The sequence below is a fragment of the Geotrypetes seraphini genome, chromosome 4, assembly GCF_902459505.1.
Source record: "Geotrypetes seraphini chromosome 4, aGeoSer1.1, whole genome shotgun sequence".
NCBI classification, from domain to species: Eukaryota; Metazoa; Chordata; class Amphibia; order Gymnophiona; family Dermophiidae; genus Geotrypetes; species Geotrypetes seraphini.
This window is the reverse complement of record NC_047087.1, coordinates 221,578,784-222,056,847: the sequence shown is the minus strand read 5'-3', so window position 1 is coordinate 222,056,847 and position 478,064 is coordinate 221,578,784. Positions and strand designations below refer to the sequence as shown.

The following is a 478,064-nucleotide window of genomic DNA, read 5'->3' as shown; positions in this document are numbered from 1 at the left end:
AGTGTTTGTTCTCACCCCTAACAGAAGAAAGGAGATGGCAAAGGCCCATGAGTAATGGTTGCATATTTTGGGAACAGGGCATCCATATCGGGTGTCAGGGAGCTATAATGCCTTGAGCCTGGCTCTTCAGTGCTGAGATAACACTGTACAATGGAGGAAGTGGATTACTTTTGCTTTTCTACATGCTTTCCTTGCACAGAGAAAGAGTATCCTTTTTTGCTGATATCATTTTTTAAGATCAATAGCTTTGACTTAGGGCTCCTTTTACGAAAGTGCACTAGAGTTTTTAGCGCGTGCTGAAGATTAGCACGCGCTAACCCCCGCACTACACGGAAAATACTAACGCAAGCTCTATGGAGGCGTTGGCGTGTAGCGTGCGCTAAAACCACTAGCGCACCTTCGTAAAAGGAGCCCTTAGTTTCTTGGGATTTAATGGAAGAACTGGAATCCTAACATAAAAACCACACTGAGTCAGACTGAGATCCACTAAGCCCACATCCTGTCTCCAACAAAGGTCGGTTTAGGTCACAAGTACCCAGCAGATCTCAAAATATATCTACCCATATGTACTGGAATATAAAAAGAGGTCACCTTTTTTCCCCTAAAAAAGGTTGACTTGAGGGTGGGGATTGCTTAATATTAAAGTGCCCTGCCCAGCTCTGCACCTGCCCCCCCCCTCCATCCCTTCCTTCCTCCCTGCCAGGCTTTTTACCCTGTTCACTCTCCTCTTTCCCGATGCCTTACAGGCTTCCACCAGACCTGCCGTTTGACCTAGTGGTCCAATAGTGGGCCGGAACAGGAGGGATCCCTCCCACTTCCTGTCCCAGCCAATTTTTAAAAACATTTACTTCCCTCCCGCTTCCCCGGCATACCTTTCAAATTTGTGGTGGCCAGCAGTGAACCGGGGCAAGAGTGATCTTCAGCAGAGCCACTAGCTGAATGGCGGCTGCGCATTCTCGTAGGAACTCGAACTTCAACAGCCATTCAGCTAGCGGCTCTGCATGGGGCAGGAGTGCAAGAAGATTGTTCCTGGCACTTGCGGGAACTTGAAAACTTGCGACGGCCATTCAGCTAGTAGTTCTGCACAAAGCAGGAGCAGAGGAAGATTGCTTCTGTCCCAGTTCACCGTTGGACCACCAGGGATTTGAAAGGTACACCAGGGAGGTGGGAGAGGGGCAAAGATTTTAGAGTTGGCCAGCACAAGAACCGAGAGGGATCTCTCCTGTCCCAGCCCACTGCTGGACCACCAGGTCTTAATGGCAGGCCTGGTAGAGGCCTGCAACAGGTCCAGGAGGGAAGGGGTGTGTGTGTGTGGGGGGGGGGTGCTGATCCTAATAATCTCAGTTTATATTTGAGTATATATGATATTTCCCAGTTGATTTTTTTTCAGGGATAGATAATGGCTCTCCCAATGCTGGTTAATCACTTTTTTATGGACTTTCCCTCCAAGAACTTGTTGGGGGTTTCTGCAGTGGATGACTTTCAGGTTTGAGAGCCCACAGCTCTTTTCTCATTTTGGATTTTAATTTTATTGCTGTCACTTAAATTAGTTTGCAATTCTGACAATTTGCTTTAATATTAAATTCGGATTGATTGGATTTATTTACCACCTTTTTGAAGGGCTTCACTCAAGGCGGTGTACAGCAAGAATAAGTGGCACATGAACAGCTCCTCAGTATCTCTCCTCTTATGTCTCCTTATAAACTCCATTCCTCAGATAAGCTTCTTTTTATCTGTACCCTTCTCCACTGCCAATTCTGGACTATGCCTGGAATAAACTACCTGAGTATGTGTCGCACCGTTCCCTTCTCTTGTTTAAAAGTAGACTATGTACTCTCTGTATCACTTTCAATAAAAATACATTTAAAAAAACCCCAAAGAAAGTAGACTGAAAACCCTCCTTTTTTGATATACTGCCCACTGCTTGCCAACCTAGCAAGCAGATTAACCATCTCCTCTAACTGTATCCCTCACCCTGGCATCCTATTTGTTTGTATTGTCTGTTTAGATTGTAAGCTCTTTTGAGCAGGGACTGTTGGTGATTCTACGGTGCTGCATACTTCTGGTAGTGCTCTAGAAATAATTAGTAGTAGTAATAGACAATCAATAAAAATATTCAATGTATGCTACATTACAACAGCAATAAAACATTTTAATAGCTTAGAGTGTAAGCAAAGAGGATGTATAGGTAAGAGTAAAATGACTAATTTGAAGACAGTAGCACATGAGGTCAGGCAGATGCTTCAATATTAGAATAGGAGTAGATAAACAACCTGTTTATAGTATGTGCAGCCAGTGTCATTCCATGTGCGTGTGTGATTAGCAAGTTAGTTCTTGCATTAAAGGTCTGGTTGAAGAACAAAGCTTTTGCATGCTTTCTGAAGTAGAGCGTCTTGCATTGAGTGAAGTCTTTCGGGGAGTGCATTCCAGAATGTGCCAGCTACTCCAGAGACGGATTACTGGTGGCTATCTCATCATGTGATGTCCTTTGAAGAGGGTGTGGTTACAGATACTCCTTGGGATAGGGTTACCAGACGTTCGAGAAAACTTGGACATATCCTTTTTAGAGGGCTCCCGGACAGACTTTCCAAAACCTGATGTTTGTCTGGGTTTTGGAAAGCCCCTTCAAGCTCCAGCTGCATCTGGAGAACCTCTGAGCATGCGCAGATGACATTGCACACATCTGTGTGTGCTTCAGGCCCTCCAGACACTGCCAGAGTTCTTGCAAAGAGAGGAAGCTTTCTAGGAGCAGGGCCGGAGGGCAGAAAGGGGCAGGATTATTGTCCATGATATTTGTTTTTTTAATAACGGTAACCCTACTTTGGGAGGATGTTGGTGACTGTGGAGGTGTGAAGAGGGAGATCCTGGGTCATTTCCTTGCTGTTGTTTACAATAGGTGGTAGATATATCTAATCCCATATCTAATAAACCATTAGGGTCTTGAAGATCACATATAGTTCTAAATTTAGCTCTATATTGTACTGGTAGCCAGTGAAAATTTTGCAAAAAATGGTGTGCCTTAATGTCGCTTACAATCTTCTAGTAGTCTTGCAGCAGCATTCTAAATCAATTGAAGCTGATGCAGACCCTTTGCAGTCAAACCAATGTAGAGTGCATTACATTAATCCAGTCCTGATGTCATGGCATGCGCAACCGAGACAACTTGCCTTCTCAATGTAAGGAGAAAGGCAGTGCAATTGTTGCAAACAGTAGAATAAGCTCATAAAGGTTGCTTGGATTTGGGGGATCAGAGTAAGTGTTTAATATAGCTGTACAGTCCATTCTTATTTACGCATTAATGATGAGTGATTTCACCTATGTTTACTCCAAGCAACTAAAAGACAGAGCTTAAAGTGTGTCTCAAATTAGGATAACAGTTAAGATTAGGTGTAGTGTTAGAGTTAGTTAGGTTTAGGGATATGTTAGGGTTAGAGTTAGGGCTACATTTTGGGTTTGAATTAGAGTTACAGTTAGGGCTATTGTTAGGTTTAGGGTTCCTTAGGGTTAGGCCTAAGGCTAAAGTTAGATTTAGGGTTAGGTTTAGGTTTAGGGTTAGTGTTAGTGTTAGTGTTAGGGTAATAGGGTTAGGGTAAGGCCTAGCATTGGGATTATGCTTAAAGTTAGGATTAGGCCTAAGGTTAGGATTAGGCATAGGATTTTTAGGGTGAGGCCTACTGTTAGGGCTAATAGGGATAGGTGATATATCATGTTTAATAAACCATAAACAATATCCAGTTAGGTGGTACATATGGAAGACTTTTAGGTGCCTAAATTGGTGCTTAAGTAGGTTCGGGTTAGATTTAGGGTTACAATTAGGGTTAGTTTTAGGCCTATGTTATGGTTAGGCCTAAATTTAGGTTTAGAGATAGCTTTTTATGTGCCTTTGGGCTTGGGTCAGAGCTAGGGTTATGGTTAGAGTTGGAGCAAGTGTTAGGGTTAGAATTTGAATTAGGGTTAGTGTTAAGATTTGTGTTAAGGTTAGGGTTAGAGCTATGGTTAGGTTTAGGATTTGAGCTAGGGTAAAGGTTAGGGTTAAAGGCAGAGGTAGGTTTACGGTTCGAATTAGGGTTGGAGTATTTGCTAGGGTTAGGGTTATTGCAGGGATCGGGGGAGAATTTAGGACAGGGCAAGGCATTGGTAACATTGTGAAGAAACTCTAGAAAAGGAACTCAATGCCCCAAACCAGCCGTAGGCTGTCGCTAGTGATTTCAACAATGCAGAAAAAGATTGTAAAATCTAATTAACTACTTATAAAGTAGACTTATATACTTATTCCTACTACTCAGCTATTAATTTGAGTTTAAAGCAAAACCATAACAATTTTCATTTCAATTCAATGTGACTTTTTATCCATGTTTTAACAACTCCCGGGAAGAGCCTCCTCCTCTTTTTAAGGGAACACACCCCAATATTTTGAGCCAAGCTATCCCTCTCTGTTTTTGCTTGTCAATATGAGCCTTCTCTATATTCTTTTCAATGGCTGGGGCAGATTGTGGCCTATTAGAGCGAATATATAGCCTTTGTTAAGGGAGCACAACCCAGGATTTTGAGCCCAAACCATGCACCTGTGTCTGTGCTTGTCAGCAAGTCTTCACTGTATTCCTTTCTGTGGCTGTGATGGCCTGTGGGAGCAAACAGCTTATTTTAAAGGAGCACTCTTCAGAATTCATATAGGGAATAGGTAGCAAGTCATTGGTTGCATGATGAAGAAACTCCACAAAAAGAAACTTTAGCCCCTATAACAAGTTTTGCTTGCATAAAGCTGAATGAAGGATCATGGGAACTCACCCTGAGCTAAAGACAACTAAAAGATAATTCATTTTAAACCTAGTATCCTTTCTCTACTCATTCTCAGTCCACCTGCATTTTCCAAAAGAAAGTACTGATTCCAAACAGCAGACGGACTCAGGCCTGAGATAGACTTGAGGACAAATCAACGCTTAGCTAAATTGAATCACTAACCCGTGAAGCTCTTTCATTACAAGATGATATTCCATCAAATTTCTCTGCACCTGAAATCAGACTGCTCGATTTGTCCTCAAGTCTGTCACCTGGATATTCAATGCCTATCACCAGAAACAGCCCGGCGTCAGCGCTGACTGTGGGCTTTAGATGGGCTGCCTTCTGTGCTCTGAATATCAGCCTCAAGTGTTCACCCCCAGCTTTTACACAGGCCTTCAGTTGCTTTGGGACGTTCTTAACAGCCTTGTTGATCGGTTCCTGTGGCAGGCTGTCCCAGATCGCTTGCTGAATCCTTTCCTACAATTGCCATTCCGCTCTAAAATGCTTTTAAAGAAACTGTGGGCTCCTTTTACGAAGGTGCGCTAGTGTTTTTAGCGCGCGCTAACACCATGCTACACAGAAAATACTAATGCCAGCTCTATGGAGGCATTAGCATCTAGCGCGCGGCATTGTAGCGTGTGCTAAAACCATTAGCACACTTTTGTAAAAGGAGCCCTACCTGTAAATTATATTATCAAATACAAATTATTGTTTACAAAACTCTGCATCATTCTGACATCATTAACAATAAGCTAGTACCCCCTTTTTTTTTTCTCAAATAATGGTAGTTTTACAGTGCAAAACACTAAAACCTACTGATGGACTACACCCTCATACAAATGCACATGGAAACCCACCAGACTACAATGAGGGAAATATGCACACTGAATACATACTCATCTGATTATAAAGAAGAAAAAAGACCTCAATAGTGGTTCATATTCCAATACATTTATTTAGATTTCTATCCTGTCTCCCCAACAGCTCAGAACGGGTTACAAAAGGCATTCACAGTGTAGGAAGAGGACACAAAGGCTATAGAGGACAAAAGAACTGAAAAAGGAAGAGAGAATACCCATAGAAGCATACAAGGGGACAGTTTCCTAATGATATTGGGACGAGAGGATACAGATAGTAGTTTTCAAAGGGGTCAGTTTACAAGAAGTCAGTATCTGTGGTAAAAAGGAAGGTTTTTGTTGCTCTCCAAAAGGCCATTAGCGAGTCCAGTGACCTGATCTGAGTAGGTAGTTGGTTCCACAGGCGAGGGATAAAGTGGCTGTATGAGCGTTTAATCATCGGTCAAAAAACTGAAAAAAATTCTTGATTATGGAGGGTTTTTGACTGATAATTAAACTGCTGTAAGGTGGGATCATTCTTCAACAGCAGTTGGACTGAGTAGGGGAGACAGCTTGCTGCATGGAGCAAATGCTGGATGGAGCAATTCTTTCAGGTGATATCTTAGGCAATTTAGCACTTTGTGATGAATAAGGCCATGGATGGATATGGATATGCAGAAGGAAATGTGTCAAAACTTCTCTTGTGGTAAAACACTGATTAGACACTAGGTGGCAGCAAATGAATGCCAGTGATTCCTGAGGCATCCTCATAATAAAATATTCATTGTTGTGCACTATGAATTCCCATTTCAGTATTCCTTTGGTCTTCTTTAGAAGACACTGTTGCTGTTTCCAGTAGATGCTAGGAAAGATAATAAATGAATATGTATTTATTTAAAATATATTCCACTACATCCACAGTTCTGAGTGGATTTCAATTTATACAAATTGACTAGATTTAAGGCACATTAAGAAAAAACTTCCCTTTATGTCCCAGATGGGCTCACATTCTAAACTAAAATGCCTATGGAAATAGAGAAAAATGAACAGGTATTATAAATACTGTATATACATATCTAGGGAAATAAGAATATAAAAGGAATATGAAAGATTAAATAAGTCTCAATAGAAATAAAACAAACTAAAGTAAAAACAAGTGAAATAATAGATAAAGTCTGGTCAGTCAATGTAGTGGAGCTAGCAGGATAAAACTCAAGTGCAGGCCATCAGGGCTTTCTGACCTTGATGCAGGAATAGCATGGCAGGCAGGCAGGATCTCAGACACTCAGACGGCCTACAGCTGTATGACAGATCAGGACCGCTCTCAAACAGTTTCCTCCAATCACAGAAGGGCCTTTCAGACAAGCTGGATGGAGGCAGAATAACTGAGCCTTTTTCTGCCGTGCATGTTGTATGCCTTCAAGGGTCATCCTCTCAGTCGATGCATAGCTTCTACGCCCTCCATGATGTGTCGCCTTTGCCCTGATAAGCCGCTCAAAGGGAATATCGATTTCCTTGTCATTACTCTTCATCGCACTGTGCCACAGCACATCAGCAGACACCAGCAGACAAAGGAGCACGATCCTCTGGTGACAACACAACAGCTGAAACAACTTTGTCCCGGCTGCAAAAGGCAGGTAGGATGCCCACTGAAGTTGTTACCATTAGGCCATAGAACTAACGGTCAGACACGGAGAAATAGAATCAAAATTAACATCTAGACCAATCAGTTCAGATCAGGTCAGAAACAAAAAGAAAAGTTAAAAGATTAAAAACTAACTAAAGATGTGGAAGAAAGCTAGAAATAAATTCAAAATAAGAGAAACAAGGGAGGGAGGCACCACCACCTTTGACCTATTCTGGCATCATCTTGAAAAATAGCAAATATGTACATAATGAGTGGCTATAAGAACATAAGAACTGCCGCTGCTGGGTCAGACCAGTGGTCCATCATGCCCAGCAGTTCGCTCACGCGGCGGCCCTCTGGTCAAAGAACAGCACCCTAACCGAGACTAGCCCTAACAGCGCACGTTCTTGTTCAGCAGGAACTTGTCTAACTTTGTCTTGAATCCCTGGAGGGTATATATATATAATGAGTGGATTTGATAATGAGGGTTGCAACTGAATGACTACTATATTTGGGGCAGTATTAATTGTGTTTTGAAGTGGGTTGTATGGATGTGAGGGTTCACTTATTGTAATTGTTATTGTTACTGTATGATGAGATATTTTTAGAACTGTAAACTGCTTTAACACTTTGGTTTTGAATGGTATATCGAATATCAAAATCAAATAACAAAAATATAGAATACTTCATGTTGCATACTGTACTTATTAGGCATGATTAATATGTTGACTATACCAATTTTTAGTCTAGTTTTTTGCAGGGAAATTGGTCTTTAAAAATTCTTGCGTCTCTCTATCCATCTCAGTGTACTCCTTTTCCTAATACAGAGATGCAAAGGATGAACCATTTGAAAGAGTGAGATTTAGACCAAGAAGTAAAATTAAAGGCCAAAGACTGAGATTTTTCAGAAGGTACATCCAGGGTATAAATCTAGAATGATTTAAGTGTTATATTGCTTTGCAAATCAATGCAATAATAATATTGGATTTTTTTTTCTTTCTTACAGACAAGGTAGTGAGCAATTTGGCTACATTTTTGAAACTAAAACTTGCCACTCAATAGTTAAAAATATGTTCATCAGTTTCAGAGACATTTACAATACATGCAGCAAAGGGACAAGGGACAGGGCAAGGGTAAGAAGGTGGCAGGAAGATGTGTTCAGACTTCTTCTTACTGGGTGTACCACTTGCTTATTTTATGCCTATGGGCTTTTAGGGCCAGATTCTCGAAAGGGAGCCTAACTTAGGGTCCCTTTTATCAAGCAGCACTAGAGGTTTTTAGCACAAACTGCTGTGGTAAATGATCCGATTCTCATAGAGTTCCTATGATCATTGGAGCACTTACCTTGCCAGCCTGCACTAAAAACCTCTAGTGCAGCTTGATAAAAATGTGGGGGATTAATTAGCAAAATCCCCTTAATAGCTTCAATAATTGAAAAATAATTAATTGGGTGATAGGCGCCTATCCAATTCTATAAAAGGTAGGTGCCTATCGAATGGCACTTAGCAGCACCTAACATCTAAGTGGGCATTTTTATGGTGACAGCCACCACTAAGCGCGATTCTCCAAAAAATCGCCAAAACCAGGGGATAGGTTTCAGTTGCAGTTTGGGTTTTGGCTGAAACGGAAAACCAGCAGTTTCAGTCAGCCTCTATTTTCATGTGTGCCACGGTGAGATTCCAGATATGCCACGAGATGACGGCAAGAAGGAGAGGCGCCAGCATCAGCCGACTGCTTACAGGATGTGCCTCTCATGGTGAGTGGCATGTCTTGTAGGCCATATGTTTCTCTGAGTCAGCCAGGGTGGCCCCACAGCCCGGGCAACACCAAGCTAACTCCAGCGATGAAGAGCCCTCCGTTTTCTGCCACCCTCCCGCTGCCTGTCAGGGAGTCTGGAGTCTATACAAGGTCCAGCACTGGCACTAGCTTAACTGATGCAGAGCCTTCGAGTCTGTCCGCTCATGAGACCTTGTTGGTACTGCTACTCTGATGCAAACGTCAAAGTGGTGGAGCCAACAGGGCCTTCTTGAGCGTGTAGACGTGAAGGCTCTTCATTGAAGTTTGCATCGGTGTTGGGCCCTGTGTGGAATCCAGATTCTGGGTCAGGCTGTGGTAGGGCGGCAGAAGGAGCAAGGTTAGAGGAGGAGAAATGCTTGACTTGCTGGGGGGGAATGGAGGCGAGAGGGAGCGATGTTGGATTGAGGGATGTGGGGAAATGGAGAAAGCTGGTATGGTTAGATGGCTGGCTGGATGGGTGTGGAGAAATGCTGGACATGGATGGAGGAGAAGGGGAGAAGGGATATGCTTCTTATGGGATGGAGAGAAAGAGGAAGAAATGCACATGGATAGAGGCGAGGGAAGAGGAACTGAAGAGAAAGGGAAGATATGCACATGGATGAAGAGGAAAAGAAGAGAGGAAGAAGGTGCACATGGATAAAGTGGAATGGAAGGAAATAGAGAAAGGTGACACACATGGCTGGAAGAGAAAAGGAAGAGGGGAAAAGATGCATGTGGATGGGGGAAGGGAGGGGCATGAACTTGGGATATGGGAGGGAGGGAATAGAAAGGGAGAATTGTTAGGCATGAGTGTGTGAGTGAGAGGGAAAGAGATGGTGCACATGGTAAAAGGAAGAAAGATGAAAATTGTTGGGCATAAAGAGGGAGAAGAGTGAGGTAGAGATGCATGGGAAGATAAGGATGAGAGGGAGAAATGTTGGATATGGTTGTGGAGAGAGAACAGTGGGACAGATTAAAAGGGATGCAAGAGGGAGGAATATTGGACATAGTGGTGGAGAGAATGGAGGGAGAGGGGTGATAGAAGGAGAAATGTTGGGAATGGGGCTGGTGGGCAGTGATGAAAAATGGTGCACATAATCTGGGGTTGAAATGGGGAGAAATGTTGTGTGTGGCAATAGAGGTGGGGAGAGAAGTACCATGGATCTCTCTCTCTCTCTCGTTCCCCACCCCCTTAGAAGTAAGGGAGGGAATGAGAGAAAGGCAGAAGATCAGTGAGAGAGAGAGGGAGACCAAATTTTTCTTTGCATCTCCGAATCTGAAGGAAGATGTTACATCCATCGTTTTAAATGCTAAAACTTATATTATCCAACCAACCATAAAGATATTTGGAGAAACCCTAGCTCGAAATCTTGCCACGAAAAATCAGGTTGACTCAATGGTCCGAAAGGGTTTCTAGAGCATATTTTGATATAAATTCCTTTCAATTGTTAGTACAATCACTGGTTCTTAGCCAGCTCGATTACTGCAACATTGCGCATCTTGCTGGAGCCCAAAAAAACCTTCACAGATTGCGCATAATACAGAACGCAGCAGTTCGATTGATAAGAACATAAGAATTGCTGCTGCTGGGTCAGACCAGTGGTCCATCATGCCCAGCAGTCTGCTCACCGGCAGCCAAAGACCAGTGCCCTAACTTAGACTAGTCCTACCTGCGTATGTTCCGGTTCAGCAGGAACTTGTCTAACTTTGTCTTGAATCCCTGGAGGGTGTTTTCTCCTATGACAGACTCCAGAAGAGTATTCCAGTTTTCCACCACTCTCTGGGTGAAGAAGAACTTCCTTACGTTCATACGGAATCTATCACCTTTCAACTTTAGAGAGTGCCCTCTCGTTCTCCCCACCTTGGATAGGGTGAACAACCTGTCCTTATCTACAAAGTCTATACCCTTCAGTACCTTGAATGTTTCGATAATGTCCCCTCTCAATCTCCTCTGCTTGAGGGAGAAGAGGCCCAGTTTCTCTAGTCTTTCGCTGTACGGCAACTCCTCCAGCCCCTTAACCATCTTAGTTGCTCTTCTCTGGACCCTTTTGAGTAGAACCGTGTCCTTCTTCATGTACGGTGACTAGTGCTGGACGCAGTACTCCAGGTGAGGATGCACCATGGCCCAGTACAGCGGCATGATAACATTCTCCAATCTGTTCGTGATCCCCTTCTTTATCATTCCTAGCATTCTGTTCACCCTTTTCACCGCCGCCGCACATTGCATGGACGGCTTCATCGACTTATCTATGGCTTTAAGAAGTATGATCATGTTACCTTTTTCTATCGTCAATTGCATTGGTTGCCAGTCGAGGCATGGATTAAGTTTAGGTTTGGATGTATTTGTTTCAAGGTACTGTCAGGCCTCATCCCAGAATATCTCATGGAATCTTTTATCATTGCCAGTTACAAACATTCTAGGAAATCTCATGTGTTATTCTCTTTTCCCTCTGCTAAGAATTGTAAATTTAAAAAATTTCAAGAGCGTCTTTTGTCTTTTCAAACGGTTTTATGAGCTAAGGATCTGAATAACTTATTTACATCCTCTAATTCATACCAATAGTTTTGACGTGCTTTAAAAACACATCTTTATATTGAATCTTTTCAAAATTAGATATCTTGTCATATTCATCTGTATTCTCTATCTTTTGTGAACCACATAGAATTTAGCGGTATTTGCGGTATGGAAGTGAGTTTTATGTTATGTTAAGTTGCCAATGAGGGTGGAGGAGAGAAGAAGAAAAGTAGGACTCATGGAGGGACTGAGAGATGTTGGTTGAGGAAGGGAATGAGGTCTGGAGGAGAGGAAGCATGCAGGAGGCAGAAAGAAAGAAATGTTGAATGCACAGTCAGAAGGAAGTGCAACCAGAAACTAATAAAATCACCAGACAACAAAGGTAGGGAAAATGATTTTATTATCAATTTAGTGATCAAAATGTGTCAGTTTTGAGAATTTATATCTGTTGTCTATATTTTGCACTCTTTTATCAGCAAGGTTGGATTATTGTAACTCAATGTGCTTTGTGTTTTTATAATTTTGTGGTTACCATTATGTATTGTTAATAAGATTATATTGGGTGTATATGAAAAATGGATGGAAGAAATTGCATTACAATTAGTACTATTATTATGGGGATGGGGTCAGGGGTGGAGCTCGGGCAGGTTTGTGATGGAGCTTGGGTGGGGGTACTCGGTTGATATTTGTTAGACTTAAGGGGTACTTGGCTTGAAGAAGTTGAGAAACACTGCTGTAGGCAGTCAGCCTGTGCCGGCACTTCTCCATTGTCCCAGTGCCTCGCTTTCTCTCTACACCTCTCCTCCTCCAGCCCCCCTCCCCTGCCATCATAGTGAAAGCAGGCTCAGGGCCCTGTCTGGAGGGCCTATGCATATGCATGGACATTGATATGATGACTTCACACATGTGCATGACATCATCGTGTTGACATCCATGCATTTCCAGATGCCCTCCAACTGCGGCCCTGAGTTTAATGTGCCATGGTGTCAAAAAGTTTGCAGGACACTGCCTTATTTACCTTGACTTCTCACCGCAAAGCCAAAATCCCAGGATATATTCTTTGAAGAAGTAGCATAGGACATACTGGGATTTTACCTCAGGAAAGAAAACCAGAGTTACAGTTAAAATTCCTTTACCCATATATTTTAATAACTAGGTAAAATTAAATGAAGAGATTTAGACTCTTGTTAAAAATAAATAGTTCAATAAACATTTAGATAAACATCTCTGAAATGAAGCATTCAAAAATATAATAGATTATGTGCCTCATAACTCGCTTTTTTCACAGTTTCAAAACACAGAGGAAGTTTCAAAACCCGGAGGAAGGAAAGGTGAGTAGTGGAGTCCTTCAAGGTTCAGTGCTCGGGCCGATCCTGTTCAATATGTTTGTGAGTGACATTGCTGAAGGGTTAGAAGGAAAAGTGTGCCTTTTTGCAGATAATACCAAGATTTGTAACAGAGTAGACACCAAAGAGGAGTGGAAAAAATGAAAAAGGATCTGCAAAATTTAGAGGAATGGTCTAATGCCTGGCAACTAAAATTCAATGCAAAGAAATGCAGAGTAATGCATTTGGGATTGATAATTGGAAGGAACTGTATATGCTGGGAGGAGAGAAGCTGATATGCACGGACGGGGAGAGGGACCTTGGGGTGATAGTGTCCAAAGATCTAAAGATGAAAAATCAGTGTGACAAGGCGGTGGCTGCTGCCAGAAGGATGCTGGGCTGTATAAAGAGAGGTGTAGCCAGAAGAAGGAAGAAGGTGTTGATGCCCCTGTACAGGTCATTGGTGAGGCCCCACTTGGAGTATTGTGTTCAGTTTTGGAGACCGTATCTGACGAAAGATGTAAGAAGATTTGAAGCGGTCCAGAGGAGGGCAAGGAAAATGATAGGAGGCTTGTGCCAGAAGACATATGAGGAGAGACTGGAAGCCCTAGAGGAAAGGAGGGACAGGGGAGATATGATTCAGACGTTCAAATACTTGAAGGGTATTAACGTAGAACAAAATCTTTTCCAGAGAAATGAAAATGGTAAAACCAGAGGACATAATTTGAGGTTGAGGGGTGGTAGATTCAAGAGCAATGTTAGGAAATTCTACTTTACAGAGAGGGTGGTGGATGCTTGGAATGCTCCCGAGAGAGGTGGTGGAGAGGAAAACGGTTACTGAGTTCAAAGAAGTGTGGGATAAACACAGAGGATCTAGAATCAGAAAATAATATTAAATATTGAACTAAGGCCAGTACTGGGCAGACTTGCACTGTCTGTGTCTGTATATGGCTGTTTGGGGGAGGATGGGCTGGGAGAGTTTAGATGGGCTGGAGTAGGTTTTAATGGAGATTTCGGCAGTTGGAACCCAAGCACAGTACCGGGTAGAGTTTTGGATTCTTGCCCAGAAATAGCTAAGAAGAAAAAATTTAAAAAATTTAAATTGAATCAGGTTGGGCAGACTGGATGGACAGACTGGATGGACCATTCAGGTCTTTATCTACCGTCATCTACAATGTTACATGTAAAGTGTACTTCTGTCTTTTGGATTGATTCGTCTCAAAACAACAGCTGATTTCTTCTACTTCTGAATAAATTCTGTTTCAACTAATGTCTCTAAGAATTGATTCTTTATGTATATTTTTTTTCTTATAGGTTCTGGATTTTCAAGATCTCCACATCACTCAGGTAAGTCTCTTCTTCTTTTTCTGTCTTTATGGTGAGTACCAGGTTGGTGCGCTGTTGATTGAAGATCTTCAATATATTGAAGATCTAATGAAAACCTACTACTCTGACTAAAACAACTCAAAAAGAAAATCCTACAGCCCTGTTATTACTGTTCAACTATTAACTATTAAACTTTTCTAGCTAAGATAAAACAAAGGATAATTGAAATAGCCTAAACTAAATCCCTCCCACAATTGAATAAGAACTTTTCACACTAGATAAATATTTTCACCAAACTTTGACAAGTGTTCTGCCTGAATAAAACAAGGCTCTTTCACAGCACAGTCAAAGTTCTGTACAACCAATAGCCACCTAAGGCATAAGTACAGAATTTCCTTTATTCCTTCAGACCTGTCGAATTCTTTATTTATACACACACCAGCACTCAAGGCAAATAATCCAAATTCACAAGCAGGCAATTCATCTGCCAGCTACAGCAGACAAAGCCACGGATTTTGTTTCCACCTTTCACCTCAGGTGTAAATCAAAAATGGGAATTTTCCCACAGCTGTCCTCGGCGCAGAAACACCGCAGTTACTCAAATATATTACAGTGCCACAACATTTCATTATACAACATCAAATTGCTGCTTAGAAAACCTAGACCCTCAGTCCCTCAATGTCCAACCTTTCCAAGTCCAGTCTTTAAAAGCATCGCTGTTAATCTCGTGCTACATGGACTTAACTCCTGTGGTGATCATAAAATCGTGTCACTTTGAATTCATCTTTGATGACAAAATAATATTCAGCCAACCCAACACAATCTTGCGTTTGCATTGTCTACAGATAACTTTGAAATATTGCTTCCGGAAGTAGCAATACCGAAATATGGCTCGTGTTGAAGCTGGGTTCTACTCACATTAAGATAAGTGATTTAAATTACAATAAACTTATACAATAAACCATTTAAACTTGATGCCCTTTGCATTGTGTATCAAGTTTAATATTGATACATTTGATTTAGCGATTTAGTGTGAAAAGCTTATGTGCTATGATTAGAATTACAATATTGCAAAAGTGGGGAAATATAAATAAAGTAGTGCAAAAAAACTCCACTTAAAGGTAGCTGAGAGTCTGCTCAAATGGAAGAAAAAGACTCAGGTTTTATTGGCAGAGCTCAAGCTCAAACCACCACCTCCACATCTTTGGCTAAATAACTTCCATAGACAGACAACTCACTGAAACCACTGTGAGTGTTTAACCCTTTCAGGACCAAGGGACATATTTGTCCCATAACTTTAAAATCCTATAAATTTTGATTGGGATAGTCTACAGTTCTAAATTTGATATGTACGGATTCCATAGGATACTGCCTTTATGTAAACAAACTGGTTCCGACATTCATTCATTAGCGTCGTTGCCAGATTGACGAGAAGATTCACTTGCCACACTGTCCATAAGCCAGAAGTGTGATTTTTTTTAAAAAAAAATAATGATATTTCACAAAAAAAATCAATTTTTTGGCATCTGCAAGCCCTTTTTACCATAAAAATGTCGTCAAAACCACAAAAATTGGCCTACGATCCTTATGGTCCTGAAAGGGTTAAAGCAGTCTGTTAAAATGCCAACGTTTCGCAGCACTAAGCCGTTTCTTCAGGGCTAATATGACCTGGCTTGAATTTTCAGAGTGACAGTGTTGTGCTCACGATCTCACCAGTCACTCTGTGAAAAGTACATCATGGCTAGTTGACTGGGAAAGGAAGAATTTTCGCAAAGGAAAATAAACAGAAACGTTTGAAAGTCTGTCAATATTTTTGTTACCAGTAAATCTTCTTTTGTATGCACAAATCAACAATATCTTTCGATGTTTAATCCATGGGACAACAATTTATAAAATATTTATTACTGCATCACTCACATAAATCATTTGTGTAAATGTATCTGTGCAAATTTCTTTTTTAAGTGTTTCAAACACTAGGGCATCATTGTATTATACTGAAATATAGTCGAGGCTGAATCAGTACGAAGATTTGGTGTTTAGCATTCTTTTGCTTGTAAAGGTCAGTTTTGCCTCCTGGCGTAGTGGATTCCTTAATGGTTCATTTTTTTACTTATTTGAAAGAGATTGCCTGCATTTCTGGTTTAGTGACTGCAGTGGCGTACCTAGGGGGGGGGGGGGGCGGGCCGCCCCGGGTACCAGCCCTGAGGGGGTGTTCCCGGCCTTGCCGCTCAGTCCCCCCCCACGCCCGAAGGACCGCTCGCCCCACTGACCTTCCAGCACACCTATGAAGCAGCCCGCAGCAGGATCGCGACGTCAGCAATCCCTCAGCTGCTTGGGCGCTGCTTCCTGCGCCGCGGTCCCGTCCCTCCTCTGACGTCAGAGGAGGGGGCGGGACCGCGGCGCAGGAAGCAGCGCCCAAGCAGCTGAGGGATTGCTGACGTCGCGATCCTGCTGCGGGCTGCTTCATAGGTGTGCTGGAAGGTCAGTGGTGCGAGCGGTCCTTCGGGCGTGGGGGGGGCAGTAGCTTAAGGTAGCCCGGCGCAGGAAGCAGCTCCTAAGCAGCGCAAAGATAGCTGACGTCGCGATCCTGCTGCGGCTGCTTCATAGGTAGTGCGGGGAGGCCAGGGGGGCGAATGGTCCTTCGGGGTGGGTCGGGGCATCAGGCCTTCAGGGTGGGGCGGGCGGGCGGGCAGGCAGACTTTCAAGGGGGAGGGGGGGTGACAGGCAGGCAGGCAGGCCTTCAAGGGGGGGTGCAGGTCTTCGGGGGGGGGGGGTGCAGACCTTCAAGGGGGTGCAGGCCTTCAAGGGGGGGACAGGCAGGCAGGCCTTCAAGGGGGGGACAGGCCTACACGGGGGGGGGACAGGCCTACAAGGGGGGGGGGGACAGGCCTACAAGGGGGTGCAGGCCTACAAGGGGGGGGGACAGGCCTTCAAGGGGGGACAGGCCTTCAGGGGGGGTGCATGCCTTCAGGGGGGGTGCCGACCTTCAAGGGGGTGCAGGCCTTCAAGGGGGGGACAGGCAGGCAGGCCTTCAAGTGGGGGGGACAGGCCTTCGGGGGGGTGCAGGCCTTCGGGGGGGGTGCAGACCTTCAAGGGGGTGCAGGCCTTCAAGGGGGGGACAGGCAGGCAGGCCTTCAAGTGGGGGGACAGGCCTTCGGGGGGGTGCAGGCCTTCGGGGGGGGGGGGTGCAGACCTTCAAGGGGGTGCAGGCCTTCAAGGGGGGGACAGGCAGGCAGGCCTTCAAGTGGGGGGACAGGCCTTCGGGGGGGTGCAGGCCTTCGGGGGGGGGGGTGCAGACCTTCAAGGGGGTGCAGGCCTTCAAGGGGGGGACAGGCAGGCAGGCCTTCAAGGGGGGGACAGGCCTACAAGGGGGTGGGACAGGCCTTCAAGGGGGTGCAGGCCTTTGGGGGGGTGCCAACCTTCAAGGGGGGGTGCAGGCCTTCAAGGGGGGGGACAGGCCTTCAAGGGGGGACAAGCAGGCAGGCCTTCAAGGGGGGGACAGGCCTACAAGGGGGTGGGACAGGCCTTCAAGGGGGTGCAGGCCTTTGGGGGGGTGCCAACCTTCAAGGGGGGGACAGGCCTTCAAGGGGGGACAAGCAGGCAGGCCTTCAAGGGGGGGTCAGGCCTTCAAGGGGGGGACAGGCCTACAAGGGGGTGGGACAGGCAGACCTTTAAGGGGGGACAGGCCTACAAGGGGGTGGGACAGGCAGACCTTTAAGGGGGGATAGGCCTTCAAGGGGGGACAAGCAGGCAGGCCTTCAAGGGGGGGTCAGGCCTTCAAGAGGGGGGGACAGGCCTTCGGGGGTGCAGGCCTTCGGGGTGGGTGCAGGCCTTCGGGGTGGGTGCAGGCATTCGGGGTGGGTGCAGGCCTTCGGGATGGGTGCAGGCCTTCAGGGGGGGACAGACCTTCGGGTGGGGGGTACAATCCTTCGGGGAGGGTGCAGGCCTTCAGGGGTGGGGTTTAGGCGTTCAGAGGGGGACAGACCTTCGGGTGGGAGGTAAAGTCCTTCGGGGGGTGCAGGTCTTCAGGGGTGGGGTGTAGCCCTTCTGAGGGGGGACAGACCTTCGGGGGGGGGGGGTCCTGGTGTAAAAGTACACAGAGGGAGAGAGGGAAGGGGGGGGTTCAAAGATACGTGCATATGCCAGACTTTGGGGGTTAGAAATAATGGGTCTAAAAACAGAGGAGTGGGAGAGAGATGGTGCATAATGGGATTTAGGGAGGGAAGGAACAGAAAGGGAGAGAACTTGGAAACAGGGGATGGTGTGGAGGGGGGATAGAGATACTGGATAGGAGGATAGTTGGGAACAGAAAGGGAGAGATGGTGGATCCTGGGGTGGTGGGGAGTTGAGAAAAGGTGAATCTGTGGATGGAGACAAAAAAAAGGAAAGATGCCAGATCTCCGGGAGAGGGAAGGGAAACGGAAGGGGAGAACAGAGATGGCAGACGGATGGTTAGCACGGAGAAAGGAGACCCTGGCAAGCAAGACAACAAGAGCCTGGGACCAACAAGATTTGAATATTGATCAGAGAACAAAAGGTAGAAAAAATAATTTTATTTTCTGTTTTGTGATTACAATATGTTAGATTTGAAAAGTGTACATGAGACAGCTTGAAATGGGAACTTTTCTATTTTTGTGAATGGCAAGGCTGAGTTCAGTTAAAATATATGCTTTATAAGAAAATATAATAATGTGTTTTATAAAGTTTATAAGCATTGCTGGCATACTCGGTGAGGTGTTCCTAGTGTTGGTGGTGGTGGTAGCATGTCAGTGTGTTGAGAGGAAGAGGTAGTCTGGGAAATTCTGCTGAGCAAACTCTGGGCCCATTTCCACCCCCAGTTAGTCCACTCCACTCAACTGGTTCACACACTGAGTGGGTCTTTGGGTGTTATTTCTGGGTAGTTGTTTTAGAATCTCTTCCAGTGGTTTGTCAGTATCTCCTTCTGGTCCAAGGAAGGAAACTTTGTCAACCTTAGCATTGACCTTCAGAATATGTTTGTAACAGCGCTGCTTGTGTGGCATTAGGCTATGTAGTGATCGAAAGAAAAAAACAGACCTTTGCACATTTTTGCACTATATGGTGGGTGTATGAGGAGATTCATTTCCTGCACAGTTAAGTCCATGTGAAGTTACCTTGTGCTGTATTTGACATCTAGCAAGGTCTCTGTTTGGAAGGAAAGATCTAAGCTTAAAAATGAAGTGGCCAGAAGTTATGTTAAAAGTAGATAGCGTAGCTGGTTTTAAGAAAGGTTTGGACAAATTCCTGGAGGAAAAGTCCATTGTCTGTTATTAAGACATGGGGGAAGCGTCTGCTTGCCCTGGATTGGTGCACTCAGCAGCAACAAATACTAGTTTTGGCTGGCTCTTTCCCCGCATTTCTCCTCTCTTCCCCACGATTTAATATCCAGTTCAGGCAGTAAGTAAATGCATCGGCAGGGGGGGGTCTGGTAAGTCTTGGGGGCTGGGGATGGAAGGTGAGAATCAGTTCTGTAGGCTATCAGAAATTTGCTTAATTATCTACTCACACAGAAAAGCAGTAAAGTCAATAGGTTCTCTGAGTGGGAACAACCTGTTTGATCTTGCACTCTTGTGATTGACCAATTGTTTATCACTGTTTAATTTATCACATTGATTAATTTGAGCACACCTGAGGTGTCCTATGATGGTGTGCACTGCAGGCAGAGGAGCCTTATTGTGTAAAGCACTGGAGAATTCTCTCCTCTCGCTTACCTCTCACGCTGAGGACACCCTGCTTCAGTATAATCATTTATATGATTTATCTTATAAACATTATTACGTGGTCTTTTCCTCAAGTGCTGAGACATCAGGTTGTTCCCACTTGGAGAACCTATTGACTTTTACTGCTTTTCTGTGTGGCTTTAACATTTTTGCTATTCAGTATACCTAAACTATTATTCAGTAGAAAAAATTTGGTTTGTTCAATCAAATCCTGTGTGGACATTGGACTTCTATGAGTGAATGTTCTGCTTGATTGAACAAACTAAATTTTTTCTACTGAATAATAGTCTAGGTACAATGAAAGTAAATAGCAAAAATGTTTGAGTAGATAATTAAGGAAATCTTTTTCATATTGCTTGCTTATGGACTGGGAAAAAAGACTGTTCAAGCAAATGTCTCCAGAACTGCTTTAATGGAAAAATGTGATTTTTTTTTTTTTTTAAGTACTTTGTGAAATTTATTGTTGTTGTGAAATTTATTGTTATACTTTGTTTAAACTTAAAAAGCGGTGTCATTAACAGTGAATCTAATCGAAAAATCGATTCAACAGGGTGAATCGAATCGAATGAAATATTTTTCTCTGAATCGGGCAGCACTATTGGCTACCATGAGAATGGGCTACTGGGCATGATGGACCATTGGTGTGACCCAGTTAGGCTATTCTTATGTTATGTTCTCATCTGTAGGGACCTTTGTTTTCACTTCTTATTTTAATGTATTTTTTTCCTGGGAACTTATCAGTGTTTTTTTATAATGGGAACAAAAATGGAAGAGAATTAATGTGTGTGGAATGGGGGGGTAACTAATTTCTTCAGCTAAATAATTCAATCCACTTCAAACAGACATAGGAGAACTCACGCACCATTCACACACCCTCCAACCAAAAACGTCAAAAGAAAAAAACTGTTCGACAACCTCCTAGCCATTCGAGCTGCAACACTTGACCCCCAACTCTACAACCTATTGACCTCGACCACAAACTACAAAACCTTAAAAAAAGAAATAAAAACCCTTCTATTCAAAAAACACATAAAACCAAACTAACATAATCAGAACTGTCCCAAGCATCACCTGCAACTACTCCATATGTACTTCTGATGTCATGACAATTCCGACATAATTTATGTTATGTTATGTTTGGAATAATGGTTACATAAATGAGGTTCAATAAAAGAAAATTTTCACTGCCTGTTTCTATTCTGACCATTTATTCCATTTCATGGTTATTGCAAAAAAAAAAAAAAAAATTTTTCCATGAGGGGGGGGGGGTGTCAAAAAATTATGGGCCCCGGGTGCCACATACCCTAGGTACGCCACTGAGTGACTGTAAATAATGTTAAGAAGTGGCAGTGATTCCCAACCCTGTCCTGGAGGAACACCAGGCCAATTGGGTTTTCAGGCTAGCCCTAATGAATATGCATGAAGCAAATTTGCATGCCTATCACTTCCATCATATGCAAATCTCTCTCATGCATATTCATTAGGGCTAGCCTGAAAACCCAATTGGCCTGGTGTTCCTCCAGGACAGGGTTGGGAATCACTGAACTAGAGTAGATGGATGGATGTCAAAAGGGGTCAATGACATTGTGTGTTTTGCAAAAGCCCCTAAACTATTTGTCAGTTCTATAGTGATGAGGACTCAACTCCAGTCTGGTTAAGATCCAAACTGGAACATGCCTGGAGAATTACCTTAGCTTGGCTAACAATTTTTTCTGCCTCCTGGCTTAGATATAAATAAAGTTATTTTCTTACACCAGTCACAGTAAGATGCCAACTAGGTTTCATCAGCCATAAGTGATATAGAGTGGTTCTTAAAAACATAAGAATTACCATACAGGGACAGACCGAAGGTCTATCAAGCCCAGTATCCTGTTTCCAAAGGTATATAGATGAAAGCGCGCGGGACAATCGTGTGCGGACAATGGAGCTCAGACAAATGCGCACAGAACGTCAGCACGCCGGATTAAAAGTTAAATTTAAAGCACTTTGAGGGGGTGGGGGGAACCACCCACTTTACTTAGAAGTGTTGGCGCTGCCATTAGGGGGTTGGGGGAACTGAGGAGACTGAGAGGGGACATGATCGAAACATTCAAGAAATCCCTTAATAAAGCTTAATACCATGATAAAGCTTAACCCCCCTCTTACCATCCCCTCCCTAACCCCAGATCCTACTTTTCCCTCTCTTGGAAACCTTCTCTGATCTAACGTTGTAACCCTTCTTCCATAACTCTTTTTGTAATCCGCTTTGAATCGAAAGGTAATGGCGGAATAGAAATCTGTAATGTAATGTAATGTAATAATGAAGTTCTTTTCCTGTCCGTGCCCTATTCCTGCAAGCTCTGTCCTCATCAGCACAAGCCTCAAACACTTTAAAATCACAAGTGTTTGAGGCTTGTGCAGTTAAGGTAGAGCTTACAGGAATGGAGCAGGGACAGGGACAGTGATAAAACTCACGGGGACGGGACGGGAAAATTGAGATCCTGCAGATATAGGTGAGCCGGTTGATGTAGTCTATCTAGATTTCCAGAAAACTTTTGACAAAGTTCCTCATGAAGGCTTCTGAGAAAATTAAAGTCATGGGATAGGAGGCAATGTTCAATTGTTGATCAAGAATTGGTATCGGACAGAAAACAAAGGGTAGGCTTAAATGACCATTTTTCTCAATGGAGGAGGGTAAATAGTGGGTTATGATATTATGGGGTAAAGATCTAGATCAATTGCTTACGCCTACTACGTATGGGGAATTTAGGAAACGCCTAAAAACATATCTGTTCCTGAAATATTTAGGCAGCCAACCTGTACAATTCTTAATCCAAAATAACTGTTAATCAGTGGCGTACCAAGGGGGGGGCAGTCCGCCCCGGGTGCCAGCCCTGAGGGGGTGTTCCCGGCCTTGTTGCTCAGTCCCCCCCCACGCCTGAAGGACCGCTCGCCCCACTGACCTTCCAGCACACCTATGAAGCAGCCCGCAGCAGGATCGCGACGTCAGCAATCCCTGAGCTGCTTGGGCGCTGCTTCCTGTGCCGTGGTCCCGCCCCTCCTCTGACGTCAGAGGAGGGGGCGGGACCGCGGCGCAGGAAGCAGCTCCTAAGCAGCGCAGGGATAGCTGACGTCGCGATCCTGCTGCGGCTGCTTCATAGGTAGTGCGGGGAGGCCAGGGGGGTGAACGGTCCTTCGGGGTGGGTCGGGGCATCAGGCCTTCAGGGTGGAACGGGCGGGCAGGCAGGCAGGCAGGCTTTCAAGGGGGAGGGGGGTGACAGGCAGGCAGGCCTTCAAGGGGGGGTGCAGGCCTTCGAGGGGGGTGCAGACCTTCAAGGGGGTGCAGGCCTTCAAGGGGGGGACAGGCCTACAAGGTGGGGGGAAAGGCCTACAAGGGGATGGGACAGGCCTTCAAGGGGGGGGGACAGGCCTTCAGGGGGGGGTGCAGGCCTTCGGGGGGGGTGCCGACCTTCAAGGGGGTGAAGGCCTTCAAGGGGTGACAGGCCTTCAAGGGAGGGACAGGCAGGCAGGCCTTCAAGTGGGGGTGCAGGCCTTTGGGGGGTGCAGGCCTTCGGGGGGTGCAGGCCTTCAAGGGAGGGGACAGGCCTTCAAGGGGGAGACAGGCAGGCAGGCCTTCAAAGGGGGGACAGGCCTACAAGGGGGTGGGACAGGCCTTCAAGGGGGGGACAGGCCTTCAGGGGGGTGCAGGCCTTTGGGGGGTGCCAACCTTCAAGGGGGTGCAGGCCTTCAAGGGGGGGGACAGGCCTTCAAGGGGGGACAGGCAGGCAGGCCTTCAAGGGGGGGATCAGGTCTTCAAGGGGGGGGACAGGCCTTCGGGGGGTGCAGGGGGGGTGCAGACCTTCAAGGGGGGGGGACAGGCCTACAAGGGGGTGGGACAGGCCTTCAAGGGGGGACAGGCAGACCTTTAAGGGGGGACAGACCTTTGGGGGGGACCCTGGTTTAGAAGTACACAGAGGGAAGGGGGTGTTCAAAGAGACGTGCATATGCCAAACTTTGGGGGGGGGAAAGAAATAATGGGTCTGAAAATAGAGGAGAGGGAGAGAGATGATGGACCATGGGATTTAGGGAGGGAAGGAACAGAAAGGGAGAGAAATTGGACACAAGGGATGGTGTGGAGGAGGGATAGAGATACTGGATAGAAGGGTAATTGGGAAAAGAAAGGGAGAGATGGTGGACTCTGGGGTGGTGGGGAAAGAGGGAGAGATGCCGGATGAAACGGTAGTTAAGAAAAGGTGGATCTGTGGAGGGAGATGAAAAAAAGGAAAGATACCAGACTTCCTGGGGAGGGAAGGGAAATGGAAAGGGAGGACAGAGTTGGCAGATGGATGGTTAGCATGCAGAATTAAGAAAGAAGGAGACCCTGGCAAGCAAGTTATCGGAAGAAAACCAGAGCCTTGGACCAACAAGATTTGAAATATAACCAGACAACAAAAGGTAGAAAAATTAATTTTATTTTCTGTTTTGTGATTATAATATGTCAGATTTGAAATGTGTATCCTGCCAGAGCTGGTGTTGGACTGCAAATGTGAGCTAGGATTTAACAGAGAGAGGAAAAGTCCTTTTTGTTTCTTTATCTTATTTACACCATAGCGCCAGTGTGGTTAGGAGAAGCCAAAGGGGGTGAAAAAGCTATAAAACCCACCAGGAGTTTTGAAAAAAATCACCCAACTGGGCAGGAAAATTGAATTGAAAAACCAATTCAGTAGGCTGAATCGAATCGAAATTTTTTTTCCTGAATCTGGCAGCATTAGTTTGCGCTACTGTCTTAGACTTTAGGACCTGGGATTGGGGAGAGATGGTATCCTCAGTACTTTATAATGCAAGTGAAACGAGGATTTGGTCAGACTTTTGAAGGGTCTGCAGAAAAAAAATATTGTATAGGCCGGGGACATGAGACAGCAGGAAATGGGAACTTTTCTTCCTTCTATTTTTGTGAATGGAAAGGCTGAGGATGTCAGAGAGTTCAGTTAAAATATATGCTTTATAAGAAAATATAATAATGTGTTTTATAAAGTTTATAGCATAGCTGGCCTACCCAGTGAGGTGTTCCTAGTGGTGGTGGTGGCAGCGTGTCAATGTGTTGAGAGGAAGAGGTGGTCTGGGAAATTCTGCTGAGCAAACTCCGGTCCCATTTCCATCCCCCAGTTAGTCCACTCCACTCAACTGGTTCACACACTGAGTGGGTCTTTGGGTGTTATTTTGGAATCTCTTCCAGTGGTTTATCAGTATCTCCTTCTGGTCCAAGGAAGGAAACTTTGTTATCCTTAGCATTGACCTACAGAATATGTTTGTACAGCACTGCTTGTGTGGCATTAGGCTATGTAGTGATCGAAAGAAATAAACAGACCTTTGCACATTTTTGCACTATATGGTGGGTGTATGAGGAGATTCACATTTCCTACACAGCTAAGTCCATGTGAAGTTACCTTGTGCTGTATTTGACATCTAGCAAGGTCTCTGTTTGAAAGGAAAGATCTAAACTTAAAATTGAAGTGGCCAGAAATTATGGTAAAAGCAGATAGTGTAGCTGGTTTTAAGAAAGATTTGGACAAATTCCTGGAGGAAAAGTCCATAATCTGTTATTAAGACATGGGGGAAGTGTCTGCTTGCCCTGGATCGGTAGCATGGAATATTGCTACTCTTTGGGTTTTGACCAGGTATTAGTGTCCTGGATTGGCTACCATGAGAATGGGCTACTGGGCATGATGGACCATTGGTCTGACCCAGTTAGGCTATTCTTATGTTATGTTCTCATCTGTAGGGGCCTTTGTTTTCACTTTTTATTTTAATGTATTTTTTTTCTGGGAACTTATCAATGTTTTTTTATAATGGAAGAGAATTAATGTGTGTGGGATGAGGGGGTAACTAATTTCTTCAGCTAAATAATTCAATCCACCTCAAACAGACATAGGAGAACTCACGCACCATTCACACACCCTCCAACCAAAAACGTCGAAAGAAAAAAACTGTTCGACAACCTCCTAGCCATTCGAGCTGCAACACTCGACCCCCAACTCTACAACCAATTGACATCGACCATAGACTGCAAAACCTTCAAAAAAAATAAAAACCTTTCTATTCAAAAAACACATAAAACCGAACTAACACAATCAGAACTGTCCCAAACATCACCTGCAACTACTCCATATGTACTTCTGATGTCATGACAATTCAGACATAATTTATGTTATGTTATGTTTGGAATATAAGAAAATTTTCACTGCCTGTTCTATTCTGACCATTTATTACGTTTCATGGTCATTACAACAAATATTTTTTTCCATTGGGGGGGGTGTCAAAAATGATGGGCCCCGGGTGCCACATACCCTAGGTACGCCACTGCTGTTAATCAATACCTGTTAATCACTAGCTCTTAACTCTGTTTATTCCACTCAAGTTCTACCATCTTTTAATCATTATAAACCGCATAGAACTTCACGGTCCTGCAGTATATAAACTGTTATTATTATTGTTATTATTGTGGTGCTGCAGGGATCTGTACTGGGACCGGTACTATTTAACTTATTTATAAATGATCTGGAAATTGGAACTACGAGTGAGGTGATTAAATTTGCAGATGAAACTAAACTGTTCAAAGTTGCCAAAAATGCATGCAGAATGTGAAATACTGCAGGAAGATCCTAGGAAACTGGAAGATTGGGTGTCCAAATGGCAGATGAAATTTAATGTGGACAAATGAAAAGTGATGCACATTAAGAAGAAGAATCCAAATCATAATTACCAGATACTAGGGTACACTTTGGGAGTCAGCACTCAAGAAAAAGATCTGGGTGTCATCATGGACAATACGCAAAATCTGTTCAATTTGTGGCGGCAGCCAAAAAGCAAACAAGATGCTAGGAATTATTAGAAAAGGGATGGTAAACATGACTAAGAATGTATCACTCAATGGTGCGACCTCACCTTGAGTATTGCGTTCAGTTCTGGTCTCCTTATCTCAAAAAAGATATTGTGGCACTAGAAAAGGTTTGAAAAAGGGCGACCAAGATGAAAAAGGGGAAAGACTAAAAAGGTTAGGGCTCTTCAGCTTGGAAAAGAGTCGGCTGAGGGGAGAGATGACTGAAGTCTACAAAATCCTGAGTGGGGTAGAACGGGTACAAGTGGATCGATTTTTTACTGCATCAGGATTTACAAAGACTAGGGGACACTCGATGAAGTTACAGAGTAATACTTTTAAAACCAATAGGAGGAAACATTTTTTTACTCAGAGAATAGTTAAGCTCTTGAACGCGTTGCCAGAGGATGTGGTAAGAGCGGTTAATGTAACTGTTTTTTTAAAAAAAGGTTTGGACACGTTCCTGGAGGAAAAGTCCATAGTCTGCCGTTGAGACAGACATAGGGGAAGCCATAGCTTGCCGTGGTTTGGTGGCATGGAATGTTGCTAATATTTGGGTTTTTGCCAGGTACTTGTGACTTGGATTGGCCTCCATGAAGACGGGATACCAGGCTAGATGGACCATTGGTCTGACCCAGTAAGGCTATTCTTATGTTCTTAAAACCAGTTTTCCTATTCCTGTTTGATGGCTATATTCATAAGTGTAACTGAGAAGCTGTGTTCAAAATATCATGGTTAGAATGGAATTAGAAAACAGCTGTGGTGGCAAATAAGTCACCCGATTTTCCACTTGCTGTGATGGACAAGCCTGCACAGATGCAGAAGGCAGCAAGGGCAGGGATGATTGCTATTATGTGTTCTGTGTAGCTGCTATTAATAACCAGGTGTCATCTCCCTTAGAATTGTCTTTTAATGTAATAAAAAAAAAAGAAAATTCACATTTTTAGCTATTTAATAATCTTTTTCAATTTCAAAGCAAAAATCTCACCAAGTACATAAACAGTAATGAAATCATCTACCCTACCTTATGTTTGAAATTTCAGGCATAAAACACCAAGGTGCTCATTTTCAAAAGAGAGCAGTACCCCCCAAAATGGCATAATGTGGCATTTGGATGCTTTGTCTGCTAAAACGTCCAAATTACCCATTCTGAAATACTTTGTTTAGATGGTTTTCTATGTTGTTTGTTTGAATTGTGTCTAAATCTCAAGGGAGTGTGTTTGGGACATTTTTTGGACAGGATTAGGGTGAATTTATAATTTGGACAGTTTTCTGCAATAGCGGAATGTTGCAGAAAATGCCCAGGGCAAAACTTGGGTGTTTGAGGCTAGACCTATTTCAGTAATGAATAAGTGCCTCACCAATTTGCTTGACTTCTTTGAAAGTGTGATAAACATGTGGATAAAGGTGAGCCGGTTGATATAGGGCTCCTTTTACGAAGCCGGGTTAGCGGTTTAATGCGTGTAATAGCGCGCGCTAAACTGCCGGCCGCGCTAGATGCTAACACAAGCATTGAGCTGGCGGTAGTTCTAGCCGTGTAGCACGGGTTTAGCACACGCTAAAAAGCTGCGTGCGCTAAAACCGCTAACGCAGTTTCGTAAAAGGAGCCCATAGTGTATCTAGATTTTCAGAAAGTTTATGATAAAGTTCCTCACGAGAGGCTCCTGAGAAAATTAAAGTGTCATGAGATAGGTGGCAAAGTTCAGTTGTGGATTAGGAATTGGTTATCGGATAGAAAAGAGGGTAGGGTTAAATGGTCATTTTTCTCAATGGAGGAGAGTAAACAGTGGAGTGCCACATGGGGTCTGTACTGGGACCGGTGCTATTTAACTTATTTATAAATGATCTGGAAATTGGAATGACAAGTGAGGTGATTAAATTTGCAGATGATACTAAAGTTTCAAGTTTATTAAAAGTTTCAAGTTTATTTAAAATTTAGATTAAACGTAAATCAAGATTTCTAAGCGTTTTACAAGTTATATTAAAAGGAGGGAGACATAATTTGACAGATTTCCATTGAACAAACATTTGACTAACAGAAACAGAGGACGTTATAGGGCAGAGTACAGTTTTGGGGTTTAAGAAAGGATTGGACAATTTCCTGCTGGAAAAGGGGATAGAAGGGTATAGATAGAGGTTTACTACACAGGTCCTGGACCTGTTGGGCCGCCGCGTGAGCGGACTGCTGGGAGCGATGGATCTCAGGTCTGACCCAGCAGAGGCATTGCTTATGTTCTTATGTTCTTAACAGGTAGGAAAGGTGGGAAAACTACAAATTTAAAGAAAAGAATACAAAAAAGGGAGACCAAATGAGAAAGGGAGGCAGTTAGAATTATCAAAGAAATATGAGTATATTTAAAGTTCAATAAGTTTTATTGAGTTTGTATATAACAGAAAACAGAACTAAAGAAAAAAGGTCATCAATCAAGCAATACAACAATCAAAACATTCTAAAACTGTTTCATAGAAGAGTGAAAGTGAAAAGACAGATCCAAAAATATAAGATTCGGTATATATATGTGCATCAATATACAAATAAACATATTATTTAAATATGGAGGTCAGGTATATTAGTGTATTCAGATGATAATTCCTGTCGGTCCTGGAAGAGGTAAGTCTTTAAATTTCCCTTAAATTTGGCTAAATATTTCTCCTCCCTGATATACAGAGGTAAGGAGTTCCACAACGTAGGGCAGTAACTGCAAAGGAAGTAGCCTGATGTGAGCCAATAATTTTCAATGATGGTATATGGAGGAGGTACTGTGAGGAGGATCTTAAGACTCATGTAGGTTCATGCGAGATAAGGAGTTTACGAATAACTGTTCAAAGTTGTTAAAATGCATGCGGATTGTGAAAAATTGCAGGCGGACCTTAAGAAATTGGAAGATTGGGCGTCCAAATGGCAGATGAAATTTAATGTGGACAAATGCAAAGTGATGCTCATTGGGAAGAATAACCTGAATCACAGTTACCAGATGCTAGGGTCCACCTTGGGGATTAGCACCCAAGAAAAGTATCTGGGTATCATCGTAGACAATACGATGAAACCTTCCGCCTAATGTGTGGCGGCAGCCAAAAAAGCAAATAGGATGCTAGGAATTATTAAAAAAAGGGATGGTTAACAAGACTAAGAATGTTATAATGCCCCCGTATCGCTCCATGGTGCAACCTCATTTGGAGTATTGCGTTCAATTCTGGTCTCCTTATCTCGAGAAAGATATAGTGGCGCTAGAAAAAGTTCATAGTGGCGCTAGAAAAAGTTCAAAGAAGAGCGACTAAGATGGTAAAGGGGATGGAACTCTTCTCGTATGAGGAAAGACTAAAACAGTTAGGGCTCTTCAGTTTGGAAAAGAGACGGCTGAGGAGAGATATGATTGAAGTCTACAAAATCCTGAGTCAAAAATTACAAAGACTAGGGGACACTCGATGAAGTTATAGGGAAATACTTTTAAAACCAATAGGAGGAATTTTTTTCACTCGGAGAATAGTTAAGCACAAAAGTGTTGGACTCATGGAGAGACTCATAGAGAGAAAGAGTCCAGAATAATGGAATGCTCTTCCTAGTAACCTTAGACTTCACATCTCTCTACAAGTTTTTAAGTAAGATCTCAATATATATACTTTAGAGCAGTGTCCCGCAAACTTTCTTGAGCCGTGGCACTCTAAATGTAGGGGCCGCAGCTCGAGGCATCTGGAAGTGCACGTGCGTGATGTCATCACATCAATGTCCGCACATGCTCAAAGGCCATCCAGATGGGCCTGGAGCAGCCAGTGTGGGGGTGCCAGCAGGAAAGAGGAGAGGAGAGGCACCGACCAATTACCTACAGGATGTGCCTCTCACCGTGAGAGGCACATCCTATAGGCAGTCATCCGGCGCCGCCGCCTCTCCTCCTCTCCAGCGTGTCACGGCACACCTGAAATCTCAGGTGGCACACATTTTGCGATACACTGCTTTAGAGGAAAGGTGGGAGAGGGGAGATATGATAGAGACGTATGCCAAGTTTCTTTCGGTTGAAAGGAAGCTCTGGAATGAGAGTAATCAGGAGTAATCTCAGGAAATACTTTTTCACTGAAGGAGTGGTAGATGCATGGAACAGTGTCCCGGAAGAGGTGGTGGAGACAGAGACTGTGTCTGAATCCAAGAAAGCCTGGGATAGGCATGTTGGATCTCTTAGAGAGAGGAACAGATAAAGGTTACTGCGGATGGGCAGAAGTAATGCTATACTTATATCTTTCTAGATTAATTAGATTTATATCTCCGATACACCATCTGAATTTTTCTTTCTCTCTCCTCCCCTGCTCCTGCAGCTTACCTGCTCTCCTTATGCTACAGTTCTTTGGTTCTCACACATACCTACTCCCTATATTAACTCCCACAGCATTTTAGCAGTGGCTTTTGCTGCTACATATCTGTCTCTTCCTGGCAGGGTGTGCATGCGTACTCCACTGGAAAACACCAGACAGATACCTCTTTGCAGCCCGCAACTAAATTTACATTACCACCCTAGATGGTTCTTTTATTTACTTGTACGGCTCTTATTGCTAAACAAAGTAGTGGATATGTGACGTTATATATTTGGCTTTCTTTTTCCTCATTCCATGGTCAACGGAATTTTAAGGTTGTTTGCTGGAACATCTAGGACTTTAACACCAATAGCACATCCTAAAATCCCCATATGGAAACAAAAACAAAAGGCATGAACAGCTGCTTAGATTTACTGTGAGGGAGAGTCAGTTTTTACACAGGCTAAGAAACATGAACCTGAGTATCCACTTATGTTTCATGTCCTGGGACATAATCACAGCTCATTCGGATAGGAGGTAAAAGAAAATATGATTTTCAGGGGTAGCTTGAAGGTCAATGTGTTTCAAACTCTGTTCTCTTTCTCTGTTACCTCTTATAGATTGTAGGACCCAAAGGGTGGGTTGATGTACGAAGCAGCTGCTAAACTGAAGTTGCATTCTCAGCAGTTTAACAATCTTCTAGAAATTTCTAACAGCATCCCACTTTATGTCACCTTCCAGATGCTGTCTTTCAGTAGTAAGATTAGACATGTCTTATAACAGTACTTACAAAAAAAAAAAAAAAAGCCAAAATAAATGTATATGAATGAGTGTTTTTACTGGAGTAAAGGCCTCCACTGGGACCTCCAGTAATAGGAGGAGCCCTGAGCATACCCCAAAATGGATTTTCAGAGGTTATTACAAGTGCACTGGGCCAAATAACCTAGGCTTGAAGGGGTGTAATATACAGCTGTAAGCATTTAGGACTTGCTTGCTCAATAACTGAAGATTTATGGCATAAAAGGCATGTAGTTCAAATTATGCAATCGCCTAAGTCTGCTATTTTATTTTCCTCTTAATAATAGCACTTTTTTTATTTGTTTGCGTTTCTAATTTTACAAGCATTAATCATGCACAAGGAACAGAGACAAATTTATATAGATCAAAACAGAGAGAAAAAATGAAAATGTGGCGGCCATTTTACAGCTGCCCACAAATCCAAGGGTAAAAACAATCTGGGTGGCTTACAATCTAAATCAAGTTTTCAAGTTTTAAGTGAGCAGTACAACATCAATACACCCATTATAAAACTAAACAAGCCAGACTAGTACAGATCAATCCTACACCGTCAATCCTAGCAGAAAACCATGTCTTTCGAACACACAGAACACAGAAAACACCTTCGCCTAGTATGGAATATGTCATCACAAACTAACCCCTCCCCCTTTTACAAAACTGTAGTGTACCGATCAGCTGAAGATAAGTTGAAACATTTTTCTTCTATCTTTTGTTTTTCATGAAGCAAAGGACAGCATAAGGCTATAATTACATTGAAGGTTTTTTGCCAATGAGGTTACTGCTCAACCATCTTTAACAAACCACTTCGGTGGATGTGGGAGGGCCCTTTTCTGAGGCTTTTTCCTTCATTTTGAGTTATTTAATAACCTATGCTGTCCTTATATCATACTATAGGACATTACAGCATCAACTATTACTGAAAGTGTTTACCATTTTACATATGCTAGGTACGCCACTGCACATAGGAAATATAAAATAATCAATACATAATAAGTTTATTAAATGAAATTAATATTTTAAATCAACCATGTGTAAAAAACAGACAGTCAGTCCACTGTAAATTAAGCCAGGAATAATAATAATAATAATTTATAGCGGTTTTCAGCATACAATATAATAAGGAATAATAATAATAATAATTTATAGCGGTTTTCAGCATACAATATAATAATAGATATTCAGCTTACAATATAATAATAACATCATACATAATAAAATTCTAAGTAACTAATACAAGTATAAACTAAAGTAAGTATAGATAAAAAGATTAAAAGTACATTATAACTACATGAAAAACAAACAGAGGTCCCTTCAGGTGTCTTCCTTGGAAGCGTCTGCCTCCTGGGTCCGCTGCTCCTTCCCCTGCTTCGCACCATATAGTCTTTGGCTCTGTGGCACCTCCTGCCAGTGGAATTTCTCTAACTTTGTCGCTGCAGCCGTTCTCTGCTCCTCAGCCTCAGGTGTTGCCAAGCCTTCTTTTCGCAGTAGTTTCCACGCCTCCGATACGGTGATGATCTTCTTATAAGTGCCATTGATCATAATCAAAATTTCAAAGGGAAACAGCACTGGGCGAAACTCCTGCCAGCATTGCCGGGTGATAGACCTTCACCTTACAGTTTTTCCACAGGATCGTACCCATAGCACGGATGCTTTCAGAAGCTGCTCCCGCTCCCGGAAGTTATGCATGCAAGCAATAGTGTCTGGGGAGAGTCTCCACACTGCGGGCCCAGTGCTCTATCAATCTTTGATGCCACCAGTTGATCGTATCCCTCTTCCTCTGTCCCACCTAGCACATGGGCATACAAACGTTTCCGCACCTGCTCCGTGTCCTGAAATTCTTTGGCATGTGGTATCCTCCCTCAGCCGGACATTATTTCGACATGAGCAGTTCTCCAGGTCCTCCACTCGGGTCACACACACTTATCAGCTCTCTCTCTCTGTGTCCATGGCCACGGCGTGCAGCACGTAGACATGCTCCTCTTGCTCACCAATCCTCTGTTCAGCCACTTCACCCTCTGTACCTTTCATGTTGTGCACTGGAGGATCTCTCCTATCGCTTCACACATTTAACTTAATTGATTGATTGATGGATAGCGGTGCTCAGGTGCTGCATCAGGCGGGCTGCTCTGCCTTTGGAACCTATTAGACTTGGGCTGCTGTTTGGAGCTTCATTATTGGAGACATATGTTCCTGGGAAATCCATTGCTTATTCTTAGAATAAGCAGCATAGAATCTGTTTTATTACTTGGAATCTAGCTAAGTGCTTGGGACCTGGGTTCGCCATTTTTGGAACCATGATACTGGGCTTGTTGGACCTTCGGTTTGTCCCAGTATGGCAATTCTTTTGTTCTTAAGTTACTAACAACTCACTTTTTCTCCAGGTATTTCACAGAGATGAAGACTTTCTGGGTCGGTATTCAATTTTCTGTATTGTTTAATATGAATCGTGTTTCGGCCCAAAAAGGGGCCTACCTTAGGAGTTTAAAACATAGACATATAAATTATTACGTAAACATGTTGATTATTAAAATACACATATATATCCACAAAACATTTTCATACACATCCATTACCATTTAATAAAATAATGAAATATTTGATAAACGATCAAAGGAAAATACATGATTAAGAATAAATAAAAAAAATATACATTTTTAAAAATCCACAAAGAAAATATAATAATGTAACCATGTTTTGAATATAGAATTTGAGAATGCATATGTAACAAAAAACTTCTGCAAGTGATATAAAAGCAAAATGTATATGTGAAACACAGTCATGCACCATTTTATATAAACCATCAAAGTTATGAGATAAACCATCAAAGATACATGATCCAAAAAAATAACAAAGAATAAATAATGTACATTTAAAAACATTTGTACGTAGTTTTTAAAAATCCAAAAGAACTAACAGCATCTACATGCGTACCATATTGTGAATGCAGACATTGAAAATGCATATGTGGGGCTTCCGGTGATGTCACCCGACTAAATGGCTAGTTAGAGCGAGAGCTCTGACCCAGTTGAGCTTTAAATCCCTCGAATTGGTGTTATGTCTACTTCCCCGGGCGAAGTATCAGAATTCTGATTGCAGAACAGCGGCTGAGTAGAAAACTTCAACATTTAAACAGCTGCCGGAAGGATCGGAAAGTGGCGCGCTGCACCGCACGGGAGCAGTTTCTAAGATGGCGCCCTAGGACTCGGGAGAGAACAATTTGGACCCGGATTCAGGGCAGGATTGTCCCTGACTAAATGTTCGGCAGCCATAACAAAAGCAGACTTACAACAGTGGGCTGCAGAAATCAAGCAGGAGGCGGCGGGGGTCAAAGGAAAGATAACGGATGCAGTTCGCGAGATTCGCCAAGACTTGGTGAAGATAGTGCAGAGGGTGGAAGTGGCTGACCAGAGGATTGGTGAACAAGAGGAGCATATCTAAGCGCTGCACGTCGTGGCCATGGACACAGAGAGAGAGAGCTGATAAGGTGGACCTGGAGAACCGCTCATGTCGAAATAATGTCCGGCTGAGGGGGGATATCGGATGCCAAAGAATTTCAGGACACGGAGCAGGTGCTGAAAAGTTTGTAAGCCCATGTGCTAGGTGGAGCAGAGGAAGAGGGACACGATCAACTGGTGGCATCCAAGATTGATAGGGCACACCGTGCACTGGGCCTGCAGTGTGGAGACTCTCCCTGAGACATTATTGCTTACATGCATAACTTCCAGAAGCGGGAGCAGCTTCTGAAAGCGTCCGTGCTATGGGTACGATCCTGTGGAAAAACTATAAGGTGGAGGTCTTTCAGGATCTTCCGTCTATCACCCGGCAATGCTGGCAGGAGTTTCGCCCAGTGCTGTTTCCCTTTGAAATTTTGATTATGATCCATGGCACTCATAAGATCATCACCGTATCGGAGGCATGGAAACTACTGCGAAAAGAAGGCTTGGCAACACCCGAGGCTGAGGAGCAGAGAAAGACTTCAGCTGGCAGGAGGTGCCACGGAGCCAGAGATCGCATGGTGCGAAGCAGGGGAAGGAGCAGCGGACCCAGGAGGCAGGTGCTTCCACGGAAGACACCTGAAGGGACCTCTGTTTGTTTTTCATGTAGTTATAATGTACTTTTAATCTTTTTATCTATACTTATTTTAGTTTATACTTGTATTAGTTACTTAGAATTTTATTATGTATGTTATTATTATATTGTAAGCTGAATATCTATTATTATATTGTATGCTGAAAACCGCTATAAATTATTATTATTATTATTATTCCTGGCTTAATTTACAGTGCACTGACTGTCTGTTTTTTACATATGGTTGATTTAAAATATTAATTTCATTTAATAAACTTATTATGTATTGATTATTTTATATTTCCTATATGGTTATTTTTATAACATTTTATTTGACTTGTTTCTCTTTTTTGGGTCTTTCTTTCTTAATCTTTTTGTCTTCCTCGTTCCTCTTTTTATCTCGTCCTTTTTCTTTTCTGTCCGTCTTCTCTCTTTCTTTTTGTTGTCTTAATGGTGCTTTCTAAGATATCTACAGATTTCACAGAGATTTTGAAACCTTATGGTTTAAGATTGGTCCTCATTACTCGGGTACTAACTCCCAGTATATATTCAATAGGTCTCATTATCCTTCGGCATAATGAAATATATATACAGATACGAAAGAAGATTTTTTTGTACATCACACCCTTGATGACTTTCATTCTCTTTGCATTTTAAAATTTTAGTTAACTCATTAGTTCCATTTTATTTTTCTACCCAAACATTAATACCAGAGACATCCTGTGATAATGGTAATCTTTAATTTTAGATTAAGATGCCGAATAGTATCAATAGATTTGTGTGATTTTTCTTTTACTTTCATCTCAAGTTTACTATTCTTATAAGAACATAAGAATTGCCGCTGCTGGGTCAGACCAGTGGTCCATCGTGTCCAGCAGTCCGTTCCTGTGGCGGCCCTTAGGTCAAAAACCAGTGCCCTAACTGAGACTAGCCCTACCTGTGTACGTTGTGGTTTAGCAGGAACTTGTCTAACTTTGTCTTGAATCCCTGGAGGGTGTTTTCCCCTATGACAGACTCTGGAAGAGCGTTCCAGTTTTCCACCACTCTGGGTGAAGAAGAGCTTCCTTATGTTCGTACGGAATCTATCCCCTTTCAATTTTAAAGAGTGCCCTCTCGTTCTCCCTTCAGTACCTTGAATGTTTCGATCATGTCCCTCTCAATCTCCTCTGTTCAAGGGAGAAAAGGCCCAGTTTCTCTAATCTTTCACTGTACGGCAACTCCTCCAGCCCCTTAACCATTTTAGTTGCTCTTCTCTGGACTCTTTCGAGTAGTACCGTGTCCTTCTTCATGTATGGCGACCAGTGCTGGATGCAGTACTCCAGGTGAGGGCACACCATGGCCAGGTACAGCGGCATGATAACCTTCTCCGATCTGTTTGTGATCCCCTTCTTTATCATTCCTAGCATTCTCTTCGCTTTCCTGGAAGGTCTTGATGTTATATTAAAGTTTTCTTTCTATACACCTCTTTCTTTTATCCATTTATACCACACGGTTGCACATAAAATGATCTATTATTATACATTTACATAAATACATTCAATTTTACATTATGATAATAAACCGTTTGTAGTAGTTTTACGTCACATATGCATATCAGAATTCTGCTACTGACGCCCGGGGAAGTAGACAGAACACCAATTTGAGGGGTTTAAAACTCAACTGAGTCAGAGCTCACGCTCTAACTCGCCATTCAGTCGGGTGACATCACCGGAAGTCCCACATATGTATTTTCAATGTCTGTATTCACAATATGGTACGCATGTACTGTAGATGTTAGTTCTTTTGGATTTTTCAAACTACCTACAAATGTTTTTAAATGTACATTATTTATTCTTTGTTGTATTTTTGGATCATGTATCTTTGATGGTTTATCTCATAACTTTGATGGTTTATATAAAGTGGTGCATGACAATGTGTTTCACATATACATTTTGCTTTTATATCATTTACAGAAGTTTTTTGTTAGATATGCATTCTCAAATTCTATATTCAAAACATATGTTTACAGTATTATATTTTCTTTGTGGATTTTTAAAAATGTATATTTTGTTCTTAATCATGTATTTTTGTTTGGTGGTTTATCAAATATTTTTCATTATTTTATTAAATGGTTGATGTGTATGAATGTTTTTTATGGATATATATTTGTATATTTTAATAATCCACATGTTTATGTAATCATTTATATGTCTATATTTTAGAGTCCTGAGGAAGGTCCTTTTTTGGACTGAAACATGATCATGTCGAGTCATATTAAACAATACTGAACACCGACCCATCTTCGGTGTTTGTTCTCTGCTTCCAACCCCACCAGTTTATGCTTAAGAACATAAGAATTGCCGTACTGGGGCAGACTGAAGGTTCATCAAGCCCAGTATCCTGTTTCCAACAATGGGCAAACTAGGTCCCAAATACTTATCTAGATCCCAAGAAATAAAACAGTGGATTTCCCTTTGCCATCTCAATAATGAACTCCCAATGTGTCACTGAAAACAGAAAAAGAGAAAACGTAAATAAGTCACTGTAAAGGCAGAAGACAGAGCAACTTATCTTATGCCTCTCATATGTCTCTTGGCACTGAACCTGTGCAATTTCCAACCTCTCTGCAACTTTAGTGAAATAGAGCCTCCAGGCGAGGCCACACCACAATCCTTCTCACCTTGGTCTTAATAACTTGATATCACCACCTGCCCTATCAATTTGCAGCAACATGCATAATCTCAAGGAAAGGGAATAATAAGATAAGACTAGACATAAAATAAGGGCTGTCTACCCTCCAGACCCCAGAATAATGTTGTACCGCATGGGCTCTACTCTTCAGACACTAGAACAATGTTCTATCCCCAACCCCCTATCATCTAGCCCTAGAACAATGTTGTACCCCCTGCCCTCCAGCCCCCAGAAAATTGCCATGTCCCCTAACCCTACCCCCACCCCGAGCAATACCCTTTCCCCCAACCACTACCACCCACCCCCAAGAACAATTCCTACCAGTTGTTACTAGATGGAACAGGAGCAGCAGCAGCCAAATCTTCTAAGGAACCTTCGGAACCTGTAAATAGTAAATAGAACAATCAATTTAATTGATCAGAAAGTGTTTTACCACAAAATGGCAGTCTGTCCGATCCATTGTCCTCGATTTGTATGTTACCTGCTGCCTTGGTGAATCCTTGGCTTTAAGATGTTCTCTGGAAAGACAAGATGAGAATTTATTGATTTAGGTTTACCAAGATAGTAGGTTCCTCCCCACCACTGTCTAAAATCTTACTTTCAGGTTCCTTAGGTTCCAAAGTGATTCCAGGTTCTTTCAGCATTTTAGGAACCTTTAAAACATAAGATAAGATATGGTATGTTATAAATATATTAATTTCAGGGCTGAACTGTCGGTAGGACAGGCAAACAACTGGCCTTGACCAGTCACATTTTTTGGTTCGCTAAAAGCAATCACTTTGTTTTGTGCATTGCGAAGCCATGTTAATTCATCAATCGCTCTTCTAGTTTACAAGCAGGTCTTTATCTGCCATCATCTACTGACCTCTATTAGCACCGCTGTACTCACCCGCTTCATTGGAAGAGCGATGGTGGGCTCTTCCTCCACTGGCGGTTCCTCTGCTGATGGCTCATTTATGATGGTAACAATCTTAAAATGTAAAAAGATAGGACAGATGAAGGGCACTGTGAATATTAAGTGGGATAGCCAACCTGGCTACAGCATGCAACTCTTTATCTGCCATTACCTACTCTATTATTAGGTTTCAGAGAAGCTTGATAGTGAGCAAGGCAGCTGTACTTACCGCCCAGACATGAGCAGGAATGTCCTCTGGATGCTATGGAAAAAAGAAAACAAAGTAACCTTGAGATACAGTTTTAAAGTTGCTGCATTAGAATCTTAATATCTGTTGTATAATCCCACATTTTCTAACTTTTCACTCAGAGGGTCACATACGGGAAGAGATCTATATGTAAAGAAGGGAAAAAAACCAAAGAGAGAAAGAAAACCTATTTAAATTTTCAAATACGTGGTTAAAAAAAAATAAAGGCAAGGAGTCAGCATTGAAGAAATACAGAAGAATGTAAGAAAAGGAACTCAGAGAAGATTACAGGGAAGAGTACTGGGAAATTCTTAAAGAAGCAAGGAGAGAAATACAGTGTAATAAAAGCAGAGGTGACGTTCAAATATCAAAATATTAGGAGAGCGGACAAATCTGTTTCAGGTATGTTTGAGAAAGGAGGAGTCGGATTGATTTCATTGACTATAAGGAAAGCTCAGAGGTGGGTCTCAAGCGCTGAAAGTACTATGAACAGTATTAATATAGAAAGAAATATTTTTTATTGAAAGTTTTTTGGGGAATGTGAGAGGGGAATAAATTAGCAGGAATGTTTGGCAATACATTTTCATGGAGAGGATTTTGGATCCCAGAATGCCCTTTGGTGCTGGAGACAAAACAGTAAAGGAATCCAAGAATGCTTGATATCAGCACATAGGATTCCAAAATGGAAAGAAAATAGAATTAAAATAACATAGAAATGTGTAAAAAAACCAAATCCATTATTAGGGGAGTAAGATTAGTGTCAGGTCAGATTGTGCATAATACAGCAGTAAAAATCATTTATAATGCAAAGAAATCTGACCTAGTTTCTCCTCTTCTGCATAAGGCCCATTGGCTACCTATCGAGCACCGAATTAGTTACAAACTTCTCCTTTTGACCTTCAAAACCCGATCCTATAATCAACCATAATTTATTGATAAACTAATTATTCCATGTGTCCCATCCAGATCTCTCCATTCTGCAGCTCACAATCTCCTTAATATTCCATCCTTAAAATATATTAACACTTTAAGATCCAATAATTTTGCCCTTTGTAATTCTATTCCAAATTATATAAGGGAAGAAACTTCTGTAGGACCTTTCAAGATTAAGTTGAAGACTTTCCTATTCATGATACATAACTGCCCTCGTTAGGGCAACAATCTCTTCGTTATTTTTCAAGTCTACCCTCTCCTTATTCTGCCCTTATTTGATCTTTCCTTTACTGATTGTACTTCTCCCTTTTTTCCTCTTGTTACTTTTGTATGTACATTTGTTTTTACGGACAAATCTCCTGTTCTGTTTTTAATCAATTTTTTTAATGTCATAGTACGCTGATAATGAATTTTATTGTACACCGCTTTGAATTTTGCATTAACGGTATAACAAATTTTTCATAAACCTTGTAAGTAGGGTCAGGTAGACTGTGACATGTGACACCCTCACAACTGTTGCTCCATTAAAGCATTGCAATGCTCAAGAAAGACTTGAGATGGAACCAGGAAAAGTGACCGTAACTAATGAAGAAAAGCGCTCCCAAACGAAAAATAAGAAAGCTCAACCCAGGGGATTCCATCATTAGAGGAATTTACCTAGGAATAGAAGTCAAAGAGCCTAAATTAATGAAGTGTCGTTCAGGATCCTTGACTACCAGGAGTACCAAACAAATACTGCCTAAAAATTCTAAAGCTGATGTTGTTATCCACTTAGGAGCAAATGACCCCACTTGCGGTGCAGAAAGCTTTTCGGGAGCTGGGGTAGGGAAGAAAACATTTTGTAAAGACTGTAGCTTTTCTGGAAGTACTGCCTACTTATGGGAAAGGAGCGGAAAGAATACTGAGCCTGGTGTCATCAAGAAGGCTTTAGTTACATAGGAGGATAGAGAAATACATGGGAAAACAAGACATTATATTAAAAGGATGGGCTGCATCTTACTATGGCAAGTAAAAGAAGCCTAGCTAAGAAAGTCAGGCAATATGTTTCTCGGGGTGGCCATCCCCAGCAAAAGACGAGAGGTGACGGTAGTAAAGAGAGCAATGCAAATAACAGTTTTATCAATACACTTCTTAGCGAGGCAACAGAAAGTGAGACTACATAAAAAAACTAGACAAAAACTAAAATTGTCACTGAAAAGTAGCTGGAAAGCAATGACCACAAACGCTTGCAGTCTAGGCAACCAAAATCATGATCTACAAGCCCTGAAGAAATTGCATATTTGGACGTGAAGGTGAGTACAGTTGTCTATTCAAAGCCCATCGATGGGAATACTCTTTTGAGTTAGTCCAGTATGCATCCTACAGGTCTGAAGGACAGCTTGCCTGTATCTCAGTTCTTTAGATACCGACAGATTTGTGAAACTAGAGATCTGTATATGGTTGCCTTAAGATCATCACATACAATCACACCCAAGTCCCGCTCTTCCGTTGTGCGCAAAAGTTCTTCACCCCCTAAACTTACCCTTCCTTCTGGTTTTTGCAGCCCAAATGCATGACCTTGCATTTCTTAGCATTAAATTTTAGCTGCCAAATTTCAGACCATTCATCAAGCTAAACTATTCTAAGAAGGGACCGCCTATTGAATGTGAAATATACAGTGCTGTGTATGCCTTTCAGGGCTATAGAAATGATAAATAGTAGTAGTAGTATAGGATGGGAGGATATAAGAGAAGTGTAAATACAGTGGTCCAGGCTGAAAGGAGCTTTTTCCCCTGAGCAAGAGAGTCCAGGACCTCACCCACCCACCAGGTACACAACTTGGCATGTTCTGCCGAAGTCAAATGCATCTCCTGTAAAAAGGCTACATCAGCTCGATTTCATCGGAGCTGTCGGAGTGCCTTATGTCTCTTAATAGGTGAATGAATACCCCCACATTCCAAGAAATCAACTAAGGGATATATAAGTGGAACAAAATGACAAGAGATGTTTCCAAGGTACAGAGAGAAGGCATCCCAGCTCGCTCCCTCCCTCTGAGGTCCAACCATGTGGAAGCCAGTACCAGTAACCCTATAATACCCAAACATCCACCCCCGAACCCCCACCCACCCCCAACTTCCCAAAGCACTACATCAGTGCAACTTTTATGGAAGCCTAGGGACACCACAGTGAAATAAAGAGAAAAAGAGATACCCCTGAAGGATACAGAAAACAAAATAGCCAAAACCCCAAATGGAACCAGTGGAGACTCGTCTAGGGTGCTAACTCAACTGCCCCTCCCCCAAGTATGTGCAAGATGCTTTTAATGCCTAACCATCCTGTTAAGGACATGATCTTTTCAAACTTTATTGATTTATCTGTTACCAGCTCCCTTTCCTAATTTTCTTTCCACTTGTGCTTTCTTTTTCAATAGTGTAGTTGTACCAATTTCCCTCTTGTTCCAGTTTGTCCGTCTGCTTTGTCAAGTCTTCGTATGTCAAATCTTCACTTGTAGTTTTACATATATGTACGATTTAATTTTTTGATGTACACCGCCTTGAAACCTGATTTGCCGGTATGACAAAATTTTAAGAAACTTGAAGGAAAAGTCCAGTCCAGTCAACAGCCTACCCGGGTAGTACAGGTAGAGTTTAGATAGAGTTTGTAAGAAAGAACTCACCGCTGCTACATTCTCAAAATAATTCCCAGCTCCACCGTGAAAGATTTTCAGTAGGGCAGGATCCATGAGGCTAAAAGCACACTTTATCACTTGATAAATAAGAAGCAAAACCCTGATACAAAATTGACAATTTAATCTCAACTGTGCTGATAAAGCTTGGAAAATGGCTGATGATGCAATACACCTACCGAGAACTGCATATTCCAGCTCCGACTCCTCGCCCATAATATTTTAATTATATAGCACATCATTACATCATTAAACTTAATACTTTAGCTTAAAAATCTAATGTGAGGCAAACTGTTTTAATATTTCAGAGATTGTTATAACATTTACTCCAAGCATTCGAAAATATAGTGAAAATGTTAATTTTTGCATTATAATGCTCTTTTGCCAAAAATCAGAGGGTTATACCAAAAAATTAAGGTCAGTTTTCAATTCAGTGACCCCCAAACCACAATAGAACACCCACTACAATTCATGCCCCAAAATCTCTGTTGCACAGTGTTAGTGGACCATATATGTTAATCTTCTTTTTTTTGTATTACGTTATCAATAAAGTATATGTACAATTTCCAATCATTTTGCAAATATGTTGACTTCTTATTTTGACATAAAAAAAAGCAAATTAAAAAAAACCCCAAATAGGAGGATAAAGTTTTTAACTCACTCGGTATGTGATGTTATATGTAACCGACACCACAGCAGTCGAGATATTCTGAAAGAAGCAAAGACAGAAATATATTGTAGAAAAAGCACAGTTGGAATACAAAATGTCTAAATATTAGGAGGGTTGACAAGAACTTTTTTTTAGAAATGTTTGCAAAAGCAAGAAGCTAGAAAATCCTACTAAAGCAGTGTAACGCAAACTGTACGCCGGGGCGGAGAGGAGCCAGTGCCAGCTGACTGCCTACAGCACGTGCCTCTCGCGGTGAGAAGCACATCCTGTAGAGTGACAGTCATCCGGTGCTGGCATCGCTCCTCCTCCCTGGCATCTTCCTTCCTCCCTGGCGTTTCTCCTCCTCTCTGTTCCTTTTTTTTTTTTTTCCCAATTACGGTGGCAGAAAACAACACTGTTATAAGAAGCCCAAAGTAATACCACTAGAGGAAAATTGTTTTTTAATTTATTATTATTTTTATATTATGAGGAAAAACCATTCTAGTGGAGACAGAACATAGCGTGGCAGCTTTTCATGTCTCTTGGTATCAGCTAGGGTGATACTAGCAATCAATAAAGCAGGGCAGACTTCAATGATCTGAGTCATATTTTTGACATCTGAGGAGATTTACCTGTGGCTCCAGTATCAAATAGAGCATCTTACTGTCCACCTAAATAACTATGCTATATTGATATTAGATCTCTAGTCTGTGTTAGGATAAATCTTGTATTGAAAAATTTTGCATGAAACTATGTTAACTGTATATTCTAGTAAGACAAAACAGACATCTAAATGCTTTAGTGCTTGTGGAAACTAACCTGGATGTCAAAGTTCAGGAGGCCAGGCCTCCTGCTCCTCACTCGAATCCGAGCACGATTCATCGCTTCCTTGCTGATAAAAATCTCCAAGGAAATGACACCTCTCCTGATATCCCCAAATACAGTATATGGCTTCCTTATGACATCACCTTATGACATCTTTCTGCCTCATTTGCAGAGGATTTTATTGGTTTAATTTCTTTAAATTACCCTAAGATAAATATTAAACTGCAACATTATTTAAAATGATTTGTTTACATTGGCTAAATGAAATATTTCAGAAAGGCTCCTTTCCCAAATATCTGAGACAAATTTTATTAACTCCATTATTAGAAGACACCAAGGTAAATATAGGTCAAACATCCAACTACTGACCAGTAGCATCAATTCCAATTTTTGTAAAAATTACGGAAGGACTAGTAAATTCTCAACTGAATTCTTGCATTGAAAAATTCAACATACTCCATCCTAATCAATCCAGGTTCTGCCAAGGATCATAGTATGGAAGCTATTTTGGGATCTCTAATGGACATTGTAAGAAGCAACATTTCAAAGGGTTATAAAGTATTAATACGGCAATTTGATCTTTCCAGCACCTTTGATCCAGTTGATCATGTCATATTATTAGGTTCATAGTCAGTCACGCGCGAGACACCAGCACAATGACAATGGAGGGCAGACAATTCAGCGCAAGACACCAGCGCGCCACGGGAAAACTTAGTTATAAAGAGCTCCAAAGCGGGGTGTGAGTGTGGAACTACCCCAACACACACTTTACTGCATAGTGTTAGGGCTGCTGTTGGGGAGAGGGTTTGGGGGGTTGGAACCTTCCATTATAGAGAAAACGGAACTTTTTCTGGAGCAGAGTCAGCAGCCGCGCTGAGGTGCTGGCATCGCTCCTCCTCCCTGGCGTCTTCCTTCCTCCTAGCGTTTCTCCTCCTCTCTGTTCCTTTTTGTTTTTTTCAACAACAGTGGCAGAAAACAACAATGTTATAAGAAGCCCAAAGTAATACCACTAGAGGAAGATTGGTTTCCAATTTATTATTATTTTTACATTATGGGGAAAAAAACATTCTAGTGGAGACAGAACATAGTGTGGCAGCTTTTCATGTCTCTTGGTATCAGCTAGGGTGATACTAGCAATCAATAAAGCAGGGCAGACTTCAATGACCTGAGTCATATTTGTGACATCTGAGGAGATTTACCTGTGGCTCCAGTATCAAATAGAGAATCTTACTGTCCACCTAAATAACTGTGATATATTGGTATTAGATCCCTAATATGTGTTAGGATAAAAACTTGTATTGAAAAATTTTGCACTGAAACTATGTTAACTGTATATTCTAGTAAGACAAAACAGACATCTAAATGCTTTAATGCTTGTGGAAACTAACCTGGATGTTAAAGTTCAGGAGGCCAGGCCTCTGGCTCCTCACTCGAATCCGAGCACGATTCATCGCTTCCTTGCTGATAAAAATCTCCAAGGAAATGACACCTCCCCTGATATCCCCAAATACAGTATATGGCTTCCTTATGACATCACCTTATGACATCTTTCTGCCTCATTTGCAGAGGATTTTATTGGTTTAATTTCTTTAAATTATCCTAAGAAAATAATAAACTGCAACCTTATTTAAAATGATTTGTTTATATTGGCTAAATGTAATGTTTCAGAAAGGCTCCTTTCCCAAATATCTGAGACAAATTTTATTAACTCCATTATTAATAGACACCAAGGTCAAACATCCAACTACTGACCAGGAGCATCAATTCCATTTTTTGTAAAAATTATGGAAGGACTAGTAAATTCTCAACTAAATCCTTGCATTGAAAAATTCAACATACTCCATCCTAATCAATCCAAGTTCTGCAATGGTCGTAGTATGGAAACTATTCTGGGATCTCTAATGGTAATTATAAGAAGCAACATTTCAAAGGGTTATAAAGTATTAATACGGCAATTTGATCTTTCCAGCACCTTTGATCTAGTTGATCATGTCATATTATTAGGTTCATAGTCAGTCGCGCGCGAGACACCAGCGCGCTGACAATGGAGGGCAGACAATTCAGTGCAAGATACCAGGGCGCCGCAGGAAAACTTAGTTATAAACAGCTCCAAAGCGGGGTGTGAGTGGGGTACCCCCTCCCCTCTTTACTTCATAGTGTTAGTGCTGCTGTTGGAGAGGGGGTTTGGGGGGTTGGAACCCTTCATTATAGAGAAAACGGAACTTTTTCTGATTTTGGGGGGGAAAAGTTCAGTTTTCTCTATAATGTGGGTGGTTGCACCCCTCACCCCCCCAACAACAGCGTGAACAGTATGCAGTAAAGCGGGGGGGGGGGGAAGGTTCCCACCACACCCCCATTGGAGCTCTTTAAAACTAAGTTTTCCCACGACGCACTTGTGTTTTGCGCCAAATTGTCAACACTTGATTGTCGGCACGCTGGTGTCTGGTGCATGATTGTCCCGTCACCTATTATTAAGTATATTAGATGATTTTGGCTTATCTGGAAATATTCTAAATTGGTTCAATATCTTTTTAAAATAAAAATGTCCAAAATGATATCCAACAGTGGCGTACCAAGAGGGGGACGGTCTGCCACGGGTACACGCCTTAAGAGGGGTGCACAGCCAGCCAGGTCCGTGTTGTCCTGCCCTACTGTGCAATAAGACCTGCACCTCAGCGTGTTTGCCGGTTGACCTCCTCTGACTTACTTGCTCTGGAGCAGAGTCAGCAGCCGCACTGAGGTGCAGGAAGGTCCCCCAATGACTCATCTGCTGGCTTTGCTCTGGAAAAAGTAAGTTATGTCAGAGGGGGAGGACCTGGCAGATGCAGTTATCGCGGGACCTTGCCGCAACTCCCAGCATCTGCCGGGTCCACCCCCTCCGATGTAACTTACTTCTTCCGGAGCAAAGCCGGCAGACGAGTCATTGCGGGATCTTCCAGCACGCGACTGCCGACTCTGCTCCATAGTAAGTACGTCAGAGTGGGGTGGACTGGCATCCAGCAGCTACACTGCTGGAATGGAAGAGTGGTGGAGCTGTGAGAGGGATTGGAGGGAAACAAAGGGGGCAGATGCTGATTTAAGAGGGATGGATGGAGAGAGAAAGGGCAGACATTGGATGGTAGTGGGGAGGGTAGAGGGGGAGCCTATGCTGGATGGAAGTGCGGATGGGCGAGATAAGGGAGCAAATGCAGGAAGGAAATGGGAGGAGAGAAAGAGGGGAGCAGACAATGGAAGTGGACAGAAAGAGGAGAAGGTACTAGATGGAAGGGGTAAAGAGGGCACATGATGGAAGGAGGGGATAAATAAAAGGAGGGCACATGATGGGGGGGGGGAAAGGATTGAGTTAGGGAAAAACTGGAGGGGTGAGGGAAAGAGGTGGTGAGCTGTAGGTAGACAGTAAAAAAAGACATTGATGAGAGGGTAATAAGAACGTAATCTAGACGGATGCAGAAAATAAATTGAAAAGGAAAATGAGGGAAAAAAGAGAAAGGGATTGCAGAGGAGAGGGGTGGGAGAGGGAAGAAGAGGAGAGAGATGCCAGACCAATGGGGTGAAAGGAGAGATGGAAGGGGGAGGCATACCGTTTCTGGAAGGGGCATAGAAGGAGAAAAGATGCCATATAGGGGCAGAGAGAGGGCAGACAGTGGATGGAAGGAAGAGAGTAACAAGAAGATGAGGTAAGCAGAAACCAGAGAAGACAAAGGTAGAACAAAAATTTTATATTTATTTATTGCTTTAGGAGACATGTGTCACTGTTTCTGTGGTGCTGCGTTGTATGAAAAGTCCAGCTTCTTGCTGGTTCAATTTAACCTTTGTCTATGTATTTCTATTTTATCCCCCCTTTTACAAAACCGTGGAGCGTTTTTTAGCGCCAGCCATGATGGTAGCAGCTCTGATGCTCAGAATTCTGTGAGCGTCAGAGCTGTTACCACCATGGCTAAAATCCACACTACAATTTTGTAAAAGAGGGAGGGGTTAGTTTGTGATTACATATTACATACTAGGCGAAGGTGTTTTCTGTGTTCTGTGTGTTCGAAAGACATGTTTTTTTTGTTAGGATTGACTGCAGGATTGATCTGTACTAGTCTGGCTTGTTTAGTTTTACAATGTTGTTGTAAAACTAATGTTGTACTGCTCACTGCAGTATGTAAGATGCTGCCTTTTCCTAGGTACTCATGTGTGATGTGTGGATTGTTACTAAAAATCATGTTTTTCGCACAGATGGGGGAGGGTGTCAAAAAATGATGGGCCCCGGGTGTCACATATGCTAGGTACGCCACTGATGTCAGAGAAATAGGTTGTTCGGCAATGAGTGCCATACACTGCCTGCCACATTGGAAACCCTGGCTTGGTTCCTCTCTTCAGCCTGGCTTCTGGGCTGGGCTAGGAGGGGCTTGGGATTAGAGAATGACATGGGGACAAATTTGTCCCCATCCCCGCAGGAACTCAATTTCCCCGTCCTGTCCCCGTTAGTTTTGACACTGTTGCTGTCCCTGTCCCATTCCTATAAGCTCTGCCTTAACCGCCCAAGCCTCAAACACTTATGATTTTAAAGTTTTTGAGGCTTCTGCAGATGAGGACAGAGCTTGAAGGAATGGGGTAGTGACAGGAAAAGAACTCGCCGGGATGGGAAAATGAATTCCTGCAGGGCAGGGATAATTTTGTCCCCATGTCATTCTCTACTTGGGATATTGCAGAATCATGAGTCACATTACCTCAGGGAGGGAGTCTCAACCATCACACAACAGTGACACCTACTGGCCAGTTTCAACTTGTGGTCTATAGGTCCCCAACTAAGTACTATTGCTGTGATGTCTGTCTTAAGTGACAGGAGAGGACTCTAAAATGGTTAATTGTGAATAAAAGCTTACTACTCAATAACCTGGCAGAACTGCAAGCTCAGCTGAGCTAAACTAAATTGAAGGCCAAAAAATAAGGTTAGAATATGCCTCTCACAAGCAAGATTTTCTTCAGAGTATGGGAAAGGAGCCAAGCATATGTAAACTAAGAACTCTTTCTTCTGCCAGCTCCCGAGGATCATCATTTCACATGCTTCAAGTCATTATGTTATGTTTCATTTCTAGTATGTACTTTAACCTTCTTCTGTTTTATATCCAGACAGTGGAATGGCGCATATCCAGCTTCCTGCATCCACCAAAATTTGTCTCAAGAAGCACACAGATCCGAATGTGCACTTTACTCTTTTTCAACAGTAAAAACTCACAGTGCACAATCAGGCACTTACTTTCTTTTATGGAGCACTAGAGTAACTGGATATATAGATACTTATTTAGTTTGGCGTGAAAATTTATCCCAGCTGGTGTATATGCTCGTGCCTACAAGTCAAAGATATACACGTGCTAACAGTATTCTAAAAGTTATATATGTAAGTGTGAGTACTGCCCATGCTCTGTGCAGACTCCGCCCATGTGTATACCCATCTATCAAATATGCATTATGTAAGATACGTATGTTTTTACAGAATAGCACTTAGCAGATTTTTTTATATTTTTGTGCATATGTTTACATATACATATGTACTGTATATCCCAGTAATCTTCAGCATGAAAATGTTAATGCCTATTTTATAGAATTGAGCCATAAATTATGCAATGGCATTGAGAGAGAACATGCTAGTGACCTGATTTTTGCTAAATTTGCTCATTTTTTAAAGGAAATACCTTTTACAAATTAAAGAATAGATCACAAGTCCTACAGACCTGACAAGTCTCCTGAATAGAGCAGGAGACTCCCAATCTGGAGGGCCAGTCCAAAATCAGAAATCTCCCACTGAACGTGAAGGGGTCGGGAATCACTGTTTAGCTTTTCCTCTGCCTGTGCTTCACAAAAAGCTTCAAATCCCACAGTCTACATGGCCCACTGCAAAAATAACAGGCAGGAAGTTTCAGCTGGAAGATTTGAAGCTGTTCAGGGTTGAAGGGCTGGCAGAGCTAGGTAAGCATGATAGGTGACCTGTCAAATGCGCGCAGGACAAACGCGTGCTGACAATTGTGCCCCGACATTCACGCGCCAACAGGATACTATTTTGTCTGCATTAAAAAAAAAAAAAAAAAACATGCATCCCGATTGGCTGTGAGACAGCGGTGGGACACCTACTACTTCCTATAATCGGGATGCCTGTTTGTAGAATCAGCCCCAGAGGGCCTGATTCTCTAAAGGATGCCAATCTCGGCGACCACCTAAGAAGCGGCCGCCAATCACATGTCAATCATGCATCAGCGTCTTGTAGAGAATTGTGTCTACTTTTACTAACAGACGCCTTAAATGTAGGCCTACATTTAAGGCATCTTTCTCACGCCTACTTAGTGATGCTTATGGATGCCAAAGACTACTTTCAGTGAAGATCAAGCCTATGCCACGCCTTGGGTACCCATAAGCATCTCTACATCTCTCTATAGGCACACATCTCTCTACATCTCTCTATAGGCACTCTATGGGCTATGTAGGTCTTCTTAACCCCCTGTGTTAAACATAGAATAAGCTTATCTTTACTGGCTGCTGTGACCAAAACACTTTCAATTGTAAAATTTTCTAAGTTCCAAGGCTAAATGAATTGCTTTTTGATTGAAAATCCCAGTTACTTCCCTATCATAAGAGGCAAATTTCTCTCTAAACTTTAATCAATTCTTAAGGTCTTCTGTCGTAAGAAAAAAATAGCAGAAAATAATCGGAGAAACATATTAGCTGGGCTCAAATTAATCCTATCTTAATGTAGTCTGGAAGGCTATTATTTTTCTTGATTTTCTCTATCCTATCTTTAAAACTGTGACCTAAAACTCATCCCTGAATTTGTAAATCCTTCAGCAGTAAAATACACAATGTCATAAAAATCAAATGTATTGCTCTAAATGGAAAGAACAAGATAAGGGGGGAGGGGGGGAATAAAAGAACTAGGAAACAGATCAGAAAAAATGAACATGGTAATAAAAAAAAAAAGCTATAAAGTTAAAAGGATTTTGCTTTAGTTGCATACACAATCCTATTATACTGCTCAAATGTAACTGCCCTTTCATCCTGGAAGAGCAACAGAGATGGTGATGAGGAGGCCCTGTCCTGTCATCTGAAGATTGAAAAAAGAGGATGGCCAGAGATAAAGGAGCAACCCAGTGTTTTGAGTTTATTTTAATTGGACATTGGATTGGGAATCTGCCCGAGTCCCTTGATTGATACCTTAATACAACTGGGTTTTATACAATTGGTTCACACACAAACACATGTGGCCAGGAAGCAGTTACATTTAATCTTTTGAAATGGTGCAGAGTCAAACTTCTTTAAGATAAGCAATTAAAAATACACAGCCAATTCCTTGATTGACCTTCTTTTTTATTTTGTTTCATTTCTCTTTAGATTCAGAACTCTAATCTTGGAGCAAAGTCTTTTGGTTGGATAATTCACTATTGGAAGGACTTAGTTCCAGAAAAAAATAGTGGAAGTGCTGTATGCTAGAATTAGTGATGTTGTGGCAAGTGATATGGTTGGTTTTTAGTGGACTTTCATGACTGTTGGCTTTATGCACCCTGTCGTCATCGGGTCGTTGATATGATATTGTGAAATCTTAAATAAGTTAGATAAAACCGTTAGCTTAATGAAGTAAGTAGTACTTAGCTTGGGTGGTAGGCCAGGAGGGATAAAGTCGCCAACATGTTTCACCCTCAGGGGGTTTCCTCAGGGCACAATCCCTCAGTTTAACTCGTTATCACGACATGGCCACCCGATATGTGATAAGATCACATATCGGGTGGCCATGTCGTGATAAATGAATCAGGACTGGTACTGGAGGACTACAGAGGGCAGATGTGGACCCTCTCCATAAAAGTGGAAGTAAGGAAGAAGTAGGTAACAGTAAGGCTAGTAAGTCTGACTTCTGTGCTAAGCAAATTAATGGAAACACTTTTAAAACAGAAAATAGTGACATTTCTGAAATCCAGTGGATTACAGGACCCAAGGCAATATGGATTCACTAGAGGCAGGTCTTGTCAGACAAATCTGATTAATTTCTTTGACTGGGTGACCAGAGAATTGGATAGAGGGAGTGCACTAGATGTGGTGTATTTAGATTTTAGCAAACCATATGACAGTATTCTACAAAGACATCTAATAAATTAGCTGAGTGTCCTCTATATGGGCCTAAAAGGGATGGACTGGATTGAGGGAAGGCAACAGAGGGTAGTGGTTAATAGAGATCTCTCTGAGGAAAGGGATGTTACTGATGGTGTGCCTCAAGGTTCGGTTCTTGGTCTGTTCTTTTTAACATTTTTGTAAGCAATATTGCTGAAGGGCAGTCAGATAAGACTTGCCCCTTCACGGATGATACCAAAATCTGCATTAGTGTAGACACTCCTGATGGTGTAAATAACATGAGGAAGGACCTAGTAAAAGCTTGGTCTGAAATTTGGCAGCTATGATTTAATGCTAAGAAATGCAAGGTCATACATTTGGGCTGCAAAAACTAAGGCGAACGATACCTTTTAAGGGGTGAAAAGCTTTTGTGTATGAAAGAGGAGCAGGACTTGGGTTTGATAGCATGCAACGATCTTTAGGTGACCAAGCAGGTTGAAAAGGCGATGGTGAAAGCTAGAAGAATGCTAGGATAAATAGGGAGAGAGGTATGGCCAGTAGAAAAGGAGGTATAGATACCTCTGTATAAGAATCTGGTGAGACCTCATTTAGAATATTGTGCACAATTCTGGAGACCACACCTTCAAAAAGATAAAAACAGGATGGATTTGTTTTAGAGGAAGGCTTCTAAAATGATCGGTGGTCCTCATCATAAGGCATTTGGGGACAGACTCAAAGATCTCAATCTGTATACTTAGGAGGAAATGCGGGAGAGGGGGGGGAGATATGATAGAGACATTTAAATTTAAAAAATAATTAATCATATGTTATCAGCCAGCGGTGGAAGCACACGTAAGCAACATACTTTTTAATAAAAATGGTGGAGAAAAAAGCCTCAAGATATATACAATTATAGCACGGCAATCCACCAAGGATTTTTAGCTGCAAATAATCTTATCACTGGCAAAAATAACCCTCCACCTTAGCAAAATGCAACTTTCTAAACAGGAACAAAGCCCACCACTGTGCACAAGGAAAATAAAAAAACAGTAGCAACGTAGCTCAATACGCTGGCCTTCTCCTTCTCAATTTGTTGAATAATGTCCTTGTTTTACCATTAAATGTCTGCGTCAGGGAGCTGTTCTCAAATCAGTACTTCATCCTCTTGCTTCAACTCCATGCACAGAGCATGAAGTACTGATTTGAGAATAGCTCCCTGACGCAGCCATTTCTCAGCGAAACAAGAACCTTGTTCAACGCATTGAGAAGGAGAAGGCCAGCGTATTGAGCTACGTTGCTACTGCTTTTTTCTTTTCCCTGTGCACAGTGGTGGACTTTGTTCCTGTTTAGAAAGTTAAATTTTGCTAAGGTGGAGGGTTATTTTTGCCAGTGATAAGATTGTTAGCGGCTAAAAATCCTTGATGGATTGCCATGTTATAATTATATATATTTTGAGGCTTTTTTCTCCACCATTTTGATTAACCCCCTCTTCTTCAAAGCTGCGCTAGCGGCTGCCATGCGGCAACAGCACCGAAGCCCTTTAAATTTCTATGAGCTTCGGGGCCATTACCACGCGGATTTGTAGAAGAGGGGGTAAATGTATGTTTCTTATGGGTGTTTCCACCGCTGGCTGATAACAATGTAACTTCAAAAATAATTAATCATATGTTATCATTCTTTTGTTACTTGAGAGATGTTTAAATACCTATGTAGAATAAATGCGCATGAGGCAAATTTCTTTAATTTGAAAAGAAGCTCCAGAATGAGAGGACATAGGATGAAGTTAAGAGGTGCTAGACTCAGGAGTAATCTAAAGAAATACTCTTTTACAGAAAGGGTGATAGATGTGTGGAATAGTCTCCCAGTAGGGGTGGTGGAGACAAAGACTGTCTGACTTCAAGAAAGCGTGGGATCTCTTAGGGAGAGGAGGAGATAATGGATGCTGTGGATGGGCAGACTGGAATGAGCCATCAAATTTCTATGAATAAGGCGGTCCAGTATCAGATCTGGGCAGATGGGATTTGGGCTTGAAACTCAACCTAATAACACTGTTCACATATGTAGAGGAATAGAAACATAGAAGATGACGGCAGATAAGGGCTATAGCCCGGGGGTCGGCAACCTGCGGCTCCAGAGCCGCATGCGGCTCTTTTCCACCTTTGCTGCGGCTCCGGTAGTGTGTCACGCAGGCATGCAGCTTAAGTCCGGCGTCGCGGCGGGAAATAGCCATGCTGAGCAGTGAGCTCAGCACATACACAGATGAAAGCCTTGCTTGCTGATTGGTCCGGCGGCCCCGCCCCGCCGGACCAATCAGCAAGCAAGGCTTTCATCTGTGTAGTGCTGAGCTCACTGCTCAGCATGGCTATTTCCCCCGCGACGCTGGACTTGTAAGGTGCCTGAAAAAGAAATCATCCTGGCCGGGGTCGGTGTCATGCTCCGGAGATCTACAGCCTTCCTATCTCCCTCTCCCTTCTACCTGCTTCCGGCCACATCCCCTGTTCCGCGGCTCTCTTCGGCAACTCAGCAGCAGCTTCTGACGTCGGGGCCTACCCTCTGCGAGTCCCGCTTGTTTCAACTTCCTTTTTCCACAAAGGCGGGACTCGTAGAGGGAAGGCCTCGATGTCGGCAGCTTGTCTTGATCACTGCTGCTGACGAGTTGCTGAAGAGAGCCGCGGAGCAGGGGGGTGTTGCCAGGTGCAGGTAGAAGGGAGAGGGCCAGATGCAGGACTCGTGGGTGAGGGAGCAGAAGAGAGAGAGAAAGAGAGAGGGGAGGGAAACAAAAGGAAATCTTTCATACTGGGCTGGGCCGGAGTGGAGGGAGGGTGGAAAGATTCTAGCTACAGGGTGCAGTAACAAAAGAAAAGGGGGGAAAGCTGAAAATGGAGATAATGACACAAAGAAAAGGGTAAGCAGGACCTACTGAATAAGGATAGAGATACAGAAGGGACATGAAGAGGAGGTGAAATAGAGACATGCTGAAAAAGTGTGTGTGGGGGGGGGGAGATAAAGACATTGAAAGGGCAAATGGTGAACATGGGGTAAAGACAAGGACAGAGACAAATGAAGATTCTGAAAAAGTGGTGAGATAGGGATATAGGTGAGATGGACACAAAGAAGGGTGATGCTGGAAAATAGGTGGAATGGTAATTCTGACAGACACAGAAGGGAAATGCTGGATCAAGGAGAGATGGGGCTCAGGCTGGATGGAATGAGGAGAAATGCCTTGTTGGCCCGGAACTTCCTCTCCTACGTCAGAATTGACGTCAGGGAGCGGAATGCTGGTCAGCGCAACACTTCTGCAGGGAAAGCTTGGGACGGCGGTGGCTTGGGGGCTGTTCCCCGATTGCGGTGGCAGCAAACCGAGTGGCTTGGGGGACGGCACGGAGACAGAAAGAAGGGGGAACAGGGAGACAGAAAGAAAAAGTTGGGGGAGAGAATGAGGTCTGGAGGAGAGGAAACATACAGGAGGCTGGAAGAAAGATTGGATGCACAGTCAGAAGAAGAAAGTGCAACCAGAGACTCATGAAATCACCAAATAGCAAAGGTAGGAAAAATGATTTTATTTTCAATTTAGTGATCCTGTATATAGCATTAAGATAAGAAACAATATATGCAGTGTTAGATTTGTTTTATAATGGTTTTGCGGCTCCAAGTTTTTTTTTCTTTTCGAAAACGGGTCCAAGTGGCTCTTTATGTCTTAAAGGTTGCAGACCCCTGCTATAGCCCATCAGGTCTGCCCACTCTACTGACCCACCCCCAAGTCTACTATCCTAGGGATCCCATTCCTGGTGAGAGGTTCCCTTGGCTTAACCCTCTAAGGCATCCCACATGGGCATTCCATTTGCTCTTAAATTCTTGCACGCTGTTTGCCTCGATCACCTGCACCGGGAGCTCATTCCAAGGATCAACCACTCTCTCGGTGAAGAAATATTTCCTGGTGTCGCCATGAAATTTCCCACCCCTGAGTTTGAGCGGATGCCCTCTTGTGGCTGAGGGTCCATTGAGAAAGAGAGTGATGAAGGTATGGTACACCCCTTTTGGTTTGTGGCCTGACTCTCAAATGGGACAGCTGGAGGAAAAACAATCCTGTCTTGAAATTTATAACCATGCTGTGTGTGCCATCCTTGGTTCTAACAGGAAAGAATAAGAAATGGCTGAGGTACCATTCTATAGAAATGCAATGTCTGGAAAAGATGGTAGGGGCACAGTGGAGCTATGTGATCCAAGCCAGTATTCTGCCATGAGGAACCAGGCAGATTTGCTGAATCAAGGGCTGCCCCAGGGACTTCTGTCATCTGTTGCTGGGTTGAATGAAATTGCAGGGTTGGGAACAGATGGTTTTGGGTTGCATGAGGTAAGGCGACTCTTCTCTGCTATAATTACTCAAAGGTAGGTAGGTGGTACTGTGCTAAGATATTATATGAGAGAGTTTTATTTGTGGTTCTTTGTGCACAGCCTTCAAATTTGGGGCTCATTCAAAGATGTCAAGGGCTACCAGCAAACACTAGGTTCATCAGAGTGTCTTTGGGAGAGGATTGGATAGCACAAGGCAATTTGTGGTTCTTGAGATAGGAAATCATTGTGATGGAGTGCCTCATCGTCGAAGTTGCAACAAAGGCTTTCTTCTCACACTCTACCCATGATTTTGTTCAGGCCAAGGAATACTAACCGGAGGCCCACATTGTCCAGGGCTGAAATGGTTTTAGCAACAGCCAAACAAAGGAAGAAGGGGAAGAAGTGATTACTGAACATCAATACAGTACCATATTACAATTAATTCTCTGCACCAGAGCCTGTCCTTCTGCATTTTGAAGATGCATATCTACCATGACCTAATGTTAACAATCCTTCTATTCCAATTTAGAGTGGTGGGTAACAAGATTGTATTGCCAAAAAGGGTCAAATCACCTCTATATCGTAACCTAAAATATTTAAATTTTTGATAGATATACCCTCAGTGCAAGAGTAAAAGCTATTGTGACTCAGGAAAACCAGAGTTCCAGGCTGTGGACGATCAGGTTTTTTTGAGCGTCCAAGTACCCATTTAGACCACTTTTCAGATTTTTTTTTCTTTGATTATGAGCCCCATACTGTATATAAAGGACCATATCTAAAGCCTCTTTAGCACCATCACAGGTGCACATCTTATGCTTTTAAATAATAATTGTGAACCCACTAATAGGTGTTTCTGTGGCAAATATTTATCAACACAATTCAATACAAAATTGAAATCCATCAAACTAAATAGGTGTTCAAACCAGTGATCTACCATGGCCTGACATGAGTGGCTGTTTCTGATTAGCAAGACTATAAAAGCGATGTTGAGTTCAGATGGCTGATTTAGTAGCCTTACCTTGAAAATGTGTTCCATGAGGGTCATTATAACAGAACTTGTAAAAGAGCAGCCTTCTTTACAGCTGCCTTGAATTCTTACTATCATAGATGTTTGTGTTCAGTGACAGCACAGTTCAGTTCTAATACACATCTGGAAACCCAATTAATATGTGGTCAAAAGCAGTAAGTCCTGGAAACAGTTTTTAAATGTATAGTATCACTTGATCAGTAGATGTCTAGGGCCCTGAATAACCAAGGATTTTCCCATAGACAAACCCCCTGTTTTATGAAGGTGAGCTAAGCGTTTTATAGACTAACATGAACGTGTTAGCATGTAGCGCGTGGTTAGCGCATGCTAAAACGCTTAGTAAAAGGAGCCCAAAGAGAGTGAAAAGTCATATTGAATCAGGCCTTCTGAAGTTAAAGGGCTCCTTTTTCTAAGGTGCACTACGCATTTTAGCATGCCTTAAATATAAGCGCACACTAACCACACGCTAAATGCTAACGCGTGCATGTTAGTCTATGGATGCATTAGCGCAGGGGTAGGGAACTCCGGTCCTCGAGAGCCGTATTCCAGTCGGGTTTTCAGGATTTCCCCAATGAATAAGCATTGAAAGCAGTGCATGCACATAGATCTCGTGCATATTCATTGGGGAAATCCTGAAAACCCGACTGGAATACGGCTCTCGAGGACCGGAGTTCCCTACCCCCTGCATTAGCGGTTAGCATGCGCTAAAATGCTTAGCTTACTTAGTAAAACAGGGGGGTAAGTTTTGGGGAAGAACTCATGTAAAATCCTATAACATATGGAACTGCATTTTGCTGATATGATCCAGTGAATGCTAGCTTGGCTGGACAAAACTTCTTGTGACTGAAGCATCCCTTGATCTTGTTAAATGCAAATTAAAAAGAGATGTCCTTTTTTTAAAAAAAATATTCTAGAAGGTGTTGGAATAAGTTTAGTAGCAATAAGTATGTATTCACTGAACATAGCCAGTTGGAAGCTCTGATTACACATCAAGAATCTGTTCATTAATTTTAGGGACCTTGACCTAGTATGTTCAGTATTAGAGAGTAATAAAAGATCTCTTTCTTCTCTATCATTTGATGATTGCAAATTTATTTTTCCTTTCTTTTATTATGTTTTGAACTTTATTTGAATTCATTTTATGTTAACTATCTAGATCAGAGGTAGGCAATTCCGGTTCTTGAAAGCCACAGGCAGGTCAGGTTTTCAGGATATCCACATTAAATATGCATGAGATCGATTTGCATCTCAAGGAGGCAGTGCATGCAAATCCATCTCATACATATTCATTGTGGATATCCTGAAAACCTGACCTGCCTGTGGCTTTCGAGGACCGGAATTGCCTACCCCTGATCTAGATGGTGTTCCAACAGGTGGTATATAGAATAAATATGAAAACTGAAACTTAAAATAGTTGTGTCTTCAGTGTAAAGCATTGATAGTTGATTTTCCTTTTCTTCTCCTTTGTCTCCTAAAAATACTTGTGTCCCCTTTTTTCATATACAGTAGTGGATTACAATAATGTTTTCTTTAATTATATTGAAGTGAATTTTATGGTATAATTTACTCTTTTCCTCTGTTGACATATTGTGATTCTAATATTTTTGTTGCTGTTCTAATTCTTAAAAAATTGAATACATATACATATTTAAGCCTACAGCCTGGCTGCCATGGGTAGGACTGCTCTTGCTATTAGAAGCTAAGTAGGGTCAGGTCTGGCTAGTAAGGGAAAGGGATTGGGACTTATATACTGCCTTTTTGTAGTTATACAACCACACTCAAAGTGGTTTTACTGTGTTTCCCCCAAAATAAGACAGTGTGCTATATTAATTTTGGGGCAAAAAAATGCACTAGGGCTCATTTTCGGGGGATGTCTTAGTTTTTTCATGTACAATTTATTTATTTATTTAAAAATTTATATACCGCATAAAAATTATGCGGTTTACAAAATTACATGTATACATATTACAAATGCTAAACATATTTAAACAAGACAAACACAATAAAACAGTAACTAACAATATTAAAAAGTGTGTTTTCAGCCTCTGTGCTCTGAGAAGAGTGAGAGCACTTTTTCACCAATAACACTTCTCTGTATTGGTTCAATCAATCATTTTGTCAAGGCTGGATTACTGCAATTCAGTGTATTTGGGTCTTTCAAAGGTCAGTCTGCAGAGACTTCAATTAATACAGAACACTGCAGCTAAACTAATTTGCTCATGTAACCCCTCTACTCAAGGAATTACATTGGCTTCCAGTGTATCTCAGAATTCATTATAAGTGCATTTGTATTGCATTTAAGGTCCTATTTGGCATTTTTGCCACTTTGATTCCTTTAGACTGTAATGTTCATAGATCTCATCTTGCCAGAAGTTCTCAAAAATTAAACTTACGTTTCCCTCTCTCAGTGGTAAAAACAGAACCTTTAAGGGATTTAGTTATTCTTTTGCTTTTAAATTAACTAAATTCTGGAATGCTTTACTGCTTACATTAAAAAATTTAGGTTCTTTTGCTTTATTCCAGAAAGTTCTGAAAACTTTTTTGCTTGCAAAACATTTTGGAAATTAACTTTCAGTCTACTTTTTCTTGTCAAATTTATGTATTATTACATGATTGTAAACCGAGTTGAGCTCCTCTTGGTTGATGACTCGGTCTACAAAACTAAGTTTTAGTTTAGTGTAGTTTTAAAACCTTTTAAATTCATCCTACAAGATGGAAAGACAAAATCCCATAAAAACATTTACAGGATAGGAAAGCATTAACAGAAAATAGCATTAGCACATGAAGGCATTGACAAATAATTGCGTTTTCAACATTTTCTTAAAGTTCAATCTCCCATCGCAGAATTGCAGAACACCAGGCAGCGCATTCCAGAGCTTGGCACCTGCTACAGACAGCATTGTTGCCCCAGTCTTTTTTTTTATTATTTATTTATAATTTTGAATACTTTACAATATCCAACAATTCCAAAGGAAAAAAGGAAAATCACATAAAACAGTACATAATCAAACCATACATGTTTTAAGCCCACATTAATGGGGAGCACATGTTACTATTTCTCATCAGATAAATTCAAGAAAATAAAGGACAATAATTCTCGGTTCTCACTAGAGAACCTTGAATCATTCCTTAAAATGGGATATTAATTTGAATTAATTCTCCTCATATTCTCAGCTAGATGAAACAAATCTCATTTCTGTTCTCTTGTAACTAAAAATTGTTGTAGTTGTATAGGATCCCAAAAAGCATACTCAATATTTTGTAACTTAACCAAACATTTACAGGGAAATTTCAGGTAAAAGGATGCCTCCAGGGCCAAAACTCTATCCTTCAATTTTAGAAATTCTTTCCTCCTCAATTGAGTAGTCCTAGATACATCCGGAAAAATCCTAACCAAATCCCCACAAAATTTCATTAACCTGTTCTTGAAGTAAAGTTGCCCCAGTCTTAACATGAGAGACTAACATCTTACCCTCTAAACTCAACTTCATTCTATTTTCAGATCTCAAACATTTTGGGGGTTGATAAATTTCCAAAAGACTCCTTTAGTGCCATTGGAGAAACGTGATATAAGATTTGTTGTATGATTAAAAGAATCTTAAACTATACTGTCTGCTGCATAGGTAACCAATGCAATTGTTTCAACACTGGGGTTATATACATAAGAATATAAGAACATAAGAAATGCTTGCACCGGATCAGACCTTGGATCCATCTAGTCCAGCGATCCGCACACGCGAAGGCCCAGCCAGGCCTACCCTGGCGAATACCTTAGTTACTCGTATCCCTCAATGTGTCTTTGAAGAAGATGTGCATCCAACTTGCCCTTAAATCCTTGAATGGTGGTTTCCTCCACAACCTCTTCTGGGAGAGCGTTCCAGGCATTCACTACTCGCTGTGTGAAGCAGAACTTTCTGACATTTGTCCTGGCCCTGTCCCCCCCCCCCAGCTTCAGTCCATGACCTCTTGTCCGAGTCACCTTTGACAATGTGAATAAAGTTGTTTCCTGCTCTATTTTGTCGAATGAGTTATTCTTGAAACCCCAGTAATCAATCTTGTGGCAGAGTTAATTAACATCTGCAGTGCCCTCATCTTCACTTTAGTAACTCCTAAATAAAGAGATTTGCAGTAGTCCACTCTACTTAGTATTACTGCTTGCACCACACTATGGAAATCATATGCTGGTAACATAGGTTTTAATCTATATAACAATTGCAATTGCATATAGCCTCTCTCTCCCTTCCTCTCCTCCACCCCAATCCTCTTTCCTTTCTCTCCCCCACATGTGCAGCATCTTTTCTCCCCTCTCAGCCATACCCTTGTGCCTTCCCTCTGCAGCATCTTTCTATCACCCCTGTGAAGCAGAACTCTTGCGCAGCATCTTTCTATCCCTCCCTCCCTCCCATCATGCTGCAGAACCCTTGCACAACATCTTTCTGTCCTTCCCTCCCATCCCCCCACGTAGTGGAACCCTGCCAACTCTCCCACTACGAAACCAACATGCCTCCCTCCAAACAGAAGCATCTGCAGCACTCTAAACAGGCTGCTTGGCAGCCTTCTCCTGCTGGGGCCTTCCCTGTGCCACGTCGCTGATTACTTCATCAGTAATGCAGCAGAGGTTAGGACCCGGCAGGAGAAGACCGCAAAACAATCTGTTTAAAATGCTGCTGACACTGCTGTTTGGAGGGAAGTATGTCGGTCTCGTGGCGATGCAACAGAGGGTAGGGCCCGGTGGGAGAAGACCATGAAGCAGTCTGTTTAACATGCTGCCGATGCTGCTGTTTGGCGGGAGGTATGTCGGTTTCACAGTGGGAGGGTCGGCGGGGTTCAGATGGGAAGGAGAGATGGAAAGATGCTGTGCAGGGGGAGGGGGAGGGGGAGCATGGGGACATTCGGGAGGGGCTTCAGGGGCAATCTAACTAGGGCTTATTTTAGGGGTAGGTCTTATTTTCGGGGAAATACGGTACATACAGGTACTTCAAGCATTTTCCCTATCTGTCCTGATGGGCTCACAATCTATCTAATGTACCTGGGTCAGTGGAGGGTTAAGCAATTTGCTCACGGTCACAGGGAGCAGTGCAGGGTTTGAATCCACAACCTCAGGGTGCTGAAGCTGTAGCTCTAACCACTGTATCACACCCTCTCTGGATGGGGGGACCACTGGGGAATGCCAGGTGCTATAGGCTGCAGAGCCCTTATGACATTCCAGCACTGCTGCTGGCTTGCCACAGGCTCTAGGCAGGAAAAGTATGAGCTCAATAGTTAAGAAAGTCGCACCAGGGCTTTGAATAAAACTAGTAGTGATTTACTGACTAGCCTGAAGGGGAGCCATTGAGAGCCTTGGCCCATTCCAGCAGTACCTAGGTGTGGGCGGGGTTTCTGTAGAGATAAAAAGGAGCTCCTTACCGAGCAGAGGAAGGAGACAGCGAGCAGACCAGTCTCTGGAAAGAAGCACACAAGAGCCTTTCAACTTGCCTGATAGTGGAGCCCAGCTGAACCCTAGTGAGGATTGGGGAATGCTTAAGCTGGAAGAGGATTTCCACAGGCCAGAACTGGAGCTGATTACTTCAGAAGGTATGGCAATAGAAGAGGAGTTCATTTCTGAGAATGAGATTCCAGGACAAATGGAGGTCTGCTAACAATGCTCAGTCTAGTCCAGCTGCTAAAATGTGCTATATCAAAAAGGACTTACCTGTTGTTTTTTATGTATGAAATTTAAACCAGGAAGTGAACTGTTCTGGAGCAACCACCTATAGGTGCTGGAGGTGAGAAGGTTCCTTTTTGAACTGTGTTTTTCCAGCAACCATAGGGCTGTGGTAATTAAGGGAATCAAGAACTGTTTGAACTGTGCAAGAAGCCTATTCTTTTTGCTGCAAAAGTTTCTTTTTGTTGTTTATTTTGTCTCTCCATTTTGAGAACTGGAAGAAACAATGAACTAAGCTTATGGGACATTACTGTGAACTAATTTTGGATTATTTGTTCTCTTTCCCCCATCAGAAGCAACTGCAAACCAGTTTTCTTTATCTACCTGAGAGTTTGGGAGGGGAAGCCTTGAAACAGCTGTGACTTTACTCCAGCCAAGGTGTGGCAACTCTCCTGCTGTGAAAAGCCTGTGGAACCCAGAGTACTACTGTGGTGTGCTTAAAGCATTTTGTTTTATTGAAAGTTTGTAGTTACCAGTTGCTCATGGTTTTGCTTTTATGTTGTTTTTTTGTGCTTTATTTTTCTGAAAAATATTTTTGCTGTTTCTTGAAATACCTGGACAATAAATCATTTATTTTTGCATTCAAGCCATTTTGACTCAAGTTGTATTCTGTCTTGTGTGCTGGATGTCATACCTGTCCGGTGCTGTGGGGTTTTTCTGAGCCAAGCACCCCCTGTAAGGCTATCCCATATTGGAAGCATGCCTCAGAAAGGTTTATGCCGCCTAGCCAAGTGGGCCCCAACTGTTCCGCGGACCCCGGCTAGCGACACCCTATGTTGGGCAGCAGTAACATAGTGGAGCAACACACTGCACAGGAGAATGCAATGACAAACCACTCCTGCACTCTGCCTTGAAACATCACAGGAAAGATTCCTCACTGTGCATGCAGCCATGGTTTGGTGGTCAACTCAAAGACATTTTCACATTAAAAAAAAAACACAACAAGAGATGCAACATGGCCTCTATATCACAGATTAATAAGTACTGATAATTTTCATGTGACTGCTGAAATTTAAGAATTATCTTGTTTTTGGGTGTTTTTATGGTACAAAAAAATTTGGCTGTTGAGACCAAGCTTTCTGAGGAAAATGTTATTTTTAATGGAAGAGGATGCTTTAAACCAGTGGTCTCAAACTCAAACCCTTTGCAGGGCCACATTTTGGATTTGTAGGTACTTGGAGGACCTCAGAAAAAAATAGTTGATGTCTTATTAAAGAAATGACAATTTTGCATGAGGTAAAACTCTTCGTAGTTTATAAATCTTTCCTTTTGGCCAAGTCTTAATAATAATATTGTCATTTATAGCTAAAGAGACATATGATCAAGAAACTGTTTTATTTTACTTTTGTGATTATGATAAACATACCGAGGGCCTCAAAATAGTACCTGGCAGGCCGCATGTGGCCCCCGGGCCGCGAGTTTGAAACCACTGCTTTAAACAGAAGATATTCAAAGTTATCTCCTAGTACTACTATAATGTCAAACATATAGCCCATCATATTTGTTTCCACTGATTCTGAAGATTTTTGTTATCTCAGTTGTCTGTAAGAACTACATTTTAATACTGATTTAGGGTTGCTAACCATGTAAATTTTATTTCGACAGGATAAAGTTTAAAAATAGTATCTGGAAGATGGAGGCATGGCTTTGTCGGTGCCATGAGTGCCTGGACATCTCCTGTATGCTATAGTGAACATAAGAATAGTCATACTGTTAGTTCCTTTTAAAATATATGTTGTGTTGAGCACCCACAATCATTTGAAAAGTTGGCTTCTGTGGATGGAAGGAAGGCAAAAGTGTCCGAACAGTGTTTGGATTTTATCCCTACAAATGGAAGTGTACACTTCCTCTCCCTGATGCACTTCTTCTTTTCTCTGACCATCTCCTCATCCATTTCTCATGTTCATTTCTCTTTGCCCTCCTCCCTTTCTGACTTACCCTATAATTAACTGTATGACCTGCATCATTGCACTTTTTTGTTCCTCTCCTTTCCTGGCTGGTAACAGGATTACAGTAATTTAAAGTTTGTAGATTCTGTTGACTACTCAGTAAGTCCCAAACTTCACAAGCTACAAGTTGCAAATTATTACAATCCTGCTGGCTTGGGATGCTGGGAGACCCAGATCGGACAGGAAGTATAAAAAAGGACAAGAGAGAGGAAGACCACAGGTGGAAGGTAGCGAAAGAAACAGGAGGTCTAGAGAGAGTCAGACAGAGAAGAGAACCACTATAGGGAGGAGGTGAAATAGAAAGGCGAAAGGAGCACACGGAATCGGTGAGAAGAACTCAGGCAGAGGGATGGGAAGTCCAAGAGGAAAGATGATCCAGAGTTGTGGGAATGGGGGAGAGAGGAGCAAGAAAAGCAAAGGTCCTTGATGTGGAGTGAGAAGAGAGAAGCAAGAAAGAAGGGGGGGGGGTGAGAAAAGGCATGAAGTAAGGAGGATCTAGAATGTATGATGCAAGAAGGGAGGGAAATATCAGCTTAATTGGGTAAAAAAAATACTAGATATTCTATGTTAGTTATCACAAATGGCCTGGCATTGAACATCTGGGCTTAACACTAGTGGTGGGCAGTCAAAGTGCTGCCTGCTGCTGGCTGAATATTGGGCCCCAGGTTTTTAAACGTATCTTAAATTTATGATAAGAAACTTTCTGTCGAAGTTCCAATGGAAGAGAATTCCATAATGAAGGAGCAATACATCCAAATGTTCTATGGAATGAAAAATCTAGCCATAACCTTGGGGAGAACTTTCAAATAATTGACTTGAGATGATTGTAGGTTCTGTGAATACAAAAATAGGTACCTGTATAACATGCCTGGGGAATCATAATAATTTTAAATTTCTAATCTAATCTAGTATTTTTGTGTTACACAAACCTATACAGGCTCTAGGGAACTTGCAAGAGTAGAAGGGAAGCTTGGGCAGGAGGGGGTGGGGGGGAATAAAAAACAAAACAAAAACACAACAACATTGGTTGCCAGTTTAAGAGTGGAATTACATGATCATTGTTCTTTGCCTCTCACAGTAATCTTACCTCATCTTCGTTGGGGTAAAATTGAAAACTTGACTGGCAAGGTGTGCCTCCAAGAGAGGGTTCAGAATAAATACATTGGTGTCGGTCACATGCTCTTCATCCCTTTCTCCTTCAATATTTTTATGTACAGTTTATTACAGAGATGCCAAGTTAGGTTGCAGATCTTTTGGCCAGTCCTGCTTTTGAACCTACATCCCAAAGCATAGGATTTATAGTGCCTGATCCTGCTCATTACAATCAGTGCTGTGAGTTCCAAAATGCAACAGGACTGTCCCAAAATCTCCAGCCTGAAACTGGGTAATTTGGCATCTCTGATACTACAATGTGGACTGATAATTTTAATAATAATGTTTCAAGCTTATTAAAATGTTGATTAATTGCCTATCATAGTTTCTAAGCAAGCATATGTTAATCTTTTAAGACTGACTTGGCTACGACTAACATAAGAACATAAGAATTGACGCTGCTGGGTCAGACCAGTGGTCCATCGTGCCCAGCAGTCTGCTCCTGTGGCAGCCCTTGGGTCAAAGACCAGTGCCCTAATTTAGACTAGCCTCACCTGCAAACTTGTCTAACTTTGTCTTGAATCCCTGAAGGGTGTTTTCCACTATAACAGCCTCCGGAAGAGCATTCTAGATTTCTACCACCCTCTGGGTGAAGAAGAACTTCCTTACATTTGTACGGAATCTATCCCCTTTTAACTTTAGAGAGTGCCCTCTCATTCTCTCTACCTTGGAGAGGGTGAACAATCTCTCTTTCTCTACTAAGTCTATTCCCTTCATTATCTTGAATGTTTCGATCATGTCCCCTCTCAGTCTCCTCTTTTCAAGGGAGAAGAGGCCCAGTTTCTCTAATCTCTCACTGTACGGCAACTCCTCCAGCCCCTTAACCATTTTAGTCGCTCTTCTCTGGACCCTTTTGAGTGCTGGATGTAGTATTCCAGGTGAGGGCATACCATGGCCTGGTATAGCGGCATGATAACCTTCTCCAATCTATTTGTGATCCCCTTCGTAATCATGCCTAGCATTCTGTTTACCCTTTTCGCCACCGCTGTGCTTCATTGACTTGTCGACCAGTACTCCCAAGTCTCTTTCCTGGGGGTCTCTCCGAGTACTGCACCGGACATCCATAAACACGTATGGGAGACAAGACGGGAAAAGGTTGAACTACAATAAATTTGGAAAAGTAAACATGAAAATGGTAAAAACAAGAGGAGGGGGTAAGAGTTAGGAATCCTGGTGTTCAAACGCGAACCGTGAGCAAAGAGAGAATGGCAAGAGTCTGAATTGGCTTATAAGTCAAAGGCATCTTTGAAAGAAATTATTAACGCCCCTTTGAACTTACCTAAGTTTTTCTCCTCTCTCAGATGGATTGGTAAAGAGTTCCAGATTAGAGGAGCTGTTACTGAAAATATGGATGCACAACGTGTATTGATAACTTTTAAAGAGGCTTGGAGAGGGAGATTTGGTACTTTCACTTCTCGTGTCTCTTACGCGGTGGTATCACTGATGAGGGGGCAACCACAATGAGGCAGCATTCCCAGGCATGGTCTTCTGGTTATGTTAACAGAAATACTGAGTGCTCAGGAACCAGCACTCTTCCCATTTTCTGATAGTAAACAAAATTTGTTTTTGACATGTTTGTTATTAATTGGGGTTGTAGTGTAACCCCAGAAAGCCAGCTAAATGAACTGAAGTTGCATTTCCTGTTGTTGCTGATGTACAAAGTACTGTTCACATTCATCTAGTGTTGACTCAAGGGGAGTCTCCTAGTTAAGCATCTCATTTGAGGTTTTAAATTGCAGCTTGTGGTTTTGGGGTTTTTTCAGAGTTTCACCAAACAACATCATCAGCATTTTTTAAAACAATTTTACAAAACATTGTAACTGATTTCTTTGTTGTTGATAATTTTTAGACTATACTTAACTATTTAATTCATTATTCCCACGTTTTAGCCACATTTTAGCCAGAATCTATATAAGGAAAGTCAAGAAACGTAGGATAAAGACCCCTTTTGTTTGACCCTAATGAAGGATGTGCAGCTTTAAAAGAGACAACTTTTTTTTTAGGTTGTGTACTATTAAGTACATTTCAGGGGAAGCTTGATTAGTTTTGCATTTGTTTATTGAATTTGATATACCAGCTCCAACCAAAGCATCAAGAACATTGTGTATAATTCTGGAGATCACACCTGCAAAAAGATATAAAAAGGATGGAGTTGGTCCAGAGCAAAGCTACTAAAATGGTGCATGGACTTCGTCATAAGGTGTATGGGGACAGACTTAAAGAAAGGAGGGAGATTGGAGATATGATAGAGACGTTTAAATACTTACGTGGCGTAAAAGTGCATGAGTCGAGTTTCTTTCAATTGAAATGAAGCTCTGAAATGAGGGCATAGGATGAAGTTAAGAGGTTCTGGAATAATCTAAGGAAATACATTTTTACAGAAAGGGTGGTAGATGTGTGGAACAGTCTCCCAGAAGTGGTGGAGACAGAGACTGTGTCTAAATTTAAGAAGGTGTGGGAAAGGCATATGGGATCTCTTAGAGAGAGGAAGAGATAATGGTTACTGTGGATGGGCAGACTGGATGGGCCATTTGGCCTTTATCTGACTTCATGTTTCTATGACTACATAGCCCACCAGCCGACTGCATTTCCTACAGTTTATAAACATATCTAGGAGCCCCCCCTATAGTGTAGGAGCCCAGAGCAATTGCTTTGTTTGCACTTCCATAATGCCAGTCTTGCCATTCCCAATACACTTTTTTGGCTACAATAATGGATACTGCAGAGGCCCAGGAAAAGGAGATCATCTACAACTTCTGCAAGTGTTAGAGAGAGTAAAAGAATTCAAAAAGTCCTTCTCCAAGACATGTATAAACTTATGAGATGCTTCCAGGCAGTGCTTCAATAACAGCCCTAGCTTTCTATAAGGTACAATAAAAGTTCAAAATTTGCTTATGGTAGCCTTAGATAGTTAGACATGTGGTTGGCTATAGGGTCAATTTTTAAACAGTTATAAATTTACTAGCAGCCAATGGATAGTGCTGGAGTGAGAATACACATCTAACTGTCCCATTACTATCTACATGGGCGTGTTGGGAGGTGTGTTATGGGCAGGGATCGGGCAGGCTCAACCTAGACGTACCCCAGCTTACATAAATGCTTACATGAATGCTTCACCCCTGATGACTTATTCCATAATTGTGCTGCAGCCACTGAGAATGCGGATCGTCCTGTCCAGACAAAACTAGGCACTATCTTTGCAAATACCCCCATTATGGCAATATTCAGTTGCTATGGACTTTATTCCATATATTGTGCATAAAAATTTGGTGTCAACCCCATCTCCCCACCTAAGTGCTATTCTATAAATAGTGCCTACACTTAGGCGCTATTTATAGAATGCAGTTTATACATGGAAACCGTGTGACCGTTTGCACCCCTGATCCACCCAGTACCCCCCCCCCATTTCCGTGCCTCCTTTTTGATACCACCCATAAATTTTAGGTGCAGATTGCGTGCCTAAATTTACACGCCTAAACTTAAAACCAATTAGTGCTAATAATTACTTGTTAAGATGCCAGTTATCAATGCTATTTGGCTCATTATTCGATTAAAAGTTGTGTATGCAAATTGAATGTGCACCCAAATTTACATGTACTACTCAAATCGTCGTTTATAAAATTCAGAGGTATATGGATACATTTAGGTTTGTTGAAGGGCACGTCTCAACTAATTGAATAACAGAAGCAGCGCTGACTGCATTGTGTATATGTTCTGTGCATATATTCTTGTGCATTTCTGTGAATACTTAACCCATATTTTAGAAGCATTCCCATGTGTAAATGGCAGAATTTAGATGTGTAGAGAGACCCACATGTGTAAATGGCATTTCACAAAAGGGCCTTATACAAGCAGAGAAGCTAACTATGACTAGATACCAAGAAGGCTTGGGTTGGTTGGGGAGAGGGAGCATAGAAATCTAATCTAATCCAGTATTTCTGAGTTATGCTATGCCTAAATAGGTTCAAGGCAATTTACAATATAAGGAACAACAGAATGTATACCTACATTATAGCAGTTTAAGGAGGACAGAATTAGGAATGAAGTAATGGGGAAGGGAAGATTAAGGTTCCGTGTCTGTACTGGTATAATACTTGAGCTGAGTAGTGGATTTAGTAACACTACATATATCTAGTTAACTAGTCTTTAAGCCCGTTACATTAACGGGCGCTAGAGCAGATGTCTGTCTGGGTTTTTTCTTTGTCTCTCTCTCCTTGGACGCTGTCTGGCTGTCTGTCATTCATTCTGTGTGTGTCTCTCCCTGGCCCCCCTGCCTACCTGTAGTTCTCTGTTGCATCATGCCTGCCTATCTCTCTGTGGCCCCCTTCTGTCTCCCCCCCCTTCCAGAGCAAAGCATGATTGTTTTCTGCCCCCCAGCACACCCCTTTCCCTCTCCCCCTGTTGTGTCATGCCTGCGTGCTCCGTGGCCCCCTTCTGTTCCCCCCTGATGATTGCTGTCTGCCCCCTCCCCCCAAAGCAGCTCCATTTCCCTCTCCCCCTGGTCCCCTGTTGTGCCATGCCTGCGTGCTCCGTGGCCCCCTTCTGTCCCCCCCTGATGATTGCTGTCTGCCACCCTCCCCCCAAAGCAGCCCCCTTTCCCTCTCCCCCTGGTCCCCTATTGTGCAATGCCTGCCTGCCTCTTTCCTGTTGTGCCATGCCTGCGTGCTCCGTGGCCCCCTTCTGTTCCCCCCTGATGATTGCTGTCTGCCCCACTCCCCCCAAAGCAGCCCCCTCTCCCTCTCCCCCTGGTCCCCTGTTGTGCAATGCCTGCCTGCCCCTTGCCTGTTGTGCCATGCCTGTGTGCTCCGTGGCCCTCTTCTGTTCCCCCTCTGATGATTGCGGTCTGCCCCCTCCCCTCAAAGCAGCCCTCTTTCCCTCTCCCCCTGGTCCGCTGTTGTGCAATGCCTGCCTGCCCCATGGCCCCCTTCCGTTTCCACCCCCCTCCCATTCTTACCCTCCCTCCATTCCTCAAACTGGAGCAGGGGCTGCATTGTTCACCTATCAGCCCAGATCTCCTCCTTCATGGCGATGGGCGGGGCTGCAAGAAGACCGAGTGTGGCGGCAGCGGCAACCCCGACTCCTTCAGCACCATGTCGGGAAGGTGGAGAGCGGCCTGTGAGGTTCGCTACAGCGGCTGGCGAACCTCAGCAGGCCGCTTTGAAGAGCAGTGGCAGCGGGAGGGAGGAGTCCCTGGAACATGTGCCTTCAGCTAGCGCAGGCGCCGTGAAGAGTTACACAGAAGCACACCTCATGCCACCAGGACTCACGATCGTTCAACAGCGCATGCACGTGCTAGGGTTTTATTATTATAGATTGTCTTTAGCATATATGCTTTCAAAGAAGAGAGTTTTAAATTTTTTGTTATAGAATGTTTTTTGGAATCTGTCATAGAATGTTTCCATTCTGATGTCAAGTTGGGAGATTGTTCTGGGTCTTGGTGCCAAGATAAGTGAAGAGTGAGTTGAAATCGTGTTTGTACTGTATTTAACCCCTTTAGGAGCTAGAAGGTGTAGTTGAAGCAATTCCAGTTTTCTGGTTGATGTTGACCAGGAATTGACAAATTCGTTTGAGTGGTTCAGCTGATTTTGCATATAGGAAGATTCCGGAAGACATTTCCACATGCGGCCCACCAGGTACTATTTTGAGGCCTTCGGTATGTTTATCATAATCGCAAAAGTAAAATAAAACAGTTTCTTGATCATATGTCTCTTTAGCTATAAATTACAATGTTATTATTAAGACTTAACCAAAAGGAAAGATTTATAAACTATAAAGAGTTTTACCACATGCTAAATTGTCATTTCTTTAATAAGACATTAACTATTTTTTTTCTGAGGCCCTCCAAGTACCTACAAATCCAAAATGTGGCCTTGCAAAGGGTTTGAGTTTGAGACCACTGAACCCGACCATCTGAATTCCCTTTTCCAAGTACTGCCTTCACTTGAATAGTATCACTGAATTTACGTAGTACTTTAAATACCACAGCCGACATTTAGATTACTATGGTGACTGCTGCTGCTGCTGCTGAAAATTACCCCCTATATCTTTATTTTGCTTTATCACCATAGGAGTTCTTTATGTTGAAAACATCAATATGTTAAGTTAGGAAACTGTCCTGTTTCTGATTTTTGGAATGCATGAAAGTGTCAGCTATTTCATGCTATGTCCCTGTGATGGAAAACTTTTGAACCTCGGTCCTTTTGTTTCTTGGCCAAAGAAACCAAATATATTTCAGTTCTTCAATGTCTAAATTAGTCTGAGGTTTCACATCCAAAATATACATACAAGGACACACACACATTTCAAAAGCTCCTCAGCATTTCAGTTTGTTTTCTTTCCCCCAAAAAACTGCTTTGTTAAAATTGCTAAGCAGAAGGCCATAATTTCAAGCAACTCATCTAATTGAAAAAAAAAAATAGCCTCATATTCAGACCAACCGCTATTTGAAGCTGAAATCCCCTTTGTGTTTTTGTAACATAGTAACATAGTAGATGACGGCAGATAAAGACCCGAATGGTCCATCCAGTCTGCCCAACCTGATTCAATTTAAATTTTTTCTTCTTAGCTATTTCTGGGCAAGAATCCAAAGCTTTACCCTGTACTGTGCTTGGGTTCCAACTGCCGAAATTTCTGTTAAGACTTACTCCAGCCCATCTACACCCTCCCAGCCATTGAAGCCCTCCCCAGCCCATCCTCCACCAAATGGCCATATACAAACACAGACCGTGCAAGTCTGCCCAGTACTGGCCTTAGTTCAATATTTAATATTATTTTCTGATTCTAAATCCTCTGTGTATTGTATACATTCCCAGATATTGCCTGGACATGAAGCTTAATTTGGAGTCCTGTGTTCAGTTTCGGAGGCTGTATCTCACTATGAAAAGGCTGAAGTCATTCCAGGGAAAAGTGACCAAAATAATAAGCACTCTCCATCAGAAGACACATGAAAAGAGACTAAATATGTATATCCTAGGGGAGAGGAGGAAGAAAGGTATAATACAGATATATTACAGACCTTTAAAGATATAATACCTTTAAAGATATAATACAGACCTTTAAATATTTGAAAGGTATTACTGAGCAAAATGAGCTTTAATTAAGGAGAAACTCTAGAATTAGAGTACATGAAAGCTGCAAGGAGGTAGAATCAAAAGCATAGGAATAGTAACATATTAATGGTATCTCTGCTATTTGAATTTCAGCGCTCTTAAAAGTGTATATTTTTGAAACTGTTTCATGGTAGTCCTATTATTAAGTTGCAATTTGCTGATTTTGAGTTTACTTTATTCATTATATTTATATTTGGTCATTTTACTATTTTTATTACGCTGTTAACAAAATTGCAGATTTTATGTTGAATTGTATTTGCTGTATATGGCCTTGAGTGAATCTCTTCATAAAGGTGGTTAATAAATCCCAAAACATAAATAAATAAACTGGTTTGTAGTTTACAATCTCCTCTTTGCTATTATGAAGAGAACCCACATGAAGGTTTTTTCAGACCGAATCCAATGATCTGTTGAACAAGCCCTTTGGTAGAATTGCCAAAAACTCCCACCTTCCCTTATGTTTCCAGTCACTGTGTTTTCTTGTTTATGTATTTTCAGTCTGATTCCCCCCCCCCCCCCCCCCCCCGATTTTGTTTTTAAATTTTGGTGTAAACTGCCTTGACGGTTTTGATAGGTAGTTTGTGAAATAATTAATAAACTTGAAACTCTATAATCGGTGCAGAAACTTAGGTGCTGCCCTACCAGTGCCTATGTTAACTGACAAATGCCATTAGAAATGGCATAACCCCTGATGTTCAAGCACCCACCAGTGCCTAAATAAAAGGTGCCAGAATCGTGGTGTTTTCAGGCACCTAACAACACTATGGGTGTGGTTAACACCGGAAGTGGTATTACATGCGGGAAAGTGCCTATGTAGGCGTTTTCTGGCACCTAACACCACTATGGGTGTGGGTAACACCGGAAGTGGTGTTAGATGCGGGAAAGTGCCTATGTAGGTGTTTTCTGGCACCTAACACCACTATGGGTGTGGATAACACCGGAAGTGGTGTTAGATGCGGGAAAGTGCCTATGTAGGCGTTTTCTGGCACCTAACACCACTATGGGTGTGGATAACACCGGAAGTGGTGTTAGATGCGGGAAAGTGCCTATGTAGGCGTTTTCTGGCACCTAACACCACTATGGGTGTGGGTAACACCGGAAGTGGTGTTAGATGCGGGAAAGTGCCTATGTAGGCGTTTTCTGGCACCTAACACCACTATGGGTGTGGTTAACACCGGAAGTGGTGTTAGATGCGGGAAAGTGCCTATGTAGGCGTTTTCTGGCACCTAACACCACTATGGGTGTGGTTAACACCGGAAGTGGTGTTAGATGCGGGAAAGTGCCTATGTAGGCGTTTTCTGGCACCTAACACCACTATGGGTGTGGGTAACACCGGAAGTGGTGTTAGATGCGGGAAAGTGCCTATGTAGGCGTTTTCTGGCACCTAACACCACTATGGGTGTGGTTAACACCGGAAGTGGTGTTAGATGCGGGAAAGTGCCTATGTAGGCGTTTTCTGGCACCTAACACCACTATGGGTGTGGTTAACACCGGAAGTGGTGTTAGATGCGGGAAAGTGCCTATGTAGGCGTTTTCTGGCACCTAACACCACTATGGGTGTGGTTAACACCGGAAGTGGTGTTAGATGCAGGAAAGTGCCTATGTAGGTGTTTTCTGGCACCTAACATCACTATGAGTGTGGCTAACATTGGAAGTGTGGGCATGATTCACAGCATAGATAAGCGCCAGAAATGTAGGCCTGGAAAACCCTAGTCTGCATTTCTGGCACCTATCTTGCCCAGAGGCGTGATTCTGTATACAGCGCCATCATGTGATTGACAGATGCTTTTTAGGCAACCGCCGATAATGGCACCATATACAGAATCTGTCCATTAGTATCCTAAGATGCATTCCAATCTTATTTCTGCAAGTTAGTTATAAAATCTTACAAAATCCACAAGTTAAAGTGAATGTATACTTTGCAACTAGATGATGGTAGTCTTTTCAGTTGGTAGGGCTTGGGCTTCGTGTTAGCGGAAATCCAGAGTAGGCTGTGATTTTTGTTTTCCTGACAGAGGACTTCTGTTGCAAAATGGCAGGTTTGAGATGGGGGAGTGGGTTTATAGAAAGAGGGCTACCCCAAGCTGCAAATGCAAGTTTATGGTACCATAGCAAAACAGGGCCAGTTCTTTCTGTTCCCTTATTTCTGAGCTGAGGTACAGGAAGAAACTGACAAGCAACAAAGAAATGAAATAACAAAATGGAAGCTTTATGGCAATATTTTAATTCAGCATCAAAATATCATAATACTATACAAGGACCGTGTACTATAAAAGCAAATAAGGCACATGTCGGAATGCCATTTTATGGACAATCCGCAACAGAGGTTTTACAGTCTTTAAACCATTTCTCAAGTAATCCTCATCTGTGACTATTACACCTCTGAGCATGTCCATGATTTTAGCTGTACAAAGTTTTTATTTTCATTTAGTTACAGAAATCAGAAGTAAAACTGATACACAAATGACAACTGTTACTGACCATATCAGTCATTACAGCTGGTTAAAAACATAATGGTTAATAAAATGGCTACTCATTAAAATGGCAGACAGCCTGTTAATTTAGCTCTAAAAGCCACTGTAGTGACAGTTGGTGAAGTACAATCCATTGAAGTAAACTCAGGTTCAGTACAGTAAGGACTGGGTTTACCACTTTAATATGGCTAGAGAAAAACAAAGAATTCCAAAGGAAAAAAAAATCAGACTACATGAACATTAAGCGTTAATGCTTCCAACAGAACTTCAAATGCATGCACATGCATAAAGTATTTTAATCATACTAACCATTCCATTTTTCATCTTAGATATTACTCCCTAAAGCTACTCGGATTGTTTAATTTTCCTAAAATCTGCTCTCCTGCGTCCTTTTATTGAGAACATTTCTCTTGCAATTATGACACAGGTGAAGCTGACAGTTTTTTTCCTTTCTCATAAACAGTCATGAGTGTCAGTTTTCCCAAAATGATAGCCTTAAAGTTACAATAAAACCCAATGTTAAGCCTCTTTCTAGAAGTCCTGAAAGCATAGCACTAAACCTGTTCTCAGGGTTATAATAGCATACCACAGCTCAGTGGCTAATACTGAAAATCTCTATAGTTGCTTTTCTTAAAATGTGAAACGTCCCAAAATACACATATAAATAAACTGCATAAGTATATTAATATAGCGTCAGTCTAAACACTCGAATAATGTTCTGATTACTTAATACTGAAAATATTTTCATCTGAGAGAAAAAAAAACCCCATATGGCTTAGAGAACTGCAAGAGTTCTTCTTAGAATTATGTACCAACTTACATATAATATTCTATGTAGACATCAATATTTCCTTCTTAAGGTACTTCCATTGCATACTTTATACAGATAAAAGCATTGTAAAAAAAAAATCCCCAAAATCACATTTCCTTCCATAAATATTTTCTTTAGGATATATCCTTAGTTTGTAAAACACTTAAGAAAAAGTTTTAGCTTTGTTAGCATTCCACATAGTGAATAAGGCCCCTTTGAAAGCTATATGTTGCAAGAAAACATTTTAAAACTTTGCTCTTTAGAAAACAATACTTTAAAAAGGCCCCCAAATATATATATATCTATATAAAAATGTTACCATAGAGTTTCTGGATAACAAATCTGTATTACAAGACATATCTGCAACCATTAAAAAAAAAAAAATCTCAAAACAACAAATTTTAACACCTAGCAAATGTTTCCAAAATACACACATATAAGTATTAAAAAAAAAAAACTGAAAGGAATTCTATGTCAAGTATAACTGAAGATAAATACACATTCGCAAGCAAAACTGTTGAATATTTCATATGCGAGTAAACATTAATATCAATACATCTAGTAACTGCACACGATTGTCCCTCTAAACATCATTCCAAAACCTCAAACATCTCTCCACATACCTATGATCCTAATCAGCTCTCCGAACACTAAGCGAAACATATTTACAGACCTGCTTTAGTATCTGATTTATTTGATCATTCTATATTATAGACTAATACACTCGGGCAAGTTCCAGGTTTGGGAAAACCAGGCCATCTGTTACTGCCCACTGTAGAGAATTCCCACCAGACAACCTGGCAGTCAAAATGCAACAGCTGAAGCACCTGTCAACGGAATTGAAAGATGGTTGTGGCAGGATTAGTCAACAACCATCGGTTCTTGAACAGGTTCTTTTCAATATTTTGCAAGCAATATTGCTGAAGGGCTGTCTGGTAAGGTTTGCCTCTTTGTGGATGATACCAAAATCTGTAATGGGGTAGACACCCTTGATGGTGTGGCTAACATGAGAAAGGACCTAGTGAAGTTTGAAGAATGGCCCAGAATTTGGCAGCTAAGATTTAATGCTAAAAAAAAAAAAAAAAAATGCAGGGCCATACAATTGGGCTGCAAAAACCTGATAGAACAGTAGAGTTTAGGGAGTGAAGAACATTTGTGTACAAAAGAGTGGGTCTTGGGTATGATCGCATGTAATGATCTTGGCTTCTGGATGTGGTGCACATTGCTACCACCTAGTATCATTTTTGAATTTGACACGAGTTCACATCAGATATGAAGGTATCCTCCTACCTGTGAAGTGAGCTGAGGGGGAAATGAAATCCACAGGGCATGCTGCTAGGCAGTGAGTAGTTAGGGCAACTGGGAAGAGGGGGGTTGGACTTTGAAGATGGAATTACAGAAGGAGTGAGTGGATCTTCACAGATCAGTGGGGGGGTGAAATGGGTGTTGGTATAGAAGAGAGGATCTTGAATGCATCTCTGGGGGGCCACTATTGGGGGTGGGAGGAATGATGGCAACAACTGGTTCCAGAGGTAACTATAGATTGAGTGGCCCAACTCATTTTAATTTGGGGCTTGGCACAGAAGGGCTGTTTAGGGACTTAAGGGGAGGGAGACTATGATAGTGCATCTTCCTTACTTTTAGGTTATTACCATGTTATTTAATAAGCCACTAACAGGATAAATATTTAAAGTGTGAAGGTTTATGCACTCTGTAAACATTTTTAGTGCACATGCTACATATATATCTCTAATTCCTAGGCCCCGTTATGAAGTCATGTTAATTCTGTGTACTCAAATCAGATGTGGTAGGAACTTTGCAAATGTTTTGAACAGCACTGTAACCAACCATGGTGCTATAAAAATAGATGATATATAATAATTCTGTAGGAATTGGTATATCTATGAAAATTGATCATTTGCAGGAATAGATCACTTTTAGTCCTGTCCAGAAATGTTATGAAACGGCCTTTTAGTCCTGTTCAGCTTATGTTATGAAACGGCCTGGACATGTGATTTGCTAGAATATTTAATATGATTTGCCTATATATTTTGCTAAGGTATGACCACATGAGGGCCAAGATAAAGTTTTTGAATTTCCTTAAGCAGAAAATAGTGTCGGTATCCCTTCACTTTCCTGCAAAACTTGGGATAAGACTTGCTTCCCCCTTCCAGTACTGAATGCCATCCTATAAGCACATTGATATGGGCAATGGGCACAGAAAGCCCATATAAACATATTAAGGCACTAGTATAAGAGCTCTGCCAATGATGTATTGATGCCATTTGTAAGCCATTTTGTTCTTAATTATGTTATCTGATGCTTGGATCCATTTTTTTTTATTGTGGATGTAAACTATAGTTTTCTTGTTTCATTTGTATTTATATATTAAGAGTATTGTATTTCTTTTGTATCTCTGGTGGATAAAATTTCTCAGCCATGATTGGATGGAAAGCAGTAGTCTGCCCAGTAAGGTGACTAAAATTGTATTTGCTGCTGCAGGTTATCCTATTGTTTGGGGTTGTACATGACGCCCAATGCAGATTACTCTGCCATGCTTTTTTTTTTTTTTTTTTTAGTGTGATAATCATTAACACTTTGCTTCAATTTCATCTTTTTGTTGTATAGGGATCCTGTATTTATCTCATACCTTTTTTTTAATTCACTACATAAGGACAGCATCTTTCATCCAAGTAGGATCTCAAACTGCTTTTAATCATGCAGTTGTACTAACAGCAGAATTCAGGACGGTCATGTTTACATTCCTATAATCATGCTTCAAAAGTACCGGGAAAGACAATGTATTCAGTTATTACATTACACAAGACATTTCTCTACTTATGATGTCTTGATAAAGACCATTTGGCTACTGTTTGCAATATATTGCACTAGGATATTTGCAGATTCCTAATTGATAATAATTAATGATAGAGCGATAAAAGGAGGACATCTTGTGACACCAGATGGGCAAGTTTTAAATTTATGTCCCTGCTAGCATGGTCTGGTTTTGTTTTGATTTTGCTGACAGATCTTTATGTATTTTATAAAGCAACAGAACTATTTTATGGTTTCTTTTTTCCCCCAACTCATGTCCATTAGAAACGGATGTTTCAATTTACATGTACAGTTTTAAAAAATATTGTTTTATTACTGTTTGTGATCTCTCGTATTCTTGTTAGGTCTGCCCTTTTGTTTTGTTTTTTTACCTAAATGGCTGGGAATGCATTTTATGGTTGGCGGCTGCTTGTTCTACAATAGAGAATGACACAGGGACAAATTTTTCACCGTCCCCAGCGAGTTCTTTTCCTGTCCCTGCCCCATTCCTGCACGCTCTGTCCTCATCTGCACAAGTCTCAGACACTTTAAAATCATAAGTGTTCAACATTTGTGTGGTTAAAGCTGAGCTTACAGGAATGGGCCAGGGATAGCGACAAAACTTGCGGGGATGGGATGGGGATATTGAGTTCCTGTGGGAAAGGAGAAAAATTGGTCCCCGTGTCATTCTCTTTTCTACAATGCAAGGTGGCTGCATCGGGCAGGAAGGAGTAAAGACCCATTGAAATCAATATTCAACAGTGCAGCCACCATATAATTTTACACATACGAGGGAATGCTGGAAAGTTGGGGCAGTTTCCTTCGAGGGCTATACATTTAGACCAGTGATTTTCCACTTTTTTCATTCCATCCTAAAAATATGGAACAAAAAAAGTGGAAAATCACTGGTCTAAATGTTTAGCCCTCGATGGTGACTGCCCTAACATTGTTGGTTGAGCTAAGAACTTTTCTGAGGCTCCTCAAATAACTTATATGCATTTTCAACAGTGCAAAATGTTGCTGAAAATTCACATACTGTATATTTTAAATGGACAATTATTTGCCTAAAGGTATACCTATTATTTTGGTGTTGCCACTTACATTTATAACTTCATACATTCCCAGTGGCTGGATTTTATTCTTTAACACATAAGATTGTTTTTCTTGCACTTACCCCACTTCAAAACTCACCCTTTTGTGGGGGGAGGGGGCATATAACGTTCTGATACATGGAGGACAAGTTGCTTTGGTATGATGCCCAAGTAAGCAACTCCTTTCGGCTATTTAATAAAGATAACATGGGCACCTACATGTCTACATAAAATAGCGGCGTAAACCTTGTGGTAATCATGATTAAATACCTTGTGCATGTAAATCTGCTCAGGAGTCTGTGCAAAGTTACACATGCATTTCAGTAGATAGATGTGCACTTCATGACTCCGCCCGTACTCTATCCAAACTCCTTCATCAAACACACCTAGAAACATAGAAACAGACAGCAGATAAGGGCCACGGCCCCTCTAGTCTGCCCGCCCCAATGACCCTCCCCTACCTTTCTCTGCGAATAGATCCCACGTGTCGATCCCATGTGGCCTTAAAATCAGGCACGCTGCTGGCCTCAATCACCTGAAGTGGAAGACTATTCCAGCCATCAACCACCCTTTCAGTGAAAAAGAATTTCCTGGCGTCCCCGTGCAGTTTCCCGCCTCTGATTTTCCACGGATGCCCCCTTGGTTTGCGTAAAAGAAGGCATGACCGTTCTCTGTTCCTACTTTACATGAGTGTAAATCCCTGGGGTCAGTTTATACAAACACTTTTCAGCTGGTAAAACAGGGTTTACCTGTGGTAGAGTTTTTAAAATGACCTCTTTAGCAACTTCTACTTCCAAAGATATACGTATAAGAGGAGCTATATAAAAAAAATAATACTGATGCCCTTGATGGCACTACTGACCACATAAATGCTTTTGAATATTGATCTGATGGTCTACAAATTTTAGAAACAGAACATTAATATTTCCTATCAGTTACCAATACGAAAAGCCTACAAGTAAAAATTAAGAGTTAAAGTAGTTGGGAACAAAAAAACAGAAAAAGGGATTAAAAAAAAAGAAAAGAACTGAATTGAAAATCAGGCAGGTGACAATATTGACTTTAATGGGCTCACTGTCTTAGTTATTTTGTTTATCATGTGTTCCCTTGTAATGTTTTATTCTATCCAAGTGTGATAACAGAGTACATAACATAAGAACATAAGCAATGCCTCTGCCGGGTCAGACCCGAGGTCCATCGCGCCCAGCAGTCCGCTCACGCGGCGGCCCAACAGGTCCAGGACCTGTGCAGTAATCCTCTATCTATACCCCTCTATCCCCTTTTCCAACAGGAAATTGTCCAATCCTTTCTTAAACCCCAGTACCGTACTCTGCCCTATTACGTCCTCTGGAAGCGCATTCCAGGTATCCACCACCCGCTGAGTAAAGAAAAACTTCCTAGCATTTGTTTTGAATCTATCCCCTTCCAATTTTTCTGAATGCCCTCTTGTTCTTTTATGTAGAAAGCATTGTTTCTTATTATGTAATTCACCTTCAGAATGAATCGATTAGTTTTATTTAGCCCTATAATTAGTAATACCAGTAGGTTCTAGGGTCCACTGAAATTCAGGCTTGCGGCCAAGAAGGTGCTACTTAGGGCTCCTTTTAAGAAGGTACGCTAGCGTTTTTAGCGCGCGCACAAGATTAGCGCGTGCTAGCTGAAAAACTACCGCCTGCTTAAAAGCAGGCGGTAGCGGCTAGTGCGCGGGGCATTTTAGCACATGCTAAAAATGATTGCGCACCTTTGTAAAAGGAGCCCTTAGGGCCTGGGGGACAGCTTCAACCACCACCTACTGTTAAAAGCTCCTCCAAAGAGGAGGTTTTTCCTTCTAGTTCTACTCACTGGCCAGCAACTTAGTAAAATACTCCATAGGTAATGAGGGGAAGGTACATACCACAGAGAAAAGCTGGCTTCGGCGTTCCAAACCAATCCTTGGTTTTATATACCGATTCATCTCTACAATAGGGCTCGACTCGGTTTACAGAAATAATTGTAGGACATGAAAAGAGTATTAAATGACAAGCTTCATCGTTTACAATCGCCAATTTAAAATAGAGGAATCAGTTAGGAATTTCTTAAACAGATAAGCTGTTGTGCTTTTATTTGATGGATCCCGCTAGCAGCTATGTTTTACCTATAAATTCACCAGGTATTTTTGATTTTATTAAATTAATAAAACTAATCAAAACCCAGCTCTAATATATTGCTTGTAAATATGCTGTAAATTGATAAATATACAGTGATACCTTGGAATCCAAACTTAATCCGTTCCAGAACCCCGTTCGAATTCCAAAGCGCTCGAGTTCCAAGACAATTTTTCCCATTGAAAATAATAGAAACTGGATTAATCCGTTCCTGGGTCCCACAAACTCAAATTTTAACAGGAAATACACCGGATTTTAAGGTAAAATATGAACAAATATTCCAAAGCAGAGTTCGGATTCCAAGACAAAATTTACTACAGAGTTCGGTTTCCAAGTCGTTCAAGTTCTAGGACATTCGGATTCCGAGGTACCACTGTAAAACTAAAATGTATTTATATATAAAACAGTGCTTGTCCTATTCATTCTTGAAGGCACTCAGAAATTCTCCCTCATATAAAGAAAATGCTATCAAATGGGCACTAATAAAGCCAGATTCAATACTGTCTCATTAATTGCAATGCCCTAAGCTCAGGTTCAATAATATTGCACGTCTATCGACTAAGTTCCTCTTTCACAAAGGCGCGCTAAGTGTTTTAGTGTGGATTTAGCACGTGCTGAATCAACGCGTGTGCTAACCGCGAATGCATCCATAGGATAACATGCACGCGTTAGCGTGTGTTTAGCACGCGCTAATATTTAGCACGCACTAAACAGCTTAGCGCATCTTTGTAAAAGAGGGGTAAGAGACTGATGAACTAGCAGACTCTCCTATTAGCACAGTTGCATCTGTTCTTTGAATTAAAGAAACAGAAAATTAGGTTGTTGTGTTCTTACACTCAAAAGGGTGTGTTGACTCATTTAACTAACAGTGTAAAAGAATGACAGATTGTTATTATTGCAAATGTACTAGTTAGATAACGCTTCCCTGCAAAAAATTCAAAAGAAAAAGACTGTACATAATACCTGACAGACAAATTGCTTTATGTCTGCAGGGGTTCATAGACAAAATCGCGCGAGACAACGGCACGCAGACAACTGAGCGCAAGGTTGACGGTGCGCCGAAGAAAAGCACTATTTTAAAGGGTTCCGACGGGGGGGTGTTGGTGGGGAACCCCCCTATTTTACTTAACAGACATCGCGCTGGCGTTGTGGGGGGTTTGGGGGGTTTTAACCCCCCTCATTATACTTGAAACCAAACTTTTTGCCTGTTTTTTAGGGAAAAAGTTCAGTTTTAAGTATAATGTGGGGGGTTCCACCCCCCCAAATCCCTCACAACGCCAGCGCAATGTCTGTTAAGTAAAGTAGAGGGGTTGCCCCCCACACCCCCTGTCGGAACCCTTTAAAATAGTGCTTTCTTCGGCACGCCGTCAACCTTGCGCTCAGTTGTCTGCCCGCCGTTGTCTCGTGCGATTTAGTCCCGTCACCGTCTGCAGGTGTCATGGGTGGATTTTGGAGGGTTCACCATACACTATAAGCATGTTATAGTGACATGTACCCGGGACTTTTTAAAGTCATGTTCACTGTAGTACCCCTTAGAATGCCCCTCTGATCTGCTGAGCTGTGTCTGTGTGGCCATCTGAAGCTGTAATTCAGGCCCGAATGTACTGCTTCTTTCACATCTTTGGGTGGTGAGAGTGGGTTGGTGACACCTGTGGGAGCAAGGGGGGATCATGCCTTAATCCCTCCAATGGTCATCTGATCGGTTTGGGCACTTTTTTCGACCCTGATTCATTTTTAACAGATCCCAGCCCCAAAGGTCTAAATGGTGTCATTTGGGTTTTGTTAAAAGTTTGATTATTCCTGCAGAACATCCAAGCCCTAGGCCCGCCTAAACATGTCTCTAACATGCCCCCTTAAGATTTAGACACACTGGAGAAAAAACGACTAGAAAAACATCTAGAAAAGCCAGTTTTGAAAATGGCCACTTGGATGTTTTGACTAGTAAGATGCCCAAGTGTCATATGCCATTTTTTGGAAGTCTACCTTTTTTGAAAATGAGCCCCATAGTTTACAGAAAACCATAAATTGTGTGCGTCACTTGGTGCACTTAGGAGAACCAACTTGGCTTGCCATTGACATGACATGAGAGGGCTGCCCACAATGAGTGCATGAATGACAACATACACAAGTATTTTATAACAGAATATTGGTACCAAGATACTGTTTTAGAATTGGCACTATGTGCAAGGCACTGGGGTTCCTAAGTTGAGGTGCCAGTTTATAGACTTGCCCTGTTTGTACTGAGTATAGGCATTCACTTTAGTGAAGATCATTTCTAAAGTAATGCCTGTCGTACATACAGAATCCCAATGCACATTATGACCTCCAGAACATACATACAGTCACCATCTGGAGAAACTGGCCTGCAAATAACTTTCGTTGCATTACAACCCCTGAAAAGAGGGTATCAAGAAGGATAGAGCAATATCACCCTTATGCAGCTGGACTTTGATATCTGGATGCACAAGGTGATGACCCAGAACAAAAGATTGGCAGTCCTTTGGTTTTAACATCATACCACTCATTCAGTCTCGTAATATTCCTCCGCACTCTTTTCAAAACTATGCACTTAACTATGCACACTCATATTTTGTAACTTAAGTTTTCATCACAAAATGTCTGTGAGGCATTAGGTCTCACAACTATCATCACTTACAGTTATCAGGTTTGTATAGAAAAATTCTACAAGGCACAGAGATTAAAAGATTAAAATATGTCTATGCATTTACTAAGCACCAAAGTATAATAGGGAGTTTCTGGCTTGTTAACTTTTTGAATGCATCATGATTCAATTATGCAGATTACCCTAAATTTACCTTGGCACCAGCCAAGTTTAATCCTGTTGAATTCACCCCAATTATATTAATTTTCCTATGTCAGAAAACTGTTGGTGTCCCAACCAATGGCTAAGACATCAAGATTAACATCATGATTAAAAAGAAAATGTTAACTGATGAGATTGGCATGACTTGGGACAATGAACAACCAATTACATTTCAACACAAATTAAAACGGTTCTTGTTTCAAAACCTGGCAATAAATACTTTTAGTAAGAATCTACTTTTCTACAGAAGTGGTCAATATGTGCAAAACCAATCTGTCAATTTATAATTTACATAAATAGAAATGGTCATAATGGGTTTTTTTCCCCCAACAAACGTTGCATGACAGTTTATATAAAATTATTTTGAAAGCAATTTTAAAACATAAAATTCCTCTTTTTTATTCTGTGTTCCATGAAGCTTCTGTTTTGTAATCTATGAGTCCTTTTGGGGCATGCCTGAGCAGGGAATTATCAGGAAGAGCTTACTGTTATATTGTCCGACCACTGAAATACAGAATACTTGACACCAAGTCCTAGAAAACACCTGAAGCATAAAAGGTGGGTGCCCACACCCTTCCTCGTTACTACAAAAAAATAAATTTTCTGTCATTGTTCTCTGGTTTGGTTGAAATGCTTTGCATTGGACCCTGGAGTATGGTTATTTGGCAAAAGAGTTGGCGGTTCGATGCTACATGGACATACATGGCTGGCCTCAGTAAAGTCATAAAAGGTTTTATATCATTATTTTCCTAACTGGGAATCCCAGCTCACCTTGTATAACTTTTAGTGAGAGGCAGAAAGAGAGAGAACAGAAGAAAAAAATCATCTACCTAGTGGTAGAAAGATGTAGATAACCAGAATGAATCAATGAAGCTCATAGCAACATTTGGTGAACTGAAAGATATTGGCGAGATAGAAGACACCATGTAAAGTAATGTAATCTGTGGTTCTCTTCGCTAGCTTCTCTTTAAAAACATAACACATTTCAAAGACTTATTTCAAAATCTCTCTCTTCACCATGATTATGATGCCTTTCTACAAAAAACTTCTGTTTGAAGGTTATTTACTTCTGGGATGGGACAACAAGGCACAACTGACCACGTTTTCCCTAAATCTAGACTTAAGAAACAGATTTTACGAAATAGGAAAAAATAACTTGTCCGCCTGGACTACCCTCCTTAGCTACAATTTGTACAGACATTATACATGAACAACTCAGCACAAGAGATAACAAAAATACAATAAAAAGTTCAGAAAGTGGCTTTCAAAGATTATAAATATTAAAACAAACTAGTCTTTATGTTGGGGATTGGGGAGAATTTCATCCTTCAACATCCCCATTATTCACAGTAAATTTTGTGTACTTTCAGTCTAGTGAATAATAATAAAAATATATACGTGGGTCTATTTCTGAATAAAAAGTAACACAAGAAGTAAAATAACGTCCCCCAGCACTTCATTTCATTTTTACCAGACCAAGACCTAGGAACCGTGTAAACAAATCATCAATTGAAACCACAGCAGTGATTTCATTGTTAACACTATTGGTAACCCTTTTCAAAGACTATAATACTATATTAGGTATTTCATATTTATGTGTACAAAGAAAGAGTGTTACATTCTAGTAATTGTAAGGGATATTATTAGTTTATAGACAGGTAACATTGGCAAGATTTTAGATTCTATTGGTGCTGTCACTGGCACACTGCCCAGTAATCTTACAAGGCTTGAGGGGACAGAGGCAGAGTGTTGATGGAAGAAGATCATTCCTGTATCAGTTTATTGCACACGGCGGCAGTAGTAACCCAAGACTTTGCACTTTTCACACAGGTGCTGAGGATGCTCTTTGCTCTGGTCAGAAACATCCAGGCCGTCAGGTTTTTCCAGGGGTCTCTGTGGGGAAAACAAGCAGAGGAAATCCTTGTTATTAACCATGGATTCTCAGCACATTTTAAATTTCACAATCACTTTGCTGGAAGTATGGAGATTTATGTTTTGTTTGGGTTTTTCTTTTTTGTTTTATTTTAATGGATGAACAATTTAGGAAAAATAAGGCAGATAAAGATCATATGGCCTATATAGTCTGTCTAGCCATGCCATCTACTATCTCTTTCTCTCCCTTAGAGATCCAACGTACTTGTTCCAAGCTTTCTTGAATTCAGACACATTTCTTGTCTCCACCACCTCCACTGGGAGGTCATTCTAAGGATTTACCATCTTTTCCATGAAAAGCATTTTCTGATGTTACTTCTAAATCTATCCCCTTTCACCTTGATTCTATGTCCCCTCATTCTAGAGTTTCCTTTTAATTGAAAGAGACTCACGCATTTATGCCACATACGTATTTAAATGTCTCTATCATAGCTCCCCTTCTTGCCTTTCCTCCAAAGTGTACATATTGAGTCTTTAATCTGTCCCTGTATGTGTTATGCATTCCTTTGGACCGACTCCATTCTTTTTTATAAAAAGACTCTTATAGTTTATTTATTTGTATCCCACCTTTCCCAAAGTGGGTCACAGCAAATACATAAAAAAGTATAAACAGGATAATGCACATACAACAAACAATTAGAAACAAATAAAAGAAAAATCCAGCATAAAATAGTAAGATGAATGAGCAGCCCCATAGTTAGCAGGGTTTGAACCTGCACAGGCAGACCCGAATAGAGTTTGAGAACATCGCCTTAACCACTCAGCCATGACTGGTATAATAACTTTGAATTGAATTAATTTTATTATAAAATGTATCTCCTACCTTGATAGTGTTCATATACACAAATTATGGAGCTTTAAACTAGAGCCACACTGCTTCCCCCTAATCGTCTCCTCAAGTACTTTTGCTTAGCTTAGAATAGAGTTGTTTGCTCTGAATACCTACATGAACAGGTGTTACACCCCTCAGCCCTTACTTCCATCTCTGGAGGAGTCCAAGGAAATAATTATCAGACACAAAATTTATAGTTTAAATATTCAAGGCCTTGGGAGTTCTTGGCATCCTACTAACTGGTAGGGTACCAACAAAGAATCTCCCCAAATTACAAGTGACTGGTTATTTTATTGGGTTTATGACATCACTTAATTCATTATTAAATATATGTAGTTGGTACATCTTCCAATTGAATTGCAATTGCTTTATTAAGGTCCAATGATAAATTGCATACTCCAGCAATGTTCTTTTGGTTAGTTATGATTACATGATTTCTTTCAATAATAATTTTCCCTAGTAACAATAATGACTTTAGTCATCACATGATACTTAATTTCACCCCTGTCAGTAATAGAGGGGGTGTTCTATTTCAGTGCATTGTACATCTTCTAACAACGTTCATTTAGGGCACACTGACCTGATCCCTTAGGCACTTCCTATTTTCTGTTAATGGAACAGGATGTAGCTGGATCAAACATCTAACCAAGCAATATTCTTTTTATTTTAACTCTGAAGCATTTCTAAATCCTTCAATTTCATCTTTTATTTATATATATACTGGTGTCTCATACATATTGGGTTATGCCCTCCCCCCCATTATCCTGCTTAATACTATTATTGCCCTCAGCCTCCCCCCTCTGATTCCATGAGGAATTACTGATTTACCTCCATGTGTGGCAATCCTATGCAAGTGGGTGCAGGATGTTATCACAGTTTGCTATAATATCATATTCAATTGTTGAGGGAAGCAACTCTACAATAACTGATTACATTAATATGTGTGAAATAATTCCTCATTCCAATATCTTATCCACATAAAATACTGTTCTTATACATTTTTACATTTAAATATACTTTTTGGTTTTGTCCTGTCATGAGCTTACTGCACCTATGGAAACAAGTTAACAAAACTTTTCACTTCAAGCAAGACTGTTTCCGTGCTCTCTTAAGAAAGCTGTGACCAGTGCAGACTAGGTCCAGATATTTCAGGTTGTGCTCACAGGTCGAGATGTTGAAGTCTGGGTGAATCTCTCATGTTCTCATGCTCAGCACTGCACTCTCCAATCCAGAAACCACCTCTGGATGGAATAAATGGTTGAGTTTCAGTCATGAGGCAGTATCTGTTGCAGCAGTCATGACCCCCATTTCTTATCAGTCGATGTTATCTTTATTCTTACTTCACTGCACTCCACTCCAGCTGAGCAGCAAGTAGGGCATGGGAAGTGTCTCTTGAAGTGGTCAAATATAAGGTACAGAAACAAGATTCAAAATGGGATGAAAATGCATACAGGCCTTTCTAAAAACTGCACCCAGTAAAACACAATTCTTTCAATAGGCATCTCATTGTCATCATTTTACAAACAGTAATATTCCCAGTAATACATATAAAACATTACTTCATAAGTTCTAAAGAAAAGATTAAAACTCTAAAGCAACAAGAAGTCCTTCGTTGCAGGAAAAACAAAACAAACTGTAAAGCTTTAAGCCTCCCCCCCATCCTGCTTAATACAGCACCTCTGGAAGCCTCTACACACTCAGGGCTTCTTCTTTTCTATACTACCTCAGGGTATTTAAGTCCAGCCTGGTCTGAGCCCCGCCCCTCCTTGACTCAGCCTGTACCATGGCAAGTTAGTACCACCTGCTGTATGGTGGCTTAACTGTAACACTGAAAGATGTAATGGGTCAATTTGATAAATTGAACCGTAGCAAATTGCCTGTACCGGATGGTATATATCCCAGAGTGCTGACTGAATTGAAAAATGAACTTGCAGAGCTATTGTTAGTAATTTGTCATTTTTCTTTAAAATCCAGCATAGTACTGGAAGACTGGAGGGTGGCCAATGTGACGTTGATTTTTTAAAAGAGTTCCAGAGGTAATCCAGGAAATTATAGACCGGCAAGTCTGACATCAGTGCTGGGCAAAATGGTAGAGACTATTATAAAGAACAAAATGATAGAACATATGCATAAGCATGGATTAATGAGAGAAAGCCAAAATAGATTTAGTCAGGGGAAATCTTGCCTCACCAATCTACTGCATTTCTTTGAAGGGGTGAATGAACTTATGGATAAAGGTGAGCCAGATGATATTGTGTATTTGGATTTTCAAAAGGTGTTTAACAAAGTACCTCATGAAAGACTTCTGAGGAAATTAGTCCTATTATGGACTAAGAACTGGTTGAAAGATATAAAACAGAGAGTAGTTTATTTTTAATTTATTTATTAATTTCTAAAATTTATCAACCGCCTAGCTCTAAGCGGTTCACAGTAAAACATTCACAATAGTTCCAGACAAAATACATAAAAAAACATCTTCAGTTGCAACACAATCACATACCAACAGTATCCTTTGAAAACTGGGGAGGCAATATATGGTCAATAAATGGTCAACAGTGGGATTCTCCAGGGCTCTGTACTGGGATGGCTTCATTTTAACATATTTATCAATAATCTAGAGATGGGAATAACTAGTGAGATAATTAACCCCCCTATTTTATGAAACTGCATTAGGCTTTTCTATCCCCAGCTGCGGCACTAAAAGTGCCTATGAGCATCAGAACTTTTACCACCATGGCTGCGATAAAAAAAACACGAACGTGGCTTCATATAAAGAGTTAAAATTGCTGATGTTCAAAGTTGTTAAATCACAAGAGGATCTTGTGCGGCTGGGAGACTGGACATTAAAATTGCAGATTACTTTTAATGTGAGCAAGTGCAAAGTGATGCATGTGGGAAAGAGGAACCCGATGCAGGGTTCCATATTAGGAGTCACTGCCCAGGAAAAGGATCTAGGTGTCATCGTTGAGGATATGTTGAAATCCTCATCTCAATGAGTGGCAGTGGCTATGAAAGCAAATAGAATGTTAGGAATTTATCAGGAAAGGAATAGAAAACAAAGCCAAATAATGCTGCATCTTGAATACTGTGTGCAATTCTGGTTGCAGTATCTCAAAAAAGATATAACGAAGTTAGAAAAAGGTACAAAGGGTGATGAAAATGGAATGACTTCTCTAGGAAAGGCTAAAGCGGCTAGGGCTTTTCAGCTTGGAGAGGAGATAGCTCAGGAGTGACATGATAGAGTTCTATAAAATAATGAGTCGAGTAGAAAGGGTAGATGTGAATCTCACTAGAGTGTATACAATGAAGCTACTAAGTATTAGATTTAAAACAAACTGAAGAAAATATTTCTTCACACAACATGTAATTAAACTCTGGAATTCGTTGCTGGAGAATGTGGTGAAATCAGTTAGCTTAGCAGGGTTTAAAAAAGGTTTTGCTAGGAAGATTCATGAGGCGGGGGGTGGGGGGGAATCCAAGATGGCCAGGGCTAAGATGTGCTGAGAAGTACCTGAACCGCTCTGCTCCTACTTTTTTTCTTCCCGGGGGCTTTTGTGGCCAGATTTCCATAGTGATGTCGAAGGGGAGAGGTAAGATTTAATGACTAATTTTGCTAAAACTATTAGCCCCAATTTCCAGTATATAGAGCCTAAGTTGATTCAACATACTAAGGAGCTTAAAGACTTAAAAGAAGATCTCACAGTTTCAAAATCCTCTGTTCAAAAGCTTGACCAAGACTTATTATTGTCTAAACAATTACAGGAGGCCCTAGTTAAAGATAATGTGAACCTTAGAAGGAAGTTGGAAATGCTTGAGAACAATTCACGCAATAACAATCTGAGACTTATTAATTTTCCCAGACTAATGGCGGTAACTCCTAAGGAGTTGCTTAGGAGATACTTGTTAGAAGTTCTACAGGTCCCAGAAGATACCTTACCCCCATTTTCTCAAGTGTATTACCTACCAAATAAAAATGGGCCTCAATCACAGGAAAAGAATCTGATCAAGCACCATTGAATGTATCTGAAATTTTGGAAACGTCTGATAAGGATATAGTAACATCTTCCACATTGATATTAACAGTAGCTCTTTCGATAAAGTATGGTTATTGAGGCTTTTCTTTAAAAACAGACAGAAAGAATTTCTTGGATGTAAAATTCAAATATATCCTGACCTTTCCAAAGAAACTCAAAACCGACACAGGGAATTTCTTCTTTTGAAACCAGGGGTCATCCTGATGGGGGCTACATTTTATCTTAGACATCCTTGAAAGTATATTATTTGTCACTGCTCAGTTAAATATGTTTTCTTTGAACCTCAACAGTTGACTGCTTTCCTGGCTTTATCCTGAATGGATGTAGTGCTCTATAAATTAATAAGTTACTCCTACTTCAGCACTATGTATAGCATATTCTAAGATAGATATATTTTCCTAATTTCTCGCTTGTTTGAAATCTTGGATCCAAAAATGCAGGACTTAAGTCTTGTTAGCTAAAAAATGTATTCTTCTGTTCTAAAATATCAAGGTGTAAAGTCATATACTTTGAAATATTAATGTTTTGCCTAACAACTTTCTGTACAAGTGTATACTTGATTTGTAATTGAAAATTTATTAATAATAATAAAGGTTTTGATAATTTTATAAAAGAGAAGTCCGAAGATCATTATTGAGATGTTTTGGGGAAATTCACTGTTTATTCCTAGGATAAGCAGCATAAAATCTCTTTTTCTACTTGGGATCTAGCTAAGTACTTGGGATCTGGGTTGGCCACTGTTGGAAACAGAATACTAAGGGATCCTTTTACAAAGCTGCGCTAGGGCCTTAACGTGTGAAATAGCGCACGCGCTAGCTGTTACCGCCTCCTTTTGAGCAGGCGATAGATTTTTGGCTACCGTGCCCTAATCCGGCGCATGCGTTAAAACCGCTAGCGCGGCTTTGTAAAAGGAGCCCTAAACTTTATGGACCTTCAGTCTGTCCCAGTATGGCAATTCTTATGTTCTTATGAGTGCTTTTAGAGATACCTGTCTCTATGCCATTCACTTCCCTAATGTTTTTTCCTTTTTTGCTTTCTTTATCTTCAAAAATTGTAGTTCTCCCTTGTCTCCTTCTGTTTACTATCCTACCCTATATGTTGTGTTTGCTTGGTCCGTGGTAGGTCTTGTCTGTTTTTCGATATTAATTCCCCTTTTCTTTTAATTTTCATGTATTATTTTAATGTACAATGCTTTGAATCTTATGATTAGCGTTTAATCAAAATTTTAATAAACTATGAAACATCCTCACACTCCCATACCGTGCCCCCAGCCCCGGGGCCAGCATCACTTCATCTCTCTTCCTTCCCTCCTGTTCACTCTCTATCCAAAGGGTCAGCCATCTTGCTTCCTTTATTCCTGCCCCCTTCCCTAAGTGCCAGCATCTTTCCGTCTCCCTTCTGTCACTTTCTTCCCTCCCCTCAATGGGATAAGCATGTGTCTGGCCATGGCACAAGAGGCAGTCAGACTGTATGGTTGGGGAGCAGCCAGGAGCCCAAGAAGGCATGTGAGCTGGAGAAGGAGTCCATATACATGTGCCACACAATATGTGTAACTTGGCATGTCTGGATGAGGTATCAGAGTTAATAAAAGGGGAAGAATTTGAAGGGAAGAAATAGTTTTCTTCCAGAGTAATCCAGAGGTCACTGCCAAGTCCTAACTGCTGGCAAAAGAAGCAAAGGGGCTCCTGAGCTTGAAGGGCATGGGACTGAGGCCAAGGATAAAGGCTTAGGAGGTTTTTAAGACTATACCTTCTTTCATCTGAATAACATTTGAGGAGATGACTGAACAGTCTATAACTAGTTAGAACAGTGTTCTTCAACCACCGGTCCATGGACCAGTGCCGGTCCACAGAAATTTCCTGCCGGTCCACAGGGCCGGCATGTACATCAGGCCCAAAACAGTGTTCTCCAACCGCCAGTTCGTGGTGCAATTGATGCAGCGTTATCTTCTGGCCAGCTCCCTCTTCCTCTTCCTCACTGACTCAGTGCACAAAGCCACAGGCAGTGGCTCCTACACACATCCTGCACCTGAACTGGAAGCCTTCTCTCTGATGTAGCAACACCAGAGGGAAGGCTTACAGATGGCCCACAACTGCAGACTGATGCCGGTCCACAAAATAATTATTTTATTTCTGCCGGTCCATAGGAATAAAAAGGTTGAAGAACACTGAGTTAGAAGATCTAGAGGAGAGGACTTGCAGTCAGAGGGAGAACAGCTGAATATTATACCTACCCAGCTCCATTCTGGTCAAGGACCTCATGTAAATGGGTGCATCTAAATTTTGGCATGTAAGTGTGGCTTTTTGCTAATTATCCATAATGATTTATATATTCCTAAGTGCTGTTACAGAACTGGTGCTAAATTGAGACACCTATATCTTGGTGTTAATTTATAGAATTATCCCATAAGGGGGGAATTCATCAAGCAGCATTAGGGTTGTAATTCACGGTAACATGGATACATGGAACGCGCTACCGGAGGATGTGATAAGCAGGAGCACGATACAGGGCTTCAAAGAAGGGTTGGATAGGTACCTGGAGGACAAAGGGATTGAGGGGTACAGATAAGAGTAGAGGTAGGTTATAGGGATAGGATTAGAGGATTAGAGGCAGTTACAAAATTAGTCAGGGACACTGTTCAGGCAATTAGGCCTGATGGGCCGCCGCGGGAGCGGACCGCTGGGCAGGATGGACCTCTGGTCTGACTCAGCGGAGGCAACTTCTTATGTTCTTATGTAACTGGACCTTACTGCAACTTAAAAAGCCCTAGTGCTGCTTTTCTATACATAGGGGGTCCCTTTTACTAAGGCGCTATAACCAATTTAGCATGCGCGCATTAGCCTTTAGCGCTAAATTGGTTAGTGCACCTCAATAAAAGGACCCCACAGAGCGGCAATAGTCGAGTCGCTGTGTGTTATTAAGTTATGAATGCAAAACTGCAAATGTGGGTTTTATATCTCATTACTATGCAAATGGCCTAATGCAACTTGCTGTGATACACTGCAAGTCATGGTAAAATAACCCCACACAAAGCTGCGGCTCAATGTGCCAGGCCTGTGGCACTGGTTCCTTCCCCCCAATTTACTGCCTCTTCAGGCACACCCCTCCTGTGGCTACCTAAATCTCATCATTGATGGGCTGCGTGGGTGGTCTGGGGAGCCTGGGAGGATCCTCTGGAGTCCAGTGGGGGTAGTCTGGGGTCTGGGGCTCTTCAGCCATGAGCAATACCCTTGCTCCTGGCCACTCTGGTGCCATCCTTAAAATGGCACCCCTAGGCTACATTCAGATTTAATTTAATATTAGATTTAGTTGTTTTTTTTTTATTTTAAGGACAGTGGTATCTTTTTTTAAGACAAATGTGATGTGTTTTTTTTTTGGTTTATTTGGTTTTGAGGTCTTTCCTATTATTATTGAAGTTCTATTATATTGAAATTTTTAAAATTGTAAAACACTTAGATCTGTCGTATGCTCAAGTGGTATAATAAGTTTTAATTAAACATAAACTACCTTAAACCATTATATGGAAATATGACCTTTAGTGGTAGTCACTAAAGACTGCTGCTAGGGGTGCCATTTTGAGGATGGCAGCAGAGTGGCCAGGAGTTATTGGGAATCATTTCTAGTTGAAGAGCCCCGGACCCCAGACTATCCCCACTGGACCCCCATGATGACACTAATGTAGCCACTAGGGAGGAAGGCCTGAGTGGGGCAGTATATTGGAGGGTGGAGTTTAAGTCCATGTGGAGGACCCAGCGATACAGGACAGGAGCATCGGGCAGTGGCTTTGCATAGCCCATTGCTCCTGGGCCACGGAATAACACTGCTTATGAGGTGGCTAGCAAGCAGTATTTTCCCCATAAGATGGGATTTAGGAACCTGTGGTACCAGGATACCAGAGGTTGCTGAATCTCACAGGGCATCAAGGCACAGTAAATGGCGAAACCTTTCCGCCTTTTGATGAATTCCCTCCTAGGTGTCTAAGGTACATTTACAATTAAACCTAGGCCTAAAGACAATTTTCTGAACACCTGAAAACCTGCACAGGTAACCTAGTTCTAGGAATCCCATTTCTGAAGTTTGTTGGGTAAGTCCCTCTTTATCTGTACATATCTGTGTATTCACTCTGTAGCCCCTCAATATCCCTCCTGCCTTATCTCCCCTATGCTCTCCCCCCTCCTCATTAACTCTGTTCATCGGTAAGTCCCTCTTATCTGTACCCTTCTCCTCCACTGCCAACTCTAGACTACGTCCCTTCTTTCTTGTCATGCCGTATGCCTGGAACAGGCTGCCTGAATCAATACGTCGTGCACCGTCTCTAGCAGTATTCAAATCCAAGCTAAAAGCCCACATTTTAAAAATTATTTTCAACTTTTAACTCCCACTCATTGTCAGATATCTATACCCATTGTATCATTCCTTCTACCAGAATCTCCCCAACCCTGAGATGTCCAGTCTGTCTGTCCAAATTAGATTGTAAGCTCTTCTGAGCAAGGACTGTTTATTGAATGTTAAATGTACAGCGCTGCATATGATTTCCAGCGCTGCGCTACAGAAATGATAAATAGTAGTTTGAAGTTATATCCCAAAGCAAGTATGATATTTGTAGCTCCTGAAATCAGTGTTGTAGGTTCCGTAATGCACCACGACTGTGTTATCAGCAGTCCAGAACTCTTCAACAATTTCACTCCTGGCTAATGTGGCAGATATGTATACTTGACATAGGTTTTTATATGGCTGCTGCATTCTGATTAAAAGAAAATGTAGAGTATATCAGCTGTGTTTATTGACATAAGACAGCTTTGTATACAGGGCCTTGGGAATCATTTTTCCTGGAAATGAAGCAAAGGACACTGGGAATGCCTGTGCAGGCCAACAGCTTCTTGGACTGTTGTCAGAAATAATACATCTTGATGATTCACTTTCACTGGGATTATGATCAGCTCTTAGCCTGTGAGCTTTTTGAATGTAAAAAAAAATGTTACTACTATAAGTTAAGATGTGCAAAAGCTCTTTTATGAATACAGGAAACCAGGTTAGCAAGAGCCAGCTGGAAGGTATGCAGTGCTATTTGACAGGCGTGTATTGTTTGAGAGCTAAGGGGGCCTAAACCTCCAGGGAACGCTATACAATATATTAAAAAAAAATTTGCAGTGGAGCAAGTCATATAATATAATCAAGGGTTTAGCCTCTGTTTGCTTTCTCTGACCATGAATACGATTCTATAAAACTGATTTGTGTCCAAAATTCTTTTTTTTTTTGAGGGAAGGGAGACAGAATTTAGAAAAATGAGAAGGCATGACTGTGGTTGTCTACAGGAAACAGAGTTAAAAACTTCTCATAGATATCAAGCTTTTCTTTAATAACAACATCATCACTTCTTACTTTAAAAAGATATAAAAAAGTGCTTAGTAGAGACATGGCACATTTTAGTGTTATAAAGGTATATGGAGTGGAAATAGGGGTAATGATAAACTATCTAACCCAGTGGTCTAAAACTCGCGGCCCGCCAGGTACTAATTTGAGGCCCTAGGTATGTTTATCATAATCAGAAAAGTAAAATAAAACAGTTTCTTTATCATATGTCTCTTTAGCTATAAATTACAATATTATTATTAAGACTTAGCCAAAAGGAAAGATTTATAAACTATAAAGAGTTTTACCTCATGCAAAATTGTCATTTCTTGACATTAACTATTTTTTCTGAGGCCCTCCAAGTACCTACAAATCCAAAATGTAGCCCTGCAAAGGGTTTGAGTGAGACCACTGATCTAACCTCTCTTAAGAGTTGAGAAAAGGACCCATGATCTATGGGATGAGATAGGGGCATGAAAGTGAAAGTAGTTCATAAGTGCTAAACATCTTTCCAGAGATGTTTACCATGTTAATTAATAATGTTAGTAATTGCATGCACTAAGGGAAAAGACAACATTAACATTGACAGGCCCCTGAGGGGAGGCAATTCCAGTTATCACACACAATTGGAATTAGGATCCACTAGTACTGTACATTAAAAATAAATCTCTGGTTCATTTTTGGATCATTTTTGGACTTTCATCCCAATTTTCAGACACTAACAGCTCATTTCTACATTAGAACTTTTTACTGCATATTAAAACATTACATTACATTAGGGATTTCTATTCCGCCATTACCTTGCAATTCAAGGCGGATTACAAATCATTATCAAGGAAGTATTACAACAAGAACTTAGAAGAAAAAAAAAAGAATTTTGGACAATTTTAAGAGAGAGTATGGTTATTTGTTTGAGGTAGTTGGCTTTAGTGAGAGGTGGTGTTTGAAACTTGTGGTGTTATTTCTTTTTTCAGGGCTTTCTTGAAGAGTATGGTCTTTATTAAAAGTCTTGTAGTTGAGGGATGCCATCAATAGATTGGCGATTTGGTAGTCTAGTTTGGCTGCTTGAGTGGCTAGTAGGCCATCATATAGTTTTTTTCCCGCACTTTTTACTGCACATTAAAACAAACAAACCAAAATACCCCTGAACTTTACATGCTGTAATAAGCCATGTTAAATCCATAGTTTGTAGGTTAAGATGCATTGCATTGATTTTACACTCTAACTAATAAAATACATGCTAAAGGATGCACATTTCCTGGGGTCACAATTGTAGGGTTCAAGAAAGATCCTTGGTATGTGGTCCCCTATAGAGGAGTGTTACTGCAAAGACTACTAGGCTACATGTAGGAGACAGATAAAACATAGGGAAAAATGCACAGTTAATTGTAAACCAAGATTCATAGATCAATGGAGGCTGGTTCCTTCCAACTGAGCTGCAAGCCTTTAGTATCAGGAAGAAAGTCTTCTACTCTTAATACTATTTATCACTTACATAGTGCTGAAAGGCGTACGCAACTCTATACATTTTGACATTTAATAGACAGTCCCTGCTCAGAAGAGCTTACAATCTAACCTGGACAGCAGATTTGATACAATTGATCACCTTTTGCTCATTCACAGGCTGGAAGAAATAGGATTTCTGGCCAAATCCTTAATTGGTTTATATCATATTTCAAGGATCGTACTTCAAAAATATCATTCAATGGTTCAAAATCTCACATATTCTCAAACAACTACGGTATACCACAAGGTTCCATACTCTCCCCACTTTTCTTTAATATTTTTCTGGCTCCTTTGATCAAATTAGGACAATCAGTTGGTTTTATCGTTTACGCTTATGCTGACGACATCCAACTAATGCATCCCATCAATTTGGATAACCTAACTGACATCCCTATCATCAATAAAAAGCTTGACAAAATCCAAGATTGGTTAAATTGAAACAAGGTAGAAGGGATGGAGTGTGGAGTTGGAAGAGAAGGACACAGATAGGAGGGACTTACCAGCTGAGCGGAGCTCATGGGTGGGGGGGGGAAGGGGGACAGGGGAAGATAAGTGAAGATAGTGAGGGGCACCTGAGTGAGTGCATTTGTAGGTCAGTAAGATGAGCTTGAATTGTATTCGGAAATGAATGGGAAGCCAATGAAATGACTTTAGGAGAGGGGTAACGTGAGTATAGCAGCTCTCCCGGAATATGAGTCATGCAGCCAAATTCAGGACAGATTGAAGGGGAGCGAGATGGCTAAGCAGAAGGCCAGAGAGTAGCAAGTTGCAGTAGTCTAAGTGCAAGGTGATGAGGGTATGGATAAGGGTTTTGGCAGTATGTTCAATGAAGAAGGGTCAGATTTTGGTAATACTATAGAGGAAGACGTGGCAGGTTTTAGCGATATATTGTATCTGAGTGGTGAAGAAGAGAGAGTAGTCAAAGATGACCTTGAAATTACGAGCAGACAAAATAGGAAGGATGAGAGTGTTGTCCACAGAGACAGAGAACAAGTGAAGTGGGGAAGTGGATTTAGATGGTAAGATGAGCAGCTTCATTTTAGCCATATTCAGTTTTAGATGGCGGCGAGACATCCAGGCGGCATTGTCATACATGCAGGCTGGGGTTTCAGTAGAGATATTTGGTGCAGAGAGGTAGATCTGGGAGTCATCAGCATAGAGGTGATACTAGAAGCTGTGGGAGGAGATCAGCGCTCCAAGTGAGCAAGTGTGGTGTTTTTATTTATATCTTGGTTTGACAGATAAATCAACTTTGTTATAACCATAAAAAATTTGCTTCCAAAACTGAAAAAGTACTCACCAGATATGAAAGTTAGCATAAACACTGGAAGTGATGCTACATCCAACCAACATGGATGTCTCTATCTTAAGTGCCAGCTCTGTGGGATTAGGTGGAAGTGTGATTGAACACCCCTAATATTGCGCTAACTCCTCAACTTTGTCCAGGGAAGGGTTGATTTTTATTGTGTTTACTGCCTCCAATTATTTTGAAAAGCTGGCTCCTATGATCTACAGTTTAAGTTAGTGCTTCTCAATCTAGTCCTCGGGGCACACCCAACTAGTCAGGTTTTAGGATATCCACGATGAATATCCCAAGAAGCAAGAAGGTAAGTGATCTGCAAGATCCAAGATGGCACAAATAGCATACCATCATCAAAATGTATTCATCACAAAAATAATTAACATACTAAAAGCCCTAGACGGCCATATTTCACCCTCATAAGAGATACATCAGGGGCATAAAAGGACTGTTAATAAATACACAGAAAGACAAATAGCTTAAAATCATAAGAACAAATTTGCTTTAAAACATAAATAAGGGCTTCTTTAACTAAGGTAGTTCTAATTGATTTAGCACAAGCAAAATGCTAAGAAGGCCATTTTATTCTTCTAAAAAAACCTTTGTGTCATCAACCCTGGCTGCCCGTAGCCAAATGTTGTGTCTTCAAGGGGCCTGATGCTGGCATTCAAATCCATTTACAATCAGTTTGCGAACTGAGCCGTAGCACTACAGGAGCTTCACGTCGCCTGTTCTTTTGATTTTATACCAATTGTTTTACATCATATGGTTCTTGATAAGTGAGACTTTGCACAGCGTGGACCCTGAGGAAGGAGAGCATTTTTCAAAACATGGACCGTGATGGGTCCTGCCTTTTCATTGATGAGAACCATCTTTTGGACAACAAAATTTATTGACTCCAATAAAGTTCCTGTGTTTTGTATATCATTTCTGTAGTCCTCTTTTTGTTTCTGGCATTCATATCCCTGCATGAGTTGGTGCCGGGCTACATGACGATCAAGCTTCCTCCTTACGTGCCAAACAGGTCCCTCCACTCCACTCATTCATACTTCCAATCCTTTCCCAACCTTATTTAAAATTCATACTGGTAAAACAAACATGAACTAAAGCAAGAACGCAGGGTTCATCACTAACCGATCCTTGGCTGGTGATGAACCCTGAGTTCTTGCTTTAGCTCATGTTTGTTTTACCAGTAAGTGTGAATTTCAAATAAGGATGGGAAAGGATTGGAAGTATGAATGATTGAGCAATGTGTAAGAACATCATGTTTATATATTGTACGGAGAAAGAATGAGATGGTGAACCTCTTCATGTACAGCTCCTGAAGACGCCATCGGCGAAACACAGTCCTGTGTTGGGCTGTATGTTGAAAGGACATAAGTAATTCCATGAAGAAGAGAGGAGTAAGAGGGGAACAGTGGATTGATTCAAGGAGAATTGAACAAAAAAGGCATTGTTACCTCTCTACTGTTCTGACATTGGACTAATAGCCCTCTTCAGCTTTGAAATCTAATGACATGAGCCGCACTTAGTATGACAATAGCGTCTATCATCTGTAATTATTGAACTGCAAGAGTGTTTCTTTCTGTCGGTTTTCGTTTGCAGCTCCACCGTTCTCACCCATGCTCCCTAAGATACAATCTACCAGTGGGCCAGTTTCTCCGGATACGTATGATCTGCACTAATATAAACTTATATCATGAAGAAGCAGAAAGATTGCAAGAAAGATTAAAAGAACGTCAATATCCAAAATCAGCAATCAGGAAGGCAAAATTGAGAGTGCAATTTGCTACTATAGAATTGTTATTGCAAGAGAAACAAGATATATCGCAAGAAGAAAAGTTAATCTGTGTCCTTACATATAATAAAATGGGACAACAAATAAAAAAAAGAGTATTCTGAAATACTGGCCTATTGCACAAACGTTAGTGGAAGAATTCATAGTTACGCCCACAATAGCTTATTAAAGATCCCAGAATATTGGTGAAATAGTAGCAAAGGAAAGATGTAACATCATAATTAGAGATGATAGATGCTATTGTTATACTGAGTGTGGCTCCTGTCCGTGGTGCTCTTTTACCATTGCAGGATCCGAGTGGTATGTATCAAAAATAGGGAGCAAATTGATTGCCAGAACTTCTACTACATGCAAAAGTAAATATGTAATCTATCTGATATTATGCCCATATGACCTTATATACATTAGGAAAAGTAGTAGATAGATAAACGTTTGTTTAAATGAACATAAATCAAGGTTTGTGACAAGGGCATTACAGGCACGCCTGGTCCAACACTGGAGGGAAAAACAACATACCTGGGATGAGATAAGGTGGAGAGTTATAAATCAGGTAGTGGAGGGATGGGAAGGTGAGAACTCTGACATATTTCTCAATTTTAAAGAACAGCGATGGATCTTCTCCTTAGATACCGTGACACCCAAGGGTTTAAACTTAGAGATCGAATGGCACGCTTTATTATAATTCTTAATTGTTGGTGGGTTTAATTAATTCCGTAAAAAGGATGTGATATATGTATTGGTAGAACGTAATGACGTCATAGATGACTCTGAAAACTAATTAAAAGTGCACCGCTGCCATCTTTAGCCCATTACGAGAATGGAGCTAGATGAGCTGGTGAAAGCAAAAATCGGTAAGGAATTCAAACTTAAAACTTTAGCTATATGAACACGAGGTAAAAAAGATGCAGTAATAATACATATACTATGTGAAGGTATTAGAGCATTATAACCACAATAGCATTATGTTTGTATTTTTTGTCTAGGGGACTGCCTTGAAAAAGCTGGTACGGCGAAACAAGTCCCCAACCGATGAAGTTGAAGCTGATGAAAAAAGTTTAAAAGATAAGTGATTCAGCTTTAAATATTTTTAAAAGAAAAATATATTTATATACACAAAAAAAATAAAAAAGTTGAAAATTAAGCTTAAAAATGTATAAGCAGAAGGATTGATGATGATCTAGCAGATCTTTAAAAACCTCTGTTGAAGAATACTGCATCTTTCCGGAGATCCTAAAAGCTGCTAAAACTGCATGCTAAAAGAATAACATTATTGAATATAAAGAAAAACTATCTTATAAAAACATAGTGAGGGGCATAATCAAAAGAAACGTCTAAGTCCCTAGGCGCAGAAAGTAGGCAGCAGGGAAATGTCCATTCTCAAAAAAAAACCCCGTCCAAAATTATTATTGTTTTTTAGAATGGCCTATCTCTGCGTTCAGCAGTTTAATTACCCAGACTGCCACTATGTGTATCCTTATAACACATTTCCAGTCAAAAAATCGCCCAAGTCCCAAATGCCAGTTCTTCGCCTAAAAGCAGGATTCTCTAACCAGCATCTGTCATAAACAATGGCAGTTACAGAATCCTGGAACCATCCCCCCCCCAATGATGGCTGCAGGAAAGATGCCCAATCTCTCCTGCCGTTATCCCCCGAGACCTCTTCGAATCTTCTCCAGCAGGAGAGATGCCCAATCTCTTCTGCTGGACAACCCTCCCCCCAACACCCCACATGATTACCAATTACTGGCAGGAGATATGCCCAATCCCTCCTGCCGGACAACCCCCCCAACACCCTGCACAATTACCAATTACAGGCAGGAGGGTGCCCAATTCCTCCTGCCGGACAACCCCCCTAACTCTCCTAAACCCCTTTCCCTCTATCGTGTATCCCCCGGACCCCCCTCAACACCCCCCTGGACCCCCTACCCCCCCCCCCCCCCTGGACCCACCCTCTATCCTTAATAGATGGCCAGCCAGAAAGGTCCTCCCTATGTCCATCTAGCAGGCCCGCCTTCTTCTGAAAGGCCTGCCCCTTCCCAGTGAATTGTGGGATGTACTGGGGATGGACCTAGGGTCCGATTTGTCTAGGTGCATAAGGCCCCGCCCATAGGAGGTGCCTTAAGCACCTGGGCCAACCAGAATTAACCCAGTTGACTAATGCCCCTCCTGTGGGCGGGGCCTTAGGCACATGGGCCAACCTAAGATTCAGTCTTTTAGATTGTCCAAGTACCGACTTAGGCTGTTTTTAAAAAAAAAAAATTATTATGAGCTCCATACTGTATATGTATATATATCTAAGAGGCTATTATACGAAACATATAAATAGTTCAAAAAGTCAAAAAATAGCATATCATAATAAATAATAAACATATAGAAATAAAATTTAAAATACAATACATACCAAATATAAAAGATTGTATTATTTAAAGGACCTTCTAACATAAGGACCGCATGTTGAAATAACAAAACAACAGAACTCCTCTCCCACCCCAATATGAGAAAAGGTCTAGTCTATAATAGTGGTACTGTTTTGCACAAATTCAAAACTAAATGTGATAAGTCTAGTAGATTAAGGGCAGCCTATATCTCATGACTTCCAATTTTAAATTACTGACTTAATAAAAATATTTAAACAACAAAAAAAAATATATTAAGTCTGAAATACACTTGTCTAACACATCCACTAATTACTTAAGTGACAAATAGAATATGTTTGAGGTGAATGAGAAATAGACTTAGGCATAACATTATTCACTTACCAGGAACTATAAATAATAATGGTGCTTATCACAGTAAAACACAATGTCAGCTAGGACAAGAAGGAGACATTAAGAACAATTATGGAGGAAACATAGAGACACCTCTCATCAAAAAAACATTGCACATAAATTTCAGTATGTGAAACTGGTTGACAGCATAAAATCTGTTTTAATCTTTTGGGATCTTGCCAGGTACTTGTGACTTGGACTGGGCACTGCTGGAAATAGTATACTGGGCTTGATGGAACTTTTGTCCCAGTATGGCAATTCTTATTTCTCACAAAAAGCTCCAGCCTCAAAATGGCCGCTGTGATCTGTAACAGCAGTATCACAGTAAGAGGCTCTTCTTGTCTTTAGCAGAAGGGAGGGAAGATCAGGATCATGGGGGAGGGGGAGGAAGAGGGGACATGGCCCGGCATTGAATACTGGGGCCTAATTCTGCCTTCAGCAGTTAAACAGCCTCAGGCCCACCATTCTGTAGCGGGTGGGGATGAACGCGCCGCAGCGCTGTTGTGAGTGGTGGCATTTTGAGCTAGTACTTTAGGTAATCAGGGTAGACTCCGGATTTCTTCAGTTTTGTTTTGGTTATGCCATCGGAATACAGAAATTTAAAGTCTCACTCATCAGGAATGTGTCACGCCAATTTAAAGACTATCTCAATCTCCCACTCAGATCAGGAGAGATAAGCCTAAGATAAGAACAACTATGTAGGAAGTAGCCAACCAACTTTGCCTCCCTTTGACATATTCCTTTCCCCTGTGCATGTGCTGTGAAACCTGTGTTCATACTTTTAGCCACTGAATGGAGGGTACTTTTCACTCTGGAAAATTTACACAGGTACTAACTGTTTAGTGGCTTGGACAAATTCCTTTAAAAATCGTCTCATTTCTTTCTGTCTATATCCTTTTAGAGGCACCAAGGAAAAGCACATACCATTTTTGCAACATAGCACTTAAATTTTTTTAGCTTTGTACCCAGTCACAAAATCTGAAAAAAAATCTTACTCTTTGAGGTGGTCCACCCTTGGCAACTCTGTGAATCAATTTCTTCCTGTGGTATAAACTTCATTCCATCCTGTAGGACTGTGAGGAATGTTTTGAAAATAGCAATATACATGGTGGAGAATAACATAACTTTTAAGGTGGTTTGTGAAAGCCATTTACCACAGATTTTTCCAAAGATAAATATTTTGTACATAGACTAATTTTAAGCACATCCGGTAAGGCTTAACACAATTTAGCATTATGGCTCCTAGAGGTTTCTTTTATTTTTGGGGGGTATACAGTCTTTTTTTTTTTGGTTCTTGTGACGGATTAGTTATACAATGCTCAGGTTTCATGGGCTGTTTATAAAACTTGGTATGGATTCTCTGATGGAGAGAGGAAGGGATTCTCTAAGTCATGGCTCAAGGTATACTATCACCAGTCCAAGGAGGCATCAGACAAAATAAGGATGTTCCAAAATAGAAGTCTTTTCCAAATAACAGTGCACATGATAACAAGCAAAGTTTCTTGGAAAACAGATATAACAACACAATAGAGGTTTTATTGTTGCAGTTGTCTGGGTCTTGCCACATCTGGGAAGGTAGAACCGATATTTCATTATCTCCTCAATATACTTCCCAGACACCCTCCTTTTCTTTCTTTGAACACTGGGCTCCCCTGGACTTCTACTGGGCTCCCTGACTTCCAAGGACCATTTTGATATATATGCAAGCCGCAAACATATGTAGAGACCTGTAAAGTTCTGCTCTAGGTAGATAGCAGAGACCTCTAGTGGCTCTACTAAAATAAGAACATAAGAATTGCCGCTGCTAGGTCAGACCAGTGGTCCATCATGCCCAGCAGTCTGCTCACACGGCGGCCCTTAGGTAAAAGACCAGCGCCCTAACTGAGACTAGCCCTATCAGCGTACGTCCTTGTTCAGCAGGAACTTGTCTAACTTTGTCTTGAATCCCTGGAGGGTGTTTTCCTCTATGACAGACTCCGGAAGAGCGTTCCAGTTTTCTACCACCCTTTTGGTGAAGAAAAACTTCCTTACATTTGTACGGAATCTATCCCCTTTCAACTTTAGAGAGTGCCCTCTCGTTCTCCCTACCTTGGAAAAGGTGAACAACCTGTCCTTATCTACTGAGTCTATCCCCTTCAGTACCTTGAATGTTTCGATTATGTCCCCTCTCAATCTCCTCTGTTCGAGGGAGAAGAGGTCCAGTTTCTCTAATCTTTCACTGTACGACAGCTCCTCCAACTTCTTAACCATTTTAGTCACTCTTCTCTGGACCCTTTCGAGTAGTACCTTGTCCTTCTTCATGTACGGCGACCAGTGCTGGACGCAGTACTCCAGGTGAGGGCGCACCATAGCCCGGTACAACAGCATAATAACCTTCTCCAATCTGTTTGTGATCTCCTTCTTTATCATTCCTAGCATTCTGTTTGCCCTTTTCGCCGCCACCGCACATTGCGTGGACGGCGTCATCGATTTTTCAATCAGACTTTCTAAGTCCCTTTCCTGGGAGGTCTCACCACGTAGCACCCGGACATCCTGTATTCGTGCATGAGATTTTTGTTACCGACATGCATCACTTTACACTTGTCCATGTTGAATCTCATCTGCCATGTCAATGCCCATTCCTCGAGCCTGATTATGTCACGTTGCAGATTTTCGCAATCCCCCTGCGTCTTCACTACTCTGAATAACTTTGTATCGTCCACAAATACAAAGTTATTCAGAGTAGTGAAGATGCTTAACTGTTAATACCCCACAGTCTCTAAATGAAAAGTACCGTATTTTCACGCAGATAACGCGCACCCGTGTAAAACACGCACACGGGTATAGCACGCAGAAACCACAATTTTATGTACAAAATCTTTTGTATACCGCGCTCACGGGTATACCGCGCATGCAGCCCGACTGTCCTTTCGCTCGCCCCGACTCTCCTCTGGCCACCCCGACTCTCCTTTCGCCCTCCCCGACTCTCCGTGCGCTGTCCCGACTATCCGTTCACCCTCCCTGACTTTCCGTGCACTGCCCCGACTCTCCGTGCGCCTTCCTTCCTTCCATGTGCCTCAGGCCGCGCCCCCAGGTGGGACCTAAGGCTCCAGGGCCTATTCTGATTGGCCCACGCGCCTTAGGCCCCACCAGTAGGCGGAGCTTTGGGACGGATGGGCCAATCCGGCCTCATTCCGTCATTGGCTGCCTGCCGGACAGGCGGGTTAGGCTCCCGTCTGTCCGGCCAACTACCAAAGGCACGGGGAAGGGGGGTGGGGATGTCGTGGGGGTCAGCCAGGGGGGTCGTGGGTCGGCTGGGGGGGCGGTCGGAGGTTCTTGGGGGGGGGCGGTCGTTGGAGGGAGGGGGGATTGCGTCGAGGGCAGGAGGGCCTGGGATCCCTCCTGCCCGTAATGTAGTGTGGGGTGGGGGTAGGGGGTCGCCGTGGCCAGGAGGGTTTGGGCTCCCTCCTGGCCCGATATTGTCGGGGAGTTGGGGAGTCGGCCGGGCAAGAGGGCTTGGGCTCCCTCTTGCTCCGATCGTGGATGCGGGTGCGGGTGGGAGCGCGTGCGAGCGGTCGTTCGGGGTGGGGGTGCGAGCAGTCCTGCTGGGGGGGGTGAATCGGGCGTCGGGTGGGGTGGGAACTATGTAAAAAAAATTTTGTATAACGCGCGAGGGGTATGCACGGTAGGTAAAAACGCGTATAACGCGCGCATTATATGCGTGAAAATACGGTAATGCTTTGTTGACCAGTGAAGTAATGGTAGGAGTATACCCCGGAGAGGAACTGTGATTAGTACAAACCCCCAGCTCTGTTTGAATTCTTAGTCTTTGACTCCTGCTTACTTGGCCATAGTACCACACAGAATCCCTAGCCACTGTTCTGTTTTTGCGAGGGGATCAAGGCCTTTTGCTATTATGCCATAAGGAGCAAATAAATGGTGAGGGGTTGCTTAGGCTTTTTCACTTGCTCTCAGGTATGATCTCAGATAGGGAACCAGTACACCACTGCTTCTAAGGAGAAGGAGAGAGGAGCTGAGCAGCAGCAGGGCAACATGACTTGGGACTAATTTTCCCCATCCCTGTGGGATCTCTCTATCTCTGTCCCATCCCTGCGAGCACTGTCCCTGTCCCTGTCCTGAAAGCTCTGCTCTCATCTGCACAAGCCTCAAACACTTTAAATTCATAAGTGGCAACATTCTAGAGCTCAGATTGTGATGTCATAATGCCTCATTCCACCAATGCCTAAGCTCCGTCCTCATCAGCACAAGCTTCAAACACTTTAAAATCATAAGTGGCAACATTCTAGAGCTCAGATTGTGTGATGTCATAATGCCTCATTCCACCAATGCCTAAGCTCTGTCCTCACTGCACAAGCCTCAAACACTTTAAATTCATAAGTGTTCGAGGCTTGTGCCATTAAGGCAGACCTTGCAGGAATGGGCAGGGATCAGGACTGAACTTATGCGGCAAGACAGGGATATTGAGATCCCATGGTATGGGGGACAAATTTGTCGCAGTGTCATTCTCTACAACAGGGGAATTGGTTCTGAAGAAAAAGCATAAGAGAATGACAATTTTATAGTGTGCAATTAAAAATGGGGTGTGGCAATGGGAGGGGCATGCTTTGGTCAGGAGCGTTCCCAGAAATTAGGCACAACTGCCATTAGATACACGTCAGCATTTAAACCGGATTTCAGCAGGGCTAAGTGCCATGCTAAGCTAGTGTTCTATAAAGCAGTGGCTCCCAACCCATAAGAACATAAGAATAGCCTTATTGGGTCAGATCAATGGTCCATCAAGCCCAGTAGCCCATTCTCATGGTGGTCAATCCAGGTCACTAGTACCTGGCCAAAACCCAAGGTGTAACAATATTCCATGTTGCCAATACAAGGCAAGCAGTGGCTTCCACCATGTCTTTCTCAATAACAGACTATGGACTAGGGGGGCGGAGCCTGACAAACGAGTCGAGAATACGCATGCAGTGATTGCTCCTCCGCATCGGCTCTAATTAAAGATTATTGCGGTGTATTTAAGCTGATTTCAACTGACTCTTCAGTTCCCCTTTCATCGAAGCTCTCCTATCTATGACTCCGCCGAAAATTGTAAAAGGGGAATCTTCTCCGACACCACATTCCAGTGGCAAAAGACTGAAAACTGATCCCAGCACACCGGAAAAAATGGCGCCTAAACAAGAGGAATCTCAGCTCGATACTCTTCTCAAGGAGATGTGCTCCTTTAAACAAATTATACGAGAACAAGTTGAAGAATCTAAACTGATACGAGTAGAGCTGGAAGCTATTAATGCTCAGTTTGTGGATGCCAGACATCGTATTGACAAGCTCGAGGAACAAACTGCCTCACTGTTGCCTAAGCTCCTGTTACTTGACAAACATGATAAACTTATCACAGCGCTGCAATGGGAGGTTGAAGATTTATAGAATCGCAGCAGAAGAAGCAATATCCGTATCATTGGGATTCCGGAAACCTCTGAAGGCTCGGATATGATCAAATTTCCCACTGATTTCCTTCCTAAAATTCTAGGCATATCTTTTTCAACACCTCTTGAATTTGAACGCGCTCACCACGTTCCTTCTCGGCCTTCTCCTCATTTGACCTCTCTGAGACCCATTGTAGCATAGCTATTACGCTTCCAGCATGCTTTTCAGCTCATTTCTGCCGCTAAATCTCTTCCACATCTTTTATATCAAGGCAAGAAATTTTTCATCGTCCCTGATTTAGCAAAGACCACCGCATTGAAGCACAAGGAATTCCTCTCCCATCGACAGGAGTTGAGAGACATTGGTGCGAAATATGGCCTCATGTATCCGGCCAGAATGAGGGTAACGTATAATAACAAAACCGCTTCCTATACTGATCCCAAAGATCTGAAAGATTTTCTGGACTCTTTGAAAATGCAGTGACTTTTCTTCTTGTACTGACTTGGTGATATTATGCTTTTTTTTTTTTACATGCCTGAATACACTTTAGATTCAGTATTACTGTTAATGTGGAGTTGTTGCTTGTGTTTCTCCCCTGTGTTCTACGGGAATACCCACAAATTGTGTGTTTCTATTCTGCTGCATGGCTTCTTCAATAGCTGTGCATCGGGTTCTTTTTTCTGATTCTCGGTCTCATCTTTCCCTTTTTGTTCTCCTCTTTTTTCTACTTAGAAGTGGTCTTCTCTCCTTATGGTATTGTATACTTACTTTCATTGCACATTGTCTTGATTCAGGTTTTATTACGCCTCATATTATAGATAATGGCTGATATGCATATCATATCTCATAATGTCAATGGGCTTAATCATCCCATCAAATGCCGGAAAATATCTCATTATATCTCTACAAAGCGTCCTAATGTCATCTTTTTACAGGAAACCCACCTTCCCTCTGCAGCTGCCTCTAAATTTCATATACAGGGATTCACTTCCCATTTCTTTTCGTCAGCTACACCTAGAAAAAAGAATGGAGTCTCCATTTTCTTCAACAACAAATTGCCAATTGTCATTAAAAATCACAAAACTGATGCAGAGGGTAGATGGTGCCTGGTACATGCTGTGTTGCACTCGGCTGAATATGTCTTCTTGAATATTTATGCTCCTGTCATGGATGACCCTGATTTTTTCGGAACTCTCCAGCACATTCTTTTGGATTTTGGCTCCTGTTCCTTTATTATAGGTGGAGACTTTAATCAAATTCAGGATTTGATATTGGATAGAATGTCTTCCTGTAAAATTGCCAAATCCAAATCGTATTTAGAACTTCATAATTTCATAGACAATTTTTCCTTAACTGACCCATGGAGACTTCTTAATCCTAAAGGCAAAGAATACTCTCACTATTCTCCCCCACATAACACATACACTAGAATTGACTATTTTCTTCTCTCTCCTCACCTCACCCATTCTGTGACCAATGTCATTATTCATCCGATTCCTCTCACTGATCATGCTTCCATTTCTCTCTTTCTCACACTTTCCTCACCCAGAACACAATCTTCTTCTTGGAGACTCAATAATCACCTTCTCCTGGATGAAGATATTGTTAATAAAGTTCGAGCTTTCACTGCTGAATTCTTTACTTTTAATACTGTCAGTACGGAAATCAGTCCCTCTACTGTTTGGGAGGCTTATAAAGTCACCCTTCGTGGGGAACTGATCAAGCTCTCTTCTTGGAAGAAAAAACAATTGCTGAATAGAGAAACCGAACTGGAAATGAATATCAAACAAATTGAATCTCAATATATTCTTGATCACAATTCCGATCCCCTTACCTATCAGCATCTCTTGAAACTAAAGTATGAGTACAACTCTCTTTTATCTTACAAAGCTAGACAAGATCTTTTTCTGCACTCCTCTGGTCACTATTTAGGAGATAATCTAATGGGGAAATTTTTAGCTAAATACCTTAACACTAGATCGAAAAAACAACATATTTCTTCCATACAAACCTCTTCTGGCCATACAGTATTCTCTACTACTGATATCGCTTCCCAATTTGAACTCTTTTATTCCAATCTTTATAAATCCGAATCTACATCTTCTGACTCTGATATTGATTCATTTCTAGCAAACATTGACCATCCCCTTTTAAATGATTCGACCAAATCGGATCTGGAATCTCCTATTTCTACTTTTGAAATTCACCTTGATATATCATCTCTAGTAAAAAATAAGGCACCTGGCCCTGACGGTTATACAAATGAGTTTTTCAAAAAATTTAGTGACTTATTGTCCCCTCATCTTCTTGATTATTATAACTTCATTCATAGTTCTCCCGACAAACAACTTCAATTCGCTGAAGCCACTGTAGTAGTTTTTCCAAAACCTAATAAAGATCCCACCCTTGTCAAAAACTTTAGGCCTATTTCCCTTCTTAATCTTGAGTACAAAATTTTGGCCAAAATCCTCTCGCTCCGTCTCAATAAAGTAATCTCCTCTCTCATTCATATAGATCAAACAGGTTTCATCAAATCTCGTTATATTGGAGATAATTTACTTCTCTTTCATCATATTAACGCTCATGTTAAACTCCTATCTGATCTGTTGTGGGCATTGCCATCGACGCGGAAAAAGCGTTTGATCGCGTAGGGTGGTCGTTCCTCCTACGGGTCTTACATAAATTTAACTTTGGTGATTACTTCATTAATTGGATTAAAACTCTCTATAAGCAACCTTCTTCCCGTATCCTTATTAATAATACCTTATCTAAAAGTTTCTCACTTCATAGGGGTACTAGACAAGGATACCCTCCTTTCACCGCTTTTATTTAACCTTGCGCTCGAGCCCCTTCTTGCATCCATTCGTGACTCTGATCTAATCTTAGGCATACCCTCTCATTCTAGACACATTAAACTTGCTGCATACGCTGATGATGTCCTTCTTTTCATCAAAAATCCACTCACCTCCCTTCCCGCTCTCATCCGTTTAGTTGATCAATACTCCCCTCTTTCGGGCTATCTTGTTAACTGGGAGAAATCGGAAATATTCCCACTCAATGATCTTGTCACACTCTCGGACTTGTCCTCCTTTCCATTTAAATGGTCTTCTCATGCTATTAAATATCTTGGTATCCTGATTCATAAAGATCCTTATTACACAATGGAACTCAATGTTAATAGAATCAAACAAATTGTCACTGATACTACTTCCAAATGGTCCCTCTTATTCTTATCTTGGTGGGGCAGAATAGCTTTTGTTAAAATGACTCTTGCTCCACAAATTTTATATATACTATCCTTGTTGCCTTTTCGTTGCAAGAAGTCCTTATTCCTATGGGTTAATAGGAAATTGTTTACTTTTATTTGGAACAACAAAAAGCCTCGTATAGCTCTATCCAAATTGATGGCCTCTAAATTGAACGGTGGTATGAATCTTCCTGACTTTTCTTTATATCAAACTGCCGCCCTCGCCAAATATGGCGCTTACTGGATTCATACCCCTCCTCCCCAACACCTACCTTCTTGGCTGGAGTTCGAATCCTCTATAAGTTCTCCATATCCTCTGTATATTTTATGTACCATGAATATTCCTAAAAGCCTGAGGATGTATTCGCTCCTGAGTGCAACACAGCAGGCCCTTCATACTCTTGATTCCTTTGCTGATGTTTCTGTATATAATAGCCCTCATATGTCACTTTGGGATAATCATAACCTCAAACATAATGGAAAATCAATATCTTGGAAGAAATGGCAAAAGGCAGGTCTTTGGTCTGTCTCTTAACTCCTTTGCGATGGCCAAGTGATTCCCTTTTCTCAACTATGCATCAAGTATTCTTTGTCTCCAGCTTTGTATCCACAATGGCTCATCCTCACTGAGGCTCTTGCTACCGTGACTCTTGTCCCAACTGATAAACTTTCGAAATCCTCTGTGGTTCATTAGACTTCCTCAGTTGCTCTTTCAGGAAAAGCGATTGCTACCTTTTATCACATTCTGAGAGATGGACGCTACGCCTTCTCACCTCATTCTATGCATCACTGGGATACCTTGTTGACCATCCCTACCTCAGGAGTTCGTTGGGATCTTTTCTGGTCCACGACTAATCGTCCTTTCATGTCCTCCAGAATATCTCAATCACTCTACTTCCTCATGTGGCATGCAATCTGGACTCCCCTACGCATGTGCAAAGCCAAGTTGAAATCTGATCCGAACTGTTGGCATTGCTCTGAAACTGAAGGATCCTTGGATCATATGTTGTTTTCTTGCAGGTATATTAGACCTTTTTGAACTCGTGTCTGGGCAACTATTCAAGAAATAATATCTTGCTCTGTGGACATTTCTTTTGACATTATCATTCTACGATCACAACATCCTTGCTGTCGTTATGCTCGACATGACTGACAGATGCAATGATCTCCATTGCCATTATGCATATACTCAAGAATTGGAAATCGGCCGACTTGCTAGACTATACCTTTTGGTGGAACTCTCTCTGCTTATATCAAAAATATGAACAATATGCTTTTGAAAAATGATGCATATCTAAAGTATCTTCAGGTTCCTCAAGTCCTACTTCTCCTTGGCGATTCCTAGATCACTTTATGCATTCTACTTAATAGACCGCTTATGTCTCTTTGACCCTCTGTCTCTGATCTACCTCTTCCCTCTTTCTCTCTTTTGGTTTTCCTTTTATCTTTCCCCTTCCCTGCCATTCCGTCTGACATATACATCTTATTTGTATTTGGTTTGAATTGTTGGTTCACTTATACTGTTATATTGTTATTTGTTCATGTATACCGGGTTGATGTATATGAATCACAGTCTTACTGTTCTATTTTATTTTTATTTATATTTATGTTTCGTTGTTTTATACGAAAATTCAATAAAAATCTTTTGAACTGAAAAAAAACAAAAACAGACTATGGACTTTTCCTACAGAACTTGTCCAAACCTTTCTTAAAACCAGCTATGCTATCCACTCTTACCACATCCTCCGGCAACATGTTCCAGAGCTTAACTATTCTCTGAGTGAAAAAAAATTTCCTCCTATTGGTTTTAAAAGTATTTCCCTGTAACTTCATCGAGTGTCCCCTAGTCTTTGTATTTTTGATGGAGTGAAAAATCGACCCACTTGTACCCGTTCTACACCATTCAGGATTTTGTAGACTTCAATCATATCTCTCCTCAGCCATCTCTTTTCCAAGCAGAAGAGCCCTAACCATTTTAGTCTTTCCTTACCATCTTGGTTGCTCTTCTTTGAACCTTTTCTAGCACCACTATAATAATAAATAATAATAATAATAATAATAATTTTATTTTTGTATGCCGCCATACCCAGCGAGTTCTAGGCGGTTCACATCAATTAAATTAGGATCCACGATGACATGCAGATTTACAACATTTTTTCAGAGATTGAGCGGCGAGGAAGGGAGAGGATAGAAGGTAGAGAAGAAATTATGAGGGAAGGAGAAGAATAGTGCGGGGGGTGAGGTGTTATTGCAGGAGAGGGGGAGAGTTAAGGGTCCTGTTCGCTGAATAGGTGAGTTTTGAGTAATTTTCTGAAGCCAAGGTATGAGGGAGCCTCGAGTATCATTTGGGCTAGCCATCTTTCTTGAGATAAGGAGACCAGAATTGAACGCAATACTCCAGGTGAGGTCGCACCATGGAGTGATACAGGGGCATTATAACATTCTTAGCCTTGTTAACCATCCTTTTTTAAAATAATTCCCAGTATCTTGTTTGCTTTTTTGGCCGCCGCCGCCACGCATTGGGTGGAAGGTTTCATCATTTGTCTACAATGATCCCCAGATCCTTTTCTTGGGTGCTAATCCCCAAGGTGGACCCTAGCATCCGGTAACTGTGATTCAGGTTATTCTTCCCAATGTGCATCACTTTGCATTTGTTCACATTAAATTTCATCTGCCATTTGGATGCCCAGTCTTCCAATTTCCTAAGGTTCGCCTGCAATTTTTTTACAATCCGCATGCGTTTCAACAACTTTGAACAGTTTAGTGTCATCTGCAAATTTAATCACCTCAGTCATCATTCTAATTTCTAGATCATTTATAAATAAGTTAAATATCACCGGTCCCAGTACAGACCCCTGCAGCACTCCACTGTTTACTCTCCTCCACTGAGAAAAATGATCATATAACCTACCCTCTGTTTTCTATCCGATAACCAATACCTAATCCACAACTGATCTTTGCCACCTATCCCATGGCACTTCAATTTTCTCAGGAGCCTCTCGTGAGGAACTTTATGAAAAGCTTTCTGAAAATCTAGATACACTGTATCAGGGGTGCCCAAAATATCAATTATTTTAATGTATCATAAAAGTAGATCTTGCAATGTTAGCGATTAGTAGATTCTGCAGGTAAACTATTTAGGTATTGTGAGAATAGCAGGGTTTTTCAAAACAATTGCACTTAGTCTATCGTTCTAATAAAGTCCATTCCAAATCTCTACCAACTTGAAAGCATAGGACTGACAACGTTTCCCAGCTGATTTAATTCCCTTGAAAGAGGGAAGCAATAATTTGTACTTCTGTGTGTTCCTCAAGTAGCAGGATCTGTGAGTATTCCAGTATAAAGGAACCAAAGGATCAAATATTCTGAAAACATGATTGGCTGGTAGTCCTCCAGGATAGGGTTGGGAACCACTGCTATAAAGGACACTCCTTTGCAGAATATTAGTTCATTGTGGATGTTCCTGGCACATAACTTTGATCCAACACACTGGGGATACTTAATAACCAGATGTGTCACCAAGGACAATGTAATATTAATGTAACAAACCAAAGAAAGTCCTCAGTATTTCTTAATTCAAATACAATGTAGCATATTTTTTGGGGGTTTTTTTTTTTGTTTTTTTTTTGAGTGCTCAGAAAAAAGTTTGTAAGAGACCAGACTTGGAGCAGAGCTACAGCAGCAGGAAAACTCTCCTTTTTCAATCACAGCACATAACATGGCTTTGCATTTGGGAAGTTTTCAACATCTTGCCAGTTAAATCTTGCATAAAACTTTTTTGTAAAAAAAAAAAAAAAAAAATTATCTGCGCTGGCGTGGAGGAAAGGCTTAGGCGGGTCTTGACACGTTTCACATCCAACTGCCTCAGAAAACCCGACACTGCCTTCATTCATGCTGGTCTCACGATCTGTTGCTTCTCTTCACTTTTCACACTTAGGCCTAGGCGTGTTAAAACCTGCGTAAATCTTTGCTCCGCTACAGCTGAACATAATTTAGAAATACAAATTCAGTGCCAGATTCTCAACACTTTAATGCCGTCGCTAAACTGGATTCCAACGGTTTTGTCTGCGTGCATTTTAGTGGCTGATTATCAAAATGGCTTATCTCAGTCTTTAGTGAGCTTTCTAGCAGAATCCGACACTGCCATGCAAATGGCCTTTACAACATTGAAAAGAGCACGTTGGTGGATTCTTAAAATTGCCGAGCCATGCCCCAAGAGCGGCATCTGCTTTTGGCGACAAAAATCAGCAACTGGTCCGAGGGTGCCAGTACAATGACATCACTGTTAAAAGTGCATCTTGTGGCGTACATTTTCACTGTGCATTATGGCCCCCTTTGGAGAAGGAGAGATGCTGGCTCCCCTGCTGCCAACCAACACTCCCCCCCCTCCCCAGCAGCAGGAGAGATGCCCAATGTCTCCTGCCGCCAACCAACACCCCCCCCCCCAACTCCTCTCAGCAGTGGGAGAGACCTTGGAAGCCACGGTTTTCTGGAAGACAACAGATTGTAACACAGTACACTTCCCCCTCTGTATTTGTGGGGGTTAGGGGCAGAGCCGGCCCGCCAATATGGAAAAACCACGAATAATATCCCCCGCTTCCCCCGGCTATTTTTAGCCCTGTAAGCCCCCCTTAAGCCTTACCTGGTGGTCTAGTGTGTTTTCAGGCAGGAGCAATCTTCCCATGCTTCTGCCCCGTGCAGATCGCTCACAGGAAATGGCTGTCTTGAGCTCCCGTAGTCTCTCGAGCCATTTCCTGTGAGCGGTCTGCATGGGGCAGGAGCATGGGAAGATCGTTCCTGCCTGAAAACCTGCTAGACTACCAGGTAAGGCTTAGGGGGGGGGGGGCATTACAGGGCTAAAAAAAATTTCTGGAGAAAATAGCGAATAACCGAATCTGTAGATACAGAATTCATGAATATGGAGCGGGAAGTGTACTGCATTTTGATAGTTTTCATCCTCCACAGTTGAAACAGAGTCTCCCTTTTCACAATTTCTGTGGGTGAAAAGAATCTGCTCCACTAAAGAAGAATTTATTTTTCAAGCCAAAATCCTCTCTGAGAGATCTGCTGATAGTGATTCGGAAAGCTTATAAGAGGGCATTGTTTCCTAACCGAGATTATCTGTTGTTGGATTCCACTCAAGCTGTGACATGTGTATGATTCCAAAGCCCAGCATCTCCGCAGGATTATATGTATGTACATAAGCATTGGAACATTTTGACCACCTCTCCTACATTTGCTGGTCATCAGCTTCGGTCTTAAAGGTGAATAAAATTATCCACAAATGCATGGACTTCCTGATTAAAGATACGGTGTTGTATCTTCAAAGGAAATTTATACAGGAAACTAAAACTATCCTCAGTTTGCACGCTGATGAATAAAAGGAGTTTTATGGAATAAATTGAGTCCACCAGTCTCTGTAGGACACTTCCACTCCTTGCCTTGTGACTTTGTGGATTTGGTTCTCCTGTTCTGAACCCCCTTTGCAAGGGCAGGACATCATGGTTCCTGTGGAAGGTGTTTGAATTGTGAGATTATTCTACAGCGTCCTGAATTTATTAATCCAGTGGATCAGAAATATCCTCTGAGGCATGTTACTACTTGTGATTCAGAGTATGTAGTGTACTGCCTAATTTGTCCAGGTTAAAAAGTTTATATGGGCCAGACTTCTAGATCCCTAAGGGTGTGCTTGAATGAACATAGAAGTGCATTAAAGAGAATTGTGGAGAATGCACCTTTAGTTCAACACTGTTCAGACAGATCCATAACTAAAGCGCGCAGGTCAATGGTGCGCTGACAATGGCATATCTACACCTGCGCACAGGACAATTGCATGCTGCCATTGCGTGCATGCTTTTCGGCTTACCGGTAGCGTTCTGAGGGGGGGTGGGAGGTGCAACCCCCAGTACACTTGTAAGGGTTGCGCTCCCGATTGGGGAGGTTTGGGAGGGGAAGCCCCCCATACACTGAAAACTTCTGTTCTCTTGCTTCCCGATTGGCCCCGCCCCAACACTGAAGAACACTGAGACGCCATGTTTAGAGAGTCGTCGTGGGACACAGGGGATTTGCACATTGAACTGTGAGTCTGTATTGCTGTTTTTGTGTGGCTTTTTGCAGTGTATAAACAATAGACCTGAATATAGTTTATTTTTTGTAGTTTATGACGCCATTTGCATGAGGATGGCCCTCAGGAAGTAGCTTCTAGGCTACGAAACGATCTTAGGCTGGCTTGTGACAGATAATTCATATGCTACTTTTTTGTGCATGGATTAGAAACGTGTTGTTCCTCTTGATTTGGAATTAAACATAAGTATATTTTGCAGAGGATGCATGCTTATAGCAATGAAAGTTTTTTTTCTGCCTGTGATGGATGGATGGTGGAGAGGGTTATCCCCACCTATATAACTGAGGCTTTTTCTTTCGTTTTGCTATGAAAGCAGCACTGCTTGTGGGGTTGGTAGTTCTAAATAATTCTGTTGAGAGTTTTTGTTCTGTTTGGATGCTCAGTGTGTAAAAACACATCTTAGACAATTGGCAATTGCATTCAATAATTAAAAATAAACTGCAGAAGCTGCTCTTAGGTTTAAATGAACTGCTGTTAAATGACATTTGTGTCTTTTCTGCCTTTAATGTGCTAATAGTCTTGTTTGCTGATCAGACTCCTACCAACTGTAACATCCTTCCATCATGGGCCCAGTTGCTCAAAAATCTGTTACTGCAACAGATTCATCCATCATTGCTGGCATCAAGGAACATTTTCAACATTTAATAGACACTTATTTTCCTATTCATCCATTACACCAGGGGTAGGGAACTCCGGTCCTCGTGAGCCGTATTCCAGTCGGGTTTTCAGGATTTCCCCATAGAATATGCATGAGATCTATTTGTATGCACTGCTTTCAATGCATATTGATTGCGGAAATCCTGAAAACCCGACTGGAATACGGCTCTCGAGGACCGGAGTTCCCTACCCCTGCACTACACAGTTTAGGTTCTCTTTTGCATCCATGTCTGAAAGACAATCCAATTACCTTCCCAGATGATGTAAAGACATAGGCAACTGAATCTTTGGGAAGGTTATATCAAAACCAGATTGAAATGGAAGGCTCTATTTATGATTTATAACCAGTTGTACAGAATATTGTCCTATTTTATACTTTAATAAAAAAGATTTAAATGTAAAATCATGAGTGTTTGAGGCTTGCGCAAATGCGGACATAATCCATAGGATCAGGGAAGGGATGAGGACAGAACTCATGGGGATCGGATGGGGACAGAGACGGAGCCTGTGAGGGCGGGGATGGGGAAAGAGTCCATGGGGATGGGGATAGAGCCTGCGGTGATGAGGAAAAACTTTGTCCCCATGTCATTCTCTAGGTGTCAAAGTCCCTCCTCGAGGGCCGTAATCCAGTCGGGTTTTCAGGATTTCCCCAATGAATATGCATTGAAAGCAGTGCATGCACCTAGATCTCATGCATATTCATTGGGGAAATCCAGAAAACCCGACTGGATTACGGCCCTCGAGGACCGACTTTGACACCTGTGCATGAGCAGCACAATCAGAGCAACATTTTGTAGCTTATATGTGACTAAAGCTAGTCTAGATAAAAATGTCCATTTTAGACATAGATTCTTCATCCCATTCAAAAATCCCTATTTAAGAGCCCTGGCAAAAAAGATTCTCTTCCCCTCAAATTCACACATTTTCTTATGTGGACGCTATCTTCCTACTTTGTTTAGCTAGAGCACAGGTGTCAAAGTCGGTCCTCAAGGGCCACAATCCAGTCGGGTTTTCAGGATTTCCCCAATGAATATGTATTGAAAGCAGTGCATGCAAATAGATCTCAGGCATATTCATTGGGGAAATCCTGAAAACCCGACTGGATTCCGGCCCTCGAGGAGGGACTTTGACACCCGTGAGCTAGAGACTCTTTTGAGGCCACCCTACAACATCTAGCAAGGACCACAGAAGACCTGAACAGTGGACACAAAAGAACTTCTTTAAACTTAAAAAAAAGAGAAGATCAAAGTGCTTTAGTTTGGGGATTATAACTTGCTACCACACACAGATCTGGTACTAGCTGCCGGTGAGATCCTCAAATTTGAAAAAATTTCAAAAATACCATATTTTTCGCTCAATAAAATGCACTTTTTCCCCAAAAAAATTGGTTGGAAATAAGGGTGCATCTTAAAGAGCAAATACCCCCCCCCCACCCGGACCTTAATTCCTTCGGCGGTCCAGCACTGTAGAGCAGGAGCTTTCAGCCTCCTGCCCTTTCCTCCGGCTGACTCCCTTTATGTAGACACTGCTATCTACAAGCTTACCCTCAGCGCCGTTCCACGCCGGCACGGAGGAAGAGTTGCTGAAGCCCATCTCTTCAGCTCTTTGATTTCAGCACCGGTGGGGGAAGGCAGCATAAAAACCGCCACAGCAGACAAAAAAAAATGTTTTCAGCTCAGGCTGCACTGTAGAAAAGGGAGAAGGACCTCTGAGAGTGCAGAGGTTAAATACTGCCATTGCCCTGCTTAAAACGCGAGGATTCCCATCGACATCGGAACTGGGAAAGAGCCAGCGAAGCAGCAACGTCTCTCGTCAGGGCCCTTCCTCCGGCTGACTCCCGTGGCACAGGGCAAGGCAGGAAGCAAAACGCTTGCACCTGCCTTCTGCACCGCTTTGACTCTGATGCAGCGTCAGAGTCAAAGTGGTGCAGAAGGCAGATGCGAACGTTTTGCTTCCTGCCTTGTCCTGCGCCGCGGGAGTCAGCTGGAGGAAAGGGCAGGAGACTGAAAGCTCCTGCCCTACAGCGCTGGACTGCGGAAGGAATTGAGGTAAAGGGGGGGGGGCCTGCCTGCTTGTCTCGGTGTGGGGGCCCTGCTAGCGGGGGGGCCTGCCGGGGGGGGTCCCTGCCTGCCTGCCACTAGGCCTGCCTACCACCAGGCTACTAGGTCTGCCTGCCCTGTCCCTGCCTGATCTGTGCCTTGTCCCTGCCCTATCTCGGCCAGCCCTGTGCCCTGTCCCAGCTTGCCCTGTCCCGGCCTACCACTAGACCACCAGAGGGGGGACAGGGTGCAGAGCCTGGTAAGGAGTGTAGGGTTGGGTGCAGAGCCTGGCAGGGAGAAATTGGTTCAGAATGTTTTTTTTTTCTTGCTTTCCTTCTCTAAATCTAGGGTGCATCTTATGGAGCGAAAAATATGGTACTAGGCATTACCCTTGACTCCCAACTAACCTTTGAAGATCAGATCAATTCCCTGGTCAAAACATTCTTCTTCAGGCAACTAAGGACAATAAGATCCTTTTTAAGCCAGGTTGTCTTACTCCCTTATCTAGACTATTGTAATTCCTTGTACTGCGGCATTACTGAGAAGTACCACAAGAGATTGCAACTACTCCAGAATACCATGGCTAGATTAATTTTTGGAGTAGGCAAATTTGAGAGGGCTAGCCCACTATTGGTAGAATTACACCGGCTATCAATGAAAAAAAAAGATTATTTTCAAGATTGCCTGCTTGGTCTATAAAGCAATTTATGGTGAAAACTCTTGCGGACTAGTATCAGGCATCAAGATTCCTTATTCCTTCTATAACGCAAGAAAGACACAATGTCTTAAGCTGACCTTCCCCTCCTCTCATCATGTTCAATGCAAAAAAACTCTTTGAGACTACTTTTGAATCCATGAGCTCCAAAGTCTGGAATAGCTTACCCCTAAACTTACGTCAAACAGATTCAGGAGAATGTTAAAAGACTTATCTTTTTTCCTTACAATTAACTGATCACTATCCAATATGCTCTCTAGAATCTGATTGTTTATGTAAGATCCCAAATCTTATTGTAAGCCGCATAGTTTCCTTGTTGAAAATTGCGGGATATATGAAACTACAGTGGAACCTTGACTTACGAGCATAATTCATTCCAGAAGCATGCTTGTAAACCAAATTACTCATATATCAAAGCGAGTTTCCCCATAGGAAGTAAGGGAAACTTGATTGGTTCCACCTGCCCTCCCCCCCAGCCACCGGCGCTGCTCCACCCCACATCCCCAAAAGACCCCCCACCCCCGAGGCCACTGGTGCACTTCCACATCCCCACGTGAACCGGCATTGCCCTCTGTCCGCAAACGCAGCCCCCCCACACACACAAACCGGCATCGCCCTCCCTCACACGAACCGGCATCACTTGCCCGCCCAAACTGAAGGCTTACCCCCAGTCTGGCACCGGCACGCAGCACCAACCCACAGGAGGTGTCGGTGCCAGTGTCCGAAGATCCTGTCTCTTCCCAGACTGGGCCTTGAGCATCTGCACATGCTCAAGGCCTTCTGGCTCCTGCCTCTCACCGAGATTCTCGGAGAGAACAAGAGCCAGAAGACCTTGAGCATGCGCAGATGTTTAAGGCCCAGTCTGGGAAGAGGCAGGATCTTTGGGCACCGGCACCTCCTGTGGGTTGGTGCTGCGTGCCAGTGCCACATTGGGGGTAAGCCTTCAGTTTGGGCAGGCAGGGGATGCTGGTTCACACGAGGGGGGGGGCAACGTTCGCGAGGGGGGGGCAATGCTGGTTCACGGGGGCGGCCTTTGCGGGCGGGAGTGATGCCGGTTTGAGGGCGGGGGGACTCGCAAATCGAGTCAGTGCTCGGTTTGTGAGTTACGATTTGCAAAAATGTTTTGCTCATCTTGCAAAACACTCGCAAAACGCGGTACTCGTAAACCAAGGTTTGACTGTATATGGTATGGTATTGGACATCCTACTTTTGGGGCCTCCCTAGTTTTGCCCAAAACATATTTTAAACACCCTCTCCCCTTGCTATCTGGATGAATTGCAGTGTGAAACATCCAAATTCTAACTTTCCAGAATCGGAACCTGGATATTTTTAGTAAATGGATTTTTTTTTTTTTAGGCATTTAAAGAAGTCTATCTTTGATAATAAGCACACGAAGGTGTTTTAAGAAATATTCTACCTTTAGTGGATTTTTGTTCAGTCTTGCAAGCAACAGATCTTATTATCACCATGACTATGGCAATGCTTGTATTTGGGTTTACCAGTTTAGTTACCTGTGTGCCTTCCAAACTGTTCAAATTTCAGTGGTTAGATTGCTTACCAGTTGTGGAATTAGAGATCATTTGCCTCCAATACTGAACCTCTATTAGTCATCTTTTATTCAAGCTGAAAAGCCCTAACCCATGTTATCTCAGCCCAGTCCTCGGGAAATCCCAAGCTGTCTGGTTTGCAAGACCCTGATCTAAACTGTTGATGTTCACTTGAACAGATGATATGGTCCACAGAAGAGTGGTGTACCACTTATTAAAATTTGATAAGCTGGCATCTACCCATTCAATGACTCTTTACCTAGTGGGTCCCTGACTATGAACTTCAATGTCAAGATTGCTTATGCTCAACATGTAATTTGTTGCATTTCAGAAAACAACTGAAAGTATTTTTATTCAATAACGTTTTAAATTAGAATTTTGCCTTGAAGTTTCATGTTGTTTTAGATAAAGTGTTAACGACTTGGAACTTGGAAAGTTCTGGTCGCTGGACCTGTGGAGGGGGAAGAGGTGGTCACCAGCTGATGGGCTTGGAGATCCCTACCAGCTACAGCATGGGAGATATTCCTTTTCTTCAAATTCACTGAGCTTTGGAATAACCTCCCTGCCCCGCTGCAGAACCTAGGCTCATTTCAATTATTCCGAAAGCATCTCCAAAACGTAAAGCTATCTATTTAAAATGTAAAGCTAACTATCCTCTTCATAACCTCTAATTTCTTATGTCCTTCCCTCATTTATTGAATTACCTGTAAATCGTGTCGAGCTCTATCTTTATGGAGATGATGCGGTATACAAACTTAAGATTTAGTTTAGTTCCTTTTGAAGGGGCTTAAGCTCAAAGTGGGAGGCTCAGCACCCTCTCACGATTATGTCACCGATTGTGTTTAGTACAAAATGAAGTACTTGCTGAGTTTAATGTTTGGGGGTTTCCAGTTCAGTTTTGGTATTCATATTTCTATTTCTAATTTGTGATCCAATGTTCTGTATTTGGTGAAGGTCTGTTTGTGTTTTGTGTGTGAAGTCATTTGAAGTTGTTTTATACATATGTGGTAGTAATGGTGAGTGAGGAAATTGGGAGAGGGGCAGGTAAATGAGGGGCCCTTGCCCTGGGCCTCAGCATGTCTAAAATCGGTCCTGCTCATGCATAATTGTAGAATAGAATAAGGTAAGCATGTATTTCTCAAATCTAGGTGCAACCATTTACACCAACTCTATGGGTGGCATAAATGCTTGCATTTCACTGCATACACACATATAAACCTGGTTACGCTAGTGATCTACAAGACACTCTTGTACTTTCCTTTACTGAATAGGCTCCAATCAGGTTCCTTTCTAGAATTATCCTCTAGCTGCATAAGCAGTTTTGTTTTAATTTAATGATTTTGATTTGATTTTATTTCTTATATACCGCTATACCGTGAGGTTCAAAGCAGTTTACAATGAAGATAGATTAAAGATACATTAAAATAAAATAAATAAAAATGGTACTTTGGATTTCCCTAGCTGTCCCGAAGGCTCACAATCTAGCTAAAGTACCTGAGAAAACAATAAATAAAAATAAAATAAATGAAATAAAGTAAATTCCAGTTAGACAATAGGATCTGATGTTAGAAGTTCCTAAAGACGATATGCCAAGGAGAGAAAGCTGGTATGCTCCTTGAGCCCTGACGTATGCAGCCAAGCCAACACACAATATTTCAGCCATGAGGTTTCCCAGGAAGTATTAATGAGTGCCAAAATGCAGGCTAGTCATTTGGATCAGATGACCTCTACAACAGCCAGCAACCGCCACTATCATCTCGGTGCTTCAGCTGCATTAAACGGTCAACTGCCACCATTCTCAGATCCGATATCAAGTATGGTATAGAACCCTGCTGGATCGGGGGAGGGGCGGAGCTGCGTTCCCAAGTCCCCGCCACCGCCTCCGCCACCGGCCCCAGCTGTGTAGGGATAAGCAGGGCTGGTGTTAGGGGTGGGCAAACAGGACAACTGCCCTAGCCCCCCCCCGTCACAGGGGGGCTCCTAACCTGCCTGAAGTTGAAAGTGGGGCAGCTTTTAAGCAAGTTTTGGAGCCCCTTCCCTAGTATTTGCCCTGGGCCTCATCATGTCTAGCACTGGCCCTGGGGATAAGCAATCACTAGGCTGCAGAATACAGGTTCAGAGTGAATTATATAATGAGAAAAAAACAATAAATGCAGCAAAAGGGAGAAAGAAAAGTGAGTGAATGAGCACTGCATATTTTAGATAAATTTTCTAATAATCAACAAGAACAGAAAATGGCCCAAAACATCAAATCCTCTACCTAAATGATCAGTTTCCTTTTCCCATTAATTGCAATTTGTCTCTAAGATATTCCCATTCCTCAGCTGGTGCCACATAACCACTATAAGAGTCCTTTGAAGTAATCTGTTTTAGTTACTGATAAGAATCGTAGGATATTTATAAATTGCCTCCTCACAATTCTTATGGATTAAGGTCTGGTTCAGAAAGCTGCATAAATTTCAATGAAAGGATAACAGGACATCTGCAAAATTATATTGTTCACCTGTGATGACAAGTTATAATAAGCGTGATTAGTAGAGAACAGATGTACTTACTTGTTTGTGAGGGTAAACATTGATATGGCACTTAATACATTCTTGGCCCATATTAGCCCAGGAATTGCCACTCATCCATTTTCTTTTGCACTTGGGGCATTTATATTCACCAAAGCAACGCTTCTTCCCCTGGTAAGGTGTAAGGCCTTCTCCTTTAGGACGAGCCTAGACACAGAAAAAAAAAAATGAAGTTATGTACTATCTTTCATAACAATACTGTAAATCTGTATCCATATAGTTCTTAGCATTTCCACATTTCTTTTCTCTCATTCTCCCCTCTCTGCGTCCTATACACATCTTAATTTTTAGCCCCATTAGGTTACAATTTATTTTTACAACAGTTTCCTGGACAAAAAGCAAGAATATTAAGTTTCACAGCACACAACACTTATCTGAAATATATTGCAAAGAACAGGAATAAATAAAACAAGCAGTTGTGAGTGGAGTGGGGAAATAACATGCAGAAATAAACATGGGAGGTGTACATGTTTCTTAAAACTGTATCTTAACAGGGATGAAGGGCAGTAAAGGAGGCAGAGTCAGTAGCTTAGCAATGGGGGAGAGGTGGCATCTCTTCTCTCCACCCTCCCACTGCTTCAAACCTTCACCAGCAGGTGGCAGTATTTCCTACCTGCTGCTCACGCTGGCCACAGCTCTCCTGACATCACATCCCCACTCACACTTACCAAATGCCAGGTTCTCACTATCTCATTAAAATTCTCATCTGTCTCTTCCATCCATAATTCCCTGCTCTTCCTTCAATATTCTCCCACTCATTCATCAAGTCCCAATCATCTTTTGCTCCATTCCCCTTCACTCCTCCTCCATCTCATCCATATTCTACTTTGTTCCCCTGCTCCCCTCCAGCCTCAAATCCCATCCAGTTTCTGTTTTACTCTCCTTTTCATCCCTATCCATACCTCCAAATCCCACCTTTGTTCTGCTCTATTACCTTTCTTCTCCTTTTCTATGACACTCAGTTTGCCTCTGCAATGCTTAGGTTTTATGCCTCTTCGGCGGTTTTCAGTCTGGTTAGTCAAGACATTTATGTTATCCCACTTTTGCAAAAGGTTGCATATTCATTTTCTCGGATTCCTGAGGAAGGCGTGTTTTGCTGAAACATGGCCCATGCCATGTTGAGTCCTCCATGATAAATGTGGTATTGTATTTTAAAAGATTAACTGAATAATAAAAGAAGCGTCAAGAACATTGGATTTCCACAGTTTCGTTTGCTTGGGTTATCCTTTTTCCTGTGGAAATTTATATCTTCTCTTCTTGTCATCCCTTTTTTCCCCATCCCCACCTTCAAGTCTCATCTATCTTCTATTATATTCATCTTCTTCCCCATCTCCTGTTCAGTTCATCTTCTTCTTCTTCACCCACCCAAGTCTCCCATCTATCCTCTGCTCTTTTTCCCTTCACTCTTCTTCCCTGGTCTCCAAATCTTCCTTGGCCCAGCACCTATTAGCTGCTCTGGATTGGCTTGGGCTGCAGTTCTGGTGGCTGCAATGGGTTTAATGGCAAGCAACTCCTTCCACCTTTACAGAGCAGCTAGGCTGTAAGATTCCAGACCACTCAGTTTGAAGTGCATGGTTCTGTCTACGGAGCCCTGTATGGTTCAAACATCATCTCTTTCAAAAACACACCTGTGCAGCTGAATAGGTTATTTTTGAACAGGGCTCCACAGACAGAGCCCCCATGCTTCAAACTGAGTAGTTTGGAGGAAGAAGCTGCTTGCATGAAACCCACAGGCACTGTTGCTACCAAAACCGCAGGTAGACTCCAAGCCAGACTAGCTTACGTGCACAGTCTGGTTCTGGCTGAAATGGAAAAGGGGTGGTAAGAACACTTGCCACCCCATAGGAATGCCTATGCTTCCAAATAACCTCTTCAAAGATTAAAAACACACTCAATAATGACTCAACATTCCATTTCATAATTATAGATATTTGAAAATCCCTCCACATATTTGGCTGCTATATACCTCTTGGAGGCCAAACTCATCATAGGCCAATCAATTTTATAATGTTAGTGACTGGTATTTTGACAGGAATAAACACATTTTTCATACTAACAATTAAAGATAGCTTAATCCTCCAGGAAGGAGGAATATCTTAATATCTGAGCAAAGATCTAACAGACATACCAGCAGTTATCCAATTAATGTATCTTGAAAAAGGTAAATGTGAACATAAATCCTAATTAAAAGAAAAGGTATAAATATATAACTTGATACACCAATTCACACATTTCTAATTGTGCTTGTATTTGCTTAAGTGGATTTCATTGTTGGAAGAATTTGGTTTTCACTTGAATACAAGGAAAATATATTTCATTAAATAGATTATTGGCTTATTGGAGGTTTAGACATGTATCTGCAATGCTTTTAGTGCAGTTTGGTTGTAAATCTTCATGTTTTCCTTTTGATGTGTGGAAAAAAAGTGCTTGACTAACAGTTTTCTGCTTTTGACAGATGCTTAAATGCACTCTGTAGTGTTGCTCGGAACATTCTGTCCCTGTACTATAGAGCTTACCACTTTGTGCAATGAGCAATATTTGAAACGGCCTTCATATCATGCAACAGATGTTTTTTATTTCATGTGTTTACATCATATCACACAATTATGGAAACAGTGAATCACAAATTTTTGAAGGTTTGCCCAGTCAATTCCACTGTTAACTGCTGCTGTAGTGTTTACTTTCAGGCCTACACATCTAGATTGCTTGAATTCTCTTGAGCAGGGATTCTCAACCAATTTCTCAGGACATACCCAGCCATTTAGATTTTAGGATACCCACAACGGATATACATGAGATAGATCTGCATACAGTAAAATTATTTCTTGTATATTTAGAAGCAAATTCTATAAATGACATCCCAATTTTAGGCAGCAACAGGCATACTACCACTGTCTAACCGGCCAATCGGGATGCATGTTTTTAGAAAAAAGCCTACCCGAGGCAGATGGCCTGCACTGTAGGCATTTTCATGGGTCTAGGGCAAGGGTAGGCAATTCTGGTCCTCAAGAACCACAGGCAGGTCAGGTTTTCAGGATATCCACAATAAATATGCATGAGATAGATTTGTATCTCATGGAGGCAGTGCATGCAAATCCATCTCATATATATTCATTGTGGATATCCTGAAAATCTGACCTGCCTGTGGCTCTCGAGGACCAGAATTGCCTACTCCTGGTCTAAGCTCGCCCAAGGCTGGGTGTGAGCGTGGTTTCACCTGGAAGTGACATTGGATGAGTTTAAGTGGCCCTAGGCATCTCCCTAGAGCAGGGTTAGGCGTATGTCCCTTAGGGCAGACACAATTCTATATAGATTCCGGTGTGCGATTCTCAGCCGCTTCTTAAGCAGCTACAGAAACCGGCGTCCTATACAGAATTTTCCCCTTATTGTAGATATCTTGAAAACCTGACTGGCTGGGTTTTTCCCAATGATTGGGTTGAGAACTCTAGCTCTTCAGGAATCTCCAAGTTAAATACACTGACAGGTATATGAATTTTTCTTGGCAATGTGCTTCTTGGCAAAGGAAATAAAAATCACATAAAATATAACTCAAGCAATAAAACATCTGTAAAATTCCTTGAGGCCTATGACACTACTAAATTACAACCAGTTTGATGAAAATTAAGCCTTTGTGTCTATTGCCCCATTTTGTTAAGAAGCGTTAGGGTTTTTTATCGCCAGCTACTGTGGTAAAGGCTCCGATGCTCATAGAATTCCTATGAGTGTTGGAGCTTTTACAAAAGTGGCTGGTAATAAAAAACCCTAATACAGCTTGATAAAAGAGGGGCCTATCTTTGTTAAAATACTACACAGAATGAGCTGGTTCTGCACATAACCCCTACCCCCCGGAAACATCCGATTCCCTACCCGCCTGAAAAATTGCATAGGTAGTCAATCAGAAACAAAAAATTCCACTAGAAATTAAGTAAGAAATTTAGAAATATTATACCAACATACAAAGAAAGCCCACATCATGGGAGAAATAGAGATACTTAAGGTATAAAACCAATTGAGAAAAGATAAAACAAATCTTAAACTAAAGACCAAATTCTTAATCTAACTCTAAAACACCACCTCCAAACTAGAGAATGACATGGGGACAAATTTTTACCCGTCCCCACGAGAACTCATTTTCCCGTTCCCTCCCTGCAAGTTCATTTCCTGTCCCTGCAAGCTCCATCCTCATCTGCACAAGCCTCAAACACTTTAAAATCATAAGTGGCTTGTGTCCGAGGCTTGTGCGGTTAAGGCAGAGCTTATAGGAATGGGACAGTGACAGGGACAGCAGCAAAACTTACAGGGATGGGGAAACTGAATTAATGCGGGAATGGGGACAAATTTGTCCTTGTGTTATTCTCTACTCCAAACAGCAAGTAATATAACACTTACAGGGGAATTGCAAGAAAAAGATGACTCCTAGGGTCTCAACTAGGCTATGAAGCGCTAAAAAAAAAAAATGCCTTCCTTAGCATTTGAGTATTCCTAGAGATATCAGGAAACATTTGTATAGGTTTTCCATAAAACAACTTAGTTTTCTTCTTAAAATATACTTTTAAGATGGCAGATTTATCTCCTTCATGCAAAAAAAGTGACTAGGATACGAATCCAACCTGTACTCTACCTGTCTCCGCCCATTCGGGTGGTTTGTTGTAGAGAATGACACAGTGACAAAATTCATCACCGTCCCCGTCCCCGCGGATAACCGCGGGAAATAATCCCATGTCACTTTCTAGTGTCTATTTCAACCTCAGTCCTTCTACACCAGCATTCTTCAAAGCAAAGCTTGAGGGTCAGTGGTTGTGGCCATTCATACTCTGATTCTTATGTGAGCCAAGGATAATGAAGCCATTGTGACATCACTGATGCGATTGGCTCTTAGGCACTGGTGGAATGAGGCATTATGACATCACAATATCTGCTCTGGATACCAGAGACTGTCATTCTGTAGTGTCTATCTCAGCTTCAATCCTTCTACACCAGCATTCTTCAGAGCAAAACTTGCGGGTCAGTGGTTGTGCCCAATTATACTCTGATTCTTCCCTCTCTCCTTAAAGAATGACATGAAGATGGTTTCCTGCGGTTATCCGCGGGGACGGGAACGGTGATGAATTTTGTCACCATGTCATTCTCTAGTTTGTTGTTCGGTTTCTTTCTGTATACTGAAAATGCTGTTTCATCTGCTCTGTTTATTTGGACTTTATCGTTTAATAAACTGTTTAAAAAAAAAAAAAGACTAAGAGAGTAGTTCTAGCGGATATGGTATCAGTAGAGTATTTCAGAAACACATGCTTATTCTATAGCACATAACTGCAAGGGAGTGTGAAGTAGATAGGACTTGAGTGGGTCAGGGACATGACTGAAACTTATGACAAAGGTTGCAGAATATTAATAGTTATGTACACAATTGTGACATTTAGGGCTCCTTTTACAAAGCCACGCTAGCTACAGCGCGCACTAGCCGGAAATCTACCGCCTGCTCAAAAGGAGGCGGTAGCGGCTAGCGCATGGAGCAATTTAGCACATGCTATTCTGCGCGTTAAGGCCCCAGCGTGGCTTTGTATAAAAAAGTCCTTAGTCGTGAACATTTATAACAGCTATTGACATGATATAAATCAGGGGCGTCCTACCTCAGCCCTCGCCAGGTCAAGTTTTCAGGATTTCCCCAATGAATATGCATGAGATCTACTGTAGGTGCATACGATAGAAGCAGTGCATGGAAGTAGATCTCATGCATATTCATTGGGGAAATCCTCAAAACCTGACAAATTTTTCCCCGTCCTGCGGGAACTCATTTTCCCGTCCCGTGCCCGTGAGTTCTTTTCCTGTCCCTGCCCCATTCCTGCAAACTCTGTCCTCATTTGCACAAGCCTCAAACACTTTAAAATCATAAGTGTTCGAGGCTTGTGCGGTTGAGGCAAAACTTATAGGAATGGGGCAGGGACAGGGACAGCGACAAACTTGTGGGGAGGGGACAGGGAAATTGAGTTCCTGCGGGGATGGGGACAAATTTGTCTCTATGGTGGCTCTCGAGGACCAACATTGGACAACCCTGGTGTAAATGGATGTGCCCAAACTTACGTAACATAACATAAAAATGTATTTCTATTTCGCAATACCATTAAATTCTATGCGGTTTACAAAATAGAATAAAAAACTGTACATATACAGTTGAATGTAATGCATTAATTTCGTAAAAATCTTGTAAACAAATATGTTTTCAGTTGTATCCTAAAATTCTGATTCGAGCAAGAGGTCACTATTAGAGAATTCAAATCTTTACCCCAAATTGCAGCTTGAAATGACAGAAGACACATATTTTTTATATTGACAACCTTTGACTGAAGGAAAGGTAAATACAGCATGCATGCATCGAGAGTGCTTTGAATTTATAAATGTGAATGAATCCACAAGATAATTAGGTGCAAGCCTGAACAATACCTTATAACAAATGCAACCAAATTTAAATTTCACACGAGCCTCGATTGGCAACCAATGCAATTCATGGAAAAAAGGGGTGACATGATCAAATTTTTTCAGATTAAAGATCAGTCGAACGGCAGCATTCTGAATAATGCGTAATCTACATAGAGTTTTTTTTTTTTGGTAACCAGCAAAGTAGACAATATTATAATAATCCAACTGGCTCAGAACCAATGACTGAATCAATAATCTAAAAGATGAGACATCAAAATATGCTTTAATGGTGCATAAGTTCCACAATGTGTGGAAACCCTTCCGTACCAAAGCATCTACCTTGTCTTTCATGGTTAAATTCTGATCCAGAATCACTCCTAATGGTAGAGTGAATAGGATAAGCTATTGCATTCAAAGTCAAAGAAGTCTCCGTGATATTCTGATGTGGAGTTGTAAAAAAGAATCTAGTTTTCTCTGAGTTAAGTTTTAATTTAAATTCAATCATCCATTGTTCACTTTGAAATACCTCAGCAATTATAAGCCTTGAATGGGACATTGAAACTGTAATAGGAATCAAGATAGTTATATCATCAGCATAGCTGAATATCTTAATTCTTAATCTAGATAATTTTAAACCTAATGAAGATAAATGAACATTAAAAAGTAGAGGAGAGAGATACATGAACATTAAAAAGTAGAGGAGAGAGCGGGAAGCCCTGAGGCACACCACACGATTACTCCAACTACCAGAGTAGTCATTATTGAAATTAACCTTATAATTATGAGATGAAATAAAGCCTTGGAACCAATCATAAACTTTATCTTGGAAACCTATGGCATGCAAACATTCCAGTAGCTTTTTATGATCTACTAAATCAAAAGAATAACTCATATCAAATTGCATTATCAAGGCACATGTAACCTTTACTGAAAAGATTATTCAGACAATCTTGAATAGAAACTAGAACTGTCTCTGTGCTATATTAAGGACGAAAGTCTGACTTTGATACGTGTAATGCTCCAGAAAGTCTAACAGCTGAAAGTACACCATGCCTTCCATAAGTTTTACAAAGAAAAGAATGGATGCTATTGGTTGGTAGTTTGTGACTAATGAAGCAGGATCTTTAGAATTTTTTGGTATAAGAGTAATTATAATATGTCCTCTGATTAATGGGAATTTACCCATCTCCAGCATATAAGACAGCCAATCAAATACAGTGGTACCTTGGTTTGCGAGCATAATTCGTTCCAGAAGCATTCTCGTAATCCAAAGTGCTCGTATATCAAAGCAAAGTTTCCCATAGGCCACTGACTTAATAGGTATATTTAGGTACATCTCTCCCCCCCCTTCCTCGACACCCAACCCATATCCCTTCTTCTGTCTTCTCCCACTGCTGTTCTCCACTTTGACACCCCACCCCGGGAACCGGCTTTGCTTCTCCCCCGAGGCCACTGGCACTGCTCCTTCCCTTCGGACCGAGATCGCCTCCCCCCACTGACTAGCCATGTGTTTACCTTACCATCCGTGCGCCGGTGCTGAAAGTGCCTGCCGCTGGTTCTATGCTGGGCTGCTGTGGGGCCTTGAGCATCTGCACATGCTCAAGGCCTTCTGGCTCTTACCCTCTCCAAATATAAGCCCTAGTCGTCGGGAGCCACGCTTCCCCCTGCTCCCAGCTGCTGCCCTTGCCACGCAGCCAAACCACTGAGCCCCCACTAACCCTCCATCCTTCCCTCGCATCTGAACCCTTCCGACCGCGATCCATAAATATCTTCCTGCAGAGCAGCATCACGCCAGTAGCACTCTAAACAGGCCTCACGGCCTTCTCGCTGGGGAATTCCCTCTGCTGCATCACTGATGATGTCATCAGTAACATGGCACACAGAAGCCCCGGTGAGAAGGCCAATAGAAGGAATTTTTTTTTCCACTCAGTGGATAGTTAAGCTCTGGAATGTGTTGCCAGAGGATGTGGTAAGAGCGGATAGCGTAGCTGGTTTTAAGAAAGGTTTGGACAAGTTCCTGGAGAAAAAGTCCATAGTCTGTTATTGAGAAAGACACGGGGAAAGCCACTGCTTGCCCTATATCAGTAGCATGAAATATTGCTACACCTTGGGTTTGGCCACCGTGAGAACGGGATACTGGGCTTGATGGACCATTGGTTTGACCCAGTAAGGCTATTCTTATGTTCTTAATTTATAACCCCCAATAACATAAATGTATGGGATTATGTAACACAAATTCATAAAAATCATCCCTGGCATTTATACAATTTACCAAAGAAAAATGGGGAGACCACTGATGAAAACAAAAACTGTGGATACAGATGTTCTGGAGATAATTTATTAAACACTGACATATAAAACCATGAAAATTCAATTAAAAAAGTACAATGCTAAAAAATATGGTGATAAAAATCCACCCGGACCTGCATATGTGTAGTAGTGCTATAGAAATGATTAACAGTAGTAGTAATATAGAATTTGTATTAAGGGTCTATAAATAGGCATCCAATTATAGAATTAGCCTGTATAATTTGCAGCTGAATTTGAAAAGGTACTAATAAGACAGTTGACAAAAATGATAAAGGGGATGGTGCGACTCTCCTATAAGGAAAGGCTACAAGAGGTCAATGCTCTTCAACTTGGAGATGGCTAAGGGAAAATATAATAGAAGTCTACAACATAATGAGTGGAGTGGAGTGGGTAGATGTGAATCCCTTGTTTACCTTTTGCATTCAATGAAGTTACTATGTAGAACACTCAGAACAAACTGGTGAAAATACTTCTTCACTCAGTATGTGATTAAGCGCTGGATTTCATTGCCAGAGAATGTGGTAAAGCTGGTTGGCATAGCGGGGTTTGAAAAAGGTTTAGAGAAATTCTTGGAGGAATTTATAGGGAACTTGTACTGCTTATTCCTGGGATACTCTCTTGGGATCTTGTCAAGGACTTGTGACTTGGAGTGGCCACAGACAATACTGGGCTTTATGGACCTTTCAGTCTATCCCAATACGGCAATGCTTCTGTATTTATGTGGTTGATGGAAAAATGTCACTTCCCTGAATATGTGCCAGCACTTGTACATGGAGGCTGCCATTTTTCTATATGTAGATTTTTGAAGCTACATCTCCCACTATAACTGTTGACAAGTACACATTGGTGGTGTTCTTATAGGTATTTTATATAAAGACTCTGTGGTTGGCATCGCTTGCAGTAGAATACTCAGGAAATGGAGCTCCTATGCAAAATGGTCCTTAGCAGGTTTCATTTGCACAAAACCTTTTCCAAAACTAAAATAATCGAAAACCTGAAATTTCCATGCCTATTTGAATAGGCCTAGCATTGGATAAAGAGGAATAATTTGTAAACCTTTTAGAGATCGACTGCACTTTTGTAGCCTATATTTTAATACTCAGTGATTCCTGCAACCCAGTTCCTTTCATGGGACAGTGTTTGAGAACTTGTTTAAAGTTTGAGGATTTGTTAAACCAGACAGACACTCTATTTTTACTAAATTCCCTACCACTATCATCCATTCTTGACCAAACCTCACAAGAGAAAGGTTACCAGATTTTATGTCTATAACATCCATGCGCATGACATCACCGCGTTGCATCCGTGCATGCGCAGATGCCCTCCTGATGATGGCCCGAGCTGGAAGCTTTTCAAAACCCAGACAAAGTGCTGGGTTTTGAAAAGCTGTCCAGATGCTCTAAAAAGAGAACTTGTCCAGGTAAATCTGAACATCTGGTAACCCTAAGAAATCTTCTCTTCAAATCTTCTACCGCCAGCTCAGAGATGGGATTATTTTTCCAGTGGTAAGAGCATGGTTTGTTTGTGTGCTATTCTCTGAGCACTGGGAAGGCATAACGAACAACATAATTAACATATATTTGATTATATTTAAATAAATTAGCGGCCATCTTTACCGTGCATGTTGTTTCCCACACTAAAATCCCCTGAGCATTCTGTACAGATTAAAATGTCTGCTATTCTTTCACTAACTGGCTTTACCGCTGGTGGTAGGTTTTAAGAATTGGCCTGCAGGTTAGCTGAATCTGGGAATACAGTGGAGGTAGCTTTTACAGCCTTAGGTGGAAGGGATCACAGTTATTGTGCAATGGTGGCACCTAGTGGCTGGATTTAGAACTCATGATTGTAGGATTCTGGTAGAAACCTTGTCATATGGCTCCTAGCTGAGACCTGTTGCTGTAACAATGGGCCAAGATAAGTTAGGAAGGCATATAATACGGGAGAAAAATTCCCCAAATTAGAGGATGGGTTGGTTTAGAGACAAAGCAGAGGATGGTAATACACTCACCCTGAATATTTTCATGGATCAGGCACTAAAGTTCATGTTTTTGCATGCATTGTGTATGAATTTTATACTTTACTTTTCACCTCTGCATCAAGGGCTCCTTTTACAAAGCCATGGTAGCGATGCTGCTGCTGTATGTGCATCAAAGTCCATAGGTTTTGAATGGACTTCAGTGCATTTAACATGGCAGCATCACTACCATGGCTTTGTGAAAAAGACACCAAATGAGTGGGGTAGGAAACCATGATATTTAGCTACTATACCTCATTAGTTAATTTTTTTGCGACATTCCATACATTATGCATATTTAATACATAGTTTATCTATAGAGTGAGCTGTGTTGCATAATTTTGTATCAATTAACATGCAGGGACATAATCAAAAACAACATCTAAGCCCCCTTTTGGCCTAAGGTCCTAGGCGCACAAAGTAGGCAGCAGAGAAATGACCATTCTAAAAAAAAAACCCGCCCAAAATGTGTTTTTTTTCGAGAATGGCCTACCTGTACGTTCAGCAGTTTAATCGCCCAGACTACTATGTGTATGTGTTTACAACACATTTCAAAAATAGCCCAAGTCCCAAACACCCAAAACAAGACCTTTTAGGCGAAGGAGAGGCCAGTCCTTCACCTAACAGCACAATTCTCTAACTGATGTTTGTCATAAACAATGTCAGTTAGAGAATCCTGGAACTATCCCCCCACCCCTACAATGACTGTGGCAGGAGGGATACCTAGTCCCTCCTGCCTGAAGCCACCATGACTTCCCCGAATGTTCCCCAGCAGGAAAGATGCCCAATCTCTCCTGCCAGCTCCCCCCCCTCCCTGAATACCCCGCGCGTAATGACATTCTTCACTAGTAGCATGAATGCCCAATCCCTCCAACCCCTGCTGGACTACCCAGCCCACCTCCCCGGACCCCCTCACCTCCACCAGGACCTCCCTAAACCCACCCAGACTCCCCTCTAACCTTTTGATGATGGCCAGATGGCCAGGTCCTCTGGCCAGCCAGCAGGCCCACCTTCCTCTGAATGGCGGGCCTGCCCCTTCCCAGTGCATTGTGTGATGCACCAAAGAGGGGCCTTGGGCCTGATTGGCCCAGGCATCTAAGGCCTTGCCCATAGGCGGGACCTTAGGCACCTGGGTCAACTGGAATCTTAGGTTGGCCCATGTGCCTAAGGACCCACCCATAAGAGGGGTCTTAGGCACATGGGCCAAGCTAAGATTCCAGTTGGCCGAGGTGCCTAAGGCTCCTCCAACCGGTGAAGAGTGTCATCGCACGTGGGGTGTTCGGGGGGGGGTGGGGATGGACGGCAGTTGTAATTGGGCATCCCTCTTGCCGGGAAACATTCGGGCAATCACGGCAGGGGAGATTGGGCATCTCTCCTACCACAATCATTATGGGTGCGGGGTGGACGGGTTGCCTGGGTCACTGAGCTGATTTCGGCAGCCGCAATCAGCTCAGCGGCTCGATTTGGAACTTATACCTGTTTTGGCTTGGTCTAAGTCAAAATGTATAAGTTCTCTATGGCAACCTGTCAAAGTTTTTGGGTTATGGCTGCCGGACAACTATGTCTAGGTTGTCCCACATCTCGCCCTATCCACTCCTCCAAAAACGCCCCTTTTTGTTCTAGGCGTACAAAGGCAGGGTAAAGGCCTAAGCTGGTTTTAGATATGTCTAAAACCAGTTTTGATTATCAGTACTTGGACGACCTGTCCTTTTGATCATCCAAGTACACACTTAGGCCAGTTTTTGGACCTCTTTTTAATATTATGAGCCCCTTAATTTGAATAAAATTTCACATGGAAACTTCTGTTCAAAGGCTTGGAGTTGGAGCTTAATATACTTGAGTTTTAATATGAAAACATAGAAACAATCACCAAACAGAAGAAACAAAACTTTACAAAGTCCGGTGACAACAAACCAAAAACAGTGATGACCTTAGGTGCTGGATATTTATTAAATTGCAGAATCAAGACTCAACACAACTGTGTTTCGATCCTATGGCCTTCATCAAGAGTCTACTGTTATTCTAGGAATAAAACACCTTGGCAACAGCATATTGAGAGAAATACAATAACTGTTGTCTTCCAGATAAAACTGCAACAAAAATCCACAAAGGATAAGCTTCTGTGGTCATATGCCTCAAGGGAAAAATGTTATCTCTGGTTTTTGTTCTTGCAGCAATAACGCCTAAGGTCATCGCCACTGATTTTGTTTCATTGTTTTCTGTTTAGCGCAATATTGGCCTTATTTTTACCTCTGGTGGTCCAGAGGTACAGCAGGCAGGGGCCTGCTGCTAACCCTGCCAGTTGTGGCTGGCTTCTTCTGCCGCTGAACGGCAATGAGCGGGAGCGCACTATGATGCTCTTGCTTGGCGCTCAGTAGCTTCAAATGGCTCCTGCAAATTCTCGCATGGGAGCCAGTCAAAGAAGCCGCTGAGCGCCGAGCAAGAGTGTCAAAGCGTGCACCCGCTCATTGCCGCTCAGTGGCAGAAGAAACTAGCCGTGTCTGGCCAGGTTAGCAGTAGGCTCCTGTCCATTGTACCTCTGGACCACCAGGTCAGAAGAAGTAGGATGCCAGAGCAGGGTGCAGAGCGAGTGTGCGAGGGAAGGGAGTTGGGAGCAGAGTCTGACAGAGAGAGGGGGGGTTGGCTGGGTGCAGAGTCTAACGGGAGGGGCTGGGTGCAGAGTCCGACAGGGGGTGGCTGGGTGCAGAGCCTGGCAGGGAGAGGCTGGGTGCAGGGGGTAGGGAGTAGTGAAGGCAGGGAGGACAGATGCTCAGGGGGGTGGGAAAGACAGATACTGCACATACTGGGAGAGGGTTGGGAAGGACAAATGCATGGGCTGGGGGGTTAGGAAAGGAGGAAAAGAGATACTGCACAGGTGGAGTAGTGGGAAGGAAGAGAAAGAAATGCTGCTGGTGGGGGAGGGAAAAGGAATGGAGAATTTTTGGACATAGGTGTGTGGAGTGAGAGGGAAAGAGAGATGATATATTTGGGGAAAGGAAGAAAGAGAGAGAATTGTTGGACATGATTGTGGTGGAAAAGAGGGAGGGAGAAATGGTACACTGGGAGGGAGGAGAGATGGCAGACCACTGGAATTGGAAGGAGAGAGAGAGTTGCCAAACCACAGAATGGAAGGGAAGGAGGGGGGTGAGAGATGTCAGATGCAGAAAGGAGAGGAGAGAGATGTTAGACTTCGGGAGGAGGGAGTGAGGGAAGGAGAGAGAGATGCCAGACCACAGGAGAAATTCCAGGCTATGGGAAGGAGAGGAGAAAGATGCCAGACCATATGAGGGGGGAAAAAGGAAGACAGAAATGTCTGACCATGGGAGAGGGATGAGATGGTGCATAGGGATGGAGGGGAAGGGGAGATAGAGGGAGGAGATGGTGCATAGTGATGAGTGTGACAGGGAAGAGATAAGAAAAAATATTTCTTATGGATAGATGGTAGTAGGGGAGAAGAAAGAGGGAGGAGATGGTACACATGGATAGATGGGAATGGAAGGCATGGAAAAGTAGATTTTGAGAAGAAAGCAGAAAAATAGAATAAAGTTGAATGTTAAAAGTTAATGCTAAAGACAGATGTATCCAAAAGCATATAACTGACCATATAAATATAGACAAACCTTTGAAGGGTGATCAAGAAATATTTTATAAAATTACTCAGAGATATGAAACTCTGAAAGGAAGGCTACAAGACCTCCCTTGGGTAAAGAGTTCACCTTCCATTGTTATTCTATGAAAATGTTTTTTGATCATAACCTGGAAAGGCTAAAAAGTTCAACTGTTTCAAAAATTCAAAATAACTGGTTTGTTCTTGTTGTTAATATCATGCAAACGTCACTGCATACTTGATGAAAAAGTCCACTTAGCTGTTAAACAGGAGTGAGGGGGTCCCAACATGGTCTGAATCATAAGAAGTTATCTTTTTGACTCCCAAGCTATGATGTGTTTGTTTGCAAGTCACGCAGTTATGCTATTCCAGCACTAGTATTAACTTGGATTCAATTTGAACCAGCTTACATCGGGTCCCCTGAAGTAGGGAACGAAACGGGGCCACGTTGGGACCCCCTCACTCCTGTTTAACAGCTAAGTGGACTTTTTCATCAAGTATGCAGTGACGTTTGCATGATATCAACAACAAGAACAAACCAGTTATTTTGAATTTTTGAAACAGTTGAACTTTTTAGCCTTTCCAGGTTGTGATCAAAAAACATTTTCATAGAATAACAATGACTGGAAGGTAAACTCTTTACCCAAGGGAGGTCTTGTAGCCTTCCTTTCAGAGTTTCATATCTCTGAATAATTTTATAAAATATTTCTTGATCGCCCTTCAAAGGCTTGTCTATATTTATATGGTTAGTTCTATGCTTTTGGATTTCAATTCTTTCTGACCTAGTGGTTGGCGAATAATATCCCTGAACGTAATTCAGTAATTGGATAAAGACAGATGTATGGCAGAAAGTGAAGGAGGGGAAAACAGCACATGGATAAGGTGGTCCTGGATACACAGTTAAGAGCACAGATAGAAGGATGTGCAGCCAGAGACTGGGAAAGATGGTTTGAAAACCAAAATCACCAGGCAACAAAGGTAGGGGGAATGATTTTATTTTCAATTTAGTGATTGAATTTTGTCAGTTTTGAGAAATTACATCTGCTGTCTATATTTTGCACTGTTCAGGATGAAATACATTTGTTTCTATTTCTCTGGGGATTGTACCGCATGCAGAGTCTTGCATCTTAAGGTTTTGTTTATATATATATATATATTAGTACTTTTAGTTCAGGGATCTCAAAGTCCCTCCTTGAGGGCCGCAATCCAGTCGGGTTTTCAGGATTTCCCCAATGAATATGCATTGAAAGCAATGTATGCACATAGATCATATTTATTGGGGAAATCCTGAAAACCCGACTGGATTAAGTACATCACGGGACGGGTAGAGGTGGAAGATGATATCTTTCTTCTCAGGGGACCCTCGACCACAAGAGGACATCCGCTCAAGCTCAGGGGAGGGAAGTTTCGTGGAGACACCAGGAAATACTTCTTCACGGAGAGAGTGTATGAGCATTGGAACGAGCTCCCAGTGCAGGTGGTCGAGGCACGCAGCATCTCAGACTTCAAGAACAAATGGGATACCTATGTGGGATCCCTACGAGGTCATGCCAAGGGATAGGGTCACTAGGACTGAATGAGCGGGTCAGTAGAGTGACAGTATAATTACAAGGGATAGGGTCACTAGGACTGAATGAGCGGGTCAGTAGAGTGACAGTATAATTACAATTATTCTTTAGGGGGTCAGTAGATTTAAGAGGGTGGGTAAATAGTGTGGGCAGACTTGATGGGCTATGGCCCTTATCTGCCGTCATCTTTCTATGTTTCTATGTTTCTATGATTACGGCCCTCAAGGAGGGACTTTGAGACCCCTGTTTTAGTTTGTGGTCCTGTATTTGCATAAGGGTTATCTGTGTTCTGCATGTGTGACCAAGGCCAGGTGTTCTGGTAGGAATGAATGTTGGGAAACATACAGTGTGCTTTGCATAGTTTAATTTTGTTGTTAACCATCATGTATTGTTAATAAGATTATATTGTGTGTATATATGAAAAATGAATGGAAAAAATGCTATTATAATTAGTACTGTTATGGGGTCTGGGACGGAGCTTGGGCAGGTTTGGGGTGGAGCATGCGGGCCCCCCAAACAAAAAAGCATTCCGCTGCCTATGACTGGCCTAATTTTAAGGCTATTTTTAATGTTGTTTTTTTTTTTGTCAATTCTGAATACCATATATAGCCGACTATATAAAGCTGAGAAATGTTTACTATAAAATGCCTTAAAAATCAGGGCAATCTTATCTATGAGGCTGAAAAAGATAAACACCCCCAACCCCATCAGCAGCACAATGATCCTCTCAGGCTACCTGTGCCCTACCCAGGAGCACTCTCTCTGATTCATCCCACCCCATCTGACTCAACATCCTGTTTTTACAGAGGCAGGACAATTCAGAGTGTGCTCTGGAGTAGGGCTACCTTACGTCCGGATTTTCTGATTGGAAAATCTGGCAACCCTACTCTGGAGCAGGTCATAGGCAGCCTAGGACAATCGCTAAACAGCAACAGCTGTATAGAAGACACTTTTGATGACCCCTCATAAAATTGCTGGCATTTTTTGAGCCGGTTTTACTTTCAGTTTGCTCAGCTCAGAGCACTACAGATTGTCTCTACTAAGTAAGAGCCACCATGGCTTTATTTCATTCTTCCTTTTTATTTTTAATGTGCCCATAGGTATTTTAAGTTATCTTAAGTTCCCATAAAATATTAGCTGATCGTTTTTATGATTTCTATAGTCTATTGCCATTCCGCGACGTTTGTTAGTGAAGGACAGCTACACTTTTTTCACGCTCTGCAGCAGAGACTTTATTTATACATTTTTAAACCTTTCCACGCGCAAGGTTTTGTTATTATTTATTTTTCATTATTTATATATCAAGTTTCAAGTTTCAAGTTTATTAATTGATTTGTTCAATCGCTTAATCTGATTTCTAAGCGATGTACAATAAAATATGCATACATAAAGAGACAAAAACATTACATACACTTAATTAATTAATTATAATATAAACAAAAGGAAAGAGGGGATGAAATCCATTTTTATAGTAAAGAAAGGACATACATGGTAAATACAAAAGGAAACTGGGAAGAGAAAAAAAGAAATAAAAAATAAAATAACACTTTATAATAAAATTTAATTAAGTAGCAAATGCATCTTTAAATAAAAAGGTTTTTAATTCGCTTTTAAATTTCCCAAATACCTTCTCCTCCCGTAAAAACATGGGAAGCGCATTCCAAATCTGGGGAGCTGTACATGAAAAGATAAATTGTCTTCTTGTACTAATAATTTTTAGTGAAGGAATTGATAAAAGGTTCCGTTCACTAGATCGTAAGGTTCTTTTAACTGAATATGGGATAAGCAAACTAAATAAAAATATTCAATCAAAAAAAAAATTTACAAATCACTTGACATTCTTACTTATAATCATTAAAGTATAAAAGAATCCCTCCCCGCCTACCCCATCCATTAATAATAAACCAATTAGCAAATATCATATATCCCAATCCCACCCTACCTATATCTTATATAATAACAAGGTGTTTATATATATATTCTGTTTGTTTGTTGGGTTTTAGTTTATTATGTGCTTGTGATGCTTCCTTGGCCACTTTTATGTTTACGCTCTTTTAGTTTCTTTTGCCGAACCTTATCCTTAAACATGGTTATGACCACGGCACTTGTTTTGGTTGGCCCGCAACTTTGTCCAAGCTTTTAATTTTGGCCCACTGTGTATTTGATTTTGACACCCCTGTCTTAGAAAACATAGATATAAGGTCAAATAAGACCACTCCCAAGATAACCAGCTTCTAAGTACAGCATAACAAAGGGAGCATTGCAGAACTGTGAGGCAAACCTTGAGGAGGACATATTTATGTCAACTAGGTTATTGTTAACACTTACAATTTTATGTCAGCTGCTTGAAAATGATGTAGCTCATATTACATTGGTGAAGTAACCAAAACACATTTGAAGTGTTTTAGCTGATACCCACCCTTTAAAAATCAACAAAGTCATCAGTCATAATACAGTCTGTCAATCATAAGTCATTATTCACATCTTCAGTTATGAGCCGTCATACTTAATGTGCTGGAAACGCCTTTCATGACTCTAATGGGATGGTGCTGAGCAGTGATTTAATGTCTACTTTATTAGTTTATAATCTCAAAATATTTTTAGTAAAGGAAATTTTATGGGTAATGTGACCAAGATAAAAACATTTTCCTTATATAAATCATATATAATATCTTAGACCAGTGGTTCCCACCCTGTCCTGGAGGACCAGCAGGCCAATCGGGTTTTCAGGCTAGCGATTTTTACTATTTGCAGAGACTCTCGGCGTGACACATCATCTGTTTGGTTTTATATTATCTTTTTCAATATTTGTTGTGACATATGTTTTTTCCTTTATCTACCATGGACCCCTGATGAAGGTTGTCCGAAACACGGACCGTGTTGGGTCCCCCGTTTGGTAAAAAAGTTTTAATATATAGTTTGCTTGTCACAATAAAATTTGCCTACATCGTTGTACATATCTGCAGTTTTGGTTTGTTTGTTCCTGGCTGGTTTTTTTACTGCAGACGAGGTTGGACCTCCCTTCTTTTGGTTCTGTTGCTTAGTCCTAATGAATATGCACGAGAGAGATTTGCATATAATGGAAGTGACAGGCAAGCAAATCTCCTCCATGCATATTCATTAGGGCTATCCTGAAAACCCGATTGGCCTGGTGGTCCGCCAGGACAGGGTTGGGAACCACTGTCTTAGACTACTTATTCACTTCTTAGTCATAAACAAAAACATAGTATTCCTTTATAAATATAAGAGATATAAACAAGATCTCAGGGCAAAAAAATAAATACTTTCAGAAAGGAAAAAAATGTCATATAATTGAAAACATAAGATATGAAAAAAATATAAAATTCTCAAATTAAACTCAGTCCCCCAGATATTCAGCGCTATCTGGCCAGCCAAAAACGGTTCCTGGCCGGTCAAACAGCACTTATTTGGCTATCTGCTGATATTCAGCCAGCGGACTGGACAGTGACCGGCCATATCTCACAACTTAGAAGGTCACTCCCAATATTCAGCAGCTCACCGGCTAAGTTCAGCGACCAGGTGGATCTGCCTAATAGGCAGCCGCCAAGACTTAGCTGGCCAGTCACTGAATATTGGCTTAGATTGCTGTCTTGGCTAGCTAAAAATAGAACGGAAATTCAATGCAAGTCAACAGATATGCTGCTGGCACTGAATTTCCAGGTTCACCACAGTCCACGTGAGATAGCCGTGGTGTGAATATTGGGCCCAGTGTCCCTAAGGGCGAAACGTAGCTACGTCGGATTTGGCATATCTAATAAATTGCAGTTTTCTTGATATCATTGGTTTGCTCTGTGTTTCAACTTATATATTTCAGGGGCACAAGGGTGGTATGTTGTGTGGGAGGGGTGCAGGTGAAGGGTGTAAATGTAGGATGGCTGGGACAGAGGAGGTAATGTGTATGTGTGTCAGTGGTGTGTGGTCAGGGGCTTCAGGGGATTCGCTCCACCCCCTATAGGCCCTATAGGTAGCTGCTGCTCATCCAATCAAATTCAGATCCTTACTGTCAGGGCCTTTGGGGGGTTCAGAGAATCCCCAGCCCAAGAGCCCTGCTTTTTTTCTTTCTGGCTTACTTTTTGTTTGATGCAGTTTGATTGGTTGAGGAAGCTGCCTACTCAACAAATCAAACTGCATTTTAAAAAAATCCCATAAAACAGCAGGGCTGTAGAGCTGGGGATTCATTGAATCTCCTGAAATCCCTCACCGCATGCCACTAATATGTGTATATTGTTTTTGAGGAAAGAAGAAGAGGAGTGTTGGGTGGCAGTAAGTGCATGGATTGGGTCTAGTTGATCCAGCAGCAGGTTGCCCTGGGCTTTTTGCAAGGCACACACAATAGTAGCCATACACTAGATCAGTGGTTCCCAACCCTGTCCTGGAGGACCACCAGGCCAATCGGGTTTTCAGGTTAGCCCTAATGAATATGCATGGAGCAGATTTGCATGCCTCTCACTTCCATTATATGCAAATCTTGCTCATGTATATTCTTTAGGGCTAGCCCGAAAACCCGATTGGCCTAATGGTCCTCCAGGACAGGGTTGGGAACTACTGCACTAGATCATTTTAGATGTTGCTACCCCTGACCCATGGCTGAGGCACAACATGGCTGCCATCTATGTGGTCAGGAAAAAACTTGGCTGAAGTTAGAATGGTGGGAACTCCAACTCTGGCTTGATGTGTTTCAGGGTAAGGTTAGACCACCAGGGTAATCCATGGTTGATCAGGGAGGTGTTGTTCAGGGCAGATACACTAGGACCTTAAAAGGGATAGGCAAAAAGGAGTTCAGCTTTTTTTTTTTTTTTTAAACTGCCTACTCATGAGTCCTTGTAGTAACGCTTAATCCTCTGTGCTTCAAGAGAACATGACACAAAACTCTATAATTTCAGTTATGGTTGGCGTGAAACTCTTAAACGAATAATCTGGATGGGGAGAGGACTCACCAGTCATAGGCTCACAGAATTAGATGTGGAGCCTCCTGACTTGCAAATGCCACTGCAGCCCATTTTTTTTTAGAAGTTAAAGGCAATTGGGCCTATTCCCAGAACTAGCCCAAGGGTATCTACAAAATTCCTAAATGAACCTTCTGTGGTGTACCCCTCCCGACCCCCTATTAGGAAAGAATAATACAGTAGTTCAATAAAAAACACAACAGAGAGGGCGATTTAAGATGGTGGACGTCTAGGTGTGGTAATCCGATTGCGTTCCTTTTCTTTTTTTCAACTTTATGCCTTTAGCTGCTTTGGGACGCTGCTACCTATTTTGCCTGACATGCCCCATACTAAGAGAAAAGGAGCCGTGAGAGCGTCGCAACCCGTGGCCCTTACCTCTTCTCCAATTCAGCAGATGCTGCAGTGTTTACTTGAACCGCTTATCACCAATGACCTACAGTAACCCTAGTGGTATCAGACCTCTACATTGGCTCTGAGTGAGGGAGCACTCGAGCCATTGGATCTTCAAACATCTTTGTCGCCGCCTACGATCTCTGCACCACTCTGTCCAGTGGGCGGGCAGAGTAGTTACTCGTTCTCCAGAGGGGAGGAGGGAGTGACTCCGGAGCTAGTAGCGGGTGGAGCTCACTCTTGGCTGGAGAGCAGGGGAGGAAGAACGCTGAGAGAGTTGGAACCTCAGCAAAAACCCCTGTGGGCACCTGGATACTCTCCTGAAGGCCATACAGAGAATAGAGGAGAAGGTGGAAAAAACTGCTTCAGATGTCCAGGTATTGGTAACGAAAGTTGACTCTTTTACCTCAAGTATTGAAAAGGTGAAACAAGAATGTTCCTTTGAAAAATTCCATTACTACTATAATCAGAGAACAGACATCAATTTTGCATAAGCTAGAAATGAGTGAGAATCATAATCGACGGCTGAATTTGCGAGTATTGAACTGTCCTAAAATTCCGACTTTGCCGCCAATAGAGGTCAAAGAAATTTTGGGTGGAAAATTTGTCTTTGCCACTAGAACAAATACCACCCATAAATAAGGCTTATTATCTACCAACTTCAAAAAGAAATAGAGGTCTCAGAAGATTTAGTAGTGTCTGAATATGTTCCAGTCTCTGAAAATGTACCATTTGATATAGGCTTATAGAATTTAACAGCAGTTATGGAAACTTCCTATACCGACATCAAAGAAAGAACTACACTAAGGGCTCCTTTTACAAAGCTGCGCTAGCGGTTTTAGCGCACGCTTAGCACGCGCTAAATTGCCGTGTGCGCTAGATGCTAGCGCCAGCATTGAGCTGGCGTTAGTTCTAGCCACATGGCGTGGGTTTAGCGCGCGCTACAATTCTGTGTGTGCTAAAAACGCTATCGCAGCTTTGTAAAAGGAGCCCTAATTGTAAATTTTATCTTTGAACAAGACCTCAACTCAGTCATGAGATTATTCTTTAAAAAAGTAAATTTGTTTTTCTCTGGTCAGCGTATATGGTTATACAATGATGTCACAAAATCTACACAAGAATGGCGTAAACTATTCTTAGCTATGCGAGAAGAGACAAAGAAGTTGGGGACTACTTTTACTTTAGCTTATCCCTGCAAGTGTATAGTCAAATATATATATGATTTTAATACACATCATCTAAGATCCTTTTTGGACCTTAAGGGATTAACCAGGGTTGTCGAGTCTAGCTCCAAAAGTTAAATTCCGGGGATTTTTAGACGCTTAAAGTCCTTCTTTATTCTTTTTTAGTTAATTAGATTATACCTCTCTGTAATTCTGATCGTCCTCCTTTCTAAAATTGAGGTCTAAGAAAGAGTTATCTCCACTATGATTTAATTTAATTAGTATTGTGACTATCTCATGTATGTTGGATTATGACTCTGTATTACTTTAACAGTAGAAGCTACTTGTGAATAATATGAAAATCAATAAAAATAAGAACATAAGAACATAAGAAGTTGCCTCTGCTGAGGCAGACCAGAGGTCCATCTCGCCCAGCGGTCCGCTCACGCGGCGGCCCATCAGGCCCACTGCCTAAGCAGTGGTCCCTGACTAGCTCTATAACCTATCTCTACTCCTATTCCTATACTGCAACATCATTTACCTAAACGCCACGAAGAAAACCACCAGGAGATTAAAATTAATCCAAAACACCGCCGTGCGTCTCATCTTCGGCCTAAAGAAATGGGAACATGTCACCCCCTTCTACCACCAACTACACTGGCTGCCATTCGATTCCAGAGTCCTTTTCAAGTTTGCATGCTTCTGCTACAAATCGGTTAATGGTGCTACTCCAAGCTACATCAACCCCCACTTTAACCTCTATCACATAAACAAGAAATCCCGTAGAACTCAACTTTTCGCCTTCCCCTCACTAAAACTCTGCCACTATAAAAGATTCATAGACAAAACCTTCGCCTACCAAGCAGCCAAGCTCAACACATGGCTGGCCCAAATGATCCTCGAAGCCCCCTCCTACTTCGACTTCAGAAAATCTCTCAAAACTTACCTTTTCAGCAAACAAGACCTCTAATGGCCCTACCCGCTCACTTTTTCCTCTCCCCCCCCAACATTCACCCCCCCTTTTTTTCTGCTCCTCTCTTCCAAGTCTTCAACAATCCTCCCCCATCCTCGGTCAATTTCAGTTTTTACTTGTTACCGAACTGTTTTATTTTATTTGTTTGTAAATCTGCTAGATAACGTAGATCCTTTTGAATTGATGTAAACCGCCTAGAACTCGCTGGGTATGGCGGTATATAAAAAAAATAAAATTATTATTATTATTATTATTATTATACTTACCTCTACTCCTATCCCTACAACCCATATCTACACCTATCAACACCCATACCTCTACTCCTATCCCTACAACCCATATCTACACCTATCTATACCCCTCAATCCCTTTGTCCTCTAGGAACCTATCCAAACCTTCTTTGAAGCCCTGTACAGTGCTCCTGTCTACCACGGCCTCTGGAAGCACATTCCATGTATCCACCACCCTCTGGGTGAAAAAGAACTTCCTAGCGTTTGTTCTAAACCAGTCCCCTTTCAATTTCTCCGAGTGCCCCCTTGTACTTGTGGTTCCCCTTAGTTTGAAAAATCTGTTCCTGTCTACTTTCTCTATGCCTTTCAGGATCTTGAAGGTTTCTATCATGTCTCCCCTAAGTCTCCGCTTTTCCAGGGAGAACAGTCCTAACTGTTTCAATCTGTCAGTATATGAGAGATTTTCCATACCCTTTATCAGCTTTGTTGCTCTTCTCTGGACTCTCTCAAGTACTGCCATGTCCTTCTTGAGGTAAGGCGACCAGTACTGGACACAGTATTCAAGATGCGGCCGCACCATTGCACGATACAGTGGCAGGATGACTTCCTTCGACCTAGTCGTGATACCCTTTTTAATGATACCCTACATTTTGTTTGCTTTCCTTGAGGCTGTGGCGCACTGCGCCGACGCCTTCAGTGTTGTGTCTACCATCACTCCCAGGTCTCTTTCCAGGTTGCTCACCCCTAGTAGTGCTCCCCCCATTTTGTAGCTGAACATCGGGTTCTTTTTCCCCACATGCATGACCTTGCATTTCCCTATGTTGATGCTCATTTGCCACTTTTTGGCCCACTCTTCCAGTGTCGTTAGATCCTTTTGGAGATCTTCGCAGTCTTCCATGGTTTTAACCCTGCTGTATAGTTTGGTGTCATCCGCAAATTTAATGACCTCACATTTTGTTCCCACCTCTAGGTCGTTTATGTAGATATTGAACAGGAGCGGTCCCAGCACTGACCCCTGTGGTACTCCGCTTGTGACCCATTTCCAGTCTGAGTAATGTCCCTTTATTCCAACCCTCTGCTTCCTGTCCGCCAGCCAATTTTTGATCCATCGGTGGACCTCCCCTTGCACCCCGTGGTTCCATATCTTCTTAAGCAGTCTTTTGTGTGGTACCTTGTCGAAGGCTTTCTGGAAGTCTAGGTAAATGATGTCTATAGATTCCCCTTTATCTACCTGGCTGTTTACCCCCTCAAAGAAGTACAATAAGTTTGTAAGGCATGACCTACCCTTACAGAAGCCATGCTGACTCGACTCTAGCTGCCCATTGTTTTCAATGTGTTCACAGATGCTGTCCTTAACCAGCATTTCCATTATCTTTCCCGGGACCGAGGTCAAGCTCACCGGCCTGTAGTTTCCTGGGTCACCCCTTGAACCCTTCTTGAAGATGGGTGTGACATTCGCTATTTTCCAGTCCTCCGGGATCTCTCCAGTTTTTAAGGATAGGTTGCATATTTGTCGAAGTGGCTCTGCTATTTCGTTCCGTAGTTCCTTGAGTACCCTTGGGTGAATGCCGTCTGGACCCGGCGATTTGTCACTCTTTAGCCTGTCTATCTGCCTGAGGACATCCTCTTGGCTTACCTCTAATTTGACCAGCTTAACGTCTCCATTTACGATCTCCTCAGGTTCCGGAATGTTGGTTGTGTCTTCTCTCGTGAAGACTGACATGAAGAACTCATTTAACTTGTCCGCTATCTCTTTTTCATCTTTTACCACTCCCTTTCTGTCTAGTTTGTGCTTTTTCTAGGTTTGGGCAGAGACCACATATCACAAAGTCTTCTTATGTGGCCATGTAAATATGGTGCACTTTTGTATACATTACTTCCTTCAAATTGTTACTTTCAATTAATATCTTAATATTTCTGCACCGACTCTTCATAGATTCCTTGCCCAAGCCATACTGTATATATTCAATCTGTATAGTACAGAGCTGGAAACAGGTGGGAGTAATTCTATAATGAGCCATCCATGAAACTCCATGAGCATACATGAAACTACTCTACTCATTTTCACAAGCATCGGCTGAGGAAGGAGTATAGAACCAAGTGGTGTGTTTGCAATAAAAACGCAAAATTATAACAGCTAAATTCATAAGTCAAGAAAGAAAGGGGACCTAGAAGTCATCTTAAAAAATGCAATTCAGTTTATAAATACAGTTCATTGCTGTCCTAATAGAAAGCTTATAATAAAGACTTTACTTAAGAGAGGTGTAAAATATTTAGACAGAAGAAGTGTGTTGATAAAGACCAATATCTAACAGATACCTACATGAAGATAGCTTGTCTAGACAGTTTATAAACACCACTGTATCATTCCTTATCCCGCACTAAGGAAGAAGAGCACTGTCTGCCAGATTCATAGCTGTCAACCTCTGGCCCTTGGAAAATCACATTCAGTAAGTAACAGCCGACGAGCAGAACAGTACAAATTTTGCGATGAGAGGCACAAAGGGGAGCCATTTGTTTTACTTTCAGACAGTTGCCAAAAGCTTGTCCTTGCACACTACCCAGTGCACAGCTATTCATGGCATAGTTCTGGCTTATCTCGACTCACAGATGAATATGTACATCCCTACATGGCCATGTTGACCACAGAGCAAACTTGGCCCATTATACTCAAGATGCTTCTCTCTATTAGGCCCTCTTTTACTAAATCATGATAGAGGTTTCTACCTCGGCCAGGGACACTCAATGAGCATTTAGTGCTGCAGGCCAAGGTAGAAATCTCTAGTAAAAGGGGGACTTAGCCTCTTATAAAACTTCTCTCTGATATTCAGGTGTTATTACTCTCAGCTCTTATCTCATGGAAGTCTTCAGCTAAATACTGCATCTTCTTCGTTCACCTCTATACGGTCCATCTTCAGAAACTATTCAGAGTCATCAGTTTGCATATCTTCCATTCATTTTCATTTTAAAACTTGTGTTTTTCCATTTTTCACTCCAATGGTTTCTGTATGCCTAAGTTGATCAAGAGACACTTGCCAGACTGAAGCGCTTCCTGTGAGCCTCGCTCTCAGCACTGCTCATTGGTTTGCAACCATCTTCCCTTCCATTCATGGGCCTCAGCAAATCATCATCAGTGCACAGTGAACACAAGTCTGATCAGCCTCAGTGCACTACAGTTCTCTGCATCACAGTGCTCATTTGCATTTCTTAAGCCATAAGTCTGGAACTTTTTGGGATTCTCTCATAATAATCTGTTTGATGCCCTACCCATGTGCTTATAAACATATTCAATGTAATCTTCTTCATATTACCTTGAAAATATCTGATAGTCACCATACTGTAGGAACTATGTAGTTAAAATCTTCTACATTTTCAGAGATAGACTAGTCTTTTGTGAAATGAGATGCAAAACAGGGCCAGCTTAACCCTATGGCAGACTAGGTGGTCACCTAGAGTTACAGCCTATGTGAGGGGTGAGGGCAACAATGAATAGTTGCAGTTAAAGCAAAACAAAAGGTACTAACAGACAAACTCACAGAACCTCATATGCTGACCCACAGAGAAGAGGTAACCCTTTTCATGGGAGGGGTCATTTACTACTGGTCAGCACACGTAGATGGGCATTTTTGATATGACGTCTAAGTCTGAGTTTGGACGTTTTGGGAAAAGCATCCAAAAATCCAGTAGAGAAAATGACCATTTTCAAATCAGAAAAACCACCTTTGTGTTTTGAATTCCAAGCTCCATACATTTGGAATAAAGTTCCAACATCTCTGCATCAGATTCCTTCTTACTTCTGCTTCCAGAAGCCACTAAAGCCATATCTCTTCTCCATATAAGATATGCTGACTCTGGCCAGTATATCTGTCTCTATAGCATCATTAACTGTTCCTACTGTTAAATGCTGTACAAACTCTTTTGTTAGCCGCATTGAATCTTTGATGAAAAATTGTGGGGTATAAGACCTATATAGTATAGTAAAATAACAATTTTCTAGATGTCTTTGAGCTTAATGTGTCTATTTTAGGAGGACCATTAAAAAAAAAAGTCCAAAAGAAAAACGCACACAAACAAGCCACTGGGATGTAGGAGCGGCCAGCATTGTTAACAGACTGGCCACACAGGCATTTCAGCATAGCAGAGAGACACCCTAGGGGGTACTGCAGTGAACTTCACATAAAAAGTTCCAGGTACACATCTCACCATAACCCACTTATATTGTATGGTGAGCCCTCCATAACTAGGGTTATCAGACGTCCAGGAAGACCTGGATATGTCTGGGTGCCCGGATGGACTTCTGGGTTTTGGAAAGCCCCGTCGCACCTGAAGGGCCTCTGAGCATGCACAGATAATGTCACTGCGTATGCTCAGAAGCCCTCCAGACCCGGTGTGAAAGAAGAGACAAGGCAGTGTGGGGGCAGGGTTGGGGGCAGAACAGGGTGGAGTTTGGGGCAGAATAGGGCAGGGCCATGTGTCTGGGAATTTTTAGCTTCAAATATGGTAACCCTATCCACCCAAAATGTATTGCACTCACCTGTACCCAATAGCCCTTATGCTTGGAGGTGTCATATTTATGTAGATATAGTAGGTTTGGGGTGGATTTGGACTTTTTAGCAAGAAAAACATCCACATGCCACTTTATGCCATTTGGGGACATTTTTCTCTTTTGAAAATGAGACCCATTATTTTCTGCAAAGCCAATTTTACTCTTATGAGGGCTACAGCAGATTACATGTACCAACTGTTAGTAAATGATTCTCAAAGACATCATTTTTTATTTTCTTTCTCTGAAGAGGAACTGTTGGAAAGTGCACATTTATAGTATGACACAGTAGCATGTTTCCCCTTCATCTATTGACAGTCTTAGGCTGTCTGTGTGAGGGGCTCATTGTGGAGACATGTGATGTCGTTATCTCCTCAGAGTGACATGAATCCAAATTTAAGACAGTAAAGTGTGATGTACAACTACATGTTTCTACAAGACAGTTATGGGAAGACTGGAGTTTGGGTGATCATGACGGCTGAAAAATGTATCATTCTTATTCTAAAATCTAGCTTATTCTCCATATTCTTTAAAATATTGTAATTCACGTAAGATGCCCTGAATAAGGCATCACATAAATATTAAAGTACAGTCACATGCACAGTGTTCTGCTAGTTACTCTTCAAAATTAATTAATTACAGTTCTCGGCTTAAATTGGGTACAGTGATTAAACTTCTCATTTCAGAAAGTAATTGATTACTGATTACAGTTATCTCCTTAGAGTGATTAATTGTCTTTTCTTTATCAATATCACATCCAAGAATACTTATGGTAAAAGCCTTATGGTATGTGAAGAGGTAAAATATCCATTTTATTCACAACCCCAATGTAAATATCGCATAACTTCATCTCTTGATGATTATTTCAAGGATGTTTGACCAACTCATGCCAACCACATCCTGGGGCTCATTTTTTAAAGATAAAGCCATCCATAAAGTGGTATTTGGACATTTTGTTTGCTAAAACATCTAAATTTCCATTTTTGAAACACATTTGTAGATGGTTTTCTATGCTGTCTGCAGTGCATCTAAATCTCAAGGGAGCATATTGGAGGTATGTTTTGGGTATGATTAGGGTGGACTTATGATCTGGACAGTTTTCTGAAATAATGGAACACTACAGAAAATGTCCTTGGCAAATCTTAGAAGTTTGAGGCTAGACCTGTTTCAGTAACGAATAAGTGCCAAAAAGGTGCCCAAACTGATCAGATGGCCACTGGTAGAGTAAGGGAGGCATGATCCTCCCTTACTCTCCCAGTGGTCACTGACCCCCTTCCCCCCACCTAAGATGTAAATGAAACAGTACATACCACTCTGTATGACAACTTCAGATGTTATAGCAATTCCTCTTAAAGCAGCAAGCAGGTCTCTGGAGTAACCTAGTAGTCGGTACAGTGGACAGCAAAGGAGACCTAGGTCCATATCCCACTCTAACTAGTACACACAGAACCTATTGTATCTACAAATAGGTGATACCTGCAGCATAAGGGCTATTGTTTTGGAATACAGCTGAGTACAATAGGTTTTTGAGGGCTTACCATACAACAGGGGTGCCCAAAAGGTTGATTGTGATCGACCAGTAGATCGGGAAGGCAATGCGAGTTGATCGCAGAGCCCATCCCGGGCTCCGTGATAGACTCAAGTTGCCTTCACGTTCTACCTGTATCCCAACGCCATAAACAGTATGAAGCAGCTCCAGCCCAACCAGCCTTCCTCCCCCCGACGTCAATTCTGACGTCTGAGAGGAAGTTCTGGGCCAGCCAATCATTGCCTGGCTAGCCCGGAACTTCCTCTCCGATGTCAGAATTGATGGGGGGAGGAAGGTTGATCGGTCCGGCGCTTCTGTGTCGGGAAGCAGGGAGAGCTTGGGGCGGCAGTGGCTTGGAGGCCTGTTACCCGATGGCGGTGGCAGTGGCTTGGGGGACAGCAGGGAGAAAGAAAGAAAGAGGGCAGGCAGGGAGACAGAAAGAAAGTAGGGAAACAGAAATAAAGAAAAAGGGGGACAGGGAGACAGAAAGAATGAAGGGAAACACAAAGAAAGAAAGGGGGATAGGGAGACAGAAGGAATTAAGGGATACAGAAAGGAAGAAAGGGGGGACAGGAAGACATAAAGAAGGGAAACAGAAATAAAGAAAGAAAGAGGGGCAATGAGACAGACAGAAAGAAAGAAGGGGCAGGGAGAAAGAAAGAAAGAAAGAGGCAGGGAGAGAGGAAGAAAAAGTTGGGGGAGGGAATGAGGTCTAGAGGAGAGGAAGCATTCAGTAGGCTGAAAGATAGGAAGAAATATTGGATGCACAGTTAGAAGAAGAAACTGCAACCAGAGACTCATGAAATCACCAGACAACAAAGGTAGGAAAAATGATTTTATTTTCATTTTAGTGATCAAAATGTGTCCGTTTTGAGAATTTATATCTGCTGTCTATATTTTGCACTATGGCCCCCTTTTACTAAATTGCAATAGCGGTTTTTATCGCAGGAAGCCTATGATCATCAAGAGCAGTGCAACTCCATGCGCTAAAAACCGCTATCTCAGTTTAGTAAAAATGGAGGGGGTATATTTGTCTATTTTTGTAGAGTTGTTACTGAGGTGACATTGCATAGAATCATCTGCCTTGACCTCTTTGAAAAAAAACCCCAGAATATAAATGATAATTAATATTTTCTCTACGTTTTTTGTTTTTAAAAAAAATTTATTATTGGTAGATCATTTTGACTTGGCCATTTTAAAAGTAGCTTGCAAGCCCAAAAAGTGTGGGCACCCCTGGTATACAATATAAAAGAGTTATGGTGAGATGTGTACTTGGGACCTTTTATGTGAAGTTCACTTTAGTGCCCCTTTGGCTGCCCCACTTCTCTGCTAGGATGCCATTCCACTATTTATTTATTTATTTTATTTAAAAAAACTTATAGCCCACCTTAAACCTAAGCACGTTACAAAATAAATACCTAAAATACAAAGCAAAATCAATAACATAAAATAACAAACAGTAATATCAAAACAATACTTCTGCTTCTACTGCTTACTAAGAATATTGGCCCTTCCTACGTCCCAATAGCAGGTTTTTTTGCGCATTTTTCATTTGGATTTTATTTTGGGTGGGGGCAAAAATGGTTAAAATGAAAGATGCATTGAGAACAAACACATCTAGGAAATGATTATTTTTGAAATGAAAAGGTAGACATTTTTCTGGTTTGAAAATGGCCTTTTTCTCTACTAGATTTTTGGACATTTTTTGCAAAACATCCAAAATTGGATTTACAGTAGATGTCCCATTGAAAATGTCCCTCCATATCATATTATACTAGGGGCTCCTTAACGCGCGGAATAGCGCGCGCGGCTAGACCTTAATGCCAGCATTGAGCTGGCGTTATTCTAGAAGCGTACCGCGCGGTTTAGCACACGGTAATTTTGTGCGTGCGCTAAAAATGCTAGCTCACCTTAGTAAAAGGAGCCCTAAGTATTTACTTACAGTTAATGGGATAGTGAATAAATAGTTAACTACTTTATTGGTTACTGCGAAGAAGTAATTATCTACAGTAACTAATTACTAGTAACTCAATATTGCACAACACTGCACATGCATATACAGGTCAAAAGCTGTGCAAGTGCATCATTTGCTCTCTCTTAGTGATGCATTTTTAAAAAGATTACTGTTACACTGATTCAATTAAAATGTTACGGCTAACCGCTGAATTCCCAGTTGGTTGCACAGATGAAGGTCAAATGAAATCAAGCACTGTTTTAACAAATCAAAATGAAATAGTCCCCTTTATCTACATTCTCCAAGGAACTAGAACAAAGTCCAAGTGCGTGTTAGGCTACCAGCAGGCTGTGGCCTATTTTGTTGGGATGAAATACCACAGCAGAACAGTCATCACTTCCAGCTGGAGTAGGCTTTCTCATTGAGGCTATTAAGAAACAGAGAAAGGAAATAAAAACCAGATGACACCATCTAGCCCCACCTCTTCTCTTCCCCTCCCCCAATCCTTTTCTATGGTGTTGATGATACCTGAAAACAACAGCTGAGTCAGTCAGTCTGCTTTAAGTTAAAGCATTCTTTGTAATCCTGAGAAAAAAATAATTCTGCATGTGACAGAAGTCTGAAACGTCTTTTAATGAGTGTCCTGCATTGTTTTGGGGGGGAGCGGGGGGGGGGGGGGTAAAAAATAGATTTTATTGCTTTTACAAAGTTAACATTCAAAGCACACAAACATATTTACAAGCAATGTATGAGAAATTACATACCTATAAAGACAAATACTTAAATATATAGTCAAGCTGTAAGCTATGCCAAAATGGTAAAATCTCAAAAGTGGTTACAATAGTTATCAAAAGGTGCTCAGGTTCTACAAAAGTGTGCTACTGCACAAGATTTTAGTGATAATACTTTCATATTTATGTTAAAGTGTCCTGAATTGTTGATAAAAGCTGATTCCAATAATAGCACTAGATAGGCACTTTCTTCCTTCTACGTTCTATCTATACTATGAATAATAATAATCATAATCATAGGAATAGCCTAATGGCTAGTGCAGTGGACTGAGAACCAGGGGACTAGGGTTTAATTCCCACTGTGAATCCTTGTGACTCTGGGCAAGTCACGTAGCCCTCCATTACCCCCAGCTATAAAAACACCTAGAATAGATTGGGAGCCCACTAGGGACAGAGTGCCTGTATATAACATGTGAACCAGCTTAGTTATAAGGCAGTACAGTACTCCCCGTGAATGTGGTTTAGGAGCGGATCAGAGGCAGGAGAGGGCAGCTGAGACTCCGGCGGGTGCTAAAAATCGGGTGCGGGTATTTTCCAACCGCCTCTTCCGGGAACTAAAGTCAGGCTACACCAATCAGGAGCTGCTTTGACATGCCATCTGGCATGGTCAAAGCAGCTCCTGATTGATGTAACCTGACTTTAGTACCAGGAAGAGGCGGTCAGAAAATACTGCGAAAGACTGCGTCCACAATTCGCGAACCACGAATTCGCGGGGGTATACTGTATATCAAATCCATGACTCATATAATAAAAGATTTAAGCCTATAAGTGGCGTAGCAAGGGAAGTGGCAACCAGGGAAGTGGCACCCCTCCCTTGCCTTCTCCTCCTCCCCCCAGTCCTTCCTAGCCCCCCCTGCTGCGCATGCCTCCCCTTCCCTTCCCATGTACCTTTTTTATTTTCCAGGCAAGAGCAACAGCACAAACTTACTGCCTGCATCGTATCGGCTATCCCTCTGATGTCACTTCCTAGATGCGGGGCCTGGAAGTGATGTCACAGAGAGGCGACACCGACGCGAGCAGCAAGTTCATAATGCTGCTCGCGGAGGAAATATTAAAGAGGTACGAAGGAAGGGGTGATCGCATGCTACATGGGTCAGAGAGGAAGACAGGTGCCTATGCCCTTTACAAAGACCATCTACCCACCTCTTACTATGCCAGTGAAGCCTATAGCATTAAACCCTTACGATAACAAGGCAATCACGTTAAAAAGGTACAGGGAAGAGAAGGAAAGGGGTGCAGGCATGGGCAGCAGGAGAGGGCAGAGAAGGAGCGGATGGGGGTTGGGGGTGGAGAAAAGGGAGGGGTAGGGATGCCATTGCCCTGAGTGCATCTCACCCTCACTACCGATTCTGTCACCACCAATTCTGTCAAAACAAAGAAGCCATTATCTGCTAGATTTTCTCAAGACGTTGAAAACAGATATTTGCTGCCCACAGAATCACGCCACTCCCTTCTTACAGTAGTAGATTCTACTCTAATTATGAAAACAGGAATCATAGAAGAGCACCAAATGAAAAGCAGTTACTCCTTGTCACTGTATCTGATAATAATGAGGTTGCTGCATGCAACGAAGTCCAGTGTTCATGATTAATGGATTGATATTTGCAAAGATGATTGCCAGAAAATTACCCCCCCCTCCTTTTATAAAACCGTGAAAGCATTTTTTTAGCGCAGGCCAACACGTTGAATGCTCTGCGCCGCTCCTGACACTCATAGAGTTCCCATGAGCGTCGGGAGCAGCGAAGAGCATTCAGCGTACCGACCTGCGCTAAAAAACGCTTTTGCGGTTTTGTCAAAGGAGGTGTAATTTTTTTAAGTAGGACTGTATATGACCCCTGTATCGCGTAAGATGCTTTCATAACATGTCTGGGGTGATACAAAAGTCACTCTTTGTCCATTGCATGTTTACTGTTAAGGAAATGTCAAGGCAGGAAAAATCTGAAATTTGATTTTTTTTTGTCCCCTGTTTTGACAATAGTGCACTCTATTGAGGCAAAAGGGTACACAGAGGACACATTATTAATAACGCACAATATTGATGACATTGCACCAGAAAAAAAACAGAAAGAAAAAGTAAAAAGCCCATTCCTGAATAAAAAGAAAATCTCTGTAAGCAATATGGGGAAACTATAAAAAAAAAAAAAATCAATGTTTGACCTGCAGACAGTGGCGTAGTGAGGGTGAGAGATGCCAAGGTACCTCCCCCACCCTTTTTTCCACCCCCCACCCCATTTGCTCCTTCCTCGCCCCCTCCTGCCACACTCGCACCCCTTCCCTTCTCCCGCACCTCTTTAACTTTCCTGGCATGAGTAGCAACCCCAACCTGCTACTCGCATCAGTGTCAGCTCTTCCTCTGATGTCACTTTCTAGGCGCGGGACCAGGAAGTGATGTCAGAAAAAGAGCCAATGCTGGTGTGAGCAGCAGTTTGGAATTGCTGTTTGCTCCGGGAAAGAGGTATGGGGAAGGGAAGGGGCATGCAAGGTAGTGGGGGGTGGAGAAGAGAACGGGTGGCAGTGCCCCCACCAAAACAGCGCCCGGGGCAGTCCTCCCCCCCTTACTAAGCCACTGCCTACAGACTCCATTTCTAGAACATTACTTTTTGAAATCCTTGACAATGATCCACTGTAGTTTCCTTGGAATTCCCAGGACAAGAAAACTTAAGAACAGTCTCCTAAATTCATTTGCATGTAATGGGCTATAAGTTTTTTGCTTGCAGTATAAGAGTGATGTCATCTGTTTCTTTGTGACCGGCCTGAGCATGATTCCCCTTAGCGCTGAAGGAAACTGTTATGTACGGTATGTTCTTCAGAAAACCAGGAAGTAATATTTTACATTGCTGTTTACATGTATTTGAGGAATAAGCAGTGGGGAAATCTTAAAATAAGCAGCATAAAATCTGATTTTCTCCTTGGGATCTTGCCAGGTACTTGGGTCCTGGATGGCCACTGTTGGAAACAGGATACTGGGTTTGATGGACCTTTGGTTTGTCCCAGTAAGGCAATTCTTCTGTTGTAATGCACAATCAAACAAGAGACTTGGAATGAAAGGTTGTATCCTATATAATAAAAGGCTAACTCGCGCATGCGCACTCCTATTTGTGTGCTTCCATGATCTGTAGTTCCGTGGCCGCATGAGTGCGCATGCGTGAGTCCCCAGCCTTCTTCCCAGCCTACCTTGGCCGTCAGCAGCCACCGCTGTGTCCTGTGTCCGTCCGTGGCCGCGGCTTGAGGCGTATGCGCCAGTTAGGTGCATCGGGCGACAGGAGCGGCGCTGGCGGCGGATGGCGGGAGGAGGGCTCATGGTCCTGCCGCCGCTGCCGCTCCTGTTCACAGCACGTCGCCGACTTCCCCCCTTCCCGCAACAACCGCTACCGCTCCTGTTCAAAGCGGCCTGCTGAGGTTCGCGGCCGGCTGTAACGAACCTCGCAGGCCGCTCTCCACATGGTAGCATGTTCCCTCTGACGCGATCACGTCAGAGGGAACATGCTACCGAGTTGGAGAGCGGCCTGCGAGGTTCGTTACAGCCGGCCGCGAACCTCAGTAGGCCGCTTTGAATAGGAGGATCAGCCACCACGGGGATCGTGAGAAGAGCCGCTGAAAAAAACCCTTCAGCCTGCAGCAGGCCAGCACGCGGGAAGGGAAGGGGGAGGGGCCGAACGGAGCAGGGCACCTCACGGTAAGAGAAGGGAATGGGGGTGGGGTGGGGGAAAATGCTGCTACTACTTCAGAGGGATCTGGAGGGGAAGGGAAATATCACTGCTGCTTCTGCAAAGGAAAGTGGTGGGGGGGGGAAGAGAAGGGAATGGGGGTGGGTGGGGGAAAATGCTGCTACTACTTCACAGGGATCTGGAGGGGAAGGAAAATATCACTGCTGCTTCTGCAAAGGAAAATGGGGGGGGGGGGAGAGACAGAAAGAAATACAGACAGACAAAGGAGGCTAGGGAGAGAGACAGAGAGAAATAAAGACAGACAGGGGACCAGAGAGAGACAGACAGACAAAGGGTGCCAGGGAGAGAGAGAGAAAAATTGCAGGAGGGAGAGAAGACAGGGGACCAGAGAGAGACAGAAAGAAAGAAAGACAGCCAGCCATATATTCTAGCACCCGTTAATGTAACGGGCTTAAACACTAGTTGTCTATAAATTAATAGTAACGTTGTTAAAATGGAAGACAGTGCAGTTTCTGGAATGTCTGGATTCCAGGATCCAAGGTAACATGGTTTTATTAGTCAATTTTTTTGACTGGGTGACCAGAGAGTTGGATTGGAGAAGAGCACTAGATATGGTTTGCTAAGATTTCAAAAAAGCTCTTGATGCGGTTCCACACAGGTGAGATAAATAAACTTAGCACCATTGGTGTAGGCAGGGTTACCAGATTTAACAAGAGTAAAATCTGGATAAGTGACCCTACCCCAGCCCTAGCCCCACTCCCAAACCTCTTCTCCTTGAGCTCAAAGCTACGTTTGGAGGGACTCCGAGCATGCATGGATGTGACTTGATGATGTCATATGCATATGTGCATGCGTGCAGTGTCACTGCATTGCATCCGCGCATGCACAGATGCCCTCCAGATGCGGCCCCCGAGCTCAAAGCTTTTCAAAACCTGGACAGAGTGCCATGTTTTGAAAAGAAGACATGTCTGGGTAAATCTGGACGTCTGGTAACCCTAGATCAGGGGTCTCAAAGTCCCTCCTTGAGGGCCGCAATCCAGTCGGGTTTTCAGGATTTCCCCAATGAATATGCATGAGATCAATGTGTAGGCACTGCTTTCAATGCATATTCATAGGGGAAATCCTGAAAACCCGACTGGATTGCGGCCCTCAAGGAGGGACTTTGAGATCCCTTCCCTAGATGTAGGTCCTAAATTGATCCACTGTTAGAAACTAGTTCAGTGGGAGGCAATAAAGGGTAGTGTTAAATGGAGTTCACTTTGGGGACGGAGGCCTTACCAGTGGTGTGCCATAGGAATCAGTCCTTGATTCAGTTTTTTTTCAACCTTTTTACATGCCTGGGATCTTCACCATTTAGTTGCTCCCACATAGTCTTCCTCATTCATCCTAGAAAAATTGATGTGTTCTGGCACAGCACAGCTACCAAATGTATTCAAATATAAACTTTCTATTTTGGAGGAGAAAGGAAGTAGGTACGCACAGTATTAGAGCAGTCATGTTCAATTTGCTTACAGGCTGCGGCAGCAACAGGAGAGAAGGCAATGAGGGAGTCAAAGGGAGGGATGCTTACATCACCTCACCACACAGTCAGGGGCCCCCTGCCCTGTTTGCTGCCCCCTAACGCCGGCCCTGGAAGGGGAAAGGGAAGAGATGCCCGGACATCCTGTTTGCCTTCCCCTAACACCGGTGGGCCCCCCCTGATGTTTTCGGGCTCGAGGCACGTGCCTACTGGGTCTACCCTTTAATCTGACCCTGCCTTCTACAAGTTATTGGTGAAGCCCCACTTGGAGTATTGTGTTCAGTTTTAGAGGCTGCATCTAATCAAAGATATAAGAGGACTTGAAGAGGTCCAAAGGAAAGCAACTAAAATGGTAGGGAGTTTGAGCCAAAAGACGTATGAGAAGAGACTAGAAGACCTCAACATGTATACTCTTGAGGAGAGAAGGGACAGGATGATATGATACAGGCATTTAAGTTTTTGAAAGGTATTAATATAGGACCAAATTTTTTCCAGAGAAGAGGAATTGGTAAAACTAGAGGACATAAATTAAGGTTGAGGGGTGGTAGACTTAAGAGTAATGTTAAGAAATTGTTGTTCACAGAGAGGGTGGTAGATGCCTGGAATGCCCTTCCGAGGGAGGTGATGGAGAGGAAAACGGTGACGGAATTCAAAAAAGTATGGGATGAACACAGAGGATCTCTACCTAGAATATGAATGCGCAAACTTTCATGGTCTGAATCCCGCAAAGGAAATGGTTTGGATAGGCTGGAGTGAGCTTCAATGGCAACACAGAAGAAACAAAGAAAAAAGACAATTTAGTCAAAAACTGTAATGCATATAATTATAGGACAGACTGAATGGATCATTCAGGTCTTTATCTGCTGTCATTTACTATGTTACTTACATGGTTAGGTTCTGAAATACTCTTTTTTTTTGCATAGGCAAGTGTCAGACTTACTAGTTCCCGAGTGGCCTCCATTGATGTTTTAGATCAGTGTCTCTCAAACTTTCTCGAGCCGGGGCACACTAAAGGTAGTGGCCACGGCTCGAGGCACCCAGAAGTGCACAGATGCATGCATGCATGACATCATCACGTCAACATCTGCGCATGCACAGAGGTCCTCCAGATGTGCCCTGACACATCTTTAGGGGGTGCCAGCAGGGAAAAGGGCCGGAGAGAAGGAGAGACGCTGGTGCCAGTTGATTGTCTACAGCAGTGTTTCTCAACTAAGTCAAGCTAAGTACCTCCAAAGTCTAACAAATATCAACTGAGTACCCCAACCATAGACCTCCCAAGCTCCACCCTAGGCCCACCCTAGCTCTGCCCCAAATCCCACCCCCTTTATTAATTGTAATGCAATTTTTCCATTCATTTTCATATACACACACAATATACCCAGCAGATATAAATTCTTTAAAAACTGACAAATTTCAATCACTATATTGAAAATAAAATCATTTTCCCTATCTTTGTTGTCTGGTGACTTTATTTTTCTGTGCTTTTAACTATGTTTCCAGTGCCTTCTTATCCATTGACTGGTTTTCTCTCCTTCTTTACTTTATGCCTTTGGAATTAACTTAACATTCTATTTTTCCATTTTTCTGCTTTCTTCTCAAAATCTACTTTTCCATGTCTTCCCTTCCTATCTCTCTCTCCTCCCCTCCCCATTTCTATGGTCTGACATCTATCTCCTTCCTTCCTCCTCCTCCCCTCCAGTAGTTCAACATCTCTCTCCTCCCAGTAGTCTGACATCTCTCTCTCATTCCCTCCCTCCTCCAAGTGGTCCAACATCTCTCTCCTTCCTTTCCCCCTTCCCAGTCTTGCATCTCTCTCCTCTCCTTCCCATAATCTAGCATCTCTACTACTACTACTACCACTACTATAGTGCTATCAGACTCCCCTCCTTCCCTTCCATTCCCTGGTCTGGTATCTCTCCCTTCCTTTAGTCAATTCTCTCTCTCCCCCCCCCCCCCCCCCGAGTAACATTTCTCTCTCCCTTCCTCCTTTCTGGACCCCCTCCCAGTCCAACATTTATTTCTCTCTTCCTCCTGCATGCTGTTTCTCCTCTGGTCCTCCTTCCCTCCCCAAACCAACTTCTCTCCATGAGTCCAACTTTTCACTCTCTGCCCTCTCCCCCTTCCCCCGAGTGTGACATTTCTTCTCACCCTCTCCATGAGTCCAACACTTTCTGCCTCCTGCATGCTTCCCCTCTCTCTCCTTACCTCTTCTCTCGAGTGACATCCCTCCTTCTCACCCCCAACCCAACATGCTCTCTCCCAATGTCTCACCCTCTCCTCCAGTGTGTAGCACCTTTTCTTTCCCTTCTGGCAGGTCCAGCAGCACCTCTTCTCCCTTCCCTTTCCCTCCCCCCTGTCCAACAGCACCTCTCCCTGTGACACTGGACAAGCCACTTACACTCCATTAGCTCAGACACTATAGTTAATTTGTGAGCCCACTGCGACAGATAGGGAAAATTACTTAGAATACCTGAATGTAAGTCATTTCAAATAGAAACAGTAAAAAAGAAATGTATGGTAAATAAATACATTTTTCTAGTAACAGATTTAATATGTACTCGGGTGATTTTATAAATGCATTTTGGTGGATATATGCCACGTAAAAGTACCCCACCTGGAAAATGGCAAACAACCCTAATCTCCTCTCTTTCATGACCTGAATCCCCAATGACAAAAATGTGCATACTTTTACAAGACTCGAGGGCGGGCATGTTAGGGGGCAGAGTGCAGTGCAGTGCAGTCACAATTTACTTTATCCACTTTAAACACAAACATTTACAAACATTCTCTCAAGTAGGTATAAATTTCTGTAGTTTCATTTTAGCCTTAATTTATGTGGCTCCTCTGGGCTACATAGGTGCCTAGGTGTCTTTACAAAATAGATGTCTACTAGGAGACCTGTTTTAAAATTATTATCTAGGTGTTGCCAGAGGATGTGGTAAAAGTAGTTAATGTAGCTGGTTTTAAAAAAGGTTTGGACAAATTCCTGGAGGAAAAGTCCATGGTTTGCTGTTGAGACAGACATGGGATAGTAGCATGGAATGCTGCTACTATTTGGGTTTTTGCCTGGTACTTGTGACTTGGATTGGCCTCCATGAAGATGGGATACTGGGCTAGATGGACCCAGTAAGGCTATTCTTATGTTCTTATGTATGTATTCACCTCACAAAGCAAACAAGCTTCAAAACAGTACACAGTAGGTGGGTTGCCTATTTGTAATTAATTAGGATTTCTTGAACGTGTAGGAATGGTTTCGCTGGCCTTTTGGCATGCCTCATTTAGAGCCAAAGCTATTAAACTAATAACACTTGTTAAAATGAGCCAGAAATTGCTCCACAGGTTGAGAAAATGTAATTACTGTGTAAGATTTTATGATGGATTCGTTCTTTTATTGAGCAGACGTTGCTTCCAGTTATAAACATCCCATCTTTGCTTCATTTTCATCCTCACAAGCACACCACACAGAATGGATTTTAAGCAGAGAAAGAGATGTTATCTTCAGGGAAAGCGTAGCCCTGGCGTAGCCCATTCAAGGGAAAATATACTTCCGGTGTCTGTATCTGAGCCAGTTTTTAGATCTAGCTGGGTCCTTTACTCAGGACTGCAGCTGTCTCTTTGTGCACTGACGGGCAATCAAGAGACCCAGAAGAAAGCTGTCAAAATGACAGGTGTGCTATGAAGTGAGAAGCGAAAAACTTGGCATCTGTGTTTCTGCACATGGTTTTTTTCCTCCCTGTTTGGCATTTGAGTTCCTTAAAAGCATTTCAAAGCTCCCTTGTCACTGAATGAGCAATCTCATGGTGCGGTCTCACAGCTGAGCCAGCCAGCCAGTGGTGGTCAGAAGAACCCTTTTTATTAAAGGCAGAAATGTCATCTTTATTTCAGGATACTGGCATTTGTTGAGTAGAAAGGAAACAATGCATGCATTCATTTTGTCAAGAAGCAGGAAAGAGGGTCTCAGGAAAAGCCTTCAACAACAATCATAAAGTCTATCAAGTCCAAAGGAGCTGCCATTTGTCTTTATGTTGATTACATCACAATCAACCCTTGTTTCACCCACATGAAGTCATTTCTTCAAGTCACATCTTAGCTACTGCACTGGCTTATTTGATGGTGTGACTTTCCAAATGTACACACTAGAGAATGACACGGTGACAAAATTCATCACCGTTCCCGTCCCTGTGGATAACCGCGGAAAACCATCTTCATGTCATTCTTTAAGGAGAGAGGGAAGAATCAGAGTATAATTGGGCACAACCACTGACCCGCAAGCTTTGCTCTGAAGAATGCTGGTGTAGAAGGATTGAAGTTGAGATAGACACTACAGAATGACAGTCTCTGGTATCCAGAGCAGATATTGTGATGTCATAATCCCTCATTCCACCAGTGCCTAAGAGCCAATCGCATCAGTAACATAGTAACATAGTAGATGACGGCAGATAAAGACCCGAATGGTCCATCCAGTCTGCCCAATCTGATTCAATTTAAATTATTATTTTTATTTTTATTTTTCTTCTTAGCTATTTCTGGGCGAGAATCCAAAGCTTTACCCGGTACTGTGCTTGGGTTCCAACTGCCAAAATCTCTGTTAAGACTTACTCCAGCCCATCTACACCCTCCCAGCCATTGAAGCCCTCCCCTGCCCATCCTCCTCCAAACGGCCATGTACAGACACAGACCGTACAAGTCTGCCCAGTAACTGGCCTAGTTCAATCTTTAATATTATTTTCTGATTCTAAATCTTCTGTGTTCATCCCACGCTTCTTTGAACTCATTCACAGTTTTACTCTCCACCACCTCTCTCGGGAGCGCATTCCAGGCATCCACCACCCTCTCTGTAAAGTAGAATTTCCTAACATTGCCCCTGAATCTACCACCCCTCAACCTCAAATTATGTCCTCTGGTTTTACCATTTTCCTTTCTCTGGAAAAGATTTTGTTCTACGTTAATACCCTTTAAGTATTTGAACGTCTGAATCATATCTCCCCTGTCTCTCCTTTCCTCTAGGGTATACATATTCAGGGCTTCCAGTCTCTCCTCATACGTCTTCTGGCGCAAGCCTCCTATCATTTTCGTCGCCCTCCTCTGGACCGCCTCAAGTCTTCTTACGTCTTTCGCCAGATACGGTCTCCAAAACTGAACACAATACTCCAAGTGGGGCCTCACCAATGACCTGTACAGGGGCATCAACACCTTCTTCCTTCTACTGACTACGCCTCTCTTTATACAGCCCAGAATCCTTCTGGCAGCAGCCACTGCCTTGTCACACTGTTTTTTCACCTTTAGATCTTCAGACACTATCACCCCAAGGTCCCTCTCCCCGTCCGTGCATATCAGCTTCTCTCCTCCCAGCATATACGGTTCCTTCCTATTATTAATCCCCAAATGCATTACTCTGCATTTCTTTGCATTGAATTTTAGTTGCCAGGCATTAGACCATTCCTCTAACTTTTGCAGATCCTTTTTCATATTTTCCACTCCCTCTTCGGTGTCTACTCTGTTACAAATCTTGGTATCATCTGCAAAAAGGCACACTTTTCCTTCTAACCCTTCAGCAATGTCACTTACATACATATTGAACAGGATTGGCCCCAGCACCGAACCCTGAGGGACTCCACTAGTCACCTTTCCTTCCTTCGAGCGACTTCCATTAACCACCACCCTCTGGCGTCTGTCCGACAGCCAGTTTCTGACCCAGTTCACCACTTTGGGTCCTAACTTCAGCCCTTCAAGTTTGTTCAACAGCCTCTTATGAGGAACTGTATCAAAGGCTTTGCTGAAATCCAAGTAAATTACATCTAGCATATGTCCTCGATCCAGCTCTCTGGTCACCCAATCAAAAAATTCAATCAGGTTCGTTTGGCACGATTTACCTTTTGTAAAGCCATGTTGCCTCGGATCCTGTAACCCATTAGATTCAAGGAAATACACTATCCTTTCTTTCAGCAACACTTCCATTATTTTTCCAACAACTGAAGTGAGGCTCACCGGCCTGTAGTTTCCTGCTTCATCCCTGTGACCACTTTTATGAATAGGGACCACATCCGCTCTCCTCCAATCCCCAGGAATCACTCCCGTCTCCAGAGATTTGTTGAACAAGTCTTTAATAGGACTCGCCAGAACCTCTCTGAGCTCCCTTAGTATCCTGGGATGGATCCCGTCTGGTCCCATCGCTTTGTCCACCTTCAGTTTTTCAAGTTGCTCATAAACACCCTCCTCCGTGAACGGCGCAGAATCTACTTCATTTTCTCGTGTAACTTTGCCAGACAATCTCGGTCCTTCTCCAGGATTTTCTTCTGTGAACACAGAACAGAAGTATTTGTTTAGCACATTTGCTTTCTCCTCATCACTCTCCACATATTTGTTCCCAGCATCTTTCAGCCTAGCAATTCCATTTTTTATCTTCCTCCTTTCACTAATATATCTGAAAAAATTTTTATCTCCCTTTTTTACATTTTTAGCCATTTGTTCTTCCGCCTGTGCCTTTGCCAAACGTATCTCTCTCTTGGCTTCTTTCAGTTTCACCCTGTAGTCCTTTCTGCTCTCCTCTTCTTGGGTTTTTTTATATTTCATGAACGCCAACTCTTTCGCCTTTATTTTCTCAGCCACTAGGCTTCATTAGCTTCATTATCCTTGGCTCACATAAGAATCAGAGTATGAATGGCCACAAACACTGATCCGCAAGCTTTGCTTTGAAGAATGCTGGTGTAGAAGGACCGAGGTTGAAATAGACACTAGAAAATGACATGGAATTATTTCCCGCGGTTATCCAAGGGGACGGGAACGGTGATGAATTTTGTCACCATGTCACTCTCTAGTACACACTTCATCCTCCCCTCCTCCCCATTGCACCTGCCCACTGAAAGGTCGTTTATACCAATCCTGACTGGGAAAATCTTTTCTTGACTTGGAAACATCATATACCAAGACGATCAGCGATTCTTGTAGCCATCACTTGTGGGAAAGTCTGTTCTTTATTGGCTTTCTCTGCCCCTGTCAGAGCACCGACCGGTTTGATTAGAACACATCTGAAGGAGGCATGAGTCCTCTGGGGGTGAGTTACAACCATCCCCAAATATCACAAGCACACTATAGGGTGAAGGGGAAGGGAAATTTAGTGGGAAAGATTATATAGGATTGGCTTCCGTTTGTCTTTAGTCTGGGGCAAGCATAGCCAGTGCAAGACTTCCGGTTGCGTAGACAGCATTAAAATTTGCTATCCCTCTATCAGACTATATCTGCCACCCCTCAATGTTACCTTCCCTGCTGTTGGTCTTCTCCCTAAACCAGTGTATCTCAAACTGTGTGCCGGGGCACACCAGTGTGCCTCCTGAGATTACAAGTGTGCCACGGCACACTGAGGAGGCAGAGAGGCGCCTACCAGCTGACTTCCCTACATGGTACAGCACCAGCGCTGCCTGATTCGCCGAAGACCTGCATGTTTCCCCCTTTTTTCTAGCATCCTCCGGCTTCCCCCATGGCCTCCCGGTCTCACCTTTAAAGCTAATTACAGCAGCCTGCAGAGGATCGCCAGTAGGTAAAATGATTTTATTTTCAATATAGTGATTGAAATGTGTCAGTTTTGAGAATTTATATCTGCTGTGTATATTGTATGTATATGAAAAATGAATGGAAGAAATTGCATTACAAGGGATCTGGGGCAGAGCTTGGGTGGGCCTAGGGAGGTCTGTGGTTGGGGTACTCAATATTTGTTTGACATAGGGGGTACTTAGTTTGTAGTTGAGAAACACTGCTGTAGGCAATCAGCTGGCGCCAGTGCCTCTCCTCTCCGGCCCTCTTCCCCTCTGGCACCCCCTACTGGCATCTGGAGGGCCTCTGCACATGCACGGATGTTGACGTGATGATGTCACTCATATGTGTGATGTCTGTGCTCTCAAGCTGTAGCCACTACCTTCAGTGGGCCCCGGCTCGAGAAAATTTGAGAGACTCTGCCCTAAACCCTTTGTCTTCACATAGGAGTGTGCACGGAGAAAGCATTTTCAGTTGATTTGGCATTTTCCACTGATTTTATGACCTTCTTTTTTTTTGTTTCACACATTTGTTTAATAAAGTTGTTTTGAAATTTGAATCAAAACAGTGCAATGCATGCTAATTGACTCAACACTTGATATGTAATAGGTTAATGTGCATTAAGGTGTTTATTTTAGAAATGCTATTTGGTTTTGGATGTGCATAAACAAACCAGGCAACCTTTACGCTGGAATGTCAATACTATCCCTAGTGAGCTACACACAGAAAATGATCCAGTGCATCATATAACTCATTGCCAACAAAAGTCAGCGTGATGACTGAATGAACAGAAATTATTACCAGAGCGGTCCGTTTCCATATACTTCTGCCTTTCTAAACAAATCTTGTTTGTTGTATCATTCCGCAGTTCTACTGGCAACAAAACTCTGGTTAATGACATTTGTGTAGGCCATTTTCTGTGTAAACTTCCCATGGACCGCATAAAATTCAGTGGTGGTCCACCGGTTTCCCACCCCTGATGTAGATTTTATATTGCATAGATAACAATCAGAAAAACAAGATATACACATATAAAACTGAAAAAAATGTTCATCTGGGAAGGAAGCATGGGCTGGATTGTTTTAGGCAGGACCACCTGTTCTAGGTCCTTAGTCAAAAATGGTAAATTCATCACCGGTCTATAATATTTGCACTCTGTTACATCTGGACCTGTCTTCTTTAGGAAAGGAGTAATAATGGCATGTTTTAACATTTATATACCCATTCTGATCCCTTGATATTGTAGATGTTTTATGTTTCTAAAATGGATGTTTTAGCAACATATAACTATGGCCGGTACTGGGCAATCCTGCACGGTCTGTGTCCCGTACATGGTGATTTGGTATAGGGTGAGTTGGCTTTGACGGAAGCTCCAGTGATAGGATGCTTAGGATAGGCTGGAGTGGGCTGGGCTTCAATGGCAACTCCAACGGGGAGAACCTAAAGATGGTACCAGGCGGACTTCTATGGTCTATTGCCCAGTAATATTAAAGACAAGACAATTTAACCATGAATATATAATGAGCGTGACTATTGGACAGACTGTCATTTATTATGTAACTATAACAGGCATAGAAAAGTCTATGTTGGCAGATCCTGTTCTAAAATAATAGTCTATTCATGCACGCTGCATGCATGCCTTTTTGCCACTGGGGTAAAATGGCAGAATTTCCTACTTTTGTATCAATGGCCATACACTAATTTTGCCTTTAGCGCATGACCACTAAAACAGATTAGCGCATGAGCCCTGACTAGCACCCATTCTGTAGGCGGTAAAGGCTCACATGCTAATCACACACTGATCAGCATGTGGGAATGTAGCTGCCCAATCTCTGCCCCAGCACAAAAAAAAAGTAATTTTATTTTTTAGTGCGTGAATAGCATGTGCACATCCTGAAACTATCGCGAGCTACCTCGGTAAAAAAATGGCCTTAACATGTAGGAAAGACGTGCATAAGGGTTGATAAAAGAGCCCCATAGAGGGGCTACTGAAAAATGGTGTGATCTGAAGTAATAATCACATACAGGTTTAGCCATCTGTTCTATTTGATACACAGAGGAAATCAAAGGGCAACCTTCAACAAATAAGAAATGCACAATGACTAGAGCAGTAAAATACATACAAAAATAAAATACATACAAAAATACAATACAAAAATGCTTACTCATTACAGTATGAAGGCTGAATTTCCATGCATAGAGGTGATACCAGACTGCTGAGGCTTGTATGAACTGATTGGTCTATGCCAGTGTCCCGCAAACTTTCTCAAGCCATGGCACACTAAAGGAAGTGCCCGTGGCTCGAGTCACCCAGAAGTGTCATCATGTCGACATCTGCGCATGCGCGAACGCCCTTCAGACGGGCCCTGAGATGCCAGTGGAGAGTGCAGGGAAGAAGGCTCTGACACTGGTACTGCTGCAGCTGGTGCTAAAAACCGCTAATGCCATACCTTAATTATCCCCGAGCCTGTTAATAGTACTTTATTCTGTAAAGCTCCTGACGATGTCTAGAATACCTCTTTTCTAATCCACCTTGAACTGCAAGGTTAAGGCGGAATAAAAGTCACTAATGTAATATAATGTAATGCAACTCAATTTTGTCCCCGCTGGACAAGAAAAGAACTTGCTGGCATGGGCCGGGAAAATCGAGTTCCCGTGGGGACGGTGAAAAATTTGTCTCTTTGTCATCCTCTTCTGCAAAGCTATAAGGGCTCATTTTCAAAAGAGAAAAATGTCCAAAAAGTAGCACAAAACATCAGATGGAGGAGGTTCCCCCCCCCCCAAACGTCCAAATTGCTATTTCTGAAACTCATTTTTAAGATAGTTTTCTATGGAGTTTGTCCACAGGCCATCTAAATCTGAAGATTGTGTGTTGGGGATGTGTTTTGGGAGGGACTTATGATTTGACATTTTTCTGTAATAATGAAACACTGTAGAAAACAAAAATTGATGTTTGAAGCTAGACCTATTTCAAGGGGCCCAAATTGAAGGGATTAATACATGACACCCTCTTTCTTCCCCAGTGGTTATCGGACCACTCCCACCCCAAAAATATGAAAGAAACACTACATACCAGCCTGTATGACAGCCTCATATGTTATGGCAAATCCAATTAGAGCAGCAAGCAGGTCCATGGAGCCTAGTGATTGGTGCAGTGAACTACAGAGAAGGGGAGCCAGGCCCATACTCCATTCTAATTAGTATATTTATGGTAGAGCATATAAGCCTTCCAAAATCTACCCAAAACCTACTGTAAATTAATTTTCTTACAGATTTTCTTAGCCTCCTATCTTGCAAGATGTGTATACAGGGTGTCAGGTCAAAAGCGTGCCGGGACAAAGGTGCGCGTGCCGCAGAAAATTACAGTTTTTAGGGCTCCGACGGGGTGTGTGGGGGGAGAACCTCCCCCCCCCCACTTTACTTAATAGAGATCGCGCCGCGTTGTGGGGGGTGTGGGGGGTTGTAACCCCCCACATTTTACTGAAAACTTCACTTTTTACCTGCTTTTAGGGAAAAAGTTAAGTTTACAGTAAAATGTGGAGGATTACAACCCCCAAACCCCCCACAACGCCGGCGCGATCTCTATTAAGTAAACTGGGGGGGCTCCCCAACAAAAACCCCCGTCAGAGCCCCTAAAAACTAATTTTCTTCGGCGTGCGCCTCCGTCTTGCGCTCAGTTGTCGGCGCGCGCCTTTGTCTTTCGAGGGGTTGTCTATGAACCGTATACAGAGTAGGGGTAGCAGTATAAGCAAACTTATATTGCTGTTATTGTCTATTGTTTATGTTTGACTTATCCTTGTACACTACCTTGAGTCAATTCCTTCAGAAAGGCAGTAAATCCTAATAAATAAAATACCCAGAATTAAAGGAGAACAGACAGTCTAAAAGCCCAGTGAAGGAATTCACCAGTCATGAAGAGGTTAACTAAATGAACTGCTGGCTTTCCAAACAGCTGGCTTCCATTGTGAAAGTGCAAAGTGGTGCCAAACAAAACAGAAAATAGGAAGGCATACAGATTTGTTAGTTTGAAGTAATTGACCACATGGTGTCCAATGGTTTGTGTTCTCATGTTCTCCAGAGCGAGGTCCCGGGGGAGGGGGGGTGCTGAGGTAGGGGTTCCAGTTCCTAGCACTCTTTTGTTTACACTGATGGTTTCCAGATGTTGGAGACACAGACAGCCAAACCCTTTGGGCTCAGCCAAAGAATGGAAAAGGCCAAGGAAAACACTGACTTTTTTGACTTAAAGGGATATTTTTTTTCATGAAACATCATCTCACCTTAACCGCTGTCTTTGTAAGTTGGAATGTTATTTAAAAGTGTTGCATTGTAGTGCATGAACTATCAAGCTCATAAAGATCCAGCTAAAAAGTAGGACCTGTATGACCTTAGAAGACCTTGCACTATAGTATCATTTTGTTGGTCCTTTAAATGGTATAAAACCTTTTTTTAAAAAAACAACAACCCAATTTTTACCGGGACCAACATGGTTATTGATAATCTGAAACTGGCTAGAAATTTCAACAGTACAGATGTAGGACAATTAGCTTAAAAAATAAGATGCCCTTTTCTTGGAAGGAGACTTTTTGGCCAGTCCTGGTTTTGATGTTATATATATCCCACAGCAGTATTTGGAAAACCCAATTCTACCCATCCAAATCAATGTGTTAGGTACCAAAATGTCAGAATCTATAACTGACCTAAAATGCTCTTTGTAGGACAGTGTGCTTTGGCAATTCTGACAAGTAGTCACACTAACTATTACATTGGAAAATGATCAGTGACAAAAAAAAAAAAGATTCAGGCTAATTTTCAAAAAAGATAGACATCACCAAAACGGCATAAACCAGCATTCTCAAAACAAACTTTCTAGATGTCTTTCTGGTTGTTTTGTCTCCGGTGTGTCCAAATCTTAAGAGGGCATGTTAGAGGTGTGGTTTTGGTGGGCTTAGGACTTGGACGCTCATCAGGCATAATCAAACCTTTAACAAGAGGTCCTGGACTGTTTTTTAGATGTTTGGAACTAGACCTGTTTTAAAAAGCTTCCAAATGCTAAAAAGGTGTCCAAACTAACCAGGTGACCACTGGAAGGATTAAGGCATGACCCCCCTTGCTCCCCCAGTGGTCATCAGCACCCTCCCACCTCCCAAAGATGTTAACCCCCCTCCCCCAAGTATATTCTAGCCTATATTACAAAAGGGTGCTAAAAAGTACCCAAGTAGCTTCAGATGTTAACACAGACATTTGAGGCCAGAAAGCAGAGAGGAACTTTTAAGAGTTACTACAGCGAATTTCACATTAAAAGTTCCAGGTACAGATGTCACTTTAACTTGCATCTATTGTATGGTGAGCCCTCCAAAACCTACTGTACCTACATTAAGATGACATCTGCAGGCATAAGGACTATTGTTGTGATGTACAGGTGGGTATAGTAAGTTTTCAGAGGGTTTTGGAGGGCTCACTACACATTAGAAGCAAGATATAGTGACATCTATACCTGGGACTTTTAATGTGAAATTCATTGCGGTACTTCTTAGAAGAGCTCCTCTGCTATGCTCAGCTTTCTGAACAGTTTGCTAAGAATGCAGGCTGCCCAGACAAAAACTTGCTTTTGAGCGTTTTTCACGTGGACGTATTTATATTCGAGAATGGCCCAAAAAACAGACATACTAAGGACCAAAATGTCTACATAGATCATTTAAAAAAAAAAAAAAGATAGATGTCTTGCTGTTTTGAGAATGAACATTTTCTCTGCTGGATTTCTGGACATCTTTCCCAAAATGTCCAAACTCAGACTTAGACGTCCTATTGAAAATGACATTTATTATGCCCTGCATTTGTTGTCATGGTTTGAAATGTTGTCTCACGTGCCAATTTTTCACTTATTTACTAAACCACGTTAGTTGTTTAATGTAGTTTTAGTGTCTGCTACCAATGCAAAGTTGAAGAAATCATTTAATTCATCACGTTCACATGTAAACCATTCTGAGCTCTCCTGGGAGAACGGTATAGAAAATGGAATCAATCAATAAAACTGCATGTGTTAAACTGCTGAACTAAACACCTAGGGTTTCGAGAATTTGAGAAATGGCGCTGAAATGTAGGCATGAGAGGATGTGTGCTGAGCATGAATTCTATGACAGTTCCGTGCAGAATGTTGTTATAGAATGCTATCAATAGCCCAAAAAGATTTAGGCAGTCAAGCACATATCTGATAGCATTCTATAGTCTGTGCGCCTAATTACCTGATGTGCCTTGATTCGTTCTTGCCACTCCCATGTCCACACCCCCGTTAAAGTTGCACACTCTGGAATTAGAGCTCACAACATATAGAATAGCAATTATGAGGAGTTCATTCCAGTTAACTGTCAATTATTGAACAAAGGACAAGCACCCAATCTTTCTATAAATTCCATATGCAACTTTGCGTGTTATGTGTAAAATTGGATGCCCAATTTTATAACATAGAAGGCTAATGCAGAATTTCATGTTGGGAATGGAGAAAGAACAGGGAGTATGCTTTGTAGTTTGTGTGACTGACTTTTGGGTTTAAAAAATATTTTTACAAGTTCCTGGAGGAAAAGTCCATAGTCTGCTATTGAGACAGACAGGGGGGGGAGGGGGAAGTCACTTCATGCCCTGGATTGATAGCATGGAATGTTGCGACTTTTAGGATTTCTGCCAAGTACTTGTGACCTGGATTGGCCACCGTTGGAAACAGGATACTGGGCTAGATGAACTGTTGGTCTGACCCAGGGGTAGGCAATTCTGGTCCTCGAGAGCCGGAGCCAGGTCAGGTTTTCAGGATATCCACAATGAATATGTATGAGATGGATTTGCATGCACTGCCTCCTTGAGATGCAAATCTATCTCATGCATATTTATTGTGGATATCCTGAAAACCTGACCTGTCTCCGGCTCTCGAGGACCGGAATTGCCTACCCCTGGTCTTACCCATTATGGCTACTCTTATGCTGTTGTGGACCCCTGTCCCGCATTAGTGGCTCAGTAAATGCCAGGAATGTGAATAACTTTCACACTTAATGTGCATAACACTAAGTACAAAACCTTAGCATGGTTTATTAAAGAGGGGCTAAGGGGGCAATCTATAACATAGGAGCTAACATTTATGTGTGCATTATGGGCCAGATTCAGTAAATAGCACTGAAAGTTAGGTGCAGTTAAGATCTGCGCTAAATCCCAATTCTATAAAGGTCCTTCAGTGCTAAGCAGCCTTTATAGACTAGCACTTAGCGTGGATTTCCACAGTCTACTTTGGGTGAGAGAACTTACATCCACCAAAAGTTGGTGGAAATCCTGGCACCCAACTGATGACGGTTAGTTGTGGAAATCCAAGTATTCCATAACATTGCATCTAATTTCTGGGAAAGCTCCTGACCCTCCTTTGCCCATGACCCCTTTTGAATCACATACTATGGAATTTAGGCGCCTAGTGCTGTAGAATAGTGCATACGCAAATCCAGGTATTAAATCCTACTTAGTGCCAATTAACTCCAATTATGGTTAGCACCTAATTGATTAGTTTCTGAACAGACCTGGAAACTGCACCCAAACTTGAGCACTCAAATTTTGATGGCATATAGTCCAGAGATATGGCATTTATGCACATATGTGTGAATAAGTTTACACACCTCTGGTAGAATTTATCTGTGTACCATTTGTGGAAAATATGAGTGATCGGACAAAACACATTTCTTTTATTTTTAATGTGTTTCAAATTAAACCACTATGCAACACTATGCACAATCATTATCAAACCATAGCAATAAAGGAAATAATAAAACGGACCTGTTCAAAAGTTTGCATACCCTTAGTTCTTAATATCGTGATTTGCCCCCTTTTGCATCAATGATTGCTTGCAGTCTTTTCTGATAGTTGTGAATGAGGGCCTTTATTTTCTCATGTGGTAAAGCTGCCCATTCCTAAAACACAGAAACTTGACTGAAGTTAAAGGCCAAATGGCCCATCCAGTCTGCCCATCCACAGCTTCCACTATCTCCCCCTCTTCCAAAGAGATTACACGTGCCTTTCTTTGTCTCCACCACCTCTTCTTGGCAAAAAACCTCCAGATCCTGTAAATTCTTTAGTTGTGTAGCATGAACTGCAATTTTGAGTTCTCCCCAAAGTGGCTCAATGGTGTTGAAGTTAGGAGACTGTGAGGGCCACTCCAAAACCTTTACTTTTTTTCTGCTGAAGCCACCGAAGAGTCGACTTGTTTCGGATCACTGTCATGTTGGAAAGTCCAAGTGTGCTCAATGTTCAAACCCATGCTGCTCCTTGTGACCCTGGGCAAGTCACTTAATCCCCCCATTGCCCCAGGTACGTATATTACAAAGACTGTGAGCCTGATGGGACAGGCAGGGAAAAATGCTTGAATACCTGAATAAATTCATGTAAACCGTTTTGAGCTTTCCTGGGAGAACGGTATAGAAAATTGAATAAATAAATAAATATGCAGCTTCTTGGCTGATGAATGCAAATTCTCTTCCAATATTTTCTGATAAGATTTATTTATTTGTTTGGATTTTTTTTTAATACCATCCTCCCAAGAAAGCCCAAAACAGGTTACAAATAAACAAACGCTGTATAATTAAGCAACTAGGTAGGACAGTGATACTCTTACACAGAATAGCGTTAATTTTTGGATACAGAGCTGTAGACAACTTTAGTTATCCATTTGACAGTCAAATAACCTTTGTGATCATATTCATGTCATATTCATGTAAAAAGGTAAGTTTTTACTGCTTTTCTGAATTTCAATAATAATCCTAAAGATCTAATGGATGATGGTATTTGATTCCAAAGTCTCGGTAGGAAATAGGAGTAGATTTGCCTTTGGGCACTCTTCAGATGGAGTCCGTCCTGGAGGTATGCACAGCCATCTCTCTTCCTGTGAATGCAGTGGCTGATTGGGAACATTAACTGATTTGTAGCCTGAAACCATGTTATGGAAGACTTTGAAGGCCAGCACCAGGCCCTTGAAAATACAGCATTTGACGATAGGTAACAAATGAATGGAAATTAGAGCTGGAGAGATAGGGTCATGGATGTGAAGATTCTTCAATAGACAAATTGCTGCATTTTTTATGCATTGTAGATATTGTAGGTTCGTAGTAGACAAACCAACAAATAATAATAATACATTTATTTTTATATACTGAAATACCACAATCAGTAGTCCATGTGAGATAAGTCAGACGTAGAGTGATTGAGTAAAGTCTGATTCTGAAAAGTACATCCACATTTTCCACAGTTGGCACATATAATAGAAGGAAGTTGAAACAATCTGTGAAACATGATTTGTTAGCAATAGATCAGAGTCTAATTTGATTCCCAAAGTGCACACCTGGTTTTTGGCTAGCAGGGTAGTGGATCCCCAAGAGAGGGGAAAGGGTAGGTGCAATTCTCCCTATATATCCAGAGGAGTTCAGTTTTGGAGGCATTTAATTGTTGTTTGTTTATGGCCATCCAGTTTTTGATTTCTGAAAGGCAATTTTGCAGTTCCATAATTTGAGTGTCATTGTTTGAACCTAGTGGAAGATATAATTCATTGTCGTCTGCAAAGGAGTAAATCCAAATTTGGAATTTTAGAGCAATGTCTATTACTGGTCTGATACACAGGTTGAAGAGTAAAGGTGACATAAGGAACCCTGAGGTACAATATATTTGATTGGTTTGGGCTTAGACATGACTATTCCTAGCAATACACTCTAGGATCTTTGGTCCAAGAAGGAAGAGAATCTGCACAGTTCTACACTACAGAGCCCAATGTCTGCAAGCCTAGATAGGAGAAGAGGAAAGTCTAGGGCAGGAGTGCCCACACTTTTTGGGTTTGCGAGCTACTTTTAAAATGACCAAGTCAAAATGATCTACCAACAATAAAATTAAAAAAAAAAAACCACAAAGCACACTGTACGCATAGAAAATGTTAATCATCATTCCTATTCCAGGGTTTTTCAAAGAGGTCAAAGCAGATGACTCTATGCACTGTCACCTCACTAACAACCATACAAAAACAGACAAATACCCCCTCCCTTTTTACTAAACCACGATAGCAGTTTTTAGCGCAGGGAGCTGCGCTGAATGCCCAGCGCTGCTCTCGACGCTCATAGGCTCCTTGCGCTAAAAACTTCTATTGCGGTTTAGTAAAAGGGGATCACATTGTAAAATATAGACAGCAGATATAAATTCAGATACATTTTGATCACTAAATTTAAAATAAAATCATTTTTCCTACCTTGTCTGGTGATTTCATGAGTCTCTGGTTGCACTTTCTTCTTCTGACTGTGCATCCAATCTTTCTTCCCTTCTTTTAGCCTGTATGCTTCCTCTCCTCCTGACCTCATTCCCCCCCCCCAACGTTTTCTTCCTCTCTCCCTGCCCTCTTTCTTTCTCTCTTCATGCCCCCTTTCTTTTTTTTCTGTTTCTCTTCTTTCCTTCTGTCTCCCTCCCTGCCCTCCCCCAAGCCACTACCACTGCCACTGCCATCGGATAACAGGCCCCCAAAGCCGCCGGCCAAGCTCTCCCTGCTTCGGGCCCACCAGCATTCCTCTGGCCAACGGAACTTCCTCTCCGAAGGCAGAATTGACGTCGGGGAGAGGAAGGCTGATCGGCCCAAGATCGACCTATTGGGAGAAATGCTGCCGGGTCCTGCCTTTGAGGAAACAGAAAATAGGCAGGATCTGGCAGCAAGAAGAGCAAATTGCAAGCTTCACTGACCTGTCTCCCGCTTTAGCCCGCGAATGGGGCTCTAACATGTGCCTGCCGGCTTCCCTTCTCTCCCCCCCCCCCCCCGACATAACTTCTGGTTTCAGAGGGAAGAGAAGGGAAGCCAGTACAAGCACACGTTAGCCCCCTGAGCATAAGTTCTCCAAGCCATTTTTTTTTAAAAAAATGTTGAGCAGCGGCGGCAGCAGCAGAATTCAGAAGCGGGCCAGTCAGGAGGGGAAAAAAGAGAAGGGAAGAAGGGAACCCGCTCTGCGATCGACTGGGGTCGCCTGAGCGAGCGACCTGTCGATCACGATCGATGTATTGGGCACCCCTGGTCTAGGGTATAAAAGGCAGCACATAAATCCAATAGGACCACTAGCACATAATTCCCTTTGTCTAGTAGATTCCAACAGTCATCAATGATGTCTACTAGCACAATTTCCATACTGTGGAATTTCCTGAATCCTGATTGGTAGTTGGAAAGAGCTTCTTGTCTGTCAATAAAGTCCTGTAGCCGTATTAGTACTACCTTTTCTAGGATTTTAGATATGAATGGAAGATTGGCAACTGGCCTAAAGTTTATAAACCTTTATTCATACTTTTAAAACTTACAATAAGTATAACACAAATACAATCATTTTATACTTTAACATTACTTACTATATCATAAAATTATAGCTATCATCAAATATCCCCCTCCCTTATATCCAACAATTAATCATAAACAAAGGAAATCATAAAATATTTCTACTCCCACACCCCACCCTGGATGTGTATGAACAAAAGGGAATTAATATTTATTCTATGCAATAATTTCAATCTTTACAGTATCTTGTTAATGGCTCCCAAATAACCTGAAATTTTTTAAAATTTCCCTGCTGTATAGCAATTATCCTTTCCATTTTGAATATGTGGCGTAAAGAGTTTCACCAAAAGCTGTAATTCAGCCACTTCCAATTTTTCCAGTTATTCATAATCTGTTGTATGGCAACCCCTGTCATAATAAGTAGAAGCCTGTTGTTCTTAGATGATATTTGGCTCTTAGCTCTCACTGACCTGCCAAACATTATCATAGGATAATGCCACTGGATTTTCTAACAAATTATTTATTTGACCCCATATTGATTTCCAAAAAGCAAGAATGAATGGACAATAGAATAACAAATGATCTAATGTCCCAGCTCCAAGATGGCAGTGCCAGCATCTATTAGATTTAGAGCTATCTAACTTCTGTAAACGAACCGGGGTCCAAAATGCTCTATGTAACAGAAAAAAAAAACAGATTTGTCTATTAGATGCAGACACTGTACATCTCATCCTCCAAGACCAAATTCGTGGCCATTGATACGCAATAATTTGATGCTTAGTCTCAATGCTCCAAATGTCCCTAAGACCAGTCCTTGGTCTAAAGTTGCTCGGTATGTTAGAATCCAAAGTAGGTTTGTTGTTTGTTTTTTTTAATAGGTCAAACCACAGCAGACTTCCAGCTCTTGGGTACTACACCTGATTGTAGGGAGACATTGATAAGGGATAGAACTAATTTAAAAAAAAAACATCTTTTACAGACATTAAGAGGCTGGATGAGCAAGAACAGAGCCAGAAAGAAGACTGTAATGTGTCTGCTCTCTTTCTAAGGTCGTCATGTGAAATGGTCTCAAAGTGACTTGATGGCAGGATGTTGCATTTAGCCTGCCATCAATTTTGACTAAATTCCCTGAGCTGCTCCACAATCCACTTTCATACTTCATAGCAGGGATGGTGTGCTTCTCTTCATAGGCCTTGTTGACTCTTCTCCAAACATAGTATTTATGGTTGTGACCATAAAGTTCAATTTTGGTCTCATCCCTCTGAATTATTTTTGTTCCAGAAGTTTTGAGGCTTCTCTGGGTGCTATTCTGTTTGGCTTATTGTAAGTGGGCTGTTTTGTTGCACTGGTGCAGCAATGGCTTTTTTTTTCTGTTCAAATATCTCCTTATTGTACATGCTGAAACATCCACACTACTTTGCTTCAAAGAAGCCTGCATTTCAGTAGAAGTTGATTCTGGGTTTATTTTCTTTGCATCCCCTACAAAGTTTTCTGGCAGTTGCTTCTGAAATCTTTCCAAACGAGGCTTGATATTAACAGAGCTCATAATGTTCCACTTGTTGATCAGTTTGAACAGTACCGATTGGCATTTTCAAATATTTGGATATCTGATTTATACAGTTGAATTACTTCTGCTTGCAGATCCTTTGACAGTTCTTTTGCTGTTCCCATGCTTCAGTAACCAGCAAAGTCAGTGGAGCCGTGGATGAAATGCACAAGGGTTTCTCAAGAACTAAGAAATTCACTGACTATTTATACACAGACACTAAGCAAACAAGGCATAGGTGTGGATACTTACCCTTCATTGCTATCTCAACCTCTGTGTGTCAACTTGAGTGTAAATCATCAGCCCAAACATTCAGGGATATGTAAACTTTTGATCAGGGCAATCTGTGTAAGTTCAGTTATCATTATGATTACTAAAGGACACACAATTCTGTGATAGATAACTTCACCCGATCAGTATTCTAAAATTAAAGAATGGCGTTTTGCAGGATCACTCATATTTTCCACAAATGGTACCCATCTTAAAAATTCTGCCAGGGGTATGTAAACTTATGAGCCCAACCGTGTTGCAAATAACTGCCAAAATCCCATCTTGGCAAAATTCTATATTTCAAAGGGTGTGCCATGAGTTTCTACATATTGCTGAAATCATCCATATTTTAAGAATGACATACAGTACTAAATAGTTCTTAGAGACCGTGTCTGCCACCATATTCCATATTTCTGTGGGAGGGGAGGAGGTCAGTGGGGAAGGGGGTGGTTCATGGCGGTAGGAGGGAGTGGGCATTCCTCCTGCCGGTTTTTGGGGAAGGGGAGGGGTCAGTTTGGGAGGGGGTTCTTGCAAGGGGGGGGTCAGTGCGGGGAAGGCTCACAGCAGCAGGATGGAGTCGGCATCCCTCTTGATGATTTTTGATATCAGGGTTAAAAACTACGGGCTCGCAGTGTGGGGAAGGGCAGGAGAGTCGGGGCAGCAGGAGAGATTTGGGGCGAGAGCTGGGCGGTGAGTCGGGGTGGCAGGCATGAGAGATTCGGGGCAAGAGCAGGAGATCGGGGCGGAGAGGAGCAAGAGATCGGAGCTGACAGGAGCAGGAGATTGGGGAAGAGAACAGGGTTTTTACAGACGCGACTGGTCCTGAGCAGTCGCTTGTTTTTGGATCGGCCAGCCCAGTCGGTGTGCCTGCTTTTTGTTAGTGAATGGCGACCCTTCCTACTTTGCATGCCGTTTCCCCTCATTTAAATGCGCGGATTGGAGGTGATCGGCCACGAGGTTAGTGAATCGGGTCACAGAGGGGTACACGATCGGTTTGCTTAGTGAATCTAGCCCTATATGATTTGCTTCTCTTCTGTTCCCAGACAGATTTCTTTCAGTCTTGCACAGAAAAGCTTTTTTTTTTTTTTTTTTCTTTTAAAAAGAGGAGCCTGACAGTGTTCAGGGTGAAGATTATTGATTACAAGCAGTGTCTGTCACTGACTGGGATTTCTTAGATGACTGATTTGTCTAAGCAGCTGTCTTCGTGTGCAGTACAACTGACCAAACAGATGTCTTCGTGTCAAGGATCAGTGGCCACTAGATCTGGCTCACCCTACAATCAACTCCCTTAGAGGCAGCTCTAACAGGAAAAGGAGGAACAAAAAGTGGTTTTATTTGCTCTGTCTGGTCCATCTGCTAGAAAACAAAAAGACACAAATACTACCTTTTTTTTTTTTTTTTATTCCAGCTGAGCTTTATTAGGCCTCACAACTCAGGCTGTCTTATTTACAAACAAAATACTGTTTTTCTTCCAGCCCTAAAGCCTGCATCTAGTGTGCATGCAATTTGGTCTGGATTAAACAGAACAGTATAGAGAAGGACAACTGGCAAAGGCAGCCTGAGGAAGATTTACAGCACAATGCAAGAGAAAGAAAGAACTGGAAGCTGACTTGCAGCATGCTGCTGCTTGGGGACAGCCTATGTCCGAGTGCACGAGATACCAGCACTTCCTGTTTCTGCCTCTGGATGACTCTTCAGCAAAGTAGTGTACTCAGCAACTTTAGTGAGTCTCAGGGGAAGGATAAAGTATCCTGTTACTAAAGATGCCAAGAGAATGATAGGGGTTTAACAGTCTTACATCCACCAACAGAATTCATTCTATCAACCTCATTTAGAAGTACAAAAATTATTAGTGACAGATAGTGGTGCTATGCATGAAGGCCAATTTTCAATAGGACGTGGAGAGCGGAATTAAGACATCTAGGTTGGGAAGTAGGAAATTCCCACTGTGATTTGCAAAGGCTCTGCCAAAAGCAGAGCCTCTCATAAAATCCTTGCAAGGACGTGTGGGTCTGCACATTGATATCTTGCAATGTTCAGCGGAAGGAGTGATGGTAAAAAGCTGCACATGGGGAAATAAAGCATGCCACTTTTCCGTAGGTGTGTATATGAGCAGCTTTCTTTTAAAAAAATAAAAATAAAATATATATATATATATATAAATGCGCCTGTTTAACTTTCAAAATCCTATATGGTATCCTCCATCCCTTTATCCCTCTTTCTTGGATTTCCTCAAACCCTAATACCACCAGATCCTCCCACAAATTAAAACTATCCTTCCCCTCGCTAAAAGGCATTTCCCACACAGGAAAGCTAGGGACCTCCCTCCACTTCAGAATCACTGAGCTCTGGAACAACCTTACCTCCCCTCTTCGGAACTTGAGCTCTCTCCAAATTTTCCGCAAACATCTGAAAACCTGGCTTTTCTCAAAAAATGTAAGTCTCCCTCCAACTTAGGAATCAAGGAAACTCTTATATCTTGGCATCCCAAGTCCTCTAAATTTTCTTCACATTTCTACCTCTAACCCTCTGTTGAAGTTCTTTCCTATTTCTCCTACTGTAAACCGCGTCGAGCTCTACGAATGTGGAGATGAACGGTATACAAACCTAAGGATTAGATTAGATATATATCTTTATTCATTTTAAATCACTGAGCTCTGGAACAACCTTACCTCCCCTCTTCGGAACTTGAGCTCTCTCCAAATTTTCCGCAAGTCTGAAAACCTGGCTTTTCTCAAAAAATGTAAGTCTCCCTCCAACTTAGGAATCAAGGAAACTCTTATATCTTGGCATCCCAAGTCCTCTAAATTTTCTTCACATTTCTACCTCTAACCCTCTGTTGAAGTTCTTTCCTATTTCTCCTACTGTAAACCGCGTCGAGCTCTACGAATGTGGAGATGAACGGTATACAAACCTAAGGATTAGATTAGATATATATCTTTATTCATTTTAAAGACAAAAATAAGTGCGACATATTATACAGACATTTTACACTTTAACAGCACTTAAATTCTATCAAATTATATTTCATGACAAATACATATATCATCCCCCCCTTTCTACATACCCAACAATTGCACTCAAATTAAAAGTATCTCCTCACCCACCCTGGACGTGTATGATCAAGACAAAAATCAACAATCACGCCTTACAGAATTTTATAATGTCCCTGTTTCTTTCTATAATCACTGATCCCAACCCCTCTCATCCCTCAACACCCCCGACATCATTCCCCCTCCCAGCATCAAGCCCTCCTCCTCATCCCTCTTACATCAAGGCACCCGTAGATCACCCCACTGGCATGAGTCCCCCTCCTCAAATCAACCTGATTGAGATCTTCTCCACAAATCACTCCCTGCGTCTGATCCTCCAGGATCAATCTCACTCACTGATCTCTCATGCCCCCGTACTATCCCTGGCTATCATTCAAGTCCCTAGTAGTCTAGTGGGAGCAGGAGCAAATCACCAGACTCTCCTACTCATGGTGGGTTCCAAAATGGCAGCCATGATCTCTAGAAGTGATCTCATGGTACTATTACTAGTGTTCAATGTTTGATCCCTAGTAGAAGTACAGGTCTTCCTTCATATTCATGGGGGTTAAGGGCAAAGCTCCCTTGTGATTATTTAAAAATTGTGATTAACTTTAGGGCACCCACCCTGACTCCCTCCTTCCTATCGGACCCTTCTACAGCTTAACTTTAAAGCCCTGGTGGTCTAGCAGTGAAGCAGAGCAGGAGCAATCTTCCTACACTCCTGCCCCTTACATATCACCTATCAAAAATTGCTGCCTCAAGTTTCCATGTTGGTCTCATGAGAACACGGAAACTCACGAGACTGATATTGGAACTTGAGGCAGCCATTTTGATAGCAGATCTGCACAGGGCAAGAGTGTAGGAAGATCATTTCTGTCCCACTAGACCACCAGGCTTTAAAAGTAAGGTATGAAGAGATCTGGGAGGTGGGAGGGAGGCGGGGTGGTAGGGACTTGCGAATAACCAAATTCACAAATTCCAAACCTGCAAATATGGAAGGGGGAGTGTATCACAAAATACCACTAGGGGTCAAGGCTGCCATTTTGAAACTGAAGTCTCCATGAAGAGAAGCAACTGGGGACTAAATCCTGCTTCTACTAGATTGTCGGGGATCGAAGTGAGAGCCAGTGATACAATTGGGCTAGGAGGTGCCAGGGAGGCAATTGGTCTTCATCCCAGAGGGCTGGATGGGAGATCTCATGATGGAGTGCTGATCAGAGTTGGCAGGGCCAGCCTTGGACTTTGCACCTGCCCCTTCAAACAGGCACTTCTGTAATGTCGTGGTTCCAGGAACAGGAAGTGATGTCAGAAGGGAGCTGAGTCTGGCATGAGCAGCAGGTGGAAGATGATGTTCGCGCCAGTGAATATTTCAAGTAGATTGGTCACTGTTGGAAACAGGAAACTGGACTAGATGGACCATTGGTCTGACCCTGTATGGCTATTCTTATGTCCTATTTGTCTAAGAGAAAGCAACACATTGTTATTGGTCCAAAAGCCTGAACTTGGTATATGCTATTCAGAGGTGTTCCTGCACAATAGTATGTATATTGCAGTTTCCATGCCCTTGAGACTTCTCATACTGAAAAACCTCTGAGAGACTATTTTAGTTAAAGATTCATGTATCACTGGAGTTTCCTTGCTAATCTGATTATTTATTTTATTAGGTTTGATATATTGCCATTCCTAAGTTGCATCGAAACAGTTTACAAACAACAGGCACGGAAAAATGCCAGTTAAACCAAAGAAGGAAGAGGAGATTCCCCCAACAACAACAAAAAGATAAAACAAACCCTAAACAAACAAATAAACATAAGCTACCAGGCATTGGAGGTTCATGTAAATAACCAAATTTATAGCATCTTTTTAAAATGTGGGTATGAAGACTCCATTTTTATTTCGCTAGGGAGTGTATTCCAAAGCTTTGGGGCAGCATAGGCAAAGACAGGACCCGCCCACCATTGAGGAAAACCCCACGGAGCGCCCCACGTACCCTGTAAACCAGGAGGACAGGGGCCCAGACCTCTGCCTAAAGGAGTCTGAGGCCGCGCCCCCTCCATTACAGCGCCAAACGCACCGCCCCGCTCCCCACTCCCACCAACCGGGAAGGTCACACCACCCCCTGCAGACCCACCAGCCAAAACTAACCCCCCAACGTCAGCCTGAGCAGCAGACACCCCTCCAGAGCCACCCTCCATAGTCAACCCAGTCTCCTCCAACAGTGCACTAGAAGTGCCTGAGCTGCAGCCAGCTGGCCCGGCAGAACTCCTCCCACCCAACTTCCCCTTCCTCTTCTTAGACTGCGACGCTGCACATGGCCCCGCAGCCCCAACAGAAGCCCTCCCACGCAAACCCAAACCGGAGTCGGCGATCGCGATGGCCGACAACGCCTCCGCTTTCGACCGCCGCTCCAGCCTACCTACCCCACTGCCACCCACCTGCTCGGACGGGTCTTCCACCAACGAGGAACCCGCCAACAGGGAGACCTCCACTTCCTCCTCAGACGCTGACTCCGACTCCCGACGAGCAGCCATAATGTTTGTGTGGTTTTTTTGGGGGGGTTTTTTTTTTTTTTGGAAACAGCACGAACCCGACCCTGCACAAACGCGCCGGATGAAAAAACCGCCCTGGAGGACCTGAGGAGGAGTCGAGTCCTCCAGGGTGCCGGCTATAAGCCCTCGCCCCCGCACCACTCCACCAATTAGTTCAAAACTATCTCCCCTGACAGGCTCTACAGCCAATCGCTGCCTGTCTATTTCTGCCCTTCCCCCTGACTACACTAACCCGCCTACTCCCCCAGCCGATGGGCAACGCGAGGGCTCTACCAGCCCCGCGTTACTTTACGCCCGTCGACACGAGGTCTTGGGCTCCTATTTATGTCTAAGTGGATCTGTGTGGCTGTGGGAAGCTGAAGAAATCAGCACTGAGAGGAACCAGACCAAAGCTATGGGATTTTTGGATGACAACTGAAAACGTGGCTTTTTTCTCCACATTAATGTAATGCCTCAAGGGTTGGATGCACTGTTTAAGAGTGTGCAGTAACTGGCTGGATTCATCCCACTTGATACTTAAATTGTGAGAATTTGCTCATGCCGTTTTATCTTGCATATTTTGATTTTGTTTCCTTTGTTTCATATTGCTTTGTGATCATTAATGGGTCTTTTTTATTTTCTGTAATGTAGTTGAATATTTACAACTGTAATTTTGTAATACTGTAACTGAAATTGATTGGCTGTTCAATTTATTTTTATTACTTGTGATCTGCCTTGAAGTCTTGGCTAGCTAAGCAGTATTTAAATTAAATTAAATTATTTGTGTTGGTATCTGATTTTGTTAAGGGTAATGTGATTCAATTATTGCCTTTATGCTGCTGATCTGATGTTGTTCCTAACAGGAGGCAGAAATGTCATGGATAATATCTCTAAGATGACGTGTATTTTTAAGGTGGCCAATTGGCTGTTGTTCAATGGTATGGCACCGATTTTTTTTTTTTTAAGACAGAATTCAGTTGATACAAGCTGGTCCACTCCCCGTTCCATCATCAGTTTTTGAGGAATATAATATTGAGAAGAAATCAATAATGTTTCAACATTTTGTACTTCCTAAAAAGAATCTTAGATGATATTAAATGCGTCTTTGGGAAATTAAGGGCTCCTTTTACTAAGCTGCGGTAGCATTTTTGGTGCAAGCTGCAGATTAGTGCGCACTAACCCCCGCGTTATGCGGCAAAACTAACGCCAGCTCAATGGAGGCGTTAGCATCTAGCGCATGCAACAATTTAGCGCGCAAAACCGCTAGCACAGCTTAGTAAAAGGAGCCCTAAGTAAACGCAGATTTCTAGACCTTGCAACATTTTCCATTGTTTCCAATCTCAAATCAATACTATGGGAATTTTAAGTGCAGATGTTGAAAATTGTTGCAAGTTAAAAATCCGCTTTTCTACTGAAATCAAACGATTGTCAAGATTTTGAATATTTGAATCTACATTCTCAAGTTTCTCAACCACTTCCTTAGAGAAAATCTGTGTCTGGTTAATAACTGTTTTCAGCATACTCTCCATCCTCAAATTAAGTTGCCATAAATCTTTTAGAGAAACTTCCTCTGGTGTTTCTTCTGTGACCTCATTACTGCTTATTACATTGGTAAATACTGAAGGCATTTTCAAATATGAAATAACCGAAGTAGCCTGAGGTTCAGGTGCTTCCAATGAAGCTACTTTAGGACCAACTTTGGGTCCTAATTTTTCAGGAAGTTCAGGAGGGAGAGGAGGAGTGTGATCATGAGAGCTCAGCAAAGCTCCCGATATTGACCCCGGTCTATTTATTTGTGGAACAAGTGATTCAAATGACGTTAGGTGATGATTCATTGGTCCTGAGGTTATTGGGGGTGGATATATGCACCTTACCCTTGTGTTTGCCCATTACCCAGACATAAAAAGAATATCAAATAGAGGAAAACTTATCTGTTATTTCTAAATCTTATTGTAACTGAACTTAACCTCACGGAATTTCTTGAAGATTCACAAGATATAATACCAACTAAGGCCACTCTCTTGATTACATGTATGAATGAATCTGATAGGGCCTTAATTATGAGGATGTATTTCAAAAATAAACAGGCACAATTTTAATATTTCCTGAAACCTAGCGCTGTGGAGATAGGAGCTACTTTTTTCCTGAAATTCCCATATCAGTGTTTGATAAATTTTCAGAGTAAAGAATACATCTTTTGGGATTCAATACAACTGGAACAGTTTCTCAAAGCTCATAAGAAATAGGGTCTGTAGTTTTTTTTTTCTGATTAGGTAAAAGGAGATAATAAAGATTTTTTTTAGTACCCATATAGTTAGGAATTTATCCTATAAACCAGTGTATCTCAAACTATGTGTCTCTTGAGATTTCAGGTGTGCCACGGTACACTGGGGAAGAGGACAGGTGCCAGCATCGGCTGTCTACAGGACGTGCCTCTTGCGAAGAGAGGCACGCCCTATAAGCAATCTCCCGACGCTGGCACCTCTTCTCTCTGCCGGCCCTTCTCTCGGCACCAGGCCAGCTTGAACGGCCTTTGCGCATGCACTGACGTCGGTGTGCTGGCATCACACATGTGCATGATGTCATCATGCCAACGCACTTCCGGGTGTCTCAAGCCGGGGACACTAGGTGTAGTGTGCCCTGGCTTGAAAAAGTTTGCAAGACACCGCTATAAACTTTCTTTTTTTATGGAGGACAAAAATAAGGCACTTTCCTTTCATTAATGTGGGCTTGACGGATTTTAATTTAGATACTGCCTGTAATGGTTTATCTTTTGTTATTTAATGCTGCTGAATTTCCATTTCTTTTTCTTGTGATAATACAATGTAAAAAAAAATCTTTCAATAAAAACAAAAAAGACAGAGCTATTGTTAAGTCAACTCAACATGATCTTAATATGGATATGCCAAAGGATGTAGTAAATGAAAGCCAAGTTTTGTAGCTGGGACTTGTTCTTGCTTCAGGTCTAACTTTTGCTGTCTGCTGTACAAACAAGCGAGTGAGCCCAAAGGCATTGTGGGTGTTACCATTTAATAGTTATACAAGTCATCTCACTTTGAGAAGTAAAACGTATCTGTACAAAACAGGCTGCCATTGTTAATACTGCCTGTGCTTTCGGTTTTCTGTGACATGAGTAGTAGAATTTTTAGTACAAGAGGGAAGACCTGTTTTTGATATTCAAGTCTACCAGACAGTTTGGCAGCATTAAATCTTTTATCAGCTTTCCATTCTTCACTTGGGAGCGTTGGCACTTTGGGAGGGCAGTGGCAGGAGGATTGGGTGTCCCTCCTGCCACTCTTCACTTGGGGGGGGGGCGCTTTGAGTAGGTCAGCAGCAGGAGGGAGTGGACATCCCTCCTTTTGATGCACTATGAGGGGGTGTCAGTGCTTCAGGGTGGCAGGAGGGAGTGGGCATACCTTCTGCTGATTTCGAGGGTGAGTGTCGCTGCTGCAGTCAGCTTAGCTGATTGCAGCATAGATATTTCCCCCCCCCCCAATCAGCTGCAGTTTCGGGAAGTCCTGCCAGCTCAGCTAATCGGGGATTCCCTTGCCTTGATCAACTGAGCCGACTGCGTCTACTTTTAACTTTTGAACTGTAGGCACTTATTGTAAGTGGTAAGTCTTGTTTAATCTCAAAGTCAGATTGGATACTTGCTCAGAAAGTGACATCTGTTTTAAAACAGAATTACTGGCCACACTGTCTGTTATTTGACTTTTTTGCTTCTTCTGGAGATCTTCTTCCCAGATGTTTTTTTTTTTTGGGGGGGGGTTTGACAGGGGGTGGGGGGAGGTGGTACAGTGGTACATTCAGACAAAAACCTCTGTCCCATTATGTTCCATTTTCTTCCTCCTGCCACTTCAGACAGGCATTCTCCCCACACAATAACTAACATAAGTACAGAAGACCACCTGTCCTTCCTTCCTTTTGCTTTTTTGATTCACTTCAGTGAGGCCCCCAAACTTTATTGGCTTCATCAGACAGGATCCTAGAGCCTGAGTGATACAGTCCACCTATCACATAGACTACAGAAACGACTGTGCCACACACCGTCCAAGAACCTACTCATTTGGCTGTTTAGCATTTTCTATTATAGGCATAAAAAGATTAAGAAACAAGTCTCAGTCTCAAAACTACAAATAAGGAATCAACACACCACTGACTCCTTTTGACTGGACAGGATTTCTTCAGAAGACGACTTGCAATCCATCACAAACATTTCAGCAATCTAAACAAGAAGAGAGTTGCCAAACTATCCATCCCTCCATTCACTAGGCCACATAACAAACACTGTGATCTCATCAACCAGCATATACTCAGTCAAGCAGTGGAATCTCTTCTTGCATGGTGATGCTCTGCAAACAGCACAGTCACACACATGATACAATTCTGTAGACGTCAACTTTTGCTGCTTACATTTCAAGGAATATTTCTCCCAACTCTCTAATTGCTGTGATATAAGGGTTGTGCTCTGTCATGGAGTGGAGGAGAGGCCTAGTGGTCTGCTGCTTCAGCATCCTAAGGTTGGAAGTTCAATTCCAGCCTGCTCTTTGTAACTCTTGGCAAGTCACTTAACCCTCCACAGTTCTACAAAATTTCCACTAGCTTCCAATACCACAATGAATATACTACAAGGCGTTTTCATACATGCCCTAGGTCAGGTTAAATATAAGCGCACACTAACCACACGCTAAATGCTAACGCGTGCATGTTAGTCTATGGATGCATTAGCGCAGGGGTAGGGAACTCCGGTCCTCGAGAGCCGTATTCCAGTCGGGTTTTCAGGATTTCCCCAATGAATATGCATTGAAGCAGTGCATGCACATAGATCTCGTGCATATTCATTGGGGAAATCCTGAAAACCCGACTGGAATACGGCTCTTGAGGACCGGAGTTCCCTATCCCTGCATTAGCAGATAGCATGCGCTAATATTTAACGCATGCTAAACACACGCTAAAATGCTTAGCTTACTTAGTAAAACAGGGGGTAAGTTTTGGGGAAGAACTCATGTAAAATCCTATAACATATGGAACTGCATTTTGCTGATATGATCCAGTGAATGCTAGCTTGGCTGGACAAAACTTCTTGTGAATGAAGCATCCCTTGATCTTGTTAAATGCAAATTAAAAAGAGATGTCCTTTTTTTAAAAAAAATATTCTAGAAGATGTTGGAATAAGTTTATTAGCAATAAGTATGTATTTACTGAACATAGCCAGTTGGAAGCTCTGATTACACATCAAGAATCTGTTCATTAATTTTAGGGACCTTGACCTAGTATGTTCAGTATTAGAGAGTAATAAAATATCTCTTTCTTCTCTATCATTTGATGATTGCAAATTTATTTTTCCTTTCTTTTATTATGTTATGAACTTTATTTGAATTCATTCTATGTTAACTATCTAGATCAGGGGTAGGCAATTCCGGTCCTCGAGAGCCGGAGCCAGGTCAGGTTTTCAGGATATCCACAAAAAATATGCATGAGATAGATTTGCATCTCAAGGAGGCAGTGCATGCAAATCCATCTCATACATATTCATTGTGGATATCCTGAAAACCTGACCTGGCTCCGGCTCTCGAGGATCGGAATTGCCTACCCCTACCCTAGGTGGTATATTCTTCTGCTCCAGCATGTTTTCAAAACCTCTGGGAAGTCTACCAACCTAATCGTAAGTTATGATCCGAGGGTGGTACGAAAAAGAAACTAGAATTCACTATAAGAAAATGAGGGATATCATGTTTTCAATAATGGGTATAAAACTTTTGAATTCTCTCCCTGGCATTATGAGATTATGTAAAGATCATATGAATTTTAGGAAACGACTGAAAACCCAATTGTTTGTTGATGCCTATATGTAGTACGTATATTGATATTTTCTAGCCATGCACTGCCCTTAAGGAATAACGTTGTAGAAGTAGTAGATGAAGTAAGAACTCAAGCCGGTAAATTATGAAATGTTAATGCAAATTTTTTGGTTTATGTTATGGATCTTGGTGTGTTTCAATAATGTATATGTGATTTTGTACATCACGTTAATTATAAGTGGTTTATAAATCTTTTAAATAACCAAATAAATAAAAATAATAAATTCCAATAAATAAATAAAGTTTGATTTCATTTGATCCCATGCTATTTTGTGCATGGGATCATTTTGTACTGAGGGGTCCTTTTACTAAGCTGCAGTAAGCACTAATGTGTCCTTGCCACAAGTTAAAAAGGGACTACCGTGGAACAAGTTTCCTACGGCAGTTTCAGGATTTTATTTTTAATGTGGAGGGCAGGTTTGGTGGCAGAGAAAAGGCATGCCCTGTATCTTATGGGGCTGATACTCAAAAAGCCAGCAAGTGTAGAAGTTAATTAGATAAAAGTACTGTATATACTCGAATATAAACCGTGATTTTGGCTCAAAAATGGAGGTCCCGGTTTATATTCGGGCCAACGCCCCCTCTCAGAATTTTTTTAGGCTGCCGCCAGGCTCTGGCCTCTTCCTCCTCCCTGCCCTTTCATACCTCTGCCGATCCCTGGTGGAGGTGCAGCGGGTCCTCTGCTGATCCCTGGTGGAGCAGCGGGCAGGAGCAAGCTTTCCGAACTCCTGACCCACTGCTAACCGGCTGCGCAGATCCAGTTTCTTTGTGAGAATTCGCGGGAGCCAGTAAGGAAGCTGCTCAGCGCTGAGAAGCAGCACCAAATCGCGCTGCTGCTCGTGCCGCTCAGATGAAGAAACTGGATCCGCACAGCCGGATAGCAGCAGGGCAGGAGTTCAGAAAGCTTGCTCCTGCCCACTGCACCTCCACCAGGGATTAGCAGAGGTATGAAGATAGGGCAAGGGGATGGGGGGGGGGGACAGAGAGCAGAGCCTGGGAGGGAGAGTGCAGAGTCTGGCAGGGGAAAGAAGGAAGGAAGAGTGCTGGGTGCAGAGCTGACAAGGGAGGGGAGGAAGGAAGGGTGCTAGGTGCAGTGCCTGACAGGGGAGGGATGGAGGGAAAGGGGCTGGGTGCAGAGCCTGACAGGGCAGGACACTTGAATATTAAGCCACCCAACATATTCGAGTCAACCATTTTTCCTCCTTTTTTTATGGAAAAAGAGGGTCTCGATTTATATTCGAGTATATACAGTATGTATTTTTCTTTCTACGATATTTAGGACTAATAAACATAAGCAAATTCATTCAGAAAATAAACATAAACATAAAGAATAAAAAAAAACATAAGGGATTCATTCAGAAAATTGTCAAAAACACAACTATTTGTGGATGCATTTCTCTGAACATTGATTTTACCATTGTAAGAACTGAATTTTTCTGTTTCTACTTGTTTTGGTTTGTTTTAAGATTTTCCCCCTCTTTTATGAAACTGCGATAGCAGTTTCTAGCACGGGGAGCCGCGCTGAATGGCCCGCGCTGCTCACAACGCTCATAGGAACTCAATGAACATCGGGAGAAGCATGGGCCATTCAGCAAAAGAAGGCCTTTATGTATGTAACCATTTTGTAAACCGTTTTGATATAAAACGGTATAGAAATTTTTTAAATAAAAATAAATAAGCCTGGCGCTGAATATCTCTGGATAAAGTTAGGTGCATTATCTCTGGTACGAAATTAGCAGTAACAGCAGAGTTGCATTGGTTACTGAGAAAATATCATATATAATTTCAGCTACTGATTACTTTAAGAAAAGTGGGCAGTCTTACTGTACATTCAAGCCACCAGTGCAAGTTGCTCATAGAACTACTACTTGTAGTTGAAACTTTTCAGTTATTGGTGCACAGAGGTAGAATGAATTGCTATTGGAACTAAGGCTAGTAAGGGATGTTTTGAGTTTCCAGAATAAATGAAGACACATGTGTTAAGACAGTCTATCCAGATGACTCGTGAAACTTCATAAGTTTGCTTTTAGAATTGTGGGTCATGTTGACCAATATTTAAGTATATATGATTTATTATATTATTGCATTTTATTACCAGCTTCGGAGCACAATGACAAGCAGGATATAAATGATGTAGCTTTATCCAATTAACTTGGGATCATTTTTCATCACAAACAAATTTATACACATAGCTTTAAGCACTCAACACTGAATACCAGTGCTAAATGCACAAAGTTATAGACATGCCAAGCAGAGAGAGAGTCAGTCATTATAGCACCTTTCTCATTCCATTACACTGTGGCCATGACCTTTCCTGCTGACTTTGGGTCTTGAATTTTCTTGGCCTTTGAGAACCTGAGTGCCACTATTGCATGGACTGTTGTTTTGTCTCAGGATCATAGTGGTGTAACCATGTTTCATCAACAGTAACTAGTCGTTCTCAAAAGTTGGCACCCGCTCATTGAAAATGCTGCAAAATCAACTTGAAAGTCCATTCGATGTAATTTCTCATCAGTATTCAAACATTTGGGCACACACTTGACTGACAGCTTTTGGATACCCAGCTCATGAATTATACACCCGACATGTTTCCTGGATATCTATAGTATATCTCAGCAATTGTTTTAGCCGATATTCTCTGATTGGCCAAAATCAGGACCTGGACATGGTCAACAATTTCAGGAGTTGACACTGCTTGAGCCTTCCAGACCTTGATGCATCTTTGGTCTTAAAATCTCCAAGCTGAAAGTTTGCACACCACTTCTTCACTGTGGAGTATGATGGGCATTTGTTACTCAATGTTTGCATCATACATTCATGGATTTCCTTTGGAGTTTTCTTCTGCAGGAATAGGAACTTCATGACAGCTTGGAGTTCCACACTTGAAAATTCCACACTTTTCATTGACATAGTTCAATCAATGATCTGAAACAATGTTAGAACATAGCATTATAATTCTGCAAATTGGCACTTTGCAAAATAAAATAACATGTTTTTTTTTCCAGCTACAGTGGCAAAATAATGCTCAGAATTGAAGAAGTTGGTTGGGCTGAGATCTTTACAGCACTCCCTCGTACTAATGACCTGGATTAGCCACCGGGAAGTTGGGCTACTGGGCTAGATGGACCATTGGTCTGACACAGTAAGGATGTTCTTATGAATGCCTCCAGCCCCATTTCTTCTTAAGCAGGTAGACTTTATGAAAAGAACAACATCATATTTTATAGGAAAGATAGATCAAAGTATAGCATATGGCAAAATCATTCACAGACCAGACTGCCCCCTACCCCATGTCCATCAATTATAAATAAATTGTATTACACCAGATGCATCAAGGAAAAATATTTTAAGATTCGTTTTAAACACTGAGAATGAGAATTCCATTCTAAGTATATTTGGGAGTTTCTTCCAGGTTGCTAGATCAGTGACACTAAAAAGTCTAGTCAATTTCTAATTTTACCTGGGTAAATTTGTCAGAAGGACGGGATCACTAAAAGATTTTGGTGGATTGAACGGAGAGACCTTGATGATGAGTAAGATACCAATAATCATATTAAGAAAAGGGATAAGCTTTATGCATGTATGATTTACTTACTATGAGGGGTAGGAAATTCAAATTTCAGGGTCTTTCTGGCTAACTTCTGATATTAACCAGGTATACCAGGTTTGATCATGAATATGAAATGTGTAGTCAAGACAGCTTGCTGTTCAGGCAAGAAGGCTTTTTTTTCGCTACTTTAATTTCTATTGACGTTTTTCAACAGATACACCAAGCTATGTAGGGCACATGCTACTGGTAAAGTCAAATAATAACCAAATTTATCTGCAATACACATTCATCAAAAGTAGGCAAGAACAAACAGCACAATCAAATAACAATCCTTAGAGAATACAACCTCCCAGTACCATATCATCCTAATGAGCAGTGCATGGACTACTCATCTAATGATAAACAGTCAGAAACTTTGTTTTTGACATTACAAAAAGAAAAAAAAACACTAAAAAATCTCAAACATCCCCTCTTTTTTCCCTCCCTGGTGACTGACGTATGCTCATAAAAGCTAAACCTAATGAATATCATCTACGGACTTCCAGAGAATTAGAGATCAAAGAATAGGTTCTAGATCAAGGATCTCAAAGTCCTTTCTTGAGGGCCACAATCGAGTCGGGTTTTCAGGATTTCCCCAATGAATATGCATTGAAAGCAGTGCATGCACATAGATCTCATGCATATTCATTGGGGAAATCCTGAAAACCGGACTGGTTTGCGGCCCTCAAGGAGGGACTTTGAGACCCCTGTTCTAGATAATAGGAAATAGTTAAAAGATAATCACTGATAATAAATAATTTTCCTAACATTTTGAAGTTGGTTTTTCATACACTTGAGGTTCTTCAATAGCCTCCCACTAGTGAGATGTAGAAGAGCCTGCCTCATGCTTCTAACTCCTGGCAGCCAGCACCAGCGAGTGAGTAATTGTTTGACCCTTCTCCTGAGATAAGTCCCAGAAAAGAGCTGCCTGGGTCATCAGCCCAATTCTCTCCTGTCCACTGTTGAATCCTTCCACACTGCCCCCTAAAAGTTTGGATAAGAAGGCACTTCCCCTACATACCATATATACTCGAATATAAACCAAGATTTTTGGGTCAAAAAAGTTCTATTAACAACATCTTCGTGCCAAGATTCCATTATAGAATATTAGCTTAATATCACCATTGACGTACCCATATTTACAGGGCTGCCCAAGTCCGGTCCTCGAGAGCTACTGGCAGGTCAGGTTTTCAGGATATCCACAATAAACTTGCATGAGAGAGATTTGCATACCAAGAAGGCAGTGCAGGCAAATCTCTCTCATGCATATTCATTATGGATATCCTGAAAACCTGGTCTGCCAGTAGATCTTGAGGACCGGACTTGGGCAGCCCTGAACCACACCTTCTTACATCATGTCAATGGTAGAGGTAAGTTGGCAAGCCTAAATATATCAAGTGAGGCATGTAATTTATAGTATTCTAACACTATGGGCCATATTCTATATATGATGCTTAAAAATTGGCACTGAAAAGGATGGCATTTAGCGTGATTCTATAACACACCTTCAAAGTTAGATGCAATTTATAGAATCACACTTAGTAGCTGAGACCGTTTTTGCCATGCCAATGAAACCAGGCCTATGTATCTATGTCTACATTATGTGCAAATTGGGCATATTCTAGAACAGTATACCTTTTAGGAATACTCGTGACTTGCCCATGATCCTCTTTTGAGATCGGTGCACTAGAATTTAAATGCACTACTTTAAAGAATATGCTTAGAAAGCTGTGTGTGTAATTTCTAATTACTGCCTTTAGTACTTGTTAATTGCCAATCATCAATGCTGACTGGCTTGTTACACAATTAAGTTGTACACGCAAATTGGCAATGCGCACAGATTTGTGCATGCAACTTGGGTTGCACATACAGAATCTGTCCGTCAGTGCGTAACTAGGAGATACACCCATGGCCTACCCATGCTCTGCCCATGTTTATACCCACTTTGCAGTTAGGCGCTATGGCACTGTCTTATAGAATATTGCTTACTGCAGACAAGCACCTGGCGATTAAGGGTGCATTTGACATACATGTATGATGTCTACCTCTAGGCAGCAGTTTATAGAATTGCTTCATTGTGGATAATATCTGAGACTGTATTAAAGCCATGATGTTGCTGCATACCATTGGTCGAAAGCCTGAAGTCATAATGCCGTTGTACAGGGCCATGGTGAGACCTCATCTGGAGTACTGTGTGCAATTCTGGAGGCCACATTACAGTAAAGATGTGCGCAGAATTGAATCGGTTCAGCGGACGGCAACCAGGATGATCTCGGGGCTCAAGGGTCTCTCGTATGAAGAGAGACTGAACAAATTGCAGCTCTACACTCTTGAGGAACGTAGGGAGAGGGGAGACATGATCGAAACATTTAAGTACGTGTCGAAGTGGAAGATGATATTTTCTTTCTCAAGGGACCCTCGGCCACAAGAGAGCACCCGCTCAAACTCAGGGGCGGAAAATTTCATGGCGACACCAGAAAGTATTTCTTCACAGAGAGAGTGGTTGATCATTGGAACAAGCTTCCAGTGCAGGTGATCGAGGCAGACAGCGTGCCAGACTTTAAGAATAAATGGGATACCCATGTGGGATCCCTACGAGGGTCAAGATAAGGAAATTGGGTCATTAGGGCATAGACAGGGGGTGGGTAAGCAGAGTGGGCAGACTTGATGGGCTGTACCCCTTTTCTGCCGTCATCTTCTATGTTTCTATGTCTATTCACGTTGACCTTGCCCACTCTTTATCCAGGCCCTCCATCTTTCTAGAATGATCATATTTGTTTCCATGCATAGATTGGCACCCAGGTCTCCTTTTTCCTTTTACCTTGTACCCCCTGGCTTTTACCACTGATATCTGTATCCCTCCTAAGCATGCTTAAATTCTTTTATAGTTTTGGTTATTATCATCTCTGTTCTAGGCATTCACTACCTTTCTAGTAGAAGAGCCTCCTCCAATTCTATTTCTTGACCATTTTGTTTTTTAATTTCTGTGTTTTATGGAAAGTTTCACATCATTATAGTTTATTGAAACCTGCTAAATGTTTCGGTCAAGATCATTTCTGAGTTCTGGTCCCAAAATTCTCCACTAAATCCAGCTAGAAACCCTACAAGACAAAGATTGCCAAACAATATGATGAAGGTGGTACACGATGCATTGCAAATCCAAACAAGCTATGTTTCTCAAAGATCTCAGCTAAATATTTATAAAACAGTAAATTTAAAGCAGAGCTCTTATCCAAGTGCAAACAATAATCCAGCCAGTCATTTGAGTCCTCTGCCTCAGTCTAGCTAATTGAGGTTAAAAATGCTTGTCCAAGGGCATGGAGCACTAAATATAGTGCTGTATGCTTCCAAGGAGAAACATTCTGTTACTAAATGATTTTCTTCACACTTTAGGGTCTGTCAGTCTTTGGTAGTATTAAAATGTCTGTTGAGCCTATTAAGGAGCCCATACTCTACAGTACATCATTTTCCTGACAAAAAATAAAAGGGCAGAAAAGTAAGAACTTAAGAATAGCCTTACTGGGTCAGACCAATGGCCTATCTAGCCATGTATCCCGTCTTTGCGGAAGCCAAGCCAAGTCAGAAGTACCTGGCAAAGACCCAAATAGTAGCAGCATTCCATGCCACCGATCCAGTGGCTTCTCCCGTTGTCTGTCTCAACAGCAGACTATGGACTTTTCCTCCAGAAACTTGTCCAAATCTTTTTTTAAAAAAACCAGCTACATCAACCGCTCTTACCACATTCTCTGGCAACGCATTCCAGAGCTTAACTATTCTCTGAGTGATAAAATATTTGCTCCTATTGGTTTTAAAAGTATTACTCTGTAACTTCATCAAGTGTCCTCTACTCTTTGTAAATCATGATGCAGTAAAAATCAATCCACTTGTACCCATTCTACTCCACTCAGGACTTTGTAGACTTCAATCATATCTCCACTCAGCTGTCTCTTTTCCAAGCTGAAGAGCACTAACCTCTTTAGTCGTTCCTCATATGAGAGGAGTTCCATCCCCTTTATCATCTTGGTTGCTCTTCTTTGAACTTTTTCTAGTGCCGCTATATCTTTTTTGAGATAAGGAGACCAGAATTGAACGCAATACTCAAGGTGAGGTCGCACCATTGAGCAATACAGCAATACTATCACCCTGTTTGCCGCCACCACACATTGGGCGGAAGGCTTGTGTACTGTCTACGATGACACACAGATCCTTTTCTTGAGTGCTGACCCCCAAGTTGGTCCGATAACTATGATTTGGATTATTCTCCCCAATGTGCATCATTTTGCATTTGTCCACATTAAACTTCATCTGCCATTTGGATGCCCAAATTATTGTAAGTGAAAAAATCACTGTAAGGAAACATTTTCATCAACATTTCCAGTTGCCTGGGTGAATGTACTGTACTACTTGAATGTTCTGAGATAAAAGAAAATCAAACAGAATTAAAATGACAGTAACAGAAACTTCTGCTTAATGAGAGATATACCACTGTAAGCACGTAAAATACACAAGACAGGTAGAGCACTGGAATAGGTAATTTAAGATGAGTATTAACTAGTGATGGGGGAGGAATGTGTAAGAAAGACAGTCAGGATCATGACCTATAAAAGCAAGATCAAATTTGTGGTCTTTGGTTATTAGAATCCACAATTAGATTCTATCATTCGGGTAACACTAGGGCTAAAATAGCCCAGCTTGAAGTAATTGTGTGAATTGGCTTGCTCTGTTAGTGTACCAGCCCAACAATCCTTACCACACTGGCAATGCCAGTACGCACCATTTCTACATGAATGTAACACTCATGTCAGTTGGGCATGAGATGGTGTTTTTTCGAGCTTAGGTCTGGATTCAGTACGTAGCGCTAAAAATTCAGAAAAATCCAAAGGAAAAGAGCAGTGCGTGCCTGGCCTTCAAAGCCCTCTTTATTAGCAACCAATCATAAAATCCGTGTGCAAAGCAGTCTTTATCATTCATAAAAGCATAATGCAAATCATGCACTCGACACGGCCCATGTTTCAGCTAAGGTGCCTGCATCAGGAGTCCCAAAATGATAAGTGACAAACCTACAATGAGATCCAAATCTGTAAGTATGCAGATTTGGATTTCATTGTTGGAACAAAGCATCTTCAATTCCGTATACTTATGGATTTGGATCTCGCTGGTTTGTCACTTATCATTTTGGGAATCCTGATGCAGGTACCTTAGCTGAAACACGGGCCGTGTCCATGATTTGCATTATGCATTTATGATTGATAAAGACTGCTTTGCACACAGATTTTATTACTGGTTGCTAATAAAGAGGGTTTTGAAGGCCAGGCACGCTCTACTCTTTTCCTTTGGATTTTGCCGTCCTTTGTGCAGAAGTGATTGTTTCCTTTGTGGTTGCTAAAAATGCTGCATCAAAAAAAATCCCAAACAGCAAAAACCCAAAACTGCCACTGAATGATATTCTATAACAGGCATTCTAGAATTGGTGCTCATTATAGATTAGCGCAAAATGCCAAGATCCACGCTCAACTTTCAGTGCCAGGAGTTATCACAACTGAAGACAGGTGTAAATCCTGATCCATAAGCTGGGCTCAGATCCGCACTATTCTATAACACTACTCACATTTTAAGAGAATGCCACTAACTCACTCATGCCTCTGCCATGACTATGCCCCATTTGCAAATATGCAAGGAAACACTCAGGTGCTATGCTATACATGGGCATATGTGGTTTTGCGTGGATCTGCAATTTCTGCCCAGTTTTGGTACTTTGCATCCATTATAATGCTTTCCCATGCCATAAATTTGGCACAGAAGTAGAGTCTAACATTTGGCACCGTTTATAGAATTCTTACCCCCATTACTGTGCAACCTGCATAGCATACAGCTGCAAGTGCAAGGGGTATACTTGTGGATGCAGTATGGGTAAGTCCCGCATTTTCACACATAAGTTACAGAATACTATAAGTTATGGGGCTCATAATCGAAACTTAAACATGTGTAAAAACCCGCCCAAGTCGGCACTTGGACAACCTAAAAGACAGGTCGTCCAAGTGCCGATAATCAAAACTATTTTTTGGACGTATCCAGGGACTTTTTAGGCCTCTGAATGCCACTGTGCACCCAGAGCTAAAAGGGGCGTATCTGGAGGAGTGATTAGGGCAGTATTTGGTCAGAATGTGGGCTGACCTAGACTTAGTCATCCTGCAGGGATGATCGAATGTTTCACGAGACTTCCTGGATGAAACTTACACGTTGTAAGTTAGATGATGTAAAAGCAGGTATAAGTGCCATAAAGGTATCCAAAGTGACCAGATAACCACTGGAAAGACAATGTAAAGACTCCCACAGTGATCACTGACCCCTATTGGGGTTGTAAACAGGTGGGTATACTGTGTTTTGGGGGGGCTCACCATATCCTATAAGGGAGTCCTGGTGAGAGGTTTATGTGGCATCCTTTTTGTGAAGTTCACAGCAGTGCCCTGCAAGTTGTCCCACTGCTTTGTTGCCATGTCTGGGTGGCCGGTCCATTACGATGCTGGCCCCTCCCACATCCAAATGGTCTTTTTCTGTGTGTTTTTGACTTGGACAAATTTTTGGACGAGAATGGGTATAAAGATAGATGACTTAGTGGTCTGGATGATCAAATGGCTGCATGTACAAGTAGACCAGAGGTGCCCACACTTTTTTGGCTTGCGAGCTGCTTTCAAAATGACCAAGTTAAAATGATCTACCAACAATAAAAATACTAAACATATACCCCCTTCTTTTACTACGGTGTGCTAGCCGATTTAGCGCGAGCTAAGTGCTAATGCGCCCATTATATTCAATGGAAGCGTTAGCATTTAGCGCACGCTAAATCAGCTAGTGTGCCTTAGTAAAGACCCCATATTTATTTCTATATATATCGAGTGCACATCATCTGTCCTCCAGACCTCGTTCCATTCCCCAACCAACATCTCTCTCTGTCCCTCCAGGAGTCCAGTTTTTCTTCCTCTCTCCTCCACCCCTATTGGCAACATGTCTCCCTGCTCTGTTCTGATCTTGCATCTCTCTATTCTTCCTCAGGGTCTCTCCCCCTCTGTCTCTTCTGTCTGCACCTCCCATAGTCCAACATCTGTCCCCCTCTCTTCTGCCTCCCCTTTGTTTCAGGTTTCTCCCTCTCCCTATCTTCCTTCTGCTAACATTTTGAGTCCTCCCACCTTTGGTCCAGGTCTTTGTCTTTCTCACTCTCTTTGTCTTCCCCCTCCCCAGGGCCTGGCATCTCTTTCCTCAGTTCAGGGTGTTTCTGCTCTCTAATCCCTCTAGTAGTCCAGGATCTACCCTGTCTTCCCCCTCCCTTTTGGTTTAAGGCTGCTTTCCCACCCCTCCTCAAGGTCCTTTTGCCTCTTCATCCCCTCCCCCCGATCCAGCAACCCTCATCCCACCAGGGCCCTCATGACGGACACAATTTTACCCTGATGTGCGGGGCCTTACCTCCACTGCTTCCCCCACATAGTGACTGTCAGGTCAGTTCTCGCCTCCATTCTTCCCTCTGGGCCTAACTACCACAGTTTAAAGTTAATTATGGCAGCCTGAAAAGAAAACATAGCAGGTTGCCATCGGCTTCTGTAGCATGTTTCCTCTGCCGCAGTCCCGTGCCTCCTCTGACATCAGGGGCGGGACCATGGCAGCTGACGGCAGCCTGCTATGTTCACTCTGCAGGCTGCTGTAATTACAGTACTTTAAAGGTGAGACAGTGACTGGGGAAATGCTGGGAAAACACTGGCTCTGCGATCTACTGGCGTTGGTTTTGCGATCGACCAGTAGATTGCGATCAACGTTTTGGGCACCCCTGAAGTAGACGATACTAAAAAAATATATATATTTTGGACTTAGATGAATTTTTGCTTGAAAATGTGGCATAGGTGGAGTCATCTGGAAAAGCCAAGTTTTCTACTAGCAGGCGCTGTATTGGGCAACCAAGGGAGACTGAAATCAGCTGTTAAGCCCCTGTTTTTTCAGCATATAAGGGAGCCCTGCCTTGCTGCAGAAAAAAAGAAAATATGGTACAAAGATAGACGTACTGGCAGTCTGGATGATCAATGGCCTGGATGTCCAAATAGACGATTTTCAAAAAAAAATAATTCTAGACATATTTTTCGAGAATGGACATTTTTCCACTGCCATACATCCAAATCAAACTTATGTCCCTCCACATGATCAAATGCAAAAATGGGAAGAATAACTTAGTCATAGTTACAAGACACTAGAGTCCACCTTGGGGGTCTGTGCCCAAGAAAATGATCTAGGTGTCATTGTAGACAATACGATGATACCTTCTGCCCAGTTTGTGGCGGCAGCCAAAAAAGCAATCAGGATGCTAGGAATTATTAGTAAAGGGATGGTAAACAAGACTAAGGGCTCCTTTTACAAAGGCGGTTTAACGCGCGTAATAGCGCAAGCTAAACCGCCGGACGCACTAGCTGCTACCGCCTCCTCTTGAGCAGGTGGTAGTTTTTGGCTAGTGCGGGGGTTAGCGCGTGATGAAAAGTCATGCGTGTTAACCCCGCTAGCGCGGCTTTGTAAAAGGAGCCCTAAGAATGTTATAATGCCTCTGTTATAATCTCACCTTGAGTATTGCATTCAATTCTGGTTGCCATATCTAAATAAAATATATAGTGGAATTAGAAAAGGTTCAAAGGGGTTCAAAGATGATAAAGGGGATAGTTGCACACATAAATGACATTATTCTATATCAGTGTATTGCAAACTGTGTGCCGTGGCAGATTCCAGATGTGTCACATGATGCCAATCGCCATTTTGAGCTGATCAGGGCCTTCGGCCCCTCCCACTGCATCCCAAGATGCATTGGGAGGGGGAAGCTCTGTCATTTGTAGCACGTGACCCTGTAGGAGGGAGTGGGCATCTCTCCTGCCGTTTTCTCATCTGAAGATACTGGGGTGGTCCGGGGATATGGGAGGGGGGCCCGGGAATGTTGGAGTGATATGTATGTGGGGGGGCTGGAAATGTCAGGAATCCCCAAAACTGGCTCGGCTGATAAGGATTACTCTGTCGCAATCGGCTGATGGGAAGCCTACAGGTTGTTATTTTTTTTTCGCTCTTTGGGTGGTGGGATAGGGTTGTGACCACTGGGGGAGTAAGGGGGGGAGGGGGTCATGCCTCAAATCCAGTGACTTTCTTGTCCATTTGGGCACCTTTGTGGAATTTAGACACAACTCAAACAGGTCTAACTGCCGGGGTCTAAGTTCCCTCTAGGAAAGCTTTGATTATGGCTGAAGTACGTCCAGGTTAAAGCCCACCTGATTCATGCCCATAACATGCTTCCAAACATTCCCCTTTGATCTCTGGATGCACAGCAGTTTAGAAGTGCTGCTGCATGTCCAGAAAGTTGGTTCTGATTATCGGCACTTGGTCATCCCTGCTATTAGGACCTCCAACTGCCGACTTCGGTTGGTTTTTGGACATTTTAAAGTTTTGATATGAGCCCCATAGTGCCTATGAGCTAAGCATGCCCTTGCCCCATGCCTCCCATATGCACGTTCCCCTTGCAACTGTGCATGATAGAAATTGCATACTAATATAGAATAGTGACTAAGTGCAGTTATTCACCTAAGTTCAAATTAGTGCCACTCAAATGCAATGTCAATTATTGTTGGTGCCCCTCATTGCTAGTATTCTATTTACATATGCAAAATTGTGCACAAGAGGCCACATTCTATGGTTCATAGACAACCCCGCGAAAGACAAAGGCGCGCGCCGACAACTGAGCGCAAGATGGAGGTGCGCGCCGAAGAAAATGACAGTTTTTAGGGGCTCCGACGGGGGGTTTTGTTGGGGCCCCCCCAGTTTACTTAATAGAGATCGCGCCGGCATTATGGGGGGTTTGGGGGGTTGTAACCCTCCACATTTTACTGTAAACTTAACTTTTTCCCTAAAAACAGGGAAAAAGTGAAGTTTTCAGTAAAATGTGGGGGGTTACAACCCCCCAAACCCCCCATAATGCCCCCACAACGCGGCGCGATCTCTATTAAGTAAAGTGGGAGGGGTTCCCCCTCACGCCCCCCCGTCGGAGCCCTAAAAACAGTAATTTTCTGTGGTGCGCACCTCCACGCTGCACTCATTTGTCTGCGCGCGCCTTTGTCCCGGCGTGCTTTTGACCTGACACCCATTCTATATATGACGCATTAAAAAAATCAGCGCTGAAAAGGACGGTGCTTAGTGCGATTCTATAAAATGCTTCCATACTTAGGCACAGTTTATAGAATCATGCTTGATGCCTACATGCATGACTAACATTTAGGCCCACCCTTTTAGGCCAATGAAAACCAAACCTAAATATCTGGATCAGGCAAATTCTATAACAGTGTTTCTAACTTTTAGGAATGCTCATGACGGGCCCATGCTCCTCTCCTAGCCTATGCTCTCTTTTGAGATTCATGTACTAGAATTTATGTGCACCAGTTTATAGAATGTGCATAGAAAGTTGTGTGTGCAAATTCTAATTAGTGCTAATTATTATTTGTTAATTGCCAATTATCAGCGCTGATTAGTTTGTTACACAATTAAAGTTGCACTTGCAAATCAGTAATGCACACAGATTTGCACGCACAACTTTGGTCACACTATACAGTAGCTGGCCGTAGGCATATACATTTGTGCACGAGATAATGAGGGGACTTTTCTATGTGCTATCTTTATGGGAACATACTGGGAACATTCTCCAAAATGCATAAGCTTTGCACTTAACCACACATTTACTTTTTGCATTTAACACTTGGTAAGTGCAAAACATTGATGCACTTTAGTAAACAAGTCTCTTAGACTTTACCAGTTTTTCCCCAATTTTCACAGAATTTTAAATAAAAATAAAACAAAAAATATTCTCTCAGCATTGAATTAGGCCCTGCTTTTTATTAGGATTGCAATGCAAAAATCATCCTGGCTGCTATTTGAAAGCCTTTGGGAGAGACAAAAATAAAGAATTAAGAACTACCTAATACCAGATGGATGTTTGACTAGGCAGTTTGGAAAATACCAGAATGTTGCTTCTTAATGGAACTCAGTCAACAATCCTAAAACCACATGTTATTCAAAAGTTGGAGAGCTCTCATTACAAAAGCCTCTTTCCAATTGCATTTGTTTTCGAAATACTCAAAATATGGTGGGTCAATAAATCATATTTACATACATAATCCTAAATAAGCCATTGGTCAAGAGTTCTTGTTGAGAAACGTCTATAGCAAGCTTTAAAAAAAAATAAAATATTTTTTCTTATCAAGAATTTCAACAACCAATTAGTTTTCAGGAGTGTGTTTGAATTTCAAAAGGAAAAAATTCAACTATAAGGACAAAGGATCAAAAACCAAGGCTGTCTTAACTCGGAAAGTATCAATTGTAGCCATCCATGGTTTAATTATTTGGAAATCAAGCATTTTGAAAAATTAAGGCCTTTTTTTTTACAAAGCTGTGGTAGCGAGTCACAGCGGAGCAAATGCGATGAAGCCCATAGGAACTGAATAGGCTGCATTGCATTTTGTCACATGGGAATCGCTATCACAGCTTTGTAAAAGGAGCCCCTGGGGTATGTTAAAGCCCGATATATTCACTCTTGAGAAGCCCTCACATTTTGAGTGATCAAGTCAGACACGAGGAGGACACAGAGAAACTTGATTAATGGCAGCAAGTTTGATTGCACCAGGCTAAACAATCTGTGCATGACATTTGCTTAGATCTCAATAAATTTGCATGGTTTAGATTCTAAGCTCCACTGAGCAGGCACCATCTCTTAAATATGTTGTTGTACAGCGCTACATATGCCTACCAGCGCTGCAGAAATGTTAACTAGCAGTAGTAGCCATTCCCTCTGTAATTCCCCCACCTGAGCACAGTACAGTGGTGCCTCACACAACGAACTTAATTCGTTCCAGGAGCAAGTTTGTTATGCGAAAAGTTCGTTATGTGAAACGCGTTAAGCGCAGTGACTAACGACTGCCTGCAGTGCCTGCGCGGAAGGAAGCAATACATCGGCAGCGATCGTGGAAGCTCGGGCGACTTCGTTGTGTGAAACGAAGTTCGTTGTATGAATCATGAAATGAAGTTCGTTGTGTGCAGCGTTCGCTGTGCGAGGCGTTCTTTATGCGAGGCACCACTGTATATTGATGCACCTTCTTATCCAGTTTGTCTGTCTTGACTAGATTGTAAGTTCTTTTGAGCAGGGACTATCTCGTCTATGTTTTGACATAAAGCGCTGCATATGTCTAGTAGCGCTATTGAAATGATTAGTACAGGTACATTAGATAGATTGTGAGCCTGCCAGTACAGACAGGGAAAAACTACTCGAGTATCTGAATAAATCCATGTAAACCATTCTGAGCACCCCTGGGAGAACAGTATAGAACATTTTATAAATAAATAGTAGTGGTAGTGAATGACTTTGACATGATATTAATTTAAGATTGGGATTTTCTACTGCTGCTAGTTTTGATGAAAGAGAGTACGCAGACACCTCGCACAGATATACATATTTTTTTCATATCTCTGTTAGACCTGCTTGATTATTACTAACTGCAACATTTCACATTAATCAGACAAATTTGTAATTTTGTTGGGAAAATGCCTAAATGTGCCTCTGAATTTACTTTGGTTTTTTATGCCCAAGAGCAGTGAGAAATGTTTGTAATATCGTGACATCATATTTTCTCAGGAGGAGGCTGATGAGTGCTGAAATCAGTACTGATGGACCCAATCCAGCCAAACTCTGAAAATAAATCTGAAAGGAGTAAGGGAAAGGGAGAGAGATTTGAGAACCTTTTTTTAAATTTGAGAAATGCTCAAAAAAAAAAAATAAAAAAAAGGTGAAGATTTGCCAATTCAGCTTAACAAAGATTTTGGAAAGCAGAATCCCAAGAAACCAGAGTGGATATGAATATTTGCTTTGGCTCATTGAAAAATACGAAGCAGATATTTTTTTTTTTAATCAGTAGAACTGCTTTGGATATTTTGAAGATCGAAAGCAGATTTTTAAAGTCTGCTTAACATTTTTCACTCACTTTGGATTTTCTGTAGTTATTCTGGGGGCTGAATTCAATTATGCTCTGAATTGCTGACACATTTTTATTACAATGAATTCTTTGCAGGTTGTGGCACCTTTCATGAGATCAGCAAAAGTTCCCTTTTACACTGTGGAGGGAGTTCAATAAACAGCGCTATGACTCGGGTGTGCGCCTTATATAGAACAGTGTTTAATGCAATCTTGTGCCTAACTTTTGGGCATCAGATTTATACCTACTGAAACCTGGTGTAAATGCAAGTGCCTAAATTAGCACGCTGAGACAATATTTCATAATCCTGCGTGCAACCTTTTGGAACTCCTCTATCATGCACATGGCCACAAGGCCTTTTGAGATATGAACTACTGGATTTAGGCACCGTGCCTTAAATAACAGTGAACATGCAGATGCACATGTAAATTTTAATGATTACCAATTAATATTAATATCGGAGTTCATTATCTGATTTATTTGCGCACCCAACTTTTGGTGCCATATGCAGGTATATATAGAATCGGGGGAGGAGGGGGAGGCGTTATCACACATTTACTCAAAAGGATAAAATAGCACCCCTTTTGTTTCTTTGCTGTAGTTTCTGGCGCTTCCGCTATGTTTAGCGGCCTTCCTCCGGTATTCGGAGAAGTGACAGTGCTGTGCATGGTATCTGGATAATTTGCTCGCTGTTGTGACTTAATTAGGAACACATCTGGACCCCTGAGGAAGATGTGTATATCGAAACACGGACCGTGTCGGGTCCTTGTTCCTTTAATACAAAGGTGGACAATACTAAACTAAACTAAACCTTAAATTTATATACCGCATCATCTCCACGGATGTTGTGGAGCTCGGCACGGTTTACAAGAACTTAAAATATAGGAAGCGAAGGAAAAAAAAAAGGTTTACATAAACTTATATATAGAAGAGAAGAGTAAGGGGGGATAGAATTACATTTTAGTGAAAAGCCAGGTTTTCAGTTGCTTGCGGAATAATTGGAGGGAGCCCAGGTTCCGCAGCGGGGTAGTAAGGTCGTTCCAAAGACCTATGATTCTGAAGAGAAGGGATTTTCCCAGTTTGCCTGCATAGCGAATACCGTGTAGAGAGGGGAATACCCTAATAATAACGCCTATTGATTATATAAAAGACTTGGAATCAAGCACATCGTCCCTACAATATTTTCTTTGTTTTTTCTGCCCCTTCTGGTTTGACTTGCAGAGAATCAGCCTGTTTGCTCTTCCCTTGAAAAGCCCTGGATATTGCTACCAGAACTCTTAATTTTCAAGTAGCCCACAAAGTCACAGTCTAGGCCAGGGGTAGGCAATCTGGTCCTCTGGTCTGGTCCACAATAAATATGCATGAGATAGATTTGCATCTCATGGAGGCAGTGCATGCAAATCCATCTCATGCATATTCATTGTGAATATCCTGAAATCCTGACCTGGCTCCGGCTCTCGAGGACCAGAATTGCCTACCCCTGGTCTAGGCGGACGCTTTTAAGCCACACACTTTATTTAAGTCAGTTTTCAAAGAGAAACTGCCTGGATAACTTCTCTTTGAAAATGAGCAAATTCAAAATACAGTACAGCTATTAAAGGCATCCATGTACTTTGCACCTGCTATTTCTGTGGGTGGTCAAACAAAGCAAAGTAGCATGCAAACAGTTGAAAAATATCTGTACGTGTGCTATTTTCCTCCCTTTTGACATCTCTTTTGGATATGGCTAAAAGTGCACAGAGGCCGTGATAACCTATTATCAGTAAAGTTCTACAGATATCAGCTGAGACATATCCTATATTTATTTATTTTAATTTCTTATACAGCGCCTGCAAGCCTGAAAGGTACCTGAGTAATGCAGACAGAACTGTGCGGGTTAGTGGTCTAGTTGTTTTTTATTTGCCATCAGCCACCATGTTAAAAGGAGCATTGAATAAAGAAAGACCTTCTGATAGAGAAACGATCTCTTCCTTCCTTTCCCAAGATTTGGGGCTAGATGTACTAAAAGGCGCTAGCATGTTTATTTATTCGATTTTCTGTACTGTTCTCCCAAGGGAGCTCAGAACAGTTTGCATGAATTTAATCAGGCACTCAAGCATTTTTTCCTGTCTGTCCTGGTGTGCTCACAATCTATCTAATGTACCTTGGGGGAGGGATTAAGTGACTTGCCCAGGGTCACAAGGAGCAGCATGGGCTTGAACCCACAACCTCAGGGTGCTGAGGCTATAGCATTAACCACTGCGTCACTCTAGAAATCAAAATGTAGTAAAAGTGAGCCAAGTATAGGACAATCAAGCTATTGTGACATCACTGATGAAGCTGCCTCTTAGGCACTGGTGAAATGAGGCATTGTGATGTCACAATACCAGCTCTGGTTATCAGAGGCTGAAACTTTTCACACTATTTATTTAATCAATTTGCTCTCCCAGCATTTATTAATAGACTCCTGATCCCATATGAGCCTTCTTGAACTCTAAGATCTGCTTTGCAACATACTCTTTATGTCCCTTCATTAAAAATCATTGGGACCTGCCGCGCTTTTATTTTTTCTGTCACAACTCCTACTATTTGGAATTCCCTTCCATTGCACATTAGAGCAGAATAAAATTTAGATAAACTTGAGGGCAATTTAAAATATTTACTTTTTAAAAATGCTTATGAGTAATTTACCATTTTGATATTTTATCATTTTTAACTTACCCCTTCCCTTCCTTGATGTTATTTCCTTTTTTTGTTCTCTTTTCTTTAATAATGGAGTTCTCATCCCTTTTTCTCTTGTTTTATATCTTACCCTATGTTATGTTAGTAGATCTGTGCTAAGTCATGCTTGTCTTAATATTAATTCCCCCCCATTTATTTTAATGTACAACGCTTTGAATTCTATGTTTAGCATTTAATCAAAATTTTAATAAACTATGAAAACTAAACTATGAAACTATATAAATTTATTCAGGCACTCAAGCATTTTCCCTGTTTGTCCCGGTGAGCTCACAATCTATTTAAATGTACCTGGGGCAATGGGGGGGATTAAGTGACTTGTCCAGAGTCACAAGGAGCAGTGTGGGTTTGAACTAGTGCTGCCCGATTCACCGATTCAAATCGATTCACCGATTTACTTTTAAAATAAATTGGACTCACTGATTTAGTGAGTCCTTCAGTCTCCTGACACATCCAGTTCTTCTAAAGCAGCAGCAGCAGCAGCAACAGTAGCAGAAGCCAGTGGGCAGAGACAGTCGATGAACAAGCTACTCCAAGCTACTCCCTGCCCTGCGGGGATCTTCCCTCTGCCGTGTCACTGATGGCATCACTGATGATATAGCAAAGGGAAGTCCTGGTGGGCAGGCCACGAGCAGCCTGTCTCTGCCTACCCGCCAGTCTTCACCACCGCCGATGCTGCTGTAGGAGGTCCAAAAGTTGAGGTTTCCGGGGGAGGGGGGGGGGGGGGGGGGTGTTGATCGGGAAGTGCTGCACAGGAGGTATAGAAGGTTGCTTGTAAAAGCAGATACACAAGAGGATGGGAGGGAGGGAGGGATGGAAAGCTGCTGCACATGGGGGGAGAGAGAAGAAAGGAAGAATTGTTAGACACAGGGTGGAGGATATGAAGGGAGAGATGCAACAGAGAAGTAGAAAAGGGTGATAGGGAGAAATCCTGCATATGGTGGAGGGGAAGGAGACATGAATAGAGAGGAGAGAGGAAGAAATGTTGGACATAGGGTGGAGGGCAGGGAGAGATGGTGCATGAGGAGAAAGAAAGAAATATTGTACCTGATAAGCCAAAACCCAGTGCAAATAAGAGACTTAAAAAGAGCACCTACAGAAAACCAGGCTACTTTAGTACAGAAACTAACTACCCACAATTAGGCATGGGCACTTGCACCCCCAGGCTTTGACCTGGGGTAAGTGTGTGCACCTAAAGTTTGGCATGTAAATGCAGCCTTAAAACTAGCATTCTGTCGAATTGACTCTTAGCACCCAAATGTTTGGCTCTAAACTTTTGGTGACCTTTCTTGAATCTACTCCATAAGCTGCCACTCTCTAAGTGAAAAAGTATTTCCTCACATTCCTTTTCAGCTCTTCTCCCTATCCCTTCTTCTTTCTTTCTTTCTTTCTGGGTGTTTCCCCACCCCCAAATTGTTAGCAGGACTTTCTACTCTGCTCTCATGTAAACTGAAGTCTTTCTTTAATGTTAATGTTTATTTCAGAACTTTCTGTAGCCGCCCTTCTCAATACACAAATCAAAGCAGTTCACAATTGTCATTATAATAGGGGAAAAGAAGCAGAGAAAATCTAGATATGCTCTGCTCAACAACAGCTGCCAGACATCCAATGCACCCCGGCATAGGCTAATACCTCAGGAAAGGCCAACAAGAAGCCAGACATTTTAAGCCCTTTAAAAAAAAAAAAAAAAAAATTAATTAGATTCATCCTGGTGAAGCAAAGGAGAGAATTCTAGAAGACTGGTTCAAAGTAGAAAATTGATGATTGTCTATCAGTTTCTACAGTTTCTAATCTGGCAGTCTTCAAGTTTATTTAATTTGATATATCATGTACTAGTGACCTGGATTGGCCACCGTGCAAACAGGCTTCTGGGCTTGATGGACCATTGGTCTGACCCAGTAAGGCTATTCTTATGTTCTTAAGAACATAAGAACATAAGAAGTTGCCTCCACTGGGTCAGACCAGAGGTCCATCGCGCCCAGCGGATCGCTCCCGCGGCGGCCCATCAGGTCCATGACCCGTGAAGTGTGTTTCTGACTAATCCTATAACTTACCTCTACTTCTATCTGTACCCCTCAATCCCCTTTTCTTTTAGGAACCTATCTAGACCCTTCTTGAACCCCTGTAGCGTGCTCTGGCCTATCACAGCCTCCGGGAGCGCGTTCCATGTGTCCACCACCCTCTGATAAGAACACATGTATCATCAAACACATGTATCAAACAAAATCGATCATGAAAAAGGAATAGGAATGTCATAAAATCACACAGGATTGATAGTAAGAAAGAAGCTGTAACTGTTCTTATGCACATTATAGTCCTAAATTCATAAGAACACAGGAATAGCCTTACAGGATCAGACCAGTAACCCACCTAGCCCAATATCCCGTCTTCACAGAGGTCAATCCAAGTCACAAGTACCTGGCAAAAAAAACAAATAGTATCCACAGTCCATGCCACCAATCCAGGGCAAGCAGTGGCTTCTCCCATGTCTGTCTCAACAGCAGTTTATGGACTTTTCTTCCGGGAACTTGTCCAAATCTTTTTTAAAACTAGTTACATTAACCGCTCTTACCACATCCTCTGGCAACACATTCCACTCATTTCCCAAAGCTCATACTGAATCAATTATTCCAAAAGATTCTTTCAAAAAAGTATGTCTTAAGGCCTTTTTTAAATGTTAGTCTTGGATTTTCCAATTACAAAGCGTTAATTGATTCCACAAGGTAGGCCCTACATCATCAAAAAGAGCTTTGCAGGTATGCAACCAAGTAAATCTATTCAAATGAGGAAACCACAAACAAATGTTGTTGAGAAAACCTTAATGTGCAACCTAGTATATAGGGAACAAGCAAGTTGTGTTTCCACCCCAGTTTGAACTGGCCCCTACTGAGCAACCAAGCCATAAGCATTCATAGTATCTACCTGATTTTAAAACACTGTTCCCCCTTCTTCTATTTTATATCCCTCAGTCATTGCAGTGGCTGTCCTCCATTGATTCTTCTCTAGAGCCCTACCACAGACTTTAAGCCTGGCCACTAGGTGTTGCTATTGTGCAATGATTATGATTCTCTTTTCCCAGGCTTGGCTGGTCTGGGCAACAGAGGCCAAGCCCGGGAATTGAAACCAGACTTCTGCACAACAGTATGTAGGTGGAATGCTCATTTTGTTAGAGCACCTTTGGTTTGCTAGTGTTCCTTAAATAATGTAGTGTGCTTTAAATTGATTTAATACATATTAACCTATGAATTAATGTACGTTCAGTCAATCTGTGCATATTAAAAAGTTTAGACGTTAAATTTTAAATTAATATGTGAAGTGAAATGAACTGATAAAAATATTTGAAAACTGGGAGAAAAGACCAAATGAACTGAAAATGAACCACAAATGGTCGTCCTCCCTTGTGTGTAGTACTACCATTGCGGCACTGGGCTAACTCTACTTAATTGTGACAAAACTCATTGGAAAATTTAAGCAAAACAACCAACGGATTTTTTAGGAGTTGTAGCATTTTTAAGAAACAAACCAACTGCAAATTCATGTGATTCTTGCAGACCTCAATCAGGGAAAAAAAATTGTAATGGAAAACAGAAACTTAGGAATTTAAGAAAAGAACATAAAGAAAATGATGTTTTTCACTAAAAAGTACATGAACTAAGAGTTCTGGAAAATTATTTTCATCAAACAAGCTAACAGTAAGGAATTACAGAGCTAATGTCACCACAGAAAGATATACCAAGCCATTTCTGGGGGTGAGAGCAAGGCAACACTTACTGTACTAACATGCCAATATGCTGAACAATGCATTACAGAGACAAGAGAGACAGACTAAATGCAGGGTAGCCAGGCAAATTATTCATGCTCATACAGACTTCCAAGTTATGATTGGTGGGCGAGACATAAGAACAGCAGCAGAAGTACTGACAGTTGTATAAGTTGTGAGGTGGTGAAGAGCGGATAGGTACAGGCTGATTTGATGTGGTTTACCCCATTCATTATAGCCTCAATCTCATTCTACATTTTACTCAGATAGTTGTTTACAGTAATGGACCCCTGATGAAGACAAATACGTTTGCTGAAACACAGACCGTGTAGGGTCCCCTGCTTCAGCTCATCAATTGAAGTTTATCATACTGCTACAACTCTGTCCAAGATCTGCTACATTTGGATTCATATTTCACCTTCATTAGCTATACTGGGGCTATTTATTGGCTATATTGAGCTATACTTGGACTATTTATTGGTTATATTGATATAGCATTTGGGACTCTGTTTCATATTTTAGAGCCTGTGCTTACTTCAATCTTGATTTTTTTTAGCCGTTTTTATTGTATTCATATACTTTTATTATTGTGTGCATTGGTTTTATGATTTTACATTTTTGTTATTTATTTATTTATTTATATATTTTTTATGTTAAAAAACCTGGGACTTGCTGATTCAGCTACAGATTTTGAACCAATCAGAGCCTTAGACCACTTTCATTGCATGCCAAGATACATTGAGAGGGGGGAAGGCCCATCATTTGCAGCACGCAACCCTGTAAGCAGGAGGGAGTGGGATTCCCTCCTTCCGATCTGTCATCGGCATGTACAGGGGGGTCTAGGGATGTGGGAGGGTGGTCCTACAATGTTGGGGGATGTGGGGGGATGTTGGGGAGGATCCGGTGATGTCAGGGGTAGTCCAGCAATGTTGGGGGATGTCAGGGAGGGTCCAACAATGTTGGGGGATAAGGGGATGCGGGGGGGTGGGGATCCAGGGATATCAGGGGGAGGGGTGTAGGCTCTGTGGCTTAGCTGATCCTGGCAGGTGAAATCCCCATCAGCTGAGCTGTTAGGAATCCCAAAAACCAGCTCAGCTGATGGGGATCCCTCTGCTACTATCAGACAAACTATTTTAAAAACTTTCTTATTTAAAGATGTTTTTAACGTTTAAAAATGCATTATATTTAATTTTTTTTATTTTTTTATTTTTAAAAAAATTACTATTTATCCAATTTTTCACATTCCCTTTCCGTATGTCTTTTCCTACCCCCTCTTTTTCCATTTTTTGATTAAATATTGTAACTATTCCCTTCCATTTTTTTTCCTTCCTTATGTATCATGTTAGTCTGTTTTGTCTGTTTGTATCTGAACCTCATTTACTATTTTACTTTTAAAATCCTACTTATTTTATATAAATTGTTAATCGCTTAGCTTGTAATAAGCGATCAATCAAATTTTAATAAACTTGAAACTTGACAAGGTGGTTGGATACATTTACAAAACTTGCTTTTGTGCGTTTTTCATGTGGACATATTTATTTTTGAAAATGGCAAAAAACCCCAAACAGACGTCCTAAGGACCAAAACTTATACATAGGCCATTTTCAAAAGTAAAAGACGTCTGGCAGTTTTGAAAATGGGCATTTTTTCTCCTGGGTTTACGGACATCTTGCCCAAAACATCCAACCTCAGATTTAGATGCCCTATCGAAAATGTCCCTCTATATGTTTATATTTATTTAAAAGACTTGATATACTGCCCGGCCTTACCAGATCAGGGTGGTTACAAATTTACAATCTATACAATTAGGGAGGAAAGAATGCCTTAAAAACAAGACAGACCTAATTCACACATTCTAGGATCTCATTCACTCAATCATACTATATGCCTGATTCTAAAAGCAAGGTTTCATCTATAAATAAGTCAGAGTGTGGCTCAATCTCCCAACATTGAAGGTGACATTCCAAATGTCATTGAAAAGAAATGGGCTTTCAGCATCTATTTAAACCATTTGTAACCGAGTTCGGTCCAAATTTCTTTTGGTAAGTCATTCCATAGATTTGGCTCCAACCAAAAGAACGCTTTCTCCCTGGTGGCTGCCCAATTCGATTTAGATTTCATTCTAAAATCTTACAGAGACCTCAGACATTTAGCAGGCGTGTTCCCCTTAGCACCTTGTGCGTTAAACAAAGTAATTTAAATTTACTTCGGAAAGTAATCAGCCACCAATGAAATTTTATGAAAAGTAGTGTTACATGATCATAGATATGTGTGTCCCAAGGAGTCTAATTCCTGCATTCTGTAGTGTCTGTAGTCTTTTAGTAAGAGCTTGTGGTAAACCTAAATAAACTATGGGCTCCTTTTACTAAGATGTGTTAGGGCCTTAACGCGCGGAATAGCGCGTGCTAAATTTCCGCGTGCGCTAGACCTTAACGCCAGCATTGAGCTGGCATTATTCTAGAAGCGTACTGCGTAATTTAGCACGCGGTAATTTCGTGCATGCGCAAAAAACGCTAGCGCACCTTAGTAAAAGGAGCCCTATGTTTCCACAATCTATCCTGGAAGTCAACAGGGCACATACTAATGCTTTCTAATTGAAGTACTTTTTTTTTTTTTTATACCAAATAGAGTTGTTTAAGGGTATAGAAGCCACTCTTAATAACAGATGACACATGGTCTCCAAAAGTTAATGAAGAGTCTATAATCACTCCCAGATATTTACATGTAGAAGCAGGTAAGATGGACTTACCAAAATGTAGGGTATTAATGGGATCCTCTAAACCAAAATACTGCTGTTTTGGTAATATTAAGGCCCAATTTATGCCATTTTAACTAATCAGCCACTGCTCGAGGTGCCTTTTGAAGCTGGGACAGATCTACAAAATTTGGGGATATTTTTCCAGAATGAGTACATCATTCTCTTAGCAATACACTCTTAAACCCTGCTCACATATCAATGAGTCACTTATACAATTTCCCCCTATAAGCCTACTCTTCAGTAGGTTCCATTATAGAACACTAGTGCAATCCAGTATTGGCATGCCTACCATTTAGGTGCCCATATTTATGCGTTCCCAAATGTGGCAGGTACCTGCGTAACTTATAGTATTCTGCAAATTGCATGTGTAAGTGGGAGCCCTACCTATTGTGCTGTTCCTGGTATGCCCCCCTCCCCCTACCACCATGCAAATTCATGCTATAGAAGTTCAGTGGGTATTTTCAGAATATCACTTAGGCTGAAATTTTGCACTTGGATTTTATGTGCACAAAGCATGTAAATGTGGGTATTTTCAGAATACCACTAAGGCTGAAATTTGCACTTGGTGTTTATATGCACAAAGCATGTAAATGTGGGCACCTAGGTTACAGACTTGCCATTCAGACCTAAAGATGTGGTCTACCAGTCCAAAGTGGAGAATTACAGAAAGAACATCCAAAGATTTCAAGACAGTGCATGTTCCTCATAAGACAAATACACTATCTGCTTCTACATGTCTTTCCCCAAAGTCAGCTAAGAATATTTTTGGTTCTGTTGAAATCATGGCGGCGGGGAAAGGGGGAGAAGTTACAGTGGTACCTTGGTTTACGAGCACAATTCATTCCAGAAGCATGCTCGTAAATCAAAATATTCGTATATCAAAGTGAGTTTCCCCATAGGAACTAAGGGAAACTCACTTGATTCGTTCCCATCCACCCCATCCTCCGAGGCCAGCGGCGCTGCTCTATCCCCCCCCACGAGAACCGGCATTGTCCCCCAGAAGCCCCCCCCGTGTGACCGGCACCCTCCCCCCCCCCCCGTGATCCGGCACCCCCCGCCGCGATTCAGCACCCTCCCATCGCGATCTGGCACCCCCCCCCCCCTGCCGCGATCTGAAGTTTCCCAGACCCACCCGAACAGGCTTCTTACTTCCATCTCGGCCTCGGGACCGGCATGTCCTGTGCGTTGGTACCGGTGCCCGAAGATTGGCCTCCTCTTCTTTGCTGGGCCTTGAGCATCTGCACATGCTCAAGGCCTGCGAGTTCACGCTCTCTCCGAGAGGCCCAGCAAAGAAGAGGAAGCTGATCTTCAGGCACCGGCACCAACGCACAGGACATGCTGGTGCCGGTGCCGAGATGGAAGTAAGAAGCCTGTTCGGGTGGGTCTGGGGGATTTCAGATCGCGGCGAGGGGGGGGGGGGGAGTGCCGGATCGCGGCGGGGGGGGGGGTGCCAAATCGCAGGGGGGGGCCAGATCACGGGGGGTGCTGGATCACAGAGGGGAGAGTGCCGGATCGCGGGGGACGCTGCTCGCAAATCGAGGCATGCTCGGTTTCCGAGGCGCCGATTTTGCGAATGTATTGCTCATCTTGCAAAATACTCGCAAACCGGTGCACTCGTAAACCGAGGTACCACTGTATTTTCCCATATAAACACAATGCTTGACAAGTCTGACTCAGCCTATTAATTATGGGACTAGATCATGATAAATGTCTTAGTCTATGAAATCTCAGTTAATTAAGTGCCCAACCTCATTACCCTTACATTGGTGAGCTATTATTTCATTACTCTTTTAGTAGGCTGATGCATAGATTTATAGAAGGGAGGAAGAGAGTACTTCCCAACATGTATAAATATACATTTCAAGTACAGTGGTACTTTCATTTACAAGCATAGTTCATTCCAGAAACATGCTTGTAATCCAAAGCACTCGTATATCAAAGCAAATTTCCCCATAGGAAAAATGGAAACTCAGACGATTCATTCCACAACCCAAAAGCTTTGACTGTACATTTTTTCCGCACTGCAATGAACAGAGCTCTGATACCTGCTACAAGCCATCCTTCCTAGCATCTCACTATCTTGGTGTCCGACTCCGAGCTGCGATCTTTCCTACAAAACATGCGCGCAAGATGTGCCGGGTGCCCGACGCAGCTATATATTTTGCTATATTCGAGACGAGCGCCATCCCGCTAAACCAGGGGTGTCAAACTCAATCACATTAAGGGGCCAAAATCCAAAACTCAAGCTAAGTCACGGACCAGACCCCACCCAATCTCTGCCCCAGACCCCGCCCCCATAATAGTACTAATTATAACACCATTTTTTCCATTCATTTTTCATATATACACACACAATATAATCTTATTAACACATAATGGTTAACCACAAAATTAAACTACACACAGGACACTGTATGCTTCTCAACATTCATTCTTACCAGAACACAGATAAATCCTATGCAAATACGGGACCAAAAACTAAAAGTACTAATATATACAAAGGAAACCCTAAGATTCTGCATGCAGTACAACTCCCAAAGAAAAAGAAACAAATGTATTTTTTTCCTGAGCAGTGCAAAAGATTGACAGCAGTTTAAAATTCTCAAAATTGACACAATTCAAACACTAAATTGAAAATAAAATCATTCCCCCTACCTTTGTTGTCTCCCTCCCTCCATGCTGTGCCTCCCTCCGGCGGGTGTCTTACCTTCTGGCCGGCTCCAACCTGGCCATTTTATGCGGCCCACAGTCCGAAGCCCCCAGTGTTATCTTGTGGCCGGCTCCCTCCTCCTCACAGCCGCAGTGTGCACGAAGCCGCGTGCAGCTGCTCCTCGTGCGTCCTGTGCCTGAGCCGGAAGCCTTCTCTCTGACGACGGCTTTGTGCACACTGCGGCCGTGAGGAGGAGAGAGCCGGCCACAAGATAACACTGGGGTCATCGGACTGTGGGCCGCATAAAAAGACCAGGAAAGGCCGGATTCGGCCCGTGGGCCTTGAGTCCTGTGCGCTAAATGATCACCTATGTGCATATTCCGTATAAACACGCACAACGTCAATGAGCGCGGCTCATCGATGTCGTGCATGCTTATACGTAACTCGCGCATACGCGCTCGTTTATCAAGACAACATTCATTTTGCGAGTTAAAATTTGATGGACTGTTTTGCTCATCTTGCAAAACACTCGCAAACCAAGGTTTGACTGTATTTTTATTCTTAAACTGAAACTATATGTATTTGTTTGGATCTATTAGCTGACACCTTTTGGTGTTCACACAAGATGAGTTAGGTTCAGGTATAAGAAGTATTTTCCAACCTCCACAGTACTTAAGCTCTTAAGAGTTCATATTTGTAGCCAAGATATGGATCCTCATACATATGACCTCTGTTTGCTAAGGCTAAAATCTTTCATGACTGATGTTTTTCCTGTCTTAATTTCAAAACTCATAGCCACATTCATAGTTAATACCTGACAACACTCAGAAATATGTGCATTACACATGCAAAGATATTGTGAAGTGAAGGAATAGTCTTGTGGGTAGACTGACAGGCTGAATGCCAGGGAGCAAAACAATTTAGTTAACTCCAGTCTTAACTATTGCTTGTGTGCAGCTGCTTATCTGATGGGGTCCTGTCAAGGCAAGGTCTCTTTACATACCTTTACGTACAGTTTTTCTTTTCCTGATTTTGGTTCAGCTTAAATGTACTTTTCATTCCCTTGTGGCTCCAGCGTTTCTTTAACTTTTTCTTTGAGACCCTGGTGCCACTTTCACAGCCAGTTGACCCTCCTCTCCCTGTTTGATTTTTAGGTTACAATTAGCTCGTGCACATTTTGGGATTTGGGGGCATTAGTTTCATTTTTGGAATATATCAGATCACAGCAACATTCAGTTAGTTTCAGGTGGTTTTTAGTTTCCTCATGTGTTCCACAAGACTGTTTTTTTTACATTATAATGTAGGATTACCAGATATCCTCCTTTTCTCCATAACGATAATGCTGTTGTAAACCATCTCGAACTTGAAGGATTTAGCGGGATATTAGATCGCATATAACATATTCTATATTTATTCTAAGCTTCCCAGGGAAGAATGCCATATAAAAACCAAATGTACTGTAGTATTAATATTATTGTAGAAAGAAAATAGGCATGGAAGCATTTCTGCATAGTGGGATACTTAGGAGGAATATTATTTAGTGTGTCTAGCAGGCTGGATCCTGCATGCTGGAGTCAGAGTGGAACATGTGCTTTGTGCTAACTTTGCAAACACTATCTCTGTTTTAGGAAGCAGGTGAATGCGTGGTTCTTCAACCAGGCCTTTAATGGAAGTATTAACTAACTTGCTAGTCACAGACACACAAGGAGTGATACCAGCTTATTTCCTTACTCCTGTTACTCTATCTTATCTATTGGTGGCCCCCTTTTATTAAGTTGTGCAAGGGTTTTTTTAAATCACAGACTTATTCTTGAGGTACACCATCTTAAGTAAATTCCTTCAAAAAGGCAGTAAATAAATCCTAATAAATAAATATGAAGCAAATGTTACATAAAATATTTTTTTTTTCTCAGACTCAGAATTACCCATTTTTCCACACCTGAATGTTTACTATCTCTACAGTTTTAGGATACTATGATCCTCTTATATTTACACAGAAACGCATATGAAAAAAAATCATGATGCTCCTGGATACCAAGATGAAATGGAGAGAGGCCCGAGACAGCAACATAGCAAATAAAGAAATCCAGGGCTGCACCTAAAGGTCTCATTTACAAATGGTCAGTTATCCCAGCCATTCATAGAAAATAATGCTTCAGTCCAACCTGCATTGGCTCTCCTCTCTCAGATGTTTCCTGTTTTCATCCTAGGGCTCCCTATTGTCATTGCTCAGGTAAATCACACATTATTTATCCCCAACTAAAAGTATATACAGTATATATACTGTATATATATATATACACAGCTTTTAGGGACACTTGCCTCCAACATGCTTATGTTTTTTCCTGCCCAGTTTCAGACAATATGAAAGCTCCATTAGAAAAGAAATCTCATCTGAATTTGTATCATGCTTTCCTTCTTTGCTGTACCCTTCTCATTCCTGGGCTTCAGAAACTTGCTGGCCAAGTGAGTGCGGAAAACTCCATCGCTGCCTGCAAGCTCAGTTGCTTCCTGCTCAGGAGCACTGGTCTCCAGGAAGGAGTAACCGGAGTTTGACGGCAAAGAAACTGGGACAGCAACCTTGGGCTTCCAATGAGGAAATGAAGTTCACTAGCCTCCTGTCCAAAAAACATTGTTTTATGTCACCCCTCAAAAGTGGAAAGTCTATGAGAAATCAGCTTTTTTTTGCACTTTACACTGAAGGTCTGCATCATGTCACAGTCATACCACAGAATGAGGCCCTCTTTTATCAAGCTGTGTAAGGGGTTTTTTTTTCTTGCAGACTGCTGTGGTAAAAGCTACTACTACTATTTATTATTTCTATAGTGCTGAAAGGCGTATGCAGCTCCGACGCTCATGGGAATTCTATGAGCATCGGAGATTTTACCGCAGCGGTCTGTGATAAAAAAAAGAAACCTTACGCAATTTGACGAAAGGGGGACCTTAGTCATTTGGAGTTTACATTTTAAAATTACAGTGGTACCTCGGTTTACGAGTGCACCGATTTGCGAGTGTTTTGCAAGACAAGCAAAACATTCGCAAATTTGGTGCCTCGTAAACCGAGCTTGCTTCGCTGTACGAGCGCCCCCCTCCCCCGAGAACCGGCACCCTCCCCTCTGCGATCCAGCACCCCCCCCCCCTCCCGCCGCCATTGGGCACCCCCCGCCACCATCGGGCACCCCCCCCCCGCCACCATCGGGCACCCCCCCTCCGCCACCTGAGATCCCCCAACCCACCCGAACCCTCTTCTTACTTCCAGTGTAGCCTCCGCATCGGCACCAGCATGTTCTGTGCCCGAAAATCTGCTTCCTGTGCCGGGCCTTGAGCATGCTCAAGGCCCGGCACAGGAAGCAGATTTTCGGGCACAGGACATGCTGATGCCGATGATGCCGATGCGGAGGCTACACTGGAAGTAAGAAGAGGGTTCGGGTGGGTTGGGGGATCTCAGGTGGCGGCGGGGGGGGGGTGCCGGTGGCGGCGGGGGGTGCCCGATGGCGGTGGGGGGGTGCCCGTTCGCGGGAGGGGGGGCCTTCAGGGAGAGCAATGCCGGTTCTCGGGGGGGGAGCAGCGCTGCTGGCCTCGGGGGGGGGGGGGGAAGGTTTGCAGTGGGAACATATCAAAGCAAGTTTCCCTTACTTCCTATGGGGAAACTTGCTTTGATATACGAGCATTTTGGATTACGAGCATGCTCCTGGAACGGATTATGCTCGTAATCCAAGGTACCACTGTATCTAGTTATTAGTACCAGATTCCATAGAATATACCATATACTGTAGATTTATACTTATATTGCAGTAGTCATTTCTTCATTACATATTAATATACTCACTTGCTATTTTCTTATAATCTAAACACTTGATAGTTTAGACAGCTGTACAATCATTCTAGAGCCCTTCCTTTTCAATAGTATTATTTTATACTGGGTGCTATGTGTGTGGTCATGTAAATGCTCGCCTAATTTAACATAACATAACATAACTTTATTTTTGTATACCGCCACAATCAAATTCTAGGCGGTTTACACAAGAGAGAAAAACTGGACAATCAGCGAAGTACAAAATATTAAAATGAGAATATAGCATATTAACTAAAAAGACAATAAAAATTTAAATTACCGTATTTGCCGGCGCATAAGACGACTTTTCAGTACCTTAAAATCCTCCCCAAAGTCGGGGGTCGTCTTATACGCCGGGTACTGTTTACATCACAGTTCTTCAACCGCCGGTCCACAGAAAATTCCTGCCGGTCCGCACAGGACCGGCGAGATGGACCCGTTAAATTTTCTGCCCCGATGGTGTTTGCAGAAATCTTCTGTTCCTCCCAGCCTCGGGCGATCAAGACAGGCGGTCATTCCCTCTGTGAGTCTCGCCTATGCGGAAACAGGAAGTTGAAACAAAATAGGCGGGACTCAGAGAGGGAAGGTCCCGACGTTTGCAGCCTGTCTTGATCGCTGCCCCTGCTGAGTCGCCGAAGAGGGCCGCGGGGAAAGTGCAGGCAGAGAGAAGATGGTCAGCGTGCGCGGGGAGGTCAGCGTGTCGATTGGGGCCATCAGCAGCGTTTGTGCTGAGTCTGCCCACGTGCAGGATGCGGCGGGTAGGGGCCTCCGACTCGTCTTGGGCGGCTGGGCCTGCGGTGCAAAGCTGTTTTTGCCGGCTTGGGGGGGGGTCGCGAATCGGAAGAAGGGGTAGTCTTATACGGCGAGTATATAACAAACTCTATATTTTAACTGTAAAAGTTGGGGGGTCGTCTTATACGCCCAGTCGTCTTATACGCCGGCAAATACGGTAACACAGTAAAATTATTATGTTAAGAATAAAAACATCAAATTAAGAGATAAATTTATCAAATAATACTGTCTTAATTTCTTTTCAGAAGGCGCCATAAGATAACATGGCTCCGCTAATATAGTTACCCAACCAGGACTGTTTACTTTCTTGAAATGCAAGTATCCTGTGTAAAAAAGACCTAACCTTATAGCCTAAAATCTTTGGGCATGCAAATAAGTTACAATTCCTGGTTACCCTCACAGGGATATATAGCACAAAATGAGATAACAGGTAGGTAGGGGCCATTCCCCAAACCAACTTGAAACAGAGACATGCAAATTTAAACATTTAACATTTATGGGAATAAAAGAAGTGCCATAATGGAAGTAGATTAAAGATCCATTAAGCCCAACAGCCTAAGTCTAACAGATGACCTTGCAGGATGCTAAAAGGCAGAGCTCTTTCTATTGCTTATTTCTGGCTTTATAAAGTCTATAATGCATAGCTTTTCCTTTTCCTCCAGGAAGCCCTTATAAAACTCAGCTATGCTATCAGCTTTGACCACTTCCCCAGCAATGAATCCCCAGCTTTATCAAATACTTTATCAAATTTGTTTTAAAAGTTCTACCTTGTAGTTTCAAGGAATGTCCCCCGAAAATATGTTCCACCCCATCCATGGGATGCACTAGAAAAGGCCTGATTGGTCCAAGCGCCCAAGGCCCCTCCCATCTAGCCTACCTGGGACAATCAAAGCCTTAGGCCCCTCCCCAGTACATTCCAGGATGCAACAGGAAGGGGAAGGCCTGCCAGCAAGAGGAAGAGGGCATCTCTCCTGCTGGATTTTCATTTAATGTACGGGGTTGGAGAGGTGTCCAGATGGGATGCTGGGGATTTGGGGGGGGGACGTCAGGGTTGGGTGTCTGGGGGTTTGGAGGTGTCCAGATGGGATGCTGGGGATTGGGGGGACGTCGGGGTTGGGTGTCTGGGGGTTTGGAGGGTGTCAAAGTGGTGTGTTAGGGGTGTCCTCAGGCAGGAGGGAGTGGGCTTCCTTCTGGCCAATTAGGGGGTCCTCTGTCGCCATTCAGCCGGCTCAGCTGATCGTGACAGAAGAATTTCTCCACCGATCAGCTGAGCCAGCTCCCTGAAGCTGCGATTTCAGGAAGTCCTGCCGGCTCAGCTGATCGGGAATAAATTCCCCTGCCATGATTAGCTTATGGCAGCTGCGGACTGGTTTTAGGATCCCGCAGTATAGATAGGTGGCTGAAATGTAGGCCAGGGTTTTCCAGGTCTACATTTCAGCCGCCTATCTTAGCTGTTTAGGCGTGATTGACATGTCAGCAGCCACTTTTAAGGCAGCTGCTGACATGGGCGCCAGTTACAGAATCTGAAGGTTAGATCCCTAAGTTTTAAGTTAGGCACCAGTAAGTGTGATTCTGTAATGGAAGCTAAGTGTGATTGACATGCAATAGGTGCCTAACTTTAGGCATCAGTACAGTATATTTTTAGGCATCAATTACAGAATCTGGCCCTTGGTGCATACAACTGGATAGTTTCACACCTGCTGCTGGCTTGTTGCCTGCAGCTTCATGTTGCTGAGTTCGAAGATAAAAATGAAGTCCAGTATCCTGCCTCAAAAAGTGGTCAATCTAGGTCACAAGGAATGGGCAGAATCCCAAAGAGTAGCAAGATTCCATTCTACCGATCCCAGGGACAGCTTTGGCTTTCCCATGTTTTTTTTTTATTTAATTTTTTTTTTTTCTTTTTTATTAGGATTTTATATACCGCCTATCAAGGTTATCTAAGCGGTTTTACAATCAGGTACTCAAGCAATGTCTATCTTAATAGCCGATTATGGACTTTGCTCCAGGAACTTATCCAAACCTGTTTCAAATTCAGATCTACTAACTGCTACACATTTATAAACTGATCAAATATAATGATATATGGGCCCTAATTTCCCATGCACTCTGATCATGGAAGACTTTTTTTTGTTTTTTTTTTTTTTGGGGGGGTGAACATAAGCATTGCACCTGCCGGGTCAGACCAGGGGTCCATCACGCCCAGCAGTCCGCTCCCGCGGCGGCCTCCCAGGTACATGACCTGTAAGTGCTCCTTACCTAAGATGTTTATACCCTATTTATTTAATATCCCGTAAGTAACCCTCTATCTGTACCCTACTATTCCCTTCTCTTTCAGGAAGTCATCCAGTCCCTTTTTGAACCCCAATAATGTACTCTGTCCTATCACCTCTCCTGGAAGTGCATTCCAGGTGTCCACCACCCTCTGAGTGAAGAAGAACTTCCTAGTATTCGTTTTGAATCTGTCTCCTCTCAATTTTTCTGGATGGCCTCTTGTTTTTGTTGTCCCCGCTAGTCTGAAGAATCTGTCCCTCTCCACCTTCTCTATGCCTTTCATGATTTTATAAGTCTCTATCATGTCCCCTCTAAGTCTCCGCTTTTCCAGGGTAAAGAGCCCCAGCTTGTCCAACCTTTCGGCATATGAATGGTTCTCCATGCCCTTTATCATCCTTGTTGCTCTCCTCTGAACCCTCTCGAGTATCGCCATATCCTTCTTAAGGTACGGTGACCAGTATTGGACGCAGTACTCCAGGTGCGGCACACCATCGCTTGATACAGCGGCAGGATAACTTCCTTCGTTCTGGTAGTGATACCTTTTTTGATAATGCCCAACATTCTGTTCGCTTTCTTTGAGGCCGCTCCACATTGTGCCGCCGGCTTCATTATTTTATCCACCAATACCCCCAGGTCTTTTTCTAGGTAGCTTTCCCTAAGTACCCTTCCTCCCATCGTATAGCTATACATGGGTCCCCGTTTCCAGGTCATTGTTGAATATATTGAACAGCAGCGGTCCCAGCACTGACCCCTGTGGGACACCACTCGTGACCCCTTTCCAGTCAGAGTAGTGTCCCTTTACTCCTACCAGCGGTCCCAGCACTGACCCCTGTGGGACACCACTCGTGACCCCTTTCCAGTCAGAGTAGTGTCCCTTTACTCCTACCCTCTGCTTCCTGTCTGCCAGCCAATTTTTGATCCATCTGTGCATGTCCCCTTCCACCCCGTGGCTCCACAGTTTCTTCAGTAGGCGCTCATGGGGTACCTTGTCAAAGGCTTTCTGGAAATCCAGATATGCAATGTCTATGGGATCATCTTTGTCTAATTGTTCGCTTATCCCCTCAAAGAAGTGCAGTAGATTCGTTTGGCATAATCTTCCTTTACAGAAATCATTCTGGCTTGTTCTCATCAGGTTATTTTTTACTATGTGCTCATTGATACTTTCCTTGATCAGTGTAAATTCTTTATTCATTTTTAAAATTTTCAATAAGTACAAAATAAGATTTAAAAAAAAACATTTTATACTTTAAGATCACTTAATATTCTAACAGAAACTAATTCAAATCAAATATCCCACCCCCCAAATACCCAAACAATTAACTTCAATTATAGGAAAACAAAAATCATCCCCATCCCCCCATCCTGGATGTGTATATTCAAAAGGAATAAGTGATATTCATTCTTTACAATAATTAGTTAATGGGTCCCAAACATCCTTGAATTTCTTAAAATGCCCCTGTTGAATAGCTATTGGACGTTCCATTTTAAAGATGTGACATAAAGAATTCCACCTAAAACTGTAACTTAGCCGATCCCAGTTTTTCCAGTTTTTTGAAATATGATGTATGGCAACCCCTGTCATGATAAGTAGTAATTTATTATTATTAGACAATATTTGACTCTTCGCTCTCATTGATGTGCCAAATAAACTGTATCAAACGATAGTGCCACAGGATTTTCCAATAAATTATTATATTATATTATATTATATGGGGACAAATTAATCTAGTTTTAGATTCAAATATTCCATTAACATATGAGGCTATAATTTGTGGAACAATTTTACATGTTAGACCCACTTTAGATAAGTATAAAAGTCGTCTATTTTTAATTCTTACAGGTATAGCCATTCAATTGATCACAAGAATCAATTGGAAGAATCATGATAGAATAAATTATACTTTCTGGTGGGTGAATGTGTGTACTATATACAAATATGAACGAATTAATGCGGAGTGTAGGGGACTTAGTGGAATATTCAACAAAATTTGGAGCCCATTAATTACATTTGTACAAATATAATACTGTATTTTATCTTACTTTTTTCTTGGTTTATTTATCTTTACACATCCAGGGAGGGTGGGGGGTTGGGTGGTTGGGAGAAATATTGATAATGATGTTTTAGGTAACTTGGCTTTCTTTTATATTATTTACTTGGTTCTTATGTTATTAATATATGTATAATAATGTAATTATTGAATGATAGTTCTGTTATCTATATAGATATGAGTGTTATGAATGAATGCAATAATATAATGTTCTTTTATTGTATAACACTGTTCTTGATTAAAAATCAATAAAGATGTAAAAAAAAAAAAATAGACTGTTGACTTACATAGCAGCAGTGAGAACATTCCATATTTTACTACCATTGCTTTTTTCACCCCAATTAGGTGCGGCACAAATTGCATTTGAAGATATTTGGGGAACATTTCTAACCATACTATATCTCAGTAAACAAATACATAGTCTAATGGGAAATGGAACAGCTAAACGGATAATAGTTATTTATCCTTCCCAATAGTATTAAAACTAGGAGACACTGGGACGTCACGTGCTCGCTTACAAGATGGCCGCGTAGCGCCCTCGCTCCGTCTCGAGCCTCACAGAAAAGAAAAAACTAACCCTCACGGACCACGTTTTCAGGTCAGCTTTTACTGCCCGCCGACTGCGGAATGTCCACCAAAATGAATAAGCCCGATCCTGCCCCTCAACCAGGTCCACAAGCGGCGCATCCGGCGCCGAAAAGATCAAAACATGAACCGCCCTCCCCGATCAAGGCCGCCGCGCATGGCGCCGCGGCGCAGGGCGAATCAATCTCCCACGATCTCCACGTGCTAAAGGATTTAATGCAGGAAAACTTAGCCGCCACAGCGGACATCAAGAATGAAATCGGGGGCATTCTTACCCAATTAAAACAACAAAATGCACGTATAGATTTAGCTGAAGAAAGATTAGCGACGCATGATTCACAGTATTTGGAAATACAACGTGACTTTCGCAAATTATCTGTACTGCAACGTGACATTGAGGACCTTTCTAACAGAATGCGTCGCAGTAACATCCGTATTATTGGCATCCCAGAATCATCAGAAGGTACTGATCTTATGTCTTTCCTGCTCTCCTTCATATCTACTAACTTAAAGCTGCAATTTGACCCCCCGCTTGAAATTGAACGAGCGCACAGGGTCCCATCAGGTCCGCCGCTGCCATCCAAACCCCCAAGACCTATAATCATAAAATTGCTGCGTTATACTCAAGCTCTACAAATCCTGCAAGCAGCTAAATCTTCGCCTGCAATATTCATAGATGGTAAAAAGATTCTACTGGTCCCTGACCTGGCTAAAACAACAGCACAAAAGAGAAAAGCCTTTCTGGCCATGAGACCTCAACTCAAAAGCATAGGAGCCCAATACGGGTTATTTTATCCTGCGAGGATGAAGGTCACTTACCATAACATCACAAAGAATTTTGATGATCCAGCTGACCTTCAAACTTTCCTGGATCACACTGTAGGAGCTATGACCTGACCTTTCTCCATGGACTGCAAGTTAACCTAATGTTCGTGAGGTTTAAATATTACTTTCTATGATTCACACTTGGCTCGAGTCGAGGGCCTGCTGTGCACCTCTTGTTAGCATGGGGTCCCATCTCTGGATCTATATCTATTTTTTGTTCCGGACCGCTGATTGTCTGAGTCATCCTTTTTCTTTTTCATCTTTGCCCTCTTTTTTTATATACTGGATCTTTCATAAGTTCAAGGCATGGTATTCCTGCTCTCGTTCAAGCCATATCCTAAGATGTACAAAACTCAGCTGTAATCTTCCAAATCTCAGTGCTGGAACCATCCAATTAACGGATTATTAATGGTTAAACTACATATTGTCTCCCTGAACGTCAAAGGGATTAGCAGCCCTATTAAAAGGAAAAAAATTCTTCATTACCTTAAACACCTCGAAGCAGACATTTGTCTTCTGCAAGAATCACACATCAGCGCGGAAGAAGCTAACAAACTTACTGGTGGATGGGTTAAATATTGTTTTGCTGCCCCGGCTGTAGGGAAGAAAAATGGGGTCATCACCCTAATAAAGAAATCTCTTAACTTTCAACTTCAATCTCACAAATTTGACCCTTCAGGTAGATGGTCATTTCTGGAGGGCTCCATAGCTGGAAGACCGATAAAACTGTTCAACATATATGCCCCCAACGCAGATGACCCCTCTTTCTTTCAATCTTTCCAGACACTGTGCCATTCCTCTTTAGCTACAGACACTATTTTTGCAGGTGATTTCAACTTCCCTTTGGATCCCTTCATCGACCGCTCATCTAATTGCCGTCCAGCAAAACTTCGAGTCAGAGCTACCGTCAAAAATTTAATGGATTCATTTGGCTGGTCAGATATTTGGAGAATACTACACCCATCTTCCAAAGATTTCACTTTCTACTCAGCACCCCACCAATCCTACTCCAGAATTGACTATATACTTGGTTCTAAAGATTTATTAAACATTGTCTCTTCATCACGCATACATGATATCACCATTTCAGACCATGCGGCCGTCTCTTGTCATCTTAATTGGACTGCGTCTTCCTCATTCAGGCAATGGAGATTTAATAACTTTTTATTACATGATGAATCTTTCATTGCACATATCAAAGAAGAATCACAATCATTCTTTGATACCAACATCTCCTCAGTCAATGATTTCTCCATAGTTTGGGAAACTTACAAAGCTTGGTTACGAGGTAAAGTCATAAGCTTCTCAGCTTTTCAATTGAAACAAAAAAAATCTAAAATACGTCTTCTTGAAACTGACATCCATTCTTTTGAATCACAACTATATAACCAGTACGACCCTGCACTATACAAAAAGTTGCAACAACTCAAATTCCAGTATAATGAACTATTCAGCTCAATGGCCTCAGCTTCCTTGTTCCGTAGATCAACCACATACTATGCTGCTTCTAACAAATCAGGCCATCTTCTTGCTTTATACCTGAAAGGAAAACGGCTAAAAAATCATATCACTCACATCAAAACCAATTCTGGTCATATACATCATTCAACTAAAGACATCTTAGAAGACTTTCGTAAATTCTATGAAGACCTCTACACCTCGGACTTCTCCTCATCTTCCTCAGCTTCTATTCAGGACTTTCTTCATACTTTGGATTTACCGTCGTTGACTGACCAGCAGTGCCATTCTTTGCAGTCCCCTATTTCCGCTGAGGAAGTCACCCGTGCCATCTCATCTCTACCCTCAGCTAAGGCACCAGGTCCAGATGGAATATCTTCAGAATTTTACAAATCATTTTCAGCCCTACTATCTCCTCATTTACTTTCATACTACCAGAATATTCAGGAACATCCGACAACTTTGCATAGATTCCTTGATGCGAACATTATAGTTCTACCAAAACCGAACAGAGACCCTGATCTGGTGAAGAATTATAGACCTATATCTCTATTGAATTTGGACTATAAAATTTACTCTAAAATATTGGTATTTCGTTTAGAAAAGGTCATGTCTTGTCTGATCCATAGAGATCAAGTGGGTTTTCTAAAAGGTCGATATGGCGCAGACAACACTAGACTCCTATGTCATGTTCTCCACTCCTCTCGATCGTTCACTCAATCCTCAGTTCTTGTCTCTCTAGACGCTGAAAAAGCGTTCGATAGGGTGGAGTGGAAATATCTATTTGCTGTCCTTTCAAGATTTGGTTTTCCCCCATCCCTTATTCATATGATCTCTCTTCTCTATAACTCCCCCACTGCCAAACTTATTGTTAATGATGAAGCGTCTGCACCATTTACCTTACACAGAGGCACTCGTCAAGGATGCCCTATGTCCCCGCTCTTATTTAATCTGGCTCTAGAACCCCTTCTTGCGGCCATCCGCCGTTCCCCTGATATCAAAGGAATCTCCATTGCATCAATAGAAATAAAAATTTCAGCCTACGCAGACGATGTTCTTCTATATCTTTCTGAACCTGAACATTCGCTTCCCGCTTTAATACGATTAATCTCATCTTTCTCCTCATTTTCAGGATATAAAATCAATTGGGACAAATCCGAGCTCATGCCCCTTCATAACTGTAGTCCCTCACTCAAACAAGTAACTCAACCCTTTACATGGGTCACCACTGGTATTAAATATTTAGGTTTAGTATTTGACAAAGATATTGGTTCCTCACAGCAACTAATATCATCCAAAATCTTAGAGCAAGTTAAGAACTCACTTACCTCATGGTCACCTTTACACCTATCTTGGTGGGGTCGTCTAGACACCATAAAAATGATGATAGTTCCCAAAATCACCTATATCTTCAACATGTTTCCTATATTATTTCCATCTTCTTTATACAAACAACTTGAGAGCATGCTTCTCCATTTCTTATGGAATGAAAAACCCCATAGAATCTCACTCCAGAAACTAAAAACTCCTCGCTCATCTGGCGGAGTTAACTTTCCAGACCTTCTCCTTTACCACAAAGCCTTTATATTGAGACAAGGTGCACAATGGCTTTCTAACCATACATCTTCTGATATCCCTAATTGGCTGCGTTTAGAATCTTCCATCACACATCCTTTCCCCTTACTCCGTCTTATGGGAACTCATAACTTTCCATCCGTCAAACATAACCCTATATTACATAATTCTCACAAGGTTCTAACCAATCTTGACTCTATGATGGAGATTCCTTGGCATAACTCAGCTTTGTGCCCCCTTTGGTTTAATAAATCTTTACTGATAGATAAGAAACTCTTCTCATGGCCCTCCTGGTCTCAAAATCATCACATATGGGATGTGGGTTCAGTATGTCATTCTGACAAGTCATTGTTCACCTTTCAGGAAATGATGAATTCTTTTTCCCTTAGTGAATCTAACTTTCTTCGTTGGTTACAGCTCAGATCAGCTATTAAAAAATCAGGCATTCTCTCTTCACTCTCTCTCTGCTCACCTACCTTATACACGTACTCACAGAAATTCCTAGCCTCGGGGCATACAGCATCTCATTTCTATAAATTACTTAAATCCCTCTCTCCCAATCACTTATCGGTTCTACAATCAACTTGGGAGCAGGATATAGGGATATCTATATCTGATGACGCATGGGCCTCAATTTTTACTTCTATATTTAAAACATCTAGATCTGCCTCAACATTACAGAATATGTTCTTCTTTCTACACAGAGCACAATGGACTCCTATCAAATCTAATAAGATTGATGCATCATATTCTAAAAATTGTTGGTCTTGTAAAACTGAAGTAGGTTCCTTACATCATCTTCTATTTTCCTGTCCACTGATCCAAACATTCTGGCATTCAGTCTGGAACACAATATGCTTGATTTTCAACATAAACATAGCTCTTTCATATCAAATGCTCCTCCTAAAGTCCTTCGCACTCAATCACTTAATCTTAGACATTGATTGCTATTTAATGGATTTGTTAATTACCCTAGCCATAAAAATCCTTTTATCAACATGGAAAGACTTATCTAAGGCCTCCCATTCACAATGGTGGAACCTAGTATGCTCAACATATAGAATGGAGGCTTACCTAGCAAAATCAATCAATATGCTGCCCCGTTTCCATTCCAGATGGAATCTACTAAAGATCTACTTATCTCCTGCTGACAATTGATTACCATGATCTCAGTATACACTATTTTCTTTTCTTAGTTTAATTTAATTTATTTCTCTGTTTTCAGGATGATTCATTCTATTCACCAGTGGATAGATGTTACAGTTTATTGAGATGTTTTGATGTAACATCATTGTTATTCTGTTATTAATTCAACATATTTGTTGTTCATTGCATTTTATACCATGTCATAGCTGTATTCTTTACATTCTCAATGATTATTGCTCTTGTGATGTCCACTGAGTGCTTTTCTGTTTTCTATATATAAAAATTTTCAATAAAAATACCTTGACTAAAAAAAAAAACTAGGAGACACTTCAGGAAACAAAGAGGTAGCATATTTAAAATAAATTGGAGAAAGCATTTTTTCAAAGAATGCACAGTCAACTAGTTAGCATATGGGGGAATTAGAAAAGGTATAGTGAAGGATGGCAAAAATGATCAAGAGGATGGGACATAAGAATATAAGGCAAAAACGCAAAGGAAAAATCCAACAGAGACTGCAGTACAGGAACAGCAAACATAAAACAAGAAAAAACTGCAGACAGTGTGTACAAGATGCAGGCTGTGTTTATTAAGAACATAAGGATTGCCACTGCTGGGTCAGACCAGTGGTCCATCATGCCCAGCAGTCTGCTCACGCGGCGGCCCTCAGGTCAAAGACCAGCGCCCTACCTGTGTGCGCTCTTGTTCACCAGGAACTTGTCTAACTTTGTCTTGAATCCCTGGAGGGTGTTTTCCGCTATGACAGACTCCGGAAGCGCATTCCAGTTTTCTACCACTCTCTGGGTGAAGAAGAACTTCCTTACGTTCGTACGGAATCAAATATCAAAAGCGGTTAAAGATACCACCTTTTTACAAACCAAGAATCCGACACGATCCGTGTTTCAGTAAACACGCCTTTCTCAGGGGTCCTAACAAATATAGATAAAGATAATAAAAATATCTAAGAATATACAAATAAAATACAGTTATTGGACTAGTGGTGTGCTTAAGTGATATAGCAACAAATCTATATAATATGGTGAAAAGTCATAATCTGAAGGAACGATGCATAAGAAGGTGTAAAAGCATGAAAATGACACAAAGTGCATAGAATAAAAATGTGATTAAAAGTACATGTATATAAAATGTAAAACCAAGACGACATTAAAAACAGTGAAAGTGCTAATGTACCAATGTGCTATATAATGTGCATGAAAGGTGCAGAGTGCTATACATTAAACGAAACACCAAAAAACAAATTAAATGGTAAAATGGTAATGAAGGGACCTACCATGGTTGATAAGGTTTCGAATCAAACCGCAATTTAAGTTGATAAATCAGCTAAAGTAAAAAAAATCAAACATCCATAGACATATATTAAGATAAAAAATAAAAACAATTTATTAAAAAGTTAATAAAATCACATAAACCCCGCTATAAAACTGTATGTAATAAGAAGGAAAATGTAGGTAAAATGCCTTGAGAAACCAGAAGATATGTATATGTGGAAAAGAAAGAAATAAAATTCATTAGAGACCATAACAAGTGGATTCCAAAGGAGTGTATGAAAAGCATGATAAAAATGTATATGAAAGGGGCATGAATGAAGAATATATAATATAAAATATACATATATATAATGTATATATGCGTTTAAAAACACCAAGTGAAAAAAAGACAAAAGAATTATCCACATAGCAAGTGAGTCTTGTCACATAATGGGGCTGAAAAAAACTCTTCACATTGCAATATTATGATTATCTAGAAAGCGAGAGTAGGCCGGAAATCAGGTGACAGTTCAGGAACTCTAAAGCGCAAAAAGGACGACTAAGACTGTAAGAGTCAGAGGAACATAAGAATTGCTGCTGCTGGGGAGACCAGTGGTCCATCGTACCCAGCAGTCCGCTCACACGGCGACCCTTAGGTCCTTTTCGGCACAGATTTTTGTGACATCGTATATAGAATATGGCCCTCAGTGGAATTTGGAATTTGTTGTTAGAGAATGTGGTACAAGTAATTAGCTTAGCAAGGTTTAAAAAAGGTTTGGACAAGTTCATATAGAAAAGTCCATAAACCATTAAGATGAACTTGGGAAAATCCTCTTCTTATTCCTAGGATAAGCAGCATCAAACCTATTTTTACTCTTTATGGACTGGCCACTGTTGGAAACAGGATACTGGGCTTGATGGACCTTTGGTCTGTCACCGTATAGCAATACTTATGTTTTTATAGCTTGATGTAAAGGGAAATTGCACACGTTTCTGGGGGAAAGTCCACAATTACGTTTTTGTTTACATTTATTTTAAACTTTATATACTGCTTATCTTTGGCAGACCCAAGCAGTTTACAAATAAAATACAAAACAACAGTAAAATGAAAAGAACATCACTCCATAGGATATAGGAAAAACCTAAATCATTCACTCAAGAACATACCAGCCACTTAATCTCTATATTTTCACAGGACCATCCCCACCTCGCCAACCTGACAGCTGAACCCCAAAGCTTGTTGAAAAAAAAGCCCATCTTTAATCTGTTCTTAAATTTAAGAAAGCTTTTTACGCCTTGATTTCCTTTGATAGGCCATTCCAGAGTGGTAGGCCCTGCCAAAGAAAACGCCCTTTCCCTCATCACTTCCCAGTGTCCCCTCGAAAAGTGTAGTATTACCAGCCTATTTTTATTTATTTTTCTATATCATTCTCCCAGGGGAGCTCAGAACAGTTTACATGAATTTATTCAAGTACTCAAGCATTGTCTCACAATCTATCTAATGCACCTGGGGCAATGAGGGGATTAAGTGACTTGCCCAGGGTCACAAGGAGCGGTGTAGGTTTGAACCCACAACCTCAGGGTGCTGAGGCTGTAGCTTTAACCACTGCACCACACACTCTCCATGCCTATGATCTTGAAGTGATCTTAGGCATCTTGCCAGAGAATAAAATACAGTAAAACCTTGGTTTGCAAGCATAATTTGTTCCAGAAGCATGCTTGTAATCCAAAGCACTCATATATCAAAGTAAATTTCTCTTTAGGAAATCATGGAAACTCAGACAATTCATTCCACAACCCAAAAACTTTAATACAAAATATTATATGTACTTGTATTGCAAGACCTCGCTCATTTAGAACAGTCACTACACACCTGCAGCGTCATAGAAGAACCATCGGCTCAGTTGTGATGATGTGACGAAAGGGTGATTGATCGATGGAATGGTTTTCCACGCCAGGTGGTCGAGGCCAGTAGCGTGCTCGACTTCAAGAGTCGATGGGACAAACAGGTGGGGTTGCTACAGAGTTATGCTTAAAAGATGGATTCTCAAAGGAGGGAGGGTTCTTGATTGGGCAGGCTTGTTGGGCCGCCGGCCCTTTTCTGCTGTCATACTCTATGTTTCTATGTATGTTGTATGTACTCGTATTGCAAGACTTTGCTCGTTTAGAACAGTCACTACACTCTTGCAGTGTCGGAGAAAGAAGAACTATCGGCTCAGTTGTGACGTGTGTATACTCTATATACTTGTATTGCGAGACATTGCTTGTATAGCAAGTTAACATTTAATAAAATGTTTTTCTTGTCTTGCAAAACACTTGCAAACCAAGTTGCTTGCAATCCAAGGTTTTACAGTATAGTCATACGGTTCAGATAAAAAGGTAGCATTTTGTTAAGGGCCCTCAAATTTTATTGTATAGCCCAGTGGTAACTAGTAGAATTTAATATACAATGAAGCCACATGATCAAATTTTCCAATCCTTCCTAAGATCCTAATTGCTGTGTTCTGGAGAGATTGCAGACATTTAAGTTACATATCAGACAGACCTACATAGATAACATTCCCATAATCTAATCTAGAGATTAAGAGGGCATGCAATTGCTTATCCCTGGGGTAAGTCACATGGAATGGATCTGTTGTTTAAAATATGCCAGGTCTTTCGTAGTGATCTGGACTGGCAACTGCTAGAAACAAGATGCTAGACTCAAACTGACCTTTGGTTTTTCCCAGCATAGCACAATTTTATTTATCTAGTTGTTTATTGGTTTAGATTTAGCTCACACCTTTTTCAGTAGTAGCTCAAGGTGAGTTATATCCAGGTACACTAGGCATTTCCCTTTTCCCGAAGGGTTTATAATCTAAGTTTGTATCTGAGGCAATAGAGCAGTTGATCACAAATCTAGTGTGCCGCGGTGAGATTCCAGGTGTGTCACGGGACGCCGGCGGGGAGGAGAGGTACCAGTGCCGGCTGACAAAGTGCTGGGTTTTGAAAAGTCATTTGGACGCCCAGACATGTCCTCTAAAAGGACATATCCAAGAAAATCCGGACGTCTGATAACCCTAATTCTATTACAGAATCTTGGTGTCAATCACAGCACTAGGGCACCTCAAATGAGGTGATAAATGATAGAATTGCCCTATAAGTGTCTTACCTGAGGTCATAACATAACAATCAGTTTCTATACTGGAAAGCCAATAAGTTCTATGCGGTTAACAAAATTTGTGATAAACAGTACAAATGGAATATCAATAGCTCACAAATTAGAGAACAAGTAGGTCCTCAATTGCTTCCTAAAGTGTTGAAATGATGTTGAACTTATTATAATTTGAATGATGATGCATCAAAATAAGCTCTTATACTACACAACTTGCACAATGTATAAAAACCCTTCAGCACTAACGCATCAACATAATGTAAACCCCTCCTTCTAAGACTGAGGTAAAAGGTATCCCTCTTGAAATAAGTTTTATTTTGTAGTCATGCACACCGAGGGTTAAATTGATACCTTTCCCCAGGAGAAGGAGTGATTTATATAAACAATATAATAATATGGTATAACCTTGGAATAAAAATATTTATTAAACATATAATAAAATAAATATAAAGAAGCACCAAGGATTCAAAATTGAATATAGAAATAAAATTTAATAAACAAATGCTGTATATCAAATCTAAACAAAGAAATTTTACTTCCCCTCTGTAAAGTTCTTCTTTTTCCCCAGATTTGGGTATTTGAGGCTTTATGTTCTATCTATGTAGGGGTACCACATTGGCGCGCTGTTGCTAGCAGAATCTCTCTTTCTGGAACCAACCTACTACTCTGACTTAAGCAAACCAATAAGGGAAAACCCTATCCTAATTTAATAACCCAAAAGTTGCCTAAAATACTTCCTAAGCTAGGAAAAAAAACAGATAATTTATATTCCCTATACTTCTTCCCTCCCCAGAATTTCCTATATCTCAAAACACAAATAAAACCCAATTCTCAATAAACTTTACAGGAGATATTACCAATTTAAAATTTCCAAAACAGTTTATCAACTTTTCTTCATCAATATTCCCTCACAACATTACACAGAAATCTCACAGACTATTTCTAACACCCAATAGTCTCACAGATAAAAGAATTCCTCACATCCGCCAGAAAGAAAAGTTTCAACCTTGGATAAATACCAGAATCTATGAATCAAACCTCAACTTCAACCAAAACCTACAATTTTTATTCAAAATTCAATAAAATCTATAATTACCTTCGCAAGAGCCACACAAGCCAAAACACCTCCTCACAAAATGAAGTCACCCTCCCAACTGTCAAATCAAACAGTAAGAATGTTCACCCAGCTGATGCTGATCTCTGCACGAAGATAGCAAACTTGTGCAAGAGATCAGCAACAACAAACCTCAAAATTACAGGAAAGCATGAAAGAAACAAGCCAAACAATAAAGAAATAATATAAACCAACATTCTTATCTGAAAGAAGATTTTCAAACTTTTAAAATCTTCTTAAAACTTTTTTTCACTTCAAAAATGTCCAGCACGAGCCAGCTGATAGCTCGAGTCATCACTATGACAGCACTGACGCTATCAGCTGCCCGCAAGCCACTCGCAACCAAAATAACAAAACGGAAGAAGAAATCTTCAGGGGAGTCTCTCCGAACCTCTCCCCATGGCCCAAACTTCCTCTATTCTTCGGCGACACCGCCATTAAACTTTAAAAGTTTAAATAAAACAAAAAATCTGCCCGGGTGCATCTCGTACCGTTCGCTGCACTGCGCATTCACCAGCACCTGGGACGTCATCACCATGCAAGCGTGATGACATCCTTCACATGCGCAGTGCCAGCGATCCAAACAACTCCGGACATTCTAACAGGCCCACACCAGCCCTACCTCCTCTTTGCGGCCCGACGCCCCGCAAAACAAAACCCTGGAGCTCTAAATTAAAGCTCCTGGACTTCCTCCTTTTCGGGCTGACTTCAGGCCCATCGCGCATGTGCGAATTTCGTAATGTCATCACGCACGCGCATGATGATATCATATGCACACGCAGCACCTGGGAAACGGCCTCCCTCAGTCATGGCTCCTCCTGCCCTATCAAAAACAACAAGGTTGCAAGACCAGCAGCCAGGAACAGGCCCCAAACTTCCCGGTGGCCCAACTCCTGCCACCAGCACCCCTTTGCAGGCCCGATGCAGCCCAACATTCGGCGGCCACAATTGGAACCCCGAATGACCCAACCAACAACACATGGATCCTGAGTAATCCCAGATCCAAACTCCGGATCTGATCCTCCCGGATCCCAGGTAAAATGTTTTAATTTTTATTTTAACCTGGTTACAATAATTCCTAATAATTCCTTTCTTAGGTTAGGTTCTGGTCCAGAATTACACCTAAGATTTTAATGGCAGGCTGAATCGAATAAGTAGTAGTGCTCAATATTAAGGATGTCTCAGTGTAATTCTGTAGTGGAGACACAACAAAAAAATTACTCCTCTTCTACGAAACTGTGCTAGCAGTTTCTAGCGCGGGGAGCCGCACTTAATGGTCCGTGCTGCTCCCGACGCTCATAGGAACTCAATGAGTGTCAGGAGCAGTATGGGCCATTCAGCACTGCTCTCTGCGCTAAAAACCACAAGCGTGGTTTCACAGAAGAGGGGGGTTAGTCTTCTCTGAATTAAGTTTAATTTAAATTCAGACATCCAATTGGGAGGATGACAGTAATATCATCAGATCACAAGGAGCAGCGTTGCAATTTGAACAAGGCTTCCCTCATTGTTCTTTTGATCAATCTACTTTGAGTTGTTGAGAATTTAAAAACATAACCCCCAGAAAGAGATCCCCAAATCTGTGTATTTCTTTTCTCTCTAAACAAATCCACTTACCTTTTAAAATTCTAATCCATTACAAGGGAGGTTCTTAGTCCAACCAAGAGGAGAATGACATGGTTATGGTTCAATCAATGATCTGAAACAATGTCAAAACATGGAATTTTGTTTCTGCAAATTGGCACCCAAAGTAAGATAACACTCTTTTCAGCTACAGTGACAAAATAATGCTCAGAATTTAGGAAATTGGTTGGTGGGGCTAAGAACTAGAGAATGACACGGTGACAAAATTCATCAACGTTCCCGTCCCCGCGGATAACCGTGGGAAATAATCCCATGTCATTTTCTAGTGTCTATTTCAACCTCAGTCCTTCTACACCAGCATTCTTCAGAGCAAAGTTTGCGGGTCAGTGGTTGTGGCCATTCATACTCTGATTCTTATGTGAGCCAAGGATAATGAAGCCATTGTGACATCACTGATGCGATTGGCTCTTAGGCACTGGTGGAATGAGGCATTATGACATCACAATATCTGCTCTGGATACCAGAGACTGCCATTCTGTAGTGTCTATCTCAACTTCAATCCTTCTACACCAGCATTCTTCAAAGCAAAGCTTGTGGGTCAGTGGTTGTGGCCATTCATACTCTGATTCTTCCCTCTCTCTTTAAACAATGACATGAAGATGGTTTCCCGTGGTTATCCGTGGGAAAGGGAATGGTGATGAATTTTGTCACTGTGTCATTCTCTACTAAGAACTTTTTAGCACCCCCTCATAATGTTAGTTAATGTAGAAGGAAGACTCCATTTTTTTGTCATTTCAAAAAATTATTCTTCACACTAACTGTGGAAAAAAAGAGTGGGAATTCCACCGGAAAATTACCGCAAGAGTTGCCATACTGGGACAGACTAAAAAAGGTCCATCAAGCCCAGTATCATATTTCCAACATTGACCAATTTAGGTCACAAGTATGTGGCAAGATCCCAAAAGAGTAAAATAGATTTTATGCTGCATATCCTAGAAATAAGCAGTGGATTTTTCTAAATCCATCTTTAAAAGGGCTGTCCTGGGTACTTTCAGATGTTTAGATGGATATCTCACCCCTAAGCTGCTTCCATATAGAACAGTGTTAAGACTGGTATGCTCAAATAATTGGAGAGCGGTGATGGTCACCTGGTATGTATGGCTACACTTTTTACTTCATGCTAAAAACTGATAACTGGTTAATTTCCTGTGAACTTGTATGGCTGAGAGTTAAGAAATCTCCTTTAGCACAGAAGCAGTGGAAGAAAGGTAATGTCATCATGTTTCTATGAAAGAAATTTTAAAACAGCTAATTGAGAATTACATTTCGGTTCAAGGCAGATCACAAATGGATTGTCCAGAGATTAGAAGTATTTAGGGAGTAGTTTGTACATTTCTTTGAGTTGTCAATTTTTTTGGAATTTCATATGTAGTAGTTCAGGGATCTCAAAGTCCCTCCTTGAGGGCCGCAATCCAGTTGGGTTTTCAGGACTTCCCCAATGAATATGCATTGAAAGCAGTGCATGCACCTAGATCTCATGCATATTCACTAGGGAAATCCTGAAAACCTGACTGGATTGTGGCCCTCAAGAAGGGACTTTGAGATCCCTGTAGTTGTAGGTGATGCTTGGGACATTTCTGATTGTGTCAATTCGATTGTATGTGTTCTATGAATAGAAGGGTTTTTATTTCTTTTTTGAAGGTTTTGTAGTCTGTGGTCGTGGTCAATAGGTTGTAGAGTTGGGGGTCGAGTGTTGCAGCTCGAGTGGCTAGGAGGTTGTCGTACAGTTTTTTCCTTTTGACGTTTTTGGTTGGAGGGTGTGTGAATGGTGCGTGGGTTCTCCTATGTCTGGTTGAGGTGGATTCAACTAGTCGATTGTTCCAATAGGCTGGGCTGTCTCCATTTATTGCTTTAAATAGTAGGCAGTAAAATTTGAAGTTACCATGAAAGAAAAGTTTAAGAGGAAGGTGCATTCTGGGCTCGAGCCTACAAATCAAGCAGACCGCTTGTAGACACCCTGATCTTAATCATGTGCTTGGAGTTCACCACCAGGACTTTAACTGTTTACTTTGAGGAGAAAATATTTCTTTACCATGTGCTCCCAACTGCCTAACATCCCAGTACACTCTAGAATAAGCCTTTTTTAATGGTTTGTGCAGCTGTGGTGGGGAGTCAAATTTCAAGGGATGTGAGATGAGAGAACAGGTGGTCTTAAGAGCTAAAATCCAGAGTCCTGAATGAAGACAAGCTGTACTTTTTTTCCAGATACTGACAGGGAATCACACTTTAGGATTAACCTGTCTTGGTTACTTAAAACTCTGGCCAATGCCCCGAAAGCTTAGTTTTATTGATAAATCTCCCAGGCTCTGTTTCTGAATCAAGGCGATACACATACTCGTTTCTGGAATTTCCATCAATTAGAAACAAGTTTAATGCAATTGTTTTTCATTCCTATATGTATCTTGCAGTACAGTATCGTAAAACAGTTTTCCTTTTAAAATACATGCTTTGGTCACCTAATTTTAGGAAATTGTTGAAGGCCTATCTATTTTCAAAATATTGCAGTTAAGTTTATTGAACTTTTGTCAACTTCCTGATATGCTTCACTCAATTCTGACTTTCTGTATTCCGCCTTGAACCATATTTTAAAGGGAGTTGGTGGGTAATAAGTCTAATAAATGTTGGCATTGTCATCTCAAAGCAAGGACTTTAGATCATTTATTGTTCTACTGTCCATTTATTTTGGCTTTTTGGAAATCAATATGAGGCCAAATAAATTGCTTGTTAGAAAATTCAGTGGCATTATCCTATGATACTGTGCTTTTTGGCATGTCAATGAGAGCTAAAAGTCAAATATCATCTAAAAATAACAGGCTTTTATTAATAATGACAGGAGTTGCCATACAACAAATTACGAGCAATTGGAAGAATTGGACGAGGCTTAATTATAGTTTTTGGTGGAATTCATTGTGTCATGTGTATAAAATGGAAAGAATATTAGCCATTCAGAAAGGGAATTTTAGGAAATTTCAGGAGATTTGGGAGCCATTAGCAAAATACTGTAAGTATTGTAAGATCTTGCTCTTTTCTAAATAGGCAGAGTCGGATGACATAAGCGACCCGGGGACCCTTGAAAAAGCACAGACGGTGCGAAACATCACGTTCCCAGGGTTCGGCAGGTATAAGATAAGTGCATGGAATCTATTTATATATTTTTGTGAATATTATTTATAACAATTTATTTATTTAATTAAAAGCATTGCACATGAAAAACCATTGACAAAAAAGAAAAAGGAGAAATGGAGAAATGAAATTGCCAGTGATGATTTGCACCACGTAATTTCTTCCCGCAGTAATAAAGCAATACAGCGGTGGAGTGGTGGGGCTGAGGCTGTTTCATTTAAATACTCATGAACTTAGCAGGTTAGGATCTATATCCAGTACTTTTCATTTTGGCTACTATTGTTAACACTGGGGCAGGCCATGCTGAAACACTACTTTATATAATACTTTGGCCACTGTTTCTGAAGGAACGGACTGTATAGCTTTCATATTTAGCTTTGACTTGAATTGTAATGACACGAGGACAAATTTTTCCCCATCCATGCAGAAACTCAATTTCCTCCATGCTCCATTCCTGTAAGCTCTGCCTTAACCGCACAAGCCTCAAACACTTATAATTTTAAAGTGTTTGAGGCTTGTGTAGATGAGGACAGAGTTTTCAGGAATGGGGCAGGGACAGGAAAATAACTTGCCGGGACGGGAAAATGAGTTCCCGTAGGGATGGGGAAAAAGTTTTCCACGTGTCATTCTCTAAATTGTACTAAATTTATAATTGATTCAATTTGCCCTCTATTTTAACATAGAGTAGGGGGGATATGATTGAGGTCTACAAAATCCTTAGTGGTGTAGAACGGGTAAATGTGAATCAATTTTTCACTCTTTCAAAAAGTATAAAGACCAGGGGACAGTCAGTGAAATGACATGGAAATACTCGTCCTTTTAAAACAAATAGGAGGAAATATTTTTTCACTCAAAGAATAATTAAGCTCTAGATCTCATTGCCAGAGGATGTGGTAACAGCAGTTAACGTAGCTGTTTTTTTAAAAAAAAAAGGTTTGGAAAGGTTCCTGGAGGAAAAGTCCATAGTTGCTATTGAGCCAATGCTTGCCCTGGGATTGGTAGCAAAGAATGTTGCTATTATTTGGGTTTCGGCCAGCTACTTGTGACCCGAATTAGCCACTGCTGGAAACAGGATACAGGGCTAGCTGGATCATTGGTCTGATCCAATATGGCCATTTTTGTGTTCTAGTTCATTCTGACTGAAATCTACTTTGATATTGACTGTGCTCTGTTTGGGGAAAAAAAAAAAAGTTCTTTGTCAAAAAAATGTTTAGCGCAAATGTCTCATTTTTTAAGCTGCTGATCAGGCTTGGCTGCTCTTTGGATGCATATGTCTGTGAGCAAAGGGCAGCTACAGGAACAATAACAAGTGGAAGACAAAATTATTGGCAAGGTGAACCCCCTCCCCTCCCCCTCACACACACACACATCTGCTTTACTTCCTTTGTATATTGTGTTCTATGCCCACTTCCTTCAGCAAAAAAAATCCTTTTAGCCAAACTATGTAGACCAGTAAGAACAGCTGATAAATTGTAGTTCAGCAGTGCAGAGAAAAGGAAATTCCACCAACAATAGTATGTGAAGAGGGGGAAAAAGAAAGCCACTGTTGAAGGCACAATGAACCATATTGTGAAAGAAACAAAGAATCAGTGGGTAAAGCCGCTGCCATGCTATGAAATAGTTAATGTTTGTGCTGACTAAGGCAAAAATCAAGCAGGACCCCCTGAAGGAGCCGCAGCAGCCAGCCAGCAACTGAATATATAAACAATTTAAAAAAAAAATGATTTCCTCTTCTCTATACTGGACTGCTCCATGGAAAACACAAAAGGGCCTTATATGGATCTGCAAAGCCAGAATGGATCCCTGATGCCGTGAATACCACTGCTTTGCTTTCACATGCCTCTCTGCTGAAAGCACCTTCATAGAGATGCAAAATGTTTCCCAGACCCAGCTTCCATTATTCATTTTTATGGCATCCTACATTAACAGTCACCTAGAACCTGGCCTGTGCAAGTGTTTTAAAGCAGTAGATTGCAATACCTGAATATGCTTTAGTAATGTTACTCTTCTCTGCTCTGGATGTATAACGCTATATTTGGGCAACAAAATCTTCTCGTCATACCTTCATTCAAATTAATCAACACATTGTGTTCCAATAACTTTGCCGTCACTGCTCCTACTCTCTGGAATTCACTGCCCAATCATTTGCGCAATGAATCCGAAATAAAACAATTCAAATCAAAATTAAAAACATTTTTGTTCCAGGATGCCTTTGGACGATAACTGTCCTTTTAAGAACAAAAACCAAACAAATTTTATTGCTTTTTACCTTTGTTTCGCTTTCTCTTTTACGATTGTAGTTCTTCCCTTTTTTTCCTATTGTTTGAAGTAAGTCCATCTGTCATATTATGTGTGTTATTAACTTGTTTTGGTTTTATCTAGTATCCCTGACTTTTAATCTGTTTTTATGTAAATTTTATATTGTACACCGCTTACAAATTTGATTAAGCGGTTTAAAATTTTTTTAATAAACTTGAAAAGAAACAAAAAGCTGATTTTTGTTTTTTTAGATTCGTCTGTTTTATTTTGTGATTCCTGAATGCTTGTCTTTCCTAATTGTTTGAAGGCGGTCTTTTCTTGCTATTAATTGCCACGCACCCCGCCTATTCCTGTGTCAGATAAGGTCTTCGGCCTAGGTGCAAACTTTTCCTATCCCAGCTAACTTGCTGATCAGTCACAGTTCATTTTATTTAGAACACAGTATTTACCACATTAACATCTGAAGACTTCCTTTAACTTGTTGCCATTAGGCTGAAAAAAGGTCAGAATTTGTCCAGCTTTTGATGGCACAATAAACCATACAGTCAGACTCTAATGATTTGAGACAGATTACAAGACTAAGAGACCAATAAATGAGTTGATAATAACGTTATCAAGGTAATAACCTGATCAAGGAGAAGAAGAAAGCATTCATCTCTTACAAACAATCAGGGAAGCAGGACTCTAGAGCAGACTACCTGGCCAAATCAAAAGCCGTCAAAACAGCAGTCAGGGAGGCTAAATTCCTCATGGAGGAGTCTCTAGCAAAGAACATCCAGAAGGGAGATAAATTCTTCTTCAGGTATATCAGTGATAGAAGAAAAAACTCAGGCGGGATTATACGTCTTAGGAAACCAGACGGAGACTATGTGGAAAAGGATTCGGAAAAAGCCCAACTATTAAATGAATACTTCTGCTCAGTCTTCACCCGAGAAGCGCCAGGGCTCGGCCCTCAGCTACAGACAAGGGTTGGCTCAGTTGACCCGTTTAGTAACTTTGAGTTTACACCCAGCAGTGTCTACGGTGAGCTGTCAAAGCTCAAGGTTATCAAAGCAATGGGGCCGGACAACCTGCACCCCAGGGTGCTTAGGGAGCTGAGTGATGTCTTGGCGGAGCCACTGTCCGCGCTCTTCAACCTCTCCCTTAGTACAGGCAGCGTCCCGTTGGACTGGAGGACGGCTAACGTCATTCCACTCCACAAGAAAGGCTCAAAGATGGAGACAGCAAACTACAGACCAGTGAGTCTAACATCGATAGTGAGCAAACTAATGGAAACTCTAATCAAACACCAATTAGATAAGATCCTGGATGAAGAGAATCTACGGGATCCCCGACAACATGGATTTACTAAGGGGAGATCCTGCCAATCCAACCTGATCAGCTTCTTTGACTGGGTAACGGGGAAGCTGGATATTGGGGAGTCCCTGGACATCGTGTACCTGGACTTTAGCAAAGCATTCGATAGCGTACCACACCGCAGGTTACTGAGCAAGATGAGTTCTATAGGATTAGGTAACACATTGACGAAATGGGTTGGGAGCTGGCTTGGAGGTAGGCTCCAAAGGGTGGTGGTGAACGGCACCCCCTCCGAAATGACGGAGGTGATTAGTGGAGTACCACAGGGCTCAGTCTTGGGCCCAATCCTATTCAACATCTTTATAAGAGACTTGGCAGAAGGGCTTCGAGGTAAAATAACATTATTCGCCGATGACGCCAAACTGAGTAATATAGTGGGCAAATGCACAACAGACGAAGATTCAGTGCCCGACAACATGATGCACGACCTACTCCTACTGGAGCGATGGTCTAGGACATGGCAACTCAACTTCAATGCCAAAAAATGCAAAGTTATGCACCTGGGCAGCCAGAATCCATGCAAGTCTTATACCCTTAATGGCGAGATCCTAGCAAAAACGGTAGCAGAACGAGACTTGGGGGTAATCGTCAGTGAGGACATGAAGTCTGCCAATCAAGTGGAGCAGGCTTCGTCCAAGGCAAGACAAATCATGGGCTGCATACGAAGGGGTTTCGTCAGTCGTAAGGCGGAAGTCATTATGCCATTGTATAGATCCATGGTGAGGCCCCACTTGGAATACTGTGTGCAATTCTGGAGGCCGCATTATCGCAAGGATGTGCTGAGACTGGAGTCGGTGCAAAGAATGGCCACCCGGATGGTCTCGGGACTCAAGGATCTACCATACGAAAAACGGCTTGACAAATTACAGCTATACTCGCTCGAGAAGCGCAGAGAGAGGGGGGACATGATCGAGACGTTCAAGTATCTTACGGGCCGCATCGAGGCGGAGGAAGATATCTTCTTTTTCAAGGGTCCCACGACAACAAGAGGGCATCCGTTGAAAATCAGGGGCGGGAAACTACGAGGTGACACCAGGAAATTCTTTTTCACTGAAAGAGTGGTTGATCGCTGGAATAGTCTTCCACTACAGGTGATTGAGGCCAGCAGCGTGCCTGATTTTAAGGCCAAATGGGATCGGCACATGGGATCTCTTCACAGGGCAAAGGTAGGGGAGGGACATTAAGGTGGGCAGACTAGATGGGCCGTGGGCCCTTATCTGCCGTCTATTTCTATGTTTCTATGAGTTTATAAGAAATATCAATATAAAAATAAAGAAATATCAATGGGAACTGGAATTAACACTGTGTACATAAATACACAGAAACCAGCCTTTTCTAATTCAAATCCCAGAGACACATAAGCGCATTAAACAAAATTGAAGAAAGTGATGAGCCCTGCAGGACGCCACAGTGTACCAGTCTGCTTATTTGAAAATAACCCATTCATCTCTTGACTAAATATGTTCTTTAGTATTTTAACTGATTAGGAAAGCCTTGCTATTTGCATACGGTTTGTGATGGCTCTGGATATTCTGTTGCTCCTAGCAACTATCCAAAAACACTGTTAACAAGCAGATAGAGAAATGGAAATACAGCTATTTCATATTATATCAAAAAACAGACTGCTCATGCCATAAAAACACCATTTTAATACATGGGCTAATCAGGTACATAGTATTACTTATGTTTAAATAGGTTTAATGGAAGGTCTGCTTTACAACTTAACCACTTCCCTATAATACATTTCCCAGAGATGTGGAGTTTATTTTCAACTCAACTCCACAGAGCAGAGAATTTTTCTTATGAATATCTCTACAGTGGAGTATACATACTGCTTGAGAAATGATAAGTAGGAACAGTGACAGTAAAGGGGGGGGGGTCTCGGACATGGTCCTAGAAAAGGTTCAAAGAAGAGCGACTAAGATGATAAAGGGGATGGAACTCCTCTTGTATGAGGAAAGACTAAAAAGGTTAAGGCTCTTCAGCTTGGATAAGAGATGGCTGAGGGGAGACATGATTGAAGTCTACAAAATCCTGAGTGGAGTAGAACGGGTACAAGTGGATCGATTTTTCACTCTGTCAAAAATTACAAAGACTAGGGGACACTCGATGAAGTTACAGGGAAATACTTTTAAAATCAATAGGAGGACATTTTTTTTTCACTCGGAGAATAGTTAAGCTCTGGAATGTGCTGCCAGAGGATGTGGTAAAAGCGGATAGCGTAGCTGGTTTTAAGAAAGGTTTGGACAAGTTCCTGGAGGAAAAGTCCATAGTCTGTTATTGAGAAAGACACAGGGAAGCCACTGCTTACCCTGTATCGGTAGCATGGAATATTGCTACTCCTTGAGTTTTGGCCAGGTACTAGTGACCTGGATTGCCACTGTGAGAATGGGCTACTGGGCTTGATGGACCATTGGTCTTACCCACCCTCCTCTCCACCCCTCCCTACTCCTTTCCTTGCCATGTGTGCCCCTTGCCTTCCCCTGTATTTTTTTTACTTCCCAGGTGTGAGTTTGCTGCCCACGTCAGCATCGGCACTCTCTCTGATGTCACTTTCGGAAACCGCACCTAGGAAGTGACGTCAAAGCGTGAGCTGAAACTGACATGGGCATGCGGCTCACGCCAGAGATGTTAAAAAGGTATGGGGAAAGGGAAAGAAAGGGGGGAGGGCAGAGAGATATGCTACTGCCCCAGGCTCTGCTCATCCTTCTTATGCCACTGAGTAGGAAGAAGAGGAGGAAAATGGTCCATGGAATCCTCATGTTCACAATAAGCTCAGTAATTCTAAAATATTTTTACTTTGAGAGTTACTAGGGGAGTAGTCTTGGGCTTGTCTATTTTCAGCTCAGAGTCATTGAGCAACAGCATACCATTAGTGTAGCTGGCAGTATCTATAGCCTGTAAAATCTCTGGGCCATCAGTACACCATGGCAGTCAGAGGCAGTGTTGCTAGTTTCTGATATCAGTACCCTTCACATTCTCAGTTCATCTGACGTAGTGGTTAAAGCTACAGCCTCAGCACCCTGAGGTTGTGGGTTCAAATCCTGTGCTGTTCCTTGTAACCCTGGGCAAGTCACTTAATCCTCCACTGCCACAAGTACATTAGATAGATTCTGAAGCCACTTGGACAGATAGGGTTTATGCTTGAAGTATCTGTATGTAAACCGCTTTGAGTGTGGTTGTAAAACTACAAAAAGGTGGTATACAAGTCCCAATCTCTTTCCCTGATGTCATAATGCCTCATTCCACCAATAAAAGCCAACCTCATCAGTGATGTCACAATGGCTTCATTGTTCTATACTTGGCTTACTTCTGATATTGTACTGGAGGAAAGTGTGGCACAGTAGTTACAGCTATAGCCTCAGCACCCTGAAGCCATTGTGACATCACTGATGAGATTGGCTTTAATTGGTGGAATGAGGCACTATGACATCAAGGAAAGAGATTTTTGTGGCCTATCTCTAGGACAAGTTTAACATAGAGATTGAATAGTAGGGGGCATAACAGAGCTTCCTGCAGAACACCGTATTTGATCAGTTTCAATAGCATGTCATTGAGCAGAATGCTTTGGGATTGGTTATTTAGGAAAGAGGAGAACCATCGTAGTGCAATGTCTCTGATTCCTATTTCAGAGAGCCGCTCAATAAGGAGAGGGTGATCAATAAACTGGCAACGATGAAACAGCTGCACTTAACCTGCCACGCTGAACTGCCCGAGATAAACTAGTGACGATGACACGGCAATGCTTAACTGACAGCGCTGAATTGTCCCATTCCAGCACTCCAACAGCCTAGGAATTTGGTGGGTTGAGGATGTTTTCAGCCAGTGGGGCCGGAGGATCCCCTCCAGCTAAAGGCATTCATGAGTGGGGAAGGGGGTGAGGAAGAAGTAGAAGGGTCAGATTCTGTAACTAGCACCTAAAATAGATAGGCGCTTATTGCATGTCAATCACACTTAGGCGCCATTACAGAATCATGCCTAGTGGCACCTAACTTAAAACTTAGGCACTTGAAATGTAGGCCAAGGTTTTAAAGGCCTACATTATAGGCGCCTAAGGCTCGGATGCACTAAAGTCACCGTGACTGGCACTGTCACCCCCACTCTCCATCCCATCACATGCTCCCCTTTGAGGAAAATATAAAATATTTTTTAGCACATGGTGGACACGTACAAAGATAAATTTACTGCAGGATGCCAGCATATGTCTCGAGGTAAGCCTTTTTAATGTATGGTAAGCATGCACTAGCACTTACTGCAGTTTAGTAATAGGGAGTGGCATAGTAAGGAGGGGTGGAATCCGCCCTGAGCACTGTCTTGGAGAGGGTGCAGGCACCGTCCTTCTCTCCGCCCTCCCCCACTCCTTCCCTGCCCTCTCCCCTCACTGCCATACATGCGCACCATTTCCCTTCCCCCAGATACCTCTGTAACGTTCCTGGCACAACCCAACCTGCTGTCGCACCAGCGTCGGCTCTTCCTCTGATGTCATTTCCTAGACCCGCGCATAGGAAGTGACATCAGTGGAAGAGCCGACGCTAACGTGACAGCAAGTGGGGGGCTGCTATTTGCACCAGGAACATTACAGAGGTACATGTATGCCGCAGGAGGGGTCAGGGAAGGAGTGTATTTGGGGAGGAGGCAGAGAAGAGGGTGAAGGAGGGGCGCCTCTCACCCTCGCTGTGCTACTGGCAATAGGACCCCCTAAGTGATTAAAATATCATTTCTTTTTTTGTGATTCTTTTTTGTCAGATTCATTGGGATTTAAAAGAGAAAAACCTTGGAATATCCATCAGTAGACTGAGTAAACCTGAAATATGCATCATGTTTTTAGCACTTGATAGACTGTGGAATTTTAAATAAGCAAAATCTTTTATTTTTATTATGCTGGGATTTGCACTTTTCTACAATAATTAATTAGCAAATTATGAGGAGAAAACCCATTTTGAATAATTGATTACATTTGACATTTGTTATGAAGCGGGAGTGTTGTTGCACTGTGGACATTTGAACAGCATTCACTGTGGAAAAAGAGTTGTAGAGAAATGTCCAGGAAAAAAACTTTTTTTTTTTTCCAAAGAAAAAGAATTATCCAAGAAGACAGACTCAAGAGCAACACCAGAAAATATTGCTCAATAAAAAGGGCGGTGGATGCATGGAATGACCTCCCAAGGGGAGGGGTGGAAGCAGTAACTGAGTTCCAAAAAAGCACGTAAGAACCAATGCACCGAAATGAATCAAAATCTAGATATACTGAGGTTTAAAGCTGTGTAACAGGATTTAAATTTGGCAGACCAGATGGATTTTATCCGAGCCGCCCATTCTATTCCTATGGGTAGCATTTCTCGGCATCACAGCTTTATAAAAGCCTGCCTATATGTCTTCCCTCCTGTCATTTTCTATGTAATAACAAAATAAAAATATGCATTAAATATTAGCACAAGCAATGTAAAAAAAAAAAAAAAGACATGGGGCTCTTTTTACGAAGACGCGTTAGCAGTTTAACGCACGTAATAGCGCGCGCTAATTTTCCAGCCGCGCTAGCCACTACCGCCTCCTCTTGAGCAGGCGGTAGTTTTTCGGCTAGCACGGGGGTTAGTGTGCGCTAAAACGTTGCGTGCGATAAAGCCACTAACGCAGTCTCGTAAAAGGAGCCCATAGTAAAAATTTCAAATACTTAACAAAATATAACAACTCATAAAATGTTCCACTAACCACCTTCATTCAAAAAGAAACTTAGGGGAATTTTATAAAGGTGCGCTAACCGATTTAGCGCACACTAAATGCTAAAGCACCCATAAGGCTGGTTAGCGCACCTTAATAAAAGGACCCCTTAATAAACTAAAAATATATGTTTCCCTGGCTCCTAAAAGTTTTGGCCCCAGAAAAAAAAATTAAAAATATTTTTCCACTCCTGCAACCAATTATCTTATGTTGGAATGAAGTCTGAGGTCTAAACAAGATAAGACAAAATGTCAGTATGAACCCTGCTCCTCCATTTCTGTAAACGTAGCTTATGTCCACAGAAACATCCCTTTATAGTCCTTAGCATAAACTATGGGCTCCTTTTACGAAGCCGCGTTAGCGACTTTATCGCACGCACCTTTTTAGTGCGCGCTAACTCCCGCGCTAGCCGAAAAACTACCACCTGCTCAAGAGGAGGCGGTAGCGGCTAGCACAGCTGGAAAATTAGGGCGCGCTATTACGTGCGTTAAACTGCTAACGCGACTTCGTAAACGGAGCCCTATATATTCAAATTCAGTAACAGCAATACAAATGCTCTTCACTACAAGACACATCGTGAAGTAACATTCCACCTTGCAAAAAGACACAGAACCCATTTACCACTGCCTATGAAAAATATTATAACTGGTTCTAGAACATTTATACGCGTCCTACTAGAAACAAAAGAACAAGCCAGATTACTACAAATGCTTTGACAGAAAAATACACAATCACCAAAGATTCCACTTCAGTCAAACAAACAGACCACAGGAAGACTCTTGCCAAATGCAGAATAAGGGACCACATATTATAAATATGCAAAGAAAAACTGAACTGGAAATCCCTCATTTGATTCCTCAAGGATTTCTGCACCGGATATGGACAACAGAACACAATAAAGACCACACATAAACACTGAACTGCACAGGCTGGAATGAGGCATCAGCATATTGCAATGGCCCACATAGGCCAGAAACAAGAGAAGGCTGTGTCTTCAATAACCCATTCAGGTCAAGATGAAGCCCAAATGTCCTAGGACAGAGGGAAAAAGTAAAGGGATTGAATCTGGGGAAAGGAGACATGAGGGGCAGATCAGAAGGATTGGGTCTGAAAGGAAAAGAGGGAGTGGAGAGTTAGTTAGCCTGGAAGGAAGAAGGGTGGTAGAGAAAGGGGGAGGGGGTCAAACCTGGGTGGATCAATTTAGTTTTTCTGCTTAGTAAGGTGGGGAGGGGCAAGGAGTAGGGAGAGAATGAAGTCAGTTCAGTACCAGATTTTGGAGAGGCACCACGCCACATCACACCCTATATTATGCTTATGCCTGGGTGGGAGGAGAAAGTGGAGCTTTCCTGAGGATAGCTTTGCTGAGAACATAGGTTGGGGTCGATGAGGATTAATGGGGCGGGGGACATGAAGGAGGGAGGGGAGAATCTGTGGGTGAGGAAACTTGGATTATGCTGCAGATGGGTTATTCACTGGGGGCTGCACAAAACTGCTGTTCAATATTCAAAACTTGAATCTTTCACAAGTCTAGCTTAATTTTAATGGATAAAGTTACCCCCTCCCTTTTGTACTTGTCTGATCCACGACCTATTGTAATAAATGCAGTCCATTTCCCCTATTTTTTATACTGTACATCGCTTTGAAATATGAAACTGCGACTTAATTAAACTTGAAACTTAATAGTAAACTGTGCTACACTGCTTTGTTTAAAGACATAATAAAGAACAGCTTTGCAATGGGTTATCTCTCTCCTATTTGAGATATGATGTTTACAGACATTTGTATCATGCTCTGGTTTATGCCACTGATAAAGTTACCAGTGGCCAGGCTGGAGAAACAGAAAAGCTGTAACATTTTCTTCAGGAGTACAAGGAGTGTATTGTCTATAATTGTTGAAATTTGCTGCACACTATTTATAGTGAACTCAAAAGACAAAGTTATAGTGAGATCGCTTACTGACCCCTGACGTAAGCTCTCTGCCGAAACACAGGCCATGTTGGGTCCATAATAAATTTTGTTTCCATCTCCTCATCTCGGGTCCCTTTGTTTTTGACTCACAAATTTACCCCTAAAGGAAGTCACCTAAGCTCCCTAGAACTGTTAAGGGGGATGTGGGGGTCTGAATTAGATAGTTGCGCGGGGACAGAAATCCCACCCATCCCCGCCCATCCCCGTCAGGATCCTCTCCGTCCCCACCCGACCCCGTCAGGATCCTCTCTGTCCCCACCCATCCCCGCAAGGATCTACCTCCATCCCCGCCAGTCCCCATAAAAAGCAGCAATTACTTCTGACAGGATCATCAATTCCACAGTTTCTTTTGTGTTTGCGCTGCCGTTTTCCTTGTGGAATCTCTTTGGTGGAACCCTTTTTACTTATAAACCCCCTCTTTTACTAAGGCTGGCGTGTCCATTATATTATATGGATGAACCCTGCTTCCAAAGCCTTCCATCCCCGTGGGAGTCCCGTTGGCTAGAACGGGGTCCCCGTGGGAGTCCCGTGGGTTAGGGGGGATTCCCGAGGGACCCGTGGGATTCCCGCGATCCCCATTCCTGTGCAGACCTCTAGTCTGAATACTGGTTCTCAGCCTACTACTCGCTAGGCCTTTAGCACATAAGTATCATAACCGCATATAAGATAATCTCTCCATTAGGCAGTTAAATTGAAGAAGGAGTTTTAAATAGTTTATTAAAATTGTTTAAAAACATAATTGGTTCTAATGTTCCATTTCAGTTTTGTCTTATCTTTGATCAGAGATGGGCTAATTCAAACTGATTTATGGATCGCAGTCAACAATCAGTGACCTAATTTGGGCTTTTTCTGGGCTGTGCTCTATCTGATTGGACCAGGGATTAGACACCCTAGGTCAGTGTATCACAAATTGTGCGCCACAGCACACTAGTGTGCCCTGGAGAAGTCCAGGTGTGCCCCGAGATGGCGCTGGCTGAGTGCTTACAGGCCATGCCTCTTGCGGCGAGAGGTATGTCCTGTAGTCAGTGCCTTTCCTCCTCACTGGCACCTTTGCTCCATCTCCTCACCTCTCCTTCTGCAGCACTCCCCCACCGGCAGTAAAAGGAGGCTCAGGGCTGCGGCCAGAGGACATCCACAAATGCGCAGACATCGATGTGATGATGTTATGCATGCACATGGCATTATCGCATCGACGTCCACACATTTCCAAGTGCCCTCCAGCCACAGCCCCAAGATTAGTGTGCCAGCAGCTTAAAAAGTCTGCGACACACTGCCCTAGGTGAATCTTCAGCCTTCACCCTCGCCCCCCTTCAATGAATATTTAGGCCTCTTGCCCCCTCCAAAAATTATGACCTCTATAACAGCCACCCCTGCAGAATAATCTGGGTAAATGAGGTGTTTGAAAACTGTCCACCCTCTCTACTGTTGTTGCTCTGAATTTAAGTGGTTGTCAGGTCCTACTGTTTTGCTTTGTTTGCAGCAGCAATTTGGCGCCCCCTCCCTCCACTCCCCAGAACTGTCTAGTCTTGTCTAATGGCTAGGCCACTATATTAGACTAATGCAATTTCTCGCAAATTTTTTTAAACTCCAGCACACTAAATGGAGCAAATGTTTTTTTGCGGCACATTATAAATGAAATTATACCCCTATAAATGTTCACAGGTATGAGCATCATCTTCCACCTACTGCTCATGCTGCCCTCAGCTCCCTTCTGATGACACGTCCTGGTCCTGTGACAGGAAGTGATATCAGAAGGGAGCCAAGGCTGGCACGAGCAGCAGGTGGAAGATGCTGCTTGCACTGGTGAACTTTTACAGAGGTGAAGAGGAGGAGAGGCGGCAGCGACAGACTCTTGTGTACACGATGTACATGTCACCTATTCCAGTGAATATTTATTTTATGAATTATTTCTTATGAAGGGAATTTTAAAAAATAAATTCCAGAATCTCTAGAATCTCTTCATAGCGGAATTCTGCACAACTGCACAGCGCAGAATTTGCACAGAATTCCCCATTTACTGGACTAATGTAAGAATTACCCAAAGATGATGCTCTAAATGAGTATTCAACTTTTGCAGGTCTTTTATCACTGACATATCTGAGTGAAAGGAATCTTATTAAAAAATAATTCATAGATTTTGAAATTGGAATCTGCAAATGGGGTTTGCCAGATTTGCACAAAATTCTTGCCACCCATGAAATGAACTGTGAGTGAACAGGTCTGGAGAATCCTTGTAGAGGCACAGGAGAGAAGTATGTTCTCTTCTTACAGGTGTCAAAGGTGAATTCCCTAGACCCACCTAAACGTACTCAAACCATTAGTTATTTTCAGTTAATTCTTCTAGTAGTTTTTCCCCATCTGAGCTGCCTATTTTTTTTTGCTTGAGGGCCGTCATCATTGGGAAGGGCTGGCATGACTATTTTTTTCAATGGCAGACGAGCGTGCAATGATGCAGGCAAAGTTTATTATAACAATAGGTAAAAAGCGGTTAAAAACATCACATAAAAACAAATGGACCCGACACGGTCCGTGTATCGAAAAACACCTTCATCAGGGGTCCCAGATGAATAAAGAGTCAGTTGGAACCGCAACACCTGATGAAGGTGTTTTTTGAAACACGGACCGTGTCGGGTCCATTTGTTTTTATGTGATGTTTTTAACTGCGCTTTACCTATTGTTAAAATAAACTTTGCTTGCATCATTGCACGCTCGTCTGCAGTTTTTTCTTGTTTTGGTTCATCTTCATTTTCCTGACTGCAGATCTTGTTAGTTCTTCCTTTATGTTTTCTATTTTTTTCAATGGGACAGATAGCATGCGTGTGTAACACACACACACAATATCTGTGCCCATTTTTTTTTAAAAAAAAGTATTCCTGCCCCAAAAAATACCCCAAGGTTGCGATCTGACAAGATAGGGTGGATGAGAGTGTTATCCACAGCTGGAGGTAGGGAGGTGGGTTTAGGCAGAAAAATAAGGAGTTTGGTTTTAGCCACATTCAGTTTTAGATGGCAGTAAGACATCCAAGTGGCAATGTTGGGCAGGCAGGCTGAGACTCGGGCCTGAATTTCTGTAGAGATATCTGGTTTGAAGAGGTGTCTGAATTCAAAAGGGCCTGGGATAGGCACATGGGATCTCTCAGAGAGAGAAAGAGATAATTCTACTGCAGATGGGCAGACTAGATGGGCCATTTGGCCTTTATCTGCCATCATGTTTCTATGTTTCTATAGAGGTGATGGAAACAGAGACTGTGTCTGAATTCAAGAGGGCCTGGGATAGGCACATAGGATCTTTCAGAGAGAAAAAGAGATAATGGTTACTGCGGATGGGCAGACTAGATGGGCCATTTGGCCTTTATCTGCCATCATGTTTCTATGAGGTAGATCTGCGAGTCATCAGCATAGAGGTGATATTGAAAACCATAGACGGAGATCAGTGTATCAAGAGAACGGGTATATATTAAGAAGAGGAGAGGGCCCATTATAGAGCCTTGAGGTACGATAGACAGTAGGATAGCAAGGGAGGAGAATCCACCACTACATACACTGAAAGTACAATGGGAAAGATAGGAAGAAAATCAGGAGAGAACAGAACCCTGGAATCCCAGTGAGGATAGTGAATCGAGGAGTATGTAGTGATCAACAATAAAGGCAGCAGACAGATTAAGAAGGCTGAGGATAGAGTAGAGACCATTGGATCTGGCTAGGAACATTAGAAACTTTAGCAAGGGCCGATTCAATAGAATGGAATAGGCTAAAGTCTGATTGAAGTGGGTCAATAATGTCTTGTCATGTCTGTCCAAGTTAGATTGTAAGCTCTTCTAAGCAGGGACTATCTATAAATGTCAAAATGTTTAGCGCTGCATATGCCTTTCAGTGCTATATAAGTGAAAAGTAGTAGTAGAAGGAGAAGACGAGGTCATGGTAGTGGCTTTTCTGGTGCATAGGGGTGGTGGAACCAGCTGGATATTGTATAAGTATGTTAGAGCGAGACACCTGGATGTATAGGAGTCAGAAGGGTCATAAGCATGAATGTTGAAGTCACCAAGGATGAGAGAAAGAGATAAGAACATAAGAATTGTCGCTGCTGGGTAAGACCAGTGGTCCATCATGCCCAGCAGTCCGCTCCCGTGGCGACCCTTAGATCAACGACTAGTGCCCTAATTGAGTCTAGCCTTAACTGCGTAAGTTCTGGTTCAAGAAAGAAGGAGAGCCAGGACTCAAAGTCAACGAGGAAGGAGGAGAAAGACTTAAGATAATTCCTCCTTCTAATTTAAGGAAAAGGCCAGTTTTTAAGTGATAGTTGAACTACTGGGCTATTTTTCCTATGGTTGTTGGGGTGGTTGCTTTGATCAGGTAAGGTATCTCTATTGTATGCAAATAGATCTCATGCATATTCATTGGAGAAATCCTGAAAACCCAACCAGATTGCAGCCCTCACTGCCCTGTACTATATCATACTGGCACCGGATTCCAGAGTCACTGGCAGAGTCATCTACAAAGAGAACAATTGTGGAGACCACCACAATAGCAGCACGCTCTAGAGAGGTTACATGTGAGCCTTCATCCACTGGACCACGTCTGTAGTGGCTGTTATGGATCCTAGCATTAGAAAGTAGTGCCACATGGACGGAGCTGACATAGCCATCCTGTTCGTTATCTAGGTATAATTCTTCTGTCTGAGTGCTGTGTTGTAGAAGCCTCCCAGGTAGTCCAGAAACTGGGTCAGGACCAGTTGGCTCTTTCAAAAATTCACTATCCAACTCAGATTCCACAGAACTTGGACTACCTGACTTACTGCTTGTTCTCCTTCTGAGAACGATGAAACCCTGATCAGCCAGCCATTTAGGTATGGATGCATTTGCAAACCTGTCCTGCAGAGATACGCCTTGGCGAACTTGCAGTACGCTGTCACCAGACCAAAGGGGAGTGCTGAGAACTGGTAACGATTCTCCAGGACATGATTCTCAGAAACTTCATGTGCTCTGTAAAGATAACAATATTAAGGTAGACCTCTGTCAAATCTAAGAAAGCTAGAAATTCCCCCTGTGCAACTGCTGTGATGATTGACTACAGTGTTTCCATACAAAAGCATGGAACGTTCAGCACCGCATTGACATGCATAAGATCCAGAATGGATCGCCAATCCTCTGAGTCTTTCATGGGCATTATGAAGTAAACGTAGTATCTGTCTGATCCCAACTCCTCTGGTGGCATAGGTTCTATGGCCTGAATTTCTTTCAGTCTTGTGACTGAGCTCCTGCTTGCCTTCTCCTGGTGCCCCAATTGAGAGTCCACAAATCAGATTTCTAAGGGATGGATGAATTTGAGCTTGTAAACACTCTGAATGAGCTCCAGCACCCAACAGTCTGAGAAGATCTGTGCCCATGCTTCCGCTTACTCTGAGAGTTGTCCCCCCTATCTTCAGGGAAGTGTCTCCAGACCTGTCATCATTGTGCTTTCTTGAAGGCTGAAGCGGGACAAGAAGTAGAGGCTTGGCTCCATCTAGGTCCTGAATATCTTTGTCTTGATCCCTGAGAGGATTTGTGAGACAAGGTTCCTCCTGAGTACTGCCGAAAGCTTCTGGAGAAAATTAGACTGCTGCGCCCCCAGGTATGCTGCCATACTTTCCATGGAAACCCTGACCATCCAAATAATTTCTCCACATCAGATTGATAAATTCAGGAGAGAATGTTGTACTAGGCAGTGCTGAGTTTGATCTAGGTAACTCCATCTTATGTTTTTTTGGGGCTCCACGGCTTCAACGCTTCTACGTTTAGGTAAGCCGCTGTTCCAGGGTTCAGAAAGGGATTTTATCCTGGCAGATAAGCCCTCCAATGTCTCCTCAGCCCTAGAGATCTGAGGGGAGGCTAAGCACAAAAATCCTAACCCCCTCCCCCCTTCAAGCTCTGTGTGCCACAAGGGCATTCTTCTGGTATCCATCCAGTGCAAATTTGGCACGAATTAGGGGTAAAAGAGCCAGATGTAAGGCAAAACAAGGTGATTTGAAGGTTCTGGAGAACTAGGGTTACCAGACATCTGGGAAAACCCAGACATGTCCTCTTTTCCAAGGTCCGTGTGCCCAGACAGTTTTTCAAAAATGAGGCAGTCTTTAGCCAGATCTCCGAACTCCCCCACGTTCCTCCCCCTGGGTCCAGCTGCTATAATTTAATCTTCAGGCAGCTAGCAGCAGCGAAATGAGCCTGCTGCCGCTGGCCTGCCCCAGAAGCTGCCTCTGCAGCAACTTCCTATTCCCACATAGGCAGGACTTGCAGAGGCGGCTGCCAGGGCAGGCCAGCAGCAGCAGGCTTACCTCGTTGATACTGATTGCTGCCCGAAAATTCAATTAGAGTGGATGGCCCAGGGAAGAAAGGAGTTGGGAGCTAGAGAGCAGCTTTGGAGAAGGGAAGGGGGCTGGAAAAACAGCATGAAGGGAGGGAGGGAGGGCTGGAGAAACAATATGAAGGGAAGATTGAAGAAGCATTATAGAAAGGAACGAGTGCTACAGAAAAGAACATGGAGTAGGGTAGTGCTGGATGGAAGGGGAGAGATAGAAACAACAGGAGAGGAGGTTGGAAGGAGAGGTTTGGAGGAAGGGAGAGAGAGAAGCACTAAAAGGGTGCAAAGGATGGGAAGGGGTCCCAAGGAAATGGGTGGAATTTGAGCGGGGCTGTGGGTGGAGTGTGGGCAGGGTCATGTGTTCTCTTTCTTCGCTTCACAAATATGGCCACTTCCGTAAAATCTGGTAACCATATGTATAAATCTTTGTCCTATGTCTGTCTTAATTAAATTGTAAATTCTATCAAACAGGGACCACCTCTTGTGTGTTTGTTGTACAGTGCTCCGTGTGCCTGGTAGTGCTTTATAAATAATAAATAGCATTAGCAATTGCAGGTGACCACACCCAAGGGCATGCCACACAAACATTGTACTCTCTTCCAAATTTCTGGTAAATGAATTGCCTTATAAACTTATGATAATCTAGCCAACAGCCAAATCCAACCCCCACTCCAAGCAAGCCACAAAACTTAATTATTTTTCCTACACTTCAGCATTTCTTGTGTAATAAGTTCTGATTTTATTTACACTTCTTGTAGCATTATATCATTAAACTTTCCTCAGATCAATATTCAAAACCAATTATGCTGTCAGCATCGGGTGTGGGCTGTTTACATGGTTTTTATTTTAATCTGTTGGCATAGACAACATATTATTTTAGGTTGGGGAAATTGCTATAGAGCCAAAAGTTATGCTCATAAACTGATGCACAATATGGGGTGGTGCGGGGCAAGGCCTAAAATCATAGAAAGAGTAGTAATATTAAGCTACTCTCTGGACGGTCTGACCATCAAGTGACAGCAGAGATAACCGAGCTAACTTATAGGCATAGTCTGCCTGCTTTGTTGGGGGGGAGGGGAGCTCAGATTAGTGGGGAAGCGGGTGTCTCCCCTGCTACAGATTGGCATCGATCAGCTTTTTGTTTTCCCTCCCTCCTAACCGACACAGTCATCCTCACATACTCATGATTTTTCTTTCCCCTGTTATTTCTAACAAGCTGATATTTAAACATCATGGTCTGTGTTTGCTAACAGAACAGTGGAGGAGAAGCAGCCAAACCTCACAAGTGGTACAGCAAAAGAGGAAAAGGAGTGAGCCTGTACTGCCAGGAAGAGCCGATAGGGGGTGCCAGAGAGCACTATCAATTGAGCAGATCTCACCAGTACCTCCACAAGAGTCAGGAACACCAGAGTAGAGCAGATTGAATCCTAATGTAGGTGTCATCGCTGAGCACAAAAAAATGGAGAGCCTGCGGAACCGATGTACATGAAGCAGGTTTATTCAGTCAATGCACCACAAGCAGGTTAATTCAGTATTGGCGTACATCCATAAATTATCCACATGAACTCAAAATTAGTGGGGACCCAACATAGTCAGTGTTTCGATTAAAATATCTTCCTCAGGGGTCCTAGTAATGTAGATAACAATAGGCTAGATTCACTAAGCAAACTGATTGTGTACCGTTTGGTTTGCAACCCTTTACGACCCGATTTTACTCTAGCCCGATCCGATTCCGATCTGTGCATACAAATGAGGGGAACGGCATGCAAAGTAGGCAGGGATGCGATTCACAACACAAATTTTGCGATCCGACTGGGCTGGCCGATCAACCCAAGAAGCGACTGCTGGGGACCATTTGCAAACGTCCTTTCCAACTCTCCAGCTCCATTGCCAGCCTGCACGCTCTGCTCTCTGCTGCCCCGAATCTCTCCTTCCTGCTGCCTTCCTCTCCCCCAAATCGCCACCCGAATCTCTCCTGCCTGCAGCCCTGCTCTCCCTTGAATCTCTCCTGCCCTTCCCCGCACAGCAAGCCCGTGGTTTTAACCCGCGGGTTAAAACCACAGGCTCGCTGGACTAAAAAGTAAAGTTAAAAAAAAGTTGCGACTCGGACAGGTCTTAGATGCATGCGCCAGATGCGTGCCGGCAGATAGGAGTGTTCCTTTGAATATTACTGGTTGAAGAATCCATCTGACCTGCCCGGATCGGACACGGATCAGTCACGATCGGGCAGGTTAGTGAATCTAGCCCAATCTGTGAGTGATGAAAGAATGTAGCAGTATGTTCAAAGGTGCGAATGAAAATGAAATATAATTAGTGAATGTCAAGAGATCAGTGAAATAGAGTATTACAGTGATGTGCTCATGAAAGGTGAGTTGATGTTTCCCAAATGCAAAGTGATCTAGCAATGAAAATGTGCAAGATATTCCTATGGAATAGTGAGAACTTGAATCAACAGACAATAAATTAGGTGATTATTATATCTAAATGCTGAAACAAGCAGAAAAAAAAGGATGAATGACAACATACCAGAGGAATCTATATTTGAAAAGTTGAATGCCAAAGGTGGATACAAAATAAGGATGATGCCCTTAAAAAGATAAAAATGTATAAAATCATGTATGTAATACATACAAAAAAACAGTATATCTCCAACAAAAAATTAAATGGACAAATAAGGTGGCCACCGACATAGGCACTGGATACAGAATCTGGCCCCTAATGTATAAAATGATTGACACTTGGGTGTTCTTTTAGTGTCAATATTATTTTACTTCTCATCTGAGGTTTAAACATCACTTGATTTACCTCTATAAAATACACCTAAAGTAGGTGCCTTTTTGGACTTCTCACCTAGAAGTCATTTTATAAACTCAGGCTGTGCCCATGAATGCCAGATTGATAAAGAAGAAAATGAAGTGTTCCATATATAGTATTAAGAGAAAACAAAAAAAACTCTGTGGAGTTACGATGTTCCTAAATGGACTTTATTTGAAAGTGTCAAAGTTCCAAAGGTACACTGAAATCATCCACATAAAATAAATTCATCCACATAAAAATAAATTCATCCACATAAAAGCCTTAAAGGACCTAGTCCGCTAGGGATACAGGACCCAACACAGTCCGCGTTTCGACAAAAAGTCTTCTTCAGGGGTCCCTGGGGGTCCTATAAAAGTGAGTACATGGGAAACAATTGTGTGGTGAGCCGGAAGTGAGACAATGCTTGCATTCCATTGCTTTTATGTGGATGAATTTATTTTATGTGGATGATTTCAGTGTACCTTTGGAACTTTGACACTTTCAAATAAAGTCCATTTAGGAAAATCGTCACTCCACAGAGTTTCTTTGGTTTTCTCTGGATTTTCTTCTTTGTGGATATTTCGGGGTCAATTCCTTTTGTTTTTTGCCATATACATTATTTACACCAAGACATATTGTAGACCATGTCACAAACATCTTCACACTGCCCTGCATTAGTTTACCGTGATAGGATAATTCAGGCTAGGTATTTTGCCATCTTTTGACTTCTCTGCTGACACAAAAATGGCAGGAAGGATGCCCACATCCTCCTGCCATGCCGACCACCCCCTACCATTATGGAATAGCAGGCCTACGAGTGGGATGGACTGAGCTTCCCTTCTGCTCCAACTTCTCTGAAAAGGTACCGGGGGGAGGGGGGGAGTTGGAGGGGGGACCTCCAGTGGCAGAAGGGAATGGGCATCTGTCCATTTGCAGGGTGGAAAGGGGAAGGGGGGGGCACCTGGCACTGGAGTGGGCCTTCAGTGGCAGGATGGAGTAGGCATCTTTCCTGTCATTTCACGGCTGCAGGGGGCGGAGTCATCTTGGCAATATCTGTGTCCATTAAAAAAAAAAAAAAATAGTTAGATAGGTAAGCTACTGGTCTTGACCAATCGCTTTTTTTGGATCGCTAAAAGCGATCACTTTTTATAGTGCATCGGGAAGCCATTTTAGAGCATCAATCGCTCTACTAGTTTACATGGCATTTTTATATTAATCAGCTTATTTTTATGGTCGGATCAGAGAATGAGCGATTGTACAGAAAATCAGGTGGTGAGCCATTTTCTGCATGAGGTCAGCAAATGCGATCGTTACTAAAGCTGTTAAAACAGGTTTTGCTATGATTGCTGGCTTTAGTGTATCTGGGCCTGGGTCTGGGTCTGATGGACCTATGATCTGTCCCAGTATGACAACTCTTATGTTTTTATGTAAGTTATGGGTATGAGAGAGTTATGGGTATGAGAGAGGACACGGTTGGTACATGGCAGGAATTGGCAACTGAGGGAGATCAACTCTTGTTACAATGGAAATTCTAGCACATTGTTCATTTGTGTGCTGCAGCCTTAGGGTTCCAGTAATATGCAAAGTATAAAAGTTTATTTATGATACCTTCCAGCTTAAAGTGGCTTTAGTGAATCGGCCTCTGAATATTTCACGGTAACCCAGATTTTTATTCTGTAACAACCTAAAGCAAACTTCTCAGATACTAATATTTATACATTTTTTTCTTCTGGAAAACATACACTGTACTCTCACAGAAAAATTATAAGGGACATCACATAATGCTACTTCAGGGTAGATTTATAGATACACTCAATTAATATAATTTTGACTGATAAAGAAATCAAATGCACAATCTACTAATCAGAACAAATGATGCTCTGTTTACAAGAGCAACTGGATTCTATCAACAGGTTCTTCTTGCCTTTTGGTAAAAGTCGCCTCTTTGTGACTAAAATTCCTTAGTATATTGAGACCTCCGTGAACAATATGCCCATTGTGCACTCCTGGACCATTACAGATTTGTGACATCACAAGAAAGAATAGGGCACTGGAACATGCCACAATAAGTATCCTCTTTGTTTAGAGAACAGGATGATATTCTTTATGATTGCAACTGTTCATATTTCATCCATTCCCCTTCTAGAGGGAACAATGGCCTTTGTTGTGCTGTGCACTAAATCCAGCTGAATGGGTGCAGGCATACTGGTACCAGCCTCTGGCAGACGTCTACAATGGATATCCTCTGGTGCATGGACAGGACCAAGGCTTCGAGAGTCTTTTGCTTTATTTGCAGACAATATTCTGTACTGCTATCATGTATAGCTCTGGGACCAGAATACAACATTGCCTTTTTATTTATAGTCATGAGATATACAGGTATAGATATATGCCCTAATTCCAATATTCAGCCTATGATGGTGAGTATTTTTTTAAATGCTGGCTATTACGGGCTTTTTATACCCTGATGTTTAGTGCCGAACAGCCAGCATTAAATATTTGGGTATAAGTTGGCTGGCCATACTTATCCCTGCGCTGGTGATATTGACTGATGCTCAGATAGGTAAATGAATTGCCACCACCCCCTCCCCTTTTACAAAACTGTGATACCGGTTTTTAGCACAGGCCGGTGAGTTGAATGCCCTGCGCTGCTCCCGACAGTCACAGAGTTCCTATAAGCTTCGGGAACAGTACAGAGTATAAAGTGTGTCAGCCTGCGCTAAAAAACTCTATAAGTTATGACAGCTTTTTTCCATCCTAACTTTATATTGGCAGTAATATGGTTAGCAGACTGAAAGGTGTACCTACTAACCTGTACTACTGTTAACCTCTGTTATTTTAACACTATTACTGTTTTGCCATAATTTCCTATTAATGCAGAGAGACTTAGATACTAATAAAGGAGGCTAAGAATAAAAATAATCCGGTCGATATTCAAAGTGAACTATCCAGCCAGAAATGGCCACCAACCGGTTAACTTGCTTAGTTGTGACTATCTGTCATTTTCAGTGGCAGTTAACTGAGCATCCTCAGGGAAAACGGCCGGATAGTGATGAACTTAAAGCCGGCCACGTTGGCAACATTCTAGGGGTGGAGTCCGAGTTAGGTCCCAATATTCAGACCTAACTGGCCAGGTTTAGTGCATAAATAGGACTATATAAATAGCTCTCCTATCTTTATGCACTAACCCAGGGTGACGGGACAATCGCGCGCCAGACACCAGCGCGCCGACAATCGAGCGCTGACAATTCGGCGCAAGACACAAGTACGCTGTGGGAAAACTGAGTTTTAAAGAGATCCGACGGGGGTGGGTTCGTGCTGCCGTTGGAGGGGTGTGGGGGGTGCAACCCCCCACATTATAGAGAAAACGGAACTTTTCCTGAAAAAAATCGGAAAAAGTTTTGTTTTCTCTATAATGGAGAGTTCCAACCCCCCAACACCCCCCCCATCAGCAGCTCGAACATTATGCAGTAAAGTGGGTGGGTTCCCCACTCACACCCCACTTCGGAGCTCTTTAAAATTAAGTTTTCCCACGGCGCGCTAGTGTCTTGCGCTGAATTGTCAGCACTCGATTGTCGGCGCGCTGGTGTCTCGCACGCGACTGACTATGAACACTAACCCAGGGGTAGGCAATTTCGGACCTCGAGAGCCAGAGCCAGAACAGGTTTTCAGGATATCCACAATAAATATGCATGAAATAAATATGCATGAGATAGATTTGCATCTCAAGGAGGCAGTACATGCAAATCCATCTCATACATATTCATTGTGAATATCCTGAAAACCTGACCTGGCTCCGGCTCTAGAGGACCGGAATTGCCTACCCCTGCACTAACCGATGGCCTGTTAATCCTGAATATTAATATAACCAGTCATGTGCTACCTGGCTTTATATATATATATAACTAGTTGATGCCCCGGCGTTGCACGGGTATTTAATTATAGCAATAACACTGTAAATGGATTCAAATAAAGATACTTTATAGTGGTGAATGAAATTATTTTTTTACAGCTTAATAAAAAGTACAATATTCAAATTATAATGTGAAATATTTGACAAAATGAATACAATACAACTAATGTAAAACGTGATTATAAACAACATTTTTAGTTTCACCTCCTGGAGCAAGAACATATAAATTGCTGGGTGAACCCAGCCTTGAGTAAGCAACATAGACTTGTGGGCCGCGAGACCCCCAGAACATATCACCCCAGGTAGTGAGGGATCTGCATACCAAGTTTCGTTCAAATCGGTCAAGCCGTTTTTGAATTACTGTGAGAATGGCAGCTTTTTACATTTTTTCCATTGACTTGAAGGGGTGATATCTGATTTTCTGTTTGTAGCTCCGCCCACGTGTGCAGGTGGGCCGCGAGACCCCCAGAATATATCACCCCAGGTAGTGAGGGATCTGCATACCAAGTTTCGTTCAAAGCGGTCAAGCCGTTTTTGAATTACTGTGAGAATGGCAGCTTTTTACATTTTTTCCATTGACATGAATGGGTGATATCTGATTTTCTGTTTGTAGCTCCGCCCACATGTGCAGGTGGGCCGCGAGACCCCCAGAATATATCACCCCAGGTAGTGAGGGATCTGCATACCAAGTTTCGTTCAAAGCGGTCAAGCCGTTTTTGCGTGATCGCAGCACATACACACATACATACACACATACATACCTCCGATTTTATATATATAGATAAAAAAACAGATGCCTGGCATTGAATTTCCAGTCAGTTTTAGTGTCAGCAGGATGTAATAAAATCCTGTCCACTGCCGGATTATGATCAGTAGGAGCATGTCTTCACAGTAGCCCACGTTAGAAACTATGCCTCTGAAATGCACTGCCAACCAGGCAACTTCCAAGCTCTGCCCAAGCTCTGTTTCCTAATTGCTCCAGCTCTACTCTGTTAGTAAGGAGACATTCTGAGCAGATACTTAGCAGCAGTATATGGACAATGCTACTAGCAATCTGGGTACAGGCCCTGTCAACAGTGGTTAAAGCTACAGCCTCAGGTTGTAAGTTCAAACCCACACTGATCCCTGTGACCCTTGGCAAGTCGCCTAATCCCCCCATTGCCCCAGATACATTAGATAGATTGTGAGCCCACGAGGACAGACAGGGAAAAATATCTGAATACCTGAATAAATTCATGTAAACTATTCTGAGCTCCCCTGGGAAACCAGTGTAGAAAATTGAATAAATAAAATAAGTCCTGCTGAATACTCACCCCATATTTTATATCTAGTTACATAGCCTACACCCTGGCTGCATGAACCATCCCACAGGGGTCTCAAAGTCCCTCCTTGAAGGCTGCAACCCAGTCGGGTTTTCAGGATTTCCCCAATGAATATGCATGAGATCTATGTGCATGCACTGCTTTCAACGCATATTCATTGGGGAAATACTGAAAACCCGACTGGATTTTGGCCCTCAAGGAGGGACTCTGAGATCCCTGATCTATAGTTATATGATGATAAAACTGTGTAGCATCCAAAAGTCAGAACAGTTTCCATAACTGTAGTACAAATGAAATAGTAACCATGGAGCAACAGAACCAAAAGAAGGGAGGTCCAACCTCGTCTGCAGTAAAAAAAAACCGCCAGGAACAAACAAACCAAAACTGCAGATATGTACAACGATGTAGGCAAATTTTACTGTGACAAGCAAACTATATATTAAAACCTTTTTACCAAACGGGGGACCCAACACGGTCCGTGTTTCGGACAACCTTCATCAGGGGTCCTATTAGGTACAGATATAACATAAAACACAATATTAAAAATACAATAATATAAACAGTTGTAATAATAATAAAAATGAAAAGATAACAAATATTAAGAATAAGACAACAAGATGATCAATTTGACCATAGACTATAATATTAAGAAATTAAAAGCATGAGGACAAATATATGTTTTAAAAGGTGATAAGTACGCATGCCATGTCAATAGAAATGCGTGCAGAAAAGACAGAATTGATAATAAATGACTGCTAGTGTTAAGTATGAACGAACTGTGACGGAACATAAGCCAATAAGGTAGTGCAAAGGAAAGAAAGAAAAAAAGAAGGAGAACCAGTGTTATAATAATACATAAATAATAGCATCAGATTTAAATAATGAAGGAAAATATGAGCAATGAAATGGAGAAAGAGAAAAAAGAAAAACGAATGAGTGTAAAAATACATACCATGGTAGATAAAGGAAAAAACATATGTCACAACAAATATTGAAAAAGATAATATAAAACCAAACTATCATAAAGCAGAGGAAGAGAAAAATAAGAAGGAAAAAAGAAGAAACCAATTAGTGTATAGAGTTAAAATCAGTCACAACATGCACCAATTTAAAAAAATATATAGTTAACATATTGAATCATCACATAAATAGCCATCACATATAAAACCCTTACAATAAAACCACATTGAGGTACTATATTACCCACTGTTATATGCGCACAAGCAAATATATGTTAAGTCATCATATTTAAAAGACCTATCATCAATACATACATATGGAAGTCTCTTATGTTTCTCATATGCATATAAAACAATCATATTCCAACAACGTATATAAAAAAAATATATATATATATATGTAATCAAATAAGAAATCTATAATGAGATATCAGGAATTAACCCCAAAGCAATATGACCCAGTTTAAAATATAATAAAAACATATTTAATAACCACCCTTAAAAATGTAAGCATATAAAATCACCACAATTAAAACAACATAATTGAAAAAAAATTTTGCTATATCATTCATTAAAAAGAAATTAAAAATATTCTGTCATCACTTATAAAAGAACCCCTTAAGAGGATCATCTAGAGTACATTATAACTTAACCCCCTAAAAATGCCAAATAAGAACAAAAACTACTATATATGAAATCATCACATATGAAAAAGCAATTATATATCAGCGGAGGATGTATACAGAACACTGTATAGCCAAATAAGGAATATGTTAAAACTTAAATAATATTCTTCAATTGGATAACAGGAAAATGAAACACCAAATATAATAAAAAATACATAAGCAATGAACTTCACAGAAATTAAAAATGAAGAACAAATAAAACATGCTGCCAAGGGTGGTGTGTATAATGAAACCTCCAGAGAAAAATAAGTGTAAAGGATGGCTATAAACCAACTATACATAGTTTGTATTAATAAGAAAGGTGTATGTAAAAGGGACCTTACAGGCAATATTGTTAAACCTGAACAAAGGGTGTGAATACAGTGGAACAGTAGTATAGAGGAGTGAAAAAATCTATCCAAAAAAGAGGAGAAGATCTCAGGTATTTTTCCGTTTTTTTGGCCCCCTAGGCTAGCCCTGCTCACAGCTGTGACACTTCTGAGTTCGGTTCCTACTTTACACTTCATATGCCGGTTTGTCTTTTTCCCTGTATTCTCCCTCTTTGCATTTGTGCTAAATTTATACACACTATCAAAGTTAGTGGACTGTTTCTTTATAGGAGTTTTTTCCTGTGGTGTGCATGTTCAGCTTTTAGCATAATATGACCATAAAATATCACCAACCCTGCTAGATGACGTTTTTTTTACCTGAGATCTTCTCCTCTTTTTTGGATAGATTTTTTCACTCCTCTATACTACTGTTTCACTGTATTCACACCCTTTGTTCAGGTTTAACAATATTGCCTGTAAGGTCCCTTTTACATACACCTTTCTTATTAATACAAACTATGTACAGTTGGTTTATAGCCATCCTTTACACTTATTTTTCTCTGGAGGTTTCATTATACACACCACCCTTGGCAGCATGTTTTATTTGTTCTTCATTTTTAATTTCTGTGAAGTTCATTGCTTATGTATTTTTTATTATATTTGGTGTTTCATTTTCCTGTTATCCAATTGAAGAATATTATTTAAGTTTTAACATATTCCTTATTTGGCTATACAGTGTTCTGTATACATCCTCCGCTGATATATAATTGCTTTTTCATATGTGATGATTTCATATATAGTAGTTTTTGTTCTTATTTGGCATTTTCAGGGGGTTACGTTATAATATACTCTAGATCAGGGGTGCCCAATACGTCGATCGCGATCGACCGGTAGCTCAGGAAGGCAACGTGAGTCGATCACAGAGCCCATCCCAGGCTCCGTGATAGACTCGCGTTGCCTTCAAAATCTACCGGCCGATCAGCCTTCCTCTCCCCAAATGCCTGGTGAAGACAGCTTCCCTCCCTTCCACTCACCACTGCCCTCTTGCCCACAAGCAAATTGAACTCAGGCTGCGGGGCTTTAACACTGCGTGCGCTGGCTTCCCTTCTTCGAAACAGGAAGTTATGTCATTTCTGTTTCAGAAGGGAAGCCAGCGTGCAGTGTTAGAGTCCGCCCTCCCTGCCTGGGTTCAGTTCCTCTAACAACGCGTGCAAACTCCGGCCTTGGGGCGTGACACTCTGGTAGCTGGCTGCAGCCGCAGATGCGTCCCGCACGGCCACAGCGGCAAGTATTTGGACTGCCGAAGGGGCAGGACGCGGCAGCCATGCTCTGAGCGTCGCCTTCCCTCCCTCATGGAACGTTTCCATTCGTGTCCGCCCCCGAGGAGAGCACCGCCGAACATAAATGGGTGAGTGCCGTTCGCCCCACATATTTTTCTGTCACCTTCTCCCGCTCCAGCATCCCCAGAGCCAAAGAAGGCAAGTGGCTGCATCCGTTCCTTCACTGGGGCTTCTCCAGAAGGCAGGGCAAGTAGGGATTAAAAATAAAACAAAAAATATTATAATGCATCTATATTGCTTGGCCATTAGCTGGCAAGTCTGAGAGGCCCAAACCGGACATTATAACTGTGGGGTGATGCCGCCCTTTACCTCCAGCCTGTCTACCAAACATGGAGGCGGTAGCAGACGCACAGTAAATGCCAAGGGCTTCCAAGAGAAGGGAAGGAAAAGAGAAACCAGACCATGGAAGGAGAGAGAAGGAAAGGAGACAGATGCCAGACCAGGGGCAAGGAATGAGAGAAAATGCCAGATAATGGAGGGGGGAGGGAGAGATAGAAGAGAAGGAGAGGAAAAAGATGCCAGGGAATGGGGGGAGGGACGGAAAATTAAGAAGACAGATGCCAGACCAGAGAGAAAGGAAGGAGCGGAGATGCCAGAGCATGGCAGGGGAGGAAGAGATAGAATGAAAGGAGAGAGATGCCAGGCCATGGGATTGAGTAGGAAGGAAAGGAGGCATGAAGAGAGAGAGAAAGAAAGGGCAGGGAGAGAGCAAGAAAAAGTTTAGGGAAGGAATGAAGTCTGGAGGAGAGGAAGCATACAGGCTGAAAGAAGGGAAGAAATATTGGATGCACAATCAGAAGAAGAAAGTGCAACCAGACTCATGAAATCACCAGACAACAAGGTAGGAAAAATGATTTTATTTTAAATTTAGTGATCAAAATTTGTCTGAATTTATATCTGCTGTCTATATTTTGCACTATGGCCCCCCTTTTACTAAACCACAATAGCGGATTTTAGCGCAGGGAGCCAATGAGCATCGAGAGCAGCACTGGGCTTCAGCGCAGCTCACTGCGCTAATAACTGCTATTGTGGTTTAGTAAAAAGGGAAGGGGGGTATATTTGTCTATTTTTGTATGGTTTTTACTGAAGTGACAGTGCATAGAGTCATCTGCCTTGACCTCTTTGAAAAAAACCTAGAATAGGAATGATAATTAACATTTTCTCAGCGTACAGTGTGCTTTGTTTTTTGTTGTTTTTTATTTTATTTTATTGTTGGTAGATCATTTTGCCTTGGTCATTTTAAAAGTAGCTCGCAAGCCCAAAAAGTGTGGGCACCCCTGCTCTAGATGATCCTCTTAAGGGGTTCCTTTATAAGTTATGACTGAATATGTTTAATTTCTTTTTAATGAATGATATAGCAAAAAAATTTTTTCAATTATGTTGTTTTAATTGTGATGATTTTATATGCTTACATTTTTAAGGGTGGTTATTAAATATGTTTTTATTATACTTTAAACTGGGTCATATTGCTTTGGGGTTAATTCCTGATATCTCATTATAGATTTCTTATTTGATTACATATATATATATATATTTTTTTTATATACGTTGTTGGAATATGATTGTTTTATATGCATATGAGAAACATAAGAGACTTCCATATGTATGTATTGATGATAGGTCTTTTAAATATGATGACTTAACATATATTTGCTTGTGCGCATATAACAGTGGGTAATATAGTACCTCAATGTGGTTTTATTGTAAGGGTTTTATATGTGATGGCTATTTATGTGATGATTCAATATGTTAACTATATTTTTTTTAAAATTGGTGCATGTTGTGACTGATTTTAACTCTATACACTAATTGGTTTCTTCTTTTTTCCTTCTTATTTTTCTCTTCCTCTGCTTTATGATAGTTTGGTTTTATATTATCTTTTTCAATATTTGTTGTGACATATGTTTTTTCCTTTATCTACCATGGTATGTATTTTTACATTAATTCGTTTTTCTTTTTTCTCTTTCTCCATTTTGTTGCTCATATTTTCCTTCATTATTTAAATCTGATGCTATTATTTATGTATTATTATAACACTGGTTCTCCTTCTTTTTTTCTTTCTTTCCTTTGCACTACCTTATTGGCTTATGTTCCGTCACAGTTCGTTCATACTTAACACTAGCAGTCATTTATTATCAATTCTGTCTTTTCTGCACGCATTTCTATTGACATGGCATGCGTACTTATCACCTTTTAAAACATATATTTGTCCTCATGCTTTTAATTTCTTAATATTATAGTCTATGGTCAAATTGATCATCTTGTTGTCTTATTCTTAATATTTGTTATCTTTTCATTTTTATTATTATTACAACTGTTTATATTATTGTATTTTTAATATTGTGTTTTATGTTATATCTGTACCTAATAGGACCCCTGATGAAGGTTGTCCGAAACACGGACTGTGTTGGGTCCCCCGTTTGGTAAAAAGGTTTTAATATATAGTTTGCTTGTTACAATAAAATTCGCCTACATCGTTGTACATATCTGCAGTTATAGTAACCATGGACCCACATATAATGGCATTTTTCTATGTAATTAGCACCAAGAACAGACAAGGGCAACTCCGGTCCTCGAGGGCCGGAATTCAATTGGGTTTTCAGAATTTCCCCAATGAATATGCATTGAAAGCAATGCATGCAAACAGATCTCATGCATATTCATTGGGGAAATCCTGAAAACCCGATTGGATTCCGGCCCTCGAGGACTGGAGTTGCCCATGTCTGACCTACAATGATCATCCAGAGGTCGGGACGAGGCTGCTACGGTCACACTATTCATTCTTTCCAATGGTGAGCTTATTTCTGATGAAATGATTGAAGCATAGCCTGCAATCCCAGAAGGAACTAACAAGCTAAAAAAGAGAGAGATATGTTTCTGTATCCAGAAGTACTATAGCTAGAGGGGATCTCTCACATCAGATCATTTCTCTCTGTATTACTAGTGCACAGCCTCAGTCTCAAATGATAATACGATAACAAATGAAGAACAGTTTCCAGTATCCTTTTGTCTGGGCTTACATTTAGATTTTGCAATTCCGAGAGCTAAGTACACTAATAAGCCAGCATCCTACATCTGAGTCAGCTAATCAGGGAAAGAAGAAAAATGAATGTATGAGTTTAGAAAAGTCTCCTTCTATAACTTAGCACAGCTGGGAGAAGCTCCTCTCTCTTTTATGCCTACTAACTTCCATTTCCTTTATAAGGAAGTTTTGTCAATATATATTTGCACTCTCCCCATCTGGTTCTGTCCCCTTTTTCACTCGTTTTCTTTATCATATTCTCTTCTTTATTTTACCCTCTCTTTCCTTCAACTCACAACTTCTTCCTGTCTCTTGTCTCTCTCCTATTTTTTTTTTTTTACTATGTGTCCCCCCCTTCTCTTGTCTAGTGCCATCTGTTTGTTGAACACTGAATCATTTGGGTCCCTCACTGAAATGCTACATAGACTCAGGACTTTAAAACAGTCGAAGTTATATTTTATCCATGCTTCAAGCATTGTTTACTTGTGCTCAGACACATACTAAATCCTGAGGGGCAAAGAGCATTCAAAACTAAAACAAACAAAGCTCCATGGGAGCTCATAAGCTCTCCCTCCAGGGTAGTAATGTCATCAGATGACGGAATAGGGACCCCACTTTCCTGTTTGTATACCATAGGTTACCATGAGAATCTGAACTATTGAACATAAAAACCCTTTAATGAGAAACAGGGAGAGAGGGAGGAATTTGGGACACGGGCCTGTGGTTTGTAAGACCACATGTATTTTAACTGCATGTTGTAAAACTTGCAGATGTTATACTCAAGCTTCCTTAGTCATGTGTTTTGGTAGACACCCTTCAAGATTTAAAAATACAAATTATTAACTGTATCAATAGTTGGACCAGTTTTTAAGAAAAATATTTTTGTAAGCAATATTGCTGAACGGTTGTCTTATAAGATTTCCCTCTTTGTGGATGATACCAAATCTGCAATAGAGTAGACACCCCTGATGGTGTAGATAACATAAGGAAAGACCTAATGAAGCTTGAGGAATGGTCCAGAATTTGGCAGCAAAGATTTAATGCTAAAAAAACGCAGGGCCATGCATATGGGGCTGCAAAAACCCAAGGGAATAGTACAGTTTAGAATTTTTGTACACAAAAGAGGAGTGGGACTTGGATGTGATCATATGTGATGATCTAAAGGGACCAAACAGGTAGACTCTAAGACAATGGTGCAAGCTAGAAGGATGCTTAAATGCATAGGGAAAAGAATGGTCAGTAGAAAAAAGAAAGTGATGATGCCCCTATATAAGACTCTGGTGAGACCTAATTCGAATATTGTGTACAATTTTGGAGACTGCACGTTCAATGCCAGAAGCCTAAGAAACAATATGGGAGAGTTAGAATATATTGCACTAAATGAAAAGATAGATATAATAGGCATCTCTGAGATCTGGTGGAAGGAAGATAACCAATGGAACACTGTCACATCGGGGTACAAACTATATTGCAGTGATAGGGTGGATTGAATTAGTGGAGGCGTAGTGTTATATGTTAAGGAGGACCTTGAATCGAATGGAATGAAAATTCTACTGGAGCAGAAACACACCTTGGAATCCCTATGGGTAGAAATTCCATGTGGAAAAGGAACAGGATAGTAATAGGTGTGTACTACTGTCCATCTGACCAGGCTGAATGGACAGATGCTGAAATGATATCAGAAATTAGGGAGGGTAACAGACTGGTTAACACAATAATAATGGATGATTTCAACTATCTCGATATTGACTGGGTAAATGTAACATCAGGGCATGCTAGGGAAATAAAATTCAATGATGAAACCAAGGACTGCTTTATGGAGCAACTGGTTCAGGAACTGATAAGAGGTGAAGCAATTTTAGACCTAGTTCATAGTGGAGCACATGGATTGGTGCAGGAGGTAATGGTGCGGGGCCGTTTGATAACAGTGAACACAACATGATCAGATTTGATATAATCCCTAGAATATGTTCACACAGGAAATCCAATATAATAGCATTTAACTTTGAAAAAGGAGACTATGACAACATGAGGAGAATGGCAAAAAAGAAACTTAGAGGAGCAGCTGCAAAGGTCAAAAATTTACATCAGGCATGGATGTTATTCAAAATTATCATCCTAGAAGCCCAGATTAGATATATTCCATGTATTAACAAAGAGGAACGAAAACCAAATGGCAGCTAGCATGGTTAACTAGTGAGATGAAGGAAGTTATTAGAGCTAAAAGAGAATCCTTCAGAAGTGGAAGAAGGATCCAACTGAAAATAGTTGTAAACAGCACAAGGAATGGCAAATTAAATGCAAGGAACTAATAAGGAAGACAAAAAGACATTGAAATAAAGATTGTACTGGAAACAAAAACACACCATAAAAACTTTTTTTAGGTATATTAAAAGCAAGAAGTCGGGAAGAGAATCAGTTGGACCGCTAGATGACAGAGGGGTACAAGGGGCTCTCAGGGAAAACAAGGCCATAGCATAAATGAATTCTTTGCTTCAGTCTTCACCGAGGAAGATGTTAGGGAGTTACTAGTATAAATATATAATCCTTCACAAAAGTTGATACTGACAAAAAGTAAACACTAGAATATGGAAATCCTGATGGGTATAATGCAATGCACAGTTTTTTCTAAGGTTAGCAGAATGGAGGAAAATGGACCTTGAGTGCCCACCAGTGCCAGATATACACAAACATTAGAAATTACTTAGCTTTTGTAGCTGGTGAGTGAACAGCCAGGGCTGTTACTAGTGCCATAAATGGTATTCAATTTTGATGAATCAGAGAAACTCAAACAAATCTCTGTAACATTGGAAGATATAATGGGTGACCTTGACAAATTGAACAGTAACAAATCGCCTGGACTGGATGGTATACATCCCAGAGGGCTCATAGAATTGAAAAATGAACATGCCAAACTATTGTTAGTAATTTCTAATTTTTCTTTAAAATACAGCATAGTACCAGAAGACTGGATGGTGGTCAACAAGATGCCAGTTTTTAAAAGGGTTCCAGTGGTAATCTAGGAAATTATAGACCAGTGAGTCCGATATAGGTATTGGGCAAAACGATAAGAGATTATTATAAAGAACAAAATGACAGAATATATATATAAGCATGGATTAATGAGAGAAAGCCAACATGGATTTGGTCAAGGGAAATCTTGCCTCATCAATCTACTGCTTTTTTTTTTTTTAAAGTGAATGAACATGTGGATAAAGGTGAGCTGGTTGATATTGTGTATTTGGATTTTCAAAAGGCATTTGACAGAGTCCTCATGAAAGACTTCTGAGGAAATTAGAAAGTCATATAATAAGAGGAAATGTCCTATTATGGATTACAAACTGGTTGAAAGGCAGAAAAAAGAGTAGGTTTAAATTGTCAATATTCTCAATAGAGATGGGTAAATAGTAGGGTTCAAATACCTACTCTATTTCCTTGAAATTTTAGAACACAGAAATAATTGTGTACCATAGAATAATCCTTACAAGGAGGATAAAAGCCTCAGATCCCCGTCTTCAGCCAGAACGAATCTTGCTGAAAGACTAGAAAGGGTAAACACCTCACAGGCTTAAGGAAGGAAGGAAGACCCTTTGAAAGAAGGAAGGAAGACCCTTTGAACACTTAATTCAGCTCTGCACAAGCCAACAAGCTGTGAACTTGCAGTTTGGGGGTGCAGTTTAAAAGATAAATAGCTGTTACCTTCAGTAACTGTTTAATAGTGCCTGTGACTGTGTTCAAAGCAGAGCTGCGGTGCATATTAAATTAAGCTAGTGTCTCAAAATACTATTTTGAAGATTTATAAGAACTCATAAAGTTGAACGAGGAGGTTTTTTACAAGCCTTTCTAGTCTTTCAGCAAGATTCGTTCTGGCTGAAGATGGGGATCTGAGGCTTTTTTCTGCCTTGTTGTAAGGATTATTCTATGGTACACAATTATTTCTGCGTTCTAAAATTTCAAGGAAATAGAGTACATATTTTTTGGGTGTATTGAATAGAACCTTCTCTCCTGCATTCTTTTTGATAAATAGTAGGGATCCCCAGGGATCTGTGCTGGGACCACTGTTTTTTAACATATTTATCAGTGATCTAGAGATGAGAATAATTAGTGAGATAATCAAATTTGCTAATGACACAAAATTGTTCAAAGTTGTTAAATCTCAAGAGGATTGTGAAAAATTGCAAGAGGACTTGTGAGACTGGGATACTGGACATCAAAATGGCAGATGATGTTTAATGTGAGTAAGTACAAATTGATGCATGTGGGAAAGAGGAACCCAAAATATGGCTACATCATGCAGGATTCCACATTAGGAATAACTCCCAGGAAAAGGATTTAGGTGTCATCGTTGAGGATTCATTGAATCCCTCAGAGCTCAATGTAAGGCGGTGATGGCTAAGAAAGCAAACAGAATGTTAGGAATTATCAGAAAAGGAATGGAAAACAAAGGTGAAAATGTTGTAATGCCCTCTTATCGCTGTATTGTGCAGCCGCACCTCGAATACCATGTACAATTCTGGTCGCAATATCTTTAAAAAGATATAGCAGAATTAGAAAAGGTACAGAGAAGGGTAAAGAAAATGCTAAAAGGGATGAGATGACTTCCCTATAAGGAAAGGCTAAAGTGGCTAGAGCACTTCAGCTTGGAGAAGAGATAACTCAGGGGTCATATGATAGAGGTCTACAAAGTACTGAATAGAGTAGAAATAGTAGATGTGAATCACTTGTTTATATCTTTCAAAAAATACTAGGACTAGGAGGCATATGATGAAGCTACTAACCCCCTATTTTACAAAGGTGCGCTATGATTTTTAGCATGCAATAAATATCACGTGCTTAACGCTAACACGTGCATGTTATCTTATGGAAGTGTTAGCGGTTAGCGCATGCATTGATTCAGTGCACGCTAAACACGCACTAAAATGCTTAGCGCGCCTTTGTAAAAGGAGACCTAAGTAGTACATGTGAAACAAACTAGAGAAAATATTTCTTCAGAAAACATGTATTTAAACCGGGGGTCGGCAACCTGCGGCTCCAGAGCCGCATGCGGCTCTTTTCCACCTTTGCTGCGGCTCCGGTAGTGTGTCACGCAGGCATGCAGCTTAAGTCCGGCGTCGCGGCGGGAAATAGCCATGCTGAGCAGTGAGCTCAGCACATACACAGATGAAAGCCTTGCTTGCTGATTGGTCCGGCGGCCCCGCCCCGCCGGACCAATCAGCAAGCAAGGCTTTCATCTGTGTAGTGCTGAGCTCACTGCTCAGCATGGCTATTTCCCCCGCGACGCTGGACTTGTAAGGTGCCTGAAAAAGAAATCATCCTGGCCGGGGTCGGTGTCATGCTCCGGAGATCTACAGCCTTCCTATCTCCCTTCTACCTGCTTCCGGCCACATCCCCTGCTCCGCGGCTCTCTTCGGCAACTCAGCAGCAGCTTCTGACGTCGGGGCCTACCCTCTGCGAGTCCCGCTTGTTTCAACTTCCTTTTTCCACAAAGGCGGGACTCGTAGAGGGAAGGCCTCGATGTCAGCAGCTTGTCTTGATCACTGCTGCTGACGAGTTGCTGAAGAGAGCCGCGGAGCAGGGGGGTGTTGCCAGGTGCAGGTAGAAGGGAGAGGGCCAGATGCAGGACTCTTGGGTGAGGGAGCAGAAGAGAGAGAGAAAGAGAGAGGGGAGGGAAACAAAAGGAAATATTTCATACTGGGCTGGGCCGAAGTGGAGGGAGGGTGGAAAGATTCTGGCTACAGGGTGCATTAACAAAGGAAAAGGGGGGAAAGCTGAAAATGGAGATAGTGACACAAAGAAGAGAAAGGGTAAGCAGGACCTACTGAATAAGGATAGAGATACAGAGGGGACATGAAGAGGAGGTGAAATAGAGACATAGAAGTAATGCTGAAAAAGTGGGGGGGGGGAGATAAAGACATTGAAAGGGCAAATGGTGAACATGGCGTAAAGATAAGGACAGAGACAAATGAAGATTCTGAAAAAGTGGTGAGATAGGGATATAGGTGAGATGGACACAAAGAAGGGTGATGCTGGAAAATAGGTGGAATGGTAATTCTGACAGACACAGAAGGGAAATGCTGGATCAAGGAGAGATGGGGCTCAGGCTGGATGGAATGAGGAGAAATGCCTTGTTGGCCCGGAACTTCCTCTCCTACGTCAGAATTGACGTCAGGGAGCGGAATGCTGGTCAGCGCAACACTTCTGCAGGGAAAGCTTGGGACGGCGGTGGCTTGGGGGCTGTTCCCCGATTGCGGTGGCAGCAAACCGAGTGGCTTGGGGGACGGCACGGAGACAGAAAGAAGGGGGAACAGGGAGACAGAAAGAAAAAGTTGGGGGAGAGAATGAGGTCTGGAGGAGAGGAAACATACAGGAGGCTGAAAGAAAGGAAGAAAGATTGGATGCACAGTCAGAAGAAGAAAGTGCAACCAGAGACTCATGAAATCACCAAATAGCAAAGGTAGGAAAAATGATTTTATTTTCAATTTAGTGATCCTGTATATAGCATTAAGATAAGAAACAATATATGCAGTGTTAGATTTGTTTTATAATGGTTTTGCGGCTCCAAGTTTTTTTTTCTTTTCGAAAACGGGTCCAAGTGGCTCTTTATGTCTTAAAGGTTGCAGACCCCTGATTTAAACTCTGGAATTCATTGCTAGAGATAGTGGTAAAATGAGTTAGCAGGGTTTTAAAAAGTTTGGATAATCTCCTAAAGGTCGTTTTGAGATGGCTTGGGGAAATCTACTGCTTATTCCTATGATAAGCACTACAAAATCTGTTTTACTACCAGGGATCTAGCTAGATACTTGAGACCTGGGTTGGCCACTGTTGAAAACAGGATACTGGACTTGATGGACTTTCGGTCTGTCCCAGTATGGCAATTCTTATGTTCTTAAAAAGATATACGACCATAAGAAGCGCCATCTCCGGAACAGACCCTAGGTCCATTAAGTCCGGCGATCCGCACACGCGGAGGCCCCGCCAGGTGTACCCTGGCATAGTTTTGGTCCCCATATTGCTCCAAGCTTCTCGTAGAGAAGTGCATCTAGCCTACCCCTCCCCATGTCACTTCATGCCATTCATAAGGAGATGTACATCTAACTTATCCTTAAATCCTAGAATGGTGGATTCCGCAATTACCTCTTCTGGGAGAGCATTCCAGGTGTCCACCACTCGTTGCGTGAAGCAGAACTTCCTGATATTTGTCTTGAACTTGGATGGAGTTGGTTCAGAGGGCAGCTACTAAAATGGTCACTAGTCTTCATCATGAAGTGTATTGGGACAGACATAAAGATCTCAATATATAAACTTTGGAAGAAAGGCGGGAGAGAGAAGATATGACAGAGATTTTTAAATACCTATATGGCATCAACGCACAGGAGGTGAGGCTCCTTCAACTGAAAGGGAACTCGGGGGGGGGGAGGCACAGAATCAAGTTGAAAGAGGCCAAACTCAGAAGCAACTCGAGGAAATACTAAATGGAACAGCCGCCGTGTGAGCAGACTGCCGGGCACGATGGACCTCTGGTCTGACCCGACAGGGGCAATACTTATGTTCTTATGTTATGTTCTTATACTAAAATATCCCCTGACTGAGAAGTGAAATTAAGGCTATGCCAATCCAAAAAAAGATGGCTTTGGAGCTGGAAGAGCCCTGACATCTGTCACACAGACAAGCTCCCAAGATGCCTCTGTTCACTCTCAAAATACTGACAGTGCTGTTTGTAGAGTGAAACTTGACCCTGAAGAGTGAATCTGATCCCCAGAGAAGAAGCAACACTTCCCACATTCATCCCCTCCCCCTTTACATGTAAGCACAGAGAAACTGTTGGAGAAAGGCAGTTTAAAGTCGGGCAAATCAGCTATTTGTGAACTTGCTTTGTAAGATCTAACCAGTCCATGAAACTCTTGCCAGAATTGCATAGAACCTGCTGTCAGAGCTGGGACACATTTTTTTTTTTTTCTGTGCCTAGGGCAAACAGGAATTACTCTCACTTGCTTTTATATTTGAGAGTGCTTTAGTTGTGGATAGAGTTGCCACCCCCAAGACCTGCCCATCCCCACCCCAGTCCTGCCTCTAATCCCGCGCTAGCCCCATCCCCACTGCTTGCTCTTGCCTCACATAATTTGGGGGGCAGCTTTTCAAAACCCAGATTAAGTGCTGGGTTTTGAAAAGCAGTCCAGACCCTCGGACATATCCTCAAAAGGAGGACGTGTCCGGGGAAATCCGGGGTTCATAGACAGTGAAGCGCAAGACGTTAGCACCCTGACAATCCAGCGCCGACAATTCGGCGCAAGACAGAAGCGCGCGGGGGAAAAAGTAATTTTTAAAATTCTCCAACGGGGGTTTGGGGTGACAAACCCCCCCCCTTTATTGGTTAGTGTTCACGCTGCTGTTGGAGGGGAGTTTGGGGGGTTGGAAACCTCCATTATAGCAAAAACGGAACTTTTTCTGATTTTTTTTGAGAAAGTTCCGTTTTCTCTATAATGGGGGGGTTTCATCCCCCACACCCACCCGCAACGGCAGCGCAAACACTATCCAATAAAGTGGGGGGGTTGCCACCCCAAACCCCCAGTCGTAGCTCTTTAACAAATTATTTTTTCCCCCGCGCGCTTCTGTCTTCCCCCGAATTGTTGGCGCTGGATTGTCGGCGCGCTGGCGTCTGGTGCGCGATTATCCCGTCACCGAAATCCGGACATCTGGTAACCCTTTACTCGCCGGCGCTCCAACTGCCCTCTCCTGCCTCCCCAGGTGAAAAACCATATTCATGGTTTTTCGATATTTGCGGGGGTTCTTGGATCGGAAGCCCCGTGAATATCGGGGGAGTACTGTATATCAAATTTTAATAAACCTGGAAACTTGATAACTGCAGGTTGTGCTGAGGCATCATAGAAACATAGAAATAGACGGCAGATAAGGGCCACGGCCCATCTAGTCTGCCCACCCCAATGACCCTCCCCTACCTTTCTCTGTGAATAGATCCCACGTGTGTATCCCATTTGGCCTTAAAATCAGGCATGCTGCTGGCCTCAATAACCTGAAGTGGAAGACTATTCCAGCGATCAACCACCCTTTCAGTGAAAAAGAATTTCCTGGTGTCCCCGTGCAGTTTCCCGCCCCTGATTTTCCACGGATGCCCCCTTGTTGCCGCGGGACCCTTGAAAAAGAAGATATCTTCTTCCACCTCGATGCGGCCCGTGAGATACTTGAATGTCTCGATCATGTCACCCCTCTCTCTGCGTTCCTCGAGTGAGTACAGCTGCAACTTATCCAGCCGTTCCTCGTACGGGAGATCCTTGAGTCCCGAGACCATCCGGGTGGCCATTCTCTGGACAGACTCCAGTCTCAGCACATCCTTACGGTAATGCGGCCTCCAGAACTGCCCACAGTATTCCAGGTGGGGCCTCACCATGGATCTATACAATGGCATAATGACTTCAGGCTTACGGCTGACGAAACTCCTGCATATGCAACCTATGATTTGCCTTGCCTTGGATGAAGCTTGCTCCACTTGATTGGCAGTCTTCATGTTCTCACTGACGATCACCCCTAAGTCTCGTTCTGCTTCAGTTCTTGTTAGAATCTCGCCATTAAGGGTGTAAGTCTTGCATGGATTTTGGCTGCCCAGGTGCATGACTTTGCATTTTTTGGCATTGAAGCTGAGTTGCCAGGACCTAGACCAGCGCTCCAGTAGGAGTAGGTCGTGCATCATGTTGTCGGACATTGAATTTATGTCTGTTGTGCTTTTGCCCACTACATTGCTTAGTTTGGCGTCTTCGGCGAATAATGATATTTTACCTCGCAGCCCTTCTGCCAAGTCTCTTATAAAGATGTTGAATAGGATCGGGCCCAGGACCGAGCCCTGCGGCACTCCACTGATTACCTCCGTCATTTCGGAGGGGGTGCCATTCACCACTACCCTCTAAAGCCTACCTCCAAGCCAGTTCCCAACCCATTTCGTCAATGTGTCACCCAATCCTATAGAACTCATCTTGCTCAGCAACCTGCGGTGTGGTACGCTATCGAATGCTTTACTGAAGTCCAGATATACGATGTCCACAGTAATTTTGTAACGTGCATGCACAAACCACAAGTTGAAAAATTCATAATATTTTTTTGCAGAGGGGGCGTGTTTCAGGATAGAAAGTGGGTGTTTCTGCACTAATCAGTTTATCCGACTGCATTACTGTGCCCAAACTCCGGGATTCTATATATGGTGCCCAAACTTGTGCTCACAATTTGAGTATTGATCCAATAACTGAGCGTTAACAACCAATTGTAACATTTAATTGGCTCCAGTTAAGATTTCCATGTACATCTTGCTAAGCGCTATTCTGTAAATGGTGTCCAACTTGGAGCATCATTTATACAAAAGTACTCACCATCCATTATTTTTAGCACTTAAACTTGGGTGCCATTTACTGAATCTGATTCAAATTGATTAGCCTAGGACGGGGGTCGGCAACCTGCGGCTCCAGAGCCGCATGCGGCTCTTTTCCACCTTTGCTGCGGCTCCGGTAGTGTGTCACGCAGGCATGCAGCTTAAGTCCGGCGTCGCGGCGGGAAATAGCCATGCTGAGCAGTGAGCTCAGCACATACACAGATGAAAGCCTTGCTTGCTGATTGGTCCGGCGGCCCCGCCCCGCCGGACCAATCAGCAAGCAAGGCTTTCATCTGTGTAGTGCTGAGCTCACTGCTCAGCATGGCTATTTCCCCCGCGACGCTGGACTTGTAAGGTGCCTGAAAAAGAAATCATCCTGGCCGGGGTCGGTGTCATGCTCCGGAGATCTACAGCCTTCCTATCTCCCTTCTACCTGCTTCCGGCCACATCCCCTGCTCCGCGGCTCTCTTCGGCAACTCAGCAGCAGCTTCTGACGTCGGGGCCTACCCTCTGCGAGTCCCGCTTGTTTCAACTTCCTTTTTCCACAAAGGCGGGACTCGTAGAGGGAAGGCCTCGATGTCGGCAGCTTGTCTTGATCACTGCTGCTGACGAGTTGCTGAAGAGAGCCGCGGAGCAGGGGGGTGTTGCCAGGTGCAGGTAGAAGGGAGAGGGCCAGATGCAGGACTCTTGGGTGAGGGAGCAGAAGAGAGAGAGAAAGAGAGAGGGGAGGGAAACAAAAGGAAATATTTCATACTGGGCTGGGCCGAAGTGGAGGGAGGGTGGAAAGATTCTGGCTACAGGGTGCATTAACAAAGGAAAAGGGGGGAAAGCTGAAAATGGAGATAGTGACACAAAGAAGAGAAAGGGTAAGCAGGACCTACTGAATAAGGATAGAGATACAGAGGGGACATGAAGAGGAGGTGAAATAGAGACATAGAAGTAATGCTGAAAAAGTGGGGGGGGGGGAGATAAAGACATTGAAAGGGCAAATGGTGAACATGGCGTAAAGATAAGGACAGAGACAAATGAAGATTCTGAAAAAGTGGTGAGATAGGGATATAGGTGAGATGGACACAAAGAAGGGTGATGCTGGAAAATAGGTGGAATGGTAATTCTGACAGACACAGAAGGGAAATGCTGGATCAAGGAGAGATGGGGCTCAGGCTGGATGGAATGAGGAGAAATGCCTTGTTGGCCCGGAACTTCCTCTCCTACGTCAGAATTGACGTCAGGGAGCGGAATGCTGGTCAGCGCAACACTTCTGCAGGGAAAGCTTGGGACGGCGGTGGCTTGGGGGCTGTTCCCCGATTGCGGTGGCAGCAAACCGAGTGGCTTGGGGGACGGCACGGAGACAGAAAGAAGGGGGAACAGGGAGACAGAAAGAAAAAGTTGGGGGAGAGAATGAGGTCTGGAGGAGAGGAAACATACAGGAGGCTGAAAGAAAGGAAGAAAGATTGGATGCACAGTCAGAAGAAGAAAGTGCAACCAGAGACTCATTAAATCACCAAATAGCAAAGGTAGGAAAAATGATTTTATTTTCAATTTAGTGATCCTGTATATAGCATTAAGATAAGAAACAATATATGCAGTGTTAGATTTGTTTTATAATGGTTTTGCGGCTCCAAGTTTTTTTTTCTTTTCGAAAACGGGTCCAAGTGGCTCTTTATGTCTTAAAGGTTGCAGACCCCTGGCCTAGGATTAGCACATAAGTCGATTTACGCATGCAAAATAGATATTGGTAAGTACCGTACTCACACAGTAAATTTTGTCAATGGCTGCATATTTATTTATTTTAAATATTTATAATCCACTTAAATCTCACGCATTTTATAATAATAATAATAACTTTATTTTTGTATACCGCAATACCACAAGCAGTTCAAAGCGGTTTACAGAGGAAGAGACTGTATACAGACAGCGATGTTACAGAAAAAGACTTTCACATTACATTAGCAAGCCAAAAGTAGTCAAGGTTTATCCGGAACCATTTCAGAGATACAACAAAGCAGGAAAGGAGTCAGAGAAATTTATCAAAGAGATCCACCAAATTGGGCAAACAAGAAAATGTGAATACCTGCATCTCGGATCAGTCGTTTTACACAGCTAGATATTTTACAAACAAAACATCCATAAAAAGGATGGACAAACGTCAACATCAGATATCAGATGGAGGCGCGAATACTGTTCAAATTTGCATGTATCTGTTTCAAACAAGTCTGGGGTCTAGCACCTTCCTACCTGCAAACATACTTCATTCTGCACAACCCCACATGAACAACCAGAAACAAAAATATCTTTGCATACCCAAAGATCGCAGGCTGCAGACACAAATCCTTCCTGGACAGAACCTTCATGTTCCAAGCGAACAGACAGCAATCCTGGCTGGGACACTGCATAAATGAACCCAAACAGACCTACAAATCATTCCGAAAATCAATTAAAACCACTCTATTCGACAAATTCATTGACTAAACAGATGACCCTCTTTCACTATGTCATTTTCCCACTGCTAACCCTAATTTAATCTCTCAGGTAGCTCCTATTTCTCATGTAACATTTATTCTTCATGCTTTCTGTAATTCGCTGATTGTCCAGCTTTCTTACATTGTGAACCGCCTAGAAGTCGTCTGACTATGGCGGTACAGAAAAATAAAGTTTATTATTATAAGTCGAAACCCTCATATCTTTCCACACAAATATCAACATCAGATAACATGGGAAATTGGCCATTATTCTGCTATGCTAAAAAAATGGCATTTGCATGTGGGAATGACCTGCATAAGAAACATCTATTTAGTGCGTGCTAATGTGTAGCGCATGCTAAATGCTAATCGATTTAGTGCGTGAAATGCTAAGATAGTAACATAGTAGATGACAGCAGATAAAGACCTGAATGGTCCATCCAGTCTACCCAACTAAACTAAACTAAACCTTAAGTTTATATACCACACATCCTCACCATAATTATAGAGCTCGGCACAGTTTACAAGAGTTTAATATAGGAAGGAATAACATAATGGGTTTGGGGGTTGAGAACAGGGGAGAGGAGAGCATTACATTTTTGTGAAAAGCCTAGTTTTCAGGTGCTTACGGAATAGTTGGAAGGAGCTCTGATTCCATAGTGGGGTAGTAAGATTATTCCAAAGCCCTGTGATTCTGAAGAAGAGGGATTTTCCCAATTTTCCCGCAGAGAGGAGAGTTAAAGTTTTTGGGTGGGCCTGGTGGTGTCAGGACTCGAAGAGTTCCAAGATAGTGGGATTAGGGGAGGGAGGATACCGTGTAGGATCTTAAAATCTAGGCAGGCACATTTAAAATGAACCCTGGAAATTACTGGGAGCCAGTGGAGTTTGGACAGAAGTGGGGAAACATGATCAAATTTGCGTTTAGCGAAGATCAACTTGGCCGCTATGTTCTGAATTAGTTGAAGTCTTTGAAGACCTTTTTAGTTAGACTTAGATAGATGGAATTACAATAGTCTAGTCTGGAGAGGATGATGGATTGAACAAGGACGGCAAAATGTTGTTGGCGGAAGCAGGATCTCACTTTCCTCAGCTTGTGGAGGCCTGATTCAATATAAAAAATTTTCTTCTATGCGGTTTCATAGCATATAGTGCATGCTTTCATGGTTAACATGCACTAAATCGATTAGTGTCCTTTGATAAATTCCCCTCTAAGGCCACTTTTTAGCGCAGCTTAGTAAAAGAGGCCCTTAGTATCTTTGTTATGCTTCTTCTTTGCTACCATAACTATGTTTTAAAGCATTGGCACAGTGTTCGTTCTGCTGGTTGAAAAAGCATGCAAGAAATGTTGAGCATGATTCAGCTGACTCAACAGCTAGGTGTGAGTCTGACCTCTGGCTAGCAGACTGCTAAGCTTCTCTTGCTCTTGTTCATACATTGGCATCTATCTGTTTGCTGTGCTAGTGTTAACACTGTGATTTGATAAGAGAGAACTAGACCCTTATTTACAGAAGGTTATGAAGCAAAGCTGCTGTTTGCATTTGGATCATTTATGGACTAGTTTTCGGGTAGAACATTTGTTTTTCCAAGAATAATTTGCAACAGTCACCTAGGATTATGGAATCGCCTAGCTCCAGCGTATCTCTGTTTTGCACTTCAGATTAAAATATTTGTAGGTGCATTTTATAAAAGACTTTCAAAGTTATTGTTAGTCTCTAGTAGTTTTTGAGGATTCACAGCAGTTTCTCTTTCTTCGTCTCCCTCTGTATAATAAGAAAATAAACCATCAAAGTTTAATAGGAATGAGAGAAAATAGATACTTATGAGAACTTTGATGGTTTCTATGAAACATATTTCATGACCTTAAAAATATTTCTTGAATTAATGTTAGCCGTAAAAATTGATTCTTTATCTTCCAACCAATGTTCAGAGAAAAAGAATCGAGACATTGCAAAACATGAACTTGTTGGAAAAAGATAAGGGCTCAGAAATCCACTGCTGAAACTGGAAAATCTTCACAATTACTCTGCTTCAGTTGTTATATTTATTGTGTCCTTGTTTTCATTAAACTGGACTCCTGAATATCTGTGTAGCGAGAATACTGGGTCCCTTTGTAGACAGAAGGTGCAGGAATGATGGTAAGAAATAGAGAGGAGAGAAGAGGCAAAGAGTGTTGGTGTTCAAGCTGCCAGAGAATTCAGATAAAGGCGGGAGAAATGGAGAACTTGTGACTGATGCTGAAAGCTTTGACACCACGGTATTAAATATAGTGGTGTGAGTGATTTTTCTTTATCGGGTGATGCTTAGCGTAATGGCATGCAAATTATGGGGGTCTTTTACTAAGGGCTCCTTTTACAAAGCCGCACTAGGGCCTCAACGCGCAGAATGGGGCGCGCTAAATTGCCGCATGCGCTAGCCGCTACCGCCTCCTTTGGAGCAGGCGGTAGATTTCCGGCTGGCGCGCGCTAATCCAGGGCATGCATTAAAACCGCTAGCGCGGCTTTGTAAAAGGAGCCCTAAGTCGCGCCAGCCGATTTAGCGCATGCTAAATGCTAACGCGCCCTTTATATTCTATGGATGCGTTAGCATTTAGCACGTGCTGAATCGGCTATCGCGCCTTATGGTTATTGTTTATTAAAATCTTTACAGACCGCCCATACAGCCAAAAAGGATCAAAGCGGTTTGCATTATAACTTAATTAAATTTTATGAAAAGAACCCCATTAAATAGAAAGGAAAGAAAAAGAAAAGAAATTAACATTTCTAAAACATATTATCATATTACAACTAAAATTAAAAATATATAAATCCAAATTAATTCAAATTAATACAAGTCAATGCAGACTGCAGTCCCAGATTCAATTGCTCAATTTGGAAAGGCCGTTTGAAAAAAACGTGCTTTTAGATGTCTCTTAAAGTTTTGAAATGATTCTTCCTTTCTTAACTCTACTGGTAAATTGTTCCATAATATTGGAACTAAGGGCTCCTTTTACTAAGGTGTTTTAGGGCCTTAACGCGCAGAATAGCGCATGCTAAATTACCGCACGCTAGACCTTAACGCAGTTTAGCACGTGATAATTTCACGCAAGCGCTAAAAACGCTAGCGCACCTTAGTACAAGGAGCCCTAGGTAAAAAAAATGCACCGTTTCTAGTTGAGGCAAGGTGAGCCTTCGAGATATGGGGAACAGCTACTCCATTATCATTTAAAAATCTCAGTAAAGCCTAGGTGCATAAAACAACCCTAGGGGGTCCTTTTATCAAGCCGCGCTAGCGGGGTTAGCGCGTCGGACATTTCATCACGCGCTAACCCCCGCGGCAAAAAAAAAAACGAATGCCTGGTCAATGGAGGCGTTAGCGACTAGTGCGGCAGTATTCCGCGCGTTAAACCCCTACCACACCTTGATAAAAGGACCCCTAGGTTAGAAAGATATGATGATTGTGCCATTATCAGAATATTAAATTTAATTCTAAATTCCACTGCTAACCAATGGAATTTCAAATATAAAAAAGTTACATGATCATAAATGTGTGTACAACCTAACAGCTGAATTGAAGCATTTTGCACTGTTTGTAAATGTTTCAATTGCCCTAATGTTATTCCCGCATATATCAAATTACCATAATCCAACTTAGATAAAATCCAATTTAGTAAAAGACCCCCTATATGCATATTATTGTGTGGAGCAGCCCCAGTAAAAGAGGGAAGAACTGTACCTGGCGACTGCTCAGAAAAGCACATTGCTAGGCACAGCTCTTCCCTCCCCCATCCCGTCAGAGCTCCATCCATTTTGGTTCCATTTTCCTGCATCCGCCACTGCTCTCCCTCCTGCTGTCTCATCTTGATTGTGGCTCTGGAAAAAAAGAGGTATTGATGTATAAGACTCTGGTGAGACCTCATTTAGAATGCTATGTACAATTCTGGAGGCCACATCTTCAAAAAGATATAAACAGGATGGAGTCAGTCCAGAGGAAGGCTACTAAAATGGTATGTGGTCTTCATCATAAGGCGTATGGGGACAGACTTAAAGATCTCAATCTGTATACTTTGGAGGAAAGGCGGGAGAGGGGAGATGAGATAAGATGTTTAAATACCTACGCGGTGTAAATGCGCATGAATCGATTCGCTTCCATTTGAAAGGAAGCTCTGGAATGAGAAGGCGTAGGATGAAGTTAAGAGGTGATATGCTCCGGAGTAATCTAAGGAAATACTTTTTTACTGAAAGGGTGGTAGATGCGTGGAACAGTCTCCCAGAAGAGGTGGTGAAGACAGAGACTGTATCTGAGTTCAAGAAAGCGTGGAACAGGCAGATTGAATCTCTTTGGGAGAGGAGGGGATAGTGGTTGCTGTGGATGGGCAGACTGGATGGGCCATTTGGCCTTATCTACCTTCATGATTCCGTGTTTCTCCCCATCCCCCATTCCTACACAAAAAAAGCTAAGGAAGTATATAAAATAAAACAATTTCTATTTTTCAATGCATGGCAGACCCCAAACTAATACAGCATCAAGTCCCAACATTTTTTATTGCAGCTTGTGCATTAAAAGTTGAATTAACACACATGTGCGTTTTCTATCAGGACACATGCAAATCAACCTGGGAGAAATCCTTGCATGTGTACAATTCCTATGGACAATATTGAAAAAGGAGAGCTATATTAAGATGCAGTTATCTTTTTTTTACAAAAATTAACCAATGAAGAAAACTTTTGCACACTTTTTAGTACTGCAACTAACTATCTCAGTTTCTGTATAGTATCCCCTACGTCTAAGTCCCTCCTCTAATCTCTCCACGTCCTCTTCCCCTCCTTCTTTTCCCCGTCCTCTTTCATCTGTCGCCTTGAGCCTGTATAGGTATGTTGCGACTCACAAATGGAAGATTTGATTACATTAATGAGCTGCTGCTTTCCATTAATTTTTACTAGAGCAGCTAATTAATTTTGCCTAAAATTCTGCAAGTATAAGCATGTCGCTGTAGTAAAAGCTCCAACACTCATAAGAATTCTACGAGATTCAAAGTTTTTACCTCAGCGGCCTGCGATTAAAAAAAAAACCCTAACACAGCTTGATAAAAGGGGGCCTAAGTATATAAGCCATGACCCGTGACCATGATGAAGCAATTGCTTATACAAAATACAGCCCTAAGACTTGTCTATTCACTAAAAAAATATGACCATATCACAGAGGCATACCATGACTCGCACTGGCTTCCAATAGAAGCGAGAGTGCACTTCAAATTCTACTGCTTACTTTACAAGGCTCTCAACGGAGAACGCCCAACCTACTGGAATAATCGACTAAATCAATCCTTCTCAACCAGACACAGAAGAACCCACTCACTATTCTCTCACCCATCATCCAAAAATGTCAAACGAAAAAAACTTTATGACAACCTAATAGCCTCCAAAGCAGCTAAACTGGACAGACAAATCACCACTCTGTTATCTTCGACTACAAACTACAAAACCTTCAAGAGAGATATTAAAACCATACTCTTCAAAAAACACACAAAGCCTATCCAGCACGACCAATCCCAACCCAACATCCAACACTCTCTATACCCTTAGTACTCTCTAATATTCTTCTATCTACCAAACGTTATCTAAAACCTCATAATTCACCTTATTCTTATCTCCTAAGTTCCCGTTGGTAACTCTTTACCCAACGTTTTATTACCTTAAAAATTTTATGTCATTGCTTATTCTATTCCTTCAAATTTTGAATGTAATTCTTGTTTTAGTTTGGATGTAATCCGCCTTGAACCGCAAGGTAATGGCAGAATAGAAATCACTAATGTAATGTAATGTAATAAGCCCTCGATGGAGACTGCCTCAAGTTTGTTGGTTGGGCTGAGAATTTTTCAGCAGCCCCTCTTAAAATAGGGCCAGATTCACTGATATGATTAAGTCTTTCCTACCTTGCTGGCCGCTCCCTACTTGGAAGGATAAGAAAGTGCCCTGACAGGCAATACTACAGCCAGCCTCCCCTCTCATATTCTACTATAGTGAGCACTCAGAGGAGTGAAGAGGCAAGAGGTCATTAGTTACTATGTACTGCTGCATTATTGTTACCATCTAGAGCAGGGGTGCCCAAATGGTCAATCGTGATCGACCAGTAGATCGCAAAGGCAACGCGAGTCGATCGCATTGCCTTTGCAACCTTGTTCTTCCTGCTTCCCTGAGCCAGGCCAGGTGTTTACAAGCGCCCAGACCCACAAGCCGTCACCTCCGATGTCAATTCTGACATCAGAGAGGAAGTTCTAGGCTAGCCAATCGCTGCCTGGCTGGCCTGGAACTTCCTCTCTGACGTCAGAATTGATGTCGAAGGGGGGAGGGGAGGAAGTTTGTACGCGCCAGGTCTGGCTCAGGGAAGCAAGGAGAAATCGGCATGGTGGCTTGGGGGGGCAAGTAGAGAGAAAGAAAAGGGGAAGTGTAGAAATCGGTGCGAAGGCTTAAGGGGGCAGGGGGAGAGAGAACGAAAGACAGGCAGGCATGGGGAGAGAGAAAGACAGAAATAAAGAGGGGACAGGGGGGAGAGAGAAAGAAAAGGGGAGGGGTCAGAAAGAAAGAAATATTGGATTTACAGAAGAAGGAAATGCAACTAGAGACTCATGAAATCACCAGACAAAACGGAGGGAAAAATGATTTTATTTTCAATTTAGTGATCAAAATGTGTCTGTTTTGAGAATTTATATCTGCTGTCTATATTTTGCACTGTGACCCCTTTTACTAAACCACGGTAGCGGTTTTTAGCGCAGGGAGCCTATGAGCATCGGGAGCTGTGAAGGGCATTCAGTGTAGGTCCCTGCGCTAAAAAAACGCTATCACGGTTTAGTAAAAGGGGAGGGGGTATATTTGTCTATTTTTGTATATTTGTTACTGAGGTGACATTGCATATTTTAAAGCCATCTGCCTTGACCTCTGGAAAAAAAACCCGAATACAAATGATAATTAACATTTTCTCTGAATACAGTGTGCTTTGTGCTTTTTAAAATTTTATTGCTGGTAGATCATATTGGCTTGGTCATTTTAAAAGTAGCTCACAAGGCAAAAAAGTGTGGGCACCCCTGATTTATAGCCTGGTTATTGACCTCTGTTTATTTATCGCAGTGGTCTCAAACTCGTGGCCCGCCAAGTACTATTTTGAGGCCCTTGGTATGTTTATCATAATCACAAAAGTAAAATAAAACAGTTTCTTGATCATATGTCTCTTCAGCTATAAATTACAATATTATTAAGACTTAGCCAAAAGGAAAGATTTATAAACTATAAAGAGTTTTACCTCATGCAAAATTGTCATTTCTTTAATAAGACATTAACTTTTTTTTTTGAGGCCCTCCAAGTACCTACAAATCCAAAGTGTGGCCCTGCAAAGGGGTTGAATTTGAGACCACTGATTTACCAAAGGAAAGAAATAACATGCAAAATCTTTTCCTTACTGGAATAACATTACCATGGGGGTCACATGCACTCGACTAATAAAATGAACAAACTATTTACAAATATAGAGCTGTGATCCTGGAAACCACACTGGGTTGTTTATTATTAGATCAACAAAATCCTATGCCAAAAAGAAATGAACTTCTCTCTTGGTCTACACTCTGCACCATCTAGCTGAGTGAGAAACGCAAGTCCAAGTTTTGCTGCTGCATCACACAAAAATATATTATGCTTCATTTGAGTGATAGGGTAGGTACACCACGGAGCAACAGTGCATGTTTAGATGTACTATAGCACTTTCCATGAAATGGGAGAAACATTTGAAAATTCCTAATGGGGTTACACAGCTCAGCTGTTCTTTTTTTCTTTAAATGGTTTTCTATCCCATCAGTGGGATAGAAAAAATTCTTAGTATGGACGGGAATAGGTCAGCAAAGGCCAAAGAGAAAAGATGTTTTAAGGTCTGAATGGAACTTTCCGGTGGAATCCAATATGTAGTGTACATGTGTCACTGAGGAATCATCAGCCCAGCAAAGACAGACAAACTGAGTGGAGGATACAAAACAAGGCAGGGTAAGGGTGTTTTTCCAATGTCGTTCTGAACACACGACCCAAACTCTTGTCCACGCTCTCGTCACCTCGTGCTTAGACTACTGCAACGTACTTCTCTCGAGCCTCCCGCGCGCCTGTCTCTCGCCTCTACGATCCGTTCAAAATGCTGCTGCGCAACTCGTATTCTGTGAGAGCCGCTATTCTCACATTACCCCCTCTCCTCATGTCGCTTCATTGGCTACCCGTCCGTTTCCGAATACAGTTTAAACTCCTCTTGCTGACCTACAAGTGCATTTGCTCTGAAGCCCCCTGATATCTCTCCTCACTCATCTCCCCCTATGCTCCCCCCCCCCCCCGTGATTTCCGCTTGTCGGACAAGCCCTTCTTATCTATACCCTTCTCTTCCACTGCCAACTCCAGATTCCGTCCCTTCTTTCTTGCGGCACCGTAGGTTTGGAACAGGTTGCCTGAATCAATACGTCGTGCTCCGTCCCTGGCAGTGTTCAAATCCAAGCTAAAGGCCCACTTTTTTTAAACTGTTTTCAACTCTTCCCCCTCACTGCTGTCAGATACCTAGACCCGCTATAACCTCCCCGACCCTGAAATGTCCTGTCCAAATTAGATTGTAAGCTCTTCTGAGCAGGAACTGTCTATTGTATGCTCATATGTACAGCGCTGCGTACGCCTTTCAGCGCTATAGAAATAATAAATAGTAGTAGTAATAATAACATCTAACAAATATTCTTGAAAAACAGATCAAATCCCCTCTATCACAATGCCTGGGTACATATCTTTCTCTGCCCGTACTTCCATTGGTTTTCCCTCCTGAGCCAGCAATGTATTTTCCTGATACACTAAACATTTACTACAATGTTTTGCAGACGCACGAGCCCGTAGAGCTTATGGTCTAATTTACAAATAGATGGAGGTGGAGGACAGGCGAACAGAAAGGAAGAAACATGTATGGAAGTAACATGTCGTAATGACATCAGTCCAGCATTTTCTTCCTTTCTTCTTTCATGTCACCCGACAATAGGGGGCCACCATGCCCTGGAATGCGTAGAAAAATCTTGTACAGGAATCCATGTGTGAACAGCTTTTGATCTTGAGTTAACTAACTTGATGTGCACTTTTAACATTATATTATGTTATTATATTATATTATATTATATAATAAACTTATTTGCTCCACTTCATCAATGAAGTTAAAACCGTGGATTGAAGACAAGTTTTATTTTTATTTTTTCTTTCCAACTTATGAATTATCTTTAATCTTATCTACTGTTTTGTCTTTTGTCCTTGTTTTGTTCTATTTCTATCATTTAAATTTCTCCAGAGCTCTATTGTTCAACGGTTCCCCCATCTGCATCTATTCCTTTCTCTCCTCTCTTCTACCTTCCAAAGTAATTAGATCAATGCTGTATTGTTAAAATGTTTATTTTATTTTTTCTTCTATCTCTACCTTTCACTTCTTTATTACCCTCCAGGTACTTTAGTTAGATTGTGAGCTTTCGGGACAGTAAGGGAATTTTTTAAGTACCTTTCTTATTTATAATCTTAATGTAGACTTTCTGTAAACCGCTTAGAACCTAACGGATGTAGCGGTATATAAGAAATAAATTACATTACATTACATTAAATGTTTATGAAGGATTTCTTGGAACAGCAAGAATTGCTCTGTACTGAATCCTATTTCCCTGCCTCTTCTCCTCTCCCACCATCAAATTCTACTACTACTGTGTTTCCCTGAAAATAAGACACTGTCCTATATTAATTTTGGGCCCAAAAGAGACACTAGGTCTTATTTACGGGGATGTCTTTATTTTTTTCATGTACACTGATAATCTCTCCCTTCCTTTCTTCCACCCCAATTCTTCCTATTTCCTTTCTCTCCCCCTCCCCCCACATCTTTCCTCCCCTCTAACCCATCCCCTTGTGCAGTATCTTTCTATCCCTCCCTCCTATCCCTTGTGCAGCAGAACCCTTGCAGCTTCTATCCCTCCCTTCCACCTGTGTAGCATCTTTCTATCCTCCCTTGCTATGCGCACCCCCTCCCCCCCCCCCCGGCCAACCCATCTCTCCCTCCTAACCGAACTACGAGACTGAAATAAATACATTATAACAAACCGGCATCATCATCAGCAATCTAGACAGGCTGCTTCGTGGCCCTCTATTGCCCGGGTGTTCCTCTGCCGCATTGCTGATGATGTCATCAGAGGAACGCCCAGAAGATAGAAGGCCATGAAGCAGCCTGTCTAGATTGCTGCCGACGTTGCGTTTGTTACAAGGTATTTTGGTCTCGCAGTTGGCGGGGGAGAGATGGAAGGATCAGTGGGGGGGATGTGCAGTGGCGGAGGAGTGCGTGGCAGGGGGAGGCGCTGCTGCCGGTGACTAGGGCTTATTTTGGGGTATAGGGCTTATATTAAGACCTACCCCGAAAATCATGCTAGGGCTTACTTTCTGGGTAGGTCTTATGTTCAGGGAAACACGGTACTACTACTATTAATTATTTCTATAGCGCTACCAGACGCACGCAGCGCTGCATTGAGTCACAAAGAATAAGAAATTCTCTGTTTTTAGGTGGGCAATGACAAAGAAGTAGATCGTAGAATATCTTACAAAAGGAACCCTCAACTATTACAAAAAATGGCTGGCACTCCACCAGCAAGACTCAGTACTCAGGTTCTAAACTGACACAGAACAAACAGGTTTTCTTTTCCTGCACTTTCTTCCACCTCTTTATGGCTTAGTAAAATATTTTGACTGGATTTGATTTAGTGTCTGCTGTATGGTCAGCTGGTTCTGCTCTTTGGATACTGTTCGCATCCGGAAGTTTAAAGTTTCAGCTGTTCTAGGAATCTCCAAGAAACTCAATCCACCAGATGGATGTGAGAAGTTGCTGCCTTTTTTTTTTTTTTTTTTTCTTTCTTTCTCTTTTGACATCTGGATTTCATTAGTAGTCTCTGAGTATGCTGAATCAGGAATGGAAGTTTCAGGTTAGGTTCTTTCAGCATTGAAAATAATGCCTTGTACTGCCAAACACAATCTAACTGGTTTGAGGAAGTCATTATATATACTATACATTTTCACAGGCTTTTTAAAATGGCCACAAGTCCCCCTAGTGCAATCCGGGTATCAATCCAACTAGTGACATCACAGCCATGTTTGAATTCAAATAATGAAAAGAGACAAACACAAAAGATTGTGCGCTACATACAGTATTAAAACCTTGGCTGTTGTATTCTATCCGGAGCTTTGACTCTGATAAAACTTTTTTCCTACCCTAATTAAGGGACAGATACCGTGTTTCCCCGAAAATAAGACAGTGTCTTATATTCATTTGGGGCCAAAAAAGGCACCAGGACTTATTTTCGTGGTATGCACATGATCATCTCTCCCTCCCTCTCCTTCACCCCAATTCTTCCTCTTTCCTTCCTCTCCCCCACATATGCAACATCTTTCCTCCCCTTCCCTCCCATCCCCCTGTGCAGCAGAAGTTTGCCGAGCTTCTATCCTTCCCTCCCTCCCATCCCTTATGCAGCAGAACCCTTGCCCAGCTTCTATCCATCCTACCCTCCCTCTCTCCCATCCCTTGTGCATCAGAACCCTTGCGCACACACCCCCCCGCCCCTCAACCCTGCTGACCCTCCATCCTTCCCTCCCAGCTGACCACCAGCGAGCCCTACTGCGTTACTGATGACATAATCAGTAATGTGGCAGAGTGAAATCCCCGATGGACAAGGTTGAAGCAGCCTGTTTAGAGTGCTGCCGGCCCGACGCTGCTTCGATTGAAGGTAGGGCTCACTGGCGGTCGGCGGGGAGGGAAGGACAGAGGGTGGCTGTGCGGTGAGGGGGGCGCAGGTTGAAGAGTTGCCAGCGAATCCCGGGACTAGGGCTTATTTTTTGGGTAGGGCTTATATTAATACCTACCTCGAAAATGATGCTAGGGCTTATTTTCGGGGTAAGTCTTATTTTCGGGTAAACATGGTACATGGAAGAGGCTCTTGGTAGAGAAGATGGAGGGGAAATGTAAGATATAAAGATCAAGTAAGGGTGAATCATCAAGAATGCAATTGTGTAGACTAGGTAAGCCTTCCAGTATTTACATGTTGTCATACGCTGAATATATATGTAGCAGGATGCCAAAATACACCCTTAATTTGTATATGAGAGGGCAACCTGCAGCTTGCCATTGAATTTTGTGTGGCTCATGGGACCATGGGAAGTACAGTATACACAGAAAATGTCCTGCACAAATGTCATTAACCCGAGTGGGACCACGGAAGGATACAACAACAGGACAAGATTTGCTTCACAATGTTAGCAACTTTTTGGAACAACAGAAGTGTGCAGTAACATTTAGTCATCCTGAAGTTTTGTTGGCAGTGAATTATATGATGCGTTTGTTAATTTTCTATGCACAGCCCACTAGGATTAGTACTGTGTATAAAGGTTGCCCGCTCCTTATTTAGCAACTTTAGGAACAATGGGCTAGATTCACTAAGCAAACCGATTGTGCACCGATCGGTTTGTGAGCCCTTTGCAACCCGATTTCCCTCTGACCTGATTCACTAACCTGCGTACCGATCCGATCCCGATCCATGCATGCAAATGAGGGGAATCGGCATGCAGAGCAGGAAGAACGCGATTCACTAAACTTACCGACTGGCTGGCCGATCAAAAAACTAGCGACTGGTGGGGACCAGTCGCTTGTGCTAAAACTCTGCTCTCTGACCCGATTCTCCTGCTCTGGCCGCCCTGCTCTCTGTCCCGACTCTCTAGCCCTGTTCAGTCCAAACCTGCCTGCCTTTCTATACAGTGCGAGACCGTGGTTTTAACCCGCGGCTTTAAAGTGGGTTAAAACCACAGGCTCGTGAAGTAAAAAAAATCAGTAAAGTAAGTAAAAAAAAAAAAACCACGGGCACGAAGGACCAGCATGTGCACAGACCATCTACAGTCAAGGAAGATGGTCTGCACATGCTCAAGGATCGCTCTCCAGCGATCCGTGCGGTCGGTGGGGGGCGTGCTAACGATCATCCCCATTTGCATGCAAGCCTTTAGTGAATTTGATGGCCTGCCTGCAATCGGACACGGATCGCAGGTTAGTGACTCTAGCCCATTGTGGGTTCCTACTCCAGAGATAGTATGTGGTTTTGAGTGATGTAATGGGGATTGTACTAAACCTGACCATCCAAGTAATAGAAGGTAAAAAGATATAGGTATGAAAGTTGTGAACATTTTATGGGGACTGCTGTTTATGTGACAGTTTCTTGGCAGACTACCATCAGGAAGGTTTGCCATGGCCTTCTCCAGTCATCTTTACTCTTAGCTAAGGCTAAGGTACTTATGATCATGTTAGTCCTTTTTATGCTAGACTGCATTGGCTGCCATTTGGGGCCAGAGTGTTTTTTAAGTTTGGGTGTATTTGTTATAAGGCACTTTTTGGATTATTACCTTCTTATTTGAAATCTTACTTGAAATTGTCTTATTCAATAAAATGTTACCAGAAACTCAGGTATTTTTATCTTCCCTACCACAAGGGCCTGTCGTTATAAGACTTTTTTGGACAGGACATTGGAGTATCAAGCAGGGAAGATGAACTCTTAGATGAGCCCGTTGATTGCTCAAGCCTATTCTTACTTTATATTTAGGAAATTATTAAAACCTTATCTATTTGATAAACAAGAATGCAGATTTTTTTTTAATATTACAATGGTGTTTTATAATTATTTTTAAACTGTTTTAATGATAGCAACGAGTTGAAATCGCATCTTAGCAATTGCTGCATTTGACTGATGTATGTAGAAGTGTGTTTTTGAAACTGTATATTCTACTGAAATGTTTCAATTTCTTTGTTGTGAACTGCCTAGAACTGTTTGTGGGGCAGTATGCAAGAAAATAAATTATTATTATTTATTGACTGAAAGGCCTTAAACTCCTTCTTGATAAAACTCCTTGATTTGCTGTCACCTTGAAGATATTTGCACCCACTTTGCTTTGAGATCCAGTAATCAGTATCTCTTGGAGGTCCCTTCGTTCAAGCATGTCAGATTAGAACAGGGGCTCACAACTCAATCATCAGGACACACCCAACCAATCAGGTTTTCAGGATACCCACAATGAATATGCTGAAGATGAATTTTCTTGTACTATTTCCACTATATGCAAATCTATCTTATCCATATTCATTGTGGATATCTTGGAAACTCAACTGGCTGGGTGTGTCAGAAGGACTGGGTTGAGAACCCCTGGATTAGAAGAATACAGGACTTCATTGTTCGTGGTTGCACATCCATCCGTATAGGACACTCTACTTTCAGCTTTACGTTTAAGTGAATCAATCACTGCTCTCATTTCGAAAACATCTAAAACCCTTTTTATGCCAAACAGGTTTATTCCTGACATTTTCATTTTATAGTAATCTATTTTGACTTGTATTTTTATTCTGATAAGTACAGTGTGGGATTCAACTCAGATCCTGGGTACAGTAGACAAGCAACCAATTGATTGCACCATAAGGCTTCTTAATAGAAGGTAGTTCCTTGTATTTGTAGGAAACTACAAAATTTGGTTGAAGGAAAGATTAAAGGCTTTTTTTCATCCATCGCAAAGCATGTGTTGAATGCTGTAAAGAGAGTCACTATAGAAGCACTGCACTATAATCTCACTTAGCTCAATTAGAAGCAATTGACTTTATCTAAAAGGAGAAAGGAGAATAGATCCCATAAGGATCTGCATAGGGGTGTGTTGGAGAGAGAAAGGAGAACCGGGAGGTCCTCTGGGAGAGCCCCAGGGTATTGTATTGTATTCTCTACAGTACTTGTTTAGAGGAAACTCCAAAGAAGCCAAGGAGGATTTCCTATAGTATTTCCTTGCAAACAGAGGACAAGTGGAACATCTAGGGAGCTTCAGGGCCCCAGCAATACAAGAATAGGAACATAAGAATATAAAAATAGCCTTATTGGTCAGACCAATGGTCCTTCAAGCCCAGTAGCCTGTTCTCACGGTGGCTAATCCAGGTCACTGGTGCCTGGCCAAAACCCAAGGAGTAGCAACATTCCATGCTATCAATCCAGGGCAAGCAGTGGCTTCCCCCATATCTTTCTCAAAAATAGACTATGGACTTTTCCTCCAGGAACTTGTCCAAACCTTTCTTAAAACCAGCTATGCTAACTGCACTTACCACAACCTCTGGCAACGCGTTCCAGAGCTTAACTATTCTCCGAGTGAAAAAATATTTCCTCCTATTGGTTTTAAAAGTATTTCCCTGTAACTTCATCGAGTGTCCCCTAATTTTTGACGGAGAAAAAAAAAAATCGATCCACTTGTACCCGTTCTACTCCTTTCAGGATTTTGTAGACTTCAGTCATATCTCCCCTCAGGAGAAAGAGAGGCAACCAAGGAGGCCCAGGACTGTGAGCTCTATTAAATCTTTTGCTCCTAAAATACTTTTCTTTCCTGGACTGTGTTATTGTCCTTTGCTTCATATGTTTCCCTTTTTTCGTACTTGTTATTTCGGGAAAGTTACAGATTAAAGAGATTTTATTCACTTTGCTCTCCATGAGATTTTTGTCCATGCTCATAATTGTGGTAACTTTTCTAGCTGAGGCCTTGACAACAACCTTCAGTCCATCCGCTACATGTATGACTGTATTCTGCCAGAGATTTTCAGAGTTGGGAGCAGTTGGCACTGGTATCTAAATCTCTTTTATAATAATAATTATTTTATTTTTGTATACCGCAATACCATGACAGTTCTAAGTGGTTCACAATAAAGAGACAACTGACAAATGTTAACGTTACAAACGATATAAAAAAATACAGTGGCATGATTATGAAGATACAAATTTATCAAAAAGATAGGTCTTTACTGATTTTCTGAGGGATTGATAAGAAAAAGCTTTCAAAATGGTTTCACTTAACCAATCGTTCATTTTACCAGCCTGAAAAGAAAGAGTCCTATCCAAAAATCTCTTGTAAAGACAGCCTTTCAATGAAGAAAAGGAGAATAAATGGGGTGTACGGGTACATCTGATTCAAAATGATAGGAAAGATAATTTGGAGCCATACTAGTTAAAGTTTTTAAACAGATACATGCAAACTTGAAAATAATTCTGGCTTCCATCGGTAACCAATGCAATTTTTTTATAATAAGCGCTAACATGATCTGGGGTTTTTTTAAGCCAAAAACAAGGCGAACAGCTAAATTCTGAATAATGTTCAATCTTTTGATAGTTCTCTTATAAGAACCAAGGTATATTATATTACAGTAGTCAAGGATGCTCAGTATTAAAGATTGAATTAACAATCTGAAAGATACTGAATCAAAGTATTTTTTGATAGTAAGGAGTTTCCATAATACAAAGAAACATTTCTTAACCAATAGTCAATGTGTCTGTTGCACTACCCTTAACCCAGTTATTGGTGAAGCAGCTACATATATATTTTTTTTTTCCTAAAAACTGAAATAGTGTTTCATACTTAGTTGTACCAAATCAACTTCATTGATAATCTTGGTTGCTATACTCTACTAATTCTTCCACAAAGAGTTGGCCAGCATGTGACTAGCTGTATTCCAACTTTTACCAAATCAGTATTCATTTTTTTCAACAATGTATATAGAGTGTACAAGAATTCATGTCCTTAAGATGTCTGTGCCCCACAATTTGAACACAAAGAGGTTACTTGACCCATTCAATATCACACTATAGCTGATGGGTTCATTAATCTAGAGAGGTCTGCAAGTTTCTAGCTCTGTGCCAGAAGGCAAAATGAACTAAAGGTTAGGAGAAATCTTGACCTGAGCCTCTTCTTTTCTATTATCGGTATGCCCTTGGGCAAGTCATTTTATCTTTCTGTCCCTGGATTTACTGACTTGTAAATTGAACAAAACATTACTCCTCCTTCTCCCTTCCCATTCTGGAAGCTAGTATGCAATCTAAGGAGGACTAGAAATAAATTACAGACCATCCACTTTGGAGGAGACTGCATGTATCTTGTACAATATTGAACTAGAGGGCAGGTTGGGATTGTCGAAGAATACTCTTGTACGTAAATCCAAATCTTAATCGTTCTAAGTCTGTCCTCCTCAATCCAGTACCAACCCCCTCTTAGAGGCAATTTCTCCAAATGGGTTATTTGTGCACCCAAAGCTCCATAGACAAAGAGCGACCAGAAGTCTCCATGAACATACAAAAGAAACAAAAAAGAATGAGAATGGACGAGATGCTTCTGAATAGGATCTTTATTATAGATTAGCAAAGTAAAATGACTCAATGGGACCAGCATTTCGGTCCTCAAAAAGTAGCTTCTTCAGGAGTCTTCCTCTACGCAATTCAGGGGTGAGTAGCTGAGAGACCTGCAGACATTTTGGATATGTCTGACAGCTACTGAGCAAGCGCTGGGTTTTGTTTTCTTTCCTGCTTTACACGACGGAAGGCTATAACAATAGTGGAAGATACACCTGAAATGTTTTTTTCAAAGTGAATGATGATTTGATTTGTTCAACACAAGATCAATGCTCTTTAACTTGTGTTTTGGAAGACTCCTGAGTACCAAAGCCCTGGCCACTTTGAGTCATTTTACTTTGCTAATTTACACTTCTTCCTCCGTATTTGCGGGGGGTTGCGGGCAGACCATAGGCGCCAATATGGAAAAATGTTATGTTATTTGCAGTTTTTAGAAAACGCTGTCATTTTTATTATTGAAACTGCGAATAACTTTTCTAATGTTATTCGCGGATTTTGAAATAAGCCACTATTACTACTATTGAAATTCACAAATTTTTATTATACAACAATACCTGTACAGTCATAATCTCAGGGCAAAAAAAAAAGTTCAATACAGTACTGAGAGTTCAATACTGGAATATAGTACCTATAACTAAGAAAAACCTCCACAGACTCCAACGGATTCAGAATGCCGCGGCCAAGCTCATCTGCGCTAAAAGTAAATTTGACCATGTCTCCCCGCTCCTGGCCAAGCTCCACTGGCTTCCGATAATCACCAGGGTCCACTATAAATGCGCCTGTTTAACTTTCAAAATCCTATATGGTATCCTCCCTCCCTTTATCCCTCTTTCTTGGAATTCCTCAAACCTTAATACCACCAGATCCTCCCACAAATTAAAACTATCCTTCCCCTCGCTAAAAGGCATTTCCCACACAGGAAAGCTAGGGACCTCCCTTCACTTCAGAATCACTGAGCTCTGGAACAACCTTACCTCCCCTCTTCGGAACTTGAGCTCTCTCCAAGTTTTCCGCAAACATCTGAAAACCTGGCTTTTCTCAAAAAATGTAAGTCTCCCTCCAACTTAGGAATCAAGGAAACTCTTATATCTTGGCATCCCAAGTCCTCTAAATTTTCTTCACACTTCTACCTCTAACCCTCTGTTGTAGTTCCTTCCTATTTCTCTTACTGTAAACCGCGTCGAGCTCTACGAACGTGGAGATGATGCGGTATACAAACCTAAGGATTAGATTAGATTAGATATTATACTGTACTGTATACACTGGGAAGCAGGGAAGTAGCAAATTTGTGGGAGAAAGAATAGAAGCAGCGATTTTCAGAGTGAATTGTAAGCAATAAACTTTTTTATGGGTACAGTAAAAGGAAAAAGAACTTTAATCATGATGTAATTTTTAGGGGCAGAGTCAGCAGCTGAAAAATTGTGAATAAGCGAATTCGCAGATACAGAAACCGCGGATACGGAGAGAGACGTGTATACTAAAGATCCCATACAGAAGCACCTTGTCCAGTCCCACTCTTTTTTGTTTGTTTTTAATTTTGCACACACTATGACAGGAATGAACCTCACGCCTAAGCCAGGGCATGTGAAGTATGATATCGGTCTCTCAAATTTACTGCTAATTTACTTTCTACGGTGTATGCTGTTCTTTCTTAGGTGAACGTCTGTAGTACAGCAGAAATATTTTTAGGCCTCTAGCTATTCCCCCCAGTTCTATAACCTCAAACCTACATTTTCATTTAACATGCAAAATTGTGCATGCTGGTTATAGAACACAGACAGTTATAGACATAAATGTAATTGTTAAATTAGGCGCTAATTGGCGCTAACAAACAATAATGGTGTTAATGTGCTAACTGGCATTAACTGGTAATTATGCACATAAACACACTTAGGGCTCCTTTTACAAAGCTGCGCTAGCGGGTTTAACACGCGCAACTTTTCATCACGCGCTGGCCGAAAAACTACCACCTGCTCAAGAGGAGGCGGTAGCGGCTAGCGCGGCTGGCGGTTCAGCGTTCGCTATTACGTGCGTTAAACTGTTAGCGCAGCTTTGTAAAAGGAGCCCTTAGGCACTGTTCTAGAATGTTCTATTGCATTTAACTGTGAGAGGGTAATGGGCTGGCAGGGACACGAAAAGCAAGTACACGCTAAGCTTTTGTGTGTAACAGCTGCATTTAGGCATGAGCATTTACACCTGGCCTAAAGTTAGGCACGCAAATGCAGACCCGCACTAGTAGTCTTTATCAGCAATTATGTGCCTAATTTCTATTACAGAATTTACACTTATTTATTTATTTTAAGAATTTATATACCGTTTAAAACTAAATGGTTTACATAATTTACATTCACAATATTAAAATGAAGACAAAATAAAAGCAAATACTGTACATGATAAAATAGACATGTAATAAAATGAGCCTATATACAATTCTCGGGAAACTACCCTAATGTGGATAGTAGAGATCATCAGTTTTAGCAAAAGTCACAAAAAAAGGCATCTACAAATAGCTGCATCTTTAGTCATTCTCTGAACCTGCTCTTTTCACAGCAATTTCGTATCTGACCCACCAAGGAGTTCCATAACTTAACTCCTGCACAACAGAAAGTACTTTTTTAAAAATATATATATATTTTATTTATTTATAGATTTCAATTATCAATTCAAGATTAACTTGTACAGAAAGCAATCACAGCAAAAGAAAAGCAAAACATCTTCCAATTTTATATAAGAACATAAATATTGCTTAATCACTCAAGTCCACAAATAAGATCCATGATGTAATATAAACGGAATAAGTAGAAATGAATAACTGTTTGCAATCACAGCAAAAGAAAAACAGAAAGTACTTTTACCAGTCTCGAGTCTTGGATCCACAGACGTCTTCAGTAAAGCTAGACTCTCAGAACGCAAAGATCATTTTGGTGTATAACTGAGTATATTACTTTTAAGTAATTCTGGGATGTTTCCATACAGAAATTGATGACAAATCATCACTGCTTTCTATTGGACTCTGAAGGCGACCAGAAGCCAATGTAATTTTTTGAGATATTGACGCACTCAGTTTAGAGACCTAACTTTAAGCGACCTTTACAGAATCATCTTCTATATCAGTCTCTCTCAAACTGTGTGCCATGGCACAGTGGTGTGCCCCGAAGAGATTCCAGAATTTTACTTCAATTTAAAAATTCCCTTCATAAGAATACACTAGAATAGATGACATGTACGTCACGTACGCAAGGGTCTGTCAATGTTATGAGCGTCTGTGTGTGAGTAAGGATACAACCGCCCAGACAAGCATCATTCTTTGACGTGATTGGTCCTTGAAAACTAACGGAAAGTAATTTTAGTTTTATTTTTTTATGCAGTAATTATCCTAACTTGAGCAACAAAGCAATCAAGACGTTGTTACTGTTTGTATCTTCCTATCTTTGCGAACTTGGATTTTCAGTTCTGACAAAAATTAAATTAAAAAAAAGAGAACGACTTCAGATGGTGGATGATCAAATGTGTGTTTGCTTGTCGACTATTGAGCTGTTTTGAGTTAATTTGCACTGAAAACAAGCTCATCCATCACATTGATTAGCAAGTCTGTTCTATTTACTTTAGTTTCACCATTTCACCACTTTAAAGAAATATCTCTCAAATTTAATTTTTTGTTGGTTTTGCGATTTTATAATTTCAATTATAATGTGCCGTGAAAAGCATTTGCTCCTTAAGGTACGCTAGCGTTTTTAGCGCGCGCTGCATTGCCGTGCGTGCTAACCCCGTGCTACGCACCAAGAACTAACACCAGCTCAATGGTGGCGTTAGCGTCTAGCGTGCGTGGCAATGCAGCACGCACTAAGCGCGCGCTAAAACCGCTAGCGCAGCTTAGTAAAAGGAGCCCTTAGTGTGATGTGTAAAATATTTGTTCCATTTAGTGTGCCAGAGTTAAAAAGTTTGAGAGACACCGTTCCATATGTATAGTACAAAGTGTGTGAAATACTGGTGGGAAAAACTGGCCTCATCCAGACCCCCGATGAGCTATTAAAGTAGTAGGCTAAGGGTGCAGTGGTTAAAGCTGCAGCCTTAGCATCCATATTGAGTAGTATAGAAAGTTTTTAATAAACTGATTACCGTAGCTGTGTAAGAAAACAAGCTAAAGAAACCCCCTGCAGGTTCCTGATTGCAAAACTGCAGGAAAAGCAGAGAGTATATGAAACCCATCCAGCTTAGGAGGAAATTGTGTCTCTTTGCTTAGACTGGAGTCACTTGGGAGATAGTCTGAAAACCCTGTGCAGGGAAAATGATTAATTTGTCAGTAGGTCTGATTATATTCAGTGCCTGCTCACAGAATGCCAAAGGAAGCAGGAAAAGACTGGCCAGAGAATGACAGACTAAAACTTGACCTGGAATCAAATTTGGCTCAGATACTGATGCCCAAAAGGTTTTAAAGTATTTTCAAACCTTGTAGTTCTAAAGATATGCTCACGCCACAACCCAGCTTATCACATTTTTAATGACCTTTGTTTTGAAAATAAAAGCTTTTATGACTGCCTCAACCCCCAGCTGTTTTCAAACTAGATTCACTGGTTATCAAATTTGTGGTTTATGGTTATGATAATTTCAATAAATAAGGAGTTTAATAGTTAAATGCCTCTATAAAAGTTAAGGGTATGTGTATCCCTTTTTGACTACTTAAAGTTTTCGTTATGTAATGCAATGCTTTCTCCCCAATAATGTGGGCTTGATGGGATTTATTTTTATTTTTCTATAACTGATTTAAGTTGTATTAAGAATAATGATAACGATTTTGGTCCTGGAGATTAAGGTCTACAAGGTCAGCATCTATGAGTCAAACGTGGATGTTTTTGTTACATCGAGTTTTATGGACCCCTACGCGTTTACAAAAGATAGATAGCACTAGATCCAATAGATGCTGGCATTGTAGAATAGAAGTTGGGACGTTAGATCGTTTAATTTTTTTCTGTCCCTGTGTAAATGCTTTTTGGAAACTAATTTGGCCCCAAATTAATAAATTATTAGAAAACCATGTAGGATTCTCATATGACACTATATTATTTGGTACAGCAATGAGAACTCAGAGTCCGATTTCTGCAAATAATAACAAGTTATTATTAATATTGACAGGGGTCACCATGCAACAAATTACTCAAAATTGGAAGGATTATACTAAATTAAATTATACATTTTGGTGGAACTCAGTTTGTCATATATATAAAATGGAAAAGGTGTTAGCGTTACAACAAGGAAATCTTCATAATTTAAAAAAAATTTGGGAACCATTGACTAATTATTCTAATGATCAGATTTCTTAGCACATGGGTAGTAGATATATAGGGGTGGGATGGGGATTGTATATCATATGGAAATAGGAATATTGATAAAAGGGGGGATTTATTCTATATTATAAGAGGATGTGTTTGTAAATACAAGTGCCATATGATAATTGATTATAATATGTTTAATTCACTTGTTGTAAGAATTCAAAAATGAATAAATAAATTTAAAGAAAGAATAATGATATTTCTGTATTTTTGTATAAATTCCCATATCTTGTATACTTGTTAGGATATGTTTATAAATTTCAATTAAAAAAAAATAAAATTTGTGGTTTGTTTTGGCTTATCAGAACCAAAATAGCATTTTTGAACAAAAATATTCCTCCTAACATTTATCATGTTTCTGATGTATGATGTTCTGCAGGACTGTTAAATGCGTACGAGGCTGGAAAGTTCTCAGCCCAACCAAGAAGAGAATGACATGGAGTTGGTTGAATCAATGATCTGGAGCAGCGGTCTCAAACTCAAACCCTTTGCAGGGCCACATTTTGGATTTGTAGGTACTTGGAGGGCTGCAGAAAAAAAACAGTTAATGTCTTATTAAAGAAATGATAAGTTTGCATGAGGTAAAACTCGCTATAGTATAACGAGTTTTACCTCATGCAAAGTATTTAAATAAATAAATAAAAGTCCTCCGCTTCTGTCAGGAATATTCTAACTTTCCAGTATTGCTGAGACACAGATACATTTGCTAGTCTTACATTTTCTTCTCCTTTCTCTTTTTTTTTTTTTTTTTTAAGTTCAGTAAAGTTTTATTGAAATTTGGTACAAAACATGAGAATACATCAGGCATCATAATGAAGAGACACAAATCAGGTTATGGAATAGAAATATCGTACAATGCCTCTGTGAAGGCTCATAGTGTAAAGAAAAGAAAAAAGAATAAAAGGTGAAGGGAAGGGAAGGGAAGGAAGAAGAAAATAGATGGAAGATAGGAAAAACATACAGACGTCTCTTTTAAAAATCTAGCTTTAGAATTATCTCTCACTGTTCCAATTTTTGACATTCCAGTCCGTTTCTTCTGAGGACACTGGCCCAGAATAAACACACTCAGATATCAATCAGTCCACTTTCCTTTCTCACCCAAACCTGGTCCTGGAGGCACCCCAGCCAGTCAGGTTTTAAGGATATCTCCAATGAATATTAACAGCATACTATACATAAGAATAGCCTTACTGTGTCAGACCAATGGTCCATCTTCACTGTGGCCAATCCAAATCACAAGTACTTGGCAAAAACCCAAATAATAACATTTCATGCTACCAATCCAGGGCAAGCAGTGGCTTCCCCCATGTCTGTCTCAATAGCAGACTATGGACTTTTTCTCCAGGAACTTGTCCAAACCTTTTTTAAAACCAGCTATGTTAACTGCTTGTACCACATTCTCTGGCAATGGGTTCCAGAGCTTAACTATTTTCTAAGTGAAAAAAATATTTCCTCCTACTGGTTTTAAAAGTATTTCCCTGTAACTTCATTGAGTGTCTCCTAGTCTCTGTAACCTTTGACGGAGTAAAAAAAATCGATCCACTTGTACCCATTCTACACCACTCAGGACTTTGTAGACTTCAATCATATCTGCCCTCAGCTGTCTCTTTTCCAAGCTGAACAGCCTCCACTGCATGCAAATCTCTCTCATGAATATTCATTGTAAATATCCCGAAAACCTGATTGGCTGGGGTTGTCTCCAGGACCAGGTTTAGGAACCACTAATCTAAACACCAACACTTTCAAACTCTTCTCCCATACATTCATTGGAGCCAAGGACCTTTTCTGCATTTCCTTCTGCTTCTCTCTCCCACACTGGGCAATCTTAACATATAGAGAGGATCATTTAAAAAAACCCAAAAACAAACATCTAAGTCCAATTTGGAAATTTCCCACAAGCATCCAAAATCAGGGGCAGAGAAATGCACATTTTCGAACAAGGCACTACTAGACATCCAAAACATGTTTGCCGAAAATCATCTCTTTGGACATCTAGGTTGCCGAGACGTCTAGGATGTCAGAACATCCAGCTTTATGCACCATTTTTGACCACAGAAACGTCCAACTTTGAAACGTCCAGATACAGACTATTTAGCTGTAGAAGGGGCCAGCATTCTGATATACTGGCCATATAGACAGGTCAACAGAGCAGTAGGGCACTGCTGTGAACTTCACATAAAGGATGCCACATGTACATCTCATGATAAACCCCTTATAATTTATGATAAGTTCTCCAAACCTCCCCCCAAATCTACTATTCCTATCTGTCTATCACCCCAATAGCCCTTGTGGCTTCAGGTGGCACCTCTATGGCACAATAGTGGAGTTTTGGTAAGTTTCGGTGGCCTCACACTTTCTGCCATAAATATAGTGGTTAGAGTGGCTTATGGGCCTGGCTCCTTCTCTCTTTGGCACAGTAGCTCACCCATCAAGCTACTTGAGATGCCTGTGAGATGCTCTAATAGGCTTTCCCATATTAGATGCTGCTGTCCTAGAGCAGTGTTTCTCAACTTGGTCCTGGAGTACTCCCTTGCCAGTCAGGTTTTCAGCATAGCCACAATGAATATGCATGAAAGAAATTTGCATATAATGGAGGCAGTGCATGTAATCAAGTTTATGCATTTTCATTGTGGATATCCTGAAAACTTGACTGGCAAGGGGGTACTCCAGGACCGAGTTGAGAAACACTGTTCTAGAGACAGATATATACTGTTTCATTCTGATTTATGGGAAGTGGGTTAGTGACCACTGGGGGGGGTGTGAGTAGGTCATGCTTACCTCCAGTGGTCAGCTGATTAATTTGGGCACCTTTTGGGAAGTTAGACACTTCTAAAACAAGTCTAGCTTGAAAAGTCTAAATTCCATTCAGGATGTCCTTGAAATGGTTCGATTATAGCCACAAGATATCCAAATCTAAGCCTGCCCAGAGACCACCCATAATCGTCCTCTAACATGTCCCTTTACTGCTTAGACTTTCTGGAGGGAGAATGTCCTACAAAACATCTAACTTTTTTGTTTCGATTATCAGCGCTGTAGTGTAAACAAAATAGACTTTTCTTCTCTGTTAGGTTTTAGCTTATGCTTGCTGTCTAACACCAACCCTGGCAGGATACACATTTCAAATCTGGCATATTGTAATCACAAAATAGAAAATATAATTATTTTTCTACGTTTTGTTGTCTAGTCATTTTATTATTCAAATCATGTTGGTCCCAGTTTGTCTTCTGTCAACTCGCTCGCCAGGGTCTCCTGCCCATTTGACATTTTCTTCTTTTTCCGTGCTCACCATCCATCTTTCATCTCTGTACCTTCCCTTCCACTGCTATCTCCAACATTTCTGTTTCTTTCCCACTGTCCTACTGTTATTGTGCTGTGAACCAGGTCGAAAGTGTAGTTTTAATAATCTTTCCCACTCTCTACCATCTATCTCTCTCTCCCTGCTTGTGCCCTAGGTCATACCTCTCTATTCCCCTCCATGCAGCATCTCACCCTTCCTCCCCTCCATTATCAAGTGCACTATTTTTTTCTCCTCATGCACCATCTCTCCCTGCCTTCTACCCTATGTCCAACATTTCTCCCTCTCTCTTCTCCATGCATGTCTCCCTCCCCTCCACCATATGCAGGATATTTCCCTCTCACCCCTTTCTACTTCTGTTGCATCTCTCCCTTCCTCTCCTTCATCCCATGTCCACCAATTCTTCCTCTCTCCTCCCATGTGCAGCAGGTTTCCATCCCTCACATCCCCCTGTGCAGCAGCTTTCCATCCCTCATATTCTCCTGTGCAGTACCTCCCTTCAGCAGTGGCTGGCTTGGCAGAGGCAGCACAGTGAACAGGCTTCTCGCAGCCTGCCCACCAGGGCTTTCCTCTGCTGCATCAGTGACGCGGCACAGGCAGGGCAGGCGGGGCAGGCCAGAAGAACCCTGTTCACTGCGCTGCTGCTACTGCTTCTGCTGCTGCTTCTGCCAAGCTGGTCACCACCACCGCTGCTGCTACTTTAGGAGACCCGGAAATATGTCAGGAGTCAAGACTCACTGAATCGGTGAGTCTTGTAAAACATGGTCTAAGTCACAAAAACCCACCTAAACTCACCAGATAAGCACTGAAAACATATAACACAGACCCCCACACACTACCCCAGTGATCACCAACTCCCCCCCCCATAAAAATATTATTCACAACTTTAAATTTCAGCCTCCAGACCATCATCACTTGGCCCCCTGGCATAGGAAAGCCTAGTCATCCAATCCAGAGGCAGCTTAAGTCGTCTTGGGGGTGGGTTAGGGACCCATAAAGAGGAGGACCCATGCTCATAAGCCCCTATAATCATTGCATTGATACTGAAACATGTGCACTGCCCTATATACCCCCAAAACCCTTTTTTACTGGCATATAAGTGGCTCCTGCAGCCATAAGGGCTATTGGGGTGGTATATAAGTGGGTCTAGGGGATTCTGGAGATGGTTTGGGGGGCTCACCGTCACCTATAAGGGAGCTGTAGTGAGGAGAAGCCATGGCACTCTTTTTGTGAAATTCACAGCAGTGCCCTGTAAGGTACCCCACTATTTAGGTGGCATGTCTGGGTGTGCAGTCCATCACTTTGCAGACCCCTCATACGTCCAACAGGCCTTAAGAACATAAGAAATGCCTGCACCGGATCAGACCTGGGGTCCATCTAGTCCGGCGATCCGCACACGCGGAGGCTCAGCCAGGCACACCCTGGCGAATACAATGGTCACTCGTATCCCTCAATGTCTTCTGCAAGAAGATGTGCGTCCAATTTTCCCTTAAATCCTAGAATGGTGGTTTCCTCCACCAGCTCTTTCGGGAGAGAGTTCCAGGCGTTCACTACTCGCTGTGTGAAGCAGAACTTTCTGACGTTTGTCCTGGCCGTGTCCCCTCTCAGCTTCAGGCCATGACCTCTGGTCCGAGACCGGGTTACATTTGCCAATGTGAATAACGCTGTTTCTTGCTCAACATCCTTTCCCCCTGGCTGGTGAGTGAGCTTGCTCCATTATGTCGATCCCTTTTAGCAATTTAAAAGTCTCTATCAGATCCCCTCTCAGTCTTCTCTTCTCAAGGGTGAATAGTCCCAGTTTTCTGAGGCGATCTTTGTAGCTCAAGTTCTCCATACCTTTTACTAGCTTCGTCGCTCTCCTCTGCACCCTCTCCAGTAATGTTATATCCTTCTTCAGGTATGGAGACCAGTGTTGGACACAGTATTCCAGGTGTGGTCTGACCATTGCTCTATAAAGCGGCATTATGACCTCCCTTGATCTACTCGTGATTCATTTCTTTATCATGCCTAATATCCTGTTAGCTTTCTTTGCTGCCGCTGCACATTGAGCCGATGGCTTCAGGGTTCTATCTATCAGTACTTCCAGGTCTTTTTCTTGTTCGCTCTTCCCCAATGTTATACCTAACAGTTTGTACCCATGCTCCTTGTTTTTACTGCCCAGGTGCATCACTTTGCATTTTTCTACATTAAAACTCATCTGCCAATTTTCTGCCCATCTCTAGGCATTTTGGACTTGGACGGAAAGTTGGACGGAAATGTGGTATAAAGATGGACGATTTAGCGGCTTGGACGATCAGATCGGCAGGACGTATAATTAGACGATTTTCGAAAATAAAAAAAAGTTGGACGTATCTTTCGAAAATGTGTCTTAGGCTCTTTTTAACTTTGGACGACTTGCGAGATGGACGTAAACGGACTTAGACGGACCTTTCGATTACGCCCCTCTAAGGTTGTAAGTTCAATCCTAGTGCTGTGCCTTGTGATCTTTGGTAAGTTATCTAACCCTCTATTGCCCCAGGTACCATAGTTAGATTATGAGCCTGCCAGGACAGAGAGGGAAAATACTGTTGTGACCTGTTGCACAGAAACAATGGCATATCAAGAACTGAATAAACATTAACAAACACTGATGCAAGTTCGGCATTTACCACCAAAGAGTGTGGATTCATATGTACCATATTGTTTCTTATGCCCCATAATTTTCTGTTAGGAATCATTGTGGCTTACATAAGATTAATAAGGATTCATAACAGTAACATCAAGGATCAGACAATATAGAGTTCAAGTGTTTTTCGTGATTTCCTGAAGTGAAGGTAGGAAAGGATCTATCCCAGAACCATGAGTAAATTAATTGGTCAATTATGCATTAACTATCAATTGTTGTAATTAAGTTGCATTTACTGTATATACTCGAATAGAAGTCGAGATTTGGGGGGCCAAAGAAATAGCCCCAAAATGGGGGTCTAGACTTATATTTGTGTCAGCTCCCACCCACCCCATCTCCTGGACTTGTTGCAGGCCTCTGCCAGGCCTGCTGTCAGACCTGGCTGACTGTGACTATTTTTACCTCCCTTCCGCCTCCCCCTGGTGGTCTAGAGGTGAATTGAGCAGGAGCAATCTTCCAGTGTTCCTGCTGGGCGCAGAGCTGCTAGCTGAATGACTGCCGTGAGTACTCATGATAGTCATTCAGCTAGTTGCTCTTCTCTCAGCAGGAGCACCAGAAGATCGTTCCTGCTCGATTCACCACTGGACCACCAGGGAATTGAAGATATGCAGGGGAGACAGGAGGGAGGTAAAAATTGTCACAGTTGACTGGGACAGGAGGCGGGAGGGATCCCTCCTGTCTCGGCCCACCACGAGACTGCCAGGGATTCAAAAGGTATGCGGAGGAAGAGAGAGAAGTAAAAGATTTTAGAGTCGTCCAGCACAGGAGGCGGGAGGGATCCCTCCTGTTCCAGCCCACCGCTGGACCACCAAGTCTTATGGCAGGCCCAGTGGAGGCCTGTAAGGCATTGGGTGGGAGGGAGGGAGAGGGGACAGGGCTGGGAGGAAGGAGGGACCTGGTGCAGAGCCTGGCAGGGCAGGAAGGAAGGGGGGCTGGATGCAGAGTCTGACAGGGAAGGGAGGGGGATGAGTACGGAGCCAAGCAGGGCACTTGAATGCTTACCCCCCTCCCCCAGCTTATATTCGAGTCAACCCTTTTCATCCTTTTGAGGGGGAAAGGGCTACCTTGGCTTATAGTTGGATTGGCTTATATTTGAGTTTATATGATAATTACACTCTATTCTATAACATGTGTGTCTATATTTCACAGTGCGCAACTCCAAAGGCAGTGGCTATGCGAGGTGGCAATGGCAAGTCATGGCATTTCCAGAAATTAGGTACGATGTTATATGGAGTATCTGGATTTCTGTACCAAATTTTTCATCAGTTGGGCATCAGAATTTACATCAGCCTTTGACAGGCACGAGTACTCACACCCAAAGTTAGGTGTGAAATGAGTGCTAAACCAGCAATCTATAACAGATGCTTTGCCCAGTGCACCCTTTACATAACGCTAGCTTAGCATAGATCATGCCAGCACCCAATTTGGGGCACCATTTATTGAATCTAGCCCTAAGAGGGTAATTTTTTTTTTTTTAATAAATTGCATATGTTTGGAGGTTAAGTAGGTACCTAGCATTAGCCTATTATCTAAAGACACACAGACACCCATGTGTCTTCATAAAATTATCAGAGAAAAGCTAAATAATAAATTATACCTACAATGAACTAGCCAGTATGAATGCTCACACCAAGTATGCAAATGTATAGATCACGTTTCTACCCAAAACCCATTCCCAAACATGCCTACGTCTGAGTCATATAACTGTACATGTGTTCTTGCCATCATGCGGACTTTTACACATAGGATAATTTTATAATTGGCATTTTATGCTTGTACAATTGCGTACGCTATGAAAGCGCCTTTATAAAATGCACCCCCTGTTAGTAAATAGGCTCCAAAGAGTACAATGAGGTTTGTGTTCAATGACTTGCTTTAGTTTGTGCTATCACACGTTAGCCAATGAGACCATGAGCTTGTAACACACACACTACCTAAAGCGCCATCCTCGGATCACTGAGGATAAAGCACAAAAAATCTAGACATGAAGATGGCGAGGAAGAAGAGTGGTTGTACTGTGGGTGTCACTACATCTGAACACATCTGCACATTAGGAAAATGGTTTGTCTTTGCTTTAGAGATGCCAGACTGTAGTTAAAATGTTAAAAAAACACAAGCTCAGGGCTGGTGCAAGGGCATTTGGGCTCTAGACAAACCTTTAACCCCGGTATGCTCTCCATCAGCCTTTAGGCCCCTAGGTGTTTTCTTCAAACCCCATGAGAATTTGATAATTAAACTTGACAATTATGATTCCCCACTGCTCCTAAATAATGCTATGAAAATTCACTGTGTAAAGGTACCTCTAGGAATCCGCTCTTTTGCTTTGAGCATGTTGCTCTTTGGCACACCCCCCTGTCCCCTGAAGATACCACCCTAGGCAACCGCCTAGTCTACATAAGGGTCCGAATGATTTACTGTGGATGCCCATCTCTTTGAGGGCATCAGAAATATCCTGGTGCTGCTAATGTGAAAGATCAAAAAATAACCCAGAAAATCTGAAAGAAATTGCATTTTCAATACAACCGAGGCTAAATTATGACTTGGTTTGCACCCAACTCTGACTATTAGACATGTCCTTTGATTCTGTGGCCTGCAATTTTTCACCACTCAGATGTCACAACAATGACTTTCTTATTTCCTCCTTTTTCCTGCTTACTGCAACAGTTAAGGAACATGCAATTGAAAAAAAGAAAAAAAAAAAAAAAAAAATCAAAGCATCGCGGTAAAATCTTGCAGACACGTTCAGTTTTATTTCCTAAAATAAATAAGTCAGCAGACTTATTACTGGTTTAAAGTTGAAATCCACAAGCCAGACCTTCCAACATTTCTTTAGGGTTTCAACTCAACAAGAGTAGCAGCAACAGCAACAAAACAGTCATGTTTCTAGATTTGCAGGTTAATCGTTGAGCAGCATAGGGCTCCTTTTACTAAGGTGCGCTAGCGTTTTTAGCGCACCCTAAAGATTAGCGCACGTTAACCACACGCTAAACAAAAAATACTAACGCAAGCTCTCTGGAGGCATTAGCATTTAGCGCGCGGGGCATTGTAGCGCGTGCTAAGTGTGCGCTAAAACCGCTAGCGCACCTTAGTAAAAGGAGTCCACAGTTTTCACTTCCTTACTTTAACTCAGAAATATCTACCACTTTAAAACCATTTAGGCACAAAAAATTTACTATCATACGCTGCCATATTAACACGTGTGTCATTTACCACAGGTCCCATTTTACCCAATAGGACCTATTTACTGCTACCATGGATCACCATTACTGGCAGAAATGGGCTCTCATTTACAGGAATTAGTGCAGCTCGACAGAAGCAATCGCTAATTTGTGTTGCAATTGCCCTATTTAGGGCATTTCACAATATCTCACCCAAGGTGTATCATGACCAGACGGACTTCACTTGACCAAAAGAGGTAAAAACGTACTGGGACACCGTCTAGCCCGCCTACTTCGCAGGGCTTTAAACTAGGTAAGTTGGGGGAGGGTATCCACTCACATTCCACAGCAGTAAGGAACCATCCAGTGGAGGCGAGACACAACCGCCCTTTTGAGCCCAAGGTAAGCACCCATAGCACGCATGACAGCTCTAACAAACACAAGGGATGGAGGGCCATGTATGTCAATGCACACAGTTTAGGCAACAAAATTCTGCAATTGGAAACCGAGATAGTGAATGCCAACCTAGATGTGGTGGCAATATCCGAGACCTGGTTCACGGACTCTCATGGGTGGGATATGGCTATACCGGGTTACAGTTTACTTCGTCGAGACAGAGAAGGCAGATTAGGCGGAGGGGTAGCGCTATACATTAAAGAAGGAATCAAAACCACCAGAATCTCGGAAGTCAAGTACAGCGGGGAATCCCTCTGGGTGAACCTGGCCAGAGGGAGAGAAAAATGCCTGTATCTTGGTGTGGTATACAGACCTCCAAGACAACCGGAAGACAAGGACACGGAACTAATCGAAGACATAGAAAATATCGCGCTAAGGGGGGACGTTGTACTAATGGGTGACTTCAATATGCCAGATGTAGACTGGAGCACACCTTCAGCAACAACCAGCGGAAGCAAGAGGCTATTAGCCTCCATAAAAGGAGCACGCCTCAATCAAATGGTAATGGAACCCACTAGGGCCCAAACGATCCTTGACCTAGTACTCACCAATGGAGACAGCGTCTCAGAAATCTTCGTAGGAGATAAGCTAGCCTCCAGCGATCACAACATGATATGGTTCAATCTGAGGAAAGGTTTCCATAGATCAAACACTAAAACAAAAGTACTCAACTTCCGAGGAACGGACTTTGCACGTATGGGAGTTTTCGTCCATCAGGCACTCCAGGACCAAACGGAGACAGAGAATGTGGAGGATATGTGGTCATCCCTGAAATTGGTCATACACGAGGCAACCTGCCGTTACATAAAATCATCACATAAACAGCGAAGAAAGGACAAACCCCAGTGGTTCACCGCAGAGATCTCACGTCTCGTTAAGGAGAAGAAAAACGCATTTGCTTCCCTCAAACGCACCGGGAAAAGCGAAGATCAACTGCTACACAGGATCAAGTCCACAGAGGTCAAAACGGCAGTCAGGGAGGCCAAACTTCGAGTGGAAGAAACTCTAGCAAACAACATTAAGAAAGGGGACAAATCCTTCTTCCGGTATATCAGTGACAGGAAAAAGAACACAGACGGGATAGTACGCCTAAAAAAAACAGACGGGAATTACGCAGAATCAGATCCCGAAAAAGCAGAAATACTAAATAAATACTTCAGCTCGGTCTTCACCTGCGAGGCGCCAGGGTCCGGCCCTCAATTGAAACCACAGTCAAACACAAAAGACCCGTTTTGGAGTTTTAAATTCACACCCAGCGAGGTTTACTTTGAGCTAACAAAACTCAAAGTGGACAAAGCCATGGGACCGGACAATCTGCACCCCAGAGTGCTTAGGGAGCTAGGTGATGTCCTGGCAGAACCGTTAGCCGTACTATTCAATCTCTCACTGAGTACAGGGACAGTCCCCTTGGACTGGAAAACAGCTAACGTCGTTCCTCTACACAAAAAGGGTTGCAAGACAGAGGCTGCAAATTACAGACCGGTGAGTCTGACATCAATAGTATGCAAAATCATGGAAACACTGATCAAACGCCAGTTGGACACGGTCTTGAACGAAGGGAATCTACGGGACCCCAATCAACATGGATTCACCAAGGGTAGGTCCTGCCAATCAAACCTCATCAGCTTCTTTGACTGGGTAACAAAAAGACTGGATGAAGGAGATTCACTGGACATAGTGTACCTGGACTTCAGTAAAGCTTTTGACAGCGTCCCACACCGCAGACTGTTAAACAAGATGAAATCAATGGGGTTGGGAGAGACTCTGACGGCATGGGTCAGAGATTGGCTGAGTGGCAGACGTCAGAGGGTGATGGTTAACGGTACTTTCTCTGGGACATCGGAGGTGACCAGCGGGGTGCCTCAGGGCTCGGTCTTGGGTCCGCTCCTCTTCAACATATTCATAGGAGATCTGACTCAAGGGCTTCAAGGTAAAGTAACATTATTCGCCGACGACGCCAAACTATGTAATATGGTAAGCGAGGACAATTTACAAGATAGTATGGCGCAGGACCTGCGCACATTGGAATGCTGGTCCTCAACCTGGCAGCTGGGCTTCAATGCTGGAAAATGTAAGGTCATGCACCTAGGTAACAGAAACCCGTGCAGAACTTATACCTTGAACGGGGAGACCTTGACCAGGACTTCTGCGGAACGAGATTTGGGAGTAATCATTAGTGCAGACATGAAATCTGCCAATCAGGTGGAGAAGGCTTCCTCAAAGGCAAGGCAGATGCTGGGTTGCATCCGTAGAAGTTTTGTCAGCAGAAAGCCTGCTGTCATTATGCCATTGTACAGGGCCATGGTGAGACCTCATCTGGAATACTGCGTGCAATTCTGGAAGCCACACTACCGCAAAGACGTGCAGAGGGTCGAGTCGGTCCAAAGAATGGCCACCAGAATGGTCTCAGGGCTTAAAGGTCTCCCGTACGAAGCAAGACTAGACAATTTGCAGCTCTACACTCTAGAGGAGCGCAGGGATAGGGGAGACATGATTGAGACGTTTAAATACATCACCGGACGTATAGAAGTGGAAGATGACATCTTCCTTCTTAGAGGCCCCTCAACCACAAGAGGGCACCCGCTCAAACTCAGGGGCGGAAAATTTCACGGCGACACCAGGAAGTATTTCTTCACGGAGCGAGTGATTGATCGGTGGAACGGGCTTCCAGTGCAGGTGATCGAGGCAAGCAGCGTGCCAGATTTTAAGAATAAATGGGACGCCCATGTGGGATCCCTAAGAGGGTCAGGGCAAAACACTAGCTAATCTTAAGGGGAGGGTCTATAGTGGGCAGACTTGATGGGCCTTGGCCCTTTTCTGCCGTCATCTTTCTATGTTTCTATGTTTCTATGTAAAGGCTGACTCCTGACTCAGGCATTACGCTTGAACACGTCAGGCTCATAATGTCAGGTCCCGCATTAAAACTTTGATGATCACCCAACCTTGAAGGCCCTTAGTTGCTTTTTTTCTGGTTGTCTCTCATTTGCCATGAGTTGGGAATTGCCGACAACATCTATAATAATAAAACGCTAAGCGCGCATGCCGTGTTGCCTGATCTGTAGTTCCGTGGCCGGTAGAGTGCGCATGCGTGCTTACCACCCATCTCTCTTGTCTCGCAGCGGGCTTGCCAGCTCCGGCCAGACAAAGTTCATTTTTTGGGTCAAAGCCCCTGCCACGGCTCCTCTATCGAACCTCACTAGAGTTGGAGAAGACTTCCGACTCTGGCGGGGATCGAGAGAGGAGTCGCAGCGTCGGCTTTGAACTAAAAAATGAACTTTGGCTGGCCAGAACCGGCAAGCCCACTGTGAGACAGAAACATGGTTCCCTTACTGCCCCCCCTTCCCTTCCCGAGGTCCCAACTACAAACCTGCCGATTCCAGCAGCGTGTGCAGCACTGTATACACGGTGCTTCGGGGCCTTCTACTGCCCTGATTTGCTCTGCCACGTCTCTGATGATGTCATCAGGGACGTGCCAGAGTAAATAAGGGCAGTTGAAGGTCCCGAAGCAGCGTGTGTAGAGTGCTGCACACACTGCTGGAATCGGCAAGTTTTTCGGGACCGCGGGAAGGGAAGGGGGGGAGGCAGTAAGGGAGCCGGCCAGACCGCGGGAAGAGAAAGGGGAGGTAGGGGAAACACTGCTGCTGCACAGGGAAGTGGTGTGGGAAGAGGGGAAATGGAGGGGTAGGGAATGCTGCTGCTGTTGCTGCTGCACAGGGAAATGGAGGGGGAGGGAATACTGCTGTGGCTGCTGCACAGGGAAGTGGGAGGAGAGAAATGCTGCTGCATAGGAGGCAGGGAGAGAGACAGATAGATAGAAAGAAAGACAGACAGCGGGAGGAAAGGAGACAGAAAGAAAAGAAGAAAGACACAGGGGCAGGGAGAGACACAAAGACAGACAGAGAAAGGGGGCCAGGGAGAGAGATAGACAGAAAGAAAGACAGCGGGAGGGAAAGAGAGAGACAGAAATAAGGACAGACAGACATATATTCTAGCACCCGTTAATGTAACGGGCTAAAATACTAGTATCTCATATTATTGTATGTTTTTAAAACTTAAAAACAAACGGAAAGAAAAACACAAAAATTCATGTCTTCTCATTTTACCAATATAGTATGCATTATTTTGAAAGAGTGCACCCTATTTGGAAAAAAAAAAAAAAGTGCACTCTTTCTGAAAGAAAGTGCACCATTATGCAAGTGCAAGCCACTATGCGTGCCCAGATGCTATCGAGAAAAGAGTGCATATTGTATGACTTTGTCCCCATGACAAAAAATTGACCAAATGGAAACAACTGAAATGAATGTTTCTAGAAATGGCTCCAAACATAAATTTTCTGGTTGCTCATCCCTTCACAATATTGCACTTTAGCAATTCCAGCCTCAAATCAAGACAAATGTGTTGTGTGTGTGTTCATAAACAGGAATGGATTGGGCCAGAGTGTTGCTTACCTGTGGGCAATCTTTGATGTAGTGTCCCTTGTTGAAGCACAGGTGGCACAGGTAGTTGGGAGGTGGCCTCTTGCTAGGCTTCCTGGATTCCGAAGAAAGTGATAGGTCAGAGAAATGTTCCGTCAAGGAGCTCAGCCCATCCACGATATTATTCAGAGAGCCGTAGGGTGAAGCACTCTTATAAAGACTGCTGCTCAACACCTGCAAAACATATTAAGCCTCTTCAGATGATAAACCAAGGGAGGGCGAAGGAGAAAGCCAACATAGGGGGAAATAAGCTTCTTGTCTATTCTGTGAAAGTTGAAGGCATTTATGAAATAATTCCCAGGTGTGAATCTCTACAGGACAGAGATGCACAACCCTCTCATACTCTCCTTTATACCTCAGTGAAGTTTGAGAAACACATATGTTTAAGGGAATCTGAAAGGTTTGAGAGTAAAGGTGTTTTCTGCTTTTCTAACTGCACATCTTACATACAATTTACAATTCTACTCTTTTAAGCTCCTTTCTTTGTACTAAAAAAAAAATGGTCAAAACCAAACAGAACTTACATGGAGCACAGCATCCATTAACGACAATACTTCTCAAAACATCTGTATTAGGGGAATTAACTCCATAAGGGTTGATAGTCAAAGTGATTTAGAGGAGCATGTTCGATATGTCTAAATCCAAGTTTGGACGTTTTGTGGAAGATGCACAAAACTCCAGTAGCAAACATGACCATTTTCAAAATGTCTATCCTGTTTTTTTTTTTCAAAAATGGCCATTTTTCAGTTGTGCGTCTATCTTTTTGAGCCATTTTTGAAAAAAAAAAAAACATGTCCAAAAGAAAAATGCACAAAACAAGCCATTGGGATGTAGGAGAGTCCAGCATTTTTAGTAGGCTGGCTACGCAGATATCCCAGCAGAGCAGTGGGTCACCTCAGGGGGCACTGCAGTGAACTTCACATAAAAAATCCCAGGTACACACCTTACCATAACTTCTTATATTGTATGGTAAGTCTTCCAAAACCCACTGTACCCAACTTAACACCACACCAAAAGCCTTTAGACTGCAGGTGATACCTATGTGTGGGTACAGTGGGATAAGGATGGGATTTGGAAGGCTCATAAATTCCACTATAAGTGTAGAAGTTAGAATGGGAGATGGGCCTGAGTACCCATCTCTATGGTTGACTGCACTGTCCACTAGGCTACACCAGGAACCTACTTGTTGCTCTACTAGGACTGGCCATTACATCTGAAGCTGTCATATAGGTAGGTATATACTGTTTCATTCACATCTTTGGGGGTGGGAGGGGTCAGTGACCACTGGGAAAGTGTGGGGGAGGATCATGCTTACATCCCTCCAGTAGTCATCTGGTCAGTTTGGACATCTTTTGGATATTTATTTATTGTTAAAACAGGTCCAGCCCCAAATGTCCAAATTGTGCCCTGGACATATTCTTAAATGTTCAATTATGGCAGAAAAATGTCCATGTCGTAAGTCCACCCTAGTCCCGCCCACACCATGCTTCTAACGTGCCCCCTTGAGATTTAGACGAACTGCAAACAAACATCATACTGTAGATATTTATCTAGCAAATACTAAAGGCTTTGAAAACAGAGAATTTGAAGGGTTTGATAAGAACATCCATCTGCCCTTTATGTCACTTTTTGGATGTTTATCTTTTTTGAAAATAAGCTCCTTTACTACCAAACAGCACTTAACCAATCAGGTGAACTGCACAGGACCATCTAAAAGTCAGCGTTATCTTTAAGTGGTAATCCACAGATGGTTAAATGCTCAATATCGCACTTAATTAGCTACACGTTATCCAACTCCATAAACTCGGAAATTCAGTGTCAGGCCAATGGACATGGCCCAGCATTGAATTTCCAGGTTTATTTTGTACAGCCTCTAGACTTCTTTTGCTACATACATATTTAGAAAGCCTGAGTGGCTTCCACACCTGTAAGCTGAGGCAGTTACACATGTAACTATGCTACTCCGATGACAATTTTGCAGTCACTATTCATACATATTTGGTGCACATAATTAAAGAGGTACCGTTTGGGTGGTCCAAACATATATGCATATTTCTCATTTTCTAATAGGAATATATATAGATTTTTTAGAAGCCCCTGTCTGCATTTACACCTACTCATAGGCAGGCTTTAATCTGCTTGCTCATTTAGACCCCAGGGTCTTCACCAGTGACTAAAGGGGTAATAGTACCTCTAAAGTAGCCATTCCCGAATAAGTCCTCAGGGCACATCTAGTCCCATCAGATTTTCAGGATATTTACAATGAATATTCATGAGTTAGAGTTGCATACACTTGAGGCAGTGCATTCAAATCTAATTGTAGTCAAATCCAACTCATTAATATCCATTGTGAATATCCTGAAAACCTGATGGGACTAGGGGCTCCTTTTATCCAGGAATACCGCGCGTTCAACCGCCTGTCGCGCTAGTCGCTAACGCCTCCATTGACGAGGCGTTCGTTTTTTGGTGTGCCGCGGGGGTTAGCGCGTGATGAAAAGTCTGACGCGCTAACCCCCGTAGCGCACCTTGATAAAAGGAGCCCTAGGTGTGTCCCGAGGACTAGATTGAGAATGTCTGCTCTACAGTATCTAATCCCCTTCGATTTTTTGTTTTGTTTTGTTTTACTGTTTCATACAACTCATTTCTTGGCTCCTCTTGTCCATGTAGTTTAGAGAAAATCATCTCTCACGTGTTTGTAAAGCCTCATCTGATGTTGCTCCATTTTTCAAAATTACTGTTGCTGATAGACTTGCCAGCATGTTCAACAGAGCCTTTACTTGGGAAACTGTGACGATCCTGGATGTCCAAATTCCTTTATAGATGCCCTATACAAAATCAACCTAACTTTGTTCACACACCAATATAGTGAAAAACACCCAGTAATACACACTCAGGTAATTCTTATACTTAATGAGTATTGGGAGTTCAGATTCCACCAATTCAAACGAACTGGAATGGAGTGGTGCTCTTCATAATTCCCTTTTATAATTTTTGTTTCTAGTTTATAACTTAATTTTCGGGAAGGGGAACCAGAAGGACTAAAAAGATAAGTTAAATTTTAAACTACATAAGTTATAAAGAAAATTAAGTTATAAATTAGAAACAAAAATTATAAAAGGGAATTATGAAGAGCACCACTCCATTCCAGTTCGTTTGAATTGGTGGAATCTGAACTCCCAACACTCATTAAGTATAAGAATTACCTGAGTGTGTATTACTGGGTGCTATACAAAATCAGGCATTTAAAAGATAATTCTATAAATGTGTACCAATACACATTGATGCTCAAAGGGAGCCTGATTGGCACATATTCTATAAAGAAAAGTAGGGCTTATAGAATACCACAGTAGATTAATAGGTTTTATAAACAGGTATGCGCTTAGGTGCGAGCATAAAGTGGTATATCAAGCATATATAGTAAACATAATTACAGAATAATGCTTAAGTGCACTTTGGCATTTACATGTGTGCACACACACATGCATATGCTATTAATCTAATCATTTGTATGAGCAATTGGTCAGTTTTATAGAGTTCTTCCCAGTTGATAATTACCACTCAGAATACTGGGTACAGGAATTAGAGTATCTTGACCATATGCAAGACAGAATGCTTTGACTGTCAATATAATGTAATATGGTAAATGATAACATTTAAAAAACAAAAATTATTTATTCAATTGTATTTATATCCCACATAATCCAATATTCTTAGTGAGTTACCAAAAAAGATACACAATTCAAACCACAAAACGTAGACATAATAAAAGCAATTAAAAATTATTGCAATTAAAACATATGCTTCAATCCTTCAAAATTAGCCTAAAACATCAAAGAACTATAAAATGTTCTTTAACAGGAAACACCAGAAGCACACGTAAATAAGAACATAAGAGTAGCCTTACTGGGTCGAACCAATGGTCCATCTAGCCCAGTATCCTGTCTTCACAGAGGCCAATCCAAGTCACAAGTACCTGGCAAAAACCTACCGTATTTTCGCGGATATAACGCGCACCGTTGTAAAACGCGCACAGGGGTATAGCGCGCATAAATCACGAAGATATGTAAAAAAACTTTTCTATACCGCGCTCAGGCATATAACGCGCATGCTGCCCGACTCTCCTCTGGCCACCCCGACTCTCCTTTCGCTCTTCCCGACTCTCCTCTGGCCACCCCGACTCTCCTTTCGCCCTCCCCGACTCTCCTCTGGTTGCCCCGACTCACCCTGACTTTCGGTGCACTGCCCCGCCTCTCCGTGCGCTGTCCCGACTCTCGTTCACCTGCCCTGACTTTCCGTGCACTGCCCCGCCTCTCCGTGCGCTGTCCCGACTCTCGTTCACCTGCCCTGACTTTCCGTGCACTGCCCCGCCTCTCCGTGCGCTGTCCCGACTCTCGTTCACCTGCCTTGACTTTCGGTGCACTGCCCCGCCTCTCCGTGCCTGTCCCCCTTGAAGTCCTGTCCCCCCTTGAAGGTCTGCCTGTCCCCCCTTGAAGGTCTGCCTGTCCCCCCTTGAAGTCCTGTCCCCCTTGAAGGTCTGCCTGTCCCCCTTGAAGATCTGCCTGTCCCCCCTTGAAGTCCTGTCCCCATCCTGAAAGCCTGATGCCCCCCCTCGACGTCCGATTCTTCTCCCCCCTCGGCAGGACCACTCGCACCCCCACCCCGAAGGACCGCAGACTCCCCGACAATATTGGGCCAGGAGGGAGCCCAAACCCTCCTGGCCACGGCGACCCCCTAACCCCACCCCGCACTACATTACGGGCAGGAGGGATCCCAGGCCCTCCTGCCCTCGACGCAAACCCCCCTCCCCCCCAGCCGACCCGCGACCCCCCTGGCCGACCCCCACGACCCCCCCCACCCCCCTTCCCCGTACCTTTGGAAGTTGGCCGGACAGACGGGAGCCAAACCCGCCTGTCCGGCAGGCAGCCAACGAAGGGATGAGGCCGGATTGGCCCATCCGTCCTAAAGCTCCGCCTACTGGTGGGGCCTAAGGCGCGTGGGCCAATCAGAATAGGCCCTGGAGCCTTAGGTCCCACCTGGGGGCGCGGCCTGAGGCACATGGGCCAAACCCGAGCATGTGTCTCAGGCCGCGCCCCCAGGTGGGACCTAAGGCTCCAGGGCCTATTCTGATTGGCCCACGCGACTTAGGCCCCACCAGTAGGCGGAGCTTTAGGACGGATGGGCCAATCCGGCCTCATTCCTTCGTTGGCTGCCTGCCGGACAGGCGGGTTTGGCTCCCGTCTGTCCGGCCAACTTCCAAAGGTACGGGGAAGGGGGGTGGGGGGGTCGTGGGGGTCGGCCAGGGGGGTCGCGGGTCGGCTGGGGGGGAGGGGGGTTTGCGTCGAGGGCAGGAGGGCCTGGGATCCCTCCTGCCCGTAATGTAGTGCGGGGTGGGGTTAGGGGGTCGCCGTGGCCAGGAGGGTTTGGGCTCCCTCCTGGCCCGATATTGTTGGGGAGTCGGCGGTCCTTCGGGGTGAGGGTGCGAGTGGTCCTGCCGGGGGGGGGATGGATCGGACGTCGGGGAGTCGGCCGGGCAAGAGGGCTTGGGCTCCCTCTTGCTCCGATCGTGGATGCGGGTGCGGGTGGGAGCGCGTGCGAGCGGTCGTTCGGGGTGGGGGTGCGAGCGGTCCTGCTGGGGGGGTGAATCGGGCGTCGGGCGGGGTGGGAACTGTTTAAAAACTTTTGTATACCGCGCTCAGGCATATAACGCGCGAGGGGTATGCGCGGTACGTAAAAACCACGTATAACGCGCGCGTTATATCCGCGAAAATACGGTAAATATTAGCAGCATTTCATGCCATCGATCCAGGCCAAGCAGTGGCTTCCTCCATGTCTATCTCAACAGCAGACTATGGACTTTTCCTCCAGTGTCAAATGTATTTCATGTCTAGCCAGCAGCCCAGGCAGCTCTTGGAGGTTCATTTTCTGAAGAGTGTGCCACAAGCGGTCCAAATTGAATCCTGGTCCCCATCAGTCTCTGTTCGCACCTCAGAATTATGTTGACTCCTGATGCAGGCTCTCTAGCCGAAACACGGCTGTGTCAAGTCTTCTTTATTAAGCTTTGAGCACCGACTGGAGGCCTTTTGATTTTTTTTTTTTTTTTGTTTCTCACTTTTTGTGTCCCTAAAAATATTTAGTATTCAGAAGTATACTACAACTATTATTAATTATTTCTAGAGCACTCCCAGACATATGCAGTGCCGTACAGAGTCATGAAGGAGACAGTCCCTGCTTGAAAGAACTTACAATCTAAACCAGTGTATCACAAACTGTGTGCCTCCTGAGATTTCAGGTGTGCTGTGAAATGCTGGGGAGAAGGAAAGGCACCAGCACCGGCACTAGAGACTGCCTACAGGAAGTGCCTCTCGCAGCGAGAGACACATCCTGTAGGCATTCAGCCGGCGCTAGCACCTCTCCTTCTCGCCGTATTTCCTTCCAGCACCCCCCATTGGTGGCTCAGGGTTTGTCTGGAGGGTCTTCGCACATGCACGGACATTGACATGATGACATCGCATTAACGTCTGCACACTTCTGGATGCCTCGAGCCACGGCCACTACATTTAGCGTGTCGCGGCTCGACAAAGTTTGCGAACCACAGATCTAAACAGACAAAACAAACAGGATGCTAGGATGTGGGGGATAGATATAAGAACTATTCTTGTTTCTGCCCTAGGTCCCTGACAGCATTCACCATCTCCAGCCAACCTTTTGAAAGAGCCGTGCATTTTTAATCCATACGAATATTAAAATACTGAACCGTAGACTTTTTTCTGGTGAACCAATTAAACACCTGCTAAAATGATTTGCTGTGTTCCATTAGTTGTAAACATCAACAATCACTGAGATTCATCCCAAATGAAACCATGAAACATCTGACAAAAATATGAACTGAAATTCAAATGATGCATGCACAATTACAAAACAAATATCCTAGTGTGAAGATGAATGATGAGACACGATAAAACTAAAAATTTGACTTTAAGGGCCTCTTTTACAAAGCCACAGTAGCAATGCTGCGTTAATGCACTGAAGCCCATTCAGTTCCTATGGGCTTCAGTGCATTTACCGCTGCAGCTTTGTAAAAGAGGCCCTAAATTATTATGAAATAACATTTTGTACCATTAGCCAATATTGAAAAACAGACCGCATTTGTTTATATCATTGCAAAAGAAAAATGCACGCTCTGTTTTCAAACTGCATTCTCTCATTCGGTGTGGGTGGATGAGTTGCTGAGACAAGGCCTCAAATTCTCACCCCTTCCTCTACCTCAGTTCCCTGTGTAAAGCTTTTTTTTTCTATAGATGTGCATTCTTTTTGAAACACATTGTAAAACACAAATGAGGCTGTTCTCAGTTCATTTCTTTCAAACAAGCCAAATTACTATATGATCCAAAAATCATTCATTTTCATTCACTTTGGGATCAATTATAGTCTCTGGGGCCAGGAAAAAAAAAAAAAGCCTTTCTCTCTCTCTCTTAGCCAGACACAGCAGAGCTGCCATGGGAAGGGACACAAAGAAGTAAAAATCATTTTGACAAGCTGTCAAATAAGCCTATCCCAGACTTACTTTTTCCAAATCTCATGGTTGATGCCAGCAGGGAACAAAAAGCAGAAAGCAAGAATTTGTTTTTCCTGTACAGACTGTGCAATAGAAGATAGACCCTGTGAAATCTGTGTAAGAGCCCTGGCAGAGACAGAGCACCCAGAAAGAAAGGCAAGTGAGATGTCTAGTAGAGAATGACACGGTGACAGAATTCATCACCGTTCCCGTCCCCGCGGATAACCGCGGGAAATAATCCCAGGTCATTTTCTAGTGTCTATTTCAACCTCGGTACTTCTACACCAGCATTCTTCAAAGCAAAGCTTGCGGGTCAGTGGTTGCGCCCACTTATACTCTGATTCTTCCCTCTCTTCTTAAAGAATGACATGAAGATGGTTTCCCGCGGTTATCCGCGGGGACGGGAACGGTGATGAATTTTGTCACCGTGTCATTCTCTAATGTCTAGATCAACCAACGGGTCCTTTATTGATATGCCAAGGTATGGAAATCCCAACTAGGATCCCAGTTTCAGCAGTGAAAACTGCCTTTTTCAGGTGACATATAATTAACAATTGCGTTGCTGAATGAAGGCTGACAGGGAGCAAACGTGCTGTAGTATATAATACCAATGTGTTTTGGCGCCTTCACATAAAATGCTACAGCGCGTTTGCTCCCTGACAGCCTTCATTCAGCAACACGATTGTTAATAATATACGGTATCCCCTGAAGAAGCCACATTTCACTGCCGAAACTGGGATCCTAGTTGGGATTGCCATACCTTGACATATCAATAAAGGATCCATTGGTTGGTCTAGACCAGGGGTAGGCAATTCCGGTCCTCGAGAGCCGGAGCCAGGTCTGGTTTTCAGGATATCCAGAATGAATATGTATGAGATGGATTTGCATGCACTGCCTCCTTGAAATGCAAATCTATCTTATGCATATTTATTGTGGATATCCTGAAAACCTGACCTGGCTCCAGCTCTCGAGGACCGGAATTGCCTACCCCTGATCTAGACATCTCACTTGCCTTTCCTTCTGTGTGCTACAATTCGAGGCAAGGACTCTCATTGTCTTGCCTCTTAGAGACAGAGCATCAATATTTAGACATTACGCTAGCAGTGATTCTTACTAGTATAGGTGTTCTAATAGATTACTAGCATTAACTGGTATTGATACACCTAAACCTAGGCATTCACATTTAAGACAGATTTACGGCTGCTGTAAATTGGCACACCTACTGTAACGGCGCCACTACAAACAAATCTCTTTTTGCGAGTCCTGATTGTGGGTGCCCGAAACGCAGAGCTGGCCGGAGCCCGCAAACTGAGCGTAAGCAGAACCAGGGCTACATTAGGTTACATGGGGATGAAAAAAAATTCTAGTATTGGAATCATGGTTTAAAATTAACTGAGGGGATGAACGAAAGGTAGGGAGGGTGAGTGAGTATTAGACACTAGATATATGTGTATTCGCTTCATAGGGGCCTTGAAGCGGTTACAGTTATTCTAAGTGGTTTTAAATGCCTTTGTATAAAACTGAGCTTTAAGAATGGCCTTGAATCTTACGAATGAGATCTCAGTATGTAGATATTTAAGAATGTCATTCCAGAGGGATGGTGAAACAATTGAGAAGAAAGTGGTTCTAACAACATGGGAACAGACCTGACGGAATGAGAGTACCACCAGGAGTTGCTTTTGGGAAGAACGTAATGTATGGACAGGGGAGCTATATTGTATTGTATCTCTCTTATTTGAATTTCGGTGCTGTTATAAGTATATGTTTGAAACAGCCTCATTTGTGTCATGGTAGTCCTATTATTAAGTTTCAATTTAATGATTTTGAGTTTACCTCACTCATTGTACTTGCTGTGCACCACCTCAGGTGAATCTCTTCATAAAGGTGGTTAATAAATCCATGTAAATAAATATATAAGCATGGAGAATTTGGTATGTCACCGTAATAATCTTAAAAAGAATCCAGAATTGAATGGGGAGCCAATGTAATCCTATCAAATTTTTTAGTACCATGAATTCATTTGACAGCCATATTTTGAATCAATTACAGTCTCTATCCCCCTCCTTTATTAACACGTAGCACGGGTTTTAGCACCGCCAGCGGCAGTAACTGCTCCGATGCTCATAGGAATTCTATGAGCGTCGGAGCAGTTACCACCGCTGCTTGCACTAAAACCCACGTTAATAAAGGAGTGGGTATATTTAGTAATGTGGAAGGCAATGAAGACGGGAGTTACAGTAATCAAGATGTGTAATGACTAGAGAATGAACAAGCAGAAGAAATGATGATTTATCAAAAGCAAACAGGCAAGATATATCTGACAGAGTGTTAAAAAAATATTTTATTTATTTCCAAAATTTCTTAACCGCCTATAACAATGGCCTCCTTTTACAAAGGTGCGCTAGCGTTTTTAGCACATGCAGCAGATTAGCGCGTGCAAACCCCGCGCTACACAGCTAGAACTAACATCAGCTCAATGGTGTTGTTAGCGTCTAGCGTGCATGGCATTGTAGCACTGTAGGGCTGGAGGTCTGATAAGTTCGGATCCAGGGCATCAGAACCAGGCAAGGTCAGGGTCAGCACACAGGCAGTTCTGAACCAGGCCAGGTTGGCACACTGATCAAGGCCCTGTATACGGATCTAGGCCCTGTGTGTGGATCTAGGCCCCGAATAAGGCTCTGAGCCCCTGTGAAAGAATTATGAGCTCCTGTGAAAGAATTATGAATTATTCCCATTCCCTTTCCCTTCTTGCCATGTAGCCATTCTAAGTAAAGGAAAATTCTAGCATCTTGTCACAAGACCCTTGTCACATATTAACCTGACACAGGTTTACCCTTATCCCTTATAAGGGCAACAATCAGACTTTGCCTACTTACAGGCCCTGAGCTTAAGGCTAATCTAGAGAGCTTAAGAAGTATGCATTATAACCTTTGGACTGTCAAATGCTTATCTTATTTGAGCTGTCCTTATTTGGAAAGGACATCAGCAGACAGGCATTGCATATGTGCAAAGACTCAGGCTCTGTCCACGTGTTAATCAGGCCCTTGTCTAAGTACTGAGTTGGAGAATGATCACGAGGTAAAAGCACGAGGTAAAGGGAGGGTGATCACGATGTATAAGCATGTATCTTTCTTTGTATTCACCAATGTAAAAGCATGTACCTTTGTACCCACCAATCATGAAATGTATAAACAAGGAAGTTACTATGATGTTATTAGAAGCATAATAAAAAGGGACTCGGAGCTAGCCCCTGGCAGCGCCTCCTTCTCGACTCTAAGACTGCGTGTGTGTGTTTCCTTTTTTTAAAAATTATTTATTTCTTATTCAACAAAATTTACAAGAATACACCTTACTACAATAAACACAGGGAGTGTGTTTCCTGTGTGGAATTCCTACATAGCATGCGCTATTCCGCGTGTTAAAACCCTAATGCAGTTTAATAAAAGGAGCCCTAAGCGTCTTACAGCGTAAAACATTCACAATGATTCAAAGAACAATATGTAACGATACTTTCAGTACACACATTTAACCCACTAAAAATAGCAGGGAACTACAGTAGGATTACATATCCTCAATCGTTAATGCCTCGAGCATTGTTCATAGTTCAGATTCCTCTTTAAACATCTCCCTTCCATATAGCATCATAGGAAAGCATCTACATACAACTGAGTTTTTAACATTCACTTAACCTTTCCACAACTGAGGAGATATGTAATTTGAAAATAAGATGTTATTGTCTATCAACAATGACTCCAAAGATTTTAATTGTGTCCTTGAATAGATACTCCAGAAATAGAAGGAGTGGATGAGAGGATAGAGGAAATAAGTGATGAAAAAAAATACAGCTGCGGTTTTGGAGGGATTTAATTTTAACCGATACATGGAGAACCATTTAGCAATCAGGTTTAATTTATTTGAAATACTTGACATGACAGCAGGACCAGTATTTTCAAGAGGGAAAAGAAGCTGAATATCATCAGCATATATAAAGAAAGTAATGTTTAAAGCCTGAAGAAACAGTGCTAATGGCGAGAAAAACCCCATATTAGATATTGCAAATGGAACCCCATATTAGATATTGCAAATGGATGAATACACGCCTGACCAAATTATTCTGAATTTTATGTCTTGAAAGTAAGATTGAAACCAAGAAAAGGGACCAACAGTTATTCTGATCTCTTTAAGATGAGAGAGGAGGATATTGTGATCAACTAAGTCAAGTGCTGAACTGAGATCAAGGTGATCAATTCTGGACACCTTATCTCAAAAAATATATAACAGAATTAGAAAAGGTTCAAAGAAGAGCAACCATGATAAAGGGGATGGAACTCCTCTCATATGAGGAAAGCCTAGAGGTTAGGGCTCTTTAGCTTGGAAAAGAGATGGCTGAAGGGAGATGTGATTGAAATCTACAAAATCCTGAGTGGTGTACAATGGGTACAAGTGGATCAATTTTTTTTACTCCATTAAAAGTTATAAAGACTCAATGAAGTTACAGAGAAATATTTTTAAATCCAATAGGAGGAAATATTTTTTCACTCAGAGAATAGATAAGCTCTAGAATGCAATGCCACAAGATATAGTAAGAACAGTTAACGTAGCTGGTATAAAAAAAAAGTTTGGACATGTTTCTGGAGGAAAAGTCTTGAATCCCTGGAGGGTGTTTTCCCTTATAACAGACTCCAGAAGAGCATTCCTGTTCTCTACCATTCTCTGGGTAAAGAAGAATTTCCTTACGTTTGTACTGAATCTATCCCCTTTTAACTTTAGAGAGTGCCCTCTCGTTCTCTCTACCTTGGAGAGGGTGAACAACCTGTCTTTATCTACTAAGTGTATTCCCTTCATTATCTTGAATGTTTTGATCATGTCCCCTCTCAGTCTCCTCTTTTCAAGTGAGAATAGGCCCAGCTTCTCTAATCTCTCACTGTACGGCAACTCCTCCAACCCCTTAACCATTTTAGTTGTTCTTCTCTGGACCCTTTCGAGTAGTACCGTGTCCTTCTTCATGTACCTTTTAATACAATGCTTGCATTTTTCTTTTGTATTATGATTACTTCATGGCTTTTCATGTTTTTAACTCAGCTCATTCTATTTCTGATGCATTTCTTGTATGGTTTTACAAATTATGTTAATATTTATGTTTTGAATGGTTTTACGTGTATTTTCTGTATTTGTGTTTTATTTTGATAACTGTTTTTGATATTTAATTTAATTGTAGACCCCTGAGGCAGGCTTCACAGCCGAAACCCGTACGTGTTGGGTGTTGATTGAAAATAAAGACATTGAGCACCATGTCACCTTCTCTGTTTCCTTTTGTTCTACTGTGACAAGGTAGCATCTCCTGTTTTTGGGTGTATTATTCACACGTTAAAAGCAACATTAGTGCATGGCTATTAATTCTGAAAATAGGTAAATCGGTCATTTTACTTCTGTGGTAGAAATGGCCTTAGCACAAAGAAAGACCCACATATGGGTGCATTAAGTCTACCTTTTACCACAGATTAGTGAAAGGACCTCTTAGTGCCCTTTGCCTCCATGGGGTCTTCATGTCTTGATGCTTTGGAGTTTTCTTGCCTCTGTAGTAGTTGTCCACCAGCAAGTTTTAAGCATGTTTGATTACAAATGGAAAGAAGGCATCCTGAACTACTTGTGACATGTGCACCTGCTACCAGCGTGATGAGAAATCAAATTTATTTTTTCACCCTAGAGGCATGTCTGCGCTAATCAGTTAGTGCAGCTGCATTATTGCGCACTGATTAGCGTAGGATTACCATGCGAGTCTTTACCACCTACAACATAGCTGGCAGCATGGGCTCACATGCAAATTTTTATAAATGGCCACATGCTATATGGCAACATTAGCGCATGTCCCTTAAATTAGAAAAAAAGGAAAATCAGCCATTTTCTGGCTGCAGCAAAAAGTGGCCTCGGCGGCAGGAAAGGCTTGCGTAAAGACACACTAAGGTCACTTTTTGCTGCAACTCTGTAAAAGGGCCCCATAGCTTTGAATCTATGCAATTGTTCCTTGATGAACTGGTTAATAAACCAACCATATCTGTGCCCTCGCTTTTTTAGTTACAAAAACAAAACTGCTTTTCCATTTACATCTGTCATGCATTCTCTGGGCAGACGGGAAATCCTGCTGTGCTATAAGTATTTCCTCAGAAAGAGGGAATACATATGTCTGCCTTATGCCTCTTCTGGGTCTCTTTCAGAACAGTCTGCCATAGAGAGGAGACTCAAACTGGCCAGCTAACTAGCCGGCAGTGCTAGTGTGTATGGCAAAGGTAGAAGTGCATGGGGGAGGGGGCATGGGGGGAGGGAAGGAGGAGAGACCAAAGGACATAATTGGGGCGGCATGGCCCTTCTGGGCCTTCCCCCCCCATTCCAACACCTATGCCTGCAGCTGCAGTCCCCCTGGTACTATGCATGTGCAGCTCTGCCAAGCCCAGGTTTGGGGGGGGGGGGGGATCAGCTGCAGGAGCTGACAATCAGGCCTTGAAATGGCTCTCTAACAGGAGAAAGTTCTGCTCTTACATCTACCTCCTCTGCACCGTCACTCCAATTGCAGTTCTGTTGTTCCTGTGGTAGAGATGGAGCTGAAATCTGACCACTGAATCAGTGAGGCTGATTTAAAAAAGAAAACAAAAACTAATTGATTTGAATCAATTGAATAAACTAATTGATCCGAGAGCCGGAGCCAGTTAGGTTTTCAGGATATCCACAATGAATATGTATGAGATGGATTTGCATGCACTGCCTCCTTGAGATGCAAATCTATCTCATGCATATTTATTGTGGATATCCTGAAAACCTGACCTGGCTCCGGCTCTCGAGGACCGGAATTGCCTACCCCTGTTCTAAGATCATACCAGGGTCTACAACAGGGGTCTCAAAGTTCCTCCTTGAGGGCCGCAATCCAGTCGGGTTTTCAGGATTTCCCCAATGAATATGCATGAGATCTATGTGCATGCACTGCTTTCAATGCATATTCATTGGGAAAATCATGAAAATCCGACTGGATTGCGGCCCTCAAGGAGGGACTTTGAGATCCCTGGTCTACAATAATGATGCCTAGGCTAGTAATGTAAGGGTGAGCTACCTCAAACTGAGGTTAGGAAATCTATGGAAGTCTGGTGAAATCTGTGCAACTCCTTCTTAAAACTGCTTTAACAAAATGTGTGATGAAGTAGTAGAGAAACTAATGTAAGAAAAATTTTACCACAATAATGGAATTTTCAAAAAATGTTTACAAAATATTGCTTTGAAGATTTTTTTCAGAGTGTGGCAAATGTGTAGAAATTCCATATCAATGAATCAGTCAGGGATTCTCTCATCACCCCTTTCCTACGACCATCCCCCCCCCCCCCCCGCTTCTCATCCTATCCTAATCACTTCTGTGCCAAATAAAATTCATTGACCCCCTAGTCACAAGATGTGCCTCTATATCAGGTTTCACAGCTTCTTATAGTTTTATTTTAAGAGTTCAATTCTGTAAATATTTTTCAAAGAGAATGACAATTTTCTTGAGTACTTCTCACAAACCAGTCAACATCAAAATTCGTACTTGACCGTAGATTGCCACAATGTCCTTTTCTGTAAGCTTCCCCTCACCTGTATCAGCTCCTGTTTTGCATATTCTCTGGTTATATTGTAACCTGCTGCCATAGCGTCTTCTGTAAGTTCCCCATGGGACTTACATGGGCACTAGTAGAATTATAAATCACCTTGAACCTTTATAGACTCAGAGCGATCCACAAATCCAATATTAAATTATCTTTGTCATACAGACAAATATTGCAGAGTCTAGAGAAGTTCAATTCTGTGACACATGCCCCTTCAGCACCAGGAGTACAGTGATACCAAGCAACCCAGCACCAGGCTGGAGACTTTGTGCCAGTCCTTATTTTAAACTTACAGCCCAAAGCAGTGTGAGATTTGTAGTGCTTGATCCTGCTCACTGAAATCAGTGCTGCAGGTCCCATAATGCACCAGGATGGGGTGGTCTCGTATCCAAGACTGTTCCAAAGCCTGCAGCCTGGAAATGGATTACCTTGCATTTCTAGGAGTGTCAACTATTCTGAACTGACCCTGCTGCTCCCTTCCCAAGTTAGGAAAGCAAAGATGGTAGTTGCTTTATTTCACCCCAACGGCAGCTACACTTTTTCTCTGAATAAATCTAAGTTCTTTTTTTTTAAAAAAAAGCTTATTATCCTTCTATGTGAGGAACATAATGCAGCAGTTCAAAGAAAAATAATTATGTCATGCGTACAGAAGGGTTGCACCTTCCTCTCTTCTCTCATTCTCTATCCAACCTTGACTTGTTGTCAGGCAGAAGTTGGCAAGTTCTGTAAATCACCCATTATTAGTGGCAGGGGCTCATACCCCCTACAGCTGAGTCACATTACGTCTGACCATAATCACTTTTACAGATCTGTTTGCTTCTTGCTTTTATCATGGAAATCAGTGCTGGTGCATCCATCCCTAGGGTAGCTATCTATAATATAGGATGTTTCTAAATTAATATAATCACCACATCCATTTATTGGAAACAATGTCTGAAATAAACTTAGAAAGTTCATATTTCCAGCCTATCAAACCACAAAAATACATGTAATGTTCTCAGGATTGCAATTTTACTGAACATACTTCAGCAAGGAAATAGTCAGACTGAGAGGTGAGTCAGTGCTGAGAAGCTACAGGGTTCACCCTTTCCAATGTGACATGCCAGAGCTTCCTGTTGCAAAAATGTCAGCAGATGTAGAAGGGGCCAGTCCAATTATAGTTAATCTGTATCTTGCAATGCTCCCCCTAATTTCCTCCAAGATGCATGCAAGACTGCATTACTGTTGTTCTCATAATTTTGAGACTTGAGTGGAAGGGGGGAGCGAGACTTTTTCTCTAAATCCCCCACCTCTTTCAGCAAGCTGTGTTGTTGATTACTACTGCAAACACAAAGCTCCATTCTTCTCATTCTCTTCAACTTTTTTGTCTCAGCCTCCATCTCTCTTCTGGTTTTTGGTTTTGTTTGTGTATTGGCATCTCTTCTCACTTCTTCCTAGCTTTTTGCATATCTTTCAGCAATATTCAAAACTTATCCCATGGGGTAGGGTGACCATATGGCTCCAGAAAAAGGAGGACAGACTGAGACATCCAGGTTTTACTTCCATCGCTTTCAAAGGGAGTAAAACCCAGATGTCTCAATCTGTCCTCCATATTTCCATTGCGTTTAATGGATGTAAAACTCAGATATCTCAATCTGTCCTCGTGTTTTTTGGGATGAATTTTTGTTGTTTATGCACTTATCTAGTTTATAATTTTTTTTATTTTAATTTTTTGCTATTTTAAGAAATTCCTATACCCTGTACCTTAGCCTGCAGTTTTGTTTTGTTTTCTTGTTGTGCACTTTTTCTGGAGGTTTTTTGTTGGTTCTTTTTGTTTTGCTCCTGTTTTTGGAGCCATCTGGTAACCCACATGTGCCCTGCCTTAATCCTCACTCCAGGTTTTACTTCCATTGAATGCGATGGAAGTAAAATCTGGATATCTCAATCCGTCCTCTTTTTTTCTGGAGCCATATGGTAACCTTTTCCCTAATGGCAGATAAAGGCCAAATGGCCCATCTAGTCTGCCCATCCGCAGTAACCATTATCTCTTTCTATCTCTGAGAGATCCCACGTGCCTATCCCAGGCCCTCTTGAATTCAGACAGTCTCTGTTTCTACCACCTCTTCCAGGAGACTGTTACACGCATCTACTATCCTTTCTGTAAAAAAGTATTTCCTCAGATTACTCCAGAGCTTATCACCTCTTAACTTCATCCTATGCCCTCTCATTGCAGAGTTTCCTTTCAAATGTACAGTCAAACCTTGGTTTGCGAGTAACCCGGTTTAACAGTGTTTTGCAAGACGAGCAAAACACTCAGCAAACTTTTGACTCGCAAACCGAGTGTTGACTCGATTTGCGAGCACCCCCCCCCCCCCCGCTCGCAAAGGCCCCCTCGCTCCAACCGGCAACCCCCCCACACGTGAACCGGTCCTCCCGCCCTAACAACTTACTTCCCCCCCCCGTCTAGTGCAGAATTAGAAGTCCTTGAGCATGCACAGATGCATGCTCAAGGCAGGCAGGCAGAAGCCGGAAGATCTTCTAGGCACACGATCTGTGCCTGCGCTAGACAGGGGGGAAGTAAGTTTAAGTTGTTCAGGCAGGGGGGCTGGTTCGCGGGGGGGGGTGTGCCGGTTGGAGCGAGGGGGCCTTTGCGAGCGGGGGGGAGCGATGCCGGTTATCGGGTGGGGGGGAACATATCAAAGCGAGTTTCCATTATTTTCTATGGGGAAACTCGCTTTGATAAACGAGCATTTTGGATTACAAGCATGCTCCTGGAACGGATTATGCTTGTAATCCAAGGTACCACTGTATTTGGGTAGATTGGACCACATTTTCAAAGAAGAATTCAGTATGGGTTTTCCCTTTGGAAACGTGCTTCAAGGCTCACTAATGTTTCCTCTTTGCTGTGTAAGGGTCCTCCACTCATGTTCCTGCCAATGTAGGGTGATGCTTAAATAGTCAATCAAAAGGGCCAAATAACTTCAGTAGGACTCATGAAGGATCTGCTTGTCCCTCATGATTGAAAATGTGATACTGAAACACCAATCCCACCACAGGAATCCAGGCTTAGAGGAGGTAGTGTTACTGAGGCAGAGGAACTGCACTCCTGTGTTTTTCAGCTGCTGGAGGGAGTAGTACTTACTGTAGTAAGTCTGCTGGCCCCATTAGGCAGGGAGTGGGCACCTCTTGACATAATCAAGGGGCTTTCCTGCTTCCTACAAGTTGCCCTTGTGGCCACAGAGCATGCCCAAAGCCATGCCCTGCCCCTTAGGAGCACTGAGGAGTATAAGGAAGACAAATTTTATGTTTGATTTTTATGTTATTGAAGGATAGGAGTCCAGTCAAGTTCTCGTTTGCAATTTTACCAGCCATCTTGAGTTTACATTCAGAAAATAAGATTTGTTTAGAGCAGTGGTCTCAAATGCAAACCCTTTGCAGGGCCACATTTTGGATTTGTAAGTACTTGGTGGGCCTCAGAAAAAATAGTTAATGTCTTATTAAAGAAATGACAATTTTGCATGAGGTGAAACTCTTTATCTATATATATAAAATCGGAGGTATGTATGTGTGTATGTGTGTGTGTATGTGCCGCGATCACGCAAAAACGGCTTGACCGATTTGAACGAAACTTGGTATGCAGATCCCTCACTACCTGGGATGATATGTTCTGGGGGTCTCGTGGCCCACCTGCACACGTGGGCGGAGCTACAAACAGAAAATCAGATTTCACCCATTCATGTCAATGGAAAAAATGTAAAAAGCTGCCATTCTCACTGTAATTCAAAAACGGCTTGACCGATTTGAACGAAACTTGATATGCAGATCCCTCACTACCTGGGGTGATATGTTCTGGGGGTCTCGCGGCCCACCCGCACACGTGGGCGGAGCTACAAACAGAAAATCAGATTTCACCCATTCATGTCAATGGAAAAAATGTAAAAAGCTGCCATTCTCACAGTAATTCAAATACGGCTTGACCGATTTGAACGAAACTTGGTATGCAGATCCCTCACTACCTGGGGTGATATGTTCTGGGGGTCTCGCGGCCCACCTGCACACGTGGGCGGAGCTACAAACAGAAAATCAGATTTCACCCATTCATGTCAATGGAAAAAATGTAAAAAGCTGCCATTCTCACTGTAATTCAAAAACGGCTTGACCGATTTGAACGAAACTTGGTATGCAGATCCCTCACTACCTGGGGTGATATGTTCTGGGGGTCTCGCAGCCCACCTGCACACGTGGGTGGAGCTACAAAAAGAAAATCAGATTTCACCCATTCATGTCAATGGAAAAAATGTAAAAAGCTGCCATTCTCACAGTAATTCAAATACGGCTTGACCGATTTGAATGAAACTTGGTATGCAGATCCCTCACTACCTGGGGTGATATGTTCTGGGGGTCTCGCGGCCCACCTGCACACGAGGGCGGAGCTACAAACAGAAAATCAGATTTCACCCATTCATGTCAATGGAAAAAATGTAAAAAGCTGCCATTCTCACTGTAATTCAAAAACGGCTTGACCGATTTGAACGAAACTTGGTATGCAGATCCCTCACTACCTGGGGTGATATGTTCTGGGGGTCTCGCGGCCCACCTGCACACGTGGGCGGAGCTACAAACAGAAAATCAGATTTCACCCATTCATGTCAATGGAAAAAATGTAAAAAGCTGCCATTCTCACAGTAATTCAAAAACGGCTTGACCGATTTGAACGAAAATTGGTATGCAGATCCCTCACTACCTGGGGTGATATGTTCTGGGGGTCTCGCGGCCCACAACTCTATGTTGCTTGCTCAAGGGTGGGTTCACCCAAGAATTTATATGTTCTTGCTCCAGGAGTTGAAACTAAAATTGTTGTTTATAATCACGTTTTTCGTTAGTTGTATTGTATTCATTTTGTCAAATATTTCACATTATAATTTGAATATTGTACTTTTTATTAAGCTGTAAAAAAATAATTTCATTCACCACTATAAAGGATCTTTATTTGAATCCATTTACAGCGTTATTGCTATAATTAAATACCCGTGCAACACCAGGGTATCAGCTAGTAGTTTATAAATCTTTCCTTTTGGCTACGTCTTAATAATAATATTGTAATTTATAGCTAAAGAGACATATGATCACGAAACTGTTTTATTTTACTTTTGTGATTATGATAAACAAACCGAGGGCCTCAAAATATTACTTGGCGGGCCGTGAGTTTGAGGCCACTGGTTTAGAGGTGCCATCTATGAGGTGCCATCTGTGAAGTTATCTAGCTTTCGTCACTCCATGATGACTGTGCCGGGAGAGATATTATAGAATGCATTGAACATAAGAACATAAGAATTGATGCTACTGCTGGGTCAGACCAGTGGTCCATTGTGCCCAGCAGTCTGCTCACGCGGCGGCCCTTAGGTCAAAGACCAGCGCCCTATTTGAGTCTAGCCTTACTCGCGTATGTTCTGGTCAAGCAGAACTTATCTAACCTATAACAGCCTCTGGAAGAGCGTTTCAGATTTCTACCACTCTCTGGGTGAAGAAAACTTCCTTACGTTTGTACGGAATCTTTAGCGAGTGCCCTCTCGTTCTCTTCAATATCTTGAATGTTTCGATCATGTCCCCTCTCAGTCTCCTCTTTTCAAAAGAGAAGAGGCCCAGTTTCTCTAGCCTCTCATTGTACGGCAAATCCTCCAGTCCCTTAACCATTTTTGTCGCTCTCCTCTGAACTCTTTTGAGTAGTACTATGTCCTTTTTCATGTACAGTGACCAGTGTTGGACGCAGTATTCCAGGTGGGGACATACCATGGCCCAGTACAGTGGCATGATAGCCTTCTCAGATCTTTTGTGATCCCCTTCTTAATCATTCCTAGCATTCTGTTTGCCCGTTTGAAATAAAAAGTGCATCTAGTTTGTTACATTTCCGGAAGATGATAAAAAGTGTACCATTTAAGAGATGTTTTCCTGATTGACTGGGTGTCAATGTATGTCATCTAGGTAATTTCAGTTTTTGATATGATGATAGTTGGTGTTATTTTTAGTATGTCAGTCTGTCAATTCATTGTAATATGTATGAATTATTTTGTACTTCGCACAGAATTTTTGGTTCACAGTCAGAAGCGTGCGGGACAAACACGCGCCGACATTTGAGAGCGGACAATTGAGCGCAACACTTCAGCACGCTGCTCTAAAAGCTTATTTTAAATAGATTCAAACATATAGTCCTACTGAGGTTTGATGGGGGATGAAGGAGAGTAACTTTGAATAGGGAAGGGAAGGGAGGGTTTGGGGAGGGATGGTAGAGGGTATTAAATGATTTAAAACATGTAGTCATATATGGATTGAGTGGGGTTTGATGGGGGATGAAGGTATTTTCTAGGTTTACATGGGATGTATTTTACTCGATGCCTCATTATTATACTAAGCACCTTGGTGTTGTATGTAATATTGACCACATCAATATGTTCATCATATTATTATATTTGATGCATCATCATTGTTATACAAGTTTTAATGTTGTATTTGTTGATGTTTGCATCAATAAAAAATTGTTTGAACTTAAAGGGCTCCGACGGGGGTTGTGGGGGGGAACCCCCTCATTTTACTTAATAGTGTTGGTTCTGCCGTTGGGGGTGGTTCTGAGGGGTTGTAACCCCCCCCCCATTATACAGAAAACTTAACTTTTCCCCCCCAAAATAGGTAAAAAGTTAAGTTTTCTGTAAAATGGGGGGGGGGGTTTACACCCCCCCACACACCCCTTAACATGGCAGCGTGAACAGTATTAAGTAAAGTGGGAGGTTCCCCCCACACCCCCTGTCGGAGCCCTTTAAAATAAGCTTTTAGAGCGGCGCACTGAAGTCTTGTGCTCAACAGTCCGCTCTCAAATGTCGGTGCACGTTTGTCTCCCGTCACCGAATTTTTGGATGTTTGCAAGTAATAACTTTTTAAAAATAAATAAATATTATTTTCAGGTGTTTTCTTTAATTGTTTTTTCCTAAACAGTTATTCACGGTAAAGCATAAGGCTAAAAACCAAGGGCTCCTTTTACTACGCTGCAATAGTGTTTTTAGCGCACGCATAATTTTAGCACACGCTAAATCTGCACTACGCAGCTAGAACTAACGGCAGCTTTGTAAAAGGAGCCCCAAGTCTCTACTCTGGTAGCTAAAGGATCATCATTTGATCAGTGATTTCAGGAGCTGATGGAGGGAAGGATTTGTCTCCATCAGAGATGTCTCTCAGTTTTCCCTGATCATATTCCTCCTCTTCCCTTCCTGTTGAGATCTTGTGAGAAGTCTTTTGAGAAAGTTCCGCTTAAGGTTCCATTGGAATCTGTCATTAGCCCACAGGAAATTCAGCTATCGGCACAAATGACTATTGCTAAGATACCAAGTTTTACAGATGGCTGAAACTTCAATTGGGTCTACTTAGACAGGGACAACAAAAGAGGTTACTTTGAAAGATATTTGAGAACTTAATCACCGTATAGAAAGGACGTTGAAACCAAACAAAAAAGTTAATTTAATTATGGTTGAGTACAATTGTTGGGTATATAGAAGAGGGGGAAGATACATGTATTTGTTATGAAATATATTTTGATTGAATTTAAGTGTTGTTAAAGTGTAAAATGTCTGTATAATACGTTGCACTTATTTTAAGCTTTAAAATGAATAAAGATTTTTTTTTTTTTTAAAGTTAGGTCAAGGCAATGAGCTGACCATCTCAAACCAAGTTTATTCAATAAACTGCAAATAAGTGACTTGACACGGAGCAGTGTTTAGTAGAAAAACTACCCGCCACAGAAGTCGAAATATCATAGTATGTAAGATATGGAACGCATGTGCTGATTGCCAGAAAAATTGAAGCATTAGAGTAGCTAAATGCTAACCAGATTAGAATTGCATTCAAAATCACATTTGCACTTCTCTGTACTCAGCCACAGAAGTGCAGCTGTGATTGGTCAAGAAGCCTTGCTGGTGCATAAAAGGATATTCCTGATTGGCCAGAGGCTGGGAACGACTGGGAAGACTTTGTTTGCCATGGTCGCAGCCAGCCACAACTACTTTCAATGCTGACCAAAGACCAAGGCTGAAGGAACATTGGAGAGCGGAGCAGGTTCCCAGACAAAGCTACACAGGTTGAGTTGAGAGAGGCTCAGTTGAGACATCATGCCGAGGATGGGGCTGAACAGGGCACCTCGGAGTGCAAGGCCCCGTACAGTCACCCCTGTTGCCCCTGCCTCAGACTGGCCTTGACCATATTCTCTGCATTCAATGAAAAACTTTCCAAAAGCAAGGATGTGGCTGTAATAAGAGTGCACTTATTCTTCAAGCTTGCAAAGCTATAAAAATAATTACCAATATTCCTAAGGGAATGTATGAAAAGGCATAAGAGAAATGGAATAAGGGCCAAGAAACAGGATACCTGACAGGATGCATAACCCTGCTCATGCTGCGGTTTTCAATCCCAAACAGTTATACATATGGTACAGGATGAATTCCTTGCTGAACAGAATGCTTTCCATGTGCTAGTGGAAAGCTGTTTTTATCAACCTAGGAGCTGATTCTCAAAACTCCGGTGCTAAAGTCAACAGCACTCACTCTTTGCTTCTAGAACAGTGTAAAAACTTAGCCTTCCAAAGCTCATAGGATATGGGATTCAAATTATATACACACTGTGAAACCAAAAGCAAGGAGGTAGAACACACCTGGCACATCAGTGCAACTATTGTGAGCATGCCCAGAAGTGCAGACAATACTGGAACTGCATGCACACATCGGTGCCATTACATAGAAACATAGAAATCGACGGCAGATAAGGGCCAAGGCCCATCCAGTCTGCCCACCCTAATGACCCTCCCCTGCCTTTACTTTGCGAATAGAACCCACGTGTCGATCCCATTTGGCCTTAAAATCAGGCACGCTGTTGGCCTCAATCACCTGAAGTGGAAGACCATTCCAGCGATCCACCACCCTTTCGGTGAAAAAGAATTTCCTGGTGTCACTGTGCAGTTTCCCGCCTCTGATTTTCCACGGGTGTCCTCTTGTTGCCATGGGACCCCTGAAAAAGAAGATATCTTCTTCTACCTCGATGCGGCCCGTGAGATACTTGAACGTCTCGATCATGTCTCCCCTCTCCCTGCGCTCCTCGAGCGAGTATAGCTGTAATTTATCTAACCGTTCTTCGTACGGGAGATCCTTCAGTCCCGAGACCATCCGGGTGGCCATTCTCTGGACCGATTCCAGCCTCAGCACATCCTTACGGTAATGTGGCCTCCAGAATTGCACACAGTATTCCAGGTGCGGTCTCACCATGGATCTATACAAAGGCATAATGACTTCAGGCTTACGGCTGACGAAACCCCTGAGTATGCAACCTATGATTTGTCTTGCCTTGGAAGAAGCTTGCTCCACTTGATTGGCAGCCTTCATGTCCTCACTGACGATCACCCCTAAGTCTCGTTCTGCAACTGTTCTTGTTAGGATCTCGCCATTAAGGGTATAAGTCCTGCATGGATTCTGGGTACCCAGGTGCATAACTTTGCATTTTTTGGCATTGAAGCTGAGCTGCCATGTCTTAGACCAGCTCTCTAGTAAGAGTAGATCATGCATCATATTGTCGGGCATTGAATTTTTATCTATTGTGCTTTTGCCCACTACATTGCTTAGTTTGGCGTCATCGGCAAATAATGTTATCTTACCTCGGAGCCCTTCTGCCAAGTCCCTTATAAAGATATTCACCTGCACTTTTAAATATAAGTGTTTCATAAACAGTTTTCACTGGGAAGGCTCCTGTTTAAGTGCAATAAAACAGATGCCAATGTGTGCTTTCACTTTCAGTTTTGCTCAGACGCACACTCACTTGTTTCTCACTATCGCTGTTTATAGGCAGCATGGGCTTCCTTCTGCTTCTAAAAGAAGTTTTAAAAAAAATCAGCAGTTTAAAGTGAAAAATTTGACAGAAATCCTTTACTTTGAAACCTTTAACACCATCCACGAGCTGGTGATAGGTTTCCAGCATTAAAGGAAGCATTTGTTTCTGTGCTGTTCTCTGAGCTTTGGGAGGGAATACCATATGACCTCATTAACATCTGTTTGAATGCTTTTAAATACAATTCATGGTCGTCTTTGGCGTGCTCACTGTTTCCCACGCTAGCGCCATCTGATCATTCTGTGCATATTAACTTGCATGCTAGTCTGGCACTAATTGCTTCTAACGCTGGCATTAGCTTTTGAGCATTGGAGCCTGGGACTATTGTATGAATGATCCAAAGATAGCTACAGTATAATCCCATAACGGATTTCAAGGGACCTGGAAAAACAGTCCGTTATTTCCAGAGTCCGTTATATCCAGAGTTGCATTTTTTTAAAACTTTATTTAGGGCAACTTGAAACAACGTAAATCGATGAAGAACAGTCACTGCACATGCATATCAGCAACATCAATAACAAAACTCAGCAAAACATTGGTATAGCATGAAATAAGAACATAAGCAGTGCCTCTGCTGGGTCAGACCAGAGGTCCATCATGCCCAGCAGTCCGCTCACACGGCGGCCCATCAGGTCCAGAACCTGTATAGTAACCCTCTATCTATACCCTTCTATCCCTTTTTCCTTCAGGAAATTGTCTAATCCCTTCTTGAACCCCAATACCGTACTCTGTCCTATCACACCCTCTGGAAGCGCATTCCAGGTGTCCAACACCCTCTCGGTAAAGAAGAACTTCCTAGCATTGGTTCTGAATCTGTCCCCTCTTAACTTTTCCAAATGACCTCTTGTTTTTGTAGTTTTCGAAAATTTGAAGAATCTGTCCCTCTCCACTTTCTCTCTGCCCTTCATGATCTTGTAAATCTCTATCATGTCCCCTCTAAGTCTCCGCTTTTCTAGGGAAAAGAGCCCCAGTTTCTCTAATCTTTCAGCACATGAAAGGTTTTCCATACCCTTTATCAATTATGTCGCTCTTTTCTGAACCCTCTCGAGTATCGCCATATCCTTCTTAGGGTACAGCAACCAATACTGGACGCAGCACTCCAGATGCGGGCGCACCATCGCCTGATACAACGGCAGGATAACTTCTTTCGTTCTGGTTGTAATACCTTTCTTGATAGTACCTAGCATTCTATTTGCCTTCTTAGAGGCCACTGCGCACTGTGCCGACGGCTTCATTGGCTTGTCCACTATTACCCCCAAGTCCTTTTCTTCGGTACTTTCACCCATTACCAGCCCTCCCATCATATAGCTGTACCTCAGGTTTCAGTGTCCTACATGCAAGACTTTATATTTATCTACATTGAACTTTATCTGCCATCTCGTCGCCCACTCTCCCAGTTTGTTCAGGTCCGTTTGTAAATCTTTGCAGTCCTCTTTAGTCCTAACTCCACTAAATAGTTTGGTGTTGTCTGCGAATTTTTTTTACTTCACACTTCATCCCTGTTTCTAGATCATTTATAAATACATTGAACAGCAGCGGTCCGAGTACTGACCCCTGCGGAACACCACTTATGACCCTCCTCCAGTCAGAGTAGTGGCCCTTCATTGCTACCCTTTGCTTTCTACCCGCCAACCAATTTTTGATCCATCTGTGTACGTCTCCTTCCACCCCATGGTTCTTCAGTTTCCATAGTAGGCGTTCATGGGGTACCTTGTCAAAGGCTTTTTGGAAATCTAAGTATACGATGTCTATGGGATCCCCTTTGTCCATCCATTTGTTTATTCCTTCGAAGAAGTGCAATAAGTTGGTTAGGCATGATCTTCCCTTGCAGAAGCCATGTTGGCTTGTTTTCATCAGTTTATTCCTTTCTAGATGCTCATCGATGCTGTCTTTTATCAGCGCTTCCGCCATCTTCCCCGGAACCAAAGTCAAACTTACTGGTCTGTAGTTCCCGGGGTCACCTCTCGATCCTTTCTTAAAGATGAGTGTAACATTAGCTATCCTCCAATCCTCTGGGATCATGCTTGTTTTAAGGGATAGATTACAAATCTGCTGTAGTAGTTCCGGTATTTCCTCCTTTAGTTCTTTCAATACCCTAGGGTGGATTCTGTCCGGGCCCAGCGATTTGTCAGTTTTTAATCTATCTTTCTGCTTGTATACGTCCTCAAGGCTTACCTCCATGGATGTTAATTTTTCTGCTTGCTCTCCTTTGAAGATTTTTTCAGGTCCCGGTACGTTGGATATATCCTCTTTTGTAAATACTGACGAAAAGAACATGTTTAGTCTATCCGCCACTTCTTTTTCCTCCTTCACCACTCCTTTCTTATCTCCGTCGTCTAGCGGTCCCACCTCCTCCCTTGCCAGCTGCTTCCCTTTAACATATCTGAAGAACAGTTTGAAATTTCATGCTTCCCTGGCTAGCCTCTCTTCGTATTCTCTTTTTGCTCTTCTCACCACGAAGTGACATTCTTTTTGATGCTTCCTGTGCTCTTTCCAGTTCTCTCCGGTTTTGTCCTTTTTCCATTTCCGGAATGAATGTTTCTTATCGCCTATTGCTTTCTTCACTTCTTTAGTTATCCACGCTGGGTCCTTTGTTCGGCTCTTTTTGCATCCTTTTCTAAATCTGGGGATATATAGATTTTGCGCCTCGCTCACCGTGTCCTTAAATAAAGACCAGGCTTGTTCTACAGTCTGCGATTTCTTTGAGCTGTTCCTAAGTTTCTTCCTTACCATTACTCTCATCGCTTCGTAGTTTCCTTTCTTGAAGTTAAAAGTTGTTGCTGTGGTTCTCTTTCCCTTCGATATTCCTATTTCAACTTTGAACTTGATCATATTGTGATCGCTGTTTCCCAACGGTCCCACTACTTCTACTTCCTTTGCAGGTCCTCTTAGCCCATTAAAGATTAGCCCAATAAGTTTCTCTGACAAGCTGCTCCATGAAGCAGTCCTGTATAGCCTCCAGGAATCCGGTCTCCCTAGCGCATTTTGAGTTTCCAAGACTCCAGTCTATCCCAGGGTAGTTGAAGTTTCCCATAATAATCGTGTTACCACTTTTGCATTCTCGCTTCATCTCGGCTTTCATTTCTTCATCGTTTGCTTTGGTTTGCCCAGGTGGACGATAGTACAGGCCCATCCTTATCTTAGGCCCTGTTCTTTCCGGTATTTTAACCCATAGTGATTCCAATTTGTTGGTCGTCGCCGCTGTGTCCACTCTGGTCAAGTGTATGTTATCCTTTATGTATAGGGCTATTCCTCCTCCTTTCTGACCTGCCCTGTCTTCGCGATACAGATTGTATCCCGGCAATGCTATGTCCCATTTGTTTTCTTCATTCCACCATGTTTCAGAGACCCCAATGATGTTTAGGTTCTCTTTTTTGGCCATGACTTCTAATTCTCCCATTTTATTCCTTAGGCTCCTTGCGTTAGTATACATGCCATTTAAATCCTGGTATTTTTTAGTCTTCTTTTTCTTTTCCTGTGCTACGATCTTCTTATCATCCTCTTCTTGATCTGTCAACTCTTGTTTTTTGCTCATTGTGTCTTCCCAGCATTTTTCTCACTCAGTATCCTCTCGGGATACCTTCTTCTGAATCATTGACACTTGGTCAACTGTCAGCTTTCCCCTTCTTCTTAGTTTAAAGCCTGCTCTATTCCTCTCCTGACATTGTTTGCTAGAAGTATAGTTCCCGCCACGCTCAGATGCAGTCCATCTCTCCTGAAGAGCTTGCTCTTGCCCCAAAACGTTGTCCAGTTTCTCACGAAGTGGAACCCCTCTTCCTCACACCATCTCCTCATCCATGCATTTATTGACTGTAGTTCCATCTGCCTCTTCACATCTGCCCTCGGTACTGGTAGGATCTCTGAAAACGCTATCTTCTGAGTCCTCATCTTCAACTTCCTTCCCAGAATCTTAAACTGTTTGATCAGTGCATTTCTATTGTAGTCTCTCCTGCTGACATCATTTGTCCCGATGTGGATCATCACTGTGGTCTCTTCCGTCTCTGCTCCTTCTAGGATCTTTTCAATTTTGTCGATGATGTCTTTTGCTCTAGCTCCTGGGAGGCAGGTCACTAGTCGATCCTCTCTCCCTCCTGCTATGTGCCTATTTACTTGCCTTAGGATTGAATCTCCCACTAGGATCACAGACTTTCCCTTCTTCAGTTTTCGCTCCGGTCGCAGATCTATGTCCTCGGTGTGCTTCATTGCTTCTTCTTCTACGCATCGGCCAGTCCTTGCCTCCCCTTCCTGCGGGATTCCTCTGTGGGTTTCTTCCTTGGCGTCACCTTCCTCTTGTTCTCCATTCCATGTGGGTGTATCTTTATCTTTCCTCTGATGTTCGTGTTCTTCCACCCTCCTCCTGTAGGCCTCCTCAATGAACTCCTCGAGCTCTCTGACTTCTTCCTTAATGTGTCTCTCTCTCATGAAGTCTTCAGCTGTCCTGATTGGGTCTTCTGTGATGTAAAGTCCTTCCAGTTCCTGTATCCTGTCCTTTAGTTGCCTAACTTCCTTCTTCAAGCTTTTCAGCTCTGACACCGACCGCATACATATGACTGCCTTATGTTGTACTGTACTGTAAAGAAAAACACTCTGTCATTTTATTCTGGGCTGCATTTTGATACATCACTGGCATGCCACATGCCTTGTAGGCGGAGCCTGCATGTCCGTTATAGCCGAATAAAACTACAGCTAAAAGCAGCTCTGGGAACCAAAATAGTTGTCCATTATATCCGAAAGTCTGTTATATGCGAGTCCGCTATATCCAATGATTTTCTGTTTGTTTATAATGGCACTCGGCCGGGACCAGAGGACCTTGTCCGCTATAGGCGAGGTTCCGTTATAAGCGAGTCTGTTATAACGAGATTATACTCTATAAGCCTAGCTTCTTGTTTCTTGTAATACAAAATCCATTATTTTTTGTGAGGTGGGGTGGGGGAGAAGTTATTATATATGGTATCTAGTTTCCTGCTATGCTGTGTGTCATTTCATTGGTATCTGTCATTAGAATTGATATCTGTCTTGATATTTATTTTATTTATTTAAAACATTTTTAATCTGCCTTTATCCAAAGCGGCTTACAAGTTTCCATACATAATACAATTGCAAAATAAAAGATTTCCATACATAATAAAATTTAAAAAAATAAAAAGACATATATTAAGTTGAGGAAAATACAGAGTTACAATACCGTATTTTCACGCATATAACGCGCGTGTTATACACGATTTTACAAACCATGCTTAACCTTGCGCGTTATACGCGTGAGCGCGCTATATAAAATTTTTTTTACATAGTTCCCACCCCGCCCGACGCCCGATTCATCATCCGGAAGGACCACTCGCACCCCCACCGCTCGCACTCCCACCCCGATGGACCGCTCGCACCCCCACAGCCTCCCCCCCTCCCCCATGGAGAAGCTGTCTACCTTGTTTCCGGATGCCAGTGAGCCCAGCTGCTTCCTCTGCCGGCGGTCCCGCCCCTTATCTGAGCCCTGCTGCGCTGCTTCCTCTTCCGGCGGTCCCGCCCTTTCTCTGACATCAGAGAAAGGGCGGGACCGCCGGCAGAGGAAGCAGCGTAGCGCAGGGCTCAGAGAAGGGGCAGGACCGCCGGCAGAGGAAGCAGCTGGGCTCACTGGCATCCGGAAACAAGGTAGACAGCTTCTCCATGGGGGAGGGGGGAGACTGTGGGGGTGCGAGCGGTTCTTCGGGTGGGAGTGCGAGTGGTTCATCGGGGTGGGAGTGCGAACGGTGGGGGTGCGAGTGGTCCTTCCGCATGATGAATCGGGCGTCGGGGGGGGCATCAGGCTTTCAGGGTGGGGACAGGACTTCAAGGGGGAGAGGAGAGTCGGGGTGGCCAGAGGAGAGTCAGGGCAGTGAATGGAAAGTCGGGGCGGGTGAAAGGATAGTCGGGGCAGCCAGAGGAGAGTTGGGGCAGCATGCGCGGTATACCCGTGAGCGTGGTATATAAAAATTTCTTTACATAAATTTGTGTTTCCCGCGCGCTATACCCATGTGTGCGTTTTACACGGGTGCGCGTTATCTACGTGAAAATACGGTAGTCTATCCACATAGTCACAATATGAATGCATTCAAACTGTTCTTGAGTACCATCGTTCTTCACTTTAATAAACTACCCGTTCATACCTAATTCAAACCACTTATGTATTCACTTAAAAAGCTTGAACAAATAAGTAGGTTTTAAGCAACTTCCTGAATTGCAGGAGGTTTCTACAAAAACATTCCTGACAATGCATTCCACAACTGTGGACCAGCTAACGAGAAGCGAGAACTCTTCATTCGAACATATCGAATATTATCCTCTCTTTTTGTGTCCAGCAATAGATGATTCCTCAGTGGAATATACAGCATTAAACTTTTTCCAAATAATGATTGTTTTTATTTTCTGTTTACTATTGCTCTTAATCTTATTTTTGTTTCATAGCTTGAGAGCCTATTGAAACGATGGACAGTAAATAAAGTGATTCTTCAAAAGCAAACAAAGGGTCAGATTAAAGGGCTGGCAGAAGTTCCATAGTCCTCTTAATGCAAAGTTCATTTTGTTTGCAAAAACCTTTTGGTACATGGTTAGCTCACATGAGACAAAAGAGCTGAGCTAAACAGGCATAGGTTTGAAATTGCCAACCAAATTGCATTAGGGAGTTTTCAGGAAATGGTGGTGGGGAGCATTTGTAGACTTTTCTAACAAATTTTGTTCATAGTATTTGCTTAAAGGAGGGACCAGCTTGGATGGCAAAATCATTTTTAAAACAAATTTAATTCTGGTGCAGGGTGCTAAGTAAATTTGATTTCAGGTTATTTGTGTTGTTGCTGAGATTTGCCAAGTAAGCAGAGACTTTATTTGCAATCTGTGTTCTCCCTGATAAGACCTGAGAGTTACACAGACACATGTTCTTCATCAATTTACAATGGGTTCCATAACTAAGAAACAAGAAAACTCAAAAACAAAACAAAAACCTTAGGGGTCTTTTACTAAAGATTACCGCATGTTATCTGCGGCCATAGTAATAAAATGGGTCCTGAGGCAGATAACATGCATTAAACTTTAGTGAAAGACCCCCTTAATTGGTACACTAAATTGAAGAAGTATGTTATTTTTTCTGCATCTGAAATAATATTTTCTTTTTTTTAATATACTGTATATGCTTGGAATACAGAGATCAATCAAACTTTCACATATTCCTTTCCAAAGGAATGCCATCATAAAGAAATGATCTCTACTCCGTTTCATAGCAAACAAACGGCTAGATTCACTAAGCAAACCTATCATGTACCAATCGGTTTGAGAGCCCTTTGCGACCCGATTTCCCTCCGACCTGATTCACTAACCTGTGTACCGATCCGATCCCGATCCGTGCATGCAAATGAGGGGAATCGGCATGCAAAGCAGGAAGGACGTGATTCACTAAACTGTCTTCTGGCACAACGACTGGCTGGCCGATCAAAAAACTAGTGACTGGTGAGGAACAGTCGCTTATGCTAAAACCCTATCTGCCCCAATTCTCCTGCTCTGGCCACCCTGTTCTCTGCCCCGATTCTCCAGCCCTGTTCTGCCCCAACTCGCCTGCCCTTCCTTGCAGTGCGAGCCCCGTGGTTTTAACCCACGGGTTTAAAGTGGGTTAAAACCACAGGCTCGCAAAGTAAAAAAAAAAAAACCCAAACAGTTTTAAAAAAAGTAAAAAAGCTCTGCGCATGCTCAAGGATCGCTCTCCAGTGATCCGTGCGGTCTGAGGGGGGCGTGCCAATGATCGCCTCCATTTGCATGCAGGCCTTTAGTGAATTTGTCGGCCTGCATGCAATCGGACATGGATCGGACACGGATCCCAGGTTAATGAATCTAGCCCAAAGACAAGACCTTTTCTAAGGCGCCCCTTTTACTAAAGTGCATTAGGCACTTAACACATGACCATCCGGAACCAGACTACCACATGACTGCATTAAGGGGTGCTATAGTGTTTGCATTAAATGTGTGTTACAAAGGAGGCGGTAGCGGCTAGCGCGTGTGGTAATTTAGCGCGCGCTATTCCGCGTGTTAAGGCCCTAGCACGGCTTTGTAAAAGAAGCCCATAGTTTACTTACAAAAATGGTTTTATGCATTTACCCCTATATGCTTTACCACAGCATATTTACCTTTAAGTCTATTCATGGTTGACATGGCTCGCCGAGTCCTGGTTTTAACCCATTACTTGAATGGAGATCTAGTTCTGCTTTTGATGGGTAAAACTAGAGCTACAACTCTATGCCTATAACATGGCAAAATCTGGATAGTATTGGCTAAAGGGGATGGTCAGGCCTACTACAGCTACAACACACTTCTTAAAAAGAAAAAAAATCTTTATTGATTTTCAAACTTCAATAATGTAATACAATTGATATATCAGAAAAACTGCACAAAAACACATTATTAACTATATAATTAGTACATTAACAATCATTTCCTCCCCTCCTGAACTTATTATTTGAATAATAATACATATAAAATAATTTCAATATTATAATGAAATAAATAAACTTTTCAAAATATATTCCCCTCCCCCCCCACCCTCCCTGGATGTGCAATGAATGTAATGAAAAAGAAAGAAACATGACCTTAATTATAATACAATAAAATTAGTCAATGGACTCCATATATCTTTAAAAGATATATCTTTAAAACATTCTGCCATCATCTTTTCATACTTGTACATGGTACACACAGTTATCCACCAAATAGTCAAATTAATCCTATCATCATTTTTCCAATTATGGGTAATCAGTTGAACCCATATTCTTGTCAACACACTTCTTGGAAAAGGAAGCTAGCTATGTCTAAAATGATGGATCGTGGTGGATATGGAGCAGTGGTGATAAACAGGGTTTCCTTCTAGCCCTCAGGGCCAGCAAGAGTACCTGAACTTCCCCGCTACTCGCGGAAGAAAAATTGGGGAGGGGGGGAAAGGGAGAGAGAATTACACATTTTTGTGACAATCCTGGCCTTTAGCAAAATGGTTGTGCAACTAGAAGACTCCATTCCACAAGGTTTAATACAGTGAAAACATCATAATTCTTGCAGTTCCTCGTGATATTGAGCCTTTTTTTTCTGCAGCCTGCATAGAAATAAAACTCACCAATGATATACCAAGAGAGCCAAAATAACAAAAATCCAGGCCAACAACCTGAGGAGGGTGAGAGGTCAGGAACACAGCCTTTACAAAGTTCAGAGCAGGCTTGTTTCTCTGCTTCACATTTCCTGTTCATTCCTCATCTAGTAGGTTTTTCCTATTGCTCTCTTTTACTGCCACAGTATCAAGTTTCAAGTTTATTAAAAAATTTGATTTGATCGCAAAATCATCATCCAATGTGATTTACAAATAACGATAAAATTGGGTAAAAAAGAAAAACACATGGATCAAACCAGATAGTTAATACAACTTTTGACCAACCAAACACAGAAGGTAAAAAGGATTAAATACAATTTATAAACAAATAAAAAGGGCATAGGTAATGACCCTTAGAAAAAGAAAACAAAAGAAAGGAACAGAAATGCTTGAAAGACATATATATACCTAGATTCTGTATAAGTCACCCAAATTTGCTAATTAATTAATGAGGCGTTATCAATAATTGGTGTTAATTGGCACACTCATTTGGAGTTATGGGTGCATTTGCCCTGCTCCCTTTTCTATAACATGTGCAATTCAATTTCATTACTGTGTAACTCAAAAGTGGGTTTGGCCATGGGAGGGGCAAAAGTGGATCAGGGTATGCCCAGAAATTAGGCATGATGTTATTATAGAGTACTTGGATTTGACTGTCATAGAAACATAGAAACATAGAAAAATGACGGCAGAAAAGGGCCAAAGCCCATCAAGTCTGCCCACACTATTGACCCTTCTCCTTGATTTTGCTCACCACCCCCTGCCCTTACCTCATTAGAGATCCCACATGAATATCCCATTTATTTTTTAAATCTGCCACGCTGTTGGCCTCAATCACCTGCCGTGGGAGTTCATTCCAATGATCGACCACCCTCTCAGTGAAGAAATACTTTCTGGAGTCACCATGAAATTTCCCTCCCCTGATTTTCAGCGGATGCCCTCTGGTGGACGAAGGTCCCATAAGACGAAAGATATCCTCTTCCACCTCGATACGACCCGTGATATATTTAAATGTCTCGATCATGTCCCCTCTCTCTCTTCGTTCTTCAAGTGAGTACAGCTGCAATTTATTCAGCCTTACTTAATAAATTGCAGCTGTACTCACTTGAAGAACGAAGAGAGAGAGGGGACATGATCGAGACATTTAAATATATCACGGGTCGTCCAGTTGCCATCGCACCCAAAGTCAGGTGCTCAAAATGCACGAAGCTAGGATTCTGGAATGCACACTCTGCACAGAGCGTCCTAGCATTGATCTTAATTAGAGAATGACACGGGGGCAAATTTTTCCCTGTCCCCACAGGAACTCAATTTCCCCATCCCATTCCCGCGAGTTTTGTCGCTGCCTCTGTCCCATTCCTGTAAACTCTGCCTCAACTGCACAAGCCTCGAACACTTAGGATTTTAAAGCGTTTGAGGCTTGTGCAGATGAGGACAGAGCTTAGGCATTGGTGGAATGAGGCATTATGGCATCACAATCTTAGCTCTAGAATGCTGCCACTTATGATTTTAAAGCGTTTGAGGCTTGTGCAGATGAGGACAGCCCTTAGGCATTGGTGGAATGAGGCATTATGACATCACAATCTGAGCTCTAGAATGTTGCTACTTAGGATTTTAAAGGTTTGAGGCTTGTGTAGATGAGGACAGAGCTTGCAGGAATGGGGCAGAGACAGGAAAATAACTCGCCAGGACGGGAAAAAAATTTGTCCCCTTGTTATTCTCTAATCTTAATGGCTCTAACTCTGGGCCCAATTTACTGAATCTGGCTCGCAAAGCAGACTTCAGAAGGAACAGTGTAAATCTAGAGTTCTGCAGGGAGCCTTTTCATGTAGCCAGTAGGAAACAGCTGCCCACTTACACTGAGGAGAAACTGGAACACATAACAGCTATATTAGGAACAAGAGAAGCCATTCACATACCAAATTATTTTTGCACCTCCCTGCAGGAGCTCTCATTCCTTCTGACCTTGGCCAGTCTATAAGGTAAAGGTCGCTAACCTTCCTGACCTCTCAGAGAGAGGCGCAGACACATTTCAGACTGGGCTAAAAGCTTAATTCATGCTTTGCTTGCTACAATACTCTCAGCCAGTCTCAGAATTTTAAAGATGCCACCAGGAGAATGCTGGAACGTACAAGGTTAAAAAGGGAAGTGGGAGGGCAGGATATATTGCGATCCCATCACTTAAACAACGAGAGTGAAATTATGTTCATCATACGTCTGCTTCCTGTAGGAAACTTTGCAGAGATCTGACCTCTGGTTTCAGAAGCATGGATCAAGTTTCCTTTTTTTCTGGGGAATCATTTGACGTTGCCCAACAAAGCAACATCCTGAAAAATATACTCTGTGTCGGCATGCTTAAAAATACTCAAACTTAACTCCCATCCCACTAACAACACAGCTTGGAAAAGAGATATGGGGAGATATGATTGAAGTCTACAAAATCCTGAGTGGTGTAGAACGGGTACAAGTGGATCAATTTCTTTTTCTGTATCAAGATTTATAAAGTCTAGGGAACACTCCATAAAGTTGCAGAGTAATATTTTTAAAACCAACAGGAGGAACTATTTTTTTTTACTCAGAGAATAGTTAAGCTCGGGAAAGCATTGCCAGAGGAAGTGGTAAGAGCAGTTAATGTAGCTGGTTTTAAAAAAGGTTTGGATAAGTTCCTGGAGGAAAAGTATATAGTCTGCTGTTGAGACAGACATGGGACGGTAGCATGGAATGCTGCTACTATTTGGGTTTTTGCCACAATCATTTTAAAAAAATGTGAAGCCCCTCCTACAAGCCTCCGTTTCATTCCGGGTTGCCCATTTTCATTTGGTGGCTTCCTGATGCGCTGTGCAGTCAGTGTAGGTTTCTGAAGAAAGGGCATTTTGAGCCCTGAAACCAGCTTGGTCGAATCTGCTACAAGGAGAAATTGCTATGAGGACATTGAACCTCATGATCTACCTCAGTAATCTGCTACACTGGACTGCTTTGACTCCACTCAGACCCAGCTAAGTGCTTCTTTATTTTCTACAGAGGAGGTACGGGCTTGGGTGTGCTGGTGGTGGATGCATCACTGAAGCCATCTGCACAGTGCGCAGCAGCCTCAAAAAAAGCCAACAGGATGCTGGGCATCATTAAGAAGGGCATAGCAACCAGAACACGGGAAGTCATCATGCCATTGTATCGAGCGATGGTGCGTCCACATCTGGAATACTGCGTTCAGTATTGGTCGCCGCACCTCAAGAAGGACATGGCGGTACTTGAGAGAGTCCAAAGGAGAGCAACGAAATTGGTAAGAGGGCTGGAACACTGCTCATACGCCGAGAGGCTGGATAGGCTGGGGCTCTTCTCTCTGGAGAAAAGGAGGCTCAGGGGAGATATGATAGAGACCTTCAAGATCATGAGGGGCATAGAGAGGGTGGATAGGGACAGATTCTTCAGACTGAAGGGGACAGCAAATACGAGGGGGCATTCTGAGAAACTGAAGGGAGACAGGTTCAAAACAAATGCAAGGAAGTTTTTTTTCACCCAAAGGGTCGTGGACACTTGGAATGCACTACCAGAGGAAGTGATCAGGCAGAGTACGGTACAAGGATTTAAACAGGGATTGGATGGATTCCTGAGGGATAAAGGGATCGTGGGATACTGAGGGAGGAGCTGGGATGTAACACAAGTATAGGAAGTTAACCAGGTAATGAGTATAAACCAACCTGGTCATGCATGTGCAAGACCGGAGGGCTAGGACTTCGATAGGAAGGCATGACTTAAATGAGAAACCAAGGTGGCAAGGGAGCCCCTTCTGATGATTCAGACAAGTCTTGACCTGTTTTTGGGCGGACTGCTGGGCAGGATGGACCTGTGGTCTGACCCGGCAGAGGCACTGCTTATGTTCTTATGCTTGTATTTTCAATGATTGTGGTTAACTTCCACGTATTGTCCTTCCTAGTACTGTGTGACATTTCCGTATTACTTTAGTGCACTTATTCACCGTATGCACCGTTAGCACATATAGACACACCCTATGATGGTGTGCAGGTTTTGGCTAGGCTAATGCCTGGCTCTGAGCCTACTATCAAACGCTGGAACGGCGATTACCGCTCCTTATGTTTGTTTAGTCACACTGAGGATCGTCTTCACATTTATAAATTGAATTATATTTGTATTTTGGGGCTCACAGTCTTGTAAGGACAATACAGTGTCTGTGGAGTTTTGCACTTGCTCGTTTTGGCATTTTCGCAGCTTTTTCCGTATCTTTTCAGGATCTCTGCAGCTTTACAAGAGATTATTCATTAGGGACTATTTGGGTTTTTGACAGGTACTTGTGACTTGGATTGGCCCCCGTGAAGACGGGATTCTGGGCTAGATGGACCATTGGTCTGACCTCATAAGGCTAAGCTTATGTTCTTACGTAGCAGGCTTGTAATATGGATTTGCTTGAAGCTCTCCTTAGCAAATATTTATTTCCTGTATTATCTACATTTGAGTTTTTCGTAGCAAAATTATGTACACTGCAATTATTCACTGTTCTAGCAGTTATATACATTAGACAGCAGGCAGAAAAAGGGAAAGGGGATGAGATTTGACTTACTGCCTTTCTGCAGTTACAATCAAAGCAATTTACAGATTATATAAAAGGTATGCGCTCTCTTATTTATACTAAGGCTGGAATTGGCATTTACAGCTGAAGAGACAAGAAAGCAGAAGAGCTAGAAGACATGAATTTAAGTTGCAGAGGGGCCAACTCAGGAATGTGAGGAAGTCCTTTTTCACGGGGAAAGCAGTAGATTTATTTATTTATTTAATTTTCTATAACGTCCTCCCAAGGGAACTCAACAGTTTGCATGAATTTATTCAGGGGCTAGAGCATTTCTCCCCTGTCTGAGATACCTGGAATGCCCTTCCGGGGTAGATAGCAGAGATGAAAATGGTAACGGAATTTAGAAATTGTGTGAGATAACAGCGCTGCGTATGCCTAGGAGTGCTATAGAAATGATTAACAGTAGTAGTAGTCTAGTTGTATAAACATAAATGTATCCTGTATGGAAAGAAGGAGACCAAGCAAACAGCGGTACTTCGATGGAAACTCCAGTAATTGAGAAACAAAGGTAGGCAGGATTTTATAGTTTGAGCCACATAGGAAGCCATGGCTGCTACTTTACTTCCTAAGGCCAAAGCTTCAAATGGCCTCTTGAAAACCACGACTCCCTTGTAATCCTGAGTAACCACGCTCGAAAAATGGGCTGCGACATGGCAAACGAAGTTCAATGGGGATAAGTGCAAGGTGATGCATGTCCGTAACAAAAATCTCATACACGAATACAAGGTGTCCGGAGCAGTACTTGGAGAGATCCCCCAGGAAAGAGACTTGGGAGTACTGGTCGACAAGTTGATGAAGCCATCTGCGCAATGCACGGCGGTGGTGAAAAGGGTGAACAGAATGCTAGGCATGATTAAGAAGGGAATCACGAACAGATCGGAGAAGGTTATCATGCCGTTGTACCGGGCCATGGTGCACCCTCACCTGGAGTTCTGCATCCAGCACTGGGTGCCGTACATGAAGAAGGACACAGTACTACCCAAAAGGGTCCAGAGAAGAGCAACTAAAATGGTTAAGGGGCTGGAAGAGTTACCGTACAGCGAGAGATTCGACAAACTGGGCCTCTTCTCCCTTGAAAACAGGATACTGAGAGGGGACATGATCAAAACATTCAAGATAATGAAGGGAATAGACTTAGTAGATAGAGACAGGTTGTTTATCCTCTCCAAGGTAGAGAGAACAAAAGGGCACTCTCTAAAATTAAAAGGGGATAGATTCCATACAAACGTAGGAAAGTTCTTCTTCACCCAGAGAGTGGTAGAAATATGGAACGCTATTACGAAGGCTGATATAGGGGAAAACACCCTCTAGGGATTCAAGACAAAATTAGACAAGTTCCTGCTGAACCAGAATGTACGCAGGTAAGGCTAGACTCAGGGCTTTGACCTGGGGGCCACCGCAGGAGCGGACTGCTGGGCACAATGGACCACTGGTCTGACCCAGCAGCGACAATTCTTATTTTCTTATGTTATGTTCCTTCAACATCAAACCTCCTTCACTGGACAAGGAAGTCGGCTTGGTGACGTGAGGGGGCAGAAGCAAGCCTACTGGGAATGTATATCTGGATTTTCAGAAGGCGTTCAACAAGGTTCCATATGAATGACTACTTCGGAAAATTGCGAGTCATGGAATCGAGGGTGAAATACTCATGTGGATTAAAAACTGGCTGGAGCATAGGAAACAGAGAGTGGGGGGTAAATGGACAATACTCAGACTGGAACAGCGTCACCAGTGGGGTGCCGCAGGGCTTAGTGCTTGGACCCGTGTTCTTCAACATCTTTATAAATGAGCTGGACATTGGTACGACGAGTGAGGTGTTTAAATTTGCGGACAATACGAGCTATTCAGAGTAGTGAAGAGAAAGGGGGATTGTGAAGATCTGCAGCGTGACATAATCAGGCTCGAGAAATGGGCCGCGACATGGCAAATGAGGTTCAATGTGGATAAGTGTAAAGTGATGCATGTCAGTAACAAAAATCTCATGCACGAATACAGGATGTCTGGGGCGGTACTTGGAGAGATCCCCCAGGAAAGAGTTCTGATCGACAAGTCGATGAAGCCATCCACACAATGCGCAGTGGCAGCTAAAAGAGCAAACAGAATGCTAGGAATGATAAAGAAGGGGATCACAAACAGATTGGAGAAGGTTATCATGCCGCTGTACCAGGCCATGGTGCGCCCTCACCTGGAGTACTGCATCCAGCACTGGTCGCTGTACATGAAGAAGGACACGGTACTACTCGAAAGGGTCCAGAGAAGAGCAACTAAAATGGTTAAGGGGTTGGAGGAGTTGCCGTACAGCGAGAGATTAGAGAAACTGGGCCTCTTCTCCATTGAAAAGAGGAGATTGAGAGGGGACATGATCGAAACATTCAAGATACTGAAGAGGATAGACTTAGTAGATAAAGACAGGTTGTTCACCCTCTCCAAGGAAGGGAGAACGAGAGGGCACTATCTAAATATGAAAAGGGATAGATTCCGTATGAACATAAGGAAGTTCTTCACCCAGAGATTGGTAGAAAACTGGAATGCTCTTCTGGAGTCTGTCGTAGGGGAAAACACCCTCCTGGGATTCAAGACAAAATTGGACAAGTTCTTGCTCAACTGGAAAGTACGCAGGTGAGGCTGGGCTCATTTAGAGCACTGGTCTTTGACCTGGGTACCGCCACAGGAGCGGACTACTGGGCACGATGAACCACTGGTCTAACACAGCAGTGGCAATTCTTATGTTCTTATGAGGCAGAGTTGATAGATGAGTGATATCATTCTGCAAGCAACTTGCGGGTTCAGATGCATAACCCTAGCGTTCAGGATTACTAGACACATTGAACTAAAAACAACATTTGGGGATTTTTTTTTACAGTCCTTTCAGGTTAAAAACAACTTGTGACAACATACACATTCCTAGTAAACAGGCCCCTAGCAGCACAAATAAGCTTTAAACTTAGGATTACCGTACGGCTCCAGAAAAAGGAGTTCAGATTGAGACATCTGGGTTTTACTTCCATTGCTTTCAATGGAAGTAAAACTCAGATGTCTCAATCTTTCCTATGTACTTCCATTGCTTTCAATGGAAGTAAAACCCAGATGTCTCAATCCGTCCTTTTTCTGGAGCCATATGGTAAGACTATTTAGGCTTATCCTGAGCATTCTATGACATCTGTAACCACTGATCATCAAATGGCAAAGCTCTCTCCAAATGAAATCAAAGACATCCCATTGTGGGAGGTTGACTCTGCTATCTTACACAAATATTTCTCTAAGATAATACACAAGCAGACTCTTTCTCAAAAAACCTTTACAGGATTGTTTATTTTCTTTACTTCTTGTCTGTGGGACTCTTCAGAGGAATACAGTTACTCTTATCAACAAACGCACAAATTCCTTGATAAAATTTGCCTGGGCCTGTGATTTTTAACTTGATAGCTTAGTAGATTCAAGATCATCATTTTACAGTGACAATTCAAGCCAGGAGAGAATGACTTTTGTAATAAGAGATTCCGCACTCAAATGAAAATCTCAGGAGTTTGAGGGGAAGGGGGCAGTTAACTCTCTGTGATACCAGTAATTGCATTACTCTGGATTGTAATGTGTATTTATTTAGGGGTTCCTTTACTAAACTGTTGTACAAAGTGGCCTTAGCGGCTGTTTTTACTGCAGGAGGAATGACTGATTTTCCATTTTTCAAATAAATGGCCATGAGCTAATGTTGCCCGGTTTGAGGAAACCCACTTGTATCCATCCCAGTGGTTTGCTTATATTAAAGTCTGGTATAGATTTATTGACGATGTTTTTTTGTATCTGGATGGGCCCTCCAGAATTGTTGGTGCATTTTGTGGATTGGCTCAAGTTTATGTGGTTGGACATAAACTTGAGATTTACTATGACATCTGATCAACATCAAATAGCTTTTTTGGACGTATGGGTCCAGAAGTCCAACCAAACCCTAACCACCACTGTCTACAGAAAAGCGGTGGAGGTTAATAATTATTTAAGCTACACCAGTTGTCACCCCACTAAGCTTAAACAATCTCTTCCCATAAGCCAGTTCCTCCGTATTCGGAGGTTATGTACAGATACTGATGAGTTCCGTATTCAAGCCCGGAAATTATTCCACAGATTTAGAGAGCGAGGATACCCGCATCGTGTCCTGCAGAATGCCTATCACAGAGCCCTTTATGCCAACCGGGCCTTGTTGCTGTCCTCCACTTCCCCTCAAAAAGAGGTTAAAACAGTCTGTGTGTTGTCGTTTTCTGATCAAGCGGCCACTGTTGCTCAAAGCATCAAAAAGCACTGGCATATTCTCCAGCTTCATTCCATCTTTCATGAACCTCCCTGCATAGCATATTCTCGTGCCAAAAATGTTGCAGACTATGTGGTTCATTCCAGATATATTGCTGAACATAACCATAAGATCCAGGAGGGACAGCACTCAAGATGCAGTGATACCTGTGATTTGTGCAAGGTTACTATTGAGGGTAATACATGGCAACACCCTAAGACTCTTAAGACATATGCTCTCAAATCTGTCACCACATGTAGTTCTATGTGGGTGATATATGTTATTACATGCTCTTGTCGTATGGTATACGTGGGCCGTACTCAAAGGAAAATCAAAACACGCTTGATTGAGCACCGCTCACGTATCAATACCCGGTCAATGAATTCCCCGCTGGTGCCTCATTGTATCCAGTTGGGATATACCTTTCAGGATTTACGTTGGTCTATTATTGAACAGGTTTATGAGAGTCATCAGGGAGATAAAGTACTGTGGTTACAACGGAGGGAGCAATATTGGATTTTTGAACTCCAAGCGTTAGCTCCTATGGGACATAATGACTATATTGAATGGCAACATACCTTTTAATTTATTGTTTTTTGAAAGTTAGTTTTGCTTTATTTTTTATTGAATTTTTTTGCAGTTCATTTTTTCAGCTGACTCTGGGCCGTGTTTTTCTGGTCTCTTTGAAGTTCTCTGGAGTCAGGTGCTTTTTCTTTCTTTTTTCTTGTCCAATTACCTTTTGGGTCTGCTGTTTAAATTGGAGGCGTTCTGTTCGGTTCAGTGCCATTTCCTGCTTTGTCAATCCTTGCTGTGCCGGATGATTTGGATGGTCACAGCGCAGTCCAGCTGTTCCTGAAGAAGGGGGTGTGCACCCACGAAACGGAGTCCCGTTGGCGAAGAATATCTTTGCTGGCTGTTTGTCTTCACGGAGAAAACTAAGTACTTCCTGTTGTTTTTTGCTTGGCTGGACTTGGACGTTTTTTGGCCCCCTGGACAAGGGGCAGAGACAATCGTAGTGGATGGTAAAGTGTGTTTTTTTGATTTATGTATATCTTTTTTCACACTTAGCACTGTTGGGTGCACTTTATTGTAAAAAAATACGGAGTAGAGCCCGGGGATGTTTCACAGTTAACACTCGTTTGGGTGTAAGCCATGTGACAGCCTTTTCCACTGGTTCTCTAGTGGGTGGCTGTGTTACTGAGGGCTCTCCCGTTTAATCTACTTACATCTTAAACATCATTGATAGGTTGGTGAATGTAGTTGAGCCATCTCTGTTTTTGTCTCTCTCCCTTGTCTAGTTTCTATTCTTGGGGTTTGGGAGACTACATAGAGAGACATAACCAGCAGAAGAAAGGTGTTGATGCACCTGTACAAGTTATTAGTGAAGCCCCGCCTGGAGTACTATGCTCAGTTTTGGAGGCCATATCTTGCTAAGGATGTAAAAAGTAATGCTGCCCAAATTCACTTCGTGAATTGATTTGAATCGATTCATTTTCTAAAAAAAATTGGACTCACCGATTCAGTGAGTCCTGACTTTCCTCTGGGTTTCCTAAAGCAGTAGCAGCAGTGATTGGTAGGCAGAGAGAGTACAGTGAACAGGCTGCTCCTGGCCTGCCCCACCGAGGCCTTCCCTCTGCCATGTCACTGTGACATCACTGTTGATGAGGCAGAGGGAAGCCCTAGCAGGGCAGGACAGAAGCAGCCTGTACACCACAATGTCTCTGCCCGCTGGCCACTGCCACTGCTGCCGCTGCTTTGGGGGGCCCAAAGTTATGTCAGAACTCATGGTGGGGGGAGGGTGTTGGACATGGGGGTGGAGAAAAGGAAAGGAGAGATGCAACAGATGTAGAAAGATATGAGAGGGAGAAATCCTGCATATGGTGGAGGGGAGGGAGTCATGCATGGAGAAGAGAGAGGGAGAAATGTTGGACAAAGGGTGGAGGGCAGGGAGAGATGATGCATGGGGAGGGAGAAAGAAATGTTGCACATGATAATGGAGGGGAGAAAGGGAGAGATTGGAAGGGAATAGAGAGGTTTGATCCAGGACACAAGGCAGAGAGAGAGAGATAGATGTTAGACAGTGGGAAAGAAACAAAAATGTTGGATATGGCAGTGGAAGGGAAGGTACGGAGATGGAAGATGAGTGGTGAGCACAGAGAAAGAAGAAAACATCAAATGGGCAGGAGACCCTGGCAAGTTAACAGAAGACAAACAGAAACCAGAGCTTGGGACCAACATGATTTGAATAATAAAATGACCAGACAATAAAAGGTAGAAAAATAATTTTCTATTTTGCGAATACAATATGTCAAATTTGAAATGTGTATCCTGCCAGAGCTGGTGTTACATAGAAACATAGAGTATGACGGCAGAAGAGGGCCGGCGGCCCAACAAATCTGCCCACTCAAGAACCCTCCCTCCCTGGATTATCCATCTTTTAAGCATAACTCTGTAGCACCCCCATCTGTTTGTCCCATTGACTCTTGAAGTCGAGCACGCTACTGGCATGGACCACCTGGCATGGAAGGTTATTCCATCGATCAATCACCCTTTCGGTGAAAAAGTATTTCCTGGTGTCACCATGGAATCTTCCCCCCTTAAGTTTTAGCAGATGCCCTCTTGTCGCCGTGGGACCCTTTAGAAAAAAGATTTCTTCCTCCACTTCAATGCGACCCGTGATGTATTTGAATGTTTCTATCATGTCCCCCCTTTCTCTGCGCTCCTTGAGAGAATATAAGCGCAATCTGATCAGACGTTCTTCATATGGGATGTCTTTAAGTCCTGAGACCATCCTAGTGGCCATTCTCTGGATTGACTCCATTCTCTTCACATCCTTTTGATAATGTGGCCTCCAAAACTGGACACAGTACTCCAGGTGAGGTCTTACCATGGATCTGTATAACGGTAGTATGACTTCAGGCTTTCGGCTGATAAAGCTCCTTCTGATGCAACCCAGCATTTGTCTAGCCTTTGCTCAAGCTTTCTCCACCTGATTGTCAGCTTTCATTTCTTCCCGGATGAGTACTCCCAAGTCCCTTTCTGCAGTAGTTCTTGTTAAGTTTTCACCATTTAAGGTGTATGTTCTGCATGGATTTCTGCTCCCAAGGTGCATTACTTTACATTTTTTGGCATTAAAGTTTAGTTGCCAAGTACTGGACCATTGTTCCAATAAAAGCAGGTCCTGCTCCATAGTGCTGGGACTGGTTGCGCTATCAGGTTCTGTTGCCCTGCCCACAATGTTGCATAGTTTAGCGTCATTGGCGAATAATGTAATTTTGCCTCGAAGTCCCTGAGTTAGATCCCTTACAAAGATATTAAATAGCATCGGGCCCAAGACCAAGCCCTGTGGTACTCCACTGGTCACTTTCGACGTTTTTGAGGGAAAACCGTTTACCATTACTCTTTGAAGTCTGCCGCTAAGCCAATTTTGTACCCATACTGTCAGTGTTTCTCCGATTCCTAACCAGTTCATCTTGTTCAATAACCTACGGTGTGGAACACTATCAAAAGCCTTGCTAAAGTCCAAATACATGATGTCCAGGGACTCACCCCCATCCAGTTTTTTTGTTACCCAGTCAAAGAAGCTTATCAGATTGGATTGACAAGACCTTCCCTTTGTAAAGCTGTGCTGGTGGGGATCCCTTAATCTTTCATCATCCAGAAATGTGTCCAATCTGTTCTTGATCAACTTTTCCATGAGTTTACTCACTATTGATGTGAGACTCACCGGTCTATAATTTTCAGCCTCTGACCTGCATCCCTTTTTGTGGAGTGGGATAACGTTAGCAGTTTTCCAGTCCAGGGGAACTTTTCCTTCGCTTAGGGAAAGATTGAAGAGCACGGATAACGGCTCTGCCAGGACATCACTCAATTCTCAAAGTACTCTAGGGTGTAGATTGTCCAGGCCCATAGCTTTGTTTACTTTTAATTTTGATAACTCATGGTAGACTTCGCTCGCAGTAAATTCCATGTGCCGGAATGGGTCCTCCGAACTCCCCTTTGTCTGTGGCTGAGGACCGGATCCTGGTGCTTCGCAGGTGAAGACTGAGCAGAAGTAGTTATTGAGTAGTTCTGCTTTGTCTGCATCCGAATCTGTAAAGTTGCCATCAGGTTTCTTTAGGCGCCCAATACCGCTTGTGTTCTTCTTCCTGTCACTAACATATTTAAAAAAGGATTTCTCCCCTTTCTTTACCTGCCTAGCTATGTTTTCTTCCATCCGGAGTTTGGCCTCTCTGACTGTCATTTTAACTTTTCTGGATTTGGCCAGATAGGCTTCTTTAGCTTCCGGTCGTTGTGATTGTTTGTAGTTAATGAAAGCTTTTTTTTTTTTTTTTTGCTTTACTAGTTCTGAGTTCTCCGCAGAGAACCACTGTGGTCTATTTTTTCTGCATCGTTTGCTCTCGGTTTTTATGTATATGTTGGTTGCTTCTTGCAGGGTAGATTTCAGAGTCGACCATAGTTCCTCTACATTGTCCATCATGCTTTGGTTTTGCAGCACTTGGTGGACACTATGCATGAGCTGGGACCTAACGGAGAGAGGAAAAGTCTTTTTTGGTTTTTTTATACCACAACATTGTGTTCCCAATTTGAGAATGACACGGGGACAAATTTTTCCCTGTCTCCGCAGGAACTCAATTTCCCCATCCTGTCCTCGCGAGTTTTGTTGCTGTCCCTGTCCTTCCTCCATTCCTGTAAGTTCTGCCTTAACTGCACAAGCCTCGAACATTTAGGGTAAGGACGGGAAAATAACTCTCCGGGATGGAACAAGAAAATGAGTTCCCGCGGGGACGGGGAAAAATTTGTCCCCGTGTCATTCTCTATTCCCAATCACAACATATGGTTGTGAGACATGGACACTCATGAAAGAAGAAAGATTGATGCCTTCAAGCTGTGGTGCTGGAGAAGACTTCTACAAATCTCATGGACAGCTAGGATCACCAACAAAGATATTCTTGATCATATAAACCCAGTGTTGTCCTTGGAAGGCAAGATTACCAGACAGAAACTGACCTATTTTGGCCATGTGATGAGGGCAAATTCACTGGAAAAGGAGGCGCTACTCAGAATGGTCAGTGGTAAAAGGAAGCAAGGAAGACGAAAAAATAATCCTTATGGCCAAAACTCAAGTGATTTCAGTTTCTTCTACACAGGAAGCATGCAGTCCCATTTTAGATAGAATGTAGAACTGGGAATTGAAATGCCCAGGTCAGGACTTGTTTGATTCCGCTAGTATTTTAGAAAAGGATCTGTTGATCTAAACCTTTTCTTAAATATGCATGTACATTCCTGTATATATCAGCTTCATGCAGCAGAAGCAAACAATCTAAATTTATCATCATCTACTATGAGTGCAACATTGGCTGAGAGATCCACTTATCGCTGTTAATTTTAGAACTGTGATGCAGAGTTTAATCACTCTCATGTTTTGATTACTGCGATGGCCTTCTAACGGAACGGCCCAGAAATATTTCCAAGGCTATACACGAAGTGCCAAATGTTACAGCAAGACTGCTGGTAGGGTGTTCTCTTTAAACCCACATATCTCCAGTGCTGAAAGAGTTCCACTGACTCCCTTTAGAGCAGGGGTGTTCAACCTTTTGGCTTCCCTGGGCTGCATTGGCTGCAAAAAATGTTTCTGGAGCCACACAAACACGCAAATGCTGCAGCAAGACAGAAGAGGGAACCGGCAAGACCATAAACACCCGGGGGCAGCAGAGGAAAACACTGCATCGCTCTCGACCAGGGCCGCACATAATACTTCACGGGGCCGCAGGTTGGACACCCCTGCTTTAGAGCAAAGAATTAAATTTAACATTCTATTGTTTTTAAGGTTTTGAATAGGCCTGTCTCTCCAGTGATTGTGGCTTCTTTGAGAATTTATCAGCTCTCAAGGGCTTTAAGCTCAGCTTCTTAAAGGGCTTCTAAAATCAGACTGGAGATTCCGTCAATCCATAGCATTAGATTAGAAGAATACAGGAAATCCGTTTTGAAAGTCGTTAGTCCCTCATTGTGGAATATTCTACCTTGGAATCTGAGAGAAGCAAAGCGATTGGAAGTTAAAAAAAAAAAGATTTGAAGAAAATGTTATTTGAACAAGCACTTGGTAGGAAAGAAATATTAGTACACTGTAGATTTTCTGTATAGAACTTTTAAACCTGAATCTTGAAAGACATTATAAAACTATGGATAATTAGGGATGATTCTATTTCATTGAATAATAGCTGAATGAAAGAAATCATTTTTATGTTTAATTATGGCTTGTTTAATGTTATGTTATGACATTTATGTTTTGTTGTAAACTGTCAAGAAAGTGGAGATTGAGCGGAATATTTAACATGTAAATTAAAAAAATATACTCTATCCACTAACTCACCCCACTTATTATACTACGTTTGAAGATGTCTGCCTAGAGACGAAAGAAAAAGCCTCAGACTGTGTGCTTCAGTTCTACCTAATAGACATCATTGGCATTAAAACTTTCGCCTATGGAATGAGTTCAAACACCAGAGTGAACTTAAATTAAGTCCACCCTGGTGTTTGAACTCATTCCATAGGCGAAAGTTACTTAATCATAAATTAATTTAAATATGGGTCCCTCCCATTCCCGACAGTACTAATGCTTTGTGGAAATAAGACCACTTCTTCAGGGCTGTTGGAACTCTGTTTTAGTAGTCACAATTCTGTAGTTACACCATCTCCGGTCACTCGCAGCAGCCAGTCAGCTAGTGGCTCTGCACGGACAGGAGCAAAGCAAGGTCGCTCCTGCCGCAGTTTACCACTGGACTACCAGGGATTCGGAAGGTATGCAGGGGAGGCGGGAATGGGACAGGAAAAAGAGTTCCGGCGGTGATGGGGAAAAATTTGTCCCCATGTCATTCTCTGCTCCAGAGAAGCTGGTTTCATTTACAAAATGCAAGCCAAAGGAGCGGAAGGAAACTGCAATTTGAATTTGATACATTTCCCCAAAGTGACTGGGTCTCTCAGCAAGGCCTTTAGAAAATATATTTTAAGAAAACATTTTTAATAGCCGAGTTATCTAAGCCCTGCTTGACACAGCAACAGCTGAGCACTGAGGGGACAGAAAGATGATTGGGGCGAGAGATTGTTTTTTTTAACCATAGTCTGCACCTCCCCAAATTGTTTGCTATTGTTTCAACCTTGTGCAAAAACAAATCATCTCTTTGGGACTCGGTTAGTGCCAATACTATGCATTGCCATGCAGAAAGTCACTAGTTTGATCCCCGAGTTGGGTCTTCCATGTCAAGAGTCAGCTGGGCCTGACTGAGGAAGAATTCAAATTTCATGGTTCCAAAACGAAAGCGCGTAGAACATTGGCGCACGACAATCCCGCTGCGTTCAAACTGTTCCTGCTATCACTGTGAGTGGGGGACTGGGGGGAGCCCCAGTAAATTGACAAGTGTTCACGCTCCCATAGGAGGAGTGGGGGAGAGAACTCCCCATTCCATTGGAAACTGCCGTTTTCCTTCGATTTTCAGGTAATCAGCAGTTTTCAGTATAGTGGGGGGATTCCCCCCAATGTCAGTGCGAACAGTTGTGAGTTTAGTGGAGGTTGGGGGTTTCCCCCTCCCCCCCCACACACACACCCTTTGAGCGCTAACAGGAACAGTTTTAGGTAGTGGACAGAAGTCCTGCATGGGATTGTCGGCCCGCAATTGTCAGAGCGGCAATGTCCCGCGCGGTTTTGACTGGTCACCAATTCCATAAAGGATAACCTGATTCAGAGTCTTTGACAGTAGGGTTCCAGAGGGAGCTCTGATACATGGACCTCACCCAGATCCATCACTACAATGATTAGGCTAGATGAGAGAGAGAAAACAGATGAATAATCTCCTGAGAGTTGTACAGTAAAAGTTCACAGTGCCAGATCCTAGGTCTCCTGCGATTTGAGCTGGAAACACAAAGGAACAAGAGGAAACTACTGGGTCAAAAAAAGAGTGAAAGAATTATTCAGCTGTTAATGTCTTTTCTTCAACATCTGTTTTAAACTAGGACGTTGGTGAGGGGATCATATTTACAGATGACACAGAAATGTTTTAAACAAAGAGAAATTACAGAAGGATTTTTACCAGACTAGAGAACTGGACATCTAAATAGCCAATGAAATTTAATGTAGACAAATCCAAAGTAATGGAAAAGGATATGGAAAAATTAACGCAGAGTTCCAAGTTAGGAGTTACCAGCCTGGAAATTGATCTTGGAGTCATTTTGGACAATACATTAAAATCCTTAGCTCAATGTCCAGGACCCATCAAAAAAAAGCAAATACAATTGAAATGGACTGCCATTTTCCCTGTGGTGTATTAGCAGGATCCTGGGTGGAATTGGCTGTGTGACACATCTTAAGAGGAAATGCTGCAATGCTGGAATGAAGAGGAACACTCGTATATATCTATTGAGAGACAGAATGAACTCAGGTAGGAGTAGATGGACCATACAGAAAGGGGTCACTAGGCCAAGGTATGTATGGATCATCAGAGAGAAATCCTGCAAGGAGTCCTTCCTTACCCTGCTGGTGGATGGTGCCTGGACTCCACAGTGAGGGTCTTTGCTGAAATAATGCTGGGGCTTAGGGCATCATTATGAAGCTGAAGTCCATATTGGTGTTTGCAGTGATGCAAACTTAGTTGCGCACGTGCCATCCCTAAATGTCCAGTTGCATCCTCATTTAACTATAAGAGACCCTCGTTTAATAAATCCTCAAAGGTTATGTAGTGAACTTCTTAAATAAGTTGGGCTGAGGGATATCTCTGATCCCAGGGCACAGTTTAATAAGGGTCTCTGGCTAAAACACCTCAAATCTCTCAAACACCTTCTCTGTCAAGGCCCCTAATGGCAGGTTTAAATGTTTGGAGGAAGAGGCCCATTGGTTAAAACTGCTTATCAGTACCCTGAGGTTGTGGGTTTGATCCCAACGCTATTCCTTTTGACCCTGGCCAAGTCACTTAACCCTCTACTGTCCCAGGTACCAAAGTTAGATTGTGAGCCCACCAGGACAGATAGGGAAAATGCTTAGAGGACCTGACTACTATTCAATGTACTGTATATCGCCTTGGGAGAATCTCTTCATAAATCTCAATAAGGACCTACTAAGTAGGTATAGTAAATTCAAAAGCAACAAAAATGTGGCTAGGAGGTTGTACTTTATTAGAATAAAATTCCCATTAATTGGGCTCTCCATATATACAAAAAATGGATAGAAAAACAATGAGGCAAAACTCCGTAAAAACAAAGGCCCTCTTTTACTAAGTTGCATTAGAGGTTTCTACCAAGACCCGGAGCACTAAATGCTCCAACGCTCATAGACTTCCTAGGAGCATCGGACCAGCACTGGAGCATTTAGCCCTCTGGGCCGCAGTAGAAACCTCTACTATGGTTTAGTGAAAGGGGAGGATGTCCTTCTGGTGCTGCTGGATTTCAGCGTGGCTTCCGATACTTTTGACCATCCTCTCCTCATTGAGCGTCTCTCTGAAATCGGAATCGGAGACATTGTGCTACGATGGTCCTCCTCTTTTCGGAATAACAGGAAAACTTGTATTGTGAAATCTTACACTGTAACTATGGCCGGCCTCCATCCTCCAGACGCCTGCGCTGGACCTCTGAACTCCCCCATCAAGCTGGCGCCGCTCCAACAAAACACGCACCATGTTCAAGCACGCAGGATGTCCTGCATGCTTGTACGTGGTGCGTGTGTTATTGGAGCGGTGCCGGCTTGACAGGGGAGTTCAGAGGTCCTGCGCAGGCATCTGGAGGATGGCTGGCTTGAATCGGAAGACGGGAAGCGCTGGTGGACGGCAGAGGCATCGGCCGAAGAGGGAGGAGAGCCGCACGGGGACCCCGGGGAAAGGAAACCACCACGCTGCAAGGGCTGCAGTACCCATAGGCAGGTACCCACCCCTGGGCCACCATAGTGAGAGCTCGTGTAGCGAGTCAACACTCGTTTTGCGAGACAAAAGTTTGCCGAGTGTTTTGCTCGTCTTGCAAAACACTCGCAAACCGGGTTACTCGCAAACCGAGGTTCCACTGTACTGAAATTATGTATGTTAACCTGCAATCCATTCTGAGCTCTTTGGGGACAACGGAATAGAAACAGTTACAAGAGATATCAAAAATTTTCAAAGGTTTGATAACTCTTGTTATTTACAACTCTCGCTTTCTCTTGGGGGTCGTTTTACTAAGCTGTGGTAAAACTTGGCCCCAGTGCACCCTTACGCAAGCCATTCCTGCATGATAAGGCCATTCCCCCCCCCCCCCCCCCATTAATGGCCACGCAATAATGTTTGCTCAAAACACATAAATCATGAGGAACAAAAAGAAAAACAAATAAATCATAAGGAGTGCCCAGTCTGCAAACAATAATAATATATATCACTATGTAATAAATTTTTTTTTGTACCTCAGTAATAAGTGTTGTTTCTTAATTGCCTATGCCACAAAAGTATAGAAAATGGCTATCATTCCCTTCAAACTTTGCTTTTGTAACCGGGACATTATTAGTGTGAAATTTACCTTTTTTTTGCAGAACATTCCAGATTGATTCCAAGCTGAGTAAACTTAGGGGCCCTTTTATTAAGGTGCAGTAGGGTACTTTGTGGCAAAAAAATACCACATGTGCACCGCACTTGGTGCTGTGATTAAAAAAAACGTTTTACTGCACGGCAATTTAGTCAAATAGGCTTACCAAGGCTGTGGGAGGAGATGGGCAGAGGAAGGGGTGTAAGTTGTGGGCGTAAGTATCCACAATGCACTGGCATGCTGTGGTAATGCCATGTGGTGTTTTTAATGCCAGGTTAGCACAGGAGCCTTTATCATCTGCAAAAATGTAGGCTTTTCAGATGCGCTGTTACCGCAGCACGTGTGGGTGGAAACCTGCCTCTCGGCAGACATGTCTACAAGCCATGCTTTTTTGACCCATGGTAATTTCTGAATTGTCGCGGGCCAAAATGGACCGTAGGTATCTGCTGTGCTAATTTTGCCCATAAACTTTAGTAAGCAGGCCCCTTAGAGTAACTTCAAGAACTTTCTAGAACTTTCCATCAATAGAAATAGTAGTACAGTATAATTATAAAGATCTTAAATAGCACACTGCCTATGTTGTAACTTATCTGCATTGTTTTAGATGGCATCCAGATGCTACAAACATCGGGCAGATGCATTTTGCTATGTATGCAGCCAATTTATCAAGACAAGAGGGGGAAAAGTACTTCACCGAAGCATCTGCTAAGATGTGTGATGCCTACAATGCATATTTCAGCATGCCTATTGGGGATCAAGACAAACCTTGGACACCTCACTTCACATGTGAGCAGTGACAAAAAACTCTGGAAGGTACAACAATTTTGTTTCTCACTAGAATGGTACAATTTTCTGCTATAAAAATTTCTTAGAATGTTTAATTTTTTTAAATATTTAAATTTTTAAACTTTCAATTTTATTTGAAAATATATCATATATGAAATACGTTGCGAGAATCTCAAACACATTAGTCATAGGTGAAATACATTTATTGTTTCATTTTGGTTTTCTACAGGATGATACAGAGAAAAAAGAGTCACTAAACTGATCACGGCAGGGAAATTCCCTTGCCACGATCAGTTCAGCAGCAACCCGATTCTCTAAGCGGTTCCTGTGACATGGACGCCAGTTAGAGAATCATGGTGTTAGGTGGGCTTAGGTATCTGTCCGTGCGATTCTCAAAAGCCACTTAGGCGGCTTCTGAGACCGGGCATCCTATACAGAATCCAGCACACCATATTTATTTATGCCAGGGTTTTCTTTGCCTAAAGTTAAGCACCGATATCAGAACCTAATGGCACCTAATTCACAAAGACGCACCTAACTCAAAAACATGCCCGCAATCCGCTCTAAAGAGTGTAGGCACTTTGAGCTAGGTACCTACTTTTAATAGAATCAAGTTTTTCGAGTTAAGCGCTAATATTGGCACCAATTAAGCCTATTGATCAATTAAGTTAGGTGCCAATATTGGACTATAGAATCAGGGCCTAAATGTAAAAATGGGGCAGATTTTATAAACAGTGTCAAAGATTTGGCGCTGATAACATTTGGTGTTCAATGCTATTCTATAAATGGTGCTCTGGGATGAGCACTCTTTATAGAATAGTGTTGAATGCTGAATTAATGCTCAACTTTGGGGGGGAGGGGGGGCGACCGTATTTGGCACTCAATTTTGGATACAGATAATTATGCCAGCTAAAACCTGGTATAAATCTTGGTATACAAATTGGGTATAGATCCCCACTATTCTGTAGCACTGCATTCATCTTCTATAAATGCTCCTGACTAGTGACAAAATTCCTCATTATTCCTGAAACTATCCCCATGTCATTCTTTAAGGAGAGAGGGAAGAATCAGAGTATGAATGGGCATAGCCATTGGCCCTCGAGCCTTGCACTGAAAATTGCTGATGTAGAAGAACTGAAGTTGAGATAGACACTAAAGAATGACAGTCTCTGGTATCCAGAGCAGATATTGTTATGTCATAATGCCTCATTCAACCAGTGCCTAAGAGCCAATCACATCAGTGATGTCACAATGGCTTCATTATCCTATACCTGGCTCAAATAAGAATCAGAGTATGAATGGACACAATCACTGACCCTGAAGCCTTGCAATGAAGAATGCTGGTGTAGAAGGCTTGAGGTTGAGATGGATACTAAAGAATGACACGGGATTGTTTCCCGCTGTTATCAGTCAGGATGGGAACGGTGATGAATTTTGTCACTATGTCATTCTCTACTCCCGACCCACCCATGCCTCTCTCTTGGTCATGCCCCCTTCTGAGTTGCATGCAATCTAATTTAGGCCCCATATGGTTACAGAATAGTGCATAGCCAGATTGACATTCAAAACATAATTAGTACTAATCAATGCTTGTTAATTACAGTTATTATTTTGGGTGCCAATTTGAAACCTAGGCACTCATATTTATGTGTGTTACATGCATAAATGCCAGTATGTCACCTAGGTACAATTTTGCAAATACCAGTTTAACTTAAGCATGGGTGGAACATGGGCAGAACAGAGGTGAGGTGTCCAGTGATATTTTCCTGTTACACTAAGGCAAGCAGACTTACACTAGCTCTATGGCTTACTCAAGTGCATGGAGTTATGTTGCAGGTCTCATAATCAATCATGATGCAGTTTTCAGAAATATATGACTATCCTAAAGCCCTCTTAGAACTGGATAACTTGTTCACTGACTTCGATGAATTTCTTCATATAAGTGGCCATCAAATCTTAAGAACAAACAAAGGAACTTGACAGCTCTGTACAGGAGCAGATTTTTATGGCAACCATGTTGATTTAATGGAAGACACTGTAATAGTTGTGTAACTCAACCTGGTGCCTCGAAATTCTAAAAAGATCTCTCAGCCCAGAGGACTTTTTAAACTCATGAAATGGATCACAAGGCTGCTCAGTGGTATAAATTAATATCTGGATTTTTAAAACAAAAGACTAGTCTGCGTGACATTTGGAGCATTGAGATTAAGCATCAAATTACTGCGTCTCAATGGCCACGAATTTGGGCTTGGAGGATGAGACAAACTTGGTTTTTTTTTTGTTTTTTTTATTACATAGAGCAGTTTGGACCCCAGTTCGTTTACAGAAATTAGACAGCTCTAAGTCTAATAGAAGCTGGCACTGTCATCTCGAAGTTGGCACATTAGATCATTTAATTTTCTATTGTCCATTGATATTTAGTTTTTGGAAATCCATTTGGGGCCAAGTGAATAATCTACTGGAAAATCATATGACACTGTGTAATTTGGTACTTCATTGAGAGCTAAGAGTCAAATCTCTTCTAATAATAATAAACTTCTGCTCAGCATGACAGGGGTTGCCTTACAGCAAATCATAAAAAAACTGGAAAAATTGGGATTGGCTGAATTATAATTTTTGGTGGAATTCCGTTATGCCAAATTTTTTAAATGGACAGGTAATAGCCATACAGCAGGGGCATTTTAAGAAATTTAGGGATATTTGGGAGCCATTAACAAAATATTGTACTGAATGAATATTATTTTTTTTCCCTATGTTCATACACATCCAGGGTGGAGAGGGGGGATGGGGATACTTTATGTTTTCATATGCTTAGAACAATTGCTGGATATGAGGGGGGAGGGATATTTGTTGTGTACTAGATTTTGATTATATATTAAGTGATGTTGAAGTGTAAAATGATTGTATCTTATGTTTACACTTATTGAAAGTGTTAAAAATGAATAAAGAATTTAAAAAAGAAATGGATCTTTTCCTTGGTTCCAAAATGTTGCTGTTTCCTAAGTCTAACACAATTTGAAATACATTCCATTGCAGAAAACCCTGCAATCCATCAAACTGTCACTGATGGTAACATGGCTAACAGTCCTACTACAAGGCAAACACCGGCCTGCTGAGGGTCTGTGACAACTGATAATGGTTTTATAGTGCTCACATTGTACATGGTGACGCATGGTATAAATCAAATGATTACAGCAAGGTCTGTGCCCTAACCAACAGGACCTGATTTATTGAGGCTGTAAGAGGTGATACAGACAAAAAAAAAACCCCAGTTCAAAATCAGAATGATAATCCCCATGAATCCCTGAATAGAAAAAGGATGGAATCTACAGTAAGGGCCTGATTCTATCAATGGCGCCTAACCGCACCTAACTTTTAGGTGCTCTTTGGCATAGTTGTCAATCAACCGCTAGGTGCCACCCATAGAATCACGTTTAGTGACACCTAGGCATGTTTAAGTATTGTTAGGTGTCCTTGTGGTAGGTGCCATGCTTCCCTGGCCTAATTTACCGGTGCCTAACACAGAAGCCTAGTGCTGCCTAAATCAACCTAAGGGCCTAAATCAACCTAAGGGCAAATTCTATAAGAAGCGCCCATAAGTTAGGTGCCGAAATAGGCACTGTTCAGCACGATTCAAATAAAATTGGGAATCACGTTGAGTGGCACCTATTTTGGAGGCGCTCATTAAACTGGCCAGCTGTAGACACAACTAAAAGTTAAGTGCCCATGCGAGTGCTTAAGCACACTTAAGAGCAGTGATTCTGTAAGAAGGCACCTAACACATAGCCACGCCCATACCTAACATGCATAGCGCCTATTTTTTTTTAAGGCTGCCTAAATTTTTAGAGGCGCCTTGTTACAGAATCGCGCTTTCTTGATAGGTGCCTATGTTTCAATCAGTGCTGATTAAAAAGCTTAATTGAGCTTGTTGGTCAATTTAGATAGGCACCTATCTAGTTGGGCGCCTCCGAAATAGATGCCTAACTTTGGGCCCTAGTCTCTGCCCCTAACCACACCTATTTTTCAGGTAGGCTTCATTAGGCTTTGCTAGGCGTATCAACTTAGGCAATTAAGTTGCGTTTGGAATTCAGTTAGGTGTTGCTAGGCATCCGCAGGTAGGATGCCATTTGTTATTTGTAGAATTTTCCCCTAAGTGCAGAATATTTCCTCTCAAAGCTGAAGTTAAACTATTTTCAATTTTAAAATAAAAAAGGAAAGCACAGTGGGAGGGAATAACTTATATGAAGCAGGAGCTTAATAGTGTGCCCTAGTGCTGATCAACATGCACTATTTATCAACATATGCACTACTTATCTGTATCTTGCCTCGTTAACATTTCTCTTTTTGTACTTATTGTACATTAAAATTTAATAAAATCTTTGAACTAAAAAAAAACAACATATGCACTACTGAGGAACAGTAGGCACTATGGTGCAACAGATTGTACTATCGATGTTATTGCTCATGAAATGAGAGAAAAAAAAGTTTTTATGTTCTTCAGTCACAGAACCTGCAGAGTAGGGATGAACCAGAACCTTGTACAAATGAAGAGGTAACTTTCGAAGTTCCAATAAAAAGTCTTTATTTGGAGCCGTGATTTCCACCAGAGAATTGCAAAATCAGATCACAGGACCCAACACACGATCCGTATTTTGGCCCAAGGCCTGCCTCGGGGGTCACAATATCTATTTGGCTACAATGCTAAGATTAATGTCCAGTCTCTCAATGACAACAACGTGCAATCGGAGATAAAAGTAAGACAGCGTTCATGAGTATAAAGAGGCACAGTACCAATTTTTGTAGTTGTCTTTCAACATAAACGATACAGGAAACTGAACAAAATGAAAAGTGTTGGACTACACACCTCTACCAAGTAGAAAATAAATGATAATCCCATGATGAACAGTGGAATTTTGACTAAATTACAATATAAATTACAATTGCTTCAAAATGCTTCAGTCAGACTACCGTATTTTCACCCATATACCGCGCACCCGTGTAAAACGCGCACAAGGGTATAGCGCGCGGGGAACACAAATTTATGTAAAAAAATTTAATATAGCACACACACGCGTATACCACGCATGCTAAAACCTCCTCCCGCCTACTCCGAACTGGCATCCTCCCCCCTGCTTGCTTACCCGCGTTTTACAACTTTTTTTTTTTCAATCCGATCCGGCATCCCCCCTGCGAACCGGCATCCTCCCCCCCCCGCTCGCGTCACCCCCCTCCCCCGCGATCCTACATCCCCCCCAGCACCGCAAAACATATCTTACCCTATTGGGCACCGGCACCAGCACCAATGCACAAGATGTGCCAATGCCAGTGCCCGAAGATCCTCCCTCGTTGGGTTGGGCTGGGCTGGGCTGGGCGGTGCGGTGCGAGAGAGATCCTCCTTCTTCCTGCGCCGGGCTGGACTAGGCTTTGAGCATTTGCGCATGCTCAAAGCCTTCTGGTCTCGCTCTCTCCGAGATAATCTCGGAGAGAGCGAGACCAGAAGGCTTTGAGCATGCGCAGAGAGCGAGACCAAAAGGCTTTGAGCATGCGCAAATGCTCAAAGCCTAGTCCAGCCCGGCGCAGGAAGAAGGAGGATCTCTCTCGCACCGCACCACCCAGCCCAGCCCAGCCCAACCCAACGAGGGAGGATCTTCGGGCACTGGCACTGGCACATCTTGTGCATTGGTGCTGGTGCCGGTGCCCAATCGGGTAAGAGATGTTTTGCGGTGCTGGGGGGGATGTAGGATCGCGGGGGAGGGGGGGTGATACGAGCGGGGGGAGGAGGATGCCGGATCGGATTGAAAAAAAAAGTTGTAAAACGCGCTCACACGTATAACGCGCACGGTTATGCACGGTTTGTAAAAATTGTGTATAACACGCGCGTTATATGCGTGAAAATACGGTAATTTATGGCCTGGGAAAATATGAGAGAACATCTGCCTTACTTAGAAGCTTTCATTTGTTACCTATCAAACTGCAAATTAAGTTTAGTAACTTTAGTATTTAAATTGTTATATGGCATGGGAACTGTTGGTCTCATACAAATGCTAAATTTTTCTAACCATTGTTTAAAGTCACATTAAAAACTCTAGGATAAGGTTATCGTACTGCAAAGAAACCCCACTTAAAGTCAATATTAGAACACTCATTTTCATATCAAGGTGCAAATATATGAAACAATATCGCCATACACGTCAAAAACATTACAACGCATTTTCTCTTTCAGAAAGCTTTAGACATACTTAGGGCCTCTTCTATCAAACTGCGCTAGTAGTTTTTAGAGCAGAAAGCTGCGCTGAATGGCCCACGCTGCTCTCTTAGGGTTCCTTTTATCAAGCCGCACTAGCGGGGTTAGCGCGTCGGACCCCCGCAGCTGGCTAAAAAATTAATGCCTGCTCAAAGCAGGCGTTAGCGGCTAGCGTGACTGGCGGTTTAACACGCGGTATTAAGCGCATTAAACCCCCTACCGCGCTTTGATAAAAGGACCCCTTAGTCTCAACTCTGGTAAATAGATAAATTTAATAACTATTTGTATTAAATGGGGGTCCTTTTACTTTTACTAAGGCGCGCTAGCCCTTTCAGTGCGCACTAAACGCTAACACATCCGTAGAATACAATGGACGTGTTAGCGTTTAGTGCGCACTAAAACGGCTAGCACATCTTAGTAAAAGGACCCAATGGTGAATTGTTTAATGTATTATCTTTTTATCCAGATGAAGATCGCTTATATTGTAATCTGCTTTGAATCTAAAGTGAAACAAAGGATACTATAAATCACTGACTAGAATGAAATGAAAAGAAATACCAGTAATGCCAAGGCCAGTTCATCAAACAATATCACTTTACTGTCTGGTATCTTGTGTGACCTGGGAATATGGCAGATACCGCTTGTGCTGAGGAGTGGCCTAGTGCAGTGTTTCTCAACTCGGCCCTGGAGTACTCCCTTTCCAGTCAGGTTTTCAGGATAACCACAATGAATATGTATGAAAGAAATTTGCATGTAATGGCAGCCGTGTATGCAAATCAAGTTCATGCATACTCATTGTGGATATCCTGAAAACCCGACTGGCAAGGGGGTACTCCAGGACCGAGTTGAGAAACACTGGCCTAGTGGCTAGAACTGCTACCTCAGCACCCTGAATTTGTGGGTTCAATCCCAGCACTGCTCCTTGTAACCCCCTGGGCAAGTCACTTAACCTTCCATTGACCCAGATACCCTAGTTATATTATGAGTCTGCTGAGACAGAGAGGGAAATATTTAGAGCACTGTTGTTAGACTGTCAACCACTCAGATGGCTGTGTCAATGGGCAATATTTCTAATAGGAAATGAACAATAGCAACAAGATTGTAAGATCGGTCACCCTCAAGCATGAGAAAGGCTTAGCCATAATTAGGGCTTGTATTTATAAACTCTAAATTTAGGTTTTTAGCTTTCAGGTAATTAGGTGTTCTTTGTCAGTACCAACCCCCTCCCCCTCCCCCCCAAAAACAAAGCATACCACAAATATTGGGGGTAATTCTGTAAACGATATTCCAAAATTAGGCACCAGAAAAAAATTGGTGCTAAGCACAGTTGTATAAAGGGTATGCACTATGCAGCCTTTGTAGACTTGTGCTTAGCAATGAATCCTGTGACTAACCTTGAACACCAGACTTACGCTCGTTGAAAACTGTAAATGCGGGTGCCCACCCACCCCACCCCACGCCTCCCCACCCTACCCCACGCCTCCCCTTTTACTAAGCTGATGTAGAGGGTTCTACCACAACCCGGAGCACTAAATGCTCCAACGCTGCTCTGACGTTCATAAAATTCTATGAACGTCGGAGCATTTAGTATTCCAGGCCACAGTAGAAACCTACATTGCGGTTTAGTAAAAGAGAGTCTATGCAGTGCACCCCCCTCCGTGTATCCCCCGTACCCTCCTCTCCATGCCTCCACTCCTTCCATGTCCCCGCTCCTTCCCACCCCCCATTCCACACTTCTGCGCTCCCTCCCCCCCTTACCTCTTAATCTTCTCCAGCGCGAGTAGCTTCTGCAAGCATGCTCCTCGCACCAAGGTTGGCTTTGCCTCTGACGTCACTTACTGGCCCCATGACCCGGAAGTGATTCAGAGGGGAACCAGGCTGAAGCGAGCAACGGGCAGAAGTTGCTCGCACTAGCGAAGATAATTCGGAGGTACGGGGTGGGGGAGAGGGATGGCACAGGGTGTAGCAGGGCGAGGCAGAGAGGTACCAGCGCCCCCACCGACTTAGCAGCTGGGGTGGTCCGCAGCCCCTTTACTACATCACTGGGCCTAAGTTACAAGGTGGTATTCTATAACTATACACACAACTTTTGGGGAATGCCCTTGAAACACCCCCTTTTTGTGGTATGCACTAGTAGAGTTAGGCGCCACGCATTATAGAATAGCGCACAGCCAGATGTGTGCGCAAATGTTAATGAGTGACAGTTAGCTTCTTTAATTGGTTGCTAGCACCCAATTGTCGATAGTTGAGGGCTTGTGAGCATCTTGGGCACACGCACATATATGGGTTTGCAGATCAGGGCACCATTTATTTATTATTGATTTAAAACTTTTAAAGAAAACTTTTTTAAAGAAAACTGAACGGTTTCCACCAGATTTAGAATCTGGGGGATTATTTCTTCGCGCCTTTTCTGGTGGACTCAAAATGTAGATGAGACAGGAGAGGGGTAAGACGGTTCTAGAGAAGTGGTGCTTTTCCAGTGTTTATCCAATAACCCACCCCCACCTCCCCTTTTACAAAGCCACGTGACATAAGCCCTAAAGCCCTTTATATCCCTAGGGGCTTCAGGGCAGTTAATGTAGGGGCAGTGGCTCTGTAAAAGTAAAAGGGAGGATTTATCATTTTGCTTTGGGACTTTACAAGTGCCCTAAAATAAACATAACATAAATTTTTATTTCTATCCTGCAACAACCTTGTGGTTCTATGTGTACATAACCAGTGAATAAAAAAAAAATAAATTCAGTGATACAAGGTATATATTGTCAAATCATCTACATTAATCCCCAAAAATTCATTAAATAAAAAAGTTTTTAACATGCGCGTAAAATGAAGATAAGATGTAGAATTTGTCATTAAAGGGCGCAGTTTAGGTTCCCATTTGGCTGCCTGTTAGGAAAGGATTTGCCCTAGATATTTTTTTATGAATATAAACTCTTACTGATGGGAACAGAAAAAAATTAGCATTCCACAAAAGTCAAGCAGTAATATTAAATTCAAAATGATCTATTAAATAACTCGGCAGCATACAATGAAGCATCTTTTAACAACCTAATTTGAAAAGAACCCTTGCCTGTACAGGTAATCAGTCTAATCTACAGAAATAAGGAATTACAGTACAGTGGTGCCTCACACAACGAACTTAATTGGTTCCAGGAGCAAGTTTGTTATGCGAAAAGTTCGTTATGTGAAACGCGTTTTCCCATAACAATACATGTTAAAAAAAATAATTCGTTCTGTAGCATATAATATGCTAAGATGACATAAAAAAAGATAAATTTTTTGTTATTATTTTTATTTAGATACATCTAAAAACATAATTGTTTTTTAAAACAACACACATTTTTTAAATTTAAAGACAGACTAAGTAGAGTCTAATTTTACAGTGAGAGAGGGCAGAGTCTCAGCGGCAAAAACTGGGACTTAACTGTTCATTTTTTTTTTTTTCTAGCATCGGGGAAGCGGCGAGAGTAGCTCCGCCCCCCCCAACGCATCAGCAGTAGGCGCCGGGCCCCTGCGAGCCGACGGTCCGCCACTGCACAGGGAGCCAGGCGGAGAGAAGGCAGTTAAGCGTAGTGCCTGCGCGGAAGGATGCAGCTCGGGCAACTTCGTTGTGTGAAACGAAGTTCGTTGTAGGATGCAAGACATGAAGTTCGTTGTGCGCAGCGTTCGCTGTGCGAGGCGTTCGTTATGCGAGGCACCACTGTATATCATCTGTTTTACAGAAACTTAGGCCCCTCCACAGTGCATCCAAAGATGCACCAGGAAGGGGAAAGCCCACCATTTTGAAGAGGCAGGCCTGCCAACTGTAATGAATAGGAATTCCTCCTGACTGCCTTTGTCTTAAAGGTATGGGGTGGAGCAGGGGGCTGTCGGGGAGTTGTTGGGGGGCACGGGATCCTGTCGATATTGTGCAGGGTGTGGGGGGCCAGGCAGTGACAGGAGGGGTTGTTGGGGGGAGGGGGGAACATTTCCCTCTGCTGCTTTCCCTGCCAGCCAATCAGCTGAGCCGGCAGGACTCATGGAGTCCTGTGGCTCAGTTGATTGGGGCAGGGCGGGCAGGCTTCTGAAAAGTTTTGGAGACCGGAGTTGGAGGTATGTCAGGCTCGCGGTGGGTGGGTCGCTGGGGTTCCGCTGCACAGAGGGATGGGAGGGATAGAAAGACGCTGCAGAGGGAAGGCCCGTTCAGAGTGCTGCCACTCTTTTTGGAGGCCTCAGAGCTGCTGCACAAGGGGATGGGTAAGGAAAGATGATGATTGTTGTACAGGGAAAAAAAAAGACATTCCTTGAAAATAAGCCCTAGTGCGTTTTTTGGAGCACAAATTAATATAAGACCCTGTTTTATTTTTAGGGAAACAGAGTAGCAGTTCTGAGTGGATTACATAAGAGGGATAGGCATTCCTGTGTAATGGCAAGAGAAGCATCAACAATATTCTTCATATTATTGTATGCCAAAAAAAAAAATATATATATATATATATTTTCATGTTGTTAATAGTGTGCACTCTTCCAAAATATATTATGTAGTGCCCAACTGCAGGCTAGCTGAGGATTTCCTACTTGAGATATCTATGCCTTCATATTTATGAAACAACAAGAGTCCCGAGCATGCAGGAAAGGTGCAGCAAAAACTCAAACTGTTATATGCAAAAAATTGTTGACCAGGAACGTCAGATTGAGATACTGTGCATGCCCTAAAATGGCTTCCCTAAGATAACATGCAGAATCAATACCTAAAACAGGCAGATAAGGTCATAGACAATAGTAAAAAAAAAAGAAAAAGGGGGGGGGGAAGTTGCCTATTGGTTAGAGCAGCTGCCTCAGCACCCTGAGGTTGTGAATTCATTCCCACTGCAGCGCCTTGTGACTTTGGACAAGTCAGATTACACCAAGTACAAAATAAGTGTGTAGTTGTCTTTCCTTTAAATGAGCTGTGCATGTGTAGTTGTGACCCGCTTAGGTGTTAGGTGGGAAAGAAATTCTATTAACGTAGAACAAAATCTTTTCCAGAGAAAGGAAAATGGTAAAACCAGAGGACATAATTTGAGGTTGAGGGGTGGTAGATTCAGGGGCAATGTTAGGAAATTCTACTTTACGGAGAGGGTGGTGGATGCCTGGAATGCGCTCCCGAGAGAGGTGGTGGAGAGTAAAACTGTGACTGAGTTCAAAGAAGCGTGGGATGAACACAGAAGATTTAGAATCAGAAAATAATATTAAAGATTGAACTAAGCCAGTTACTGGGCAGACTTGTACGGTCTGTGTCTGTGTATGGCCGTTTGGTGGAGGATGGGCAGGGGAGGGCTTCAATGGCTGGGAGGGTATAGATGGGCTGGAGTAAGTCTTAACAGAGATTTCGGCAGTTGGAACCCAAGCACAGTACCGGGTAAAGCTTTGGATTCTCGCCCAGAAATAGCTAAGAAGAAAAAAAAAAATAAAATAATAATTTAAATTGAATCAGGTTGGGCAGACTGGATGGACCATTCGGGTCTTTATCTGCCGTCATCTACTATGTTACTATGTTACTATGAGACGTACCTGTCTAAAATATGTACCAGGTAAACCATTTAGATCGTAACCACACAGAAAAGCGGTCTATCAAGTCTCACCTCCTTTGATAAACTCAACTAAACAAATGCTCTAACTATGATGTTGCCACCTGTCAAATGTCATATGACTGCAAGAAATCAAGATACTATGGGCTACTTTTACTAAGGTGCCCTAGCGTTTTTAGCGCACACAGGAAATTACGCTTCTAGAATTAACACCAGCTCAATGCTGGCGTTAAGGTCTAGCGCGCAGGGCAATGTAGCGTGCGCTATTTCGCGCGTTAAAGCCCTAGCGCACCTTCGTAAAAAGAGGGCCTATATCTCTGCTTTAAAGGCACAACTCTAATCTCTTGTTCTACAACGGATGGCATAAGAGCAAAGTCAGAACTAGAGCATCATTCTTAGAAAAGCATGCTGAGTTTTTAGAAAGTTGATCTCAAAACTGAAAGTAAATAAGAGTTTTGAGCATAGCCGCTGAGGTCTTTACGCAATTTATGAAAAGAAGCAAGTATGTGAAATCCTAGGTATTATTGTTTGCAGTAAAGCAGGGGTGTCCAACCTGCGGCCCCATGAAGTATTTTGCGCGGCCCCGGTCGAGGGCGATGCAGTGTTTTCCTCTGCTGCTCCCGGGTGTTTACCGTCTTGCCGGCTCCCTCCTCTGTCTTGCTGCAGTGTTTGTGCGACCCCAGAAACATTTTTTTTTGGCCAATGCGGCCCAGGGAAGCCAAAAGGTTGGACACCCCTGCAGTAAAGGGTCTGTAATTATTAAAGGTGAAGCTTATTGGAGAGAGTTTTTAAAAGTTTCATTCTCAAACTCTCTCACACCACAGAGAAAACGTGACATGTGGGGCCACAACTATGGCATTCTTGCTTTTAAAGGCTTGTGAATTGGAACAGCGGGGCTTTTACATGCAAAAACAGTTGTCTTCCTCAAACAGCCGTCAACGTAGAAAGCCAGCATTGTACCAGAAACAGTAAGCATGACAAAAATCTTGCTGAACCACAAGCGTCCTTGGCAGACCCAGATCCAATTTCTTTTGGTCGATATGCAAGGCACATACCCAAGCTGCCGGCAGCAGAGCCCGGGATAATAGCATTTCCTCATCTGCTTCTCTCTGCCTTACGTGAAATGGGGCCCTGCAGGCACAACTCAAGCTACGCTCGCTTATTTTCATCCCTAGGAGTGGATCGCTTTCTCGTTTGTTGCTATTTTAGTTTTGGTTTAGGTCACTTTCCCCAAATGCTGCTCTGGGCTTGCATCTCAGTTATTGTCTGAGCTAGAAAGAGGAATGCAACGGCAGAATCAGTATCACAAGCCAGTCAATAGTTCAGCTGCGGAAAGTGATTTGTATTCTGGTGGCAGAACACCCAATGCAAAAAAAAAAAAAAAACAACCAAAAAACCACAAAGCACTCAATATTCAGCCCCCATTCTCAATCACTGTAGTTCTGTTAGTACCTCACACAGTCCACCGAACCGTGATTCACTTTCATCTCACAGACTTTGGTAGGATCTCCAAAGACCTAGGGCTCCTTTTACTAAGCCATGTTAGGGCATTAACGCGCGGAATAGCACGCGCTAAATTGCGGCATGCGCTAGACAGCATTGAGCCGGCGTTAGTTCTACCTGCGTAGCGTGGGTTTAGCGCGCGCTAAAATGCTGCGTGCACTAAAAACGCTAACGCAGCTTAGTAAAAGGGGGGTTCTAGATAATTGTCAAGGAAGTACATTACAGGAATAGTCTGAAGCCCCTTTCTGATCCCTCCAGCCCCCCCCCTCAAAAAAAAAAAGATCTTTTATTAAAGTAGCTGTCATGAAGAGAGTGTCAGGACATTAAAACGGTGAGTTATTTGCAAGTGAAATGACGAATAAATGGACAATGGTGAGTCTTTAAACTCTATTCCTGCAGCTCTGGTCTTTCATGTACAATGGGATTCGGCTTAGTTCCAAGACTTCAGAGAGCAGAAAATATACAAAGTATAGTTAAAAGTTTCTGCTCTCTCTCACTCTTGGGAATACTTTGGCACTTCTCTGAAGAAGGGCAAATCTGCTCTTTGTGGATAAATGGAAGCCTTTGGTTTCAGCTCAGCTTTGAGTCACAGAGGAAAGTCTATCAAAGAAATATTACATTTGTAGTTTGAAAGGCCACAATGATTTCGCAGGTGATGTCCGGATAAATGTCAGAGAATTCCACCCCTCCCTTCCCCCATTATATTTAAATTGCTTTAACTTTAGATAGCAAATGGAACTATTTAAACATTTATCAGACTGTCAACAAGAAATGTGCCCTAATAAACTACTGCAGGCTGAGTTGCAAAGGCACCAAGTCATAAGGTTTCCTTACAACAAAGAAAGAAAGCAAAACTCTCTCTCTTTCTCACTATATATATATATTTTTTTTTTTTTTTAAATTTTATTTTCGAATATAGGACTATAACAGAAATGCCTCTAGCTACAGAATTTGGCAAAGGCCACCACACGAGTCAATTAGAAATCTGCTTGATTTTTAAATACAATAAAATAATAATTAAAAAAATATATGGTGGATATATATATATATTTCTATATCTATATCTATATTTCTATATCTATCTCTCTCTCTCTATATATATATATATATATATATATATCCACCATATATATATATATATATAGTGGATATATATATATATATAGAGAGAGAGAGAGAGATAGATATAGAAATATATATATAGATATAGATATAGAAATATATATATATATCCACCATATATATATATATATATATGGTGGATATATATATATATAGAGAGAGAGAGATAGATATAGATATATCCACCGTAGAATGGGGCTGGCATGGCTTTTGTCAGTTTCCTGTTGTTTCCGGAGGTCAGCAACGTACAGAGCCAAAGCCAGTGGTCGTCAAACTACAGTACTGACTTGGAAAGTTCTCTTAAGAAAACGCAAGCGTCAGAAATCACTGCTGCAGAGAGCAAACCCCCTCCCCCCTCCTCCCGAAGTACTATGGCCGATGGCAGCTTACGGTGCATTCCTAAATTTCAGAAGGGGGGGGGGGACGGTCTGCAATCGCTCACCAGCGACTGCAGCCTACGGGCTGACTTCTACAGCGTACAGAAACCTCCCGGTCTGATCGTAGTCTGGGGAAGCCTGCAAATGCCATATACTACGTGCGAACAAGAAAAAAAAAAAAAAAGCAAAGACACACCTCATTCCTCTGGAGTTGCAAAAAGCTGTTGAGATAGCTGGAGTTGAGAGAGGAGCCCAGGTCGGAGCCGGTTTTGGTGTAGTTGCTGAGATCCTGGTGGGCAGAAGAGGGCTCTGGTCTGAAGGCATCAAAGGCGCTGGCCTGGTGAGTGTCCTGCAGGGACAGATAGACCCAGTTGAGGAGCTGGGCAGGCTGGTAAACAGAAGCGCTGGTGTCTATGGCTGACAGCAGGCTCATCTTTCCCAAATGCAGACGGAGCTGGCTCTCTCTTTCCCCCTCCTCGGAACCAGCGCTTTACTCTCGCAGCTTCAGTTTTGCTTCTTTTTTTCTAGTTATTGCTTCACTTAAAAAGAAAATAAAAACTATTTGGGAAACTTTTTTTGGCGTGTGTGTTGTGTGTGCTCCCCCCTCTCTCTCTCTCTGGTCACTGATTTCCTTTTCCTCCCTTTTTTTTTTTTTAACGGGATCTGGGAGCTGCTAGCCCGAGTTCTCGCCGAACGGGCATAGCTGCAAAGTTATCTGGAAAGGGGGAGTTGCTTGAAGTGAAGCAAGCAACTCCTGTTTGCATTAGGGATACTGTATTTCAGTCTCGAAAAGAGACCGGGGAGTGAGCTTCAGAGACACCTAGGGGCAGCAAAGGCAAACTACAAGCAGAAGCCGATGAAATTCTACTTATTATGACAGGGGTTGCCATACAACAGATTAGGAATAATTGGAAAAATTGGGATAGACTTAACTATAGGTTTTGGTGAAATTCATTGTGTCATATATTTAAAATGGAGAGAGTAATAGCCATACAGCAGAGACATTTTAAGAAATTGAGGGATGTTTGGGAGCCATTAACAAAACACTGTAAAGATTGAAAATCATTTTTTCCCCTTAAATATGCACATTCAAGGTGGAGGGAGAGGGGTGAGGAGGGATAGTGTGGTTTTCTTGTGACTGCAATTATTGTGTTGTATTTAATTATCTATATTTTTGAAATCAATATGTACTTCTTCTTGTATTAGATATGGGGGGAGGAAATTATTGTATTCTGAATTGTTTATGTATTTAAAGTGCTTTTTCTCTAGTGGTTATATTTAAATTATTTGTATTGCACTATTAACGTTTGAAAATCAATAAAGAATTAAAAAAAAAAATTCTGAGGATCTTTGACTGTGTAAGGAGGTGGAGAAAGACGTCAGAGTTTGGGGATTAAAAAATAAACAAGGTCTGCTGTATTTGTGGAATACAGTCTTTTTCTTTCTTGTGCTGTATTGGTCATAAAAGAATGAGGCCAGTGCAAACAATTGAGATTGTACGTCTTTAGGGGTTTGGGGGGGGGGGGTTTGTTAAATAAAGTAGCATACCTATGCCAAACTTTGGTAGAGAAATAAAGATTAACAAATGACACCCCCTCCAATACATATTAAGTTACTGGACTAACAATGTATTTGTTGACTGGGTTTCAGGACCTAACATTTCCTTTCTTAGTAAGAACTGCAGAATGACCTCTATAATTTCAGATATTATAGTGTATGATCCCTTTATTCTTTACCCTAATTCGTTCCTATTCAATCATTATATCTAGGTTAGTGTGTACAAGAGATGCACAGTGGTGACTTTAGGCTAGTTTTTTTTTTTTTTTTCATTTTGGAATCTTTTTACCAAGCAATGCTAAAATGTGGCCTGTGTTAGCCCCAACATGGATCTTTCAAGTGCGCTGTGGCCGCTTTTAGCACTGTCAGTAAAAAGCTGATTTTTCCAATAAAGGCCACACACTAATTTCTCCATTAATGTGTGGCCGATGGTGCATGAGCCCTTAGCGCCAGCTATTTTGTAAGTGGTAAGGCCTCACACACTAATCCTCCGCTAATCAGTTTAGCACATGACAATGCCCATGCTCTAACTGATTAACATAGCCAAGCCTACTCTCTGACGCCAAATATGCCCCCAGTGCTAGAAAATAAATTGTATTTTTAGCACATGTATAGCACACCCCACGGTAGTGCATTTAACCTGCGGCAAGCATGCATTAAGGCTTACTGCAGCTTAATGAAAGGACCCCTTGGGATTGTGGATCTTTGAGCTAGGGCCTGTTTTACAAAGTCGCACTAGCGGCTGCTGCGCGGTAACGGCCTCAAAGCCCATAGAGATTTAAAGGACTTTGGGGCAGTTGCCGTGCGACAGCCACTAGTGCAGCTATGTAAAACAGGCTGCTAGTGTTTGGAACTTTTAACTATATACATTTTGTATGTTTTGGGTATGTGATCGCTTACCGCACAGTGTCAGCAAGGGTGTAGTTCCTACCTCCAGGAGTGGATTGCTCTATCAAATATTCAGGCATGCCTGGCTGGGCTGAGTGCTACCAGGGAAGGGACAGGGGACCATCAATGACATGTACATGAAAAGTGAGTTGCCACTGAAAAATCAAAGAAGGAAGTGAAAATTTAAGCACAGACTCTCTGAGCCTCTGTAAGTCTCAATGCTCTACTATGTTCCTGCTCTCTCCTTCTCAAACTTCCCATTTAGCTGTATGCTATTTCCTTGAAACAGAGCATCTATCTCAATATCTTTTTGTTTTTCACCAGATATTTTCCAGTTTCTGAATATCTGAAGATATTTGCCCCAGTGGCATAGCCAGACCTACTAATTTGGGTGGGCTCACGGTTAATTTAGGTGGACCATTCCAATCCTTCCCCTCTTAGCTTGGCATTTCATCTGTCATTCCTAATCATGCTACTCCCCAAAGACTGGCATATGCCCCCTCTGAATCCCTGCTCCTGTCCTTCCCTGTGTACTTCAGAGGTATCCTGGCAGCCAAAGGGATTCATTTTTTTCCCCTATGTTGGCCCTCACAGGCTTCCCTCTGCTGTGCTCTGCCAATAAGGAAACAGGAAGTAACATCAGTGAAGGCAGGATGCTGCCAAGGAAAGCCTGCGGGGGCCAAAGCAGGCAGCAAAGATGAATCATTGCAGCCACCAGGACTCCTCTGAAGTACTCTGTTGAAGGATAGGGGGATTCAGAGAGGGGGCAGATGCCAGGCTGCTGGAGGAGGAGAGGAAGATAAGGGGGTGAGGTGCTACTGTTGGGTGGGCCTGAGCCAAGAATAGGTGGACCTGTGCCCACCCAGGCCTACTCTTAGCTTCAGCACTGATTTGCCCTTTCCAGTGCTTTGATTTCATTCTCTTGCTGAATAGGAAGCCTCCATGTTTATCCGGTGTCTTTTTCAATTCCATCTCTGTTTTTGGCCCCACCAGGAAGGCATGCCAAGTATCCAGCAATCTTGCTGTGAAATATTACTTCTTAATGTTGCTTTTAAATTGCCCTGCTTTCAGCTTTTTATTCAAGCCTTCTAGTTCTACAGTTTCCTCATCTTTGGAAAAGTTTTGTCTGTTCATTTTAATACTTTTCAAAGTATTTAAATGCCTGTATCTTATCTCCCTGTCCTTCCTCCTCAACAAGGTATATATATACACATATTCAGGTCTTCAGGTCTCTTCTCACACTGCTTCTGGCACTTTCCTTGACTGTGATTGGGAAACTCTGAATGATAGTGACAATAATGATAGAAGGAGGCTTGCATCTTAAAATTAGAATGAATTCAATCAAGCTACATCTCACTGCTTGTGATCATTTTTACCACTGAATGCCAATGCTAATTTCTGCTAAGATATCTGCCTCACCTCAATACTAGAGTGGACTGAAAGGTGTAGCTCACTGGTAGAGCTACTGCCTCTATACCCACAGGTTGTGAGATCAAATCCCAGTGCTGCTCCTTGTGATACTGGGCAAGTCACTTAGGGGCAAATTCTATAAGAAGCGCCAAAACGTAGGCGCTGATATAGGCACTGTTCAGCATGATTCAAGTACAGCTGGATGCTGTTTAGTGAATCGCGCGTGAGCGGCGCCTATTCTGGAGGCGCCCAATAAACAGGCCAGCTCTTGACACAACTAAAAGTTAGGCGGCCATGCGAGCACTTAAGCACACTTAAGAGCAGCGATTCTGTAACAAGGCGCCCAACACGTAGCCACGCCCACGCCTAACATGCATAGCGCCTATTTTTTTGAAGGCCGCCTAAATTTTTAGAGGCGCCTTGTTACAGAATCGCTCTTTCTTAATAGGCGCCTACGTTTCAATTATTGCTGATTAAAAAGCTTAATTGGGCTTGTTGTTCAATTTAGATGGGCGCCTCCAAAATGGGTGCCTAACATTAGGCGCTGGTTACAGAATTTGGGCCTTAATTCTTTAGCGCTCACTGCTTTGAATGCCAAAGCCACAAAAAGGTGGTATATATCAATCCCCAATCCCAAAAGATCAAACTTCCATTGCTTTTTTTGTACATTCAAAGTCTTACACCCTGGTTGTTGGGGTTTGTTTAAAATCTGAAGTGCTATCTTTTGAAATTTTTAAATGCACTACATGGACAATTTGATGTATTTTAGAAAATAATGCTCAGAGTTGACTGACATGGTGAAAAAATTCATCACTGTTCCCATCTCCATGGATAACCGCAGGAAACATTCTTTAGTGTCTATCTCAACCTCAGTCCTTCTAAACCAGCATTCTTCAATGCAAAGCTTGAAAGTCAGTGGTTATGTCCATTCATACTCTGATTATTATGTGAGCAAAGTATAGGATAGTCAAGCCATTGTGACATCACTGATGAGGTTGGCTCTTAGGCATTGGTGGAATGAGGCATTATGTAATGTAATGTAATGTAATTTATTTCTTATATACCGCTACATCCGTTAGGTTCTAAGCGGTTTACAGAAAATATACATTAAGATTAGAAATAAGAAAGGTACTTGAAAAATTCCCTTACTGTCCCGAAGGCTCACAATCTAACTAAAGTACCTGGAGGGTAATAGAGAAGTGAAAAGTAGAGTTAGAGGAAAAATAAAAATAAAATAAACATTTTAACAAGACAGCATTGATCTAAATACTTTGGAAGGTAGAAGAGAGGAGAGAAAGGAATAGAAGCAGAAGGGGGAGCTGTTGAACAGTAGAATTCTGGAGAAATTTAAATGATAGAAATAGAACAAAACAAAGACAAAAGGCAAAACAATAGATAAGATTAAAGATAAATCATAAGCTGGAAAGAAAAATAATATAAATAAAATATAAAAAAAATAAAATAAAACATTATGACATCACAATCTCAGCTCTGGATACCAGAGACTGTTATTCTTTAGTGTCTATCTCAACCTCACCCCTTCTATACCAGCATTCTTTAATGCAAGGCTTGAGGGTCAGTGGTTGTGCCCATTCATACTCTGATTCTTCCTTCTCTCATGGTTATCCACAGGGTGAGAATGGTGATAAATTGTGTCTCCATGTCATTCTCTAGTTCAGAGTTTGCTGCATACTAACAATTCCTCTGCTCTATACCAAACAGTAGACCTTATAGCGAAAGAAACCTGCTAATGCTTGTTTATTAATTTAATTGTGCAGTAACAATATAAATTGCTAAAATTAAAGAAGGCAATTTTTAAAGAGATTTCAATGAGTATAAAAATCCTTTGGAAATTGTCCCTTTTTATTTGGGTAAAAAACGTGGTGTAGTGCAGGAGCTACATTTAGGGAGGGCCTGGTGACTAAATGTGTGAATTTTATTTGAAATCCCCACACCTTTAACACATGCACTTTTCACCAGCAAAATACAGGGCAAAAAATCCCCATGAGATTTTCAAAGGAGAGCTACAGAAAATGTGGCCTGCGAGCACCCCACAGGGTTTGAACATTACCTTTATTATCTGGAGATCAAATTGAAGTTCTTTAGATTTACGAGTATACCTATGAGTAGGTCTGCCAGACAATTTCAAGCTCTAGGGGACAAGGCTGAGAAGATCGTGGTTTTCACTTGATTACTTGTATGGGATCGGAAATCTGATTTCCTTAAGAAAAGCACAACCACAAGCCCTGGGACGCAATGAGAGAAAAGGAGGCCTGGCTGTGCCTTCCTGATAGTATGGAGCCAGCTGCTGATCCAGCTATGAACTGAGAGCCCTTCCGACAAGTTGGTCAAGGACAGTGGGTATGCAAGGAATGAAATCTGACCCTATTTTATAAAAGTGGCTCCTATATTTAGCATCTGCAGCATGTTTACTTTGTACTTGACAGTTTCTAAAAGAAGGTGAAACACATTAGTAAAAGATCTGGGTGCAAATTTCCTGGAAACATAAGGCAAGTTTTTCCAACCTTGTCTTGGGGACTCGTACTACTATCACCTAATTTCAATAGCACTTCAATATATACAGCAATGTTCACATACACAGAATTTGAAGTACTGCCCGGGTCCAATGAGTAGGGTTTTTTATGTACTTCATGGGAATGATGGTGAAGGGTGATACTGGGGTCCTGGTGGTAAGGGCATATCCAGGCAACTGATTTTAGGTAGGCCTGAGGTAGGGTTATCAGACATCTGGGAAAACCTGGACATGTCCTCTTTTTAGAGGACTGTCCAGGTGCCCAGACAGAGTTTCCAAAGCCCAGCAGTTTGTCCGGGTTTTGGAAAGCCCCGATGAGCTCCAGCTGCATCTAGAGGGCCTCTGAGCATGCACGGATGACATCACACATATTCGCACATACTCCAGGTCCTCCAGATGCGGCCAGAGCTTGTCAGGGAAAAAGAGAGGAGGTTTGTGGGGGAGGGCCTGGAGCCAGAACTGGAAGGGATTAGGTCTAGGTGGAATGCCCCAGAGGCAGAACAAGGCGGGGCCTTGTGTCTGGGGTATTGTGGCCCAATATAAGGTAACCCTAGCCTAAGCTCAAGGTGAGTGGGCATGGAATTTGTCCCCTGTCCCTTACATGCTCTCTACTCTTCACCCCTTCCCTGCCTGCAAGCCCAGGCAGATAGCTATCTTCCAAATGGCAGCCGGCAGCACTTGCCTCGAACTGATGGCATCACTGTGAGCTGCAATAGGTCATGCCAGTCATTTACAAAAGGCGGCTGCAAGAGACAGGAGTGGGTGGCTTTGCTCCTGCCTCAACTAACTAAGGATAGGGACACAAACAATCACCATTTACCTCAAAATGCGCCCTAAATCGAACATTCAAGGGTCTTATGGGACACTGCAAGGCCACCCACACAACACACATACACCCACAGTCTGAAAAAAAGAAGACACAGGAGAAAAGGCCTCAGTTAAGCTTCATATGGCTAAAAAAAACTCCACTTATGTGTCTTCACTATATCAAAAACAGTGGTGAAAAAATGAGACACAATAGCAGCCCCCCAAAAAACACCTCACATCCAGCACACCAAAATCTCACATACAAACATTGTGTGAAAAAAAGATTGCAGTCCAGAGGCACAGTCAGAAATATTGCAACTTCAGCAAGGAAAAAAGAAAAACTTAGTTGTCCACGAAGTCCCAGCTGTCTCTAATCAGGCTTACTCCCAAGCCCCACTACCCGGGCCTCGTTGGTAAACAGCCCACCCGACAGGGAAATCTCCATTTTGCTCTTACTATGTCAGGGGTGAAAAACTTCCTGCAACCAAGCAATCCACCACAACTCTCTGTGCAAATCCTTCACAGATTTCACAATCAATCGTTTTGCTCCTGCTCCCATCTCCCCGCACTGGATCACTAGAGATACAGGTAGGCCTGAAGGGCCTACGTAGACCTAGAGGGGTTATGGGGTATATCCTAGGAGAGTATAGGGACTTCAAAGGGTGTCATACATAGGGGAGAGGGGGAAGGAAGGTGGCGAGCAGCTTCGGGGAGGGAGTGAGGCAATTAAAAAACAAAGTTATGCGGGCCCCAGCTGAATATTGACTTTGACCTGCATAACTGCCAGCAAAAGTAAGCATTTCCAAAAACGCTGGATATCGGGGAGACTGGTTGTTTGTGTTATGTGTACTTTTATGTGGGGAGGACTTATTTTTTAAGTGGCATTTTACATGCGAGAAATACTTTATAAAATTTCCCCTATATACCTCAAAGGTGTGCCCTGTTCAAACAGTGCAATATATTTTGACTCTCATAGTGATAATCCATGCTGCTTTACTAAATTTTGAAATGGGCAAAAAAAACAAAAAAAAAACCAACCTGCTGCTTTGATTGATAAGTAAAAGCTAGCTGAAAGCACTTCCACATGAAGGGTATAATTATTTTTGACTGGATATATGACTAAATTATACATAATAGGCAGTTAAGTAATAATTCCAGGGCTCTTTGCTGCATATAAAACAATAAACCTTTTCCAGGACTGATAAATATTAAGGTCACTGAATATGCACAAAATGTGGCATTAAATAATTTGCAGGACTAAGTACCAACCACCATTAAAATTATCAGAGTAACACTTGCTGAGTGAAACTCCCATGCTATATCAGGCTTCAGTACCCAATATACAGAGTTAATGTGATGAAGAGTACAGACCCAAGAATGCGGGACAATTAGATCCCCCCTCCCCTTCATTCAACAGAACATAATCAGGGCTCCAAAACCATGACCCCCTCCCCCCGCCCAAACACACACCCTCCACCCTAATCTCTTAAAGCATGGCCCTGCAATCACAGACACTCCCCACTCTCAGCATAGACGTGGGGCAGGGTCAGAGGGTAATTAGTGCTGTTTCGAATATGGCACCATGTGATTCCCTCCTGCCAAGAGGTTTACTGAGAACATAGCACATGAGTTCTAGATGGTTGGTACAGGCGTGTATAAGGGGATATGGGGTGAGGGTATGATTGTTCAACTGAAGGTATACATTAACATATACACCTCATAAGGTGTAATTGATTCCTTAAAGTAGCCAACATTAATCCTTTTAGGTATTAATGCTGAATAGTAGATACACCCCCGTCGTCTATTATGTTTAAATATTTATTAATTTTCAATGTGCATGGAAAAACATCCATAACAAAACACAACAGGATACTTACAATTGTGCACCAATACAAACTCTCCCTCCTATCCTCCCCTCCCCCCCAAACAAAACCCAAACACAAAAATCCCTGAGCACAATAAAATAAGAAATAAACATATTACGAATTCAAGAATCTACTCCGGGCCATAGGAGTAAGGATCAGTCAGAATCGCTCTCAAATCAAGGTAAATCTTCGGCCTGGTCCCGTGTCGAGATCATAAAAATGTCTACATTCCAAGGATGCATGTATGATCATCAGTGATCTCCATTGGCTATAAGTCGAGGCATCACTGGTCAGCCACTGTGTCAGTATAGCCTTCTTGCCAAGCAGTATGGCTCGTGCCACAAAAGCTGAAAGGCCTTTAGGTTTAGCAGTGGCGTACCTAGCATATGTGACACCTGGGTCCCATCATTTTTTGACACCTTCCCCCATCTGTACGAAAAACATGATTTTTAGTAACAAACCACACGTCACACATGAGTACCTAGGAAAAGGCAGCATCTTACATACAGCATCTTACATACATCCATTCTAAAACTAAACAAGACAGACTAGTACAGATCAATCCTGCAGTCAGTCCTAACAAAAAAAAAAACATGTCTTTCGAACACACAGAACACAAAAAACCCCTTTGCCTAGTATGGAATATGTAATCACAAACTAACCCCTCCCTCTTTTACAAAGCTGTAGTGTGGATTTTAGCCATGGTGGTAACAGCTCTGATGCTCATAGAATTCTGAGCTGCTACCATCACAGCTCGTGCTAAAAAACTCTCCACAGTTTTGTAAAAGGGGGGATAAAACAGAAATACATAGACAAAGGTTAAATTGAACCAGCAAGAAGCTGGACTCTGCATACAATGCAACAACACAGAAACAGTGATACATGTCTCCTAAAGCAATAAATAAATAGAAAATTTTTGTTCTACCTTTGTCTTCTCTGGTTTCTGCTTTCCTCATCTTCTTGTTACTCTCTTCCTTCCATCCACTGTTTACCCTCTCTCTGCCCCTATATGGCATCTTCTCTCCTTCTATGCCCATTCCAGAAACTGTATGCCTCACCCTTCCATCTCTCCTTTCACCCCCATTGGTCTGGCATCTCTCTCCTCTCCTTCCCTCTCTCACCCCTCTCCTCTGCAATCCCTTTCCCTTTTTTCCCTCATTTTGCTTTTCAGTTTATTTTCTACATCTGTCTAGATTACGTTCTTACTACCCTCTCATCAATTTCCTTTTTTACTGTCTACCTACAGCTCACCACCTCTTTCTCTCACCTCTCCAGTATTTCCCTAAATCAATCATTTCCCCCCCATCATGTGACCTTCTTTTATTTATCCCCTCCTTCCATCATGTGCCATCTTTATCTACCCCTTCCATCTAGTACCTTCTCCTCTCTCTGTCCACTTCCATCGTCTGCTCCCCTCTTTCTCTCCTCCCATTTCCTTCCTGCATTTGCTCCCTTATCTCTTCCATCCGCACTTCCATCCAGCATAGGCTCCCCCTCTACCCTCCCCACTACCATCCAATGTCTGCCCTTTTTCTCTGCATCCATCCCTCTTCAATCAGCATCTGCCCCCTTTGTTTCCGTCCAATCCCTCTCTCGGCTCCACCACTCTTCCATTCCAGCAGTGTAGTTGCTGGCTGCCCGCCACCCCACTTTGACGTACTTACTCTGGAGCAATGTTGGCAGCTCCAGAGTCCCGCGATGACTCGTCTGCCGGCTTTGCTCTGGAAGAAGTAAGTTACGTCGGGGTGGTGGACACGGCAGATGCAGGTAGTTGGGGCAAGGTCCCGTGATAACTGCATCTGCCAGGTCCTCCCCCTCTGAAGTAACGTACTTTTTCCAGAGCAAAGCCGGCAGACGAGTCATTGGGGAACCTTCCTGCACCTCAGCGCGGCTGCTGACTCTGCTCCAGAGCAAGTAATTCAGAGGGGGGTCAACCGGCAGCTGCACTGAGGTGCAGGTCCTGTTGCACAATAGAGCAGGATGACCTGGAACTGGCCGGCTGTGCACCCCCCCTAAGGCGTGCACCCAGGGCAGACCGCCCCCCTCTTGGTACTCCACTGTTGGATATCATTTTGGACTTTTTATTTTATAAGACCTTTTTAAAAAGTTATTCAACCAATTTAGAATATTTCCAGATAAGCCAAAATCATCTAATATACTTAATAATAGGTGACGGTACAATCGCGTGCCAGACACTAGTACGCTGACAATCGAGCGCTGACAATTTGGCGAAAGACACAAGCGTGTCGCAGGAAAATTAGTTTTAAAGAGCTCTGATGGGGGGTGTGGAGACCCCCACTTTACTGCATACTGTTCACGCAGCTGTTGGGGGTGGGTGGGGGGTGCAACCCCCCACTTTATAAAGAAAACGGAACTTTTCCACCCAAAAATCAGAAAAAGTTCTGTTTTCTCTATAATGGAGGTTTCCAACCCCCCAACTCCCCCCCAAATAGCAGCACTTTCCCACTCACACCCCGCTTTGGAGCTGATTATAACTAAGTTTTCCTGCAGCGTGATAGTATCTTGCACTGAATTGTCTGCCCTCCATTGTCAGCGCGCTGGTGTGTCGTGCACGACTGACTATGAACCTAATAATATGACATGATCAACTAGTTCAAAGGTGCTGGAAAGATCAAATTGCCGTATTAATACTTTATAACCCTTTGAAATGTTGCTTCTTACAATTACCATTAGAGATCCCAGAATAGTTTCCATACTATGATCCTTGCAGAACCTAGATTGATTAGGATGGAGTATGTGAATTTTCCAATGCAAGAATTTAGTTGAGAATTTAATAGTCCTTCCATAATTTTTACAAAAAATGGAATTGATGCTACCGATCTGTAGTTGGATGTTTGACCATTATTCTCCACGTACTCTGAGGTCAACAGACCAAAAACTTTTACAAATTCCCTCAATCAAAGAATTCTATTATACCCGGAAAACAAACTTTACAGTTGTCGCCCCAACGCTATGGAATGCTTTACCACAACAACTTAGAGAAGAACAACATCTAGATAATTTCAAGACCAATTTGAAGACATTTTTATTTCGAGATGCTTTTGTCTGTTCTTAGTTCCACCTTTTTCTTCTTCCCTTTTTCTTTTTTTTTTTTCTCTCTTCTAAATTCTTTCTTTTCTTCCCCTAATCTTTCGATCTCTTCCTACCTTTTTCCTCTCTATTTCACCCTTTTCCTTATCTTTTCTCTTCTTCATCTGATTGGTTCCAACTTATTTAACCAACCGCTTTAATAAAAGCGATCCTACCCAATATGTTTTTCCCCATCCCCACTATTTCCCTCTCTTCTCCAAAATATGTAACTTTCCCCCCCCTTTCCCTCATATCCTCACTTTCATGTTAGTCAAGTTATGTCTTTAATGTTCACCCACTACATTTTATATTTTAAATTTTTTTCTTCTTCTTTTTTCCTCTGTATAAATTTTATTGTGAACCGGCCAGATACTTTGTGATGGTCGGTATATTAAAAAGTTAATAAACTTGAAACTTGACCTATATTTACCATGATGTCTTCTAATAATGGAGTTAATAAAATTTGTCTCAGATATTTGGGAAAGGAGCCTTTCTGAAACATTTCATTTAGCCAATGTGAACAAATCGTTTTAAATAAGGTTGCAGTTTAGTATTTATCTTAGTGTAATTTAAATAAATTAAACCAATAAAATCCTCTGCAAATGAGGCAGAAAGATGTCATAAGGTGATGTCATAAGGAAGCCATATACTGTATTTGGGGATATCAGGAGAGGTGTCATTTCCTTGGAGATTTTTATCAGCAAGGAAGCGATGAATCGTGCTCGGATTCGAGTGAGGAGCAAGAGGCCCGGCCTCCTGAACTTTAACATCCAGGTTAGTTTCCACAAGCACTAAAGCATTTAGATGTCTGTTTTGTCTTACTAGAATATACAGTTAGCATAGTTTCAGTGCAAGATTTTTCAATACAAGTTTTTATCCTAACACATACTAGGGATCTAATACCAATATAGCACAGTTATTTAGGTGGACAGTAAGATGCTCTATTTGATACTGGAGCCACAGGTAAATCTTCTCAGATGTCACAAATATGACTCAGGTCATTGAAGTCTGCCCTGCTTTATTGATTGCTAGTATCACCCTAGCTGATACCAACATAAAAAGCTGCCACGCTATATTCTGTCTCCACTAAAATGGTTTTTTTCCCCATAATGTAAAAATAATAATAAATTGAAAACCAATCTTCCTCTAGTGGTATTACTTTGGGCTTCTTATAACATTGTTGTTTTCTGCCACCGTTGAGTTGGAAAAAAAAAAGGAACAGAGAGCAGGAAAAACGCCAGGGAGGAGGAGCGATGCTAGCACCTCAGCGCGGCTGCTGACTCTGCTCCAGAGCAAGTAAGTCAGAGGGGGTCAACCGGCAGCCACACTGAGGTGCAGGTCCTGTTGCACAGTAGAGCAGGATGACCAGGACCTGGCCGGATGTTTACCCCCCTAAGGATGCACCAGGGGCAGACCGTCCCTCTCTTGGTACGCCACTGTTGGATATCATTTGGACATTTTTATTTTATAAGACCTTTTTAAAAAGTTATTGAATCAATTTAGAATATTTCCAGATAAGCCAAAATCATCTAATATCTAATATACTTAATAATAGGTGACGGGACAATCGCGCGCCAGACACCAGCGCGCCAACAATCGAGCACTGACAGATCGGTGCAAGACACAAGTGTGCCACGGGAAAACTTAGTTTTAAAGAGCTCTGATGTGGGGTGTGGGGGTGGGAGGTGCAACCCTCCACATTATAGAGAAAACGGAACTTTACCCCCAAAAATCAGAAAAAGTTCCGTTTTCTTTATAATGGAGGTTTCCAACCCCCCAAACCCCCCCAAACAGCAGCGCTTTCCCACTCACACCTCGCTTTGGAGCGCTGGTGTCTTGCACTGAATTGTCTGCCCTCCATTATCAGCGCGCTGGTGTCTCGCGCGCGACTGACTATGAACCTAATAATATGACAGGATCAACTAGTTCAAAGGTACTGGAAAGATCAAATTGCCGTTTTAATACTTTATAACCCTTTGAAATGTTGCTTCTTACAATTACCATTAGAGATCCCAGAATAGTTTCCATACTATGACCCTTGCAGAACCTGGATTGATTAGGATGGAGTATGTTGAATTTTTCAATGCAAGAATTTAGTTGAGAATTTACTAGTCCTTCCATAATTTTTACAAAAAATAGAATTAATGCTACCGATCTGTAGTTGGATGTTTGACCTATATTTACCTTGGTGTCTTCTAATAATGGAGTTAATAAAATTTGTCTCAGATATTTGGGAAAAGAGCCTTTCAGAAACATTTCATTTAGCCAATGTAAACAAATCATTTTAAATAAGGTTGCAGTTTATTATTTTCTTTGGGTAATTTAAAGAAATTAAACCAATAAAATCCTCTGCAAATGAGGCAGAAAGATGTCATAAGGTGATGTCATAAGGAAGCCATATACTGTATTTGGGGATATCAGGAGAGGTGTCATTTCCTTGGAGATTTTTATCAGCAAGGAAGCGATGAATCGTGCTCGGATTCGAGTGAGGAGCAGGAGGCCTGGCCTCCTGAACTTTAATATCCAGGTTAGTTTCCACAAGCACCAAAGCATTTAGATGTCTGTTTTGTCTTACTAGAATATACAGTTAACATAGTTTCAGTGCAAGATTTTTCAATACAAGTTTTTATCCTAACACAGACTAGGGATCTAATACCAATATAGCACAGTTATTTAGGAGGACAGTAAGATGCTCTATTTGATACTGGAGCCACAGGTAAATCTCCTCAGGTGTCACAAATATGACTCAGGTCACTGAAGTCTGCCCTGCTTTATTGATTGCTAGTATCACCCTAGCTGATACCAAGAGACATGGAAAGCTGCCACACTATGTTCTGTCTCCACTAGAATGGTTTTTCCCCCATAATGTAAAAATAATAATAAATTAAAAACCAATCTTCCTCTGGTGGTATTACTTTGGGCTTCTTATAACATTGTTGTTTTCTGCCACCGTTGTTGAAAAAAAAAAAAGGAACAGAGAGGAGGAGAAACGCCAGGGAGGAAGGGAGACGCCAAGGAGGAGGAGCGATCCCAGCATCGGCCGACTGTCTACAGCAGGGGTGCCCACACTTTTTGGGCTTGCGAGCTACTTTTAAAATGACCAAGTCAAAATGATCTACCAACAATAAAATTTTAAAAAAACACAATGCACACTGTACGCATAGAAAATGTTAATTATCATTCCTATTCCAGGGTTTTTCATAGAGGTCAAAGCAGATGACTCTATGCACTATCACCTCAGTAACAACCATACAAAAATAGACAAATATACCCCCCTCCCTTTTTACTAAACCACGATAGCAGTTTTTAGAAAGCAGGGAGCTGCGCTGAATGCCCAGCACTGCTCTCCACGCTCATAGGCTCCCTGCGCTAAAAAAAACTCTATTGCGGTTTAGTAAAAGCGGACCTTAGTGTAAAATATAGACAGCAGATATAAATTGAGACACATTTCGATCACTAAATTTAAAATAAAATCATTTTTCCTACCTTGTCTGGTGATTTCATGAGTCTCTGGTTGCACTTTCTTCTTCTGACTGTGCATCCAGTCTTTCTTCCCTTCTTTCAGCCTGTATGCTTCCTCTCCTCCACACCTCATTCCCTCCCCCAACTTTTCCTTCCTCTCTCCCTGCCCTTTCTTTCTCTCTGCCTCCCTTTCCTTTTTTTCTGTTTCTCTTCTTTCCTTCTGTCTCCCTGCCTGCCCTTTTTCTTTCTTTCTTTCTCCCTGCCCTCCCCCAAGACACTGCCACTGCCATCGGGGACCCAAACTGCCATCGGGGACCAGGACCCAAACCGCCACCAATAACACGCCCAAAAGCCGACGCCGCCCCAACCTCTCCCTGCTTCGGCCGACCAGCATCGCGAGGCACTGTTGGGGGAAATGCTGCCGGGTCCTGCCTTCGCGGAAACAGAAAGTAGGCAGGACCCGGCAGCAAGAAGAGGAAATGCTTCACTAACCTGTCTCCCGCCTTAGCCCGTAGCGAACGCTTGCTTCAGGGCTCTCAACATGTGCGTGCAGGCTTCCCTTCTCCCCCCCTCCCCCTCCCCGGGCATAACTTCCGGTTTCGGAGGGAAGAGAAGAGAAGCCTGCACGCACACGTTAGAGCCCGGAGCATAAGTTCGCTAGGGGCTGAAATCTCCAAGCCGGTTTTTTTGGGGGTTTTTTTAATGTTCAGCAGCGGCAGATGACAGCTGGGCGGACCGCCCAGCTAAAAGGCCCTAGGGAGAACACTGGAGAGGAAGGCTGATCGGCCCGTAGATCAGGACGGCAACACGAGTGCGATCGACTCGAGTTGCCTTCCTGAGCTACTGGTCGATCGCGATCGACGCGTTGGGCACCCCTGGTCTACAGGATGTGATTCTCACCGCGAGAGGCACGTCCTGTAGGCAGTCAGCTGGCACTGGCTCCTCTCCGCCCCGGCGTACAGTTTGCGTTACACTGCTTTAGTAGGATTTTCTAGCTTCTTGCTTTTGCAAACATTTCTAAAAAAAAGTTCTTGTCAACCCTCCTAATATTTAGACATTTTGTATTCCAACTGTGCTTTTTCTACAATATATTTCTCTCTTTGCTTCTTTCAGAATATCTCGACTGCTGTGGTGTCGGTTACATATAACATCACATACCGAGTGAGTTAAAAACTTTATCCTCCTATTTGGTGTTTTTTTTAAATTTGATTTTTATTATATCAAAATAATAAGCAGTCAACATATTTGCAAAATGATTGGAAATTATACATATACTTGATTGATAACGTAATACAAAAAAAGAAGATTAATTAACATTTAATCCACTAACACTGTGCAACAGAGGTTTTGGGGCAAGAATTGTAGTGGGTGTTTTATAGTGATTTGGGTATCACTGAATTGAAAACTAACCTTAATTTTTCAGTACAACCCTCTGATTTTTGGCAAAAGAGCATTATAATGCAAAAATTAACATTTTCACTATATTTTCGAATGCTTGGAGTAAATGTTATAACAATCTCTGAAATATTAAAACAGTTTCCCTCACATTAGATTTTTAAGCTAAAGTATTAATTTTAATGATGTAATGATGTGCTATATAATTAAAATATTATGGGTAAGGAGGCGGAGCTGGAATATGCAGTTCTCGGTTGGTGTATTGCATCATTAGCCATTTTCAAGCTTTATCAGCACAGTTGAGATTAAATCGTCAATTTTGTATCAGGGTTTTGCTTCTTATTTATCAAGTGATAAAGTGTGCTTTAGCCTCATGGATCCTGCCCGACTGAAAATCTTTCACGGTGGAGCTGCGCATTATTTTGAGGATGTAGCAGCGGCGAGTTCTTTCTTACAAACTCTATCTAAACATCGATGGTTCGGGTGAGAGTATCCAAAGAAGATACTGAGCAAGAAAAATGCTGGATAGAAAACAGGAAAACAACTGGAGCCCGAGGAACAAGAGAAATTGGCGAACAAAGGCAAGGGGAAACAGAGCTAGAGGGACAGGTGGAATTGAGGAAACCAATTGAGGCAAAAAAAGAAGCGCCAAAGAAGAAGGAAGAAATGAACATGACTCGGGGTCTGGCAGTTCAAAAAGGGGATGACAAGAGGAACTAAATCACAGGGACGAACAACAGAGAAAGGAGAAAACCAGGATTTAAATTGCTTGTACGCAAATGCAAGGAGCCTGAAGAACAAAATGGGAGAACTAGAAATCATGGCCAAAAAAGAGGCCCTGGATGTCATCAGAATCACGGAAACATGGTGGAACGAGGAAAACAAATGGGACATAGTACTACCAGGGTACAAACTCTATCGAAAAGACAGGACACAAAAGAAGGATGGAGGAATAGCACTATTTATAAAGGCCACCATTCACTCGACCAAAATGGATACGGCACCAGAGACGGACAGATTAGAATCATTATGGGTTAAATTACCAGGAAGAAATGGACCTGACGTCAAATTGGGACTGTACTATTGTCCACCTGGACAAACAGAAGCAAAAGACAAAGAGCTGGAAGCGGAACTAAGGCGGGAATGCAAGAATGGAAATGTCATGGTAATGGGGGACTTTAACTACCCTGGGATAAACTGGAATATTGTAAACTCAAACAACGCAAGGGAAATGGAATTCATAGAGGCTGTGCAGAACTGCTTCATGGAACAACTCGTCAAGGAACCAACGAGAGGGAATGCAACTCTAGACCTACTACTCAATGGGCTGGGGGGACCTGCAAAGGAAGTGGAAGTAATAGGAAGTAATAGGACCACTAGGAAAAAGCGATCACAACATGATCCAGTACAAACTAGAAGTAGGAACACCAAAAAGGAAGAGAACCACAGCAACAACGCTCAGCTTCAAGAAGGGGAACTACAACGCTATGAGAGCAATGGTAAGAAACTCAGGAAAGGCTCGGGAAAAGCAAAGACCGGGGAGCAAGCTTGGTCCCTGTTCAAGGACACGATACAGGAAGCATAGAACCTGTACGTCTCCAGATTTAGAAAAGGGTGCAAAAAGAATCGAACAAAAGACCCGGTGTGGATAAGCAATGCAGTGAGGGCAGCGATACACAACAAGAAACTATCGTTCCAGAAGTGGAAAAAGCACAAAACCGAGGAAAACAGGAAGGAGCACAGGGAACATCAGAAAGAATGTCACCGAGTGGTCAGGAAACCAAAAAGAGAATACGAAGAGAGACTGGCCAAGGAAGCACGAAATTTCAAATCTTTCTTTAGATATATTAAAGGGAAGCAACCGGCGAGGGAAGCAGTGGGACCGTTAGATGATGGAGACATAAAAGGAACGATACAGGGGGAAAAGGAGGTGGCTGACAGATTAAACATGTTCTTCTCGTCAGTCTTCACAAGCGAGGACACATCCAATATACCGGAATCCAAAGAAATCTTTAACGGAGACCCAGAGGAAAGGCTTTCGACATTAGAAGTAAGCCTCAAAGATGTACTCCGGCAGATAGACAGATTGAAAACTGACAAGTCCATGGGCCCGGACGGGATCCACCCAAGGGTATTAACGGAACTGAAAACTGAAATAGCAGAAATACTCCAAAGAGTTTGCAACCTGTCCTTGAAAACAGGGGTGATCCCGGAGGATTGGAAAATAGCAAATGTCACACCTATCTTCAAAAAGGGATCGAGAGGAGATCCAGGTAACTACAGCCTGGTGAGTTTGACTGACTTCAATGCCAAGCAAGATGGTAAAAGCAATGATAAAAGAAAGTATCTGTGAGCATACAGAAAGAAATGGGCTAATGAAAGCGAGCCAACATGGCTTCTGCAAAGGAAGATCATGCCAAACGAACTTACTACACTTCTTTGAAGGGATAAACAGCCAGATGGACAAAGGGGACCCCATTAACATCATATATCTCGACTTCCAAAAAGCCTTTGACAAGGTACCTCATGAGCGGCTACTTAAGAAACTGTGGAACCACAGGGTGGGAGGGGACGTACATAGATGGGTTAAACACTGGTTGGCAGGCAGAAAGCAGAGGGTTTCAGTGAAGGGCCACTACTCGGGCTGGAGAAGGGTAATGAGCGTTGTCCCACAGGGGTCTGTACTTGGGCCGCAGCTGTTCAATGTGTTTATAAATGACCTGGAAGTGGGGACAAAGTGCGAAGTTATAAAGTTTGCAGATGACACTAAACTCTGTAGCAGGGTTAAAACTATAGGGGAATGTGAAGAAATGCAAAGAGACCTGACAACATTGGAGGAGTGGGCGAATAAATGGCAGATGAACTTCAATATAGAGAAATGCAAGGTCATGCATATAGGGAAAAAGAACCCGATGTTCAGCTACAAAATAGGGGGGTTGGCTCTGGGGGAAAGTAACCTCGAAAAGGACTTGGGAGTGTTAGTAGATACAACAATGAAACCAACGGCGCAATGCGCGGCAGCCTCAAAGAAAGCGAACAGAATGTTGGGTACTATCAAGAAGGGTATTACAACAAGAAAGAAGGAAGTCATCCTGCCGTTGTTTCGGGCAATGGTGCGCCCGCACCTGGAGTACTGTGTCCAGTATTGGTCACCGTACTTTAAGAAGGATATGGCAATACTTGAAAGGGTCCAGAAAAAAGCGACACGAATGATTAAGGGAATGGAAAACCTTTCATACGCTGAAAGGTTGGAGAAACTGGGGCTCTTCTCCCTGGAAAAGCAGACACTCAGAGGAGACATGATAGAGACTTACAAGATCATGAAAGGCATAGAGAGGGTGGAGAGGGATAGGTTCTTCAGCGTACTTGGAACTACAATAACAAGAGGCCACTCAGAAAAATTAAAAGGGGACAGGTTTAGAACAAATGCTAGAAAGTTCTTCTTCACTCAGAGGGCGGTGGATACCTGGAATGCTCTACCGGAAGTTGTAATAAGACAGTCTACATTAAGGGGTTTCAAAGAGGGACTAGATAAATTCCTGAAGGATGAGGGGATTGAAGGCTAAAGGAGGACAAGAGCAAAAAGGGTTTAGATAAAAGGGAAAAAGGGGTTTTTCAGCATATAAAAGAGTAGAAATTAACGGTGAAGTAAATGCTGCTTTGTTTACCTCATTGGAATAACTACAAGACGGCATTGTATCTTCCAAAACAGACAATATTCGTTTATTGTTAGTATAAAAACTATAAGTATTACAGCAGCAAAGGCATATCAGTATTGTCAGTTCAGAATATGCAATGGAGAGAAGAATTTGCACCCATATGCTTAGCAGGGGGCTAGCAGTTCCCCGTAGCATAAGTAAGTGAATCTCTCTCTGGCTTTACCTAGAATGCACATGATTTTTATACAGAGCAATTCTTCCTTTGTTCCAAAAAAGTCCATCCCTGAATTCTGGTTATGTAATTCCCTATTGGTACATAAAATAATGTAAAGCTAACTCCTCCCCTCCGTCCACGCCTCTCTCGCCTCCATCCCCCTCCCCAGTAAAAGGGGGGCCTTGCAGAAACATAGAACTCTTGGTGAACTTTCTTCTTTCAGCATTGAGACATGTAGCTGCTAATTGGTGGTTTTACAATTCTGTGCATATTCGGGATGGTGTCCTTGTAAGATGAAAAGTTGGCAAAGGTGACCTTTCAACAATCCAGCTGTCTGGTTCCCATAGCTTGGTTCAGAGACAGAGAGCAAGTGTTTTTGGTACCAAGTTCTTTCATCTCGTTACACCCACATGAGCAGGGCTCCTTGCTCATTATAAAGGTTTTATGGCTTTCCAGGGTGTCTGGCATATGAAGTCATACAGCACTGATAACAATTCAGCAGAACCTTGGAGGGATATCTTCCCAGCAGGGACAGGAAACAAGAACATCAATTTTAGCATTGCAAAGGCTGCAGATGTTTACAGCCAGCAAGGTACAGGGCCTGGCTATGGGAAAATATAGGTCTGTAGTGTCCAGCATACACAAGTGAGGCCAGTATGTCCAGTTGAATCATCTGTATGTCCAGGTTATACATGTCAATGGGTTAGACAAAAAGATCACTCTACAGGTCATGGACCTGATGGGCTGCCGTGGGAGCGGGCCGCTGGGCTCGATGGACCCTTGGTCTGACCCAGCGGAGGCAAATTCTTAAGTTCTTATGTTCTACCTGTACTACCCAGGTAGGCTGTTGACTGGACTGGACTTTTCCTTCAAGTTTCTTAAAATTTTGTCAGACCGGCAAATCAGGTTTCAAGGCGGTGTACATCAAAAAATTAAAACATACATATATGTAAAACTACAAGTGAGGATTTGACATATGAAGACTTGACAAAGCAGACGGACAAACTGGAACTAGAGGGAAATTGGTACAACTACACTATTGAAAAAAAAGCACAAGTGGAAAGAAAATTAGGAAAGAGGTCTGGTAACAGATAAATCAATAAAGTTTGGAAAGATCATGTCCTTAACAGGACGGTTAAGCATTAAAAGCGTCATGCACATACTTGGGGGAGGGGCAATTGAATTAGCACCCTAGACGAGCCTCCACTGGTTCCATTTGGGGGTTTGGCTATTTTGTTTTCTGTATCCTTCAGGGGTGTCTCTTTTTCTCTTTATTTCACTGTGGGGTCCCTAGGCTTCCATAGAAGTTGCACTGGTGTGGTGCTTTTGGAAGTTGGGGTTGGGTGGGGGTTCGGGGGTGGATGTTTGGGTATTGTAGGGTTACTGGTACTGGCTTCCACATGGTTGGACTTCAGAGGGGGGGAGCGAGCTGAGATGTCTCCCCTCTGTACCTTGGAAACATCTTTAGTCATTTTGTTCCACTTACCATATTTTCACGCATATAACGCGCGCGTTATACGCGTTTTTACCTACCGCACATACCCCTCGCGCGTTATACGCGTGAGCACGGTATACAAAAGTTTTTCTACATAGTTCCCACCACGCCCGACGCCCAATTCACCCCCCCCCAGCAGGACCGCTCGCACCCCCACCCCGAACGACCGCTCGCACGCGCTCCCACCCGCACCCGCGATCGGAGCAAGAGGGAGCCCAAGCCCTCTTGCCCGGCCGACTCCCCGACAATATCGGGCCAGGAGGGAGCCCAAACCCTCCTGGCCACGGCGACCCCCTACCCCCACCCCGCACTACATTACGGGCAGGAGGGATCCCAGGCCCTCCTGCCCTCGACGCAAACCCCCCTCCGTCCAACGACCGCCCCCCCCAAGAACCTCCGACCGCCCCCCCAGCCGACCCGCGACCCCCCTGGCCGACCCCCACGACCCCCCCACCCCCCCTTCCCCGTACCTTTGGTAGTTGGCCGGACAGATGGGAGCCCAAACCCTCCTGGCCACGGCGACCCCCTACCCCCACCCCGCACTACATTACGGGCAGGAGGGATCCCAGGCCCTCCTGCCCTCGAAGCAAACCCCCCTCCGTCCAACGACCGCCCCCCCCAAGAACCTCCGACCGCCCCCCCAGCCGACCCGCGACCCCCCTGGCCGACCCCCACGACACCCCCACCCCCCCTTCCCCGTACCTTTGGTAGTTGGCCGGACAGATGGGAGCCAAACCCGCCTGTCCGGCAGGCAGCCAACGACGGAATGAGGCCGGATTGGCCCATCCGTCCCAAAGCTCCGCCTACTGGTGGGACCTAAGGCGCGTGGGCCAATCAGAATAGGCCCTGGAGCCTTAGGTCCCACCTGGGGGCGCGGCCTGAGGCACATGGGCCCAACCCGACCATGTGCCTCAGGCCGCGCCCCCAGGTGGGACCTAAGGCTCCAGGGCCTATTCTGATTGGCCCACGCGCCTTAGGCCCCACCAGTAGGCGGAGCTTTGGGACGGATGGGCCAATCCGGCCTCATTCCGTCGTTGGCTGCCTGCCGGACAGGCGGGTTTGGCTCCCGTCTGTCCGGCCAACTACCAAAGGTACAGGGAAGAGGGGTGGGGGTGTCGTGGGGGCCGGCCAGGGGGGCCGCGGGTCGGCTGGGGGGGCGGTCGGAGGGGCTTGGGGGGGGCGGTCGTTGGAGGGAGGGGGGTTTGCGTCGAGGGCAGGAGGGCCTGGGATCCCTCCTGCCCGTAATGTAGTGCGGGGTGGGGGTAGGGGGTCGCCGTGGCCAGGAGGGTTTGGGCTCCTTCCTGGCCCGATATTGTCGGGGAGTCAGCCGGGCAAGAGGGCTTGGGCTCCCTCTTGCTCCGATCGTGGGTGCGGGTGGGAGCGCGTGCGAGCGGTCGTTCGGGGTGAAGGTGCGAGCGGTCCTGCTGGGGGGGGGGGTGAATCGGTCGTCGGGCGGGGTGGGAACTATGTAGAAAAACTTTTGTATCTCGTGGGCTCTTATTAGACTCTATGCTGTGTCTTCCAGAAGGGAGGATATTTAGTGGGCAAGCCATAAGCTTCTAATAAAAGCATTTATGAGGGGGCGGTCGGAGGTTCTTGGGGGGGGGGGGCGGTCGTTGGAGGGAGGGGGGTTTGCGTCGAGGGCAGGAGGGCCTGGGATCCCTCCTGCCCGTAATGTAGTGCGGGGTGGGGGTAGGGGGTCGCCGTGGCCAGGAGGGTTTGGGCTCCCTTCTGGCCCGATATTGTCGGGGAGTCGGCGGTCCTTCAGGGTGGGGGTGCGAGTGGTCCTGCCGGGGGGGGGCAGGGCAGGGCGGGTAAACGGAGAGTCGGGACAGGGCACGGAGAGTCGGGGAGGGCGAAAGGAGAGTCGGGGTGGCCAGAGGAGAGTCGGGGCGGGCGAAAGGAGAGTCGGGGTGGCCAGAGGAGAGTCGGGGCGGGCGAAAGGACAGCCGGGCAGCATGCGCGTTATACCCGTGAGCGCGGTATACAAAAGTTTTTATACATAATATCATGGTTTCTGCGCGCTATACCCGTGTGCGCGTTATACACGGGTGCGCGTTATCTGCGTAAAAATACGGTGTATATCCCTTAGTTGATTTCTTGGAATGTGGGGGTATTCATTCACCTATTAAGAGACATAAGGCACTCCGACAGCTCTGATGAAATCGAGCTGATGTAGTCTTTTTACAGGAGACGCATTTGACTTCGGCAGAACATGCCAAGTTGTGTACCTGGTGGGTGGGTGAGGTCCTGGACTCTCCTGCTCAGGGAAAAAAGCTCCTTTCAGCCTGGACCACTGTTTTTACACTTCTCTTATATCCTCCCATCCTATACTACTAATACTATTTATAATTTCTATATCCCTGAAAGGCATACACAGCACTGTATATTTCACATTCAATAGGCGGTCCCTTCTTAAAATAGTTTAGCTTGATGAATGGTCTGAAATTTGGCAGCTAAAATTTAATGCTAAGAAATGCAAGGTCATGCATTTGGGCTGCAAAAACCAGAAGGAAGGGTAAGTTTAGGGGGTGAAGAACTTTTGCGCACAACGGAAGAGCAGGACTTGGGTGTGATTGTATGTGATGATCTTAAGGCAACCATGTACAGATCTCTAGTTTCACAAATCTGTCGGTATCTAAAGAACTGAGATACAGGCAGCTGTCCTTCAGACCTGTAGGATGCATACTGGACTAACTCAAAAGAGTATTCCTATCGATGGGCTTTGAATAGACAACTGTACTCACCTTCACGTCCAAATATGCAATTTCTTCAGGGCTTGTAGATCATGATTTTGGTTGCCTAGACTGCAAGCGTTTGTGGTCATTGCTTTCCAGCTACTTTTCAGTGACAATTTTATTTTTTGTCTAGTTTTTTTATGTAGTCTCACTTTCTTTTGCCTCACTAAGAAGTGTATTGCTAAAACTGTTATTTGCATTGCTCTCTTTACTACCGTCACCTCTCGTGTTTTACTGGGGATGGCCACCATAAGTTTCCTGCCACCCCGAGAAACATATTGCCTGACTTTCTTAGCAAGGCTTCTTATACTTGCCATAGTAAGATGCAGCCCATCCTTACAATATAGTGTCTTCTTTTCCAATGTATTTCTTTATCCTCCTATGTAACTAAAGCCTTCTTGATGACACCAGGCTCAGTATTCTTTCTGCTCCTTTCCCATAAGTAAGCAGTACTTCCAGAAAAGCTACAGTCTTTACAAAAGGTTTTATTCCCTACCCCAGCTCTCGAAAAGCTTTCTGCACCGCAAGTGGGATCATTTGCTCCTAAGTGGATAACAACATCAGCTTTAGAATTTGTAGGCAGTATTTGTTTGGTACTCCAGGTAGTCAAGGATCCTGAACGACACTTCACTAATTTAGGCTCTTTGACTTCTGTTCCTAGGTAAATTCCTCTAACGATGGAATCCCCTGGGTTGAGCTTTCTTATTTTTCGTTTGGGTCACTTTTCCTGGTTCCATCTCAAGTCTTTCTTGACCATTGCAATGCTTTAATGGAGCAACAGTTGTGAGGGTGTCACATGTCACAGTCTACCTGACCCTACTTACAAGGTTTCAAGGTTTATGAAAAATTTGTTATACCGCTTAATCCAAAATTCTAAGCGGTGTACAATAAAATTCATTATCAGCGTACTATGACATAAAAACAATTGATTAAAAACAGAACAGGGGATTTGTCCATAAAAACAAATGTACATACAAAAGTAACAAGAGGAAAAAAGGGAGAAGTACAATAAGTAAAGGAAAGAATAAATAAGGGAAGAATAAGGAGAGGGTAGACTTGAAAAATAACGAAGAGATTGTTGCCCTAACGAGGGCAGTTATGTATCATGAATAGGAAAGTCTTCAACTTAATCTTGAAAGGTCCTACGGAAGTTTCTTCCCTTATATAATTGGGAATAGAATTACAAAGAGCAAAATTATTGGATCTCAAAGTGTTAATATATTTTAAGGATGGAATATTAAGGAAATTAAGGAATATTAAGGAAATTGTGAGCTGCAGAACGGAGAGATCTGGATGGGACACATGGAATAAGTAGTTTATCAATAAATTCTGGTTGATTATAGCAGTGTTTTTCAACCGCTGTTCCGCGGCACACTAGTGTGCCGCGAGATGTTGCCTGGTGTGCCGCAGGGCCGCCATCAGGGCAGTACTACCAGTCCTGCATTCAGGGGCCTGGAGCTGACAGGGGCCCGAGGCAGGGGCGCCAGTAGCTCGCCAAGGCAAAGTGAGTCGATCACCCAGGACTCACTTTGTCTTGGCGATCTAATCTATTGAGCCGATAAGTCTTCTTCTCCCCGACGTCAATTCTGCAGTCGGAGAGGAAGTTCGGGCCAGCCAATCGCTGCCTGACTGGGCGGAACTTCCTCTCCGATTTCAGAATTGACGATAGGGAGAGCATGCGTCGGCGTCGGCTTTGGGGCCTGTTATCCATTGGTGGGTCCTGTTCCCCGATGGCAGCGGCAGTGGCAGTGGCTTGGGGAACGGCAGGGAGAAAGAAAGAAAGGGGGCAGGCAGGGAAACAGAAGGAAAGAAGAGAAACAGAAAGAAAGGTCAGGGAGAGAGGAAGAAAAAGTTGGGGGAGGGAATGAGGTGTGGAGGAGAGAAAGCATACAGGCTGATAGAAGGGAAGAAAGATTGGATGCACAGTCAGAAGAAGAAAGTGCAACCAGAAATCACCAGACAAGGTAGGAAAAATGATTTTATTTTAAATTTAGCAAAGTGGAGGCAGTATTACCACAGTTTTCAAAGGAATTTGCCCAAATAACTTAATAGTTAACTGGGTAAATTCCCAGAGATGAAAACTTCCCTTCACTTACTATGCATAGTTCTGAATTTATATCTGCTGTCTATATTTTACAATATGGTCACCTTTTACTAAACCGCAATAGTGGTTTTTAGTGCAGGGAGCCTATGAGCGTCAAGAGCAGCGCTGGGCATTCAGCGCAGCTCCCTGCGCTAAAAACTGCTATTGTGGTTTAATAAAAAGGATGGAGGGTATATTTGTCTATTTTTGTATGCTATAAAAACCAAATACAGAGAGAGACTGAGAGCTGTTGACGAAGAGCTACGTGTGTGTCTTTCTTCGATTCCAGCCAGAATATCAGCTTTGTGTTCAGCCAAACAGGCCCAGGTTTCGCACTGAATAAAGTATTTTATAATTTTTCACTATTCTGTTTACTTAATATTTCATAATAAAGTAATTATAAAATACTTTCTTTGTGTTTATTTGATTCCTATTCAAGAGAATTACTTTATATATAGTCAATATAGGCACAGAGTTAAATTTTTTAACATTTTCTAATGATGGTGTGCCTCGTGATTTTTTTCATGAAACAAGTGTGCCTTTGCCCAAAAAAGGTTGAAAAACACTGGATTATAGGATCGGGTTTTGAAGGTCAAAAGGAGAAGTTTGTAACTAATTCGGTGCTCGATAGGTAGCCAATGGGCCTTATGCTGAAGAGGAGAAACTAGGTCATATTTCTTTGCATTATAAATGATTTTTACTGCTGTATTATGCACAATCTGACCTGACACTAATCTTACTCCCCTAATAATGGATTTGGTTTTTTTACACATTTCTATGTTATTTTAATTCTATTTTCTTTCACTTTTGGAATCCTATGTGCTGATATCAAGCATTCTTGGATTCCATTACTGTTTTTGTCTCCAGCACCAAAGGGCATTCTGGGATCCAAAATCCTCTCCATGAAAATGTATTGCCAAACATTCCTGCTAATTCATTCCCCTCTCACCCTCCCCAAAAAACCTTCAATAGAAAATATTTCTTTCTATATTAATACTGTTCATAGTGCTTTCAACACTTCAGACCCACCCCTGAGCTTTCCTTATAGTCAATGAAATCAATCCGATTCCTCCTTTCTCAAACATACCTGAAACAGATTTTGTCCGCTTTCCTAATATTTTGATATTTGAGCGCCACCTCTGCTTTTATTACACTGTATTTCTCTCCATGCTTCTTTAAGTATTTCCCAGTACTCTTCCCTGTAATCTTCTCTGAGTTCCTTTTCTTACATTCTTCTGTATTTCTTCAACGCTGACTCCTTGCCTTTATTTTTTTTTAACCACGTATTTGAAAATTTAAATAGGTTTTCTTTCTCTCTTTGGTTTTTCCCTTCTTTACATAAAGATCTCTTACTGTATGTGACCCTCAGAGTGAAAAGTTACCAAACGTGGGGTTATACAACAGATTTAAGATTCTAATGCATCAACTTTAAAACTGTATCTCAAGGTTACTTTGTTTTCTTTTTTCCATAGCATCCAGAGGACATTCCTGCTCATGTCTGGGCGGTAAGTACAGCTGCCTTGCTCACTATCAAGCTTCTCTGAAACCTAATAATAGAGTAGGTAATGGCAGATAAAGAGTTTCATGCTGTAGCCAGGTTGGCTATCCCACTTAATATTCACAATGCCCTTCATCTATCCTATCTTTTTACATTTTAAGATTGTTACCATCATAAATGAGCCATCAGCAGAGGAACCGCCAGTGAAGGAAGAGCCCACCATCGCTCTTCCAATGAAGCGGGTGAGTACAGCGGTGCTAATAGAGGTCAGTAGATGATGGCAGATAAAGACCTGCTTGTAAACTAGAAGAGCGATTGATGAATTAACATGGCTTCGCAATGCACAAAACAAAGTGATTGCTTTTAGCGAACCAAAAAATGTGACTGGTCAAGGCCAGTCGTTTGCCTGTCCTACCGACAGTTCAGCCCTGAAATTAATATATTTATAACATAACATACCATACCTTATCTTATGTTTTAAAGGTTCCTAAAATGCTGAAAGAACCTGGAATCACTTTGGAACCTAAGGAACCTGAAAGTAAGATTTTAGACAGTGCTGGGGAGGAACCTAGTATCTTGGTAAACCTAAATCAATAAATTCTCATCTTGTCTTTCCAGAGAACATCTTAAAGCCAAGGATTCACCAAGGCAGCAGGTAACATACAAATCGAGGACAATGGATCGGACAGACTGCCATTTTGTGGTAAAACACTTTCTGATCAATTACATTGATTGTTCTATTTATTATTTACAGGTTCCGAAGGTTCCTAAGAAGATTTGGCTGCTGCTGCTCCTGTTCCATCTAGTAACAACTGGTAGGGATTGTTCTTGGGGGTGGGTGGTAGTGGTTAGGGGATAGGGTTAGGGGACATGGCAATTTTCTGGGGGCTGGAGGGCAGGGGGTACAACATTGTTCTAGGGCTAGATGATAGGGGGTTGGGGGTAGAACATTGTTCTAGTGGCTGAAGAGTAGAGCACATGGGGTACAACATTATTCTGGGGTCTGGAGGGTAGACAGCCCTTATTTTATGTCTAGTCTTATCTTATTATTCCCTTTCATTGAGATTATGCATGTTACTGCAAATTGATAGGGCGGGTGGTGATATCAAGTTATTAAGACCAAGGTGAGAAGGATTGTGGTGTGGCCTCGACTGGAGGCTCTATTTCACCAAAGTTCCAGAGAGGTTGGAAATGGCACAGGGTCAGTGCCAAGAGACATATGAGAGGCATAAGCTAAGTTGCTCTGTCTTCTGCCTTTACTGTATCTTATTTACGTTCTCTCTTTTTCTGTTTTCAGTGACACATTGGGAGTACATTATTGAGATGGCAAAGGGAAATCCGCTGTTTTATTTCTTGGGATCTAGATAAGTATTTGGGACCTAATTTGCCCATTGTTGGAAACAGGATACTGGGCTTGATGAACCTTCAGTCTGCCCCAGTACGGCAATTCTTATGTTCTTAAGCATAAACTGGTGGGGTTGGAAGCAGAGAACAAACACCGAAGATGGGTCGGTGTTCAGTATTGTTTAATATGACTTGACATGATCATGTTTCAGCCCAAAAAAGGACCTGCCTCAGGACTCTAAAATATAGACATATAAATGATTACATAAACATGTGGATTATTAAAATATACAAATATATATCCATAAAAAACATTCATACACATCCACCATTTAATAAAATAATGAAAAATATTTGATAAACCACCAAACAAAAATACATGATTAAGAACAAAATATACATTTTTAAAAATCCACAAAGAAAATATAATACTGTAAACATATGTTTTGAATATAGAATTTGAGAATGCATATCTAACAAAAAACTTCTGTAAATGATTTAAAAGCAAAATGTATATGTGAAACACATTGTCATGCACCACTTTATATAAACCATCAAAGTTATGAGATAAACCATCAAAGATACATGATCCAAAAATACAACAAAGAATAAATAATGTACATTTAAAAACATTTGTAGGTAGTTTGAAAAATCCAAAAGAACGAACATCTACAGTACATGCGTACCATATTGTGAATACAGACATTGAAAATACATATGTGGGACTTCCGGTGATGTCACCCAACTGAATGGCGAGTTAGAGCGTGAGCTCTGACTCAGTTGAGTTTTAAACCCCTCAAATTGGTGTTCTGTCTACTTCCCCGGGCGTCAGTAGCAGAATTCTGATATGCATATGTGACGTAAAACTACTACAAACGGTTTATTATCATAATGTAAAAACTGAATGTATTTATGTAAACATATAATAATAGACCATTTTATGTGCAACCGTGTGGTATAAATGGATAAAAGAAAGAGGTGTATAGAAAGAAAACTTTAATATAACTTTAATATAACATCAAGACCTTCCAGGAAAGCGAAGAGAATGCTAGAAATGATAAAGAAGGGGATCACGAACAGATCAGAGAAGGTTATCATGCCGCTGTACCTGGCCATGGTGTGCCCTCACCTGGAGTACTGCATCCAGCACTGGTCGCCGTACATGAAGAAGGACACGGTACTACTCGAAAGGGTCCAGAAAAGAGCGACTAAAATGGTTAAGGGGCTGGAGGAGTTGCCGTACAGTGAAAGATTAGAGAAACTGGACCTTTTCTCCCTCGAACAGAAGAGATTGAGAGGGGACATGATCGAAACATTCAAGGTACTGAAGGGAATAGACTTAGTAGATAAGGACAAGTTGTTCACCCTCTCCAAGGTAGGGAGAACGAGAGGGCACTCTTTTAAATTGAAAGGGGATAGATTGCGTACAAACGTAAGGAAGTTCTTCTTCACCCAGAGAGTGGTAGAAAACTGGAACGCACTTCCGGAGTCTGTCATAGGGGAAAACACCCTCCAGGGATTCAAGACAAAGTTAGACAAGTTCTGCTGAACCAGAACGTACACAGGTAGGGCTAGTCTCAGTTAGGACACTGGTTTTTGACCTAAGGGCCGCCACAGGAACGGACTACTGGACACGATGGACCACTGGTCTGACCCAGCAGCGGCAATTCTTATGTTCTTATAAGAATAGTAAACTTGAGATGAAAGTAAAAGAAAAATCACACAAATCTATTGATACTATTTGGCATCTTAATCTAAAATTAAAGATTACCATTATCACAGGATGTCTCTGGTATTAATGTTTGAGTAGAAAAATAAAACGTAATTAATGAGTGTAACTAAAACTTTAAAATGCAGAGAATGAAAGTCAAAAAAATCTTCTTTCGTATCTGTATATATATTTCATTATGCCGAAGGATAATGAGACCTATTGAATATATACTGGGAGTTAGTACCCGAGTAATGAGGACCAATCTTAAACCATAAGGTTTCAAAATCTCAGTGAAATCTGTAGATATCTTAGAAAGCACCATTAAGACAACAAAAAGAAAGAGAGAAGACGGACAGAAAAGAAAAAGGACGAGATAAAAAGAGGAACGAGGAAGACAAAAAGATTAAGAAAGAAAGACCCAAAAAAGAGAAACAAGTCAAATAAAATGTTATAAAAATAACCATATAGGAAATATAAAATAATCAATACATAATAAGTTTATTAAATGAAATTAATACTTTAAATCAACCATGTGTAAAAAAACAGTCAGTCCACTGTAAATTAAGCCAGGAATAATAATAATAATTTATTTTTATATACTGCCTAACCAGCAGTTCATAGTGGTTTACACAATAGTTATTCAGCATACAATATAATAATAACATCATACATAATAAAATTCTAAGTAACTAATACAAGTATAAACTAAAATAAGTATAGATAAAAAGATTAAAAGTACATTATAACTACATGAAAAACAGAGGTCCCTTCAGGTGTCTTCCCTGGAAGCGCCTGCCTCCTAGGTCCGCTGCTCCTTCCCCTGCTTTGCACCATGCGATCTCTGGCTCCTTGGCACTTCCTGCCAGCGGAATTTCTCTAACTTTGTCGCTGCAGCCTTTCTCTGCTCCTCAGCCTCGGGTCTCCACACTGCGGGCCAAGTGCACGGTGTGCCCTATCAATCTTGGATGCCACCAGTTGATCGTGTCCCTCTTCCTCTGCCCCACCTAGCACATGGGCATACAAACTTTTCAGCACCTGCTCCGTGTCAGGAAATTCTTTGGCATCTGGTATCCCCCTTCAGCCGGACATTATTTCGACATAAACGGTTCTCCAGGTCCTCCACCCAGGTCACACATACTTATCAGCTCTCTCTCTGTGTCCATGGCCATGGCGTGTAGCGCTTAGATATGCTCCTCTTGTTCACCAATCCTCTGGTCAGCCACTTCCACCCTCTGCACTATCTTCACCAAGTCTTGGCGAATCTCGCGAACTGCATCCGTTATCTTTCCTTTGACCCCCGCCGCCTCCTGCTTGATTTCTGCAGCCCACTGTTGTAAGTCTGCTTTTGTTATGGCTGCTGAACATTTAGTTGGGGACAATCCTGTCCTGAATCCGGGTCCAAATTGTTCTCCCCTGAATCCTAAGGCGCCATCTTAGAAACTGATCCCATGCAGTGCAGCGCGCCACTTTCCGATCCTTCTGGCAGCTGTTTAAAAGTTGAAGTTTTCTACTCAGCCGCTGTTCTGCAATCAGAATTCTGATACTTCGCCCGGGGAAGTAGACATAACACCAATTCGAGGGATTTAAAGCTCAACTGGGTCAGAGCTCTCGCTCTAACTAGCCATTTAGTCGGGTGACATCACCGGAAGCCTCACATATGCATTTTCAATGTCTGCATTCACAATATGGTAAGCATGTAGATGCTGTTAGTTCTTTTGGATTTTTAAAAACTACGTACAAATGTTTTTAAATGTACATTATTTATTCTTTGTTATTTTTTTGGATCATGTATCTTTGATGGTTTATCTCATAACTTTGATGGTTTATATAAAATGGTGCATGACTGTGTTTCACATATACATTTTGCTTTTATATCACTTGCAGAAGTTTTTTGTTACATATGCATTCTCAAATTCTATATTCAAAACATGGTTACGTTATTATATTTTCTTTGTGAATTTTTAAAAATGTATATTTTTTTTATTTATTCTTAATCATGTATTTTCCTTTGATCGTTTATCAAATATTTCATTATTTTATTAAATGGTAATGGATGTGTATGAAAATGTTTTGTGGATATATATGTGTATTTTAATAATCCACATGTTTACGTAATAATTTATATGTCTATGTTTTAAACTCCTAAGGTAGGCCCCTTTTTGGGCCGAAACACGATTCATATTAAACAATACAGAAAATTGAATACTGATCCAGAAAGTCTTCATCTCTGTGAAATACCTGGAGAAAAAGTGAGTTGTTAGTAACTTAAGAACAAAAGAATTGCCATACTGGGACAAACCGAAGGTCCAACAAGCCCAGTATCATGGTTCCAAAAATGGCGAACCCAGGTCCCAAGCACTTAGCTAGATTCCAAGTAATAAAACAGATTCTATGCTGCTTATCCTAATAATAAGCAATGGATTTCCCAGGAACATATGTCTCCAATAATGACGCTCCAAACAGCAGCCCAAGTCTAATAGGTTCTAAAGGCAGAGCAGCCCGCCTGATGCAGCACCTGAGCACCGTTATCCATCAATCAATCAATTAAGTTAAATGTGTGACGCGATAGGAGAGATACTCTAGTGCACAACATGAAAGGTACAGAGGGTGAAGTGGCTGAACAGAGGATTGGTGAGCAAGAGGAGCACGTCTACGTGCTGCACGCCGTGGCCATGGACACAGAGAAAGAGCTGATAAGTGTGTGTGACCCGGGTGGAGGACCTGGAGAACTGCTCATGTCGAAATAATGTCTGGCTGAGGGAGGATACCGGATGCCAAAGAATTTCAGGACACGGAGCAGGTGCGGAAAGTTTGTATGCCCATGTGCTAGGTGGGTCAGAGGAAGAGGGATACGATCAACTGGCGGCATCCAAGATTGATAGAGCACTGGGCCCGCAGTGTGGAGACTCTCCCCGAGACACTATTGCTTGCATGCATAACTTCCGGGAGCGGGAGCAGCTTCTGAAAGCGTCCGTGCTATGGGTACGATCCTGTGGAAAAACTGTAAGGTGGAGGTCTTTCAGGATCATCCATGTATCACCCGGCAACGCTGGCGGGAGTTTCGCCCAGTGCTGTTTCCCTTTGAAATTTTGATTATGATCAATGGCACTTATAAGAAGATCATCACCGTATCGGAGGCGTGGAAACTACTGCGAAAAGAAGGCTTGGCAACACCTGAGGCTGAGGAGCAGAGAACGGCTGCTGCGACAAAGTTAGAGAAATTCCGCTGGCAGGAGGTGCCACAGAGCCAAAGACTATATGGTGCGAAGCAGGGGAAGGAGCAGCGGACCCAGGAGGCAGACGCTTCCAAGGAAGACACCTGAAGGGACCTCTGTTTGTTTTTCATGTAGTTATAATGTACTTTTAATCTTTTTATCTATACTTATTTTAGTTTATACTTGTATTAGTTACTTAGAATTTTATTATGTACAATATTATTATATTATATGCTGCATACCTATTGTGTAAACCGCTATGAACTAATTATTATTATTATTATTCCTGGCTTAATTTACAGTGGACTGACTGTCTGTTTTTTTACACATGGTTGATTTAAAGTATTAATTTCATTTAATAAACTTATTATGTATTGATTATTTTATATTTCCTATGTGCAGTGGCGTACCTAGCATATGTGACACCCGGGGCTCATAGAATTCTGAGCATCAGAGCAGTGGCGTACCAAGGGGGGCGGTCCACCTGGGTGCAGCCTTAGGGGGGTGCACAACTGGCCAGGTCTGGAAAAATCCTGGGCTGCAATGGCGACGGCACTCAGCGCCATCGGTGACCCCCCTCTGCGACGGCATTCAGCAGCATCGGCATCCCCTCCTGCGAAAGCATTCAAGTTTGGCCTCCTTCTCCTGGCATCAACAGAACTTCAGATCGGCAACAGGTGCTCAGTCCGAAGCTTCCCTCTGACTAAGCTTCCTGTTTCCACCCAGGCAGTTCAGTCAGAGGGAAGCTTTTGACTGAGCACCTGTTGCCAATCTGAAGTTCTGTTGATGCCGGGGGAAGAAGGAGACCCGTTGCCGATCTTAAGTGTCATCGCGGGGGGGGGGGGGGGGCCTTGCCGATTTTGTTGCCAAAATTGGAAAGGTGAGGAAGGGAGAAAGATGGGCCTGTGGTGGATGGAGAGATTGAGAGAAGGGGCAGATGATGGAAGTGGGGAGAGAGAAGAGGGCAGATGATGGAAGTGGGGGAAAAGAGAGAGAAGGGGCAGATGATGGAAGTGGAGAGAAGGGGGAGAAAATGCTGAATGGAAGTGGAGAAAGAGTACACATACTGGATGAAAAGAGGGATAATGAAAAAGGACACATGCTGGATGGGGGAAGTAGATAGAGTTAGTGAGATAGTGAAGGAAAGGGGTGGCATGCTGTGGGTAGACATAGTGAAAAGAGGGAATTTGAAGACTGCATAGTAAGAACAAATTTAATTTAATTGTATGCAGAGTCCAGCTTCTTGCTGGTTCAATTTAACCTTTGTCTATGTATTTCTATTTTATCCCACCTGTTACAAAACTGTGGAGCGTTTTTTAGCGCCAGCCGTGATGGTACATCGGACGATTCTTTTTCCGGAGCAAAGCTGGCAAATAAGTCATTGGGGAACCTTCCTGCACCTCAACATAGCTGCCGACTCTGCTCTAGAGCAATGGTTTTCAACCTTTTTATACCCGTGGACCGGCAGAAATAAAAAAATTATTTTATGGACTGGCAAACTACTAAGACTAAAATTTAAAAAACACATTTCTGCCCCGTCTCCGCAAGCTCGGTCCCCTAAGACCATCTGAGCCCATCCGCACAAGCCTCAGTTATGATTTTATATTGAACATATTTTATTAAAGTATAAAAAGAAACAATATTCTGTACAATTGTCATTTTATAAATATAAATATAGAGAGCAAAGACCAACAAAACCCCTGTCTCCCCTCCCCTTCACATATATCCCCTCTACTAGCAAGAAAACTGAACAAGACAAATTATTACAGAATGCTACACAGAAATATCATGCTAACAGAATACTGCAGTCACACATGACAGGTATAGTGTTAGGGGAGTGCACCCTGGTCCGAGAGAGCCCTAAGCCAACTGGAAGCTAAAGAAGCACTGCCTGGGCTTTGCAGTCCCCAGTTATGTCTCTAGCAGGATATATATATTTCAGATCTGATATATTCTAATGACAAAATAGAAATAAAATGATTTTTTTTCTACCTTTTGATGGCTCTGGTTTCTGCTTTTATCTTCTTTTCACTCTTTTCCTTCCAGCGTCTGCGCATTCCATCCACTGTCTGCCCCTTCCAGAAACTGTCTGTTTTCCCCTGCCATCTCTCCTATAGAACCCCCCCCCCTCCTTCTTTGGTCTGGCATCCATCATTTTCCCTCTGTTCCCTCATGGTCTGGCATCTTTCTCCTTTCATCTCTCTTTCCCCCCCTTGTGGCTTTTAGCATCTCTCTCTTCTTATTTCCTCCGTTCAGATCTGATATCTCTGTCTCCTTCTCCATTCTTTGCCATCTCTTTCCTTCTCTGGTCTTCCTTCTTTATTTTCTGCCTCTGTCTACATTAAATTCTTTCTTATTATGCAATCCTCAGTTTCACTCTTTTCACTGTGTCTACCCACAGCATGCCATCCCTTTCCTTCACCCCTCCACTATCTCACTAACTCTATCTTCTTCCCCATCCAGCATATGACTTTTAATTTAACCCTCCTTCCATCCAGTATGTGTTCTCTTTCTCCACTTCCATTCAGCATTTGCTCTCCCTTCTCCCCACTTCCATCATCTGCCCTCTTCTCTCTCCCCACTTCCATCATCTGCCCCTTCTCCCCACTTCCTTCATCTGCCCTCTTCTCTCTCCCCCTTCTCCCCACTTCCATCATTTGTTCACTTCTCCCCACTTCCATCATCTGCTCCTTCTCTCTCTCTTCCTCTCACCTTTCCGATTTTGGCAACAAGATCGGCAAGGGCCCCGCCCCCAGCGATGACACTCAAGTTTGGCAACGGACCTCCTTCTCCCCCCCTCCCCCCCGGAATCAACAGGACTTCAGATCGGCAACCGCAGTGCTCAGGCCAAAGCTTCCCTGTGACTCGAACTGCCTGGGTAGAAACAGGAAGCTGAGTCAGAGGGAAGTTTTTGGCTGAGCACCGCGGTTGCCGATCTGAAATGCTGTTGATGCTGGGGGGAAAAGGAGGCCCGTTGCCGAACTTAAGTGCTGTCGCGGGATGGGAGAAGGCCCGTTGCCGATCTTAAATTGCATCACGGGGGGGCGCCAATGCAGCCCAGACGCTACCGATGACCCCAATCCGATCTTGCCGGCCCCGCACGGACCGGCAGGAATTTTCAGAAGGACTGGCACCAGACGACCCAGACCTGGCCAGCTGTGCATCCCCTCTAAGGCGTGCACCTGGGGCAGACCGCCCTTGGTATGCCACTGAGGATTAGGAGAAGCAATGTCATAAAATCCAAATAGTGCTCTGGGGGTCGGGGTCCACCGCCGACCCCAGTGAGAGGTAATATAGGATCCCAAACGATGCCAGAACTGGAGTATACAAGGGCAGGACCAAAACATTTGTCCCTGTGACGCGTGTGCTTGAGTACATTTTGGACATTGATGAAGCTGAGTGATGCCCATATGGTAAGCCCGTATGGGCGATATGTAGAGGCGGAATATAAACTTTAACTGCAGTTCCCAATGTTGAATGTTAGTGGATATCTTTCTCAAATTTTCTACAATTTGCTGCACCTGATGGGAAGTAATAACACACTGTAGATCCTCAGCCCAGGTTACTGTTAAAATATCAAAGTTGGGGCCAGGTTGACTGTCATGAATGCCCACATGATGAAAACGAAGAGGAATCAGTTGTTGTGCAGAAAAACTGAACATTTCAGAGAGAGTCTCATAGCAAATGTCCGTCAAATGGCAAGTGGGCAAAGATCGGAAAGTGGGCAAAGATCGGACATAGTGACGAGCTTGAAAGTATGCAAAAGTGCCAACATCAGACAGTCCAAATGTACGCTGAAAAGAAGCAAGCCAACCCTCTTCTGTATACATATGAAAAATATAATGTAACACCTGATCAGCCCACCTCTTAAAAAATGCAGATTGTATACCCGGCAAAAAAGTCCCCATTCCCTTGAAGCGGGAGAAAGGGAGAGATCTTATGGGACATGTGCAGACAATGGCACACCCAGCGCCACATCCGCCATGCAGGGACAAAGATAGGATATTGTGCCACCACAAGACAGAGGGCCGGGGCTGTCACATGTAATAAATAACTAATATGAAATGAAGATAACAAGGACAGTTCTATATCAGTGGCAGAAACATAAGAGGTAACCCGAAACCAATCATTAATATGTCTCATTTGACAGGCCATCGCGTACCACTGAATATTCAATAATCCATAGCCCCCCGTTCTCTGGGAAGGCAAAGCCTATTAAAAGTCATACGCGGTCTCTTGCCTCCCTAAAGAAACCTCTGCAGTCCTCTAGTAAGTTGGACACGATGGGAATGAGACAATAAGAGGGGGAAGTACCTGAAATCGGTATAGCCATTTTGGAAAAAGCACCATATTGTAAAGCCTGCCAAGTTTGAACCAATTGCAATGTATCCCTCAATAATGAGGCCACATTGCAAGCATATAAAGTGGAAAGGTCACGAGGTAACCAGACTCCAAGATACTTGAGGGAGGTCCGGGCCCAAGCAAATGGAAAAACACCCACCCAAGTATCTTGTATAGTAAAGGGAATAGCCAAAACTAGATTTTTGATAGTTAAGCGTAAAACCCGAGTAAACTAAAGAGTGCTGCAGATGATTGATGTAACGCTGTGGCTGAGTCAGAGTAAAAATCAAGTCATCCGCGAAGGCCAATGCTTTAACCGTCTGATTCGAAAAAGCAACTCCCACTATGTCTGGGTCTTTAGATATGGTACGTAAAAACGGCTCCTAATAGAGCAGAAAAAGGAGTGGGGATAATGGACATCCCTGTCTTGTACCCCTACCCATTGAAAAAGCGATCGCTGTAATATCGTTGACTAATAGCTGAGCCACCGGGCCCTATACAAAGTTTTGATTGCTTTTGCAAACCAACCGGTTACACCTAAATAGTTCAACACCTCGAAGAAATAAGCCCAATCCACCTGGTCAAACGTTCGGGCCGCATACATACATACAAACTAACTAACAACATAGGTATATCCTGAAATTGGGTATGGCCATAGTCAAGAGTACCCTACGAACATTCTGTACCGCCTGCCTGCCTTTAACAAAACCTACCTGTTCCGGTCTTATAAGTCTAGGAAGAAAAATAGAGAGTCTATCTGCCAATATCTTTGCTAATATTTTAATGTCTACATTAAGTAATGATATTTGGCGGTAAGCATCAGGAGAAGTGGCATCCTTACCCGGTTTTAAGATAAGCGTTATGAGGGCTTCGTTGGTTCCTGCTGGAAAACTCCCTCCCGCTATGACCTGTTCATAATAATTACGGAGAGGGTGACCGATCTGGGAGGACAGTAGTTTGTAAAATTCGGCAATAAAGCCATCAGGTACGGGGGCAGAATAATTCTTCTGAATCTGGATCACTTTCTGTAATTCTCTAAGTGTAATTGGCGCATTAAGGCCCGGATTTTCTATAGGACAGCCCAGAAGAGGTGTCCTATACAGAATCGGGCCTACACTAAACCCCGATTCTGTAACCATGTTACAGACGCCGGTTACAGAATCGGGTTAGAGTAGACACGGCCGCTACAGTTATCGCGGCAAGAGATCTCCCTGCCGCAATAAGTATAGTGGCCACCTGTCCAATTGCCGGCAGGAGGGTGCCCAAACTCTCCTGCCAGAAGATGCCCCCCCTTCACGCTAACAGCCCGCAAACCTCCCCCCCAATCAGGCCTTAGGCTTAGTGGGGATGGGCGGACCCACTATGCCTAAGGCCTGATTGGTCCAGACTTCTAGAGCCTGGGCCAATCAGGCCTTAGGCTTTGCGGGATGGGCCAGGAAGGGGCAGGCCCGCCTCATTTCGATGAGGTGGGCCTGCCGTCTGGACGGGCAAGACCCATCCGGACTGCAATTAAAGGTTAGTTTGGTGGGGGGAGGTTTGGAGGCTGTTAGCGCTGTGGGGGGGCGTCTTCCGGCAGGAGGGTTTGGGCACCCTCCTGCCGGTAATCGGACAGGCGGCTGCGGCCGCTATACTTATAGCGGCAGAGAGATCCCTTGCCGCGATAGGTATAGCGGCGGCGTCTACTTACATTGTAAGCATCTCTTCCGCTACTAGGGAGACGCGTATGGCCGCCCAGGTTCGCCTAAGGCCCTTAGGCGAGCTTAGGCGTCTTGCGGGCCTCCCTAGGCTCCCAGAGGCGCCTTCAATATAGGAGGCCTGCCTAGGGAGCATTTTTTTAAAAAAACGTGCATCCCGATTGGCTGATTAGACAGCTGTAGGACAACTACAGCTGCCTAAAATCGGAACGCACTTTGTAGAATCAGGGTCTAAGAGTCTCCACTTCTATCTCAGTTAACTTAGGAAGACCGGAATCTTCCAAATAATCTCTCAAGAGTGGACCCCCCACCTCAGTCTCTTTGTTCATAAATGTTTTGAAAAGAGTCTAAGAATATATTAGCTATCTGATCCGTTTTGTGACATATAGTCCCCATAGCATCCTTAAGACCAAAAATAAACCGCAGTCCTCTCACTCGTTTGGTCAAATAACCTAATAATTTCCCCAAGCGGTTACCATAGCGATGGTATTTAAACTTCTGGTAAAATAACATCTTTGTTGTACGCTTATGTATATAAGTTTTGTCTCTATAGATCAGGGGTGTCCAATGTCGGTCCTCAAGGGCCGCAATCCAGTCGGGTTTTCATGATTTCCCTAATGAATATGCATTAAAGCAGTGCATGCACATAGATCTCATGCATATTCATTGGGGAAATCCTGAAAACCCGACTGGATTGCGGCCCTCGAGGACCGACATTGGACACCCCTGCTATAGATAGTAAGTTTTCCTTAGTCACTGGGGTTGGATTAGCAGTATATTGACGTTTTGCCACTGCCAGTTCTCGTTCCAAGCGTATAATTCCGACAACTGACGATTTGAAGCGATAACATAGGCAATACAATCCCCGCATAAGACTACTTTAGCCACATTCCAAAATAGTTCCAGTTCTGTTAAATGTTCACCATTAAATTCCCCCAAATTTTCCCACTTTTGTAGCAAGAAATTCCTAAAATGTTCATCCTGAAACAAGTAACTAGGAAAACGCCAATGAGAGGGTCCCCTGAATACCAAATCCAATATTAACATCTACCCAAATCAAGGAATGGCCCAAAATAGCTGAGGGTCCTATTGTAGCTGCATCAATATTAAGAAAAGAAGAGCTAGTGACAAGTATATAATCAATTCTGGAAAGCGTACCTTGTGCGCAGGATCTGTGTGTGTAGTCACGTTCTGTGGTATGAAGCAGGCGCCAGGGATCAACCAAATCCAGAGCCGCACACAGGTAGGGAATGCCCCGCGTGTTCGTCCCCACAGTGGGAGTCCCTGGACCAGACCAGTCACATTGCGGATCAAGTACTTAATTATAATCTCCTGCAAGAAATACCGGATCAGCCAAGCGTTCCAACAGAGCAGTAATGTGTTCAAAGAAAGTATATCATATACATTAGGTGCATATACCTTTAGCAAGTGAAAAGAATAAGTGCCAACAGTTATATGAAGTAATAAAAACCGGCCTTAGGGGTCTTTCGCCACAAGACATGCCTTATAGGGCAAGGATTTATGAATTAAGATTGCCACCCCCACCCATTTCTGGGGAGAAGAGGCCGCATATACAGTCCCCACCCAGGATCTTCCCAACTTAGCGTGTTCAAGATCTGTCAAACAAGTTTCTTACAGACAAACTATATCCGCTTTATGATATTTAAGCTGATTTAAGATTTTTGTTCTTTAACAGGGGAAGTAATGCCCGATACATTCCAGGACATGATCCATAATGTATTCGTTAGGGACATAGGAAATTGATAAAGTCAAATATTTTCTTGCTAATATTGGTTCTACAAAGCTATCCCAGGTTCCCAGCCCTACCCAGGATAGACAAATGTACAGAGTGATACCTGCCATCAAAATGAAAATATTACATTGTGCGGTCTCCCCAACACCCCAGGCTTGCAAACTGAGTGACCCTGCATGCCAGGAAACCCACCCAACTGCAGGAGCAACACTCAAGAATCCATTCAGAATCGAACCCTTCTCCTCAGGGATGAATAAAGTGTAATGAAATAAGAACAAAAAAGAAAACCTCCCATCTACTCTACAGCCTGTGTTATGTCCCGAATGGCTTCAGGGGAGACTTGGCTCACTGCCGCTGAAGTTCCGGCCACCATCTTGTCCTCTATTGGCTTCGGGTGTTCACAATCTTTTTTAATTGCACGGGATGTGATCGGTAACATCGGTGACGCAAGATATTTCTCCATAAGCCTCCCCTGCTAGAAAAGGGAGCCAGCAAGGGCTCTTTGCGCTCCGGTAAGCAAGGAAAGTGCCGAATGAGGACTCGGGGCCCGGGAGCTCAGGCTTCCTGAGCTTATTGCATTATGTGACACCCCCCCCCCCTTCTATTAAACTGCACTAGCAGTTTTTAGCGTAGAGAGCCACACTAAATGGCCCGTGCTGCTCCCGATGCTCATAGGAACTCTATGAGCATTGGGAGTAGTGTGGCCCATTTAGTGCGGCTCTCTGCACCAAAAACTGCTAGCGCAGTTTAACCCTTTCAGGACCATAAGGATCGTAGGCCAATTTTTGTGGTTTTGACGACATTTTTATGGTAAAAAGGGCTTGCAGATGCCAAAAAATTGATTTTTTTTGTGAAATATCATTATTTTTATTTAAAAAAATCACACTTCTGGCTTATGGACAGTGTGGCAAGTGAATCTTCTCGTCAATCTGGCAACGACGCTAATGAATGAATGTCGGAACCAGTTTGTTTACATAAAGGCAGTATCATATGGAATCCGTACATATCAAATTTAGAACTGTAGACTATCCCAATCAAAATTTATAGGATTTTAAAGTTATGGGACAAATATGTCCCTTGGTCCTGAAAGGGTTAATAGAAGAGGGGGGGGGACAGTGTTAATAACGGAATCCATTAGATTTAAGATCAGAATTGACTATGAACCAGGATGTAGATTACAAAAAAATCCCCAGTATGGCTGCTGTATCTGTAGCAGGCCCAAGGCTTTGGAACGCAATGAAAGATACATTAAGACTATGGGCTCCTTTTACAAAGCTGCAATAGCGTTTTTAGCGCACGCAGAATTGTATCATGCGCTAAACCCATGCTACGTGGCTAGAACTAACGCCAGCTCAATGCTGGCGTTAATGTCTAGCGCACGTGGCAATTTAGCGCGCACTAAGCCCGCTAGCACAGCTTTGTAAAAGGAGCCCTATGTGCAGATTTTAAATCATTCAAAAAATCGTTAAAGACAAGCCTATTTGTGAGAGCTTTCTTTACCTGATTACTTTAAAATAATAGATGACAGAGAATTCCCATGTGAATTGTATATTAGAGGATGTATTTTATGATATGACTTTTCACTGATGGTTTGATAAATTTTGTAGAGTTTGTTATCTTATGTACCATTTGTTTCTCACTTAGGATACAACGGGATAGAAATTTTTTTAAATAAATTGTATTTTAATAGGCTCATTTGCTACTACTTGATAACACTAACACACATGCAAATAGCATGCACTTCACATTAGCAATACCTGCCCCGTATTACAGTGCACTAAATACCAACATTAACTCTTATTTCTTTAGTAGTTTCTCAGCCTTTTCAAGCCATATACCCCTAAGCCTAACAAATACCAATAGAGTACCCCCACCCAAGCTCAAAAATCCTGCCACTAACAGGTCACAGATATCATTTTAAACTGGGCTCCCAACAGGACAGGAGTGAAGATGTAATCCGCCCTGTTAAAGGTGGAGTATAAATAATACATTATAAATTCAGTTTCACTCTTGTCCCCAACCAGGAAGACCCCCAGTATAAACCAAAAAGATGCAGGGTGAAAAGGGGTACTTATTGATGGCAGGGGGTGGTGGATTGCAATGGGGTCTGTAGAGGATAGTACGATTGATGTTGGAGAGACCAAGGGTGGAAGCTTGATGCTATCAGTTTGTACACCTGTCCCTATAATTAAGAACCAAAAAAAAGGAATGTTCCAAATTCCACAAACCAAAATAGCAAAATTCAAAACAAAAATGGAATACAAACTTCAATTCTAAATATAAAATGTGTTACCAAAAATGGCTATAAATCAAGTAAATTTGATGAAGGATTGAATCAACTGTGGAGAGAAAGGACCTCAGACCATATCTTTGTATCACATACCAGTCGATGGAGGTATGTGATACAAAGATTACATTTTATATTTAGAATTGAAGTTTGTATTCCTTTAATTAAGAAGCCAGGTTTCATTAACATGGTAGATACTTGGAGAATATTGCACTCAGTGGGGCCTAAGAGGCCCTGATAGGCCTAGGCACCTGGCCAATCAAAGCCTTAGGCCCCTCCCCGGTTCATCCCAGGAAGCACCAGGAAGGGGAAAGCCCTGCCATTAAGAAGAGGTGGGCCTGCCAGTGGGAAGGAATGGGTATCCTTCCCGCCGGATTGTCTTTGAAGGTATGGGGTTGTGTAGGTGTGTGTGTGTGGGGAGGGGGGGGGGGGTACTAGGGATTCGGAGGTGCCAGGGTTCAGTGCTAGAGGTTTGGTATCCATGACCACAACACCTCTACTCTTATCAGCTGGGCATTTGACAATGAAAATGGATCTCTTTCCACCTCTATCTACAGAAAGCAAACTGACAGAAACAACTTGTGTTATGACAGCTTTCATCTTAAACATCTTAAACACTGGACAATTTTTGCTCCTTAAACGCTTGTGTTCAACTAAGGAGGATTTTGTTGATAAAGCCTCAGATATGAATGATAGGTTCTTGGATAGAGTCTATCCCAAGTCCATCATTAAGAAAGCAAAGAAACGGGTATTAAGCTCCAACCGCTCCATGCTGCTACAGTCCCAGCATCGGGAGGAAGATAAATCAATAGTATGTGTACTGCCTTATTCACATCAAGCTTTAAATATTAAACACATTATTAAATCACACTGGAGCATCATGTAATACCACTCCGTTTTTCAAAATGCACCTCAATTTGCTTTTTCAAAAGGACCAAATCACAAACAAAAATAGTACGATCGCAATTTTAAGAGTTTCTTGAAAAAGGCAATGAGACAAGGTCCGTGTCGGGATCCTTAAAAATCGTAAAGCTAAGTACTAAATTTCATTATAAAACTTTTTCACACAAGTTGATTCAATACAATGAAGCTATTTACTTATCAAAAATTATTTATTTACATTTTTCATATATGCGATGACTGGGTGGTTGGTCTCGCTATAGGGACTTCGGTCCTTGGCAAGATTATACAATTCTGAGTATAGTTGTTTCATAGTGAGTATCACTACATAACATACAGAGATCATGTCATTTCATGCTGACAAATCCATTTTTGATTTCTGCATTCAAAACTAAAACATCTTTTCTTCCCAATATTTTTTTGACATAGGGCTCCTTTTACTAAGGTGTGCTAGGGCTTTAACGTGTGCAATAGCGCGCGCTAGACCTTAACACCAGCATTGAGCTGGCTTTAATTCTAGAAGCTTAGCGCGCGGTGTAGCAAGCGGTAATTTCCTGCGTGCGCTAAAAACGCTAGCGCACCTTAGTAAAAGGAGCCTATAGTCTTCACCAATATCAACACATGACCATAAATTTTATAAAAATAGGAAAGTCAGCCATTTTACCCCAGTGGTAAAAAAAAGGCCTTAGCATACCCTTACATGGGTATTTCCTGTGTGCTAATGCCATTTTTATCGATGTTTGGTAAAAGGGTCCCCAGTTTTTTTTATTACAATATAATCATTATTATTTTTATCTTTTAAATATGCATATTCATTCTTTATTGTTTTATCCTATGTTAATTTTTAATTTCAGTTTATTTGTTTTTATTGTGAATAGACTTCTGACACAGGCATATCATTGAAACATAGGCTGTTTCAAGTCCTTGAAGGGTTCTCCAACAAACTTTGTCCAATTTGAGTTTCTGCCTCCTCGTTTCATCTGAGGCCCACTGTACTTCATTTTTGGTGGCATCCATTTTCTGTTATTGTTTCCTTCTGAATTGTTTGCTCTGTATTTTTTTGTCAGTTTCAACTACCCCCCTCCCCCCCAAACAAAAAAGAGTGAGGGTAATTGGATACTGCTTGTTAATTTAACAGAACAGCCAGGCAGGATGCTTATTGGGGCAGGCCTCTGCTAGGCTTCCAGGCTACTTTTAATTATTTTCTCCTCACCAGGGGTTCTTCGTTGGGCAGCCAAGGCACTGTTCATGCCAGGAGGCAGATACTGAGGGACATGTGTAGGGTTACCATATGGCTCCAGAAAAAAAGAGGTTAGATTGAGATATCCGGGTTTTACTTGCAGTGAAAGCGATGGAAGTAAGTAGACAGAGACATGTGGGTTTACTTCCCTTGAAAGCAATGAAAGTAAAACATGGATGTCTCAATCCGTCCTCCTTTTTCTGGAGCCATATGGTAACCTTAGACATGTGGGAGCTGGCACATTAATAGCATGGCTGGCTCCTACAGCTATGTTTGTAACAGAGGAATGCAAATATCTTCAGTGTGTGCTCCTGCAGTCCTCCCCGATGCAGTAGGACTGCTTGTGGAGGTTGAGCAGCATCTCTCTTCCTTCTAAATAGCCAGAAAAAGTGGCCATTTTGTCAGCAAAGCACCAGACTCAGGCCTAATGTGGTTTTCTTGAGAGTTTTTTTAAAGCTTGAGGGCTGTTGTGGAATGGGGGAGGACTGGTTGGGATCCATGTTAAAGACCCTAATTGATTGTTTTAGAAGGGCTCTTTCATTTTTAAGCAAGCTTTTAATGTTTCAGCTTCTGGCATATAGGCATGTTTTATTTGGAGTTTTATGCTCAGGGCTGTTCTGCAATAGATCTAGAAATTGCTTACCTTGCCAGAGGAGGCCAGATTGGAGTCAAGGGTGGCTTTCATGGCTGCCTGAAATGTATGTCCCTGCCTTACCACATTGTAAGCTGAATAGATAAGAGTTTGAGCCATGATGTGCCCTGCCCTTCTGTACATGTAACATTTAGACCTGTAAGATTTAGATAAGCAGAGAAATGAGCTAGTTTCCTATAGGACTATAAGTTGTACCCCTGAACCTATCATAAGTGCTGGCTTAGGACCAATAATAATTGTAGAAAGTTATAGAAGTAACAAATGAAAATTGTAGTTTTTGCATATATTAGTTTGCGAAAAGGGCATAAAAGTCCGTGTATTTCCTGTTTCTGACACTCTAGTAGGCAGGCTATTAACTGCACTAGAGTCCCGGCATGCTGTGAATAAAACTCTTGTACTTTCTTCACGCCTCTGACTTTGTGTATCCAAGTGACCTTTCAGTTTCGTGCTGTTCTTCCTGGAGCGCCCTCAATAAAATAGTGCTGAGTGCCAATTTTTCCCAGTGCCTAATTTTTGGCATCAATTACTAAATCCAACCCATAGTGTTTACCAGTAAGCAATAGGATGTGCTCTTTGAATAATAATATGCACTACTGATGACAAAGGTAAAAGCCTGAAATTTTATTTATTTTTTCACCTCTTTCAGGTTAATATCAACATGTTGTTTTTCATGGGCTGAATTCAGAAATAGATTATAGTGTCTTTTTATGATCCTTAGGTACTAGTTCTGTATGCTTCTGTGCTCACTGGATTTTTTATGCATCCTTTATACATCCTCTCTTTTTGATGTCATTCACTGCCCTTGTTAGTTTTTGCTTTTTAGATAAACAGCATACTCATTTTTTCCTCCTTTGCTCACCATTTTCTCCACCACCCCTTCGCTCTTTTCCCTCTCTCTTTCCTTCCCTCACCTTCTTTATTCCTCCCCTCCTTCCTTTTCCCTTCCTCCCCTTTTTCTTTCCCTCCTTTCCCTTTCCCCCTTTTCTTCCTTTCTTGTCCCCTCTTTTTTTTTACACTCCTCTTCCTCTTACTGTGGGGTGTACTAGACATCCCGCAGAAGTCTGATGACTGGTGTGCATTTCCCACAAACTAGTGTGTTTGGGTGCAGAGAAGAAGTGTTCCATGCGCTAATCAGTTATCACAGCTGCATCACTATACGCTAACTAATTAGTATGTGGTTAGCACAGTGGTCTCAAACTTGCGGCCCGGGAGCCACATGCGGCCCGCCAGGTACTAGTTTGAGGCCCTCGGTATGTTTATCATAATCACAAATGTAAAATAAAACAGTTTCATGATCATATATCTCTTTAGCTATAAATTACAATATTATTATTAAGACTTAGCCAAAAGAGAAGATTTATAAACTATAAAGAGTTTTACCTCATGCAAAATTGTAATTTCTTTAATAAGACATTCACTATTTTTTCTGAGGGATTAGAATTCTGTTTTCCTTATGAAAAGCACAATCACAAGCCCTGGTACGCAATGAGAGAAAAGGAGGCCTGGCTGTGCCTTCCTGATAGTATGGAACCAGCTGCTGATCCAGCTATGAACTGAGAGCCCTTCCGACAAGTTGGTCAAGGACAGTGGGTATGCAAGGAATGAAATCTGACCCTATTTTATAAAAGTGGCTCCTATATTTAGCATCTGCAGCATGTTTACTTTGTACTTGACAGTTTCTAAAAGAAGGTGAAACACATTAGTAAAAGATCTGGGTGCAAATTTCCTGGAAACATAAGGCAAGTTTTTCCAACCTTGTCTTGGGGACTCGTACTACTATCACCTAATTTCAATAGCACTGCTAGATATATACAACAATGTTCACATACACAAAATTTGAAGTACTGCCCGGGTCTAATGAGTAGGGTTTTTTATGTACTTCATGGGAATGATGGTGAAGGGTGATACTGGGGTCCTGGTGGTAAGGGCATATCCAGGCAACTGATTTTAGGTAGGCCTGAGGTAGGGTTATCAGACATCTGGGAAAACCTGGACATGTCCTCTTTTTAGAGGACTGTCCAGGTGCCCAGACAGAGTTTCCAAAGCCCAGCAGTTTGTCCGGGTTTTGGAAAGCCCCGATGAGCTCCAGCTGCATCTAGAGGGCCTCTGAGCATGCACAGATGACATCACACATATTCGCACATACTCCAAGCCCTCCAGATGCGGCCAGAGCTTGTCAGGGAAAAAGAGAGGAGGTTTGTGGGGGAGGGCCTGGAGCCAGAACTGGAAGGGACTAGGTCTAGGTGGAATGCCCCAGAGGCAGAACAAGGCGGGGCTTGTGTCTGGGGTATTGTGGCCCAACATAAGGTAACCCTAGCCTAAGCTCAAGGTGAGTGGGCATAGAATTTGCCCCCTGTCCCTTACACGCTCTCTGCTCTCCACCCCTTCCTTGCCTGCAAGCCCAGGCAGATAGCTATCTTCCAAATGGCAGCCGGCAGCACTTGCCTCAAGCTGATGGCATCACTATGAGCTGCAATAGGTCATGCCAGTCATTTACAAAAGGCAGCTGCAAGAGACAGGAGTGGGTGGCTTTGCTCCTGCCTCAACTAACTAAGGATAGGGACACAAACAATCACCATTTACCTCAAAATGCGCCCTAAATCGAACATTCAAGGGTCTTATGGGACACTGTAAGGCCACCCACACAACACACATACACCCACAGTCTGAAAAAAAGAAGACACAGAAGAAAAGGCCTCAGTTAAGCTTCATGTGACTAAAGAAACCTCCACTTATGTGTTTTCACTTTATCAAAAACAGTGGTGAAAAAATGAGATACAATAGCAGCCCCCCAAAAAACACCTCACATCCAGCACTCCAAAATCTCACATACAAACATTGTGTGAAAAAAAGATTGCAGTCCAGAGGCACAGTCAGAAATATTGCAACTTGAGCAAGGAAAAAAGAAAAACTTAGTTGTCCACGAAGTCCCAGCTGTCTCTAATCAGGCTTACCGTATTTTCGCGGATATAACGCGCACCATTGTAAAACGCGCACAGGGGTATAGCGCGCAGAAATCACGATGATATGTACAAAAACTTTTCTATACAGCGCTCAGGCATATAACGCGCATGCTGCCCGACTCTCCTTTCGCCCGCCCTGACTTTCCGTGCGCTGTCCCGACTCTCCGTTCACCCCCCCTGACTTCCGTGCACTGTCCTCCCTTGAAGTCCTGTCCCCCCTTGAAGGTCTGTCCCCATCCTGAAAGCCTGATGCCCCCCCCGACGTCCGATACATCCCCCCCCCCGGCAGGACCACTCGCACCCTTACCCCGAAGGACCGCCGACTCCCCAACAATATCGGGCCAGGAGGGAGCCCAAACCCTCCTGGCCACGGCGACCCCCTAACCCCACCCCGCACTACATTACGGGCAGGAGGGATCCCAGGCCCTCCTGCCCTCGACGCAAACCCCCTCCCCCCAACGACCGCCCCCCCCCAAGAACCTCCGCCCGTCCCCCAGCCGACCCGCGACCCCCCTGGCCGACCCCCACGACACCCCCACCCGCCTTCCCCGTACCTTTGTGTAGTTGGGCCAGAAGGGAGCCCAAACCCTCCTGGCCACGGCGACCCCCTAACCCCACCCCGCACTACATTACGGGCAGGAGGGATCCCAGGCCCTCCTGCCCTCGACGCAAACCCCCCTCCCCCCCAGCCGACCCGCGCCCCCCCTGGCCGACCCCCACGACCCCCCCACCCCCCTTCCCCGTACCTTTGGAAGTTGGCCGGACAGACGGGAGCCAAACCCGCCTGTCCGGCAGGCAGCCAACGAAGGAATGAGGCCGGATTGGCCCATCCGTCCTAAAGCTCCGCCTACTGGTGGGGCCTAAGGCGCGTGGGCCAATCAGAATAGGCCCTGGAGCCTTAGGTCCCACCTGGGGGCGCGGCCTGAGGCACATGGGCCAAACCCGACCATGTGTCTCAGGCCGCGCCCCCAGGTGGGACCTAAGGCTCCAGGGCCTATTCTGATTGGCCCACGCGCCTTAGGCCCCACCAGTAGGCGGAGCTTTAGGACGGATGGGCCAATCCGGCCTCATTCCTTCGTTGGCTGCCTGCCGGACAGGCGGGTTTGGCTCCCGTCTGTCCGGCCAACTTCCAAAGGTACGGGGAAGGGGGGTGGGGGGGTCGTGGGGGTCGGCCAGGGGGGTCGCGGGTCGGCTGGGGGGGAGGGGGGTTTGCGTCGAGGGCAGGAGGGCCTGGGATCCCTCCTGCCCGTAATGTAGTGCGGGGTGGGGTTAGGGGGTCGCCGTGGCCAGGAGGGTTTGGGCTCCCTTCTGGCCCAACTACACAAAGGTACGGGGAAGGCGGGTGGGGGTGTCGTGGGGGTCGGCCAGGGGGGTCGCGGGTAGGCTGGGGGACGGGCGGAGGTTCTTGGGGGGGGGCGGTCATTGGAGGGAGGGGGGGTTTGCGTCGAGGGCAGGAGGGCCTGGGATCCCTCCTGCCCGTAATGTAGTGCGGGGTGGGGTTAGGGGGTCGCCGTGGCCAGGAGGGTTTGGGCTCCCTCCTGGCCCGATATTGTTGGGGAGTCGGCGGTCCTTCGGGGTGAGGGTGCGAGTGGTCCTGCCGGGGGGGGGATGTATCGGACGTCGGGGAGTCGGCCGGGCAAGAGGGCTTGGGCTCCCTCTTGCTCCGATCGTGGATGCGGGTGCGGGTGGGAGCGCGTGCGAGCGGTCGTTCGGGGTGGGGGTGCGAGCGGTCCTGCTGGGGGGGTGAATCGGGCGTCGGGCGGGGTGGGAACTATGTTTAAAAACTTTTGTATACCGCGCTCAGGCATATAACGCGCGAGGGGTATGCGCGGTACGTAAAATCACGTATAACGCGCGCGTTATATCCGCGAAAATACGGTACTCCCAAGCCCCACTACCGGGCCTTGTTAGTAAACAGCCCACCCGACGGGGAAATCTCCATTTTGCTCTTACTGCTTCAGGGGTGAAAAACTTCCTGCATCCAAGGCAATCCACCACAACTCTCCGTGCAAATCCTTCACTGATTTCACAATTAATAGCTTTGCTCCTGCTCCCATCTCCCCGCACTGGATCACTAGGGATACAGGTAGGCCTGAAGGGCCTATGTAGACCTAGAGGGGTTATGGGGTATATTCTAGGAGAGTATAGGGACTTCAAAGAGTGTCATACATAGGGGAGAGGGGGAAGGAAGGTAGCGAGCAGCTTCGGGGAGGGGGTGAAGCAATTAAAAAACAAAGTTATGCAGGTCCCAGTCAATATTCATCTGGGATCCGCATAACTGCCAGCAAAGGTAAGCATTTCCAAAAACGCTGGATATCGGGGAGACTGGTTGTTTGTGTTATGTGTACTTTTATGTGGGGAGGACTTATTTTTTAAGTGGCATTTTACATGCGAAAAATACTTTATAAAATTCCCCCTATATACCTCAAAGGTATGCCCTGTTCAAACAGTGCAATATATTTTGACACTCATAGTGATAATCCATGCTGCTTTACTGAATTTTGAAATGGGCAAAAAAAAAAACAAAACCCAAACAACCTGCTGCTTTGATTGATAAGTAAAAGCTAGCTGAAAGCACTTCCACTTGAAGGGTATAATTATTTTTGACTGGATATATGACTAAATTATACATAATAGGCAGTTAAGTAATAATTTCAGGGCTCTTTGGTGCATATAAAACAATAAACCTTTTCCAGGACTGATAAATATTAAGGTCAATGAATATGCACAAAATGTGGTGAAAGGTCACTTTGGGCAGCCAAAAAACCTAGAGACTTGAAGTGTAGCTGCTGGCTGCCCGTCCACCCCACTCTGACGTACTTACTCTGGAGCAGAGTTAGCAGCCACGTGCTGGAAGGTCCTGCGATGACTCGTCTGCTGGCTTTGCTCCGGAAGAAGTAAGTTACGTCGGAGGGGGTGGACCTGGGAGATGCAGGGAGTTACGGCAAGGTCCCGTGATAACTGCGTCTGCCGGGTCCTCTCCCTCTGAAGTAACTTACTTATTCCAGAGCAAAGCCGGCAGACGAGTCATTGGGGGATCTTCCTGCACCTCAGTGTGGCTGCTGACTCTGCTCCAGAGCAAGTAAGTCAGAGGGGGTCAACCGGCAGCTGCGCTGAGGTGCAGGTCCTTTTGCACAGTAGAGCAGGACGACCTGGACCTGGCCGGCTGTGCACCCCCCTAAGGTGTGCACCAGGGGCAGACTGCCCCCCTCTTGGTACTCCACTGTTGGATATCATTTTGGACTTTTTATTTTATAAGACCTTTTTTTTTTTTTTAAGTTCAATCAGTTTTATTAGCATTTTGTCATATAAATACAAACATAGACCTCATATTCATAATAAGTCTTTACAGAGTGTAAGTACAGGCGGTCCTTGACATATCAGGAAAAACAGAACAAAGAAATAAGAACATAACCCAACTAACAAGCTCATCAGTCGTGTGTACAGATCTTAGATAAACACACAGGTATAAGAGGATATAATAACATTAAAGTATGTCACGTAAAATTATAAGGTGGCTCATACAGTCATATACTTCAAAAAGATGATACAATAAGACACATCTTGTGTTCGTGACTCATGATTCTGGCTCACCAGGATGGCGATGAGGTAACTCAAATGCTACTTCACTGGACAGTGGTGCCCACATGTTTGTGAACTTCCGGAGCGAGTTATTGCATTCAGCAGCAACCCTTTCATATCGGGCATGCAAACAAACAGTGTTCCACCACTCATTATATGAAACATTAGAAAAATCTTTCCAATTGGCTAAAATAATTCGAATTGCAATTAGTAAAAGTAATTGTATTAAGTGGCTCATCTCATGCATAGAGAGGTCCTGAGTGGAGTGCATGATAGAGATCAAGCATGTATATGTGAATGGAATGTTACTACCTACCAAAGAGGTAATATGAGACCAAATCGGGGCCCAAAAGCCCTTCAGCAAAGGGCACTCAAATATCATATGTTTCAAAGTTCCTATGGATAGTTTGCAAGACCAGCAAAGACCTGTTTTATCTGTATGTTGTAATTTTGATAACTTTTGTGGTGTCCAATACGCCCTGTGCAGCAAGAAATAATAAGATTGGTATAAAGCAGCTGATCTAGTAATTTTATATGGTATAACCCATATACTTCTCCAATCAACCAAATCCATTACTATATTCAAGTCGCCATGCCAAGTATTCATCAGTTTATCTGGATTGTGGACTTGGTGAAATCTTAATATTTTATACCAGTTGGAAGCCTCCTTTTTATGAAAGGCAATCTTGCTGCAAAGGGTTAAAAGGTCTGGTACTAGCCATAATCTATCTTTCGAGTGGATAGCGTACAACACATAGGCTCAGGCTATTTCTCATAGGTGACTAGCACCAGAACCTCAGTCCAAATGAGAATCGCCTCATACATCATTAAGTCCTTTTAAAGTGACCAGAAGTGCTAAAGTGAAGAAGTGCTGAGGTAGGAAAAAAACTTGAAATTCAGGGGAAGGATCTTAATAAATAATTAACTAATTGAAAATTAAAAAACTCCCAAAAAAACATCACAATGTGAGGAAAATGTGCTTGAAAGTGCTGAGTGCAAAAAAACATCAAAAAACATCAAAATTGCTAAGACTAAAAAGTATATAAATAACATCGAAAGTTCATAAAAGCTCAAAGTTCATAACATACTGTAAAATTCATAACTTTGTGTAGCAAACATAGCACCAAACAATCAAAAGCACCACAAAGTCCTAGCACCATGTAATTGAAACGTCCAATAAATTATAGCACCATATCATTATAGCACCATATCTTGTGTGTAATTGAAACGACCAATAAATTATAGCACCATATCATTATAGCACCATATAGTTGTAGCACCTAGAAAAATGAGCACCATAAATTCAAACCGGCGCTTAATCAGTACTTAGCTGAATTTGAAATCAAAAGACACATATATCGTCTTGCCAGATGGAGTCACCACTCGACAGAGCCCTGTTTCGGATCCTTCGTCAGGAGCGGGGATACTCTTCCACAAACATGTGTTTGAAGAAAAACTTTCAACAATAATACTAAGGTGGCAGAAGTCACATTCACTGCTGCTTACACCGTGTCCCAAGACGTAAATGAGTAATGAAACGCTCAGGGAGGAAATCACAATGGCGTCTCAGGAGTTTAGTAAAGCCAAGAGATCTCGCGAGAGCAGCGTACTTGTGACGACATAAAAATGTAAAAAACGTAAAAAAATGAAAAAGAAATAAATGAGAAAGAAATTATGTAGAATCAAACAGTAAAACATTTATCCACATTTTCGTTGAGACCCAATGGAAAATATGATTTTAAACGGAAAATCCAGAAGTTTTCTCGCTGGAGAAGATAAGCATGTCTATCCCCATTAAAATTGGGATGGATTTGTTCTAGGATGCACCAACGTAACTGAGAAAATTCGTGTTGGTAAGTACTATTATGTGACACCATCGGAGCAGAAAGTTTTTTTGTAGTATGACAACTGCAATGTTCAATAAGTCTAACTTTGATGCTACGTGTAGTGCAACCTATATATATTAACCCACAAGGGCAGGAAATGACATATCACAAATTTGGATTCACATGAAATGTGGGATTTCAAATAATAAACACTGTTTGTAATTGGGTGAACCCATTGATTCCCAGAGAGGGATGAATCACATACGGAGCATCTACCACAGGGGGTATGGTATCCTGTGCCATGTTGATTGTAATATTTAGGTTGAAAATCTGAAGAAACTAAATGCTCAGAAAGGTTTTTACCTCTAGTAAAGGCTATACAAGGGTTCTCCTCAAAAATTTGATGGAGGCGGAGAACATGCCAATGAGTCTTAATACTGGCTGCAACAGCATAAGAGTTAGTGGAGTGTGACAACACACAAATTTGGTTAGTAGAACTTTCTCTGATGGTATTTGAAAGCATTAGTGCCCTGTTCGCATGCCAGGCTCGGAGGTAAGCTTTACGAATGACATCTCTAGGATAGCCTCTAGCCAAGAATTTTTGTTGTAAAATCTTGGCTTCCTTCTTGAAATCCTCATATGAAGCACAAATGTGCCTAATGCGCAAAAATTGTCCGATGGGTATAGCTGCTTTCAATCTTCTGGGATGACAACGTGTAAATGCCAGAAGATTATTTTTTTCTGTAGGTTTGTGATGGACTTTAGTAGATAATAAACCATCTTCTAAAATAACAGTGGTATCTAAAAATGTAATACAATGTTTATGACTATGCACAGTAAACCGTAGATAATTTGAAAGTGAATTTAACCAGTTTACAAAGGTTTGAAGTTGGACAGATGACTCAGTCCAAATGAAAAAGATGTCATCAATAAAGCACATCCAGCCCAATACATGTTGAAATTGAATATTGTTGTATAGAGATTCTTCCTCAAATTGAGCCATGAATAAGTTGACGATACTAGGGGCCGCAGTGGTGCCCATGGCCACTTCATGAAGTTGTTGATAGAAATGGTGGTCAAATCTGAAATAATTTCTTGTGAGCACTAAATTGGCTAGACTCATTAAGAAAGAAGTGGAGACTCTACACGGGGCATCTCGTTGATCAAGGGTTCTTTGAACAATGTTTAGAGCTTGATCCTGGGGGATACTGGTGTATAAGGCAACAACATCAAGGGTTACCAAAATCACATCAAGAGTAGATAATTTCAAAATTTGTAACTTGGAAAGAAAATGTGTAGTATCTTTAATATAAGAACTAGTCTTACTAACGAAAGGTTGAAGAAAAAAAATCCAAAAATTGGGATAGGGGTTCCAAAATAGTGTTCTTCAAAGAAACAATGGGTCTGCCTGGGGGAGATTTTAAACAGACATGAATTTTTGGTACTGTGTAAAAAAGAGGAATTCTCGGATGAGAAATTTGAAGAAGCCTACTCTCTGATTTGGTAATCATACCGCTCCCCAATGCTTCAGAGACCAACTTGCTGATTTCCATTCGTAAGGAGTTAGTAGGATCCCCAGGTAAAAGGAAATAATTATGGTGGTCATTAAGTTGGTGGAGGACCTCTGATTCATATTGCTGTCTGTTTTGAATGACAATGTTATACATTGTCATTTGAATGACAATGTTATACATTGTTAGTTTTTCATATATTCCCTTCAGGGATAGAGATCGCTTAGCTAATTCTTATTTATCTTTGTATTGGACAGTATTGGCTATTCTAGTCCTTCCGGGTTGCAAATTCTTTTTGCTTGTTTTGGTAAAATTTTACCCCATTTTGATATGGAGACCCCGGCTTGGCAACGTACCTTGTGCTTTTCAAGTGATCATGTTTCCCAACTAGCAGCTAGATCGTCTTTATTACAAGACGATCTAATGGATAGTACATCCACTTTTAATACTCAAAGGGACCAATGGATTAATTTACAAAAAACCTTGATTAGGATGGAATTACACAGTATGGCCCTCATTGAATATATGAAGAAACCAATGATACCTAGGGGCTTGCGTATCCAAAAGCAACCAGGCATTTTTAAGGATAATAAAACTTTTTGGGAGCAATGGGCTGCTATTCTCAACAAGTGTTCACTGGATTTGATGGTACTAATGGTGGATACCATTAATGAGTCTAGCACGGAAGTGACCAGGCAAGCAGATGAACAATTTCAACAAATAACTTCCAGCCCTGACGCTTCTAAATTTCAGGACCAATTAGCAGATCTACAGGTTACATTAGAAGATTTTCATAAAAAACAGATACAGGGCAAACTTAAAAAATTACAGAGGGACACTCAGGACTACACTTCAGGGTCAGTTTATCCCTGGCTCAACCAGCATAACGATCAACAAATTTCAGGGGGGACTAACACAAGTTCGTCCCAATCTCAACTGTACCAGGGATTTACCAATTACAATCATAGTTCCACCAGTGGAAGTGATTCAAGATCAGTATCCAGAGACAGGAATTTTTTAGGACAACAGAACAGACAGAGTCAATGGACCCGTCGACGCAGAGGACGGGGCAGGGTACAGTACAATCAGCAAAATCGCCCACAAACTCGTTCCAGCAGCCCCAAGACGTTCTAGTGACCAACATTTCTTGGGTTGTCCTGACTAAAGACCAAATGAATGTCCTGAATAAGGGCCTATCTTTTGTCCCCACTGTCAAATATGATCCATTTAAAATCAAGTGTGATTTGGCACGTATAATACGTAATTTACAAGTGAAATTGTATTTTTCTAAGATTTCTACTAGTTTTGATACTTCTATACTACACCCTAAATCTTTTTGGATTCCCCCAGGTCCTATAGATTCCCATATAGCTACATTTCGAGATTTGGTCCCAGGTGACAGGAGTGGAAGCGGGTAAATGGACGCTCAAATCCCTGACGAAGTGTTGTAGCGAAACAGGGAGCCCTGTTGGATGTGGAAGTGTTACAATGGACATGCTTGAATAAGCTTTCAATTGACTTCCCACGGAGCATTTTTTGTTCCTGCTTTCTAACCCCAGGACTACGTTCAAACAGCTATTTGTTCAGATAAGTGACTTTTATGACAATACTCATGAAAAATTCTTTAAAAATTTATAAAATGAGATGTGTGACTCTGAATTTGTTAAGAGAGTTTGAAGGAGTTTTTTGACCAAGGATGTGTCTGCTAGTTTCAAACTTTGTCTGAAACCGGCTTGTCTATGTGGGAAGCTTTTTAGAGCCCCTATTAGACACTGAGGTCTTTTCTCCTTTTTTTGCTATAAATTCTGATGCGTAGCCCTGGTTTCTGGGGTTTTTTTGTGAATTTTGGATTTTTTGGACATCCTTTCTTGTGTGTTTGGATTTTTGTGATATAGTCTCCAATTAATGACAGATCATATCAAACTGTGTATTATAACTTACAGCACAACGGTACCATAGAATTAATAGTGCTTGAGAGCTATTCTAGCCATAATTCATATATAGAAGTATTGAAAAATCATGTATTTAAATTAAAAGCATAAAAATTGATATACAATATAATTAATTGTAGAAAAAGCAGAAACATAATTGAGTGCTGCTGAATAAAATTGTGTACCTCCAGCTAACTGCATACCATAGCAATCAGTATATTTAATACTCGCAGCACACCGGTATTAAAGGAATTAATAGTGATTGAGCGCTATACTAGGCGATGTCGAATTCGTGGGTGCTGGGGAGACATTTAAGCAAGTGAATAGAATAGCTATGAATCTATATATATAAAATCGGAGGTATGTATGTGTGTATGTATGTGTGTGTGTGTGTATGTGCCGCGATCACGCAAAAACGGCTTGACCGATTTGAACGAAACTTGGTATGCAGATCCCTCACTACCTGGGATGATATGTTCTGGGAATATCGCGGCCCACCTGCACACGTGGGCGGAGCTACAAACATAAAATCAGATTTCACCCATTCATGTCAATGGAAAAAATGTAAAAAGCTGCCATTCTCACAGTAATTCAAAACCGGCTTGACCGATTTGAACGAAACTTGGTATGCAGATCCCTCACTACCTGGGGTGATATGTTCTGGGGGTCTCGCGGCCCACCTGCACACATGGGCGGAGCTACAAACAGAAAATCAGATTTCACCCATTCATGTCAATGGAAAAAATGTAAAAAGCTGCCATTCTCACTGTAATTCAAAAACGGCTTGACCGATTTGAACGAAACTTGGTATGCTGCTCCCTCACTACTTGGGGTGATATGTTCTGGGGGTCTCGCGGCCCACCTGCACACGTGGGCGGAGCTACAAACAGAAAATCACATTTCACCCATTCATGTCAATGGAAAAAATGTAAAAAGCTGCCATTCTCACAGTAATTCAAAACCGGCTTGACCGATTTTAACGAAACTTGGTATGCAGATCCCTCACTACCTGGGGTGATATGTTCTGGGGGTCTCGCGACCCACCTGAACACATGGGCGGAGCTACAAACAGAAACTCAGATTTCACCCATTCATGTCAATGGAAAAAATGTTAAAAGCTACCATTCTCACTGTAATTCAAAAACGGGTTGACCGATTTGAACGAAACTTTGTATGCAGGTCCCTCACTACCTGGGCTGATATGTTCTGGGGTTCTCGCGGGCCTCCTGCACACGTGGGCGGAGCTACAAACAGAAAATCAGATATCACCCATTCATGTCAATGGAAAAAATGTAAAAAGCTGCCATTCTCACATAATTCAAAAACGGCTTGACCGATTTGAACAAAACTTTGTATGCAGATCCCTCACTACCTGGGGTGATATGTTCTGGGGGTCTCGCGGCCCACCTGCACACATGGGCGGAGCTACAAACAGAAAATCAGATTTCACCCATTCATGTCAATGGAAAAAATGTAAAAAGCTGCCATTCTCACAGTAATTCAAAAACGGCTTGACCGATTTGAACAAAACTTTGTATGCAGATCCCTCACTACCTGGGGTGATATGTTCTGGGGGTCTCGCGGCCCACCTGCACACATGGGCAGAGCTACAATCAGAAAATCAGATTTCACCCATTCATGTCAATGGAAAAAATGTAAAAAGCTGCCATTCTCACAGTAATTCAAAAACGGCTTGACCGATTTGAACGAAACTTGGTATGCAGATCCCTCACTACCTGGGGTGATATGTTCTGGGGGTCTCGCGGCCCACCTGCACACATGGGCGGAGCTACAAACAGAAAATCAGATTTCACCCATTCATGTCAATGGAAAAAATGTAAAAAGCTGCCATTCTCACAGTAATTCAAAAACGGCTTGACCGATTTGAACGAAACTTGGTATGCTGCTCCCTCAGTACTTGGGGTGATATGTTCTGGGGGTCTCGCGGCCCACCTGCACACGTGGGCGGAGCTACAAACAGAAAATCACATTTCACCCATTCATGTCAATGGAAAAAATGTAAAAAGCTGCCATTCTCACAGTAATTCAAAACCAGCTTGACCGATTTTAACGAAACTTGGTATGCAGATCCCTCACTACCTGGGATGATATGTTCTGGGGGTATCGCGGCCCACCTGCACACGTGGGCGGAGCTACAAACATAAAATCAGATTTCACCCATTCATGTCAATGGAAAAAATGTAAAAAGCTGCCATTCTCACAGTAATTCAAAAACGGCATGACCGATTTGAACAAAACTTTGTATGCAGATCCCTCACTACCTGGGGTGATATGATCTGGGGGTCTCGCGGCCCACCTGCACACATAGGTGGAGCTACAATCAGAAAATCAGATTTCACCCATTCATGTCAATGGAAAAAATGTAAAAAGCTGCCATTCTCACAGTAATTCAAAAACGGCTTGACCGATTTGAACGAAATTTGGTATGCTGATCCCTCACTACCTGGGGTGATATGTTCTGGGGGTCTCGCGGCCCACCTGCACACATGGGCGGAACTACAAACAGAAAATCACATTTCACCCATTCATGTCAATGGAAAAAATGTAAAAAGCTGCCATTCTCACAGTAATTCAAAACTGGCTTGACCGATTTTAACGAAACTTGGAATGCAGATCCCTCACTACCTGGGGTGATATGTTCTGGGGCTCTCGCAGCCCACATGCACACGTGGTCGGAGCTACAATCAGAAAATCAGATTTCACCCATTCATGTCAATGGAAAAAATGTAAAAAGCTGCCATTCTCACAGTAATTCAAAAACGGCTTGACCGATTTGAACGAAACTTGGTATGCTGCTCCCTCAGTACTTGGGGTGATATGTTCTGGGGGTCTCGCGGCCCACCTGCACACGTGGGCGGAGCTACAAACAGAAAATCACATTTCACCCATTCGTGTCAATGGAAAAAATGTAAAAAGCTGCCATTCTCACAGTAATTCAAAACCGGCTTGACCGATTTTAACGAAACTTGGAATGCAGGTCCCTCACTACCTGGGGTGATATGTTCTGGGGGTCTCGCGGCCCACATGCACACGTGGTCGGAGCTACAAACAGAAAAATCAGAATTCACCCATTCATGTCAATGGAAAAAATGTAAAAAGCTGCCATTCTCACAGTAATTCAAAAACGGCTTGACCGATTTGAACGAAACTTGGTATGCTGCTCCCTCACTACTTGGGGTGATATGTTCTGAGGGTCTCGCGGCCCACCTGCACACGTGGGCAGAGCTACAAACAGAAAATCAGATATCACCTATTCATGTCAATGGAAAAAATGTAAAAAGCTGCCATTCTCACAGTAATTCAAAAACGGCTTGACCGATTTGAACGAAACTTGGTATGCAGATCCCTCACTACCTGGGGTGATATGTTCTGGGGGTCTCTAGGCCCACCACTCTATGTTGCTTGCTCAAGGGTGGGTTCCCCCAACAATTTATATGTTCTTGCTCCTGGAGGTGAAACTAAAATTTTTGTTTATAATCACGTTTTGCGTTAGTTGTATTGTATTCATTTTGTCAAATATTTCACATTATAATTTGAATATTGTACTTTTTATTAAGCTGTAAAACAATAATTTCATTCACCACTATAAAGTATCTTTATTTGAATCCATTTACAGTGTTATTGCTATAATTAAATACCCGTGCAACGCCGGGGCATCAGCTAGTATATAGTATAATTGATAGAAAAACAAGCATTGTCCCATTTGATTGCTGTTGCATAAAAATGTGGAACTTCAACTAATACCATAGCATATCATACTGAGTTGTAGAACTCACAGCACCCCTGTGCTAGAAAATGAATAATGCTTGAGATCAGGACTAAACATAATTCATATAAATGTGATCTGAGAAGACAGCTAAGTAGATTAAGAGCATAAAAGTTATATATATATAATATAAGTAAAAGCAAACTAAACATAGACTCATTTGATCGCTGCCGAGTAATAATAGGAACTACAACAAACATCCAATCATATTATATTAAATCTCAAAATACGCAGCACACCTGGAAAATGAAATTAATAGTGCATGAGAACAGTACTAGCCGGACTTGATATGCATGTGTGCTGAGAAGACATTTAATTAAATTAAAAGCATATAAATTAATATATATTTAATAATGAAAAGCAGACCAAGCCGATTCACAATTGCCTACTGCGGACTCAAAGTATGGAACTCCAATTAATATCATAGCATATTAAATTGAATTAGGAAACACGCAGCACAACTAGTCTAGAAAGTTAAAAGTGCTTTAGAACAGTGCTAACCGAAATTCATTTGCACGGGTGCTGAGAAGACAGTTAATTAGGTTAAAAACATAAAAGTAATAAATAATATAATTAAAATTAGACCAGGCATGTACACATTTGATTGCTGCGGAGTAAAAGTAAAGAATTTCGATTAATAGCAGAGCATAGCATTCTGAATTGTAATACACCCAGCACGCCTGCGCTAGAAAATTAATAGTACTTAAGAACAGTACTAGCCAAATGTCAAAAACATGTGTACTGAGAAGACATCTAAGGAAGTTAAAAGTATAAAATTTACTATAAAGAAGAACACCAGATTCATCTGGTGTGATATAACATTAGCTGAGCTGATGTCACCGGCTGGTAATATTTATTGAATGATGGGGGGAGGGAGGACAGAGGGTAAGGGGAATATATGAGGTGTTATCAAGGGTCTGTAGAATAAGGATTGACAATTTTATAAGAGGAAGTAAGAAAGGGTTAATAGATAGAGCTTGTAAGAAAGAAAAATGATTAGGGAGGTTTCTAAGGTGATGGGGTGGAGCAGTCACGTGATTGGTTGGATGTTGTGGCAGGCTGGAGTGAACTCTATGAGGAAAGGGGAACAATAGAGTAGTCTGTTCTGGAAAAGATTATCCCTCCCTCCCTCCCATTTGTGCTGGTGTTATGTTTTGTGTTAGTGTTGTGGGGTGGGGTGGGGGGGTGTACATGTTATATGTCGACTTGGGTGGATTTGGTGGAGCTTATGGGGTTGGGGGGAGGTGGTCGCAGCTTTGGGTGGGGCGGAAAATGGGGTTTGGCCCAGTTGGATCTGGGAGCTGAGCAGTTAATAAATAAATAAATGTAACACTCGTATGCGATACCGCTACGAGGGGAAGCATGGCCTTGCGTCACCGTGGATCATGTTTGGGGGGAGGGGAAGCATGACCTTGTGTCACCGTGGGTCATGTTTGGGGGGAGGGGAAGCATGACTTTGCGTCACCGTGGGTCATGTTTGGGGGGGAGGGGAGGGGAAGCATGGCCTTGCGTCACCGTGGGCCATGTTTGGGGGAATATTATAAATTTAAAGACTTAACGGGAGCTAGTTTCGACACTGAATAGCTCCCTGGGGATGTGTGAAATATGCATTGGGGGTTTGTTGGTTTTTGGACACAGATTGTATTGTAAGTAAAGATAATATTCAGATAGATAATAAAGCTGCGGCCAAATATTTATTCCAATAAAACTGAGTTGTGTGATTATTGATTGATGGTGATTAGCTTTCAGTTGCAGGTGACGGGAATGCGAATGCTAATGTTATATAATGAAAAGTAGTCCAAGCCTGGGCACATTTGATTGCTGCATATTAAAATTAAGGAACTCCAATTAATAGGATGGCATATCATACTAAATTGAAAAACTAGCAGCACACCGGTACTAGAAAACTAATATTGTTTGAGATCAGTACTAGCCATAATTCATATGCATTGCTGCTAAGTAGAATTATGGATTTCCAACTAATAACACATCATTTCATATTGTAGAAATGATCTTCATAGCACATTGTTACTAGAAAATGGATAGGGCTTGAGGACAATACCAGTCAAAATTCATATGCAGGAGTGCTAGAAGAACAATTAATAAAATTAGAGATATATCATAAGCAGGAACAGAATTGTGGAGCACCATCTAATATATAGCTAATCATACTGCACTTATAAAACACATAGCACAGCATACCAGAAAGCTAATAATGCTTATGAACAGAACCCACCTCAATTCATAGCTATGGGAGCTAAGAAGACAATTAATATGGTTATAAGCGTAGAAGTAATATGCAATACAATTAAAAGCAGATGAAGCTCAGACACATTTAAATAACACTGGAAATCATTACCAACCGAGATTCATATGTAGAAATACTGGTAGTAGGTATTACAATTAAAAGCATATAAGGTAATAGAAAACAAAATTATAAACGAGAAAGCACAGTCACATGTGATCACTGCAGAATAGTAATAGGCAGAGAGCAGTACCCGTAGATTGTATATCATCATGTAGACTTACACCGTGGAATATGCTGAAAAACACTGGAAACAAAACATACAATCAGCATGAAAAGGTTTACTAAACATGCACAGTCACCACCACCTGAAACTCATATATACCACATAGCAACAGTCAATACCCCAGGGTGGCAGGGAGAAAAGACAATGGAGAAACAGAAAGAAAAAAAAATACTGTGAATAAAATATTCAGTGCTGTAACAGGAGCAGAAGTAGTAGTATAACATCGCAGACAGTGTTTTACCAACACCAAAATGAAGTGTAATCAGCACTGTGACATGATAGTCAGCGAGGAAGTTTGCTCAGGGATATTGAAGAACAGAAAGTACAGCCACTGTGCAAGGACACAGACCGCATGGCATCCGCCATTACTCCTTTGTGATAAAGAAGTGGAAACCACATGGCAGCAATTCATCCCTTTCCAACAGGCCTCTCTTGCTTTAGTAATATCAATGAGCAGGGAGAATCGTGAGGTTGCAGAAGGCACGAGAAAAATAAAAATAAAAACGGCTGGAGTGTGAAGTGAAAGTAATATCAGGCAGTCACTGAAAAAACCATTAAGATTAGTTCCTTTAACCCTCACAGCTGGAGTTCAAGAGTACACGGAAGAGAAAAATAAAAGCAAAAATAATAAGACAGAGAACTCATAGTAAATGTTATACGGCAATCAAATCCCATATGATGTAGATCAGATAGAAAATCAGAGACAACTGGAATACATTATGCAGAAGAGTGGAGAGTTATGGTAATACAGATCAATGCAGCACAAGTTTGAGCCAGGTAGTGATGATTCCTCACACTTCGTCTATGCCAGATGGCTGAAGTTCTTCAAGGTATTCGGCCAAAGCTGTTGGATCAGTGAAATCTTTTGTAGAATTGTTAACTGTAACCCTCATTCGTGCAGGATACAGGAACCCATATTTTGCATTCAGGGCTTTCAGCTTCGGTCTGTAAGCCAGGAGTTGTTTCCTCAGTTGAGCAGTGCGTTTACTGAGATCCGGAACAAATAATATATTAAAGCCTTCATATTTCAGTGGTGCTTTAGCCTTCGCTTTCATCGTAATTTCAGGAACCTGACTGTACCTGAGTAAACGAAGCACAATAGGTCTCGGATAGCGAGAATTAGTGAGCATGTGCGATGGAACTCTGTGCTCAGTCAATTTCAAATTCTTTAGCAAATTTAATGTCCAGTACAGTGGTACCACGGTTTACGAGAACACCGGTTTGCGAGTGTTTTGCAAGACGAGCAAAACATTTGCAAATTTGGTGCCTCGTAAAGCGAGCTTGCCTCGCTGTACGAGCGCCCCCCCGCGAACCGGCACCCTCCCCCCCCGTGATCCAGCACCTCCCCCCCGCCACCATTGGGCACCCTCCCGCCGCCACCTGAGATCCCCCAACCCACCCGAACCCTCTTCTTACTTCCAGTGTAGCCTCCGCATCGGCACCAGCATGTTCTGTGCCCGAAAATCTGCTTCTCAAGGCCCGGCTCAGGAAGCAGATTTTCGGGCAAAGGACATGCTGATGCTGGCGATGCCGATGCGGAGGCTACACTGGAAATAAGAAGAGGGTTCGGGTGGGTTGGGGGATCTCAGGTGGCGGCGGGGGGTGCCTGATGGCGGGGGGGTGGTGCATGATGGCGGCGGGATGGTGCCGGATCGCGGGGGGGAGGGTGCCCGTTCGCGGGGGGGGGGCCTTCGGGGGGAGCAATGCCGGTTCTCGTGGGGGGGGAGCAGTGCTGCTGGCCTCGGGGGGGGGGGAAAGTTTGGGGTGGGAACACATCAAAGCAAGTTTCCCTTACTTCCTATGGGGAAACTTGCTTTGATATACGAGCATTTTGGATTACGAGCATGCTCCTGGAACGGATTATGCTCGTAATCCAAGGTACCACTGTATTTTCGGTATAAAGGTCTCTATAAATTGAATCATATGAGATCCTTCCCGACCTTCCGGTACCCCCAAAATTCTCACATTATTTCGACGGAACCTCAAATTAGCCTCCTCGAGATCTCTTTCCACCTGAGTAATCTTTTTAACTTGTGCTTGGAGCGATTTTATATTTTCTTGTTGCACTAACTGTTTAGCTTCCACTGACTCAATTCGAGATTGAAATTGTGCCAAGTCTTCCTTCATATCAGCTACATCCGTTTTGATTTCAGTGATATCTTCCTTCATTTCAGTGAGCAGCAGCCGCAGGGCCTTGAACTCAGCCATGATGTTATCCTCCTCTTTACCTTCTTCCGTCGGTTTTTTAGGAGATGGAGGGTCTGGCTTGTGTCTTTTTCCCACCTTTGATGTAGCCATGGGTAATATCACTTTATAAATGCAGTTTCTGCAAAAGTTAAATATAATTTTGTTAGATGAATATTTGATTTAAGGCAAAAGACTGCAGGAGCTCAGCAACTATGCTGCTATTCCCTATGCTGTTCGCTAGCGCCCCCCTTATAAGACCTTTTTAAAAAGTTATTGAACCAATTTAGAATATTTCCAGATAAGCCAAAATCATCTAATATATTTAATAATAGGTCACTGGACAATCGCATGCCAGACACCAGCGCGCTGACAATCGAGCGATGACAATTTGGCGCAAGACACAAGCGTGCCATGGGAAAACTTAGTTTTAAAGAGCTCCGATGGGTGTGTGGAGCAGTGGCGTACCAAGGGGGGAGCGGGGGGGGCGGTGCGCCCCGGGTGCCAGCCCTAAGGGGGTGTTCCCGGCCTTGCCGTTCAGTCCCCCGCCACCCCCGAAGGACCGCTCGCCCCACTGACCTTCCTGCACCACCTGTGAAGCAGCCGCAGCAGGATCGCGAAGTCAGCGTCAGCGATCCCTGCGCTGCTTAGGCGCTGCTTCCTGCGCCGCGATCCCGCCCCTCCTCTGATGTCAGAGGAGGGGCGGGACCGTGGCGCAGGAAGCAGCGCAGGGATCGCTGACGCTGACTTCGCGATCCTGCTGCGGCTGCTTCATAGGTGGTGCGGGGAGGCCAGGGGGGCGAGCGGTCCTTCGGGGTGGGTCGGGGTATCAGGCCTTCAGGGTGGGGCGGGCGGGCAGGCAAACAGGCTTTCAAGGGGGAGGGGGTGACAGGCAGGCAGGCCTTCAAGGGGGGACAGGCCTTCGGGGGGGGTGCAGATCTTCAAGGGGTGCAGGCCTTCAAGGGGGGCAGGCAGGCCTTCAGGGGGGGTGCAGGCCTTCGGGGGGGGTGTAGGCCTTTTGGGGGGTGCAGACCTTCAAGGGGGTGCAGGCCTTCAAGGGGGGGAACAGGCCTTCAAGGGGGGAAAGGCAGGCAGGCCTTCAAGGGGGGGGGCAGGCCTACAAGGGGGGGACAGGCCTACAAGGGGGTGGGACAGGCCTTCAAGGGAGTGCAGGCCTTCGGGGGGGTGCAGGCCTTCAAGGGGGTGCAGGCCTTCAAGGGGGGAAAGGCAGGCAGGCAGGCCTTCAAGGGGGGGGACAGGCCTACAAGGGGGGGAGAAGCTACAAGGGGGTGGGACAGGCCTTCAAGTGGGGGACAGGCCTTCGGGGGGGGTGCAGACCTTCAAGGGAGTGCAGGCCTTCGAGGGGGGGTGCAGGCCTTCAAGGGGGTGCAGGCCTTCAAGGGGGGACAGGCCTTCAAGGGGGGGAAAGGCAGGCAGGCAGGCCTTCAAGGGGGGACAGGCCTACAAGGGGGGGGGGGGGAAGCTACAAGGGGGGGGGACAGGCCTTCAAGTGGGGGACAGGCCTTCGGGGGGGGTGCAGGCCTTCGGGGGGTGCAGACCTTCAAGGGGGGGACAGGCAGGCAGGCCTTCAAGGGGGGGGACAGGCCTACAAGGGGATGGGACAGGCCTTCAAGGGGGGTGCAGGCCTTCAAGGGGGGACAGGCAGACCTTTAAGGGGGGACAGGCCTTTGGGGGGGACCATGATTTAGAAGTACACGGAGGGAAGGGGGTGTTCAAAGAGACGTGCATATGCCAAACTTTGGGGGGGGGGGAAGAAATAATGGGTCTGAAAATAGAGGAGAGGGAGAGAGATGATGGACCATGGGATTTAGGGAGGGAAGGAACAGAAAGGGAGAGAAATTGGACACAAGGGATGGTGTGGAGGAGGGATAGAGATACTGGATAGGAGGGTAATTAGGAAAAGAAAGGGAGAGATGGTGGACTCTGGGATGGTGGGGAAGGAGGGAGAGATGCCGGACGAAAGGGTATTTAAGAAAAGGTGGATCTGTGGAGGGAGATGAAAAAAAGGAAAGATACCAGACTTCCTGGGAAGGGAAGGGAAATGGAAAGGGAGAACAGAGTTGGCAGATGGATGGTTAGCATGCAGAAAGAAGGAGACCCTGGCAAGCAAGTTATCAGAAGAAAACCAGAGCCTTGGACCAACAAGATTTGAAATATAACCAGACAACAAAAGGTAGAAAAATTAATTTTATTTTCTGTTTTGTGATTATAATATGTCAGATTTGAAATGTGTATCCTGCCAGAGCTGGTGTTGGACTGCAAACGTGAGCTAGGATTTAACAGAGAGAGGAAAAGTCCTTTTTGTTTCTTTATTTTATTTACACCACAGCGCCAGTGTGGTTAGGAGAAGCCAAAGGGGGTGAAAAAGCTATAAAATCCACCAGGAGTTTTGAAAAAAATCACCCAACTGGGCAGGAAAATCGAATTGAAAAACCAATTCAATAGGGCTGAATCGAATCAAAAAATTTTTTCCTGTATCTGGCAGCATTAGTTTGCGCTACTGTCTTAGACTTTAGGACCTGGGATTGGGGAGAGATGGCATCCTCAGTACTTTATAATGCAAGTGAAACGAGGATTTGGTCAGACTTTTGAAGGGTCTGCAGAAAAAAAATATTGTATAGGCCGGGGACATGAGACAGCAGGAAATGGGAACTTTTCTTCCTTCTATTTTTGTGAATGGAAAGGCTGAGGATGTCAGAGAGTTCAGTTAAAATATGTGCTTTATAAGAAAATATTTTCTTCCTTCTATTTTTGTGAATGGAAAGGCTGAGGATGTCAGAGAGTTCAGTTAAAATATGTGCTTTATAAGAAAATATAATAATGTGTTTTATAAAGTTTATAACATAGCTGGCCTACCCAGTGAGGTGTTCCTAGTGGTGATGGTGGCAGCGTGTCAATGTGTTGAGAGGAAGAGGTGGTCTGGGAAATTCTGCTGAGCAAACTCCGGGCCCATTTCCACCCCCCAGTTAGTCCACTCCACTCAACTGGTTCACACACTGAGTGGGTCTTTGGGTGTTGTTTTGGGATCTCTTCCAGTGGTTTATCTCCTTCTGGTCCAAGGAAGGAAACTTTGTTATCCTTAGCATTGACCTACAGAATATGTTTGTAACAGCGCTGCTTGTGTGGCATTAGGCTATGTAGTGATCGAAAGAAAAAAACAGACCTTTGCACATTTTTGCACTATATGGTGGGTGTATGAGGAGATTCACATTTCCTGCACAGCTAAGTCCATGTGAAGTTACCTTGTGCTGTATTTGACATCTAGCAAGGTCTCTGTTTGAAAGGAAAGATCTAAACTTAAAAATGAAGTGGCCAGAAGTTATGGTAAAAGCAGATAGTGTAGCTGGTTTTAAGAAAGATTTGGACAAATTCCTGGAGGAAAAGTCCATAATCTGTTATTAAGACATGGGGGAAGTGTCTGCTTGCCCTGGATCGGTAGCATGGAATGTTGCTACTCTTTGGGTTTTGACCAGGTATTAGTGTCCTGGATTGGCTACCATGAGAATGGGCTACTGGGCATGATGGACCATTGGTCTGACCCAGTTAGGCTATTCCTATGTTATGTTCTCATTTGTAGGGGCCTTTGTTTTCACTTCTTATTTTAATGTATTTTTTTTCTGGGAACTTATCAGTGTTTTTTATAATGGGAACAAAAATGGAAGAGAATTAATGTGTGTGGGATGAGGGGGTAACTAATTTCTTCAGCTAAATAATTCAATCCACTTCAAACAGACATAGGAGAACTCACGCACCATTCACACACCCTCCAACCAAAAACGTCAAAAGAAAAAAACTGTTCGACAACCTCCTAGCCATTCGAGCGGCAACACTCGACCCCCAACCCTACAACCAATTGACATCGACCACATACTGCAAAACCTTCAAAAAGAAATAAAAACCCTTCTATTCAAAAAACACATAAAACCGAACTAACACAATCAGAACTGTCCCAAGCATCACCTGCAACTACTCCATATGTACTTCTGATGTCATGACAATTCAGACATAATTTATGTTATGTTATGTTATGTTTGGAATATAAGAAAATTTTCACTGCCTGTTTCTATTCTGACCATTTATTCCGTTTCATGGTCATTACAAAAAATATTTTTTTACATGGGGGGGGTGTCAAAAAATGATGGGCCCCGGGTGCCACATACCCTAGGTACGCCACTGGTGTGGAGGGAACCCACCCCCCACTTTACTGCATACAGTTTGCGCTGCTGTTGGGGGGATGGGGGGTGCAACCCCCCACATTGTAGAGAAAACTAACCTTTTCCCAAAAAACTCAGAAAAAGTTCCGTTTTCTCTATAATGGAGGGTTCAAACCCCCCCAAACAGCAACGCTTTCCCACTCACACCCCGCTTTGGAGCTGATTATAACTAAGTTTTCCTGCAGTGCGCTGGTGTCTTGCACTGAATTGTCTGCCCTCCATTGTAAGCGCGCTGGTGTGTCGCGCGCGACTGACTATGAACTTAATAATATGACATGATCAACTAGATCAAAGGTGCTGGAAAGATCAAAATGCCGTATTAATACTTTATAACCCTTTGAAATGTTGCTTCTTACAATTAACATTAGAGATACATAAGAACATAAGAACTGCCATCACCAGATCAGACTTTGGTCCATCAAGTCCGGCGATCCGCACAGCCAGAATAGTTTTCATACTATGAGCCTTACAGAACTTGGATTGATTAGGATGAAGTATGTTGAATTTTCCAATGCAAGAATTTAGTTGAGAATTTACTAGTCCTTCCATAATTTTTACAAAAAATAGAATTGATGCTACCGATATGTAGTTGGATGTTTGACCTATATTTACCTTGGTGTCTTCTAATAATGGAGTTAATAAAATTTGTCTCAGAAATTTGGGAAAAGAGCCTTTCTGAAACATTTCATTTAGCCAATGTAAACAAATCATTTTAAATAAGGTTGCAGTTTATTATTTTCTTAGGGTAATTTAAAGAAATTAAACCAATAAAATCCTCTGCAAATGAGGCAGAAAGATGTCATAAGGTGATGTCATAAGGAAGCCATATACTGTATTTGGGGATATCAGGAGAGGTGTCATTTTCTTGGAGATTTTTATCAGCAAGGAAGCGATGAATCGTGCTCGGATTCGAGTGAGGAGCAGGAGGCCTGGCCTCCTGAACTTTAATATCCAGGTTAGTTTCCACAAGCACTAAAGCATTTAGATGTCTGTTTTGTCTTACTAGAATATACAGTTAACATAGTTTCAGTGCAAAATTTTTCAATACAAGTTTTTATCCTAACACAGACTAGAGATCTAATATCAATATAGCACAGTTATTTAGGTGGACAGTAAGATGCTCTATTTGATACTGGAGCCACAGGTAAATCTCCTCAGATGTCAAAAATATGACTCAGATCATTGAAGTCTGCCCTGCTTTATTGATTTCTAGTATCACCCTAGCTGATACCAAGAGACATGGAAAGCTGCCACTCTATGTTCTGTCTCCACTAGAATGGTTTTTCCCCCATAATGTAAAAATAATAATAAATGAAAAAAAAAAATCTTCCTCTGGTGGTATTATTTTGGGCTTCTTATAACATTGTTGTTTTCTGCCACAGTTGTTAAAAAAAAAAAAAAAAAAAAAGGAACAGAGAGGAGGAGAAACACTAGGGAGGAAGGGAGATGCCAGGGAGGAGGAGTGATGCCAGCACCTCAGCGCGGCTGCTGACTCTGCTCCAGAGCAAGTAAGTCAGAGAGGGTCAACCGGCAGCCACACTGATGTGCAGGATCTGTTGCACAGTACGGCAGGACGACCCGGACCTGGCCGGCTATTTACCCCCCCTAAGAATGCACCAGGAGCAGACTGCCCCCCTCTTGGTACGCCACAGTTGGATATCATTTTGGACATTTTTATTTTATAAGACATTTTAAAAAAGTTATTGAATCAATTTAGAATAGTTCCAGATAAGCCAAAATCATCTAATATACTTAATAATAGGTGATGGGACAATCGCGCCCCAGACACCAGCGCGCCAACAATCGAGCGCTGACAATTCGGTGCAAGACACAAACGTGCCACGGAAAAAGTTAGTTTTAAAGAGCTCTGATGTGGGGTGTGGGTGTGGGGGGTGCAACCCTCCACATTATAGAGAAAACAGAACTTTACCCCCCCCAAAATCAGAAAAAGTTCAATTTTCTCTATAATGGAAGGTTTCAACCCCCCCCCCCCCCCAAACAGCAGCGCTTTCCCACTCACACCCCGCTTTGGAGCTGTTTATAAATAAGTTTTCCTGTGGCGCGCTGGTGTCTTGCACTGAATTGTCTGCCCTCCATTGTCAGCGCGCTGGTGTCTCGCGCGCGACTGACTATGAACCTAATAATATGACATGATCAACTAGATCCAAGGTGCTGGAAAGATCAATTTGTCGTATTAATACTTTATAACCCTTTGAAATGTTGCTTCTTACAATTACCATTAGAGATCCCAGAATAGTTTTCATACTATGAGCCTTACAGAACTTGGATTGATTAGGATGGAGTATGTTGAATTTTCCAATGCAAGAATTCAGTTGAGAATTTACTAGTCCTTCCATAATTTTTACAAAAAATAGAATTGATGCTACCGATCTGTAGTTGGATGTTTGACCTATATTTACCTTGGTGTCTTCTAATAATGGAGTTAATAAAATTTGTCTCAGATATTTGGGAAAAGAGCCTTTCTGAAACATTTCATTTAGCCAATGTAAACAAATCATTTTAAATAAGGTTGCAGTTTATTATTTTCTTAGGGTAATTTAAAGAAATTAAACCAATAAAATCCTCTGCAAATGAGGCAGAAAGATGTCATAAGGTGATGTCATAAGGAAGCCATATACTGTATTTGGGGATATCAGGAGAGGTGTCATTTCCTTGGAGATTTTTATCAGCAAGGAAGCGATGAATCGTGCTCGGATTCGAGTGAGGAGCAGGAGGCCTGGCCTCCTGAACTTTAACATCCAGGTTAGTTTCCACAATCACTAAAGCATTTAGATGTCTGTTTTGTCTTACTAGAATATACAGTTAACATAGTTTCAGTGCAAAATTTTTCAATACAAGTTTTTATCCTAACACAGACTAGAGATCTAATATCAATATAGCACAGTTATTTAGGTGGACAGTAAGATGCTCTATTTGATACTGGAGCCACAGGTAAATCTCCTCAGATTTCACAAGTATGACTCAGGTCATTGAAGTCTGCCCTGCTTTATTGATTGCTAGTATCACCCTAGCTGATACCAAGAGACATGAAAAGTTGCCACACTATGTTCTGTCTCCACTAGAATGGTTTTTCCCCCATAATGTAAAAATAATAATAAATTAAAAACCAATCTTCCTCTGGTGGTATTACTTTGGGCTTCTAATAACATTGTTGTTTTCTGCCACCGTTGTTGAAAGAAAAAAAAGGAACAGAGAGGAGGAGAAACGCCAGGGAGGAAGGGAGACGCCAGGGAGGAGGAGCGATGCCAGCATCGGCCGACTGTCTACAGGATGTGATTCTCACCGCGAGAGGCATGTCCTGTAGGCAGTCAGCTGGCACTGGCTCCTCTCCGCCCCGGCGTACAGTTTGCGTTACACTGTTTTAGTAGGATTTTCTAGGTTCTTGCTTTTGCAAACATTTCTAAAAAGTTCTTGTCAACCCTCCTAATATTTAGACATTTTGTATTCCAACTGTGCTTTTTCTACAATATATTTCTCTCTTTGCTTCTTTCAGAATATCTCGACTGCTGTGGTGTCGGTTACATATAACATCACATACCGAGTGAGTTAAAAACTTTATCCTCCTATTTGGTGTTTTTTTTTAATTTGCTTTTTATTATATCAAAATAATAAGCAGTCAACATATTTGCAAAATGATTGGAAATTATACATATACTTGATTGATAACGTAATACAAAAAAAGAAGAATAATTAACATTTAATCCACTAACACTGTACAACAGAGGTTTTGGGGCATGAATTGTAGTGGGTGTTTTATAGTGATTTGGGTATCACTGAATTGAAAACTAACCTTAATTTT

At 42.5% G+C, this 478,064-nt stretch overlaps 1 protein-coding gene across 2 annotated transcripts; it reads right to left on the bottom strand.

Moving 5' to 3' along the window:
* Positions 1-84,873: 84,873 nt before the first annotated feature.
* Positions 84,874-402,563, bottom strand: ZCCHC24 (zinc finger CCHC-type containing 24). Of its 2 annotated transcripts, none has more exons than XM_033943624.1 (4): positions 402,060-402,559; positions 332,631-332,831; positions 128,153-128,317; positions 84,874-88,221 (listed from the first exon to the last, which is right to left on the bottom strand). In XM_033943624.1, the coding sequence occupies exons 1-4, from the start codon at positions 402,294-402,296 to the stop codon at positions 88,108-88,110; spliced, it is 717 nt and encodes a 238-aa protein (XP_033799515.1). In that variant the 5' UTR covers positions 402,297-402,559; the 3' UTR covers positions 84,874-88,107. The 2 variants fall into 2 exon arrangements, with proteins under 2 accessions (XP_033799515.1, XP_033799516.1); XM_033943625.1 differs by lacking the exon at positions 84,874-88,221 and adding an exon at positions 90,369-90,483 and having other exon boundaries at positions 402,060-402,563.
* Between the last annotated feature and the right edge of the window lie 75,501 nt (positions 402,564-478,064).

Bases quoted from the DNA above. Each gene is read 5' to 3' on its own strand.
- ZCCHC24 (XM_033943624.1), bottom strand. From the start codon at position 402,296: ATGAGCCTGCTGTCAGCCATAGACACCAGCGCTTCTGTTTACCAGCCT. The intron at 332,832-402,059 runs GTGTGTCTTTGC...TATGTTTTGCAG, and splicing joins TGCAACTCCAGAGGAATGAG to GTGTTGAGCAGCAGTCTTTA. The intron at 128,318-332,630 runs GTAAGCAACACT...TTCTGTGTCTAG, and splicing joins ACATCAAAGATTGCCCACAG to GCTCGTCCTAAAGGAGAAGG.